The 551,763-nt window shown below is 38.3% G+C and overlaps 4 protein-coding genes and 1 pseudogene across 19 annotated transcripts; 2 read left to right on the top strand and 3 right to left on the bottom strand.

The window, feature by feature from the left end:
- Window positions 1-41,711: 41,711 nt before the first annotated feature.
- Window positions 41,712-94,513, top strand: CAPZA2 (capping actin protein of muscle Z-line subunit alpha 2). 2 transcript variants are annotated; one of them, XM_057731476.1, is made up of 10 exons: window positions 41,712-41,968; window positions 64,388-64,451; window positions 69,801-69,852; window positions 76,885-76,948; window positions 81,616-81,822; window positions 83,294-83,373; window positions 86,852-86,930; window positions 88,998-89,069; window positions 92,347-92,409; window positions 93,102-94,513. In XM_057731476.1, exons 1-10 carry the CDS (start codon window positions 41,930-41,932, stop codon window positions 93,240-93,242), a joined length of 861 nt encoding a protein of 286 aa, XP_057587459.1. In that variant the 5' UTR covers window positions 41,712-41,929; the 3' UTR covers window positions 93,243-94,513. The 2 variants fall into 2 exon arrangements, with proteins under 2 accessions (XP_057587459.1, XP_057587460.1); XM_057731477.1 differs by lacking the exon at window positions 88,998-89,069 and having other exon boundaries at window positions 41,780-41,968.
- LOC130851095 (RAB11-binding protein RELCH-like) lies at window positions 52,142-54,715 on the bottom strand (annotated as a pseudogene).
- Window positions 94,514-121,073: 26,560 nt separating the features above from the next.
- On the top strand, window positions 121,074-383,135 carry ST7 (suppression of tumorigenicity 7). Of its 15 annotated transcripts, XM_057731582.1 has the most exons (17): window positions 121,205-121,337; window positions 122,146-122,244; window positions 249,864-249,946; window positions 263,058-263,217; window positions 272,666-272,720; window positions 273,349-273,464; window positions 274,814-274,889; window positions 277,009-277,077; window positions 278,989-279,143; window positions 281,271-281,368; window positions 315,757-315,871; window positions 338,646-338,718; window positions 340,218-340,320; window positions 356,154-356,304; window positions 366,528-366,620; window positions 375,293-375,432; window positions 376,255-377,268. In XM_057731582.1, the coding sequence occupies exons 2-17, from the start codon at window positions 122,163-122,165 to the stop codon at window positions 376,372-376,374; spliced, it is 1,689 nt and encodes a 562-aa protein (XP_057587565.1). In that variant the 5' UTR covers window positions 121,205-121,337; window positions 122,146-122,162; the 3' UTR covers window positions 376,375-377,268. The 15 variants fall into 15 exon arrangements, with proteins under 15 accessions (XP_057587562.1, XP_057587566.1, XP_057587576.1 ...); XM_057731579.1 differs by lacking the exon at window positions 122,146-122,244 and having other exon boundaries at window positions 121,074-121,337; XM_057731580.1 differs by lacking the exons at window positions 122,146-122,244; window positions 376,255-377,268 and adding an exon at window positions 382,786-383,135 and having other exon boundaries at window positions 121,078-121,337.
- A 35,373-nt stretch (window positions 383,136-418,508) lies between these two features.
- Window positions 418,509-461,630, bottom strand: WNT2 (Wnt family member 2). Its single transcript, XM_057733662.1, has 5 exons — window positions 461,248-461,630; window positions 458,877-459,103; window positions 453,265-453,542; window positions 437,028-437,292; window positions 418,509-419,707 (listed from the first exon to the last, which is right to left on the bottom strand). Exons 1-5 carry the CDS (start codon window positions 461,328-461,330, stop codon window positions 419,478-419,480), a joined length of 1,083 nt encoding a protein of 360 aa, XP_057589645.1. The 5' UTR covers window positions 461,331-461,630; the 3' UTR covers window positions 418,509-419,477.
- Window positions 461,631-495,505: 33,875 nt separating this feature from the next.
- On the bottom strand, window positions 495,506-549,639 carry ASZ1 (ankyrin repeat, SAM and basic leucine zipper domain containing 1). Its single transcript, XM_057733661.1, has 13 exons — window positions 549,526-549,639; window positions 549,058-549,157; window positions 546,398-546,520; window positions 544,379-544,490; window positions 512,795-512,906; window positions 511,778-511,912; window positions 510,192-510,316; window positions 508,693-508,768; window positions 507,626-507,682; window positions 506,543-506,652; window positions 500,133-500,238; window positions 499,190-499,303; window positions 495,506-495,941 (listed from the first exon to the last, which is right to left on the bottom strand). The coding sequence occupies exons 1-13, from the start codon at window positions 549,628-549,630 to the stop codon at window positions 495,789-495,791; spliced, it is 1,428 nt and encodes a 475-aa protein (XP_057589644.1). The 5' UTR covers window positions 549,631-549,639; the 3' UTR covers window positions 495,506-495,788.
- Between the last annotated feature and the right edge of the window lie 2,124 nt (window positions 549,640-551,763).

Below are 551,763 nucleotides of genomic sequence, written 5' to 3'. Positions count from 1 at the left end.
CTGTTTATCCATTCTATATATAAAAGCTTACATCTGCTAACCTTTCACTCCATCCTTCCCCCAACTCCCTCCCCTTTTGCAACAACCAGTCTGTTCTCTATGTCCGTGTGTATCAGCATTTTTTAAGAACCTCACTAAAAGGTCTGCTAAACTGTTCTGCTGCTAAATTCAGCCAGAATGTAGTCAGAGCTACAGCTAGATGCAAGGGGAGACTCGGAAATGTGCTCCTTTATTTTTCGGCCCCAATATGCCCAGCTAAAAACCATGGTTCTGCTAAGGAATAAGGGGAGAATGGATGTTGACAGGCAATTAACAGTTTCTTACACAGTGTATCTACAGGACCAGTATCAACCAGTGTTAGGGAATAAACCACGTAATCATCCTGCTTTAATAATTAATACAAGAAAAAGAACTGCCCTGACACAGCCATCCACCCCGCTTCTTTGAGATCAAGTTTTATTCTAATTTCAGTAAATTCAACATTTATGGACCATCAGTGTTGCATGAGGCACTTGGTTAAGCAATGTAGGAGATAACAAAGACAAATTCTCATATAATTTACAATTTTATTAGAAAAGAAAAATAAAGACAGAAATCCTAACTGCAGTAGATTACTGTAATAGGAATATAAATTAAGGAATCTGAGAGTTCAGATAGTAATGAAATTCATTATGCTAGAAGGGGCTAAAGAAGATTTTATAAAAGAAGATGCATGTGAATTGGGCCCAGATGGACAGACAGGTAAAGGATATTCCAACTGGAGAAAGCCATGTCAGCAAAGAAGTTGGCAAAGTACAAGAATGGTTAAGGAAGAAGAGAGATTAACTTGACCATAATAATATTTGGGAAAGACATAGTAATGTGTCTATTGATAATAGGCCTTGGTGTATGATCGACTGTAAGCCTCCCCTGCCTGCAACATGATGATCGTCCTTATTCTCTCATGATTCTGGAAAGTGTTTGGAAATTCCAAGATGGGGTTGGGTGATGGGAGGATATAATCAGAATAAAAGAGTAGGGGGTGGGGGCCTTTGTCCTTCTTGGCTTCCAGCCCCTTGCCTCTGGCCAGGCCACCCCACTTCTGTCCTGGGAATGAGCCCTTCCACAACCCTCCATGCCCACAGATATGATGCAGTACAGCAGCTGCATTGGGTTGTTACCTCTCCTGGAAGAACATAGTACACAGTCAGGTACATAGCAATGCCAAACTATCGTAGATGAAGACTCACACTGGCTCTCCTGGAGCTAGGGTTCGTGCTCCAGGAGCACAGAGGACCCAGTGCATCAAAGGCCTTTAACATCACCTTAAGGTGTTAGGAAATGGGGAGTGATGAAAGGCTTTTGAAACAGAGGGGCAACAAAATCAGAACTGTTATTTGGAATAATAACTCCAACAACATTGATTGGAAAAGAAAATATGTTAAAAGCTCTATTAGGAGACTATTTCAATTTTGTCTAGTTAACTAAAGCAGAAACTACAGCTGTACTGAAGGAGAGTGACGACCGGTCAGCACCCTGTGACCACATTGCACTGTTGCTTTATGATGGTGTTTGATGGCACAATTGTTTACAACCCTCCACTTTCTTCCCTGCCTTATCATTAGTGTTACTTTAGAATAATGAAGCCTGTTCCATCCATTAACTCCACTAACATTTGATCTCCCCGTGGACTGAGGTTAAAAATTAATTACTCTTCCAACATATTGATTACATGACTATAAATATAAAAACAGAACTACAGAGCAACTACAGGGACCTTTGTTTAAATAGCATGTTTGCTCTTTTTAAAGGAGGGAATTAACGTTGAAGGACCCTGGTGCTGGAGGAAGACACTAGAAAAGCAACCCTAGAGTGCCATCTAGTGTTTGTAAGATATTTAAATGCAGTATATCAAAGAAAGGTCTGGTTTCAGATATTGTGTGCGACTTCTTCCTGTTAAAAACTAGGCAACATCTGACCATTAAAAAAGCAAATTCTTCCACTGCCTTTATTGCTTGTCATCTGGATATAGTCCTGAAATTTAAACAAGATATTCGTTTTAGAACTGCAGCGGGATGAAGGCTTCAGTTCAACTTCCAGGTAGTGGTGTGTTAACAGAACTGGAGGGCACTGTTTGCAGCTTTGCATCATCCCTCATGCAACTCTCTCTTTTTATCATTCTAGGAAAAGTTTGGCCCTAAGATAGAGCTAGATTTTAATTCTTTCTTTTTATCTCTTTAACTGGGTAGTTTCAGACTATTTCACCTAATTAAAAATGAACTCATAACATTTCATGAATTAAAGGATGGATAGTAGGGAAGAGGTTAAGAACTGGTGTTAAAATCTCCTGCCGTGGAAATTCACTATTACTGAGGTGGCTCATATATCAGAGCACTGCCTTCTGCAGACATTAAAATTCACTTTGTTTCGTGTCCCTAATACTGCCCAGCCCTTGGGAAGCACGAATCTGACATTATATTAGGCAATTCACACTGACCTAGTAACTCTAAGCAATCATCACTGGTAACTTAAAGTGACTACACTCCAAAAGAAATAGAGCCTAAGGTCACAGTTGTAAATCTTGCCACAGAAAGGCCAAAGATTATACTCTTTGCCAAGTGCTGCAGATTCCTTTCTACTGACCAGAGTCATATTTCAAAGACTTTACTAATTTGAAACCTATAGTCGGTTGTGACAATAGCATATATGGCTTAAGTGACATCAAACACAAATTTTAAAGAACACCGGTAAATCAGTGGAAAAAGGCAATTACACTTATTATATCTGAGGTTGAGATTTTATAGTTCTAGCTTCACAATATACTGAAATTCCAGTTTCATAACTTTTATGAATTGAGGCTAACAATTAAATAATTAAATCATGCTTAATTAAAGACATGTGTGATCCTATATCAGTGTATATTTTTACAATTTGCAAAGAGACCCTGAGTTTGCTATGATTATGTATAAACAGGGAGTATTAATTCATTTGGAGCTTTGTGCTATTGAGACCAAGGTCAGAGGTTTGATTTCTAAACAGGATAGAGGGCTTCACTGTTGGGGACCTCCAGGCATCTAATCAATGTTTCCTCAGTGGGCTTTGGGAGAGAATGTGTAAGTTGGCCACTGCTAAAGAAAAACATTTTTTACATTTGTTCTTATTATTGCATAAGTAATGTATGCTTCCTGTGTGTAAAATAACAGATGTAATTTTTTCAAAGGTAGCATTCTTGCAGATTCTAGCAATCCTCTCCAGTACTACCCTCTTCCAATAGATACTCTCACTTTCATGTTTTCATGCCTCTCATACTTACAGAAAGATATACATATATGTTGATTTTAGAGCTTTTAAACAAAAATAGGATCATTTTATGTGCATAATCTGCAACATGATTTATTGTCACTTAGCAATATACCACAGGTATTCCTCTAGTATATAGTTCAGTCTTTTTCATTGCCTGATATTCTTTAGAATGGGTGTTTCTAAAGTCACTTAATCATACCTTTCCTCCTGAGCATTCAGGTTGTTTCCAGGGCTTTTTGTGTTTTGTTTTGTTTTGTTTTGTTTTGTTTTGTTTTGTTTTGTTTTGTTTTGTTTAGCATGAGAAACAATGCTGCAAAAAATATTCTCATATGTAATATAAATCTAATATACCAGCCTTTTATTCTTCTAGGATACAGTCCTAAACACAGAAAAGTAATAAGTAGTTGAGGCAGGACTTCCCTGGTGGCACAGTGGTTAAGAATCTGCCTGCCAATGCAGGGGACCCGGGTTCAATCCCTGGGCTGGGAAGATCCCACATGCCACGGAACAACTAAACCTGTGTGCCACAACTACTGAGCCTGCGCTCTAGAGCCTGCGAGCCACAGCTACTGAGCCCACGTGCCACAACTACTGAAGCCCGTGTCCCTAGGGCCCGTTCTTGGCAACAAGAGAAGCCACAGCAATGAGAAGCCCATGCACCACAACAAAGAGTACACCCAGCTCGCTGCAACTAGAGAAAGCCCGCGCATAGCAATGAAGACCCAATGCAGCCAATAAATAAATAAATAAATTTATATTAAAAAAATAGTTGGGGCAGCCTCTAATTCATATTAAATATTTGAAGTTGAAAGAGACGTTTTCTCTTTTGACACCCAATCCGAGCATGTTTTATAACAAAAAGACATGGCACATTTGCTCCAGATCTGAAATTCTGGAGAATAAAATTAAAATGAAAAAGAACAACTATTTATGTTGATATTAGGATCCTCAACATACTCTCTGCCAAAATTACATTCTATGCAGTGATTTCATAGGATGTCGCAAAATTAAGTTCTTATCACTGCTCTGCAATCCAGTTACGCGTTAAGTAGAAATCTAAACAAAACATCCTTGGCTCAGATGCTCCTGAAAAGAGCATTTCAAAATAAATTTATTTCAACTTGCTTTTTTTAAGAAGAGCACTAACTTGAATGATAGGAAGACCACTGGAATTGGAGCCAGAGAATTTGGTCCAAGGCCTGCCTCAGTCACTTTTTAATAGCCAGTGTTTATTGAAAGCTTACTATGTGCCAGACATCACACAAAATGCTTTACATGGATTAACAGATATAATCCTCACAATAACCTGATGAGGTACATACTATTATTATCCCCACTTTATAGATGAGGAAACTTGGGCACAGAGAGTTATGGAACTTGCCCAAGATTGCATAGCTAATAAATAGTTGAACTAGGAATTAGACAGTCAGGGTTCCTCCAAGAATCCATGGTTTTAATCAGTGTTCTATAAATGAGTAACCCTGAGCCCCCTCCTTCCTAAGACTCAGATAACTTATCTAGAACATGAGGATAATAAACCTATTCCTCCTATTTCCCTGGGTCATTTTGAGGACTGAGATCATTGTATGTAAAAGCCTCAGTAAGTTATAAATCATTACATTTTTCAGTTTCTGTCCTGGTTTTTAGAAATGAGCAAGAGGCATCCTAGGTGAAATTCTAAAGTAGATGTGCCTTTTCAACAGAAGGGTTTATAGTTAGGAAAAATCACCTGGCATTGACCTTACAAGATTGCTGTACTTTGAAATTGAGGATGATGTCCTTTAGATAGAAAATATAAGTGTAGCATGTGGAGTGCATAGGAGACCCAGAATCAGGGATGCAGGCCCAACACTGGTTTCAGCTCTTAGCAAATCTATTACATATTCTCTTACTCTTCAAACCTCCCATCTGTAAAATCTAGTCCCCATCTCACAGGTTATGAAAGTAACATACATGCATGTGCCTTGTAAACTACCAAACAATAAGCTGTTGTTTGCATTACTGCCATGTCAGAGAAGAATAACGTAGAGTTCACGCAGGAGAGAGAGAGGGAAAGGGTGCCACTGGTAGGGAGCCAAACCCAGTTGCCTTGGTGCCACAGAGCCTGAATTTGATGACCATGGGTTTTGTTAAAATTTTTTTCCACCCATAGTTGGCTGGGGCTATTTCCTTACCTTGGGTCCCTGCCAACCACATGGAAATTATTTATTCATCCACCTTTTCATTCAAGTACCAATATATTTGTTAAGCATCCACCATGTACCTAGCATCGTGCTAATCATGATAAATGGGAATACAGTGTAATCAAAATAAAGTCCCTGTTCTTATAGAATTTACAGTCTAGAGGAGAGACATCAACAAAAGATAAACCAATAAACAAAAATTAAACCAAATGATGAGAGCATGGTATAAATGTTAGAAGGAAATGAACAGCAATTGCTGAGAAGGTGGAGTGGGAGAGACCCACTTTGGATGGGGTGGTAGAAGTACAGGTGGGATGCTGAAGATGGACAAGGGAAGACAGATTTAAGGTCACCTTTAAAGGCAGAACTGGCAGAACTTGATGGATCTGATGAGATGGATAAGGAAAGAGAGAATTATAAGATGACTATGAGACTTCTGCAGTAGACAACTGAAACGACTATATCACCATTTACTTGCTCGTATGTGGAGAATTGGAAGAGGGGTTGTGCAAGTCAAGAGTACCATTTGGAATATGTTGATTTTTAAATGCCTGTAGGACAATCAAATGTCAGGTTGGAAGTGTGAGCCCTACGCACAAAGGAAAGTTCTAGACTGAAGGAAAAAATTGGGATGTCTTGACAGAATTTAAAACCATAGGAATCCACGTTAAGCTGTTGAATATGACTTTTTCCTTGGTTATTGACATTTTAATCAATAACAAAAGTCTGAAAACTATCAAGAATGGATATTTTAAATCCCTATTAGTGAAATTTCAGGAATGCTGTTAAGTCTCAGGAAAAATACTTTGGGCCAGAAATTGAGAGGGATTTCTTAGGCTCTAGAAAGTTATGCCTGTGTAGCGATCTGCTTCTCTGGTGGGGATGTAATGAATTGGAATGAGATAAAACTTGGACCAAGATAGACCTGGGCTTGAATTCCATCTTTCTCATCGCTAAGTTACATGGCTTTAAGAAAGTTCCTGTCCTTTTCATCTTCTGTTTTAATTATCTAAACAATGAAGATTAAAATACCTACCTTGTAGAGTTGTTGTGAAAATTATAAATAGTATATGCAAATAAAATGCCTAGCACAGGATGGTGCTTAGCAAATAGTAGCAACATTAAATCCCTCTTCTTCCCTACACCAGAAAATGTCTTGAAAGACACCACCTCTACTTCCATGCTTCATTCTTTCCTTCACTCCAGTCAAGTTCCCCATCCCTCCAATTCCACTGGATCTCCTCTTGTCAAATCATCAGGGGTGTTAAATCTGTCCTTAATTTTGCACCCCTTCTCCACAGCATTTGATCCCGGTGATCACCCTTCCCTCATTGGTTAGCTTTCTTCTCTTGGCTTCAGTGACACCATACCATTCTGGCTTCCTGCCTGTATCACAGAAATCTCCTTCTCAGTCTCCTTTCCTGGATCCTTTCTCTAGTTCAACCTCAATATTTCAGGTTCAGTCCTAGAGACCCTTTTCTTTTGCGGCCTCACTCTCTCCAAAGTAATGTTATCCAGTCCTGTTGTTTTAAGTACATCTACACACTCCCAAATTTCCATCTTCCCTTGAACTCCAAATTCATACATTCAGCACCTCCTTGACATCTTTGTGTGATAAGAACCTCAATTTTAACAGATAAAAAATAGAACTCTTAACCTCCCCTACTCCTCAAGTCTTCTGCCACCTTAGTAAAATGGTGTTATCATCCACCCAATGATACTCTACCAAAATCCTACCCTTCAGCACATAGTATCAAATCTATTTCCAAAATATATCCACAAACCATTTCATCTGTGCTACCAAACCCCAAGACCCCCATCATTACTTAACTGGACTACTGCTCAAATGGTCTCCAAGATCCTACTACAATCCATACTTCCATAGCAGCCAGAATGAACTTTTGAAAACATAAATCAGGTCATGTCATTTTCACATCTAAAATCTTTCAATGGATTGCTGTAGCACTTAGAATGAAGCCCTGGTTCACGAAGACTTACATGATTGAGCCTCAGCTTCCTCTCCAAACCCTCTCATTCTTCTCACCCCCTCTAGCACACTGTCCTCCTGCCTCACCAGCCATCCTTCTTTCCTTCTAAGCTTGCTTCCTCCATCAGGGTCTTGTCCTAGCTGTCTCCTCTGCCTCAGATCTTTTCATGTCTAGTCCTTTGTCATCTTTCTTAGAGAGGCTTCCTGTGATCACCAAGTCTAAAATAGCACCCACCCCCTCAGTCATGCTCTATCACATAACCTGGCTTTATTTTCTTTTTATTACTTATAGCTATTTGAAATTTTCTTATTATCTATGTGTTTACTTCTGTATTATCTGTCTCCCCTCCACTAGATTATAGACTCCAGGAAAGCAAGGATAGATCTCTTTTATTCACCTCTATACCCTTAGAACCTAGACAGAAGCTGACACACAACAGGCTCCCAAAAATATGTGTCAAATGAGTGAATGAACAAGTGAACAGTAGTTGTTACTGCTCTGCCCATGTACAAAGCTGGGACTCAGGTGCTATGGAATATCACCCTTTACCTGATTCAGTTTTTGCTGCTTAACTCATTCCTTCTGTTTTGCCTAAATGCCTTTTCTTTTCTTGTCCTCTCCCACCCATGTCTACTGCCTAACCTCAGGATCTCATCATCATTTACCTTAACATTAGAGTCTCCTAGTTGTCCTATCTGCTTCCAGTTTCATCATTCTCAAATCCAATATCCAATTTTTCTAATACACAAGTTTCAGTTAATAGCCTTCAGAATATCTACCTTTTCTTAGATTCCTAAGTAAGGTCCTCTGCGATTTGTCCCCAGACTTCTGTGTGCATCAGAGTTCACAGATCCCCTGTGCTCCAACCATTCCAAAGTGACTTTCAAATGTCTTCCAAATTTCACCTTTTTGCTCTAATACAGACTATTCCTCCTTCTGGAAATGCCCTTCCACCAGCCTATACCCTTCCCATCTATATGTTAAACTCATAATTTGCCTTTAATACACAGCTCAAGGATCTCGTCTTCTGGAACATCGTCTCCAATATGCCAAATCTACATTGGTGCTTTGGTCCTATGTTGCCTCCTTTTTGTTATTTTATTTTTCAAGCAATATGATAATTATTTATTAGCTTGATACCATATTGTGAGCTCCTTGAGACCAGAAATTATGTTTTATCTTTGCATCTCTAGCACTCAGCTGGGTATGTTATAAAATATCACTAGGGACTTCCCTGGTGGCACAGTGATTAAGAATCTGCCTGCCAATGCAGGGGACACAGGTTCGATCCCTGGGCCAGGAAGATCCCACATGCTGTGGAGAAACTAAGCCTGTGTGCCACAACTACCAAGCCTGAGGTCTAGAGTCCACGAGCCACAACTACTGAGCCCGAGTGCCACAACTACTGAAGCCCGTGCACCTAGAGCCCATGCTCCACAACAAGAGAAGCCACTGCAATGAGAAGCCACCATGAGAAGCCTGAGCAATGCAATGAAGAGTAGCCCCTGATCGCTGCAACTAGAGAAAGCCCAAGCGCAGCAGCGCAAACCCAATGCAGCCAATATAAATAAATAAATACATAAATAAATAAATAAATAAAAATTTAAAAAAGAAAATATCACTAATAAACATTTGTGGGTAGAGAAAAACAAAGAAGCTAAAGACAAATGCATTCAGCAACCAACAAACATGCATTATAAAAAATAGGTTGTTTCCAAATCATCATTTAAAAAGTATCAATGAAAGATGTCATACACTGTTACTCTTCAATATTTAACAGAAAGGAATGATGGAAAAATAGAAATTATATATTCTGAAAACCTGCTTAATATTTTTGATCAAAGTTCAGAGACTTGGAAATCACACAGTTTTGAGAACTGTTTGTCACCACAACGCCTCTCCCCTTCATTTGCCACTTTAAAAATGGCCAGTTAACAAAATCTTTCACTTTGCATGTATCTTATAGTTGCTTTGATTGAAAGAATAGCCAGCAGACTGCTTATTATGAGAGCTCTAGTTTGTTTTGGAATTCCTGAACCAAACACACAAATCAGTTCTTCTAATAGTCCTTGGAAATACAGAGCAACCAAGCAAACACCAAAAGGAAGAGAGATGCTTGATGTTCTTTTGGTGGAGCCTGAAAATACTAGGAACACTAACAACTGCTAGAACCATTGCACTGAACAGTCAGTGTTAACTGGAGGAGTACACTATAAATATAAGACTCCTTTTTTTTTTTTTTTTTTTTTTTTTGCTTTTATCCCCTAAAAATACCTGAAAACCTAAAATAGGATGTACATCTAAACTGTAATGAGGTCTCTCTGGCTCAAAACAAAACAGAAAACAATCTTCCCCACCTCTTAAGGCCTACCCTTCCTACCACTAAAGTTAGCATATTACATTTATTAAAATCCTTGTTAAAAAAAACACCTAGGAAGGTTTCTTCCAGGCAAAAATTAATTCTTATGACTCTGTTAGCTGTATTAGTTTGCCAGATTTTCAAAGAGAAACCAGCTCCCAAGAGGTGAAAGGGATAAGAAACAGGAAGTTATTGATAGAAAAGGAAGCCTGAAATGGGAAGAACAGAACTGGAGGCAAAATTCCGTCTACTTTTGACTAAAGCAGGCCTCGACTTTTACGTAACAAATGTGGTGATGAAAACGTGCATGGAAGGAGCCACAGCAATGGCTCCCTAAAGGACACCCTGATAAGAGCTGGGATTTGTTGACCTGAAACAGACTGCCAGATATTTCTCAGCAAAGAAAAGTTTATTTGGGGTCAGTAGAGAACCACAGTTTGGGGTCTGCAACCATGGCAAGACACAGGCAGGTTTCTGCAGGGGAAGGGAAGGAGAACTATTTTATAGAGAGGAAGAGGAAGCTGGGAGGACGTAGACGCGAAGAGTCCATGGTTTTTCATCGGCTGAGTCTTGCCAGGAAAGAAAAGTCTTTCTTCTTCCTGCTGGGCTCTGCTATCATGGTAGGGCATGGGAGCTCCCCCTTCTGGTCTCCCAACTGTATTTAATTGAGGTTTCTGTTCATTAATTTTTACAGATTAAGCCTCAAGAGTCTCTGGGGCTCAAGATAATTCTCAGCCTCCAAAGAAAAACAGTCTTCATTTTGTGCTTACCTTGCAGTAGCAAAGGGAGAACTCGTAAGTTAATGACCTGCAAAGGCACCAAAGATTAAAAGCAAATACACAGTTCCTAGCTTGGAGTGGGCTTCATTTATAATGCCTTAGCTGGGATCTGACTGAATGAGACCACCCTACATTTACATTTTCATTAAAAGTGTGAGAAAACCTTAAAAAACCAAGAACTACTCCTAAAATGTCAGAAGTAGAAGGGAAACCCACAGTAATAAAATGTTTTGCTTATGGAAACATAAGAAACAAGAACACCGAACTGCCTGTACTTACTACACCAGGGTGGAACAGACCCAACATGCAACAGATTGCAGATTAAAGTGGTAGGAACATTAGAATGGGCAACTGAAGACCAAACAACCCTGAAGTAGAAACGAGTGGCAGTGCAGGAAGCTGGAAATGGAGAGACTATCAGCTGACCAGCAAAAAGTTTTCTATTCAATAAAGTCTCTTTGCCAGACACAGAATAGATTTTAACATGGTTATCAAGAGCAACTATTAACTGAAAATTATTTATAAGGGCACATTCAAGGTTTTAAAAATGACTTTTAAAAAAGCTATCACTAGCTGCCTGAAAAGAACACTCTTTAGTAGTTAATTGATGGTGACGATACTTATTTCCAACGGCATACCTAAGTATATTCATTTTCTAGGGCTGCCATAATAAAGTACCACAAACTGCGTGGCTTAAAACAACAGAGATTTATTTTCCCACAGTCTGGAGGCCAAAAGTCCAAAATCAAGGTGTCGGCAGGGCTATGCTCCAAGATTTTGAGTAGAAGGCTTTCTTGCCTCTTTCTACCTTCTAGCGGCGGCCATCAGTCCCTGGTGCTCCTTGGTTTACAGCCGCATCACGCCAATCTCTGCCTTTATAATCACATGGCGTTCACCCTGTGTATCTCTCTTCATGTGATGTTTTCCTTTTCTTCTGAAGACAGCAATCATACTGGATTAGCACCCACCTTAATTACTTTATCTTAACTTGATTACATCTTCAAATACCTTATTTCCAAAGTCACATTTATGTATCTTTTTGAGGCACACAATTCAACCCATAAGACCTAGGATCCTTTCCCTTGAATCCAGCCTCCAGTGATAATCTAGAATAGGTTAAGTCCTAAAATAAAATTGTCTAAGCGCTAAAATAAATTTGTTCCAAGCTCACTACTTCCAAATGAGAGTTGACCTCTGTCTTTCACCATAACCAACACTCAGTTGGTAATCTTATGGCACTATCATATGGGCTCCATTTCTAAAGTACCTTACCTTTAATTTACATATCATTTAAGTAGACCAGTACTTTATACATTCATGTTTCTTTTGCTCCATCTATAGCTCCCTTACATGTATGTCTATTCTTGACTGTGAGCTCCCAGAAGGCAGTGACTAATTAATGATTCCTTCCCTCTTACCTGTTAAGCTCTTTAGAGGGTTTCCTACAGCAGAGTTCTTTGGACCCCTAAAGGTATAATTCTTTCCTACATAGCAGGCTGGCGGGGTTGACGTTAGGTCAGGGTATACAGCCACACATTGTATTTGGAACCTTCTTTTACCTTCTAACTTTGACCTAAGTGACCTAAGCATAACAAACTCCCTACTCTCTTATAAAGATTCTTATTTCAGAGATCCCATTGCCCTCCCTTTAATCTGGTTTCCCTAAACCCATCATCCCATGAGTACATCAAGCATTTGTCTATATGACTAAACACCAAATATGGCCATGAGCCAAGTTCTCTCCACTGACACTCCTGGCACCCAGACAAATTAAGAGATGTGGGCGAACATCTGTTTAAGTGGTCCAGGAACATTTTCTTCATTGTCCGCATCGTAATCATTCCTGTCATCATTTACCAAGTGTTTAACAAGTATTTTCTTATTGAAAGCCCTACAGACAGGTACTTTATCATCCTAACTTAATTTATGGATAAGGAAAACTGAAGTACAAGGATGTTAAGAACTCACCCAAGGTCATGCTCCTACAGGATGTCATGGCGTTCAAGGAAACCTATCTGCTTGAGGACACAGAGAACTCCAGGAGGCTCTTACCTAACTTCACCCACAAGCAGCTGGCAGCTGGGGCCCAGGTAAGATGCTGTGTTATATAGAAAAGTTATATGTATAGGAAGAAAAGATAAGCACTGTGGTATTGTCTGTAGGTCATACAGTATTTGACAACCTCCTGGTTAAGCAGGGAAACTGTGCTCACGCAAAATTAAGTTGAGAGAGAAAGAAAAACGAGCGACCGCAAATGGCATTCTGAAAACATGCTTCTCCTCCAGACAACTCTGGTTTGCTCTTTGCCCAATTATATGAGCTGTTTCCCTTTTGTTTTTACTTCACTTTATTTCTAAGGTATAATTTAGACACTTAATTTCCTCAAAAATGTCATGAGTGAGCCAATACATAATAATGAGGAGAAAGGTGGGGAAAGAGCAAAAATAGGAATACTAAGTTTATGGACGGGAGAGGGGAAGAGGTAAAAATAAAGCTTTTTAAAATCTTTATAAAATCCCTGTTAAAAGTACCTAGGAAGGTTTCTCTCATTCAGAAATTTATTCTCATTATTCTGCTGGCTGTGTTTGTCAGATTTTCAGAAAGTAAACAATGACATATAGATTCCAAACATGTAAACCAGGCAGTTTTCTATTGCAAGATTTATGTACTGCCCTGCGTCCTCTTTGGAAGAGGAAAATGTTAGTGTTTGGTTTTTTGTTATCAAGGACATAGCAGTTTCTAATGGTAATTTTTGTAAATCATTCATTTAACGTATGTATCAATCTGCCCTCATTCTGGTCAGTAAGGCTACTTTTCCTTTCTGTTTGAATAGAAAAAAATATATCACTTACCTGTGGGAAGACATTCTGGAACCTTTTTGAAACATTGAAAATGTTGAAGTATGTGGGCCGAGCGATGGGATTCAGAATGTCCTGCTTGAGCAGTGGAGGAGCTGAGGGTGCGGGGCGTGGAGACTAATATCACCCTGTTTGGTCCTGAGGGATGGCTGGTTAGCCAAAGACGGGTAAGATTCCTCAAGGGAGGAACAACCTAAGACAGGCACAGTCGCAGAGGGGCCAACACGGGTGGGGCACAGACCCTTAATCCTTCTGAGAGAGGTCTCATGCCCCCAGGGCTGCTTTGCTCTCCACGCCCAGCTCAAACCCATGCCACACCCAGCTCAAATCTACACCCTGCTCAAATCAGGACCCAGGAGGCAAACAAAGATCATTGCCCCCAGTCATGTGAGGCCTTTGATTGTTTATGGGATTAACCTGGGAGTGTCAGACCCTTAGGCTATGCCGAGAACTCAATAAAAGCAACGTGGGATCAATCAGCGAGGCTCTTGATCCTAGAGGTCTTGAGTCCCCCGGTCCCATCTTTCTCTTCAGTCTGTGTCTGTGTCTTCTTCAAGCTTGCGGCACCCGTCACTCACCTCGAGTCGCCGAGTTGATCCCGGCACTTACCGATATAAGGCTTCTTTTTCAAAATCACTTTATATGTGATAATGTTAAAAATACTATTTGCTGCATAAAATCAAGAGGGATGGAATCAAATACCACTCTGTAAACCATACTAAAATTTCATTTCAGATGCAATTTTTTGCTTTGCTTTTTGTTTGTCCTTTCTTCTTTTCTTCCTTCCTTTTCCAAGAAATTTATTTATACAATTTTCAAAGTACAGTCGTTAAGACAGAAGAGCTTTTGAGACTATCTCTGCCAGGAGCTGGCTTGATGCAACCTTAACAACTGAGAAGTTTGACTTTGGTCCACCACACTTCTCATTTTTACTTCACCCTCCCTGATTTTGATAAATTTCTCACCTAATCTCTTATTGTGTGTATATGTTTATGTAATTAAGATGTTTGAATTGTTTAAGTGGACTCTAGTAGATGCAATGCTAAACCTAAAAGAATAAACGTTGAGGATACGTAAACGGTTGTGATGATCAGGGAGGTCTTTCTGGTGGGTGAAATCTTTTGGTGCCTCTCAAATCCCGCCATGAAGCATTGTGCTATTCTACCTCTATTCCAGGCCTTGATTTGATTGTTGCCTTGACTTCAGTCAGAACTAAGTTAAACTCATAGTGTATATGATTAGTAAGAAGTAGGCTGACCAACCATGTGTCTAATCATGATAACAGTAGTTTCTCTAATTTGTTATATGACATGTTGAAAATTTGCAGAGAATAAAATAGTGTATATTAATCATGCTGGTATATATTGAGCACCTACTAAGTATCAAGAATGTTCTAAGCATTTGACTGTCATTATCTCAGGTAATCCTCTCAAGAACCTTCTGAACTATGAATTATCAAGTTTAACATAGGATATTGCTGATATTTGACTGCCTATAACCTATAAAAATGACAATTTCATATTTTAGCCTAATATTATTACCCCATTTTACAGATGAGCAGACTGAGGCTCATGGAAGTTAAGGAATTTGCCTTAAATAAGTGATGGAGGCAAATATCTGAATCCAGGCTATGTGACTTCAAAGCCCACAGTCTTAGAGGTGTTTGAATGACACAGTATATGACAGAGTGTCTTAGGACAAACATCATACACATTTTTACATGTACAGAAAGACTCTGAAAAGTGTTACTTGTTCGTCATGCTCTTCATCAAGAACAATTTCTCTTCTTGAATTAGTAATGCTTTTCCTTTTGATGTCAAACACTTAAAGCCAGAAATTTCAAAGGAAACATCACTGTAATGAAATTGTCCATTACTTCCGGAAAGCTCTACACACCTACTAATTAACCATTAGTCACCTTTCTGGCCTTTGTCACAGTGATTCTGAGGATCATCACAGGACTCTACCAGCCTGGAAATGATTCATCTGGTTAGTCTGTATAGTTTGTTGGGTGGTTTGATTTGCAGGAGAGTAGGGGTTAAGTAAATTAAACTTTAGGCCATAACTGAAAGGGGGGAGACAAGTGTTACGGGTTATCAACGATGGAGGCAGCCTAGGAAGGAGATCTTTGGCTTTAGGGGTTTTTTTTTTCAGATGAATATGAGATATCAGTGTCCCTGTTATCACTGAAACATACTCCTAATTCAGTGAAAAAACAAAAACCAGACAAGACAGTCTGAATATGTGTAATTCACTTGATCTTAAACATATCATAATTGAACACAGAATGCTAAAAGTAACATGCTACAGAATAAAAGAGACAAACTGAAAGTTTGTCAGGCTGAAGAAAGGAAGAGCACATAGACATCCTGATTCATTTTCAGGATCATTGGGGGAGGCAACCTTCTAGTGAAAAGAAGCAACTGAGAAAAGACATGCCTTATTACTTTCATTGCTATTATGTATGCTTTCTTGATCTCAGTTTACCTTGATAAATATAGAAGAATCATTAAAAATAAATACACTTTATTCAAAATAAAATCATAGTCATTTTGGTCCAAATAATTGGCATGTGATTTACAATAGTGGTTTTCAGTTTTATTTGCAAACTGCACTCACTTGGGGAACATTTAAAAAATAGTTACTCCCCCTAAAACCAATTAAAGCGGCATTTTGAGGGCAGAGATAGGTATCTCTTCCCAAGTTATTGTAATGTGCATCCAGCACTGAAGACCACTGGTCAATAGGAATATTTATTTCTATGAAAAGAAGAGGAACTGCAGGATTCAAAACTCTTTACAATTTCACTTGCTTTCTATTCCATCCTATATTCTGATGGAAGCACAACTAATCAGTATGATACTCCAATAGGCATATTGTTCCACAGGATTCATTTTTTTTATTTTTTATAATGAGCAGGTTTAGCTTAACTGCCCTAGGAAAAGCTAGCCCTGACTGTAGGACTCAGCCCACGTAAAATAGAGAAAGTGGTAATCAAAAAAAACTCTATTTGCACACCCAGCCCCTAGGTGTTGTTTCCTAATACCATTGTTCAGTTAAAAAACAAACTAGATCTCCTTGGAGAAATGGCTGAGTCTAAGACTGGGGCAGGAAATATACAAGATGAGCCTGGAAAATCTTGTTGTGATAGAAAGCAAGAAAGTGCTAAAACACACACACACACACACACACACACACACACACACACACACACACCACAGAACACAGTGAGGGGGAACACAGTGTAGAAGACTTCCCAATGAACAAAGCTGGACCCATTTGAGCAATAAAATAAAGTGGTATTGATTATAACCCAAAGTATTTTCTAATCCATAAATTGATACTAACATAAACAATTGATTTAATCAATAAAGAAACTGAGGGACAAAAGACAAATCTCTGGTGCAGAAGAATTCCAAATAATTATATAACAACTCCTCCATTAACGAGGGGGAAAATAACTCCCCACTCCCTCTGTGTGGTCAGAGCTTTGTGACTTCCTTCCAAGGAGTACAGTTTGGAAAGTGGCACGTGTACAACGCTTTATAAATGTGTATAAAGCATTATACACATGCCACAAGTTGGGATCCCTGGGAAGCAGCCTCTGAGATGAAGATTATCATGCAAGAGATCCATTTGGGGGTGTCCTTGGAACAAACAACTGTGGAAGGGAATTGAAGAAAGCAGGATGGATACGGGAAGAAGTTATCTGCAATGCAGTCTTAGTGGAGGTCTCAGCCAACCATCTAGGGAGTTCTAAAGCAGGAATGGCCCTCCAGAGTGGTCCTGATTTGGCGGAGGGGGACAGGTCTTTATATACACTGAGCAATCATTGGATGCAAGCTACCCTTGGGAGGAGGTCTTGACCTTAAGCAAAGCAGCTCTTTTCAGCTGAGGCCATCCACACCAGGGGCTGAAAACGGAAGGCTTTTTGCTGGCCATGCTTCTAGCAACTGGGACTAGGTCCTTTATTCCTGAAAGGGACCAGGCAGCACATCGCAGCGTCTACCACAACACTGGTTTATGTGTGGTATTTTTCACAATAAAAATTATCGTAAAGAAAAGCAAATGGGTAAGGCAGGAAGGCCAGGCTGTAAAAGGGAGTTGTTTAGGAGTGGTACAGAATCTCAGACAAGACAGGACAAAGTTAGGAACCTAATGTGATTGAGGTAGGATGTGGAAGAAAACTGAACGCTGAGGAGTGTCTGTCCATAGAGTAATACGCAGGTTTTCCACTGATAGAGGTGAAACCAGTGAATCAGAGGTGATTGGGTAATATTACCCAGACTACCATGATTAACAGACATAGTAGAGTCAGCATCAGGGGTGAGTTAGTTTGACAACTCCCAGGGAGCTAATGTCCCACAAACTGTAAGGGACACATGTGGATGAGGACTTTTATTCTGAGTCCGAGAGATCTGTGTTCCTTTGATTATACAACAGAAGGGGGCCCAACAGGGTAGTGAAAGATACCTCAAGAATTCTAGTCTTAGCGAGAGAGTAGCACAGACATATATATACTACCAACTGTAAAGTAGATAGCCAGTGGGAAGTTGTTGTATAACAAAGGGAGTCCAACTCGAGGATGGAAGATGCCTTAGAGGACTGGGACGGGGAGGGTGGGGGGGACTCGAGGGAGGGAGGGAATACGGGGATATGTGTATAAAAACAGGTGATTGAACTTGGTGTACCCCCCCAAAAATAATAAATAAATAAATAAATAAAATTTTTAAAAAAAGAATTCTAGTCTTGAAATAATGCTCATATGATAACAAGAAATCACCTTGTCTTCTACTGCCAATCATCTCGTCACGATGAATGCTATTTATTAGTCCGTCACTATGAACCAGGCACTTATTTAAGTGCTTTATGTAATTATACCATTCATTCTGCACAAGAGCTAAATGGGTAGGTGATACAATGATGAGAAAACTGAGGCATGGGTTAAATCACTTAGTGTCTCCAAGCATGGAATAGGACGATCATCGAATTTAAATGGTTTGGTCCGAGACTACCTTCTGTCCCGACACACGACTGCCTCCCAGAGAAGGGGTAGCATCAGCCTCAGTGGTGACAAGAACTCTGTATTGCACAGCTGTCTGGGCAGAAATGCAGCGTGACGTATTGGTCAAGTTGGGAGGGTTCAGTGCTGGGATGCCTATGCAGCATCAAGGCATGGAGGGTGTCTTGGTGACGAAGGCTGTGGGGTGACAGACGGCAAGGAGGCAAAGACTATAAGAACCAGAGACAGCCTAAACCCTGGCTCTCACTCTGACGCCACAGCAGCCCCCACAAGCTCCACTCTGAGCCACCAAGGCTGTTCTATATAACAACTGCTCCCCGTGAGTACAAAAATAAGAAATAATTAGGATCCTGACCTGAAGTTCTTGTCTGCAGGTGGATTTTGAGGGAATAAGATGTATAATATCAGCAGACAAGGAAGGATGTTGAAGATTTCTCAATTTCTTGGAGAGGCAGCAGAAGCTGAGTGAAAAAGAAAGGGGGGAGAAAAATACCTGTTCTCTGAGGCAGAAAATAATACAGGAAAGGGAACTTTTAGAGCTATCCCCATAGCAGAGGGTTTAAGAACCAGACCCTAGAGGCAGACTGGTTGGGTCCATGGCCTGACTCCATAACTGAGTAACCAGGGACCCTGGACAAGATACTGAAACTCTGTGCCTTAAGCACAGAAAAGATGGCACCCACCTCATAGCACCACCATGGAAAGCTTATAGAGTTAACGGGAGTCAAGAGTTTAGAGCTGGGCTTGACCTGAGTTGTTCTAAGTACCTATGTGCTATTATTACCTCTTCCTGGGTAGCAGGGCATTGTTTGCCTTGACAATTCCATTCCGGTCTTTTTTTCTCCAGGAAATCAGGGTGTGGTTCTGGGATCAAAACCATTCAGAGTAACAAAGTGACTAACGATTCTGTCTGGAAGGAAGGCAAGTATCCAAGCTAATATGCAGGCTAATTCTATTCTAATTCTAGAATAATCAGGCTAGTTCTAATACCTGGAAATACATCAAAGTTTATGATTTAAAAAACAGAAGACACAATCACACTCTCTGGCCCTCTGGTTCCTTATACATGAAGTGTGGTGGGGGTTGTGGATTGAACTGGTGGCTCCCAAATTGGCTTCTGCAGAGTCGTGGTATTCTTCAGAGGTGTCGGAGGCCTCCTGAAGGGGTTGGGGGTATGGAAGAGAAACTGCATAGGCAAGACCCCAGCCCCCACATCAGCCAAAGTGGCTCCACTTGCATCTGTTTTAAATATTATTGTAACTGTAGGAACAGAACACCTGTAGAACCACAGGCCCTTGACTAAAAATGTAATCAAGTTCTTTCCAGAGTAAGAGCCTCAAAGCTCCTCTTTTTTGTAATTAAGGGCACAGCCATTAAAATATTATACCCTTTTCTTTAATTCATGACAAATCCAAATGAGCACAATTTGGAAAGCAGTAAGGAGGGGAATGAACAAATTGAATTAATTCCTGTGCTGAATATTAATGTAGTGGCACAGAAAGGGAGATGCTTGGCAAATTTAAGGCTGTTAGAAACTATTTTTATCCTTCTTAGGAATTTAGACAGCTCCGTGTCTGAGAAGTACTTTTCTCATGGCAGATGTGTGTGGTCGGTCCAACAGACAGTCCCACAAGGGATGACTTCCACATTAAACGCAGCAGGCACAGTGCCTAGGGCCCACGACACTTTTAGGGCCCCACCGAAATGTTTTCATTTTCATTTCTTTTAAACTCAGAAGAAAAATATATGTGTATTATTATCGCTGAGAAGCAGACTGCCAGATATTTCTCCAGCAAAGATGGGTTTATTCGGAATCAGCAGAGAATTGCCGTTCAGGGTGTGCAAGCATGGTGAGCGACAGCACGTTTCCACAAGGCAAGGGAAGGAAAGCGCTTTTATAGAGAGGTAGCCGAGGCCGCGAGGCCTAGAGTAAACAGGGAGTCTCCAGCTTTTCATTGGCTGAGTCCTTGCCAGGACAGAAGAGGCATCTTTCTTCCTCCTGAGGGACTCAGCTCTGTCGAGGGTGTGAGAGCTCCCCCTTCTGGTTTCCCAACACTAATTGAGATTTCTGTTTACTCATTTTACATTATGTAGTAAATTCAGCCTGGATGATATTCATCTCTGTACCAACACAATCATAAAATATAATTTTTAACATTTTTTTCTTAATGGAGGAACTTTCCACAAAGGCAAACATGCCGGCAGCCCACTAGCATCATAACACGGCCCTGAGGCTTGCGGCTCGCGACCGGTCACAAAGAGGACAAGATGTGCAGAGCCCCAGCCCAGCCCAGAGTCCCCTTGGAGGGCCAGTCCCCCGCAAGACGTGTCATGGAACTTGATCTTGCTGGCAGCCTTTCCTGTTTGTCCTGAAGAATCCCTTGACTAGTATGTTACGAGAACCTTCCTGTTCAAACAGGAGTGGGGAATCACCGGGGATAGTATCACTTGGGAACTTGTTAGAAATGCAAACTCTCAAGCCCCTCCCAAGACCTAGTGACTCAGAATCTGCATTTGCACAAGATTCTGAGTGCGTTATAAGCACATTGAAATATGTGAATCACAGGCAAGGCCAGATGACTCGGTTATAGTGAACTGAGGCTGCAGAAAGTCTCACCCTAGAGCGAGATCAATGCCTGAGAGTCACCGGGGATTTCCTTAGTAGGAGGGTAGCAGCACAGGTAGAGAGGTAATGCTGAGGGCAGGGGAACCAGGAAGAAAGCAGGAATGGAATTCCAGGGAATCTTTCAGAGAGGTGTTGCCTCTATGGTGCTTTCCCCACTGGACTCCAGAAAAGGCTCTTTAACGTCTCCCGTCTGTGTTGGAAGCCATCCAGCATGATGCTGCTTCAGAAACTGCACAGCACGGTGGAATCAATAGTTAACATCATCAACATTCTCTTCTCCCACCTGGGCCCAGGTGAGGGCACAGCATCCCACCAGGGCGTATGCCTGGCACTTCTAGGATGTGACCAACAGCAAAGGGAGCTGTGGTGCAGGCAGACCCAGAATCAACACAGAAGATGGAGAGACACCAAAGAACAGCTTCCATGTAACCATCTTAACTGAGATGTAAGACCAAAATGTCTGTTTTCCCACTATGTCCTAGACAGAAGGGTTGTGGACACTAGCCATAGGTTATATTAGGTTTCATCTAAGTTTTCTTCTTCAAGAAGTGATTGCATTGTTTTAAAATGTTCGAAAGCCTTCTAAGGGGAACAAACTTTCAAGTTGCGTCCGGCTGTAATGTGGCCTGTTTCAGCCCCACTCCTGTATGGGAAAGTTTGGGAGCACTAGTCATTGCCTTCCTCTTTCCAGCTTCTAACCAGTTGAAAAAATGTACACAGGGAGCCTGAAGATGATAAAAGGACAATACCAATTTTATTACTGGGAAAATAAAAACAAATTTCCACACCCTAGGAAAGGCTCTGATTGTCTTATATCAAGGCAGTAAGTGGCGCTCAGAACCTGCTTGAAACCTGTTCAAGACATCAACAGCTCACCTCAGTGAATGGCTTTTACAAACCAGTGAATCAGTGTCAGTCCCTTACTCGAAAGTTAACCAGTCACAGACTCACCCCAATAAATACACCACAGCAACAACCAATCAACAACAGCCACATCCGAGTAACCAGGCTTCCGCAGACGATGTCTTCACGCCTAAACTTCTGCAAATCCACCAGTCCCTGAACTCTGCATTTCCCTTATAAAACTTCATCAGCAGTTCTATCAGCAGTCTGCTTGGAGATACTGTGCTTCCTTTCTATACTATAGAAAGTACTTCCTATAGTATACTTTCTTTCCTCTACTGTAGTTAGCAATCAATTCAGTCTTATAGTTTTATTTCAATTATTGAATAAGGGTCACATCAGCCTTTGACACCCTGAACCTAGGGATGTGTAAGAATATAACTTCCCCAACCAGTTACAGGTGGAGAAGTTTAGTTGGCTGACTACAAAGAGAATGAGGCCTTAGCAGAGTTCCTAGTATTCTTACCAATGTGTGGGCCAGCTAGAGGAAGAGAAGGAATTAAGGAAACCTGGCTTTCACTGTCCAACTGTCCAGGGAGTGAGATGTCCACCGAGCCCTCTCCATCTCACACAAGCATATTAGTTACTTCTCAAGGGAAGGAGCACAGGGGAGAGAGAAAATGAGAGAATGGAGAGAGGAGGCAGAAATAATACTCTAAAACTATTCCTTCCGGAGATTGGAGGCTAATCTACTCACAGAAACAGGAAGAAGAGAGAATAAAGTTTCCCCTTCAACGTTCTGTATATTAACAGCTTTGCAAACTGGTTAGGGTCAGAATATATAAAAAAGACAATTGAGGGCTTCCTAGGTGGCGCAGTGGTTAAGAATCCGCTTGCCAATGCAGGGGACACGGGTTCGATCCCTGCTCCAGGAAGATCCCACATGCTGCGGAGCAACTAAGCCCGTGTGCCAAAAAAAGGAAAAAAAAAAGACAATTGAGAAACACTTATAGGGCAACGTAGTCTGAGAAAGATAATGCTATTGGGAGTAAGATGGTGAGAAAAGATTTCATAGTGAGAAAATAGAATTTGAGATGATCTGGGAAAGATGGATTAAACTAATCAAATATGATCAGGTGTTTATCAAGCACCATCTGTGTCAGGCAGTGATTGCTGGGGTATATAAACAAAGATGGCACCATCTCTTGAAAAATTACCATAAAAGAAAAAATAATTTGGACTTCATTAAAATTCAGATTTTTCTCATAATTAAAAGACACCATCAGGAGAGTGAAAAGACAAGCCACAGACTGGGTGAAGATATTAGCAATGAATATATCTAACGTCTAGAAACAATACAAACATCCCTCAAAAGTGAATGAATAAGTAAATTGTGGTATGTTGATACAATGAAATACTACACCCAATAAAAAAGAATAAACTACTGACACATAGAACAAAATGGGTGAATCTCACATTTTGCTGAGTGGAAGAACCCAGAAACAAGAGTATATACTGAATAACTCAATTCTTAAAATGTTACGAACAAATAAAACTAATTTATGGCAATCCACATCATCTTTTGGTGACTAGATTGGAAAGACACACAGCAAAGCTCTCTAGGGAGCTAGAGATATTTGTTATTTTTAAATCCTGATCTAGGTAGCAGTTACACAGTATGTACAAGGACCATTCTCACAGGGGAATTCAATTGTGAACCACCAGCAACCAACACACCCAATATCTGGGGGAAATAAGGATCTTAACACTAGAGGGGCGATCTGGACAGAGCATCACAACATCTCCCATACCAGATCATTCTATTGTGGAATCCAGGGCTGAGAGCCACTGGTCGAAGTCAGTGGTTCCTGAAACATGGTCCGTGCCCACCAGCATGAGCATCTTCTGAGTACTTGTTAGAAATGCAAATTATTGATTCCTACTGAATCAGGAACTCTACGGGTAGGTAGAGCCTAGCAATGTGTGTTTTAACAAGCCCTCCAGGTGAGTCTGATAGGCACTGAAATTTGAGGACCACTGGTCTAAGCTAATTTCACGTGAGAATAAGAAGGACCTTTGGAGAAATGGAAGGAAACATAGCAATGTCACAAAGCGAGTCAAGCATAACATGAGCAGAGTGTAGCTTGTTGAAAGTGGAGTGAAGTTTGTTTAGCAAATGGGACTATTTACTAGAGGATTTTATTTTTAAATGTCTTCTCTTAATCCAATAGGTCATTAGGAACAGTATAGATTTGTAAATAACCTGGAACAAGGTATTTTACCACCATTTTGGTGGGGAGACAATGTGTGGTGAAAATTTCAGTAGGAGATTATTGAAATCATCTATGCATAAAGTAAGGAGGACAAAAAGCACAGTCATTCACAGTAAAAATGGGAAGAAAAATAACACTGCGGAACTGAAGGATGATGGACAGCAGAATTTGAATTTCCAACACATGCGAAAAAGGCTACTACAACGGTTTTGAGATTACATCTTTAGGACAGTAGCAGTCGCTGCCACCACTGGGGGATTTGAGAAGACTGAGCAGCTGGGAGAGAACATGAATTTTGTTTCCTGTTTTGGAGAGTATGATACTGTAATTTATAATAAGATGCTTGGTCTTTGTCCCTGTTCAAAGCACAGAGCTCCTGAAACCCCAGGAATTTCCTTAGTGAGGAGAGTGATAAAGGTGTCTTTTGTTATGTTAATGAGGTTGCTTTTAGAAAGCCCCTAGGTAATCAAATGGGGGCTGTTGCCAGGGCAACCAACCTGGTGACGGGAATGTTGGCGCTTTCAGCCCCACCCCTGAGGAGGGGACAGGGGCCAGAGATTGAGTTCAATCACCAATGGCCAATGATTTAATCAGTCATCCCTAAATATTGAAGTCTCCATTAAAAACCCAAAAGGACAGGGTTTGGAGAGCTTGTAATTCTGGTAAACCAGAAGACAGCCACGGGCCATGGTGCTGGCCCCAAACTCCACAGGGACAGAGCTTTGTTTGGGACCTCAGCTTATTATCTCTTCATCTGGCTGTTGCTTTGTATCCTTTAATTTTCTTTGTGATGAATCGGTAATCTAATGAGTAAACTGGTTTCCTGAGTTATTCTGCAAATTAATTTAACCTAAGGAGAGGGTCGTGGGAATGTCTAATTTATAGCCAGTCAGTCAGAGCTACAGGTGAAAACCTGGAGTTGCAATTGGCATCTGAAGTCAGGAGTAGTCTCGTGAGACTGAGCCCTTAACCTGTGGAATCTGATGCAATCTCTGGGTAGATAGTGTCAGAACTGAGTTAAATGGTGGGACACCCAGCCACTGCAGAGTTGCTTGGTAGTGTGGAGAAAATTACCCACTTTTTGGAATTGGTTGTCAGAATCATAGAGAGTATGCCTAGGACATCTAGGTGGAGATGCTTTATAAACAGGTAGAAATGTAAATTTGAGAGACGGCATAGAGGTTTTAGAGCCCGGAAAAAGGACAAGAGCAAAGGGGTGAGGAAGGCATTCGGGGCCAGCTGTGGGGCTGAGCAGAGCTTTACCCACAACCAGAACTAGGTGCCTTCTTTGGGACTGCTTTCCTAAATGGAGGAGCATTTCCCAGCTACACTTAATAAAATTTATAATATAATAAATACACACACATATATTTGTGGAAATTAAGACTTTTTCTAGATCATTAGTTTCCATACTTTTGTTTATGGAGAACTATTCTGGCTGAAGTTAGGAAGAAATATCTAATACGATTCTATATTGTTTAGCTGTTGGATACTTCAGTTATGTCCCAGATCTTTTATCCTAGGGTAGTTTGTGAAATGCCAAGAGAAGAATCTAAGTTTTTCAAGCTTATTTGACAAGTGAATCCTTTATTCTAAGATCATTGATGACATCTCCTGGAACTAAGGTTTTGTTGAATCATATGGAAATTACTGATGAAGATGAGGGTACTAAACTTGCATCAGAATCACATGAGGTGCTTCAAAATGCAGATTCCTGCACTCCACCCAGGACCTGAAGAATCCGTTTTTAACAAGATCCCCCGGGGTAATTCTGAATTGCAGTCAACTTTGGCAACAGCTGCTCTAGATTATTTCTAATAAGACAAAGCAAAATCTTTGGGAAAGGAGAATTTGGAAGAAGAAAAAGTGGTGAGAAATGTGTTTGGTACAAAGCAAGCAAGATGAGGGATAAGAAAATATCACTGAATGTTGAACAAGACAAGGTCACAAGTGACTTTATGGAATGTTTTGGTCCACGTAAACTGAATTCCACCCACTTCTCATATATTCTTGTTTCTCCAACACTCATAGCTGTTGACCCTTCCTCTTGTACTGTCAGCTATGAGGGGAAGTTACTTAGAGTATAAACCAGAATGGACCTATTTCTTCCCTTTGCCCTTCTCTCCCTCTTCCTGTTCCCCATCCCCATCTACTTGGTTGGCTCATTTTCACCCATTAGACCTCAGCTCAAATGCCATTCCTCAGGGAAGTTTCCCCTGGCCACCTGAGTCGTCTCCCCTAGTTGCCATCTTACTCCACTTGTTTTTTGTTTTGTTTTTAATATTTATTTACTTTATTTACTTAGGCTGCTTTGGGTCTTCCTTGCCTTGCGCAGGCTTCTTTCCAGTTGTAGTATGCAGGCTTCTCTCTAGTTGCGGCATCCAGGTTTTCTCTCTCTAGGTGTGACGTGCGGGCTCCAGAGCACTTGGCTCTGTAGTTTGCGGCACACGGGCTCTCTGTTGGGGTGCACCAGCTCAGTAGCTGCGATGTGCGGGCTTAGTTGCCCTGCAGCATGTGGGATCTTAGTTCCCCGACCAGGGATCAAACCGGCGTCCCCTGCATTGGAAGGTGGATTCTTCACAACTGGACCACCGGGGACGTACCTTATTCCACTGTTTATTTTCTTTTATAGTGTGCTTAGAGAAAACCCTTTTAAAAAAGAACTCTAAAATGCAACTGGGTATTCTCTCAAATGCTCAACCAGCTCTTGGTTTTAGCCATCATCTTGCTGCCAACACCCCACCACTCTTCACTCTGCATCTAGGGTTTGTGTACAGATACCTCTCTCAAGGCTTAGGCATGGATTTCCAGGTCTTTGGAACTTGTGTCAAGCTAGGGTAAATGACCTTTCAGGCTGCTGGTACTTCCGCCTGCACTGAACTTCCTTTACCCACTGAGATTCTGGTTACCCTGTAGTTTCCCTTTTCTGTGAGCCACAAAGGAGAAAAACACTCTGCTTTTCCTCTTTCTGCTCCATCTTCTTTCCTCTCTGCAGCCCCAGTGTCTCACGCCCCAGGCTCCAGCCTTCTCCTACCCAGCCAAAGAAAGCCTCAGAAGGCCTTTCTTGTCTCCCAGTAGGCTCTGGACTCTAGCAAAAACAATTCTGAATTTGCAGTCCAAAAATATAGACAGAAGTTCTGAGAACATAGAATCTCAGCTTCCTCAACATTCTGTTTACCTCACAATAGGATTTTGTATGTGAAGATAAGCACAGTAAAATGCAGAATAATTTTTATGAAATGTAACCTCCTTTGTGACTTGTAAGGGCAGAAACTCAGTCTTTTGTTCCCATTTCAGATCTGCTGAGTTTGCCTGCTTGATTTGCATACAAAATTAGTTGCAGTAAATTATTCTGAGCCTGTCCAGGCAAACCACTGCCTTGGTCCCCAGATCAGTACCCATTGCACATGCGAACTGCAAGATACTTCACCTCAGTGGAGCTCTTACCTTGATTTACAATGTTCAGTCTGGCATCAGTATGAGTTTCATAACTTTTTAATATATTCCTGTTTCTTCACTAAAAATTAACAAAAATAAATTTAGTGTTTTGCTTAAGTAGAAGATTGGAACATTCCAAGGTTTATACATCTCAAAGTATATAAGTACTCAAGTACTTTTTTCTTTCTTTTGCACTCATCACCATCTCTTCAAGAGAAGTAAAAGTGAAACTCAAGTGCTCTCTTTAGCTCTAGGGTAGGAATGGCTAGGGGCAAGAGAAAATTAAACTTGATTAAAATGTGCCTTGCAATTTTGTACATTCTTTGGGCTATCTTTACCTCCCGTGAGTACTGGATTTAATTAGGAGACATCCTATGAATTACTTTAACAGAATGGTACTAGAAAACAGAAGAATTACTACTACATTTTGAAGACTAGGCCTTGTCTGTGATTTTAAAAGCCACCACCAACACCAAAGGGACTGTATAGTTGATTATTATCCAAGATGAAAATGGCTGTTATCATTTATCAATGAAAGGAAATGTGTACATATGACTGTATTAGGGTCCCCAGAGAAATAGTACCGATAGAATATATGTATATTCTATTTATTTATGTATTATACCAACTGGTTTCTGTGGTTATGGAGGCTGAGAAGTCCCACAGTCTGCTGACCTGCCAAGTGTGAGCCAGAGAGCCAGGAAAACTGGTGGTGTAATTCAGCCCACATGCCTGAGAAGGGGAAGAGGGGCCATGGTGTAAGGCTCTATCTGAGTCTGCCTGCCCACAGATCAAGAGCACCAGCATCGAAGGGCAGAAAAAGATGGATGTCTTGGCTCAATTAGAGAAATGAATTTGCCCATCCTTCAACTTTTTGTTCTATTCTATCCAGGTCCTCAATGGATTGGATGATGCCGGCCTGCACTGGTAAGGGAGATCTTTACTCAATATACTGATTCAAATGACAATCTCTTCCAGAGACACTTTACAGACACAACCAGAAATAATGTTTTACCCACTATCTGGCCAGAAAAAGGCTCCTGAGAGTAGACAATGAGGCCACATGGAATGAGATCTTTTACCTGGAAGAGATGACAGTTACTAACAATCAGGTTCTCCTTGCGAACTTGAGCTGGAGACACAGAGAGTAGTTAACCAATGGGATTGTAAGGGGGCAAAATCCTTGCATAACCAGAAACCCCTCAGGGAAGTAGAGACCAGTGAGTGGCACTTATCTTCCAACCACATCCCCTCTGGCTTATTTTTTTCTTTATTTGTGCTCTTTCAGACCCCTGGATGAGGGGGGCATGTGGCCAAGCAATGTTTTTCACCTTAATAAATGGTACCTGGGTTCTGATTGGTCAGACCAGGAACCTGAGGGTCACTTTTGATAATTCTCTCTTCTTTACTCCCAACTTCAATCCATCAAATATTGTGCCCTCTAAATGTCTTTTGATATCTCTCTCCATCTTTAGTACCTTTTCCCCAGTCTAAGTCATCAGGTCTTTCCTGGACTTAGGCAATAACTTTTAACTGGCCTCCCTTCGCCCACTTTTGCCATTTCCAACCCATTCTCCACATAGTATGTAACTCCCCTACTGAAATTTTCATTGCCCTGAGCAAAAGTCCACAAGTTTTTTCATTGCTTAAAAGGCCCCCTGTGATCTGGCCTTTGTTGATCCCTCCAGCTTCACCCAGCACCACCTCCCCTATTTCACATGGCTCTAGACACAGCCCTTGTCTTTCAGTTTCTCAAATCCACCAAACATATCCACCATATGTTTTCTTGGTCTGGGGACTCTTTCCTCAGTTCTCATCTTATCATTCCTCTTTACCCTTAAGGTATCAGTTTTATTGACTTGTTTAATCAATAAGTAATAAGTACCTACTCTGAGTCATGTTCTGTGATAATCACTGTGAATGCAATAGAAGGCAAAACAGACCTAGATCCTATCCCATGAAGCTTATAATTTAGTTGAGGGAAGTGGGCACCATCCAAATAGCATCCAAAGAAATGTAAAATAGCTCCAAGGTGCTAGGAGAGCCTATGACGGGAGGATTTGACCTAGTCAGGAAGGTCAGAAGATAGAAGAAACAACTGAGTAGAGATCTGGACAAGGGTAGCATTAAAGAGGGGGAAAAAAGAGGTTACAAGCAGAGTTGCATGTGCAGAGGCCCAGTGGATGAGTGTTTGTGAGGCTTACAAAGAACCAAAAGAAAGCCAGTGTGGTGAAGCTGAGAGAAAGAGGGAAGTGTAGTAAGACATGAGAGGGAGATGCAAAAACATACAGGGCAAATGATGCTATTCCGTCAGGGACTGGGCAGATAATGTGTGAAATGACAAGACGGAAGAGCAGAACCTATGGTAAAATGGAGAGTACAAACCTTGCTTCTAACAGATTTATATTGTGCAAAATACAGTGTTTTGCAAAACTAAAAAAGAAAACAAAACAAAACTGCATAATATCCTCACATGATAAGATATTACACCCCTGAAACCAAAACAGGATACTCTTTCCAGCTACAGTATAGTAAGTGGATTGGAAATTCTAGGTAAAGTTAACACGTTTTTCCTCCTTGACAAAACCTCACTAAAAGAAAGGTTTTTTTTTTTTATTAATAAACACATAAAAATGTGGGGAAAAGGAAAGGATACAAAAGCACCAGAAATTTTAAGACTAGAAAGCATATGGAGGATTGCAGCAGATGTGAGGACCTCAAAAAGCCAAATCCTAAACTGGTGGTGGCAAAACCCAAGAATCAGCCTCGTTTGTACCTGCAAAATCCTCAAGGGTCTGTGACTTCATAGCACCAAGTCCTTCTGAAAATGGGGTGAAGTGGGACCCCAAATCAGAAGAACCAGCTGAAGGCTGTTTAAGAAGCAGATATAGCCTTTGGTCCCCTGCCCTACTCTGTGCTGCTCAGCCACTGCCCCTTCCTCACCCAGGCAGAAGTCTGGAAGATTATCCTCTGGGGAGGGTAAATTAAAGGGATTCTGGACTGCTGGATACCAAGCATAGTTGAAGGCAAAGATATTATGCCAAATATAGGAATTAAAGGAACATCCGGATGGTGAATGCTGAAACACCCAGCCTTTTTCCTCTACTTGGCTTCTAAAATACTATTATCCAGGCCTTTCCTCTTCTGGCAGGAGATTAGAAGAGTCTGTTCTGGGGATTCTGACCAAAACAAGATGAAATCACAAAACAGCCCAATCAGATATTCCTAAAATAAAACTAAATTAGTTAACTTGAACAGATAACAAGTGAGAGGGGAAACTCGGTAGTCATGTTAGTCAGGGTTGTTACTTGAAAAGTAAGGCGAAAAAGAAAAGATATGTAAATATAGGAAAAGAAAAGATTAAACAAAAACAGAGCACCAATCTAGGAGGTAGAATGTACAAAAAACTGGAGTTGCAGAAAGTACAGGGAAAATGGAAAAATGAAAATCATCAATGGAATAATTTTAAAAGTTTCTCAGAACTAAAGGACATGACTTTCCAGATTGGAAGGACCCACAGAGCCCACTAAAATAGTTGAAAATAGACCCACAAAGTCACTTTATTGTGACATTTCAGAACCCTTAGGGCAAAGAAAATGTCATAAACCAGAAAAATAATGTAGAGACAATGAAACAATGCCTTCAAAAATCTGAATGAAAATGAAATTTACTCTAGAATTCTACACACAACCAAACTGTCAATCAAGTGTGAGTGTTAGATAATGATGGTTTCAGATATATACAGTTGTAAAATTTTACCTTATATATAGTCTATATTTCTATATCCCTTTTCTCAGGAAACTTCTGGTCAATACGTTCTATAAACACAAGAATAAATAAAAAAAGATTAAATCATTGGATACAGAAAATAGGAGATCTGACACAAAATAGGAGATCTCAAACAGATTCAACACACAGTACTAAAGGAGTTTCCAAGAAAATGAGAAAGGGGGACACAATGATGTTACCTATGGTTCTGAAAGGGTGGGGCACATGTCCAGATTGGAGCACAGTGTGCCTCAAGAAATTGGACACGTTGAGGTCCATCAAGGTAAAAATGCCTACTCTAATCCGAGGGTTGAGTGCTGAGGTGATACTCTCAGTAATAAGCTCTATCAAGTCAGGGATCCTGTCTATTTTGCTGCATGTCCCATAACCAGTAAGGGCTGATATATAATAGAGGCACAATAAATTTTTTTTAAGAACTAGTGAATTATTGGACTTGAGTACACTAGAGACAAAATCAGAAGAAAGATGAACGATAGGTTACTGATATCACAAAGTATAATGTACTTTAATGATAATTCTTTACATTCATCCAGCACTTTTTATTTTACAAAGCACCTTTCATACATTATTTCATGCAAGTTTCACAATGAATCGTTGAACTGAATAAAGATGTTAAGAGACTCATCTGAGATCGTTGGACTTTTTAAGTGAAAAAAAAGTCTGAAACCTGGGTATTCTAAGCCAATACTCTTTCTTATATTTCATAAGTTCTTTTTGTCCATGACAGTTACAAGGTCGGACAATGTCAAAGCAAACTGGGGGAAATATCTTTTTAATGTTTTGTTTAAATAAAAAGTTAAACGTTCATGGCAATATTTTACATATTCTCTATGCTTATCCAGTGAATAGGAGTGAATAGAATTCAACTTCCATCACACTGCGAATTACAAATAGCAATAATTTATATGTTCATAAAGCGTACAGCACATACATATTTTTATTCTCACAAAACACAAGGTAGATATTACTTTTGTTTCCCTTTTAACAGATGATAAAATTGAGGCTTTGAATGATTTCACTAGTTGGCAGAAATAACACAACTATTTGTCCCATAACTTATAATACAGAAATATTAGACTGAAAATATGAAGCTTTCTTAAAAACAGAAATTACTCTCCCAAGATCCAGACATCCCTTTTTTCAATACCACTCAAAACAGTTTATTCTAATATGTTCTGCTATACATTAATCTCTTACTTTGGCTATGTCAAATATTGTGAAATTGGGAAACTTTTCTAAAATAAGCCAGCTCATTTAAAAAGCGATTAGTATATAAACTCATAGAAGCAATCACATGTGTATACGTTTAGAATATAGATTTCCTCTGGAAGCATTAAGGCTTAGATTAAAAATAAATGTTAGTAGCCTAACATTGTAATATGCCTTAAATTCACACTTCAGTCATGAGATAGGCAATGTAGCAGATTAAGAAATACAAAGAAGGGTGGAGAAGTAGTCTCTATTTCCTCCTCTCATCCACTGTTTTAATGTTTTACATCCAAACTCATACATACAGGAAAACATTTCTCATTCATGCCAATTATTTTGAAGTCATCACATTGCATCGTAGACTCATATTGTTATATATTGAAGTCTAACATTTCACAACCAGAAAGTAAGTTACTTTAGGACATGGATTGTGTCCTGTAGTATAAAATTCTCTCTTCTCCACCTCTCTATTTTGCACAGTGTCAGATCCAAGTCAGGTGAGTTCCTGGCTTTCTCTCCACATTTAAAGTCTTCTGCAAAATTAGCTCTACTATATTCCCAGGGCTGATCTTACTGAGGCAACAATCTATTAAAGTCTTTCCAAATCATTATTTGGGGGTTCATATTCAAGGGTATCCCAACCCTGATGAGGTGCTCTAAGTTTGATAACTGGCCTCCCAACCCCAGTCTGGAGCCCCAAGTGCCCTTGTGTGCAAAACCTTGCTTCTATTCTATTGCTGTTCTCCTGTTCCTAATCAGAAAGCTTTTCCATAATACCTCAGTCACTCCCAGGAAAGAGGGGAAAGGCATAGAGATTAGCCTTCTCCCTCAGAGAGAATCCAGAATGTAATTTATGCCTCAGAGTTGTTCTGAGCTAAGGCTAGGGAGCTGGGTTTTCATACTCCATCATCTGACAGCCATTAGTTGAGAGCTGCTTCACGGCAGCCATGGTAGTACAAGAGCAGTCCTCCAAAGAGTAACAGCAGGTTCTGTGAAGTGGAGGCAAAAAAGTACTGAAGCACAGAAATAGTCAAAGTGATCTGAGGGAATCTGGTCAGAGCACTTCCAGTGTCTGCTACAGCTCTGTATATTGGAAGCAGCTCAATAGAGAAAAGTGCAGAAAATTGAATGCCCCAGTGCATAGCCTTGAACAGTTGGCTAAGGGTCATCAGACACCTACCTGCAATGGATGCAGCAAAGTCACAGGAAGAAGAAAATTAGGCGCCATGAACACTAAGCTGTATGTCCCATGAGGGAACATCAGGAAAGATGCCAGAGCTACAACATTGAGAGAGATCTGATAAGACAGAGAGCAGCCACCAGAGGTGGTAATGGCCAGTGTCAAAAGACAGAGGAAAACAGCAGTGTAAATATTTCTGAATGCACATGACCCACTGTGGCACCCCCAAAGAACCAAGAGGAAGGAATTTGGGCAAGTACTCCTATAGTTCTTTAGATTGGACCTGAGTACATTTTTATTATAGCTTGGTGTGGTTGGGGAAACACGAAATGACAAGCTTCTTTTTCTGCTGCTATACTGTTATTCTGCTGTTACGGAGTCCAAATAAGGGTTAAAAGTATTATCAGACATTAAGGATAAAAAAATCGAAGATGTTGGACCTGTCCTTTTACTTGCTACCAGCAAATCTGTTTGTTGTGTTGCTTCATCTTTCCAGGTCAAGAGTCTGCCTTAATTTTCACTTATGCCCCATAATTTACATTTGCCATATAGGGAAATTTTTTAAAAGTGAGAAATTATTCTACTAGTCTTTATCCATGTTGTTTTCAAGACCATGCAAGAAATCATACCTATTAATTCATTCTATAGATACTGTTTGAATTAGATACCACATTAAGTGCTTTTAAAAGATGAAAAAGAAACAGTCCTGTGTTGAAGAAGAACCAACATTCATGGGAATGATGAACACTAGATTCAGGTTAGTGGTTACCCATGGGAAGAAGAAGAAAGGGAATGGAATCTAGAAGGGGTAAAACATGCTTTTTTTCATGTATCTGACATCTTAATAATATTTAAGTAAATGTAAATACATAAAAGCTTTAGTATTTCCTTGCCTCACCCTAAAGGATCAATTTGGTCAGTCACCATGCTCCATACTTCATTTGGGACATTGTGTGAAAAGACTGAAGGCTTGAACTTACGGTAACTGAGAAATTAAAGAGCAGGAAATCAACTAGATATTTAAGCGGTGACTAAATAATGGAGTAGTAAAGAGCAGGAGGTCTGATTTGGGGGTAGCTGGGGAAAAAGTTTGCTTTCCTGATCTAGAGTCCCAGAGTCCTATTTTAGGGCAATTTCTAAATCCCATTTGGGTGGCTAGCTAAGTTTTTCAGCTCCCATTTAGGGATATGAAATGAAAGAGTTATTCAATCAATATGCATTCCAACAACAATTTTTTAAAATACTTACGTGCTAGACTCTGTATGTGTCAGACAGTTAATTAAGACAGGCTATGTTCTTAAGGAGTGGATTAGTATTATAATATGATGATTATAGCTAACATCTGTTGAAACCTTTGCTAATGCCTGTGCTGGGTGCTAAGTACTTTGCCTGTATTATCTCATTAAATCCTCATAACAGTCCTATGAGGGAGGGAACATTGTTACTCCCAATGTATAGATGAAGAAACCAAAGTTTGCAGAGTAAGTTGCCCAGTTACCTAGAGCTGGAAACAAAATCAGAATCCAGGATTTACTAATTATAAAATCCATACACCTTACCACTAGAGTACATGACAAAAATCCATGGAAAACTTTCTATGGGAATCTCGAAGAAGAAATTACTAGCTTTAGCCAGAGGATTCAATGTGGGATTCATGGGGAAAAAAGGATAACTGAATTGAATTTTAAAGGATATGCAGGGGCAAAGAACATTCCAGAAAGAGCTTCTGCAGAGGCCTGACAGACTGTGATGCATAAGTAAATAGCTTTGTGTGTTTCAGAGACGTGCATTTAGGGTAGTGACAGAGGAGTGTTTCACAAGATTGTTAGGAACCAAATTATGAAGGACAGCACATTCAGGAAGGAGGAGGAGTTTAAAAATGAGCTTCTTCAAAAATTCCTTGGTATTTCTGGAATAATCCATGTCAGGCTTCTCCAAGGGTTCCACTTGTGTGGACCTTTTCAAATCCAGCTGAGGAAATGGACTACAGGTAAAACACACTCAGCTACAAGTAAGCAATAGTTTAGACAATTATTTGATGTAGAAAGCAATTACTTTGAAAATATACATGATTTTTAACACTTTTCTACTGCCTTAAAGAACATTATTTGAGGCTAGTTGTGTTCATTGATCACGAGAGACTAACAACCAAATAACACTGTCTAACACTGGCAGTTTTCCTCAGAAGTAAGGTAGGCCATACTTTTAAACTATGGGTATTAGTTTTTCAGTGCAGAGATAGTAATATGGTGTTACACAAGTCTATATCTGGTGCAACTATTTAGTAGTTCATCATTAATACTTACTGGATGTTTATCCTATTATACATTACATGATTGTGACATATATTGGGTTGGCCAAAAGATTTGTTCATTTTTTTCTTAAGATGGCTCTAGTAGCACTTAGTCGTCTTTAACTTCTTTCAAAACAATTTTGTTAGATTGTATGTCACAGCTGTCATATCAGCATGCATTTAAAAAAAAGACATCAAAATTGGTGAATTTTTGTGTAGCCATTTTAATATTGAAGATAGAAGAAAAAAAGCAATATTTTCAGCATATTAGGCTTTATTATTTTAAGAAAGGGAAAAATGCAACTGAAATGCAAAAAAGATTTGTCAGTGTATGGAGAAGTTGTGGTGAGTGATCAGACGTGTCAAAAGTAGTTTGAGAAGTTTTGTGCTGGAGATTTCTCGCTGGATGGTGCTCTACCTCCACAGTCAGGTAGACCAGTTGAAGTTGATAGCAATCAAATCAAGACATTATCTGGGAACAATCAACATTATACCACACAGGAGATAGCAGACATACTCAAAATATCCAAATCAAGCATAGAAAATCATTTGCACCAGCTTGGTTATGTGAATTGCTTTCATGTTTGGGTTCTACGTAAGTTAAGCGAAAAAAACTTTCTTAACTATTTCCTCATGCAATTCTGTGCTTAAACATAATGAAAATTTTCTGTTTTTAAAACAGATTGTGACGGGCGATGAAAAGTGGATACTGTACAGTAATGTGGAATGGAAGAGATCGTGGGGCAAGCAAAATGCACCACCACCAACACCAAAGGCTGGTCTTCATCCAAAGAATGTGACGTTGTGTATATGGTGGGACTGTATGGGAGTCCTCTCTTATGAGCACCTCCTGGAAAACCAAATGATTAATTCAAAAGTACTGCTCCCAATTAGACCAACTGAAAGCAGCACTCAATGAGAAGTGTCCAGAATTAGTCAACAGAAAATGCATAATCTGCCATCAGAATAATGTAAGACCGCATGTTTCTTTGATGACCAAGCAAAAAACTGTTACAGCTCAGCTGCGAAGTTCTGATTCACCTGCCATATTCACCAGACACTGCACCTTTGGATTTCCATTTACTTGGGTCTTTACAAAATTCTCTTAAGGGAAAAAATTTCAATTCCCTGGAAGACTGTAAAAGGCACCTGGAACAGTTCTTTGCTCAAAAAGATAAAGTTTGGGAAGATGAAGTTATAAAGTTGCCTGAAAAATGGCAGAAGGTAGAGGAACAAAGGGTGAATACTTTGTTGAATAAAGTTCTTGATGAAGGGCTTCCTAGGTGGCGCAGTGGTTAAGAATCTGCCTGACAATGCAGAGGTCACGGGTTCGATCCGTGCTCTAGGAAGATCCCACATGCCGCGGAGCAACTAAGCCCGTGTGCCAAAAAAAAAAAAAAAAAGTTCTTGATGAAAATGAAAAATGTGTCTTTTATTTTTACTTAAAAACCAAAGGCATTTTTTGGCCAACCCAATATTTAGATTATGCATATCTTATACATGAGTTCTTAAGCTAATAACATAAGTTTGACCATTAGGTCACTTGGGTTCTAAAATAATATCAGGGACTTCCCTGTGGTCCAGTGGTTAAGGTTTCACCTTCCAATACAGGGGGTGCAGGTTCGATCCCTGGTCGGGGAGCTAAGATCCCACATGCTTCGTGGCCAAAAAAAAAACAACATAAAACAGAAGCAATATTCTAACGAATTCAATAAAGACTTTAAAAATGGTCCACATCAAAAAATCTTTAAAATAAAAAATAAAATACTAGCTAGACTGCAATTTTTCTCAATTCATTTCATTTATCTAAAGCTCAACTTACCTGTGAAATGAGACATTTGCACTAGATGGATTCTAAGATTGTGATTCTATAAAGTAGGTAACTTCTGACCTTGACAAACAAATTAGTTGAGGACATAGATCACATCCACAGGAAAACAGATTAAGAAGCATACAAGTAATTTAAAAACAGACACTAAAAGGGGAAGAATTTTTTTTTAAATCAGTTTCTGGTGCAGTTAATTGGGGAGGTCAAGATTACACCACTAAGAAGTAGAAGAAAGGTGAGTTTAGAAATAAGATGAGAGAAAGGTAGAAATTCTCACTTAGTAGGTAAAATTGTGTAAGGGGAGAATATTTTTTTTCTTTTCTCTTCATCATAAAATAATTAATTATCAAGAATACCAGAGCATTTCTACTTGCAGCCATATAACTATACACCTATTTTGTGTGATAGCTTGAAATCTTCCCAGAATTCCTAGGTTATGTGAATTCTGTAATTCCTTTTAATTGTATCAAGAGGGTGACATTGGGAGGTTTTTGAAAGGATTATCAGAAATTATACGTAATTGCTGATCATGTCATTATGGGAAACACATGTAAAGTATCGCCAAGGTTACAACTGTAAACATAGTCTGACTCAAATTATTACAAAACATTACCAGATTTGGGTGAGGTTTCTAAAGGAAGAGAGCAGCAATTAGTCAAGCAACACATTTACTGAGTACCCACTGTGTACAAATTACTGATATTAAGTGTTGCTGAGTAAACAGAAACTGAAAAAACCCCTCAAAACAAAACAAAAAAAAGCCAACAACAATAAAAACAGAAGTACTGTTGATGAAGTAGGTGGTGGTGAATAAAATTGATGGGATGGGAGAGTAATCACCTTCATTAAGTTTTATTTGGTGGAGAGTGCCTACGCTTTCGAGAGGGAGAAAGACGATCTCAAAGTGGGAAGAACATGGGATACAGAATATGATGCTTGGGTTCGAATCCCAGTTTAGTCACTTCGGTGCAACCTTGGACAAATATTTTGTCTCATTTTTTTCTCCTGTAAAATGGGTATACTAATGCTGGGGGTTGCAGTGAGAAATCAATGAAGAAATGATTTGTAAACTGTGAACAGTAAACATGTTATTTATTTACATCCAGTGAGGTCCTTGACCAAACTGTGTGGTTTATTCTTTACCATGTCTTCTCTGCACCATTTACCCTCAACAGGGCACCCGCTTTTGCCTGCATGCGTCAGCAAGCTTCCCCTTCCTGTTCTCTCCCCAAATGGACCATGAGCTTTGTAGCAGCATGGCTTCTGTTTGCTCTCCACCCACAGGAGACAATGATTTGCACACCATGACCATTCAGTAAATTACTTAATAATAAAATTTTACATTTATTTGAATTCTTTAAGGTAGTCTCACATGTCATTTACATGCAGCTGTCAGATTCATCTTGCTAACATATTCCTGATGACGTCATGTCACTGTTCAAAAGTTGCCAAGAATGTCTCATTCTCTACTGAATGTTTTTTTTTTAACTACACTTTTTAAAATTGAAGTATAGTTGATTTACAATGTTGTGTTTGTTTCTGGTACACACAAAGTGATTCAGTTATACATACATGTGTTCTTTTCCATATTCTTTACCATTATGGTTTATTACAGAATATTGAACATCGTTCCCTGTGCTGTACGATAGGACCTTGTTGATTACCTATTTTATATATAGTAGTTTGTATCTGCTAATCCCAAACTCCTAATTTATCCCTCCCCTACCCCCTTTCCCCTTTGATAACCATAAGTTTGTTTTTGTTTTGTCTTTTTAATTTTTATTGGAATATAGTTGTTTACAATGTTGTGTTAGTTTCAGGTATACAGCAAAGTGAATGTTATACATATACATATATCCAACTCTTTTTTTTTTTTTTGAGTCTTTTCCCATATAGGCCATTACAGAGTATTGAGTAGAGTTCCTGTGCTATATAGCAGGTTTTTATTACTTATCTTTTTCATACATAGCAGTGCATATACGTCAATCCCAATCTCCCAATTTATCCCTTCCCTCCTTATGGCCTGGTAACCGTAAGTTTGTTTTCTATGTCTGTGAGTCTGTTTCTGTTTTGTAAATAAGTTGGTGTCATATTTTAGATTCCACATGTAAGTGATATCATGTGGTATTTGTCTTTCTGTTTCTGACTTCCTTCACTTCATATGATAATCTCTAGCTCCATCCATGTTGCTGCAAATGGTATTATTTCAATCTCTTTTATGACTGAGTAATATTCCATTGTATAGATGTACCACATTTGCTTTATCCATTCATTTGTCAACGGACATTTAGGTCATTTCCATGTCTTGGCTATTGTAAATAGTGCTGCTAAGAACATTTGGATGCATGTATCTTCTCGAATTAGGGTTTTCTCTGGATATATGTCCAGGAGGGGGATTGCTGGATCATATGGTAACTCTATTTTTAGTTTTTTGAGGAAACTCCATACTGTTTTCCATAGTGGCTGCATCAATTTATAGTCCCACTAACAGTGCAGGAGGGATCCCTTTCCTCCACACACTCTCCAACAGTTATTTGTAGATTTTTTAATGATGGCCCTTCTGACTGGTGTGAGGTGGTACCTCATTGTAGTTTTGATTTGCATTTCTCTAACAATTAGCGATACTGAGCATCTTCTCATGTGCCTGTTGGCCATCTGTATATCTTCTTTGGAGACATGTCTATATGTCTTCCGACCATTTTTTGATTGGTTTGTTTGTTTTTGGATATTGAGTTATATGCACTGTTTGTATATTTTGGAAATTATTCCCTTGTTAGTCACATCATTTGCAAATATTTTCTCTGTATTTCATATACTTTGTTATTGAGATATAATCGACATGTAATATTGTATTAGTTTTAGGTGTACAATTGTAATGATTAAAGTCTTAACTCCCATCTAAGCTCTAAGGTCTTGCTACTCAACCTGTGTTCTCCAATGGGTAGCATTGGCATCACCAGGGAGCTTGTTAAAAATGCAGATTCTTCAGCCCCATCCCAGACCTACTGAATCAGCAACTGCACTTAACAAGATTCCTAGCCAATTCACATATACAGATTTGACTACATCGTCACTCTCTTGCTGAACTTGAAGATTCAGAAGTAGGGTTAGATTTAGCAAATAAAATTAGCAGTCGTTCAATAAAATTTGAAAACAATGAATACTTTTTAGGTATATCGCAAAAGATTCATGGGACATACTTATACTTAAGATATATGTTCATTGTTTATCTGAAATTCAACTTTTACTGGGCTTTCCTGTATTTAATCTGGCTACCCTATTCAGAAGAGTACGATCTATGTTTAACATAACTTAGTACTCCCTTGCATTAGTGCAGGGCCTTCTGTAACTCCTTAATATGTTCATTTAAGGAACAGACGAGTTTCTTCAGAACTGAGGTTTCTCTGGTTTTTGCTTAACATCGTGTATCTCCAGAGACGAAAACAGTATCCCACACAAAATAAAGGACTAGCAATTATTTCTTTAATGAATATATTCAGAACATCTTCCAATTATGTACTGGGTTGTATGCGCATATTTTAATGAAAGCCAAATATTTTTCTGGTAATTTTTTTTTTTAAACCAGAATGTTTAAAAGCTATTTGCGCACTTTTTCACATCTTCGGTGGCAGAGTTCAGGACTTGATGGGAACACAATCAAGGGCTCAGAATGTACTCGTCGCAGACTGGGTCCATATGCTCACCGGTGGGGATGCTGACAAGCCTGCAGCAGGCGGCGATAGGCAGCTCCTCCCGGCTCCCCAGCCTCCGAGGCACCCGCGCACGCGCACAGCCGAGCTCCGGCCCCTTGGGACGGGTCGAGGGAGGCGGGGCTCCCGGGGCGCGTGCGCGGCGGCCTAGGCTCTGGGCCCCTCCTTTGGCGGGGGCGCGCGGCGCGGAGGACCGCACCGAAAGGGGGAAGTCAGGTGGCCGCTGCCGCCGCCGCCGCCGCCGCCGCGGTTTGTCGCCAGAAGGAAAATGGCGGATCTGGAGGAGCAGTTGTCTGATGAGGAGAAGGTAAGAGCCGCGGGGGCGGCAGAGCGCGTCGGTCTGGGAGCCGGCAGGGCCCCGCCGCATCAACCCTGAGTCTGGCCGCCGGGGAAGGGCACCGCTCGGTGCCCCCGGCTGCCCTTCCTTCCCCTCTCCTCGCTGCGCCCGAGTGCCTGCCCCTGTCAGTCACCCGAGGCCCCGCGCGGGGGCAGGTCTCCGCCAGGCCTCCTCGCTCGGCTCCTTGTAGGGTGTGTGCTCCGAAAATAGGAAGCGGGAGCTGGGCGGCGGCGCCGGGCGCGGCGGGCGGGCGGGCGGGTGGGGGCGGGGGGCGCGGAGGGCGGCGGCCGCCGGGGACCCTCTGCCCCTGCCTGGGCCGCGGGGCGCTGCGCCCGGGTCGGGGACTGCGGAGGGGTCTGGGTCCCGGCCTGGGAGCGGCCCAAGGATAGTACCCAGCCCGTCGGCCTGGCCGGAGAGGGTGGCCGGGGTGAGGGCTGCGGGGGAAAATCGCTTAGGAAGTGGACCTTCACTTCTCTCTCCTCCTCCCTCCTCCCACAAGCAAAATGCTTCCTTTCCTGGGTCCTACGTTTTTTTTCCTTTACCCGTGCAAGTCTCTCTCTCTCTCTTTTTTTCCTTTTTCGGCTTTAGCTGTAGGCTTTGCAGTTCCCATATTCCCCCAGAGGCAACGAAGTTGCTCACAAAAAGATCCCCCCCGCCCCCAGTTGTTTGCTACTCGTGTCGGCAGCAGCCCCCCTCGGGGCCGATTTGGTGGCGCCCCATGGTCGTGCTAGGACTTCTTCCGAAGAGGGGAGATTGTGCAACTCCTTTTACTGTATCTTAGATGCTGTGACAGCATTGGAGCCAGAGGAACGACTTAAGTTCTCAGGCATTTGGCCTCGGTGAGGCCCCCTTCCCCCGTGTGTGTGTTGCGGGGCGGGGGTACCCCACTAATTTTGAGTATTTCATGGAAAGGTCCTTGATGTTTCTCAAACTCAGAAGTAACTGACATAACTATGAACAAGATAGTTACAGTTTTCGAAGTGTCCGCTCTTAATTTGACAGGGCTCATTTTTTTAAGTTCCAAAGCAGTACAGCCATGTATGAAACACAAACATATACTGATGTTTAAGAAATCCTCATATAAGCCTAAGAATATTTTCGGTTGGAAATCTCTGCTCCAAGTGTTTTTATATCCTGTGTTCTTGTACCGAAATGTCACGTTCTGTCTTCTTCCCGATGTGAGTGTGCAGCAGTCAGCCTTTTCTTCAATTTTGGAAATCTTTTTTACCTCTGTGCTCTTTGGTGCAAGTGATAATAAAACGACAAAATGGGGAGAGCAACAAGATTCTCCATAATCCACAGGCCTGGTAGGCAGATTCCTGTATACACAAAAGTTGCTGTGCAGTATTCATATGTATAATACTGGTAAATAACCATAAATTGGTAACTGAAAATGTATGCAGGTACGCACACATTTAAAATTAAGTAGTGCTAAGAAGTTTTTTTAAAGGGATTGTCATGTTTTTAATTCTGCTGTTGGTAAGTGGTGATTAGTAGTTCAAGTGGCTAGAAATCTAGCTGAGGAGAGAGTACTCAGTGTGGGAGTTAATATAGACCTGCCATGTGTTGTAAAGGCCTAAAATAGCAAAGTTTTTTCAAAATGAGATGACAAGATTTCTTATTTTCAGGCACTCTCAGGGCACTAAACTCCATAAAGTTGTCGGGGTGGATGGAAGTGGGTCTTATTCTCTATGTTCGTCCAACACCATGTTTTAAGAGTAAATGAATGAAAACTCTAATTTGAAGGAATTTCGTGTTCTTGTTTTTATTTCGAGTTTTGCAAAGACTATTCTGTAGATGTTTTACATATAAATTTACGTGTAAATTTCTGATTACTTTTTTTAGTAATTTAAGAAAAATATTAACTAAACTGTAAAATTCAAGTAACTGGTAAAGTGAAATTCTAACAGTCTTGTCACTTTAGTTATTTAAATGTTCTTTTTAATCTGTCGGGAGGAGGACCTTGGATATGGAATCAGAATCAGGATTTAAAGGTGATTTTTTTTTAAACTAATATTTAAATCATTTTTTCTGCCACCTTGTTTGTAATTCTCGAAAATAAGTTTTTAATACTTTAAAGGTCTTGGAATTTCCATTACTGATTGCATATGTAAGGAAGGAAGCTATTAAGACTTATGTAGTACCATACTTTGTATATTCCCAGCTCAGTTAGACAATACATTTGTTAATTTGTTGTAAGTTTGAGCTAGGTTTTATTATTACCATTTCACAAGTAAATAAGTTTTCAAAAGCTTTAAGTAATTCACGGAAGTACACCTAAGTAGAAAGTGCAAAGGCGGTATTTAAACCGGAGTGTGTCTGAATCCAAAGTTAATGTTCTTGTGATATTATGCTTCCTTAACAGTTGATGATAGAACGCTGTTCTGGATTCATCTCTTTGTTTTAAGTTTGACAGCTTAATTTGAAAAAGGAGAAAGTAGTTCTCTTTGTTTTTAATGGAAATTGTAAATACCAAACATTAAATAGTATTGGGTTTTAAATTTAATTTGTTTTGATCATTTTAGAACAAAGTTTATTGTTGTTTGACACATTTAAGCATTTTATGCTGCTGGTATAGTTTCATATATGCCCTGTGGTAGGAAGCATTTTAGAAATTAATCTAGAATATTATAGCTTTGCTTTTTTCAATCATGTACAGTTGCTTTTTGAGGATACCACTATGAAATGTAATAACTTTTTCACCTTTGGCCTCTGGGTTAATAAGAAATAAAAGTATATGAGGAAGCACAGTGAAGTTCTTTATAAACTTTTTTATTTGTTGTGGTGTGTCCTACAAACCTTTTTACATAGTTATGGAAACTTTAGGCCAGAACATTTCGTGTTTTCCATTCCTGGGTCAGCTGCATTGTGCGGTAAAGCATTTTTTGTGATTGATATTGTATTTGTGGTATAATGCTCAAATAAGAACTATTCCCAAACCCTTCTCTAAATGAGAAATCCTGGAAGTCACTCCAAGCTTTGGAAGATACCTTAGTTATTGGTTGGAAAGGATCCCCCCCTCCCCCCCCCCCCAATCTCTTCCACCTTCTCACAGTGAGTAGAGTGATCCAGTCTCATCGCTTCAACTTTTGTATTTTTGTAGATGCGTCTCAAGTATGTAGCTCAGCCCTGCTTCTCTCCTTAGTACTGGTCATGCATTTTTATCTGCTGGTCCTATTCACGGAAGACAATTAAGGAGATATGCTTAAATGGAACCTGCCTAAAAGTAAATTCATAAACTCTCTTCCCCTCTCACCTTACACAAAGCAGGGCAGATACCCATCTCTTCCTGCTCATTTTTCCCTTAATGACTCTGTTGCCATTTTTCAAGTCATACAGATTTTTAACTTCAGCTTTATTTTAACTTTTTTTCCTCCTTGTGCTCTCTGTACCTTACAGTCAGTTTCCAAACCTTGTCACTTCCATCAAAATATGTCTTATACAAATTATTTCTTGTTTGAAAAGTTAATTCATTTATATTATTTGATTTATAATCTCTCAGTTGACCAGACCATTAACAATTTATGTGATAAACTACTGTTGTTTAGTAACCAACTTTTACTGTATGAACAGAATGCAAGTTGTACCTGTTCTGTGACTACACAGTTAAAGAAGAAATAAAGCTAAGGGAGGAAAAGTAGGATTAGAAGAATGTTTCATATCTGTTTTATTTGCCACTGCTGGACTTTTGTTATAAACTTTCTAGACAGATCCCTCCATCTTCCTGTCATTTTTCTACTCCCAAACTCTTAGTTGCTGGATCCTTCATTGCCTTTACAGGGAAGCCCAACTCTTGAACATGGTGTTCATGTCCTTGTATTCCATTCTAACCTAAATAGTTCTGACGTTTCCAGTATATTCTGTTATTTAATCAAGCTGTGGATTCAGAGAGACCTATGTGCTAGTCCATGCCTAGCACCTCAAGTAAATTATTTAATCTTTCAGCAGCTTCAGTTTCCTCTAAAATGTGGGGATATAATAGAAAGTATATTCTCCATTAAGTTTCTATAAGTGTAAATGTTACCTGGCATGTAGTAAACACAATAAATTTTGGTTATTTTTCTCTGCTCATGACTGCTTTGAGCATTGGTACTGCTCCCTGATCTGTCCCCTTTTTTGAAAGATGAAAATATTACTCATCCTTCAAGATTTAACTCAGATCACATGGCTAGTTTTCTCTTTCTTCTGAACACTGTTTTCTCTCTCTCCTGAACGCTGTAACATATCATTCATGTTAAATACAGTTTTGCATGGTAGTTATTTGTTTACCTGACTTTTTTCCTGTATTCTATGGGAATTCCTTAGTGCAGAAATAATGTCATCTTTAGCATCTGTCAGTACAATGTATGTAAGTACAATGGTTCAGTGAGTGAATGAACAAAGGAGGCATGAATTTACAATATTAAGAAAAAAATAACAGTTTTATGAAAAGAAGTAGCATATAAAGGCAAGTTTTGGAGGGAAAATCTAGTATGCCTACATTTTTCACTTCTAAATAGTGTTATAGATTTTAAAGATTTAGATAGTTAAATGATGTTCCTGGTGTTCTTTGAGGTGCAGGTGGTGATATTGGCTATGGTTCAAATCACTTACACATGCTAAACATTTGTAAGCAGTTTATATACTTCTCCCCCATACACAGCGATAATTTGGCTTTATAAGTTTTGTTTGTATGTAAAAACAGTGTAAGCCACCATTATGTTCCATCGTAATTAATGTAAAATCGGTAGTGTTCTTATTAACTAAAAAGTAAACTCAACCAGTAAGCTATTAATGTAGAAATTATCCATTCCTAATTTCATTCTGTAGATGAATGAATTCTGTCATTGCACCAGTAAAATCTAAGAATTCCTACAGCAAGCAGAATCTTGACAGCTGCTGTAACATTAGTGGAGTTTTTTTTAGACTTTGCACACTAGAGCAAATTTGTAGTACATTTCAGTGCATTGGGGAGTTATTTCTACATAAAATAAGGATAGTTATATACATAGAACATTGCATTTTAGAGTAACAACACTTAGAGAGTACAAAGTAGTTTTTAAGGTTGAAAAGCATAATGGGAAAACTTGACCTTTGGTTCTGCGTTCTGACCTAAAAGCTTAATTGCCTGAAGCAGTAATTTATTGGAAGAGATTCATGCATATCAAAGGAAATATGGGTTCCATAGACCAATTATAGTTGTCAAAAGAGAATTTCATAAATTTTATTTTGAAGGGTAGAACTACAATCTTCATATTCTTTGCCTCTCTTTTTTTTTTCTTTTTCTTCTTGGCTGCCTTGGGGCTTTGTTACTGCGTGTGGACTTCCTCTAGTTGTGGCAGGCGGGGGCTACTTTTCATTGCGGTGGATGGGCTTCTCATTGCAGTGTCTTCTCGTTGCGGAGTGTGGCTCTAGGCATGTGGGCTTCAGTGGTTGTGGTGTGTGGGCTCACTAGTTGTGGCACTCAGGCTTAATTGCTCAAAGACATGTGGGATCTTCCTGGACCAGGGATTGAACCCATGTCCCCTGCACTGGCAGGCAGAGTCTTAACCACTGAGCCACTGGGGAAGTCCATATTCTTTCTCTTAAGACATTTATTTACATGTTCTACTGTGAACCCGTGGCTGAGAGCTTTTCTTGCATATTTTAGTTCATAATATTTCTACTGACAAAGAATAGAAGTAATTTTTGAAAACTACATCAACGTCTATTCATTTACCAAACATACCTTGTTTCATTGATTTCACTACTCATCATTTTCCATATTCTGAGATCTCTGAAATCAGGCTGCATTGTACAGTCATGGCCTGTGATACTGGTAGCATTTTTCCTTTTTTAGTGATCCATGAAATTATGCAACTTACCTTGATTGTGAATCAGGGTAAGCAAGGATATAATGCAATAACAAACAAGCTAAAACCTCAACATGAGGGCATTGGTGGTGGGGGCTTTGCGTGGCATCTCTTCACTCATTCTGTATATGTCTAGGTGTGGGTCAGCAGTGAAAGGGCCCTGCTTAGTGAAGTCACGTAGTTTCAGGTTCTTGGAGGATTTCAGTCTAAACATAGGCTTTTTGATATGATACATATACACAATGGAATATTATTCAGCCATGAGAAAGGAGGATATCCTACCATTTGTGACAACATGGATGGACCTTGAGCACCTTGTGCTTAGTGAGATAAGTTAGATAGAGAAAGACAAGTACTGTACAGTATCCCTTATATGTGGAGTCTACAAAAGTCAAACCTGTCTAAAAAAACAGTAAAATGGTGGTTACCAGGGAATGGAGGGTGTGGGGATAAGATGAATGGTGTTTAAGGGTACAAAGTTGTAATGAGTAGTAAATAAACCATAGTGATCTGATGCACAGTATAATGAATATAGACAGTACTGTTGTACTACAGTGATGTGATAAATACTGCATCAGTGGCAGTCATACTACAGTATATAAATGTATCAAACTAACAGGCTGTATACCTTAAATTCACAAAATGTAGCATGTGAAATTTATTCTCCCCACCAAAAAAAAAAGGAAAGTCTTAGGCTTTTTACCACCATCCCCACAGCAGTGGGAAGAAATGCAATGAATACCAAACTGGGTTTTAAAGCCTCCCCCCACCACACACACACACACACACACACACACACACACACACACACACACACACACACACACACTCTTAGAGACTCACTGCATTTCTGCTCAGATTTCAGTTAGCTTAAGCAAGTTATATCTATAAACCTAATTTCAGAGAGGGCAGGGAAGAAGGAGAGAAATGCAGTATTTGTGAATAGCAGTACTGATTCTATAGATTAAGTTTTAGACTGACTGAAGGTTGGTGATTTGATTACCTGTTTGGTAGATACAATGCAAAACTATAGATTCAAAGGTGAATCAGACATATATAACATATATACTATACAGAGTCAAAAAGCAATAAGTTCAAGGAAATTCAGAAGATGGAAAAGTTACTTCTGCCTAGGAGAATGGTAGGTATCAGTTTTGTTACAGGCGCATGCTGGAGAGCACAGTATAGGAAGAAATAACAGAAAGGTGGGAATGAGCGGAAAGTGTGAGTTATATTTCAAGTACTTTGCAAGTAAGAGATGCAAAGATGAATTGTGCTCTTGAACAGCACAGATTTTCTCAGCTGTAACACTGTTGACATTTGGGCCAGATAACTCTTTGTTGTGGGGGTGTCCTGTGCATTTTAGGATGTTTGGGTATCCTTGGCCCACATGATGCCAGTAGCACCGCAATCAAGACAATTACAGATGTTTCCTATAGTGCAAAATCGCCCCTGGTTGAGAACCACAGGTCTAGACAGATAGAAGCTAGTGAGACCAGTTGGGAAACTGAGTTAAGTGTTAGGACCTGATTTAAAGTAGTTTCACAAGACACAGAGGAAAAAAATGATTGCTAACATTTCAGAGTTGGAATCAACAAAAGACATGGTGAGTGAAGGTAGAGAAAGGGAGAAATCAGAGACAACTGAACATTAACATCTGGTTGACTGGGAAGTGGAACCACCACTCACAGCTAAAGAACACAGGAGAGAAGATGCGCAGCTGGGGGAGGAATATGGTGAATTTTGTCTGGGTTCTACTATGTTTGAGATGCTAGCAGAATGTCTATGTGAACATGCCTAGCAGATACGGAAATGTGGAAATGGAGCTTGGAAAGGAGATCAGGCCCAGAGATTTTTATATAGATTTGGAAATCCTCCTTGTGGGTTAAAACCACGAGATGAGAATAAGCCTTTTAGGAGAACAAGTTCAGACACAGGAGAGGAGAGGGCAGAGATCATAAACATTTGGATACTTTCATTTAAGGCATAAGAGAAAGAGAGAGACTAGAAGGGGAGGAGTGACCTTTGAAGTAGAGGTGTATACCTAGCACAGAGTAGGTGCTCATTTCACAGAACTGGAAGAGAATTTCCAGAAGGAGCAGTGCAGTATTGCAGAGATTAAAAAGGAATATAGAATTGAGAAGAGACTTTGGCTTTAAGAGAAAGGGATGAGAACAAGTTATATCTACTGTATGCCAATATCTACTGTATTAATTTCTCAGTTAATTGTCAGAGCAGCCTTGTTGTTACCCCAATTTGCATATGGTAAAACTGGTGTAGATGAGGCCAGCTATTTTAAGTGGTGGACTAGAGATCATTGATGGCCTTTAAGAGAGCAGTTTAATGGCCTTTCAGTCTTGTCTACATTGTACTTCAATAACCAGATTCAAACACTTCTTCATCTTTTGTATCCGGGCCTATCTCTGTTCCCTTAGCAATTTGTACATACTTTTGTTAAAACATTTACCAATTTTGATAGGTTTCCTGATGTTCTTATTTCCTGTGTTCTTCAGGGGCAGGCCCTGTGTCTTACTCATCTTTGTAGTTGCAGTAGAGTACGTGGCATATATTATATCAGTGATTTCAACTCTGGCTGCACATTAGAATCAACTGGAGAGTTTATGAACAAACATGGATGCACAGGCTTCCCTCATGGGTGAGGCCTGGAGTATCTGTACTTTTTTCAAAAAAAGCTTCCCAGCAGGGGAAGCAGGGTTGAGTTTCATTGCATTAGGTGCTTATTAAATGTTGACTAAAGGATAAGAAGTGGAGACAGTAAGTATGATAAATCATTCTTTTTTCCCTCTATATTAGTCTTTTAATTAATTAATTTTTTAAGCTTTTTAAAATTGAAGTATAATTTACAATATTGTATTAGTTTTGGGTGTACCATGTAGGGATTTTATATTTTTGTCCGTTACAGAATGGTCGCCATGATAAGTCTGGTTACTATTGGTCACCACACGAAGTTACTGCAGTGTTATTGACTGTGTTGCTTATGCTACACACTGTGTCCCTGTGACTCATTTCTTTTACAGCTGGAAGTTTGTACATCTTAATCTCCTTCCCCTATTTAAGTGTAAATCATTCTTGAAAAAAATTCAGTAGTGGAGCGCAAGAGAAAGATAGATACTACTTTGCTTTTTCCTACTATTTCATTTTAGAGATACTTTTTTTTTTAAGATAGAAAAAATTTAGGAGTGTTTGTGGGCTGAGGGGAATGATTCAGAGGAGAGAAAAAAATTGAAAATGTAAGATATACATAATAGTTTGTATAACTTTCTCAGTTAATGATAATGAATGCCTACTTTGGATTAATAGGTTTCTTAATATTTTAAATAAATGGTAAAAACCTATTTAAAGAAACAGATGTTAAATTCAGTGGATGACCTAGTTGTGGCTTAAGTGATTTGGGCCCTGTTTTTAATTACCATTCAAAATGATAATTATAAAGGAAAAAAATTCTTAAGGAAAACATATCAAAACAAATTACCTCTCTTATGTATACTCAAATTAAAATAAATTAGTTTGTAACACAGACATGCAATTAGTGATCACTTGATCCTAAACTATTTAAATAATGATAGAGTTTTAAAAATTATGGGAAACAATGTCAGATAATTCTTGTAGTTGAAGTAGAAAAATTCGTAATAGCTCTTTTTAACTTTACTGCTGGTCTCTAAGGCAGTGACCCTTTTGATCACATTCCTTGAGAATCATGTGAGACCTATGATTCTTTAGAGGACCAAATGCCTCAAATTTTGCATATACAATCCCTTATGGGGCAGTGGATACAATATCTGGCAACCCATCAGAGTCACTTGGGGAGATTTTTTAAAATACAGATTTCTAGGTCTCAATCGTCTGGAGATTAATTCAGTAGATCTGGAATGGAACATGGGAATCTATATTTTTTCAAAAGCTTTCCCAGCAAATCTATTAGGCATCCAGATTTGGGAACTCTCTACCCTAATGTCTCCTGCCTTGATCAAGGAGGAGATAACTATGTGGGAAAATGTCCAACATATGAAATTAGAGGGGTTGTAGGCAGGGTTCTCAGATAAAATGTAGACTGCTTGGTTAAAATGAATTTAAGATAAACAAACAACAAATAATTTTTAGTATATTTCCCATGCAGTATACTTTGGGGCTTCTGTAGAGTGCAGGGCTGTTTGCCTCTAAATTTAATGGTTCCAGATAGCTATTTTTTTTGTGGTGTGTATGTGCTTTCGTGCACATGTGCTGTCTGCTTTTTATACTTTTATCTTTTTTTTCAGTTGCTCAAAGCTTTTTAAAATTAAAAAAATTTTTGTCAGCTTAATATATTTATAGCTTTGGTGAAGACTCCATTTCTTGCTAAAGAATTAATGTTTTCTACAGTCAAAATCTCCTGGATTTTACCTTAATGTTTGTAAAAATTTTGCCAATTTACAATGTCCAGCAAAGGCATCAGAAAAATCTGGAGAATTCATAAACACAGATAGTGGAAGTAACATTAATTTTGCCAGCAGCTTCTATAAATTGTGTCCAACAATTGATTGACAACCTGTGGTAAACTCCCCCGCCCTGTTACTTTCCTGTTCTAGCTGGTGATCATAAAGTTGAAGTAGCACTGCCAGATGCTCACCTCTTCCAGTTACAGACATATGTTAGAGAGGCAGTGTAGGCCAAAGGAATCTAGTCAGTTCTGTCTATGGCATTTCACCATGAAGCTTGGCTTTTCTTGAGAAAAATGCTTTCTCTACACTGATGCAAAGACGGACAGAATCAAGGACTGCAAGGCAGAAAGCTACATATGGAGTTTATTTGCATTCAGCCCACCTTCCCTTTGTTTTCCTTCCCTGAGAAGTTTTTCAGTCTTATTCAGCAGTGTAGGTATAAGATAAGATTGTAAGTTTTAGGAGTGTAGTCCAGGTAGCATAGGATGGTGAAACACTTGGCGTGTTGTACTGTCTCTTCTTTCTGAGGGATCACCCATGACCAAAAGGCAAATATCAGTATTCTGTTGGTATTTGTCTGGGTCATCAGTCTATGCTATAATGTTACCAAGGATTTTGATCACAGCTTCTTATACCACGTGTGTATGTCTGCTGTTTACATCTGTTGCAGCACTGAAAGAACCAACGATTTGGGAACTTCTTTAGAAAAGTAAGGCATCATTGCTCCACAGGATTTAGCCACAAGTAATCCTCTTTCTGGGTGTCGTGACTAATCTCTTTCCATCACCGTGGTAGTTTGACTTCTACACATGTTGGTCCCACATAATGTGCAAAAGCCACGTAATTCATCAGTATTACTTGCTTTGCTCAACACCTGGTCTCTCACCAGATTGGAAAATGTTTAGAAAAACTGATTTCTATCTGTAGGCTCAGGCTGTAGGATGCTCTACACAATATGAGGGGCACCGGCTCCTCTCTTCCCTGCAGCACATGAGGAACAATTTGTGCAGGCAGCTTCCCAGCATTAACATACTACTTTTTTCACTGCAATTTGAGACACCCTGATCCTTGGTGACTATCTCTTGACATTCACAAAAAGAAAGTAATGCGTGGTGAAAAGCAGGAAACAATTTCCTATAAGAGTTATCAAAATGAACTGTATTTTTGCTTAGTGGAGAAGATAGAATTCCTTCCTTTCCTAGGGAAAGGATTTGGTAAATTCTCTCTAAGAATAGTGAATCAGCTTTATCTGATATTGAAAGGTGACTATCCTTACCTTTCCCTTGTCTGAACCATTTAATGATCTACAACTGAATTCTGTCCGTTTTCTTCAGACGTTTGTGAGGATTCTGATCCAAAGAAGTTTGAACAGTCACGAACTGCCAGGATGGCACAGTGCTCACGTTTGAGGAAGTCCGTGTCACTTTCAGCCCTTCTAATTTGCTCCATCAAAGACCATTTCTCACTATTTTATAAACTAACTTTATCTTCTTATTTCTGAACTAGCAAGGAGTTCTCTGTAGGCCAAGGAGTAGAGAAGAGTGGAGGAAGGTTGCCTAAAATTGTGGAGGAGCCTGTAACTCATCTTCCATCTTGCCACATACATAAGATTTTTCCCAGTGACTCAGTTACTCAGTAGATTTGCATTGTCTGGAGATTTTGAAATGTTTAATATACATCATCTAATAATTGAAAATCCTGATCTTTATTTTCACCTGAGGAGTTTATTGATGTAAGCTTGTAGTTATTCTTAAATAAAAATTTATTTCCTAAGAATTTTAGAGCTCTCTTTTCAAGAGATTTGATTTATAATTTTGTTGTTCCTGTGAAAGAACTTTGTTTTCTGCAGCCTTTGTCAGATTGACTCAGATCCTTCCCTTTTCTTAATGTTGTAAATATAACTGTCAGACTTTCACCTACTCCCTTCAGATCTGTGGAGGATAGGAAACTAGATAAGCACGCTGGTAAATTTGTGTCTGAAATAAAAATAGAGAAGATTCATAAAGAATCTCTCATGCCCTTCTGATGTTGGGACTATAGATCTGCTTATTTGCTTACTTAAAATATATTTTAAATAACTGAGTTCCTTGCTTTTTGGTCCCCAATTACATCTTAAATTCGAGATTCCCAGGTAAGTGAGATCCTGTTTATTTGCCTCCTCTTTACTCTGTTGATGAGGGAGGGGTTCCTGCTTTAGGATTATGGGGATGGCTGAACACACAACACCTGACATTAGAGAGATGCGATGAATAGCAGTCTATTAGTACATAATACTCAACAGCCCAGGAGATGGGGACACAGTGGAGGATACAGAGTGAACAAGCGGAGGCCATGGGAGACAAGCTTTGTAGAATCAAGACGATAGAGTGATCCCTGGTTCCAGCAGGAGGATGTGATTGCCTAGTTTGAATAATTCTGCAGGCTGGCAGAGGACTGAAGCCCCCCATTCAGGGATGAGCAGGAACTGTGCCTGTTCCCTGTAATAAAGAGGGTTGTCTGGCTAGGGACCTTATCTGCATGAGCAGATTGAGGATGGGAACTTGCAGTTAGGCCATTCAAGGTCCTCCCCATTTTCCCCCAGATGTCAAGGCACACATAACACTGGGCTTTAATTTTAGGCCTTATACTGCTGTTCTCAGTAGTAGTACTAACCCTCTGTCAAAAGTATATGCTAATGATTGCTGTACTGAATAATACATCAAGAAGTTTTTAATAGCATAATTTGTTCTTTGAGTTTTCCTTTCTGTGTGACCTTTTCTTCTGATAATTTGCAAAGTTTAAGCTACTCTGCCGCTATATACAATTTAGTCACAGTAGATAAAAGGTGGCCAAAACATATTTGCAGTGATATGGAGGCATGAGAGACAAGAGTTCTTGTCTGAAAGACTGAATGGAGTGGTGAGGCTCCCGTACTGTGTGTATGTGGGATGAGAAAAAGAGTGGGTTGGTTGTAGAAGCTAGCAAGTAGCAGCAGGAAGAGTAAAAAGGTAATAGCTGCTATTTGAGTGCTTACTCTGTGCCAGGCACTTTTCTAAATGTATTATCTCATTTACTGCAAGTAAGGAAACTGAATTTAATTTGCTTTTGGTCATATAGATAGGTGGCAATGGAGCTGTAGTCTGAGTACATACAGTTTTATTTAGGATGTATGCTGTTAACAGTACATTTTACAGCCTTCAGATACAGAAAGGCCTTATATGTTACGCTAAGGACTTTGGACTTTATCCTGTTGGCAATGGGGAACCATTAGATGATTTAAGCAGGGAAAGAAAATGATCAGAACTTTCATTGAAAATTATCAGTCTGGTGGCAGAGTGGAAAATGACTTTTGGAGACAGACGAGACTAGAGGCAGGGCAGTTATTTTAACAATCCAGAAAATGACTGAGTCCGAATGAAATGGAATCAAAGAAAAGGAGACTGAATGTGAGCAAGAGAGACAGACACTCGATCATGTGGCTGACTGTGGTTCTGAGAAAGGGAAAAGTGTGGAATGGTATCTAGGTGGTGCCAATAATTTTATGAAGAACAGTGGGAATAGGTTTGGGTGAGACAGGCTGAGGTATCTTTGAGGCATTTAATGGAGATTTCTAATAAATGAGTTATATTTAGAAAAATGGATCTTGATCTTGAGAGAGGCTGTGATAGGTATATAGATTTGAGAGCTATTGTTATGTGGTGATAATAGAAGCAGTGGAAGTAGATGAGATTACCCAGATATTTTGGTTGTTACTTCTGATCCATCATGGAAAGATTATACTGTATTGGGAGGCAGCTCCAAAAAGCCTTGGACTTCATCTGAAGAATTCATTCAGATCCCAGTTCTGGATCTCTGTTTTCTCTTTTCATGAGTTAAAGGTAATAACAGCCATCTCAGAAAGTAACTCGATAATATTTTATCTAACAGCCACCAGGGTTTTAAAAGGTTAAGAAATAATGAAATATTTTATCTCCCTTAATTTACCCATGAGAAATGGAAATTTACAAACGTTAAATCAGAACCTGGGTATAGATCGTTTGTCTTAGCTTAGATGAAAATCTTAACTGCGCGTTGCCACCACAGAATGAGGAACTAGCTTTTTCTCCTGTTTTGCTACCACTGGCTTTTGAGGTGAGCAGAGAGGGAAGAGATGGTTTCCAAAGGAGGAGAAAGGATATTGGTGTGTGGGAAGTGAAGGCACTGCAGAAAACACAGAAATGCATGGGCGTTAGCCACCATTGTACCACTGCAGGACACAAAGAAGCATTTCACGTGTAATGTGAAAATGCCTGTATTCCAGGGCTAATTGTAAGAATACTGAACTATACTAATGCAAGTATGTTTATTCTCTGCTACTATTACTGCTAATACTAATATATTTATTCACCCAAATTTACACAGCTAATGAGTAGTAGAAGTGAAAATCCAGCTCATTCAATCTGACTCCAAAGATCATACACTCTCCTGCTTCTTTATATTAGCATTTTTATGGTTTTGAATGTACGTTATTTGAAAATTAACTGTCTACATGCAGAACTGCATTAGTGATAACTCTTAGAATGTTCATTTCATTGAAATACTACATTCCTTGACCATCCTAAATAAATGACAGTTTATTCTTCCACATAGATTTATTTAACATGTAGTAACTACTGACCAAGTTTAGAGTGTAGGGCTGCCTACTGATATAATTGAATATTTATAGTTCCTTGAGGAAGTTACATTTTTGCAGTTACTACCTGAATGCTGACTACTACATTCGTTAAGACACTTTTTAGAAGGATCTTTGGAATTTATTAAAAATTATGATGTTATTCATATCCCAGACTGAAAAAAAGAAGTAACTCACATTTAAAAAAAAGTACTGAAATTACTTTTCTTTTTTCTTTCTTTATTTTTTTTAATAAATTTATTTATTTATTTATTTATTTATTGGCTGTGTTGGGTCTTCATTGCTGCACACCGGTTTTCTCTAGTTGTGGCAAGCGGGGGCTACTCTTCATTGCGGTGTGTGGGCTCCTCATTATAGTGGCTTCTCTTGTTGTGGAGCACAGGCTCTAGGTGCGTGGGCTTCAGTAGTTGCAGCACATGGGCTCAATAGTAGTGGCTCACGGGTTCTAGAGCACAGGCACAATAGTTGTGGCACACGGGCTTAGTTGCTCCTCGGCATGTGGGATCTTCCTGGGGCAGGGATCAAACCCGTGTCTCCTGCATTAGCAGGCGGATTCTCCACCACTGCGCCACCCAGGAATCCTCTTTTTTCTTTCTTTTCTTTATTTATTTGGTCCAGTGGGGAAAAGAAGTCCATTTTAACATATAGCATTAGGATTGTTTATTTATCCTTATAACAATGCAAGAAAAAAAATGGATCTCCATCCCACATCATAAACAAAAATCAATTCCACATCATACACAAAAATCAATCCCAGATTAATGGCCTAAATGCAAAGAGCAAAACTTTAAAGTTAGAAACAATAGGAGAAAATCCCCACAATTTAAGAGTAGAGAAGGAATTTTTTCCCCCACTCTCTAAATACCTCACTGTGTTTAGGGCTGTCTTATATAACCACAGTACAGTTATCAAAATCAAGAAATTTCATATTGGTACAGCACTATTGTCTCATCTACAGACCCTGTTCATATTTCACCAATTGCTGGTCCAGGATCTAATCCAGGATGACGTTGAATTTTGTTGTAGTGTCTCTTTGGTCTTTAATCTGAAACAGGTTCTCAGCATTGTTTGTCCTTTGTGACCTTACCACTTTGGAAGAGTGCAAAATAGTTATTTTGTAGACCGTACGTCAGTTTCAGTTTATTTGATGTTTCCTAATGATTAGATCAGCCTATGAATTTTTGGCAGGAGCATAACAGACGTGATGTTGTGTTCTCAGTACATCCTACTAGGAGGCACATGACATCAGTTTTTATTATTATGATAACTTAGATCATTTGGTAAGGGTGATGTTGTGGCAGGTTTCCTCAATGTAAAGTTACTATTTATCCCCTCTTAAGTATCATGTAGAAAGATTCATTCAGACCATGTAAATATCCTCTTAGACTTTTACCCACTAATTTTAGCATCTGTTGATGGTTTTTACTTCGATAATTACCATTGTTGGTCACCCCAGGTGATTTTCTAATTCAGTCATTCCTTCTACATTTATTAATTGAAATTTTGCTATAATGAAGAGCTTCCCCCCATTGTTCATTCATTTCTTTAGGTCAGTATGGATTCATGGGTTCTTATTTTATTCTGTGGGTTGCTGTCACTTAATTTGTTGCTTGAATTGTAGCCCATTAGAAAAACAAAGTACAAAAAAAAGTTTAGTAGTATTTTTGTGTTATCTCAGACAGCTGAGAAATTATTTTTTCTCAGAAGTAGTGCATACTAACATTTTGGATATTGCTTCGAATATACTATTTTGTCTTCTGCATAGGTAACTTTATAGTATCTGCTTTTTTCTAAGAAGCACAACAGTGAAACATACTTTTTATGTTATGTTTCTCTTTTTGTATATTGTATACAAAATAATGTTTGGATCCTAGAGGAAGCAAAGAAAAAGTGTAGCTCTCTTAGCTGTTAGCTCTATATAAGTACGGTAACTTTTTAAAACTGTTCTTCTTGGTGTGATTGTTCTGAGGTATGTCTGTCAGCTGCCAGTCAGTAACATAGGTAAGAGTTAATCTCCCATCTAGCCAAACCTCCCCAACAAAACCAAGGCATCCTTCCTTCCCCAATCTAGAATTACAGTTTAGAAATACGATAAAAGTTATAACTCTTTCCTCAATCCTATTCCAATTTAGAAGGACTTGACTTCGAATAATATCATGTGGAGGAAGATGGTGGTTAATGCAGGAGATTTCGCTATGGGCCTTAGGAATATATCTAATAAATCGCTGGGCTCGTCCAGAAAAACTGTAATATTCCCAGGAGTAAATTGAGTATAGCTCCATGTGTGTTAGAGAGACTTTGAGGAAATATGTTTTTCATTATTTTCAGAAATTCATTCTACTCTTGGGACCTCTTGTTAAGTTGTATAGATTTGGAAGTGGGCTAGAATAAATAATTTTCAAAATTTAAAAAAAAGTTGGCTAGGAAGGATGGATATAGGAGAACGTTCAGTCTATAGCAATGTTTTGAAAATACCCTGATGACTGAACAATTTCTCAGGAAGACAATTAAGCCTTTACTGTGGTGGACACACTTTCTTTTCTTTAGCACCTGAGAAATCTAAAAACCAGATTCTTCTTATCTTGTGAAATTCACAAAGACCAGATTAAGATACTTCAGGCATAGCTGGTAAAGTCCAAGTTGTGTTTTGGAATCTCAGATAGACAACTCCCATGACTTCTCAACCCTCAGTGGCACTTCTTTTGACCCACCATTCATTTTGGATTTTGTGAGCAGTCTTTTAACTCTTTTTGGTTACCGTACACATTTTGTGCAATAGTAAGAACAAATGTAGGATAAAAGCACAGAACATTTTTGCTTTCTAGATGAAAACCCAAAATAGAACTGACTAAAAGTCTAAATGATATGTACCTTTTTTGAAACAACTAAAAAGTATAAAGCTCAACAGTTAATCATATCACTAAATATGCTTTACTGTGTATATGTACTGCTTGCTATCAATACTTTACTTTTGTCATTTTATTGGTTATGTGTAAGTCATTCGGAGTGTTAAAAACAATTTCCTCAAAATTCTAAGAGTTTCCAAGAGAAATAATTGATAAATTCATCAGCAGATTGCCACATTTAAAAAAGTATTTTATTTATTTATTTATTTATTTATTTATTTATTTATTTATTTATTTATTTTGGCTGCACCGGATCTCAGTTGCGGCATGAGGGATCTTCGTTGCAGCATGCAGGATCTTAGTTTTGGCATGCATGCGGGATGTAGTTCCCTGACCAGGGATTGAACCCCGGCCCCCTGCATTGGAGGTGCAGAGTCTTAGCCACTGGGCCACCAGGGAAGTCCCACTCTGTTTTTTTCTCTCTTTCAAAGAATTTATTTCCCTTAAGTTGCTGCTATTAAGATTTTAAATACCAAAAAAAGTATACTGTGGCAGTTTTTTCGTGGCTACACTATCACATTCTGCCGTGTTCATCTTTTGGTGGGAAGATTTTACCCATTCTACCAAAACTGTTTTAAATCTGAGAAGCATAATGTAGTGAATAAAAGTGTATATTCAGTAATCAGACTGAAGAGTAAATGACATACTCCGTGTAAAGTGCTTGGTAAACACTCATTTAAATAATCCCATGTTTGTTATCATCTTCATCATTGTAACCTCTCAGTGGTATCCAACAACATTTATAGGTTTTGCTTCAAACTTTTTAGTGTTCTAGACTACAAAAGCTTTTCTTTCTGTTTTAAATTGACATTTATCTAAGCGACCTTGTCACATATGTGGCTTCTAGCTAGGAACATCTTCATTTTAACTGTAAATACCTTTTTCAACTGTCTCTCTCCTCTAAAAACCGTATGTGTACTTAGATGCATGCACACACATAACATACATACACAAACATATATAACTATTTCCTTTTCCATTATTTTTAGTTTCCACATCAGAGCAGCGCAGTGCTAGTACAGTGGACAATATGAAATAAGGCTTTTGTTTTTGCTAAGTGTGATCCCTTAATTCAGTGAATTCAGTATGATCCCTTAATTCAGGGATGTGTATTTTAAAAATCACCTGGAAAGCTTTTAAAATAGTGCTTTCTGGGCCTCGTTTCCAGAATCTAATTCAGTTGGTTGGGTAGGGCTTATGAATGTGCATTTCTGACAAGATCACTGATCAACTTAGTTGGAGGTTACTGTATAGAGTGATTGGAAGACTATTATAAATACTCAAAACTTCTTCACTAAATTATAATATTGGGCATGTCATCTAACCTCTCAAATACATATTCATTAGTGATTAATCTCTTTATTATAGCCTTTATTCTCTTAAAATATGCCTGTCAGTATACCTGCTGATATTTTGTCTCTCACTTTTTTTTTTTAAGAATTTTTATTGAGACACAGATAACAGACAATAAACAGCATATATTTAGAGTGTACAATTTGGTATCCCAATTTCCCATTTCATTCCCCCCCAACCCTCCCCACTTTCCCCACTTGGTGTCCATATGTTTGTTCTCTACATCTGTGTCTCTATTTCTGCCTTGCATTTCCTCTTTCATAGTTAGCATTTGCCTTATGTATTGAGGTGCTCCTATACTGGGTGCATATATATTTATAATTGTTATCTCCTCTTTTTGGATGGATCCCTTGATCTTTATGTAATGTCCTTTCTTGTCTCTTGTAACATTTTTTATTTTAAAGTCTATTTTATCTGATATGACTATTGCTACTCCAGCTTTCTTTTGATTTTCACTTGCATGGAATATCTTTTTCCATCCCCTCACTTTCAGTCTGTATGTGTCCCTAGGTCTGAAGTGGGTCTCTTGTAGACAGCATATATATGGGTCTTGTTTTTGTATCCATTCCGCCAGTCTGTGTCTTTTAGTGGGTGCATTTAGTCCATTTACATTCAAGGTAATTATCTATATGTATGTTCCTATTACCATGTTCTTAATTGTTTTGTGTTTGTTTTTGTAGGTCCTTTTCTTCTCATATGTTTCCCACTTAGAGAAGTTCCTTTAGCATTTATTGTAGGGCTGGTTTGGTGGTGCTAAATTCTCTTAGCTGTTGCTTGTCTTTAAAGCTTTTGATTTCTCCATCGAATGTGAATGAGATCCTTGCTGGGTAGAGTATTCTTGATTGTAGGTTCTTCCCTTTCATCACTTTGAATATATCCTGCCATTCCCTTCTGGTTTGCAGAGTTTCTGCTGAGAAATCAGCTGTTAACCTGATGGGAGTTCCCTTGTATGTTATTTGTCGTTTTTCCCTTGTTGCTTTTAATAACTTTTCTCTGTCTTTAATTTTTGTCAGTTTGACTACTATATGTCTTGGCATGTTTCTCCTTGGGTTTCTCCTGCCTGGGACTCTCTGCACTTCCTGGACTTGGGTAGCTATTTCCTTTCCCATGTTAGGGAAGTTTTTGACTCTAATCTCTTCCAGTATTTTCTTGGGTCCTTTCTCTCTCTCTTCTCCTTCTGGGACCCCTATGATGCAAATGTTGGTGCGTTTAACATTGTTCCAGAGGTCTCTTAGGCTGTCTTCAGTTCTTTTCATTCTTTATTCTTTTCTGCATCAGTGATTTTTCACCATTCTGTCTTCCAGGTCACTTATTTGCCCTTCTGCCTCAGTTAAACTGCTGTTGGTTCCTCCTAGTGTATTTTTCATTTCAGTTATTGTGTTGCATATCTCTGTTTGTTTGCTCTTTAATTCTTCTAGGTCTTTCGTAAACTTTTCGATCTTTGCATCCAGTCTTTTTTCAAAGTCCTGGATCATCTTCACCATCATTATTCTGAATTCTTTTTCTGGAAGGATGCCTATCTTCTCTTCATTTAGTTGTTTTTCTGGGGTTTTATCCTGTCCCTTCATCTGATACAAAGTCCTCTGCTTTTTCATTTTCTCTTTCTTTCTGTGGCTGTGGTTTTCAATTCCACAAGACAAAATACTGCTGATACTGCTTGATACTGCTGTCTGCCCTCTTGTGGAGGAAGCTATCTAGGAGGCTCCTGCATGCTTCCTGATGGGAAGGGACTGATGGTGGGTAGGGCTGGGTGGGCGGAGCTCAGTAAGACTTTAATCCGATTTGGTGGGCGGAGCTCAGTGAAACTTTAATCTGCTTGTCTGCTAATGGGTGGGGCTGTGTTCCCACCCTGTTGGTCGGTTTGGCCTGAGGCTACTTAGCACTGGAGCTTACTGGCTCTTTGGTGGGGCTAATGGAGGACTCTGGGAGGGTTCACACCAATGAGCACTTCCCAGAACCCCTGCTGCCAGTGCCCCTGTCTCCTCGGTGAGCCACAGCTGCCCCCCACCTCTGCAGGCAACCCCCCAACACCAGCAGGTAGGTCTGGTTCAGTCTCCTATGGGGTCACTGCTCCTTCCCCCTGGGTCCTGGTGGAGTGGAGTCTCTGTTTCCCCCAGTCCTGTGGAGGTCCTGCAATCAAATCCTGCTGGCTGGGGCTTCCTAGGTGGCGCAGTGGTTAAGAATCTGCCTGCCAATGCAGAGGTCACGGGTTCGATCCCAGCTCCAGGAAGATCCCACATTCCGTGGAGCAACTAAGCCCGTGCGCCAAAAAAAAAAAAAAAAAAAAAAATCAAAAATCCTGCTGGCTTTCAAAGTCTGATTCTCTGGGGATTCCTCCTCCTGTTGCTGGACTCCCAGGTTGGGAAGCCTGATGTGGGGCTCAGAATCCTCATTTTAGTGGGTGGACTTCTGCAGTATAACTGTTCTCCAGCTTGTGAGTCACCCACCCAGCATTTATGGGATTTGATTTTAATGCATTTGCGCCCCTCCTACCGTTTCATTGTGGCTTCTCCTTTGTCTCTGGATGTGAGGTGTTTTTTTTTGGTGAGTTCCATTGTCCCTCTGTCAATGACTGTTCAGCAGTCAGTTGTAATTCCTGCAAGAGGGAGTGAGCTCACGTCCTCCTGCTCTGCCATCTTGATTCTGGCCATTCCTTTTTCCATGTGGGTTTCTCACTTATTTTTGAACTAAAATTTCCTAAGGTCCAGTCAGGTCTCATGTTCAAAACATTTTGAATTTAGACCTTTCTTCCCCTCTTCCTTTCTACTTTTTTTTTTTTTTTTTTACTAATTTGTGACTTTATAGACATGCACATTTGTGACTTTATAGACACGCAAATATATTTTCTTCATTGTACCTCAATGCGTCTTATTTCCTCACACATACAAATTTGCTTGATGGATCTTTTTTTCCATTTTAGTTTAAAAGAAAAATTTGCTTATAAGAAAATGTTTATTTGTAGGCAGCTTTGAATCCTTAAATGTATTAGTTATACATATATTTTATCTACATTCAGCCTATGGATTGTGATTATATTAAATGATTAAAACAATAATAAACTTAGGGTGTTTGAGTGAAAAAATGTCACTGCCTTTAAAATCTTAAGCCTTTTTCAGTAGAACTTTGAAATAGTGTAATTTTGCATGGTTTTTGCTTGTTTTAGCAGAGACCTGTACTATGGAACATTTATACTTTTGTTTCTGTTTTAGGTGCGTATAGCAGCAAAATTCATCATTCATGCTCCTCCTGGAGAATTTAATGAGGTGTTTAATGGTGAGTGTTTAATTCATAACACTAAGGCTTGATATATCAAGCACTCCTTTTTTAAAGAATAATAAAGAAAAAGTCCTCTGCTTTTTCATTTTCTCTATCTTTCTGTGGCTGTGCTTTTCAGTTCAACCAAAATAACTAAGCTAAGGGGAGTGGGGAGAAAAATCTGTATTTTCTGAATTACAATGAAAATTTTTGTCAATCTGGATTTTGTAAGGTCTAGAATATAATGTATTTATGACATATGATAATTATGTTTGGTTAACTTTAACCGTCTTAAAGAATAACATTAAATGATTTAAAAAGACAAGAAAAGTTTAATTTTAACTATTTTTTGGAGCTGTGAAATGCGTTTTTAATATTTCTTTTAAAGAAAAGTCTACTTGATTAATAGGAACAGCCAAAAAAGGGGGGAGAAACATTGTTTCACCAGGCTTGTTTCATCTGCTTAGAAGATGACATTACATGTAAAAACAATTTTTTATTTAAGTTATATCTCATAAATCAGTTCACAGTATTCCTTTCTTTAAACCTCACACCTCACTGGCAAGCAATTTTATAATTATTCACCCATAGATGAGAAATTTAAGTATAACATGGTCTCCTGGTTGCTGTAAAAACTGTAACAATAGTTCCTCTTTAACAGTAAGAATGATCTGGTTGAAATAGCTGTGCAAAAAATGGTTTGTAGTGATTTTTATATAAAACTTTTTAAAAGCAGTTTTAAGAGTAAGCTACCACAAGTACTTTAAATGTGTTATTTCTATGTCATATATATTTGGCCTTCATGTCTTAAATTAAAACTAATTTATACAGGGCTTTTCAGTTTCATTTTTTAAACATTTTACTCCAGAGTAAGCTATTTAAAGCTTAACTTCTGTTTTAATATTCCGTTTTTATAACTGAAATACATGTTAATATGTTTGATTATTGGGGCATTAAAGAAGATAGAGTCTCTACTCCTTAGGGTTAAAAGTTGGCTTTTAACTTAAATTGATAATGGGGAAACTGCACTAAAGTCAGTGGCTCCTAAAGATGCCACCAGAAAACTACTGGAACTAATCAATGAATTTAGAAAAGTTGCAGGATACAAAATTAATGCACAGAAATCTCTTGCATTCCTATACACCAGCAACGAAAAATCAGAAAGAGAAATTAAGGAAACAATCCCCTTTACCATCGCAACAAAAAGAATAAAATACCTAAGCATAAACCTACATAAGGATACAAAAGACTTATCTTCAGAAAACTATAAAACACTGATGAAAGAAATCAAAGATGACATGAACAGATGGAGAAATATACCATGTTCTTGAATTGGAAGAATCGATATTGTGAAAATGACTATACTACTGAAAATAATCTACAGATTCAGTGCAATCCCAATCAAATTACCAATGGCATTCTTCACAGAACTAGAAAAAAGATTTTACAATTTGTGTGGAAACACAAAAGACCCCAAATAGCCAAAGCAATCTTGAGGAAGAAAAATGGAACCGGAGGAATCAGGCTCCCCGATTTCAGACTATACTACAAGGCTACAGTAATCAAGACAGTTATGGTACTGGCAGAAAAACAGAAATATAGATCAATGGTATAGGATAGAAAGCTGAGAGATAAACCCACACATGTATGGTCACCTAATATATGACAAAGGATGCAAGAACATACAATGGAGAAAAAAGACAGCCTCTTCAGTAAGTGGTGCTGGGAAAACTGGACAGCTACATGTAAAAGAGTGAAACTAGAACACTATGTAACATCATACACAAAAATAAACTCAAATTGGATTAAAGAGCTAAATGTAAGACCAGACACTATAAAACTCTTGGAGGAAAATATAGGCAGAACACTCTATGACATAAATCATTGCAAGATCCTTCTTGACCCACCTCCCAGAATAATGGAAACAAAAACAAAAATAAGCAAATGGGACCTAATGAAACTTAAAAGCTTTTGCACAGCAAAGGAAACCATAAACAAGACAAAAAGACAACCCTCAGAATGGGAGAAAATATTTGTAAATGAAGCAACTGACCAAGGATTAATCTCCAAAATACACAAGCAGCTCATGCAACTCAGTATCAAAAAAACAAACAGCCCATTCCAAAAATGGGCAGAAGACCTAAATAAACATTTCTCCAAAGAAGACATACCGATGGCCAACAGACACATGTAAAGATGCTCAGCATCACTAATCATTAGAGAAATGCAAATCAAAACTACAATGAGGTATCACCTCACACCAGTCAGAATGGCCATCATCAAAAAATCTAGAAACAATAAATGCTGGAGAGGGTGTGGAGAAAAGAGAACCCTCTTGCACTATTGGTGGGAATGTAAATTGATACAGCCACTATGGAAAACAGCATGGAGGTTCCTTAAAAAACTAAAAATGGAACTACCATATGACCCAGCAATCCCACTACTGGGCATATACCCAGAGAAAACCATAATTCAAAAAGAGACATGTACCACAGTGTTCACTGCAGCACTGTTTACAGCAGCCAGGACATGGAAGCAACCTAAATGTCCCATCGACAGATGAATGGATAAAGAAGATGTAGCACGTATATATAGTGGAATATTACTCAGCCATAAAAAGGAATGAAATTGAGCTATTTGTAGTGAGGTGGATGGGCCTAGAGTCTGTCATACAGAGTGAAGTAAGCCAGAAAGAGAAAAACAAGTACCGTATGATAACACATATATACGGAATTTAGAAAAATGGTACTGATGAACCTAGTGGCAGGGTGGGAATAGAAATGCAGACGTAGAGACCAGACCTGGGGACGCTGGGGGGAGGGGAAGCTGGGACATAGTGAGAGAGTAGCATCCACATATACACACTACCAAATGTAAAGTAAATGGCTAGTAGGAAGCTACTACAGAGCACAGGGAGATCAGCTTGATGCTTTGTGAAAACCTAAAGGGGTGGGATAGGGAGGTTGGGAGGGAGGTTCAAAACGGAGGGGATAAGGGAATATATGTGTACATGTAGCTCTTCCATTTTGTTGTACAGCAGAAACTGACACAATACTGTAAAGCACTTACACATAAAGATTTAAAAAAATAAAGTCAGTGGCCCCCAAACTCCTGTACAATTTATAGAGCCAAGGATAAATTATAATTGTAAGAAAAATTTTTCATTTCCATTCTTACCCTGAATTAAATGCCCTACAAATTCATTAATCAGAAAGACCGTAAAAGAATGTATGAGTCCTAGAAATTGCTTTTCTAAGTCTCATTGGAAATTGCTGTTGAGTTGGTATGTTCTGTGTTAAGGTACAGTTGATTTGGGCATTTATGATAAGCCATTTGGTAGGCCTGGGCTGGAGCTGTGAAATGAAGTGGGATATAGGATATTATTAAAAAGGAATTAAATATTTGAGGGGGAAATCTCATATGCATTTGATTATCTTCATGCTATTTTTCTTGATAACATTAACATCAGAATGATGCCATGGAAACCACAAATTCTGCAATGTTTTAGAATTGCAGAGTCATAAAAGCTTGTCAGATCAGTGGTTCCCAAATGCTGTTTCCCAGATTGGCTATGTAAGAATCATTAAAACATAGATTTCTGGTGTTCATTCTCAGGAACTGATGTGTTATCTGGGCTGGAGCTTTGAAATGTATACTTTTTTTTTTTTTTAATGTATACCTTTTTTTTTTTTAAAGACTCCCACTCACCACACATTGTTCTGATGTGTGGTCTGACTTGAAACCACATCCCTTCTTAAGAGTAGGTTTTATTTTATTCAGATTCTTCTCTATTTCTTTCACTGTATTCTACAATATGATAGAAGTTTGGACTTTTTTTCCAGAGTAAAGATAACTGGATCATACAGATGCTGCTTTTAAATTATTTTCCCATTTAGATAGAACTGGAAAAGATACACTACCATGCAATACCGCTATTAATGATTATGCTTTAAATATTGAAGATGTAAGAATCATATTATCAAATAGAATTCCCAGTTTACTTTGTGAGATAGAAATACCTGTAATTGTAAATGTCTGTGTTTTAATTTTTTAGGCAGAAGCTTCCATTGTTTAAAATCAGTTAATTTAGAAATCAAGTTAGTATTATTTTAGTGGTTAGCCAAAGAGATTGTTTTTTAAATTGGGACCTACTGCTGAAAAGACATATGTGAATAGGCATATTTTTTTCTTTTGGAATAGCATTATTATTTTTGTAAAAATGTTTCATAGCCATTCTAAAATTTCGAAAGTGCACAAAAGAACCTAAGAAGTACACAAAACTCTACCCTCTCTTCTCCACTGTTTGAATGAAATACTTCCAACATTTCTCAGTTTAGACAATGTATGTAACATTACATAAATATAATACTATAATGCTGAGTTTTTGCCTTCCTGTTTATTATATTATGTGTATATTTCCATGTTGATAAATATGTATCTACATTATTTCTATTGGATGCCCAATTTTACACTGTTTAGAAGAACTATTGTCTGTTTATGTTATATTTAACCAGTTTCTCAGTGGGAGGTACTTAAGTTATTTGTGTTATTTTCATTTAATGAAAAAATTAAGATACTTTGTTATATGTACTTTATGATAGCAATTATGTAAAATTGCCAAGTGTATAGGGAAAATAATGAAAGAAAATATACCAAGACTAGAGTAGAATTTTGTTTGTTGGTGAAATTATGTGATTTTTTTCCAATTAAAATTGTAGTTTTAAAGTTATGTTTTAATGATTAATAGGCACATGTCTACATAGATGAGTCTAAAATTAGAACAGAGTTAAGAATCAACAACCAATGTGATATCACTAAATCAAATAAAGTAGTTATCCATATCTAACTAAATATATTCATCTGTTGCTGAACATGAGCTGTGTGAGAAACAAAATGCCTACATCTGTACTCTGTTCACAAGCTGTTTCTTGTTTAATCACTTTTTCCATAGAGCAAATTCACTTGAAACTCATGATAGTATTGTCACACTGAGATATAGTGCTCAATCTTCTGCAATCTTATCACACCATCTTTTTGGTGTAGCTTATCTCCACTTTAGTTCTTTGGAGACATGTAATAGTCTGCCTGCATTGACTATTAAGAGTATGAAATAACATATTTTTATTTCATTCCATCTTCTGTTTCCTTACCAGAATCTTTTCTTTCTTTCTTTTTTTTTTTTTTAATTAATACCATGATGTGTTTTTGTGGTTATTTTGGTCATCACAGTGATATTTTGTGCTCCTGTACATGTTTTAGGGGGTGGGTAGGGTGCTAATATGTGACTAAAATAACCTAAATTCATTCCATAGAAATTTCAAATATAGGAAAATAGTAATATAGAAAAAAATAATGTTTGTTTTGCAGATGTTCGGTTACTGCTTAATAATGATAATCTTCTCAGGGAAGGAGCAGCCCAGTAAGTATTGTATATTATATTAACATAATTAAAGTGACATGGGAAAAAATATTTTAAAAGTGGTTTTTAGGTACTAATCCATGAAATAGATGTTTGCACATCAAGTTCAAAACTATATAATAATATATATGTACTAGGTTAGAAGAAATATTTTTGATCATAGAGGAATATAGAGACATAATGGTAACATGAAATCCTGTATTCATTGTGTGTCTGGCAGTGGCCTATATACTCAGAACTACATTTTGACATTTGCAGATTTGGATAAGATTACTTTAGAAACTTTGATTTTTGAAATTGTGATACTTTAAATTTTATGCAGGTTTTACTTACTGTTGTTAAATGCTTAATCCTAATAAATTTTTGAGAAGGACCTACTGTATAGCACAGGGAACTATATTCAATATCTTATAATAACCTATAATGGAAAAGAATCTGAAAAAGAATATACATATGTATGTATAACTGAATTACTTGGCCGTACGCCTGAAACATTGTAAATCAACTGTACTTCAGTTTAAAAAATAGATTTTTGAGAGTTAGAAGCTTATTTTATTCATCCATAAATACCTAGCATAGTACCTGACACATATTAATAAGTATTTATTAGATTTGTGACTGATTCAAAGAACTAAGCAGTTCTAAATCCTAGTACATCATCTTTGGACCAGTGACCACAATTGTGACTTGCCACAACTGTCTTAAGATTTCAGAGAAATAATTGGTTCTCTTTTCCTCTCCCACCTCCCTAAATAAGGCCTGTGGACCCATATTTTAGACTAATTAATAACTCCATTGCTCATTTGAAAATGATGGAATTAAACTTTCAGGTGCCTTACAAAGAGTGTTCAGTATCCATCCAGTCACCTACTCTCATCTTAGTTATCCTACCCAAAATGTGAAGTCCTGACTAATGGGGAAAATTTTCTCTAATTCTATTTTTGTAATGTTTGAAGGCTTTATCGAATAAATTTGTTCTTTAGAGTTAATCCTAATGGAGGTAGCAGTTCAACAGGCTTCTGGACATATCTGATTTTGTTTCTCATTTACATTTCTGTTATTTTCTTCCCATTTTTAATTGAAGTGTAGTTGATGTACAATATTACATATGTTATAGGTATACAACATAGTGATTAACAATTTTTTAAAGTTATATTCCATTAGTAGTTACTACAAAATACTGGCTATATTCCCTGTGTTGTACAGTACATCCTTGTGGCTTATTTTATACTGTACATAATAGTTTGTGTCTCTTAATCACCTACCCTTATCTTGCCCCTCCCCTCTTCCCTCTCCCCATTGGTAATCACTAGTTTGTTCTCTATATTTGTGTTTGTTTCTTTTTGTTATATTCACTAGTCTGTTGTATTTTTAGATTCCACATATAAGTGATACCATATAGTATTTGTCTTTCTCTAACTTATTTCACTTAGCATAATGCCCTCCAAGTCCACCCATGTTGTTACAAATGGCAAAATTTCATTTTTTATGGCTGAGTAGTATTCCATTGTATATATTTACCACTTCTTTTTTATCCATTCATCTGTTGATGGACACTTAGCTTGCTTCCATATCTTGGCAATTGTAAATAATGCTGCTGTGAACATTGGGGTGCATGTATCTTTTTGAATTAGTGTTTTTATTTTCTTCCAGTATATACGCAGCAGTGGAATTGCTGGGTCATATGGCAGTTCCGTTTTTAGCTTTTTGAGAAACCTCCATACTGTTTTCCACAGTGGCTGCACCAATTTACATTTCCACCAACAGTGTAGGAGGGTTCCCTTGTATCCATGTCCTCACCAACATTTTTTATTTGTGTTCCTTTTGATAATAGCCATTCTGACAGGTGTGAGGTGATATCTTATTGTGGCTTTGATTTGCATTTCTCTGATAATTAGCAGCATTTAGCATTTTTTCATATGTCTGTTGGCCATCTGTATGTCCTCTTTGGAAAAATGTCTATTCAGGTCTTCTGCCTGTTTTTTAATCAGGATGTTTGTGTTTTTGATGTTGAGCTGTATGAGTTATTTATGTATTCTGGATATTAATTCCTTATCAGTGATATCATTACAGATATGTTCATTTTGTCTTTTTTGTCTTGTTGATGGTTTCCTGTGCTGTGCAAAAGTTTTTAGTTAGGTCCCTTTTATTTCCTTTGCTTTAGGAGATGGAGCCAAAAAAATATTGCTACAATTTATATCAAAGAGTGTTGTCTGTGAGCTTTATGATTTCTAGTCTTACATTTAGGTCTTTAGAGTTTATTTTCATATATGGTACTAGATAATGTTGAAATTTCATTGTTTTGCATTGGCCGTCCAGTTTTCCCAGCACCACTTATTGAAGAGACTGTCTTTTCTCCATTGTATATTCTTGCTTTCTTTGTCATGGATTAATTGACCATAAGTGTGTAGTTTTATTTCTGGGTTCTCTGTTCTGTTCCATTGATCTGTGTGTTTAATTTTTGTGTCAGCACCATGCTGTTTTGATTACTGAAGCTTTGTAGTATAGTCTGAAGTCTGGGAGCATGATTCCTCCAGCTCTGTTCTTCTTTCTCAAGATTGTTTTGGCTATTAGGGGTCTTTTATGTCCTATTATCTTTTAATAGCAGTTTTTATTTATTGTTTTTTATTGTGGGGAAAGTATACCTAATATGAAGTTTAAGGTTTTAACCATTTTTAGGTGTACAGTTCTTTGGCATTAAGTACATACACATTTTTGTGTAACCATCAGTACCATCCATCTCCAGAACTTTTATTTTCCCAAACTGAAACTCCATACCCTTTAAGCAATAATTTCCCATTCTTCCCTCCTCATAACCCATGAGAACCATATTCTATTTTCTGTATGAATTTGACTTCCCTGGGTACCTCATATAAGTAGAATCATACGTTATTTTTCCTTTTGTGACTGGTTTATTCTACTTAGAATGTCTTCAGAGTTCATCCATGTTGGAGCCTGTGCTAGAATTTCCTTCCTTTTTAACACTGAATGTGTGTGTGTGTGTGTGTGTGTGTGTGTACATACATATATATGTACACACATTTTGTTTATCCATTCACCCATCAGTGGACAGACTGGGTTGCTTCCACCTTTGTTAATTATTATATTTAAGTGCTTAATAGAAATCAATTTACTTGGTATCTTTGACTTTAGTTATTAGTTTCTGAGAGAATGGCCTCTTATTCCTAAGTTCTTTAAGCCTTACAAAATTGTTTATATATCCGAGTAAAATTAATTTTCTTTATAATAGCATATAGCACGTTGACAAAAGTCTTACAGAAGTAAAGAAAACATACAACGTTTATGAACTTTTTAACGACAGTACCTCAAAGTAAGCTTTTCCTCTGAGTTCTCTGTGGTAAATAAATATGTGGGTTGTTTCATGTAGGTGCAGAAATTAGTGAATTTTTTTCTTAAGTTAAGGAAATGAGAAACTTGGTTTGTTGAAAGAAGAGGTTTTCCTCTGCAGAGCAAAGTTAAATGAAGGTCAGAAAAATATTCGTAATTATGTAAGTGGTATGAAATAGTCATGCATTTGAATAAAAAATGATGAAAGCATTTAAATTTTATTTGTCCAAAGGAGTATTTATCTGATGATAGTTACATTTGAATAAATTGAATTTCTTTTAAAAAGAAATTGGAATGTGAGCTATATTTCTCTTTTATTATGAAACAAATTTCAGGGACAGTCCTGGTACATGTTTCAAGAAGTATATACATTAAATGCCTGATATTCTGACCTTTTAAGCAGGTTAGTCTTTGAGGAAATTCGTACCTAATGATAAAACAAGATATTTATAGTATGACCTCAAAAAACATCAAAACCTTCAGTAGAAACTAAAGGTTGTCTTGCATGTGGTTATAGTCTCAGTAAATGATTGCTAACTAGATGAAAGAAGAGAAAGTATTGATTCTTTTTGTTGACTTCAGTAGTAGTCTTTGTTATTTTTCAGACATCTGAGGTTATCTGTGAAGTACAGAAATACATCTTAAATCATTGAGTGACTTTAGAATTATATTACTCTGGTTCGCAGTGTCCTCTCTGTGAAATAATTTTCAGACAAACATACTGTTACCCCCATTGTTCACTAGACTTGGCTCTGAATTACTTTTGAAATATCTCCAAACCTGGTTTCATCCTCAAAAGATAATGTATCACCTATTATTGAGACTGTCCAGACCTATATAACAGAGGCTTGGGAAGCATTATAAAAACCTTTACAATGTGTCCCAGTGGCAGTTTCACCAAAGTGCATAGCCATAGTCCTGTTGCTTCTTCAACTGCATTTTTTTATATTGAATTTCTTTTATACAAGTACATCTCTTTCTCTCTACCACTTTTCCTCCTTTCTTCCATCTTTTTCTATTGCTTTAACTCTTTTTAATTCTTTTTTGATTTGGTTTTGAGAAATTCCTCTTCCTGTCTTTTTGTAAGGGGGAAAAACATGGCTATTCTTAAAAGTGGTTCTAATGGGACACCTTTACTAAAGGGCATAAATTCAGTGTGTTTCACAGTAAAATTAGGCATACCGAGGACTTGGTACTGTCAAGTCAAGAAAACTTTGAAATATCCAGAAATAGCCTTTCATTCAACAGACGTACGAATGCCAAACTTCACTGTGATGAGACAAATAAATGTCTTAGGAATTTTCCAGTGGGGAGTCAGACATGTTCAATTTCTGGCCAACTGAAACAAAATACAGAGGCATGTCAAAGGCCTTGGGAGCCCAAAGGAAGAAATTTTAAATTTCTATTTAGAGATGGTTTTGGGCTGAGTTTAAATGATGAACAGGATTCAAATAGTAAATTAGAGAAATGATGTGGAAACACATGGTGAAAAGTATAAGATGTGAATGACTAATAGTAAAGGGTATAAAAATCTAAATACAGAAACAGGTGACTTAGAAATGGGTGATTGGGCTGCAGAACCCTACAGGGGCAGAGAAGTTGTTTTCACTGTTTCTAATAGAGTGCTTAACACCTAAATATTTGCATGGATGCAGGGGTAGGAAAATGGATGATGAGTGGATAAATGGAGTAAGTGTTCTGAACTAGAATGGACTTTTGGAAGTTATCTGGTTCAAACTCCTCTTTTGTGAATGTGGTAAGTGTGTCCCATACTAGCTAATAGCAGGATTCGAACAAAACCTAGATGTTCTGTGGTCTGACTCCTAGCTTAGTGAGTACCCTTCCTGCTATACTGCATAATTGTCAGCTATTTAACTTGCTTTGAACATTTAAGATACTCTTTTACCTATTTCATATTCATTGCCTCCTTTTCAGATTTCCTGTTCTTCCCCCACTCCCAAATTATAGATGAATGGGGTTTGATATGAGCAGTAAAGGACCCAAGACCAAATTACTATCTAAATTTATTATTTAAATGTGTCTTTTACTGGAAAATGAATCCTAAGTTCTAAGTGATTCAGAATATATTAAAAAAAAAAAAAACTCTCAAACGTACTTTTGAGATAAATTCATCTAAGGGCTAGTAACTGCCTGGCTATGTTGAGGGTGTTCCTAAGAAAATTACAGTTTTAATGAATTGAGAAAATCTCCCTTTCCCTGCATGCATTTCTATATTTACCCCCATCTTTTTTTTGACAGGCAGTGTCAGGAGTTTGACAGCTGGTAATTTAATCCTACTTTGCTGTTTTTACATTTACTAGTCTCCTATTAACTCATCAGTAATGCTTTGCTCAATCTCCTCTCTTGAGGAGATTCAGTAGCTAATACCTAAAAATTCGGTGGACATCTTACCATCCAGAGTAATCTGAAAAGCTTCCAAGTAGATTAGATTTAGAGATATATCTCTAAATTTAGATTTAGAGATATATTTCTAAATTTTAAAATTCTCACTATGTTTCCTAGTAAGAGGAAGAAATTTCCCAGGTTATAGATTTAATAAAATACAGTGTGATCTTCGTATATTTTTTAGATAATTTTTTATGCTATAAGAGTTTTTCTTACAAATACATTATGTAATTATGTAATACATTATTCTTTACTCATATGAAAGTAGAGAGAGGCTTTATTCTTGAATCTATCTCGTCACCATTTCCTAGTTCAGACTCTCAGCTGTTCTAACATGGATGTTTGCCTAATGATAGCCCAACTGCTTTTTCTGGCTCTAGTTGTTCCACCACCCGATTGTCATACACACTGCTGCCAAATTAATCTTCTTTAGAAGTAGTTCTTGGTTCTCTTTTCTCAAAAAGCTTCTGTGATTCTGCTTTGCCTCCCGAATGAAGTAATTTTTCGATCATGCAGGGCCTTTCAGTTCAATTCAGTAAATATTAACTGAACACTTGTTTTGTGCCAGGATTGAGCTTGGTGCTTTCTGTGATGTTGGACCTAACCTCTCTTCTTCTCTTGTATTTTGCTCTTCTTGGTCCCTCTAATTGAATTGCTCTTCTCATCCCTCCAGTTTCTACCAGACCAGAGAACCTATCTATTATTTCAGGGCCGTTTCTCAGTATCACATCCATTATGATATCACCCCTGATTCTCTTTTTTCTTACCCTTGCTCCAACAGAATGTAATTTTTTTAAATATATATTCTCTGCCATGTTTTATTCTCTTATGGTGCTTTCTGCTTTGTGTTATGATTATGTTTATCATAGCTCGTATTTGACTGTAAGCCCTTTGATCTAATTACTCTTTGCATCTCTCACAGCACTACCCTGTTTCCCGGTATGTTGTATACTAAAAATTAGTATATACTTGAATAATTGGAATAATTGAATTCTTGGAAGTGGCTAACCTTTACTTTTAGGGTCTTGAAGGAAAGGGCTGATTATATTTACTGATTAAATTTTTTTTTGCTAAACATCGAAAACTGGATGTCATTCATTAGTTTTTAAAAAGCCATATCTATATAATATTTATACTTAAGGTCAGTAGTGGAGAATGATAATTTTATTTAACTTGCCATGTGCAGTGCAGGAGACTTTTATTGACAGTGAATTGTTTGTGATTTTTTGGAGAACATTAAATACGTAATTTTAAATAATTGACCTTTTTCTTTTTTAGTGCATTTGCACAGTATAACTTGGACCAGTTTACTCCAGTAAAAATTGAAGGTTATGAAGATCAGGTATGTTTCATATAAACACTGGATCTGTTATTCTTTATTGCATTTATAGTGGTTAATGTATCCTGCAAGAATTGTGAAGTGGTATCTTTAAAGATTTTTTTTTAAAAAAAGCATTCATTTTAATTGTAGCCTCTTAGGAGCAAAGTAATTGAAAATGTAGTTTCTTTTGTTGAGACCAGTAATGCTATAAGTAGAAAGTCCCTTTTAGAAATATTCAAATGTAATTATTTTAAGATTTTAGAAGATAATTGCTTCAAATCTACTTTCTTGTTTTGTTTTCTTATAAATTTACTTATTTATTTTCATATATTGGCTGCATTGGGTCTTTGTTGCTGCGTGCGGGCTTTCTGTTGTTGCAGAGAGCAGGGGCTACTCTTCATTGCAGTGCACAGGCTTCTCATTGCAGTGGCTTCTCTTGTTGCGGAGCATGGACTCTAGGCTCGTGGGCTTCAGTAGTTGTGGAGCGTGGGCTCAGTAGTTGTGGCTCGCAGGCTCTAGAACTCAGGCTCAGTAGTTGTGGTACACGGGGTTAGTTACTCTGCGGCATGTGGGATCTTCCGGGACGAGGGATAGAACCCGTGTCCCCTGCATTGGCAGGCGGATTCTTAACCACTGCGCCACCAGGGAAGCCCTGCTTTCTTGTTTTTCATAGGGAAAAAAATTCAATCCTATATCCAAAATCTAGAATATATATTAGATTTATGTCATAATTTGGTTGCTCTGGAATTCTACAGTTCTTCATGTGAGTAACTTAGCATTTAGTAATTATTAAATCTTTTCTTTCCAAAGTGCAAGTTGGAACTGCTAAGCAAAGAAAAGCCTCAAAAAGTCACTAGCATTCTTATTTTTTATTTTTTGGTTTAAAGTTGCTAATAATTGAACAATGATTGTATTCATATCATGCTTACATGAAGCACAATTTATATAAAACAATATGAAGAAGGAACTGGTAGGTAAAACATGAGAGAGTAGTAACAGTTAATTCTCAGTAGCTAATTATTAACACTTGCATTTGGCATTATTCATTATGTACTAAGTAGTCTTGTAGTTATAGGGGAAAAAGAGAGACTAGACAGATGACTTATGACTGAAGGGAAAAAGTAAACATGGATAGGTAGGTAGGTAGGCAAATAGATTTATGCAGGTGTGTGTACACACACGTGTATATAAAGGCCTGTAGTGTTTCATTTTATGAAGCTCAAATTTATTTTTTTTCCTTGGGAGATTTTGGGGTTTTGATTTTTTTTTTTAACTGTTGTAAACAGTGCTGTACTGAACATCATTGTACCTCTGGGTACATGCACCATTGTTAAGGTAAATCCTGCAAAGATTTGCTGGATTCAGGGAATGCATCTTTTTAAAATGTTGGATAACTATCAAACTCATTTTATGAACCTACCATAATTTTAATACTTAAACCTAGTAAATGTAAAACAAAAAAAGCAAACTACACTAATCTCACATATGACTATAGATTTTAAAACTTTAAATAGATATTAGTAGAGTCCAGAAATGTGTCAAAAGAATAATATGCCAAGACTAAATAGAATTTATTACAGGAATGCAAGAGTGGTTCCTTGTAAGGCAATATATTGCTCTTATCGCTTAACCTACAAAAAAGAGAAAAACCTTATTATATATCAATAGACAGTGAAAAGGGATTTGAAAAATTCAGTAGCTAATCCTCTTTACAAAAACCCCAAGTAAAATAGGGATAGAAGAAAATCTCTTAAATATAATACATTGTTTAACAAAAACCAATAGTAAATATCATAAACTATAAATACTAATATAGTTTTAGTTAACATAGAAAATTAGCCAGGTATGTCAACTTATCACCATTATTATTTATCATAAATGAAAGTATAGCAAATAAGACAAGAGAATGAGAACTTTTAAAGCTTTGGAGAAGAACAGAAAACTCCTAGGTGACATGATTTATATATTTAGAAATAGAAATTCCTATAAATTAACCTCCCAACCAAAAAAAAAAACCTGTTAGACTTAAAAGGATTCTGTGAGATGACTGAATTTAAGGTAAGTGTACAAAATACATTAACTTTCCTCTCTTGTAGCAAGTAGGGACTTTACACTAGAAGTGGTTGGAGGGGAAGGAGTTTAATTTTAAATAGTGGTAGTATTGAACATAAACCTTAACAAGAAATGCACAGGATTGTGAAGAAAATGGTAGTTATCTTCTTGAAACACATAAAACAGGTTCTAAGCAAATGGAAAAGCACACTGAATTCCATTTTGAGGTAGAAAGTTAAATTATTTAAAAACTAAAATATGACTTTAATGCAATTTGATTAGAATCCTGATAGTTTTTTTAATTGGTCAGAATTTTCGTAAACTTTATCTGAAAAACATGCTTGAAAAAACACAAGAAAAATGTAAGAGTGGTGATTGCATTGCTAGATAGCAGAAGATGCTTTGCAACCAATGTTAAATCAAATCAGGGTGGTATTATGTAGACAAATAGATCAGTAGAGCAGCATATCAAGCCAGAATTTAGTCCCAAAATATATGAATATTTTTATACATGACAAGGTTATAATTTAGGCATATAATAAAGGGTATTGGTACCACTGGTTTCTATCAACTACATATGCCATATGCAGTCCTCTATCTCATACAATATACAGAAATTTCAGGTGGATTAAAAATTTGTAAAATGACTGGAATTTTTTTTTAATTAATTAATTTTATTTATTGGCTGTGTTGGGTCTTCGTTGTTGCACACGGGCTTTCTCTAGTTGCTGCGAACAGGGGCTACTCTTCATTGTGGTGTGCAGGCTCCTCATTGTAGTGGCTTCTCTTGTTGTGGAGCACAGGCCCTAGGCACGTGGGCTTCAATAGTTGTGGCACATGGGCTCAGTAGTTGTGGCTCACAGGCTCTAGAGCACAGGCTCAGTAGTTGTGGCACACAGGCTTAGTTGCTCCATGGCATGTGGAATCTTCCCAGAGCAGGGCTCGAACCCATGTCCCCTGCATTGGCAGGCAGATTCTTTACCACTGCGCCACCTAGAAAGTCCTGACTAGAATTTTAAGAGAAAAGAGTCTACATGTATAATTTAAGGGCAGAGGAAACCATTTTAAACAAGGCTGGAAACCCAGAAACTGTGTGAAAAGATGGACATTTTGCTACGTCAGTTATTTTAACTGTAGAATAAAACAGATACCTTAAATAAAGGACTCTTGTAATTCATAAGAAAAAAACCACCCAGATGAAAAATATTAAAAGATATTTGCTCACGGAAGAGAAAATGTCCCACAAACTTGAGATATTTAGACCTGACAGTCAGAGAAATATAATTAAAGTAATAAGATATATTTTATACTCATCAGACTGAAAAAAGAACTGTATGCCTATTGATGGTGATAATGTGAAGGGAAGCATCTCATATATTATTCATAGAAATGTAGATTGTCACAGCCATTTATGGAAAGCAAACTAACTATGTATTAAAAATTAAAAATATACAAACCCTTTACCTACTGTCCTCATTGCTGAGAATCTAAGAGAAATAGAAGCATCCAATGGAAATAGAAACATTACTATGTTAGAATATATGTACAATAATACTTCAACATTTTTTTTAACGTGTCTTTCCCTGCTCCCCAAGAAGAAAATAGCCTGGAAATGAAGAGGTGGTCCAACAGTAGTGGAATGGCAGATTAAATTGTTATATCCACATCATGGGATAGCATGCAACCATTAAAAAGAATGATGAGAGGTTTACCAGTTGACTTTGAAGGATTTCTGTAGAGTGTTAATGTTGAAAAGAACCAGATGCAGAAAAATAAATGTGCATTTTCATTCCATTCTTTTAGAACAGTGACCAAAAAACTCCTTGGATGTGTGTGTATATATATATAGATGTGTATATATTTATCTCTGTAGGATAATATGACTGAAAAAAATTTAGAGGGGTATACCCTGTGTTTGCATAATTTACGTCAAAGGGATGGGGGAGTCCTGATATAGGTATGGAGTCAAAGATTGGGAGAGTTGCATGGGAAGGAAAAAGAGCGACATATTAAAAAATAAAGCACAAAATGTCAAATTTATGTGTGTAGAATTTAATGCACATAAATAAATTACATTTTTTAAAGTTTGGAAGTCAGCTGAAAACAACTATCAATGATTAGCTTCATAAAAACAAGCAGCAGGCATTTAACAGTAGAGATTTGGGGCCCAGGAGTAATGTAGGACACACTGAGGAGGATTCTGACTGGATTAAATTCATTCCCTTGTAACCATTCTCCTTGAAGGTTATTACCAGTTCCTTAGTTTTGAGGAACTGGAGACTGGTAACAGAAATAGTATACTGTTCATAGTTCTCAAAAACAAAACAAAACCAAACCTGACTCCAGCAGGGTATTAGTATTAGAAGATGGATTTTTTTCCCCCACTGGGTAGCTGGATGTTGTATTGGGAGAAAATCAGATCCACTGATATAAGCTGAATGAGAGCAGCCTCACTGTCCTTACAGTCTACTTATTTGAAATATTATACTTGAGCCATATAGTTAAACCAGTTGCTTGGAATAGGATTATTTTATAGTTTTAAGGAAAACGCTTAAGTGAATGTATATTAATATATATCAGTATTTAAATGCTATTTTAAATATTTTTTTTTCCCAAAATTTGTTGCATCATTGAAGGTATTGATAACAGAACATGGTGACTTGGGAAATGGAAAGTTTTTGGATCCAAAAAACAGAATCTGTTTCAAATTTGATCACTTAAGAAAGGAAGCAACTGATCCAAGACCATATGAAGCAGAAAATGCAATTGAATCATGGAGAACTTCAGTAGAAACTGCTCTGCGAGCTTATGTAAAAGAACATTATCCGAATGGGGTCTGCACTGTAAGTCATCCAATGTGCACTTTTTTCTTTTGTCTTATGTAAATAGATATCTTGAAATTTATAGTAGCTTACAGAATGGACATTTTATAACTTAATATTCCTTTTTTTTTTTTTGAAGTAAATATTTCTAAGAATGTTTACTATTGTTTTCAAGAAACTTTAAAAAGTAAATATATTATGATAGCCAAAAATGGAAAAGTAGTTGTACCTTGAATTAAATCCAAGTAGTAATTCTCATATGTTGATTAGAGGAGCATGATACGATGAGATTCTTTAATCTTATGTTAATAACCCATCTCTGTAAGTTTACATCAAACTTCTTTTCATTAAATTATAAGGTCTTAGAACAGATAAAATTATTTGGAAGTGGAATCTTGTCCTCATGTGTTGTATAATCAGATTTCTTCAGGTTTTAAATGTGGTTCTTTCATACGTTTTAACCTGTTTTTTGTTTTCAGGGTAAAATATGATAGAAAATAGGAGTACTTTTTTTTTTTCTTTCATAAGATTGTACCTAGATATGCTTTTTAGTCCCCCACATTTGTGCTTCTGTGATCTGCTCCTCCGTAGTCAGTAATCTTTTGAAATGCAAATCACATCATGAAAATCTCCTGCTTGAAATCTTTCAAAAATTTCGCATTGTACTTAGGATAGAGTCCAGGCTTCTGAACATGGCTTTCAAGGCCCTGTGAACCTGGCCTCTGCTTACCTCTCCAACTTAAGATGACCATACATGCTGGTTTATACCTGCAGTCCTAACATAATTATTAATATTACCAATAGTCATCCCACTTCACTCTCAGAAGATTGCTGGTTAGGACAGAAATTCATATAGACCCCTTAAGTATGTAGCTCTCAGTAATTATTTGAAAAGTATAGCAACATAACCTAAAATACCTTACAGGTTCTTCAAATTACAACCTTGTTGATTAGGATTATTTTGGAAGAAAAACTCAAGAATAAGGTGGTGAGGTTGAGTTTGAGAGTCCTCACTTGTTCCCAAGGGATTGAAAGACACAAATTATTCATTACTTTTTACAGCAGTTGGAAAGAGGTGAAATAATATCATCATACCATCACAGGCATTCTCTTAGTGAACTTTCTCAGTTATAATTAAATTAACTTTCTCACCTCTGTCTCAATACTTTTTTATTTTAAATATCTAGAGAAATGGCAATGCCTGAGATTGTGGGATGTTAATGAATATTTGAGAGTACAATTCGGTTTTTTTTCCAGTAAATTGTGCTTCATTAATTGTGAGTTTTTTTATGATTCACTAAGAATCTGTGATTAGACGTACATATTTAAGTACTTGTTTTTCTAGCTACTGTATTGGAATGATGACCCACTTTGTATTCTTTTATATTTTCTTGCCAAAATGCTATACAATTTTCAGTATTTTATAGATGTTTAAAGTTGGACATTCTGTGGCCCTAAATTTACTCTTATGTTTATTTTTTTTACCAATAAGGTATATGGTAAAAAAATAGATGGACAGCAAACCATTATTGCATGCATAGAAAGCCATCAGTTTCAAGCAAAAAACTTCTGGTAAGTTAAAATTTTGTGTGTTAGGGAATTTTGACATTGCTTATATTCTTTGTAGTTCTTGCTTTATTGATTGGGCCTAAACCTTGCTAGTGTATGATTGACTAAGAACAATATAATATAAAACTCCAGCCTTTTTATATAAGAAAAATATCTGTTCTATAATCAACCTAATCATTTAAAGGTAGCAGTAAATCTATTGACACTCAGTGAAAAGAAGGTGGGAGAGTGTGGAGTGTTTTTAGACTAGCAAGTGGCATTCTAAGGAAACGTGTATGCCTGTGAGCAGACCAGTTGGCAGATTCATATGCCCATTCTGAGAAGGGGGTTGTTTCTGAATCAGACTAACATGGGGGAGCAGGACAGAGGTACTTAGAAAATGAAGAATGATCGTTTTTTGGTGTGTGAACTTTGGTGACTACGAAGTGAATGTTTTCATGTGGATTGCTTTGTGCCCGGTTGGCTAATGTGAGGAAGTAATGACATATTTTGTACAGTGAGGCAAATTACAGTCATGCCTTAAATTTTTGTACAAATCATTTGATTTTCCCTTATAAATGTCCAGCCCCCCAAAGTACTAATTTGCCCTGTTAATCTTGGACCTTTTACAAGTTGTGCCTTTTTATTCTTAGCCGAGGCTATTTCTGAGATATCTCCTGTTATAAAATTCTGTGACTCTCCAAGACTTTATAAGTTCAGAATTGAATGAAATCTTTACTTTTATCCCTCCTTTTTTATCATACATGCTAAGGCCAGCAGAGGAAGTATGGCCATAATATTTACCTTTTAAGTATATTAATCTTTGACTTGTTAGCCGAGTTGGTTGGTGGTGCTCTTAAGTGTAGAATAGCAGGTATCAGTAGTCCTTGTGGACAAGTTTGGTCTGTGGCCAAGGTTGCTCCACTACTTAACCATCACAGAAATAGATGCACGGTTACAGGAACGTTTGGAGGAAAGCAGATCCATTATCACTGAAGGAAAATCAATTCTAATTGTAAACATATGCCCTAATGACAAGCTGCAGTTTCCTAAAAATTCTGTTGTATTAACTTACTTTTATGGCCTTAATATAAATGTAGTTTCTCCATTTTAGGCCTAAAAATTTGTAGCATTAATTTACCAGTATCCTAAGAAATAAGTCTTCACAAAATTGCTATTAATTTATGCTGTTTGTGCCAGGATATATATAATAAAATCAGTCTTGTTGAGATTGAAATTGTTACGAAGTTTTAGTTTAAAATACATTGAGAGATGTTATAGTAAATTTACTAGTTTTCAAAAACAAAGTTTGAGTGTTAGCATATGTAAAATGAAAATGATGTACTTGAATTTTCTAGTCTATTTCACTTCACATATCTGAATTTTATTTTTCTAAACTACCACTATAGTGGCAGTTTATAGTGGTAGTTTAGAACATTATATCATTGAAGCTAAAAATCACTTCCACCTTTTGGAAAAGATAATTTTTTTATGACATTCCAAAGTGCTAGACATCACATATCACAGTAACCTCAGTAAAATCTAAATATTTTGTTACAAGGAAATTACTTCAGTTCACCTCAGATATAAATAGCATAAAAATCAGAAGTCATGGTCATTTCTTACATTTCACTAGGGACATTCTTTTCTTGATCTCTACTGTTTCCCTAACATCTAGCAGTATTGGAGGTTTAATAAATGCTTTTTTAATAAATACACATTTGTAATTAAAGCATTAATAGAAGAGAAGGGAAGAATAATTAAAGGCTAGGACATCTTGACTGTTTACTGCATTGATGAAAGGGTACTGTCTCTGCAGTGCGATTTACTGTTATCATATAGTAATGCCTTTAGAAGGATCTTTTGAAATAGTTCTCAAATTGGTACCATTACTTGATTTGGAATTCCTTTTTTCTTTTTTTTCTTTTTACAATCAGTGGAGATATATGCATATTGTCATTATATGTCAGAAATGTGTATGCTTAGAACTCGCTAATGCTTGATACTAATACCTAAATAAAAGGAATAACTTCTTTTGGAATCATGAAATAAAAAAGAATAGATCTAAATTCTTTTTCCAACAAAGCTTCAATGGGTAATTTTGAGAGTCACTCAAAATCGAAACGTTATAAAATTTTATTTTATTTTGTAGAACATACACATTGTTCTAATATAGTACTTTTCAAATGCTAAATGTTAACTTTAGGTGTGAGAGTGCTAGCATCCTACAGGTTTTTGTGATTGGGCAGACTGCAAGAATGTTGAAGGTAACCCAGAAAAAGTTCTGTAGCAAAGCCAGTATAGTGATCTATTAGTTCTGTGACTATTTTAGAAATATACACTGTTAAAAAAAAAACCTGAAAAACTGAGAGGCATAAGTTTACATATCAGGATATGTCTTTAGCATGCAAAAGAACAGGCAGAGGTTGAAAGAAAAGGAATTGCTATGAAAAGGCTGTCAGGAAAAAAATAGGATGAAATTCATTATCTAGGAGACAAAAATGGATAACATACCTGTTGTTTGTTTGTAATGTCACAGTTTCCTACCATTAATCTGTATCAATTTTTAAAGTAATCTTTTGTTTGTTTGTTTTAATTTTATTGGCTGTGTTGGATCTTCCTTGCTGCACATGGGCTTTCTCTAGTTGTGGCGAGTGGGGGCTACTCTTCATTGTGGTGTGCAGGCTTCTCATTGCGGTGGCTTCTCTTGTTGCAGAGCTCGGGCTTTGGCGCGTGGGCTTCAGTAGTTGCGGCACATGGTCTCAATAGATGTGGCTCACAGGCTCTAGAGCGCAGGCTCAGTAGTTGTGGCACATGGGCTTAGTTGCTCCACAGCATGTGGTATCTTCCTGGGACAGGGATTGAACCCGTGTCCCCTGCATGGGCAGGTGGATTCTTACCCACTGCACCACCTAGGAAGTCCTGTATCAATTTTTATACCAGAAATCATTTTGGTATCTAGGGGAAGGGTGTATGTGCCTCTTATGTGGAAACTGTAAACCTAAAATTGGAAAAGGGAAAAAAATCTGATGCTTATAATCCTTTATAGCCCTTCTCTTTCCAGATATCAAAATCTCCTTAAGAATGTTGTGTTACTATCCATTCTTTTAAAACTATGGGACTTTGTATCATTCAGTGGATGGTAAATTTGTGAAAGCCCCTGGTAATCTGAACATTTATTCATTTTTTTCTTAATTAAAGCATAAGTGAGAAAATTGATGTCAGTTTTGAACTATATTTTAAGCCTTAGCTTTAGAATTCTGAAGTTGCATCCATTATATAGTTCCTTTCTTATCAGTAGCGTGAAGATTAAATTAAACGTAGCTCTTAACTGAATTTAACCTCTTGATTCTTTTGAATATTTCAGTGATTAAAAAAAAAAATGTCCAGCATCCATCCCCCACACTCTGTCATACTGTAGAGTTAAATTTAAATCTGGAACTTAAAATTTATTCAAATTATTTTCCCTACCTTATTTACAGCTGCTGTTTTTATTTTTAAGGAATGGTCGTTGGAGGTCAGAGTGGAAGTTTACAATCACTCCTTCAACCACTCAGGTGGTTGGCATCTTGAAAATTCAGGTATGAAATTAAAAAAAATTTGCTGATCTCTATAGATTATTCTGAGCAGAGAAACAACTAATTCATGTTTACATTTTCATAGTACTCAATAACTATTTCTTTTCCAGATCTTTGTTTTGAGGTAATGGGAAAAACAAGTAGTTCTGATTTCATCTTTTAAATAACCTTGCGGTTCATTCCCTAGTCATCAAAAATCTGCAAGGAAAGCTGACAGATTCTAAAAACATAGCTAAAATTAGATGCTACCATTTGGTCTGCTCTTCATACAGTTTGTTCATCCAAGCATCTTCTGAGTTTGAGTTATGCTGTTCTGTCTTTTGAATTGGGGTGTGGTTGAGTGTAGTATAATATTAATATATGTGTGTATATAGATGTGTAAGTATATATGTGTATATTAATACATGTACATATTACATATATCTTAAATATCTTCTGTACTCATTTGGCAGCTTATATGAGATCCACTAGAATTGACTCAGTGTAACCTCAAATATTTATGTAGGAGCAATTTGGTAACTAAGAGGATTGGAATATGAATATTACTTAATAAGTTAAAAAAAATACTGACTAATCTCTTTTCTATCTTAGTTCACTTATTTATTCAATACATTTGTTGCTTAACTATCATGAAAGGTATTGTGCTAAGAACCATGAAGGAATAAAGATGTCAGATGTGCTTGCTCTGTCATTTGACTCCAATATACATTATTTCTAGTCTTATATCCTATTACGTTTATGTCTTGATGTGACTGTCCCTTAGGGGCTAGAGAACAGAGGTTATAAGCATGGATTTTGAAACCAGGCTGCCTGAGTCCCAGCTCTGCCAGTCATTAGTTATGTGACATCAGAAAGTCATTTAAGCTCTTTTTGTTTCCTCATCAACTAAAAAAAGAAAACAGCCGCAATTGAAATAGCTCATACAGTTGTTTAAAGATGAGTTAATATGAGCAAAATGATTAGAACAGAGCCAGATATAAAGTGCTTATTGAATGGTAGCCATTATTGTTGACATTATTCTTCCTTCAGTTAGGCCTCAGTAGCTCTCACCTGGATAATTTCTGAGATGGTGCCCCTGTTGGGCCAAAGCTTGTTGAGAACGAGGATGTCTGGTTCTTTGTTCAGCACTTAACATGATGCCTAGTATATAGTGGTTATTTTGTTGATTTGTTGGACCTTTTGCCATCTCCTAATCCATTTTTTTACATTGCCATCAAGAAAGATGATTTTTTAAAATTTAAATCTTGATAAGTTACTTGCAACTTGAGACCATGTTAGTGGTACACTCACCTACTAAATATTCCACACATATTTGCATGGCATACAAGGTCCAAGGTTGACTTGTCCCCTGCCTGTATATTCTGCCAGCCACTCCTCTCCCTCCTCAAACTCGCACACATTCCAGTCCTGGGTACCTTCAGGCCTTTCCTGAAGTATGCTCCTCTCTAAGCTCAGTTGCCTCATCTTCCTTAGTTTATTATGTTTATTTTACTAAATCCAAGTACAGTGTTGCCTCTTTTCTGAAGTCCTTTTTTACGTTTCAGAGAGAGTCTGGCGTATTGCTAATGTACTTTGTATGTACCTCTTACTATGTTGTGTTGAAATATGAGGTCAGGGGCTGTCTTTTTAAAAGCTTTGTGTCTTAGAACTTCTGTAGTAGCAGTCGTATGTAGTAATCACTCAGTTAATGTTTATTGAATAAATTGATGTCTTTGAGGAATTAAATGGTTGGTGGAAATACACAAAAGAAGAGTGGTGTTGGGAGAGAATATTGTGAGTTCTATTTTGGAAATCTTAAGTTTAAATACCAGCAGAACAGCTATGAGGTAAAAATGTCCAGCAGTCCAGTCAGTGGAGGGCTTGCCTGAGTAACTGCAGGAATTGCTACCTAGTTCCTCACTAGCCTGAGGGCAGGAAGAGGCTTATTGGAGTTTAAAAGGTCAGGAGGTCAGCAGAGAAGACTAGATTAGAGCTGAAATCGGTAGTCATCTGCATTGATATGATTGTTGAAGCCATGAGGATCTTGATTAACTCCTGTAATGTGGTTTCTGTAATTTCTTTTTCTAATAGGTTCATTATTACGAAGATGGTAATGTTCAGCTAGTGAGTCATAAAGATATACAAGATTCTCTAACAGTGTCTGTAAGTAATTAATTCCAAAGTAAAATTTAAACCACCTAATACTTCTATAAAACCAGAATGGTTTTGGAATTAACATTTTAAGTAGTATTTCTGCTTCAGATTAAAGTGTTTTCAGATAGATTAAAGGTAGTAAGTAATTGGGAATTGGTACCTAACTTTTTTTTAGCAGCTTTGTTTAAAGAGATAAAATTCACATACCATTCAGTTCACCCATTTAAAGTATAATTTTTTTTTCTTTTTAGTATTATATTAACAGGACTGTACAATAGTCACCACAATTTAATTTAGAACATTTTCATCCTCCAAAAACCCTGTACTTATTAGCAGTCATTCCCCATTCCCTCCCACCAGCCCTTCCCCCAAACCCCTCTCAGCCCTAGGCAACCATGGTACTTTCTTACTCTGGATTTTCCTATTTTGGACATTTTATATAAATGTGATTTTTTTTGTGACAGGCTTTTTTCACCTAGCATAATATTTTCAGGGTTCATCCATGTTAGAGCATGTGTCAGTACTTCATTCCTTTTTATAGCTAAATAATAATCTATATACCACATTCTATTTATATATATATCAGCTGATGGACATTTGTGTTGTTTTCTACTTTTTGCTGCTGTGAACCTTCATGTACTATTTTTTGTGTAGACATTATTTGTATATATCTTTGATATATACATAGCAGTGGCATTGCTGGGTTGTATGCTAGTTCTTTGTTTAACCTTTTGAAGAACTGCCAGACTGCTTCCAAAGTGGCTGCACTATTTTTACATTCCCATCAGTTGTGTATGAGGTTTCCAGTTTCTCCATATCCTCACCAAAACTTGTCTGCCTTTTTTTATTATAGCCATCCTAGTTCATATTAATTGTACCTTACTGTGATTTTTATTTATATTTTCTTGATGGATAATAATACTGAGCATCTTTTTGTGTATTTGTTGGTCATTTGAATAGCTTCTTTGGAAAAATGTCTTTTCAGGTCTTTTATCTACTTCTTAATTGGTTGTCTGTATTTTTGTTGTTGTTGCAATTGTTGCTTATGTATTCTGATACAAGTCCTGTATCAGATACATGATTTACAGATATTTTCTCCCATTCTGTGTATCTTCACTTTCTTGGTAGAACCATTTGCAGAATAAAAGATACCAGTTTTGATGTGGTCCAGTTTATTTTTTCTTTTGTTACTTATGCTTTTGAAATATTAATAGAAGCCATTGCCTAACCCAAGATTGTGAAGATTTAATCCAGTGTTTTCTTCCTAGAATTTTATAGACCTCAATTTAAGACCTAGCTCTTAAATTTAGGTCTGTGATCCTGTACTTAACTTTTAAACCCTGTTGTATTTTTTTTCTCTATTTGGATTGTGATTTAATGAGGTTTTTCTGAAGTTCAGCTTTCAAATTCTAGAAATTTTGAAATTGTTTTTTTTTCCTTGCAGAGTTCTTTCACACATTCTTTTCATTGCATATGCAAGTATTTTTGTGGAATTTTTTTGTCCCAAAGATATAATATGTTAACAATGACATTTCTGATAAACATTTGTGTTGTATACCTAAGAGCATTAGTATATTATAAACATCAACTGCTAATATTAAAAATTAGCTAACTTACAAATATTTTTTAAAGTTTATTAGTAATTTAAGAAAGCATTTGACTTGATATTAAGAAACATGTGTGAGTATGTTAGGCGAGATGCTACCCAAAAAGAAATGAAAGCTGTGGGACTTTTTTTTTTCTTTTTCTTTTTCTTTCTTTCTTTCTTTCTCTTTCTTTTTCTTTCCTTCTTCCTTCCTTCCTTCCTTCCTTCCTTCCTTCCTTTCTTTCTTTCTTTCTTTCTTTCTTTCTTTCTTTCTTTCTTTCTTTCTCTCTCTCTCTCTCTTTCTTTCTCTTTCTTTCTTTCTTTCTTTCCCTTTCTTTCTTTCTCTTTCTTTCTTTCTTTTTCTTTCTTTCTTTCTCTCTCTCTCTTTTTTTTTCCTTTTAGTTTTTTCAGTTTTTCATTAGCACTTAGGTGATTTCTGCTTTCTTGCTAAGTGGTATTCTTCTTACAAAATTTGCCAGAAAAGATAATTACTAATGTCTGATTTTCCATGAGACATTGTACTCAATATAATTCTGTATCATGAGTATATATGTAATATTGTGTAACAAGGTACTTGGTACTGTCTTCTTTGAGGAGTTTGACATTGAGTAAAGATTCTGCCTAAGAGAGATTTGTCTACAAAATTAGACTGTGGAGTTGTGAGATCTGGTCGTAGTAATTAAACTTGACCAGTTTGTGCTGAGTATTTTAGGAGTTAACCTTTTCATTTTATCTTAGAGGATTTTCATTGTTGTTTTACTGTTTTTGTATAGGAAAAAATACACCTATCATAGAAATATATGTGTAAATATATAAAAATAATATATATAAAGTAAGGTATTAGATAATTTTACGTTAACGCTTACTAACTTTTACTTTTAGAAAAAGAAGCAAAGAAACGCTTTATATCGGAATGTTAAAAATTTTTTTTCCAGAAAATATTTAAACACTAAAAATTCACCTTAAACTTCAAAGTATGCTTTTTCTAATTGGTAATATTTTTTAATGTATCGTTATGGTGGTAAATATTGTTCAGTAAATATTTAGCATTATAGTCATTAATTAGAAATCTGTGACTAACTTCTTACCTTTAAAGATTATCTGTTGAAATGCTTGTTGTGTTATAATTGAATTTTTTGTCAACATGTATTATTAAGATTTCACTTTCTTTAACCAGTGAAACACTAAGTAAGGCCATGCTCATTGTATAGACTTTTTTTTCCCTTTTTTTTTTTGTTGTTGTTGTGCACAGGTTTCTCATTGTGGTGGCTTCTCTTGTCACGGCGCACAGGCTCTAGGCACATGGCCTCTTCAGTAGATGTGGCATGTGGGCTCAGTAGTTGTGGCTCACGGGCTCTAGAGCTCAGGTTCAGTTGTTGTGGCACACGGGCTTTGTTCCTCCGCGGCATGTGGGATCTTCCTGGACCGGGGATTGAACCCCGTGTCCACTGCATTGACAAGCGGTTTCTTAACCACTGTGCCACCAGGGAAGTCCCCGTTCTATAGACTTTTAAAACATTTTTGCCTAGTTCCCCTTGAATTTCAAATAATTGATCTTACAGTATTTTCCCTTTGTCATAATTTCCATCTGTTATTTATTAAATTATAATCATTAACCATGTTGACATACCTATATAAAAGTAATAGTGATATAGTTTTAAATTACTGTTTTATTTACTTTTGATTTTGTTTTTCATTCAGAATGAAGTGCAAACAGCAAAAGAATTTATAAAGATTGTAGAGGCTGCAGAAAATGAATACCAGGTATGATTTTCAAAAATATTACATAATCTATATTTGCTTACAAATAATGGCACTGAAATTTTAACTTGTCATAAACCTGAATTTTTTCATTGTTTCACTGTAATAAGATACAGTCTTCTTTTGTGTTTTTTGTTTTAGTTCAAGGGCAAACTTGTGAAAATGTAGCCAAAACTCAGTTTTAGCCAACTGTAATTTCTGAGTATTGGTCAAAATAGGCCAAGATTTTAAATTGCTATTTTGTTTCTGATTGGAAATTCTAATTTAGGAGGTGTTTCCCAAAGCATTTGGATTGTATGTGATTTCCTTAGATCATATTTCATTTTGTACTCTGCTTTTTACATTTTTTTATCAGCTTCTAAACTTCACTGTTGGATTTAAGCATTTAATTTGTGTATTGGACATGTTTCCAAACTCTTTGCAAATAGTAATTTGTGAAATTGTTCTGAGAGAAATAGTGACAGAGATCCAAAATGAGGACACACAGTAAATAATTTATAATTTCATTTTATTAAATTCAGTTATTCAAAATGATTAGAAGCTTTTTCTTTTAGCTGCTTTTAAATAGTTTTTAAAACCATATTGGGGTTTTTATTAGGCTACTTAAATAAAGATTTTCCCTAAAACATCTATGTGTTTTATATATTGTTCTGTTCCTTTTATTTCTTTAAACTTTTAACTACTGTTTTTCATAGACTGCCATCAGTGAGAATTATCAGACGATGTCGGACACCACTTTCAAAGCCTTACGTCGACAGTTGCCAGTTACGCGCACTAAGATTGATTGGAACAAGATCCTTAGCTACAAGATTGGCAAAGAGATGCAGAATGCATAAGATGAACATTGCATGACCGGATCATTTTAGTGTCTTTGCGTTTTAAAAAAAATCATTGCAAAAGTATTCAGAACTGTCAAGCTACCCAGTCAGATGGGCTGTTGCCAGTTAAAATCACTGTAATTAATTAGTTTGGTTAGAGCACAAAGCTTAGCTAATCAACCATTTTTTTTTATTTCTTTTGTTCAAAGAAGATTGAAAATCAGTTTAGTTTAAATGTCTTTTCCTTTCTGTTATGCCTTTCTTTCTTACAATGAAGACATGATTCCTCTAGTTTAATGTCAAAAGTTTTTAAAGTGTTTCAAAAATATTTTACTTAGCGTAACCCGAAAATTATTGTCTTTTGGTTTATGAAGTGGGTAATTTTTGCTGTTTGCCCAGTTCTTTTTAATGGGGTCAATAATGGACATTCTAGTTTAAGGTGGTTGATGGATTTAGCCATATATGCTGCTAAAGAAATTGTCTACCTTTTCCCCCTTACCTCTTTCATTTATGTAAGACTGAGATTAGAGGGAAAGCATTTTCTATATCAGTTGTGTTTAAACCTTTCAAGAAGGTTATTTAGCTAGCTTAGTGTTCAACTAAACTTTTTTTTTAAACAAGGCCAAGGTCTAATGCTGTTTTGAGATTCTGAATTGAATGAAAATACTTATTTCAGAAATGCATTTAATGCTTTTTTCCTGTGACAGTTATGCAAATTAGCTTGGATTCCATATGTCCCTGAGTTATTTTTATCATAAAGCCACAAATGTATTATAACAAGGCAAATTGTAATATATATAATCCTGAACTCATGACCATGTCTCAGTTTATTTTTTTCTTGAACTGAAAAGTACTAAAATTCAATGTGACAATTAAAATGGAAATTTTCCTATTTATTTGAGTATAAAAATCACTTACCAGTGAATCATATACTATTTTAAAATACTTTCTTTAGATATTTGTGATTCCTAACTGGTTGTAAATTAGAAAAGCTGGGAGTACATATGGTGTGCAGTTGTCTAAATTTTTCCATCTTCCTATGCATCATAAGCATGTTTGTAATATTTTAAAAAATACATTTACTGATGCTACAGGAATTTCAAGCCTGTGGTGAATGTTAGTATTTACTATAGGGAGGGTGGATTTTTGGTTTCATTCAATTGAGTATTGCTTATTATACTCCAGTGGAATCCTTTCCTCACATACTCCTGCGGATGTCTGGGCCTGGAAATGTTTTTTTTAAAAACACCCCTTTTATTATGTACAATAAAATATTTCATTAGCTTGAATTGTATAGATTTTAAAAATTCTCTCAATGAAAGCATGTTGTTTAATTTCTTTTTAAAAGTCACGGTTGGGCTTCGAAAGCATTGAGAATATAATATGAAATTATGACATTTTTGGTTAAATTGTTTTTTCTAGTTTTAAAATACAAGTTTTGTCATATTGAGATTCTGGATGAAAGTGAATTAGCAGTGTTAATTACCTATTCTCTTTTTTAGAACAGATTTTCAAAAGTCTAATAATGATTTGGAACTAAAAACTAGATGAGTCTTTAATTGATTAGCTTAATTGTGTCAACTGGGCTATCGTGGGTTTATATCAGTTACTTTGGCTGTGTTTTATGGCCTAGAATGCCATCTTAAAAATATATGTAATTGTTTTTAAGCGAATGTGTGTGTAAAAGGTCATGTTTATCAAAATAGTTTAGAGTGCAGTCTGAAATAATGGTCGTACAATAGACTCAGTCTTTTATACTCTAAGAATAGCATTTTATTAAAGTGCAAGATTAGAAACACAGAATATCCTAGAACTCGGGGATGTCTTTTTAATAGGAGTCATAATGTCTACCGTGTTGAATAGGCCGAAGTGTGGAGGTAAAGACAAAATTAGAACAAAATTAGGAGGCTACTGCGGTGCTCTGGTGGAGAGAGAAAGCTGGCTTGGCCTGAGGTGATAGCCGTAGTCTGAAGAGGTAGTGATTTCCGGATATATTGTAAAAAGCATTTGGATTTGCCAGGATTGGTTGTGGAATGTGAGAGATGTGAAGGACATTTTGAGGGTTGAGAAATTGGGGAAGATTCAGGGTCGGGGGCAGGCTGGGAGCTCACTTTTCGGGGGGGAAATATGTAGCAGTTAGATACTGGAGATGGGAGGTGGAGGAGTGCTCTAGACCAGAAGAAAGGGAGGACAAGCATACCTGGGAAACATAGTTTGATAGCCAGGCAAAATGAAGGGCTACTCAAGGTTAGTGATAATGTATTTAATGAGACCAGTATGACTGAATGTTTTTCTTTGGCCATGTAATGGCCATGAATGCAGGCATAGATTAGGTGAATTGGATTTAATCAAAGTTGTGGTTTTGCAAAGAGCGTCTGACTGACCCTGTGAAGAGTGGCAGGGTTGTAATGATAGTGTGGAAACTTCAGCTAGGTAAGCGGCCCGGTGCGGACGTGAGAGGAGGGCAGGGACAGTGAAAATGTGGCACTGTCAGTGGATTGTAGGTTAGAAGGAATGACCTGGAAATGTAGGAAGTGGGGGTTAGAGTGATGTGCTTAAAATTGAGAATTTGAGGAGTTACACTTATCTGTCATGACAAGTATGCTCAAGGGGTGACTGGCTGAGGTAAGAGAGGAGAGGAGTTCAGGAACCGTGAAGCGCAGGCTTGCTGTGGATATTGCAATCAAGAATTACAATAGAATTTTTATTCTGACGTGGTACATTTGACAGATATTTTTGAAGCTTTTCCTCATTTGGGATTTTGGAAACTAAAATTAGGAGAGCAGCATTAAAAAGTTATCCTGAAAGTTCTGGGTCATTACAGATGTTCTTGGATGGACTTCCCTGGTGGTCCAGTGGTTAAGACTCCATGCTTCTACTGCAAGGGGCATGGGTTCGATCCCTGGTCAGGGAACTAAGATCCTGTATGCCACATGGTGCAGCCAAAAAAAAAACTTCCTTTAGAAAGAGTAATGTTCTTGGAAAGTGAAATTCTTAGGAAAATAAGGACATTTATAGGTAATTCTGTAGCATTTGGGTGGCCTTTTCTGTGATTAAAATAATTTTTGACTTTTAATCACACCAGAAACTTGGGGACAATGCAGGATCCTTTGAAAAGATCTTCCATACTGATCATCAGTTTATGCCTTTGCCAGCTAGAGGGTATAAAATATAAAGGCATATTTTGCCAAACACAGGAGTTTGGTAATACATGTATGTTATTAAATTACCTAAGAAGAATGTATATTTCTGTTCACTTCTCTATGGAAGATTATTTAAAAACAGAATCGCAATTACGTGCTATTCCTAAATTGTAGTGTTTGGGACCTAAAACTGAAAACTTTTTAAAGGCAAGGCTCTTTGTATGGGCATCTTCAAATTTGACTTTCTTCATATTATGCAAAAGCTTTATTGTAGGACTGGCTAGTAGTGCTAGCTAGCAGAGAATATGCAAAATATTCACCAATTAAGATAGCCAGTTAAACTTTAAGGCCTAATTGGTATTAGAAATTATTGTCAGGTCATTCAAGATTAATCACACTGTTCAGAGGACTGTTCTACGGATTGTAGAGTCAGGAGAATGTAAAACTATTCTTGAAGGAGTCTACAAGGTAGTCATGGGACTATAGCAGTGTTTTCTAATTTTTTCACATTATAACCTGTGTGGAAAATGGTGGTATTTTTAAGGCATTATGGGAGAAATGGATGAGGCTGCTTGCCAGCTGTCCTAAGGGTTGAGGGGATCAGAATCTTCATACACCTTGAGCCTATTTAGGAAGGTGTGTAAAATAAGATTGTAACTTTCAAAGGGATGTCAGGCCATGGAAGGTTTCCTGGAAAGGATGAGTTTAAACTCTACATCAGCACGTTATTTTTTTGTAAGTATGCTGTAACTGGTTAGGCAGGAAATCTTGTATCTTATCGAAACATCAAAATACAGATAACAGCGTATCTCTCTGGTATGTCATGGGTCAAATAGCGTTATCCAGTTGAAAACGAAATCTGACTGTTTCTTTTTTTTATACACTTCACAGTACAAAATGAAGTCAACACAAAGGGTAAAATTTTAAATGTGTTCTTCTAAAGCTGGAGTATAACTAATAAGATACTAAAGCATTTTTATCTCTAGTTTTGGTATAATTTAAGAAAATGTACTGGTTAGTTTAATGTTAGTTGTAACATAGTGTTAAAAACTATCGATTTTCTTTTTTTTTTTTTTTTTTCTTTTTTTGTAATGTGACTGTATGGGAGAACTAACATTTTTTGTCACAGACTGACTAGAGAGCACACGTATCGCAGATGTCAAACCAGCACTTCATTCTAATAACAGATCTTCACTACATGAACTTAAAGCTATCTGGTTAATAGAAGACCGTTAAGGAAACAAAGTTGGTTGGTATATCTTAGAAGATGATTTCTTCGAGAAATTTGTAAAATGCCCAGCTCTTAAACCAAATAAATATCCAAGGAGTTCTCTTACTAAAAGATACCCCTAAAGTCTTCTTGACTCAAACAGCAAAAATCACTGCCTTCCTCCTGGGCTTCAAGTTTTACGCTGCTAACTTGCTAACTTAGAATCTGAACACTGATGCAGATCTCGTCCAGGTTTCTACCTGAAAATGAGGCCTTGCCCCTTGTCTCCCAAAAGAATGCTAAAGAGAAAAACCAAGGAGCTACAGGTCTCTTACATATAGTAAACACTAAGACTTTAATTCTTTTAGAATGCACAAGAAAATATGGGAGATCAGTATTCAGGACACTGAAAGTATCTCAAATAGGGAAAAGGCAAAATTAAAAAAAAAAAAGGAAAGGGAAGGAAAATTCTGCTTATGTGCACCGATTTCCCCTTTGGGTGGCCGTTACGAAGGAGAAAGAAAACCAAAAAGGTAATGACAGAGACTTGCATTGGTAAAATCTTACACCAGTCTAAATATCCAGTAACAAAGAATGAATACAGATACCATGGATTGTTAACAAGATAGCATACAGCTTTTAAAAAGTTACTAACCAGAGCTTCATATACAACAAATATAAATAGAGAAAAAAAGCAAGTTGCAAAAAGGTAAGTACAATTTTGAGTGTAAATTGAAAACCTCTAAAACTACGTATATGTGTGTATTTGTGTATGTATTTTATATACAGCAAGTGTATACAGTAAAAAGCTAAATCAGGATAGTATATGTGAGGGGAGGAACATAGGGAATGGGGTTGGGGAACAGTATAGAGGGATTCAGTTGTGTCTGTAAGATGTGTTTCGTAAAGTGGGTGGTAGGTATACAGGTGTTCATTACAGCATTATCCTTTTTTTTTTTAATTTAAAATACTATACAACTTCTGTTGACACATTTGGAACTTTATGAGAGGACTCAGTTTGACGGTAGTAAAATGACAAAGGTCATAACCATAGAATAAACTGAATAGGAATTTTGGTAATACCTCTTTCAAACGTCATTGGATCAGTATTGTTTTATATTGAATTTTATCAAACTTTCCATATTCAAATTATTTCTATGTTATAGAAATAGATGGACATCTGTTTTAGGGGCCTGGCATAACCTTAAATAAAAAAGAACCAAAAAAGAAAACTGTTGATGAAATTTCCGTTTCCCTGTAAAGTTAAAAGCAAAATTCTTTAATACAATAATAAAGCATACTACATTATGACCAAGTAGGATTTATCACTGGAATGCAGTGTGTTCCTTGTTAGCAAATTTAACAATGTAGCTCACTATATTAGCATATTAAAGGAGCAAACACATAATTCTTTCAGTAAAACATTTTATAAAATTTTATACCCAGTCCTGATTTTAATTTAAAGGCAGCATCTCAAATCAGTGGGGTAAAGTTGAATTAACTCTGTAGATGGTGTTGGGACAACGGGGTGGCTAGCTGGAAAAAGAATGTTAAATTTGATCCATACCTTCGCAAATTAACACCCAGTTAAAATTGGATCAAAGATTTATTGGTGTAAATTATCATTAAAGTTCTTTAATAAATCATGGTAACAATTTCTAAATAATTTCAGAATAATAGAAGACGTTTCTAAGACAAAACCTTTGGAATACCTATAATAAAAATTAACATTTGACTTCATAAAAATCAAGATTTTTCTGTAAGCTTAAAATGCTCTCAGCAAACTCAAAAGACAAACTACTCACAGGAGAAAGCATATTTGCAACTTATTTGACATATGGTTACTTTTCCTAATGTCTAATGAGTACCTACAACAGGATAATTAAAAGTCCAGTAAAATGTAAAAAGCAGATCCTCTGAAGTCTGAGTCCCTGACATGGAGCCTTACCAGTCTTGGTCTGCCTGATTGGACTTTTATTGAGAAAGAAAGAAGCTTGGTTAAGCCCCTGCTGTTTGTTGTTTGATGCATTTTTTGTAATCACTTCTGCTTCTCATCCTACATAGAATTTGGTACCAGAAGTGGGATCCTAAAACAGCATTGCCTAGAGGCAGTGTACATCAGCAGGGGTTCTTCTGACACTGAATACAGTACAATGTTCATACTATGCTCTGTGGTGCGTTTATCACCTCTGCCTACAGGCACCAGGTGCCACTGACACCTCCCAATCCTTGTGACTCAAAAATAACTCCCTAGAGGAAGGAAGTATTGTTCCACTGGCTAGGGGGATTCCATAAGGCATAGATTTTGCAGGCTGGAAAGCTAGTGCCCCTTGTTAGGCCATGAGAAAACATTGAAATTCTTGCCTCTGAATACCTTGGGTGGTATTTAATAATAGGCAAGATGACGGGGAAGATTCTGAATGGTGACCTGTGCCCTCAGGCTGAAGATAGCTCCTCTGCAAGCTGAGATGGAAGATACAAGGAAGATTAAGACAGCTGTACTTAATCCCTCCTCCCACTTCTGAGATCCTTGTAGAGCCAAGCCCAGTTAAATTTCTTGCAATATCAAATCCTTGTAAGGATTGCCATGTACTCATTACTGATCCAAAAATGTTCCCAAGTCTACTGAACCTGGTTGTCAGGATCATTCATTCTCTCACTTGTAATGTATGGACTGCAGGTCCAAAGTGATGATGTCAACCAGACAGGGTTGAAGGCAGATAAAAATATTGCCTTCCCACCCAAGCCCATTGGTTGAGAAGGTGTTTTCTATTGCTGTGTAACATTATCACAAAGCTAGCATCTAAAAACAGTGCAAGTTCATTATCTCAGTTTCCATGGGTCAGGAGTCCAGGTACATGTTAGCTGGCTTCCCTGTTAAGGGTCCCACCTGGCTAAACTCAAGGTGATGTCTGGGCAGCAATCTCATCTGAAACTTGGGGTCCTCTTCCAAGCTCATGTGGTTGGCAGAATTCAGTTCCTTGTGAATTGAATTCAAGAATGAAGTGATTATTATTCAAACTAGAGGACTTTTTTTTTTAAATTTATTTATTTATTTTATTTATTTATTGGCTGTGCTGGGTCTTTGTTGCTGCACACGGGCTTTCTCTAGTTGCTGAGAGCAGGGGCTACTCTTTATTGTGGTGCACAGGCTCCTCATTGTAGTGGCTTCTCTTGTTGTGGAGCACGGGCCCTAGGCACATGGGCTTCAATAGTTGCAGCATATGGGCTCAGAAGTTGTGGCTCACGGGCTCTAGAGCACAGGCTCAATAGTTGTGGTGCACGGGCTCAGCTGTTCTGTGGCATGTGGAATCTTCCCAGGGCAGGGCTTGAACCCGTGTCCCCTGCATTGGCAGGCGGATTCCCCACCACTGCACCACCTAGGAAGTCCAACTAGAGGACTTTTTAGAGAGAAAGGGAAGCTTTAATAATTACATTGATAACAGGTGTAAACAGATACCGTTCTAGGCAAACTGCTGTGTGTGAGCTTTGAAAGCTGTGCCGTGCAACCCCAGTTGTAGCCAGGAAGGATGATGGAAACTGAACTTTCCTGGGAAGAATAGACAAGGAGTTCTCCCCAAAGAGCAGAATCAGGGGCTGCCCTATGGACTAACCAAGGAACAAAATTCTACAGCCAGCATAGGGAGACCTTGAAATTCCCGCAGAGTGGTATTTGATACTCAGTGACAATATGTAATTTCCATTTTGTTCCATTTTTGAATTGTGATTATTCTGTTCCTGCACCTCCATTTTACAGCAGGTGTTTTGGGGCAGATAACATCTTTTAATTTATTGTTTGCTGGACAGTGAGGAGATACGTTTGTTCCTGCTAAGGAGAACTGTAGGCCCAGATGTCTTGGACTTTTAGCTCAGTGCAGTAAGGGGATGGGTATTTGGGGTGTCTCCCTTGGGGAGTGGTGAATATACTATGTGGTAAGAAGGGTGCATTTGCATAGGTCAAAGGGATAATCTGGCAGAAATAGTTAGTTGCCCTAATAACCATGTTTAGCGGCTCAGCCGCTCTTGCAGTAAAGACTTCATTTCCCAGCTTTCCTAAGAGCTATGTGACTAAATGCTGGCTAATTGGGTAAGCAAAAGTGTTGCTTTTTGTAAGGATAACTTTGGGGAGTGTGCTTCCTTCTTGTTACCCTCTTCCTGTTGCCTGAAACTTTACTGCCACCATTTAGGGCCATCAGGTCCAGGCGCTCATGGTGTATAAATGCGGTTCTGCTTGAAAGCAAAAAAAGCAATTTGTGTTTTCTGAGCATATGTTTGAGTGGGATGTTTCCTGAAATTTTCACCAGGAGTGGTTAAGGTGGCTGTTCCTGAGGGAAACCAGCAGGTGTCACTGTTCTCATTTCAGGCAAATGGCACTTCCAAAGGATATTGAAAGACAAAAATGAGGCCACCCTGTGCTTTGTCTGACCACGTGGAGCGCCCGGGCTTGTCATGACTTGGCTGTTACTCAGCGGAAGTACACTGCTTGTTCTAGGAAAGAAACGTTTCAGTTAGCATCTGAGGAAAGGGCCCTTATGATGTGGAAATGTTTAGCAATAGAGTGTTGCCGCTAAGGCTTCAAGCCAGAGTAACAGCCTTTCCTAACTGTTTTTGAAGTCAAGGACTCTTCTGAAAAGCTGAAGAAAGCTATGATCCCTCTCTCAGCAAAGTGCATTCGTACCTCTTTCTCTCTCTCGGCTCTCTCAACATACACATACCTCATACCATACAATTTAAGGGAGTTCATGGCCCCTATAATCTAGTGTTTCCTGATCCGAGTACTGTTCCAACATATTTTATAGAAAGAAAACTGTGCGAAACTCCACTATTGGGGTTAAATCATTATTTTTTAATCATAATTCATTCATTCAACAAAACTTTTTCCAACTCCTCCTAGTGCCAGACATTGTTTAGGTATTTGGCAATGCAGTGGTCAGTTAAACTGTTAGAAGTCCTTACTTGCTAGGGGAGAGGCAGGCACTAAGAAAGTAAATAAGAAAATGCCAGTTAGTGATAAGTGTATAAAGAAAACAAAACATATCTTAGTTAAGTCCACGTCTACTCCCAATGTCATCACATTAACACAAACCACCTAGACTGTGGAAATAACCTTTCTGGTTTTTTGCTTCTACTCTGCTTTCTCTTCAATCCACTCCCTATAAAGCCACAGCAGAGTGGTCCTTTTATAATGCATATCTTGTCATTTACCTTCCTCACTGAAATGTCTTTGATACCTCTTGTCACCAGGGCCCCTGCCTGCCTCCTCAGTCTCACAATGTCCCACTCTCTTCTTCCTCTCCTAGCCCCTCCCCATTGGCCTCCTTTCTGTTCCTGGAATTCATTCAGTGCTGTCTACCTCTGGGCCACTGTACGAGCTATTCCCTCTCCCCTGGTTCTCCCCTCACCCCCACCTCCCCTGCTTCATCCTTCACTTGGCTTGCATTTTCTTTTCTTCAAGTTTCGAATCAAGTATCACCTCCTCAGAGAGTTCCTTCCCAGATGACCTATCTAAAGTTGTCCGGCCTGTCCTCCCCACCACCCCAATTTATTTCCTAACCAAGGAGCTTATTCCATTCATCTCACTTATAGCAATCTCTCATTATCTTGTTCTTTTCTGTGATGGGATGATATTTGAAGAATTGATTATTTTGTTTCTTCACATTCCTTCACCCTCCCTTCCCCAAATCTTATTCAGACCAAAAGACACAAAGCTATAATTATCTAAGGTAAAAGAGAGAGGAAACTGAGAACAAGGACAAATAAAGTCTTGAATTTTACATTCAAAGCCTGATCTGAAGATTGTAAGACAATAGCAAATGTACTGAAAGAATATTAGCTGACTCAGGTTTTCTTCCTGCTCTCAATGCCAGATAAGACCTGTAAACTCTCTGTGTGTGTGCAGGCGGTGAGGACACACCAGTAGGGGTAGAGAGAACTGTAAATAAAACAAGAGAATTAAATGCTAGGTGGAGGGTCCTGCACGCTACCCCTTACTCTTGTACAGTCAGTCATGCTTTCAGCAGCAAGTTGTCTGACAGTGCTCAAACCAGAGGCCCACACACATTTGGGCCCGTGGCCCAAATCCAGCACATTGCTTGTTCTTATGCAGCTGGAAAGCTAAGAAGAGTTTTTGCATTATTAAATGGTTGGAAAAAGTCAAAAGGTAAACAACACATATATCAGATGCTTATGTCTTGCACTGCTCTAAATCTGCACTTGTAAGCTCATTTAATTGTTACAGCAGTCCTATGAAGCAGATATTATTACTTATTTTGTAGGTTAGGAAAGTGAAGCTTCTGAAGAGTTAAGTAAGATCATACAGCTAATGGTAGTTCAGCTGGGATTTAAACCAGGGAGTCTTAACACAGAGACTATGCTCTTAACTTGCTTCCTCACATGAAAAGTTATCCAGCATGATGAAGATAATATATAGGTGGCAAAAGGGAAATGTGGACAACACATTCTGGTGAGTTCCAGGGAGGGAAGATCACAGTGTTTCAGAGAAGTAAGGGAAGACTTTGTAGGTCAGTGGGACCATGTTTCTATCAAGATGATAGGGAAGACTAACTTTCACCCCAATTAAGTGAATGTTGTCTACCTCCCCTTAAAAGAATTCCATTCATCTCAGTAGTAGGCCTGTATTATACTCAGTTATTATATTTTAAATTTTGTCAGTAAAAAAAAATTTGTGGAAATTTGTTTTCTTTCTTTATGTATAGGTACCTACGAAATACCTTCTATGTCTCTTGGCCTGCAAATCTAGAATATTTGCTGTCTGATCCTTTACTGAAAAAGTGTAGAACCCTGGCTTATGCCTAAAAAACATTTATTGTTTTTTTAAGAAGTCCAGATGTGAGTGATTCCAGGGTTAGTTCAGCCACTCAATGATGGCAATAAGGAGTCAGTCTTTTCTATTTTTTTTTTTTTTTTTTTTTTTGCTCCACCATTCATAGCATATAGCATTTTTGTTGTTGTCATTGTTGTTATTAGTTTTTTGGTCTTCTCATGGTCACAAAATGGCTGCTGCACCTCCAGGCTTTGCAGCTGAGAATGAGAAGGAGGCTTAGACTGTGCATTTAGAAATTAGAGGCACCTCAGCCAGCGTGCAGTGGATGCTGACAACAGAAGACCAGGATTAGACAGGTGCACAATACTGCCAAGGCCAGCACAGACCAAATAGAAACTTCGAGATAGATACTGTCTCCCCATTTAATGGTGAAGCCCATAATCCTAAGCCTTAGATTTAACACTAGTGAGAAACAAGGGGAAAAATTCTGATGTGATCAAGTTAATCTGGATGTGACTAGAAATTAATCTGGATGTGATAGAACTTAAGTTGCTAAAGATAATTAAGAAACTTTGCCAGCTGTCTCCCCTAATAGACTGTCAGCTGCATGAGGGCAGTTATCTCAGCTTATCCATCTTCTTCACTACTGTGGCAGATACTTATGGGTACCTACTCAAATGCCTTCTTCCTGCCCCTTTCTTCCTTCTCCTGTCCCTCTCTACCCTCTTTTCTTCCTTTTTTCTTTTCTTTCTTCCTTCCTACCTTCGTTCCTTCTTTTTTCCCTCCCTTCCTTTTTTTTAATGGACCTCAAAGTATGTTGGAGGTGGCAATATGCCTCTTTAAAACACACATTTGCCCAGCTTTCTTTGCAGTCAGGGGTGGCCAAGTGATGAGAGGTAAACAGAAGTAGCTGGTGGGCCTTCAGGAAGTGTTCTTTAAAGGAAATGACTCTTCTGATTCCCTCTCTTTGGCCTTTTGCCCTCTGCCTTTCTTCCTCCCTAGAATGTGGACCTGTTTCCTGGAGATGCTGCTGCCGTCTTGCAGTCATGGGAATAAAAGCTGCACCCTGTACTGAAAACACAGCAGACCTGCAGAAGGAACCTGGACTTCGATGACTTCCTAGAGCAGCTTCATGAGCCCTAGACTCTGGACTTCATGTTATGTGAGAAAAAGAACCCCACTGTTTGGTTAAACCACTGTTTGTTAGATCATCTGTTACATCCACTGAACACAGTCTTAACAAGAACATGCCTGAATCCCCATCTCCTAAAATGGGGCCACCAAGAGGGTTCTCAGTAATCATTTGTAGAATGAATGAATCAAATGCAGATGCAGCACTAAAACCTCATGCAGCCGATGCCTTTAAGTTAGCAACAGGAGGCAGAACCAGAGAACGACACTGCTCTGGAGGCCCCTTCACATCACTGTCTTTGTGAACAGCCCTCCTGAAGCCCAAATCAGCACAGTGTAGACGCTGCCCTAGGAATTATACAATAGGGGTCACTGTCCAGCTCACCCCAGATGCACATAATTTAATAATTATCACGTAAATGAGAAAACTTCATTTAAAAGTTCTTGCCAAAGTTCTTTAAAAACTCATAGATGTCTAAGAATATCCCAGTCTGAGAGAGAATGTCCAGAAGGGTGTTGTGGTCCTCAGGTTTTCAGTCACAAAGAGGAGGCCGCATAACCCATGAAAGCTGGTTGCCTCCTTTTAGCACATGTTATTGGTAGCCATGGGCATGATGTGCTGTCTTCTAGCTGTGTAACTTCAAGAGACAGAAAAATAAGCATGCCCTTGTGTCCCTGCCTTACTAAATGTTTAGCAAGTTTCAAATTAGAAGCAAGCACAGTTTAGTGTACAGGATGGAACGACACTCTTCTTTCAGTCATATAGCTACCTGCCAATTAGCACAGCCTATTTATTCACTCATAAAGCCCGATTCATCTGCAGTAAAACATAAAGCTATTTTTCTATTCTAAATATAGGCCTACGAGTGTACAGTTTATGTTTAATAGGTACTCTTTAAAAGCAATTCTTTCTACCCCCTCAGGGCACTTATGAATATTTGTAAGAAACGGGCTGGTACCCAAGTCACTCAGCAAGTTAAATCATTTACCTTATGGAGTTAATAAAAGAAAATGACCAAGGTGTGTGGAAAGAGTCTGTAATCAGATTATTGTTTATTGTCTCTCTTTCCTCCCACTCTCCTGCAGCCCACCTGCTCTAGGATGTAAGCTCCACAAGGACAGAGGTCTTTGCTTTGTTCACTAGTGTAGCCCACGCGCCTAGGACGTTGACCAGCACTCAATGCATCCTTCATGATGAATGAACGAACAAACTGGACAGAAGGCAGTGCAACTGCATAGTGCTGAGACAGCAGTCTATAAAGGATTGCTGCTTGAAATGTAAGAATAGAGTATTTCATCCATAGAACTGAATACTTCCTATGATGTTATGAAATATATAGAATTATTCCTGAAAACGTTTTCACAAAACTGTCCATACTGTAGGGCTCACTTTCACTCATACTCTTCCATTTGCTGAATTGTCTCTGTTTCTACATGTATGTCCTTTCTACAAGTCCACATTCTACCCATACCTTAAGGCCTGATCCAAGGGCTCTTCCCTCCAAAAAAGCCTGCAAACTACTCTCTCTCGCTTTTTTTTTTTTGAATCCTTATAATATTTGATTTGTACTTTTTTTTTTTAAAGACTCATCCTATTGTAAATCCTATTATAGTTATTTTGGGAACATTTTAATGGACTGTGAGTCTATTTACCATCACACCTGAAACAACAACAGCAAAAGGGACAAAACATAAAAGAACAATTTTCAAGATATAAGAACACAAGGCAGTAAAGCACAGTGATCCCCAAGGGCTGAAAAAACGAATGAAGTGAGCTCTACAATGATCTCAGTGTACTTACTGCCTTCAGAGAGTTTCCAGGCCTCAGTGCACAGAGGGGAGACCAGTGCAGAGCCTGACAGACAGCCTGAACCCAGGTGACATCTCTGGGAGTCTGGGGAGACCAGGACAGCTAGAGCTCACAGGAAAGAGGGCTGGAGAGGAGAGAGCGACACAAAAAGAAAAACCTGGAGACCTGCAGAGGGGCCCTACAAATATTCAGCAGAGTACTGATCAGTGCATGTGTGAGGAAACTCCCCTGTGCGGGAGACAGGAGCACCCTACACTAAGCATTAGAAAACTACTACCCAGTGCCGACAGGGGGCTTGGGATACTGTCTGTTCCGCTCAGCCAAACTGGAAGAGCTCGTAATTCACAGAGCCTCAGCTAGACTACTCACAACAGTCTTTCCTCAGTACTGGGGTATAATTAGCCCTCAACTAAGCACAGCTCTGGCCGCATTTAACAAATCTTAAAAGCAAGACCCAAGAGGATCAAGTTGTTTTCAAGTAGCTTAACTGTATCCCAGAACAAACCTTAAGAACACAATAAAAGTAAATTCACAATGTCTGGCATCCAGTAAAACTTAGGAGGCATGCAGAGAAGAAGGAAAATGTGACCCCTAATGAGGATTAAAACCAATCAACAAAACAGACCTGAAACTGACGCATATGTTAGAAGAACAGACAAAGGCTTTAAAACAATTGTTGTAACTATACTCCAGGTGCTGAAAAGGTTAATTAAAGACACAGAAGGTTTGATAAAGAGCCAAAACAGACTTCCAGAGATGAAAACTATATTGTCTAGAATGAAAAATACACTGGAATATGGGCTCAGTGGACTTGAAGGCATAGCAATAGAAAATATCCAAAATGAAATTCAAGTGAAAAAAAGTAACAGAGCCTGAGTGAGGTATGGGGTAACTTCAAGTGGCCAAAGAGAGAAGAGAGAGAGGACAATGGAAATAATATTTGAAGAAATAATAGCCACACATATTCCAAATTTGATGAAAACTATAAACCTATAGATACAAAAATCTCAATGAACCACAAATCCAAGAAACATGAAGAAAATGACACCAAAGCACATCATAACCAAATTACTTAAAACCAGTGATAAAGAGAAAATTTTAAAAAGCAGCCAAAGAAAAGACGGTGGTCAGTATGGTAAAATAAAGATAAGGATGACATCAGATTTCTCATTAAAAACAATGTAGTAAGAAGTCAGTAGAGACACATCTTTAAAATACTGAAAGAAAAATCTATCAACCTATCATTCTATATCCCATACAAACATCTTTCAAAAATGAAGGTGAAATAAGAATTTTTTCAGATATAAAGAGTCAAAGGAATTCATGATAAGCCAGGCTGCATTACAAGAAATGTTAAGGGACCTTCTTCAGGCAGAAGGAAATGACACCAGTTGAACATGTAGATCTATGCAAAGGAGTGAAGAGTGCTAGAAAGTGGAGGCTACACGGATCAACACACAAGGGTTTTGGGTTTTTGTCTTATTTAAATCGCTTTAAAAGATAACTGACTAAACAAAAATAATAACAGTGTAGTGCAGGGGGTTTATAACAAAGAATTTATAACATATATAAAGTAAAATATATGATGTAAATAGCATGAATACAGAGAGAAGAAAAATATAAATATACTATTCTAAGATTCCTATATCTTATAGCTATCTTTGTACCTGTAGTATCTTTCCTGTTAGAGTATGATCCCTTTATGTTAGGCTCCTGATTATTCATCTTTTAGGATTATGTGGTATAAAATAACCTCACATACAATGAATTGGCCTTTGCAGATAGGATTCCTTCATTCCTATTTGTCTTCTAGGCAAGTGATTGGAGGGGAGAGAAGCTGACTGCATGAAAGATGGGGGCTTTGCGTGTCTGAGGAGAATTGCTGGGAAGGCTGTTTTCAACAAGCATCTGCTTTGAGCCAGTGAACACAGCTATTTGCTTGCCTGGGTCTGCTAGTTACTCCAAGCCTAAACTGTATTACCAAACTCAAACTCCAAAACTGTGGAAATAGAATAAACAGCAGAAAGAAGCCATTAAAGAAAAGCATTAGCTAACTCATAAGGACCCATATAACCAGTTCCTCAGGAAGGAAGAGGAAACTAACACTTACCACATCGAGAAGCTTCACATAGAGGAACTCAGTCCTGTGAGTTATGCATTGTTCCAACTTGACAGATGAAATAATGGAGATTCGGAAGAGTAAAGGACCTTGTTCAAGCTTGCATAGAGGATAACCTTAGAGTTTTACCCCCTTAAACAATCCTTGCACTTTTTAGATAAGATAAAAACCAAAGGCAATATTTAAAGTGGGGGTTTTCTAAATTTTATTTCTAAAATTTATTTATTTATTTTCATTCATAAGGTAAAAATGAAAATATTTGTAAGATGTTTAGAAATTCTCAAATTTTATACACACATTCATTTTTTAACACCTTAAGTAAATAATATCACAAGAAGAGTTATCATAGTCAAGAAAAGCAAAACATTTTTTGAAGTGACAGTTTCTTTTAAAAGGAAAACTCAAAGGAAATATCACTATTAAGGGAATGAAAATAATTAAACAGTAAATAGTATTGCATCATATTTTTCTGTTAATTTGAAATGCTCTATCTATGCTTGCTAAAGATTTGAAGAGCTAAAAAGCTAAAAAGAACCAAAAGTGAAAAAATCTAAATTGGCTTTTGGTTTAGAATAACCTAATTTCTTTAGTAGCCATAAGATTAAACCAAGGATAATAGCTCTTTTTTTTAAATTGAAGAATAGTTGTTTTACAATGTTGTGTTAATTTCTGCTGTGCAGCAGTGATTAGGTTATACATATATATATTTTTTAATATTCTTTTCCATTACAGTTTATCTTAGGATATTGAATATAGTTCCCTGTGGTATGCTGTAGGACCTTGTTGTTTAGCTCTTTATTATAAACAGATTCCACATCTTCAGACTGTTGTTCACCATTCGAAAAGAGTGAACAGAAGTCTGCAGGGTAAATGTGATTTCTTGTTTATTAAATGGAGGTTGGATGGTATAGTGGGATGAATGATGGCTGCCTCCCAAAGATATGTCCACATTAAATCCTTAAAACCCATGGGTATTAATTTATTTGGAAAAATAGTCTTTGCAGATGTAATTAAGGTAAGGATCTTGATATGATGAAATCATCCTGGATTAACTGAGTATGTCCTAAACCCAATGACACATACCCTTATAAGACAAAGGCAGAGGGGGATTTAACACAGACATAAGAGAAGACACAGAGGAGAAGGCCATGTGAAGATGGAGACAGAGATGGCATTAAGCTGCCACAAACCAAGGAGAGCCACCAGAAGACGGAAGAGGCAAGAAAAGATTCTCCCCTAGAGCCTTCTGGCCGCTAGAACTGTGAGAGGATAAATCTGTGTTGTTACAGCAGCCCTAGAAAATTAATACAGGTAGGGTGCAGTTTAACCAGTAAAACTTGTTTCTGTGGAGGGTTGCTCCTCAGAGGGAATTTTTATTGACTCTTTCCTAGCCAATGAATAGATGAAAACTCTTGAGAGTAAAATGTGACTTCTAAGGGATGATGTGTCATTTTGATGATGCAGAGTTAAATATTGCCTGCAGTGCACAGTGACTTAAGTTTGCCAATTTTGGAATGTTTCTAATGGACTGATAGAAAGTGACTGTTGTTCCCTGAGCATTAAATTATTTTCTACTACAGTTTGTGAGAAATTTAGAATGGAAACTTTTTCCTCTTATCAAGTCCATAGTCAGATTTCCCTAGTTTTTCCCCACAACGTCTCTTACATAACTTAGAGTAAATAAATGGAACATTTAGTTATGACAAAATTTAGGCGACTATCTGACCCCTAGGACTCCTTATGCCACAGTTATGATTAACCTGAATCACAGGGCAAAATTCATAGTGTATGTTGCACAGTCATTTTAAACCATGGTATAACTTAAAGTCACAGTTGTTTAGAATTTTATATAGTCAGGATGAGTGGAGTTGTTAAGAATTGCTTTTGAAGAGCTACTGGGCAGCATGTATCAAGGAACTTTAAAATGTTCTTAACTTTGACCACCAAACCCACCTCTGCAGGTCTATCCCAATAAAATAACCCTAAATTTAAAAATAAAAAGTTATAAATGCAACAATATTCATTATGGAATTACTTAAAATAGCAAAATATTAGTAAATTTAGTCATGGAATGGTTTAAAATGTCTATGTTGTATGGAATATGCAATCATTAAAAAATATGATGTTTTTGAAGACTATAATAACATGGAGAAATCTTTTAATAATTATATGTAAGAGTATTCTGCAACAATAAACAGAGGATGATTAGAACAATGTAAAAAGTATGCATGGAAAAACTGATTGAGGGAAATATACTAAAAAGCTAACAGAAGGTGTTTATAGGGTTATGGTTCTTCATTATTTTTGTTTAATTTTCTCTATTTTCTAAATGTAATTGTGATTGTTTTGGCTCAAGTTGTGAACTGACCAAAGCCAGTTTGGGCATGTGCACTGGATTTTTTTTTTCTTCTTTTTGGTTGATATTAACTGCTATGAATAGTCATATGTAGCTATAGGTCTTCCCTCTCTCCTTTCCATATAGCCTCAACATCCTAGCTACCAGGTAGTATCTTAAGATGAGAGCAAATCTCAGACCAAATTCTGACATACTCCTAAGCATTTATTAGAAACAAATATTAAAAGAATTTATATAACTTGTTCTGTAAGCTGCATAAAGTCCCCACTTTCTGAAATTTTAGGTGCTCTGCCACCCTTACATGAAAAAATTGCATGAAAGAAACAGGATTCAGTTGGCATGAGGTAACCAGAAACCTCCCAATCATCAATGAGTCCCAGAAGTGTTTAGAAATCATGCTTTTTTTTGCACCACCCTCCTCCTTTTGTTTCTTTTTGGAACCTGGACAGGTTATCGATAAAATATTTTAACCAATTTCATATCTTGACTGCCACTAATTTCATAAATGAAAACTCACTTTAACACCCCCACTCTGCCAAGCAGAGGAAAAGAAGATAACATCATCTGGAACAGCCTCTATTATTATTTTTATACACAGTGTTAAGCATCATTAAAAAATTCTTAGATATATCAAAATACAGCCAAGAGAGATGGAAAAAAAAGCCCCAAATACATGATAACAATAGATCCACAGGTGATCTAGGTACTGAAGTTAACAGATGTGGACTTTAGAATAACTATCATTAATATATTCAAAAGAATAGAGAAAAAGATATGGATAAAAATTTACTCATTTAAAGAATTGGAATCTAAACAAAGAATAAAATAAAAATTCTAAAAATCAAAGTAGATTGCCATTATCTAATAGCGTTACATTAAAAAAAAAATCCCTGCTGGATATGAGCTGAGATAGAAAAGATAAAACTTTGTGGAGTTAGGTAACAATCTCCCCCACTGCTGGTCTGTATTTGCATCCAATGATTTATACATAAGCTAAGGAGATGTCTAGAAACATATAGCCACCATAGAGGTTCAGACATAAGCAGTGTATACTGATGAAATGAAGCAATTGCAAGGGGGGATAGGATGAGGCTTCAACAAGAATGGTACTGCTGAGGGCACTCAGATGAAGTAGCCGAATGAGATGTCTGTCCTAAATCATTTTATATTATCTGCAGTAGGCAGAAATGTTGTCATATGATTTAAGGAAACTTGGCGATAATGAGATAGCCAATATATAAGTTCTCCAAACCACTGATCCTTAAAGTGGGGTGTAGGCAGTCCAGGAGTACCTATATAGTCTGTTGAGTTTTAGGAAGGGAATGCTAAAATTTATATTCAACTCATCTTTGGAAAACTTATATATTTATTTTTATTGTGTATATACATAGTATATTGATATGTGGAGTATACTAACTTGTAAATAGATATACACAGTTTGGGAGTGAATTAAATTTTTTTTTTTTTTTTTTTTTTTACTGTTGGCCAAAGTTTGGAGACCATTTCTCTCAACCTACATATTCATTTAATAAATTTCATGTTGCTTCTGCTATATCATAATTCAAATCCCATTATAGCTGGTTAATATCTGGATTTGAAGTTTCATTTGCTTACCTTAGTTTTCTCCATCTATAATTTCTTAAAATTCAGGTGTTTTGTGAACTAGACTAAAATGACAATCTTCATTTGTAGAAAAGAGAATAGACAGTTTTATCAAATTTAAATGTCTTTCCAGTACATTTATTAAACCTTTGCCTATTGCTGTTATTTGTTTTCCAGTTCTAGTAAACAATAAAGCAGACAAATAAAAAAGTAGCAAAAGGAAACAGTAAGATATAGATTTTTTTTTGCTTGTCTGCTAATTTTTTTAATGAATATATGCTCTTAGCTATTTTTTAAATTGCAGATGTATAATATACTCATATATTTATTTTTTCTCACCTTATGTGCTGGTATTAAACTTATCAGCATATTATAAGATTCCTTAAGGGCACTAGACTCCCAAGATATGCTGATGCCTGAAAACATTGAGAAGCATCATTTTATTTTATGGCTTTGATATCTGGTATCTTTTAATAGTACTTGGAAGAGTAAGTTTTTCAATTGACATAAATTTTGTTTACATGTAAAGAAGTCAATAGGAGAGCAGATTTTGAGAGTAGACAAGGGGAGGAAATAAAGGCGCTAGGCAGTTGAGGAATAAAGAAGGTCTGCTAAGAGGTGTGAAAAATAAACGTCCTTCTACCTCTCAGTTCGCCTGGGGTAGGCCAGGCATCTTAGAATCTTATGACTTGAAAGAAAACTCAGAGGTCATTTAGCCCAGCTCTGACTGAGGGGGTTCCCATGACACAGGACTTTCAGTTTTAAAACTGGGAAAGTCCCAGCAAACCTCATGCAATCTCCCACCTTCTGCAAGGATCCTTTCCTACATGACAAAAAAAAGAGCTATTATTGTTGCCACTTTACAGATGAGGATGATGGCAGCCAAATATCTGTTAGAATACTCTCAGTGATCTCAGTGATGGGAAGCCAGCTAACAGGTCTGTTAGAGGCTTCCTCTTCAAATAGAAGTATTTCCCCATCATTTACATGCATTGGTCCCTTCTTACATGAAAATCACAAAGCACTTACATTTTTAAATCTAGAAAACCAACTTGTCTGAGAGGTCAAAATTCAAACAACCCTAGCCCCTCACTCTTCAGTTCAATATACATAATCATTTCAAATCAAATTAGCATTCAAGGCCTGTGTCAGGCTCTAGAGGGTGTCTAATAAAAGAACACAGGCCAATGAACAAATCTATAAAGAATACTCGATAAATGTGTCTAAATATAGTAGCCCAAGATAAGAGCCTCTGTTGGAATAAAAGTGTAATATGAAATGTATATGAGAAATAGAAGTGCAGATAATTAAATCTAGACTATAGCAAGTTATTTCCTACAGTGTGTCCAACCAGTCAAATTTGGCAAGTTAAATCAAGTTGTTTTGATTATGTGGACATCTTCAGCTCAGATGCTGAATGACAAATTTTGATCAAAGAGAAAAAATTATACTGTAAAAATAGTATTATAAAGATAATTTTGAGGGGGAGGAAAAACTCAAGGGAAGCCACAGTTTCAATTATAATCCATATTCACTAACTGTCATTATTAACAAGGAGATAAATCCCATTATAGTTAAATGTGCACAAGGTGCTAAATTTAGCAGCCATGCAATAGCATTGCAACTCAGAATAAAAGGAAAATCTGGAATAACTTTTTGCAAGACAAAGTAAAGAACAGAGGGTAGAAGATGGAGCAGGCAAGCACATTACTTAATACTAGCCTGAAATGTGCTTTAAGATAAAAATAATCTGATTTTTCTTTTTTCCCCTTTTTTAGATTAGGTTTCTGCACAGGCCAAATACACCAGATGATTGTGAAATTTTTACTTTTATTTGCATGCCTTAGTTCCACATTAGAAATGAGAACAAAATGCAGTGTAACTGATAAAGTGTATGGGAATACCTCTCGGTTAAAGAATAGAATTAATTTTCAGAAATTAAAGAATAAATGATGTGTCAATAAAAACAAATTTAAGCTTATATCATGACTGTCATATTTTTCTGAATTCTACCAATAATTATGTAACATCATTTTAACCCCATTTCTGGATTTTTTTCAATGCAACAGATTGTTTGAGTCTAAATTTGTAAGGTGCTTTGGAGGTTTGTGTGCATGAACTTGAAATTTGAAGCCAAAGTTGGAAAGTAACATGACATGCACATAGCCAGTAAATAGCATATTATTTTTGTACTTCTCTTGGAATTATTTTATATGATGGTTATCACTAGTTCTGGGTACTTTTGAAATCCTGTAATTTTTAACAAAGAGATGTGTAGATGTGACTCTGGTTCCTGAAATTCTAGTTAGTCATGGACCAAAAACATGCAGTTTTAAAATAAAATAATAAGACTTCCCTGGTGGCACAGTGGTTAAGAATCCATCTGCCAATGCAGGGGACTTGGGTTCAATCCCTGGGCTGGGAAGATTCCACATGCTGCGGAGCAATTAAGCCTGTGCGTCACAACTACTGAGCCTGCGCTCCAGAGCCTGGGAGCCACAACTGTTGAGCCCGTGTGCCACAGGTACTGAAGCCTGCACACCTAGAGCCAGTGCTCTGAAACAAGAGAAGCCACCGCAATGAGAAGCCTGTGCACCACAACGAAGAGCAGCCCCCGCTTGCCACAACTAGAGAAAGCCTGCCCGCAGCAACAAAGACACAACACAGCTGATAAATAAATAAATGCATAACTAAATAAAAAATAAAATAAAGTTAGGATAACTGATGATATTTTACATATATATAAAATTTCAGACAATGGATTTTTATTTTGATTAAAAGTGCTATATTTTAAAAAAATCCTCTTGGGTTTGAGTATCATATTCTACACTGTTTAAAGTACAACTGAAAAACCATCCCATCTTACAGTATCTTCCCAAGAGTAAAGATTTTGAGTAGTATAGCCAAGAATAAATAGAGTAGTAAGTTTTAAGTTAAGTAAGAATTAGGGATGTAATGTACAACATGATCATTGTAATTAACACTGCTATATGTTATACATGAAAGTTGGTAAGAGAGTAAATCCTGAGTTCTCAACACACAAAATTTTTTTTTCCTTAATTTTGTATCGGTATCTCTATGAGATGATGGATGTCCACCAAACTTATTATGATAACCATTTCATGATGTATGTAAGTCAAATCATTATGCTGTATACAATGCTGTTACATCAATTATATCTCAATAGAACTGGAATAAAAAAATAAAACAGGCAAAAAAAATTAACAGACTAAAGAGGGTAGGTAATATTACGTCTTATGATTGGTTAGCCTAGAAAGAAAAGATTCCTTAATGTATGTTTCTGGTCTTATTTTTGTTGAATATATCTGATCTCTACTATCTCTCAGATTTTTTTTTAAATCGCATTTATCTTCTTCTGGTCTCCTCTCCTGATTATATTTCAACCGTGCAAAGAAGACTGTGTTGATTCTCTACTTTTTTCCAAAGGAATTTTATTTTTCTTTTCTTTGAAAATGGGGAACCATTCTTCACTGGCTGGAGAAGGTTTTTAGGGTGAAGATAAGGATAGATTGTCTTTAGGTTCTTTATACAAGGCCTTGATTGTTCTATTTTGCATTCTTGCTATCAGAATTATTCTGTATATCAACAAAGCTTATCTTAGTAAAATAATTTTGATTTTTAGAATCAGGAATGCTAAGAAATGTTACCGAGTGTTGACATGTCTGTAAAAGGTTTTACATAGAAATTAAGATATCTTTTTTTAAGGAATCGGGGAGCAAAAGTAAATGTGATTATAATTCATCACATAATATCTAAGCCTAGTCATTGTGAATCTTTCACTGTAAGATAACCATGTATGTGTATATCAATTATGGAATTGCATCCTTCCTTGTACATGCAGTATTATATCTTGGGGAGAATTCTTTTTCAAACATACGAGGATAGTTGAAATTTTATCTTTTCAGTACTCTATGGGAAATTATGTGTCTTAAAAGTTAGAAATGGCAAATTCCCTTCCAAACCTGTATGTCTGCTCTGCTGGTTCTCAAAACTAGGCTGGATTTGCACCTATTCAGTTCTAGGTAAATCACGAAATAAGGATAACCAGTTAGGACGTTATTCATTAACAAAAGATATTGACTAATTCATAAATTCAATCAATGAACGTGGGTGAGATTTTTTATTTTAAATACCGTCCCCCGCCCCCCCCCCCCACCGCTGCCATCAGAAGTTATTTCTGGCATTTAAACCTCAGATAAACTCTGAAAACCATTTACAAAAATATATTCTTAAACTTATCACAAAGTATAAAACTAAAGACTATAACAGACAATATATGCATATATACTTCCAAACCACCACTTACTAAACAAAACAGGAAGCAACAGAGAAGTAACTTTAAACTTCTTCCTTAATAGACTGGTTTCATATTCAGTTCAGATATTTTATCAAACTAAGATATATATTTTAACAAAACATATAAATCAATTTAAAGGAATTTAGGAGTATGTTGTTTTTGACATAATTCCCATAAATGATCATTTAACTCCTATTATACAAGCCACAGCTGGTTACACCTGAAACAAATTTTCAGGGAAGTTCACCATTTGGTGGAAGACCAAATCTTAACTCTTATCCCTGAAGTAAATCCAAGTATAGTATTCTGTGTAAGGTTTGGAATTTCTTTTGATGTTATTGATTTTTCATTCCTTCATAAAACGGTAAGTATTTATTGAGCAGGTACTCTGTGCCAAACACAGCACTATTTGTACCGGGAGATAAAGAGGGCTAAACTAAGCAACAACAAATTACTTAACATTAAAGGCCTCAGTTTACTAACAGAGAGGGAGAATATCAACGGGGCCTTGTGCTAAGCATTTTTGGTACACATCTCATTGAATCTTCCCAACAATCTATGTAATGGGTACAAATGTAACCTTTTGCACATGTGAAGAAACTGACTCAGGGAAACATACTAACTTGTAAAGAGCACCCAATTAGTGATTGGTAGGATCAGGAATAGAGTCCATCATTGCATGGCTTTAAGCCTGTGCTTTAATAGCCCACCATAAGCTTCCTGGTGCTTCAACTCAGGGAAGAGATGATGAACTCTAGGGTGGGGAGGGAGCTGGTGTCACAAAGGAGGTAATATTTCAAGTGCATCTCTAAATAAGCTGTTATCAAGCAGTTGTGGCAGGGAGAGAAGGTTGAGTGGGAAGGATAGGACAGATAAGTATGCTACAGGCGGGTCCTGTGGAGCAGGTTCAAAGAGAATGGTGTGTTTGCCAAAATGCTGGTGGTAAGAAGAGTGCCTAAGGTAAGATATGAGGCTGCACAGGTTGGCAGGAGTGCCTGGCAAAGGGCCTTGTGTACTGTGTAGAGTTTATCCTTTAGGAGTGGAGTGGATGGAGTCTTAAAGAATTTTAAGCAGAGTGAATTATCAGATTTGTGCTTTAAGAGATAACTCTGTTAAAGAAATGTGGAAGAAGTTGGATTGAGGGGGTGGTGAGGGCAGGCGGTGGTGGTTGTGCTGGTTGTGGGGAAACTGGCAGCAGGGAGCCCACTGCCTTGTTCTGTGTGAGAGATGATCAGGCTAGGAGAAACTAAAAGCTAACAAAGGGGAATAGAGAGAAGTGACACATCTGAGACATACCTTGAAGTATTGATGCCCAGCTGAATGTGGAGAGGAAAGGAGGTGAGGGAGAGGGAGGAATGTGAGTGGCAGGATCCTCAGATTTGTGAATTAGGGAGCTGAAAGGGTAATGCCCATTCCCTGATGGAACTCTAGAAGGAAGAGCAGTTGGGGGTGAGGAAGTAATGAGTTCACTTTTGGATATGATGAGATTGGGGTGACTGGACACTAGCCCTCTGAGTGATGGTCAAGTGGCAGTGGGACATATCTGGGATGTCACTATTTCATGAATGGTCCCACTCAACAGCCACCCTTCACTCTTTATCCTTAGCCTGCCTATCCTATCAGTCACCAAAGCCTGTCAATTCTACCTCCTTAATATGTAATTTACACTTACATAAATCTTGGTCATTTGGATTAGTGTGTGCAATGACAAATGACTGTAAACATCGTAGCATTTCTACAAGGCCCTTCAAGATCAGACACTTTTCAGCTTTATCTCTCTCGACACTACTCCATGTAGAGCCTGCACTCCAGCCATACTGAAGCAGCTGAGGTTCTCAAGAGATCTTGTTCTCACTCAATTCTGCATCCAAGCACAAAGACATGTCTCCAACCTCAACCCCCATCTCCAGCTGCACATCAGGGAGAGGCACTGATGAGTAAGACAGGGATGACCCTACAGGATTGCCTAGTAGATAATCAGAAAACTGTGGCTCAACTGAGTCAGATTTATGTCCCTTCTTTGAGGTTCACTGACAGGAAGAAGTCAGGCCCCAGGATATTCATTTAAATTATGTAGGCAAACCTATTGCAGAGAATCTGGTGGATTACTTAATCATCACATAAAATAGATGTTTCATGTACTCATGTTGTTTTATTCTACTGAGAATCCAGGCATCTTTGTTAGATAAAAAATTGTTTGGTAACATGCTGCAATAAATATCTATAAAAAAGTATGTGTGTGTCAATTTCTCTTATCCTTGCCTTTCTCACAGCTCTAGTAGATCAAATATACGGAGAAACCAGTAGCTAAGAGTGAGATTGGAATTAGTGAGAATATAAGAGTAGTTCTATATGTATGCCATAATACATAAAATACATGTAAAAAGTTAAAGGAGCTTGTTTTATCACGGAGGAAACAAGTAAGCAAAACAAAATTTATAATAAAATATTCTCTTGAATGCTCAGAATTCTAAAAATGTCTTGGCTGTAGATTGGGTTACCTGCTTCATTACCATCCAGGATACAGAAAGTGAAATTATTTATGGACAGAAACAGACTTTAAATTTTCATTTGGTAAAGGCAACATTTTATTCAGTACAGACAAAAAACATTTATAATTTACTTGTTTAAAGTAGGCAGTTCAGAGTAAGCCAAAATTATCCCAGAGAATTGTTTATATTAAAAACAGGCTGAGAGTTGTTTGAACTGTCATCACCCCGAAAATTGGAAGATAAACATTCTTCTTGTCAAGCTTTCTTTGGAAACCCCCTGTGCGGCTTCAAGGAAGACAAAACAAAGGTAAATAGTGTGCAACCCAAACCTTGCTGAACAGAATAATTTATCTTCAGGCCTACTAACCGGTGACAGGAGCACATCTATTTCTTTCTAGTTGCTCCAGGTTTATTCATTCCTCTGAACGTAAATTATGAAAGAAAGGAGTACAGCGCCATGTTTAAGACCTCCTATGCTGGCACCCATCATACTGCAAATGAATTCTGGCTCGAGCTGAAGGCAAACTGCTCAGTCACTTTGTGCCTCAGTTTCCCTTATCTATATAACGGGGATTGCTGAAGGGATTAGGCGAGAGTATACAGACCTTGGAACACTGCCTGACACGTTGGAAACCTTCAACATATGGGAGTTACCATCAATATGTCAAAAGCTCCTCTCAGCGCGCCACTTGGCTTGTCTTTCTAAATATTAGCATAATATAAATGGCATCAGAACGTGAGGGGCAGGGGCCACGTGATCCTTCCACGAAAGCCACTTGTGGGGGCTTTCGGAGAGTCAGCATTAAGGCTGGGAAAGAAAGGCGAGCGCGCCCGCCGACCGCGCGCGATTTCCCGCCGCGCCCGGCTCCCGGGCGGCGGGCGGGCGGGCTCCGGGGGCGCCCGGGCCGCGGCGGCGGCGGCGCGAGCGGCGCCTCCGGGCCGGTGAATCATCCCGGCAGACACCGAGAGCCGCGGCAGCAGAAAGCAGCGCCGAAAAATGGCTGAAGCGGGCACGGGCTTTCTGGAGCAGCTCAAGTCCTGCATAGTTTGGTCTTGGACTTATCTCTGGACCGTATGGTTCTTCATCGTCCTCTTCCTTGTCTACATCCTGCGGGTGCCCTTGAAAATCAACGACAACTTGAGCACAGGTAAGGCCCGGGCAGCCGGGCCCGCGGCGCTCACCCCTCCCCCGCCCCGGAAAGTTAGTGCAACTCGCGCGGGGCCGCGACCGGCGGGGGCGGCCGGGCGCGCGCTCGGGGACGCGCCGAGGCCCGCGCACCGGACGCCCGAGGCCACCCGCGCAAGACGCGGAGCCTCAGCTGGCGGGGCCGGGCGGCGGGGTCGACGGGGCGCGCGAGGGCGGCCGGCGGCCTTCCCGGCCCCGCGGCCCGGCGACCCCGCGGAGGAGGAGCCGCAGCCGCCTGGCGGGCCCGGCCGGCGGCTCCGGCTCCTCCGCCCGGGGCGCTCGTCGGCGGGTGACAGGGGAGACAGAGGTCGGGAGCGAGGGAGTCCCCGCGGACGCCCCCTAGGCCGTCTGCGCCTGAACCCCGAGGGCTCCTCAGAGTTGGACTGTGTCTCTCCTCCCACGCTGTCGGCCGCGGGTGCCGAGCTGCCGAAGTGTAGTCGGACGAGACGTCTCTCGGATCGCGGCGCGACTCGGCCGGTCGCGGGCGCCCCCGTGAGGGTGGTGCCCGGCGGCGAAGCCCCGGGAAGGACTCGACCCCGCACCTGAGGCCGGCACTGCCCGGATCTGAGCCGCGCGAGCTGCCGGGGTAGCGGTGTCGCTTTCGTTTAGACGGGGAGAGGGATTCTGGAAGGTACTATCAGGGCTATGGATGACGGGTCAGGTTACCAGACGGAATGTCAAAGGGACGAAAGGAGAGACAGGAAATTTGGAATTTATGACGGGTTTAAATAGTCTCAGCCCTTCTCTCTCCCTTCTCCCCGTCTGCATAGGGCTTTGGTAACTAGTCATGTTCAGAATCGTAGATAAAGCTCCAACATGCGAAGACGTGAGCCCCGCATGTCTCGTATCCACGGTCGTAAGTGCAGAAGGTAATTAGAACAGGATCTTAAACTTTCAGCCAGCCAACGGAATCATTAAAAAAACAACCTCAAAGAAAACTCACACCAACAGTAACACTGCGGAGACAAATCAAAAACACAAAGTACATTTTGTGAGAAGGGTTTCAGTTCTTGAAGTCTGGAAATAGTTGTGGGACTCGTTAGAAAGGTCTTTTTTTTTTTTTTTTGACTTCGCAGTAATTTGGAAAATCCTTACAGTCTTGAATGAATATATATGTATTCTACCTAATGTGTAATTTACATGCTCAGGGAGTCGGGGTCTGGAAATGCATTTTCCTGTGTGTTGTTTACTGCACTAAAACAATTTTTAGAACCCTTGAGATGATGTACTCATTTTGTTAGGTACGTGTGCCTTTAGGTGCTAAACCTCAGACACCTTGATTACTTTAACTTGAACTCATGTTTATATTTACATTTGTTTCATAGTATCCCTTGTTCCTGCGATGCAGATAGGATTCTTTACCCTAGAATCATCTTACCGTTTTTATAGGAGCTGCTCAGCTCTTGGATTCAGTCATCCTAGTGATGATGGCTTTCTGGCTTTTTCATCTGTTAGAGTGGCGGCTTATCACAATACTGTCTTCCTTGCTTTTAACAAATATATCTCTAAGATACTTTGTAGTCCCAAATGTTTTTTGTTTGTTTTGTGTTTGTTTGTGTGTGTGTGTGTGTGTGTGTGTGTGTACGCGTCTGCCACACCGTGTGGCATGTGGGATCTTAGTTCCCCCACCAGGGATGGAACAGGGGCCCCCTCGTTGGAAGGCGGAGCCTTAACCACCGACAACTGGGGAAATCCCCAAAGTTTTGTAATTTTAAGAAGTTGCTTGACTCTATGAGGCAATGGAATCTTATATTTATTGGTAAGTAGGTTTAATTTTTTTCTCCCCAAAAATTCATTGTAAGGTTTAAAAAACGTGAATGCTTCTCATTTAACATACATTTAAAATTTTTATTTCAGAACACATTTCTAATACATTTTCTTAAAATATGTTAAATAATCATCTGTGTGTGTATATGTGTGCATGTACCCATAAGTGCCGCGTACCAATGCTTTATACAGAACACGCAAGAAGCAAAATACCTATTGGGAATATGTGTAATTTCTAAGGAAGAAAATTGTTAGGACCTCTCCCAGAAACTTTAAATCTAGCATTTCTGACAAACACCTTTGTTAATTTGCGTTAGGGTCTTTTCTCATTTGGGCTTATGAGAGAGAAAATATGAAGATGAGCAGGCCGCCAGGTACATGATAGAGGGAACCTGAGACTCTTTATCCCGGTGATGCTGGACTTATGTTTTCAGTGTGGTTTTATGTATGTTTTAGTCATAAGGAAGGTAAAGGAGAAGCTTACAGAGAGCACATCTCTCTCTGCTACTCTGTGAGAAGGTAAGAGGAGAAAGGGACATTGGACCCTCCTATGGCGGAACTTGTCCTTGCAGGGAGATATAAATGAGTTCTTATTTATTTATTTATTGGCTGTGTTGGGTCTTCATTGTTGCGTGCAGGCTTTCTCTAGTTGGGGTGAGTGGGGGCTACTCTTCGTTGTGGTGCATGGGCTTCTCAATTCAGGTGGCTTCTCTTGTTGCAAAGCACGGGCTCTAGGCACATGGACTTTAGTAGTTGTGGCTCACGGGCTCTGGAGCTCAGGCTCAGTAGTTGTGGCTCACAGGCTTAGTTGCTCTGCAGCATGTGGGATCTTCCCGAACCAGGGCTTGATCCTGTATCCCCTGCATTGGCAGGTGAATTCTCAACCACTGTGCCACCAGGGAAGTCCCTAAATGAGTTCTAATGGGGCTAATTTTGCTGTTCTTCAGCCCTGTGGTGCTTGCTCTTCCTGTGATGGTGAAAGCATGTGTCCCTGGAGAGGCCAGTGAATCTAGAGCTGCTTTTAGGAAGCTGTGGGTGGTGCAGGCCTCCTTCCTCAGGGAAGCTGACGCCACTGATAGATTTGCAGATATTGAAAAATCCTTGCATCCCTGGGATAAATTCCACTTGAGCAAGGTGTATGATCCTTTTCATGTATTGTTGAATTCCATTTGCTAGTATTTTGTTGAGGATTTTTGCATCTATGTTCATCAGTGATATTGGCCTGTAATTTCCTTTTTTTGCGTTATCTTTGTATGGTTTTGGTGTCAGGGTGATGTTGGCCTCATAGAATGAGTTTGAAAGTGTTCCTTCCTCTGCAATTTTTGGAATAGTTTGAGGAGGATGGGTGTTAGCTCTTCTCTAAATGTTTGATAGAGTTCACCTGTAAAGTCATCTGGTCCTGACCTTCGTTTGTTAGTTTTTAAATTTAAATCTTATAATGAAAAATGAATTTTAAGAAAGACAAAGGAGAAAACAAACATATTAGGAATAGTGCACAGTGGTTAGCTTTGATAATTGATTTTTGATATTCTGCCCTTGAATTGCATAGGAGAATGTTAAAATAGTTCTGATTTACTGAAAATATGATGAACTTTTAACAAGATTTTTAAGAATCCCAAATTATATTGTTACTTGTCAGTTTTCAAATGAATTAATTATCCTAAAGCAATGCTTTCCCAAAAGGGCAGAAAATTAATTGTAGATAAGAGCAGTCATGCAGGATATTATTCAGAAAAAACAGTAGCATAGATTAATCTTTAAAAAATAGCACCATAACTTGCTTTATATTGTGGTGTTGATAGCACTTTCTCATCTACCCTGCGTTCTAAGATTTTTGATGCTAAATTTAAAACACTTTGCACCTTTCCTTAAATGTACACCTTTGCCATTTTTGCACCAAGCAGCTTAAGTGATTTTCCAGCTCTTTTTCTGTTTCCTGAAAAGCAAGTTTTCAAAGATCTTTTAAATCCTATTTCATTCCTTTTGGAAAGCAGATATAATAGTCTGATCTAAGTTTAAGATTGTTTATGTTATAAAACTCTTTTTTGGTGTTATTAAGATGATAAATACAGATGCAAAACTCTTACATTACTGAATGGAAATATATATATAACTTCAGGTGCAGCTCAGATTTGAGTATTTTCATATTGGAAATAGTTGCTCTAAACTTAATTAACGCTCTGGATTTCTTGTCCTGAGGGGCTTGTTGCAGTTTATTTAGGTTTTTTGCCCCTGATGTGCTTGTTGTCTAATGTTTTCCCCATGTGTAAATCCCACGCGTCCTTCAGGGGCCAGCTTGCATGCTGCCTTCTGATTCTTTCAACTGACTGTGATATTTCCTCCAGTTTTCACTGTACGTTATCTGGGAGGCACGTAGGCATTTTTTACCTCGCTTGAATTATGGTCGTGTGTGTTTAATATATGTTTCGGTGTTTGTGTATATGTATCCCTCTTTCTGTATATGTGTTTTTCAGCTTCTACTAGACTCTAGTTCTTAATTTTCCACTATACTTCCCTGCACATAGTGGTTCCTTACCATTCACTGGATGAATCAATCTCCAAGTTGTGATGTATCCAGTGAGTTGGGATTAGAACAATGAAATTGATCAAACACATTACTGGGTATGGGCCTCATTTAGGTTTTCAACTTTAGATTGGAGTCAGAAACTGTCACAAAAACTTAAGAAATTCCATGATGAGTCATATGTATCTAATCCACCGTGGTCCAGTTTATGAACACATAAAAGGACAATTTTAAGATTATTAGCTTTGAGTTGAGGATCTATCCCAGACATCTTAGTTGCCCTTACTTATTTTGGGAGACATTTCTCTCACCCATAATGAAGCAGTCTGAATGATGCTTTTTTTCTTAGGCCCTCAGTTTCTGTACATGTTTAATGATAGCTTTATATTCCTTAAGATCCTTTCTAGCTCCAGAATTCTGCTTCAGTGCCTTGGGATAATTTTCATTGAGTGCAGAGTCTATAACCAAGCAAATACATGGACTTGAAGAACATATATATGTTTTTCCCAGGTTGGGTTCTAATTCTTAGTAAATACAACTCCAGATTTTATGTGACTTCCTTCAGTGGCTTTCCACTTCACTGAAAATACAATTGAAATATGTTACCCTGGCTTACAAAGTCTGATGACATGACCCCTTCCTACCCCTCCTATCTGTACTTTGCCACATTCTTGAGGTCACTATCCTCCAGAGAATTGTGATTCTTTCTTCTTCTTAAACATGCCTTGCTTTTTCTTGCCTTGTGGCCTTTGTACTAGCTGTGTCCTCCACCGGAATGTTTTCCTACTTGATTTTTATGCAATTGTGTTTTTACTGTTCACATCTCTGCTTAAATTCACTTCTTTTGAGAAGCTTTTCTTGATGATCCAGTCTGCAGTGACCATTCAGTCACTATATCACTAGGTTTGAATTCTCTATATATCACTTAGCACTGTTTGTAATAATTCTTGTTTGTTTATTTATTTATTGCATGCTCATAGTTTTCCCCCATGTGATTGTAAACTCCATGAGAGTAGGGACCTCATTTGTTATGTTTTATCTGTCTTCTTGTGGGTCCTCAGGATCTTGAGCAGTGAGTGTTTGGGCCTAACATATGCTTAGCATGTATTTGTTGAATGGATGAAAAACTATGTCAGTTGGTTGTGGTGACTAAGTGGTACTTCTAGAAGTAACTACTGAAATATATCATGTAGTAATTTCTTATAAGATTTAGAATTCCATTTACTGATTCTAAGTTATAAAGATTACCTTGAAATGTTTACTGATGTTCCAAAATATTAATACATTTTGATACATTTTTAGGGGTAGAATTTAAAGAAGTCTATTCTTCTGGTCCTTACTGTAAAGCAAATTTAATACAAAGAATGTTGAAAGTCAGAAGGTGGTTGCATTGGGAGCCAATTTGTGTAACATAACGTGGAATTCAAATAAAGGAATTTGCAGAGTTATATGCCTCATACTGTCTGTAAGGGTGGAACTTGGGGTTCTACCAACATAGAAAAAGTTCTTGTCTGTATGGAAGGATAGAGTAATAGAAGAAATACTTGGTTGGGACATTTTTAAGAACAATATTGTCAGGCATTATGAAACTTAACAGAAACATAATTTGAAGTGATTAGAAATACTTAAGCACAATTAATTTAGTTCATGTATTTGCATATTCCCTTCTTTAACTATAGAAATCATTTCCAAGTTTATGTGGGAAGCCAGAGTGAACATAGTGTTAGTGTTATAGAAATTTGCTTTATTACCAACTTTACTGAAATATTTCTTTCTCCATAAAGTACTGTATATCTATTGAAAGAAAGAAATACCAGCTGTGATGAAATGAAAAGAGCATTGGATTTAGAAGATTTGAGTTCAAATTCCAGGTTGCCAATTGTTGGGTAACTTGGACAAATTACTTTGTAAGACTCTTTCCTCATTTATAATATGAGGACAGTAATCTCTATTTCATAGTTTTATTTTGAACTCTAAATGAAATAACCTTTAGCATTGAGCCTTGAGCATAGCCCATAAAAGTATTATATTGTATACCTGGTTGTTCGAGTCCATTTCATTGACTCTGAACTGTGTTCATTCATTGGTTAATTCATTCATACACTGGTTTGTTTATTCATTCATTTGGAGTGGCAGATGCCTGTAAAATTGAAATTATGTTATGCCTGTTAATTATTATTTGGACACACAGTCTCATGTCAGTTATATTTCTCCCAGTTTCTGCACTTGTTTTCTGTGCTGAACAATGAACATCATCCAGTGTACTGCCTTGTTCACTAGTGCTTCTACGTATATTTTGTTCCCTATGATTAAGGATCATGCATGGTAGAAATCACATCTTAAAAATAAGATCGAGTGAAAATCTGTTGATCGGAACTAGGAAGGGATGAGGAGCTAACCTTTACTGAGTTCGTACATGAGCCAGGCTCTGTGCTGCCTGCTTTATCATTGGTTGTTAGGCTCCCTGGGCTTGTCTATGAGTCTGGTTATATCCCATATAAACAGATATATAGCTGATATTCAATTTGTACATGTGGAATGAAAATTGTTCAAAGCAGAACAAGTATTGTTATAATACTAGTTGTCCTGTTAAAGGAGGCAACACACATGAACCCATTAAAAAATGTATTTTGATGGGAAAGCAACTTTATGAATGAGAATGAGAACTTGGTGGAAACTTTCAGAAAGGATTATTTCTTGAGTATACTTGGAAGAGCTTGAGAGCTGGAATTATGACTTTTTCATCTTTATATTTCCATCATGGTCATTGCTCATGATGATACATGAAAAGATGAATGCGTGAATGACTTCGGGTATTTTTAAGGCTTTCCAAGATTGATGGCACCGGTGGTCCTCTTCTTAATTCACTTCACCACCTAAGGTTTTCTTTACCTTTGTTCAGAGGTGTGTTGCTAATACTCAGCATTCAAGGCTGAGCTTGTTATTTGGCCGCAAATGAAACTCAGAGAGATAGAAGGATTCTTATGTGGTAACTGGGGTAAGAGTTTGAAGACAAGGGAGGAAAAAGTGTTCTTGTGTATCCAGAGGAGATGATTGCCTGAGGCTGAACTAATGGAGAAATTCAGAGCAGGAGAACACTAAAGGGAAGAAGGAATAGTCTGGTATAAGCATGACTGGTCAGATGGATCAGGACAGCTTGATGATTGCCTAGATGTGGGGCTGGAATGGGATTGAAGAAAAGTGTGTAACTGGGCAAATACCACAACTTTAGGAGAGTTTATACTTCTTAAATAGACTGTAATAGGCACAACCCTGGGCATCCTGTGAATAGTTGTGTGGCTTAGAAAGTTGCCTTTGGCTTTCCAGCTTGGTGAAGAATGGGAATGCAGCTTCACATGAGATGGTAAAATGAGTGAGAAAGTGTTTTGTAGATTGTAAACTACTACAGTCCAAGGCATTATAGTAGGTTGTTTCTCTAGAAGTTTGTATTCTATTGGCTTTGTCCCTCACAGTGAAAGGACAGGTTAAAATATATAATAGGATCTTATTTATCCTGGATTTTTTCTAAAGAATAATAAATTAGGCATTTTTCCAAAGAGGAAATGCAGATGGCCAGCTGGCACATGAAAAGATGCTCAACATTGCTAATCATCAGGGAAATGCAAATCAAAGCCACAGTAAAATATCACCTCACACCTGTCAGAATGGCTGTCATCAAAAAGAACACAAATAAAAAATGTCGGTGAGAACATGGAGAAAAGGGAACCCTCCTACACTGTTGATGGGAATGTAAATTGGTGCAGCCACTGTGGAAAACAGTATGGAGGTTTCCCAGAAAACTAAAAATAGAACTACCATATGACCCAGAAATTCTACTCCTGGGTATATATGAGAAGAAAACAAAAACACTAATTCAAAAAGATACATTCACCCCAATCTTCATAGCAGCATTATTTACAGTTGCCAAGATATGGAAGCAATCTAAGTGTCCAGCAGATGAATGGATAAAGAAGAAGGTGTGTACACACACACACACACACTGGAATACTACTCAGCCATAAAAAAGAATGAAAATTTTGCCATTTGCAACAACATGGTTGGACTTGGAGGGCAATATGCTAAGTGAAATAAGTCAGAGAAAGACAAATACTGTATGATATCACCTACATGTGGAATCTAAAAATACAGCAAACTAGTGAATATAACAAAAAAGAAGCAGACTGATAGCTATAGAGAACAAACTAGAAGTTACCCGTGGGGAGAGGGAAGTGGGGAGGGAGAAGGGGACAATATAAGGGGGGGGAGTGGGAGGCACAAACTACTGAGTGTAAGATAGTCTCAAGGATGTGTTGTACAACAGGGGGGATATAGCCAATATTTTGTAGTAACTGTAAATGGAAAATAACCTTTAAAATTATATTAAAATAAATTAATTTAAGAATATAAATTAAAGAAAAGAGTATCCAAGAAGTGCACTATGCAGGAAATGAATTATTGGATTGTCTGTAGCCATACTACTGAATGTCTGTTTGTTGTAAACATGAAATAATATCTGCCAACATCCTTATTGCATTTGAGATGTCATCATAAAGACATCTGTAAAGGGTTTTGAGTTTCCTGGCAGGGAGGGAATATGTAATGAAATTCACTTTTTATGTTACTGTGGAGCAGGACGGTTGCTCATGTGTTATTGTTAGCAGTCATTCAAATATGGCAGGCCTTTCTGCACTACATGCTGTGCTAAAATAAGAAGCTGACAGGGCCATTTAGCTCTAACAGTATGTCGTATTAGCTGTGGCTGGGGCCAGAAGAGTGGCTGTTTAATTGTTGTTACTAAATCTCTCAGCAAAATAAGGCAACATTTACCCGTGGCAGTATTTGTTTTCCCTCTAAATTTTAAGAAATTGAAGGTGTACTAGTAACAAGTATACTCTGTGGAGAACCCTAACTTTGTTTTCACAAGTTGACTTCCAAATCTAATAAAGGATCTTGGTTAAGTGTCAGTCTTCCTGAAAATTTGAACAAGCCTGTACAGAACTTTAAAGGAATCTCTTAGGTCAGTGAACAAGGACTTTATTTTTTTCTTTTTCTTTTCTTTGTTTTTGTTTTTTAATATAAGAAAGCTTAACGATTTAAAATAGCATGAACAGTTCACACACTCTGAGGCATAAAAGTCTTAAAGAAGTGGCTTTTAAAAATAAGCAGTTTGAGTCTGAATCTGTGTGTGATCTAGAATTTGAGGGGTTTTTGTTTTGTTTTATTTTGAAGTCAGTTGTAATACTATTCTAAAATGTTATTTTATTAACAGTAGGTAATAGTAGAATGCATGCAGTTCTTCCCTTTGTTAAGCTTTTCTAGTCTCTAGTCTCCTTCTCTTGGAAATGAGAGAATGAAATTTACTTCCCTTCCAAATTGATCTTTTTCATTTATTTGGTAGGTGCTCTTTATTGGGTATTACTAATAGAACTAACAAAATAACGCTCTTGGGGTGTTTTGCAATTTATTACACCCACTTGACTAAATTGGTGCCCTTTCTGTGACATACATTTAAATTTATTTATTTATTTTACTTTTTACTTTTTGGCTGCATTGGGTCTTGATTGCATTGGGTGGGCTTTCCGTAGTTGAGGAGAGCAGGGCTACTCTTCATTGCAGTGCGTGGGCTTCTTATTGCAGTGGCTTCTCTTATTGCGGACCACGGTCTCTAGGCATGTGGGCTTCAGTAGTTGCGGTGCGTGGGCTCAACAGTTGTGGCTCACGGGCTCTAGAGCTCAGGCTCAGTAGTTGTGGCGCATGGGCTTCGTTGCTCTGTGGCATGTCGGATCTTCCCGGACCAGGGCTTGAACTCGTGTCCCTGCATTGGCAAGTGGATTCCTAACCACTGCGCACCAGGGAAGCCCTCTGTGACATACATTTAGATTCCTGTAGTGTCACATAGTAAGAACTGGTGTGATCTGGTTTGTACTTTTACCCTGGGCATTGTTGGAAGGGGAAGGGAATTGCTCTCCTCTATCATTGACATCTTTTATTTAAGATAAAACAAAGTATACTTTTTTCAGTTCAGGCTCAGAGTACTTGACCTTATGGTTTAGAGAGAAACTTTTCTTAGCTTATTTGGCTCTTTTAGCAAAAAGAATGGTTTTAATTGCACCCTTACATTTGAGAGATGAAATCTGAGGGGCTAAATGACAGTTTTTAAATATTTGAAACTTGCTTCTCAGTTGTTTTTTTCTCCAAACTGAAGTTATATATGCATTTTCATTCAGTAAGAGCCTGAAAATGTTAAAAAAAAATTGTATAGCAAATCTAACCAATTGGAGAAAGTCATTATCTTAAGAATAAATATTTTTCTTTCTTTTACGTTATTTGAGCAATCAGTTTCTTTGAGGGAAAGTACAGAAATGTAGACAGCATAACATTAATTAAGTTTGAGTAAAGATATGCAGACATAAATTAGTTTTAGCTATAAAAGTATTCCCCAAAATGTTTAGTTTTTACACCAACAGGTTTTTAAATTTAATTAAATTAATTTATTTTACTGCTTTGCCTCAGAAAATGTAATAATTTCTGGCAGATTTTAAAAATAGTTAAAGGAACTATAATTTTTAACAATGATCATTTTTAGTTTTAACCATGAGAATATATGTGATGGAAAAGAGTAATTCAAATATTTAAAAAAGATAAGACAACTTGTTACTTTTCAGGCTGGTGAGGATCTAAATTCAAAGCTTGCATGAAATGGAGTTGTGTAACAGTGGTCACAGGCGAGGGCTTTTCTCTAGTTTTGAACATTATGACCATTTATTGTCTCATGTCTAGCTCACTTTCTAAGAACAAACATGAGCTAGAAGTGTAAAATATATAATCCTTTTTAATGTATATTTTTAATATATATTATTCTGTTTGTAACACCTACAAAAGCAAAAGAAGATATAAAAATATTTAGGCATTAAGACATTATTTTATTAATGCATGACATGCCTTTGTTAGTCATTTATTATTTTGACAAAATATATTTCATTAAAAATATGCTATTGATACGTGAATGCTATTGATACGTGGCTTTACAGAAATCTGTTTTTAGCATTGACTAGTGGCAGCTAGCAATGTCAGTCCTTTCAGATTGCTTTTCTTTTAAATAGTTTAGGCAAGGCAAAGTCCACATGCATTCCTAGGCAGGAAACCCAACTGTATTTGTGAAATGACATTATGTATTTCCACTTTGCGTTTAGATGAAAACTGCTCTCTCCCAATCTTTGGCACGTTGCTTTCACTTCTTTTCTTACAGGCACCAGAGGACAAGTAACTGTTACTTGCGACACAAGGTTGTGTGTCCAGGTTTAACCTGTCCTAGTTTTCTTACCTTAGGATGCAGCATATTATCCAAAATGGGATGGTAAAATTCTCAAATCAATGAAAAATTGTGTCATGTTACTATTAGAAATAAGATGATAAAGCAACTATACTCCAATAAAAATTAATTTTAAAAAAAGAAATAAGATGACTGTTAGTAAATCAAACCACCCATGATGTGATAAAGTGTTGCAAAATATCAGAGGATTCACTCTGCTACTTACCAGTTTGCATCATTCCTACTGCCTTTTTTTGCCACTGATTACAGTGTAACTCAAATAAACCTGGATGTCTCAGGCTATACTAGCCTGGAAGTGTAAGACTGGGGGTACATTAGAATGAATAAGTAGTAACAATTCTGAGCCCACAGGGTCCAGCAGGGCTCCTGTGCCTCTAGTGACAGCTGTTAATACCCACTCCTGCCTATGAATGCTCCAGGGGGCACTATTGTTACCTCTGGCTCCTGGTGCTCAGGACCACTATCCCTTCTTCCCCTCTCACTGGTACCCATTGTTGAGGACATTGAAGAGTGGCTTTGGTCAGACAGCCTGTGCATATTGTCACCCTGGGGGCAGGTCTACAGGTTCTAGCTGGTCCAGTCAGTGTTATAGGAGGCCCATCAGGCCTCAGCTAATTCTGCAAATTGTATCCAGCCTTGCCATTCCTGAATTACTGACCACCATAAAGTATAATCATGCCCTTACCACCTTTTAGTACAAGGTCAATATGGGTTCAAGCCGTGTACCAATTCTGTGATCATAACACTAGTTACCTTATTTATAACTGAGGATAAAGGATTGTTATGTGGATATAATGAAATAATATGAGTAAAACCTTATCATAGTGCCTTGCACAATCTAATGCTTAATATATTTTAGATGTTTAGTTGTAGCTCTTGTTGCTGCTACCACTGTAATATTGGCCTTGCTGTAATTCTCAGTGTCTGACTCAATCAGCTTTTTCTCTTAAGTCAGTTTTTAGGCTGGTAGTTTATTTTCCCTCCCTTCCTTACTTTTCTTTCCTTCTTTCCTTCTCTCTCTCTTTCTTTCTTCTTTCATTCATTCCTTCTTTCTTCTTCTGTTCTCCTTCTTCATTGTTACCTACCCATTTGTTTTCTGTGTATTTTCTGTTTCACTTCAAATTTGAGGAGAAATTTATGACAGTAGTAATAGGAACTCCACTCCTGGTCAGAATGAATAAGCTTTTTATGATTATTTCTTACCTTTATTCCTTAACTCTTTGTACTCCATCGTCCATTTTCATAATTTTCCTGGAACTGCTTAAACATCATGGGTAATTTCAAAGCCAAATTCACTAACGTCTTTCCAGATCTTGTTCTGATTGATTTGTTGTAGAAAAGGACTTTTTATGTTGAATGTCTAGTCTCTTACCATCAAATAATCAATCCACTGAGTCATACTGTTAGCAAGTCCCAGTATGTGGTATGAATATGGAGGAAAAAAGAAGAAAGATGACCAAGATGTGGTCCCTATCCTCAAGGTACTTAGTGCAGAGAGGGAAAGAGAAACAGGCATACTGCCAACTCCAATCTAAAGTGAGCTGTGTGAAACACAGAGGAGCAAACGAATACAAAACAAGGGGATGAAAGGAAGCTTTAAATTCATGGTGGTAGTTTTTGAGTTGAACCTTGCTCTCAGGACCCCTAGGCTAATGGAACTGCATTAACAAAGGAGTGTCATATTGCTTGGTGCCTTCAGAAAACTGCACGTGTGGCTGAAGAGAGGGTGAAAAAGGAAGAAAGTGAGAATCTGTTGGGGTTAAACTGGAGCTCATTGTGAAGGATTTTAAAAATTTGAAAGAAAATCTATAATATATTTTACCCATATAGGAAAGGACAAGAAATAATATAATGGGATGACCCCCTACCCATATTTAAACATTATTTATTTGCCGTAAGTATTAATATTGTTTTTTATTTCTCTATTAATATAAACTACATAAACTATATTTTGTAGAATACTTTTAGATTTACAGGAGATTACTAAGATATGGAGAGTTCCCATATACCTCACATCCAGTTTCCCCTATTATTAATACCTTACATTATTATGATACATTTGTTTCAATTAAGGAACCAATATTGACACATCATTTTTTAAAAAAATATTTTACTGAAGTATAGTTGATTTACAATGTTGTGTTAGTATCTGGTTTACAGCAAATGATTCAGATATATATATCTGAATCATATATATATATATACACACACACACACATAGTAGTTTGCATTTGTTAATCCCAAACTCCCAATCCATCCCTCCCCTACCCCACCTTACCTGTGGCAGCCACAAGTCTGTTCTCTATGTGAGTCTGTTTCTGTTTCATAGACAAGTTCATTTGTGACACATCATTTTTAATTGAAGTCTATAATGCATTCAGATTTCCTTAGTTTTTACCAAATGTCCTTTTACTGTTTTCCAGGATTCTATGCAGTATACCACACTACATTGTTGTCATATCTCCTTAGACTTCTTTTGGCTGTGACGGTGTTTCATATTTTTCTTGGTTTTGATGACCTTGATATTTTTTTTTTAATTAATTAATTTATTTATTTTATTGGCTGTGTTGGGTCTTTGTTGCTGTGCGCGGGCTTTCTTTAGTTGCGGTGAATGGGAGCTACTCTTCATTGTGGTGTGCGGGCTCCTTATTGTTGTGGCTTCTCTTGTTGCGGAGCATGGGCTCTAGGCGCATGGGCTTCAGTAGTTGCAGCACATGGGCTCAAATGTTGTGGCTCATGGGCTCTAAAGCATAGGCTCAACAGTTGTGGCGCACAGGCTTAGTTGCTCTGCGGCATGTGGGATCTTCCTGGAGCAGGAATCGAACCTGTGTCCCCTGCATTGGCAGGCGGATTCTTAACCACTGCACCATCTAGGAAGCCCGACCTTGATAGTTTTGAGGAATTTTGGTTAGGTATTTTGTAGACTGTCCCCCAACTGGGATATGTCAGGTGTTTTTCTCATGATTTCTCTGGGATTATGGATTTTGGGAGGGAGGACCACAGAGGTAAAGTGCCATTTTCATCACATATCAAGGGTACCTATTGTCAATCTAATTTATCACTGTTGATGTTGACCTTGATCACCTGGCTGAGGTGGTTTAGTGTTTGTCAAGTTCCATACTGTAAAGTTACTCCCCATCTCCCCTTCAAATACTGTACTCCTAAAACGGCAGTCCCTTTGCACAGCCCATACTTCTGGAGTGAAGAGTTTTGCTTCCCTTTGTGGAAATAAACAGGGACCACCCAGAAGAGAACAAGTAAAGGCTGTTTACTCAGAAAACTTCACCAAGAATTGTTCACCATTTTGGAAACTCATGACCCCAATGGCAGTACCATTCATAGTATCTGAGTCACTAATGCAACATACTTATATGAGCCTGCATTGGTAGTTGTTGCATTGATGGTGATGCTATGTAAGGGTACAAGTGCCTGTCTACTTCATTAAATCTTCTACCAAAGTCATGAAAGCGTTTGCATTCTGGATACAATTGTATTATTTTAAATGGGGCCAGGACTAGGTGAGGCATGTGAAGTGCATGGGTGCAGAGTTTAAGGAGCTACTCACTCTGAGTCCTGCAGGTGCAGCTTCAGCATTTGCATGACTTTGCCTTAAATTTTGTGCCCTAGGTGCCTTGCTTACCTTATCTGAGTCCTGTCCCTGGGTACAAACTGTGTTCTGTTTATTTCTTCTTTATATTACAGTTAGGATATTATATTGGTTATTTTTGAAATTTGTGTGAGAGTTGGTAGATTATTAAGTTTGTTACAGGATAGAAAGAGGGTGTGTAAAATTAGTTTTTATAAAAGGTGTTAGATATGATTGGACTGAGAACCACTGCTGTAGGGTACGTATTTGGGAGTGTCCCTTCCTTAGCCGTATCAGCATCTTCAATTTTATTGGATATTGCCAGATTAACTTACATATGGTTGTATTAGTTACAGATTGCTGCAGTAATGCTACATAAAACAAAACAAAACAAAAACCACTGTAAAACTTAGTGGCTTAAAACAAGAAGTGTTTATTTTTCTCTGTTGCAACTCAGATGTGCATGGCTGGATTCCTAACTGCAGACTCTGGGCTCTAGGCTGAAGATTAGGTTAAGGATGGATTCAGGTCTGTTCCACGTCTCTTATTCTGTTGGAGATATAGCTACACAATCTTCGCATGCAACATGGCAAGAGCAAAAAGAAGGCAAGTAGAAACATGTAAAACCTCCTGTGGGTCATATCTGTAAGTGGCTCACTGTCATTTCTGCCTACTTTCCTTTGGTAGAGCAAGTCATAGCCCAACATCTGTGGGGTAGGGAAGTATACTCTTTATTCTGCAGAGCCATCTGGAGAAGTTGTGGATCATGATTCCAATACGAGGAGGGTGTGAAGAATTATGACATTCCATTTACTACAATGGTTGTACCATTATATACTCTACCAGTCACATATGCAGGTTTCTATTTCTCAACATCTTCAAGATCTTGATGTTACCAGACTTCAACATTTTTACTAGTTTGGTGGGTGCCGAATGATATATTGTTATTTTAATTTACATTTCCAATTGTATATGTCTATTCAAAATACTTACTATATACTTGTTTTTTAAAGATTAGTTTTTCTTTCACTATAAAGTCAGTAAGAACAATAAAAGCTTTTTTGTGATGAAAACCAAAATTTGGAATATGAGATTCTGATGGTTGTAATTAGTTACAAACTCTAGCGACCAATTTCTATCCTTTTGCTTACGTGATGTCAAATATTCTGAAGAATGTTAAAAATGTCTATACTCTTGTTTTTGAAAGACCCTTTTAGTTCTGTGGACATGGTGCATTTACAATTTTCTTTCTACTTAGTAATCTGGTTCTACTGAATCCATTTAGTAAGTCAGGTATAGGTTATGTATTACAAACTACTCTTTTGAAAATGTGACTTTTACACATTACAGAGTATGCTGATGTGAGTTTCCGTAAATGGATTTCTGGTGTGTTTCTCTGGAAGAGTGCTTCCTGTTTATTGGCACTGCTCCATCTGGAGGCAGTGCTTACCGGTGGGCTCCATCCCGGTGAGAGAGGAGTGGGAAGAAAAAAAGGCACCCATAGAGCTTCTGTCTTGCACATATTCCATTTATGCCATATCAGACAGGTTAGTCCCAGAATGGTGGTATTTTTAGAGAAGCACAGGCCATTACCGACAATAATATCAAAAATTAGTGGAAAGGAATTTAATTTTATACTGTTATTTCTTAATGGAGACACAGTTCATAACCCCAGTGCATTTCTAGTGTCCCCTTTGTCTGCTGTTCCTTATATTTCACCCCTGCCCGCTTTGTTCTCTCTCTTGTTCCTAGTCAGCCAGGACTTTTACTCTCCTTACTCTCTTCAGCCTCAGTGTTTTATTGCAGAGATTAACTCTTCAGTAAGCCTTTTCTCTCCTTCTACTGTTTCAGGTCCCCTCTTGTCTCTTAGGTCTAGTGCTTCTGTGCCCATTTTTTGTTCTGCATCATAAAAAGCCTGGGAACTGTGGACTAGGAGAGTCTCTTGGATTGTGAGGCTAGTGGAGTGAAGGTCCGGGTAGAGTATTGGTTTGCATTCTCTCTGGCAGGCTGTGGACAGGGTGAGGGCATCTATGCACAGGCCACCATTAACACCTTTTGTGCTGTCACACAAGGAAGGGAAGGCTGGTTTTGGGCTCCAGCAGTGTGCTCAGTTCTTCCTGTTGCCCCAGCAGCCCCTGGCCAGGAGCTCTCCTTTAGAAAGAATATAGAAAGGAGGCAGGGCCTTCAAAGAGACAGCCGTTGAGGCACTCCTGGTTTCTGTGGGACTGATAAGCCTTGGTACTACCAAGGCATGTCTGTTCTACAGTAGTGTGTGGAATGTGTTTCTTTTACAGGTGGGAGAAAGGCCACCTCCTCATCAGGGATTGGTATGTCCTTTCCTGCCAGAATAGCGCATTCTTTTTTTTGGGGGGGGGGGCACACTGTGTGCCACAAGGGATCTTAGTTCCCTGACCAGGAATTCCCCCTGCAGTGGGAGCACAAAGTCCTAACCACTAGGCCTCTGCGGAAGTCCAGGGAATAGCATTCTTATGTGACCTGATACTCAGATGTTCAGGTCTTGTCTGTGTGATTCTTCACTTTTCAGTGTGATGTTTAGAACTCCCATGGCTTAGTTTTGGTGACTCCCTCCCCCTCCATCCCTCACCCCTTATATACCTTTGCACAGTTGTCCTCACTGTAGCTAAATCAGGACCAATGTGCCTGCTTGGCTTGGTCCTAGAGAGGTGATTTTAATCTGGGATGTAGCTGACTAGGGCACCAAATCCTGGATGGTAATGAGATTTCAATTTGGAGGCCACCGTTTCAGTAGATGGGCTGGCAATGCCAGGGTTTTCTTTGACAGGCTAGTGGTTGGTGACGTGCTACATTCTTCAGCATCAATAAATTTTATTCTGTTAGGTAAGGAGGGTTTGTTTTTGGTGCCATGAGCTTAGCTGAGTCATTCCTTGGCCCCTTCTGGCCATCCTCACATCCTTTGGTAAGACAGGTATGCTTACTGGCTGATGGCAGTGTTCAAAGAGAGAAACAGTAGGTCAGCAGGGCTGGGCCAGCATACGTGGAACAACATGTCTCTTGCCAGCGAAGGGAAAGACTGCTTCCTGATCTGTGGCTGTGAGCTTTTCTGATGCCTTCAGATCTGCTTTCTCTTGGAGGTCCAGCTTCCACAGGGGTTGGTGAGGATGAATCCCAGTTCTGCTATCTTAGAATCCAGCATTTTGAAAGGCAACAGAGGAGACTAAAGATAGAGTGGACCAATTACCTCCTAGAAAAGGCTAGACTAAATCCTAGGCTAGAACATTGTATAAGGATTTTGAGTGGGGGCAATTAAATGCTTTGATATATATTAAGAATATAATTGTTGCCAGCAAAGATAAGGGCACTATGTTAATGAAGTTCCCAGCAGGAAACACATCATACACTCAAATTGTTAATTGAGAAGAATTTAATAAACAAAGATGTGGGCAGGAAAATAGTAAAGGATATTTTATCAATAATAAAGGATAGTGCAGTACTTTGGAGCTGGCAGCAGCAGGTAGCCATGACCCTCTGCAGACCTGAAGGGACGGGGGAAGCAGCAGTTACTGGAACCTGCAGAGGTAGCTCTACAGAAGGCTGTGGCCTTCCATAGAGAGCCAGGGCCAGTTTGTGACTATGAGGTGAAGCTGTACATTGGGAGCCAGGGAAGAATAACCTCCCCCTATTTCCCACCCACCCGCTTAATCCCTTGTTGGGGTCTCCCATTGGGTGAACCAACCAGAAGCCAGAGGGTAGAGTAAGGAAGGTGGGAAGTAGAGCTGGAGGGGCAAATGGAAAATGCCTGACATAAGGCACTTTTCTCTGCCTCATTGAACCATTTTTTAAAAGGGTTTCTTTTTCCTACCAAGAGGCATTTCTCAAGGTTCTGTTTTCAGTAATCTTCTTTTCTTATGCTGTACCCTTCAATAATCTCATGTAGATGAAACTCAAGTCTCTATTTCTTTTTGGATCCTGCCTCCGCTTCCAGGTTTGCATTGTCAGTGGCCTATTGGATATTTTCACTGAGATACAGATCACTGGCTTTCTCTCTTCTCTTCCTCCCAGCAGAGCTCAGTTTCTCTTAAGGATCCCACCACTTTCAAGACTTATAATAATCTTCATCTATTCTTTCCTTTACATGTGTCTAGTTGACAAATTCTGTCAAATTTTAGTGCTTCATGAATGCTTTTCAACTCCTACTTCTGTCTTTATTTCAGCCTTTATAATCTTATTACAATAATCTCCCAACTGATCTTCCTGCTTCTAATCTCTCCTAATCTATCCTACATACTGGGATTTTGCTTTCAAATCCTTTAATGTCTTTCTGTTGCCTAGTAAATAAAATGGAGACATCTAAATCTAATATTCTAGGCCTTCTTCCATTAGCTCCAGTGAACCTTTGTAGCTTGAACACTCAGTACTAACCTTCATATTATACGCTCCACTCAAAATATACTTTGAACCATTTTTTAAATGTATCATCATTTCCATTATGCTCATTTCTTAATCACTTTAAAAATTGCTCACTTTTTTTTTAATCATGGAGACCAGATGATGCCTATAGTTTACCTGATTCCAAATGTTCCCCAAACCCCCAATTCTAAGTTCCCCACATAACTTATATATCCCATTGGCTCCTTAACCTCCTTGTCCTTTGTTTCCTGAAGACCTGAGCTTTCCCTCCAGAGTCTTACTTCTCCTCATGGTACATCCAGGCCTATCGGCCCCTGAACTCTGGGGGCCCGCAGTCTTCTCCCCCACAGTTCATGTTCCTCTAGAAGCCAAGACCTTCTATTTGATGTTGGTCACAAGGAACAACTGACAGTCAATATGGAGACCCCTCTAGCATTCCTGATTCACTTTTTTTTAAACTAAAATTTTTATTTTAATAGTCTTAAATTTACAGAGAAGTTGAAAGTCAGTACGGTTTTTCTTTTTCTTCCAGAACCACTGGAGTGGACATTGCTGGTGTGATTGCTTACACTAACCTTAGTATTTCCTACAAACAAGGGTGTTCTCTTACATAACCAAAGTAAAATCATCAAAGTAAATTGGTTTTTCTATTTAATTAATCAGAAATTGGTACATTACTACCATCTAGTTCTCAGGCCCTATTCAAGTCTCACCAGTGGTTCCAATAATATGCTTTATAGCAAAAAGATCATTTGCAATCACACATTACATTTAGCTGCTGTGTCTCTTTAGTCTTCTTTAGTATGGAACAGTTGCTCAGTTTTTCCTTGACTTTCGTGACCTGGATACTTTTGATGAATACTTGCCAGATATTTGGTAGAATGCCCTTCAGTTTGGGCTTGCCCAGTAGTTCGTCATGGTTGAGTTCAGGTTATGTATGTACCTTGGCCAGAATATCACAGCAGCAGTGCTGTGTGTTTCTCATTGCGTTCTCTCAGGGAGCTCATGATATTTATTTGTCCCATTACTGATGATGCTCATTTTGATCGTTTGAATCCTTGCATCTGCAAGGATTTGCTACTATAAAGTTCTTATTACTCCTTTTGTAGTTAGTATTTTGTGGAAAAAAGCTTTGAAATTATATAAATTCTTCATCAGACTTTCAGTGTATTCATTTCTTTCTTTATATCAGTGTGGTTTCCAGTTTTATTCAGTGAGCTGTCATTTGTTACTATCACTATTATTATTTTGATAACTGAACTGTCCCAGATTTGGCCTGTGTGAGCTCCTTCAAGCTGGCTGCTGTATCCTTTTGACGTGTCCCTGTCAGTCTTTGAGAACTTGATTATTTTCTAAGATGTTCCAATCTCAACTTGTACTTTACCTGCTCCAGCCTTAGAATCAGCAGTTTCTCTGAGAATCTCTTTTTGCTTTTAGTGGAGACAAATATTTAGAAGCCAAGATCTGGGCACAAGGTATGCTTATTGCTTATTGGGGTTTCACTGCTCCCAGTCCTCTCAGACCACAGAGCAAGGGAATGTATGTGTATAGATATATGTATAGATATAGGCACATTTACACATATATTTCTTGATATCTATTTATTCCCTGTCTAGCTCTCTTGAAATCATGAGTTCACATTGATACCTCACATTCCAGTCTAGCCCCTTCAGGCTTCATTCCAGTTTTCTTCCTTTCCATATTTGTGTCTTCACTGACTGTGAGAAACCTGGGTCGCATTATCCTTAATGTACTTACCGTTTGCTCATTATACCTGTATGTACCAGTATCTCTTAACATTCCTTCTCACCTTACTCTGACTCTGACACACTTGGGCTCTGAAACCATGGGCTGAGCAGTCCTCAGAGGCCCTGCTCATCCTGTTTGGATTCTAGCACCCAGTACGTCTACATTCCTCCCCATTCTCCTCAAGGGGATGTCTTCCTCTCCCCACTCAGCTCGGACATACATTTGGGGCCACTCCCTATTCTCATGTCCTCCTTACTCTGCTTGGGCTCTGACACCCAAGCAAAGGTGTTCCCGTGCGTGGATGTGCTCCTCACCCTGCGCTGGGCCTTTGTGCTGCTGCCCCCCCCCACTGTGTTCACCACCCCAGCACAGAGGCCTGCCTTGGCTGGCCTTGCCTGTGAGGTTAGGATGGAGTTATTTAGGAGGAGAAAGAGAAGAGGTGGACCAAACTTTATGATTGTTTTACCCCCATTCTTCTTACCTTTTAAAAAAAAGAAATCCAAATAATCTGTTAATCAGTTATGGCAGACCTGGAATTTCAATAGACCTGGCTTGTCCTCTTTCATTAAGCTATGCCATCATCTATTTGTTATATCCTTCTATTCTTAAAATGCATTTATCTAAATCTGTGAAGCTGTAAGGCCCTGGAGAATGGAACCTTGTTCCAAAGGGAATGTCTGCTGGAGCAGAAGTTTGAATTCAAGCCCCAGTTTGCACGTACTCGTGTGTGAGAGAGAAAGGGGGAGAGGAGAGAAGAGAAGGAAAGAGAGAGAAGAAAAATTGAAAGTTGTAATCAATAATGTGTAAAGGCCTCTCTTGTGAAGGGGCCAATCTTTATGCAATTAAAAAAAAATTCTAAGAAACTCCTCCTTTTTCTCCCAAACCAGGTTATGGATTAAGTAGCTTCTTCCAATGTACCGAAAGGACCCGATTGTCTGTCATCTTCTCTTCTAGACTAGAAGTTATTCAAGGGCAGCACTGTAGTCTCTGTGAGAGCAGGTCATGTCTGCCGGAACACCTTTGTGTCCCTAGCCCTAGCACTGTGCTCTGCTGCGTGGGAGGCACTTGGTTAATACTAGTTTGTAACACTGGTTTGTGTTTAGACCTGACACCAAAGTCCATGAACTTTCTACTACACTTCACTGTGTTCAGGACTAAGATGGGCTTTGTCCCTTTTTAGCTAGCAGGCTGATTAATCTCAGTCTGAGGGATTATCTGTCATCCAACAGCACACCTCTCTTTTCTATGTTGGAGTCAGTTATGTGTGGCCTAAACTAAGTGCTGAGTGAGTTTGTATACACTTCATCTATTGTATTACTTTATTTTTTTCCCCAAAGACCCAGTTATAGTTAGATGAGCAGTGGATGGGGAGGTGACTTCATCAGTTATGTTTGTATGACTTAAGTTCCTTAATATCTGAGGTTCAGCTTCCTCATTTGCACAGGGCAGACTTTAATAACTTCCTTACTGGGCTGTTGTGGGGATTAAATGAGATGTAGCATATGTAAATGTGCCCAACACATCGCAGAGTGTGTGCTCAGTGCGGCCGTTAGTTCACTTCCTTCCACTTTCAGTTTGAGAGGGTCATTCAAGAGTGTTAAAACAGCTGAACCTGGACTGTCCTAATGACCATTTAGTTGTAATCATTACCTTTAAGCTGGTATCACCCTTGATTTATTAGCCATGTGGTTATTAAACATTTTAACAAAATTGGGTTGTAAACAACAAATGTCCATGCTTCAGATTTTGGTAGTAATTTCATTTACATCTACTGTCAGTGATCTCTTTATCTGGAGTAACCCTTTTTTGCCACTAGATGGTGCTTGTCCAAGTATTTGTGAGGCTTTCCTATATAAAGTTATATTATTTGGGGGAAAACACATCTTGATACCTTGGAGACTTGTGTATGTGATATTGATACTCATGTTCAACCCGTTGATTAGATATTTTAAAGTTAAACTAGAGGTTAGGGGTCAAAATTATTGGGAACTTAAAAGTTCTTTTAGATCATTCTGTGTATCCATGTAATTACCAAATTTAAACATAAGACGTTTATTAAAAAAAATGAGATGGGAGGAATTAGGTGAGTAAATATGGTATTCTTATATTTGAGATGTACATAAAATTTGACCTAGGCTAATTCATGAATTAGTTAGAAACATGAAAATAATAAGCACTTTGTAAGCCCATGTATAATCCTCTCTGATTTTTTAATATGATCAGAAAGACTTAGCAGACAATTCCTTCTCGGATATATTAGTAGCAGATAATTAACATCATATTCAGTTTAGAGTGCATATCATTTGAAATATGATGATTGTTTTAAAACTGTGAAGCATTTTCTGTATCGCTTTCTGATAAAAGTCAACAAACATTTCTCAGGCCTGCCTCACACAGGCATACAGAAATAAGGAGATAGCTTCCTCCACAAGAGGGCAGACAGCAGTATCAAGCAGTATCAGCAGTATTTTGTCTTGTGGAACTGAAAACCACAGCCATAGAAAGACAAAGAAAATGAAAAAGCAGAGGACTTTGTACCAGATGAAGAGACAGGATAAAACCTCAGAAAAACAGCTAAATGAAGAGGAGATGTGCACCCTTACAGAAAAAGAATTCAGAATAATGATGGTGAAGTTGATCCAGGACTTTGAAAAAAGACTGGATGCAAAGATCGAAAAGTTTACCAAAGACCTAGAAGAATTAAAGCGCAAACAAACAGAGATATGCAACACAATAACTGAAATGAAAAATACACTAGAAGGAACCAACAGCAGATTAACTGAGGCAGAAGGGCGAATAAGTGACCTGGAAGACAGAATGGTGAAAATCACTGATGCGGAAAAGAATAAAGAAAAAAGAATGAGAAGAACTGAAGAAAGCCTAAGATACCTCTGGGACAATGTTTTTTTTGTTTTTTGTTTTAATAAATTTATTTATTTATTATTTTATTGGCTGTGTTGGGTCTCTTTTTTGCTGTGCATGGGCTTTCTTTTAGTTGTGGTGAGTGGGGGCTACTCTTTGTTGCAGTGCACAGGCTGCTCATTGCCATGGCTTCTCTTGTTGTGGAGCACGGGCTCTAGGTGCGTGGGCTTCAGTAGTTGCAGCACATGGGCTCAATAGTTGTGGCTCACGGGCTCTAAAGCGCAGGCTCAGTAGTTGTGGCACACGGGCTTAGTTGCTCTGCGGCATGTGGGATATTCCTGGAGCAGGGATGGAACCCATGTCCCCTGCATTGGCAGGCGGATTCTCAACCACTGCACCACCTAGGAAGCCCTGGGACAATGTTAAACGCACCAACATTTGCATTATAGGGGTCCCAGAAGGAGGAGAGAGAGAAAGGACCCGAGACAATCTTGGAAGAGATTATAGTTGAAAACTTCCCTAACATGGGAAAGGAAATAGCTCCCCAAGTGCAGGAAGCGCAGAGAGTCCCAGGCAAGATAAACCCAAGGAGAGACATGCCAAGACATATAGTAGTCAAATCGACAAAAATCAAAGACAGAGAAAAGTTATTAAAAGCAACAAGGGCAAAATGACAGATAACGTACAAGGGAACTCCCATAAGGTTAACAGCTGATTTCTCCGCAGAAACTCTGCAAGCCAGAAGGGAGTGGCATGATATATTTAAAGCGATGAAAGAGGAACCTACAACCAAGAATACTCTACCCAGCAAGGATCTCATTCACATTTGATGGAGAAATCAAAAGCTTTACAGACAAATAACAGCTGAGAGAATTCAGCACCACCAAACCAGCCCTACAACAAATGCTGAAGGAACTTCTCTAAGAGGGAAACATAAGAGAAGAAAAGGACCTACAAAAACAAAAATAAAACAATTAAGAACATGGTAATAGGAACATACATATCGATAATTGCCTTGAATGTAAATGGACTAAATGCACCCACCAAAAGACACAGACTGGCTGATACCAAAACAAGACCCATATATATGCTGTCTCCAAGAGACCCACTTCAGACCTAGGGACACATACAGACTGAAAATGAGGGGATGGAAAAAGATATTCCATGCAAGTGAAAATCAAAAGAAAGCTGGAGTAGCAATACTCATATCAGATAAAATAGACTTTAAAATAAAAAATGTTACAAGAGACAAGAAAGGACAAAATAGAGACACAGATGTAGAGAACAAACAGATGGACACCAAGTGGGGAAAGCGGGGAGGGTGGGGGGGATGAATTGGGAGATTGGGATACCAAATTGTACACTCTAAATATATACTGTTTATTGTATGTTAACTGTATCTCAATAAAAGTGCTTAAAAAAAAATGAGGAGACCCATGGTCCTTTCCTTTCATGAAGTCATGAATAATTGTTTGTTTGAGGTTAGCTGCTATAAAAGAGATTGTGTGAGATCAGAGGAAGGGATTATCAGAATTTGTGGTACAGAACTTTTTTAGATGAGCTGCCCAGGGAATCCTATTAGCGATTTCCTACTCGTGTTTTCCATGAATAGCTGGACATAACCAGTTTGGGAACAAATACTTTGGTGAAAGATAATTTTAATTTTTAGAATTTCTCAGATAACAGAGAATGGTTCTGGGCACGAGTGATTAGAGTCTGTTATAATTGAAAGTGGGATAACTTTCCTTTTTCATCTTAACTATAAGGAGAAAGAAGTAGAGAGGACAGGGTTTGGTGGCAAATCGGGAGTTGGTGGTGGTAAAGCAGAGTCAGTGAGCTGAGAGCTGGTGGTTATACTCAGCATGTGGTTTTAGTTGTAAGCAGCAGAAACTGAGCCTGACCAATTTAAGGGAAAGTGAAAATGTTCAGAATCTAACGAAAAGCTGAAGAATTAGATTTCAGGAAAGACAAAATATAGTACATCTCTAGGAACTAATGGTTGGTTATGTCATAGGCCACTGTCAGAATGAATGAATGTCAGCTACTGCAGTTTTTTAAAAAAACACTGCTAAATATCAGATTCCTTGGAGAGACCATCCATGTACTCATCCCAGTTGGCATCAAATGAAATGAGGAAGGCTAGTTTGAGGGGAAGGAGGAGCAGGTTTTGGGGGAAGACTAGTTTTGGATGTATTAAGTTGGAGATATTCAGACATTCAAATGGAGGTATCAGGTAGGTAGTTAGATATTTGAGTCTGGAGATAGAGAGATATTTCAGACATAGTTTATAGGTAGTATTTAAAGCCATGAGATTAGATAAGATTATTGAGAGAGTGAGTATAAGGAAGAGAAAAAGCTCTAGACTGAGTTCTGGGGCTTTGCATTTCTAAGGGGTTTGGAAGGAGAGGAGGAACCAGCAAAGGTAATGGAATAGGATAAGATCTCTTGCAGCTGGGCCTTTTACTGAGAATTCATGTGTGTATGTATCTTCATCCTCCGAGCTCTTTCAAATAGTCCACATTCCCTAATCCTAACCCTCCTAGCCACCAGTCTTTTAGTATTACTCTTTTCAAGTCCCTGATTATTTAGCAGGACATTAGCCACTGTCCAGAAATTTATACAGATTCTGAGCCTCAGCCTTCTCTTCTTATAGAGTTAACAGATGTATTATTTGAAGTTCTGCCCACCTAAAGAATCTACCTTCTTCCTTATCCTCAGAGTCACTGCACATGAGTGCTAGTGGAGCATATAGAGCCATCTGAATGGGCTTGGTGTTTTTCATCCATAGGCATCTTACTGGGTCCTGGGGAAGCCCCCATGGAGCCAGGATGTGGTTGAAGGATAGGAGGCCCTGGGCAGGAGTGCTTCCCTGGGAACATGCACCCTCCTCAGGCCTTTGGGCTTGCTGTAGCGTCACTGGCCTGGCTGCTCAAGGCTGTAGCAAGAAAACTGCTCTGACTTGAATTTTCTATGCCTGGTCCCATGTGCTTGTTACTGAAAACTGGTTCTTGACACTATACCACCCCTTGAACTTCGTACTTATTATTTCCCATGAGATTGCTCTTGGCACTCAGTTCTGCAGATTGATTACTGACCTTACTATTTACTCAGACAGACCTCACAGGAAGTCTATCACACAGGGGCTTCTCTTGTTCCTACATCTGGAGTCAGTTTCTATCTGATACTGGGAATCACCCCCATGATCACACTCCTCTTTTCTTATTTTCCAAAAATCCCATAGCTAGTCCTGATACTAAACATTATTTTTCTTCTTTGCTGGTTTAGGGGTACTGGCTATTTAGCCCCTGGTGTGACCTTAAAAATTCAAACTGCTTGAGACATTTTTATAATTAGTAGAAGGACTCAGTATTTTCCTGAGTCATTTCCTATCCCAACTTATCTGTTTGATAAGTCTAATAGAATGTTTATTTGGGCATATTTGGGGTGATGTTGGTGGGAGATTAGGTTGCAAGTTTGCCCACTTTAATAAAATTGAATATTTATTGATATTTTAAAAAATGATACTGGAGGATATTTTTCTCTTCAACTTTCTTTCATGGAACTCGTTCATTTGAGGCCAATATTTTAGCTAGTCACAACAATTAATTTTTTGCTATGTTTTTCTCAGTCTTGTAACATCTTTCTGTGTACAGATTTCATGGTTAAATTTATTTTAAATTTTATTGTAAAGCAAGTTGATCCTTCTGGACAAATGTATTTATTCTAATAATATTATGAGTACTAGAGGGCATGCTTTAAAAGATGAGAATTGTCTATTCTTGTCTTTTGTTGATTATTTTAAAGTATTTTTGGTATACTTTATAGATCACAACTTACTCCTCCCATACAGTATTAGAATCCAATGATCATTTTAATTACTGGTCTTAATTATTTCATAGCTATGATCACAGAGATTTCCAAAACCAAGAAGAAATCTATTTTTATTGTCTCAGTTTCTTCCATATGCCTTTTTAAAGGAAGTGTTTTTGTTGTTTTTGTCACTGTCCATTCTGTTATAAATTTTCTTCATATATCTGGTGATCTTTGACTGATAGAAAACTGTGTGTGTGTGTGTGTTGGCACATGTGGTGTTTTCAGGGGTGGGGAGATTGGTGATTGTTTAACCTTTGACTTCACTGCAGAGTAAGTGAAAATGAGTAATTTCTCCTTCTACTTTCTTTTTTCTCCACTTTGGACAAGTTTCTTTCTAGTCTGGGTAAACCCATCCCTTTGACTTTTGTTTAGCATGCTAGCTGTGTTTGTGCTTAAGAATCCCCTTTTTCTAAGGATTTAGTCTCGTTTTGTTCTGTTGTGTGCACATATGGGGAAACAACCTTTTAAAAAATTGCAATGATCTGGGTTGTTATAATTGCACTAAAATAAGAAAGAAAGATAGCAAATAGGTGGATAGTTTTTTTCTGTGTTATATAAATTGCAGTTTATAAGCAAAGGTTGAACTGTCTGTTCTATGCACTGTCCCCTAGAGAGCTGCATGGCTCACATCCTCACTTTTTGAGGTTCTAGTCAAATATCACCTTCTCAGTTCAGCCTTCCTGGCCCTTGAAAATATTAAATCCCTTACCTTACTGTCTATATATCCATTCTACTTTTTGCCTTTATGAATTTGACCACTTGAGGAATCTAATATAAAACGAATCATACAGTATTTGTCCCTTTGTGATAGGTTTACTTGACTTAGCCTAATGTCTTCAAGGTTCTAAATTTTCTTTTGAAGCAAACAGATATGAGGATGTTCAGCAGTCCCACTCCTGGGCATATATCCAGAAAAGATGAAAACTCTAACTTGAAAAGATGCACACACTCCAGTGTTTATTGCAGCACTATTTACAATAGCCAAGACATGGAAGCAACTCAAGTGTCCATCAACAGATGAACAGATAAAGAAGATGTGGTAGATACATACAATGGACTGTTTTTCAGCCATAAAAAAGAATGAAATATTGCCATTTGCAGCTACATGGATGGACCTAGAGATTATTATACTAAGTGAAGTAAGTCACACAGAGAAAGACAAATATGTTATCACTTATATGTGGAATCTAAAAAAATAATACAAATGAACTTATTTACAAAACAGAAACAGACTCACAGACATAGAAAACAAACCTATGGTTGCCAAAAGGGAAAGGTAGGGAGGGATAAATTAGGAGTATGGGATTAAGAGATACACGCTACTATATGTAAAATAAACAATAAGGGTTTACTATATAGCACAGGGAACTATATACAATCTTATAATAAACTATGATGGAAAAGAATGTGAAAAAGAATATATATATAATATATATATACACATGTATATATCTGAATCATTTTGCTCTATACTTGAAACTAACAATATTGTAATAAAATCAACTATACTTCAGTTGAAAAAAAAAAAGGATGTTTTGGACTTGATTAGTAAATATACTTAACTTTCTGGGATTTAAAAACATCTTTCCAAAAGTATCAAAGAAACTTAAAGACGTAATTATTTGCCAAAAAATATAATGTCTAATTGACCAGTGATTCTTTGTACATAATAAATGATAGGCTCATTGACTAAAGGAAACAGCTGTCATTCTTTGGGGAAAGATAGGCTGATTTTTATAACAGAATTTCCTAAATGAGGAAGTATATTTACCTCCAAACAAGGAGAAACCAATGGGCACAATGTTTTTAGATTAAGAGAAAATCTTTGGTGATATTTTTATGCCAAAGGCTATTAAACATGAATTCGTTAAGGCACTAGAAGGAGTACTGTATTTTGACATGAAGGAGATCTGTCTTAGAGACAACAATAAAAAAAGAAATAAATATACAGTTCTTGAACGTGAAGTGCCAACAGTGGTTCTTCTGTAGAGAAATTCATGCTGGGAATATATGTGATATCTTCTTTTCTCCTTTTAGATAAATGATTGGAGATAGCATAATGTACCAGTCATCTTCTGTTTATTCCTTCAGATTCACTTTCAGCCTTCTATACTCTTACATTCTACCCTGGGAGGTGACTGATATAGACTTTTACAGTCAGACGTCTTGACTCCTGTTTTCTGGTTGGGTTTAGCCAATGGGAAGAAGCCTGGTAGGGGACTGGAGGACCTAGGGAGAGTGAGTTACCTGGCGGTGCCCCTCCGTGAAAGCCACAGTGTCTCTGTATGAATTTCACCCTCTATATAGTTTTCACTTTCCTGGTTCTGGTAATTCCTTCTTGGCTCTTTCCATCTTGGGGATGGTAATGGTCCTAGGGAACTGCACTATTCCTTATGATTCTCTGTGCCCTTTCCATACCATTGTAAATAGTTCTTTTATTAAACTCTATTCAAAGTATTCTGATTTGGGTGTGGTATCTGCTTCCTACTAGGGCCCTGACTAGTGTGCATAACAGAATCTAGTAGGTAGTTGGAAGAGAGGAAAGAACCACTAGCCCAGGAGATCTGGATATTAGCCTTGGCTCTGCCCTTACCTGTGAGAGACTATAATCTCTTTACCTTTTGACAAGTTAGGAATAGTAATACTGACCCTCCCCATTTTGAGGTGGTTTTGCGGTTATGTACATATGTACATATTTAAATTTCCCTGAAGGCTTTTTGAAAAACAGGTTACCACAAATCAAAGGCGTTATTATCACTGTGCTCAGGACCAGTGTGGGATGCCCAAGTGAGGGGAAGAAAACCATCTTGGTCAAGGTGATATGAATGGACAGGAAGTGACCTTTAAGCCTTAAATGACAGGGGTTGGCACGTGATTGGGAGCACATGGAAAGCAGCCCCAAGTAAGAAGGAAGCCATTTTACAAACTGAGACTGACCACACTGCGGACTGTACTCTCCTGATCTTCCTTAGATTGACTGTACTTTGCTTCTTTCTCATTCTCGGTATTCAGCCCCTGAAGTGGATCATAACTTTGAGTACATCCAAGGGTTACAACGCACGTGCCTTTAGTAGTGATCAGGTAGGTAAATTAAAGGAGACAGCGAGTGACATATTCTAGTCAGTTGTTGCTCTGTGGGAATATGAGTCATCGTTGGATTGTATCTTCTAATTTTTCAAGGAAAGTATAAGGAATGCTACTTTTATGTAAAGTCTCCCAATTTACAAATATCAGTGGCTAGTTCAAAAAATTTTAAATACTCTTTGGACTCAATAGAACACATCTGTGGGCTAGGTATGACCTGTGGGCTGCCAGTTTTTGATCTCTGATTTGGACTGGAGTTCCTAATGACCTTCTGGTATTAGTCTGGGGTTCCTACCCCTTCTTTCTTACCTCCATTACAGATGTGTCTTCCGCTTTTTTGTGAAGTCTCTCTTCTGCCTCCCTCCCGTCCCCTCCCCTCTCCAATCCTCCCCCCACCCCCCCACCCCCGGCTGTAGCTTGAGGAATCTTAGTTCCACAACCAGTGATCGAATCCAGGCCCCGGCGATGAAAGCGCCGAGTCCTAACCTCTGGACAGCCAGGGAATTCTGGTTTCTGGTATTAACTCTGCAAGTTCCTAATTGTTTATCTTTGATGCTAACATGTCTAAATGTGCAGTAATGCATCTTGGGAAAAACTATCTAGAAAATTGAAGCTATCTAAAAATTCTGCCAACTCCTATAGAAGTTGATCTGTGGTAGATGATGTGGTGATAGTTGTTAGTGCTACTTCATCCTATCAGGCTTATGTTTATGTGGATACAGGCTCTTCTTAACTAGGCAGATATAAAATATTTATTTTGTTTTCTCTCTAGTCTGTTAGTTGTCATTTTCTGAATGGGTCTGATATTCTTTGTCAATCTGCAGAGATCAGAACATCACCTGGTATGATGCAGTTATTTTGGTGTTTTCCCATGGTGCAAATGAGTAGCTCCCTTTTGCCAAGCTAGGTAGATAAAATCCCTAGATGATATTTGTATATTATTTACACTTTCCAGCACACAACTGAATGGCTGATTTTTTTAAAAAAAATTGTGTCCCCTAAAACATTGGTTCTGGAAGATATGAAGATGTTCTACAAGGAAGGGGTTCTGTGGCTAGTAAGTTGGAGAAATACTACATATCCTGTAGCCCTCTAGAAGAGTCACAATGCATATTCGCTTGGAAAAGTTAAATCCTATAGGAAGGAAATAGTTAATTTTGTTTAATCCAAATATTCATTCATTTGTCTGGCAAGTACTTACTAAGAGTCTGTTATCCTCCCAGGATATATTGTCCTCACAAAACGTATGTTCTGGTGGGAAAAACCAACCATGAAGAACTCCGATAATACACACATTCCCATGGATTGTGGGAAGTGCCAGGAAAGAACTAAATGGGGGGCTGTGATAGAGAATAACACAGGCACATACTGAACTTGAGGTGACACTTAAAGTGAGACCTGAAGAATGAGAAGGAGCTGGCTCTGTGAACTGCTGGGGAAAAGTGTTCCATGCAGAAGGAACAGCAAGGCAAAAGTAACATTAACAAAATACTCTGAGCTCTTACTATGTGCTAATAAGCACTTTGCATGGTAACCTCTTATCATCCATGTTACAAGATAAGAAGCTTGGTTTGCCAAGCAGTCTTGCCACCTAAAGTCTTGGAGCCTGTCAGTTCGTGGTGGAAAAGGGATGGAAATGAGGCATGCCTGTGCTGTACTCCCAAATTACTTGAGATTGAGATGTCCCCCCTTCCATCTTTTAATAGTAGACCTATTAGTAAACTTTAGTACACCAGAAGTTTTGGAAAAGTCTGGTGTATAAGGAATTACAATAGAATTACTTCCCTAATCTGAGAGTTTCAAATAGTTTAGAGGTAGAAAAATACTTTTACATTCTTATCACGTGCTTTTTTCAGGAATTTACATAGTAAGCATTTTAGATAGTTGGAGTGTAGCCTTACAGGCACCTCCTTGGGCACAATTTCAAGTGTGTTAAGTGTGTGAACTACTACCCCTGTGAGGACGATACAGTGACAGATAAAAGAGAAGGTGGACCGGCTCTGAATTTGGGAGGGGCAAATAGGAGCAAATCTATACCTCTGTGGTTGCAAAGGGCTATACAGAGCCTTGTGAAGGGCATACTGGCCACCTGACAGTTTTGTTTTGTTAATAGAACAGAGTTTGGCCCTTAGTAGATGACAACTGGGAAAAGAAAGAAAGGTTATTTGCCTTCTTCTTAGTATTATTTCACTGATCAATGTTATCTCATAGAACAGTTTGTTTATGGATATTGTAAGAGAGCTGAACCATTCTGTAGCTACTAATCAACTTGGTCTAATGTTGAAGTTTCTGTTTTTAATGTTGCTTGTGTCTAGAATTTTGTACCAAAGCCAGATGTTAAAAAGAGTTTGGAGTTGAACTGTGATTGCATAAGTGCTTTCTGTTACTGCCACTGAAGAATTCTGTGTCTTTGCTGTGACATTCCCTCAGAATGGCAGTGAAGTGCCCTGTCATATGCTTAGGAAGCCTTAGAGCAATGCTGTCCAATAGAACTTTCTGTGATAATGGAGATGTTCTATAATAAAGTGTCTGTTGAGCAAATATGGCTGGTGCTACTGAGAAACTGAATTTTTAATTTAAATTTAAATAGCCATACTTAGCTAGTGGCTGCCATGTTGGAGAGCAAGGCTTAGAGGTAACTTTAATATTTTTATAAATGACCAAAAAAGCAAAATGACCTTTGGGACTTTTTCAAGCCACATGTTAAACACTCCTTTAGGGCTTAGTCGTATATCCTATATGATCTTCATTTGTATATCCAGTTACTTCTGTAGCCTATCAAAATAATAGAGTTATTAAGAAAAGCTTATTCTGAGCTTTGTGTGACTTAAAATTTAAGATGGCAGGGAAATACAGTATTAAGGTTGGGAGGGCAGTGCTATCCCACTAGGGACCTTGTGGAAGTGTGTGTGTATGGGCTTTGTGTTGTCACAGTGACTGGTCAGTGCCACTGGCCTTTAATGCCTGGGGGGGGGGGGGGGGGCAGGGATGTTAACTGTAGTGTCATCCTGCTTAAAATACCCGTATCGCCTCATTGAGAAGTACTGTTGGATCTTTCTGATGGTAAGAGTTATATTACAATAGAGAAATCCTGGTGTCCGAAGGGTTTTCTCTTCTCTGAAAAACTCAGGTATTTGGAAGACATTCTTTAAAGCTTCTGGCTATGAGGTTTTTTCTGCTCTGTAGCCTATGGTGTTGTGAATCTAGAAGTCCTTTTCAGCACCAACCAATTAATAGATCATTTAAATGTTGATGTTGGAAAACACTGAAGAGGCTATTTGTCATTAGCACAGAGGCAGTGAAACTGGAACCTTATCTAGTGTGCATAAAAATCCACAGGAATAATTGAAAAACTGTTCTACTGCAAATGAATGGAAGCAACAGGAGGTCTAATCATTGTCAGCTGAGTCCTCACCTAAACGATATGCACCTCACTCTGCTTTAGAAAAATTGGCCAAACTACTTGTATTATTATGTGGGAAAATGCATGTATTTATAAAATATATTTCCAAATTTAAAGGCCACCTTCTTCCTGAAAGAACAAAGAAAAGAAAACTACAAAGGCTAAGTGCAGTTGAATGGTTTTACTGCTGTTTTCTGTTATGGTCCCTGGAGCTCAGGTGTCTGTTTTCCTGGAAAGGCACTTTTCACTTGATAAATGAGCTGGAAAGAGAGGCTTTTATATCTGTGTAAGTCACAAAAAGAACTAGTGGTTAGTAAAGGTGATAAAATTGCAGGGATTAGGTAATGATGCTTTCAGAAGCAATCCATGTAGGCCGTTAACAGAGCCTACAAACTTTCAAGATTGTTTCTGGGCCAAGCTTGGGAAAAGGTATGTCTCATGTAACTGTCATAGTAATCAGAGACCATTTCTGATACAGTATAGTGTTACAAATTTTTTTTTCTTTTTTTGTAAATATGGGTTGTAGACTGATAATTGCATTAATGTAAATATAGGGGGTATATTGACCACTTTTCCTTATTTTTCCCGTCAATGCCATAGTAATGGCAGGATCCTTATCTTGTTCTAACAAAATATAATCTGATGTCTCTATTTTGCTTAAAGGCAAGATATAATAAAAACATATGGAAACCTGAAAAGACATCACGTTTTAACATTTTTAAAAAATATTATTCATTTATTTCAGCTGTGCCAGGTCTTAGTTGCAGCATGCAGGATCTTTGTTGCGGCACGAGGGATCTTTAGTTGTGGCATGTGGACTCTTAGTTGTGGCATGCATGCAGGGTCTCCTACCAGGGATCGAACCTGGGCCCCCTGCATTGGGAGCGCAGAGTCTTACCTACTGGACCACCAGGGAATCCCTAAACATAATTTTTTAAACATTGAAGTTTCTCTAAGTAATTTTTGGGGGAGATCAAGCAAGGAAGAATATCTGTTTTGGGGAGGAGATTTCAAGTTTCTAATGCAGTATTGTTTTTATACAGTATTTGGTTATGCTTATAAGCATGTTAATTACCTTCAGTTGATAGCATGATTTGTTTTTGATTCATGGCACATGGAGGGTGTCTTTGCAAGGTGACTACAATCTTTAGAGACCTCACTTCCATTTTCAGTGGTTTCTACAAGTTTAAGGTGAGGGTCTCTCAAAATGATACCATCATTATCTATTGTCTACTTTTTAAATTGAGAAAACTTGACTTTTATGGTATTCTATTTTGAATTCTGTTTAGGTTCCTTGTTTGTTTCTTTTTTTCAAAGTTTTTTTACATTCATGTGGATGAATGTTGACTAGTATGGATAATATGTTTTTGACAGAATAACATGATCCAGATGGAAAATGATTGCCCTTTGGATATATAGCAATAAAATTGTTAAATAAAGAAGGGCGAAAACCCCAGTGTCCTGAAGATAATTTCTTGGACAGTGATAATCAGAGGTCTAGGGAGAGAGCTAAAGAGTTCTTTGACCTTATTTTTGCATTATCCATTTTTCTCAGAATTTTATCATTTTGTCATGTTGCCCATGGTCTCTGGAGAGAAAGGATGAAATATTCAGCTTGTTGAATCTCTTAATTCAGAAATATGTTGTATATGTTGAAAAGGAATGAATAGCCTATAGAAAATTTTTGAAAACTCTGGTAAGATAGGCATTTTAATAATTTAGAGCTCTTGATTGACTCTTTTTTATGCTTTTAACATACAGTCCATTATGATTTTATAGCAAACATGGAGAAAATGATTGTGATAATGTAATACATGACAGTTTCTATCATAGTGTTTCAGTGTCTCTAATACATGCTAAATAACTTAAATGTTAGTTCTTGTCTTTTTTTTTCTTTGAAAACCTTTTATTTTGTTGAAAATGTAAAACAAGCATTTCTGGGATAATATTGCATAATTTCTACAGTTATATATTTTTTTGTCACAATTCATAAAATATATTTGCATTCTACCAAAAAAGGAAAAAAGCTTCAGTCCTCAGGCATTAACTCCAAATTCAGAAGCTCCATGCCTCCCACATGCTCCTAATTCTTTGAGTGGATTTAGAGGACTGTGTAACCAATTTCTTGTTATGTGCTAAGGGAGAAAAATGTAGAAGTTATCATTGCACTATCCCCCAAATGACCTAAATAATCTATTCACTTTTAAGAAATCTGTCTTTGGAGCAAGAATGGGGATGCAGATGTGGAGAGTGGACTGGAGGACATGGGGTTGGGGGGGAGGGCGAAGGGGAAGCTGGGACTAAGTGAGAGAGTAGCGTAGACATATGTACACTACCAACTGTGGAATGGATAGCTAGTGGGAAGTTGCTTTATAACAAAGGGAGATCAACTCAGTGATGGGTGATACCTTAGAGGGCCAGGACAGGGAGGGTGGGAGGGAGTCTCGGGAGGGAGGGGATATGGGGATATATGTATAAATACAGCTGATTCACTTTGGTGTACCTCAAAAGCTGGTACAAGGGTGTGAAGCAATTATATTCCAATAAACAGCTTAAAAAAATAAGAACAAAAAAGTTAGCTGAATTTACTTAAGGATCTGCAACAAGTGACAACTCATAAAATGTTTCTGTAGATCTTTGACTGTAGCACAAGTAACATTCCTCATGAAATACAAAATAAAACACACACACAAAAAATGCTCATAGCTTTTGCCCTAATAATAGTTCAGAAAATCCTAAAGAAATTCTTCAAAATAAGGCATCAAACTACTCGCAAGATGTTCATCATCAGTATTAGAATATATGACACAAAGTAAGTGACCACAAAGAGAATTGTTACAAGAATTACGACACAGTCTCAGTTATGGAGACTGTGTAACAGTATACTAAAGCACTGAATGAAAAAATGAGAACAATTTCATATACGTTATATCTATACATATGTTATGTGTTTACATAAATGACACCATGTTATGTATATTTTTTGTTACTTGATTTCTGTACTTGACACTGACTTAGAGATCATTCTATGTCAATATATATCTTTATGTTGAGATCTGCTTCATTGTTTTAGTTGTCAGATCATACCCTAGTCTACATTTTTTTAACCATCTTTCCCCTGTGGGATGTTCAGCTGCTTCAGTTGTTTTGCTGGGATGAAATTCTTCAGTGGATGTTCAAGTCTAAGTTTCCATGGTTCACAACTGTCCTGTAATCTGGTTACATTAATTTTATAATGAAAAACACGCTTCAAAACAAAATTATTTGATTATGTTAACAAAAAGGAAATCAATCACGCATTCCATAAAGCATTAGAGGGGAAAATGTACTTTGGATGGAAAATTCTAATTATTATATATTAAATGCAAACCCAAATGAAAAAAAAAAAAGAAATCTGTCTTTGAATAGACATTGATTTTAGTTGATGAGTATCTGAAAATAGACTTTTGATTATAGAAATAAAACATTTTTCTTTTTTATACTTATATTTTGCATTTAGTGTATTTATGTTCTATGTCTGATGTTGAGAACTATCTGTGAGTCTTTATTTTTATCTTATAATGCTTTAGAGATAAATGCTTTAAAAAATGTGTGAATTACAGTAAACAATTAAAAAGATGACTTATTTTTCATGGGCTATTTTGGATAGAAGAAAACATTTATGATACTTCGTATTTCTATGAAGACTGGGTTCAAATATAATTAGGAGTATTTTAGGTAAATAGTATGTGGGAACCTAATATATTTTTAATTTTCTCAGATTTTTTAAAATACGGCTGTTTGTTTTGCTACTGTATAGTGCCTGGAATTCACTGACCTCTGTATTTTGTTCATTGTTATATTGTTATATTGTCTATCCTCAGTGTATATATATTTTTTAAAGAAACATACACACATTCCTAGAATCTACATTCTCAATGAAATGTCAAGACATAGGTATGTTGAATCTAATTTCACTGAAGCAGAAGGTATTTGTTAATACACTATAATATTGACAAAATAACTTCAAAAATTTCTCCCATTTTATTTGATCATTATTTATTTATGATTCATTATGAGGGCAGATTTTTGATGTTAATAATTCATATTATATATATATAAAATGTAATGTTATTTTAACATTGTACAGAATGGAAAATCTAAAAGCTGTTGATCCTAAGTCTAGCCCCAGTTTCAATCTACTTCAGCTTCAGCTATCTCCTGTGGTAATGAGTCATAAATGGTCCTTGTTTTTCCTCTTTGTCTTTACATTGGTTGTTACCAATAACATAAAAATATTTCCAGTGTTCATGGTTAGTTATATGTATCAGATTTTTATGAAATGCTAAAAGACCTTACTGATAGACCCCATGAGATTCAGTTCCTTCTTTGCATATTACACTTCTTGCCTAAGTGCTGATGGGCTGGAAACAATGACTAACATGAAGCACTGTTTTAAGATAGAGTATGCTGAATTCCCAGACATAAGTTTAAAAATAAATTATGCTCATGAAAAGTATGTAGGGCATGTTTCTGCTAAAAAAAAGCCCTGGGAAAAAAATTTGAGTTGAATCGAGAAGATAGAGTACCACATAAAGTGTGACTCACAGGACAGATATTTGTTATTTTTTTATCTTTAGGCATTTAACATATTCAGAAAGCTGATGGATGAACAAATACATGGATCATAGAAATGTTTCAGAGATGTTTTATTATTTAAACAAAAAGTCACTAATAACAATTTAATAATAATAAATAATACTAATTCCTGACATTTTACCATTTACAAGATGCTCTCACACATGAAATATGGGTAATAGATTGATAAGAGGTTCACATATTTCACATCTGAGAAAATTTGAGGTACATTGTTGCTTAAAGCAGAATTCAAAATTGAATCTTGCTCTAATTCCAAATTATTTTTCCACCTCATATCTTTTTCATAGTTGACTTATAGCAGAGTCCAGTAAAATAAGGACACTGCCTTTTTAAAGGATAATGTCCATATTTTATTGGAAACAGTAAAGTTTTCAAAGGAGAAAAATTGTTACAATTCTGTCACCCTCTTATATCTTTTAAAGTTTCAGAATGAACTCGTTCCTTTTGTCCTTGTGTTTTAGGGATGCCACCATTGGTAGCAGTATAATATAATTGTCTGTTCTGAATGGTTTGTACATTTATTGAGATTCAAGGAGTTGGTTTCTAATCAAGTGTGTCCACTTATTCATTCAGCAATCATCCCTGGGCTTTAGAGTTAAGAATAAAATTTTTATTCTTCATGTGCTGTTTTATTCAAATTTAAAACTTAAACTTTGCATAACTGTCGTTTAAAGTTAGTATTTCCCTACAAATTTAAGAAGAGAATCATACTTCCTTTTTTACCATTCCTTTATCATTCTTTTAGCCAGTCATTCTGACCCTAATTATATGTATAGTTCCTGGTGACAGTATTTAATCTTAATGTATTTCAAGACTAATTGAATATAGTTCCCTGTGCTATATAGTAGGTTCTTGTTGTTTATCTGTTTTATATGTAGTAGTGTGCATCTGCTAATCCCAAACTCCTAATTTATCCCTACCCACTTTCCACTTTGGTAACCTTAAGTTTGTTTTCTATGTATATATGGTGTTATCTATCTATCTGTCTGTCTGTCTGTCTATCTATCTATCTCTCTATCTATCACATCTTCTTTATGCATTCATCTGTTGATGGACATTTAGGTTGCTTCTATGTCTTGGCTATTTTAAATAGTCCTGTGAACATTGGGGTGCATGTATCTTTTCAAATTAGAATTTTCTCCAGATATATGCCCAGGATTGGGATTACTGGATCATGTGGTAACTATTTTTAGTTTTTTAAGGAACTCCATATTGTCCTCCATAGTGGCTGCACCAATTAACATTCTCACCAACAGTGTAGGAGGATTCCTTTATCTCCACACCCTCTCCAGCATTTATTATTTGTAGACTTTTTAATGATGGCCATTCTGACTGATGTGAGGTGATACCTTATTGTAGTTTTGATTTGCATTTCTCTAATAATTAGTGATATTGAGCATCTTTTCATGTGCCTGTTGGCTGTCTGTATGTCGTTTTTGGAAAAATGTCTATTTAGGTCTTCTGTGCATTTTTTGATTGGGTTGTTTGTTTGTTGGTGGTGGTGTTGATATTGAGCTATATAAGCTGTTTGTATATCTTGGAAATTAAGCCCTTGTTAGTTGCATCATTTGCAAATATTTTCTCCCATTCCATAGGTTGTCCTTTCATTTTGTTGATGGTTTCTTGTGCTATCCAAAAACTTTTAAGTTTAATTAGGTCCCATTTGTTTATTTTTGCGTTTGTTTCCGTAACTCTAGGAAACAGATCCAAAAAAAACATTACTGTGATTTATGTCAAAGAGTGTTCTGCTTATGTTTCCCTCTAGGAGTTTTAGAGTAACCAGTCTTACATTTAGGTCTTTTATTCATTTTGAGTTTATTTTTATATATGGTATTAGAGAATGTTCTAATTTCATTACATGTAGCTCTCCAGTTTTCCCAGCACCACTTATTGAAGAGACTGTCTTTTCTCCATTGTCTATTCTTACCTCCTTTGTCATAGATTAATTGGTCATAAGTGGGTGGGTTTATTTCTGAGCTTTCTATCCTGTTCCATTGATCTATGTGTCTGTTTTTGTGCCAGTACCATACCGTTTTTTGATTACTGTAGCTTTGTAGTATAGTCTGAAGTCAGGGAGTGTGATTTCTCCAGCTCTATTCTTTATCAAGATTGTTTTGGCTATTTGGGGTCTTTTGTGTTTCCATACAAGTTCAAAAATTTTTTTGTTCTAGGTTGTGAAAAATGCCATTGGTAATTTGATAGGGATTGCATTGAATCTGTAGATTGCCTTGGGTAGTATGGCCATTTTAACAATATTGTTTTTTCCAATCCAAGAACATGGTTTATCTTTTCATCTGTTTGTGTCATCTTCAGTTTCTTTCATCAGCATCATATAGTTTTCTGAGTATAGGTCTTTTGCCTCCTTAGGTGGGTTTATTTCTAGGTATTTTATTCTTTTTGATGCCATGGTAAATGGGATTTTCCCCTTAATTTGTCTGATAGTCATTGTTAGTGTATCAAAATGCAATGGATTTCTGTATATTAATTTTGTATCCTGCAACTTTCCTGAATTCACTGATGAGCTCTAGTAGTTTTCTGGTGGAATCTTTAGGATTTTCTTTGTATAGTATCATGTCATCTGCAAACACTGACAGTTTTACCTCTTTGCTTTCCAATTTGGTTTCCTTTTATTTCTTTGCCTGACTGCAGGCTTTAGAACTCCCAATACTATGTTGAGTAAAAGTGGTGAGGATGCACATCCTTGTCTTGTTCCGGTTCTTAGAGGAAATGCTTTCAACATTGAGTGTGTTAGCTATGGATTTGTCATATATGGCCTTAATTATGTTGAGGTATATTCCCTCTGTGCCCACTTTCTGGAGAGGTTTTTTTTAAATCATAAATAGATGTTGAATTCTGTTTGCTAGTATTTTGTCGAGGGTTTTTGCATCTATATTCATCAGTGATATTGGCCTGTAATTTTCTTTTATCTTGTAATGACTATAATGGAAAAAAGTCTGAAAAAGAATCTGAATATATATATATATTATTTTTTTTGAATGTATCTGAATCACTTTGCTGTACACCTGAAACTAATACAACACTGAAAATCAACTATACTTCAATTAAAAAAAAAGACTAATTGGACCCTTAGCTGGTAGATTTTTACAGCTTTCAGGCTTTTAGGCTTACTTTACATATAAAATGAAAATGCCTTTTTTTTTTTTCATGGGTTGAATGTTTTCCATAGTGAACTCATTCTACTTTTGCAACAGTGACAAATCATATAAAGTAGAAAGTGAAAATCATCAGTAGTTTTACTGCCAAAGGTGTCCACTGTATGCTTTTTTAAAGTGTCTTAAATTTTATTTTATTTAAAATTTTATTGAAAATTTTAAATTATGGTAAAATGTACATAATGTAAAATTTACCACCTTAACTAGTTTTTAAGTGTACAGTTCAGTAGTGTACAGTTCAGTAGTGTTAAGTACATTCACATTGTTGTGCAACCAATCTTCAGACCTTTTTTCATCTTGCTAAAGTGCTATGCCCATAACAATTCTGCTTTCCCCTCCTCCCAGTCTCAGGCAACCACTCTTCTTTCTTTCTCTATGACTTTATCTACTATAGCTACCGCATGTTAAGTGGAATGATACAGCATTTGTCTTTCTGTGACTGGCTTATTTCACTTAGATAATGTCCTCAAGATTCATCCATATTGTAGCATATGTCAGCATTTCCTTCATTTTTCCCACTGTATGCTTTTCAAAAAGAAAAAAAGAAAAAAAAGCCCTTTAAAGTGTTATCATTTTATTCCTATTGCTTTGTAAGTTATTTTTAAAACCTAACAATGTATTGCAGATGTCTTCCTAAAAACATCAATATTTATACACCATTATGTATATATCATTTCCATTGCTATCAAGAATGGCATTCCTGTTCCACAGATGGGGGAAATGAGGCTTGGAGGTGAGTACCTTTCAGTTTACAAGTAGCAATGACAGAAACTAAATCCAGGTCTGCTTGATTCTAGAGGCAGACTGCACTGTAACTTGTATAGATAAAGGATGTGATTATTGTAGGAAAATAAAACAATTTTAAAGACAAATTTCTGTGGTAGCTGAAGGACCTGATTGTGTGCTTTTGTTACTGGAAAGTTTCACAACTTGGATTTTATAGTTGCAGCAGACACAAAATATCTGTCTCTAGAAGCCTCTTCCAAGTATTATACTGCATTACATTTTCTCTTGAATCACTTATATCTGTGTTAAGACTGGATATTTCTAAGGAGGCAGCAATTGTCCTAATTAGAAATATTTTTTCAATGGCCTTTCAAAAAGCCAGAGATAAAAGAGCAGAGAGGAAATTATCTGCTTCTTATCTGAAGGATAATGAAACGTGACAATTGCTGAAACTTTCAGTGAGCTACATCAGATATCATAATTAGTGTAGCTCATTTTAAGCATTTTAGCGCTAGAAAAGACCACAGAAATAATCCAAACCTACTTCTTAATTTCATAAAAATGAGGTGCTTTTGTGAAATGGCTACCCAAAGTAGTTGACTATGCAGTTAGGCTTGAAATCTAAGTTTCTTGTTTCTCAAGAGTTCTCTTTCAGCTACTGTTGGTGAATGGGGTTAGATTTTTCTCATACCAAACTAGCTGTTACTTGTATTTTATACTATGAGTGTACTTTGTATAAAGTTTCCTGGCTTATAGTATAATTGAGGAGATTTGGAGGTCTTAATCAATGGTTTCCATTTTTATAGAATTTTTGAGGGCTATAGATGTATGTGGGTTGGAAATGTTTTTGTTATGCTGTGAAAGTAGTTGATTTCTCACAAGTTGCTTCAGCATTTACCGCTAATTCTAATGTGATAGGGAGTGAACGGGGAGTGTGGGCTATCAAGACTAGGTGTTGCTCGTAATATCATTAAAAATGAGGGGAATTGGGGTAAAAGTTTTCATGAATTTCCAGCCCTGATCTGTCAAGCAGTTGTTGATGGAATCCATTACCTTTGTGAGTTTTGTTTATGGCAGAGACCTAATTGAAAATCAGAGTTCTTTCAGAGAAAGGTCAAATCAACTATGGAAAAAATTATAGAACAGGCCTAGCAGACTATAGTCCGAGGGCTGCCTGTTTTTGCAAGCTAACAATGTTTTCTTGAAAAAGTATTATTTTAAGTGGTTTTAAAAAATTAAAAGAAGAAAAATATTTCATGATACATGAAAATAAGAAATCCAGTTTCATAGTCTATAAATAAAATTTTAATTGGAACACAGGTACATATACTCATTTGTTTATGTGTTGTTTATGGTTATTTTTGCACCAAAATGGCAGAATTGAGTAGTTATGAGAGAAACTGGATGGTCCCACAGAATCTAATATATTTACTGTTTGTTCCTTTGTAGAAAGAGTGCTGGCCTCCATTAAAACATCAATATTAGTTTATGTACCATGGAAATCTGTGGCTTTCTTTGCTTACCAAAAACTTTAGCTGAATACTGCTGCATTTCTTGAAGGATTCTCCACTGTTTTTTTGCCTCTGGGACAACCCACAGTAGTCCATTCATGACTATTTTTCATGACTTCCTTTGCTTATTTTCCAGTGGTTCCTTTTGCCAGCCAGGTGAACAGACTGAAACCACACAGGAAGGTCTGTGGTTTTTCTAAAGAAGCTTTCTGCAGAAGGATATGTTTGACTTGGGTACCTCTGTTTGTTGTAGAAATCTGGATTTTGCTAGTGATCTTTCCACTAGAGCTCTGATTCAAATATATATAAAATGACCCTCACTTTCAAACTGTAAAATGAACAAAAATATTTATTGTTAGATCCATATTTGTGGGAAGAAAATCTTAACCTTTCATGTTTTTACCAGACGTTTTAATAGTGTTAGTCATGCTTCTCATGACTTTTACTCTTACCTCCAGGTTAATTGATGGATAGTCTTTTTCACTGGTTAGCCTTAAACATTTAAACCCATGTCTCTTTTTCAGTAATCTTCTGATAGATTAAAAACATCAGTGGTATTCCTTCTCTTACAAAAGTTATTTCCCCCCTCTCTCCAGCTGTGGTTACTTGATGTCAGTTCTCTTGGGCCTCATGTAAGAAGGGGACTGGCCCTGCTACTTATAGAAGATCTGAGTTTTGTAGCTCCTGAGAGCTTTGGATCCTGCCATCATTCTTGTCAAGCATAGCAAACAGGTGTTGTCTATCTAGAAATAGCCCTTATCTGAGGGTTTGGAGTTGGGTAAAGCAGATCTGTCAGGTTTCACCTTGCCTTTGGTCATAATTGTGCTTTTGTGCTTGGTGAGGATGATTCTCAACTTTGTTTTGGAGAGTGGATAGCACTGGTCTGCGTCATGGTATTGAGTTGAACAGTCCCCGTCTTATTTCATAGGGCTGTTTTGTTATCTGGTTGGTGCTTGATGCTTCTCTGTCTTAGCTTACTTAAACATTTTGAGTTATGGAGAACTCACTCATAGGAGGAGGTGGGCTCATGCTGTTAGAATCTTCTTCAGTCAGAGAACACTTTTTGCAGTGGAGTCTTCTCACTTTATGTAGTAGGCCATGAGGTAATCGTGCAGTTCCATACACAAAGCCAGTGAAGGATGACGCAGCATGAAAAGGAAGTACTGAGGCAGATGCAGGCTGGAGTGGGTGGTAAGAAGCATGAGTGAGCATCGACTTCTTAGGTAACCTTTGTTCTGACTTGGAGTAAAGGGAAGTTGGGATGAGGCATACCATTAAGGCATTCTGACTTAACTGACTTGTTGGTGAGGAGGGTGAGAATAGAGACTGGAGGGAAACCCCATACTATCATTTCTGGAATAACAGGGTGAGCATTTATAATCCAACCCTGGGCTTGGGGTTTTAAAATGTACAATAAAGTGAGTTATGGTATGGGTTGAAAATATGTTGTAAGATATTATGGTAAAGTTACGGTAAATGGTTTTCAGGTTTAAGAGGAAAGACGAACGTGGGAGCTATGTTCCTTCTCCTTCTCTGAGGAGGGTAAAGGGCTATGGACTCACACAACAGGAGCTACTCCAGATAGGAAAGCCATGACGGGGAAAGAGAGGAGATCGATGTCTCAACCCTGAGCTGTCATCTGCAGAAAACTTAGCACTCCTTGTCCAGGCTGTCTCAATCATGTTTTGGAAGGAGGAGTCACGTTTAGAAGCTTTATTGCTGGCACCCTGGCCTTGTTGTCCTTAGAGGTGTGACCCACTAGGCCATGAACTCTCCAGTGGACAAGGCCTCCAACAGTTATTTCTATTGTGTTTCATGAATGTTTGTATTTGTCTGCTCACCCCTAGGCTGAGTTACTGGGGCCTGTCTGGAGAGGAACAGTGCCAGAACACTTGGAAGAATCAGCCATTCAACATAAATGCACTGGATTTGGACAACACCTTCTGGCTCCCTGATTTCCCACCCTCGAGGTGGGGCTGTTCCCAAAGCCCTAGCAGGATGGAGGAGGGGATGGTGTGGGCTGGAGGAGGAGCAAGAGTTCCCTGCTGGGAGTTACTTGAGTTTTCGCATCAGGCTGTAATTGGCTTAAAGTAGAATCCTGTGTCATTAGAATTGAACTGGATTTTAGGGATCATCCAGTTCAACATCCTCATTTTGCCTGTGAGGGAACAGACACCTATGAGGATTCTAGGACTTATCCCAGACCAGAGAGATAGTGAGCAGCGGTGTTGAGGCTAGACCCCAGGTCTGTTGACTCAGTAACTAAGCTTCTTCAGGCTTGGACTGTGAAGGGGCAAGTTGTAGCATGAATCTGGGATGGGGGTTGGGGATGCAGTGTGGGCTGCTTCTGAGTCAGTAAGTTGCACTTAGGATAGTGGTCCCTGGCCTGTAGGCTGGAACAGGTGACCTGCAGAGAATCTCTGACTCCCGTGACTTGTAAGTATGGTTTGGGGAGGACTGTGATATGATTGTTTCCGTGTGCAAGGGGTGCATCTAGGCATACTAGTGAATCTTCTTTGCTGAGGGTAAGATGAGACTAGAGAAGATTCTTGGGGAGGAAGGCAGGGGGATCTAGTTGAATGTGCTCTCATCCTGAGTGAGCTTTGAAGTTACAGTTAGAGGAACCTGCTCAGACTCTTTAGAGGCCAGACAAGTAGTATCTACTGTGACATTTGGAAACTGAAAAGTAGAGAGGGAGGGACTTAGTGGTTGCTGGGAATGTGGGGGTAGTACATATTACAGGTCCTTTTATGGTTATAGTTTTCTGCACTTGAGTACTTATTTCTGCTTAACTGGCTAATGCAACTCTCATTTTAAGCTATCATGACTTTAAACATTATCCCTTTCATTCTGTTTATATATTTAATTTTTCTGCATATTGGGATTGAACATATAGTATAAAAAGAGAATTTTTATAAGCTCTGAACTAAAATATTTGGCAAACTGCAGGATTGGTTTTATTGGAAAGAATGAACCTAGTTTTTGGAAATGATCTTTCTTGTTCTGCTTTCATTTACTGATCATCTACTCTATGGAGGCTGTGTGTGTAGTGGTTAAGCACAAGGACTCTGACTGAGAATACTTGGGTTGAGTCCTGGCTCTGTTATGTATAGTGTGTGACCTCAGTTAAGTTATATACCCTCCATACCTCAGTTTCCTCACCTATAAAATGAGAATAATATCTTACAGGGTTGTTGTGAGGGTTAAATTATTAATACACGAATTAGAACAATGTCTGGTCCACATTAAGTGCTGTTTACTTATTAGTTGTTATCAAGCTCCACGCATTGATATAGGCTCTTTGTCACTTATGAGGCAATTGAGGTCAGAGAGATTTAAACACTTGCTTAAGATCATCCAGCTGAGCAGTGGCTAAGATGTGACTGAAACCTTCTTTGTCTGACACAAGACCGGGTTCTCAACCACTCTGCTAGCTTTCTGAGGTGTGGCAAATCACTTAACTATGGACTGTAGGTTTTATAGCTATTTACCCATCTATCGTCTACTTTCTAATTTGAATTTTTCATTATGTTCTCATTTTGTTAATAAAATGCATTTCCTTAAAATATCTGTGACTTAAGAATTATAAAACACAAAGGATAAAAATAAAACAGTTGCTCTTAAAATAATGCAGCTCAAATAATTAGATAAGAACTTTAAAAATCCATGCTAACAGTACTAAATTGTGAGAGACTTAAAATGTCATTTCATGTGACATCTGATAATGGCTATCAGTGTTTCCACACACTTGTGAGTTGTGTGGAAATTAAGACAGTTATTATTAGGCATTTTAAGCTTACCATTTTAAAACAATCATGGCATTAATGTTTTAACCATTTGCACATTTTAATTACCAGGAAGAAACTGTATCAAATTTTTATACCTCATGGAAAGCTCCCCAGTCAGTACCCTAGATTGAGATAAAGAGAATTAAAGCCAGAGAAGTGAGACAGGGCTGCTTAGCAACAGTGACAGGTGAGGTTGATGGGAATTAACAACTTTTGACTGTTAGCAGAATGGTGCTGTAATGGGATCTGCTTATGGTAATGAAGCACTGACTAGATGGCTGAATGTAATGATGCTTTCTCATTTATTTCATAAAATTATAGATGATATTGGGCCCAGAATACTGTACTATTTATACTTCTGATATTGTATTGAAAGTTAGAATCATATTGTTTAGTACTGGCAATTTTGTAATTATCTTATGGAGAAACTTATTCAATGGAAAGTAGCAAAATAAAAGCAAAATGAAACATCGCACTACTCCAGTAAAACCACTCAAAACACCAATACCTTATCTTTCTCAAAGTAGCTGCAATTTGGGGAATATTAATATATCTCTAAATTGGAAATTGTCCAGCCATTCAGATTGCTGGAAAAAGAGAGTAAGCTGATAAAAATTTTAAAAATGTATTTATATTTTGTCTCTGGGCAAGGTCTAAAGAATTGTATCAAGATGAAGTAACCATCCTTAAGTTTTCTTTAGCCAGGACACTCAAGATCAAAACAACTGGCAATGAAGGAAAAGATGGTTCAGTGCATGTGGCAATGTGACATAAAAGATTACATCAGATACAGTCTGTCTCAGGATTGACCATATGTCCTTTCCATCTGATGTCTGTTTCAGTACTCAGACAAATGAGTGAAATGTTTTAGCTATGCTTTAAAGGATTGTTCTTTCATCACCTGTGTTAGGTTTGTTTACAAATCAGATGTGTTTCAAATGGATCAAACGTGCATACTGTCAAAGGAATGAACATAATGACAAAATAATATTTTTTCCTGAAAATTTGGGTGGTGACTCCTTTCAGATTATGTGGGTAACATCGCGTACTAGGATGAAGTATAGATATCTTGTGTTCTTTTCACTTAGAGAAAGAAGAGAATTTATTTTTTTCCCTAGTTTTAAACTAATAATACAGGAATGAAATGGGAAGAAATAGTTCTTTTCTAAGAAAGACTTTTCTAAGGGTGACTTTAAAAGAACAGGCAAAGGAGAGCTGAGCCATGACCGTTGCAGCTTGAATCGAGATAAGCAGAAGTGTGTGTGTGCTCAGTGTCACATGGCAGGAGGCTTTCTCCAGAGCGGTTTGCCTGTCCAGGGAGCTGTTTCATTTTGAGTCTGATAAGAGTTTTACTTTGGAAAATACCCAGTTCCCTGCCTACTGCTTCAATATGGATTATACAGGTAAAATTTAAATATTTTCCAGTCATGTAGAATTACTTAAAATATACTATTTTGAGTTAGTATTTTAAAAGTTGCATTGGTTATATTTGTAAATAAATGTATTTTAAAAATTATTATTCATGAGTTTATTCCTGAATATGTATGACATCGTTGTATACAAATTGTAATTAATTTAGCATAAGTACTTAAGGGAATTTCTCAGACATACCCTTGTTGTTTCTTCTATTTCAGTTTAGGTCATACTCAGACTTAAAATAAACTGCAACCCATATTTAATCCACATTTCTACCCTCTGAGCCAAAAGGTTTAGAGTACAAACATCTGAGTTCAGATTATGTCACAGAGGGAATCAAATATTCTACAGAGACTGTAAAACATTTTTGGTATTGTGGTGGTTGTTTTGTGCATGTGTGTGGCCCAGTTTTTAGATGGAGTTGACATAGTGAAGTGAATTGGAGAATTTCAGTTTTTACCTAAATTTTCTGAGTGTAACTAGCCTCTTCCTTTTTTAAACTGCTTAGCTTTCTTCTCAGTTTCTAGTTTCACTGAGTGGTAAGTTGGTACAAGAATAAAGTTAAGGTTAAGCTAACCGTGGGTGGTGATTCTTGATGAGTAAGTAGGGGCTTCCCTTAGGTTGGATGGGGTGAAGGTGGGGTTGAGAGGTGAGGTGGTGGTAAGGAGATAAGGGCATGGATATTTGCCCAAAATTTGTGCAACTAATTCAGAATTGTCACCCTAAATTTGAACTTTTGAGCAATGGTGACACTATTTTCTGACATATTCCTTTTAAACTAAACAACAAAGACTTTGGAAGATTTTTCCACCAGGGCAGAGACCTACTTTCCATACCCCAAATAAAGACAAAATCCTAGTGTGCATTTAGATTAAGCACTACTTACATGTTCTTTATAAATGATCTCTTTTGATCTATAGATGGATTTTTGGCAAGATAGCTAACTGTGGTGTGAAAATCAAATTATTGTGAAGTTGTTAATAAAATGCAATTTTAGGCATTTGCTGTGTAAAGGACTACTGTGGTGGATATTTTTTGAAGCTAAAACATTTAAAAGTAATTAATTACCCCAGATACCCAAATGTGTTTTTCCTATAAATCCATATTTCCTATTTTAGAGTTCCTTTAAAGCAAATACTATAGTATCTCTCTCTCTCTCTCTGGATTTTGAATTTCTTTTCCTTATTATATTAGTGTACCAGAATTTTGTTCCAGTGCTTTGAAATAGAAGGCTCACTCTAGAATACACTTATATAGACATATACAAAGAAATCAAATTTCTAAAATCCTACTAGAGAGCTTTACTATGAATATGTTTTTAATTATAAATTTGTATCTTTTTTTCAAAGAACAGAATCATTTTTTTTTTCATTTTTCTGTATTTTATATGTTGCCATTAAAGCACTTCTCTGTTGTTTTTAAGTAGTACTTTATAAAATCATGGGTGGTGTTTTAAAAGACACGCAACTTTAACGTGCTACATAGACATCAAGAGGAATACTAAGAAAATAAAACTTTAGTGTGAACAAAGGATATAGCTCCTGATTGGGATTGACATGTATGCACTAATATGTATAAAATAGGTAACTAGTAAGAACCTGCTGTATAGCACAGGGATCTCCACTTTGCTGTACAGTAGAAACTAACACAACATTGTAAAACAGCTATACCTCAACTTAAAAAAAAAACAACAACAAAAAAATGGACACAGCTCCAGAGAAATTCCAGATATCACACTCTCAAAATTAGTTATTGTATGTACCCTGGAGAGAATATGTGATTTAAGTTCTTACTACATTAATAGAGATAACATTAATTAAATTAGTTGTCTGATGTGGTGGGAAGTGATTTTGAGTGTTGTCTTCTATGGTGATTTTTATAAACATTTACATTTTTGCAAATGTAGGTATATTTAGTCTATTAAACTTTGAAGAGAAGAACACACGTTTTCAGTTCATGGGAGAGAGTTCTTTTGCATTAGAAAGGAGAATTTATTTTGCTGTCAGCACAGTTCAGCACAACCACTTTTGTAGTAATGACAGCATCATAGCACTAAAGGGGATATCTTCCAATAGAAAACTGAGTCTTGATTATTCAAGAATAGATTTATTTTATTTTATTTTTCTGGAAAGCTCTTTCCCCCATGTGGTTTCCTCTCAGTTTTTTCAGGTCTCTGTTGAAATGTCATCTTTTTAGGGTGACATTACCTGACAGTTTTACCTAAAATAACCCTCCTATTCAATCACTTCTCATCCTCTAATTGCTCTTATCTTTCTTTATAACACATACCACCACTTGATACATATTTGTTTGTCTGCCTCACCCACTAGAATATAAGCGCCACAGAGGAGAGAGTTTGTTCATGGTTGTACCCCTGGAGTGCAGAACAGTAGGCTTTCAGGAAATAATTGTTGAGTCAATTTATGAATGGGGTTTCTTCTAGAAATTACTATTGACTTACTTTAAGATTTTCACTATTATCTTTATCAGCAACATTCTAATTTAATAATAATTATTTTGCCCACTAAATTATTTTGAATATTGATTTCTTCTTTCAATGCTAACTTTATCCTGAAATTAACGGTACCTGCTTTACTAATGGAAGGGCAGGATTGCAGGCAAACATATTTAGACATGACTGATAACCCAAAGATCACTTTGGTTTTGGAATGTATTATGTGATTTTTTTTTTTTTGAAGGGGCTTGGGGGACATCAGTCAGTTTTATTCTTCTTTCATTTTCTTTCATTACATTTTCCTTAGGCAGCACATTAAAATTTGTGTTTATTCTCTGAGTTCCTGCCAGCTGCCCAGAGGAGAGAATGGGAGCAAATTAAAATCTTGAAATCTGTTTTGTCAAAGATGGGTCTTCAGCCATATGGATCCCAACCTTCTGAAGTGTTTAGAAATACCTCAGGCATCCAGAGGTTGTAGAAACCTTAATAGGAGTAAGAGGTTGTCGTATGTGTCCAGTTTTGCTGGCAAGTGAGACCTAATGTTTTTAACATACTGATTCTGCTATAGTTATCTAAAAGTAGATGTCTTGAAAAATATTGCAGCCTTTCACTTACGCTTAGAAGTCTGTGCCAAGAAATAAATACAGGCACTCAGAAAAATGTGTGTGTGTGTTTGTGTGTATAAATACACCCTCATGTATGAGCTAAAGAAAGGAGCTACATCAGTGACTCGGTAAGTAGTTGTTGCGTATAGAAGATGGCCTCTGTTGGTATCTGTTGGGGATTGGTTTCAGGATTGCCTCCATCCCCAAATCCATGGATGCGCAAATCCCTTATGTAAAATCGTGTAGTATTTGCATATAACCTACATGTATCCCTTCTGCATGTTGTAAGTCATCTCAAGAGTACGTATAATACCTAATGTAATGTAAATGCTGTGTAAGTTGTAAATACAGTGTAAATGCTATGTCAATAGTGTGCGTCACATTCAAATTTTGCTTCTGGAACTTTCTGGAATTTTTTTTTCTAAGTATTGTGATCTGCAGTTGGTTGGAACCGGTGGATATGGAGGGCTAACTATAGCTCTTACCCAGGGATCATTTTCTCATTCTGTTTCTCCTTTTGCCTTTTGGATGGCCACATCAACCTGCATTTGTGTGACTATTCATGTGCAACATCTGAGATGCAATTAAAATAGATCTTATGCAAGATACTTTTCTGGTTTCAACCCTTTTGAAGTGTGTTGCCCTTTCCCACTTCCTACAGTTATATCTAAGCACCATTATTAATACATGCTTACCTCTTTTTATTGAGCTTTCTTTTATTGCTCTTTGCAGAAATTACATCTTTTAACAGATTGAAAGTTTGCGGCAACCCTGCATCAAGCAAATCAAGCACCATTTTTCTAACAGATTCGTGCTTACTCTGTGTCTCTGTCTCACATTTTGGTAATTCTCACAATATTTCAAATTCTTTCATTATTGTTGCATTTGTTATGATGGCGACCTGTGATCAGTGATCTTTGATATTACTACTAGAACTCACTGAAGGCTCAGATGATGGTTAGCATTTTCTAGCAATAAAATATTTTAACATTAACATTGGTTTTTTTTTAAACATATTGCTGTGGCACACTTAATAGACTACAGTGCAGTGTAAATACAACTTTTGTATGCATTGGGAAACCAAAAAAGTTGTGTGACTTGCTTTATTGTGGTGATCTGGAACGAAACCCACAATATCTCTGAGGTATGCCTGTGTTCTCTACTGGTTGTTGACCTGGACCACTTATTTTGGGAGGGGTGCATTTTTCTTAAGTTTTGCAATTTTTGGTATAGTCCTTTCCATCATTTCTACTTTTTTTTGGTGGCCTTTCTCTTTTAAGAATTTTCTTCTCCATATTTTCAATTGATTTCTATTTTCCTTTCATTTTAGTTGAATTCTTAAAATATAATTTTGGTAATTATTTTTTTATTTTTCAAGAGGCATTATAGAGGAGTAGTTAAGAGCCTAAGCATTGGAACCAGACTGCCTGGGTTTGAATCCCAACTTATCATTTAGTAACCTGTGTGACCACTGTCTATCAAATGTGGATAAATAATGGTATCTACCTTGTAGGGTTGTTATGAAGATTAAATAAGCTGATACATGTGAAGTTCCTAAAATAAAACCTGGCACATAGTAAACATTGAGTAGATGTTAGTTATTATTATCTTAGCTACAACAAAATATTTGTTCTTATGTAGCCTCATTGCAACTTCATCATGGTTAAGCATTTTCAGTAGGATAAAGGTCAGATTACCTTGAATAATTATATACATCCAGACAATGGAATATCATGTAGCCATTTAAAGATGAGATGGATCTACATATGCTGACCAGAAGAGCTATAAACGATATTTTTAGATGGTAATTTGCAGTTCCACAATCATATAAGAATTTAATGTTTAAAAATTGTGTTATATAGAAACATGTCTTTGTAAACTTTAGGAAATATTGGAAAAAGTATATACCTTAGATGAATGGATAGAAAAGAAACTTGAGCTTTTGAACTTCCTATTTTTTGTTATTTTAAAAGATTATTGAAACACACACATACTTTTTGTGCATTTCAATATTTTTAAAATATTAGAACAAAACTTTCTTTTCTTATGTTGGATAGACATTCTAATGAAAGTCTCTGCACGTATAGCTTGTAGGAAAAACCAGATTTCTAAGAGTAAAGGTAATGCAGGTAATGAGTCAAGAAACAAAGTAATAGTATCTTTGCGTTGGTGGATGGAAGCGAATTATGTTTGTTGGTCATAAATGCCCATTTACACACAGGTGTACACAGGTGTGTGCACACAGCATTAACATGACTGCGTTACTCTGGAAAAATGACAGGAATTCTCATAAGGCAAAGTGAAGAAAAATAAGGCAAAAGAAATGGGATAGGCGAAATATATGTATATACTCCTAGAGTAGTGGTTTTCACATTTAAATAATAGTTGCAAAGTAACTAATAATGTATTTGCTATAACACTTGAGTGCTCACTGGGTGTCAAGCAGTGCTCTAAGCACTCATAGTGTTATTTTACTGTCACATTTGCTTGTGAATTTACATGCCCAGAATGTGTGTGGATTAGTGTACATATTTTCAAATATTTGTGATTGAGTGTACAACCTCTGATCTGTCAGTCTATCACAAGCCTATTGAAAAAGCAGTGAACTCTGGAGTTATTTTAAAAGATAGGTTATTTTTCTCACTTCTGATATTCTTAATTCCCTTGAAAAGTTCTACTTGCTGCATGAAACCAAGAACCCTGATTTGCATATCTGTGTGGTTGGTTGCTATAAAGCCAATATTTAAATCTCTTTGAGGTCTCTTTTAGTGCCTGGTATCACAGGATGAAGATCTTGTCAGGAGGGTGAATATATATGTGGCTCTTGGTCTTGTGCATTTTGTGACAAAGGAATTCCCCTTTGAATTGCCTGCTCCCCTGAAGCCCCTGGAGCCTCTGGCTCAAGCAGCGCAGTCAGTCTGTGCAGTGTCTCTGACGTCACCAGTGTATGCATAAGCCCTGCTATTGTCTTACTGCTATAACAGGGCTGGGGATTGCAGTATCCGCTGTTGCTGCTGCTCCCAGTCTTGCCCCTGCTGCTACCTAGTCCTGCCTCCCCTGCATCCCAGAAGAGCCACGTCGGCCTGCCTTTCCCTATTGGATTTTCAAAAGCAGCTCTTCGGTTTTTGGTGCTGTAGGAGACCTTGCTTTTCAATCACACGGGAGAACACTGAAGCTTGTAAGAGGAGAATCTGGCAGCTGGACACAGCTTGGACTGCATTGCCTGTCTTGATGACCTCTGCTGTGTAGCAGCTCATCTCTCCACTCTTACACGTACACTTTCCTCGATTTTCTTCCTTCCTTTCTTTTTTCCTTTCTTCTAATTTTTTAAAAGCAGCCTCTGGAGCCAGCCATGTTTGGCACTGAATCTTCATGTAAGTAAATGGATCTCACTCTGCTCTTTAGAAATCTGCTTGCTGTCATGGTTTCATTGGCTTGCAGTTTATATCACTTTGCCTTAGGTCATTAACAGTCTTTGTATTTTGGCTCTAATTACAAAGAAATTGGTCTCAGGGAAGGACTGCCCCTTAACTGGGTTATTCATCCTTAAGGCCAGGGATGTCAATGTGGTCAAAACCAGGCCTCCAAGAGGGAGGGAGGAAGACAGGAATCCAGGCAGCCTCTCCAGAATGTGTTAATTGATGAGATCAAGTCTGTCACTGATCTATTGTTGTGGGTTCTATAATGGTCCTTAAACCCTAAAATAGATACTGGGAGGATCTGAGATGATAGTGTTTATTAAGAAGGAGAAAAGGGCTTACATTTTTTATTTAAAAGGAGAAAGAGGTATCATTATAGCCTCTTCTTCCATATTTTTACAGAAACATAGGGGTAGACGTTATATGTAGATTTAAAGAATAAGAAGCTTTATTTTTAAAGATGGATTTTTTTTTTAACACAATGGCTTCAATTTTGATATGCTGGCTAGCGCCACAGGCTAGCAGCATCGTATCTGTCTTAAAACTTATACAATGAAATTGCTTTGGTGCAGAGCAGGCCCTGCACAAGGGCCTGGGCTGGATGGCACTTGTAGACAGCTAAAATGGGCATTTGAAAAATGATGACCAGCCTAAGTAATGAGGATTATTTAATGTTGGATGTAAAATAGTGTAACTTGTCATTGCAGTTAATCAGGCTCTGCAGAATATTTTGTCCTTATTCATAAGCAAAGGTGACAGTTAAGAATTTCTAAAGAGACTGAACCTGCTGACCTAGAACATTTAACATTGGCAAGACACTGTCTTTGTGGGGAGAGGGGGTTAGGGCAGGAATTTAGGAAACACATTGGTTATGAATATATAATCCAACCTTTTCTTTCTGATCTCGGGTGATCATTGTGACTATTTGTACATAGCTGATGATTATTCCAGAATAGTAGTATTTCAAGAGAGCTAATAATCCTCAGTTCTTTTGTTCCTTGATTGGCTTCTTTAAAGGGTGGGTTATTTTTGTTGTTTTACCGAGAAGCTTCCCATTTCTGAAATTACCACACTGCCTTATCAAGGTCAAGGTAAAATAACAATGAGATGTAATGTCCCATTCAACATGTGACAAATGTTTTTCTAATAGTTTAAAAATGTTTTTTGAATTCACTTAGTGGTACATTTGGAACTATTGTCACCCAAGAAATAGAAACAGATTGTGTAGTGGCAAAGACTTTCCAGTTTCATTTCAGTCGTGGAATTTTGTTTATGTAGGAACCTAGGTATGGATAGAAATATTTATCTACTAAAGGAAAATTAGTCTTATTACTTTATTTAGCTGAAAATGGAAGTTGAAACTTGGTGTGGGAATCTTTGGGTTCTTGGCATATGGACTCTAACATTGTCTGGCCAGGTTTACCAAGCAGACATAGCCTTTCTTGATCATTAAACCTGATCTTTTGATAATATCACCCATGTGCTATGTGCTATATTTGAAAATGGCTGGTGCTTTTGGTCTCCATAGCTACCAAATTACCACACAGACAGAATACCATTCAGAAGACAACATCATCATGTTGGTTTTTGGCATTTTTTGACTTTACTGAGTAGTAAGGTTTGTTTCCTGCTTGTCACTAGAAGACCATAGATAGGTTTGTACTGTCAGTGGTTGTAAAGTGTTGGGAATGGACTGCCTTCTTTAGATAAGGAGACTCCTTAACTCTGAACTCAGAGTTAAGACAAGTGTATTTGCTTTGTGTTTTGAGGCACAGATTTTTAGGCCTTTAATTTCCATCTTTGGAGACTATTTTATAGGCTTAGACTATTTATATTTAGAATATCCAGAAAAATAGTCACATTAGAAGTTCTAATTAGTTCAGAAGGGATCTTCCAAACCACCTAGGATATTCTTACTAAATTTTTACAGTGAATACTTGTTTAGCTATCTACTCTATGTGTAGTGCTGTGGTAGATCCAGGAAAAGTCCATTTTTTTCTAGAATAAATTTCATGATTCTTATCCTTGATTTCTGGTTGCAGTATCTTACTTATATTGGATGCTTTTACTTTTTAAATTGAGGTATGATTTACATACAATAAAATGCATAAGTTAAAGTGCGTAGCTCAGTGAATTTTTGCCTATGTTTACACCTATGGAACCACTACCCAGTTTGAGATACAGAACATTTCTATTACTCCAGAAAGTTCCCTTGTGATGACCCTTTGCAGTTGATATTACTTCTCCTCCTCACCAGAAGGTAATCCCTATCCTGAATTCTGTTGACATCGTCACTTGTACATGGCTCTTTAAAATTTTCTTTCTCTCCTCCTTGCTCTTTGCTTGTAAGAGAAGAAAATGTCAATAGAAATCTGTCTTCAAGTACTAGATTAAGTTGACTTTATGTTTCAGACTGAGGTCAGGAATTTGAGGTGACGTGGGTATCACATTAGAACATGTTTTGTCTCACTGAAATAGTATTGTTCAATTTAAATGCCAAAAAAGCACCCGCCTCCTACACACACACACACACACACACACACACACACATACACACACACACACACACACACACACACACACACACACACACGCCTTAAAAATGACAAAAAATTTACCTGGAAGAGTAGACCCTTGTTTATCAAAGTTATAACTTACATAGTTATGGCAACAAAGTTAATAAATGCTCTGTCTGACCTTTTTTCAGTGAATATCTTCTTAATTCACTTTAGTGAATAGTTCCAACAGGGCCAGTCTCATTTCTTCGTAGTGTATCTGAATATCCCATAGTTGTGTAAATTGGGCACAATCTATTTTCAAACCACTTTGAAATGAAAGTGTTCTGTGTTATGTGTAGATTAATCATTAGTACAAAGCAGGAAGTATAGCTTCTGTAGCTCTGTTACCATCTTGATGTATTTCACCAAGCTTTTCCTTTACTGAAATTTCCCATGTCTAAAAATGGGAGTAGTTGGTCTGCTCTTTATCTGCTTTGAGGAAATGCCATTTTAGTCTGTGGTCAAAATAATTTAGGTTTAAGAAGAAAGTACTAAAAATAAAGTTTTTTTGAGGGAAGTGGTCATTAAAATGCATATTTTGGGCACTTGATTTAATAATAGTTCATATTTTAAAATCAATAAATTGAATTCTATAAAAATTAAAAAATTTTTCATTTCCTCTTAAAATTTTATAAATGGAAAAAAAGTTCATCTTTTCTTTTTGTGAGTGAGGAACACTGGATGTAACATTGGGTTACATCCATAATAACATTTGGTTACATCTTTCCTCATAAAACCAGTTATTCTCCAAAGAGTAAATACTTCAAGTAGTGAACATTTATTCAATTAGCGTTTATCTAGCTCAGTCCTCCTCCTATCTCCCCTCCTATGCTTAACTTTTTCAGGCCTCTGGGGTACCATTTAAGATGTGCTGTGATGGGAATTGTGCCCTGATCTAACAAATTAATGTGTCTTCCAAAGCACCTACCTTGTTAGTCCAGTGAAGAGAGCAATATCTTCCCTTTTCAGAAAGTGTGCTCTTGGGGCAAATAGTGTCATTTAATCCCTCCTCTCAACTTTTTGTTATAGTCGTAATATATTAGAAAGAACATCTAGTGTATCTCGAAAGGGAAAAAGAAATCACCCAAGTCCCAACAGAGTAGTAGTATTTTGTGAGCTTAGTGGTGACGGGGAAATGGTGGACCAGCGTGTCAGAGTGTCAGTTTTCTTTAGCTCTGTTGTGGCTGGCCCACAAGTCTTCCCTGCCGTTCTCTGCATGCCCACATCACCTTCAGTAGGCAGCTAGATGCTGGAAAGGATTTGGGCTACATGTGATGCCGCATATGATTTTCTTTGAAGGGCACCGAACGTGCAGCTGTTGCTTTTTATTTTCATTACTGATGAATGAATGAATTTGGAACTGACAGCTTCTTAGTTCTTTTTTTTTTTTTTTTAAAAAAAAAAACAAAACAGCTTTATTGAGATATGCTTTATATGTCACAAAGGTACCCATTGTGATTTCATGATTTTTAGTAAAATTACATGATTGTGAAACTATCACCACAAAAAATTTTAGAATGCATCCAACGTCTCCGAAAGTTTTCTCGTGCTTGTTCTTGGCCAATCCCTGTTCCCACCCCTAGCCCCAGGCAGCCACTGATCTGCTTTCTGTTTCTAACATTTTGCCTTTCATAGAAATTTCATGTAAAAGGAGTCATATGATATGTAGTCTTTTACGTCTGGCTTCTTTCACCTAGCATGTTTTTGATCTTTATCCATGTCGCTGCATGTAGCAGAAGTTTATTCTTTTTTTTTTTTTGCCAAGGGATATTCCGTTGTGTGGATAGAACACATTTTGTTTATCCATTTGCCATTCAGTGGATATCTGTGTCGTTTCCAGTTTTCAGCTACCAAGAATAGTTCTGCTGTGAACATTTGCATACAAGGCTTTTGTAGACCCATATTTTCATGTCTTTAGAATAGCTATCTAGGAGTGAAATTGGTTATATCGCATGTTTATTTAACTTTTTAAGAAACTGCCAAACTTTTTCAAAGCAGCTACACCATTTTGTATTCCTATCAGCTATGTAGGAGACTTCTAATTTCTCTACATCATCACCACACTTGATACCGTCAGTCTTCCTGCTTGAAGCCATTGTAGATAGTGCATGGGTTACCTCATGGTTTTTTTTTTTTTTTTTTTTTTTAATTTAATTTTATTTTTTTGGGGGTACACCAGGTTCAATCAACTGTTTTTATACACATATCCCCATATTCCCTCCCTTCCTTGACGCACCCCCCCTCGAGTCCCCCCCACCCTCCCTGCCCCAGTCCTCTAAGGCAGCTTCTTAGTTCTAATAGTGAGTATGGTACCATGTTTCTAAGGACAATGTAATTATCTCAAATTTTGAGCCATTATGTGGGAGATAGTAAAATGAATATACCCTAGCAATATTAGGTCATCAAGAAACCATATAATTAAACAGGCATCTCTTTGATAGAGAAATAAATGAGTCACACTCCCTTTTTATGTGCATTTCAGGGCCATTCTTGACAACCAATCATACATGAGATTAAACTTGGGTCTATTGTTTGGGTGTAATTTCTGTGAATCAGCTGAGAGGTTAACAGCAACTATGGTCATTCAAAAATGGCTATTTACAACTGGGCTATTTTGCAATATAAGCCCTACTTCTTGTTAAATAATTGTGTAAGACTGCTGTTTTTGCTGTCAAATATATGTTTGACATTTTAGTACTATATTTTCCCCCCTTTATTAGTTTTTGTCATATGAAACTAGGTAATTTAGAAACAGCCATTTTCCTTTCCTCACCTTGAATCTGGCTGTTAGTATTTAGCTGTATTGAATTTTAGATGCTTTCATCTTACTTAAAATACAAATACTTAAATATACACACAAAAACTTAACTCTAATTCTGCACTCAGAACATTGAGTAAAAGAAAAAATATTATTACATGACTTTAGGTAAGTAGATACCACAGACTGCTAAAGTTACAAATAAGGAAAAATAATTATAGATCACTGGGATTTACACTGGGACATGGTCATACAGGAGCCTTGGAAGTTAAAACTCATATAACACTTTTGACTTGTCTTGTTATGTTATCGTCTTTTCTTTCCTTCTGACAATGTGAGTTTTGATGTGAAATTTCCTTTTGGGTTTCTTGCCTGTTAAGAGTTGACATCATAATTTTTAGTATCAAGGGAATATTTTAAACTAAATCAAGATAGGAATTTTTTTTCTTCTGGATATTTATATACTAATTCTACTAGTACAACAATTAAATAAATATACCCGGTGGTTATTTTAAAATTCTCAGATTCATTATTTTCACTTGAGTATTGGTTTCCCTAATCATTAGTCTGGTTTGTTCAGCAGAAATCATATGAGTTTTCAGTGATCTGTTGTTTTCATTGTCACAATGGACCAGATTCATATCCTGTATAAACTGTGGGGAGTCTATGGGGAAAAATTACCATATATGGAAACTTTCCTCATAGAATCCCCATGGAGTTACACAGGATGTAAAGAGAATTGTTATGGATTCTGAGTTGCAAAAGTCACTGATAATGTGAATTTTTAACATTAATAGTAGTCACCACATTAAATTATGTTCAAATACTATTAAATTTTCAATACAAGACCATATGGAACACAAGAATATGAATTGAATGGTCATTTTCAAATTGTTTTTCAAAGCGTATTTATATCCCACCATTTTTCCCTAGTAAGTGTAAAACATTCATTAACATGCTTATTAATGTGTCTTTAATTAGAAAATGCCAGTTTTGAATTATTTATAAGTCCTGTAGTGTAGTCAAATTTGCTGTGCTGGAGTAGTAAATTGTAACATTTTCTCTATAGAGATTTTGCTTTTATTAATAATGGATTCCAATAATTGTGAACTGAAGGGCCAAGGTATAGTTTAATGCATGTTGTAGAAGTGGCAGCAACCATGTGCCAGATGCAAATCATGGTGCTTGATTGCCTGGATGCAAATCATGGCTTTATCACATTCTACCAGGGTTTGGCCATCTACCATCTAAGCTCTTCGAGCCCAAAATATGGCTTATCCAATGAACTCTTGATGTTAGGGGAATCTGCCTTTTTTGGGCCAGGACACCTGCGCCAGGGTAGGGCTTATCAAGGGTCACTGTGGAGGTTAGACTCTGGCAGTGGGAAAGACTGGCTGAAGAAAAGAGAATGTCGCTTCCTAAGACTGGGGGGAAGTTCCACCACGGGGATCTTTGAAGGGACCCAGCAGGAGAGCTGAAGGGAGGAGATGGCATGAAACTGATGAAATAGGTCAGAGGTGGCAAATGCCCAGCTTATTTCTCACGCTGTGGCAGACATCACAATTGGTCACAGCACTTTTATAGGATTGTCTTAAGCCATTAAAGGTTGAAATGTGTTTCTCTCAAAACACTTATCTGTGCAGGTGTTTTCCACATTAGTGTGGACAATAGTCACATGAATAAATATTTAACTAAACTTGAAAAAAATTTTGAATTAATAAAAAAAATTAAGAATCTTAAGTGTTCTGGTAATATTCCTTCTGGTATAAAATAAACATACCATTCTTTGTCACATTTTGATTCTCAGTAATATTAAAATAATTCAGAGCCACTACTCCCTTTTGAATGAAATTTATACCAATTGAAGACATATCCCCAGAGTTTAGCAGCATACCTAATATATACACTAAGCACTCATTCTTTGAAATTTGAATCTGCTGTGGCTTAAGGTAATATTGAAAATATAATGTGTGGGCTTTATAGGGGATTGACACTCAGTTTAATTAAATTTTCCAGGCTAAGGCGTTTATCACATAAAACTGGCACATATCGGAAATATGTCAGTGAACAACTCTTAACTGTCACCTTTCAGGCAGTAGTAGGTGACAATATGGACTTTTATTATTAAGCCCAAATTTGTTAGAGGTAAACTGCCATGTACTGATACTTTGCTATATACCTCTAACTTGGCTACATCTCATCTAAGTTCACTTACTATTTTTTAAGATTATTAAGTAAAAATGATGAATTATATTCTGTTCATTTACAGCATGAAAACTGAGAATTGTTTCTTTGCCAATCCTGATGTAATTTTAGGAATTAGAAAAATTATTTTCCATTTCTTTGTGAGAATCTCAGACTAAGATTCAGGCTTATTGGCATGTTTTGGGGAACAGTGAGTCTGATTGGAATGTATATAGATTAGGAAACCCTAGTGGCTCCATTAGAGTATTATTTACCACTTCCTTCATCTGTGGCTACTTCTAGAACACCTAGGCTTAGCGGGAGGCTTTGGAAGGGTTTGGCCTGGTGATAGTCCAAGCATGGGCTTGACTCAGAAGTCTGGAATTTCTCACCTGAAACTTTCCTAGATTTGTATTAGTGTAATGGTGTTTCAGTTATCTATTGCTATATAACAAACCACCCCAAAACATAGTAACTTAAGATAAGCATTTATTATTATATTTCACAGTTCTGCAGATTGACTGATTGACTGGAGCCACTTTTGGTTCTCATGTAGAGGCTCTAATGTTGTTGCAGTCAGATGTCTCTTGGGCTGCAGTCATCTAAAAGCTCCTCTGAGCTGGAGGTCCAGGATAGCTCTGCTACATGGATATCAGTTGAGGCTGGCTATTGACTTGGGGCTCAGCTGAGTTGTAGGCAGGAATGCCTACACTTGGCTTCTCTGTGAAGTCCAAACTTCTCACATCATGGTGCTAGGTTCTCAGAGGGTGCATTCTGTGACAGAGCATCCAAGAGAGCTAGGAGGAAGCTGCAGGGTTTCTAATGACCTGGTCTTGGAAGTCTTAGAAGTCACTTCTACCATATTATGTTGGCTCAGCAAGTCACTGAGATGAGCCTAGATTCAAATGGAAGGAAGTTAGATTCCTCTGCGTGAGGGAGTGGCAAGAGTGCATTGTAGAAGAGCAAGTAGAATGGAAAATACCTCAGTGGCTGTCTTTGGAAAATACAGTTTGTCACAAGTAGTTTCCAAACTCTACTCCATGAAGTTGGTGCTGCAGGGATTTGTAAATCAGGGGTCTGCAAACTTTTTCTGTAGAGAGCCAGATAGTGAATATTCTAAACTTGTGGACCATTCAGTCTCTTGCAACTACTCAACTCTGCCATTGTAGCGCAAAAGCAGCCATAGACAAATAAAAAAACTTTATTTATGGATGTGGAAATTCAAATTTTATATAATTTTCACATCAAAAATATTCTTTTTTTCCCCAACTCTTTCAAAATGTAAAAAAATATTCTTAGATCAGGGCCATACAAAACCAGGTGGTAAGCAGGCTTTAGCCCATGGGCCTTAGTTTGCTGACCACTGCCCTTAATATTTGATTTGAATTTCATTTTTAATTGCTAAAAGAACAACAGATATATTCACATATCAAAAATAATTAATTTTGATATGTTGGGTATTACTGATAGATGACCTTAAGTTCTCATTGGTTGACTATTCATAAATTTGAACTTATAAATGTATTTCTGTTTTACATATTGGGCTCTGGCATAATGTTCTGTTTGAAAAAAGGTTGTGTTAAAAATGAGTGAAAGGAAAAAATAGAACAAACAAACAAAATCATAGGACATTTGAAGTCTTAATTTGTAGTCTGTTCTCAAAATAATACTAGGTAAAACAAACTATGGAGAACTTCTGTTTGATTCAATTTCACAAAGATTTATGGATGCAGGGGAAATAGCACATGATAAGAGATAAGAGGACAAAAAACTTTCAAGAAATTTAGTGTTCAACTGGATATGGGTGGGTTGGTGAGATAGTGAGAGGAGAACAGAGAAGGTTACACTATTAAAGCTATATATATATTAAATTTATATATATTTATATATATAAATTATATTAAAGCTCTTTCAGTTAAGGCAGTGTAAATGAGATTATTTTTGACACAGGTATCCATGAATCAAAGAAAAAAATTGAATGTCATTGGAATTGGCATTGTATAATATACAAAATATGACAAGGAAACTGGCTTTTTCTTTAATTTTATTGGAGAGCAATACACATGATGAAATGTATCAATTAAAAATATATCCATTTAAAATGTACATTTGGTGAATTTTGACAAATGTATACCTATGTATAACCATCATTATCAGTACAATCAAGATATAGAACATATTCATCACCCCCCAAAATTACTTTATGCCACTTTGCAGTGAATCTCCATATTTCTAGAATTTCCTATAAATGGGATCATACAGTGTATACTACTTTTGTGCATACTTCTTTCATTCAGTATGTCTTCAGTCATGTTGTTGTGTCTATTGGTTGTTCATTTCTTTTTATTCCTGAGTAGTAGAAAAAACACATAATTGGTCCAGCCATTTGCCTGTTGATACTGAATTGTTTCCTGTTTTTGGTTCTTATGAACAAAGCTGATGTAATTACTCATGTATAATTCTCTGTGTGGACATATGTTTTCATTTTTCTTGGGTAAGGACCTAGAAATGCAACTGATGACGAATTGCCAGGCTATTTTCTGAAATGGTTGTACTTTTTTGCATTCCCATCAGCAATGTGTGAGAGCTCAGTTGGTTTGTCTTGTCAACACTTGATATTTTCAGTCTTTTAAATTTTAGCTAATTTTGTGAGTGTGTAGCGGTATATTGTGATTTTAACTTGCATTTCCCTCATCAGTAAAGTTGTTGAACATCTTTTCATGTACTTATTGACCATTGGTATATCTTCATTGATGATGTGTCTGTTCAAATATTTTGCCTTATAATTGAGTTTTGAGAGTTCTTCATATATTTTGATACGAACTTTTTAAAGATTTATGTCTTGACAATATTTTCTTATAGTCTGTAGCTTTTTGTTTTCTTAATTATGTTAAATTTTTAATTTTGGTGAAATACAGTTTTTCAGTTTCTTGTGTCCTATATAAAATGTTTTGCCTACCCTAGGGTCGTAAAGGTTTTTTCCCTATATTTTCTTCCAAATGTTTTATATGTTTTGCTTCTATATGTAGTATGATCCATTTTCAGTAAATTTTTGTGTGTAGTGTGAGGTAATGATGGACATTTATTTATTTTCCACCAAAATTCAGTTGTTCCAGCACCATTTCTTGAAAAGATAGTCCTTTCCCCATTGAATTGGCAACTTTATAAAACATCAGTTGACTATTTTATTCCAGAGATCTCTGTGTTTATCCTTAGGCCATGGTGTAATAGTATTGACTGCTACAGTTTTATGATTCCTTTTGAAACCAAGTAGTGTGAGCCCTCCAGGTCTGTTCTTTTTCAAAATTGTTTAGGCTATACTTGATTCTTTCAAACCCATAGAAATTTTTAAATTTGCTTGTCAATTTCTACAAACAGGCCTACTGGTATTTTGATTGAGAATGTTTAAACTATAAAGCAGTTTGGGGCGAGGTGATGGTTTAACAATTTTGAGTTTTCCAATTCATGAGCATAGTATATCTGTCCTTTCATTTAAGTCTCCTTTAATTTCTCCCAATAATGGTAAAATGAATTCTGAAATTAAAAGAATAGTTAGGGTTTTTGTTTTTTTTTCACTGATACAAGAATACTTACCTGGATTAGAGTACCTTATCTTACTCGCTGAATATATGTTTTTAGGGAAAGTATAGTAAAATGTAAAAGTTGGTGGTATTAGTAAAATCTCATTAATTCAAATTTGGAGGACTTGCTTGAACTTGTGAAAAGTCTTAAATAGCCTAAAAAATGAGACATCAGTAAACAAATGTTGTCGTGTAGAAGTCTTTGGGGGGATATGTTTTAACAAATAGATAAACAGAGTTTGTATGTTTATGTAAAATGCTGTTTTTACAGCCCTTAAAACATTTGCTCTCTCAACATTTTCCTCTTGTTTGGTATCTTAGGAAATCACTTATATTTTAGAAGTAACTTTACTACAGTTTTTGCCTAAATATCCACATTTCTGTAATTAGAAGGATCTGAACTTATGAATTTTTATGTTTACAAACAGGATCCTTCTTCCTATGAAACTGCCCCTATAGTCCTGTTAGGTTCCCAGCCTAGTCCTGTTAGGTTCCCAGCCTTTTTAATAGTCTGTTAAATCTATGGATCCTTATGATTTAAGGAGATCTGAAGGCAACCTTTCTCTAAAAATACATTCAGGATGACATTTGTCACCTTTAAAAATTAAATTGAATTTGAATTGACTTTATTTTTTAAAGAATGTTTCCTAATTATTTGACATTAGTTGTGATAATTTCCAAAGTCTTCAAAATTCATGACGCCAGATTTGATAGAGATCGAATTGACCAGGCATAGCGTATTGTTATATGCATAATAAATATGAATCTATAAACATTTATCTAATGCCTAAAGCAACTAACATCAAATCCCCCCACCCCTGTTGTAAGCAGCTTATAAAACAGCAGTCCTGTAATAACCCCCAGTTAACTAATGTAATCTTTTGAAAACTATGGGGATGAAAATACTTAATGGATTATGAGTTCATCTGTAATGACTTTCTCATCCTTTTTCTGAGTTGGTTCTAGGTAGCCCCACTTTATTAGTTATTTTTAGTGTAAATATATAGCACAATGCTTCAGAACCTGGGCTCTGAGACCAACAAACAAGGGGACCTACTTTTACTCTGTTGCTGTGGGCATCTTATCTCTGTTCATCTATAAAATGGGTATAATAGGTAACCTAATGAGTTTGTTATAATTCTTAAGTGAAATAGGTAGGTAGGGGGACAAGCAAATAAGCAATCAATAGTTTAATTATTTTTAAAGTTTTCCATACCAGAAATACTACATAGAACGTGTATTATTGGTTATGAGATGGAGTATAATTGAGGATAGAAATGGCAGCATCAGACTATGCAAATTGAAAAGAAGAATAAGAAAAATAATTTTAAATGAAAAAGTTAATATTTGATCCCTGCCATCTGGCAGCCTACATTCTCAGGGGACAAGATGAATGAAATATATATATATATAATTCATTGCATGTATACTTTAATATGGATTTGTAGGAATGTTTTCACACATATATTGATACATTTACCTAAGATAAGTCTCCTTGCTTCTCTTTATATCCACGGTCTCCTGACTTCTGGTGTCATTCTCATGGGTTTTTGTAATAGTCACCTTAACTTGTCTTCTTAGCTCCCCTTCCACCATGCCTAGGTGAATTTTTTGCCTCATTAAAAAAATAGAGATATAACTAACCTACTATAAAATTCACAGGTATTAAGTCTATAAAATGCACAGATACTAAGTCAAACACAAAACATCTGTCAGTTTTGACAATTTTACATGCACCTATAAGCACCAACCAAGTAAGATATAGAGCATTTCTCATCACTTCAGAAAGTTCTCTTATGCCCTTTCCAAGCGGTTTCCCTCTTCCTCTGGAATCTGACTTTTGGGGCTGAAATTCTCATTCTGCCAACTGTACGACTATGGGTAGATTAACTAACTTCTCTGCACCTCAATTTCTTCCTCTGTAAAATGAGCATGTGTATCACATACTATGTCATGGGCTGTCGTGAGTTTATTTTTTTAATTTTTTTTAATTTTTTAATTAATTTTATTTATTATTTTTTTGGGGTACACCAAGTTCAATCATCTGTTTTTATACACATATCCCCGTATTCCCTCCCTCCCTTGACTCCCCCCCCACCCTCCCTTGACTCCCCCCCACCCTCCCTCGAGTCCCCCCCACCCTCCCCATCCCAGTCCTCTAAGGCATCTTCCATCCTCGAGTTGAACTCCCTTTGTTATACAACAACTTCCCACTGGCTATCTACTTTACAGTTGGTAGTATATATATGTCTGTGCTACTCTCTCGCTTCGTCTCAGCTTCCCCTTCACCCCCCACCCCCTCCCAAACCTCGAGTTCTCCAGTCCATTCTCTGCATCTGCATCCTTGTTCTTGTCACTGAGTTCATCAGTACCATTTTTAGATTCCGTATATGTAAGTCAGCATACAATATTTGTCTTTCTCTTTCTGACTTACTTCACTCTGTATGACAGACTGTAGGTCCATCCACCTCATTACATATAGCTCCATCTCATCCCTTTTTCTAGCTGAGTAATATTCCATTGTATATATATGCCACATCTTCTTTATCCATTCGTCGATGAGCACCTAGGTGCCATTAAATGCTTATTACTTAGTAAAGACTCAATAAATGTTACTTTTTATTATTAGGTATTATCATATTGGAGTCTTTTGTGTTACTGCTTTATACTTCCAATTGCATTGCATTTTCCCTGTGACTTGGGTGTATTCATCTTAGTGGCTGCCAAATTAAACAATAATAGTAATTTGTCCATTTAATAGTTTTCTGTATGAAAGTCTATGATGTGTTTATTTAAAGACAGAATGTTAGTGGTTCTGGGTTTTATGCTTACTTCACCTAACACCTATATTTAGCTAATCTCATTTTTCAGAGTATCTTGCTTATTAAACACAATAATATCAATGTCCTCCTCTTTATTAAGGAAAATATGAATGGAATTCTCACCTTTGTAGTGGTACCATATTTTATCTTATCTCAAACTTGATATTTAAGGAGAATCTTTTAAATACAAATAATCATTCCGCAGTTTTTTTGGTTTATATGTTTGTAGTTTTGTTTGTTAGATTTTCTTAAAGTCATGCATATCTGTAAGACTTTTTTTTTTAAAGCTTCATGATACGTTGATACAGATGCTGCAGCAGGCTTTGCATTGCTTAATCTCTATTTAAATGGATTAGTGGCATTTGATAAACTCTTCTTGAAGCTTAATTGGAATGGTCAGAATTATCACTATTTAAGGAGGAATAGTAGGGAAGTAAAACACCTATGAGTTTACTTTTGGGTTTATTTCTTTTAGGTTTTATACTAGCATGTATCAGAGATGTTTTGGTTTGTCTGTGTAAAGGGGAACAGACAGTAGCATTACTACTCTCTGCAGTATCTGTGCATATTATGAAAGACTTTTACTGTGGTGTTGCAACATGCCTTTCTTCCCTTCAAGGTTTCACTGTGCAAATACAATCTGTATTTATGTTTGATTTCATGCAGAGGATTGGAGTTGGTTTTTCGATATAAAATACCCAGGTCCCTGAGTCCTGGGTCTTCATCTGCTGGATATTCACCAGCTTCACACCTGACTATCATCTGTTTGTTTTTAATATTAAATTGACCTTTTCCAGGCTCTCTTGTTGAGGAAGTTGGAGTCTGCATAACACCAGCTGTGTGTGGTGTCAGAATGGAACAGTAATTCAGGGATACAGAGTACGCCTCGCCTTTGTTTCCTGAAATTGTGTATTGATTCCTTTTGTCAGTAGGATATTTCAAATGAATGAAAGCAACATTTTCTATTTTTAGTTTTTTGGGGGAGGAGTAGACTTCTTTAAAAGGCAAATAATTTCTCTGAAAATTCAAATTTTATTCAGTACATCTAATTTGCTTAAAGCAAAACACAAATATAGGAGAAATTTTAACTGTCTTCAGTGTCATGGTTGTCAGACCCTTTCTCTTCACAGCAACTTGAGTATTTAATTTTTTAGGCTTTCTCATTTTTAATAAAGGAAATATCTCCATTCTAACTACTTCTGCCAGCATGAGAACAGTTTTTTTCATGAATATTTTCAGTATTTTTTCTATCTGACATTTTAAAGTAAGTAAAAGTGGATTATGTTTATAGAGTTAATATTTCCTTTCCTTTGGCATTGAATGTACTATAATTTGTAGCTTCCAAAAAGTAGGGTTAGTCTAGTGTTTTCCCCCCTGAGTAAATTCTTGGTAGAATAGACAATCCTCCAAGAATTTGTTAGTTCAAGATCTAATATGAATCAACAAATATTTTCTGCTAATATGAACAACCAGATGATTGGGAATTCTTGAGAAGCCATACAAAGAAATATAAAGCTTCACGTGTATTTTGTAAATCATTCTGGAGATTTCTTAGGATATTGGCATTAAAAGCCTGAGGTACTGATCTTTCTTTTTCTGTCCTGGACTGCATTTGTGGAGGTTCCAGGCTGACATGTAAAATAGTTCCTTGCTGTTTCATAAATCTCTCTGGGAATTGTTTATTATGGTTTGAGAAGCTCATTCCATGCATCAAGACTTGACTTTCCTGTGTTTTATTAGAACTCCTTACTCCTGAAGTACTAAAATTTCTGCTTTGCCTTTTGTGCAGCTGAGCCACCTTCCTATTAGTGACCCGTCCTCTGTGGCAATCAGGTCACATTACCAGTGATTGGATGTCAGGCCAAATGATGCAGCATATTTTATTTTATCATGTCTGTTATGTAGGGGCCCCCAAAACATCATGTCTGGTATAAGGGACAGCATGACATGTATTGTGAATCAGTGGAACCTGGATAGGAAATTCCTCAGTATTGTACTCATTGAGCTGACTAAAGTTCTATTTATTTTTTTGCTTTTGAAAATTAGTAGTAGAAATAAGGCTAAGTACCAGCTGTGCTAGGTTTTATACTCTTAGTTTCCTTTCCAATCCCTATGAAAATGAGACATGATCATTTAAGCTGCCTTTTCAGAGAACCCTGTTGAACAGAAGTAGGAAGTGGGGACAGAGCATTTAAGTAGCAATTATGTCTTTTCCTGGGGCAGCAATATATCATATTCATACACTTCTGCATTTGGCTCCCCATTTTGTATTTTGAAAAAGTAGTTGTACAGTAATAAAATACCCTGGGATTTCCCTGGTGGTGCACTGGTTAAGAATCTGCCTGCCAATGCGGGGGACACTTGTTCGATCCCTGGTCCAGGAAGATCCCATATGCTGTGGAGCAACTAAGCCCATGCACCACAACTACTGGGCCTGCTGTCTAGAGCCCTCGAACCACAACTACTGAGCATGGTGTGCTGCAACTACTGAAGCCTGAGCATGTAGAGCCTGTGCTCTGCAACAAGAGTAGCCCCCACTCGCTGCCACTAGAGAAAGCCTGTGTGCAGCAATGAAGACCCAACACAGCCAATAAACAAACAATAATAATAATGATTAAAAAAATACCCATGGGGAGGAAAAACCACAGTTGTTCAAATCTCCCAATCCAATCTTCAGTTTAAAATCCTGTCCCGGGGTGGCAGTAGATATGGTAATAGTGTCAGACTTTTTTTTTTTTCATGCCATTTTTCAGCACTTCAGCCTAAAGGTCCGCTGTATTCTTACAAAATTCAGCAGGTCACTACGTAATAACCAAATTTAAAAGTTGTTGGTTGGACTCAGCATTCTGGCTCTAGGAACACTGGCAGTGTGAGTGGAGAGAGCAGCTCTGCCCTGAACAGCTGCCGTGGAAGCCACACGGGCAGCCAGAGCAGTTGCCTGTGCCATGTTTTGTGAGGCAGCCTTCCCCTCAAACACTGGTATTTTATACTGGTGATTAGAAGAAATCAGCATTTGGGAGCAAGGTCCTGTGACCTTGCATTTGTATGAAAATGCACAGCACTGCATTTTTACGTTATGCCCTTACTATACAGTCCTACCACAAAAGCTTCCTGAGGAGAGCCAATTTCAGGCAGAAGAGGGAAAGATTTTATGATGCTATTTAAACTGAGCAAGGCTCTTAAATGTAGTGGATTAGAATGAGGTGAAAAACAGACAAGCTTATGGTAAGAGGATCCAAAAAGGTTGATCCTAGCCTGTGACCATCACCTCTTGCATTGATTGGGCCTGAGTTACCAATAGACAGTTTCCTTTAGTCAAGATAATTGAAGTGCTTTGATCTTTTCAAATTCTTCTGTTGGAGGTGGAAGGAATATTCAGTTTTCATGAAACTATTAAAATTATCTGTTAAATGTTCAGGACACTGTTTATGCGTATATCCACTCTTTTTTTTAGATTCTACCCATAGATTATTTTGTTGTAGGTTGAAACATTTTTAAACGAACGCTTTACTAATGTTATTAAGTTTCTTTTTTTTTTCATTTTATCTCCTATAAACGTGTGGTAAATAATTCTTGTGGTTAAATCTTTGCACATAGTAATGCTTTTTTCCTTAGGATAAATTCCTAGAAGTGGAATTAGAGGACAAAAGGCATGCAAGAATTTAAAATACTTCGTTCCTATTACTAGATTGCCCTGGGAATTTGTACTCCTTTGGTATATGTTTTAAAATATATTTGTGTGAACTCAGAAGTTATAGGGTTATGGAAGAATGCAGTAATATCATTTACTTTCTCCCTTTTGTAAAAAAAACAGCTTTTACTTTATCTTTTAAAATTTATAATTTTTATGTGAAAGAAAGGTGACTGCAGTGAATTCCTTCTCCCTATTCTGCACCTGTGCAGGTCCCAGGGGAGTGGTTGGGCCCTTGGTTAGGCTGTTATCCTGGTGTGTCTGGCTTGAGCTCAGTTTCATAGTTGGCCCACCTCTTTATAGTCAGACCGCCGTGTCTATCCTGGCCAGTCATCCTGCACAACTTGGACAGCTGTCCCAAGGGAAATAATCAGCCATGGAGCTAGAAGAGCCCAAGAAACTTCACTAGTAACATGCTTGCTCATGAAAACAGTTCATTTTAAGAAATTCAGACACTATCAATTGGTAAATAAGAATGTATTTACACTATGCACAGTAAACGGCACACTTAAGTTGAGCAGGTTGCTGTATGTGTCTAGGGAGTGGTCATTGGTAAACTTTATTTTAAAGATTGGAGTCGTAATCTGCTGATCCAGTTCATTTCTTTACCAGTGGGTCTGGATATATCTATTTGTCACTATGGAGTATTGACGGTGCCAGTTTCTTTTGGGAAACCATCACTGGTAGGGAAAGTTTCTGATATATTTAGACTTCCATATTTGCATTTAATATAGCCTGTGCAATAATATCATTGCCAAAACATCTACAGTTAACTCTGCATTAATCTAGGGTCTCGAAGAATATTTTTCTCTCTTTATTCTATAAAACTTACTTCATGGAATTACACACACACACACACACACACACACCCCCATCAAACCTTACTATTCACTGTTTGTTTTTTTCCTTCTCTTCTTCCCTCCTCTCTCCACTCTGTACTCCACCCCTTTTCTCTGGATTAAGTTAGAGTTACCTTCAGTAGAAGATACTTTCTGAATATTCAAGGATTTCTCTAGGGAAGTCTTTAAGGACTGTATCTGCTTTGTGGTGTGAAGCCTCTGAACATGAGCAAGAAACCCTGGGTGATGTGTGTGCAAGTGTATTAGCTACTTTCTGTCTAAAGGGCTTAGAAATGTGTCATTCTGAAATACAGGATTGAATTTTTACTGCATATTCATTTTTTCTTCACTGAGGATGAATGTAATTTTGGTAGGTAAGCAAGCAGGTTGGTTATTCGTTGCAAATTCTGCTGTTGCTGGAATGTTCTGCTTTTCTCCTCCAGTGAAGCCAAGAGATGTTTATGTGCAAAGGAATCATGTTATAGTAACTAAATTAGTTAGAGCTTGAGACAGTGGTATGGATACTTTTAGAGCATTGATATTAGCAAAGAATGAAGGTCTGAAAAGCAGCTGCTACTTGGAGAACTAATGCTTAATTAATGCTTGGTGCTAACTGGAATGTTTCCCTCTTTTCCATACATTTTTCTCTATGTTATTTCTCTTGTGTTATTACTGTGAATCTGTATATATTTTCTTTTAATAAGATCACTTTTCTCACACATAAATTCCCCTTCTGTCTGCATACCCGTGTTCCTGTTTTCCTAAAATAGCTGTATAGGTTACTTCAGCACAGCATATTTTGCTTTAAAGAAAAATAAGAAAATCCTTTTCCCTAAACTGCATGCACATACTTGTGGTAAGCAGAATAATGGCCTCCAAAGATGTCCACGTCCTAATCCCTGGAACCTGTGGATATATAATATTAAATGGTTATGGAAAATTAAGGTATCAGTTGGAACTAAGGTTTTTAGTGAGCTGACTATAAAATACAGAGATGATCCTGAGTTACCTAGATGGTCCCAGTGTACTTCCACTTCCTTTAATGTGGAAGGTGGAGGTAGAAGAAGAGGCCAGGGTAATGGGATGTGGGAAGAACTCAACCTGCTGTTGCTGGCTTTGAAGTTGGAGGAAGAGGGCCACGAGCCAAGGAATGTGGGTGGCCATATGTAACCTTCCAGAAATATTCTTGTGTAATAAATACATGCATATATTTCTCATCCTTTTATTTTGTACAAATGGGAGCTTTTTTAATCTATATTTTTATATTCCTTGAGTTATTGCTTTTTAAAGGTATTGAAAAGATATGTAGTGACTATCACTTAGATCGATTACATTTTTTTTAGAAAAAACAGCTTCCTAGTATTCCTTTGTATGACTGTACAGCAGTTTATTTAAATAGTCCTGTATTGATGGACTATTAGGTTGTTTTCAGTTTTGGCTGTTATACCTTGTCTTAAACCTTTGAGGCTGCTATAACAGAATATCATAGTGTGGGTGGTTTATGGACAACAGAAATTTATTTCTCACAGTTCTGAAGGCTGGGAAGTCTGAGATCAAGGCACTGGCATGGTTAGATTCTGGTCAGGGCCTGCTTCCTGGTTCATAGATGCCATCTTCTTGCTGTGTCCTCACGTGGCAGAAGGGCAGGTAGCTCTTTGGGGTCTCCTTGGGGTTAAGATTCAGCATGTGAATTTTGGGGGTACATAGACATTCAGTCTACAGCACAAGTCTTTGTGAACTTGCACAAGTATATTTTCAACATAAATTCCTAAAAGTGGAGTGTGTGGAGAAGTTTATGAATTTAAAATTTTGATGGTTATTGCCAATTTGCTCTCCAGAGAGGCCATCCAAAGTATACTTTGTTTTTATAGCCTCTGTCTGGGCTGGAGTGTACCTTGGTTTTTAGTCATGGTGAAATGGAAAGCTCAAAACACTGAGAGACAGAGTGCAGAAAGATTGTCACTCTCTTTATGCCCTATTAAACACCATGTCAAACACTGTTTTCTGATTTCCAGGCTTCAGTTATGCAGATGATCTGGGTCTTAGAGCCAGTGTGGTTCCTTAGGCAGTGATGAGAAGGGAACAGCATTTGGGGTGCCCATGTCCTGCAGCCTAGTTCCTGGGGGATGACTGTGCAACTCTAGCAGGGAAAGGAAGGTGGTCTTATGTCCAACCTTGTCTTTTCCCTTATTTGGGATACCAATGGACTCAGAAACACAATATTTAGCCAGTGTGTATGATTCCTGAATGTAGTTCTGTTTTAGAAATATGCAGCCTATCTCTAGAAGGTGCACAAGATTTTGGCATATTAATTTTTCAAATGACAAATAAGATGATTGCCTCTTGAGCTGGAAGGGGCCTAGCTCTGTGATGTTAGGATGATTATGTAGTTTTCTCACCTATAAAATGAGGATAATAGTACATAGGAAGCATGATCATTTTTTACAGTTATTTTTACTATTATTACTCTGTGTCAACTTGAGTGAAATATTTCATTTAACTTTTTTTAATTATGAATGAGGTTGAACATTGTTAAATATGTATAAATTTTTTATTGATATATAATTGCTTATTTTATATTAAGAAGGTTAATTGTTTTTCTGCCATCTGTTTTTCAAATAAAAATTTCCGTTTGTCATTTATCTTTTGTCTTTATTCATGGCATTCTTCTCTCATGCAGATATTTCAAATATTTATGTAGTCTGATTTTTTTGTTTGTTTTATTTATAGCTTTTTCTTTGTGTCTTGCTTTCTATAAGATTTTTTAAAAATTATTAAAACCTCCCATATTTCCTTCTAGGACTTTTACACTTTTCTTTCTTTCTTTGTTTACTTTTCAGTCTTTGATCCACCAGTAGATTTTTTTTCTCTTTTCAAGGAAAACTTTATGCAATTAAATAGTAGAATGAGATATGGCCTAATCTTTAGGGTCTTTATGTTAAATATATAATATGTTTTAACAGAGTGGTACTGCTCAGTATGTATTCTTTCATTAATGATAATTAATAAATAATTCTTTTTTACTTTTGAAGTTTTCAGTATAACTATTTAGGAGTGGGATAAGTAGTGTTCTGGACCATAATTGCAACACAAATCACCTTTTTGTTTTTAAATTATCATAGTAATCCATAAAGAATTAGACATTCGAGAATGAGTTATCATTGAAGCATTACAAAACATGCTACTAATAATCTTTAAGATACCTTGCTGTTATCTACGTCTACTTTCTCATGTCTGATTATAGCAGTTTGGGGGAGGAAAACTTATTCATTCTTAGTAATTTTTTGTTTTGACCTAAGCTTCTCAGTGGGGGAATAAAGATGAATTATTTATGCCTTTTAGTCCTAGAGTTGTTTGAAATTGGTGTTGATAAAAATAGTGACTAATGATGCAAGCATTGGTATGCACTGCTGGGGTGTTTGAGACTGTTCTTTTTCAGTTTTTCCATTGTAGCCTAACAAAATTCTATTCTACTTGAAGAAGTCATGAGTATGAGACAAATTAACTTTCTAGGTCAGGAAATATTTTCTTAATTAAACATATATTACTTCTATGATGACTGCCTCATGTTCCCAGGTCAAGAGAACTCAGAGGAGGCCAGGGAGTTTCCTGTATTTAATTGCCTTTAGCCAATGAAGGCTGGCCATGAGTGGGGTCTAAATGGAGCCCGACCTTACCTCTCAAGATGAGGAAGTGATTGTCTACACCATCATAATACATAAACATTGTTATTTATTGAAGTCCCTCAGAATATTACATAAATATTATTTCATTTTCAGAATTTAATATTAGTGCTATTATTTTTAAGTCCAAGCTTGCAAAATAACACCACCACATCCCTGTGAGATAGTGAATGTTATTCTCATTCACAGCTATAGATTCCAGTTGAGTGAGTATTAGCGCCTGCTTTGCCTGAGGATGAAGATGCCAGTCTGTGTTTCTTAACTTTCTAGCCAGTTTTCCTTAATTTCATTACATTTCTCATGGTCTGCATTTCTCAGGGTCAAAGAGGTTTCGAGAGGATAACAGAAAACTACATTCTTAGCAACTCTGAGGAAAGCACTTTGTTTTTTTTTGTTTTTTTTTATAAGTTTATTTATTTATTGGATTTTTTTTTTTCTTTTTGATTGGCTGTGTTGGGTCTTCATTGCTGCACATAGGCATTCTCTGGTTGTGGCGAGTGGGGGCTACTCATTGTGGTGGCTTCTCTTGTTGTGGAGCACAGGCTCTAGGTGCATGGGCTTCAGTAGTTGTGGCACATGGGCTCAACAGTTGTGGCTCACAGGCTCTAGAGTGCAGGCTCAATAGTTGTGGCGCATAGGCTTAGCTGCTCCGTGGCATATGGTATCTTCCTGGGGCAGGGCTTGAACCCGTGTCCCCTGCATCGGCAGGCAGATTCCCAACCACTGCGCCACCTAGGAAGTCCCAAGCACTTTGTAATACTCTGTCTCTGGACCACCTTGCCTGTTGTCATCATTTAGTTTTCACCTTGTATTGTTCTTTCATAGTGCACAACTCTTGGATGTGTGCTTAAATGCCTACCTTTTCCCTTTCCTTTTCTCTCAAATGTCTTTTCACCTTGGCTTCATAAAGAAAGGAAAGGGGATTGTTACAGTTTTATTTACATATCTGATAGAATGTTTCATTTTAGGGGAAGGGATTAGGCATTAGGGAGGTGGAAGAAGGAGAAGGAGGGAAAGAAGAATCTAATCTTTGTAACAACACAAATTGGATAACATCACTCTGGTTAAAAATCCGATAACCCAGTACCATTTGAGGACTTGACATATACCAGGCACTATTCAGGAACTTTGTGTTCTTAATTCATTTAATCCCTAGGTTAGGTTTTATCATCCCACTTCACACAGGAGGAAATGAATTCAGAGAAGTTTTAAAGAAACTTATCTACGGTCACACAGTGTGAAAGCCAAGAATCGAACTCTGACTCTAAAGTTAGTGGTTGTTTATTCATCTATTTCTTACATATCTAAATACCATTCATATTAAGACATCTCTCAAATTTTTATCTCTAGACCTCTAGACCTAGTCTGGACTGCTCTAGTCTAGACCTTTAGTCTAGTCTCAGCCTCTCCCCTGAACTCCAGACCTGTCCATCCAGTGGCCTGCTCAGCATCTCCACTTGAGTGGCCCATAAATATATCACACTCTTCCTGATTCCAGGCGCCTCTTCCACCTACTACTCATCCATTTATTTCCTTCTCCGATCTTGACTGTTCCATCCTTCCAGTTGCTCAGGGCAAAAATTCCTGGAAGTCATCCATGACCCCTTTATTTCTTATATTCCACATGTATTCTGTCAAGAAGTCTGGTTGACTTTATCTTTAAAATTTCAGACACCATTTCTGCCTGAATCACTGCAAAGGTCTCCTGACTGGTGACCCTGCTTTCACCCTCAATTCCCAAGTCTGTTCTAAACACATTAGTAGAGAGAGCTCTTCCAGTCAGACTTCTCTTCTGCTCAAACCCTCCAGAAACATTCCTTCACCCTCAGAGTTAAAGCCCTACAAGATATTGTGCGTTAGCTCTCTGATCTTACCTCCTCTTACCTTCCCAACTGACCCGCTCTATCCTCACAGGCCTTCTCGCTATCACTTGAACCACCAGGCACACAGCTGTCTTAGGGTTTCTGCACTTCACATTCCTTCTTCCTGTAATGACCTCCCACCAGACATCTGCAGGGCTCACTCCCTCATTTCCTCCAGTCTTTGAGCAAAAGGTTCCTTTTCAGTGAGGCTGATGAAATAAAATTTATATTTTAAGGCAGGACAAGAAAAACTGAACACAAAATTCTGTGTGTTTGCTTGGTCCTCCTTAGGTGCAGTGGCATTTGCATTACACATTAACCAGAGCTCCTCAAAGATGGGAGTGCCAGCTTGACTGTAAACATCTATTTTTTCCCTTTCTTCTGAAGCTACAACTTCTTCAAAGAATAGCTTTCTTTACCAACTCTGTAGGGGGTCATGGTGACCTGCTGCTTGCTTTGTATTTGTTAATCTGGACTAAGCATCCTCGGTGAACTTTATGTAAAATATCAGTGTGTCATTTTGATGTATGATCCTTTGTCTTGAAAATGTATATGGGTGTGCCTTTGACTTCTCACAGGTGGCATAATTCTCAGAACTCTCCGAGAATCTGCCTCTCGGGTTATAATCCTCAGTTTGGTTGGAATAAAATTCCCTTTCTTCTTCTTAATTTGATAGTTAACTGAATTTTCATCTACAAGGCCTATCCTGACTACTCCACTGGCTGGCACTCCCCATTCCCTTACCCTGTATCAATTTCCTCCATTGCATGTATCACATTCTAATAGATTATATAATCTACTTATTAAAGTGTATTGTCTGTCTCCCCTACTCTCTGCTCTCTCTGCTCTTTCACCACCAACGGAAAGTTCCATAAACAACAGGGATTTTTTTTGTGGTTTGTTTGTTTTTGTTTGTTTGGTTTTGTTTTTTGGTTTATTTTGATCTGCTTGGTTCATTTTGTATGCCTAGCAGTTATCTCAAGGCCTGGCATGTTATTAGTGATCAATAAAATGTGTGTAACAAATAATTTTATTCACAAATGTGTCCAGCTCGGTGCTGAGTGAGAAATACAGAGTCCTTTCCTGGCTCTCAAACTTTTAATGATTCCATTCTTTTAGGATTTCTACCTTTCAGTTAAAGGGAATTCAATTTCTAGAGAGGTTGTAACTCCCAGTGGTGAAAGGAGTTCAGTAGTTGCTTTGTATGAAATCTTTCATATAGATGGACAGAATGCATTGTTTTATACCTTACAACAACCCACGAGGAGTATGTTGCGTATGTTTAGCAGGAAACTGTGTTTCAGGGATATGATGTACTCTACTAAAATCCAGCTATGCCGTAAGTGTCACAAGGAAGAGTCAAAGCCACTGTCTGTGTGTCTCTGCTTTTCCTACTCTGCCCGCTGCCTCTCAGACAACTTCCCATCACCTGTAGGGTGAGCCCCACTTCCCAAGAATGGTATATAAGACCCTTTCAGTCTGCATTCAGCCTGTGTGGTGAGCCTTAGTTTTTCTTTCTCTTCTGGGGGACTGTCAACTCCAGCTTCTGTTTAAAAATCTTGCTCTTTACTTAGTAGACCATATGCTTGTAGTTTCACTCCTCTGCAAAGTGTTTTTCACTAACTCAAATGCTTTTTCTTGCTTTTTCTGCCTGGAGAATCTATGCTTGTCCTTGGAATCCCAGCTCAAGTGTTACTTTCTCTCTGAAACCGGTATTAGCTTCACTTGGGGAGGTAGTTGATCACTGCACACTGCTTCCCAGAATGCCATCTATCACATGGTAATTACTTACACTTTCCACTATGTTCTATGTGGTCCCCCAGGAAGGGGGCTTTCTTCTGTTCTTCTTTGCTTTACCAATACCTAGTATAGGGCCTAGAATATACAGTATACTAAGAAAATGTTTCTTTAGTCACTTAATGATGATATGAGCGATAATGGGTAATGGAAACACCTAGGGATTCTGAATTTAAAAACAGAAGAATTAACAGTTGTAATCTAAGAAAAGCCTAGAAGACACCTCAAATGCTCTGTGAATGAAGCATTCGTTCATATATTCATTGCCATAGAGTAGTTATTAAGTGTATGGGCTTAATGGGTTCAGCACCTGCCTTGACACTTATGTCAGGCTTAACCTTGCCAAATTACTTCTCTCTCTAAACCTCCAACTGATCTATGAAATGGGGAATAATATTGGTGCCTACCTAATAGTGTCGCTGGGAGGATTTAATGGTCATACATATAAAGGGACTGCCATATATTAAGCACTAAATACATAAATAGATAAAATTGCAACAAAGCTTTCTGGAGGAGTTAATATTTGTACAGCATGATCTTAGATTTAAATTGCATTGAATAGATTGAGCAAAATGCTAAACTAAGGACATCAATCATTAAAAAAACACACCTTTTTTTGGTTACCTTGTGTGTTCATCCTTCGCAATTATTTCTGACACTCACCTTTTTTTTATATAGAGCCCTTGTTTGAAGTTATAAGTTGAATATTTTAAACATTTAAATGAAGAGGGTTTAGAAATGGTTATTATTGCAGGCGAAACAGTTGTAACCTGAGAGTTGTACGTTTCATCAGAACAGTTTAATTACAGGCAGGTGACGTCCTAGTGTTGTTTATGAGATGGGTTAAGGAGAGCTTCTACCAAGCAGAGTATTTGATTGCAAGAACTGAAGCTCACCCAGAATGTGTGTGGCGGGCCATGTGATATGGTGTCCATATGATAGAACTTTGTTTAGAGAGTCTTCTATTAAAAATGTAAAACCATGCAAATGTGCGTGTTGCAGCTGCAATATGATTTTACGTTGATTTAGTGTCTGGCGCTTTGTACTCTCTGTGCACTGTCAGAAAACTTCCTAGGCTGGCAATAAATGAAAGGATTTGGATTAAACAGATGTAATGTGAAGTCTGTGACATCTGAGGGTAGGTTAGCCAGCTTAATACCAGGTGTTTGGAGGCTGCGGATATTTTTCATGGTTATTGTCTCCATGCCAAATTTTTTTCCAGAAATTGGTGTGAGAGGATATGCTGAGTAAATAAATGAAGACATAAACAGTGACTTAGGAAATTGGCTTGGAAGTCAGGGATTTATTTTCCCTGTCCCACTCTAATATACTTGTAGAAATACCACCAATTACAGATGAAACGAGGTATTCTTCAATTGATTAAAACATACTGTGTTTAGCTGCTAGAGGTACAACAGTGAACAAGATGAAAATAGTTCTTCCCTCATGAAGCTTATAGTTTGATGGGTAAAGCAGACATCAAACAAATACATAGCACATCCATATTTACCAGAGAGGGTACAGAGATAATCAGGCTCTTGCTACAGATAAGGTGGTCAGAGAACGCTTTGCTGTGGATTTGAGAGTTAAGGTGCAGGATTCCAGGAAGTTAGCCTTGTGAAGAATTGCCTTTCAGGCTGAGGGGTTCAGCGCATACAAAGGTTCTGACAGGGGAAAGAGCTTGAGTCTTGCTGGTGCAGGAAAGAGGCCAGTGGAGTAAGAGTGGAAGTGAGAGACCAATTAGGAGACTGTTGTGTAAGACAAGAAGTGATGGTGTCCTGGATCAGCGTGTTCATGGTGGAGAGAGAGAGAGAGAAGATGGTATGTTCAGGGTGTGTCTGAAGGATAGAACTAGTGGGGCTTGTTGGATTGGATGTGCGGAATGAGGTTAGATGGAAAAATCAAGGATGACTCCCAAGTTCCTAGTTGGAGGAACTGAATGGATGGGAGTGCCATTAACCGACATAGGAAATTATCTGAAGAAGTAGAGAAGGACACACAACAAAGGCCAAAGGAAATATGAAGGTTGGCAACCCTTAGTGGAGTCTAGCCACCCACATGTTTTTATTCCCATTCTCTTGCTCTTTACCAAAATAAAAGCTTTTCATCTGCTGCAGACTCTTTGAACACAGTGCTGCCTCTGTGTCATCAATAATTTATGCAGTGTTCTCAAGTAAAAGCGCTAGTGTCCGAGGCCTTGTGATTCTGATCTGGTTTCCCAGAATATTTCACAGGGCAGATATGAAAGGGAAGATTTAAAAACAAAAAATGCCATCACTGATTAGTGTGGTGCAATTTAAAGGGCCATAATTAAATTTTACCTAAGGTCACTCTCCTTTTTGTAGGTGTGTATAAAGGTTATTGTTCTTCCAGGACCTGCAGTACTAACACCTACACCCTATTTGTAGGAAACTAAACAGGTTGATTGGTATGCTTTGCTTTCAGTTGATTTCTTTCCCATGTAAACCACCAGGAAGGCTTTTGGAGATATAACTTTGTAACCTTCCATCTGACATTGTAGTTACTTTTCCGGGAAAGTAATTATTCCCCTAAGTAATTATTCTCCTCTGTTCTTATTCTTTTAATAATAAATAACTTTTTGCTATAAATAAAATATCTTCAGTGAAGATAATTTGGAAAGTACAGAAAGTTATACAATCATTTGTAATTTCAATACCAAGAAGTAGTTTTTCCCAGTAATATTTTAAAAAATATTAATAAAATATTATTTTCCAGTAATACTTTTTCCATTAGATTTTTAAAAACTGCAATCAGTGTGTGCAGTTTTGTATCATGTACTTTTTTTTTCACCTAACATTCTGTTTTGACTCTTTCCTATATCTTATTAACTATTATTGAAAGATGACATTTTAAATGGCATGGAGCATTTAATCATTTTCCTGTTGTTGAGCATTTAGGTTATTTGCTGTTCTTTGTAGAGAACTTTTAAATGAAGGGAAAAAGTCAGACAGTTTTTACAGAACACGGAGTTTTAACAAAAGAAACAATCTTCTACTCAAATCAAAATAATTTGTAAAAACCACAGTCTTCTCCAGGCAGTTTTAGAAGAATGATTGGGGCATCTGAACAAAAGCAGTAAAAGCCCTAATCTCCTGGGCTCTCTGTTGTGTGTCCTGCTCTTTCTGTGTCCTGGAGGTGCCAGAGATAAACATGGACTCTCTTTGACAAGCTCCTCAGTATTGTTGCTCACCAGGATCTTCTCCCTGGTCCTTTGGAGTCTCTCTGTGTTTCCATTTGTAGCTGGCGCCTCTGAATCTCACCTTGCAGCACCGACTGCATCTGCGGAGACAGAGACACAGCCATGTTCCCACAGTTTTGGGCTGCCAGATTTTTGTGGCTTCACCCTCAGCCAAGTCCTCCTCTGTGGCAGTCCTTCAAGGCAGGGTGCCTCCTTCTAGTCATCCATCTACTCAACAACCGTTTATTGAGCACCTACCAAGTTCCAGGACCTGGACTAGATATTGGAGAGCAGTGGTAAGACACACGCGGCTGCCCTCATAGTTTGTGCTTGGTGCGAAATATAAAGGGAGGATAGATTGTTAATGTATGGCTTGGGAGTGTGATGTACTAAAGAGTACATCACTGTTCTGACCTTAGCTAATACAACTAGTATAGATTACTATAGCTAGTATAGATTACTATATATTGTATTTTAAAACCTGTGCACATACCCATTTAAGTATGAGTTACATCTGTTAAAACTATAAAATGAGACAAAAGAACCCAGTCAGTGGAACAGAGGCATTGCTTGGTAATGTGATGTCTCTCTGCTGGCCTTTTCTGTTACTGGAGTTGTCAGGCTAGATCCTCAGGTGCCATAGTGCAAGTCTGTCAGTCCTTCAGGGATCAGACAGTACTCTTCCCCACTGTGCCTGTGACACGTATCACATGTGACATGTACCTGCCCCTTGTTAAAGATGGTAGTAGGTAGAGCTGGACCTGAAGTCTGCCTAGAAGGTGACAATTATTATTTTTGCATTTCCCTTCTCTTCTTCTTAACAGGACGCCATGAACTAGAATATAACTGAGATTTGCCTTTGTCTGGTCATTCCTGTATCACACTTGATCTGTACTATAAGTGTGCTGTGCTTGAGTGCAGGGTAACATGTTGTGCTTTCTTTTTGTTTGGTTTATTTGATAGTTTGGCAAATAAATCTTCATGGGTGAGGAACAAGATGGTTTCACTTGCTAAGCTCTGTGTGAGCAGTTTCACAACACATTGGTTATTTTTTAAAAACAACCAGTATTCTTGATGGATGTAATTGCTGTGGAATTCTCTGCTGGATGTATCAGGGAAGGGCAGCAGAGAAATAAATTCAGGCTTTAGCAATACATCCATCTCATATTCCTTTGCAGAGATGAAGAATATGGGCTTCTTCATTAAGGAAGAAGAAATTAAAAGTAAAAGCAGATGAATTAGGAAAGTCTTATATTTAGTGATGTTGTGGTATAAGGAACCCTAAACACGCATTCATTGGTCCTGACTTAACACCTCTTTTTAGTTGTGTGGATCTGGGATTTACAATCATAATCAGGTCATTATGACATGCACCAACTACTACACTGTACCTAACCTACCTAACTCCCAGTTTGCTCAGTGGGGTGGTAGGGATTTATCTGATAAAATATTTATATATATGATAACTGATACTCATATTTTAGTAAATTCCAAGTACCTTCCTGGTACTCTTCCTTCTTTCTGTTCAACTTGTCAGTAGGACTTTTTGTTCCAGCTTAACAATCCAGGTGAGATGGGAGTATTGATTTGTGCCAGGTGAAAAAAGAGTTTCAGTGCATTACTGAAGAGTACATTTCTTGCTCTGAGGTTGTGAGTTACTTGAGATTAAATGAGATAAAATAGAAGGAAGTGTAAATTGGAAATATGTTTGCACATATAAGGGAGTCTTTTACATCAGACTCACTCTAGGGGAGGATTCTGGTGGTATACTGCAGGGTCCTAACTTTGATCCTGCCCATTTCAACACTGTATCAGTATCTGGGATGAAGAAAATGGAGAAATGCTGCTTCTCATTAACTTGTGGATGATCTACAGCTGTAGGTTTAAGTTTTCATTGATTCCTTATGTTTTATTTTTTTCTGATTATGTAAAAGGTAAACCTTTTAAAATGTAGTGATTTTAAATTGTGGCCAATTTAAAGCTTTTCATAAATATGCTTAGAGTTGTATTTCGCTATTTAATTTATCTCATTATGCTTATGTATTATTTTTTTTCAATTCAGGTATAATTAACATATAACATTGTATTTGTTTTAGGTGTACAACACAATGATTTGATATGTGTTCAAATTTGTTCATTCTTAGTATGTCTGAAAGTGCCTTTCTTTTGCCGTATGTGTGAATGACAGCTGGCCCAGGACAAAACTAGAGTTTTAAATTCATTAGGGCCAGGGACTGTTTCTTCTACTTCTTTGTTTTTCATACAGTTCTCAGCATTATATTTTGGATATAATTGATATTTTTTCCATAGTGTTGATTTGATGTGAATTTTTTAAAAATAAGAACTAAGCATTAGGGGATTGTAAGATATTGTTTACATGCTTTGAGTTAAGGCTTCTCCTGATAGGAGATTGTTTGATTGAGTTATGTACTAACACGTCTGTGCTAGATTATTTGTTGTCAAATGCCTAAACATAGCAAATAATAGCCCAGTTGAAGACCTCTGACATCAACTAATTATTATGTTATTTCAGACCCATACTAAATCATCAATTTGAATATAGTATATGGAGCTCCTTTATTGGGTCTTATTTTTTTCTTTTAACAGAATGCCTTTGAAAAAAAGTGGTGTGGTAGAAAGGGTCAAGAGACCTGAACTTTATCACTATGTAGTATGTGAACGTGGCCTGTCACTTGTTGGGATCAACTATTTGTGCTGTAAAATAAGAGGGTTAAAAATCAAGATCCTTTCCCATTCTTTTTCAAGTCCTGTTACCATCTGTGGAGTCTGGCAGCTACAGTAATCCTATCAAAGTGAGATGTTTTGCAGAACCCCAGTTGGTTTGAGGCTGTGCCTCTGACTCCTCTGAATTAGGATAACAGCTGTTTCTTGTGTGTGGGCCACAGATTCCAGGATTTATGTAAGCTGTAAAGCATGCTCATTTTTCATGAGTTTTTATTTTTAAATTCTTTGTAAATTGTATCTGTGAGTGTCAAGAGTATCAGGAATATTGCCTAACTTGTATGAGTGAGTGATTGGAAACACATCTGCTTTTGCTTTTTGAGAATAGATTATCCTTTAGCTAGTCAGGTTATCTATCTAAATAAGACAGGGAAATCAATAACATTTTCTTTTTGCAGAAGAGCAGTTATTTCCCATATAGTTTGCATGATGAAATTTTTTGTTTGTTTTTATTTCCCAGTAAAACATAAACTTTCTTTGGCTTTATCTGTTCAGAAATTAATGATAAATTTGCATTAAAAAGTTAATGTGGAAAACTTAAAATGTATTCTATTTAATACCCTTTGTTATACATCTTTTCTTTTGGTTGTTAACGCAGACCTCTTTTTCATGAAGGAACATCGTGCTTCTTTACTTGAAGGCTAAATTTGCTTTGATTTTTTGGTTCAATTTGGCAAAATTTAGTATCATAATTCTGAGGAGGAAGCCAAGTATCAAAAAAGAGAAATGCTGTAGAATAATAAATCTTATTTTCATAGCTATCCTGTATCTTATGAGAAATTACAATCTAGAAAAATTTTAACTTAGCATTTACAGTTGTTGGCCATATTTATACAAATGCTATATGATGGTATCAAAGAAATAGCAAAGACTATTTCTGCTCTTGAACAGAAATTATTATTTAAAAGGAAAAGAAAAGGAATGTTTCAAGTTAAGAAATGTTTCTTTACCTAACACAATGCTAGAATGAACACAAATCATGGCAAAATTGTGTGTATGTGGTATTTCTGGCACATATATGTATATATGTGAAATTCCTGCTAATTTGAGACGTATAGATCTATATTTATTCTGGAATTGAGAATAATATCATCCCTCAGATACTTCATTTCATGAAAGTAGTGCCTCTGGTTAAAAGTACTGTGAAGTACAGAAGTACTTTTGATATTAGATCAAATTCTTATATACCAAACAGTTATTTGTTATATTTTAACTTATTTCTGACCTTGGGCCTTAGGCTTCCACCAGTTTACAGAATTTGTTTGCTTAAATATTAAAATTTAGCTTTGAAATTTTACATCCATTTGATCAGTGTAACTAGTTGAGGCATATGCATTGGCATCCTTTAGTGTGAAGGTCTGGGGTAGCCAAGCAGCCTGGATAGAAGAGGAAGGGTCCACCAGAGACAGACTATGGGTGGGCTAGACACTGGCTTGTCAATGAAGAAGAGCCTGTGCATAACAGATGTCAAAATGGGTCTGAAAGCTGTGGAATCAGTTGAAGCAGGAAATGCAAACAAGGCAAGCAGAATATCAGGTAATTCATGACTGTAACACCATGTATAAGGGAAAGGTTACTAATTACAGTTCTGAACTAATTTTCCTGTGTCTCTTTCACAATTCCAGCTGAGTGGAAAATCTTGTCTCTTTCCAGGTGTTTTTATAGCTAGAGTAGATGGTGGGCCTTCAAATATGTTTTGAACTAAGTAAAGGCTGGGGCATAGAAATAAAATCACAGAGACCTTGTTATATACAACAGTCTTAAGAAACAGGCCTGAAGCTTCTTCACTCTGAGAGAAAGAGAAAACAAGTATTAGAAAGTCAAAGCATTCTTTCTGTGTGTATGCAGCATTTTAATTTATAAATTTAGTTCCTGACCTTTCAAAGTTAATTTATTCATATATTACCAGTTCAGTCAAAATCATTGTGGGATTTTTGGGGAGAACTTGAAAGAATGATCTAATGGAAAAATAAACAAGGGAGCTTTCCAAGGAACTTTCCAAACAGAAGAGCAATGAGTAATAGTGATGAAAAAGTATAAATACAGATCTATGGAACAATACTTGAGTCTAGAAATAGATTTGGCAATATATAAACAATATAATAAAATATGTTTTCTCCAAAAAAGGAGGGATTACAGTGGTGTTGGGGAACCGAATAGCAGTTTTTTAAAAAGTATTTGCATCAACATCTTTTACCACATACCAATATAAAATTGAAATAAATTAGTGAACTTAATGAATTAATGGAATTAATGAAAATATGTTCTACAAAGACTAAAAGAAAATAGAATATATAATAGCACTGTGAAAGGATATCTTTTGGGGATTTAAAGAAATAGAAAAACAAAGAAAAAGATAGATTTGAAAAATACTTAAAATGTATGTTCAGTAACAGTTTTTAGAAGAACAGTGGCAGCGTGGAGAAATAGATTTGCACCAATATGACTGATAAAGAATATAAAGTACAGTCATTCTTTGCTATCTGCAGGGTATTGGGTCTAGGACCCCTGCAGATACCTAAATCTGTGGGTGCTCAAGTACCTTATATGAAATGGTGTAGTCTTTGTATTTAAGCTATGCACATGTTCCCATATACTTTAAGTAATCTGTAGATTACTTATAATACCTAATACAATGTTATAAATACAATGTAAATACTATGTAAATAGTTGCCAGCACTCAGCAAATTCAAGTTTTGCTTTTTGGAACTCTGGAGTCTTTCTTTTAAATATGTTTAATTGTGGTTGCTTGAATCCACAGATGGGGAACCCAAGGATATGGAGGGCTGTTTGCATAAAATGCTTGTTTATTTTTAGCCCTAAAACATTGAGACTTTAACAGATGAGTGGACAAAACAGATAATTTACATGAAGGGAAGTATAGTTAGTAAAGTGAACATGAAAAATGTTTGTCATAATTCACTATCAGGGTCTTGTTCAAATTTATATCACATAGATATCATTTTATAATTATATTGAAGTAATTCCCCCTGTCATCACAAAAGCAAACATCTCATATTGGCAAATTTGCATCAAAATTTGTATGTTATTATTTTAAAAAGAAACCAGAAACTTGTTCATTGCTGGTAAAGACATTGGTACAGTTCCTCTTGGGGGAAAAAAAGGGTAAACCACAGGAAAATTAGAAAAATTGCTAAAACCCTTTGGGCTGGTAATCCTCCCTAGGAATCCATTCCAAGGTAATATGTATTCATGCCATGGTTGAACTCTATTGTTTCGTGCAGTAGCAAATGATTGGAAGTAACCTCAATGTTCATCAAAAGGGAACTGGCATATTAGTGATGCTATATTATCATGACATAATCTCATCGTCATTACAATGAAAAGTATGAAGAGTACACACTTAGGAAGTACATTTAAGGTGTAGTGTTAAATGGAATAGAACCTATAACATAATTTCAACAATAATAAGTGTGTGTGAAAGCTAATAGGCAATAATGAAAGCAATTCTTATAAAATGATAGTTTACAGGATATTTTTAAATAATTAAGATGTTTAATGTAATATTACCTTTCCTATAGATAAATAGGAAAAGAAATCTAATTCCTCTCTTGTGAAGCCAGTTATAAGCATCATGGAATTGAAATTCCCGAACATGGAGTTTTCAGGTCTCTGAGGTGAGTGGATGGTAGGGAATGAGACAGATCAAATATTTGGCTTTTTTTCTTGCAATCCCAGTCATGCAATTAAGCTCTAAAGATTCTTTCACTAACAGGAGAAGCAGGGAGGGCAGGTTTCACAAGATTCAAGCCCATTAGCCCAGCCTTTTCACTGGCCCCCTTGCTGAAATTTATTTGAGCTTCACTTTGTACAACTTTTATGTGTATGTGGTGGGGATGGAGGTTGGGGGCAGCGGGGGGGGGGGGGGGGAAGCAGATAGTAGATGCTTTTTACAAGTATTGGATGCAAATAATTTATGATATAAAATAATTAGATACCTGAAGAACAACTTATATAAATGATCCGAATCCTAGATTAAGAAAAAATTAGATATAAATGCTCTACTTTCCAGAAAACATTAGTCAGAGAGTTTGAATTTTACTTCTGTACATCAGAGAGGAAGAATATAAGTTAAAGTTGTACTGTAACTGGCAGGTCCAGATTCATAGGCAAAGCGAAGATAGAGGATTACATATGAGTGGGTACTGGAGAGTGACACTGACATTAAAAGGAAATGTGTAGCCATTGCTATGACAGAAAAAGAAAATAAACAATTGTTACACTGGTTATCACTTGGAAAATTAATATGTAGGCCAAAGCTTAAGAATCCAAGCCCATTTCCAGATTATATTTGTAGTTTGTCTTCTGTTCTAAAGGATACCTTGTTTGTCACTGACTTGATGTAATATTAGTCATCTTGGGCTGCCATAACAAACTGAGTAGCTTAAACAACAGAAATTTATTTCTCAGTGTCTGGAGGCTGAAAATTCCAAGATCAAAGTGCTAATGATTCACTTCTCTGATGAGAGGACTCTCTTCCTGGCTTTCAGACAACCACTTTCTTGCCTTATCCTTGCATGGCACCCATGCCCCTCCCCCTAAAAGAGAGAAAGCTCTGATGTCTGTTCTTGTTAGGGCACCCATCTCATCATGAAGGCTTCTTTCGCGTGACCTCATTGAAACTTTATTACCTCCCGAAGGCCCCACCTCCAAATACCATCACATTGGGAGTTAGGCCTTCAATGTATAAATTTTAGGGGGACACAGTTCAGTCCATAGTAAATGGTAAGTAATCTTGCCAACAGGGACCTTATCTTATACTTTTTTAACCTCTAAGCAGAGAGCTCATTGCACGTGCTACCATGGAGATCAGAATCAGTATTGGTTAGTTAAAGGTGATAGTTTGTTAATCTTTTGCTCATTGTGATATAAAATTCAATCACATTTTCATAGTAATCTCTGGAATTTATTTCAAAGAGTTAGCCTCCTGTTAGAATGCTAAGCAGCAATAGCAATTCAGTTCATGTGTTTATTTTCTTTTCCTTTTCTAGCATATTTTAAATATGCTAAATTTTCTAGGCTACAATAATCTGTGAGGTCTCCTCCAAAGATGTAATCCTACTAGTTTATCATAGATATATTAAATCAGATTTACATATTTTGTAGGAAAAAAGTGAATGTTTATGTACTCTATACATCAAACATTGGATAGACTTCAGCATAAGAGACAAAGGAAGAAATGGTACATCCTGAGCTCAGCCAGCACACCTGTGACCAACCTAGTGTATCTATTCTGTGCCAAAATAATGGATTAGTTCTGTCATTTTAATTAGAATTACTCTCCCACTTAAAAGATCAGATAGAGTAGAGCAAAAACGCTGAATTTTTAGTTTTTTCATCTTTCAAGAGGAAGAAAAGTTAAGAAATCCCTTGTTTTTTACTTTTGCTGAGACTCTCATTATGTATGAGTATGCTGATTTTTTTAGCATACTGTGATGGGGCATTGTCTTGTACATGGAAAAATATCTCAGTCAGAATTAAAAATAACTGGAAATAGAATCTTAAGTGTCTGTGTTTTTTGTTTGCTTTTGTTTTTTTATTTCACTCAGTTCTCTTTTGAGGCTCTGGGCAGAATTAGAAAATCTGAGTGTAAAGTCCTTTTTGTAATATGACTGATGATTTTATGTAAATGATAAAATACAGTTCCATTTCTTCTTCTTCTTTTTTTTTTTTGCCATAAGCCAGGACAAAGATAAAACGTTTTCAGAATGATAAAGCTTTTGTTTGCGTTCTTTGTGTTTCCTTCAGTTGAGAGGTAGTAGAGAAAGATTTTTATGCTTACATTTGTATAAAATAATTCTATCTACTGCTTTCTTGGTTTCTTTTCCTGTAGAAGCATAATTTGCTTCTTGCAAGGAAGGTGGATTTTAAAACACACACACAAACTCAGAATATACCTGTGGTACTGTTATCCTCCAGTGTCCCCTTCATCCAGGGGACATAATTTTATGCCAACGTGTGCCTTTTATAGCAATTTCCAACAGGCATTATTTATATTAATCTGTATCTGTGTCTGTGTAGAGGATTTGAAGTACAATAATTTTTAGAACATTGCATCTCTATTCAAGGAAATCATTAGATTTCCTCCTATTCAGTAATTAATATAGCTATATCAACATAATATGGCATATTTTTAAAGGTACTTTTTGCTTTGCTACCTTTGGCTTTTTAATATGGTATTTTATTAAACCATAGAGCAAAACTCTGTTTTTTTCTGTTTAAGATAAAAATTTATGGGGCAATATATATGAGAAAGGTGTTTTTTGTTTTTTTGCGTTTTTTTTTTTTCTCTTTTTCATTATCTGATTCAACACACTGGTAAATAAACACATAACCCTTTGCTTTTTCTTTAGTTAATGCTTTCTTGGAAGAATTTTGGGAAGAAACGTGATATAATTATAAGTCAGCAAAAACATTAATGAACTATTGAGGTAATTAAAAAACTACTTCCTTATATGCTTCTATCAGGGGCTTCCAGAAAAGTCTCAGAAGAATTTGCTTTTATTTTTTTTTTACAACCGTTTAATTAACTTGAGAAAAATCACAGGTGTACTCTTACTACAAATATACTTCAGAAAAAGTGGGGACTCTTGTTTACAGGGGTGTCTTCACCAGCAGCAAGACCAAGTGTTGTGTTTTTCAGCTAAAATTTGGGTATAATTTGTTAATTTCAGCAGAAGTTTAAACATGTAAACAGGATAATTTTACCATGAACTTTGCCACATATCTCTTAAATACCTGTTTTATAGCAAAATGTTCACTGCTTTTCTCTAGGTTCATACATACCCTGGCCTGGGCTTCTTTAGGGAAGAATTTTCTTTACATAACATTTTTTCCCCAGAGATGTGTCTTTGGGAAAAGACTTTTATCTGCAACAACTGTACGGGTTTTCCAGCAAGTAAGTGCCAAGGAACAAGTAGATGAATCCCTCGTGTTTTCTCTACAGGCCCAAGTATATTGAAGAAGCTTAGCACATACTCACTGAAACAAAACAAAACAGAAACAAAACAAAACAAAAAACAACTTGACTTCAAAGAGAAACAAATAACTAATCACAGTCTGTACTTTGTTTTTCTTTTGGGTGTATCTTGTAAGTTGACTAGCACTTAGAGGGCATATTGCCTGATACTCTGCAGGCACTTTGACATATAATTCGGTTAAGTCTTAGAGTAACCCTGTGAGGTAGAGCTGTTATTCTAATTATACTGATAAGGAACTGAGGCTCAAGGAGGAAGTCTTTGCCAAGATTGCCCGTGGCTGGTTGGCAGCAGAACTAGGAATTTAAGGGCTTTGGGGTTCAAGTCTGGTATGGTACACTTTCTTCTACATCATGTTCACTCTTCCTTTGGTGTTCTATCCAGTGCAGGCTGCATATGTAGAACAGAATGGAAGGGATTCTGCCACAAATCCTTGTTTTCATTTCTGTGTTTTAGCCCAGCTAAGGTCATTAGGATCTCTACCAAGGTGTAATCCAAGTCACTGTTATCTCTCCCCTGGAGCACAGCAGTAGCCTTCTGATTGCATGTTCTTCCCCCATAGCAGCCAGGGATCTTTTGGAAATGTAATTTGGATCATGTCATATTTCTGCTTAAAAGCCTTCAGTGATTTTCCATTGTACTTAGAAAAAACCCAAAATACTTACTTTGGTCTACAAGACCCAGCACATTCTGGCTCCTGCTCATCTCTCCCTCACTTTGTGTCTGCTGAGCACACACAGTTCCTGGAATGCCTCAAGCTCTTCCTTGCCTCAAGACCTTTGTACTGTATCTTCCTTTGTCTATAGTTCTTTCAGTCTTTCTACCTTTAACTGATCCTTCAAGTTTTAGCCCAAATGTCATTCTCTGAAGAGATACTTCCTCCATCTTCCCAACCTAAGCCCCCTTGTTTTATTTATATTCCTTCTTTCTCCGGTGTTTAGAATTTGCTTTTATAGTCACTTAATAGCTAACATTTAGGGAGCCCTTCCAATATGCCAGCCACTGAGCACTGCCTTTCACCCTGTTTATAGATGAGGAAGTAAGATACTTTACAAGAGTACAGTAAATTGTGAACCAGGGTTTAAACCCAGGCTTCCTCCACAAAACTGTAAGCTCTGGGAGGGCAGGAACCGTGTCTGTGTATTATTATTTTCCCAGTGCCTGGAATATAGTAGGCCCTCAACAAATACTTATTGAACAAACAAACCTATGGAAATGACTTGTTTTTTAGTAACACTTTACTGAAGCATAATTTATATAAATCTACCCTTTTAAAGTATGTAATTCAGTGGTTTTTAGTATATCTGAGTTGTGCAAGCATCATCACTATCTGATTTTCGAATGTTTGCACCACCCCAAAAAGAAACTCTGTACCCTTTAGCAGTCACTTCTCATTTCCCTCTCCCCTCATACCCTGGAAACCACTAATCTATGTTGCTATGGATTTTCTTATTCTGGAAATTTCATACAAATGAAATCATACAACATGTGGTCTTTTGTGACCGGCTTCTTTCATTTTGCATAATGCTTTGAAGGTCCTTCCATGTGTAGTGGCATGTTTCAGTACTCCATTCCTTCGTATTGCTGAATATTATTTTTTTGTATGGATATACCACATTTTATTTATCCATTCATCATTTGATGGGGATATGGGTTTTTTTCTAGTTTCTGGCTTTATGAATAATACTGCTGTGGACATTTATGTACAAGTGTTTGCAAGTACATACCTTTTCATTTCTCGTGGGTATATGCCTACGAGTGGAATTTAATGCCTATGAGTGGAACTGCTGGGTCTTGTACCTCTTATGTTTAGCATTTTGAAGACTTGCCAAACTGTTTTCCACAGTGGCACAGTGACTAAGGCCTCTCAAAGAAAACCAGAGCTGGACAATAGTTAAAGCAGTAAAAACAGGGACTATTGCAGTAGAGAGAAGGAGACTTCAGTATAGAACTGGGCTCAGTTCTGATCACAACAGGGAACAGTGGGAATTTATAGTCAAGGAGCCGGGTGGGGGGGTTGGTGGATAGAAGATTACTAACAGGGTAGGGCAATTCTTTGCTAAGCTGATCTAAAAGGATTCTTGCTGAAGACTGGCCAGAGTGATCAGCTAACACTTGGGGGATGGTGGAGGATGAGGAATTTGGTTAGTTATTTAGGGTGATCAGTTATCAAGGGTGGAGATTCTGGCTAAACCTACTTAATAGGATCCTTGCTAAAGTGGGCGATGCAAAGGCAGACATGCCAGTCCAAAAGTCGAGGCCTAGTTGGGAGGAAGATTCAGAGGAGCCTGATAAAAGGTTGGTCAGAGAGAGACTCTTTGTTAGACCCGTAACAGATGATTCAGGTATTAACCTTCCAGTGCTTTTCTTCAACTGTATTAGCAAGGAGGCTTCTAATAAATTCTCTTAAATTCCCTTAAATTCTACACGGTGACATTTTATTTAGCATCCAACAGATATTTATTGACATGGTGTTGGCTGAGCTGTGATACAGTGTGTGTAGTATTTTCTTGAAGCTGGTAAAGCTGCTTTATTTTCTATTTTATTCTTACAAATTAGTGTTTTTTTTTTTTTTTGTTTTATTTTTAGAAACATTTAGCAGGTCTGATAGCTTAGGCCTCTTTGGAAGAAATCTCATTTATGCTGTAAAGAGGGAAAGGCAACGTCATGTATTATTGTGGGTTTCAATAACCGCAGTTTATAAGACACTGGTCCCGTTTAAGTAAATTACTATTCCTACCATAAATACACATTTTAAGTGTGAATAGCTTTTTTATCTTTTTCCTTTTTTGTTATTCTTTCCTTTTATAAAAAGCATTTGCTTTCTCTGCCTCAGGGTGGGTGGTGGCTCAAATCCAGTACTAAATTGTTTTTATTAGTACTATTATTTTATCCCACTTACTGAAACATTGTTAGAGTAGGCTGTTTATAAGTTAACCAGCAACTTCCAAGAATGATTTTAACTTTCTCACAAACTGTTTCATCCTATGTTTTTTCTACTGTACCACCACCCATCTGTAGTATGTCAGGTATCTTCAGTTAATGCAGATTCAAATTTATTTTGAGAATTTAGCAATGCTCCTGAAAAGGACTGGCTGTCTTGGGGAGCTGAGAATCCAGAGTTGTTACTCACTGAATTGGAAAAATGAAGGCTTCTTCTGAGTGACTTAAGCAGAGCTTCCTAACCTTCACCAAGGTTAACTGCAGCCTCTTCTGTGTCGTTGGTAACTAACGTGTACCAGCTCCCATCGTAATGATTGTAATTGCCTGGGTTACATTAATATTCATGGCACATGCCTCTCACCTTACTTGGCGCTCATTCTCTGTGTCTTTGACTAATGTACCAGCTTGCCTTTCATGTTGGTGTGGGGAACCATGATTTTAGAGGATGTGAAGCAGAGAGCAGCTGGGGGAAGAATGAGTACCCAGCACCCAGTGCCAGGATTAACATACTGATGCAGAGATTCTGAGAAGGGATCTTTTGAGACAGGTTAAAAGGAAATGCCAAGTGGAACCAAAGCCGACCTTGCCCTGGCACGTGATGTTAGTCAAGGAGGCGCTTGGCTTTGTGCTGCTTCATTTCGCTCTTGGGTTGCCAGCGGCTTCAAGCCAGCTGCCTAGGCACAGCTAAAATAAAGGCAAGAAAATTATCACTGTGTATTTTATATTTGAACATCTGCCAGTAATTTCTAAAGCTTAGAAAGTGATGGTAGCATATGGATGAAATCTAAAAACTCAAGAGACCTAAAAGGAAAATAGCTTATCCTTCCTGTTTCTGCAGAATTATTTTTAAAAGATTGTATCTTCTCTCTCTGGATAATTTTCAGAAGAAAGGGAAAAAAGTTTTTCATTTTCACTCTTATAATGTTATTTCATATAATTGAATTTTAATAAGTACATTGTGAAAATGAATGGGCATACAGTATAACTATTTTAAGTTTTATGGATTTGGAATCTGCAAAAAGAGGAAGTAGCTACTGGAATTTAAATGCCACCCCACAATGGATCTTCTGACTAAGAGCTTGATATGTATTTCAACCCTTCTCTTCTGCTACCAGCCCCCCCATTTCATCCTAAACTTGATGTCTAGCAACAGACAATATCACTCCTTTCTTGTGCTCTTTTGACTAATTATTACTGGAAGATCCTCCTAACTTGTTCCTTCTCTGGAGGCTTAGGTTGCTCACTGAGAGACACAAGAACATCAGAGCATCAGGATTGACATGAACTGGCCAGGTGCCTGTGGAAGTACAGTTTGGTTCATGGGTTACCAGGGTGCTCCTCCTGAGCTGTATCCCAGGTCTTACTATAGGTTTTAGGCTTTTCCCTCCATGCAGTGCTTCTCCTGCTACCCTGTCTGAAGCCCTAGATTAAGATGGGAAAGGATAGGCAGCTGGGGTCATAGACCTCTCTAATGAAACAGGATTCCCTTGAAGTCCTTTTAAAATAGGTCAGTTTTTACATACTGGCTTGCAGCAGATCCATGATTATTTTAATATCAAAATATTCATTTATTGTTTAATCATCAACTACAATTCATGCTTCAGGAAGATATGGCATGTTTAAACTGGGACTTCCTGATGTCATGTGTACCCCAGTTTGAAATATTGTGGCTTTATGTGACTTTAGGGAGAATTCTTTTACCTAATAGTCCTTTACTTGGGATGCATCTGGTGGATTCCAGGTATTTTCAGAGCAGTTGATGGTAGAATTTGAATAATCAGCTTATTTCAGCAGTCTACTCTTCCTGCTGTGAAAAGAGGTCAGACTGAAAGTCCAGCAGCCTGCATTCTAGACCTGGCTCACTATTAACTTGTGATGTATAAGTTCCTTAGCATTTTCTGTCCCATTTTCTCATTTATAAAAAGAGGGGGGGAATTAAAAGAGATAAAGCAGCATTTTCCAAAGTATGTTTTGTGAATTATTACTTGCTAAAGATACTCTAAGAGTGGTTGCCAGCGGCTGGGAGGAGGGGGAAATGGGGAATTGTGGTTTAATGGGTGAAGAGTTTCAGTTTTGCAAGATGACAAGTTCTGGAGATTAATTGCACAACAATGTGTATATACTTAACACCACTGAACGTTCACTTAAAAATGATTAAGATGATAAATTTTTGTTATATGTATTTTACCACAATTGAAAAAAAAAGATATTCTTAGGGCTCCAGTCTTAAATAAACATAAATTTTGTGTTACACTCCTCTTCTGGAGAGTCACAGTATATTCAGCATATGGAAGCTTCTGAGACATCCTGCGCTAAAAAAACATCTGCTTAACTTTAACCCAGTGTTTCTCAAATTGCCACCCCCCCCCCATTAAACTAACATCTTTTAATATCCTAAGGAACTTACATTTGGAGAAGCCCCATTTGGGAAGAGGTAATTTGAGGTCTTTTCCAGCTCAAACATGTTATCATTCTTCAAAGACACCATATGATAATATGGGCTATGCCAAAATAAGCCCTAGATGACAAAGATTAATTCAGGGCTTCCCAACCTTTTCCATATCATGGCAAGCATAGAAAGTCATATTTGAATGATGCATGTGGGTAAACAGACAAGGTCGCTCTGGGCTGGGAGCTCAGTAATCCAATCAGCACACAAGAGTTGAGCAAAGATCTGGTAATAAGATCTTTAAAAAGTTATCACATTTTAACTTATTTCATTAAACATAATATTCTCTGGGTCCATCCAAAAAAAAAAAAAAAAAGTTATCACTGAGCAAGCTGAATGAAATGTCATGCTCTTCAGATGTCATGTTCAGCCTGTGAAAGAGGCATTAGAGGCAGAACATACTACACTATGTGTTCCATTTGCTTTTTCTTGGCAACAATTTTCCACTTTAGGTAAATCAGAAACTTCTGACTGTCTGTATGGCTGTGGTTATTACTGGTCATTAGACCTAACTGGAAATCTCCAGCAGTTGTGTGAGAGTGAGGAGTGAGAGTTTTCCAGCAGGATAATACTCTTCCACAGTTTGTTCAATATACTTAACTGAGTAATTCAACCTCTTATTTTTAAAGTGAGAGCATATGTGCTAATGTTACTGGCAGAGTAGTTCTTATTTAATGGGAGATCTTTTTTTTTTTATTATTATTTTCATCCTCACATTTCCTAGAGGAATAATTATTTGGGGTAGTGATATGGATTGGATGTGGGGGAGGAAAGCATATTCATATTAATGCAGTCTTAAAAGAAACATGGTATAGGTCAGCGAGCGAAAGCAGCACTTTTCCCACTTAAGGCCACTGAAGTTGGCCCTCAAGCTTCACCCTATTCCCCTCAGTTGGTGTTCCTCTGTAATATTATATCTTCTAAATGGCTTGCTTAAAGATTTTAGACTGAAGGAAAAAGCAAAAGAATAGATTATATTTGAAGGTGACCTACATCACTTTTCAGTTAGTGTTTCTATTTAGCTTACCTAGAAATGAAGATTAGTTACAATCTACTTAGTGATAGGCATTTTGATTTTGGAAATGCCAAGTCCTCCCTTATTGCCCTTTTCCCCATAAAACAACTCTTCCTATTGCCTTTATCCACGCTTTCTTGTTTTCTCTAAGAATCCTGTTGGAAAAAGTTCAAATTTTAAAACTAAATATAAAATTGCATCCTTACTTTAGTGGCAGGGATCCACTGAGAAATCCCATTGACAACCTCAGCTGGGCTTTTGAGGCAGAAGTTTAATTACCACCTATTGATTGAGCTTGATTTGTCACTTCTTGGCATCTGGCCAGGAAGAGATAGTTCTCTTTAGCTGAGCAAGGCAGGTGGGCAGGAGCCAGAATTGGGAAAGTGATGCAGCCACTGCAACTGATCCAGCTTCAGGTGTGGATGAAGGAAGTGAAGTGTGTCAGATCAAGACCAGAGACCAAAGAGGGGCTCAGGCAGTGAGGGCACATGGTAGGCCATTGCAAAAGGGAATTTGAGATGAAGCAAAGGGGAGTATAATAACTTAAAATTTCAGGCTTACGATTCTCGGAAGTCCAGGCAGACGGTGCTGGAACCCCCCAGGGAGCCTTGAGGATAAGCTTGAGTCTTTGAAGAACAGGACTGAAAAGGGGTGGGATTTTAAGCAGGTTACTGGAATGAGACCTGGAAAAAAAGCAAAAGAAACTCAGTAAAAAAAAAACTCAGATATGGGGATATGTGTATAAAAACAGTTGATTGAACCTGGTGTACCCCCAAAAAAAAAAAAAAAAAAAAAAAAAAAAAAAAAACTCAGAGAAATCAATAGGCTATTTGACCACATCCCTAGGCCACCACACAATCTAATGCTATTGCAGCATTTAATTTCATTTTACTTATTTTTAGCTGAAGTATAGTTGATTTACTATATTGTGTGAATTTCAGGTGTACAGCAAAGTGATTCAGTTATACATATATGTGTATATATATTTTTTTCCATTATAGGTTATTACAAGATACTGAATATAGTTCCCTGTGCTATGCCCTAAATCCTTGTTGCTTATCTATTTTATATATAATAGTGTGTATCTGTTAATCTCATACTCCTAATTTATCCTTCCCTCCCTTCCCCTTTGGTAACCATAAGTTTGTTTTCTATGCTTCTATGCCTGTGAGTCTGTTTCTGTTTTATAAATAAATTCATTTGTATTATTTTTTAGATGCCATATGTGTGTTATCATATAATAATTGTATTTCTCTGTCTGATTTCACTTAGTATGATATTCTCTCAGTCCATCCTTGTTGCTGCAAATGGCATGACCTCATTCTTTTTTTATGGCTGGGTAATATTCCATTATGTATATACCACAGCTTCTTTATCCATTCATCTGTTGATGGACACTTAGGTTGCTTCCGTCTCTTGGCTATTGTAAATAGTACTTCTATGAACATTGGGGTGCATGTATCTTTTCAGGTTAGACTTTTCATCTTTTCCAGATTTATGCCCAGGAGTGGGATTGCTGGATCATATGGTAGCTCTACTTTTAGTTTTTTAAGGAACCTCCATACTGTTTTCCATAGTGGCTGCACCAATTTACATTCCCATCAACAGTGTAGGAGGGTTTCCTTTTCTCCACACCCTCTCCAGCATTTATTATTTGGAAACTTTCTGATGATAGCTGTTCTGACCAGGGGGAGCTGATAACTAATTGTGATTTTGATTTGCATTTCTCTTATAATTAGTGATGCTAGGCATCTTTTTATGTGCCTGTTGGCCATCTGTATGTCTTCTTTGGAGAAATGTACATTTAGATCTTCTGCCCATTTTTTGATTGGAATATTTGTTTTTTTGATATTGAGCTGTATAAGCTGTTGTTATATTTTGGATATTAACCCCTTGTCAGTCACATCATTTACAAATATTTTCTCCCATTCTGTAGGTTGACTTTTTGTTTTGTTGATGGTTTCATTTTCTGTGCAAAAGCTTTTAAGTTTGATTAGGTCCCATTTGTTTATTTTTGCTTTTATTTTTATCGCCTCAGGAGGCTGACCTAAGAAAACATTGGTATGATTTATATCAGAATGTTTTGCCTGTGTTCTTTTTTAGGAGTTTTGTGGTGTCATGTCTTGTATTTAGGTCACTAAATCATTTTGAGTTTATTTTTGTATTTAATATGAGGGAGCGTTCTAACTTCATTGATTTACATGAGGCTGTCCAGCTTTCCCAACACCACTTGCTAAAGAGACAGTCTTTTCTCCATTGTGTATTCTTGCCTCCTTTGTCAAAGATTAATTAACCAGATTAATTAATTAGGTCTATGGGTTTATTTCTCAGCTCTCTACTCTGCTCCATTGGTCTGTTTGTCCGTTTTTGTGCCACTACACACTGTTTTGATTACCGTAGCTTTGTAGTATTGTCTGAAGTCTGGGAACATTATACCTCCAGCTTTGTTCTTTTCCTCAGGATTGCTTTGGCAATTCTGGGTCTTTTGTGGTTCCATATACATTTTAGGATTATTTTTTCTAGTTCTGTGAAAAATGTCATGAGTAATTTGATAGGCATCTCTTTAAATCTGTAGATTGCTTTGGGTAGTATGGCCATTTTAATAATATTAATTCTTTTAATTCAAAAGCATGGGATATTTTTCCATTTCTTTGAATCATCTTCAGTTTCCTTTATCAATATTTTATAGTTCTCAGCATATAGGTCTTTCACCTCCTTGGTTAGGTTTATTCCTAGGTATTTTATTGTTTTATGCAAATTTTAAATGGGATTTTATTTTATTTTTTTTACTTTCTCTTTCTGATATTTCATTGTTAGTGTAAGGAAATGTAACAGATTTTTGTATATTAATTTTGTATCTTGCTACCTTGCTGAATTCATTTATTCTAAAAATTTTTGTGTGAAGTATTTAGGGTTTTCTATATAGCGTATCATGTCATCTGCATATAATGACAGTTTTACCTCTTCTCTTCCAATTTGGATACCTTTTATTTCTTTTTCTTATCTGATTGCTGTGGCTAGGACTTACAGAACTATGTTGAATAGAAGTGTTGAGGGTGGACATCTGTGTCTGGTTCAGAATTTAGCAGGAAGGTTTTCACAGTTTTGTACTATGTTGGCTGTGGGTTTGTTGTAAATGGCTTTTATTATGTTGAATGTTGCAGCATTTTAAATGAATGAGTTAGTGCTGGGTGTTCTGAAATGGAAAACTATCCTTGATATAGTAAGTGAAAATACAAATTATACTATATTATATAACATGTATTTTTGGGGAAAAAATGTACAACTCCAGTAAAAAGAACCTTGGGACGTGGCAAGGTAGAACTCTATTCAGATGAATGATAGAAAAACCGTACACATACTTTATGGGGACAGATAAGTTGTTTGCCTTTTTGTTTTCATGCTTCTATCCCCCTGGAAATGTCCACAATTATTGAATAAAACTGCCTAAAGCAGCCAAACATCACTGATCCTCATGAAGAAAGGCAGCATATTATGGAGCGAGGGCAGTGTGTTAGTGATTAGGGGCACAAAATCCAGATCCAGGCTACCTGGGTTTAAATATTGCTTCTACCACTGACTATTTGTATGACTGAGTGAGTCACGTAACTTCTCTGTGCCTGTTTTCCCATCTATGAAGTGGAAACGATAATAGTACTTACTGCATAGGGTAACTATGAGGATTAAATGAGCTAATATTTGTAAAACGTAGAGCAGTGTCAGGCCCATAGTAAGCTCCATACAAACGTTTGTTAAGCAAATTAAAAAAAAAAACCCACATACTTTTCTCAGCTTCTAGGAATCAGTCAGGAGCTAACTTCAGACTTTACTTTCCATCTCAAGTAGATATGGTTCTCTTAGGACATTAAATTTTTTAAAAAGCATAGTTTCAAAGCACTATGGGAAAAAATATAGTTAAAATTCTTGTCAGCAGATTACTTGGTTGGAATTTTGACCTTAATGCTTCTGAAATTAAGAAAAAAAACTTATACTAGTCGCTTTAAACTGGCTGTTCTATGAATTTATACTCTAATGGTTTTGTAAGTAGATGTTATTACATTTCTCTTTTTTTTTCATAAATTTATTTATTTATTTTATTGGCCCTGTTGGGTCTTTGTTGTTGCACACGGGCCTTCTCTAGTTGCGGCGAGCAGGGGCCACCCTTCCCTGTGGTGTGCAGGCTTCTCATTGCGGTGGCCTCTCTTGTTGCAGAGCACGGACTCTAGGTGCGTGGGCTTCAGTAGTTGTGGCACATGGGTTCAATAGTTGCGGCTCACGGGCTCTAGAGTGCAGGCTCAATAGTCATGGCGCATGGGCTTAGTAGCTCCACAGCATGTGGTATCTTCCTGGGGCAGGGATCGAACCCATGTCCCCTGCATTGGCAGGTGGATTCTTAACCACTGCACCACCTAGGAAGTCCACATGTTTCTTATATACAATTAATCTAGTATCTAGTTTAGATGGCTGGTCTTTTTTCCTCATAGGTAGTGCTTTTACAGTTAGGAAGAGTGCCACACCCAAAGTGTTTCTGGGCTCCTTCCACACATACACCATGAGCTAGTCTGATAGACCATAATGCAGTTTACACATTGTGAATGGCCAGGCCTGATTGTTAACATGGAAAAGAAAAGCCATTTGATACACTGAGACTTCAAATAATGAAGTAAAGTACTAGGCTTTTATTTTATTATTATTATTTTTATTATTTTTTTTAAATTTATTATTTTCTGGGGGGTACACCAAGTTCAATCATCTGTTTCTATACACATATCCCCATATTCCTTCCCTCCCTCAACTCCCCCCCCACCCTCCCTCGAGTCCCCCCCACCCTCCCCATCCCAGTCCTCTAAGGCATCTTCCATCCTCGAGTTGGACTCCCTTTGTTATACAACAACTTCCCACTGGCTGTCTATTTAACAGTTGGTACTATATATATGTCTGTGCTACTCTCTCGCTTCGTCTCAGCTTCCCCTTCACCCCCTGCTCCCCCCCAAACTTTGAGTTCTCCAGTCCATTCTCTGCATCTGCATCCTTGTTCTTATCACTGAGTTCATCAGTACCATTTTTAGATTCCGTATATGTGAGTTAGCATACAATATTTGTCTTTCTCTTTCTGACTTACTTCACTCTGTATGACAGACTCTAGGTCTATCCACCTCATTACATATAGCTCCATCTCATCCCTTTTTGTAGCTGAGTAATATTCCATTGTATATATATGCCACATCTTCTGTATCCATTCATTTGTTGATGGGCATTTAGGTTGCTTCCATGTCCTGGCTATTGTAAATAGTGCTGCAATAAACATTATGGTACAAGTTTCTTTTGGGATTATGGTTTTCTTTGGGTATATGCCCAGAAGTGGGATTACTGGATCATATGGTAGTTCTATTTGTAGTTTTTTAAGGAACCTCCAAATTGTTTTCCATAGTGGTTGTACCAACTTACATTCCCACCAACAGTGCAGGAGAGTTCCCTTTTCTCCACACCCTCTCCAACATTTGTTGTTTCCAGATCTTGTGATGATGGCCATTCTGATTGGTGTGAGGTGATACCTCATTGTGGCTTTGACTTGCATTTCTCTGATGATTAGTGATGTTGAGCATCTTTTCATGTGTTTGTCGGCCATCTAGGCTTTTATTTTCATAAGGCTTTGAGAGATTAAACCTCTTAAACCTTTGTAATGCTATCTAGTAAAGTTAAGGAAACCAGCACTGGGTAATAAATAAATAATGGTGTTTTAGTTAGAACCCCTTCAAAAATTGGAAATTTGGCTCCTCTTAAGACAGTGAGCTGTACTTAGCTGACATGTTTGTTTACCAGTAAGTAATGAGTCTGTGATGAATAATGCTCTTTTTGCATTTGTACTCTTTTTGGTACAGATGTACAACTTAATAGAATGATTTCAAATTGATTAGTATTGCAGCTAAACTATGAGATGATATCACAATTTGGGTTACTAAGTGAATTTAATGATTTTAAGTATAATTAGTCCATTCTTTCCAGCTTAATTCCAAGATAGTGAACATGTAAAAATTATCCCTTGGTGAAGGTGATACCAGTGGTATGCTAATATGGGTGAGAATAATTCTTATCCCTTCCTGAGGGTTTTTATGAAGAATAATGATGAAAATAATTACATGTTGCAAATCTATTGAAATCTTTTCTAGCCTTGAAAAATTTTAATGACCAGTATCCTTCCTGTTGCTTAGGTATGTAAGTATCCATAGCTTGAAGGTTTATAATTTATAATTTTGAATATACATTATATACCCATTGAACTCATCATGGTGACAATTTTTACTTTGTTCCCTGGCATAAGTCCTACATACAGAAATAAAGTAGTGGAGGTGAGTGGAGATGGATTGAAATGGAAGCTAGATAATGTAGGGACTATGCGTTTCTTTGCTCCCAAATTAAGTAAGACATTTGGACTAATGCGGAGACTGAGAAGTTGAGCCTCTCCATGCAGCCCACTGTTGTCCCCTGTGGCCACTCCCTTGGACATCAAGAAGAAGTAAGGGAAGGAAAGGTGTGTTTCTGTGCTTTCCTCTGCTGTGTGCCATCTCCTATCCCCAGCCTGTTTGGAGGGCTAAGGCCTGAGCCAATGTGAAAAGAGAGCTGGAGGAGACTCATCCTCTCATCTCCCAGTCCTTAGAGTTTTCTAGAACAGTTGCTCTATGAATTACAGGGGATTCCTATAACTAAATAATTCCTCATCTTCTTTAGAAATATTGAGGGAATTTCAGAAGATCCCAGATCCCATTTAAAAAATGAATTACTATGCAAAGATGCAGAAACTATCTTGATAAATCTGTAGTAAAATTGAAAGTAGATTTTTCATTTCCAGGTTATCAACTCAGGATGTAGCTAATCCAATATATGTGTGTGTGAGTATATAACATATACACAAAACTCCTTTAGTGTAAGTATTTCTTGTTGGGAATTCTGAATGATTTATAAATATTGTCTCATTTTCTATAGCATTCTTAGAGAAGGTAGAAGTATAAAATATACATGTATGACTAGGTGTGGCTAGCACACCAATTCATTCAAGATCCTAAAGGATTGTTTTTGGGCCAGAGTCACATTTAGGAATCCAACAACTCTGCTTTTATATTGCTGCAGATGTGTGTTAAATGGGTATTATAAGGTAAACCATAATAGCTCCAGAATAGATTTTCATGGAAATTGAACAATTTAAAGTGAATAATATACAGTAATAATAACAATAATTGTTATTATTATAGATAGCATGTGGCATTGCCTCATTTTAAGCAAACTTGAAAGAATTGCATGTTATCAAACTTTTTGATCTTTGCCAGTTTCTAATCAGCGGAAAGGGGTTAGGTATTGGTTTCTTGGAGCTCTTTATTTATTAGTGAGATTAGCCCTTTATGATATGAGTTGCAAAGTTTGTGGTTTTAGCTTAAATCCTGTGCTAGATTTGTTAGTAGAGACTTGTCATTTGTCCTAGAGTTGAAAAGGACTTTATAGTCCAAATTCCTCAATTTATAGATGAGAAAAATTGCCTCAGAGACATTAAGCCACTGGCTCAAGAGAGAGCAAATCTGACCCATGTCTTTTCTAGGAGGAGGTGTTCCATGTAGCTAGGAATGCTTGAAGGACAAAGGGAAGAACTCTTTTTTTTTTTTTTTACATTTTATTTATTTATTTATTATTTTATTAATTATTTTTTTGGGAAGAACTCTTAATTGCACCTATGTTTCTGTAATAGTTTTATGCAACGTTGACACAGAATCCAAAGCATAGTTTGCAGTTCTTTAGTGCTGAGAAGGTACAACTGGGCATTTCAACAATTTAATAGCAGGGTAGAAAAAAATAAGGATTTCAAAAAATATAATCATTGTTTTTATAATATTAGTTTTAGGAACATTGCTGATTAGTGGTGTTTTGCTTATTACAAGTATTTTATTTTAAAAAATCTAAAATTTTGATACAATTTTCTTTTTTAATTTTTAAATTTTTTAAACTTTTTATTTTATATTGGAACATAGTTGATTAACAATGTTATGTTAGTTTCAGGTGCACAACAAAGTGACTCAGTTATACATATACATGTATCTATTCTTTTTCAAATTCTTTTCCCATTTAGGTTATTACAGAATATTGAGCAGAGTTCCCTGTGCTATACAGTAGGTCCTTGTTGGTTATCTGTTTTATTTTTTAATTTTTTAATTTTTTTAGGTCTTCATTGGAATATAATTGCTTTACACTCTTGTACCAGCTTTTGAGGTACACCAAAGTGAATCAGCTATATTTATACATATGTCTCTATATCCCCTCCCTCCCGCAACTCCCTCCCACCCTCCCTGTCCTGGCCCTCTAAGGCATCACCTGTCATCGAGTTGATCTCCCTTTGTTATACAGCAACTTCCCACTAGCTATCTATTTTGCAGTTGGTAGTATATATATGTCTATGCTACTCTCTCGTTTCATACCAGCTTCCCCTTCGCTACACCCCCCCCCCATATCCTCAAGTCCATTGTCTACATCTGGATCTTTATTCTTGCCCTGTCACTGGGTTCATTGGTACAATTTTTAAAGGTTACTTTCCATTTACAGTTATTACAAAATATTGTCTATAGTCCCTGAATCATACAATACATCCTTGGGCCTATCTTAGATCCAATAGTTTGTACCTCCTACTCCCCCACTGCTATCCTGCCCCTTCCCCGCTGTCCCCTGTCCCTGCCACTGGTAACCACTAGTTTGTTCTCTGTATCTGTGAGTCGGCTTCTTTTTTGTTATACTCACTAGTTTGTTGTATTTTTTAGATCCCACATGTAAGTGATCTCATATGGTATTTGTCTTTCTCTGACTGACTTATTTCACTTAGCATAATGCCCTCCAAGTCCGTCCTCCAATTTTGCAAATGGCAAAATTCCGTTCTTTTTTTATAGCTGAGTAGTATTCCATTGTGTATATATACCACTTCTTTCTGTTGATGGGCACTTAGGTTGCTCCCATTTCTTGGCTACTGTAAATAGTGCCACCATGAACATTGGGGTGCATGTATTTTTTCAAGTTAGTTTTTATCTTTTCTGGATCTGTACCCAGGAGTGGGATTACTGGATCATATGGTAGCTATATTTTTAGTTTTTTGAGAACCCTCCATTTTTATAGTGGCTGCACCAATTTACATTCCCACCAACAGTATAGGAGGGTTCCCTTTTCTCCACATCCTCACCATTGTTTGTTATGTTCTTTTTGATGATAGCCATTCTGACAGGTGTGAGGTGATATTTCATTGTGGTTTTAATTTGCATTTCCCTGATGATTAGTGATGTTGAGCATCTTTTCATGTGCCTATTGGCCATCTGCATTTCCTCTTTGGAAAAATGTCTATTCAGTTCTGCGCATTTTTCCCAATTAGATGTATTAATTAATCCAGCCATCTGGAGACAAATTAATTGTACTTATTGGGTTATAATATAAGCATTGTGAGTCCAAGTTATCTTGTTACTTTCGTTCTTTCTAATGGAGTTATTATGCAATTATCAGCTTATTATCATGTAGTAACTTACGTGATTTAAACAACACTGCTTAAAGCCTAGGGTGACCCAGCTGGAGAAGGCTCAATGCCAGCTACATGGTAGCAAGATAGATGCTCTGCATCAGGGTCTTTTCTACTATTATAAAGCTTGAAAAAGAATAGAACAAAAAAAAGTTGTGGTTTTATGGATGCCTTTATGGGTGATAAAATTTAAATAAGCATATGCAGGACATTTTAAGACAATTAATGTCTACCCTTTTAGTTAATTGGTTGGGGTGAATTCTCTCTTATTGTTTCACTTGCCTTATAATTAGCTTTAGCTCAGCAATTAAGTCATGTCACCAGCCCACTGTGACACTGAAGGATGGCGACAGGGCTTGGGTGGGTGGCACTGCTCGGTACAGACTGTGCATGTTAAATGAGTTGCTGGCTTCCTAAATGGCTCTCCTTCTCTGGCTTAGAAACAGTCTTTCATGTTCTTGAATAAACCTGTGTGCTATCCATATGCAATTATAAATGTACTGGAATAAATAATTCCATATGAGATTTTGTGAGTGTAGCATTGTAATCATTAAAAATTGCTCAGTGTTCATCTTTATAAAACTGGAATTCAGATACATATAAACATATATAACTTTTCCTATGTAGTTCTCCGTGAAAACTTCTTAATAAAAGTAGGAGCATTTTGTTATTGTTGCTATTAATCTGTCAACGTTATCCTTAAATATCTTATTTTAAACTAAAATAAATAGATATGTTCTTTTAAAATTTCCCTTAAATAAGAAAACATCTTATTTGTTGAAATAAAAAATAGCATATATTGGTTGTGTTAAAAACTATATATACTTTTATTGGTTACCAGAATAATACATGCATATGTAAAAAATTTGACTATAGATAGTGTAAAAAGTGTAAGATGAAAGTTTCACATAATCTCACCTTCCAAAGATAACTACTGCATTGTATGGTTTTTAGTTTTATGCCATCTTTTGAAAATATCTTTTTCCCCTGATTAAAAGAAACAACACACGTAGTAGAAAATTTCAAGTCTATAGTGAAGGAAAAAGAATTTATACATAATTGCACCACTCAGAGTAGAGCAGTATTGAAATGTTTGCTTTGTATCCTTCAGCTTGTCTTTGCATACTCAGAAACTATACTTATACTTATGTACCTACACATATAGTAAATGTATAATCTATGAATTTTTACAAAAGATGTCAAACTCTATAAAGTTATATAATATTTTTAAACTAAAATGTAGTGATCATTTTTTCCTAATGTGATTTTATAACATGATTTTCAGTGGCTGCATACTGTTGTATCATAATGGTATATAATATTTAACCATTTCTTTTGTTGGATATTTAGTGGTTTTTTGTTTTACTTTTATAAATAATATATTTATAAATATATTTTCCTGAATAGCCTTGAAGATAAATATATGCAGAAATCCATGATTATTTCCTTAAGATAAATCCCTAGGTGTATAGTGATTTTAAAAAAACAACAAAAATGTGCTCAATTCACATGTACAAACTTCAGGGATTGACAAGTGGATGAGCCAGATCTCCTCATATTTTTAGAATGATTTTAGCAAGTAAATTTGCAGATTCCAAATTTCAGTCTTTTAATTTATATAGATAATCTTCTAGGCCCAAACATTCTGGGTTTAGGTATTCAAATCCTGTGTTTGAATGTATAACCACCCCATTTGTGCAAGGGAAGCCTATTGTTTGTGTTTTAATATTTATACTCTTGTTTATGTTACCGTTTCACATCTGTTCAGCGTTTGGAGTTGTGCATATCACATCAAATCCAAAGTGAAAAACAGTCCAACACAGGTTTTATGAGTCAGTAACAAGTATAACAAGATTTCTTAGAGAGAAAGTATATGTGACTTTCCAGGATGCTCTAAACTTCTTTTCTTGTATTAGCAGATTTCATTCTAGGAGCAGAAAATAAATTGTTAGGTTTTGTTTGTTTCAAAATAAAAATAAAAATAATTATCATAACTTGAAAAATGTAAAAGGGTACTTCCTCAAGTGTTGACTAAATCAGTAACTGTATGATTAGAATAAAACTACAGTTTTGTGCATGTAGTAACTGTAATAGCTGCTGTGTAGAAAGCTCATATTAGGTGCCCAACTCAGCCCTAGGAGCTTCTTGCCACTCTTATTAATCTTCACTAAGGCCAGGATAATAATGTATGTATGGCAGGCTTGAGTGCTTGGATTTGAAATGCTCCTCAAATTATTCATCTTTTTGATGTTTTGGATCCAGGAAATATTTGGGTGTCTCTCTACAGTTTGTTAAACTTTTTTCAGTGAATTAAAATTTCCTTCAGACCATGACATAGAAACTGTTTCAAGTGTGATTAGACATAACAGTTAGCAGAAGTTTTAATCATTTTATCCATCTTCTTACTTCTTACTACCATCGTTTAAGACTTTTACACTTTACATGAAAAGTTAGTACTTTATGCTCTCAAGTAGTTTTTGTTTAGCTTTCTTTTAGTCTTTTAGAATTTGTGGTTTGCCAGAGGGAAGTGAGGAATTCAGATGTAATAGGAGTGATACAATAATGTGACTATAAAGTAATGTTTCATTTCTAAGTGGCTATATTTGTCCAAGGGTTTGGTGTTGCCTAAAATGGTAACTGTAAAGAGATAACTAAAATTATTTTTGAAAAATTTTCAGGCTTGATTTATCAGCGTTCTACTGGTAAAACAGAACCAGTGGGAATTTTTAATGTATATACGCGTATATACACATACATGCAGGATTGGGGGTAAGGAGAGAGAGAGAGAAGGGGAGAAGTAAGGAGTTGGCTTACATGATCATAGCCTAACTAGGCAAGTCTGAAATCCCTAGGGCAGGCTGGAACTAGTAGGCACAAGCTGATACTGCTATCCACAGGCAGAATTTCTTCTTTGTCAGGGAGGCCTCAGTTCTGTCAGCTGATTGAACCAAGTCCGTCTAGATTATCTAGGATAATTTTTTTTTTTTTGCTCAAAATATTTGTATTTATTTATTTATTTATTTTGGGGGGGGATACACCAGGTTCAATCATCTGTTTTTATACACATATCCCCGTATTCACTCCCTTCCTTGACTCCCCCCGCCTCGAGTCCCCCCCCCCCCCCTGCCTCGAGTCCCCCCCACCCTCCCCGCCCCAGTCCTCTAAGGCATCTTCCATCCTCGAGTTGGGCTCCCTTTGTTATACAACAACTTCCCACTGACTATTTTACAGTTGGTAGTATATATATGTCTGTGCTACTCTTAGGATAATCTTAAAGTTAACAGTGTACTTTAATCACATCTACAAAAATACCTTTATAGCAATACTTAGAATGATATTTGATTAAATAACCAGAGATTGCAGCCTAGACAAGTTGACAAATACAAAATGATATTTGATATCTGAATCAGTGCACAGGTCATATAAAAGAACCAGCTTCATTAATATATATATCATAGTTTATCTGTGATAAAAACCAGAAACACCCAATTTGACTACCTAACTCAGGTACTAGTTTGGGCCATACAAAATTTTGTATGTTGCCAAAGATAAAATCTACCTTCAAAGTACTGATATTTACTGGAGTTGAAAAGCAAGTACATCAGGCTTCAATTACAGTTTTAGAAAGTTCTGAGGAATGGCAACATCATTGGAACACTGATGGCTCCCCAACAGAATTTGAAGGGGCAAATGATCATTTAAATCTATACTTCTCAAACGGGGGCACATGACTCCACTTAATTTCCTTCTGCCATGAAGGGATACGTCAGTAGAAAACACCAGAGAAACACATTTTATTTAAAGTAGGCCAGGGATCAGCAAACTGTTTCTGCAAAGGGCCGAACAGTGCCTGTTTTCAGCTTTGCAGGTCATAGAGTCTCTGTCACAACTGTTCAACTCTGCTATTGAGCGTGAAAGCCGCCAGAGGCCATGAGGAAACTAATGAGCACAGATGGAAAGAAATGAGCTGACTAGCGTCTTTGGATGAGAGCTGCTGTGGGGTCCCTCCAGTGGAAGATGCCCTTAGAACAGTGGTTAAGAACTCAGCCTTCAGAGCCAGTTGCGCCTGAATTTATGTCTTGGGTATGTGACTGTCTAGCTGTGTGACTTTGGATAAGCTACTTGAGTAATTTAATCTTCACAGTTCTTATCTGTAAAAATGGGCAGAATAATAACACCCCATGAAGTTGTGAAAAATCAATGAAAACAAGGAATGTAAAGCATTTAGCCCATTGCTGAGAGTCTTATGAAGACCCCATAAATATTTTCTACTACTACTACTACTATTATTATTATTATTATTATTATTATTATTATTAGTCAGATGTCAAGTTTCAGCACCAATGAAAATTTTGAGCCATTTAAAAATTATGATGAAAAAAGTCTTTATAATTTTCCAGAGCTAGGACATGCTCTAATTTTTTTTTTAATTTGGTGGGAATAAAGATAAATTTTATGTTTTAAGTTTGGTCAAAAGTATTAGGAGTAAATTAATTTTAGATTGTCATTTTTTTGTTTCCTGGTTTTAGAACCTAAATACCTGTTCTTTATCATTTGGGTATGTCCATCTTTATAATGTTTAAGTCGGTAATGGTGGTTATTCCTAAGAAAGAGGAAATGAGACAAGTACGTAGCAATTCTGTACAAAAAAGAAGAAGAGAAGGGGAAAAACGCCAAAAGGAAAAACAAAGGAGTATGTCAAGTCACTAGTGCGCTGTGGCAAGCAGAGAAAGTGTTTCTGTCTCATACTAAACTGAGGTAGACAGTTTAGAGTATTTTCAACCCCAGTTCTCTGCAAGTGGGCTTTTCTTCCCCTGAATATTTCCTTAGAGCAGCTAGGTCCCTTGCCTCCCTGTTCCGAGACATTATTTGATTGTCTTTGCAGCTGTTGATTTGTCTCATGTTATACTCCCATCATTTCTAAATCTGGTTTGGTCTGTGATGAAGTCTGCGAAGTAGTTCATTTTAGTGGTTTCTGTGTTTTGTGTCTGTTTGTTTTTCATTCTTCAGCAGTTACTTAAGCCAATAGTCATGCCTTCTTATGTGATTACATGCCTCTCCTCATAGCCTCCCTACTGTTAGTGAGCAGTATTTATGGTTTGTGTATGTGAAAGTCTGCTATAGCTGTTTGCTATGCTCTAGAGCACTGAGAAACAGTGTAGTCACCAGAGTGGTTTCTTTTTGTTTTGTTTTCCTACATGTCATCAAGTACTGCTGGAGTGCCCTTCCTACATTCTGAATCAAAGACAGCTGGAAGTTAGAAAGGAGCACTCCAGTCAGTTTTACTTTCTAAAAAGCTGTATGTAGTTGTTTTCCCCCCAGTAATGTTTTTCTCTCAAGTCCAAATTTTTTAATAGAAAATGTTCTGTTAAAATTCTGGAAATAAAATAAAACTCATAAACAAAATTGAAAAACAACCTAAGGAAAACTGCATCAACTATAACAGTAAAAGTCTAATATACCTACCAAAGAAGGAAGTTCTGTAAATCTGTGATCTTCCAGTAGAAAAATAAGCAAACAATATGAATCAGTAGTTTCCCAAAGAATAAAACTAGAGAAAATAAACATGAAAAATTTTAGCTTAGCTAGTGATCAAAGAAATAACTCCCTCCTTTCCTTCCTTCTCTCCTTCCTTCCTCTCTTTCTCTTTTTCTTTTTCTCTGTCTCCCCTCCCTTTATGCCTCCCTCCCTCCTTACCTCCCTAGTAATTTGGGAACACATGATACTTAATTTGATGAGGTGGATACTCTCAAACACTGCTGGAATGGAAAGTAGTTTGACAATATGAATTGAAACTTTAAAATGCTTGTCACCTTTAGGTCATTAGTATTACTTCTAGGAATCCACTCTAAGGAAATCATTAGATATGCCCATTAAAGCATTATATATACAAGGACAGTCACTTTCATTTGTAATAGCATTGGAAACATCAGAAACTTTAGAAAAAACCTACATTTCCAATGACAGAAGTGGTTACATAATTATAAAAAAAACTTCAGAAGGAAATATTATTATGCAGCCATTAAACTCATGTTTTCGAAGAATGTTTAATGAGATTGGAAAATGTTCACACTGTAATTTTAAACGAAGAAGAATAAATGGTGCTTAACAAAGAATCAGAGAAAGGAGCCAGATCTACCAATTACCAATGTCTATATTTATGCCCTGAGCATTAGACAGTGCTGCTTTTTACTTTGTGAAATATCTGGTTCTGGATGTTTATCTTGCCCTGTAGTAATTTAAATGGACAAGATACACAGTAAAATAGAATTCAGAACAGAATGCATCAGAATGTGCAGACATCATCCTTCATGGCTAATGATTGTCTTGAGGGAGAGTCAAGAGTCATTTAACGTGAGGTTTGTGTGGTAATGAATGGCTCAGTAACCAGCCACCTTCCCCCTCACACTCAGCTCAGGAGGAAGTCATCTCAGGGCCTGCGTGCCCCTGACTGAGGCTGTGGTTTGGGGCAGCCCTTTGCTCTCAGGTCTCAGAGGGCTCCCTGATCCCAGCCACAGGTGTGGCTCTGGAGCAAGTGCTGTATCGTCATTTCAAAAGAGGCAGTAACATTGGAAACCTCAAACAGCAAATCTGAAAGTTGGGTGTTTCTCTGTATTATCTCCCTAAATATGGTATCATTTACCCCAAAGAAAGGTATGTCCCCAAGAGGAAAGAGCACATGCTTTGTGGTCTGGCAGAGTAATGTTTGAATTAAGCTTCAGCTCATAGCTGCATCTCTGTCAGTGAGAAAGTGGGTAATAATGTACTTTGCAGGGCTGTGGTGGGGATCAAATGATTAAAGATATATGTTAAACACCTAAAACAGTGCCTGATACCTAACAGCTCTCAGTACATCTTCTGAGTTAAAATATTAGTCAGCCTTTCTCTCTACACTTTGTTGAACTAAAATAAGCATTTAGAAGTACAGCCTGATAAGACACTTTTTTTTTGTCCCCATAATGATACTGTTAGACCTCTTGAGGATAATGATCTGATTTATATTGAAAATGGCATTTTTGCAAATCACTTACTGTACTTGCTTACTGAGTAATTATGTTAAATATGTCTTTGTGCTTTAGTCTCTACATCTGTCAGTTTGCATGATTTTATCTTAGCAATTTTCTAGGGAAGACTTAGCCTGTGCAGGTTATCATTAGCAGTGCTGTATGTGCTGACTTTTCTGTTCTTTTTTCTGTTTTCTTTCTTTCCTTTTTTTTTTTTTTTTTGACAGGGTGTGGGGGGAGATTTTTAAAAATTTTTTGTTTTTAAAAAAGTTTTGGAAAACTAACCTTGAAAAGTTAATCCATTTTTTTTTTCTTTTAAAATTCGGCGATTTTATAGTAATGTGATGGTTGGCCTCCCAGTGGTAATACCCATTTATAATATAGCTGGCCAGAGGTGCTCTCTGAGTTTGTGGCACAGGATTTCTAAGTATGAGGTTCACCGACTCATTCAGACCCAGGACTGTGGGCTCATTAATCCTGGGTTTTGACCATTACTAATCTACCTGTAGGTAAACTGCTAGGTCCTAAGAAACTAGGCATTAGGGAATTGCTAATTAAAACATGCAAATTTCTTTCTTTATTTTTACATTATTGATGAGTGGTTCATTCACAGTGAAGGACGACAATGTCTGAAAACTATTTGAGATAGAGTAGATTTGGAAGGGAAAAAAAGGTCATGTACAGGCATTGGGAGCATTTGTATTAGGGACAACATAGGGCATCTGGAATTTAGATATATCTTTTAATGGATTTTTTTTTCTAACTGGCTTACCAATATTTGAAAATACCACTGTTCCAATTTCCATCGACTGTCACCTGTAGACATTGCTTAAAGCCGGGTTCATTTGTGATTTACTACTTACAATTTGCTGCCAGTCCTGGACCTGGGGAGGTAATTTTAAGTGCCCTCTGGAATAATAACCAGTCATTTGATGCAAATGCAAAGCCAGATCTAGTTACTGGAATTGAAAATAATGAATCCAAGGGCTTATTTTGGACAACTAGGCAGTTGGAGCAGCTGAATGCTAAAATATTGGTCTGTCTAGTGGTTTTCCCTGTGGCTTCTTAACTCTGTGGGTTATGCATCCTCGCCCAAAAGGAAGTAGCCTAACATACTTTCCAGCAGACTTTCTGTTGTGGGGCAGCTTTTTACTCAGAACAGAAATACATTAGTCATTGAACTTGTGGAGAATATAATAAAAAGAAACACCTAACTTAAAATTCAAATGTGAGATTTACTACCCCGTGGCCTGTAGTTGCTTCTCTGGCTCAAACTATGATCTTTGAGCAAGCTCTTGAGCTATAAGTTAGCAGAGGATTTCAAAACAGAGCAAGGAAATTACTAGAAAATGCAAAAGTCAGAATAAAATTGTTTTTGTCATTTAATCCCAACTGATAAAACAGGAATGTATATAAGTGTAATTGTTGGGTTGAGCATCATGTCAATTAAAGTGCTTCACTCTGTTTTAATTATTCTTTAAGACATATATGAAAAGAAAAATCTGAGAAAAAGTAGACGCATTTCTAATGATTAACCATTATCTTTAAAAGTTTGATAGAAGAATGAATCAGTATTGGGTTTCTTAGGAGGGCTAATCTTACTGCAGTAGAATAAAGGTTTGAGTTTTATTCCTAGTTCATTTACTAACTCATAAGGTGCTATTTATATTTTCTTTTAATTTAAGTCACACTTAATGATAAACTCTCTTCTTTCCCGCCAGACTTCCTATAGGAGTAGCCTGTGCTTGCTGCCATGATTTCCTTACCAGTCACTGTCTTTAATCACTTGCCATATGACTTTGGCCCTACTTTGCCAATATTCTCTAAACGCTTACTCTTTATGTCACATTGTTAGGAGCCAAATTCCGTTGAATTTATCTCTGCAACATCTGATGTGCCCAGCTGCCCACCCTAGTGGTGTTATAGGAGCTCCCCTCTGAAATAACTCCTAAAGGTGTACATTTTACATACTCCTTCATTACTATCAGACACATCTGTCTTGCTCTCATCTCTGTTCATGAATGGTGAGTATGTTCTCACTGTCTGCTGTGTAAGGTCTGATTTTCTTGGCCTGATATTTGAGCCAACACTCTCTCCCACTGCTTCTCCTCATCCACCTTATACTCCAACCCAATTACTCAATTACCCAATTACTCCAACTCCTTTGTGTATTGTAACATCTTCTGAAGTCCATACATTCTCTTTTCTCCTCTCCAGCCTCATGCTCGAAGCTTATCCTTCTTTCAAAGCCCAGAAGGAAAGACATCTCATTCATTAAGCTTCTCTGATTCTTCTAGCTAGAAGCGATATTTTATTCCTCTAGATTTTATCTGTACCTCTCTTATGATATGTTTCATATTCTGTCCTGTGTTATTTGTGTGGGCATCTTATTTTCCTTTCTCAAGGTCAGTCTGTTATTTTTTTTTTAATTTCGCAACCCCAGTGTCTAGTTCAATGTCTTGTGTTTTTATAAGCCAAGTACATTTTGGATAAATTAATGAACTAGCTAATATTAATAAGTATAGAGCATTTCCTGAAAGGTGTTTTAGACTATTCCATTACTCTTGTTAATATTCTTCTTACCTTTCTGAGTTATTTCTATGCAACTTAGATTTAACAGTTATCTGTTCAGGCAGCCAATTGCCACAAGTATTTTGTACGCTTTTAGGTGGTTATATCTATTCTAGCCCTTTAGGTAATGAACTTTTCAGCATGTAATCGTCCTAAATCAAACCATTAAGGTTTCTTTTTTTTAAAAAAATAACTTCCAGTAAAGGAGGGGTAAATGAGAAGTTGATGACCAAATTCTTTTCAAGATGATGGAAAAGTCCAAGCACATTTTGCATGGCTGATTCTGTTAGGAGCCTTTTGGAGCCCTCCAGTGTGAACACAAGAACCACCGAGAATATTCTTATACAACACTGATTGCAGCCATCCTATAGAAGTGTGCATTATAGCTCACTACAGTGATACTGGACTTTTCTAGAACTCAGCCATCCAGTCATTTCAACTCCTCAAACCACCAAGCTGTAAGAAAAAGGGCCAGTATATATAGCACATACAGATGAGCATCAAAGAGTTACCAATGGGACATCACAGGTCTTATTTTACATAGTTGCAGTGCTCATCCTTTGGTTCTGCTTAGGAGTCTTTTCAAAGGAACATTCATTGACGCACATGCTGTCCCCCACCCTAGCCCAAGGCTGAGTTAGGAGTACCAACTTTCTATTTCCAGAGTAACACTTAGAAGAATAATTGCTTATTGACTCGTTTCCATGTCTGCCTCTTCCACAAAATCCAGAGCTCCTTGAGGACAAGAACTATGTATTATATGTCTTTATATCCCAGCATTTTACAGTGTTTGGCATACATTAAACATCAATATTTATTGAATGACCAGAGTTATTCACCTGCCTTTGACGGAACAATAGATTTTTAAGTAGCATATATATATTTAATAAATTTATTTATTTATTTATTTATTGACTGCTTTGGGTCTTTGTTGCTGTACACGAGCTTTCTCTAAGTTGTGGTGAGCAAGGGCTACTCTTCATTGTGGTGCACAGGCTCCTCATTTTGGTGGCTTCTCTTATTGTGGAGCATGGGCTCTCAGTGCGTGGGTTTCAGTAGTTGCGGCACACCGGCTCAATAGTTGTGGCTCACAGGCTCTAGAGCGCAGGCTCAGTAGTTGTGGCGCACGGGCTTAGTTGCTCTGTGGCACATGGGATCTTCCTGGAGCAGGGATCGAACCTGTGTCTCCTGCATTGGCAGGCAGATTCTTAACCACTGCACCACCTAGGACGTCCCAAGTAACATATTAAAAAGAAGGAAAGAAAGCAGTTTGAAGCAGGCACACAACAACAACAAATAATAGCATGCCAGGTGACAAAAATGGTATGAGAAAGACTGAAAAACACATTAGTCTGGGATCACTTCTTTTGGAGGGAAAAGCATAGAGTACTTGAATAGTTTCTAAACATTGCTGACTGCTAGCACAGTACTATAGTTTATATTCATTTTGATGACTTAGAGCTGTCAAGTAAAGACTGAAATATTTTCTGAATATTCTGTTTAAAGATGCAGTCAAGTATGTAATGCATTTTGGAAAGATTTCCTTGTAAAATTGCTTTAAAAAGAAAACATCTAGTTTTTAGTAGGATAGGTCCTTAACTATCCCAAATAATTCATTTCTGAGAGTTCTACATAGCCAAGGTGTGAGGATAGTATAAGTATGTCTGGACCTTCTTGATTGATCAGTGAGTAGTGGTCCTTCAATCTATTGATACCTAATAAGCATCTCACACTGTACAGGTACTTTGGGGATAGAAACACACAGACACACACACACACACACACACAACCAGAAGACAAGGTCAGAGCCATCAAAGACAGTTTTTCCAGATATAGGAAGTTTGTTTTGTTTTGTTCTGTTTTTTATCAGAAGTCCTGGGGCAAAGTTATTACAATTTTATCACCTAGCCCTCTGCACTTCTGCAGGCATGCAGTCTTCATCAAACACTGAGTACCCCCGTGGACCAGGCTCTGTGATGGGTGCTGGATGATGGAGGCACACTGAGTGCTTGTAGGCTAGGGGAGCCCAGAGCCTGGAGGACCACATCTTCACAAGGCTTCTGTCTCTTTGCAGAATAAGTTTAGGGAAAATTTTCTCCCATTAGAGGCAAATACGTCTTTTTTTCTTCCTGATATTAAACAGTTTATGAAAAACAAAAAGATTCATAAATCTTCAACCCTAAATTAAAGCATGTTTTAAATAGCTAAAAATGTAAAAGACTTATACAAGCCTCTCTCCTGTTGTTGACTATAGTTCCTTATCATCAGCCGGCTTGTAAATAAAAGGGAACAGGTAATCTGAGATCTTGCTTCACTTGTCCTTTTGGGTTACCATGGTTTGTATGTGACCAGGCTTTGGACAGTCCTTCATGGCTTGACAGATGGCTTCCCTCCAGCAAAGGTCGGGGAACCATGAAGATTGAACACTGCTTTGATATAGTTTCCCAGATCACAGCTGAGAAAAGAAAGAAAGAATGTGCTCAGCTCCACTCCTCAGTAGAGCCAGATGCCCAGTAAAGCAAAAACAGTATACCTGTAAAGTTGCCAAGACAACATCAAGGGTAGAGGGAAGAGTAGACAGAATGATTTATGAGGGTTTCTTGCCATAAGAACAGGTCTAAAAATATACTTCCATGTCTTTTTCCTCTCAAGGATAAATGCCACAGGATTTATCCAGGGAATTGTGATGCATAAAAGCTTGAGACCTTATCAGAGCCCAAGGAGACCAGGGGTGAAAGGCAAGGAGAGGGAAAGCAGAAGCAATAAATGAGAAAACATGCTCCCCATGTGCTTTTAATCTTCTGTTGAATTGATGCAGTTTTACAGATGTAAAACTGATTTTTTTTTTGGAAACATGCAAATATTGTATACTTTAAATGTGTCAGTTTTTCAAAAAGACCCTTTACTGGGGTAAAATGAAGATACTTGGTTTCCATAGTTTTAAAAAAAATTCCTCTGAGCTTCTGCTTTAATATTAGTGGATTTGCAAAGACAGTCACAGATCAGCATGTGGGATAACATGCTGTCATGGCAGCAGAGTTTGAAGTTACCTTTTATTTATGAACAGTTGAGAAAGAAGCTCTTGGAGCAGATAGAGTTGGTTTATCTTAACACCCTTTCTGGGCTCACTGCAGTTAGCTGGAGTTATTGGATGTCCACATTTCATGAATTATACACGATTGTATCAGTTTTTGCATTGTCCATCTACTCACTGCGTAAAATCATTAGAAGTCCTCAATACGTAGAATACCAAATAGCAGCGAACACCTTTAATTTTTAGAAATACAATCTGGACTCATTTCAATTTGTCTCATCTGAGAGTAGCCCATGCAGTCACAAGTAATTTCACCTGGGTAACTCTTGATTCATCCTACAAGTCTCAGATGGGATGCTTACTCTTGGCAGGAATTTCTCTTGATTTCTTAATACCTTTGGGTGCTATGTGTCCTCCTAACACCCTCATGTGTCCTCTTTGATATGCATTTGCTTAGCGGTTTACTTACCTCTCTCACCCCTTGGATTGTGAGTCCCTTGGAGGCAGGGATCGGGCTCTGCTCACTGCTGTATCCCCAGCATCTGGCCCAGGGTAGGCACTCAGTGAATAGGTTCTGGTTGTGCGGGGCAAGGGAATACCTGTTTCATCTGAGCCTCAGAGCAGCTCTGGGAAGGTGTGGAACTTTCCCAGGGCCACCACACTGCAGTTGGTTTCATATTTAGAGACCAGGTCTCCTAACCCTGCTCTCTTTCCCAGGCATAATTTTTTTTAGAGAAAATCTCTTCATTTTTTTTTTTTCATCCAGCTTAAATAGGCTTAGCTTCTTTAACCCTTCTCCTAGGGACTTTAGTCTTAATCTTTTCAGTGATTGCTGACTGTTATAACTTTCTCATTTTCTCTACTTCACATGCCCTATTTTAGCAAGACGTTAAATGAAACACAGGACAAAACAGACCCACATTTTTGGATGTCATAGACTTCATCACACTGCGTATTCAGTTCTGTTTAGTCAGTACCTCCAAGTCTTTGATGCTGCCTTAACCTGTTCTTTCAAGGGCTTGTGTTAGGTGGAATATATCTTAAGGGTTCAAACACTCCTTAAGCGTTACGTGTTCATTCTGTTTTACAGAACGTCCCTTCCAGGAGTGTAACTGGGGAATTGTTTGTGCTCTAAAGAATATGGGGGAAGGCTCTTACTGTCATGAGGGCCAGAAACAGGGCTGGCTCCTCACAGACAGGGCCTCACAGGGCCATTCCACGTGACTCCTGAGTAAGCCCTCTGGTATTCTGGTTCCCTGCTCCCTGGGGTGATTCTTCACTTTCCACAGTTGACCTGTTGTATTATCTTCTTACCTCCTCTCTTCTGTGATCCAGAGGAGTTACTGAGTTTTCAATTCACTTCCCTACCCCTCCTACCTAGTTTCTTTGCAGACTTGTACTTAATTCCTTCCCGTTTACTCATTAATTAAATAAGAAGATTGTGCCAAGTTAAAGCTTAGTGTCTTCAGAACGCCTGATGACACAGTCCCTGAGGCTGCCCTTGAATAACTGATGCAGTATTCTTTGAGCAGTGACCAGTTAGAGTGTCCAGCTGGATCAGATGAAAAGCCTTCTGACTTACTAATTTTTGTTTCCAAGTTGGTATAGGACATTGTATAATTTTATGAATTTATTCTTATCAAAGCCAGGTTAGTCTTTACCGTTTGTTTTTGAATTTGTTTTGCCTTAGCCCCAGCAGCCTTGGAGATAGTATCAATATATCTTTAGATGTCAGGAATATCCAGTTTATATTTCAAACCACAAACCCAACAGTTATCTGGTCTAATTTTTAGGTACTTCATCAGGCCTTCATATATTTTCAAAAATACTTGCTAGTAACCCTGATGAAACTAGGTAAGGTATTCCTAGGTTTAAGGCAGTCTGGTGCAATGTGCAACCCTCCTAATTTAACAGGGGAATCTTTAACTAGATGCTCCCCTTCAGGGTGGCTTCCTGCACTTCCACCGTAGGGCTGCACGCACTGATGATAAGATCCCAGTGGACTTATCTTTAAGAGTCAGTCTGTGGTAAAAAATAAGTACAGTATTAAAAAATCCATCTTTTAGTACCACTTATTTAGAGCTTCCTCTCCTTTTCTAATGAAAGATTACTGTTTTCCTTTTGCTATTTTGTTCCTTAATGCTTTTCAGCAGTATCCTCATATACACCCTTGATGCCGGGAGCCTGAGCTCTGTGGGCTGGTGACTGGTGTTCAGGTCTTTGCCCGGCCTCCACCTGTGAAATAAGATGAATAATAAGATTGACCTCACAGAGTTGAAGTGAGCATTAAGTTCTCTAATTTGTAAAATTGCTTTGTTATAAACTTTAAATACATAGATAGATTCAAATGACAAGTACTGATTGTTGATATTTGTGCTCAGAATTGCCAAGTGCCATGTCTTAATGATGTTAGCCAGAATATCCAGTAAGACTATAAAATTAAAAGGTTATTAAATGAACTCCTCCCTCTCTCTAAAGGTTTCTATTTCTGCTTCTTTCATTCTCTATTTGTGTATGTGTCTCTCTCTCTCTCTTTTTTTTTAATGCCCACCATTCTCTCTCCCAACTCTAGCAGCTTTCTATAACTGGATATAGTAGACAAGCATGCTTTAATTATTACTTATGCTTGCTATATAATCTTAAGTAAAACTAAATGTATAGAATATTTATTTTTATCTCTTTAAAAAACTCACATAACTTTTTTCACTTGTCAATTAATCCCTGAATCTTTTGTCTCCAGTAGATCATTAATTTTCAGTAGAAAATTTTTTTCCCTCCATTGCTTTATGCTTTTATTGCTGGGGAGTTAGCAGGGCTACTGAAGCACTTCAAACTCAGGCAAATCTTTTCTTCTTCCTTTTAGAAATGGATTTCATTGAATTCTATGTTCAGTTTGTCCCCAAAAACTTACTGAAAAGTAAATGATACAGATATGAATGTTCATAACTACAGAATAACAAAGTGAATACCCTATTTTGGTGACTTTAAAAAAAAAAAACAATGGGAAGTGTGGAATCATTCATAGTGTGAGGAGGAGAATTTGGGGAATTTTGGGCATGTTAGAATCAAACTGTCAGTTATAAGCTTCAGGTTTATAACTAGAATTGTTTGATTTTTTTTCCTTTTTAGAAATTTGCCTCCTTCTATAGACTGTTATGTGGAAATGACAAACCACAGTTGTTTGTTTGTTTTTTTAATAGCCAGGTAGAACCACCTCAGCTCAAATGTACCTGCTCTGGCCTCAGAGCCCCAGGCTGACCACTCCTTCTGTGCCTTACTCTACCTTGCCGGAAGAGTCCGCTTAGTCAAGTTGTGACTGTTGACTGAGCACTTTGTGTTAGTCCAGATTTGTGATCGCAAGTGACAGACCATGAGTCATGTCAAACCAGTTCGTTTAAAGTGGGTGTGGGGGACAGTCAGGGGAATTTGAAGGAAAAAAAAGAATAAATAAAATGGGTGCGGGGGAGGATGGTTTATTGAGAGCATGCCCAGTAGACGAGAGGATGAAATCAGTGCATCCTTCCACATCTTTGTCTTTAAGAAGGGTCCACAGCTCAAGCTCCTTCCCTCCTCACCCCACTTCCCTCCTCAACCCATGCAACCACCTGGAAAGGCTGTGCGCTTTCCTCAGGGCCTCAAAGCAGGCCCTGTCCTTCACTCACATTGCCTTCTTTCCTTGTCCTGCCCACTTTGGTCTGGTTAACTCCTGCTTACTCTCCTAGACATCTTCCTGACCCCCAGCCTGAGATGCCTACCCTGAATGTGTTTTCATAAAATTCTGTGCATAGGACCCTTCTCTGCACTTATTAAAACTGTCTGGTAATTGCTTATTTGCTTGTCTGTTTCCCAGCTAGACTTTGGCCTTCTAGAGGGTGGGAGCTGTGTCTGAATCATGCTTCCATTCTTTGTTCACAGTCTCATTCATAAACAGAGAGAAGCATTTGTTGAATGAGTGAGCATGGGATCTCTGTGTTGGTGACTTTGCTTTCTTGGCTGAGCTCAGGACAAATGCCAAAGCCTTTTCCCCTAATGACATAGAAGTCCTGCTTCTTACTTTCTTCATTTTAAAACAGGACTGGGTATGATCCCCTTCCACAAACAAATTCAGTAAAGAAATGTGAATATGCATGCAAAAAACCCTTTAGGTCAGTTGTGGTTTTGGTAATAGTCAAAGTTTTGTGCAATTTCCAGAAGTAAATAATGACTTATAAAATGTATAAGTGACCTTACTTAATGGGCAACCAGATCAACTATATAGTTGATGTGAACAGAGTAACAGGAGCTGGTCAGGAAGCTGCCTGACCGTACACATTTATTTTTAGTGGTTTGTTTTCCATCTTTTCTTCATTGAATCCAATTATTTTGATGAGCAGTCTAACAACCTTGTAAGTTAGCTGAAAAAATTTTAATAATATATGCTAACTGATATGCTAACTTGTCCTTTCTTTTTCAGGGGTAAGCATAGTATGAGAATCTTTAATAACTGTTTAATATAGTTATTTTTCATTTGATCTAAGGATGAAATACTGCTTGTATTCATCAAAGACTCTGATGTGTGGGTCCCCCAAAACATATGAGGGTACCTTCTGTTCCTCTCTAACAATTTAGTAATCAGATTTGATTTGACTCTTCAGTGGCTGTAAATCCATGAAAATCATTCACAACAGTAGTTTTGGGAGGCAGAAACAAAAAAGCTGCTCTTTCTTCTTGTATGTAGCTGTTTTCTTTTAGGATATATAACTTGAACCTACTATTCCGAGCCTGTGTAATGCCAAACCATTTTAATGGCACTTGGCTATGATTCTAATCATTCTTGTCATCAGAAACAAATGATGTCACCACAAAGAAAAATGAGAGTTGGTTTTACTGATGACATACTCATGCATTCTCTGTTCTTCTCCTTCTCTCTTGTTTTCCAGTGAGCATGTTTTTGAACACATTAACACCGAAGTTCTACGTGGCCCTGACAGGCACTTCCTCACTAATATCAGGACTTATTTTGGTAAGTGGTGGAATCCTTCCTATTTAAAAACATGCTGATTACTAAATATATATGTTTTATATACATATATAGAAAAAAATTCTAGAAGAGTATACACCAGCAGCTTACAGTGATTGCGTGTGTGTATATGTTGGGTAGGGAACTGATGGAGACCTTTCACTGTCCAGGTTATATATTTTTAAAATATTTGAAAAAAGATTTTTTTTAAACAATTGTATACTGCTTTTGTTGAAGGGAAAAACAAAATGTAAACAAAATGGAAAATAAAGGAAGATACAGATTATTGTGTGTCAAATTCTAATGTCGAAGATACTGTAAAGTAGGTGTGACTCAAACTAAAATGCTTTTCGTTACCCTTTTCAAAACGAATTATTGAACATAATCAAGATCAGTAGAAATATAGCTCAGTTTCTTTAAATGTATTGACATGGATGTGGCATTTCTAAGCTTTTTACCCCTTCATCTCCTTTTCTTTTAAAATTGCATACACGTCCCTGTTGCTTCCTTGAAAAAAAATCCCAAATAGGCAAAAAGCAATATGACATTCACTCCTAAGGCTCTGTTGCCTTTTGCTCTAAAATAATTATAGGTGTAATAAGTTATAACACCTGTTTTCTTTAAGTGACCTTAAAGGGGTCCATCTAGGGATTTCCCTTCTGGTGCAGTGGTTAAGAATCCGCCTACCAATGCAGGGGATACAGGTTTGATCCCTAGGCCGGGAAGATCCCATATGCCGCAGAGCACCTAAGTTCACACACCACAACTACTGAGCCTGCGCTCTGGAGCCTGTGAGCCACAGCTACTGAAGCCCATGCACCTAGAGCCTGTACTCACAGCAAGGGAAGCCACCACAACGAAAAGCCTGCACACTGCAATGAAGAGTAGCCCCTGCTGGTCGCAACTAGAGAAAGCCCGCGCAGCAACAAAGACCAATGGAGCCAAAATAAATAAATAAATAAAATTTAAAAAAAAGAAATAATAGCTTCTAAAAAAAGGGTGGGGGGACTTCCCTAGTGGCGCAGTGGTTAAGAATCCGCCTGCCAATGCAGGGGACATGGGTTCGATCCCCGGGCTGGGAAGATCCCACAAGCCATGGAGCAACTAAGCCCTGTACCACAACTGCTGAGCCTGTGCTCTAGAGCCCAAGAGCCACAACTACTGAGCCCACATGCTGCAACTACTGAAGCCACACACCTAGAGCCCATGCTCTGCAACAAGAGAAGCCACCACAATGAGAAGCCCACACTGCAACGAAGAGCAGGCCCCAGTTGCCACAACTAGAGAAAGCCCACACACAGCAACAAAGACCCAATGCAGCCAAAAATAAATAAATAATTTTTTTTTTTTTTTTTAAAAGGGAAGGAGCCATCTAAACTTGTGGAATCACTCTAATATAATTAAATTTATATTAAGGACCTTTAAGGAGAAAGAGGTTTTGAAAAGCTTTTTTCCCTCTATACATAATACTGTGATTACTAATTATTATAGAGACATGGACAAGAAACAATACAACGAGGTAACTGCTAGTGTCGTTTCCATCTTACTAATACATAAGCTGGGTAGGAAGTAACCTGCCTTGGGTCACATAGCTGGCAAGTGGTGGAGCAGGATTTCAACCCAGGCAGGCTTGCACTAGAGCCTGTGCTTTTATCACTCATTGCACCGCTTCCCTGGTTAAGTCTTAACTGTTTTTCTAGCTTGCTGAACAAATGGCAGGTCTGGATTTTATTCCAGTAGTATCTTGGTGTGTGTTCACTAGGCTGTAAATTAATTACCAGAATGCGGGTTATTCCTTTTCATTCCGGTGAGCTAAGCCCAACAGTCGTTTTCCCTGCTCACTCAGAGGTGGTGACATCGCATCTCCTTGCTTCTCTTCTCCTCCAGATCAGGGGTTTTCTTAGACCATGACCACTCTCCCTGTGTGTGAAGTGTAGCTGCTGAAGCCTGATGATCACTGCCGTGTTGTTTTATGATATATTTGTCTTGCTGCATTCCTAGGAAGCAGAGGATACTCCTGACTGATGTAAAAACTCCGAGCAAAGGAAAACCTCTGATGTGAAGATTTTGAAAGGCCTTCTCGAAAATGCTTGGTCTGTACTGAGGGCAAAGTCACTACCATGTGAGAATAGCTCTTGTTAGCTTTAGGTCCTGCTTTAGAGATTGTTGACACTGGTGTTATCCAGCTCTTGGGGACTCAGCTTTGCTAGTCCTTGAAATGCACCCAGGGCTGAGGTTTCTGTTCAGCCAGTGTTGTTCTTTTCTGCCAAGTGCGTTTCATGGAGAGGCAGCATTGAGGTAAAGGATCAAGTGCTTTGCAAAATAGCTGTGTGCATAGAACTACTTAGTGGTTTGTTTCCTGGCACCAGAGAGACAATTACCTAACTATTCTCCCCTGAGCAATGTCGAGGGAGCTAGGCAGTGAACACTGAAAGTGCAGGGCTGCCCCTGAGGAAATTGGTTGTTTGGGGACCTCAGGATTCCTATGCTGGAGACTGAAGTGATCATGCACTGTATATCTTAGGCGAAGAGAGGTAAACACAAACACCCCCCCCCGCCCCCCGCTATTTCCCCTATGAAGGAAAAATCAGTTAACTGAACAAACATACATAGAAATAAAATGTGTCTGGCAAATGCTGCTGTCTTTTAAACTAATGTGTTTAAAAATAAGGGAGGACTAGGGCTTCCCTGGTGGTGCAGTGGTTAAGAATCTGCCTGCCAATGCAGGGGACAGGGGTTCGATCCCTGGTCCAGGAAGATCCTACATGCCACGGAGCAACTAAGCCCGTGTGCCACACGTATTGAGCCTGTGCTTTAGAGCCCGTGAGCCACAACTATTGAGCCCATGTGCTGCAACTACTGAAGCCTATGCATCTAGAGCCCGTGCTCCGCAACAAGAGAAGCCACGGCAATGAGGAGCCCGTGCACCACAACAAAGAGTAGCCCCCGCTTGCCGAAACTAGAGAAAGCCCGTGCACAGCAACGAAGATCCAACACAGCCAATAAATAAATAAATTTATTAAAAAAAATAAAATGAGCGCTCAGCAGTGTGTATTTTACTAGAAATTGCTGCTAGTTCTTAATTTCACAGGTTGAAAGCCAGCAATGTGTTTGTTATGCCACCTACTTCTCATTCTTCCCTTATGTTTCCTGGGCCCATATCCCCTCCAGGCACCTCTCTCCCTTGCTTAACTTCAAGCTGCCCCTCTGCCCACTTGGCACAAGCCTTCCTATCTCAACCCAGTTCCAGCCATTGGAACCACACCTGTTGTCACAGTCCAAACCCACCAATTTAGTCTTTTATCTGCTCTAGGAAAGACATGCCCAGTCTGCTTGATGTAGCCTCTGTGGGCAATGTTTGTTTCTATGGAAAAAAATTTCTGGGTTTTATTTTTGATTTTGAGAATGGTAAGGTGGATATGTGGAGAAAATGCTCCCCTTAATTTTCTTAAAATGTTGGTAGCATGGAGATAATGCTGCTGTATTTACATTTATACATAGGTGCCTGTATCCCCATTAACGTGTATAAACATGATCCCACACCTACATGTTATACATGCATGTTAAGTAGAGATATATGGGGAAAGGCAGCCAAAGCATAATTTCTAAAAATGAGAATCAAGAATAAAAAAAAATTAAAATAGTAAATAAAAGAATTAATTCAGGGATTAGGTATAAAAAAATTGTTTTCAGGAAAGCGGTAGAAGAGATGACAATGAGATACGAATCAGTTGTAACAAAAGGTCCTTTTATTGTGTTTTCCACTTTATGCCAGGTACTGTTTTAAGCACTTTGAATATATTATTTCATTTAATTCTAAGTGAATTCTAATTCTCATTTCATTGAAATGCTAAGTGGTTGAGATAACCAATGTCTTTATGCAGGGTATAAACGGACACAAAATTTAAATAATTTGGCCAGGGATATATAGCAGACAGTTGGTGAGATTTGAATTTGGATCTGTCTGATCATGCCCTCTATGCTCTCCTGTTCAAAAGTAAGAGAGTGGGACTAGAAGATTGTTATGGCTTCTTGCAACTCTTTTTCATTCATCTAAAGAACTTGACCTCCCCTGGACCTGAAAATCATGCAATTGCAGGGCTAGAGGAAAGAACCCTCAGGAGCCATCCAGTTTAGGTCAGCAAAGATCTAAGGAATAGGCACCCAGAAAGCTTATGACTTGCCTGGGTCATGTTGCTGGGTAAGGTATCGGGAAGACTCAAATTTAAATTTCCACTGCTTTGTCCCAGCATCATTCTGCCTCTCATAAACATGTTGAGTAGGAAGATGGGTAGCAGCAGTGTCTAGTGGTTGATGTATTCCTTTAAACAGACCCACAGAAATGGGTCAGGTAGATAAGAATGTGAAGAGGAGAGAAGGAAAAGAAAAAGAGAAGAAAAGAAAAAAACGAAAAGAGAAAAGAAAGGGGGAGGAAGGGAGACTACAAATGTTTCTGGAGGGAATATTTTTTCTTTTTTCAATCAGCCATGGATTAGGTCAGATTTGGTCAGTCTGGAACATGGACCATCACTTACCACAATTTATAATTTCATTTGTGACCCTTATGATCTTATCCTCTCTGTGATGGAAGCTTCACAAAGGCTGGGAATGTATCTGTGTTGTGTCCAACTGTATAATGCGTGGGTAAACTCTTAAGAAATATTTGTTGAATGCACATAGGGTCAGTGAGTGAATGAATCAAATGACTGTGTCAGGATTATCTGAGGAGCTTGTTTAAAGTGATGGATTCTGAGCACCACCGCAGACCAACTGAATCAGAGTGCCTAGGGGAAGGGCCTGGAAGAAAGCTGCTCCCTAGGATGAGCTGACAGAGTTAGGGGCGCCGTGGCACAGCCTGGCATCTCCCAGTTGTCAGTGGTCCCATGACTTCACCCCAGGAGAGTGATCCTCCCATCCCGGCCATAGTCATTAATGCTGCAGTGGAAATGTCTCATCCAGTGAACATGCAGACACTGAGGTTGGGATGGATCACTGGCTGTTGACCTTGAAGAGAACCTCGCTTCTCTGTCTCCTCTCTTTTCTTAAAGCCTTGGCAATAGGTGGCCAGGAAAGGGGATGGAAGGACATGAAGACCAGTTCTTTACACACCCCCCTCAACTGGTTAGGGGAACAGATGGCTGAGGGGGGATTGGCTGGGACCAAGGAGGCAGGAGGCCAAAACCCACTCTGTAACTCTTCAGTATTCCTAAACAAAATAGGCAGGAGCCAGGAGAAGAAAGAAAAAAAGAAAGGGGGGTGGGGAGAGAGAGAGAGAGAGAGAAGAGAGAGAGAGAGAGAGGAGAGAGAGAGAGAGAGGAGAGAGAAAGAAAGAAAGAAAGGAAAGAAAGAAAGAAAGAAAGAAAGAAAAAGAAAGAAAGAAAAAGAAAGAGAAAGGAAAGAAAAGAAAGAAAAGAAAAAAAAGAAAATTCTGTCATGAGGAATTGGGAGGGACTTTGAAAGGGTTAGTGGTGTGGAGGAAAGGATATACTCGAGAATTCTAACAGGAAACTAAAAAGGTTAGGGCTATCTATAACCCATGCCAACTGCCTTGGTTTATCTTCGTTAAGCCTAGAAGATCCCCTCTTGCCAAAAAACTGTTTACCACTAGATATATTTCTGAAGACTTAGAGCAGGTGTCAGTTTGGCAGTCTGTTTAGGAGTAGACTGCCAGAGTTTCATATTTCCTCTTCAGTCTCCACCATGCCTGTGCCTATCCTGTGATATCAGCATCTACTTTAATCCTTGGGAAACACATAGCCAATTTCATACTGTGACATCTTTGTGTTTCCCATGGGTTTAATGGAATTGGTGTGGAATTACAATGGTGCTATGTGGAAATCTTGAAGCGTTTTTGAGTATGATATATGGTATGGGGAAGTCCCTGATTCATGAAGTGCAGTGTTTTATATATAGAACATGCAATTCAAGAAGAGGAGCTCTTGTTGGATAGGAAGCATCTAGGCATCTTTAGGAAAGAATCAGCTTTTAGGTCTGCACGAAAGATGGAAGGGCCTTGTTTGTTAACCCTTTGCCAGATTTTTGTTCCTTCCCTGCAGGTGACGATGAGATAAGTTTGCACCTTAGGCCAGCTGCAAACCTGAATCTCCATCCCTAGCCCACAGCCCCAGTGCTCCTTGATCATCCCCTCTGTTTCTGTCATATAATAATGGAGAAGTTTACAAGGCCTAGGTAACTGGGTTCTTGACAAATGAGTCTTTGTTTTAAATATGATGTGGGTCCTGAGGATAGCTTGTGGCCCTTCTGTCCTGCAAGGTATAGATTCAAACCATTTCTTTGACCCTAACGTTCCCAGTTCCATCCCCACTTCCCTTGTTCTCAGACAATAACCCTTACCTGCATCTCCTCTGAGATAAATGTCATCTACTTTTTATCCGTTTGTTGCCTTCTTACCTGTGAAACAGCTTATCTTACACCCTATTTTCCAAAATAGAAAGTATTCTTCTATTCATTCATGCTTCCCTTTCATCCTGTCTTAGAGCAAAAAATGATGCTTTTTAAGGCAGGGTAAATGTTCTTCTTGGGCTCTTGGTGTCATGCCTCTTGGTCATTTGTACTCTTTTGCACTTCAGTTTCTCTCTTTCCACTAGATTCTTTCCTCTTCCACAGATATGTATAGGTTTCTATTTTTGTTATAACAAACAAAATGAACACAAAACCTTTCATTGGTCCTGCTGTTTATTTAAACAGTATCCCATTAAATCACCAGGCAAGCCCTTATCATCCATCCATTCAACCTTTCAGCCATCCATCCATTCATTCTTCAAACCATCCATCCTTCCATCCATCCATCCCTCCCTCCATTCATCCATCCATCCATCCAACATTAACTGAGTAACCTTATTTTACATATTAGGTAACTGAGCCCTAGAGAATCAAGAGTACCAACCAAGACACACAACTTGGCTATCATGAAATATAATATGGCCTTGACCTTTCAGCTAGATGGTAGGGTCATTGTTGACTTCCTAAATGACAAGCCTAATTGGTGCTTTTTAGTTCTCATCTTACTTGATCTGTATAATTCTTGGGGTAGAGAGATTACATTTTAAGGACTATGAAATGTGTAAATTTATATTCTGATTTTATGGTTATTTGTCATATTAAAAACTGTTTTGTTCCACTGTGGCAACTCCATTAAGCTACTAGCATGTCTAAGGGCTAATTTTAAAATCGAAATTTGTTTATGAGAGCTTTGCTGTTTACATTGTAGGTTATGCTCCAGGGAGAATAATTCAAAGTGACACCAAATATGTGCGTGTTAAATAACACCATCTGCCCATTTGGATCTGTGCAGCTCTTTAAAATACTGTGAGGTGCTGGCCCAAAGCCTGTCATGTTTCAGAATATGGGACAGATTATTATGCTAATACCCCAGATTAGAAGATTTGGTTTGAAGTTTAAGAATGCTTCAAGTCCTTTCCTACTTCCTTTTAGTAGTTGTGCGTTTAATTCATATTGGAGCATCTGCCCCAGGGTACTGGGGACGCTAGTATAAAGGACTGTTTTGGTTAAGAAGCTATCTACTGCTCTGATAGGACAGGTGTTAGAAGACCCTCCTTTGCCTCCCTAGCAGCTGCAAGAATAACCCAGTCTTTACTGAGGTCTGTTATTTTTCCATTAGAAATACTGGGTGAAAGGTCTGTCTCCTATTATAATGCAAATACTCCATTAATATGAGTCATTTATACCTTAGGATGTATTATCCAGTCCCATTTGATAGGCTAATTCTGGATTAGTTTTGATAGCTAAAAAAACAAAAAGAGACAGTAGAATTGAAGGGCATTCAGAAGTGAAGATTTGAAAAGGGAAATGATAGGCTACCTCTGTCTGTTTGTTTAAATGAGCAAGAGAGTTATAAAAACATGTCTTGTTTTAGGGCCCTAGTAAGATTAGTGGCACAAGAGCTGGGGCTTCAGGCTAAATAGGTACTTAATTAGCTATGTGACTTTCGTCAGGTCACCACCCCTTAACATGTAGCCCTCATTCCTCACCTCTAAATGAAACCGTTCATGGTCCTTTAGGGTCCCTTTTAGTGCTGACGTTCTCTGATTCTGCTAGAGAAACTGAGAAACCTGAAAGAGTTCAAAAGTGGTTTTGTGTGTGTGTATGTGTGTGGTGGGAGCAGCCTGTGAGAGGCATTGTGGGTCTGTGGTGTGCACTGGTAGTGGCAGGGGCCACCTCTGTGCTCTGTGACCCTGGAGCACAGCCCATGCTTGGTGTGGAAGTTTAGTGCTGTGTAACTGAATGAGTGAAGGCCTGGCAGGTGCCCAAGCAGCATAATATAGAAAGCAGAGTACAGACTTGGGGCAAAGAAAGTTCTCGCCCCCAAGTGCTTGAGAGCCATTGCCAGTTCTGTACCCATTGTTCTGGATCCTTTGGAGCCTGCCCTCTTTTCTTTTCTTTCTTTCTTTTTTAAATAAAGTTGTTATTTATTTATTTATTTATTGGCTGCATTGGGTGTTTGTTGCTGCACACAGGCTTTCTCTAGTCGCTATGAGCGGGGGCTACTCTTCATTGTGGTGCGAGGGCTCATTGTAGTGGCTTCTCTTGTTGTGGAGCATGAGCTTTAGTCATGTGGGCTTCAGTAGTTGTGGCACACAGGCTCAATAGTTGTGGCTCACGGGCTCAGGCTCAATCGTTGTGGCGCATGGGCTTAGTTGCTCCGCGGCATGTGCAATCTTCCCAGAGCAGGGCTCGAACCCGTGTCCCCTGCATTGGCAGGTGGATTCTTAACCACTGCGCTACCTAGGAAGTCCCCTTCTTTTCTAATAAAGGCAAAGCCACAAATCTTTTTTGGGTGATCAGGACCATATGATGAGCAGTCTCCTTTTTCACAATGATTACCAGGGCTGTCAGCCAACTGTTTAGTAACTGACAAGATGCTGTACTAGCCTGAAGTGTAGACTGGCGACAAGAGGGGTGCATCATAGCAGTATGTGAGGTGTGCTGACTATGGGAGATATGTACAGCATCGATGTAATAAATGATAGCTTTGCTAGTACTTTTGAGAACAAACTATGCAGCAGGCACTGAGCTAGGTCTTTTACATGGGGTTACAGTCTTGGTGTTTTCCATGATTGTGAAATTGAAAACCCTCAAGGGTAAATAACAAATATGATTTCTGCTTTACAGTTGAAAAAACTGATGTTAAAATAGATTCAGTAACTCACTTGAGGTTATGAATTCCCTTCCAGATCTATGGTGCATAAATTTGCCATTCTTGAACTTTTTGCCTTCTTCAAGCAAGATCTCTTATTCCTAGCATTCCAGACGTTACAGACTGGTCCCATCCCTTCTTAGCTTTCATATCGTATTCTCCCTGTCTTCCCAGTCAAGTTAAATGTTTTAACGTGTGAAAATTCATGTAGTCAAAAGGGGTTACTCCTTGGAATTAAACCAAGTTTTCCTATTTCAGGATTGCAAACATTTGGTTTGATTAATAGTTCCTTCTGGTCATTTGTAGATGTCCTTTTAAGGAAATTTTTGGTAGGGCAAAACAGAGAAGTATCTATTTTTAAATGATAGCCCAAAGTCTATTCCACAGATTGTTTTCATGAAATAAGTAAGGATAAAGGTAATTAATTCTGTTAGTTCCACATTCTATATTATATTATAAAAATACAGTGTAGTTATCCTAGGAGACTCTGGGATATAGTTGATTCTTAAATTTCTTCTGTGTAGTGATTTATGACTGCTTAAGGAACAAATCCCAAATCAGACAGGGAGGCCAGGAAAGGATGTGGGGAGAGCAGTTTCAAACAGTGGTGGGAAAGTGCTCGGAGAGGGGTTGGGGTTGGGGGGCAGGTAGAAGGATTAGGGGAGTTTGCTTGTTTTCCCCATGCTTAGGAGTCCTGATTTCAGTCTAGTTGTATGAGTATATCATTGCTTCTTTCCTTTTTTTAAATTTATTTAATTTTTTTAAAGAACTTTTATTGAGATACAGTTAATAGACAATAAACAGCATATATTTAGAGTGTACGATTTGGTATCCCAATCTCCCAATTCTTCCCCCCCTCCAACCCTCCCCACTTTCCCCACTTGGTGTCCATGTGTTTGTTCTCTACATCTGTGTCTCTATCTCTGCCTTGCATTTCCTCTTTCATAGTTGTTAGCATTTGCCTTATGTATTGAGGTGCCTCCTATATTGGATGCATATATATTTATAATCGTTATCTCCTCTTCTTAGATTGATCTTTTGATCTTTATGTAGTGTCCTTTCTTGTCTCTTGTAACATTTTTTATTTTAAAGTCTATTTTATCTGATATGAATATTGCTACTCCAGCTTTCTTTTGATTTCCATTTGCATGGAATATCTTTTTCCATCCCCTCTCTTTCCATCTGTATGTGTCCCTAGGTCTGAAGTGGTTCTCTTGGAGACAGCATATATATGGGTCTTGTTTTTGTGTCCATTCAGCCAGTCTGTGTCTTTTGGTTGTGCATTTAGTCCATTTACATTCAAGGTAATTATCGATATGTGTGTTCCTATTACCATTTTCTTAATTGTTTTGTGTTTGTTTTTGTAGGTCCTTTTCTTTTCATATGTTTCTCGCTTAGAGAAGTTCCTTTAGCATTTGTTGTAGGGCTGGTTTGGTGGTGCTGAATTCTCTTAGCTTTTGCTTGTCTGTAAAGCTTTTGATTTCTCCATCGAATCTGAATGAGATCCTTGCTGGGTAGAGTATTCTTGGTTGTAGGTTCTTCCCTTTCATCACTTTCAATATATGGTGCCACTCCCTTCTGGCTTGCAGAGTTTCTGCTGAGAAATCAGCTTTTAACTTGATGGGAGTTCCCTTGTATGTTATTTGTCGTTTTTCCCTTGCTGCTTTTAATAACATTTCTCTGTCTTTAATTTTTGTCATTTTGGCTACTATATGTCTTGGCGTGTTTCTCCTTGGGTTTCTCCTGCCTGGGATTCTCTGCACTTCCTGGACTTGGGTAGCTGTTTGCTTAGCCACATTAGGGAAGTTTTCAACTATAATCTCTTCCAATATTTTCTCAGGTCCTTTCTCTCTCTCATCTCCTTCTGGGACCCCTATAATACGAATGTTGGTGCGTTTAACATTGTCCCAGAGGTCTCTTAGGCTGTCCTCAGTTCTCTTCATTCTTTTTTCCTTATTCTTTTCTGCATCAGTGATTTTCACCATTCTGTCTTCCAGGTCACTTATTCGTCCTTCTGCCTCAGTTAATCTGCTGTTGGTTCCTTCTAGTGTATTTTTCATTTCAGTTATTGTGTTGCATATCTCTGTTTGTTTGCTCTTTAATTCTTCTAGGTCTTTGGTGAACTTTTCTTGCAACTTTTCGATCTTTGCATGCAGTCTTTTTTCAAAGTCCTGGATCACCTTCACTATCATTATTCTGAATTCTTTTCCTGGAAGGGTGCCTATCTCCTCTTCATTTAGTTGTTTTTCTGGGGTTTTAGCTTGTCCCTTCATCTGATACAATGTCTTTTGCCTTTTCATTTTCTCTGTCTTTCTGTGGCTGTGGTTTTCAGTTCCACAAGACGAAATACTGCTGATACTGCTTGATCCTGCTATCTGCCCTCTTGTGGAGGAAGCTATCTAGGAGGCTCGTGGGTGCTTCCTGATGGGAGGGACTGATGGTGGGTAGGGCTGGGTGGGTGGAGTTCAGCAAGATTTTAATCTGATTTGGTGGGTGGAGCTCAGTAAAACTTTAATCTGCTTGTCTGCTAATGGGTGGGGCTATGTTCCCACCTTGTTGGTTGTTTGGCCTGAGGCTACTTAGCAGTGGAGCTTACAGGCTCTTTGTTGGGGCTAATGGTGGATTCTGGGAGGGTTCACGCCAATGAGCACTTCCCAGAACCCCTGCTGCCAGTGCCTGTGTCTCTTCAGTGAGCCACAGCCGCCCCCCACCTCTTCAGGCAACCCCCCAACACCATCAGGTAGGTCTGGTTCAGTCTCCTATGAGATTACTGCTCCTTCCCCCTGGGTCCTGGTGAACACACTTTTTTATGTGCCATCCAGAAATGGAGTCTCTGTTTCCCCCAGTCCTGTGGAGGTCCTGCAATCAAATCCCGCTGGCTTTCAAAGTCTGATTCTCTGGGGATTCCTCCTCCTGTTGCTGGACTCCCAGGTTGGGAAGCCTGACGTGGGGCTCAGAACCCTCACTTTAGTGGGTGGACTTCTGCAGTATAACTGTTCTCCAGCTTGTGAGTCACCCACCCAGCATTTATGGGATTTGATTTTAACACGATTGCACCCCTCCTACCATCTCATTGCAGCTTCTCCTTTGTCTCTGGATGTGGGGTGTCTTTTTTGGTGAGCTCCAGTGTCTTTCTGTTGATGATTTTTCAGCATTTAGTTGTAATTCAGTGTTCTTGCAAGAGGGAGTGAGCACACTTCCTCCTACTCCACCATCTTATTCTTTCCTTTTATTAATGAAAGTTATTTCTTTTCTCCTTTGCAAACTGCACATAACAACTGGTAAGCTTGTGAGCTAGACAACATTAATGGTGTGCAACAGATACTAGTGTTTACAAAGCACATCTCAGCAGGTGAGACATTACTGAGTCACTCAGCATTTGGATGTGATGGATACCTGAAGCAGGATGACTTTTACTCTTTCTGTAAAGCTGGATTTCTCTAAGGACATACTTTTGAAAAAAAATGGGATTTTGCTATCTTAAAAATTTTATGCAGATATGACTTTATCAGAATATAAAATGCCAAGAATTGGAATATTTTATAAGCCATGCTTCTAAAAGTGGCTTGTTTGTATTCATTTCTGGAATTGTTTTTCAGCTATGGTGATTTTATTATCAGAATATTATGTAAATTTGGAGGAAAATAATAGTGAGCAGTTCTTAACAATGTTCTTTTACTGTGATTGTAGCTATAAATTTTCCTTAAAAGCCAGTATTAAGTGGACAAAACAACATTGAGAAGTTAAAATGTAATTGATATTTACTTTTATTAAACTTCATAATTTTTAGAATTAAACACTTTTTTCTGGAATAAAAATGTTTAAATCAGTATATAAGGTGAATATAGTTAGTAAATGCAACATATTTTATGAGCATGTACAAAATCATAGCTGGTAACAAGGATTATAATCGTGCTTCTTATTTTTCTGTTCTAGATATTTGAATGGTGGTATTTTCGCAAGTATGGAACATCATTCATTGAACAAGTCTCAGTAAGCCACTTGCGCCCCCTTCTGGGAGGGGTTGATAACAACTCCTCCAACAATTCTAACTCCAGTAATGGGGACTCAGATTCCAACAGGCAAAGCGTCTCAGGTATGGGAAGTCCTTCAGTTTGCAACATTATTTACTTACTAAATTACTATGACTATAAGACAGTAAGAATGTTATTTAAAGATTAGACTTCCAAGAAAAATGAAATTTATATTCCCAAGAAATTGACTACTTCTACCAGAGAAGTAGAGTACTGTATAAGCATCCCAGGGAAAGAAAATGTTTATCTTGTTTAATTTTACTTTTTCTTCCATTTGATTTAGCTAATGATCATTTAGGACCATGGTGCCAATGTGAGTCTCCAGCCCCCTTGTCCTTAGTGTCTCAAACCTCATGAAATGTATCTATTCTCTTCTGTGCCAATTGTAGAACCTTATGTCTAATGATCTGATCACATCATTTCTCTGCTTAAAAGTCTCCATTAGTTCCCATTCCATTAAAGATAAAGCCCAGATTCCAGATTGCTTAGCACAGTATAAGCTGCCTCTGTCTTGCCAACCTTGGCTTCTGTCACAGTCTTGTTCCCCTCCTTTTTGTTTCTTGAACACACCATGTTTTCCCTGTGCAGAAGTCTGCCCAGAAGTCTGTCTTCCTCCCTCCATGTTTGCTCATCTTTCACAACCCAACTCAAATGTCACTTCCTGGGAAGCCCTCTCAGATAAGTTGTACAAAATAGGCTGTACTTTGTTGACTCATAGTATTTTTACCTTTAGCAACATTTATTAAGCTATACTGAAATTTTTAAGCTTGCTGATTTACTGCAGTATCTCTAGCATTTTGCATAGTGTCTACTATGTCATTGAAACTCAGTGAATGAAAGAATGAGGACATACAAGGCCTGTAATTTCTCCACTCATAAAAGAAGAGGAATGAATATAACTTCGCAGCTTGATCTCTTCATCAACTCAGTAAACATTTCCTAAATCTCTAATAAGAATCTGGCCTTGTACAGGTTCTTATGAATATTATGATTTTAAAAAATGTCCAAGTCCTTGTCCCCATCGAACTCTTGTGTCTATTGAAGGAGACAAACTGTTAAGTGCTCTGATTATATGAGGGAACCGTGCAGTACTATGGAGTACAAAGGAGGGGTTCCTGATCCAAACTGGGGGAAGAAGTTTGCTTCTTGAAGGAGAGGTACCAGTTCTGAGACTTGAAGGATGAAGAAGAAGAGATTAAAGGACTAAGTTATATCTTTTTTCTTTCTTCCCTAGAATAACTCAGTTCATATTTCATAACTGTCTAGCCAGGTGATAGGCATCAAGGAGCGTTGTATATATATTTTATTCCTAGTGTTGATTCAATGCTTTTTTAATATAATAGACCCTTTGCCAGTGAGCCATGAGTGGTCATGGGCACCTCTGGGTACACATTTGTTTCATTCCAAAGGGTGCAGTTGTGAGAGATGGTACCATTCAGGTAATAACCTTGTCTGGGACTTTATAAACTCAACCACTTTGTGAAAGAAACAGAAGGAGATCCAAGCAAAGTGAGGTATTACTTTAATCAGCTGCCCTAACACGTGGCATATTATTCTAATGAGGAATCTTGATCATTCAGTCATCGTCACATAAGCAGTTGTGGCTAATTGCCATCACTTTGCATTTGTTGGAAGATCCCACAGATTAAATGTGCTCCTGTCTGGTCCGACTTACTATAGTCTTTGTATGACACAGAACATTGTAGAAAATTAACAGATTGAAAACAGAAAGCAGTCTCATTTAAGGACGTTTTTAATTGTGAGTACATTTTTATTTTCATTAAAATTCTCTCTGCCCACTTTAAATCTCTTGACATCATTCCTTAATGTGGCGAAGAGTTCAAACTCTCCTTATTGTCGCTGTTACTTTACTGTCTCTCTTTGTGAAGGCCTTGAATAAGCCTGATGCGTTATATAAATCTTGTTGCTATTCCTAGTGCCGGTGTAGCAGTTTTTGAAGGGAGAATCGCAGCCCTTTATAAAAATACATTCGACAGTAATGATCATGGAAATTCCCAATTTTATTTCTACTGAGTTTTTACCCCTCTAAGGCTGAGATTTTGAATATTATTATTAATTCAATTTCATTAGTATTTACTGAGTGTCTACTACTATGCATGCAATGTTGCTATTCATTTCCTGTAATAGATACAGCATTTATGATCTGATCTTATAACAGTGTTCAAATAGTTAGGTTTAGGAAAATGGAAATTAAGCTTGTCCAAGTATATTTAGGGCTCAATCTGCCTACTTCTCCTTGACATTTGGGTTTCTAATATTTGGCTAACTCAGCTCAACAAACATGTATGTTGGTATGGAAATGCCAGATACCATGGGACTAATACCATTTCCCACTTCTATTTTCTTGTGGTGATTTTTATTTTTGAATAAGAAAAATGCTATAAAAGTACATTGTCTTTGTTTATCTCTACCCTTAATCACTTTCTATTTCATAGTCTAATTTCAGCTAAGTATGGAGGAAAAAGAAGGTCCAAAGCTGAGGGTAATCAATACATTTTCTTAAAATAGAGGAATTTGTTTTAAAGTTTATATTGCTTTAATAATAATAAAATATATTGCCCTCATAAAAGAAGCATCATAAGACAGCTCTTTGCTGAATCTTACATGAAATAAAACATGGCTAACCAAGTCCCATGGACATTGGCAAAGGCAGTTAAATGGTATTGCTTATTTGAAAAAAATCATTGAAAAAGCTAAAACCAAACAGAAAATACTAGTTATAAACATTGCACTATATGAAAACTCATAGTGTAGCTCTTTCCTTAAAGACTCATTTATTTTGATTAAAAGCTGAAAGACCTGGCCTACCTAGGAATAATTTGGGGTGGAGAAATGGGAAGTGAGAACGCTGTGATTGTTACAGGACAGGTTATTCGTTCATTGTTTAACATTTGGATCTGTGCAAATTGGCCAGAGTGCAGACTCTTTCAAGATTTGCATTGATGTTTATCTGTGGGCCAGAGGAGAAATGTAGTTAATTATACAGCTTTTTAATCTAGCCAAATTTCAGATTATCTGGTTTAGGCTAACATTTATGAACATTTCACTTGTCTTGATTTATTTGGGAGCTAAACTGCTATGTTTCTCAGAAATATACAGCTTCTTATAAACCCTGCCGATATATTTTGCATGTCACCATGTTTCTTGCTGCCATTTCTTAGTGCAATTTAATTTATGAACTAATGATAAATACGGATTTAAAATGTGTCCAACTTCTCCTTGTCTTAAGGGAAGGGATTCTCAGGGTCCAGTAACATTCTGAATTTGGGTTCATGGGAACATCTATTTGATAATTTGCCCTGTTCTCAAATAAGATGCCATAAAGACAAAGTTTGGAGTGTTCTTCTTCAAGGTATTTAGAAAAGTGCAGGGTGCTCCATCATATAAGAAGTATCCTTGCCAAAGTCAAGTTTAAATTCTCTGAGACAGTTTAATAGCCTCTTGCACAGAACTGGATCTTTAGACAAACTCTGATTATAGTCTCTTGGCTTCCTGTTGCAAATCATCTCACTTTAATCTCAATCTATATAAGATAAATATATATCATACATTTTTTAAATCTTTTTTGGAGTATAATAGCTTTTTACTGTTGTGCCAGTTTCCGCTCTACAACACAGTGAATCAGCCATATTTATACATATATCCCCATATCCCCTCCCTCTTGAGCCTCCCTCCTGAGCATCCCTTCCACCCTCCCTATCCCACCCCTCCAGGTCATCAGCACTCATTGAGTTGATTTCCCTGTGTTAGGCAGTTGCTTCCCACTAGCTAGCTATTTTACATATGGTAGAGTATCAATGTCAATACTACTCTTTTACTTTGTTCCAGCTTCTCCTACCCCACCTCCTCATGTCCTCAAGTCTGTTCTCTACCTCTGCATCTTTATTCTGCCTCTGCCACTGAGTTCATCAATACCATTTTTTTAGATTCCATGTGTGTGTGTTAGCATATGGTATTTGTTCTTCTCTTCCTGACTTACCTCACTCTGTATTTTTATATAAAACTTTTAATGAGTTTCACCTGGAATTCTAAATTAAGATTCATTACATTACTAGAGGCAGTTCAATCACTGATTAAATACAGCTAATAAAGAAAAGCAATGGAGATGAAGAAACTCAGGTAGGTTGTAAGGATATATTCTAAGAGCAGGCCTTTCAGAGCTTGCATTTCAAATATATCCGTCAGCAAATTGCAAGTTGCTGCATGTCCAGGACCTTTAGAGTTGCTCTCTAATAGTCTCAATCAGGGAAACTCAGTTTATATTTGCCAAAATCTTTTTATGTGTTGAAAATGATTCTCTTAGCCAATTCTTATTACATCTTTTAAAATCATTTGCTACTAAAATTTGTGTTCTAGGATGGATCAGCTCTCCAGTTGAATGGTGAAAATGCCTCAAAAACACTTTTGGCCCCTGGTGAACATTTATTTAATAAACTTATTTCATAGTTTTCACATTATTTGGTAGAGTTGATTGACTTAGATCAGAAATGACCAATGAGAAATGTGTGGGAGAGACAGAGATTTAGGCATTTTAGCAATATTCTTGAAGAAAGTTGTACACTATCTTAAATAAAGCAGATCAATAAAAATGGTCTTAAAACTCGTAATTATTTACACCTTTTTTCATTCCATAAAAGAATTTGAGAGAGTAATATATTTGTTGAATTGAAAGCTACCTACATGTTACTTTGTGCCTTTACTTCTAGTAATCTTTTCAAAATAATTATTTCAAAAAGTTATGAAAACAGTTAAAACTGAGTTATTTAAGAAAATGGGTATTTTGTTACTCTTACTGATTGCTTAAGATTGACCTGTTTGATGTAGAGAATTGGGTATTCATTTCTGAGATAGCAAAGCTAATAAATATATGCAGAATCACATGACAGAAATTGACTGGCTTGGGGTTAATCTTGATTGTCATAATACATCTCATGAAACATTTGGGCCCTTCTCTGTTGTACTTTGGAGCTAAAGTGTTTAAAAGTATTATTTCAAAGTGCCTAACATTTCCCTAGAGGAGTTTTCAAAACTGTTTCTCTAGTAGAAAATTTAACTGAAGTAATCACAGGATTTTTAAAATATGATGTTGCAGGGTAACAGGTCTGTTGTATATTGTGGGTAATTGTTAGGCAGTCTGGATACCAGACCTTAATGTCGTTTACATTTTTACCTTGGGGAAGTTATATAGCTTTTCTATGCTTTACTCTTTACTTCTACAAAAAGGACCTACTCTGTGACCCTCACGAACTTATGTAAGGAATATAGATGAATTGAGCTCTAAGCCTTTTTATAGAAAGTCTCAATGATGAAAAGCTTATAGCTCTGACACAAGTTGCTGGTGCTGCTATTTGTAGTAGTATTACTGTCATTATTGCATTTTTAGGTCCTGGAAAGAGGTGGTAACTTATTGGTATAATACATCTTCCTAGGCTATAAATTAGTTATGTATATATTTGAAGGCCCTGGAGTGGAGATTCTATGTATTTTTTTAAATTTTATTTTTATTTATTTTTAATTTTTTTTTGCACTGGGTCTTCGTTGCTGGGCATGGGCTTTCTCCAGTTGTGGTGAGTGGGGGCTACACTTTGTTGTGATAATGCGGACTTCTCAGTGCAATGGCTTCTCTTGTATAGCACAGGCTCTAGGTGCGTGGGCTTCAGTAGTTGCGGCACGTGGGCTCAGTAGTTGTGGCTCACGGGTTGTAGAGCACAGGCTCAGTAGTTGTGGCATATGGGCTTAGTTGCTCCGCGGCATGTGGGATCTTCCTGCACCAGGGCTCGAACGCATATCCCCTGCATTGGCAGGCGGATTCTTAACTACTGTGCCACCAGGGAAGTCCCTCTATGTGTTTTTAATTTTAGGGAAAAAAAAAAGGTTTTCAGAGTTAAGTAAGTTGGATGTAGAAAAATACTTTCTTCCATGTGATTAAAAACCCTATGACTTTAGAGCCTTTTGGTTTTTCTGAGAATTAAGTTCTCTTTTTCCTTGAGGACTGTGACAAAGGGAAAGTCTGTGGTTCTCTCAGTACATCTTTTCTATCTAAGGAGCTTGCTTCTTCATCTGGATACCAGGCAGTGGTTCAGTGCCCTTTTAACCTATAAGCCCCTTTAGGTCATAAACTATATCTTTTTTTGTAACCCAGGACCTTGTGCAAGGTTTTTGTAACCCAGGACCTTGTGCAAGGACTAATGCATAATAGCCGTTCTATACATTTTTAAACCATTCAATCCTATGAGTGATGGGGTGGGCATTCTGGAGGAGTAACTGAGTATGAAAAGGCAAGAAATAAGTATCACTGAGATAGAAAGGTTTGATAGGGAATGGTGAGAGGGAAGACTGAAAAAAAGATTAGAGCATGATTTGAGAAGTCCTTGATGGTAGTAAGCATTATTTTTTATGTTTATCTCCCACACAGAACTTTATTATCATCCTATGGATGAATGGAATCTGTTCTCTGGACTTTGGGAATTAAACAAGCACTATTCCAATATTTACTGCTTCTCTTTCTCTTGCATTGCGTTCTTGCATGCATGGTGAAGTCTGAACATTTCTGTCAGCAGTTATGGGTAGAGACTCCTCTGTGGGCTGCTACAGATGGAACCAGAGAGAGCATGTTAATTGTATCAGGGACATATTTTTAACTGAACTATGTAATGATGTTAGCAAGCGCGTGCTGAGTCCCAGTCAACCTTCAGTACTTCTCTAAAGAGCACTAACATTACTGATATTGATGGATAATGGAAAATGCCTTTTGGAGGTAAAATTTTAATTCAGACTTAAGTAAGAAGTTTATTTCTCAAAGATACAAGTAAGATAAGAAACTGGGCCTCATGTAAAAACTTTTACCTTCTGGAGACCTGAGTTTAATTTCTTGACTTAAATCTTCATATTATGATACTTTTGGCATTTACAACCTTTGTCCATATCATGAAACCATCAGGTAGTCCGATATTTATGGAGTATGTTCCCTAGAGTGATTCCAGACCAAGAGAGTTTTTGTAGTAAAGATAAAATTATGAAACATAGCAGCAAAGAAGAAATTAATGTAGCTATGACCTAACTTGAAGTGAAATTTTTTATGTGTTCATATTTGACCTCTAGGTTGCTTATTTCTTAAAACTGTACCTGCTCTGCACCCTGAACTTGAAGGATATAGCTCATGAGGACATTTCTTATGTATTTCTTCATCACATGTTTTATCTCATTCAGAACATTTTATCTCATTCAGAACATTTTACATCTGTTACAGTTAGTTAGATAATCATTTCTAAGTTTCAGGAATAGCTGAAGAAACTGAGTACAGACCACATGTATGACACTAGTATCAACAGTGTTTTTTTGTTTTTTTTTTAGTTCAGTTCTCTAGTAGAAGTCATAAAAACAATATTTCAAAATGTTTGCAGCACCCCCTGCTGGCTATATCATGGCACTTCCTAAATAAAGATGGCATCTTTAGATACTGCTCAGTAATACTTTAGGTGAACACACCATTTCTCTTTGGAGTTATTTTTATTTAGAAATAATTTCATTTGCATCCAATATATAATAGAGTTTAAATTTTAATTGAAAATAATTTTCTTTATAATCTGTCAGTTGATATTTGAATGGTGCTTATCCTTCCAGGCAATATAATAATGTGTTTGTTGGAGACAAAGTATTTGCCATAACCTTTTAACTAACATTCCAGATGAAGTTCATTGTGGTAGAGGCTTCTCCCCAAATGTCCCTATTTTATTGTAAATAATGCTAGAATGACCATCATTGCACACAAATTTGTGTGCATGTTTACTGTATGTTAAATACAAACTTGCAATATTCATGAAGCTTTAAGAAGAGCACTTGGAATCTTGAAAGACATCCTCTTTGGAGGGGTTGGGAGTGGTGAGGACCTAAGAGCTATAAAAGCCATAAGACTGAGATCATGGTGGTTTGGCTCACCAGTTGTTTCAAGCCATGATCTGGAGTACGTTAGTGACCCCCACGGAGGAGCTTTATGTCTGGAAAAAAAGTATTTACTTAAGGGAAGCATAATGTTCTAAAATCTCAGTTTCTCAAGAACAAAATTCAAAAATTCTGAACTAACTGAGCAAAGATCATTTCCTAAATGGCAAGTTAAGCTAAGTGACAAAAAATTTAGGATCATTGTTTCCAAACATTAAGTAAATTTCAGGTGGGATCCTGCCCTGATTTAATGATAAAATTATTTTCTTTAAATAAAAACATGACGTCCTGTTATGTGTACACCCTTCATTCACTATTTTAACAAAAATTTATTGAGATTACACGCAGTGTTCCCATAGTGCTTTATGTTTTCCTCCATTTTCATGCTGTATTGTAATCGATGGTATACTTGTTTGTTTCACCCACTGGGTGCTCAGTTAATGCATATTGGATGGATGGATGGATGGATGGATGGATGGGTGGATGGATGGGTGGATGGGTGGACGGATGAATGTTGAATGTAACAAGATTGAGGGTAGAATCTTAATGAAACACCCATGGCCTTTAATGTTCTTTTTCAATTTCTGCAATAATTGCTCACTTTTGTGTGTCTATGTCTTTGGGTGTGTTTTTTGGCTGACAGCACACGTGGATTTTTAAATACTGTTAACTGATTTTATTTTCTAATAAAAAATTATTCATCCAAAGAGATGTAGCATTCTGAATCAGTAGAAAGTCTTAATCATAGACTGTTTTGAAAGAACTGTAGCTTATTAGTCACACATTTACTATAACACAGTCTTAAAAGCTAATTGTCGACTTTTCTAAATTAAAGTCCTATGATTCTGTCTGTGGTCCTTGTATAACAAGATGTATAATGTATTAGTACATGCTAATATTGTGATATTAGTATGACGATTAATTACCTGTCTGCATAAGTAAACAATGTTAAAGTACTTGAAAACAATTTATTTTCATAATATTTCTTCCTACAGTAACGGTAAACTTTAGTATTAATTTTCTTACGTCTCCTTTACAGCAATGTAAAGTGACCTGGTGAATTATCACAAAATCAATATTAGCATAGGCACTAATTAGAAGTCTAAGGTTTTTTGTATATTGTACTCTGGAGCTTAAATTTAGCTTGTTATATAGGTAGTCACTGTAAGATGTATTTTAGAGTAACAGAAAGTAGTTTTACCTCTACCTATACCTTCTACCTATAATTTAGAAATAAATTTATACAATCTATTTGGACCTCTTGAAATGACTATAGAAGTTATGAACTAGTTGATTTTGGCATGTGCCTTGATTTAACAAATGAGGAAGCTTGGGTCCAGAGAGATTAGATGAAACTTTCCAAAGTCCTGGTGCCTGAGCTACATTTCCTGATTAACTACCGAGAGTTTTTCCACGTTGCTTCCCATGTAGAGGATAGAGAATAAAATTATCTTATCAAATGGCCAGGAAGGGTGTTTTGCTGAATTAATTAGCTTATAGTTGTCTCTGAACTTATGTGTAACATTTTCACATTTCTCTTTGTTGCAGAATGCAAAGTATGGCGAAATCCACTAAATTTATTTAGGGGTGCTGAGTATAATCGGTAAGCATTTTGACAGCTTGGGAAACAAATGGGTCTAGTTCAGAGAGCAAAGACAGCAGTAAATGTTTTTGCAGGTTCATTTAGGGGTCATTTAACAGTCTGTTTAGAGCTTCCATTTTTTGATGCTATCCTCAAATGCTTTGATTTTTCTGCTTTATAAATATTTTAGCATTGGAATTAGGATAACATACAAAAATATGTTGTTTTTAGAGATTTCCTATTACAGTTATTCTTTTCATTATATATTATACAGTCAAAGTATTTTGAAGCTTACCTGGAACATGGTTATAAAGATGCCAGAGAAGTAATGTTAGAATTTAATTTTTCAGAAAAATTAGGCAAATCAGAATTTTCATAGCTTTGGGGAAATCTCTATTCATAACACTAATTAGGGAAGGTTTTCATTAATTAGTGCTACTGAAATTTTAAGACAAAAATGTAGCAGAATATTTTTACTTTTTTCCTGCTGATATACTTCCTAAAGGGAAACTAGGGTGATTATTCTTTTTATTTATTGGCAGTAGTACTTGGTTAATGGGTTATAGTTCAACAACTATGCAGCTTAATATTTTGTAGGTCTTGCTTTCCTCTCTCAAAAGTGTCTGACCATCTTATTTCTCTTATACAGGTACACTTGGGTGACTGGACGAGAGCCTCTGACTTACTATGACATGAATCTCTCTGCCCAGGACCACCAGACATTCTTTACTTGTGATTCGGACCATCTGCGTCCCGCAGATGCAAGTATGGAAAATCTTTCAGATAGTTACTTAGTGGGAGGGTTTTTGGTTTGTCTTAAAGATCGAGGTTATTACTTTTGTAATATCTGCTCAACAAAAACCCTGATGAATAAAATATTAAATTGGAGATTGACCAGTAAGACCCAGAATGTTGATACTTAAATAAAGGCTTTATTGCAATGAAGTATTAATGTAGAAATGAGTCCCCTCATTATAATTTAAAATATTATTTTTAAAAAATATGCCAAAGTTGTGTTTATTTTAAAGAAATATAAATCTTATATGAAGCTAAATCTTTGGTTGAGATAGAATGAAAGGTCATGTCTCCTTGATGATATTCTAGTTAGAAATTCAGTGAACCCAAATGATTAATGAATATATTGTAGTGATTTATATGCCTAATTGTAGATTCACTAGCATTGAATGGGGGCATGGCCTTGGTTGTTGAAATCCAGGTTTGTTTTCCATCCTAGATGAGACTTTGTTTAGCATGCATCTCATACTGCTTGAGTTCTGTATAGTCCTACTGATATTTTTTATGTTACCAAACTTAAATAGGTGGAAAAAAAACTTTAAAAAAAGGAATATGTATATGCTCCTAAGAAACTAACTTAGAAGATACAAATTTATAAAACAAATTAGATAAGGAGATTGTTACCGTTTTTTAAAAGGTACTCTTTGCCATGGTGGTTACATAGTATGATAAAAATCCTAAGCATTAAGCTTCCCACAGTATATTCACAAACTGCTCTGCTATATAAAAACTGGGTTTGCAGCAAACTTGGGGAACAGGTACACATGTTAAGCAAAAGCCTAAAGCACTTTTTTCTGATCCAGCTCATAAGTCTTCCAGTGGTTTTTCAATGTTCTGTTATCCAGATCCTGTAGCAAGTGTTTGAGAAAATGACCAATAAAAATTGTATTGTGTCTAAACAGAAGTAAGAGATTAGTAGCATTCTCATCCCCAAATGTGTAAAATGATGCATTTTCTCCAACAACAAATGATATTAGTGAGCAAAAGAAATGTTAAATCTCTGTTAGAATGCTTTTTCCTTTCTTGATTAAGAAATCTTAACCAAGATGAAGTCTCTATGATTATAGACTATGGGTTAGTCTATAAGATATTAGATCTCTAGTTTTATGAGCATAAGAAAGATTTGCTGTCAGAAATTGAAGGACAACGGAATAGCAAATTAGAATGTATTTGTGTGACTTTGGAGTTTTGGGCTAACCCACTTGGTAAGTGACCTGTTCTCTTGTAATTCAAACTGAAAGCTACTAATTTAGCTGTTGTCCTGTACTGAATCTTCCTAAGTATTCGTTGACTTGCTTTTCTCTCTTTTTCTGAAATAGTAATGCAGAAAGCCTGGAGAGAGAGAAACCCCCAAGCTAGGATTTCTGCAGCCCATGAAGCCTTAGAGATAAATGAGTAAGTGGGGGAAAGTCTTGCTTTGCTGAATGTATTCAGTTGCCATTCATGGGATACTTACATTAAACTACGTATTTGAACTTGAGGATTATTCTGGGTGGAGGAGTATTAATTTATTTTAAAAAATATTTTTTATAAAAGGCATTCATGTGAAGGTAGTTTTAGTCATTTTAGAAAATAGTTTAGTGGCTTTGCCATGACCCTAAATTAAATCCTTCAAGGGCTAGCCATGGAATACTGTGTGGACATAAAATAAATACAGTGCTTTACATATCTAAAACATTGTGACAGGGACATTTTTCCAGATGTAGAATGCCCATCTGTGTCGTCACATTTTCTAAGTAGATCTGCTAGTGGGGAAAACATAGTGAAAACATAAAGTGAAGAAATTACACTTTAAAAATATTTCAAGATCAAGACAAAGATAAGAGGAAACTAGGTCCTTAGTGTTGTTAAACATACTGTGGGTCACCAAGGAAGTCTGGGAAGTCTCGTCTGGAGATCTCAGAAAATGAGAAAGATTCTTAAAGTTGGAGTCATAAAAGCTCAGGGTTGGCAGAGATCTTAAAGGTCATGTAGCTCAAACACCCATCTGGTGTTTGAATCACCTCGACACTCTCCCTGCCAAGTGGTCATTGTTAAACTATTTTATGATTTTTCTGAAGAAGGTTACAGAATCTTCAGAGGTCTTAGTGAAAAGATTCACTTGAGAGTTGGAAATCCTGCCAGTGTAACCTGTTGACCAATTTGTTTTCTGATTCTGTCATGCAACATATTTATTTTCCAGCTTCTTGTCATCTACAAATTTGATATGCCTGCCTTCTGTGTGTCATCCATGTTTCTGATAAAAGTATCAGGACCAGGGATAGAACCCTGTGACATGACATATAGAAACCACCCTCCAGGTTCATGTCTTCATGAATCATCATCCTTTGGTATTTATGGTATAACCAATTACCAAGCCACCCAGTTACACTGTGATTTAGCCCATATTTCTGCATTTTGATCTTAAAAATGCCAGTTGTAGCTATGGATCTTTAAAGTATAGTAAGTCCAAGCTAGCATGACCTGATTTATTTATTCTTAGTGAATTTAAGCTAGCTTCCAGCATTCACTACTTTCTTTTTAAAATGCTCAGGAACTATCCCTTTAATAATCTATTAGAATATCTTTCCGAATCACTGTTCTGTAGCTTAGGAAGTCTGCCTTCTTCCCCTTTTTGAATGTTTTTACTACATTTGCCATCTCATCTTCTAGTACCTCTCCATTCTTTGTGATTCCTTCACTGTCCACAGAGAGCTGTTCAGTGGGCTGCCTACAAGATCTTTTGGCTTCCTGGGATTTGCTTATCCCAGTGCAGTAATTCATTTAGAGTAGATCAGTTGTGTGCTATCTTATGTCTTTTTATTCATTTTATAGTTTAATTTCTTATCCCCTTGTCAGTCTGACAGTCATTCTCCCTGATAGAGAAACCAGAAACAAAATAGGAATTACAGAGTTTTGCTTTCTCTTTATTATCTGCAGCTACTAACTATAAACTTTCCTTGTTTTGATGTTGTGTTGTTTGTCTTTTTTGCTTATTTATATTTGTCATGGTTTTGGAGAAGTGGCGGTGGTGATAAGGCCTTAAACATACAGTAATTTAAAAACAGGGAATAGATGGTTGTCTTTAGCATTTTGTGTTTTGCCTTTATTTTGTTCTGCAAGTGTCAGCTAATGTGGAGTTGTAGCTCTCCTGACATTCTTATAAGTTCATTTCATTCTCTTATAGCCCTGCGTTACATGCCCTCTTTCCATCTTTTTTACATGTCCTTTAAAAATATGACCTTGTGAGAGATCTCTGTGCAGTCATAGTGGTTACTTAATTGTCACCCCTCTTTTCTTCTTGAGAGGATCATTTGTGATTGAAGTTATGATTAGACATTTGGAGGCTGCCCAACCCTCTTAAAACATTTTTCCTTCTGCATCTCATGCCATTGAATCATGCCTCTTTTCTTTGAATTTTTTGAAGTCTACCTTACCCTCTTTGATTATCCTAAACTCCTAAATGACATAGTGACTCTCTCTGAATGTTCCTATCAATTTTCATTTCACCAACTATTTTTTTCTTCTTGGTCAGAATTAGGTCCAGAGTTGAAGTTCCCCTAATTGCTTCCTCTACCATCTGGGAGATAAAATTGTTACCAAAGTAAGTCAAGAAGCTGTTGAGTGCCCTACTTCTAACCAAATGAGACTTCTTCTAGCAGATATCTGGATGGTTGACACCCCCATCACCATACTTTCTTGCTTCTGTATGTGTATTGTGTTGTGACAAGGATGCATCATCTCTATCTTCCATTGAGCTGAGCAGTCTGTTCTGTACTCCCCAACCATTAGCACTTCTATTGCTCTTTCCTTTCTCCTTCACTCATAAGCTCTTAGCATGTTTCTACCCAGACTCATGAGTTTCCACGTAGATGTATGTTTTCTTGGCCAGTAGTGCTACTCTGCCTCTCCTCCTAAGAGTGCTATTTGCAATATAAATATACAAAGCAAGCAAGCTAGCCCCAACCTGTCTTGAGTTCCCAGCCCACCGACTATAATCTTATAGCTAATTCCTCTGATACTGTGTCCGCCGCTCAGTATTATAACCTCAATTTTCACTGCATCACCCTGGACCTGTATTTATGTACCGGTACCTGAAGCCTGAAGTAGTGCTTCCCGATGCCCAACCCACGTATTTTCTCCAGTGAGTCACTGGGCAGTTTCAGCATCATAGCTGTTTTCTCCAAGTTATATCTGCTGCCCTCCACAGTGACTGGTTGTACAGCTTTTTTTCTGGGCATTTTTCCTCCCCACCTCGCCACGTTCAGTTTAAAGCCCTACTGATCAGTCCTGCCTGAAAGTAGAGGGACTGGTCAAAGAATTTACAAGATCCCTCCTCAATCTAAGATTAACTTGTAACCCCAAATCTTAACATAAGCCATAAATTCAGCCTTCTTTTCCTAGCTGGCTGGTGTAGTTTATGAATAGTAGAAGTAACATTTGGTTTCACTTTCTGTTTATTTTCTCTCTTGTGGTCTGATGGAGGTTCTGATAAGTAGGGAAATGACCACAAGAGAGACAGTGGAGAAAGCCAAAAGGGATATGTACAGATCAGGACCTGTGTGGTCTGCTCTGGCCTCACCATTTCCTTATTACATTCCCTTTCTTTGGCAGTTGGGTTGTTCTATGATTTGGAAGGTTTGAATTTTCAAGAGCTCCCCCTTGTTCGTTAGTTGACTGTTTATCCTTTCTGACTTCCTACGGTAGAGGTTGTTGAAAAGATTAAATGAGACGATATATGTTAAGTGCCTGGTACAGTGCTTAATATATACTGAGCAACAGGTGGTAGCTATTATTGTCAAAGGTGTGAGATTTAACTCTTGTTTGCTACTGAGGCTGAATCAAATTTTGAGCTCTTCTGAAATAACTCTACCTGTAGGTTCTTCCAGTGCTCTTCTCTGACAGAGAAAACCAGTGCTAACTGTAATGAGATGTTGAAGCACTGCTTATTAAATGAATAACTTACTGGATTTAATGAATTTTTCATTCTGAGTGAATCCTTAGACTGAAGAGAATCTGTGTTTAGTAAATAGAAGTAAACTTTACGGTATCCCTAACTTTGAGTGTCGGAAGGAGATGTCTAATAACAGCTATTATCATTGCCATTGTTAGTTGACATTATTGAGCATGTACCACATGCTGGCTACTACTGTACTGAGCACTTTTCATGCATCACCTTACTTAACCTTCACAACAACGCTGTGAACAAATAGATTCCATGTTGTTCTCCATCAGGAAGGCAGAGTAATAACTTGCCCAAAGTGACACACTAATAAGGGGCAGAGTCCATATGGGAGCCCCATGCTGCTAACACTACTCATCCTACCTCTCAAGCTAAAACACAGACATTTCTTTTGTACCATTATTGTGTGTCAACAACTACAAACAGGGGTGCATGAACCAGTTGGCCACTCTGCATGTTTCGGCGTAATGCCTGCCCTTCTGCATGCACTCCTACAGCTATTACAATGTCCTTGGGTTTGTAATTGATGGTGGCTATTATCTGAATGGACAGGTGTGCAACTGCTTATATTCTCTTGGCTGAAGAGGAAGCAACAACCATTGCTGAAGCAGAAAAACTGTTCAAGCAAGCCCTGAAAGCTGGAGACGGCTGCTACCGACGTTCTCAGCAGCTACAGCATCATGGATCCCAGTATGAAGCCCAACATAGTAAGGTTTCCTCCAGGCTGGAGGATCAGAATTGTAACATGATTAACCAGAGTAAATGTTCAGGACAGTTCAAAAGACAGTTCTCCTAGATTAGAATAAATATTGTTTTTTGCCTGTCTTTATTCATTTTTCTTCCCAAGACCACAGTACATAATTAACTTACAGCTTCATTACTGGTCATGTTTTCTTTCCTGTCCATAGATTTTTTAACTCTAGAAATAAATGGTAATAACCTTTTTCTCCTCGGAATTCTTACATATTTGTTTATCAATTGCTTCTCTGCCCCATAATTTTGAATCCTAATTGGGAAACAGGACTTAAATTAGTGTTAATGCTATCAGAGGGTCTTCTACAGCATGGGTTGCAATAGGACAGCTGAGAGAGTAAGAGCTATTGGTGATTGCCTCGGTATTTAGCTCTTATTTAGGAAGTACTGCTGTTGGCTTCTAGGGAGAAAGAGCCATGAATTCCTAATTGTTTATCTTTTTTATATTTAAAGTAATGGTTTCTTTTATTTAACATAACTCTTTTAAATGACACCTTTCATTTTAGTACACTAAATCAAGAGTCAGTGATATTTTGGGGGAATGGTATAAAAACAAGACAACAAACCATTTTTGGAATTCCTTGAGCTCCTTAACTTGTCAATTTGTTGGTTGTTTACGCAGAAATTTAGTTATCCTTATGAGGGAATGTTTTCATAGTCTAACCAAACTTTGGGTTGTTTCTTTAAAATGGAATCTCTCTCATTTCTCTCTCCTGTATCTTGAAGAGTAGGAGTGTTTCTCCTTCGTATTTGAGATTATAAAATTAAGTTTTAGTCTTAGGCCTGGATTTGGTGCAGAAACTGAGTGCATTAGTCCCTATGACTAAGATAACGGTGAGATCTTTGCATTGTGGCCTGTATATATAACCCCTTAGTACACAGGTTATTTTTTATTTTGTAGTAGTATATATGTTAATCAAGTCTCTAATCACCATCTATACCTTGTTTTTTTAAAAAAATTATGTATAACAGTGAATTTTGAATATGTATATAGTAAATATCTGTTTTGTGAACTGAATGAGGATTAGTACATAAAATTACATGTGTAATATAACGAGAAATTTTCTTTCTTTTCTTCTGTAAATTAATCCTTTCAACCTGTTGCTTAAATATATCCAAAAAATATAATCACATCTTTAAAATAATTTGTAGGTACTTGGCAAATTTTCAGCACACATCTTGTTCTCATTGTTCGAAACTTGAAATGTTAGGACTTTGGTCTTAACATCTTTTAATAGCTGCATATTATACATATACTTAATCTATAACAGGTGTGTCATATTTTTCTAAAACATGGTAATTTTATTGAGGATTAAGTACATGCATGTTCTCACTGGCCTGGAAACATATCCAAAAATACACATAATTAAATAAGAGATTGAGATGAGAAGTTGTTAATGTACTTTTTAAGAGCCATTTTAGTGACTATTATTACAACTATTTAGCTTGTCAATATTTTCTCTAACACTAGGGTAGTTTTTCATTTTGTTGCAGTCTATTGTCATATCTGGAATGTGTTATGTTGCCATCTAAAATTGACTGCTTTGGGGACCTGGAGATGATTATGATGTCACTAGTGTTAGGGAAAGAATAATGTAAAACAGAAGTTCAAGATGAGGCTTCTCCAGACTTAATGTCAAGAAGGAAAAAAAAATAGTTCATCAGGATGCAACCTGAGATTCACCTCTTTGCATCTTCACCAAAAGCATGCACACTAGAAGAATGTGGAATTCTTGCTTGTAAACTGCATGCAACGTGGGTATGTTCATTTTCCCAGCACTTTGTGGCAGATGATTTTATTTATCTAATATTCAACATCCTAACTCAAAAGCATGGCTTAGTAATCAGTCACATGATTTGACCTTTGGAAGTCTAAGTACTTTGCCTTTACTCTGTATGCGTTCTGCTATTAGCAAAGTTGTCAGTGCTCCTAGCAGTAAGGAAGAGTCAAAGGAGCAGACTGTTCTCTCTGAGGTTTTCCTTTAAGGGCATGAAAAATACGCGTCTGTGTTTTTTCTTGCTGCTCAGCTGAAAGCTCTTGTTTTTTCTTAAGTTTTGGTGTTTTATGTCTCCCTCTTCAGGACGAGACACCAATGTCTTGGTCTACATCAAAAGAAGACTAGCAATGTGTGCCAGAAGACTCGGGAGGACCAGAGAAGCAGTGAAAATGATGAGAGATGTGAGTCTGAACTTGTGTTTGGGAACAGTGGCAATGCACCTGACTTAGAGAAGGAGGAGTTCACTGAACGGGGCCACAGCAGATAGTACCACTGATGGTGTGCTGGTCCCATGGGAGCTGGGGTTCTGTCATCTCCCAACTTAGTAGATGAGTGATCTAGGACAAGTGACTCAACTTCTTTGTACCCTATTTCCTCATCTGTACAATGGGGATAACAGTAACTTTAACAATAATAATACACTAATAATAATGATTACTACTTAGGAGTGTTGTGAAGATTAAATGAGATAAAACATGCAAAGCTTTTAATAGAGTGACTGGCCTATTAAAGAAATCTCAGTAGATATCCTTATTATTAGACCTTTGGGGCTATAGCCAGAAGCCAAGAATGAGATCAGCTATTTTAGCTGACTTTTTTTGTGTTTAGTTGTTAGGAAGATTTGAATAAACTATGGCTCAAATTGCTACTCTCAAATTTAATAACATTATGATCTAATCTTATTATAGTCATTTCAAGCATTTTCCTAGGTTCTTCAATCAGGATATTTTATTAGTAGTAGTCAACATAATAAGAGAGAAAATAGGTGAGAGTTTTAAAACAAAAGAGAACCAAAGGAGGTTATTATTATGTAACTTTAAATAAAAACAGTGATTTTAAGGGAAACCAGTTGAGGAAATAATTTTCATAAAGAAATGTACACCAGTGAGAATTGTATTTATAAACCATTTTCTTTTTAAAAATGATCTCAGAAAGCCTTTGTCAACATTTCATTCTTCTACTGTCTTCCTGAATTAGGAGACATAGGTAACTGCCCATTATAAAAATAAAAGAAACAAGGGGTAAGATAAAAGTGGCATCTGGCCCAATTCTCAGTTTGAGAACAGGACTATGTAAACCCAGTGAGCCTTTCCTCAGTTTGTCTCTGGAAGGGCAGTTATTCATGTAAGTTCCCAGTTACTCTTTGGTGGTGGGGGCCTGCGCTCCAGGCTCACCCCTGGTTATTCTGCAAGTTACAGCATAATGTGAAGGCCCGAGTGAGACCCATGCTTCTGGCATGGATTCTGGCTGCTCCATTAAACAGCATCTTAGTCACCAGACCTGAGGAGAGAAACAGAGGAGGGAGATTCCAAGATGATTCTAACTTGACTGAAGGTAATAGATGCTTCTTGGGCAAAGCCATGGCAAAGGGGATCTCCCAGGATTAAATTCTTTTGGTTGAATGAAGAATTTAAAGAATGTTATATAGTTTAAGTGCTAAATTTTAGAAAAGAAGATTTCTGTAGAGACATGACTTGCTCGCAGAGCTTTTTAACTTGCAGAAATTCCAGCCTTTGATACAGTGGAGAAATTCTACCAGTCCCTGAAAGAGCTGAGAATTTTATGAAGGATGGGGTATATCTGTATCTTAAAGTGGCCCAGCCACATTCAGCCTTTAACAAGGTGTTTTATATTTATTGCCTTTTTTTTAAACCTTAATTAGCCTGGGACAGGCATGCATGGAGGAACAGATTTTGGTGATTTTCTTTATTATATGCTTAAGCAACTTCACAGGAGAAACAGACTCAGATGATTTTAATTCCAGTTTTTTTCAGTCAGTCTCACACTGATTGTCATCATACATATAAAATTTCACATGATTAAAACCAACACATCTATACTATGGCTTGATTTTTGTTTCACATTCTTTTATATTTACAATTCCATTTATTGACTTAGTCTACAAATAGATCTTGGAGTAAAATCTGGGATCCAGTGTAATAAATGCTGGGCCGGGAGTAAGAAAATCCTCAAGTGAATCTTAGCTTTGCTCCTCACTAGCTTTGTGGCCCAGGGTAACTTCCTTCCCTTTCATGGGCTTTTCATTTGTCTTCTATAAATTGGGGATAATAATTCTTACCTAAAAGGGTAATTGAGGGAGTGATGGGGAGAATGAAAAGAGTAGACACATAGTAGACAGGCTCACCCTTTTCCCCTATTTTCTCTCCATTCTGTAATTATGTCTTCATTTGCTGAACTATTGCATATTGGGATATTTCCAATTTCCTTTTCTTGAATGAATCAATTAGTCAAGCAGTATCTCTCTTTTTCTTTTCATATGTGTACACACACCTACATATACGTGTGTATATCTATAATCATATATGTTTCTTGGGTTACTTTTCTAAAAAAACAAACCTGTCATGTTATTAGAATACTTATACGTGTTGACTTTTGACTGGGTTTATGGAGCATCCAGTAGATATGGGCCCTAATGTCATAACAGTCCTGGGAAGGACCCTGTCAGACATGGTGGAGATGTGTTTTGAAGAGAAACATGCTAAGTGCTCTTTCCTTCAGAAACTCCTGGAACCCTAAATGGAGGAGGGGAGGTTGAGGCCCTCCTCTCTCTGTTAAAGCTGCAGCTGGTCCCCACCCTGCAGGAGACAGTTGGGCCTGACTCTTCTCAGGTCATGGGTCATGTATAGACATGGACTTCACTGAGGGGTCACTCCTTTAACAATGTGCACACGAGCCATCTTGCTGGACAGCTTCCTCTGATAAAACAGCACACTGGATTCCAGGCAGCCTGCTGATAAAGCACTAGAGCAGGAGGCTCTAATTTTTCATTAGGACACAGCCATCCTATATGCAGTAGTTGAAACTTTCCTAGAGCAGATTTTAAGTGGACAGAGAAATGGTAGAGTCAGAATGCATTCCCTGTAGAAAGTAGACTCTTTAAAATATTTCTCTGGCAATTCCTTAAGAAAGGGAAAACTGTGAAAAACTGTTAATTGGTGATTTATCCTGAAAAAGAATGAATGGGAATTCTGGGAAGGCCAGCTGTCGATGGTTATGGATCAAAATATTGGTCCTGTAAGTGAAATATTGATGTGGTAAGAAAACAGCCTCCTTAATGTCAAGATTCATGGTTTCTCATTTTTAAAGCCATGCATTAATTATTTTGAATTCCCAGGATGTTTTCTCAAAAACTCACTTTAGCTTCCTTTTGCAATCAAGAGTACAAAAATACCTTCCTTACTGAAGGAGTATTTGGCAGCAAGCAGAACTAAAAGAGCATGGTGACTTTTGAACTTCACTATAAGGTGTTACTTATTCACAATGAAAAGAGTTGCATTTTCTGCTTTCTCTAATTCAAAGTCTGTTTGCTTGTACTCATTTTGGGGAATTTTGCCTTGTTATTAACATTTGATATATGACAGTTTTTCTCTTTTTAACTTTTACCATTTAGCTAACCTCAAATTTTCCCTCTCTCTTTCCCTGGCCCTATTTGAGTAGATTGGAAATAGAATTCATAAGGCCGACCCTTAGCCATACTCGGTCAAAATTGCTGGAAACTGGTATCGATGGGATTGTGTGCCCAGATAAGAGGACGCTCTTAAAGCTCCTCTTGCCCCAGGTCATTTGGTCTAGGGTGCAGTTTCCCAGTCTTGCCACTGTTAACATTTTGGGGCACACGTCTTTGTTGTGGGAGTCCTGTGCGTTGTAGGATGTTCAGCAGCATGCCTGGCATCTACCCACTAGATGGAGTAGCAACCTACCCGCTTGTTACTCCCCAGTGTGACAACCAAAAATGTCTCTAGACACTGCTAGACATTTGTCTTCAGACCTTTGTTTCCTGGGGAGGGGGTGTGCAAAATCATTACCCATTAAGAACCACTGGTCTGGAGAATCCTACAGTGAGTAGATCTGTTTTAGGGAAGACATTAGATTTTTATTCACTCTGCTTGTTAGTAGTCTGAGTTTCCCTTATGGTGGGTATAAGCCTCTAAAGCATCCCTAGAATTGATCGGTTCCTACTAGAACTCTTGACCTGGGACCAGGCTGGTTTGGGGAGCTATTTTGTGTCATATGGGATTCCCTGAATAAGTATCCTGGGGTATGAAGAGTAAATGAACTTAAAGGATTTTGGTCGAGTCCTAGCTGGAGGGATAAGAAAGAGAGAGAGGCAAATATAAAGGCCTGATGTGGGGTAGTTGTCTTCCTTGGTCCTTGTGCCTGCTTCCAGATCGTCCTCTGCCTCTCTTCCCTAAAACCTATAGCTCCTTTGAAAGTTGACCATGGGCTTTCAGACTTTACCACCTGTTTTCTCTCCTTTTGGTAGTTTTCTTCAGGCCTCTGAGTCATTCTCCGTGATTCTTGTTTCACCCTCTCTCTCTGCAATACTGTCTCTTTCACTATCTTGGTCTTTCATTTGACAGAGGTCATCGCAACCTTAAAACATTTTATTTTAGGGAACATGCTCTCTTAGTTCTCCTGAAATCTCAGTCTTCCTGGCTAGATTCTCCTCATCTTTCTTTCTTTTTCTTTTTTTTTTTTTCTTTTCTTTTTTTTAAGAACTTTTATTGAGATACAGTTAACATACAATAAACTGCATATATTTAGAGTGTACTATTTGGTGTCACAATCTCCCAATTCATTCCGCCCGACCCTCCCTGCTTTCCCCACTTGGTGTCCATATGTTTGTTCTCTACATCTGTGTCTCTATTTCTGCCTTGCAAATGGGTTGTTGTGTACCATTTTTCTATAGTCCGCATATATGTGTTAATATACAATATTTGTTTTTCTCTTTCTGACTCACTTCACTCTGTATGACAGTCTCTAGGTCCATCCATGTCTCTACAAATGTCCCAGTTTCATTCCATTTTACAGCTGAGTAATATTCCATTGTATATGTGTACCACATCTTTTTTATCCATTCATCTGTTGATGAACATTTAGATTGCTTCCGTGTCCTGGCTATTGTAAATAGTGCTGCGGTGAACATTGGAATGTGTGTGTCTTTTTGAATGATGGTGTTCTCTGGATATATGCCCAGCAGTGGGATTGCTGGGTCATATGGTAACTCTATTTTTAGTTTTGCAAGGAACCTCCATACTGTTCTCCATGGTGGCTGTATCAATTTACATTCCCACCAACAGTGTAAGAGCGTTCCTTTTTCTCCACACCCTCTCCAGCATTTACTGTTTGTAGATTTTCTGATGATGCCCATTCTAACTGGTGTAAGGTGATACCTCAATGTAGTTTTGATTTGCATTTCTCTAATAATTAGTGATGTTGAGCAGCTTTTCATGTGCCTCTTGGCCATCTGTAGGTCTTCTTTGGAGAAATGCCTATTTAGGTCTTCTGCCCTTTTTTGGATTGGGTTGTTTGTGTTTTTTTGATACTGAGCTACATGAATTGTTTATATGTTTTGGAGATTAATCCTTTGTCTGTTGATTCGTTTGCAAATATTTTTTCCCATTCTGAGTGTTGTCTTTTCATCTTGCTTATAGTTTCCTTTGCTGTGCAGAAGATTTGAAGTTTCATTAGGTCCCACTTATTTATTTTTGTTTTTATTTCCATTACTCTAGGGGGTGGATCAAAAAAGATCTTGCTGTGATTTATGTCAAAGAGTGCTCTTCCTGTGTTTTCCTCTAGGAGTTTTATAGTGTCTGGCCTTGCATTTAGGTCTTTAATCCATTTTGAGTTTCTTTTTGTGTATGGTGTGAGGAAGTGTTCTCATTTCATTCTTTTACATGTTGCTGTCCAATTTTTCCAGCACCACTTATTGAAGAGGCTGTCTTTTTTCCATTGTATATTCATGCCTCCTTTGTCAAAGATAAGGTGCCCATATGTGCTTGGGTTTACCTCTGAGTTCTCTATTGTGTTCCATTGATCTTCCTTTCTATTTTTGTGCCAGTACCATACTGTCTTGATCACTGTGGCCTTATAGTATAGTTTGAAGTCAGGAAGCCTGATTCCACCAACTCCATCTTTCCTTCTCAAGGTTGCTTTGGCTATTCGGGGTCTTTTGCATTTCCATACAAATCGTAAGATTTCTTGTTTTAGTTCTGTGAAAAATACCGTTGGTAATTTGATCGGGATTGCGTTGAATCTGTAAATTGCTTTGGGTAGGATAGTCATTTTCATAATGTTGATTCTTGCCATCCAAGAACATGGTATGTCTCTCCATCTGTTTGTGTGGTCTTTGATTTCTTTCATTAGTGTCTTATAGTTTCCTGAGTACAGGTCTTTTACCTCCTTGGTTAGGTTTATTCCTAGGTATTTTATTCTTTTTGTTGCAATGGTGAATGGGATTATTTCCTTAATTTCTCTTTCTGATCTTTCATTGTTAGTGTATAGAAATGCAAGAGATTTCTGTGTATTAATTTTGTATCCTGCAACTTTACCAAATTCATTGATAAGCTCATAGTTTTCTGGTGGCATCTTTAGGATTTTCTATGTATAGTATCATGTCATCTGCAAACAGTGACAGTTTTACTTCTTTTCCAATTTGGATTCCTTTGATTTCTTTTTCTTCTCTGATTGCTGTGGCTAAAACTTCCAAAACTATGTTGAGTAGTAGTGGTGAGAGTAGACATCCTTGTCTTCTTCCTGATCTTAGAGGGAATGCTTTCAGTTTTTCACCATTGAGAATGATGTTTGCTGTGGGTTTGTTGTATATGGCCTTTATTATGTTGAGCTGGGTTCCCTCTATGCCCACCTTCTGGAAAGTTTTTACCATAAATGGGTGTTGAATTTTGTCAAGAGCTTTTTCTGCATCTATTGAAATGATCATATGGTTTTTATCCTTCAGTTAGTTAATATGGTGTATCACATTGATCGATTTGTGTATATTGAAGAATCCTTGCATTCCAGGGATAAACCCCACTTGATCATGGTGCATGATCCTTTTAATGTCCTGTTGGATTCTGTTGGCTAGTATGTTGTTGAGGATTTTTGCATCTAAATTCATCAGTGATATTGGTCTGTAATTTTCTTTTTTTGTAGTATATTTGTCTGGTTTTGGTATCAGGGTGATGGTGGCCTCGTAAAATGAGTTTGGGAGTGTTCCTTTCTCTGCAATTTTTTGGAAGAGCTTGAGAAGGATGGGTGTTAGCTCTTCTCTAAATGTTTGATAAAATTCACCTGTGAATCCATCTGGTCCTGGACTTTTGTTTGTTGGAAGATTTTGAATCACAGTCTCAATTTCCGTACTTGTGATTGGTCTGTTCATATTTTCTATGTCTTCCTGATTTAGTCTTGGAAGCTTATACCTTTCTAAGAATCTGTCCATTTCATCCAGGTTGTCCATTTTATTAGCATATAGTTGCTTGTAGTAGTCTCTTATGGTGCTTTATATTTCTGCGGTGTCCGTTGTAACTTCTCCTGTTTCATTTCTAATTTTATTGATTTGAGTCCTCTCCCTCTTTTTCTTGATGAGTCTTGCTAGAGGTTTATCCACTTTATTGATCTTCTCAAAGAACCAGCTTTTAGTTTTATTGATTTTTGCTATTGTTTTCTTTGTTTCTATTTCATTTATTTCTGCTCTGATCTTTATGATTTCTCTCCATCTACTAACTTGGGTTTTTTGTGCTCTTCTTTCTCTAGTGTCTTTAGGTGTAAGGTTAGATTGTTTATTTGGAATGTTTCTTGTTTCTTGAGGTAGGCTTGTATCGCTATAAACTTCCCTCTTAGAACTGCCTTTGCTGCATCCCATAGGTTTTGTATTGTTGTGTTTTCATTGTCATTTGTCTCTAGGTATTTTTTGATTTCCTCTTTGATTTCTTCAGTGATCTCTTGGTTGTTAGTAGCATATTGTTTAGCCTCCATGTGTTTGTGTTTTTTACAGTTTTTTTCCCTGTAATTAATTTCTAATCTTATAGCATTGTGGTCAGAAAAGATGCTTGATATGATTTCAATTTTCTTGAATTTACCGACGCTTGATTTATGACCCAAAATGTGATCTATCCTGGAGAATGTTCCACGTGCACTTGAGAAGAACGTGTAATCTGCTGTTTTTGGATGTAATGTCCTATAGATATCTATTAAATCCAGCTGATTTATTGTGTCATTTAAAGCTTGTGTTTCCTTATTAATTTTCTGTGTGGATGATCTGTCCTTTGGTGTCAGTGGGGTGTTAAAGTCCCCCACTATGATTGTGTTACTGTCGATTTCCTCTTCATAGTTGTTAGCATTTGCCTTATGTATTGAGGTGTTCCTATATTGGGTGCATATATATTTATAATTGTTATCGCTTCCTCTTGGATTGATCTTTTGATCTTTATGTAGTGTCTTTTCTTGTCTCTTGTAACATTTTTTATTTTAAAGTCTATTTTGTCTGAAATGAGTATTGCTACTCCAGCTTTCTTTTGATTTCCATTTGCATGGAATATCTTTTTCCATCCCCTCTCTTTCCATCTGTATGTGTCCCTAGGTCTGAAGTGGGTCTCTTGGAGACAGCATATATATGGGTCTTGTTTTTGTATCCATTCAGCCAGTCTGTGTCTTTTGGTTGTGCATTTAGTCCATTTACATTCAAGGTAATTATCGATATGTATGTTCCTATTCCCATTTTCTTAATTGTTTTATTTTTGTGTTTGTTTTTGTAGGTCTTTTTCTTCTCGTATGTTTCTCGCTTAGAGAAGTTCCTTTAGCATTTGTTGTAGGGCTGTTTTGGTGGTGCTGAATTCTCTTAGCTTTTGCTTGTCTGTAAAGCTTTTGATTTCTCCATCGAATCTGAATGAGATCCTTGCTGGGTAGAGTATTCTTGGTTGTAGGTTCTTCCCTTTCATCACTTTCAATATATGGTGCCACTCCCTTCTGGCTTGCAGGGTTTCTGCCGAGAAATCAGCTGTTAACCTTATGGGAGTTCCCTTGTTTTTTATTTGTTGCTTTTCCCTTGTTGCTTTTAATAACTTTTCTGTCTTTAATTTTTGTCAGTTTGACTACTGTCTGTCTTGGCGTGTTTCTCCTTGGGTTTATCCTGCCTGGGACTCCCTGCGCTTCCTGGACTTGAGTAGCTATTTCCTTTCCCATGTTAGGAAAGTTTTCGACTCTAATCTCTTCCAGTATTTTCTCAGGTCCTTTCTCTCTGTCTTCTCCTTCTGGGACCCCTATAATGCGAATGTTGAGGTCTCTTAGGCTGTCTTCAGTTCTTTTCATTCTTTTTTCTTTATTCTTTTCTGCATCAGTGATGATCACCATTCTGTCTTCCAGGTCACTTATTCGCCCTTCTGCCTCAGTTAATCTGCTGTTGGTTCCTTCTAGTGTATTTTTCATTTTAGTTATTGTGTTGCATATCTCTGTTTGTTTGCTCTTTAATTCTTCTAGGTCTTTGGTGAACTTTTCTTGCAACTTTTCGATCTTTGCATGCAGTCTTTTTTCAAAGTCCTGGATCACCTTCACTATCATTATTCTGAATTCTTTTCCTGGGAGGGTGCCTATCTCCTCTTCATTTAGTTATTTTTCTGGGGTTTTAGCTTGTCCCTTCATCTGATACAATGTCTTTTGCCTTTTCATTTTCTCTGTCTTTCTGTGGCTGTGGTTTTCAGTTCCATAAGACGAAATACTGCTGATACTGCTTGATCCTGCTGTTTGCCCTCTTGTGGAGGAAGCTATCTAGCAGGCTCATCTGTGCTTCCTGATGGGAGGGACTGATGGTGGGTAGGGCTGGGTGGGCAGAGCTCAGTAAGAGTTTAATCCGATTTGGTGGGCGGAGCTCAGTAAAACTTTAATCTGCTTGTCTGCTAATGGCTGGGACTGTGTTCCCACCTTGTTGGTTGTTTGGCCTGAGGCTACACAGCACTGGAGCTTACTGGCTCTTTGGTGGGGCTAATGGCAGACGCTGGGAGGGCTCAAGCCAATGAGCACTTTCCAGAACCCCTGCTGCCAGTGCCTCTGTCTCCTCGGTGAGCCACAGCTGCCCCCCACCTCTTCAGGCAACCCCCCAACACCATCAGGTAGTTCTGGTTCAGTCTCCTATGGGGTCACTGCTGCTTCCCCCTGGGTCCTGGTGAGCACACTTTTTTGTGTGCCCTCCAAGAGTCAAGTCTCTGTTTCCCCAATCCTGTGGAAGTCCCGCGATCAAATCCCGTTGGCTTTCAAAATCTGATTCTCTGGGGATTCCTCCTCCCGTTGCTGGACTCCCAGGTTGGGAAGCCTAACGTGGGGCTCAGAATCCTTACTTTAGTGGGTGGACTTCTGCAGTATAACTGTTCTCCAGCTTGTGAGTCACCCACCCAGCATTTATGGGATTTGATTTTAACACGATTGCACCCCTCCTACCATCTCATTGCAGCTTCTCCTTTGTCTCTGGATGTGGGGTGTCTTTTTTGCAAGTTCCAGTGTCTTTCTGTTGATGATTGTTCAGCAGTTACTTGTAATTTCATTGCTCTTGCAAGAGGGAGTGAATGCATGTCCTTCTACTCCACTATCTTGATCCTCCTCTCCTCATCTTTCTAACTTCCCAAATTTGAAGTGTCCTCGGCCTGTCCTAAGCCTTCTTTTCTATTTCCATGTACAACTCTGGATGATGACATTTAGATTCAGTTTTAAATACCATCTAAATGCTGATGAACATTTCTGTAGTGTTTATTATGTCCTAGGCATTAAGTGATTTACAATTATAAATCACTTAATTCTCATAACAGCCCTTGACATAGGTGCTTGTTCAAGGTTACATAGCTAATGAGTATTTCTGAGAATGTGATCTTCCAATCACCTGCACCAGAAATATCCAGGGTGCTAGCTGAGTACCTACTTCTTAGGACTAGTGTAGGAATTAAATGGAATAATTCATGCAAGGCGCTTGGCACAAGACTTCATGAATAATAAGTACTCAGTTAGTGTTGCTATTCTTACCATTACTGTCTAAGATATATTGTTAAGTGATAAGGAAAGTTATAAACATTAGGTATACTTTGATTCCATTTTTTCAATTAAAAATACATGCTAATATCAACCAGTAGTTCTGAAACTTTTTGGTCTCAGAACCCCTTTAAAATTACTAAGGACCCCAAAATTTTTGCTTCTGTGGCTTTATCTATTGATATTTACCATTTTTGAAATTGAAACTAAAACTTAATTATGTCCACAAAGATACTCTTTCAAATAAGGTCACTCACTTTCATAGGTACCAAGGGTTAGGACTTCAGTACATTTTTTTGGAGGACACAGTTCAACCCACAACACCAGGTTATGTATAGAAGCAAAATATAGACTCTTTGTCAATACTTTCATCCTTTCTAAATTTCATTACCTCCGTCAGATTAGCTGAAGGCATGTTTTATATGCTTTTGACCATGCTAAACCCTTTCTCAGTCTAGCCGGTAAAAGTAATAACTGCTAAACATCGTTCTTTTGTTCTTAGTCAGGGCTCTTTATAAACAATAGTGAGAGGAAACTGCAGTTACCTCATCCCTGGGTTGTATCCTTCCTGCATTTTCAGCCTCATCTCTACGATTCCCAGTTGAGAAATGGAGGGTTTACAGTTTTTGACATGTAAGTTACATATTGAGTATTACTGTATACCAGACATATTGCTAAGAAGTTTACATATACCATTTCATTTAATTCACACACCATGGGTATTCTGTTAAATTGGAAGAATAATTTGTACTCACTGTAACAAGTCAAACAATAAGGAAGTTATGATCTCTCCACTCCTGCAATGCCATCTCACGGAGGTAACCAACACTCGTGATTCAGTGTACATCTTTCCACCTCCTTTTCTTTGCTCCTATGAATATGTATCTGATCATGTAAGGATTTTGAGCAGAATTGATTTGTATCTTAACCAAGTTTCCATATGAGAATTAAGCCTTCATGGGGATGTTTAATTTCTGAGCTTCTTCCGTGGGGGCTCCCTCTTAAAGAAAACACACAAGTTTTGAGATAGTATAGCCCCATTTACCTTGACCTCTTTTTTCACAATTATTTTATCCCTGTTCTTTGCTGTTCTCAATTTTTATCTCAAATCACTTATTCAGGTGATCCTGTCATTAAGGAGGGATTAGGGCCAATGAACAAAGAGAGACAGGTTTTTTGAGCCAAATTTTAAAAGCATACAAAAGGATAAGTGAAGTTCATTAGATTTTGAGCTTCTTGAGTGATGGTATGGTATTTAGTTTTCTTGTGTGTCCCTCCCAGCACACTGCACTGTATCTTATAGATAGACAATCAATAAAATATGAGTTGGTGAATCAGGGCTGTGGCATATAGATTCTCAGTTAGCACTTTGCACCTGTGACTTTTGTTTCCTAGCCTTTGTTAAGACACCTCTTATTACTGGTTTAATTCTACTGATTTTTCTACCTTCCTTGGAAGTGGTAACGTTTATTTTTAAACTAATGTAAATTAAAACAAGTCCTATTTAGAAAATTATTGTAGATGTTCATTATATATCATCCCTTTTAGGTCATTAGAGGTATCTTAGGGTGTGAGCTATTGACCTTTGGGAATTAATTTAATAGTACTAATAGCAAGAGGATGCTCTATAAATGATTTGTGAAGAGGAGCACTTCTATTGAAAGCACAGTTTAGAAGATATAAACCTCTGGGACCAATGAAACTCTTTGGAAAATTAAGGACTATTGATTTGCATTTTTGTCTGATTATGTTCATGAAGGAAAAATCTTCATGAAATTAACGGTTTATAAAAAAGAACTGGTATGCCCTTCCCAAATTGTTAAAAAAAATTTAGAGAATATTCTGTACCAGAAATTGTTTTTATTGCACAGGTGAAAAGATCTTTTTTAGGAGGAAAATTCTAGGTGGATATTTTGGAGGTTAATTTCTATTTCTTTTTAATCTCTTTTTCCTTATTCTTAAATCCTGTAGTTTCATTCCTTTCTTCCCCCTGCCTTTCCATTCCACAGGCCACATTATTTCCCTTTTATCAATATTTCCTTTTTTTCCTTAAAACTGTCTTGGATTATTGTGAATAACTTGGTTAATGAATTGATTTAGAAGATGTTGATTGTTGAAATAAGTCAAGTACCATTATGTAGGCATGAGGAATGGAAAGAGTAGCATTTTAATAGGTTCAGGCAACCAAGTATCACTTGATCACAGTTACTTCAAGCTTTTAAGACAACCAGATGTATCATTGAACTAAAGACAAAGTGTGCAGTGAAATATGTTAATTCCTAGTAAGTGTTCCTAAAATCTTTGTTGGCATGTTTTCTAGATTCTATCTTTGCTATACTTACAAATAAAGAAAAAGTGAAGCTTGAAAGCAAATGCTATAATAATAACTCACTGATCTTCAAAGTTTATATGACTTTGAAGACTTTATTTGACCTTTGCTTTCTTTTTTATCATGATTTGCTTTTCTGGATTTGCCTGCTGCATTAAGCTGATTTATTTAATAAATTATTGGTAATCAGTGATTTATATAGAAAAGAAAATTATTTAATAAGAGCAAGTAATAGACATTGATTATTGATTTACCTTGTTGCATCAGTAATGATGAAGCACAGTTGCATCAGCGTTGTACTCTGTATTCACTATATAAAGTCAAGAGCTGGTGGCAGATAATCCCTGAGGCAGATTAGAGTGTTATTTTACTTACCTCAGGTGTTTACATGAAAGTCTTACCTGTGGCATAATAAATACGTGGCTGATAAGCTAGCTGTCACTATGAGGGATTTTCATATGCAGGACCCACAGTTTTCCATGTATCCACTACTGAGTAGAACCTTCAATGTATATGGCTGGCCTGTGAGCAGTTCTAGATAGATGCCTGTCATCTGGGAGATTGATTTAGCTTCCCTCCTCCAACCTCCTGTTCTTGACCTCCCTTTCCAGATATTCCTCTTTGGCTTCTGCTTCTCTCCTGTGTCTACAACCGGTTCTTCTCTTGGATTTCTGGTGTTTTGCATTTCACCTTCCCAAGATGCAATCCTGGTTTCATTCAGTGGCTCCAGTCATGCCCACATTTATCTGGTTCCACATCTTCTCTCTCCCTTTCCACTCTGCAGCCCTGATTTTGGTCTTGCTCTACCCACATTGCACTAAACCATCCAATTATCCATCTATTCATTTATTCCGCAAAAAAGTATTGAACCTCCATTTCATGCCAGTCCCTGTTCTAGGTGATTGATATAATCAATAAACAAAACAAAGACCACTAACCTTACACACTTTATATTCTAGCAGAGAAAAGAGACAAAAGTAAACATAATAAGCATGTATTTTCGTAGCATATTAGAAATTGATAAATGCTGTGGAAAAATAAATTAGAGCAGGATAAGGAAGATAAGAGGGCAGAGTGTGGAGGCCATGGAAATCACAGTTTTAATAGAATGATGAGGTATGTGTGATGTAGAAGGTGACATTTCACCAAAGCCCCTCAAGCAGGAGTATACTGGTGCTCTCAAGTAAAGAATTCTGGGTGAAACAGAGTAATCCCAGGGGAGAGGTGGAGGTTACAGATGAAGTAGGGTTTTTGGATCATAGTAAGGGCTTCAGCTTTTGCCCTGGGTGAAATGGGGGCCTTGAAAGATTTTGAGCAGAGGAGTGACATGACCAATCGTAATTTTTACAGCCTGCTCTGTGGCAAGGGGAAGCAAAGAGGTCAATCAGAAGGCTCTTATATGAATCTTGGTGAAAGACAGTGGTGGCTCAGGTCAGAGTGGTAGCAGAGGAGGTGGTGAGAAGTGGTCAGATTCTAGATCTATTTCGAAAGCAGGACCAGCAGAATTTGCTAATCAATGTGCAGTGTGAAAAAAAAGAGAAGTCAAGGATTTTGCCATGGAAGAAGAGGAGATCCTGTCAGCTAAGATGTGTAAACCTGCAGGTTTTGGGGGAAAGGATAGGAGTTCAGTTTTGAACATGCATATCTGAGAGAGCACATTACTCATTTTTATCATAAATAACGGCTTCTTGATCTTTTTGTGGATCATAACAAATTTTTGCTTTGTCGAGGTGAGGAAACCGTTAAATAGAGGAAAAATAATGGGACCTCTGGGTTTGATTGAATTGCTTCTGCAATATAGATGATGAAGAACTCCCATTATAGTACCATTCATTTAAAAAATCCCAGGAAGGTAAAACCTAATCGATTTTAGGGAGACCAAGACCGTCACAGTCTTGCAAAATATGTAATGTAATATGTCTGTCTTTAATTTACGTCTATAGATTTTCTTTTTCTTACCATTTTCACTCAACACTATTTTTCAAGTCTGCCCATTTTTACTTCTTGTACCTCTAGTATATGTTTGCAATTTCAAACTTCTGCATCATATTCACTGTTATGCTCTTACTCTATTTTACTTAACTGTTCCTCTAGTGAAGCCCCCGCATTGCTTTCAGCTTCCCATTATCACAGCAGTGTGGCAGTGAACATCCTTATAGGCAAGTGAGAAGCCTTCACTGGGGTGTATACCTAGGAGTGGATTGTTGGATGTTAGGCGTATGAATGTGGATTTCAGCATGTCCTGCCAGTACACTTCCCAGAATGGCTGCCTGTGATTGTTTAAATTCTCATCAGCAATACATGACTACACCCATTTATCTCAGTACTAGGCCTGCTTTAAGCACTATATATATATATATTATATGTATTTCAAATTCATTGTATGTAGCTTTTCATAATGTTATTTTATAATTTAAAAAATATTATGTCTGTAGTTTTTTCCCCCTTTTCATTTTGTATCCTCTTTATTTGCCTCTTTTTACTTTTATTTTTGCTGATTAGTCTTTTGTATTAAACTTTTCAAAAAAACTAGGATTTGGTTCTATTTATTTTCTCAACTTTTTTGTCTTTATTCCAGTTTTTCTCTCCATATTTTACTATTTTGTTTCTCCTCCTCCTCCTCTTTCTCCCCTCCCCCATTCCGTGTTTGTTGCCTTTTTACCAATTTCTTAAGTTAAACACATAGCTTCATTTGACTCTAAGTATCTCTTTATTTCCTTATAATTTCATCTTATTCCACATAGCCTCTTGTCATTGATTTATAATTTTTCTTTTACATTATGTTGAGAGATATGATATTGACTTGGGGAAAATTTGATGGAGGCCTTCTCTAAGGCCTAGTACATGGTCAGTTTTCATAAATGTTATATCTGTTTGAAAGGAGTATGTTTCTGTTGCTTATATGTGTTTACTAGTTTGAGCTTATTAATAACCACATTATTCAAATCTTTTGTCTTGGCTTATTTTGCCTGTTTGCTCCATCAGTTTCTGAGAGGGATATGACAGAGTGTCCATTTCTAGTACTTTACTTACCTGCTTTGCCCCGTGTTCAGTTAATTGTTGCTTTATATATATTGAGGGTATATTGTTAAATTTATGTTGACAATTATTTTGTCTTACAGATTATTGAGTATATAATGTCCCTCCTTTGTCCCTTATACTTTTTTGCCTTGCTTTTCTTTTTAACTTGTATTAAGATGGGCTGCTCTAGCTTATTTGGATTTGGATTTGCCTGGTATATTTATTTCCATATTTTATAATCATGTTTTCTATAACTTTTTGATGGACCATTCAGATCTGTAAAATTTTTGCTGAATATTGTCTTTATTCAAATCTGACAGTTTTGTATTTTGGTTGGTATGTTTTTCCCATTTGTGTTTATCATCATTATTATTATGTTTAGAGTCATTTTTGCTGTCTTTCGTATTTTGTATCCGTCATACTTTCCCTCTTCCTTTCTTCTCTTCTATTGAATAGATATGCTGGTTCAATATTTAAAAATTCTCTTTTGTTATTCTTCTGGTCCCTACTAACTAGGATCCATACTTATATTTATGTTTCTTGATCAGCTATCAGTGTCTGTATCTTTTTCCCAAATGGTACAGTTAACTTAGCCTGTGCCTGTACCCTCTCATACAGCAACCAGGGAAATTTGTAAGCAGCTTTTCCTTCTGTGAGATGTGCAGGGAGCACTGATGTCTGAGTCTCTACCAGCTTGGCCGGGCTGCTTCTGTGGTCAGGAGCCAGTGATGCTTCTGTGGCCAGGAGCCAGTGATGCTGTTGACTTCTAGGTTGAAAAGAGGCATGATTATTGAAAACAGACATTTTGGCTGACCTGGGCCAGAAAGAACAGAAACCATAAAGCAGGCAAAGCCAGCAGTGCATGTGATGACCAGGGAGGCCAATGTGTTGGGTATCTTGGATTTCCTTTTTAAATAATTAATACAAAAGCATTGACTATATTTCCTTCCTGCACAGTTGTCTGTTCTACTTGTTAAGAGCAGATACCCCCATAGCCTTCTCCGTCTCCACAGGCTTAGAGACATCGCCTTTGTGACTCAAGAGTCCACCGGTTCACAAGGCTACTTTCTGAGACCTGAGTCTCTTTGAACCTTCTGAATGCAAGCATAGTGTCTAGTATCCATTAGGAAAATTTTTACTGGTTAGGTAAAGGTAGTTACCACCCTTTTCTACTCCCAAATACCCAAGACTCCTCTCTTTGCTTTACCCTCCACTTTCAGTTGATGTGTACAAGTCCTGTTAGCTCTACTGCCATATTCACCTCTTCTCAACTGCACTGCTGTGATGCTCGTTCAGGCCACCATTATCTTTCATCTGTCCTACGCAGGTGGTCTCTAGGCTTCTGCTGTCGTCCTTCCAGAGACCCTTCTGCAGAATGTTAACCAAGTAACGTTTAAAAACTCAGATCAGAACTTGTAAGACTTTCCTGCTTAACAGCCTTGAATAATTTACATTTAGAATAAAATACAAATGCTGTACATGGCCTGCAAGGCCCTACATGATCTACTCCCTGCTTACTCTTCCAAACTCAGCTTATGCTACTGTTTTCCTCATTGCTAAACTAAAGTCACATTGGGCTTCTTTTTGAGTATGCCAAGCTTGCTTATTCCTTCCTTAGGACCTTCATGCACATATTTCTTTTTGCATGGAATAGTCTGTTCCAGATCTCACTTGGCCGGTCATTTAAGTCCAACTGAAATATCACATTTAAAGGGCTTTCCGTGGGTGCTCGCTTCGGCAGCACATATACTAAAGGGCTTTCTGTGATACCAGTTGAAGGATCACTATACATACATACTTACAAACACACACATACACACTCACACACCCTATTATTCCGTCATATTACTGTCTTATTTTTTATTGCCCTTTCACTTTGGAAATTATCTCATTTATTTATTAATTTACTTATTTGTTGTTTATGTCCCTCATCTCCATTAGAAAGTAACTCCACAAGGGCAGGAACTTCATCTTGTTCCCTGTCACATGGTAGCTACTCAATTTTCGTTGAATGGATAGATAGATCAATGGATGCCTGGATGGGAAGTAGACAGGATCACTTCCCAACCACATCCCACCAAATGCAAAAACAAAAGGACTTGACTGAGATCTTACAACCCCACATTATAAGCTCTTTTCCACCCTGAACAAATCTTCAATTTCTTTAGTGAGCATTCATCTGATTTGAGATTAGGCAGTCATTTAATTTCCATTAAACTCAGGGGGATGAGAAGGGCTGTTTAGCCCAATTGTTCTGTGGTCAGGTGCTTAGTCATGTACGGTTACAGCTCGACAACCCACTCCTGCCGTCTCTCTCTGCCAGCTCCAAATTCAGAGCTTCTCTGTGTCTTTTCTCAGAAGAACAGCTGCAGCTTCCTCTGCTAACTCTGCTGTGGTTTAATCAAGGCCCATTTGTAGTTTTTCTTGGAGAAGTTTGTTAAAGTCTCTTGTTCAGTGGCTGCCGGCCATTCCTCCCACCCTCTTTGCTGCTTTCATCACAGGTATAGGTTTGTCGCCTTTTGTACCACTTTCCCATCATTTCAGTAGGTTTGTGGGAGGGAGAGTAGGTAGACATGTTTGTTCAGTCTTCCATTTCAGTCTTCAGTCCTTTGCCTGAGTTTTTTTACTTCAGTGATGTGGGATATATAATGGCTTCTCAAGTAGACTTGGAGTTTATGTATTAATAAATCTGCCTGGTGTCCTCATACATCCCTGATTTCAGGCAGGGAAATTTATCCCTTCTCTAAAAAGTAAGAGTTCATTTTACACTGCTGCATCTGAGCATATGTCCCTTTCAGAAAGAGAGAAATGTCACTCCTGTCTTATATAGTTTCTTTTTTTTAAGTTTGCCTTCTATCCTGCAGTAATGGAGAGACACATCTGAAAGCTCTGGCTTTGATTTAACAGGTCCTGGTAGAACAAGCCCAAGGGGATTCTAGGCCCAGTTTGACAGATTTAAGAGGTAGAGTTGAGAGAAGTTGAAGACTGATTAGATAAAGGCTTTTTTGGTCCTTTTTTTTTTTTTTTTTTTTTTTTGACTTTCAGGACATTGAGTGCTGTGTGAGGGAGAGAACAAGAAGAGGACATGGATGATTTCTTGATTTCTTTCTGGGGAAGCTGGGGAGACAATGGCACCATCATGGAGATTGAGATTATAGTATCAGTAGCTGGTTGGGAGTGGGTGGGGAGGATAGATGGAATTATTTTCAGTTATAGATATGCTGTTTTGCAGTACCTGTGGATCATCCAAATGGAAATGTCTAGTAACTTTGGGATATATAGACCTCGAGCTCAGGAGAGAGAAGCATGGAAGGTGATTAAAACCATGAGCAAAGATGAGATCATATAAGGAAGAGTAAATAAAATAAAAAGAATTAAAAAGAAGATTGGAGGAAAGTGAAGAATCATTTGATCAAAGAAGACTTGAGAAGAAGTGACCAGTGAAGTAGGAAGAAAATCTAATAGGATGTTGTGCTCTGAAAACCATAGCAAGAGAGGAACATGAGTATGAGATCTAAACAATTCTTAGTGCAGTACTTGTCACACATTAAGTATCTGGTAAATATTTATTATAGAGGAGATATTTGTTACATTTTACTCCAAAGAGGTGGTTGGTAATTTGGCAAAAGCAAGATCAATGGGATGTAGAGGGTATAAAATAGATTGCATTGCAATATCTCCTGATTTGAGGTAATGTGCCTCCTGGAGCTTGTATATTAAAGAAATATGTGATGATACCTAGAAGGGAATACATAAGCAGGAGAAGACTTGAGCATGTTCAAATGATGGTGGATAAAGACTGAGGAGAAAGGCAAAAGTTGAACAAGTATACGAAAGAGATGGTTGATAAAATGAGGTCCTGAGGAGCGCATAGTGATGAACTCCAGAGCACGGGAGGGAAGGATTGACTAAAGGAGGGATCCCATGTGTGGCTGATAGGATCTGGATGCAGGTGGGGGTTGAGGTGGAGAGGTAGGGCTGAAGAATTGAAGAGGGTCTTGCCTGTTGACTTGTTTTCTTGATTAATAGATGACAAGATCTTCTGCTAAGAGTTCGCTGGGAGGGGCTGGGCCAGAAGTAAGAAGAGAGTGGTGGGGTTGGGGAGAGAAGTCACCAGGGAAATACTGAGGGTTACTGGGCAGCATCAGCCCAGCAAAAGTTGGAGATCATTATATTTTACTTGTTCCTCCAGACCTCACAGCTGTGGCCTTTGGCTTGAATGTTGGGGCAGAACTGATGGACATCTGGGTTGATCAGAGGTCAGGTGTTGTTGAGTGAGTGAGACAGAAAGAAAGACAGGGAAGTTGGGAACTTGAGGGATTGTCAAGGAAGTGGTAAAAAGGTGAGCCGTGGGCTCTGGATCGGGGAGGGGAGGGAGGGAAGGAAGAAGGGAGGATGAATTCGATCTCTTCTAGAAACAAAGATCTGTTGAGTGCCTACAAGGTGGCAGCCCCAGTTCTAGGCACTAAGTACAGAGAGTACGACAAGACAGATAACAGTTTTGGCTCTGATGGAACAATTATGATGAGGAGAGGGAACGTGGTGTTAAAGGCAGTTACAGATTGTTGTGCATGCTATGAAGGAACTAGAAAGGCTGCTGTGGGGAATTCCCTGGTGGTCCAGTGGTTAAGACTCCGCACTTGCACTGCAGGGGACGTGGGTTCGATCCCTGATCAGGGAACTAAGATCTCACATGCTACATGGTGTGGCCAATAAACAAACAAATCAATCAATCAATCAAAAGGCTGCTGTGATAAAGAGTACCTGGCGAGAGGCTAATTCAGATAATTGCTCAAGGGAGGTGTCCACAGGAGGTAACAGTATTGCTGAGGCCTGAAAGATGAGAGAGAGAGAGCCAGCCATGTAAAGATTTGGGGAAAGATGTTATAGAGGAAGAGCTAATGCAGAGACCCTGAGACTGGAAAGTATGGCAAGCATAAAAAGGAGATTGGATAAGTGAAGGGAAGGTTGGAACCAGGTGAATTTGAAAAAGCAGGCAGGAGCTGTGTCGTCCGGGCTGCACAGGAAATAGTAAAGTGTTTCGTTTTCACTGTAGATACAGTATGTGAAACTTAAACGTGTGTAAAGCAGAGGAGATGTGATCTTACTGATGATTTTAGAAGGTTTCTGGGTACACTGCTGAGAATGGAGGGCGAGAGTGGAGTCAGGGTGTCCAGGTGAGCGGTTACAGTAGTAGTCCACACAAGAGCTGGGGGTGGCAGTGGAAGAGTGGATGGATTTGAGATATATTTGGACATAAAATCAATAGGATTTGGCTATTGGCTCTGCCTTTAACATATATTTAGAACCCAACCCTTTACTGTATCTACAAACACCCCCTGATCTAAACCATCATTCTCTCACGTTGGTTTATAAGAGCCTTCCAACTGGTCTTTCTGCCTCCGCTCTTGTCCCCTTGTATCTACTCTCCACACAGCAGCTAGAACGAACCATTTAAAACATAAGTTAGACCATGTCATTCTTTGGCTTAAAACCTTCATTATGAGTTTAAACTGTGCAAGTGGCCTGGAAGGCTCTACACAATCCAACCCTCGTTTCTGCTCTGTGTTCACGGCGCTCCAGCCACACTGGCCTTCTTCCTGTTCGTTGAACATGCCAGACTCACTAGCACGTCAGGATCTTTACTTGCTGGAACCCTTCCCTGGAATTCTCCTCTTGCAGTCTTGTGACTAGCTCCCTCATGCACTTCAGTTTCTGCTTAAATGTCACCTTTGCAATCCCGCCTTCCCTGTCCTGCCTGCACTGACGTCTCTATTTAAAACTGCACCTGCCTGCCGTGCCGGCATTGCCTGGCACTCTTCCTGGCTTTATTCATTCTCTTTAGAATGTATCACCACCTGACAGTCTCTCTCTCTATTTATCTGCATATATTCTATCTCCTTTTACTAAAATGTCACTTTCGGGAAGGCAGGGATTTTTTTTTTTTTTAAATCTGTTTACTCCTGTATCCCAGTGCAGCAGTGCTGGGCACACAGTAGCCTCTCAATAACCAATTGAAAAATGAATCCATTGAAAAATGGATTGGATGTTCAAAGAAAGAAATTATATAATTGAGGAAAACCTAGGAGTCCACAGGCTTTTAGCCTGAGCAGCTTTGTGATGGTCATAGCATTTATGGAGAGGAGGACAGGTAGGACCGGAAGAGATTTTCAGGGTAAAGCAAGGATTCTGTTTTGGCCACATTGAATTTGAAATGGCCTATTTTACCTCCAGATAGAGGCATCAGGAGGACAATTGGGTATGTGTCTGAAACTCAGAGGTGAGGAATTTGGGAGCTATCAACATATGTGTGAGAGTTAAAGCCACGGTACTGAGTGAGGTCATGTGTGTAGAGATGTAGATAGAGAAGAAAGGTTAAGAAGTGAGCCCGGTGGTTTCCAACATTGACAGGCTGGGTAGGGGAGAAGCTTCCAGTGGCTTCTGAGAAGGAGCACCTGGAAATGTAGGAGAAAAACCAGGAGAGAGTGATACCATGGAAGCTAAGAGAAGAAAAAACCAAGAGTAATGGGAATGGCCTGAGAGAGATAAGGACCAAAAAAAGTGGACAGGATAAGGCACTGGTGGTCTTAGTGAAATCAGAGAGGAAGTTTAGTGTGAGTAATGGTGTAAGATAGCTAGAGACTGGTACATTCTGGTCAGAGAGTTGCATAGATGGGACACATCTAGATGTCAAGGTCTGGAGTTTGGCTATGACCTTGGGTCACTTAATTGCAGTAGAGGGACAGTCTTTCCTTAGAGACAGTAAAACAGTTGAGAATCTCAGATACTAGGTGGGATGTTTACATGGACTGTAATCATCTTACATAGAGGGTAGGACTTGAGGTTAAGAGTAAGAATATGGAGACAGGTGCCAAAATCTTTAGTGTATGAGGATCTGTTACCTGCTAGAAAACATGGTCAAAGGATGGTGGCAGGTGCCGGAGCATTATGGCGTGAGCTTCAGAGGAGCAGAAAATGCTGCCCCAGGGCTGAGCAGTAATGATGTAGATGTGCTTTGGGGAACTAGGAGAAGCCAGCCCTACATCCTGCTGGTAGACACAAGCTTTGTGGGGAGGATTAACAGAAGCAGTGAACTCAAGTTTGTGTCCTGTAAATAGCTTATGGATGTGTTGGGGAATTTGTGTATCATGGACTCAGCTTTCAGGAGGGTAGAGTGGAAAGACCTGGGGAGGAAGAACACTGAAAGGCAAAGTGATTACGGAGCTGTGTGGGGATGAATGTCAGAGGTTGAAATAATGACCTGTGGCTGTTGCTACAAAAGAATCTTTCATAATTGTAAACTTTCAGCATGACCCTGTTGTGAGATGCCTGCCAGGGCGAGTATTTGTGGACTGTGCCCTAGATAACCAAATGACTGGAGTCACTTACCATTATCCATGTGAATGTGGAAGGGTGTCTGCCAAACACACTGATTGTGGTTTTGGCCTAAAAAGTCCTTTCTGACAGTAATTGTTGGCCGGTATGTTTAGCTGCTCCTTGAGGCCACTCCTGGAACAGGAGAGCAGTGCCATGTCATCACAGAGAGAAGGATGCTTATTGTCTTGTTTTCTGTTACCGGGCCAGCTTCCAAGCCATTTGAAATATGCATCAAATTGTTCAGATGTGTTCATGATTTCAGGGCTAAGGCACAGCCCTGTTTGAAGCAGTTTAAGATGATAAAGAAAATGTTTTACTCAACGTGTTACCTGTCAGTTTTGAGGACTGTATAAATCATTCTTTCCCCCAAGACAGGATGAGGCTGACTTCTTCCCTGCCCTCTTCTCTGGCTTCACCCTCAGGGTTCTTGAAACTACAGTTTACCATAGAGTTTAGAATAAGGAACTTTTACATAAATACAGTAACGTAGGTGAAACAGTGGTGCTATCAGATCCTTGCTTTTGGAAAGGAATATTCTTAGATGTCTTAAATTGAGGTTTAAAAAAAATGTCACTGAGGAAGGTAGAGGTTGAAGAAGAGAATCTTTGAAGATTCCCAAGTTATGACCAGGGCTGTCCTTGTTTTATCTTTAACTGAGTAACAAATGGAAGAGGAAGTTTTATATTGAAAATATTTTTGTTAGGATCTGTATAAATGCAAAGCTTGTTTTGTTCACTAGAAAGTGTTAAGGAAAATTTCCTTTTCTGTAATGAACGGAGCATAATTTTGACAAGAAAAGTATATAATTATTTAGGTAAGTTTCCAGCCCTTTGAGTTTTGGGGTCATACCGAGCTGTCATTGGATGATTCACCATCATGCCAACAACTGTTACTTCCATCTTCAGTTCTCAGTGATGAATGTATGTACATCATGTGCTCAGTTCAGTGAAGAACTAGTTAACTGGTGATTTAACTAACTGTCCAGGCATATCATGTATTGGTCATGTTACTTTACAATAGATGCAACTTAATATTTTCTTTTAGATTAGCTCTGAAATTGACGTTTTCTTATTAATGTATGTTGAAGCCTCTCAGAACTGCATTTTATAGTGGTCTGTGTAACTGGAACTCTTATGGGCCTCTGAGGAACACTGGTAAACAATTCTTTTTTTCCTTTCATGGCCCTTAGTGTCAGTAAAAATCAGTGACAAGATAAAAGGCATGTAGTACAGAGTGTCTTTTCTATTTTCTGTTTATGCCTTTATTTGAAACGGTAATTAAATAATGTCAAACTTGCAAGTATAAGAAAATAGTTCTGCTATTTGAATATAACAGCCCAAATTCTCTAAACTTTAATTAGGCCAAGCATGCATTGACCTCAGGAGGAATCTGGCTGAAGAGCTCTTTTAATTACCTGTGCCTTAAAATATGTAAGAATTTTCACATTGCTATTCTCACTCAAAGAACAATGCATGGATAGCTGAACTAATAAAATGTTTAAATAGATACAAATCAAACTTGAAAAGTTTAAACTGTTGTTTTCATCCTGTAAGTCAGCTGAGAAAAAGCATACAGACTGTAGTTCTAAATTATGTCCACAGAGTATTTCAAATCCAGTAAATTAACTCTCCTTTTTTTTTTTCCTATTTGAGCTCATAAATGTTAACCTCAGAAGTGCCTCAAATTCTTCCATTGAAATAAAGTTGAACTGACAATAGCCAGATGATGTAAAATTGAAACTGAAATTCTATCCTTGGCCCATCCCATGTTCTTCCCCCTAGGTATTAGAGGAATCATAGGAGAGTTAGTGTTTTCATTGTATGTGAACTGTAATATTTGGGCAAAACAGGGCATATAAATTTCTTACTGCCAGGAGAAAGCAATTACCAGCACAGAGAAGATAGCTAGCAATAAATAAACAGAACTATGCTAGATAGGAGTTTAAAGATTTATTTAGAATGACTTAGCTTATAAAAAACAGGCCTTTTATATTTATCATGGCTTCATTCGAGTTTCTTAGCAGAAAGGCTAATTATGTCACCAAGCTATTTTTTGTACATTATTTAAAAATAAATAAATAAATTGGGATATGTTATATTGTGCCATTAAAACCCAAAAGGAAACTTAGTCACACACAACAGAACAAACAAATAACACTTTGAAAATGCAGTGTATCTGGTGTTAACATGTAAGGATGATGGCTGTCATTTATCAAGCCCCGGATTGTGTCTGGGTGCATTGTGAGCTAGGTATTATCCTTATCTTGCAGATGAGAAAAATCAGCTCACCTGGTGCCATGAAACTCCACTGTCCCTGAATGGGAACTCAGATCTATCTGATTCCAAAGGCAGCGGTGCTCTTGACTTTTGTAATGTAACACCTCCCCCACATTGAACCCTTTCCAGCATCCCCACTGCCATGTTTGGTGACTTCTCTTTTATTTTGAAAACAGTGTGTCATGGGAATCTTTGTGGTTCTGGAGAGGAAGCAAGAAGCAATTTTATGACAGAAGAGTTTTCTTGTTAGGTGGTCTCATCTAAGCCTAACCCTTACTCTAGCCCCAACTCCAACCCTGACCTCAATCCCAGCACTAAGGGTTAGAGAGGGAAGGAGCTTATAGTCAATTTATTCTGAAGCATCCTTCAAAGTAAAATAATAATTGTCACAGCTCTTCACACCACATCTGTCAGTGACCCTCCTCTCTGGAACTCGGAGGAGAACCACTCTAAGATGTGGTTCGTCTGAAATTAGCTATTATTATCTTGTCACCATTATCAAGTTCAAGTTCAGTGTATTAAAATCTATTAGCTCAAGTTGTTTTTTGAGGAAATTCTCTAAATGTTGTTTAATCAGACGTTGACCTTTTCTTAGATGCTAGCAATATTTTAAGGAGCTACAGAGTCAAACCCCCAGCAGGAAGTAGTAATTTTGCTTCAAAGAGCAATTAGAAACTAGGAAAATAAATTAAAGTGTAAATGATGAAAATCGAGCACTTCATAACTTGAGGAATTACAAATGAAAAGTACATCTAATGAGCTTCCTGCAACTCAGGAAGCAACTTTAAAAATATATAAAATTTAATATATTAAAAAACAGGCTCAGTACCTAGAATTAATTATAAATAATAATATATAGTAGTAAATTAATAATTAAAAGTTTTTATCATAAAACAATATAAAGCTGTAGACCACATGTGACTACCACTCACACCATTCACATCCTCTTGGGTACCAGCAACTTTGTTTTTTCGGTTTGTTTTCATATATTTCCATAAAATATACCCATAAACATTATGCAGAATTGTTTTGTATGCATTAAAAATTTTAATTAAATATTATAGTCTACAGGCTGTTTCTCTAGAGTATTGCTATAAAACTCAAAACTGCTTGATGTTTGTCTATATTAAGCTTAACTCATTCCTTTAGCCTGCTGAATAGCATTTTGTCATGAGGATACCTCATTTGGTCTATCCGTTCTACTGTTTATGACAGTGCACCTCATCCTGTGTGAATATCCCAGTATGTGAATCCTCAGAAACATGTATGAATGGTCTGTAGGAAACAGAGCTGGAAGAGGAAGTGTTGGGTTGTAGACGAGGCCTTTTTCCATTTTACTACGGTCTGCCAAACCAGCTGTGTGTAAGAGATGTTACATTTTTCAAATGTAATATCACTATGAAACTCATTTTATGAAGACCTTTTGTTTTTTGAAACTTATTCCTGTTAACCAGGGATTGGCAATTTAAGGCCTGCAGCCAAATCTGGTCTCCTGCCTATTTTTGTAAGTTAAGTTTTATTGGAACCTAGCCTCACTCATTCATGACTGCTTTCATGCTGTAATGTCAGAGTTGAGTAGACCATATGAGTTACAAGACCATATGGCGTGCAAAGCCCAAAGTATTTACTCTCTGGCTCTTTGCAGAAAAAATTAGCTGACCCATGAAATTATAGTATTACCTACTGTCATTCTGTGTACTGTTTTGCTTTTTAAATTATCTAATATTCAGCTACATAAATAAATAAATAAGATTTCAGAATGTGATAAAAGCAGTGAAAAATGTTGATGTGAGTGAGGTGATGATATTAGCTAAGTAGTAGAGAGTGTCGGGGAAGATGCCATATGAGCTGAGACCTAGGAGATAAGAAAACCAAGGCTCAGAGAGGTTATGTAATGTGTACAAAGTCACACAGGTAGTAGGTGGTAGAAATGAGATTTAAACTGAGGAATAACTTCAAATATAGAGGGCCCTTTCCTCTGCAATATAGCTGTCTTCATATATTCATGCAAACACAGTACCAGTGTTATAGCAGAGAAGCATAAGCAAAATAATTTAGTTCTCCTAGACTTGGCAGGACAGAGACAGGGTTCTGATGTGTTGAAATTTGGAATCAGTACTGATGACTGGATTTGAATCATAGTCCCGGCACTCACTTGGCTGAATCACTTACATTTGCAGCCTTCATTGTTGTTTGGTGCGGTGGGGGTGGGAGGGAGCTGTCTGTAAACCAAGGAGGATGTTTGGATGATCTCCATGGGCTCTTCTGGCTCTCACTTTCTATGATGCTGTGACTTTAGGTGGTAGCATTTGATCTGGGCTTTGGAGGGTGGGGTGATTTTGACAGGCTGCCTTGTAAATGAAGAGAAAAGGTATTCCAGGTAGTGTGAACAGTTTGAGCAAGAACATGGTGGCTAGTAACTGTACAAAGAATTCTGGGCATGGTGTATAATGGTCTGATCTGACAAGGCTAGAGTTTAATCCTGCAGAAGATGGAGGAGGCAAGAGGCATCTGGCACTGAGCTGAGAGGGGGGGCCTGAAAGTTATGCTTAGGAGCTGGGACACTTTTTCTTGGAATTGGAGAATTTAAAAGGTCCTCTGTCTTTTCTTGAGCATCCCTGTCCAGTGACCAGCCTCTCTCTCTATGAAGTTCCAGTGATGGAAACTTCTGTAGACCATCTCTTCATTTTCAGACAGCTCTAAGAAAATTCTTCCTTACATTGAGGCAAAGCTTTTGGGTTCTAGCTAGACCTTTTCCAAGATGTAGATAATGGAAAGTCTTTGGAAGATTTTAAATGTTGGAGGAACATTTTCAGGAAGACATGACCCAAGGGCCTGAAGCAGGCCTACGGCAGCATACATATGACATGTAACCTAAAGAAAGAGTACTGTTAAAAGCCTTTGAAAAGCCTTCCGTTTATCAAGTATGTGTTGAGCACCTGTGATGGGTCAGTCAATCACCAAGAACCTAGTGATAAGACAGAGTTCTACTCTCACACTCTTCCTACTCTCATGGGGAAGACAGACCAGTAGACCATTGTGACAAGGACTCTGGGAGTTTGGGGCAGGAGTACTTAACCTGGCAGATGGAGGATAAGAGGTGAGGAGTCAGGAGGCAGGCTGGTAAGGGTTCCTGGAAGTTGAGGACCTGGCCAGATTGACCCAGGAAGCTGAAGGGAGAACACCCAGAGAGAGGGAGCACAGAGGTAGAAACATGAGTGAATATGGCCTGTTTAAAGAACTGAAAGCCATTGTATGGCAAGATATGGTGTGTGTGTAGTAAATGGCTAGAAGTGAGTTTGGCCCAGTAGACAGGAACTGGTCACAAGGGGCTGTGTTTGCCATGCTAAGGACTTTATATTTGATGAGAAGGCAATATTTTTTTTTCTTTTTTCCACTTTTTATTGAAGTATAGTTGATTTACAATATTGTGTTACCTTCAGGAGTACAACAAAGTGATTCAGTTCATACATATACATACATACATATATATTCTTTTTCAGATTCTTTTCCATTATAGGTTATTACGAGATGTTGAATATAGTTCCCTATGCTATACAGTAGGTCCTTGTTGTTTATCTATATATAGTAGTATGTATCTCTTAATCCCAAACACCTAATTTATCCCTTCTCTCTCCCCCTTCCCCTTTGCTAACCATAAGTTTGTTTTCTGAGTCTGTTTTGTAAATAAGTTCATTTGGATCATTTTTTTAGTCTCCACATAGTAAGTGATATCACAAGATATTTGTCTTTCACTGTTTGACTTACTTCACTTAGTATGATAATCTCTAGGTCTGTCCCTGTTGCTACAAATAGCATTATTTCATTCTTTTTTATGGCTGAGTAATGTTCCCTTGTATATATGCTACATCTTTATCCACTCATCTGTCAAGGGACACTTAGGTTGCTTCCATGTCTTGACCATTTTAAACAGTGCTGCTATGGACATTGGGGTACATGTATTTTTTTGAATTACAGTTTTCATTTTTTCCAAATGTATGCCCAGGAATGGGATTGCTGGATCATATCAGTAACCCTATTTTTAGTTTTTGAAGGAACCTCCATACAGTTCTCCATAGTGGCTGCACCAATTTACATTCCCACCAACAGTATAGGAGGGTTCCCTTTTCTCCAGCATTTATTATTTATAGATTTTTTCATGATGGCCATTCTGACTGATGTGAGGTGATACCTCATTGTAGTTTTGATTTGTTTCTCTCATAATTAGCAATGCTGAGAATTTTTTCATGTGCCTATTGATCATCTGTATGTCTTCTTTGGAGAAATACCTATTTAGGTCTTCTGCCCATTTTTTGATTACTTTTTTTTTATTGAGTTGTATGAGCTGTTTGTGTATTTTAGAAATTAAGCCCTTGTCAGTTGCACCATTTGCAAATATCTTCTCCCATTCTTTTTAGGTTGTCTTTTTGTTGATGATTCCTTCACTGTGCAAAAGCTTTTAAGTTTAATTAGGTCTCATTTTAAAATTTTTGCTTCTATTTCTTATTGCTTTGGGAGACTGACCTAAGAAAACATTGTTATGATTTATGTCAGAGAGGTTTTGCCTGTGTTCTCTTTTAGAAGTTTTATGGTGTCATGTCTTATATTTAAGTCTTTAAGCCATTTTGAGTTTATTTTTGTGTATGGTGTGAAGGTGTGTTCTAACTTTATTGATTTACATGCAGCTGTCCAGCTTTCCTAATACCACTTGCTGAAGAGACTGTGATTTTCCATTGTATGTTCTTGCCTCCTTTGTCGAAAATTAATTGACCATAGGTGTGTGGATTTATTTCTGGACTTTTTGTTCTGTTCCATTGATCCATATGTCTGTTTTTGTGCCAATACCATGCTGTTTTGATTACTGTAGCTTTGTAGTATTGTCTGAAGTCTGGGATGGTTATGCCTCCAGCTTTGTTCTTTTTCCTCAGGATTGCTTTGGCAATTCTGAGTCTTTTGTAGGTCTATATAGATTTTAGGATTATTTGTTCTAGTTCTGTGAAAAATGTCATTGGTAATTTGATAAGGATAGCATTAAAACTGTAGATTGCTTTGGATAGTATGGGCATTTTAACAATACGAATTTTTTCAATCCAAGAGCATGGGATATCTTTCCATTTCTTTGAATTATCTTCAGTTCCCTTTATCAGTGTTTTGTAATTCTCAGAGAAGTCAGTATTCTGAAAAACAGTTTTTCCTTCCCTATTTATATGATGTACATATACTCCTTTTAAAAATATTATAACTTATGGTAAATATGAAGGAAGAAATAAAAATCACCTTTAATCTCACTAACCAGAAATAACTACTAGTAAAACATTTTGGTATGTTTCTTACCAAGTATGTTTCTATGCATAGATACAAAAGAAAAGCTTGATCTTATTGTAAAATATAGTTTGTTTGTTGCTTTTTCTAATGTAATATCATGTATCTGCATTTCCTAGGCCATGCCATTAATAATTGTTTGAGAATTTAACTACTAATGACTGCATATCATAGCCCAAAAGATGACTGTATCTTATTATACTTAAATGCCTCATAATAGATAAAATTTTAAGTTGCTTGCATTTTTCACTATTATAAATAATGATGTGAAAAACAGTCTTGTTTGTAAATTTATATTCACATCTGCCTATTTCTTTGGGATACGTCCAGCCACATCAGTGGTTGCCTTTTAAGCAGGATTGCGAAGGACTCAGGTGTGTCCATTATGACGGTCATGTGAAGGGTGGATTGGAGAAGCATGATACAGAAGCAAGCAGAGGAAAGATGCTATTTGAGCAATTTAGGCCAAGTATAAGGACATAAACTAAGTTATTGGCAGCAAGGTCAGAGAAAAGAGGAAATGGTGATGATTCTTAAAGTGTTTGGTTGTTTTATGTTTGTTTGCATGACAGAGCTTTCTTTGAAATTGAGGAAAACCACCAGCATTTTTACATATTAATTCAGGGGTTTAGGGACCTCTAAGGTGGCTATAGTGGGTAGGGTGAAGAGGTTAGCAGGGCTTAATTGTTCTTTTCCAAGATAGGAAATACTGAGGGGGAAAACAGACTTGGAGAGTTGGCTTGGGGAGGAGGAATTTATGCGCCCAGTATTAGATGGATTGTCAGGAAGATAGTTTATAAATTGTTGTAATGGCTTAGGAGAGAGGTCAGAGCACGATGTGAGGATGTGGGAGCCATCCCCACAAAGGTGGTGGTATTGAGACCCTGGACACAAAAGTATCCTAGAAATGAGGATGTTTATTCAAAGAGTACTTGGGACATAACCAGGGACACAACTTACTCCTAAGTAGCAGACAAGGGGGAAACTAAAGAAGGAGCTAGATGAAAAGTGTGAAGAAAACCAGAAGAGAATGGTGTTGAGGAAGCCAAGAGAGGCAAGAGTTTCAAGGAAAAAGTCATCAAACTGTCAAATGATGCAGAGGTCAAGCAAGAAGAGGACTGGAGGGCTTCCACAAGAACAATTTAAGTCACCTGGAAATGTGGGATGAGCAGATTCAGAGGAATTGCGGGGCTGGAAGCCAGATTGTAGCTTGCGGTGAGGAGTGAAGGGAGCCGAGGGAGTAGAATGTTCATGGCTTTTTTCTAAGAGAGCTTGTTGTGAAGGGCTGGAAAGGGCCAGGTGATAGCTCGAGTGAGATGGGATGGCGGACGGTTCACTTTTTCTTCTTGTTTATATTCAAGAAGCAAAGCTAGATTTCCAGATTGTCATATGACTTCAATTACCTCTCCAACATTTGCTGTTTTCCATGTTTAAAATCCTTTTATTGGTGATTATTGTTTTGGACATGGTATACTCTGTCCAAGCTTCCAGCAAAAGCATTGCTGCCCAAACTCCTAGCATCTTACTTCAAGTTCTGTTTAAATAAGCCAAGACCTCCGTGTTTGCTCATAGTCTCATTGGATTTTAATTAGACTCCCCTCGCAGTTTTTAAGCTTCAGCATACTAATATTTGGAATTGCAGTTTTTAAATTACAGAATATTACGTGTGTCCTTGAAGTTTGATCTTTACCTGAAGAATTGATCAAAAATAGTAAATGTTTAAATGTTGCAGTTTAGAGAATGTCTTTATTGTGTTGCCAAATGCTGAATGACAGAGAGATTTAATTCTAACAAGCACTAATTAGAAAGGGGAAAAAAACCAAAAGGTGAACCAGAACAAGAAATACTTTTATTGGTTACAGAACATCAACAATATGTGATATAGCCTTATTCACTTACTTTACTAGCAATGAAAATACTGCATGCTGTCTCTAGGGGATTCAGACAGGCTTATTGAAGACATAATCGTTTTGATAGGTGTTATTCATTGGTAATATGATGCTTTGGAGCTGTAGAAAATTATTTATTTTTAGAGATATGCTAAATGATTCTTGGCTTTAAATAAACAAAACAATGTGGCAAAGGTTTCTAACTTGGAAGAAGTGGATAGTCAATACAGTGTATCCACTGGTTTCTTGCTTAACAGTAGATTAGTCTATTTTTGAGTATTATTTCTCTCAGCACAATTGCTTTAAATATGGTGACATCAAAAAAGAGGTATCACTTTTTTTAGAGGTCATTGTGTTATAATAGAAAACAGCTATCCATGTAGGAGATTAAATAGAGGATATATAGGTATACATCAATATATACATATATATATATAAATACGTGTGTGTGTGTGTGTGTGTGTGTGTGTATGTGTGAGAGAGAGAGAGACACTTTGCTTTATAAACAACCTGATTATCTTTTTCTTAAGGTGAGATTTACCTTTCTTGAAGATAAGATTTTACTGTGAAATTCTTGGTCCTTTCTTCTTTTTCTTTGTTTTCCAGTGAAATTCATTATTATATCTTTTAACTCCCTTTGGACCTCTTTTCCTTCCCATGCTGTTTGGAACCTGAGGCCATTCCTTTAATCATTCTTTCACCTTTCTAGCTATTTCTCTTTCTCCTTGGCTTTTCATTGAATCTAATTCAGTCTTCCTAGGCTTAACCTCATCATATGACATCTTTGTCATTGTACCTGGGCTGCTGCGCAGTGTTAGCTGAAACTTGACAACAGTGTCAATTATAGCCTCTGTAAATTCATGGTCTGTTAGGCCCCCAAGATGGCCTCTGCAATCCTTGATCGTTTTACACTTTCACCCCGTCTTCCTACTTCTTCCCTGCCACCTACTCCCTCAGCCTCAGAAAATAATCTTGACTCCTGTTTTATTGAGACCACCAGGCAGGAACTCCTGAACATCCTTTGCTTTTACTATTCTCTGTCACTACCTATACATTTTCTTAACACATGTCACCTTCTAGTTATTTTCTTATTTTTTTCTTCTTAACTTGGTCACAGGCTGCTCTAAAGAGTAGTGCCTTTTGCTTCTCCTTCTACCCTCTGGCTTCCATCTAAAACTGCTAACCACACCTATGAAATAGTTTTCAGCCTTCACCTTATTTGGCCTTTAAGTCATTTTAATATTATTCAGTACTACCTCTAAGCATCTTCCTCAGTGTTCATAAAAACTCACTTTTGGATTTTCTCCCACCTTAAGTTCTCACAAATTCAAAGTTGCCGTTTTTCCAAAATAGCAGGAAAAAATTTAAGTATTTAATGCTTTACAACACAATAATTGATGTGCATGCTTATAATTCAGTACTAATTTTACTCCTAAAAATTATATTATACTTTTATATAGAGTATATAAATATAATTCAGGATTAGTTATACTTTAAAAAATAAGAAACATATGTCAATTATTCTTTGGTTTCTTCTTTCCTAGTTAATGAAGGAGTTCCCTCTCCTGAGCATGTTCAACATCCATGAAAACCTTTTAGAAGCCCTCCTGGAACTACAGGCATATGCTGATGTTCAGGCAGTTTTAGCAAAGTATGATGGTAAGTCCTTGGGTACTTTTATCTACTTGAGTATTCCTCTCTTCTTGATGTATTCAATTAGGTCAGAAGGATCATTTCAAATAGCACAGCACTTTGATAACAATCCTCTTAGAGGATTTCCACCTGATTTCCATTGTCAGCAATCACTCAGAACCTCTGCAGGCAGCACGTACCTTGTTGGAACAGCACTGACTGTTCGAGCTCTTGCTGTGACCCCTCATAGGCTGACTGTGGCCACTACCTGTTGGTCATGTTGATCTTTTGAAGCAATAGAACAGCTGGTAGCTCTTGCTACAAACCTTGTGACAGTTCAGTAATATTTGAAGATAAAATCATGGCCCCTTCATCCCATGTCTTCTCCTTATTAGCAGAATAACCCCCCCCCCTCATTTCTTCACATGAGAGGCTTTGCAGTCCCTTTGCCATCCTGGCTACTCACCCATGAGCTTATTACACTTTGCTTCTTCTTAATAAACCAGAAAAATAAGCTGACACCTCCTAGATATTTGAAAATGCTTCTGCTCATATTGCCATTGTCTGTGAATTTACTATTTGATTAACTGTACAAAAATTTTCTACGTAATCACCTGCCATGACCTAGCTGCTGATTCTTGGCAGAATTTCATACTGTTCTGCCCTATTTCATTAACTCTGTCCCTCAAATAAATATATTTGCTTGTAAAATGGATATTAGAGAGTGATTACTTATGTTACATGATCATTTTTTAGTTTATAAAATATTCTTTCTTAAGTAAGCATTTTTAGTGCATTTAAAAAATTACTGACATGTACACACTGCTATGTTTAAAATAAAATGCCTTTCCATGAAAAAAAATTATTCAGGTCAAAATTTCCAGGAATTCATCAAACATGTAGAGCCAACTATACTATTTGAGTTTTATTTTTGACATACAGTTTTTCATAAGGAATCTGTGGAATAGGGTAGAGTTGTTACCCCCCGTAGTTGGAAGAACTGAGGCATCGTGAGACTGTTTTTGTTTTGTTTTATTGTTAATTCTTGCCTAAACTGATGGAAACTGAAAGCCCTCAGCCAGTGATGGCATCCCTTGGCTTGTGCAAATATGAGCACCCTATGTAACAAGATATATGCTACCTAGTATGGAACTGATTTTAGAAAGAGAGAAAAGTATTTGTGGCGCACTTTATAGTAAACAAAATGAAGACTGTTTGGCCTTCATGTCAGCCCACTTTTGTTCTCTGTTTATATGCTGGAATCTCTGTTGGGCTGACCTTGGGAGTCTAAGCCAGGAGACTACCTTAGAGGCAAAATGCTCATACATTGAGGACCTTTTGGAACCAACAGAACCCAGCACATGGGTTCAGATGGCCATGCAATTTTCCAATGCCACCCCGTAGCCATCAGTGTCCTAGCAAGGTTCCAGTGTCCTCATCCCCAGTGCCGACCTGCACTCAGCCTGATACATCAAGGCTTAAGAGAAGATTTAACCAATAGAGCCTTTGGGATTTCAAATCTCCTAAGGCTCCTTTCATGAAGATCTCAGTTCATTACAGAAATCATCAGCTTTGTGTTACAAGACTGATTGTAAAATAAAGAAATGAACTCATTTGGAGCTTTCTGTTGTCTCTGTCCCATTGCACAGCCTCCGTTCCACAACAACCAAAAGCTGATTTATTAGATTCTGATAACATATGTTCACATTATTTGTTACAAGAGCCTGTCCCACCCTTCACTAAAACTTGGCTCTCACTTTGCAAAATTCCTGTGTTACAAATGGACAAACTCACCATACCAAGGCCCTTGTGTTGAGCTTTGTTTATGTTTGTACCTGGCAACAGAGATGATGTTCTTATTCATTATTCATGGAAAAAGAGCCTCATTAGTGGCAGGACACATACTGTTGCTGAGATGTCTCGTTAGGGGTTTTCAGTTTAGCAGTTGTCAATAGACTGCAGATGATCTAACACCAGCTGAATTCTGGAGGGTGTTTTGGTGTAGACTTGGCTTAGACCTGTGTCATTTACAGTAGAAATATAATGAAGTGGCTGCTGAAGTTACTGTTCTTGAGGCGTGAACTGCAACCACACAAGGCTATTAAAAACATGCCTCTTCTTCCTCACTCCCGTACCATAAAATGGGCTCTTTCAAGTTCCTCCCTGCTGCTTTTTTCTGGAGACCCAAAGGACCTCGACCCAGTTCTTGTCTCATTTTCTGGCCCTGTGTGAGGAAGTGGGTGCTTCAGAGGGCTTGGAGTACAGACAGCAAGTGGGGCGCCCTGTTCTTCACCCTGATTCCGATGTCATCATTCTAATCCATGAGATGCTGGAGACAGCACTTTGAATCCTAGCCTCACCATCCCTCACCATCGAGCCACACCCAAAGCATCAGGATTATATGTTATCTTTGCAAATTGGAATGCTCTGGTTGGGTAGCTGTTTCTTGGATATTTTATGGGTATAGCAATCCTTCTTTATTACATTTGCTAGGTGGCTGAATTTTTTTAAGTAGTATGTTGAATAGTGACACAGTGGGATTAGTGCTGCTTTTCTGACCTTTGCAAAAAGGATTTAGAAATATGGCAAAGCATGGGGGAAAAACACAACATGTTCTGAGGAAAGGAGGAAGGCAACATGTATTCTCTTTGCCTCATTCTTATTCTTATTCACTTTTTTTTTTTTTTGCTTTGACTTTTAACAGTGACATTTACAAAGTCATTTTACAGTGCAGCCCTTTGGCAACCCTGATTTCTTAGTAGGATTACCAGTTAACTGGTCACACCTCCTTGTAAACTGCAGTCTGATTTTTCCCTTGAGATAACTTATGATCTTGTATTATTCCAGCCATTAGTCTGAAACACTGTCTTGCCATCCTCGGGAGTTTTCATGCTCTTCTAGTTTCAATTTGTTAACCAACATTATAGGTGAGCAGTTTTTATTCAGGTGGTTGGTGTTGGTTTTGGAGTGTCCTTCACACAATAACTTAAAAAAACAGCAGCAGCAACAGCTAGCATTGAGTTCTTATAATGTGTCAGGGTCAGACGTGATTCTAAGCTCTATGTGGATGGACTCATTTATTCTCACCACAAGCATATGAGGTAGATGCTATCATTAGCCCCATTTTACAGCTATGGTAACTGGTACAGAGAAGAGTAAGTCATTTGCTCAGGTGAAGAGCCTAAGATGTCAAATCAAAGCCATGGAGTTATATTGTGAGAGCAAAGAGGTAAACCGAGAAGATCCTTTGTTCAATAAGATGTAAGTTCTACGAGGAAGGGAAAGGCAAGATAAAAACCGAGGTGGTCTGACCCCAGGCCCATGCTCTTAACCATCATCACACTTCCACTGGTCTCTGCTGTTGGCAGTATTTTTTATTGTTTTTATTAACACAGTTCTTGTTGTTACCATTAGCTACTATTTGTTGAGAACCTACCATGTGCCAAGCACATTATACACATTACCTATAATCCTTACAATGTTCTTGCAGGGAGGTAATTATTCCATTTTAGCAGATGCAGAAACTGAGGCTTGTGAATTTAAGTAACTTTCAAGACCGCATTCCTTAAAAACTGCAGTACTGAGATGCAAACTCAGGTCTAGCTGGCTTTAAAAAGCCCATGTGTTTTTCATAAATGTAAGCCTTGCTGAAGTGACTTTCCCTCCCTCATTCCTCTTACAAAGGCATGAATTAGGCGGGCTGGAGCCATGGTGCAGAATTTCAGTGATGCCAGATTGTCTTTTAAGATTCTTTTAAAATTATTCCTTAAGAACTGGGCATATCTATATTTGCTTATCTTTCTGAAACCATCTTCAAAATACAGCTTTCCATCTTCAATCAATGTGTGCCTGATTTCTTTAGTCACAAAGGGGATTTGATATATGGTGTTCATTTAATTTGAGATTTATCTTTTTTTTCAGTCGTACATTAGCTATAAACAGAAATGTTTTTAAGATCATTAAGTCATCAGAATTTAATGAACAATGGCCTTCTTTTCAAAGCCATTGAGAAAGTTGTTACAAGCTTTGGATTGCCTTTCAAAGAAGTTTATAGGCCACCTAGGTTGAAAGCTTAAGTCTTGAAGATTAGGGTGGGAACAGGGAAAAGAATTCATGTGTTTCTTATTCACTATCATTTGCCCTATTTGATTTTAGAAGAATCTCACAGAGCAAGTGAATATGAATGTGAGTGCTACCTTTCTGAGCGTTTCCTTTGAGAGTGTCTAGTTCTGTCTCTAGTTAGTGATCCATGAGGATACCAAAGGCAGTCCTGGTGGTGGGGAAGAAGTCTAGCCCTGGTGCCGGGGAAGAAGACTAGCCCTGGTGCCAGCCTACTGAGATAAAGCCCCAGCTCTACCTTCCACTGGCTGAGTAAACTTCAGCAAATCATGTAATCTTCTAAGCTTCCATTCTTTCTCTGAAAATGCAATTGAGGCTTAGAAAGCCTAAGTAACTTGCCCAAGATGACACAGCTGGAAATTTGTTGTGAGAATTAAAGCAGTTAATCCATGATAAGTGTTTAGAATAATGTGAGGCACACAGTAAGACTTCATTAACTATTAACCATTATAAAAAGCCAAGATGACCACTCCTGAACTTCACCACTGTTCTCAATCCATTTTGTTTAAATGGAAACCTGTATATAAAATGTCAGTTAGAATGAGAGCATAAAAGCCCAGTCTTGGGACTTCCCTGGCAGTCCAGTGGTTAAGACTTCGCCTTCCAACGCAGGGGTTGTGGATTTGATCCCAGGTCAGGGAGCTAAGATCCCACATGCCTTGTGGACAGGGGTCCGGGGAGCGGGGGTGGGGGACCAAAGCATAAGACAGAAGTAATATTGTAACAAATTCAAAAAAGACTTTGAAAATGGTCCCCATCAAAAAAAAAAAATCTTAAAAAAGAGTCCTGTCTTGTGCCTCCCCCAAAAGTGTTATGGCCTGTTATTAGAATTTCTTTTAGATCTCATAGGACATATGTGTAGATATTTGATAAGAATGGAAATGCTTAGTTTTATTTATAAACAATTCTTTAACATTGGAAAGCTGAAAAATAAAAAATGCCCGAGATTTTCACTCCTGATCAAAAGACAAGTTGTTTCAGCTTTGGGGCAATTTGCACCAATGGAAATAGAAATCCAAGCTCTTTTGGAAATTTACTCCATTAGGTCATTTAGTGATTGCCTTAAATTTGGGGGCAGAAACTTCTCTGTGAGGGACAGCTGGTCTTTTTTATAGTCATGAATGTTTTATAAATGCAATGACGATATTAAGACCATTTTTACTTGTGCCATCAAGCCCATCCTAAATTAGCATTATTATCTACCATCTGGTAATGTGCAGAGGGTATACTTTCAAGAACAGGACATGTTTGTAACATTGGGGAAATACTTTCATTTCAGTAGATTGAAAACAGAAATTCTAAAGAAAGCATGAGGGAATCACTCTATGTTGAGACTATTCAGAGAATAAGCTTTTTGCTGATCATTGTTTTGCAGCGTCAGCATGTAGTTACAAGTAAAAATTTTGTACACTTTGTTCACTGCCCAGGGCCTTATAACTAGTACTGGTTACTCAACTATCATCTCCGTTCCTCTGAAATGGTCACTGGATACCCTGTCTTTTGGTTAGGCTGTTTTCCATTTATGTTTATGAAATAAGAGGGATTTGAGATGCCAGAAGGACCAGTGAATAAAATCTGTATTGCGGCTGTCAGTGTCAGACTGTCCAGACCTCCAAAATGGTGCTTTTCAGTCAAGTGTATGTATAAATGTAAGTTTCGATGCCACAGGCACAAGCAGCTTCTGAGACGTATCCACTACAAAATGAGGCAGCGTTTGAGAAAGAGGGTTTGAAGTGCCATCAGTCCCTAGTGATAGACTCTAAGCCTAGTCCAACTCCCTCCCCGGCCTGGCTCTTATGGAAAAGATCAAGGATACCTGGCAAATGTTGAAGAAAATCCTTGTGTAAAAGATGGGCAAATAATCACATCATTGCTTCAAAGAAGAAAAGAATTATCAGCACTGACACCATGGGCTATGGCTTCAGGCTGGTAAGCACAAGTCACTGAGACGTGATGGCCCCATATAGCTTTGCACTGGGTGCTCTGCTGACTTGATAGGTAGATCTGTCACGAGGACTAGGCCTTTGAGGTTACAAAGTGATTGGCTGTCATACTATATGTGCAGTGAGCAGGAGTTCTGATAACAGATGCTATTTCAGTAAAGACTGTATGCGTGAAAAACTTCTACAATCTCTGATGATGGAAGACATTTTATGAATGCATATATCTGTAATTCACAGAGTTGGCACATGAACAAATCCTCTAAGTTTATGTTGGCTTTTGTATCCTTGCTGCCCCAGTTATCGTGATTTACCAAGGTAATATCCCTCCTTAGCTGGCCATCACCATCATCACATAAACTGCCGTATTTGGCTTCAGGCCACCAGCCACAGAAGGGCCTTCTGACACAGACCTTTTGGGATAATCTAATCCAAAAGTTGCAAATAACATCTGGTGTTTGGCTTTAGAGCATAAGATAGTTGAATCCGTGTTGCCTGCCCCTCCCCCAGCTCCAAATTACTAAGGTCGTATAGTACTGTATTTCCCAATCCCAGATGGCACCTCTTTCTGAGGTTCTAGTGTATCAGTCCTTTTTATTTTTTCAGTGAAGTTTTCCCCTTTGGTTGAAAGGGGACCTTAGATTGACTTTTTTTTTTTTTTAGCTCTTTGTTGGAATATATTTGCTTTACACTCTTGTACCAGTTTTTGAGGTACACCAAAGTCAATCAGCTGTATTTATACATATATCCCCATATCCCCTCCCTCCCGCGACTCCCTCCTCCCCTCCCTGTCCTGGCCCTCTAAGGCATCACCCATCATCGAGTTGATCTTCCTTTGTTATACAGCAACTTCCCACTAGCTATCTATTTTACCGTTGGTAGTGTATGTATGTCTATGCTACTCTCTCACTTTGTCCCAGCTTCCCCTTCGCCCCCCACCACAGCCCCATGTCCTCAAGTCCATTCTCTACATCTGTATCTCCACTCTTGCCCTGTCACTGGGTTCATTAGTATCATTTCTTCAGATTCCATATATATGAGTTAGCATACAGTATTTGTTTTTCTCTTTCTGGCTTACTTCACTGTGTATGACAGTCTCTAGGTCTATCCACCTCATTACATATAGTTCAATTTCATTCTTTTTGTGGCTGAGTAATATTCCATTGTATATATGTGCCACATCTTCTTTATCCATTCATCTGTGGATGGGCATTTACATTGCTTCCATGTCCTGGCTATTGTAAATAGTGCTGCAATGAACATTATGGTACATGTTTCTTTTTGGATTATGGTTTTCTCTGGGTATATGCCCAGGAGCAGGATTACTGGATCGTATGGTAGTTCCATTTTTAGTTTTTTAAGAAACCTCCAAACTGTTTTCCATAGTGGCTGTACCAGCTTACATTCCCACCAACAGTGCAGGAGAGTTCCCTTTTCTCCACACCCTCTCCAACATTTATTGTTTCTAGATGTTTTGATGATGGTCATTCTGACTGGTGTGAGGTGATACCTCATTGTGGCTTTGACTTGCATTTCTCTAATGTTTAGTGATGTTGAGCATCTTTTCATGTGTCTGTTAGCCATCTGCATGTCTTCTTTGGAGAAATGTCTCTTTAGGTCTTCCGCCCATTTGTGGATTGAGTTATTTGCTTTTTTGGTATTAAGCTGCATGAGCTGCTTGTATATTTTGGAGATTAATCCTTTGTCTGTTGCTTCATTGGCAAGTATTTTCTCCCATCCTGAGGGCTGCCTTCTTGTCTTGTTTATGGTTTCTTTTGCTGTGCCAAAGCTTTTAAGTTTCATTAGGTCCCATTTGTTTATTCTTGATTTTATTTCCATTATTCTAGGAGGTGGGTCAAAAAGGATCTTGCTTTGATGTGTGTCATAGAGTGTTCTGCCTATGTTTTTCTCTAGGAGTTTTCTAGTGTCTGGCCTTATATTTAAGTCTTTCATCCATTTTGAGTTTCTTTTTGTGTATGGTGTTAGGAAGTATTCTCATTTCATTCTTTTGCATGTAGCTGTCCAATTTTCCCAGGAACGCTTATTGAAGAGGCTGTCTTTTTTCCATTGTATATTCATGCCTCCTTTGTCAAAGATAAGGCGCCCATATGTGCTTGGGTTTACCTCTGAGTTCTCTATTCTGTTCCATTGATCTTCCTTTCTATTTTTGTGCCAGTACCATACTGTCTTGATCACTGTGACCTTGTAGTATAGTTTGAAGTCAGGAAGCCTGATTCCACCAACTCCATCTTTCCTTCTCAAGGTTGCTTCGGCTATTTGGGGTCTTTTGCATTTCCATACAAATCGTAAGATTTCTTGTTCCAGTTCTGTGAAAAATGCCATTGGTAATTTGATTGGGATTGCATTGAATCTGTAAATTGCTTTGGGTAGGATAGTCATTTTCACAATATTGACTCCTCCAGTCCAAGAACATGGTATGTCTCTCCGTCTGTTTGTGTCGTCTTTGATTTCTTTCATCAGTGTCTTATAGTTTTCTGCATACAGGTCTTTTGCCTCCTTAGGCAGGTTTATTCCTAGGTATTTTATTCTTTTTGTTACAATGGTAAATGGGAGAGTTTCCTTAATTTCTCTTTCTGCTTTTTCATTGTTAGTGTATAGGCATGCAAGATATTTCTGCACATTTTTGTATCCTGCTACTTTACTAAATTGATCAATTAGTGCTATCAGTTTTCTGGTGGCATCTTTAGGATTTTCTATGTATAATATCATGTCATTTGCAAAGAGTGACAATTTTACCTCTTCTTTTCCAATGTGGATTCCTTTTATTTCATTTTCTTCTCTGATTGCTGTGGCTAAAACTTCCAAAACTATGTTGAATAATAATGGTGAGAGTGCACACCGATCAGAATGGCCATCATCACAAAATCTGGAAACAACAAATGCTGGAGAGGGTGTGGAGAAAAGGGAACTCTCCTGCACTGTTGGTGGGAATGTGAGTTGGTACAGCCACTATGGAAAACAATTTGGAGGTTCCTTAAAAAACTACAAATAGAACTACCATATGATCCAGTAATCCCACTACTGGGCATATACCCAAAGAAAACCATAATCCCAAAAGAAACATGTACCATAATGTTTATTGCAGCACTATTTACAATAGCCAGGACATGGAAGCAACCTAAATGCCCATCAACAAATGAATGGATAAAGAAGATGTGGCACATATATACAATGGAATATTACTCAGCTCTAAAAAGGGATGAGATGGAGCTATATGTAATGAGGTGGAGAGAACTACAGTCTGTCATACAGAGTGAAGTAAGTCAGAAAGAGAAAGACAAATATTGTATGCTAACTCACATATACGGAATCTAAAAATGGTACTGATGAACTCAGTGACAAGAACAAGGACGCAGATACAGAGAATGGACTGGAGAACTCGAGGTTTGGGAGGGGGCGGGGGGTGAAGGGGAAGCTGAGATGAAGCGAGAGAGTAGCACAGACATATATGCTACCAACTGTAGAATAGATAGTCAGTGGGAAGTTGTTGTATAACAAAGGGAGTCCAACTCGAGGATGGAAGATGCCTTAGAGGACTGGGGCAGGGAGGGTGTGGGGGGACTCGAGGGGGTGGGAGTCAAGGAATGGAGGGAATACGGGGATATGTGTATAAAAACAGACGATTGAACTTGGTGTACCCCCCCCCCCAAAAAAAAAATAATGGTGAGAGTGGGCACCCTTGTCTTGTTCCTGTTCTTAGAGGGAATGCTTTCAGTTTTTCACCATTTAGAACGATATTAGCTGTTGGTTTGTCATATATAGCTTTTATTATGTTGAGGTAATTTCCTTCTATGCCCATTTTCTGGAGAGCTTTTATCATAAATGGATGTTGAATTTTTTCAAAAGCTTTTTCTGCATCTATTGAAATTATCATATGGTTTTTATCCTTCAGTTTGTTAATATGGTGTATCACATTGATTGGTTTGCGTATATTGAAGAATCCTTGCATCCCAGGGATAAACACCACTTGATCATGGTGTATGATCTTTTTAATGTGCTGTTGAATTCTATTAGCTAGTATTTTGTTGAGGATTTTTGCATCTGTATTCATCAGTGCTATTGGCCTGTAATGTTCTTTTTTTGTGACATCTTTGCCTGGTTTTGGTATCAGGGTGATGGCCTCGTAGAATGAGTTTGGGAGTGTTCCTCCTTCTGCTATATTTTGGAAGAGTTTGAGAAGGATAGGTGTTAGCTCTTCTCTAAATGTTTGGTAGAATTCGCCTGTGAAGCAATCTGGCCCTGGGCTTTTGTTTGTTGGGAGATTTTGAATCACAGTCTCAATTTCCGTACTTGTGATTAGTCTGTTCATATTTTCTATTTCTTCCTGGTTCAGTCTTGGAGGATTGTACTTTTCCAAGAATTTATCCATTTCTTCCAGGTTATCCAATTTATCGACATATAGTTGCTTGTAGTAGTCGCTCATGATCTTTTGTATTTTCTGTAATGTCAATTGTTACTTCTCCTTTTTCATTTCTATTTCTGTTGACTTGCGTCTTCTCCCTTTTTTTCCTGATAAATTTGGCTAATGGTTTATCAATTTTGTTAATCTTCTCAAAGAACCAGCTTTTAGTTTCATTGATCTTTGCTATTGTTTCCTTCCTTTTCTTTTTCATTTATTTCTGCTTTGATCTTTATGATTTCTTTCCTCCTGTTCACTTTGGGGTTTTCTTTGTTCTTCTTTCTCTAATTGTTTTAGGTGTAAGGTTAGGCTGTTTATTCGATATTTTTCTTGTTTCTTGAGGTAGGACTGTATTGCTATAAACTTCCCTCTTAGAACTGCTTTTGCTGCGTCCCATAGGTTTTGGGTCATTGTGTTTTCATTGTCATTTGTTTCTAGGTATTTTTTGATTTCCTCTTTGATTTCTTTAGTAATTTCTTGGTTGTTTAATAGCATATTTTTCAGCCTCCATGTGGTGGTATTTTTTACAGTTTTTTTCTCCTGTAATTGACATCTAGTCTCATGGCGTTGTGGTCAGAGAAGGTGCTTGATATGATTTCAATTTTCTTGAATTTACCGAGGCTTGATTTGTGACCAAGATGTGATCTATCCTGGAAAATATTCCGTGTGCACTTGAGAAGAAAGTGTATTCTGTCGTTTTTGGATGGAATGTCCTGTAAATATCAATGAAGTCGAGATGGTCTAATGTGTCATTTAAAGCTTGTGTGTCCTTATTTATTTTCTGTTTGGATGATCTTTCCATTGATGTATATGGGGTGTTCAAGTCTCCTACTATTATTGTGTTACTGTCAGTGTCCCCTTTTATGGCTGTTAGCATTTGCCTTATGTGTTGAGGTGCTCCTATGTTGGGTGCATAGATATTTACAATTGTTATATGTTTTTCTTGGATGGATCCCTTGATCATTATATAGTGTCCTTCCTTGTCTTTTGTAATAGTCTTTACTTTCAAGTCTAATTTGTCTGATATGAGTATTGCTACTCCAGCTTTCTTTTGACTTCCATTTGCATGGAATATCTTTTTCTATGCCCTTACTTTCAGTCTATATGTGTCCCTTGGTCTGAAGTGGGTTTCTTGTAGACAGCATTAGATTGACTTTTTAAAGGTGGGACAAAAAAGCTTCATACTGTCTGGAACCAAAAAAAAAAAATCTAAGGACAGAATTTTACATATCTCATTGTTTTCTTTGTATCATATCATGAACAGGAGTAAACTGAGAAATTTTATTGAAGATAGTCACATGAAGGACAGCATCACATAATGGTACAGTAATAAGACATCACTGTCCACAAAAGGAAGTAGAAATGGGCTGCATTTTCATTGGTTTATTTTTCACTTTTGTTTGTTTGATTGGTCAGTTCATGGCTCCAAAAGCATCTGTCAAAGCTACAAAAACTTCAGGTATATCAATTTGTTGCCCGCCCAGAAAAGTGATACTTGATACTATGTAATCTTAAATGGTTAGAAAGAGTAATTAGGTTAATTTTTTCAAATTAATTCAGCAAGGATCTATGAAACCTTTATGTTGAGGATACTAACTTTTAGGTGCTTCCAGATTCAGAGATGAATATGATTTATTCTGTGTCACCAGGAAGTTTTCAGTCTATTGGAGAAAGATGTTAAAAACAAAAAACAACCCATGGTGAGTCGAGGTGGGATGAATCCGTGCTCAGTGAATCAGTTTGAAGCATGCTGCAGGAAGTACAGAGAAAGAAACTCTTTGAGAGCAAGCCCTGTGTCCTCTTCTTCTTGGACTCTTATGTAAGAGGTAGATGTTCAGAGCATCTGTGGTGAACAAACAACTTGTTAGATGGAGATGCACTATGACATAGTGTCACTTGTGAGGTGCTTTGGGACTTATTTGTTGGCTGCTACTCTTGAAAACATTGTTTTAGAAGTATAGATGTGAAATTGACTCTCAACTGACCAATCTCACGCATAGGAACAGTAATGATCCTTTTAAAATTACATCTTGATGGTTATTATTGTAGGCGGAAAGAATAAAAGGAAATTATGCAAAGAGATTATCACTGAAAAAATTCTGTCCTATCTGAAGTTTTGCCCCATGGATTTTCTGAGACACATCAAATTGACACTTACTCATAATTACATAAATTTGTCCCAAGATTATTTCATTGAATTTCAAGTTTGCTATTATGAGCCATTTATGACTTTTGAAGACTTAAGTGTCATCCGCTCTGAGATGACCTTTTTTGTTCAGCAGCATCATTCTCATAAAGGGTCTTTGGGAGCCAGAGATGTGATTTGCTTTCCTTGTTTCTGGACAAAAATTCTACTTTTATTCAACCTTGTTTCAGTTTTTACTCTTGCTTTCTTCCTGCCTCACTTTTTTATTCTGCTGTTTTTTCAAATAGACATCTAGACTTAGAGCACAGTCCCATGCCATGCATTCTGCTGGAGTGCCATAAGCGAAGATAAAGGAAGTATACATGTTGAGAAATAACAAGTTTCTGACTCCCTTTGAAAGCACCCATCAACACTGATTACTTTTGGCTCCCAGAAGCTAAATTAGAAGTAAATGTTTGCATGTCAAAGGAAGATAACATCAAGTGATTTGATATGTTAGTATATTCACTTAGGATTTTTTTCAGCAAACACTGACCACCAACTATGTTTCAAACATTGTTTTGTGTTGTGGGTACAAAGTGATGAAGAAACACAGCTTTTACCCCTAAAGCACACCATGTAAGTAAGAGAGGGAAATAAGAGAACAATCACTGTAAAGTTTAAAGACCTATGGTTTAACCCAGGAGAGAATGTATCGAAGAAAGGTTCGGGGCAGGATTGACAGTTTGTATGGAGAACTCTGTGTATCCCACAGGGCAGAGGGATGGAGGAGGCCTGCAGCAAAGGGCTGACAATGCACTGAGTGGGTTAAGCAGGGGCCAGACCTCAGAGAGCTTTGGATCTAGTTTAGATTTTATTCTAAAGACCATGGAGAGACCTGGAGGTAATTTCAGCAAAGGAAGGGCTTCAGTCTGCCTGCAGAGTGAAGCAAGTGGCACAGTGGATTCACACTCTGCCCTTTTTTTGACTTGAGGTGGTTAAGAGATGAACACACTGTAAAAGCTCTAAGACGTAAAGGAGTAGAGTACTGCTAGAGAGGACCAGGGAGGTGATTTCAGACTCTGCAAAGAAGCAGAATTCTATCCTTCAGGGAGACATTTGCTAGGTTTTCCAACCAATTAGTATAGAGTTCCTAGAGTTTGGTTTTTCTTTTTTAAACAACAAATGGTAATTCCAGTGCAGAAATTTTTTTTATTTCCTGGGTGATCAGAATTTTCTATTTTAAACTATAACCACTTCATTTCATTTGCTCTCTGGTGATCTCTTTCTTAACTATGTAGACCCAGTATAACCCTTAGATAATCTGTCTTTTGGGGGCATATATCTAAGACGTGATCAAGAGCCTGCCAGGATTCATGTAGCCCATCAACACCTACTTACTTCTGCTGAGTCGTAACAATGACACGAGGAGAAAAAGAAGTGGAATGTAGGCAACAGGTGGAAGGTCCAACCTAGTCTTTAGAGGCTGTGAATTTGGAGCAGGTGACGTGAGGACCTGCACGTGTCAATCTACAAGTCTCATTTGTTAAAAGCAAAGCATCTGGAACTTCCTAGGTGGCGCAGTGGGTAAGAATCCGCCTGCCAATGCAGGGGACATGGGTTCGATCCCTGCCCCAGGAAGATACCACATGCCGCGGAGCAACTAAGCCCATGCGCCAGCTATTGAGCCTGCGCTCTAGAGCCCATGAGCCACAACTATTGAGCCCATGTGCCGCAACTACTGAAGCCCATGTGCCTAGAGGCCGTACTCCACAACAAGAGAAGCCACCACAATGAGAAGCCTGCACACCACAGTGAAGAGTAGCCCCCGCTCACCGCAACCAAAAAGAAAGCCTGTGGGCAGCAACAAAGACCCAACACAGCCAATGAAAGAAAGAAAGAAAGAGAGAGAGAGAGAGAGAGAGAGAGACAGACAGACAGACAGACAGAAAGAAAGAAAGAAAGAAAGAAAGAAAGAAAGAAAGAAAGAAAGAAAATATAAATGAACAAAACTGGCTCAAGAAAATATATAAAACCTGATAGGCCGATAATTATCAATGAAATTGAAGAGAAAAAAAAAAGCAAAGCATCTGACAAAGTCTTGTCTTATTAACACTTTAATTACAACTAAAGTAAACAAGGCCTGAGAGTAATTAATACTTTGGATTTAATTCTTACCAAAAAGGAATAACCTTAAAGGAGAGCATGTTATCTTACAGCTTATAATCGTAAAAGAAGGGAACATCAGGCACAGACATATTCCCTAAACCTATAAGCATGCAAACAAGCAACAACGAAAAGTCACACCCTTTTTTTAATTCAAAGGCGAGATAAATAATAAGCCCATAAATGGAGATTCAGTATATACTTTGTGCGGACATTATGTGGCATGGCTGGTACAGAGATTTTTTTAAACTGGAAACTGGTTCAAGAAAGATGGGAGATTCTAAAAGATGAGATTATAGTTATTCCGCATGGGTGGGGGGGGAGGTCTAATTAAATACAAATGATTAAAGTTTATGAAAATATCAGAATGACAAATACCTAAATAAGTATATACAAGTGAGGTCGAAACCTGTCAGCAGGTGCTCAGGGTGGCTAAAGTTCAGAGGAGGTAAAAGTCTCAAGTCTTTAATTGTGAAGCAATTTTTCAAGCAAAATGATAAAGTATAAGAGAATGATGATAAGGAAAATAAAAGCAAGTGCCACATTGGCAGTATGGGATGGTGACAAGGACATGCTATTGCAAGACTATCTATGTCACTAATTAGTTAGGCAGCTCTTAAGTTTAGCTTCCCTGGGCCTGTATTTTTTGTCTGTAAAATAAAAGATTTTTGAGGGATGACCTTCACAGTTGTGTGCTGTTGTCCAATTCTTTGATTTATCTTGTAGCACTACTATTTGGATAAGAAAGTAATGTGTTAATAAATTAATAAAAATATACAACTGTTCCTTCCTTTTTTCTATTTGCCCTCAAATTTTTTTTTTAATGAATTTCAACAAATAAGTCAATCCCAGCAACATTCTAGAGGACATAAATATATGGTTTATGAACACTTAGGAAAGAAAGAGGTGATTGAAGATCCAACATGGATTCACTGAGGAAGTTGTGTGACATAAAAACAGATGAGATAGTACATGTGAAAATATTTCTAGTCTGTACAATAGTATTTAAATGTTTCTTATTAATTTAAATGGCCATTTTTCTTTATATTTCTGAGTTAGAGAAATGCCATGGAAGTACTTGTATCTTTATTTAAATAAAATATTTGATAATGTTTTTAATGCCTTTTTTTTAAGCTCTTTATTGTTTAATGCTATCTTTTTAGGTAATGTGGAGCAATGTGGTCATAATACCTATTATACCATTAATAAATGGTATAATTAATAAATGGTATAATTTAATGGTATAATACCTATCATAACAATTAATAAATGGTTGCACATAGATCATTGCAGACCATTGCAAATTTAGGGTGATCTCGAGAATACCATTTTTGAATTCTCTCCTTGGTATTGCCATGGTCAGTATGTTTTAAAATCAGACCTTGTCGACAATACAGCACAGTTAAAAAGCATGTACTTTGGGGGAAGCTCATATATGTTCTAAGTGTGTGATATTGGCATATTTCTTAGCTGATCTATGCCTCAGTTTCCCCATCTATAAAACAGGGCTAGCAGTAGGTCCTAGCTCATAGTGTTGCTCTGAGGGTTAATGTGTGTAAGTGATTAACACCAGTGCCTGGCACTCTTTACGCCCTTGATAAATGTTAGCAGGAAGGAAGGTATACTTAAGAGGTGTTTGGAGTGAAGCGATGGGTGGCAGGCTGAGTTACAACGGTGACTGATAGGCTGGACTAATGTGCTGAAACCATTAATATTTAATGGGTTAGATTTTAAGACTTAAAATGTAATGGAGTCAAATGTGAAATCCTGCTCTTAGGTTCAAAAATTCTCATGGCTGAAGTAAAAGAGAAAAGACCTGGTTTTGGCTGAAATTGGTTTGAATAGAATTGGGGTGGGGTGGGGTGGCTGTGGACCACACGGCTATAGGAACAAACTGCTCCAGCTTCTCAGCTTCAGGGCCGTCCCAGCTGGTACTCAGAGAAAGGTAGTGGCTGTGGCTCCTCAGACTGCACGTTTCCCCTGAGCTCTGTACTGTCAGGTTTCAGGGATTCAGAGGATTATTTCCACTTTTAATTCTCATATTTTGAAATCACCCATGGCTCCATAACAGAAATAAGTGAGAAGTTCTGAAGACTGTGTCAGTTGAGGGGCCAGGAGTATTTATTTTGGAAAAGATTAGGTTTAGAGGAGATAAATTAATACTTGAAAGACCAACTTGAGAAGTAATCAGATTCTGTTTATTAAACTAGGAAGTAATTTTTAGATGAGGATGCATAGAGAGAATGGAGGGGCCAGAAGGATGAAAGGCCAGTAAGAGAAAGCAGCTTCAGGTGGCACAGGATTGTAGGTTTGGCTTTTTTTTTTCCGATCTTTTTTATTGAGGTGTAAATTACATATTGTAACATGCACAAATCTTAAATGTAGAGCTGGATGACTTTTTACCTATGTGTATACCTCTGTGATCACCACCCAGACTCATAGAACTTCCCATAATCTCAGAAAATTGCCCCTCTAACCCAGAAGTAACCATTTTTCTGATCTCTGTCACCATATATTAGTTTTGCAACTTCATACAGCCACTTTGGAGCACTGTCTACCAGTTTAAACATTCATCTACCTTCTGACTCAATTCCATTTCCAGTTACATATCCAAGAAAAAAATGAGCTGTCTTTTTTTTTTTAAAGAAAAAAATACACAAGAATAGTCACAACAGCATTCTTCATAGTAGTCCAAAACTGGAAAACAGTCCAAATAGCCATTAGCAAGAGAATAAACACATTGTGGCATATCCACACAATGAAATACTCCTCAACAATAAAAAGGAATGAAGTACGGATACATGCTACAACATGGATGAACCTCAGAAACATTCGGAGCGAAAGAAGCCAGACATAAAAGTACACACACTGTGATTCCAACTGTATGAAATTCAAGATTGTAGATTTTAAGGAAAGACTTTCACGACAATTTGATTTTGCATGCTTAAGATGCTTGGAGAAAGTTCTTCCCCTTTCTTAAAAGAATCTGTATGAAACACAAGATGGCAAAGAAGTGGAAGGAAAATTAAACTAACGCCAGCAGTTCATCTTTGCTTAAGTGAGACACACTTATTCAGCATTCCTTGTTTCTACAACGAGTATGTGATCTCTCATTATTTCATTTCCTCCTTGGATTCTAATTCTTAAGGGGACTTTCTGGCAATAACGGCAGCTACACACCACTTATGAAAGACAGAAAAGCACTGCGCAGAGTCTGTTCATACAAAATTGGATTTAGAATGATTTTGAGAGTCTCTTCCTCTCAAATAATATTTCTGAATAAGTTGCAAGCAATATTGGAAAGCAGCTTATTTGTTATTTCCAGCTTAAAACTTCTGATACTACCATTTTCATCACTACTCTTAGTCACCCTATTCCTTTTACCATTTTATCCATTTCCCTGATGGCAAAAGCATAAAGTCATAGTAGGCAGACAAGTCTATGGAGATAGAGAACAGACTAGTGGTCACTGGGGGACATGTATGGGTGGGGAGGGTACAAATAAAGGGGTAGCTTGAGAGAGTTCCTTTGGAAAAGTTGTGTTTTGTTGGTAGTGATGGTTACACAAATCTAGCCTTGGGATAAAATTGCATGGAACCACACATACACAGGAATGCATGTAAAAAATGGTGAAAATGGAATAAAGTCTGTAATTGACTTAATAGTACTGTACCAATATCAATATCGTGGTTTTTTATATTATAATACAGTTATGTGAGTTGTCACCATTTGAGGGAAGCTGAGGGCAGCTTCACAGAACTCTGTGTACTATATTCACAACTTCCTATGACCCTATAATTATTTCAGGATTATAAGCTTCATAATTGTAATAGGCAACAACAACCAAGTCGCAGCCTCTTCTTTTCCCTAAAAAAATGAAAAAGGTAGTATTCGTGGGGCAAGTGGTCCATAGTAATTAGCTTTCTCCTAAGGTAGTGTATATGGTTTTTCTTAAAAGTGAGCCAAAACATGCAGTTCCTGCCACTGGTTTAGATACTAGGCAGTTGTTAGATTAAAATATGGTTAACAATTGTACACCGCAAAAGGAATACACTAACTTTCATAAAGATATGTAAATACATTTTCTAGATCTGTGGACTGACAGCACTTCATGTAAGTTTTGCCTTTGTCTGTTTATGTATCTGTGTCTGGCTCCAGCAATGTGTTGGCCCATGAACTTACTTCTGACAATTTGTAGAAAGAATTCTTCCCCTTAGCATCACTATTATTTTTTTAAAATTCACTTATTACATGTACATCACAGGAAGCTTTGGAAATGCAGGTAAACAATAGGAAAAAATTTGTCTATAATCCCAGCACCCAGAAATAAAAACTCAGTATTTGGTATATATAACCTTTTTGTCTCTGTGCATAAAAATGCTTTTTTAAAAACATGTGAAATCATAATTTTTGTAAACTTTTTTTACTTATTGATATGTACACAACAATGCAGCATTTCCCCAGGTCATTAAATACTTTTCCACCACCTGATTTTTTTTTTTAAGCTCTTTATTGGAATATATTTGCTTTACACTCTTGTACCAGTTTTTGAGGTACACCAAAGTGAATTTATACATATATACACCAGCTGAGGTGCACCATCTGTATTTATACATATATCCCCATATCCCCTCCCTCCCACCCTCCCTGTCCTGGCCCTCTAAGGCATCACCCATCATCGAGTTGATCTCCCTTTGTTATACAGCAACTTCCCACTAGCTATCTATTTTACAGTTGGTAGTGTATATGTGTCTATGCTACTCTTTCACTTCGTCCCAGCTTCCCCTGCACCCCTCCCCCCGTAACCCCTTGTCCTCCAGTCCATTCTCTGCATCTACATCTTTATTCTTGCCCTGTCACTGGATTCATCAGTACCATTTCTTCAGATTCCATGTATGTGAGTTAGCATATGGTATTTGTTTTTCTCTTTCTGGCTTACTTCACTGTGTATGACAGTCTCTAGGTCTATCCGCCTCATTACATATAGCTCCATTTCATTCCTTTTATGGCTGAGTAATATTCCATTGTATATATGTGCCACATCTTCTTTATCCATTCTTCTGTTGATGGGCATTTAGGTTGCTTCCATGTCCTGGCTATTGTAAATAGTGCTGCAGTGAACATTATGGTACATGTTTCTTTTTGGATTATGGTTTTCTCTGGGTATATGCCCAGGAGTGCGATTACTGGATCATATGGTAGTTCTATTTTTAGTTTTTTAAGGAGCATCCAAACTGTTTTCCTTAGTGGCTGTACCAACTTATATTCCCACCAACAGTCCCTTTTCTCCACATACTCTCCTATATTTACTGTTTCTAGATGTTTTGATGATGGCCATTCTGACCGGTGTGAGGTGAGACCTCATTGCCACCACATGATTTAATGCATAGAATTGCACCCTGTGGATGTGCAGCACCTTAGCCATTCCCCTATGATTGGACATTTAGGCTGTTTCCAGTTTTCTACTATTAGAAACAATGTCGTGATGAACATCCTTGAGGCTAAATCTTCATGCACAGTCATGATGGTTTCCCTTAGGATAAAATCTCAGAAGTAGAATTGCTGGGTAGGCCAGATGTTAAGGCATTTGATTTATATTACCAAAGATGTGTCATTTAAAAAAATATGTTGTAAACGAAAACCTTATTTGAACAAGATGCTTTACCTGAAGGGAAATTTAGGATCAGTGTCTTTATAATGATTCATCCCTCCTCAGAGACAAATTGCCATTACCAAATAGATGTAACAGAATTAAAAGAAAAACATTGAAAATATATAAATAAGTTATGCAAGAATTATTCGATTTTTTTAATTTTGGCTTAACAGTGAGAGCAAAATAATATACTGAAGAGATAACAAATGGAATGAACTTCCCACTAGTGGGGAATGGGGTATCTGTATTTCTTCCTTTCCCCATTTGATATTGATTACAATATTTTTTCTTTATTTTTTAAGCATTATGACTGTGCACATATACCAGCATCTTTACATACAATGAAGAAGTAAGGGTACAAGTTTTTTTTAATGGGGAAAATGTACCATAAGAGTAGTAATGTTGCAGGATTGTGAATGGCCTGTCTACGGGTGTGAGGGGGTTAGAGATCCCTTTTGATTAGGCATCTCTAATATTCTGCTGGAATACCTCAATTGTATCTTTTTCTGCATTTCCAACTGGGTGAATGTGTTCATTTGCTTGATTAGGTAACCTTCAAAACAACCTGATCGTTCTCATTGAGAAGCTAAATCCTTAACAACAGGTTAGGTTTTCTTTAGTTTATCAAGTCAGGCTCCATCTGTGCTGCCACCTTTGAATAATTTTGACAGTTATTTTCAGTTTCAACTCCTTTCTGGGACTAATCCTTTGTTCTCACTTCATAGAAAGGTGCTAGATTGACACAGAAGGAACACAGATCACACCAAGAATGGTGGAAGCAGGGCTTGGATAATTTTTAAATGAATGATCTGAACTTAAAAAAAAAAAAGTCTGAACTTTTAAGTAGAATGTGTATTATCTGCAATTTTTTATTATCTTCCAATAACAATCAATAACTGGACCCTAGCAAACAAGATAATTGATTCTTGGATTGATTTCCCATACTGGGAAATGGTTAAATATTTAGATGTTGGAAAAGCAACAAGACAAATCCATGAGTATCTGACTTTTTCTTAGTCATAAGCATACCATTTTTATACTATGCATATGGAACTGAAATTTGTTTGAATGTAATTTATGACATCAGGGTTACAAAGATCTCTTTCCCTTTCAATTCTGCATTGGTATTTTGTCTGATTATTTGTATTTTATCCACATCATTGAAATTTCCCTCAAAGAGAAATTCCTCATGCTGGAATTGGTGGTCAATACTTGTTATTGAATGAGAGATTGTTTTTCTTTTATGAAATTATTTTCTGCTGCTGCTTTTTGTCTAGTTATGGACTTTCCTTTTCCTGCTGTAATGTAATTCTTCTAAAGTAGAAAACAGACCTGCAAGAAACTTGGAGGGCATTCCAGGTGTTAAGAGTTCTTCTAACCTAGAGTGAATTTTGTAGCACCTGGAAATGGCATATTTTTACCTGGTATGAATTAAGAAAGTATTTCTATGTCATAGTATAAATTACAGTGAGCGTTAAAGAAAGACAGTTCTGGTACAAAATAAGATCATAATTTAAAAACAAATCCCCCCTCCCCCCCACCCCTAGAGGGACTACCCTCTTTGAGTTTATCTACTCTCAGTTGTATTCTGTGCTTTTATTTCCCTGTAAACTCTTTATCTGAATCTGGTCCTCGTCCCCACCCCTCTGTCTGAAATTTTCTATACAAACTAAAGGAGCTGTTTTTCTGGGCAACAAATTAGACCTCATAAGAAAGGGGCTTTGTCATGGGCTTGAATGAACAAAATTGTATAATTTTATAAAGATTCATATATATATATATCCTTATAAAGATTTCTCTTTTCACTTTTAACAAAAAACGGAATAAAAATTTCTTGAAGAATAATGCAAAGGAAATGTGGGTTACATCTGACTACTAAAGAATAAGTTTTAAAACAAATTTATTTATCACTAAAAAACCTTATATTTTTTAATATAAGGTAATACAGGTAAAAATAATACGGGTAATATTTTTTCTTCACTTAGTATTTCATATGCCTCTTGAGAAATTTTATAAGTAACAGAGAGGTCCTGTTTGCCTTTCTTGATATCAAGGCTGTTCATGTAATATTTAAATTTATGTATTTATAGCTATTCTCTGCTTAAATAAACTCAACATGTGAAAATCCACATTTTAAAATAGAAGATGATTGCTGAACAGTGTGGTGGATTTTAAACATGAATTATTCACAAAAATAAGAATTATCCTTAGTTTCACATACCACCCAGATACATAAGGAACAGTTGTGTACTGTATACGTTAAAATATTCTGAATTTGTGTTTTATTAGGCTTACATGATTAGAATGCTAGTGTATTAAAAATCATTGCTCTGTTTCTACAAACTTATAACAGTTCCTACTTTTTTTCTTTCGAACAGATATCAGCTTACCAAAGTCGGCAACAATATGCTACACAGCTGCCTTGCTCAAAGCAAGAGCTGTCTCTGACAAGTAAGTGGATAGTAATCTGTGCGGTACTAGGTGCCAGTCTGGACCAAAGGAGATGTGTTGTCTCTGAGGGCTTTCTCTGGAAGTTTTTCTTAGTCTGTGAGACCCCTGCTTATGAGCATGCATTTTCCAAAACCTGCTGATCTTTTCTTTCACTAGTAGAAGGAGGGAATGTGTATCCCTAGGTATTGTAATGGTGTATGGGTTCCTAAAGAGGGATTTATTTGAAATGCCATGCCTCTGAGGTGACTTTTTTTTTCTTTCTCTCTTTCTTTTTTTCTTTTTCTTTTTTTGCTAGACAGTAGATACCAAAAGGCCTGCTTGGGACTTTCACAAAATGCCTTCTTTGATTCATTTTTTTTTTTTTTTGCGTATTCCTCCTCCTCCTCCAGCAGTCCAGAACGGGGTAGTAGTCATAACAAACATGTAATATGGCAAAAGGGGATGGTCATCTCCCATTCTTTACCTCACCAATCCCAGAATAACTCCCCACCTAGGGTCCCTTTACCTTGAGTCACCATCTCAGTGGGACATTTGCCCATTTTATTCAGGCAGGTGACTATGGCATAGAGAATTTCCATAAACACCCGAGATGACTGGCAGGTGAAAGAGAATAGATGGCTTTAACTGGTTTTGAGTTCATAAACGCTTCCACTTCCCGATACACTCCCTTTGTAGCACCGAGAAGCAGATAACAGGAAACGAAAACAGCCTCTGCTGTGTCAGACAGGTTTGCTGTTAAGTGTGTGTGCACTTCAAGACCGAAGTAATTTTCTTTCATTCTTTTTTATCCTGTAGATCGCCAGTACCTACTGCAACATCTTTTCTCCCTACACAGCGACTCCAGCTTGGGAGGGCAGGGCCAGGGTTGTCACAGCTTCCCCTGTGGTGTCTGCCTGCCAAGCACAGCTCTGGAGTTAGCCCTGGGTGTGAGGTGAGAAAGAGATTGCATGGTCTGGTTTTTTTCATTCACTCGGGCAGGTGTCTCGCCCGCAGTTTGGGCATGCACACTCCCCCTGCCGGAACGGCCCCAAGCAGGCTCGCCTGCTGCTGAAGCTGCAAGACTTAACCCTCCGTCGCAGCACTGACATTGGGTTGGGAGCCTCCTTTAAAATTCTCCCCAGTTCTGTTTTTAACCAAGTGCGCTCTTCTGTAACCTAGTTTTCTCTTTTTCCTACACTGTCTGCCCTTGTCAGTCCTACCCCTCCCCTGACCTAAGCAGGTACCTCCTAGAAAACTTAGATTAGCTATTTAGACAGAGAAACTTGACAGCTGAATTTAATTCCTGCCGCAATTAGATGCAAGCACGCTTTCTGCTTCTGCTGGGGTTTTTGTTGGCCTCTGTCTGAGGGGTCACTCAGAGGTTTGATGTAGTGGAGGTTTGGAGAGCTCATGCCTTTGGCTCGCTGTGGTTTTCTGGGCCCTTGATGTGTAGACGCCTTTCCGGGTTAATGCCCAAGCAGTGGTCCCAACTGGATGGTGTTTGTCTTTCTGCTTTTCAGATTCTCTCCCGAGGCTGCATCTCGGCGGGGGCTGAGCACAGCAGAGATGAACGCAGTAGAGGCCATTCATAGAGCTGTGGAATTCAATCCTCATGTGCCAAAAGTGAGTCTGTGGAATCCCCGTAGGAACTTGTTATGATAGCAGAAAGTGTTCAGTGACCACAAGTGTCGTGTCTCGAATATACCCAGTTATAAAAAAATGAATTGCAACCTATGAATGTTGAGGCCCTGTATATCCTATGCTTATTAGCCTTGTGTTTAAGCAAAAGCTACATTCAAGAGGCTTTGGGGCCCGTTTTTGGGCTTCGTGTAGTAAGGGTAAATTGAAAGACCTGGATTAGGCAGGCCGAATCAGAAAGCCTGAAATTGGCAAAATACGGAGATCCCAAGGATGTTGATGAATTTGATAGGAATTTCACACCAGTTATAGTCTTACTTAGACCCTAACTCAAGAAATGAAACTTGTGAATAAAAGAGGTAAAAAATACTAATATGACATTCTGTGTCTCCGTAAATAAATGATAGTTAATCAGTACTGACCAGCAAATAATGAGGAAAACCTCAAAGTAAGAAGAAATATTTTCTTTCGATTGTATCATTTTAATGGGTATATATAGTAGGAAATATTTGTCTTGTTAGCCAAATGACTGACTAATTTATAAATATGCAATATTTCCCATATTTTTTATGAATTTGATTTTAAGGGAGTCACATCAAGGCAGAGGATATTTCTATAATCTTTTATTTGGAAGAGGAGTGTGTTCATGATTTACCTGTGTTTGAGTACCTACTTTGTGACAGGCACATTGTGGAGGGCCACTTTCAGTTTCTCGATATTATAAAGCACATTTTAACCTCTAGGAAACTATTCCTGCAGTTCGCATCAGGTACTACAAGGCCATTTTCTTGGCAGAATGTCTGGTGAAGACTTTCAATGGTGAAAAATGGCAAAGGAAGCCTGTTTCCTTGTTTTGTTGCAGTTCTGTAGTAAAAGGGTGCGGTTGGGTGCATATATGTGTGCCTGTGTGGTGATTTATGGAGTTACCTACTTTAATTTATTTTGTTGATATCCAGAGTGACAGAGATAAGTGATCTAATATCATTCCTGAGGTTTTACTCAGGTCATGGCCGTCCTTTCACTAAACAGGAAATTGAAGAGTGGTGCACGGTGCCACATTTGCAGAAGAATGCATTTATCCACTCTAGTTTGTGGTTAATGACCAACATAGTATTTGTAGACTTAGGTATTGTATATAGGGTGGTATAAAATATCTCTCTTAATTTGATGTTTTTTCAGCTAAGTTAAAAATGTTTATTCAAATATGATTAAAATATAAAACTAATCATGAAAATATTGTCCTGAATTACAGTAAACTTAGGTCATAGATTAATATTTATTGAATGCCATTCTCTTAACTGCAGAGCTATTTTATGACCATAAGTAAGGCTCTTTTAAAAATGGTATTGGGCAATAGAGTCCTAGATTCTGAGACAAAAACTTGGGTTCCAGTTCTGGCTCTGACATTTACTAGCCATGGGATCTTGGGCTTACCATCTCTGAATTCAAAGTTTTCCCTCATCTTCCAAATGAAGATAAAAATATAAGCCTCACCTATCTTCTGTGATAAAGATAAAGTGAGATAATATATTCAGAGTTCTTTGAAAATACTTGCGCACCATATGTTCATAGATTATTCAAATTATTGATATTTGGCTTGTTGGCAGATCCTCAAGTAAGGGACCTGATTCTTAACTTTTCCAAGTATACCAGCCTGAGCCTTGTAATCCTGGGACACGAGATAGAAAACTGGAACAATACTTGTTGGTTAGATGTTTTAAATGAAGCTATTGTTTAATTCTAGATAATGGTCTTAAATAGTTGAGCCTCCAGAAGAGTGGTAAAAGTCCTAAGAAATAGTTTAAAGCTGCCATGGAAGAATTTGACTCTGTCAGCTAGCATTCTACTTGCAAACTAGAAGTCTTCTAAAAGTGGAAATAATTTGATTTCACTCTACCTTCTAATCATTAAACCAAGAGAAGATAGGGTATGTAAGTAAACTGATTCTCCACCACTTTGCTTTGTTGGTGATTGTGCTGAGGGGGAAACTTATTTCCATATCTTCCTCATTATTGGCATTTCTGTGGGGAAAAGGCCGAGTCACTGACCTCATGTGTTCAGAATTAATCACAAACCTCTGGTACACCTGTACCATATGCAGGGTACTATATACATCTTTTATACGTATTCTGTTTGTTGGACTGCTTGCTAATACTTTAGTAGACATGCACACAAACATGTGTGTGTGCACACATGCATGTGCCCATGAGTGTGCACACCTGCACATGCGTGTGTGTGTGTGTGTGTGTGTGTGCATGCCTTTTCAGGCAGAGAATAGCCTTAATTCTAATGAGACATCAATGGAGGTGTGTAAGACTCTTGGTGTAAGAAGGGGCCTTAAATATCATGTAGGACACCTTCCCATTTTAAGCTTAAATCTCTCCTCATAATGATACTATGATAATTATGTTTATTATTGGTTTCTCTTAATGTTTACTATGTGGCAAGCACAGTGCTAACTGAACTACATATGCATCTCATTTATGTTTTATGACAACACTGTGAGGTGTATCATATTATTATTCCTGCTCCATAGATAAGGGCACTGCAGATTTGGAGAAGTTAAGTAATCTGCTCTTGGTCACACAGTAAGTAAATGACAAAGCCTGGACTGATTCTGGGTTATCCAACTCTTAAATAGCTCCCTCCACTGCCCCCCAGATCCCATCAGGTGGCAGACCTACCTAGGCTTGAACCTTCAAATGATAGTGGCCACACCTCTTCCCAAGGCACTTGATTCCTTGTGGACAATTCAGATTTCTTTAGAATATTATCATGTCTTAAACACTTCCATAGCTTCCTTTTCTCTTTCACAGGAAGTTGTCAGTGGCCCACCACAGGAATTTTCAGTATATACACACTGTTTTACCCAATTATAGTCTGCTTGGAAGGAAAAAAAATACCAAATATAATAACTGTGAACTGTCTTCCATAAATTTCCAGCTTAGTTCCAACTGGTATCCCAGTAAGCATAGTTAATATTTCAACATCCACTGATGAATATTAGTTATTTACCCCAAGAGGGTTATTCTTAGGAACTCTCTTCACCTGCAAACATGAGAAATAGAGAGTTTTGCTCCTAACCACACCACAGGACTGGGAAATAAATAACAGTAGTAAAAAGCCGTGGATCTCTGTTCTGAAGGAGAGTCTCTGAAGTCGTTAGATTCTAAACATGAGGATTTCTGAAGCTTTAGATTGCAGCAGATTGTAAGGAGGAAGCAGCCCATAGACTCATACTACAAATCGAATTGTGTTACTCCCCTCTCGAGGAAGCACAGCTGTGCCCCCAACCCTGGGGAAGGTACCACCTCCTTGGATGGTTCTTCAGGACCCCTCATGATCTAACCCAACTTATTTTTCACTTTTTTATAGCTCCTTCCAACAGTTCACTTATTGATTCTTCTCCTCTTCCCTCTTTGCTTCCTCTGAGGCAATCCTCCTCATCCTTCACCCCCAGCATTAGAAGTCACCACCAGGAAGCCTGTACTTTCCTTGTCCCAGAATCAGTCTTCCCCCTCTGGTCTCTCACTACAGTGCATTGATTATGTGCCTACTGTTCACCTCTTTTGGAGAATGACTAGGGATGTTAGGATCTTAATCATGCTGGTGATTTTAAAGAACTGGGTACACAGTTCAAGAAGACAAATCTTTAAACCGTTAGAGGAGTTTCCCATTTAATGTGATTAAAATAGGAGTTTTGAATTTAAAGAGAGTTTCTCCATTTTTTAAAGAAAATTTCACTTGTGTGATGTTGGATAAATGAAGGGCTAAGTTCAGCTCGGTTCTGTATCTTCATCTATATATTATGTTGTATTGCTATATATTGTTTAGTAGAATTTTAGCTTCAGTTTTTTTCTTCCACTTCCCCTGCAAATGTGCTTCCCCGCCTTCCCTGCTCTTGCTCAGTTTGACAAGGTTTACATGGGAGGGGCACATTTCTATCAGTGATCCATTACTTTACAAAGATCTAAGTTAATTAGTGCTTATGTGCTCTTAATATGCTACACCTCCATCGCAAGGCTCTCCCTGTGAAGAGACACATTTTTGGTTTGGAGAATGTTGCATTCACTCTTTCAGCGTGCTAAAGATAAGTTTCATTTTGACAATTTTCAAAAAAAAGACTAAATTATTGGTTTGCTACAAGCAGTATTGAATATGGTTTTTCCCTCTGTTGTGGTATTATAAAAAATTTTTTATATTTGAGAAAAGATTAAAGAAATCGTTCATAATCCCATCATATCTAGTCATATTTAAGACTATTTTCTTTTTTAAGAACTTTTATTGAGACATAATTGACATACAATAAACTGCATATATTTAAAGTGTACAATTTGATATTTTTTTTCTTATTAGTAACGTATGTATGGCAATCCTAATCTCCCAATTCATCCCACCCCAACCCCTCCAGCTTTCCCCACTTGGTGTCCATATGTTTGTTCTCTACATCTGTGTCTCTATTTCTGCCTTGCAAACCAGTTGATCTGTACCATTTCTCTAGATTCTGCATATATGCATTAATATACGATATTTGTTTTTCTCTTTCTGACTTATTTAAGACTATTTTCTTCTAGCCTTTTTTCTATGCATTTTTAACATTAGGAATCATCACATAACATATTCATATTTTTATTTTTTTAAATATTTATTTATTTATTTGGCTGCACCGGCTCTTAGTGGCAGCACGCGGGAGCTTCGTTGCCACGTGTGAGATCTTCATTACGGCATGCGGGATCTTTAGTTGCAGCGTGCAGGATCTAGTTCCTTGACCGGGAATCAAACCTGGGCCCCCTGCATTGGGAGCACAGAGTATTAACCACTGGACCACCAGGGAAGTCCCAGTGTATTCAAATTTTTGAAAATTAACATGGGACTCTTCAGTTGGACTTTATGATTTGGGGGTATATTTATTCCTTCTGGGGGAGGATCATCAGATTTTCAGAATTCTTTGACCTTAAAATGGTTATCCTCTAACTTAATGATAACATCTAAGTCTTTTAGCCTTGTGCCTTCAAACACTTAAAAATATTCTCTGGATGATTTACTTCCTTTTTTATTATAAAAAGCACATAACATAAAATCTACCCTCTTAACAAATTTTTAAGTATACAGCACAGCATTGTTAACTGTAAGTGCATTGTTGTATAGCAAATGTCTAGAACCTTTTCATCTTCATGACTGAAACTTTATACCAGTTGAATAGCAACTCCACATTTCTCCCTCCTCCCAGGCCCTAGTAACCACTATTCTATTTTCTGCTTCTATGTGTTTTACTATTTTAGCTACCTCATATAGGTGGAATCATGCAGTATTTGTCCTTCTGTGACTGGCTGATTTCACTTAGCATGAGGTACTACAAGTTCATCCATACTGTAGCATAAGACAGGACTTCCTTCTATTTAAGACTGAAGTATGTTTGTGTGTGTGTGTGTGTGTGTGTGTGTGTACATCACATTTTCTTTATTCGTGCATTTGTTGATGGAAATTTAGGTTGTTTCCAATTCTCGGCTATTGTGAATAGTGCTGCAGTTCACAGGGGAGTGCAGATATCTCTTCAAGATTCTGTTTTCAGAATCCCCAAAAGTGTGATTGCTGGATCATATTTTTAATTTTTTGAGGGGTCTTCATATTGGCTCCACCATTGTATATTCCCCCCTAACAGTGCACAGGAGTTCTAGTTTCTCTACCTCCTTGCTAACACTTGTCATATTCTATTTTTTTGATAGTGGCCATCCTAACACACATGAGGTGATATCTCGTGGTTTTGATTTGCATTTCTCTGATGATCTGTGATGTTACCTTTTCATGTATCTGTTGATCATTGTATGTCTTCTTTGGAGAAATAGCTATTCAAGTCCTTTGCTCACTCTTAAATCAGGTTATTTTTAACATTGAGTTGTAGGAGTTCCTTATTTATTTAGATATTAACTCCTTTTCAGATATGGTTTACAAATATTTTTCTCCCATTTCATAGGTTGCTTTTTCACTCTGTTGATTGTTTCCTTCAGTGTGCAGAAGCTTTTTATTTTGATGTAGTTCCACTTGTCAACTTTTGCTTTTGTTGCCAGTGCTTTTGATATCATGTCCAAGCTATCATTGCCAAGACCAATGTTAGGAAGTTTTTCCTCTATGTTTTCTTCTAGGAGTTTTATAGTTTCAGGTCTTACAGTTTAGTCTTAATGCATTTTGAGTTGATTTTTGCCTGTGGTGTAAGATATGGGTCCAATTTTATTCTTTTGAATGTGGATAACTAGTTTTTCCAGCACCATTTGTTGAAGAGAATGATTTGGTTCTTGCGTCTTCTAATTGCAGACATCAGGTTGTGGTCATCTCCAATGGTGAACCTCTTTGGGCATAAAGATTTTTTGGTCTTTAAGATTATTTTCTTAGGATAAATTTATGGAATGAGAATGACTGAGTAGAATATAGAAGCACTTCAGGGTTCTTGTTATTTATTGCCAAGTTGCTTACCAAAAAAAACTGTAGCAGTTTACACTCCCATCAGCTGGTGACTCCTACTTTTCCATTTCACCATACCCTCACCAGCATTTAGCAGTTTGTCTACAACCAGAAAACAAAAACAAAACAGAGAGAGAGAGAAAGAAGGAAAACAAAACAAAAAATTATGATTTTATTAAGTACAGATGGAATTCTGTTCTTTTAGTTTGTATTTCTTTGCCACTGCTAGTAACATGGAACATTGTCAGCCATGTGCATTTATTTTTGTCTGAATTGTCAGGCCTAGTATGTAGACTTCCTATTATTACTGGGAAAACATTCATACAATGATGGTGCAAAGGGTACCAACATAAATGTAGGCAGACCCATCAAATATCATTGAAATAGTTAAAAGTGTTCGGAACAAGGACTCCCACTTCCTGTCCGTGGGACCAGAGGGAGGTATGGGAAGGAAGAGTTAATTAGCTCCCTGCCTGTCTCCTTTCTGATAGAATGGGGGTAAGAATAAAGGCTTCATAAGATTGATGAAAAGTAGGTGGAATTACAGTGTGTAACTCGTTCAGTGCATCGTAGATGCGCGATATGCGCTGGCCCTTTCATCACCTCCTCCCTGTACCTTCAGCTCTATTTTGCACTTGAATGCTGGGTGGACGTAGAGGCTGCCTAGAAACATGCTTTAATGGTACTTCTTGGACCACCTTAGTCCAAAGAAGGATAGCCAGAGAATGTAACAGTGGCGCTACAGTGCCCTAACCTGAAGTACCCACAGGTTCTCCTCAGGCCTCCAGATTTTAGAGGAGTCTCTAGCATGTTCTGGCTGTAGCTGTTGTCTTCAGGGATCTCCAGTTTGTAACTGCTGGCTGAGTCCTTTGCTTGTGGCTGATTAAGAGCTACCCATTTCTGACCTCTGCCTTATATTCTTGTTCTAGCATAGCCATTCCTGCTCCCCGCCACCAAAACAAAAACAAACAAAAAAGCCCCAAACAAAATAACAACAACAAACTAATAACGATTTATTATTTTTAAAGCAATAAACAATTTCTCCCTCCTAATGCAATGTGAAACCTCAATGAACAAAGTAATTAAAAGTAGAACCACTCTGTTTGAAACTGGGATGAGAATGCTGGTAGCCCTGCAACCCCACGGCACCTCTGCATACAGTTTAAATAACAGAAGCCTGTGAACCATCACCACCACCACAGGAAAGCCCGAAAACCCCGAGCTTGCAAGGTCCCACGCATGGAACAGGAGGCCCCACACCCATTCTGAGCCTCAGCTGCTTGGAATGCTTAGGTGTTGTGGGTGGAGCTATTGAGGGAGAAAAATCACCAGCACCGATGGGGGAAAGCTTTCTTCATCTTGCCTAAAATCCCAGCACTGTTAAACCTCAGGCTCATCTTATTGGGCCCACCCAGGGGCCTGCAGGGGTGCGGTGGGCACCCTGAGGGTGCTGGCGGAAGGGGGCTCGACATGCTCCTAATGCTCATTTACCAGCAGAGCAGCCTGAGCCTGACAGCGTATTGAGGTGAAGATCTAGGTTTTAAATTATATAGGAGTATGGGCTTCCTAGGTGGTGCAGTGGGTAAGAATCCGCCTGCCAATGCAGGGGACACGGGTTTGATCCCTGCTCCAGGAAGATCCCACATGCCACGGAGCAACTAAGCCCGTGCACCACAACTATTGAGCCAGTGCTTTAGAGCCCATGAGCCACAACTATTGAGCCCATGTGCTGCAACTGCTAAAGCCCATGTGCCTAGAGCCTGTGCTCCACAACAAGAGAAGCCACGGCAATGAGGAGCCCGTGCACCACAACAAAGAGTAGCTGCCACTCACCACAACTAAAAGAAAGCCTGCGCATAGCAAAAAAGATCCAACACAGCCAATAAAATAAATAAATAAATAAATAAATTAAATTATATAGGAGTATGGAGGGAAAGTGGTGAGAAAAATGCATAGGAAGGAATGAAGAATGTTATGACAGAAATGCATTCCCATTAAAAATTTGCGTTTTTTTTAAAAAAGCTCATCTCATGTTAATCTAAAATTTCATGGGGATTTCAAGAGACTTGTGGGGGAAATCACCCTGGTAAATGTATATGCTAATGGAGTATCCATCCACAGGACCTTGTTATAGTGATGGAAATTCTGTTTCTTGCAAACACTAATGCAATCCTCCCTTTATATCTTGGTAAAGCTGATTGACAGAGTATAAAATTGCTTTTTAATCCAATTTAGGAAACAAAATGTGTAGTGGGTTTTAACATTTAAAAATGCTTGAAGCGTGGAAGCAGAAACTCAAAATACCCTGGCAGATTGTCTATGATATTGTATATCAATGGTATATTTCAGAAATATTATTATTTCAATATAAGTTTCTTTGAATTGAGTCATATTTTGTTCCAAAGCTTTTTAGATTAGAGTAAGAGAATGTATTGTGGAAATATGACCCGGAGAAAAATAAGCAGAAACCAGTTTTTAGCAACATTTCTCGGGAATAGAAGGTTTCTAAGCGGTCTCTTTCTTTAACACAAAGCACTGTAGCTGCTCCCACCAAGACCACTTCCACCAAGGGCACCCCCAGTCATCCTATCTCATGTCTCCTCAGCATTGGGTCCCACTAGCCACTTTTTCTATCTTGAGGTCACCTTGGCTCCTCGCCACCTTCTCCCTGTGCCACTCTGGCCTCTCTGAGCACTATTCTCCTACAGTGCTTCCTCCCTGTCCACCCTCAGGTTGGTTCTCACCGAGCTCTCCTTTCCTGCCTGAAGCCCGGGAGACCTCGTGTGCCCACTGCTTCAGCCTCTGCCTCTCCCCGCACACCCAGGCCCGTGTCTCCAGCTGCTCTCCCAAGCCTCAGACCTGCACACCTTCACTCCTCACTTCAGGCCATCACTCCAGAGATGTTCTGCAGGCACTTCAGTTATTTTTGTTACCTTCCTACCACTAAGCCTTTTTCTCCTCTGGTGTCTTCATCTTAGCTAATGATCTCACATTATTCTAGTTTCCTGAACTAGAAACATCACAGTGACCTTTGATTCCCTCTCTTGCCCTCAGATTCAGGCACTGAGTCCAGGGGAAGTCCCCCTCCTCAGTTTCATCACCCCTCACTCAGACAGTGACAGGAACCTTTTGACCTTGTTGATTTTAATCTCTTCCCTATCTGGTGCTCCTACACGTGACTTGCCCATTTCTTTCAAAACCACAAACTGTACCAACTCACTTCCCAATTGCCTACTGCAGAAGTTTGCAAACTGTCTCCCTAGGAGCCATAAGGGTCTTCAGTCTTCTTGTGGGTCCCTCCCCAAGGTCCCCCACAGCTTTGTTTTATATCAGTTTCCTATTCTGTTTTATGTTTCTTTTTCTTTTCCCCCTTTGAAGAAATTTTTTGGTGTCTCAAAGTTTGAAAACCACGGAATCACTTGGGGTAAAGGTCACACTCTGGAGCTTATCATGCAAGGCCTTTTACAAACACTTTTCCTGCTTCGCTCCCTTGGAGAGTTCCAGCACAGGTTCTGTTACACACAACTTGTGCAACCTGGACAAGCTATTTAACTTCCCAAAGCGCCCATTTTTCCATCTGTAAAATAGGAATATTAATATCAGCTCCCTCACAGAGTTGTAAGGAGTACCTGAGATGAGGATGCTTGACGGTGTTAGTGCTTCCTCAGCGTTGGCAATTCCCGTCATGTTAGTTCTCAAGCACCTCAAGCCTGCAGGCCCAGTGTGCCCTCTGAGGCTTTGGTGCCCAGCTTTGCAGTGGCTTCCGCTTCCCCTCATCTTTATAGGTAAACTCTTGTTTATTTAGTGAGACTGACTCGCATTTTCCTTGTTCTGTGAAGCTGTCCCAGAGAGAGTGCTCCCCATTTGCTTCCTGAGTACTAAGTATATAGACCTCTCACTAAGGCAGTCATCATGCTGAATTTTATTGTTTCTTTGTGCATGCACACTCACACACACACACTCCTACAAAGATTGGGGATCACCAAGGTAGGGACCTGACCTGATCATGTCCATGCCCTGGCAGTGAATTGTGGATGTGCCGTATCTGAGCCCTTGGGGTGGACTGTGGGTGCTCCCACAGGTGTGTCATTAGAGAACACTGTGGCCACTGCTGTTTCTGTGCTCTTGGGGGACACTACGGCACTCCCATACCTTTCTTTGGGATACACTGTGGACACGCCCGTATTTTTTGGATGAAGCAAAGTAACTGATGAATAGACACGTGAACCAGCAAGAAGCAGTTACCTTGAGAAGAGGACCCCTGAGTGGTATTACAAACCACCAGGTTGAATTTGGCATTTCAGCTTTGCCGTGTGCTTGTCTTCATATTGGTCAGTTGGTGACCCCTGGCAGCCAGTTCTCTTCAGCTGAACTGCCACTACCATAAAGTTGCTGAAGTATTTTACCTAGAAACAGACTCAATCATCTGTGGGACACACACACACAAGAAACACAACTTAACTTCCACAGTAATTTAAATACTTCATGGTTTTGTTTGTTAGCAAAAATAGCTACTACTTGTGTCCCAGGAACTGTGTGAATGCTTTACAAATATTATCCTATGTAATATTCAAAAGTTAAAACAGCAATATGGATATTTTTATTATTCTGTTTTAACAGATGAGCAAGCTGAGGTTGAAAGAAATTAAATAACTTGTCCAAGGTCTCTTAGCGCAATAGTAGAGACAAGGACTCAAACAGTGGTTCAGAGGGGCAGAGGGCAGATGAGGGGTGGGGGCTGGGGCCGGGGGACCATGCACCTCAGGCCCCATCACAGCCTGGCCTGGGTGAGCCCTGGTTCCCTGCGGCATTTTTGTCCTATTCCAGTGTACGTTTTATTGAGTCCAGGAGGTGGACAGCATTGAAACTCAGAATATGTAGCATGTCTTCCAAGTAGCACTAGTTGTATTCTCTGAACCCTTTACTGATGTTTGTTTGTTTTAGCTCTTTATTGGAGTATAATAGCTTTACACTGTTGTGCCTGTTTCTGCTGTACAACAAAGTGAATCAGCTGTATAAAACAATCTTTCTGGGCACACAGCCTCTTTCAGAGCCAGTTGCGCCAAGCACTGTAGGCATATGGAAAAATTACTCTGGTTATCTTGTCTGTTTGTGTTGTTTGCTTTTTTACGTTCTTGATGCAAGTTTAGAAAATAGTTTTGTATTACATATACACACACATGCACATACAAACACACACACACACACACATATAGAGAGAATATTAAAATGCTTACTGCAGAAAACTTGGAAAGCATTGAAAAAGCACAAAAGAAATTAATCTCCCATAAAATCAAATATTTTGCCACCATTAACATTCAATCTGTGACCTTCCAATGCTTTTAATGTCTACATGTATATTTGTATTACCAAAATCATTATCTGTATGATACACTTGGTTTTTTTCTTCATTTAGTGAAATATCATGAACATTTCCTCATGCTAATATATATTCTTCCACTGCCTGATTTTGGGGAGCAATTTGATAGCCATCATCTAAATGTACTGTAGTTTAGTTAATCTGTTCTTTCTCATTTTGTTTATTCCTATATTTTTGCTGATGATTTTCATATGATGTCTGCTCTTGCTGGTACTGAAAATCCAAAAAGGGGGGTATGGATTTTTTGGCATTACAATCCGTGTGAAGGATAACTTTGGGATCATGCTCATTTTAATTATTATAGAATTTTAAGACCCCAACAGAAGAGACCTGAGCAGTCACCTGTGGTCGCCTGTGACAGGTGAGCCAGCCTTGCTCACAGACCTCCATAAATAGGCACCACTCAGTTCCTCTTTTATCTGTTTTAACATTATCTGTTCCTATCTTGAGCATGGGAACTAGATTCTGACACAAATAGATTTTGAAAAGTTGCTTCCGAAACCTTTGGAAGCCTGTGCTTCAAGATCAATGTGATTTGAGAATCTGGGAAGGAAATTAGAGGCAGGATGGCAGGCAAGACAATGCAGAATGCTGGCTTAGCTAATAGAAGCCAAATAACTATTACAGACAGGCAGGGAGTGTTCTCTGATTTGCAAGCTACAGTTATTCTAATTGATTTGTGCATACTTGTGGATAGGGATCTGCCCTCTTCCATTTATTTTTCCCTGGACAAGTAAGATGTGAAATGTTGTTCCATGCCTTTCTAATTTAAATGTTGCACATGTTGAGAACCGACCTTGCCAGCCATTCTAAGCCTGGCCAGAAACATAACACATTGTTGTTATTAGCCTTCATTATTTGGTTAGAGCCAACATTTTGTTTGGAACTATGCTGCAGTATAAATCTCCTTTATAGATACAACCTATTTCTGCCATAAAGTAGATGCAATGAGAAGGCAGCTGAGTTTCCTTGGTGAGTTGCTCTGGTTAGTCTCACGAGGCGGATGAGACCAGGGATGCTCGTTTTGAGAGACTTCTTGGGAAATGAGATTCATGTTCTTGAGGACTTATAAGTGCACTGAGGAGAAAGACACACAGATAGCTAATGTAGGGCGGTGTGTGAAAAGTGCACACACACAGAGATCAGAGGGAGCTTGGAGGAGAAACAGAGCATTACCTCACGGCTCACTTCCGGCGGCTGTGGACGACGTCCTTGAAGCCATATGCACCATGTTCAGTCTGCAGGCTGAGTAAGCCATCTGTCTCACACACATGTGCACTACTGCTTTCCAAATATGTAGATGCCCTGGTGGCCAACAATAATTTTAAATGAATTCTTGTATTATTACTATTTATTGTAACTTTTTGCCATACTGTATATTTTTGATCAATAGATTATACACTTATAATTTCTATCATGGGCATCTGTGAAATTTTTTCGTATTAAAAATTGTTTCTGTTACTTGAAGAGTAGAAAATTCCATTGTCTGAAGCGGTGCTGTCCATTAGGACTTTCTGTGATCATGGAAATGTCTCTGCATTGTCCAGTAGGGCAGTCATTAACTCCATACAGCACTTGAGGACCTGAAATATGACTAGTGGGACTGAGGAACTGAATTTTTTATTTTATTTGGTTTTAATTGATTTAACTTTAAATAGACACATATTAAATAGAGGCTACCATATTGGACAACACAAATCTAATGTATCCCTTTGTAGATAATTTTCTAAAAGTCCTCCCTCCTTCCCCAAGTTTCCTCTGTCACGCCCCTTCCTAGTTTGTTTAGACTTCTACCCACACGTGGGTGGCTGCCAAGCCTGCTGGTACTCAGGTGCTCCTATTCCTGAAGGTTCCTTAGCCCAAGAAAAGAGTTCTCTCACAGATGCCTATTGACATGACTTTGAAAGCCTTTCCTAATCATAGAAATGAAAAGGAATGATAAGTTACACATTTCTTTCACCTACCATCTGATCCTCAGGAACTTGAAGAGGTTTCTATTTTCCTGGGACACATGAGAAGATAGTGGTTTTCATACTTAGTTTGTTTCAAAGTTCGTAGAACATGATCCTTCTTTAAAAATCGACTATTTGGCAGGCTATAAATAATTATTAGAAGCTCAGAACTCAAAACCTTATCCTAGGGCGCTCATTAAGGAAGAAATTGTCCCTTTCCTTTGTTCTCCTAGTGATTGTTAAAATTAAGCAAAAGGTCTTCCTTCTCTAACTTACACTGAAAAAATTATTAGAGTTCATAGCATTTTACAAGTTATGACTCTTGGGGCCTTCTAAAATCATATGGGCAGTAGCAGCATATGATATAATGGCTTCTGTTGAGGTAAAGTTACGAGACGTTAGCCAAACACCTCTGAACATAACATTCACCTTTATATTTGTATTATGGTAGATATTCATTATAGATATAGCGCTAGTTGGATTACTAGGTAATTCAAAATCGTTATTTTTGTCATGTACTGTTTTAAGACAAGATGAAGGAGGAAAGCAGTAACATGTAGAATTCAAAAAAGCATATGAACTCGTGCTCGAGGATCTCCCATCAAAATAATGACCACCTTTCATGGACTGGCCCGGGAAGAGGTCTTTCTGTTGAGGAGGGCCTTCAAGCCCATCCGCTCTGTAAGTGTGAGGGGCGCATCGCAGCTCTCCATTGCCCTTGGGTTGGGCTCTCTCGCTTCCTGGTCTTCCTGCTTTGAGGCCTAAAGATTGGAGCTTTCTTCAAATAGTAGACCCAGAGCAACCAAGAGGCCAGAATGTGTCCCCCCAGCTCCTGCTGGGCAGTGCACCCTGATGCTGAGTGTGCCAGCCAGAGGGGAGGCTTGAAGGCCACTGCACCCAGCACGCCAGGCGTGTGAACCCACAGCGCAGCGAGGGCGAGACGTTTGTGGGCGTCTCATAACCCCCATTCTGTGTCTCAGGATTCTTCCACTCTTCACCATCGTTCATAAATTTCCTCTGACAGATAAATCCACAGATGACTGTTTCTGACGTTAAAGTTGTTGAACATCTCTTCTCATAGCACCTCCTTTTGCCGTGTCTGTGCCGTTTTCATGAAATGCATCCCTCTGTGGTCTGCTAATCTCCATTTGATAGGAGATACTGGGTTGTTGTGACGGTGCTTGGTGCCACTGTGTGTGTGTGTGTATGTGTGTTGGGGACGAATCTGGAGGGGAGGTAGTGAGGAGTGGGACACGGGGAACGCCAGCCAGCAAAGACAAGTGAGCATTTATTTGCAAGTATAAAATACCAGTCTGAATTTGCTTCTCTTTCTATTCTATAGTAAACAGAAAAGAATACAAATGGAAACTTAGTCTTCTGTGAGCCCCCAGGAAGAATATCCGTTTTTGCCCTGTGCTCCTGAGACCCCTGAAGTGTTTGGGAAAGGAGCCAAAAGAACATTGTGGTTTGGGGCCTGTACCGCTCCCCCCACTTGGGTCTTCCTGTGCCCAGGCTGCCATCCCTCCTCCTCCAGCATCTGAGCATCCATGGGTGACCCTTTCCACAGGACGAGGCCCTTCTCCTTGATACATCTGTGTAGAAAAACTAATGGGCAGTGCTAGTCATCCTCAAGTCTCTCTAGTGCAATTGGTTTAGTCACGTGACTTCTTAACCTTCATGTGTTTTATATATTTTCATTCTGGCTACAAAATTATACTAAATTATTGTGTCTTCTAAATTTTCCTTTTTGCTATTTGAGTCTGTCTATATATTTCTTTGATTAGAATATCTTAGCCTGAAAGCCTCTGATCTTCACTGTAGGAAACTAGTACAAGGCTAATTATCTGTCAGCAAACTTTGGATTGCTGGATGTTTCAGTAACTGCCTTCAAATGTAGTAATGAGGCTGTAGGTTTGATGAAATGCTTATGAGCAGCGGCTTTAGGGAAATCAACCACTCCATTTTCAATACTGAATTCCAAATTGCTGTGTATTAATGCATCTGTCTCCTGCCTTTTTCTATTTCAGTACCTACTAGAAATGAAAAGTCTAATCCTGCCCCCAGAACATATCCTGAAGAGAGGGGACAGTGAAGCAATAGCATATGCGTTCTTTCATCTGGCGCACTGGAAGAGGGTAGAAGGGGCTTTGAATCTTCTGCACTGTACGTGGGAAGGCAGTAAGTAATTTTCTTTCTTTGAAATGTTTTTTTAAAGCATGAAAAGATGCTAAAACTTTTTACCCTGAGTGTTCATGATGAATGATGAAGATTTGCATATCTATGGCTCTCCTACTCTGTGATATTCCATCACCAAGAGATGGTTAATTACTCAGGCTCTCAAGTTTCCCAGTGGCGGTGGGTGTTACTGTGGTGATCCCATCTTTTCAGCTCAAAAAGACGAGTTTAAATTTATTTATTTATTTATTTGCTTATTTTATTGGCTGTGTTGGGTCTTTTTTGCTGTGCGCAGGCTTTCTTTTTAGTTCCGGTGAGTGGAGGCTACTCTTTGTTGTGGTGCACGGGCTCTTCATTGCTGTGGCTTCTCTTGTTGCAGAGCACAGGCTCTAGGCGCATGGGCTTCAGTAGTTGCAGCACATGGGCTCAATAGTTGTGGCTCACGGGCTCTAAAGCTCAAGCTCAGTAGTTGTGGCGCACGGGCTTAGTTGCTCCGCAGCATGTGGGATCTTCCTGGAGCAGGGATCGAACCTGTGTCGCCTGCATTGGCAGGCGGATTCTCAACCACTGCGCCACCTAGGAAGCCCAAAAAGGCAAGTTTATACAGCAGATAGGGTGAGTCTGGACTGTTCTGACAGAAGAGCATTCTACACCTGAGAAACCCTCTTTGAGACCTGGATAGTCCCATGGCATTATGGGAATCTTTGGCATGGGGTCAGGCCTCATGCTGGGCACCAATGACCACTTCTGGATGGCCTTTCTGGGAGGGTTGGCTGAAGAGCCACAGTTATGCTCCAGGAGAGCTAGGTTGGCCAAAAACAAATGAGCAGCCATTATGCTTCAGAACAAGAGCAGTGGCCACTGGACCCTAGTATGGTGGCAGGTGTAACATTGTGTGTTAAGGGATAAATTCCTGTTAGATGGATTTGGGATAAACTGATCTGAACACATGCTGGGCACCATCATTCTGTAAGGAGAAGTGGCTCTAATGGCAGGTGAAACATACTCCCTGCCCTGGAGAAGCATCTTATCCAGTTGGGAGGAGTAACCAGCAGCATGTAGCAGCTGCCCAATGATTTTTCAGAAGGGAGAAGCCTATGGGGTGGAGCAGTCATGGGTAACCTTATGGGTCATATGAGGTTTGAACCAAGCCTTGAAGAACTAGGACAGTATGTAAGCAAGGACACTGTGAACAAGGAATAAGTATTATAAGCAAGGACACTAAGTGGTGAGGCTGTTGGGGAGAATGGAAATTAAGGAAAAAGCTTCCAGATTGTGGATTATTGGAAAACGTATATATTGACACATCATTAATTTAAGCAAAACGAGCACAACATGTAGCATGGGGTTTTTTTTGTTTCTTTTCTTTTTTTTTTTCTTTTTCCTCTCATGGGGAAAAGAAATATTAGAGTCTTCTGATAAATTTTCCTTAGTTCACCCCTACTCTGATCAGCCTCACAAATGAATGTCTTTTTAATCCCTTTCACTGTTTATCTCTGCTCCTTCCATTTTCATTTTGCTTATCTTCTGCTCTTCCCTTTTCCTGCCCTCCCCTAACCCAGCAGGAATCTAAACTGGCGCAGGAAGGGAGGGGGAGCAGCCAAATGGGACGGAATAGAAGTAACTTGACAGAGATGGGACTGAAGTTGACTGAAAGTTTTTTGTTTAGTTGTTTTGAAAATACTTCTTTAGAGAATTGATAGCAGGTCTAGTTAAATCATTTACTATGTATAACTTGAGGGATGTTGACTTGATGGATGTTTCCACCCCCACTCTGTAAGTATAGTAACGTACTCCAGGTGTCCTGGTCCTGGTATTTGGATATGTTAAGACAGAACACTCTGTTCAGGGTGTGTGTGGACATGTGTACAATCCCCTCTGGCGTGGGCTTCTTGTTGTTGCATTTAAGGTGTTCTATCCAGATGAGACAAAAAGAATTTTTATTTAAACATGAGAAAGAGACAGAAAAAGCCCGGCAAGATTGAACACGAGAGGCCTCACCTAGTGTTAGTCATGGTAAAATTAAATAGACAAATTGACTTACCAAATAAGAACATTTATAGACTGGTATCTTGGAAACGTTGTAATAGAAGCTTATCGATTGGATCTAATGGATAGGAAAGTTACCGATCCTGCAGAGAAGGTTAAAAGAAGGTGGGGCAAGAAGTGATAAAGGCACAGTGTTAGGAATGGCATAACTATAAAAAAAAAACAGACACAAACCCACGAGGAAATTCTGTTTGGAAATTAGTTATCCATATAATCAGATAACAATGGGAAGATGCTCGGAACAACTGGGAAGGACAGTGCGATTGTGAGAAATGTGAAGTGACGACCCACACATCAAGCAGTGTAGTGTCGTTGGGGGGATGTAATTACCTCAAATCAGATGGGCGGAACACTTTATTAGAATAAAAAGGAGGGAGTTTTTAGACATAAAACAGTATGGCAAGGCAGTCAGAGGCCTATAGGAAAGGCAAATTCTGCATCTGATCCTTATAGATAATTAAGAACCAAGCCAGGAAGTTACACTGCTGTTCAGTTTTCAAAAACAGAGCCATACCATTCAGTTTTAGCAACGAGAACCCTGAGAGTGCTTACCAGGTGCTAACTACCTTGGAGGATCCCAAGAACCTTGAAGAGTGTTTGTGTAACAGTGTAATTCACAGAGGGTTTGCATTTCCATCATTTCACGGACTCCTGACAAATTACTGAGTTAAGGAGGACAAAGGTGAGCATCTTAGTTGTTCAGGAGAGAAACAGGTTACACTGAGGTGAGTAACATGTTGGATGTCCTGCAGGCACTGCTGGTAGAGCCAGGTTTACTTTTTCTTCACTGCTCTTTTCTGTAATACCAGCTGCTTAGGCCTTTCCTGAGTAGATTAAGGATAGGAGGATCAGCCATCTCTGAAACATTTGTTTAGAGGCCCTCAATTTACACTACCGCTTACAGGCTAGGGTATATTCCTATGTCCTTTCTAGTATTTTGAAAGTTAATCATTCTATATAAAATTGTATTTTTGTTGTTAAATATTGACTTAAACATTTTAAATATAGAATGAGCCCAATTTTGTAAAAACACACATTCTATATATAAACAAAGGTAAGAGACTGGAAATAAATACATCTTTAAGTAGATTTTAAGTGATTTCTTTTTTCTTTATATTTGTATTTTTCAAACTTTCTACAAGCATATATATTTTCTACAACATAAATATGTATTTGTGTATATGTGTATGTGTGTATATATGTATATGCATGTATTTTGAAAAATAATATTTCATTACAAACAGTGTTGGTCTTTTTTAAAAAACAAAGCTATAAATCTGTCTTGCAGTTCAGAAGAATTGCTACTCTAACTTCAGATGATTGTGTGTAATCGGTTGACAAAACTTCCAGAGCTGTGTCCATTCTAAGTTAAATGGAGGCATCAGGACTCTGGATTTTAAATTAAAAGGACTTGGATTAGAATTTTGACTCAGCTACCTATTAACTGGTATTAAATTACCCATTTTTTGAAAACTGTGAAGCGCTGATGATATTGAATGCCACCAGCCCATCCCAAATTGTTGGGCTTCAGGGCAGTTCCTCTCTGAGGTCAGTGGGGTTCCGCTAGACTGCTTATGCCTGAGCGCAGGAGGCGGCACTTCCTCTAGTTCACCACTGGGTGGCGCCTTTTGACATCTCCAGCCTCGTAGCCTAGGTTTTCACCTTTAAATCATTTTTTTCTTCATTATGAAATTTAAGGCCATTCCCCATCTCCCTTCCAGTTGCCCCTTTTCGTTAGAAAGAGAATTCAGGGAGGAAGGTAACAGTACCAAAAGTCACCAGGTTCCATGTTAAAAGTGAGTATTCTTTTAAAAAAGTCAGTTTACCTTTTAGAAAAAATTTTAAAAGCCTTACTTATGTCAAAAGTATTGGTTAGGGGTAGGGATGAGGGATATTTTTCTTTGCTTTTTAATGAGTTTATTATGTTCGAGCATTAGTCATCTTGTGGAATTAAGTGAGTTTCCCACCAATCAGGCTGAAATAACTCACATTTTTGATAAAACCCCAAAGTCCAGCTGATGCATGGCAGAGATTGTTTGGGTTTGAAACATATGGTGGTTTAAAAAAGAAAAAAAAGCCCTGAGTCCTCAACCACAAATCCATCAGCATTTCAAAGGTTTGTAAAATGTTTGATTCACCACTGTTCCAGCCCCCGAAATTATACAGTATGTTCCTCAAAGTCAAGCCAGTCAAGAAAGGGGGAAAGTTTTAATTTATAAGATTTAAAAATATGTTTCTTAGTTCATTACCAGCTGCCACGTTATCTGAATTATATTTATTTTAAATACTGTGGGTTCTGGTTATCCTCACACACATGCGCACACACACCTACATGTATGTGTTGAATATAAAAAACATATATGAATGAGGGATCTCATTTGAACTGTGTCTTATTTACAATGGTATTGCACCTTAGGGGCCCCTATTTTAAACGACACATCTTCTGTTTTACCTGTATTAAATACTGATTTGGTCTTATCTCCCTGCTACCTTGATCTTTTCAAGGCCCTGTTTTGGCTGTATTTATTTTATAAAGCAGGGTAGTCTGCTGACCACAACTGTGAACTTTAAGATTTAATTTTCAGGTTCTATATATCAGAAAACTAGAATGCCATGGGGTAAATCACTTAGCTTTTCTTTGTTTCTATCTTTTCCACTTGATCAAGTAAGACTCTTTATTTTCTTTTTGGAGATTTTTTTCCCAAAGAATTCACTAAATAATGTATAAGATTTGAAGGTGGTGTTTTTCAGGGGGACTAAGGCAAAGTATTTCCTTTGAGAGGAGAAAATGGTCCATTGTTGAAGCAAAGGATGAGATTCTGATTCTAATTTATTCTCTTTGAACCTGGTGGTAAATGCTATTTGCTGTAAGATGTGGTCCTTAGGGCATTTCCTCTAACCAAACCTTCCCTCCAAAAGCCTGGCACCTTTGGGACTGCTAAAGAGAAATTTTTCCACCCCTCACCCCATAGATCTAAGGCTAAATTTTATAATTTAGGAGAAGACAATGACCAGCTAAAGTCCCTGGCCATAGCCAACTTACAGTAGTAGCTGGACTCCAGATATTGTTTGATGCTTTCCCACCTACTGCCCAGTAGAATCAGCTTGCTTCTTTCAGTTACAGTAAGTCCCCTACATACGAACAAGTTCCATTCCGAGAGCAAGTTCGTTAAGTCCAATTTGTTTGTAAGTCCGACAAAGTTAGCCTAGGTACCCAACGAACACAATCAGCTATATAGTACTGTACTGTAATAGACTTATGATACTTTTCACGCAAATAATACATAAAAAACCAACACAAAAATAAAACGTTTTTAATCTTACAATACAGAACCTTGAAAAGTACAGTAGTCCAGCAGCTGGCATACAGGGGCTGGCATTGAGTGAACAGGCAAGAAGAGGGAGAGGAGGTGGAAGATGGTAGAGCTGAAGGATTGTCAGCAGTAGGCGGTGGAGGGCAGGCTGCACCTCCACTCACACCTGACGTTGGTGGAACACACGTTTGCATCTTTGAAAGTTTGCAACTTGAAGGTTCGTATGTAGGGGACTGACTGTATTCAGTTTTGAGCAGCTGACCATAATTTGGATCCACTGGGGTTTTTAAAGGGAAAATTCTGTCTCTTCCCTATTGTGTATTAATTTATTCATTCCTTTATTCAGTGAATGTCTATTGAGTCCCTCCTTTGTGCCAGGCATTCTTTTGGGAATACCAAGATGAGTAAGACTCTGAAATGCTTTGAGAGAAACATTAATGTGTATATATCTCTCTGTGTGTGTACTAATGTATACTCACATATACTTATTTGCATGTGTATAATATACAGTGTGGATACAAGCAGTGCTGTCGTGAAAGCAGGAACAGTGTTAGAGTGTTGCAGGTCACTAGCAAGTTAGTGAATCTGCTATGAAACTCTAGAATTTTTCTTCAGAATTGGAATGGAACATCATGCAATCTAGCCAAAGGAAAAGTGGTTTTCCCAAGGCCATATAACTAGATAGTGAAAAAATGTGGATCAGAACCCAGGCGCTTTTTTTTTTTTTTTAACATGAAGTATTTATTTATTTTTTGGCTGCGTTGGATCTTTGTTGCTGTGTGTGGGCTTTTTTTTTTTTTTTTTTTTTTCCCCTTCTAGTTGTGGCGAGAGAGATACTCTTCATTGCAGTGTGCAGGCTTCTCAGTGCGGTGGCTATTCTTGTTGCAGGCTTTAGGCGTGTGGGCTTCAGTAGTTGTGGCATGTGGGATCATCCTGGACCAGGGATCAAACCAGTGTTCCCTGCATTGGCAGGCAGATTCTTAATCACTGCTCCACCAGGGAAGTCCCAGAACTCAGGGTTTTGACTTTTGACTTTTCTTTATTGTTGTGCCCAAAGCCTCACAAAAGACAAAAAGCATTTATGGCCAGTTGCCTGCATTACAGTCAAAAGTGAGAACACAAAATGTGTATTTTGATGATAATTTTCTGTTCTATCATTTGCAATTCTAATTGTTCACCAACAAGCAGCATTTTTACTTATAAGCTAGAGTATGACCTGGTAGAGAAAGTAGGAACTTGGAGTTAGTGGAGAGGGACGGTAAAGAGAAAACTTAACACTTATTGAGCAGTCAGGCACTATGTGTAGACACGTTGACCTCTGCTGTCACACTTAGTCCCTTTAACAGCCTCTAGAGGTCCTTGGTGTTCTCATTTTTACGGACGAAGAGACTGGGCACAGATTAATGACCCACCCAATGTCATATAGTTGTCAGCGTGGTGAAGTTCAACTCATCCTGAGCTGTCACCTCACAGCTGCCCCATAGGGTACGCACTGTCACAGGGGGCTCTCACACTTGTTTTCATGATTATTGGCTCATCTGTTTCCCACCCTGGGCAGTCTGCTCCATCTGTGCAGGGACCGTGCGTGCTTGGGCTCACCTTTCTATCCCTGCTGCACGAGGAAGACACATTTTGACCATGGAGAGCTGTTACAAGCGATCTGTATTAAGTTTTCTGAAATTCTCTTTGAAAAGGCAGCATAGGCAAACAAAGTATCAAACATTACCTTCTATCCTTGTCTGTATTGTGGATAGGGTGAGAGGTCATTAGGATTCACTGGGAAAATCAGAAATTAATTTGTTCATGTATCCATCATTCTGTCCATTCTTTGGTTCTGTTGATTTTTCTCCAGTAATGGTCAAGTCTCTGATGGGCACAGCACTGATAGGCTTGGCGCCTAGAAAACGTGTCTGGGCAGGGGGTGGAAGGCAGCAGTGTAATGCCTCACACATTATTGTGGAGGGTCTGCTGTGTTCATAAGTACAGTTTCATTTTGCCTCTCCCACAAAAGCACAATAGAAACCAAGGTAGGGTAGGGGATGGCACAAAAGGAAAACACAAAAATGCCATTTGTGTCCCATGTATTAACTCTGAGTGGTCCAGATTTTTTGTTTTGTTTTTAATCAAATACATGTGCATTTTTAATTCCTCTGAAATGTATGTTTTTGTTTCAGACGAAGATTTTTTAAGGAGGTTTTTAGTCACTCATTAGTAGATCTATTTTATGAATTAGTAGATCTAATTCATGAAATAGTTCAGATGACCTTTTTTCCATTCTTACTTGCCCTGCTAAATCAGTGTGTTATGACTTGCACTTGCAAAAGTTTTGGGCATTCAGCTAAAGCCACGAGGTTCACATGGAGCAGTTACATATCTTTGCAGTGAAAGGGACCTGGAGATGGGAGGTGAAGCTGGCTCGTGCAGTGCCTCTCCCCACTCTTTCCAGACCTCCACTGCTTATCTCACGCTTTGCTGGACCCCGCACAGCAGGGCGGATAAAGGATAGAATTGCAAACAGAAATTGTGTTTGCTCTTGTTTAGTGAAGCCAAAAGCCTTAATATTATTTTATGAACTCGATGTAAATGACAACTGACACGAGAATGAGAAATTTTAAGAGCACATAAGCATCTTTACAATCACAGGGGTCGGGGGCAGAGGACAATACAAGAAGTGTGTGTGTGTGTTTGTGTGTGGGGTTTTTTTTTTTTTTTTGAATCGTATATAATCAGCATCTTCACCCTCTCCAGAAAGACCAGAAATGATTAGAAGAAGGAAAAGACTAATTTGATGCACATAATTTGTATGCATGCCAAATACTAGAGAAAAAACATTTGGCATCTGACTGAAAAGACACCAACCAACCATTTGATTTCTATGGTTGAACACTCTCAAGATCTTGCACTTCTATATTTCATTTAAAAAATTGCTCCCTGAAGTGCAAACTGACTTCAATTTTGAATAAAATTTAGCATTCAAATTTATAGCCACTTTTAAAACTGAGGGATTATTTATATCATATGAATCCAAACAGATTCTTAATTATAGCAAGCCCTAGTGCACATGGAGAATCTGGATTTCAAAAAAAAAAAAAACTTCCACATAGGTTTTTCTACATTTTTGGGATGCTTTCATAGCAGCCATCATTTATGGAAAGTAGTATTAAAATCCTGCCATATTGCAGTTTAAATTTAAATGCACTGCTTCCCAGAAGAGAGTTTAGTATATCTTGTAAAGGCACTAAATGGGCTTTTTTGGTTTTGTAATTTTTTTCCTTCTCTTGCAAGCCTAATTCTACTGAGAAAGATGCTGGTTCCTTTGAGTAATCTTTATATGTTAACAACCTGTGCAAGGAACTCCTCTCCTGCTTGTTGTAACGGGCAAAAGTCATCTTGGTTTGCATGAAAGAAAAGGTCTGATTGAACTAGGGTGCGCCTTTCATTTTAAGAAGAGTTAAAGTCTAGGGTATTTTTAATGTTTTAATCTCTGTTTAAGAGGTTTCTGTTACGAGAAGAAAATTGATAACATTTTTACCTCAGCCAACTGCCAGCAAACTGGCTCTGCTCTAATCCCACGTTTATAGTGATTTATATTCTCCATGGCAATGTGCTGTAACCTCAGAGTGATACCACTGTGGTGTAGATTGACTGCATTCCAAATGCTGGAATCACATACATAATGTTTTTACTTTTAAATAATATTCAGACACCAGAATAAATACCATATGTGCACTGATGCTGGTTACAATGGAACCTTGTCATTTCTTGTGAGGGAAAACATTCTTTGTTTCTGATTTCTATTTGAAATAAGTATGCAAAAGATAAATATGTACATTGACAGCATTTTGAGAAGGCTTAGGTAATTACACAGCTGAGGATGTAGCTAGGAGTCCTTGAAATGTAGCATTTAAGACTGAAAAGTTTGCTGCGTTGCCACTATCCCTCTTTGACACACATGAAGGCAGGGATTGTAATCTGACATTCCCAGTGTAGGGTTTAGTATTTATATTTTATATCTACAGCATGCTGTAGTTACCAGACATCTGTTGAAGAAAAATTACGTCCTTGAGTACTGTTCATAGGAACAGTGAGACTAACATGCTGATGACATCGTAGCAGGGAAAGTAACACACATGATAATAGGAAGAGATTGATTGATTGGAAAGTCATAATTCAGTGTGAGACCTAATGTTATCTGATGCCACAAACGCAGAACTTTGGTGGCCTGACATCATCAAAATACAGATAGTCAGTCTCTCCAGATCCATTTCTCCCCACATGATGTTAAAGATTTAGAAGTTTCATAAAGTTTGGAAATACCTCGCAAGTCATGCATTTTTAGATTCTTGTTTTTATCCATCTTGGTTGGAATTGTAATCCACCTAGACATATTTTTAAAATAGACATGGTAGGATGCCTTTCATATTTGTGCATCTGTGACATGCTCCAACAAGTCAGTCCACGTTTGCTTCTTGGGGGAGCATTTCAATCTAGGTTTGCGTTATTACCGTCCGTTGAGCTATATTGAATTCATGCTTATGACATTTCCATAATATTTTGTAGATGAGGAAACCCTGGGCATTGAAACTTATGGCTTTCCCTACTCCTCTGCACCCCCATCCCCACCCAGTTTTGTGAGGTTTGTCCAGAATATATAGTGTGAGGTTAATGTGTGAGTCATACATCATAATGCATCTCTGACAGTTTATCTGGCACATGACTCGGAGTTTGGGTAAGTCTTGCATCTTTTCTGGGAGTTATTTGTAGAAGTGTTCACCATTATAAAAATGCTCAAAAGTCCCTTTTTGAAGTTGAGAAGTTATGAGACAAATATTGTACCTCTAACATACTGTCTCTCCTTTGCAGCTTTTCGGATGATCCCTTATCCCTTGGAAAAGGGGCATCTATTTTATCCTTACCCCATCTGTACAGAAACAGCAGATCGTGAGCTGCTTCCATGTAAGTCTGTCCTCCATAGTCCATAGTCCTCTCTTTGGCTGGTGAGGGCGGAGTGCCGAAGACGGGAATGGGAAGAGGTGGGAATGATAAATGTTTATGATGTTCCTTGTATTACTCTTCTCCCAAACCCTGTCCTCATTTGATAGCATAAGCATTAAAGTGAGTTATGTGTGTAGCCTTGGCTTCCTGCTCCTCCTCGTCTCTCCAGATTCATCAAAGGGGAAGACCCCCAAGAACTAAAATTTAGATGAAGAGGCATCACGTACTGGTTGGTCTGAGTGCAGAGACCCCTAGTTTGGGGCAGATGCCACTTGCCAGGCTGATCCATTGTGCGGGGCTTGGCCTGGGCTCTCCCACTGGTCAGAGGCAATCTGCACAGTCTGCAGTCTGGAGGGGAAGCATTGGCTTCAGAGGGAGCTGCAGATGAGTGACAGGTGGGAGGGTGGCACCAGGACACTGGCATCGTTGCCAGAGGCAGAGCCGTGGGCAGGGTAGGTGTGCCCTCTGCAGTGATGCAGTGCTCTTGGTCTGCGGGATTTCCCGTGAGCATCTCACGGACGGCACACAGTGAGTTGGTGTAACATGTGCCTTCTCAGTACTGTATGCAGCAGGCAGAGGGCAAACCCTGCCCTCGAGGGCCTTATAAGCTGGCAGTCTGAGGGCTTGTACCACACGTGGAAAATATGATTTGGCTTACTGTAATACAAAATTGTTTTGACAATTCGGGCTAAATACTTTTTTTTTGTTTTTTTTTAAGGCTCTTTATTGGAATATAATTGCTTTACACTCTTGTACCGGCTTTTGAGTTACACCAAAGTGAATCAGCTGTATTTATACATATATCCCTATATCCCCTCCCTCCCGTGACTCCCTCCCGCTCTCCCTGTCCTGACCCTGTAAGGCATCAACCATCATCAAGTTGATCTCCCTTTGTTATACAGCAACTTCCTGCTAGCTCTCTATTTTACAGTTGGCAGTATATATATGTCTATGCTACTCTCTCACTTCGTCCCAGCTTCCCCTTCGCCCCCTGCCCCCCCAACCCCGTGTCCTCCAGTCCATTCTCTGCGTCTGCATCTTTATTTTTGCCCTGTCACTGGGTTCATCAATACCATTTTTTTTTTTTTTTAAGATTCTGTATATATGAGTTAGCATACAGTATTTGTTTTTCTCTTTCTGGCTTACTTCACTGTGTATGACAGACCCTAGGTATATCCACCTCATTACATATAGCTCCATTTTATTCCTTTTTATAGCTGAGTAATATTCCATTGTATATATGTGCCACATCTTCTTTATCCATTCATCTGTGGATGGGCATTTACGTTGCTTCCATGTCCTGGCTATTGTAAATAGTGCTGCAATGAACATTATGGTACATGTTTCTTTTTGGATTATGGTTTTCTCTGGGTATATGCCCAGGAGTGGGATTACTGGATCATATGGTAGTTCTATTTTTAGTTTTTTAAGGAACCTCCAAACTGTTTTCCATAGTGGTTGTACCAACTTATATTCCCACCAACAGTGCAGGAGAGTTCCCTTTTCTCCACACCCTCTCCAACATTTATTGTTTCCAGATTTTGTGATGATGGCCATTCTGACTGGTGTGAGGTGATACCTCATTGTGGCTTTGACTTGCATTTCTCTAATGATTAGTGATGTTGAGCATTGTTTCATGTGTTTGTTGGCCATCTGTATGTCTTCTTTGGAGAAATGTCTTTTTAGGTCTTCTGCCCATTTGTGGATTGGGTTATTTGCTTTTTTTTGTTATTAAGCTGCATGAGCTGCTTGTATATTTTGGAGATTAATCCTTTGTCTGTTGCTTCATTGGCAAGTATTTTCTCCCATTCTGAGGGTTGCCTTTTAGTCTTGTTTATGGTTTCTTTTGCTGTGCCAAAGCTTTTAAGTTTCATTAGGTCCCATTTGTTTATTCTTGATTTTATTTCCATTATTCTAGGAGGTGGATCAAAAAGGATCTTGCTTTGATGTGTGTCATAGAGTGTTCTGCCTGTTTTCTTCTAGGAGTTTGATAGTGTCTGGCCTTACATGTAGGTCTTTAATCCATTTGGAGTTTATTTTTGTGTATGGTGTGAGGAAGTGTTCTAATTTCATTCTTTTACATGTAGCTGTCCAATTTTCCCAGCACCACTTATTGAAGAGGCTTTTTTCCATTGTATATTCTTGCCTCCTTAGTCAAAGATAAGGCGCCCATATATGCTTGCATTAACCTCTGAGTTCTCTATTCTGTTCCATTGATCTTCCTTTCTATTTTTGTGCCAGTACCATACTGTCTTGATCACTGTGGCCTTGTAGTATAGTTTGAAGTCAGGAAGTTTAATTCCACCAACTCCATCTTTCCTTCTGAAGATTGCTTTGGCTATTTGGGGTCTTTTGCATTTCCATACAAATTGTAAGATTTCTTGTTCTGTGAAAAATGCCGTTGGTAATTTGATAGGGATTTCATTGAATCTGTAAATTGCTTTGGGTAGGGTAGTCATTTTCATCCAAGAACATGGTATGTCTCTCCATCTGTTTGTATCGTCTTTGATTTCTTTCATCAGTGTCTTATAGTTTTCTGCATACAGGTCTTTTGCCTCCTTAGGCAGGTTTATTCCTAGGTATTTTATTCTTTTTGTTGCAGTGGTGAATGGGAGAGTTTCCTTAATTTCTCTTTCTGCTTTTTCATTGTTAGTGTATAGGAATGCAAGAGATTTCTGTGCATTAATTTTGTATCCTGCTACTTTACTAAATTCATTGATTAGTGCTAGCAGTTATCTGGTAGAGTCTTTAGGGTTTCTGTGTATAATATCATGCCATCTGCAAAGAGTGACAATTTTACTTCTTTTCCAATTTGGATTCCTTTTATTTCAGTTTCTTCTCTGATTGCTGTGGCTAAAACTTCCAAAACTATGTTGAATAATAATGGTGAAAGTGGACACCCTTGTCTTGTTCCTGTTCTTAGAGGGAATGCTTTCAGTTTTTCCCCATTGAGAACGATGTTGGCTTTTGGTTTCTCATATATGGCTTTTATTACTTTGAGGTAATTTCATTCTATGCCCATTTTCTGGAGAGTTTTTATCGTAAATGGATGTTGAATTTTTTCAAAAGCTCTTTCCACATCTATTGAGATTATCACATGGTTTTTATCCTTCAATTTGTTGACATGATGTATAACATTGATTGATTTGCATATATTGAAGAATCCTTGCATCTCAGGGGTAAACTCCACTTGATCATGGTGTATGATCTTTTTAATGTGCTGTTGGATTCTGTTAGCTAGTATTTTGTTGAGGATTTTTGCATCTATATTCATCAGTGATATTGGCCTGTAATGTTCTTTCTTTGTGACATCTTTGCCTGGTTTTGGTATCAGGGTGATGGCCTCCTAGAATGAGTTTGGGAGTATTCCTGCTTCTGCTATATTTTGGAAGAGTTTGAGAAGGATAGCTGTTAGCTCTTCTCTAAATGTTTGATGGAATTCGCCTGTGAAGCCATCTGGCTGTGGGCTTTTGTTTGTTGGGAGATTTTGAATCACAGTCTCAATTTCCATACTTGTGATTGGTCTGTTCATATTTTCTATTTCTTCCTGGTTCAGTCTTGGAGGATTGTACTTTTCTAAGAATTTATCCATTTCTTCCAGGTTATCCAATTTATTGGCATATAGTTGCTTGTAGTAGTCTCTCCTGATCTTTTGTATTTCTGCACTGCCAGTTGTTACTTCTCCTTTTTCATTTCTAATCCTGTTGATTTGTGTCTTCTCCCTTTTTTTCCTAATAAATTTGGCTAATGGTTTATCAATTTTGTTTATCTTCTCAAAGAACCAGCTTTTAGTTTCATTGATTTTTTTAAACAATTACTTTATTTTTATTTCTTTTATAAATTTATTTATTTATTTATTTATTTACTTTATTGGCTGTGTTGGTTCTTTGTTGCTGCACATGGGCTTCCTCTATTTGCGGTGAGCGGGGGCTGTGCTTCATTGTGGTGCGCGGGCTTCTCATTGTGGTGGCCCCTCTTGTTGCAGAGCACGGGCTCTAGGTGCGTGGGCTTCAGTAGTTGCGGCACATGGGCTCAATAGTTGTGGCTCACGGGCTTAGTTGCTCTGTGGCATGTGGTATCTTCCTGGGGCAGGGATCGAACCCGTGTCCCCTGTATTAGCAGGCAGATTCTTACCCACTGCACCACCTAGGAAGTCCCTAGTTTCATTGATCTTTGCTATTGTTTCCTTCATTTCTTTTTCATTTATTTCTGATCTGATCTTTATGATTTCTTTCCTTCTGCTCACGTTGGGGTTTTTTTGTTCTTCTTTCTCTAATTGTTTTAGGTGTAAGGTTAGGTTGTTTATTCGATATTTTTCTTGTTCCTTGAGGTAGGACTGTATTGCTATAAACTTCCCTCTTAGAACTGCTTTTGCTGCATCCCATAGGTTTTGGGTTGTTTTGTTTTCATTGTCATTTGTTTCTAGATATTTTTTGATTTCCTCTTTGATTTCTTTAGTAATTTCTTGGTTAATAGCATATTGTTTAGCCTCCATGTGTTTGTATTTTTTACAGTTTTTTTCCTGTAATTGATATCTAGTTTCATGGCATTGTGGTCAGAGAAGATGCTTGATATGATTTCAATTTTCTTGAATTTACTGAGGCTTGATTTGTGACCCAAGATGTGATCTGTCCTGGAAAATGTTCCATGTGCACTTGAGAAGAAAGTGTATTCTGTCATTTTTGGATGGAATGTCCTATAAATATCATTTAAGTCGAGATGGTCTAATGTGTCATTTAAAGCTTGTGTGTCCTTATTTATTTTCTGTTTGGATGATCTGTCCATTGATATAAGTGGGGTGTTCAAGTCTCCTACTATTATTGTGTTACTGTCGATTTCCTCTTTTATGGCTGTTAGCATTTGCCTTATGTATTGAGGTGCTCCTATGTTGGGTGCATAGATATTTACAATTGTTATATGTTCTTCTTGGATGGATCCCTTGATCATTAGGTAGTGTCCTTCCTTGTCTCTTGTAATAGTCTTTACTTTAAAGTCTAATTTGCCTGATATGAGTATTGCTACTCCAGCTTTCTTTTGACTTCTACTTGCATGGAATATCTTTTTCCATCCCTTTACTTTCAGTCTATATGTATCCCTTGGTCTGAAGTGGGTTTCTTGTAAGCAGCATATAGAAGGGTCTTGTCTTTGTATCCATTCAGCCAGTCTGTGTCTTTTGGTTGGAGCATTTAATCCATTTACATTTCAGGTGATTATTGACATGTGTGTTCCTAGTACCATTTTCTTAGTTGTTTTGGGTTTGTTTTTGTAGGTCTTTTCCTTCTTTTCTGTTTCCTACTTAGAAAAGTTCCTTTAGCAATTGTTGTAAGGCTGTTTTGGTGGTGCTGAATTCTTTTAAATTTGCTTGTCTGTAAAGCTTTTGATTTTTCCATCGAATGTGAGTGAGATTCTTGCTGGGTAGAGTATTCTAGGCTGTAGGTTTTTCTCTTTCAGGACTTTCAGTATATCCTGCCATTCCCTTCTGGCGTGCAGAGTTTCTGCAGAAACATCAGCTGTTATCCTTATGGGTTTTCCCTTGTATGTTATTTGTTGCTTTTCTCTTGCTGCTTTTCATATTTTTTCTTTGTGTTTAATTTTCATTAGGTTGATTAATATGTGCCTTGGTGTATTTCTCCTTGGGTTTATTCTGTATGGGACTCTCTGCACTTCTTGGACTTGATTAATTATTTCCTTTCCCATGTTTGGGAAGTTTTCCACTATAACCTCTTCAGATATTTTCTCAGGCCCTTTCTTTTTTCCTTCTTCTTGGATGCCTGTGATTTGAATATTGGTGTGCTTAATGTTGTCACCAAGGTCTCTGAGACTGTCTTTCATTCTTTTTATTCTTTTTTCTCTTTCCTGCTCTGTGGCAGTTATTTCCCCCATTCTATCTTCCAACTCACTTATTCCTTCTTCTGCCTCAGTCATTCTGCTGTTTATACCATCTAGAGTATTTTTAATTTTGGTTTTTTTGTTGTCCATTACTGTTTGTTTGCTCTTTAGTTCTTCTGAGTCCTTATTAACTGTTTCTTGTATTTTCTGTATTTTGTTATCAAGATTTTGGATCATCTTTACTATCATTACTCTGAATTGTTTTTCAGGCAATTTTCCTATTTCCTCTTCATTTATTTGGTCTTGTGGGTTTTTTTTCCTGCTCCTTTGCCTGCATAGTGTTTCTTTGCTTCTCCTTTTGTCTAATTTATAGGATTTGCTGTCTCCTTTCCCTGTGCTGTAGTAATTCCTCTTGTTTCTGCTCTCTGCCCGCTGTGGTGGGGTTTGTCCAGTGTCTTGAGTAGGCTTCCTGGTGGGGGGGTCTGGTGTCTGCTTTCTGGTGTGTGGCTCTGTGTCTTTTCTCTCTGATAAGCAGGGCCGTGTCAGGTGGTGGGTTTTAGGGTATCTGTGAGGTTAATACGGCTTTATGTATTCTGTGTGCTGATGGGTGGGTTTGTATTCCTGCCTTGTTTGTAGTTTGGTGTGAGGTGTCCAGCACTGGCAGTTGCAGACAGTTGGATGAAGTCGGGTCTCAGACTCTGATACAGGGTTCCATGAGAGTTCTCTGCAGTTAATCTTCCCTGTGTCTGAGGACTCCCTAATAGTCTAGCATCCTGGATTCAGTGCTCCCTCCCCAGAGCCTCCTACTTGACTTCTGATGGAGTAGTCCAGACTTCAGAGGTTGCTTGTCCATGTGGAGGTCAGGCTTCTGTTAGTGTTAACATCTGGAAAACAGCCATCAATCTGCGACGCTCATGCGGGATCTCCGCCGCGGGGCCAGGGATAATGCGGGGCTGCCGGGCTCCCGGGGCTGCGGGCACCGAGGCGTTGGCGGTGCTGCAGAGCTGCACACCCAATGGCAGTGGCACTGCTCGACCCAGCCACACTCTGGCCCCTTCGCCGTCTCCCGCTAAATAGTTATTATCGAATTATACTGTGTATGAGGATGCTGTCCAGGCTCTTCATGTGGCCCTTCATTTCTCCCTCAGATAATAAGCTCCAAATTTTGGCTGTTCTCTCTTCCCCGTCCTCTCTCTTGCCACCCCCACCCTGCGCCCGCCCCAGTTATATCACATCTCAGAGCTGTAACAGATTTAAATGCTTTGCCCAGAGGACCAGTAACTTTGGAGCCCTGGGTGCTGGTAAGTTGTCTAACGCCCACATTTTTGAGCCAGTCATAAATCTCCAGTGTGCTGGGGTCTGGATTCAAAACAAGTTCCCGTCTCAGGCTGAAGGAGCAAGAGGCAGCAGCTCTCTCATTTCTTTGCTGGCCAGAGCCACTGTGAGACGTGTCAGCTCAGGAGCTGGTGACCTCAGCAGTGAGTTGCTCCTCACCATCTGAGTTTATTGTGAAAAAGGGCCGGGTGCCTCACTCTGCATTAGATTTGATTTCAGAAATCCCTGTGATGGGCACATACTTTCCCTTTTGACTCTCCCTTCAGGGAGATCCTTATTAACATTTAGAAAGGCAGTTTTCTGAAAAGTATACAGTTTTAAAATGTTTTGAGTCCAATCAGGTTTCCATGGGGATAGATTCACTGTTAGAACAAGATTACAGTTCTTAAAAGAAACTGTCGAGGAATAATTTTTATAGTCCTGGAATAGATCTTTATGGCTCAAGTTTATTAAATTGAGTGCAGTGGTTCAAATCTGGTCTCCCCTCAAAATCGTTGGGTGTTGAGGGTGAGGATGGGAGGTAGGTGGGTGGTTTTACATGTTACCTGCATTCTGCACATTAGTGCTGTAGTGTCCATGGCGGCCCTGAGCACACGCCCACCCGTGAAGAACCTAGCAGGTTTACAACCTTGGATTCAGGTGCACGTGCTTGTTTGTGCTTTGCGCCTCCTTGGCCCTCAGTTTCAGCAGAGTGGATTACTGCTTAGAGCTGACAGATCGAGGGAAGGCTTGAGACCTTGGATTTCCTGAGGAAGATGGAGCCCCTGGGTCCTTTTGGTTCGAGTGGCAGTGTTGCTCACACACAGCCACACAGCTCCCCTCCACCAGGCCAGCCTTCGGTGCTTTTCTCCCTTTGCGCGCCACTCAAAATTTAAGAGTTATGAAAGGCTCTAAAATCTCCCATTATTGATGGATGAATGGTCCTTGCTAAATGTCTCTCTTATCAGGGTGGCACCCTCCACGGACATAGTTAGATTGTACCAGGAAAAAATACGAGATACACTAACATCACCCTATCACAATGATTTAAAAATTATAGGAAAGTGAAAGTCTTGAAAGAGGATTTTTTTATTTCAGTATACTTGATTTTGGGTTTTCCAGGTTTTGTTCAATGAACACGTGTTTTACAATTTGAATAAAGTTTTGTTTTATTTGTGTTTGCTTTTGAGAAAGGAATGCTGTATATTAGGCATAGATAGTATTACTGTCTCTGCCCATGAATGTGTGACATCCCCAGTTGCCCTGTCATACCCCAGATAGAATGCCAAAGGTTGAACATGGACTTGGGAGAAGCAGATAAGCCACCAAAGGCTGACTGGGATGTTGGCTCTTGTTCATTCAAGTGCCCTACCTTTTTCATTTCCAACAGGCTTCAGCCAAAGCTCTGAAGAGTTACTCCCACCTATAGAAATTCCCTGAGAATGCATTTTACTGCAGTCCTAATACTTCCCTTTTGATCTTCTCCACAGCTTTCCATGAGGTCTCAGTTTACCCAAAAAAGGAGCTTCCCTTCTTTATTCTCTTTACTGCTGGATTGTGTTCCTTCACAGCCATGCTGGCCCTCCTGACACATCAGTTCCCGGAACTTATGGGGGTCTTTGCAAAAGCTGTGAGTATCTGTCAGGAGGGAGGCCTGAGGCAAGGGGCAGGGAAAGTCCGCTACAGCAGCCTGAGAGAAACGGGGTAGTGTTGTGTGGACGCGGGTGTGCTTGTATTGATCCTGTGCTCCCTGTTTAATTTTCATTCTCATCAGCGGAATCAAGGGTGGAGCATCAGAAAAGGAAAGTGGAGCTTGTTTGTCACTGCATACCTTGTCTCACTTCACACACACACACATTCTTAGCAGTCCTCCCCCACCCCCCCAAAATGCATGAGGTTTAAAAGAAATAAAGAATTAAGTGAATCCTAGCAAGTGAAAAATATTTGGGAGATTATTGTTTTGTATAAATTGAATGACATTATTTCTAATCTTTAGATATTGTAGGTCTTTCCTTCAAGAAGGATAGAATTTACATGTTCAAAGATTATTTAAATTTAAAAAGTTTTAATGTCTGCAAATTAAATGGCTTGTTTGGGGAATGAACTGAGAGGGTGTGAAGGGTGTGTAGTATTAAGAAGTATATAGATATGTTATTTAGAAATATGGAAATCCATTATGAGTCTTTAAAGAGGGTTATGGAGAAGAGCTTTAATTAGAAAAGCTATCTGCATTGACAACCAAGAACCATTGTTTCCTTGATGAAAACTGACCTTTTCAATCTGCACATGCAGTGAGGATAAGTTTACTAATTTTGCCACAAAGGAGTTTCAAACAGAAGGAATAAGGAAAAGAATATCAGTTGTTTCCCTGGAACTCCATTCTAATTTCAAGGCGAGTGGAGTCAGAGAGGATGATTTCTAACTTGGCTGGGTCGATTTAATCCCTTTCCAGATGATTGACATTTTCTGCTCGGCAGAGTTCAGGGACTGGAATTGCAAGAGTATTTTCATGCGTGTTGAAGATGAACTGGAAATCCCACCGGCACCTCAATCTCAACATTTCCAAAACTGAACTCATCACCCTTCTTGCCCCACCACCAAAACTGCTCCTCTTCCTGTATTCCTCATCTCCGCCAGTGGCACTGACATCCACCCAGTTACTCAAGCCAGAAACTCAGCAGCCCTCCCAAATTCTTCCCTCTCTCACTCCTTATATCCCTTGGCTGCCACAGTCTGTTGGATCTAACCTCCTGAGCCACAAGGTATTTGGTAAATGTAATTCACCTCTTCTTCTCCTCTTTCTTCCCCCATGGCTCTCTCTTAGTTTAGATCTTTGTGATTTCTTGCCTGGACACCTGCAAGAGTCTTCACTGGTCTCCTTGCTTCCAGTCTTATCCTCTGCAAGTATTTCTTTCATACAAGAATGATCTTTCTAAATTGCAAGTCTGAACACGTCACTTCCCTGCTCGAATTTCTCCAGTGGTTTCCCACCAACATCAGGATAAAGTCCCAGATCTTTAGCACGGCATACAAGATCCTTTATGATCTGGCCCTTGGTTGCCTCCTCAGCCTCATCTGTCTCCCAACTCTTGCACAGATACTGCTCTTGGGCCACAGTGAATTACTCACCATTCCCAGACGTACCAGGCTCTTGTGCACCTCAGTGCCTTTGCATGTGCTGTTTGCTCTGCATGGAATGCCCTTCCTCATTACCACCAGCACTTGTCCAGTCTACTAATGCCTCTTCATTCTTTTCTACTCAGCTTCCTTTCTAAGTTTCTCCTCAGCTGAGTCAGATGTCCCTCCTCTTGGCTCTCACAGTATTCCATGAAGACCTATATTATCACATTTATTGTACTGTATTATAATTGTTAAAAACTTGTCTGACTCCCTTTTAGAATGTGAGCTCCTTGCGAGCAGGACCGTGTCTTCCTTACCTCTGTATCCCCAAAGCTTTGCACAGTGCCTTGCATATAGTAGGTTTTCAATAAATGATTATTAAATAAATAAATGGTAGTGGTTTCTGCAGAAAGAATCAATGTAAAAAAGTCAGATACAGCTTAGCATTTCTTCTTTTATGATTATAATCCTACACACTTAGGGTTGAAAGGGACTTTAAACAAATTGCTTTTGACAGTAACTTGATGGAGGTCAGTTAGACTCACCTTGAATACTTTTAGCGATGGGGCGCTCACTTGTTCAGTATGGAAGCCCATTTCATTAAGGGATCGCTCAGAACTCTTTACATGGATAAAATCTGCTTTCCTTTAATTTCCACTTGTATTCCTGTTCTGTTCTCCAACACTATAATGAACAACTCTACTTCTTCTTGCAAACTCTTGAGGCAACTAATACATTCATGGCCACCTCTCACCTCTAACTTACTACCTGGTTCAGGAAGAATATCTTATCCTAAGATCTTTTGTGCCTGACATGATACCCAGTATCACCCAAGCTGCCTCCTTGGATGTTCCCTCGTTTATGAGCCTATGCTATTCATTATTTGCTTCTATTCCCAAGCCAACCTCTGAGTTAAAGTAGTTGCCAAAAGTCTGAGTAGGTTAGAGTGTACTGTAGTAAAATTGAAAATAAGAATATATAACATTAGGCAATGTCATTCTTCATTAAACTAACAAACAGCTCTTGGTGGGAATTTGTGATCAGGACAGTGATTCTCAGCCTCTAGTGTGCACAAAATTCACCTGGCCCCACCTCCAGAAGTTCAGAGTCTTGAGTGTTAGCACCCAGGAATCTGTGTTTTTAACAAGCACCCCTCCCCCCAAGTCTAAGGATGGGGGTTGAAGACGATTTGCTTCAAAGAACTATGGTCTCAAGAAGGCCAGCCTTTGAGCAGTGATTTGCAGGTGCATGGTCGAGATGACAGCTTTCTAGGAACCAGTGGTTTCACCCTGGCTGCATCTTGCAATCATCTAGGGAGCTTAAAAATTACTGACACCTGATCTCCCAATCTAGGAGGCTCTGACTCAGTTGGTCTGGGGTGCAGCCTGGGTGTCTGATTTTCAGATGCCCTCTGGTGATTCGGGTGTGCAGCCAGGAATGAGAGCCACCACGTTGAGTGAAGCGACAGCCTGACACTGCGTCAACCAGGGAGGGTGCTGGGAAGAATGGAGGATAGTATCGATACATGGAATACGACTGGGTGTTCTCTAGGTAAGGCTGAGTGGCCTCCAGCATATCGCAGAGATGTGTTCACGATGGATGTTAGACCAAGGGCCACTCTCCTCATTTAATGTTTCCAAAGCTTTGCTTTTGAGTCAAGGACAGATTGACTAAATAAAATGTAAATTTGCCTTTACGGTCCTCATATTTTATGCTCTACCAAGGTGTGGTAGTTTGGTCAGCACAGTTTTCAAATGTAGTTTAGATAAATTTGCTTTTAAACCTCTGCCTGGAGGATCACATTCCTTGTGCCCTTCATTATAGTTTAGCAGTTTCCAAAATGTCTGGAGAGATTTTGTGGGGAAGGAAGATGGATGGCCTGAAGGAGACAAGCCCTGTCTCCCTCCTCCTCCCCCCACCGCCCCCGAGTCTTCTCCACATTTTCACTCTTGTCACTTCATCAGGCCCCTCGTAAGCCCCCCACAGGTTATCACAGCCGCCCTGCAGGCTGCCTGCAGCCATTTGCAGCTTGTGAAAATGATTTTCTCAGCCCTGGCCTGAGATAATGTCCCTGGGATAATGACTCTTAGTAGATGGAGAGAGATTGCTCTGCCACCCGCCAGGCTGCGTGCAGCTTGGGAACTCTCCAGTGTGTTTACGTGTTGATACGTAGCCAGTAAGGAAGCCCACAGCCAAGTGCGAGCCACTGGAAAATAGTAAAATGAGAGGCTTCAACTGGCTCTCCCCACCTAATCTAATCTACCTCAATGACTTAGGGCTAACTCTTGCTAGAATGTTTGGTTACCAAGATAAGGTTGCTCATATAAATAAGTGATCGTTCCAAACCCAGCCCCTCGCAGAATGTGGGAAGGTCAGCGTTCTGACCTCTTTTGTTTGAAGGGCCCTGTCTTTACTCCTCTGGTCTCTCGCCTTCCCTGAGATCCAGCCCCCTGACTTCTGACTCTTGTCTTCAACTTATAGGCCCTGACCTCTTTGAAGTCTGATATTGATTACAGTGAAATGTCAATTGTCTGGTTGCAATAGGGCACCTGGAACTTATTCGGATACGCAGAGGCGTTTCAAATGGTAACGAAGCATGTTGGGAGCCGTGACCCTCTTCTAAATAATGGTGTTTCTGGAAGAGGAGGATCAGGCGATTGAAGTGTCTCTCTCTCTTTTTTATTAGTTCAGTTGCTTTTTCTCACGACAAGACACTGATTGAATTATGGTGCGTTTTGGACCATGTATCTCTGCCCTCGGGACAGAGGTTTTGGACATTGAGATAGATGAGCTGTTCCAGGGTTGCCTGGTGTTGCTCATTCAGACTTAACTTTTCAGGCAATAAAATTTCCCAAGTCCCTAAGTGAAACTGTTGTTTCTCTATGTGCATTGGCTGAGTCTTTGGCCAAAACGTGTTGACTGATTTTCAAACATGCAAAGAAATATAAATGAGCATCCTAAGTAAGCAAGGCATGTTCCACCAAACTTTTTTTTTTTTTTTTAAATACCTCCTGATGAAAGCCACTGACCTTTGTGTGGTTACGGAATGAAAAGGGCTTAGTGGTTTCAGGCACCTCATTACATTGCTGCTTCCTCCTTGTGGGTGAGGGATGGGGAGGAGGACGCAGTGAGGGCTGCTGAGGAAGGTAACCTAGTAACAAAGGGTGCACGTGTCAACTGGGGTGCTACAAGAGAGGAGTTAGGATCTCTAGGAAGGGATTCAGGGGATTCTCCTCTCAATTCTCCCAAGGATAGCACATTCTAGATATGAGGGAGAGCAGTAAATGATCACATACATTGGAGGTATTAGGACTTAATTCTCTTATGGAACCTGGTTGAGAAACTCAGGTGTGGTCTCAGGAGGCAGCGCCCACTGCATCTTGCTGCTCGGGGTGGAAAGAGGGGCATTTATAGACTTCAGACTGGGCGAGGCTTGCCACTTAATTTCAAGAGGCCTCCCTTTTACACTTTTTATACAAGTCAGGTCGGTGCTCAAAACAAAGCAAACAGGCCTTTATTTTGAACCAGCTTTGTAACAACATCTCTGTTCGTTTCTGTTTTGGGTCAGGTTTTCAGGATATGATAACTTCACCAGCAGAATCACCTTGTTCATTGGACCCCATCTCCCAACCCCTATCAAGATCCCTGGTTCATCCAGACCATTTAGCACCTAGCTCCTCTTTATGGAACTGAGTGTTATAGGCAAATGCTGTATGTTATGGAGCCTTGACAATCTCTGATTACAAACAAATGAATAAATGTTATGTATAAATATTTCTAATTCTACTATGTTATGTTGAACTGATGCAATCAGTAGACATTCAATATCATCCTCTCAGAACTAGGATTTTACAAACTCTCTCAGAGCAGCTTGGGCAGTAATTACTCATTCCTAGGCCTAGTATCTCCCACAATGCCTTCCAACTGCATCCAGCTCTAAACTGAAAAGGGCAGGCAATCCATTCTGCAGGGCAAGCATCCCATGTGGGACTGTGTACCCAACAAAGGATAATTTCAGAAGGTCGCCAGGCAATGCCCTATATCTAACACCCACTTGAGGAAAGAACCACCCTACCTTCACTCATCTACTAACGTGGCTGCCTTTTTCTCAACTGCAAGTCCAGCCTGGCACTCAAGGCCCCTCCACAGCATCCTTCAGTCACTTTTTGAACTCTACCTCTATCCCTTCCAGCCAAGCTGAACTATTTACTGTCTTCTGGTGACACCAGCTGCTTTCCCATTTCTTCCAGCTGTTTATTGAGTCTGAAGGCCCCACCTTCTGACATTTATTCCTTACCATTCCTACCCCATCTCTTTCTTTGCATACCCCAGCCATCCACTGGGGTCTATCTCAGTCACCTCATTTTCAGTTTCTCCCGTTCTTGTCAGCAAAATGGATTCTTTCCTTTTCCTGAGCCTTCCTGGTGCTCTGTGTGTCTACTCCTCTATCACGGTGTATGTGGTATTGTTACTTTGCTGGGTACAGGCCTTAGAGGCTCCTTTCCCCTGCCTCCTAGGCTTTGAGCTTCATGACGTGGGACTTTTGTCCTAGATGTTTTTATATCTCACCAGGTACCTAAGTGCCTTACTGAGTAAATATATTCAGTTGGTGTAAAAGATGCAATATAGAGAAGGATTCCGAATCTTATACTCTCTTGAGTGTTCGTTACACAAATCTCACACTTAATGGTTCTGCCATAGTGTGGTACAGGCCTTCCCAGTTTGCATTCTACTGGTTCTTAAAAAAAAAAGTAGAAGAAGAAGGAAAGATTCTGAGGGCAAGTAAATTTGGGAAACTAGCCTACAGTAACACTTCTTGAGGACCCACAATTTTTAGAACAGATGACCAGGAGAGGAGCCTGTTTTAACTTCACTAAATGCATGCCTGCTAACTTGTCTAGCCTCAGAACCGTGTCCCCCCTCTGCTTATGTACTCACATCCTGTGCTACACTTCTGTGGGAAAGTCTTGGTGGTTAGACTGTGCTATATAGACAAGGGATTGGGACAAAGCACTCCACAGTACAAGAACCAGGTGTTGAATGCTAGCGAGATGATACCTTGGTTCTGAACAGAGAGGAAGGAAACCAAGCAAACACCTATCTTTTGCCTGCCTGGGTTAGGGCACCTCTTCTGACAGATGCTGGATGGCTTGTGGAAGGAGGCTGATTCTTCATGAGAACATAATCAGAACAGATTTGAGATAATGTTAAATGAGTCTCAGGCGAGGCACCTGGGCTTTCTTAAAAGGCACAGATAATGAGCATTATTCTGAAAAACAGAAAGGAATTCAGTAACCAGATGGAAGAGATCCCAAAAGTCTCCTCAGTGCAGCACCTTTTCCACAAGGACGTGGCGTCCACGGGCTGCAGGTGTCTGGGAGACAATAGGATCCTAAAGCAATTCACAACCATACAACAAACTGGACTTTTTTTGTTGTTGCCTTTTCCACTCAAAGTTCTATAACTAGGCAAGCAGGTGGAGAAGCTGTCACATTTTTTAACTCTTCTGCTCACTTGCCACCCATCTGTCAGTGCCTTTTGATGGCACTGGTCTTCTCCATGGGCAGCCTCAGAGCCCGAAGACTAGCTGGAAGGCCTCAGAACTGTGGGCAGCTGTCAGAGGAGTGAAGGGCCTGTCAGCTGACACTTCTCCCCCTTATCCATCAGAGCTGCGGGGGGCAGAAGCTGGAATGTAGATCTGTTCATCAACCAATGTTTCCTACGAACATAGATATGAAATCGTAGCCTTTGGAAACTTTTTGTAATGCAGAGACTTAAAATGCAAGCATGGGTTGGAGAGGTTCATTTTGTAGTCTTGAACAAGATCTCTCCTGACTTCTGTGCTTTTCTGGTTTGTTTGCAGTTCCTCAGCACTTTGTTTGCCCCCTTAAACTTTGTCATGGAGAAAGTGGAAAGCATCCTTCCATCCAGTCTGTGGCACCAGCTGACTCGGATCTAGGGAAGCCCACCCGTCCTTCCCCTCACCTCACCCAGCGGGCTGCCACCATCTCTTCGTGCCAACTCCATGTGGACCGCAAGAAAGCATGACTTTGAAAAAGGGAAGCCATCCTGAGATTTTAAAACCTTCATGGACTGTCTGTTCCATATTAAAAGCTGTTTTTGTTGTACAAAATTCATTGATGTTCGGTTCTATTATATTTTGCCTTCAGAAAGGAAAAAAAGTCAAAAATAAACTTTTGTGTATTGCAGCAACCAGTGGTGTCTTCCAACCCTAAAATTGTTGGTGTCCAAATAAACCTACAGGTTACATTTAATTTACTAAGGCCCCAAATCTGATGAAGGCCCCACAGTGGTTTTCTGTGCTGGTGGGACTCCTTTCACCAGGTCCTTGGCACCCCTGCAGTTGGTGGCTTAGAAAATAGACTCTCTCTGGCTAAAAAGCACCCATCTTTTTCAGCCCCAAACTGTGTGTCCTCATAGGCCAAATGCACAAAAGAAACGTCCAGCATGAATGACAGAAGCATGAATGAAACGAAACCTAAGTGCCATCACAGGTTGTTCCAGTTCAGAGACTCTACTCACGGAACAGAACTCAGCACTGTGGTCCTAGGAATCATTTTGGTTCTGCTTTCTGAAAACTTGTTGTGAGAAGAAGCCTTCTGATGAGAAGCTGCAAACCCAATAGTCTATTGTAGGACCTGACCACTTTTCAACATTTCCATTTTTCACATGTTTTCTCATAAGGGTCATTTTTTTTTATCATGTTTGCATTCTTGATGCTTGCACGTGAGCATTCTTTGAGTGTTTTCGTGATCTGAACCAAAGTGGTCATTTGTCTTCACTGTCTTTGAAAGCCTTCTACATGAGTCACACCTGCCAAGCATCTGGCTTTACTTAAGCAAAAGAGAAAAATAAATAACCTTGACTCCTCTATCTGAAGTGAAAAGTACCTCTACTCAAAATCTTAATCTAGTGCTTAAAAAAGGACTGTCCTTTACATACTTTGTTTTCCCTTTTGTTTAGAATCCTGAATCTTTCCTCGTGAGTGTTACAATAGGCAGTGTTTGGGAACGCACCAACACCACATCCCCCTTTGCAGTTGGACTTCCTGCCACCTCCTGGTCTTCATCCAGGAGCAGAGTCAAGCAGGCAGGTAATGTTTAGGTGCACTAGGGCTTTTCATGTTTTGGGCAAGCTTTTCTCTCCACCTCCTTTATGCAAAGCCATGGTGGGTATATGCAGTTGGCTCCTGCTCTTAGGAAACTATCTGAGAAGAGATTGAACCCCTGTATCCACATCAGTGGTGGTGCTCTTGGGAGCAGGGCCTGTGTCTGCTTTGTTTGCCTCTTTACATCTTCTTCCCTCAATACAACTCTTGACCCGGAGTGGATGCTCAAATGATCTGTTGAACAAATTGAGGCAATACATGATAGGTACAAATAAACTTTTGTTCACGTTCAGAGTAGAGATTGGTTCCAGCAAAGAAGAATCAAGGAAGGCTTAGAATTGTAATTTGGAGCTGGAAGAAAAAGTAGTAATTATTTAACACAATTATTTGATTTAACAGATGGGGAAACCAGTCGAAAGAGATTTCGACCTGTTTGAGTTGGGACTAGATTGCGATGTCTTAAAAGAAAGGTTCGAGAGCCCGTAGGCAACGGTAAGTGGAAACGGCCCAACACGAGAGTCATCATTAGAAATCCCAATTGCAGGAAATGCAGAAAAGAAATGTAATACGAGGATTTTGAAGGCACCTTGTGAATTTAATAATTAGGGCTTCAGAGCAGTTCCATGGAGAGGGGAGGCAGAAGTTAGACTTTGATGGGTAAAGGGAGTGAGTGGGAGAGGCAGAGGTGGAGAAGAGATGGTGACAGGATGAAGACGCAAAGGGAAATAAGAGGGGCTGTTGGAGGCAGTGAGTCCACGGTCCAGGAGAGGAGCTAATCACGTGAGGAGGGGGAACTCGTCTCTAAACTTGTGGGGACCTTATAGACCTTTCACCTTATAACCCAGAGTCTCTCTTCAGGCAGAGGCTCTGCCTCCAGTGCTCCCTTTCTTCCACCTCTCTTCAACTACTCTGCTCAACTCTGAGAGCAACCGTGACTCACTCTTGCCCTTCCTGGGCCTGGATGCCAAGGAGGTTGCTGTCTTCCTAGCACCTGCCTTGCTGTGCTGCCCCCAAGGACAGCATTCAGGTCTTTTTGAGGGTTTTATGCAAATCTATGGAGAGGCAGAACCAGAGCAACCAATATGTCACAGCAATTTTTAAGATGATCGATTTTACACAGTTCTTACACCTCTTGCCCAAGGTCCACAGTTCCTGACTTAATAAGATGGCAACTGGAATCCAAGTTGCATTTCTGCCTCCTGCTTTTATTTCTATATACGGGGATATCAAAATCCGTTCTGATGGGCTTTCCTCTGCTAAGACCCTTCCTCCCCGCAGAACAGTAAGTGTCCCATAGCCTCAACTTATATGAGTTTGTTGGAGTACAAATGCAAACATCCTAAATAAAATACTAGCAAATTAGATCTAGCAATGTATACAAGACACAATACAATGTAACCAAATGGGAAGGTTGGTTGTTTTTTTTTAATTTCTTTTATCAGTGCTTAAGTGTCAAAGTCATTCTGTCTTTATAAAAAGAATTGGGGAGCTTTCCATATTTTTATATGGCCCAGAATAATTAAACACTGACATTACCTGCTCTTCAAGGATTAGATAAAACTCAGATATGAAACATCTGATTTTAGTGCTTTGTCAATGGTGGGTCTTTGTTCACCTTTTTACTCTCTGCAATGGTGATTGGTCTGTGCAAATATTCTACTTATGTTTAGCTGATTGCATGTTTTCTAGGAAATTACTGCTTTCTCTAGGCATCAAATGTGTTACCACAAAGTTATGTGAGTATATCATTTATAGTATATATGTAATCTCTCCTGTATTTGTGGTAATTTCTCTTCTCATTCCTAATTTTGTATATTTTTGCTATCTTTCTCTCTTTTTTCCCTCTTTTTTGGATTTATTGATGCATTCTTACTTTTTGTTTTGTATTTTATTATTTCTTCCTGGTTTCGCTTGTTTATAAGAATTATAATTTTCCTAATTCTCTTAGATTAGTACTTACATTGTTATACTATTTTAAGAAGGAGGTATTTAAGGCTGTAAGATTTCCTCTAAATGTAGCTTCCTTGTCCCATAGTTTTTGCTATTAAGCTTTCTCCACTCTTTTCTAGAAATTTGTTTTGGTTCTTTTTATCCAGGAGTGATCACTTTGAGAGCATTTTCTAATAATTAATTCTCCATTACTGCCTTCAAGGGATTTATTTTTAATGTTACTTTGCAATATCTAATGAAAATATCAAAGATATTCAACTGTCTACCCCCAAATACAGTAAACCCTGACGCCTCACTCCCATGGACCACTTCTAAGGAAACTTTTGATCCCTCTTTCCCACATCGTTTGAACAATTACATCTTTCTTCAGTGTGAACCTTCAGGGTGATGTTAAAATGTTTAAACTATGTTTATGTTGCTTCCACTGTTCCTGTTGTTCTTATTCTCCCTGCACTAGGGCCATGCTCTTCACCAAGCAAAAACAGGTTCACACCATAATTTTGGCTTCTGCTCTGCTATAGTGATAGCTTGGGCTGTGTCAGGAATTAAAATGTAAAAGGAGGTGGCGGGGGCTAGACAGGGGCTTGAAGGAACTAGTCTTGAAGTTCTGGCTTTTGAGGGTCAAGAATGGCTGAGGCCAAACAGACAGGCATTGGCTGAAATGGGAATGTCCAAGCAGAAGTGGACTGGCGCTCTATCAGGAATGCTCTAGAGAGCCCAGGGGACAGAAGACCTGCAAGTAATAAATGTGTCTCCTTCAGAGTAATAGCTGTGATTCTCCAGCAGGAGCAAAGGGCAGAAAGAAAACAGGTTCTCTTCGCCTCTTTTTCCCGCTTGTCTCCTGTTATGTCCAGCTCAAGTCTATTTCATAGTCTCTTGGATGCTCAGCCTTGACATGTGTGTGTGAACCAATCTTAGGAAGAAAAACTCTGGAACCGAACAGCTCAGTTGACCATTATCGAAAGGCAAGCACACTTCAGTTGGGTCTGTGTTTGTCCAGGGAAGGGGCAGTAGGTTACAAATTGTAGAGGGTATGTGAGTATGTTCCTGAAGTCTGGTGGCTCTCAGCTCCCATACACTGTAGGGAGCTGAGAGCCACCAGGGCTGTAGGACCTGACACCCCTCCTCCCTCCAGGCTCCCCACGTGAGCCTTGCTGTCCCCTTTCTGAGGTTTGGGTGCTGCTTGCAGGCCCACAGGTCACCCCTTGGTGCCTCTTATCTTCTCCACTGTCCCTCAGGTCACCCAGAAGAGTCTCTGTAGTGGAAGCATGTCCTTCCAAACACAAGACAGTGTCGTCGGCTGCTTCCCTGATAGTTTTCTGGGGCAAAGAACTACAAAATCTGGACTCCTGCTTGAAATGACAGAGGGAGAATGCAGGGAGAAAATATGAATCTGAAAAGACAATCTGCCCCTCAAATCAAAGATGACCTCCTTCACATCCAGTATAAATTAGATTCATTTGTTCTCTCATTCCTTTAAGTAGTTGAAATGTGTTGAGGATCTACTGTGTGCCGGGGATAGAATCATGCTCTCCCCACCCCCCTTGAACTGCAGCATTTATCACACTGCTTTATTTGTACACGTACTTGCCTGTCTCACCCACTAGACCACAGGACACTCGAGTTCTACATTATAACATTCATCTTCACACCCCCAGGATCTGGAACTGGCTCTTCTATATTCTAGAATACAAAAGCTCAGTCAACGTTGGCAGGAAGGTAGGACAGACAGGGTAGAGGAGAGGGTTGATGCTAAATCAGAAGTGAGCATCCTTTTATAGAAGTCCAGGAAAAAATTATTAAACTGAAATAAAATGTATTTATTCCATTCTTAGAACAGCAGCTTAATAAGGAGCTTTTGTGAAAGCTTTGCCCACTTATCATTTTCTTTGGGACGTATTCTCTCTTCTTACCCCATGTTCCCTGAATGGTCATTGTGCATGTTTATGGTGAGTCAGGTACCACACTGGGCCTCTTTGGGTTCTCCAAATCACTGTCAAGTGGGCACGGGTGTCCCCCCACTGAGCAGCGGCTGAGTCAAGGAGCTGGGTTTGAGCCTGAGCACTGGGCCACTGGCCTTAATGCTGTGTGGCCAGAGGGTACTTGCAAGCCTGCTTCTAACTGCCCGCCCACCTGGTCTCTCCAGCCAAAGGCAGAGTACTCATCAGCTGACCTTTAGGCCCGTGGAAAAGTACACCAGGAACACTGCCTCCCAAACACCCCAGAAAGAGGCAGAGCCTGAGCAGATCTCCAAAGACAAGGTGGACTTCATGTTTTTCTTCACATTCCAGCCCATGTGTGTTATGGTGGGAGTCAGGGAACAAATGTTTCCAGAGTAGATGATATGAGCATAAAAACAAGCGGAGTACTGTGTGTGAACTTGAAACAGGAAGAGGAAGCCTGTAACGAGCACAGACCACTCTTTCCCACAGTGGATCCTGAGAAGCGTTAGTCTGGTGAAATGCTTTTTTGGAACACATCGCAACATTTACCTTTCTCTTGGAAATTCACAATGTCATAAGCGCTGAGAATTCCCATGATAAAGAAATCTGTTTCACCCAGCGCTGCTCCTCATGAGATCATAGGTCTCCCTCCTCTTTCATGAAGAATGCTTGTGAACATCTCACAGCATTCATTTAGGAAAACAATGGACCAGACCAGTCCTGAATCAAAAGGAGGATCCCACAAACAAGCCATGTGGTCCTCTGGGCATCCCATCCATCCTGACCAGGTATGGGACCTGCTGGACAGAACCCGGGGGGAACCCAGGCTGCGTGCTCCCTAACTGACATCAGGTGCCCCGTGTCCCCTCCTGAGTCCCCTTGGTGCTAGCCATGGATGTGGGCCATGGACCCCCAGGAGGGTCCTGGGGCCTTTTCACTGTCTGTCAGTATCAACACAGCTGAGCAAAAGGGAGAGATTAAGGATTGGGGCAGTTGTCGTAATTCAAGGGCTCTGTTTTCTCTCCGGTTATCCAAGAAAAACCCAGGGACGGCACCTGAGAGAGCCTGTTAAGAACTGGTTTCTTGGCTGTGGTGGCCAGTCCGTACCTATCACTCTCCTGGGCTTCCCACCAAGGGGGGATTTTACCAGCCGCATGGTCGCTGGGTCTTACAGCCAACAAATTATACTTTACATTGTTTTTTTTAAAAGCTGGTCAGTGACAACCAAGGTCGTCCCTCTGCGATTAGAATCTGATGTCAGAGCGAGAAAATCCCCCGTTCACTGGGAACGCCCATGTCAGTCATTCTGAATTAATGGCATTTATTCTCCCTCGTTGTTTTATTCCTAAAAAATGGCTCCCCTGGTTGCAATGTTATGTTAAGCATATTACATGTGACTCCAAAATCAGTTCATATATTACAGCTCATTACACTCCTGGGTATACATTTCTGAATAGCTCTCACTCCGCAGTTACAGGTCTGCGTTAAATATGGGCTGCTGTGCGCGGAGCCTGAGAGCGTTGTCTGTTTATTCCTGGCTCCTTGTTTTCCCTGGAAGTTTTCTTCTTCTATTTTATACTCACAGAAGATGTGCCTTCCAGTAAGAAAAGGCTACCTGGGGAAGGTGGAAAGTATTTTTCTCTAGAGTTTTCTGGAGAGGAGGTTAGAAAGTGACAGCTGTTTGGGACAGAGAGCTTGTGGCCTTCTGTGCACGGCTTGGAACATGAATGGCTGCACTTATCAGGGGAGGCAGGAGATGGTTGTGCCAGAATCCATCAAGACCATTGACAAAAAGCCACAATGTCCTTCCTTCTGCAACATTAACATCAAAATGAGTTTTTGTTCTCTACAGCCATCAAGGTTCGTCTTCTGTGGCTAGCATGCTCTTGAGTGTCCGTGTTGTAGCATTGTTAGTTTTTCGGGATTTCACAGGATGTAATCTTTAATCACTTCAATAAATCCACAATGACAGCATATTCCTATCCAAGCACACAGTTTTAATGAGCCACCAGCTTCTTTCCTTGCTCCATTCATTCATTTCTTCAACGTATATTACACATTGAGTTCCATCAATGAACAAGCAACAATCCATTGTGCTCATGCTTGTGAGCTTGTGACTGTGACGAGGGGCACCGTCCTCTGGGGGAAAAAGCCCTCACGTTGCAGTCTCCGGGTTGGGGTTCTCACATGGCACCTGATACAGGCAACACCAGTAAACCTCCTCTCGGGGGTGGCTCTTCTGATGAACAAACACAGTTGGACAGCCAGCATGTCCTTCCCAGGGGGGCTTATGAGACTGTTCTCAGTGGGCCCCAAAGGATCTCAAAAGGTGAACAAGTCAAGAGCCACTTTTCTCCTGTGCAACTTTGCCAGTTCTGATTTCCCCACATGCCTTCTTTCAAACTCTCTTAGCCACTGCCCAACACAGTGTGATGAGCACCAGGCACCTCTCTTCTTCAAGATAAGGGGAATCTTCAGAGGAAAAGTGACTGCCACGGGGCCAGGGCACGAGAGCCTCTGGAGGCCACTGCCGTCTCCCTCAGCTGCAGAGCCGAGGGCCTGAGACTCTTGAGAAATGAGAATCAGATTGTGTCCAAAATACATCTCAACCACGTGGGGCTGTCTGTAGCCATATAAGGAGCTGGTCAAGAGCTATTTATCAGAAAAGTTCTTGAGGACAAAGAGAACCTACAGGACACTTCAATTAGCTGAGCAGTCCCTGGCTGGGCTCTGCTGTGGCTGCAGCTGTCACCGGGGGGTGGGGATCGATGGCATTGCTCCTGAGGTTTCATACACAAGGGCTACGAAGGGCCCCTTTCTCTCTCCTTAACTCCTTTGAGCATCTTTGCCCATATTTGCACAGGGCCTTGGACTCCAGAAGATGTTAGAGTTTCTAAAAATAGCCAAGCTATAGGTAAGTAGGTGTTTTAATTGCCTACTTTAATCAAAGTGTCAAATGAGATTGCCCAATGATCACTGGTCACCACAGCCACAGACATGTCTTAAGGCGTCATTCAGTTAATCCACCTGCTTCTCGAACATGATCCAAATAAAAACAGAGACTATGAATCATGACAGCTGCCCGAGGCCCTCATTTCTCTGTCTTGCTCCACTGCGATTATATTCACTGACAGCCTCACACCCAAGGGGCCCCACAGCATCCACAGCAACATGAACAAGCCCCATATGGGTCTCAGTAAGAAATATTTTCGTACATGTATATTTTCAGGAATCGTGTATATATAGATGTGTTTTAGTTCAGAAAGGTCTCACCAGATACTTGAAAAGCACACTGGATTTTCAAAAATTAAGAGCTCTCACATCTCACAGCCACTTTTCTGCCACAGAAAGCAGAAAACCAAGGCTTTCTCAGACCAAGCTTTGACATATTAGTTTCAGTTTTCTCTCTCCAGAATGCTTTCTTCATCTCTGCTATGAAATACCTTAATCCTAATTTGATTTGCCCTGTCATGTATAGGAAGCTTTTTCAAAAAATTTCCCTCTATTGATACCATTATGACTGCACTCAGAACTTCATATTTTAATGTCTCTCTCTATCCTCCTGTCAGATTATTAACTTATTCATCTTTGTATTTCCAGTGTTTAGCAGAGTGTTTGCATTGGTGCTGGTCAATAAATGCTGAGCAGAAGGAAGGAGGCAGGAAAGGGGGTGGTGGTTAGAATCCTAGAAGTGTTTTCTTCCCAAGCTATATCATGTGAGAGCTGAAGATCCTCGGATTCATGGCTGGGGCACTGGCACCCATTGTACAATGGTAGTTGGAATTGAAATATTTTGTTGGGTGTGTTCAGAACCAATTTCCAGTAGTCACCTGTAGAGTAGTCACTCTCTTCACGTGTGAGTAGTAAAGTGCAAGACCAGCCTAAAGAAAGATGTAAGGCTGGGACTCCTGAGAAATCCCAGATCCTCTGCTTGATCCCCACATCTCATCCATAGTCCATATCCTACTGTAAACCACAGACTTCCTGAACTGTAAGACATATAAGGAGTCTGGAAGGCTAAACTGAACTATCCAAAAAAGAAATTAAGAAAGCAGCCCCATTTACCATAATAAAATATTTAGGAATAAACTTAACCAAGGAGGTTAAAGATGTGACTGCAAACTACAAAACATTGATGAAAAAAATTAAAGAAGATACAAGTAAATAAAAAGACATCCCATATTCATGAAGTGGGAGATTTAATATTATTAAAGTGTGTGAACTACCCCAAGTGATCTGCAGATTCAGTGCATCCCTATCAAAATCCCAATGACATTTTTACAGAAAGAGAATAATCCTATAATTCATATGGAACTACAAAGGACCCCAAAATAGCCAAAAACATTCCTGAGAAAGAAGAACAAAGCTGGAGACATCACACATCCTGATATCAAAATATACTACATAGTAGGAAGTTTCTGCATAACACAGGGAGATCAACTCAATTATGGGTGATGACCTAGAGGGGTGGGAGAGGGAGGGTGGGGGGGAGGCTCAAGAGGGAGGGGATATGGAGATATATGTATAAATCAGCTGGTTCGCTTTGTTGTACAGCAAAAACTGCCACAACAGTTTAAAGCAATTATGCTCCAATAAAGATCTGAAAAAGTATATATATATATATATATACACTACAAAGCTACAGTAATTAAAATAGTATCATACTGGCATAAAGACAGACATATAGACCAATCGAACTGAATAAAGAGCCAAGAAATCAAGCCATGCATATGCAGGCCCCGATCATCTACAAGTTTGCCAAGAATACACAATGGGAAAAGGATGGTCTCTTCAACAAATGGTGTTGGGAAAACTGGATATCCAATGGAAAAGAATTAAGGTGGATGCTTCTTACCATACACAGTCAATTCAAGATGGATTAAAGACTTCAAAGTAAAACTTCAAACTGCAAAACTCCTAGAAGAAAACATAGTGTAAAATTTCATGATGTTTGTCTTGGCAATGATTTCTTGGATATGATACCAAAAGCATAAGGAACAAAAGCAAAAATAGACAAGTGGGACTATACAAACTGAAAATCTTCTGCTCTGCAAAGGAGACAATCAACAAAGTGAAAAGGCAACCTATGAAACGGGAGAAAATATTTGCAAACCACATAACCAATACTGGGGTTAATATCCAAAACATATAAGGAGCTCACACAACTCAGCCATAAAACTAATAACTTGACTTAAAAATGGGCAAAAGGACTTGAATAGACATTTCTTTAAAGAAGGCATACAAATGGCCAACAAGTATATGGAAAGATGTTCAGCATCACTAATCATCAGGTAAATGCAATGCAAAATCAATGAAAAAAATAAAACCCCACAACAAGGTATCATCTCACACCTGTTAGGGTGGCCATTATCAACAACAAACAAACAAAAAATAACAAATGTAGGATACGGTGAAATTGAAACCCTGTGCACTGTTGGTGGGAATGTAAAATGGTACAGCTGCTGTAGAAAACAGTACAGATGTTCCTCAAAAAATCAAAAGTAGCACCACCATATGATCCAGCGATCCCTCTTCCGAATATTTATCCCAAAGAATTGAAAGCAGGATCTTGAAGAGATATTTGCATTCTTGTGTTCATTGTAGCATTATAACCAAGAGGTAGAAATAACCTAAATTGCCCATCAATGAATAAATGGATAAAGAAAATGTGGTATAGATATACAGTGACATAATATTCAGCCATAAACAAGAAAGAAATCCTGTCCTAAGTGACAATGTGAATGAACCTTGAGGCCATTATGCAAAGTGAAGTAAGCTAGTCATAGCATGATTCTGTTATATGAAGTATCTAAAGTACTCAAACTCATAGAAGCAGAAAGTAGAATGGTGGTTGTCAGGGGATGGGGAGGGGGAGGGGGAGTTGCTGTTCTGTAGGTACAGAGTTTAGTCACGCAAGATAGATGTATTCCAGAGATCTGCTGTACCACGTTGTGCTCCTAGCTAACAATACTGTACTCGACACCAAAAACTTTCTCAAGACGGGAGATTTCATGTTATCTGTTCTTACCACAATTGAAAAAAATCCGTCCAGAAGGGTGTGTAGGATGCCTCCTTCCTTCTCCTGTTCTTGACCTGACAGAGAAGTGTGCGTATTGTTTGTAGAACCAAAAAAGGAAGGGCTTCTCAACCTCATCCCTGTTGAAATTTTAGGTCAGATAATTCTTTGTGGTGAGAGATTGTCCTGCACATTATGGAATGTTTAGCAGCATCCCCAGCCTCTTAGCCACAAGATGCCAGTGGCAACCTGCATCTCACAGTTATGACAACAAAAATGTGTCCAGAAATTGTCAGATGTCCCCTGGGGACCAAAATCACTCCTGGTTGAGAACCACTGCCTTAGGAAGAATCCCAGCAAGCCTAGAGCTTTGCACCCAAGGTATCAAGTGGTGACGGTCGGATGCAGTATTTGGTGGGGTTGTGACCGGGAAAAGTCACTTTTCTCAGGACTGCAGTGTGCCGCACTGAGAGAGTTAGTGTCGCTTTCTGGCTTATACAGCCTAAAGTGGTGAGAACATCCAAAGCATGTCTTGCTTGTTTTCTATGTCCTAAAAAATGAGAGGAGGAAAGTACTTTGCATTAGTTTCCTAGGGCTGTCCTAACAAATTACCACAAATGGGTGGCTTAAAACAACAAAAATATATTCTTTCTTGGTTCTGGAGGCCAGCAGTTCTAAATCAAGGTGTCAGTAGGGCCGTGCTCCCTCCAGAGGTTCCAGGGAGAATCCCTCCTTGCCTTTTCCTGTTTGTGGTGGCTCCAGGCATTCCCTGGCTTGTAGCTGCATCACTCCAACCTGTACCTCCATCTTCACGTGGTGCTCCCCTCTGTGTGTCCCTCGCCTGCGTGTCTCTTATAAGGACACTTATTGTTGGATTTAGGGCCCACCAGGATAATCCAGGACACTCGCATCTCAAGATCCTTACCTTAATCACATCTGCAAAGGCCATTTTTCTAAATAAGGTCACATTTACACATTCATTACAGAATATGGGTATCCTTTGTTGGGGGCCTCCTGTCAACCCATTACATACTCTAAAACAGCTACATTTTTTTAAACATAGAGACTGATTTTTTTTTATACATTTGAAACAAAAATTTACAGAGAAGTTGGAAGTGTAGTACAGAAACCTTCTTTTGAGATTTAGTTGCTGACATGATGCCCCATCACCCCCAAATCCTTCAGTGTGCATTTCCTATAAACAAGGACGTTCCCCTGTGTAACCACAGTGTGACTGTCAAAACCAGGAAACTGACGCTGACACAGAACAACTTCACTCCTCCACGTCAACCATCCCATCCAAGTTCCTCCAATTGTCCCAATACCGATTTTATAGCCAAAGGACCTGCTTCAGAATCACACACAGCATTTAGTTATCCTGTCCCTTCAGTTTTATTCACTCTGAAACAGATCCTCAGTCTTTTCTTGAGTTGCAAATCCTTAACACTTCTGAAGATTGAAGGTCAGTTATTTTGTAGAACATCCTTCAGTTTGGGCTGATATGTCCTCATGATTAGATTCAAAGGTGCGTCTTTCTCAGGACTACCCCAAAAGTAATGCTGTGTTCTTCTCATTGCATCCTATTGAATAACATGTTTTCGATTTGTATGATTACTGACAATGAAGATTTTGATCATTTAATTAAGGTGTATCTCCCAGGCAACTCTTCCTCTCTCCCCTTATAATTAATAAGTATTTTGTGGAGAGGACCTTGACACTATGTAAATATCCTATTCCCAACTTTCAATTTATTAGTGTATTTATTTGTATCTAAAAGGACTCGTAATTCCTATTCTATTCAACAGGTTTTAATCTGTTATGATTATTGTTTATTTTGATCCTCAAATTGTGCCACATTTGGCTAGAGGAGCCACTTAGTCTGGCTCTGTGTCTTTTTGACATGTCCCCATCATTCTGTGATCACTTCCTTGCTTTCTGGCACAAGATAAGGTATTCTAAGCTTATTTTGTAATTTCTTTGCCCCTAAAAGGAGCTTTGGTTCCTTTCAGTGGAAAATGAACAGTGTTTCGAGAAACATGTTTGCTCTTGTGTGTTTTCCAGACTGTTGTTGTGACAGTTTCTCTCCGCTGCTTCTCTCTTCATTCCTTCCACATGCTGTGTTTTTACCACCGGCATGCCTTCCCCGCCCTTCCTCCCCAGCTCTGCCCCCACATAGGCCATTCTGTCTCTGTGTTGATACTTGGAAGCCCTAACTGTGTGAAACCAGCAGCCATGCGATAGCAACTCCGTGCCTGGGAAAGGCTGGCCTATTGCCAGCAGGCACGCTGCACAGCTGACTGGACCTGCTTGGAGGATCTTGATTCGAGGACTTCTAGACAGGTAGCTCAGCGAGCTTAAGCATCTGAATCTGTGTGAGGCATTCCCAAGCACAAGCAAGGATCAGGACTAGTGGCTGACTTGCCATCTCACACTGAGAACAACTGATTTCTTGTTTTGCCTTAGTTCAGCTTTTCCCAGATGGATTCCCCAGACACTGAATTTTGAGTGTTGTTGCCTGGTCTTCCCTCCCTGGCATCCTTTCTCCTGTAAGAAGGAAAAATTGAAAGGTCTAACTAACTCAGCCATCTTCGCTTCTGCTCATCTCAAGAACTTTCACCCAGACTATGCCATGGGGTGGGACCAGTTGGTTTCCTCAAGACTCTTTTGTTTTTCAGAATTTTATTTTATTTTTATTTTATTTTTTTATTTTTTTAGCTGCATTGTGTCTTCGTCGCTGCACACGGTCTTTCTCTAGTTGCCGTGAGTGGAGGTCACTCTTCCTTGCCGTGCGTGGGCTTCGCAGTGCAGTTTTTCTCTTGTTGCGGAGCACAGGCTCTAGGCACGCGGGCTTCAGGGATTGTGGCATGCAGGCTCAGTCGTTGTGGCACACGGGGTTAGGTGCTCTGCGGCATGTGGGATCTCCCCGGACCAGGGATCGAACCCACGTCCCCTGCATTGGCAGGTGGATTCTTAACCACTGCGCCACCAGGGACGCCCCTGAAGACTGTAAATGGCGCCTGTGGGCTCCCATGGGCTAGCAGCCCACACGATGCTCACACACAGCTTGCCGGGTCCTTCTAGCCTCCCGCCTCCTGGATGGGCCACGACAACCCAAGATGTAGCCCCCGACATCCAGATACTTTTATCCTCCCCCTAGGCCTCTCTGTCCTCTGCCAACCTTCCCTGAAGCCCTCTCCAGCATGTCTTCCCATACCCCTTCCACCCCTGGAGTTAATGAAGTCTTAACTTTTCCCTGAAACTGCACATGCCAACATTTCCATCCTCCACTCCAGTCCCCTCCGAGTGGATGTGAACCTTATGAAGCTCCCCAGGAGGGGAGACACCAACCTCTGGGCAGCCAGTCCAGAGGCCAGCAGGAGGCCCTTGACATGCCTGCTGAGACGGCTTTCTTTCACTGAACTAGGGAAGAGAAGGAGTGACAGGGTGTGGGAAGCGTGAGGTGGAATGAAGAGCTCGAGCCAGTTGTCATGCTGGACCCTGTGAAATTTAAACAAGTGAAGGAGGAGACTGAGAAAGAGGAAGAGGAAGCTGAGCCACAGAGAAGCAGAGGAGCTGTTAGTGTGAATGAAAAGTGGAGAGTAACTACCTTGGTTTCCAATAGTCTTTCTAGAAACAAATATCAGTTCATTCAAAGCCCAACTGCCCTTTGCTTCCTGTTCAAGGATTCTGTCAGATCTCTATAACCTTACAATAAGCTGCCCCTTTTTTGTGTGCTATTTTGGGTGGATTTTTATTTGTTGTCACCAAAAGAGCCTTTCTTGAACATTCTTGATGACTGCATTGCCTTGAAGATCTATCCAGTGGAGTTCGATCTAAGTCGAGATCTGTCTATAACATCAACCCTGAGAGAAGGATTCTGTTCCTTTTACCCCACAGTGCCATTTCCCAGATGTTTCTGCAACACCTTTGTTAAACAAACCACCCTTCATTTCAGGTCCATGTCCAGACAAAGTTGTACTGTCCTCTGTCCTGTCATCCATTGCTATCTGGACTTTTTTCCATGTTCCCGAATAAATATAGATAGAAAGTTCCCCTCCCTTCCTTTCCTTGCCATCATCCTGGGGAACCTCAGTATCCACACAGATGATTCACACAGCAGGTCAGCTCTGCAGTTCCTCGCCCTATCCACTCTAACAAAAGTGAAAACACTATATGAAAAGTGATTAGTGTTTTATAGGTTAGGAAATATTTTCCCAGTCATAATCCCACTTTGTTTTGATTTTTGAGCTCCACTCCCAAAGCCAAATCGTAGACTCATCCTCTTATAACTGACTTATTTCCAAAACCTGAATGTCTTAATTTTCCTTCCATGAAGACAATTTCTTAGACTCTTTTTTTCCCCTTTGGTTTCTCCCAGTAAGGCTGCTCTTAGGATTCATCAAGACTCTTTGTCTTTATCCTTACCTAATCTCATAGGCTCCCAGCTCCCTTCAGGTTTCCTCCCCAATTCAGCCAGCATCCCATCTCATGCTTGGCCACAGAAACCTGCATGGGCAGCACCACAGCTGCCCTCCTCCCTCAGTCTCCACTGCCCTCACCTTGTCCATCACGACACCTGCTCTTGTGGCTCAGGCTCTCATCATGCAGGCAAATCATTCTCTCTCTGCCTCTCTTTCATTCTCTCTCTCATCCCAGGTGGGCCCTCAATACCACTTAATAATATTTTATTAATTCTTCATTAACTCTTGACCTCTATTTTCTTCTTCTCAGTCTAAGTTTTCCTTCTCACCTGCCTTTGGTCTTTCCCCCAGGATATTGCCACATCAATTTTCCTCTTTCTCTACTGTCTCCATTTCAGATCCTCTTTTCATTGACCTAAATGAATGGTCAGATACTTTTATAGAAGCCGGTCCTTCTTCAGTCTTGCTTCTCCCTGAGGCAGTCATTCAGTATCTTCCCACCCCTTCTTTAGAGTTCATACTCAGCACTCTGTCCCTGGTTTCCCTTCACTCATTACTTCAACCCTCCAAACTCTGTTCCAACAGAACCTGCTGTTTCAAAGGGAAACAGCGACAGCCTGATTCCTAATTCCAGTGTGACCACAGCCCTGGGAACTCACCTCCTCTGGCCAGATTTTCCTTGAAGCTCCCTGATCTGTTTTCCTTTTCCACCGTGTAAATGCGGGTCTCTCCTAAAGTTCTCACCTCATCCTGCAGGGCCTGCTTTTTTTTGCTTCTCTCCCAGGGCCAGCTCCTTGTCTTGCACAGCTGCACCATGTGCTGGCCACTCTCCTCACCCACCTACATCCCATCTCTTCTGAGCTCCTGACCTACATTTCCAACGGCCGACTGGACATCTCACTTCAAACCTGGCATGTCTCAAACTGAACTCACCATCTTTACCCTAAAAATCCCCCATCTTGTGTAAAGGACACCACCAGCCAGGCACGCACGTGGAAACCCTGGAGGGTGGATTCGCACAGTTCATCAGCAGTTGACAGTGCCAGGTGGTGGTACGGTTTTGTGCCCATCCTGCAGCTCCTGGCCTACGCCTCCCCTCTCAGCTAGTTGCTGTTACCTCTACCTGCCTCCAAACTTCTCTCTTCTCAAGCTTAAGACACAGGTTCAGTCCGACCGTTTCTGCCTCAGAGACAGCGCTGATTCCTCCTTGTGTTCAGAGAAAGGCTCAGACTCCCCGGCAGGGCACTCAAGGATCTGCTTGGCCTCCCTGGCACACTTCCCACCACACCTCCGTGCCCCCCGCCCGCCACGTGTGTCTCCTTGACGATCCCTGAACCTGCTGTTCACCTCATGCCTCCACTTGCTGCTCCTTCGTTTAAGAAGATGTTTACCTTCATTCCGCCAACCCAAAGGATCCCGTACGTCAAAACTCAGACCCACGGCCATCTATTCTGCAGAGACTCTGGACAGAAGCAGTAGTTTCTCCTCTTGTCTCCCTTCACGCATTACTTTTAGCGCGTAGTTGACTCTGTTGAATTGTGACCGGTTATTTTTATTTCTGCTACAAGTTCTTTACTAACAATCCTTTACTGACTAAGGCGTGCTCTTTGTTCTTACCACCGCATCTGATATTTACCGCCACTCTTCAGAGTGGTGTGGGAACCTCCCCTTGCCAAGGGGGAAAACTGGGGCTCAGAGAGGTTACATTTCTTCTTAAGGTCACACAGTTGGTGAGAGGAAGAACCAGAATGTGAACATGGGCCTGGTTTACTCCAAAGCTCCGTCTCTTTTCCACAGACCGGTTGTTCCCAATCTTCACTGCACATGGAAATCACCTTGGGAACTCTTTAAAAATTATTGACCCGCCCAGACATCCTGACTGAATTGGTGTGGCGTGTGACCCAGGCCTCGGGATGTGTTGAATATTTAAGTTGCCCAGGTGATTCTCACGTGCAGCATCATTTGGGGACGACTGCTCTAGGCTATTCGGTGCCCCGCCCCCGCCAGCATCCAGCCCATAGTGTGTTTAATACATGTTTGCACGGAATCTTGCCTCCAAATGCTCTTCTGGTTCACTGGACACTTTATCCCTAAATTCTAAGGTTGGCAAAAATTCAAAGCGAAAACAACCAGAGAAAGAAATTCATTATCTGGCCAATATGAGTCCCAAATTCATTTTCAGTGAAATTTCCCAAATCAATATAAAGAAGTTAGGAAGCACAGGCCAAAGTTGTTTTCACTAATTGATCTTCAGTTGCCTTTTTTGGCAAGAGAGCCTGCTTCCTTGACATCCTCCAGCCCCTCCTCTTTTTCATCACTCCAGCAGCTGCATGTTGACATGACTTGTCTCTACACACTGATCCCAAGGCGGAGCCTACCTTCGTGGGGAGAGAAGTTGAGGCTCTGCAGGGGAAGCGTGCACAGTGGGTGTGGACTGTGGCAACAATCAGGTCACACTCCCTAGGTCCTTGATGGTGTTCCCATGGCAGGCTGTCACAGCCACGCACTGTACCAGAAATGGCCAGAAAAAAATCTCACTGGGTCACTCACTCCTCATGCTGCATTTTCTTTCCCCTTTTGATAATTTGAGGTTATTTTATTACAGCCAAATTTGTGGAAGGAAATTTGAAAACTAGACTACCTCTTTAAAGTGTTTGCCCCTTTAAGACTTTATTTATAACTTTTAGTATTAAATTCCATCAATGAGAAAACACCCCCTGATAAAACTGTGCTGTGAATTTACATGAACTTTATAATGAGTAGGATATGCTTATCTTATAAAATTCTATTAAAGCTTCTGTTTTGCTGCATCTAAGGAGCAGACTGCTCAGAAGACCTTTCAATATCTGTAAAGGCCATAAAACTACTCTTCTCAGATCTTATTAGGTTCAGATGTTGGTCCTTGCTAGCTATAATCTAGAGAGGTATGGATGTCCCTTCTATATGCTCAAAGTTCTGGATTAATTACATAATTCATTCACCAAACTTTACTTGGAGTCCTCCCTAGGTGTCCACACATACAGTGTCTGTAATACAAGAGCTAAATACTGTGTGGTGCCCGGTGACTCACACAGGAGTGTTCTTTTATGAGGAAGCCTAAAGCTAAGTTAAATGGTCTCGGTTAAATGATGTAATGAAGGAGGTGCTGCAGGGCCTCCAATGACTGAGTGCGAAGTGAATGGTCTAGGTGGGCGGCTTGTTGTAGAAGGCACGCGAGAGAGCCATGTGGAGGTCCTGCCTTTAATCTTTGAACCTCAGCTTCTTCGATTGCAAGACAAGAAAGTCATGTGCGATATTTATGTCCAAGGTCATCCCAGCTCTCTTCTGTGGTGAGTCTGAGGGTCTGTAAGAGTGCATAGGATGGGCTGGCCATGGAGGCTTCTGGCAGTGAGGTGTATATTCGACTTGAAAGAGGGGAAATGTTGGGAAGGATATCAGCCACAGCAGTCAGGAAACACACACCACAGCAGTTGTATTAACAAGCAATTTAATTTAGAGAGTTCCTACTTGGGTTCTGGAGCACATAAGGGAAATTCTGAGGTATTACAGAGACAGTAAGTACAGGAAGCAGCTACACCCATAGGGGTAGAGGAACAAAGGGAAAAGGGTGAGATTATTAGAAACTTGGAGAAGAGGTCCTGGAGCTGAAGCAGGGGTCCTGCGCAGATGGGGCTGATGTCTCTTAGAGTCACAGTGAGTCTGGTTCCGGAGTGTGGGAAAACCTGCAAACTGGAAATAGCTGCTGCTTCAGGAAGAACTTCGGCTGGAATAACACGCACAGGAACATCCAACAGAAAGGAGCAGTCTCCCTCTAGCTCCTCCTTCTGGAAGAGCTTACCAAGGAGCAGCTGGCAAAGCAGAAATGCAGTTTGCAGCCTCAGCCATGCACCCCAGCCAGGAGGGTGGGTTTGGAGCTGAGAACTAAGTCTGATAACCAGCCCTGGAAGGAGTGGGAATAAGGACAGCTCAAGCCAGGGATAAAGTTGACCCAAGTAGTAATAATATCTACCATGTTCAGGTGTCTACTTTGTATCATTTTACCCAGTCATTAATCCTCTCAACAGCCTTATGAAGTCAGTATTGTTATTCACCTGTGGCAGAGGAAGAGCTGAAGTCGGAGAGGTTCAACAACCTCCCCACGCTTACCCTGCGCGTGAGGGGCATCTGGACCCAGGACTGTCTAATTGCAGAGCTCTTCCCTTCACAGGACGCAGTGTTTGCTGAAAAAGCACATGGTGGATACATTTGCAAAGGCGAATTTTGGCTCATTTGTGAAGGGGTAAGGGATTTGGGCCTTTTAGGCAAAGGAAACCAATGAAAATTTTGGAAAATAGCAGCGACATGGTGGAAACATGCTTCAGGGAGATTTATTTGGAACGAGTGAGCAAGATGAGTTGGAGAGAGAAGAGTCTGGTGCCAGCGAGCCTCATTACGAATTAATTACGATAATTTTGATTTGGGTGGTGGCAATGAGAAAGAAAAGGGAGAAGAGAGATTTTGGGAAGAAAGAATGAGCAGAACTGGCTGGGCATAGATATTGCATGAAAAGTAGAACAAAAAATCCTTAAGTTTTGGGGTCTAGAAAACTAGCCGAAGAGTGACACTGCTTTCAGAAATAGAAATTCTGTGAGCTCTGGAGTGTTTTTCTTTTTAGATTATGGTCTTTGCCTCCCTGCACTCCTCCCATTCCTCAGTGCACCATGATAGGATGGAGAGCAGAGTATTCCCAATGCTCCGCTGTCTCATAATTTGGATTAGAGGTAACTACTTACTGTGTAGTCAGGGAAAATATTAGGTCAGAGATGAGGAACTGGGTTCTGCTCTCAATCTGCTGTTATCTTCTATGTATTTTACTTCATCGGAGTTATTTCACAGCACAGCGAGGAGGGTTTATTGGGATAATGGACAGCAGTAGGTCTCTGACTTTGGTATTCATCCTAATCACCTGGGGAGCGTTTTAAAAATACCAACACCTGGACCCATTTCAGAGTGTCTGATTTAACTATTCAGGAAAGAACCTGATACTGTATTTTTCCCGATGGTGGGATGTGTATGGGGTGGGGCCCGGGAGGTGAGGTGGGTGAGGTGGTGGGCATGGCCAGGACCTGGTATTGTTTCTAATCAGCATCTTTGGTTATCTGCTATTTGAATGCTCCCTCACATGCATTCTCTGTTGATCCCCGAGTGTTTCACTAATGCAAACCTCAGGCTCAAGGGTTGTCGGCGCAAGAAAACTCACCTGGAACTGATTTGCTCCATTAAGGCATGTGGTGAGCATCTTGCAAGATAAAGAGTCCAGAGAGGAACAGATCTCTGCTTGCCAGTGGAGGCACAGCCCACTAGGCATTTTGGATTTTCATGGCCTCAACCAATGAAAACATATCTAGAGTTTCCACTGGACTTAGATAAGAAGAGCAAGAACCTGCAGCTCTATCTTTCTAAATTTATGTAGTTACCATGGGAGTCTCTAAGAGGGATAGGTTCTGTGTATGACTGCCATTCTTAGAAGGGCACCATATTCTATTTAAGTGGTCCAAGCCTAGTAGAGCCCCACTTCACCCAGAGGGTAGGTACTGCAGTAGAACCAAAACTACCCTTGAAATCCCCTCATGAAGATGGTGGAACTCAGCTCAACCCAGTTCAACACAGCTTCTCCTCTTGTGTTGAAACAGATTGCTGCCTCTTCCCTGAGTCCTTAAGGGATGGTTGTTGGTATATGTTTAAAAAGGGCCATTTGTACCTAAAAATCATATCTTTAATACAAAACTCCCACCTAGAGGGCTGAGGAGCTCAAGTTGAAAGAGGCTGTGGCCTGGAGGCAAGGAGGCTGCATAAAGGAAGTTTTCAGAGTCATCACAGTAGAAGGCTTGGCCTGCTTCAGCCTTCTGCACCTTTCCTGAAAACAGAGGCACAGATTAACTGTTGTTGTTGTTGTTTCGTTGTGGGTTTTTTTTAATTTTTATTTTATATTGGAGTATAGTTGACTTACAATGTTTTGTTTCAGGTATACAGCAGAGTGATTTAGTATATATATATCTATTCTTTTTCAGATTATTTTCCCATATAGGTTATTACAGAGTATTGAGTAGAGTTTCCTGTGCTGTCCAGTAGGCCCTGTTGATTGTCTATTTTATATATAGTAGTTTGGGATTACCAGATTAGCTTTTTAAGCTCATGTATCTGGGGACTGTAACTACTAGATATAGAAAGGACGACACAAATCAGTTTGGAGCAGAATTTCATTATGAGAGGAATCATTTGTGTACCCAGTCTTAGTTAAGCTAATATGAGGGCACTAGGCTCTCCTTGGCCTGGAGAGAGGATGTAACAGAATCTTTTAAAAGTTCCTGTGGTTTATCAGTTTTTTGAAAATAGCCATAGAGGCTTCTGGTAGGGAAGGAATGCCAGACCCCATGCTCTTCTTTCTGAGAGTTGAAATTAGAGAAATCTGTTTTTAACAGTGGAGCATCTGCTGGCATGAGAAGACTCCAAGAGCCCAAAGGGGAATTCCTTATGAGGTGATGCAGGCTTAAAGAAGGGTTCCAGCAAAACATGTAGGTGAGGCTGAAGAACCTCTGAACCTAGACACCAAGATGTGTTGTCACTCTTTGAGGACAATGGCTGAACATGTGAGTGTGAGTTTTGGGTTGTACCAGGATCTGGCCCAGCAAGGGTATCCCCTGATCCTTGAGCTAGAGTCCTTGCAACTCCACAGGATTAGTGTTCAGTGATGGCACCTTACCTAAAAAAGTCACAGAAACAGTGATGCCTACCTAGACTGAAGAGACCCTTTTCCAGTTATGCTGTTTTAGAAGTACTAACCCATATGGGCTTAGTGAGTCCCTGGGATTCTTGGATGATTTGAAGTGGGAACCCCAAGACAGAGATGCTGAATTTCTGCTAATTAGGATATGTAGGTGAAGAAGCAATAAATTGGGGGAAAGTATGCAAAGCTGGTAAAGAGGGTTATATGAGTAATACTAGCTTTCAAGCTCCAGTTATTCATTTGTAATAAGAGTAGGGGAATACAATTCTCAGTAACATGCCGATGTTTGTATGTTTCAAGACAACCAGCCCTCAGGGACCATTAGGCATTTGGGATCTTTTTGATCATCTACAGGATATTAATCAGAGTGTGAATTTCTGATGCTTTCATACGTAGGTCATTGTATTTATACGCCTAAAGATTTACTTGAAGACAGCTCCTGAGCCACACAATAAATAGGAAGCTATAGAAATTACTATATAAAATCAGAGCTTTGTTGACTTTAAGAAGCATTTAGAAAGCATTTAATGAATATTTAATGATTTTCTATTCTTGTAACTAGTGAGGGTTATTTTTCATCTATTTGTGTCTCTCAGGAAAACTTCTTCGGTAATTTTCCAACCCACAAATATGCAGAGATTCAAAGCTGGGTGTTATCTTGATATGTATTGTGTACCATGCTTGATGGAAGGCTTTTGAGAATATAAATCAGAAATTTCTTGCAAACAGTTAAATCATTCATTTATTCATTCCTTTATTTCAAAAGAATACTAATTTATTGCATATCTGCTGACTGCCTGGTGCTTTATGATTGAATCAGGAGTGACAAGTGAGGAAACTGATGCGAGAAAAGGAGGGGTGGCGGGGGGAGAGCCTGCCTAAAGGAAGCTGTCATAAGCATCCTTGGCTGGCCTTGTATTAGAATTGTACCTTTGTAGATTAATTTTAGTAAAAAGTTGACATTTTACAATATTAAGTCTTTCTATGGTTATCTCTCCATACATTCAAAGTATCTCTTATTTCCATTACTAAAGATTTGTAGATTGTTTTCCTTATAGTTCTGTACAGTCATTATTTTATACTTAGGTATTTTTATTGCTATTATGAGCAATAGAATCCTAACCAGTTTCCCTGCTTTCAGTCTAAGTCCTCCCCCACATCACCACCTACAAATCTGTTCTCCTTTTAGATTGACTAGAGAGTTTTAAAAAGTATTTTTATCGCTTTACTAGATAGGAAATTATGTACTTTTTGTTTTAATGGTTATATTTAAATTTTTAACATGCTTATTTAACAGTGTCTAAAGTTTGTTAATATTTCTAACTTCCTTCTCAAAAATATTTAAACATTTAAAATGCTTATATTTAATTACTCCCCTTCCATCTTGATATTGTTACCAATACTTTATTTCACCTTGTTTTGTTACCAGAAATTAGTAATTACTCATTTAAAAAAATATATATCCATTATTGTAAATTTAACTGCATATGCACAAACTTATCTGCTCAACATTTCCTCTTGCATTCCTTTTGGAATATATTTCCTTTTTCCTGAAGTTCCTATAGATAGGATTTGTTCTTGGTAGATTTTGTTTGTCTGAAAATGCCTTTATTTTATTCTTGTTCTTTAATGATAGTTCAGCTGGATATAAAGTTATAGATTAATACTTATTTTCTTGCAGGGCTTTGAAAATATTTCATTGCCTTCTTGCTTCCATCATTGCTTTGGAAAAGTATGCTTTTGGTCTGATTTTCTTCTGTAGGTAACTTGTCTCTTCTGTCTGGTAGCTCTTCTACTCTCTGAACTTTCTCTATAATATGTTTTAGTGTGCTTTTATTTTGCTTTTACTACTTGGAACTTGTGATTCTTAAAACTGAAGGTTTTATATTGATCATCCACTCTGGAAAATGCACCTTTCTCATTTCTCTCTTCTTTCTTTCTAGAATCCCTACTATAAGATATACAATGGACCTTTTCATTCTACCTTCCATGTTCTTATTTTCGTTCATATTTTCCATTTCTTTATATCTTGCACAGCATTTTGGGTAATTTCCTTAGGTTTATCTTCTGCTTTACTAATTCTCTAACTGTATCTATTTTTCTATTCACCACGTTCACTGAGTTTTTTTTTAAAGATACATTTAATCAGCATCATGATCAGACTATTATATTTAGCAACCAAAGCATGTGCACAACAGCAACACCAAAAAACGCTACTAACACCTTTTGTTGAATTGCTTTGTACTTTCCACAGAATAGAACTAAAATACTTGTTATACAGTTTGTCGCAGATACAGTTCTGGTTTGTTTTGTTTTTTCCTTGTAGCAGTTAGGGCCTGCCACTCTGAATGGCTGAGTTTACAAACCTATTGTAAACAGTAGCTTTTCTGTCACTTCTCTGGCTCTCCTTTTCTGCTAAGGTTTTTTTCCTTGACTGTAATTAAAATCTTCTGCACTGCCGTAACTACCTGTGTTGCTGGAACACCCATAACCATCTTAGTTTAGTGGTTTGGCAAAGTATTGGCCTCCACCACCATAAGAACCAGAGCTTCTGCCTCCAAAGTTTCTTTCCTTTATGGGTTCAGAATTGGAAGACTGATTGTTGTTATTGTCAAAGTCATTGTAGCTTCCATCACCTCCAAAACTACTTCCATTATTACCAAATCCACTATTGCCATCAAATTCACCACCAGCATGACTGCCGCCAGCAAAGCCATCACAACACTGAAGTTTCCTCCATGACCAAAGTTGCCATTCCCTCTAAACAACCTCAACCACTGCCAAAATTTTCGGAACCATTTTGAACTAGATGAGGAACTATCCATCTCTTGCTTATCCAGGGCTCTCCTTACTTCGCAGTTAGGGCTATTCGCAAGATGGCATTTCTGAATGACAGTCTTATCCATGGAGTATGGTCATTGAAGGTTACAAAAGCAAAGGCTCTCTTCTTGTCACTGCCCTAGTCAGTAATGATTTCAATCATTTCATTCTTCCTATACTGCTCAGATTAATCTCTTACATGATGTTCTTCAGTGTTGTCTTCATTGCTACGGACAAAGGTCTTTTTCCATAGGTCACTGGGCACCTAGCCTTTGGAAACCTTCTCTTGAGACAGCCTTCTTTGGTTCACAGCTCCTCCATCCACCTGTGTGGCCTTGCATTCGTGATGCGTCTACTTGCACCACAGTGGCATGTGGCAAAACCCAAAGCTTGGTGTTTGGATCTTCTGTTACCATACAATCTGTGGATGTTCCCCGTGACTCCTCAGTCTCTCACTGTTTTTTAAGTTCAAATCTTTAACAAAGAGCTTATGTGGCTCTTTGGGAGACTGAATTAGACATGATGGCAATAGAAGGAAGACTTTAACAATGCTCTCTCAGCTGTGGCCACAGGTAGAAAATCATTTAGTTTTTAATATCAGTGATTATAGTTTTAATTTCTAGATGTTCCTTTTAATTCTTTTCCATTGTCTTTTAGCTTGATATATTTCCTTTAAGTATTATGTACCTTTTTCATGTTTATTATTCATTTTGAATTTTCTTTTATCATCCCTAAACAGATGTGTTTTATAGTCTGTGTATAATAATTTTATTATCTGATAATCTTGAGTATCTAAGTCTATGGTTTGTTTTTTCTGTGACTCTCAATCTTGGAGGCTTACTCTGTGGTGTGTTTTGTAATTTTAGATTATAAAGTCAGGTTTGGTGAAGTTTTACCTATGAGAATCCTCTGCAAGCCTGATTGAAAATGTGATCCACTGAGAGGTTTTGTTCTTGCATCTGCTAGGCACCTCAATCGAGAATTTTTTTTTTTTTTTTTTTTTTAGGTTAATTTGTTGGGTAGGCAATTCCTGGAACAAGTTACATAAATTCTAACTTCAAACTAAGGTGAGGAGAGGCTGGTAGTTGTAAATGGTCAGAGCTATAAATTTATTTTAATTACTTGATTAATTTATCTTTCTCTACCCTAATCTCATTTCTTAGCAAACAAGTTTCCAATTGATTCCTGTGCTAGTGGTCAGATTTTTCCTTTATTGAATGTATAGCCCTTTGAAGGTGCTGACCTTACATGGGAAAGGGTTGAATGTTGTGTCCTAATTCCAATTCCTCATTTCAAGAAAGCCCCAAACCTTGTTTCCTGCACTAACATGGCCCATCTTTTAGAGAGGGAGATTAGTAGACTTCCACTCGGGCACCAGAACTTGAGTTTTCAGCTTCCTCTTTATTTTTGGCCTTTGGAGCTTTCCTGTATTTGATGGTGGGGGTGGGGAGAATTCACTTACATATTTCAAAGGATGCTTATTTTAATTTATATTGAATTTCTAGACATTTTGCAGCAAAAGGCTTCTTTGGGGGATATTTTGTCTGCTGTATTACCAGAAAGAGAAGTTTGATTTATTTCAGATACCTATTCAATGCTGTTTCTCCAACACTGGGGAAAATACCATTTGGTAAATGGTAAATTGTGCCAGATATTTGTTGAATAAATAATTGTTGAATTAAGGAATAAAGCTCAATAACATTCATGCATCTTAAAAGTTCGTAAGACAGTTTCTTCATCTCCCGGCAACATTCTTACCAATGTGAGAATTTTAGGCCCCATTCTAGGACATGAAAGGAAAATGACATTGGGAGGTGAGTTGTTCCCCTCATAATTGTTATATAATCTACCGAGGGATCTGATTCTGCTATATTTGTATAAGGAAAAATGCTTACATGTCCAAGAAATATGAAAATTGCTTTTGGACGTCATCTTACTCTACTTACTGCTCCAAAAGAATGAATCACATTCTAGGCAGATTTACATTCCCTAGATTTTATTTACTTATTTATCTTAAGGACCACCTTCTCCATGATCTCACATTTCTTAGCAGTTTTCTCACAAATTAAAATGCATATCTGGGGGCAGTTTTTTTTTTTCATCATGAATAAACATGAGTGTAAATCTATTCCATACACTTTTAGAATAATTGTAACAAAAATTCTCCACCCTCTCCTCTAACCCATTGTTTAAGATTCCATTTAGACAAAGATTCTCTCTTGCTCTCTTGCACTGCTCAGATATTCATGTAAGGACTTATTCTTGATTCCCTTACATTCTAAAGAGAATTTCCTTTTGCTAATTTGGCCACCATCAGAAACAATCCCAACCACGAGACTATACTGAGTTGTAGATTCGAAATCAATTAGAGATCGGTGCCAGCAATGTGTACTACTCCAGCCCTGCTGGACTGTTTCTAGATCAGAAGGTAGAAGAGAGATCACCTGCTGTTCCTAGAAATATTACCTAATAATCTAGGATTCTACAAATCTTCCCAGTTTGCTTTATGGAGAGAAAGACCACCCATACTTCATGTTAAACAAGGTAAAAATATTATTATTACTAATATATGCTATCATATTTGTAAGCACTTTGTGCCTTGAAAGTATTTTAAAATACATTCTTACATTTGAATACAATTCTGAAATTTTTTTCTTGGACATTATTGCTAAGAAAATTTTAACTCTCTCCCTACTTTAGGGTAGAAGGGCAAGACTATAATGAAAAACATTTTCAAAAATTATCGACATTAATTCAACCCGAGTAATCAAGCATTAGATAGGAGTTTGGCAAATACTCTTGAATAAATCATAATTCATACCATGTTTGAATTGGTACATAATATTTTTGAACCTTGTTCAGTTGTGGAGTCAGTCTCCACATGACAAAGTAAATAGATTTCTTATGACCAGAAATCTTAGATTTTCTAGAAGAATCTTAAAACTATTTTATTTTAACTATAAGTGCCTTGTTAAATGTATAACTAAAAGCCACTTCATGGTGGAGGTTTTTTACATGTGACTCTCCATGTGATTTGCTGTCTGGATTGCACATAAATGAAATCAGAAACTCTTTGTCAGTCCACATGTCCACTGGAAAATATGGTCATGGAACCAACTAAGTAGTTTTCATGAGCCCATTGGACAGAATACTTCTCCTTGAGTTTTTTTATTTTTTAGGCACACGGGCTTAGTTGCTCCATGGCATGTGGGATCTTCCTGGAGCAGAGATTGAACCCATGTCCTCTGCATTGGCAGGTGGATTCTTAACCACTGCGCCACCTAGGAAGCCCCTCTCCTTGAGTTTTAATCAGAGAGAGCTCTGATATACTGGAGAGAGCACTGGAGTGAGACTTAGAAAATGAATATTTGAGTCCAGGCTCCCCCTCTTATAAGCCTTTTTATGATCTTGGGCAAATTACTAAATCTCTCTGAGATTTACCCCATCTAAAAAAAGAGGATAATCATATCTATATCTAAGGGTGATTCTAAGGACCAGATCCAGCCATGCATGTGAAAGTGCTTGTAAAGTAAGAAGTAAAATACACATGTCCCGTGTAGTCCCCAAGAAGTCCCTGGGCAAGGGTACATCTGTCTTAGTCACTGCAGCATTTCCAGTATGTAGCACAGCAGTTGACTCACAGGAGATGCTCAGTACAGATTGACGGAATGAAAAATAACTGTTCTTCCCTGAAGATGATTCAGAATATCTTGCTTACATCACAGTCCAAACCATGAAATTTCTTTTGTTTTCCCATGAATAAAATGTGGAGGTGGGAAGAAATTATGTGTGTTTTTCCTTCCAAATGTGACATTCTGTGATTCCGTGAATCCTGGAAGGATTCTCACTGCTGTGTTGAAGTCCCTTAGCCATATGACAGAACAACATAATTTTCAGAAACTGTTTAACGATATGTCTGTAATATCCAAACCAGAGGGATCATCTTGACTCAGTCAGTCAGTTCAGAAAAAATGAATGAAAATCACCAATGAATGAATGGTTAATAGACAGAAAACATATTCAGATTTATTTGTCTGTATAGAGAGTCTACTGAATAATTCTTACTCTAGTTACTAAACACTGTAGAGGAGGAAAATTTCTCATCTGTGAATCATGATTCTAATAAAATCTCCAAGGACTGGTGTAAATACTTTAAAAAACGAGTGCTTATTATTTCATGAGAGTTGTTGAGGAAATAAGGCATTGTTTATAGTTACAGCCATATATAAGCAAATTAAACCCCTACTCCTTTCTTCTTCTTGTTTTAGGCTGGGAATATTTGTCTTAATTAAGCACAATTTCACAATGACGACTCAGAGTTCAGGGCCTTTCATGAAGTCTTCATTACTGTTGGAGAATAATGATCAAGGGGCAGATGCCAGTTTATGTGGGCGGGTAGACTTTTGGAGACTCCAATTCAGATTTCATTTTCTGTATTTCCTGCTATTTGTTTGGCAGGTGTGCAACCTCCACCTATAACATGAAGCCCCCAAACAGTTACAGATGGATTTGCCAAACTCCCTAGCCTCTGCCCAAGTAACCAGTGTGAGCAACCCGGCTGAGTGGATACTGGATGCATCTTCATTATTGAAGTATTTGAATTGGGTTTATAGGCAGTAATGTGACTCCTCTCATGTGTGGAACTTAGGAAAGCCTGCAATGCTATTAAGATAGGATTGTGTGGACGGCCTGGGGAAATCCAGAGCCTGTGATTTAATCACAGGGGCTTTCACAGGGTTAGTCAGTACTCGGAAATTACAAAATCAAGTTGAGTCCAAAAGTAGTCTAAATGGTAAACTGATCATGCTGACCAGGTTTTCCTCATGCTGTATTGTCTAGAACTGGATCATAACATGAAGGAACAGATGAAGAGTTCATTTATCCAGGTGGTTCTCATCTGCTCTTTACTTCTTTGGGTGGTCCAAATATAAATCCAGTTTGGCCCCATGAAAAATTGTCAAGTAAAAGAAGACAGGCTTTCTGTTTCCTTCCTTTAGCCAGTTGTCACCTGCCCCAAGTTCTCCAGCCAGCTGGGATGACCCTTCATTTTGGTATCACCTGGCATATTCTTCCTCCACTCCCGTGTCCAGTGCATGCTGGCCTTTTCCCACCTTCGTTGACACATGTTGGACAACTCTCTGAATTCCTTCACTCCACTAAAATACCACCCACACGAGGCTAGAGCACCTGTAGTAGGGACAACCGGCAGTGTGTGTGTGTGTGTGTGTATGTGTGCGTGCATTGAACAACCTGCAGCTGATACCCACCCTGGGCTTCCAGTGGAAAGTCTCACTATGTCTGCTGGAAACTCAGACTTCTCCCTTTTGCAGTTCCCCCTCTTGACTGGTACCCCCCTTCTGTCCTGAGAAACTCAGAATTACTCGATTATTTTAGGCAAAGCTAGAACGTTCACACTCCTCCACCTTCCAGGCCATATCTTGGGGCTTTTTGTCCCTGACTGAATGTTGTGAAACCGTGGCGTTCCGAAGGAAAATTCTGCCTCCAGCTTCTAAAACCACATTATTGTTTCTCCTTGCTGACCTTTCATCCTTCCTTTGATTCCCGTTGGCAGAAACCCAGGAGCCTTGTGCGTTCCCACCCTCCCAGGACACACAGCATAGGCCTAAGTGACCCTCCCGTCTCAGCCTGGCTCATTCTGCCCCGTGCTGCTGGGTGGTTCTACAACTACGCCTTTTCCAAGACCTCCCTTCCCAGCTGGTCTACTCTATTCATACTGAGAATTAATCCTGTTAAACTAACACTTCCAGTGAGGTGTTCTAACTGAAAATGGCAGGAATATATGTGGTTTGCTTTTTTTTTTTTTTTTTTGGCTGCGTTGGGTCTTTGTTGCTGTGCGGGCTTTTCTAGTTGTGATGAGCCGGAGCCACTTTTCACTGTGGTGCACGGGCCTCTCCTTATGGTGGCTTCTCTTGGTGTGGAGCACGGGTCCTAGAGCACATGGGCTTCAGTAGCTGTGGCATGGGGGCTCAGTAGTTTTCGCCTGCGGGCTCTAGAGGGCAGGCTCCGTCATTGTGGCGCATGGGCTTGGTTGCTCCGCGGCATGTGGGATCTTCCCAGACCAGGGCTTGAACCCGTGTCTCCTGCATTGGCAGGCAGATTCTTAACCACTGCACCACCAGGGAAGTCCTGTGGCTTGCATTTTAATAAGAGGACTTAAAGTGTTAGATCCTCGGTTCTCAACCAGGAACAGTTTCACTATCACCCCTTGCTCCCCCCACCCCACTGGGGACATCTGGCAATGTCTGGAGACACTTCTGATTGGCACGGTGGGGAGCAGGGGAGTTGCTTCTGGCGTCCGGTGATTAGAGACCAGGGTTGCTTCTAAAGATCCTACAGTGCGCAGGACAGCCCTCTCACACAAAGGCTTAGATAAAAAGGGAATTTCATTGACTGTATCTGGGCCAGAAATATTTGGGGGAAATGCTCTTTGAAAAACACACACAGACATGTGTTGTGTTGCCATCTCTTCTTCAGATCATTCAATTATGGGAGTTTCTAGAAGGAACGATGGAATCCTAGAGGGACAGGGAGCAGCCTGACTAGGGGGCTGGTCACCTTGGGGTGCTTGAAGTACAGTCAGGACCTTGCTTAGTCAGGTCACCCAAAAACATAGCTCATAAGGGAAGAGAAAAAGGGGGGAGGGGTGGATTTCCCTTGCTGTGGGAGAGTTTATTTCCGTTTTCTGAGCTTTTGCTGCTTGTATGTAAGTGGCACACATAATCAGGATGCACATATTTCAATACTGGGGTGAGGGATCTTGTATGTGTCTAAGCGAGCTGAGAAAAGAAACAGTTCAGCTGATAGCAAGCTCTTATATGGAAAACAATAATATAGAGAAGTTGATGGGCATGGGTCTAGCTGCTGTGGAGAGACACTGAATTTATAAACGCTGCAAAAGCATGCTGGCACCGAGAGGGGCAAACTTAGGTGGCAACCACAGGAGAACACAGGTGAAAATCTGGAAGAATTTCTCAATCTAGAATGTAAGTCTTACCTGTGAACTCACAAGAGTTGTTATCAGTGAAGTAAGTCAATTGCCTTCCCTGAAAATCTTTACAAACTTGAAAGACACCTCTTAATCAAGTTGTGTTAAGTGTGGTCCTGAGAAAAGACAAGGGAATACTTTCCATAACCTGCAGGGATTTCTTTTCACCAGGGGGTTTGGCAAGACTATCATGAGTTGAGCATAACAAAGTCAATACCGAAAATTTGCTTTATTATGTTTTGATTTCACAGAAAATGTAGACTTGTAAATAACAATAGTTCTTTGTAACAATCTGCGTGACACTTTTATTAGCTTCTGGAAGTGGGAGGTTTGGTTAAACAAGAAATCCATGTGAATATCAGGAAAAAAACAAAACAAAACTAGAGCTGGAACAACTATGATTTAGAAAAATAATGATCATGTTGGGCTTTGCAAACCACCTGTCATCTTGCTGATCCCCAGAAAAATGTAAAGAACATTCTCATGGATGAGTGGAAATTTTCTCTGAAGGTCAAAATCAGCGCTTCTTAGCTGTCAGCTTACACCAGCAGACTGCTTTGCGGAAGGTCAGCCCAGACCTGACAGAAGCAATTTACGAGCTTTGGAACTGGGAGGTCTATTTGTTGAGAGTACAACTCTTGCTCTTAAGATAAGGAAACTCAGGTTGAAGTACAGTAAATAGACAAAAGAATGGTTCTGGTCCATTGGACACCTCTCTGAGCCTTTATTTTGAGAGTGGGCAAGAGGGGAGATGAATGTTCTTTAGCTGAGCGAGACAACACCAGCCCCAGGCCAGCCTTTAATAAATGAGAAGTAATAACAATATCCTGGCCTGAAAATACCATCAAGCCCAGGCGCATGCACGGTCATGTTGGCTGCCCCAGAGAGAGAGGCCTGCTGTAGGTCTCATAGAGTCAGTGTAAGATTCTTTAATAAGTTAATAAGGCCAAGAAATGCCAGTGTGAAGTTGGATTTTTTGACTTTAAAGCGACCTTCTTTGAAAAAGAAACATGATACCTGATGTTTTCAAGCTTCGTAATACCTCCTATAAGAAGCCAAATGGTTGTGACAATTGAAAACATCTCTTGAAATTAACCTTGGCAGCCTGGAGCAGAGCTAGACAACAGGTATGGACAGCTGAGCAACGGCCCGAGGCTCAGGGGTCTCCAGATGCCTTGCAAGTAGGTGCTGGGAGGGGACAGGGAAGCAGCAGCAGGAGGAGGGGTGCAGGTTACCCACAAGGGCTGAAAAAGCCACTGTCCACCGTCACCAGACTCAGCTGGTCTCTTGGCCATGGCTACCTGGCTCTTTCCCTCTCACTCCCCCCCCCTCCCATGATCAGGCCACATGCAGATTAAGTGGCATTTGGTGGAGCCTTCTGGGATGCCCATTTCAATATAGTGACACTGGTAAAGGACAGAGCAGATAGGCAGTGTTCTATGCCTGGGGGTGCCTATGCCTTTCCCGCTCCCATCCTGAAGCAACTGTGGTCCAATAACAGGCCAGGGCCCCCTTCCCTGAGGGGCACAGAGCCGGAGCCGAGTGGGGTCTTGCCACTGAGGGCATTTGAGGGGATAAACTGGTCTCTTAATGCTTTCAGAGCATGAGTCTGTCCAGGACACTGAAACTAGAACACACTTTGATAAAATGTGTTCACACAATACAAGGATCGGTCGGCACCACAGGCCAACTGAGAGAGGCAAACCTATTGAAGAAGAACATCCATTTGCTAAGTCTCATAATCATGTGCAGATTATATCTTTACTGAAGAAAATTCCAGTGAACTAGTGAAGATCTCCTACTGTGTGGAACATTTTCAGATATGGCAGAAAATCAACAGGCATTATCTTGGGCTTAGAAAACTTCCATTTATAGTAAGATTTTTATTGGGAGGGAATTTGTAAGGAGATTTGACCTGAATGGATTCTCTTATTATTTTATTTTGGGTAATTAATGCCATACATTCCCTTAAAAGCCTCAGATAATCAAGTGCTTAGTATCTTTTAGAATCACGAAATATTGATCCTTTACCAAGCCCAAAAGAAAATGAGTTTGAAATTATCTTTACCTTTTTAAAACTTTGGAGATTTTCTCCAAAGAATGGAGATTTTCTCTTTCAGAAGTAAAAGCAGATAAAAATATTTTACTCTCTTATTTTGCCCTCCACAGTGGCTTCATCTACTGCCACTTGAGATGGTTGCCATAGTGTCTCTTACAAATTAGGAGAATTTATGCAGCAAGAGGCAATTTATGAGCAAGGGGACATGGCCATGCCTTGTGCCCTTGCTCCTAGTCAGTGAAGGATGCATTTCAGCATAAAAAGAAAGTCAGATCTAAACATGCCAGGGCTAAACAATGAACATCCCTTCAAGATGCTAAAATTGCTTAGAATCCACCAAGTTAATTCTGAGACAAACTAGTTTCATTTAATAGATAAAGTGCTTAACTTTCTTAGAGTATGGTCCTGTTTGTAGGAGCACTGGTAATGGCTGGTATTTTATAGATCCTTTCACCTCTCTTGGTCTCAGTTTCCCCAGATGCAGGCTGAGGGGAGCTAAGATGTCCTCTAAGACCCTTTCCATGTCTAAATCCATGGATTTATGACTTCACAGTTCATCTAGCAGGAAGGGAGGCTGATGGCTTTAGGAGCCCTAAGTACCCCCATCCACCCACAGCAAGCTTCAGTGTAACTAAGACTGAACTTAGCCTCCCACTCCCTCTACGCCCTCCAAGACCCACACTGGGTTCACAGCAACCACCATCATGTTCCACTCCTCCCACCCTCTGAATCCGTAGAATAAAAAGAAGGAAGAGCCACTTTGGAAAAATTAGACAGTGAATTTTAGGTTTTGGGAGTGAGGGAAAAGAGGTGAATTCTGTCATTTTTAAGAAGGCTAGGAGGCAAATATCAGATTTCCAAGAAGCTTGGTCTAAATGTCCTTCTCTAGAGCAAGGATAGAGAGCCTGAAGGCCAAAGCATCAAAGGAGAAGCAAGCATCAGTGAACTGACAGCAGGTGCCTGTAATGAACCATTCTGTTAGCTAAGTAACTGTGAAGAGATTTAGAACTAGACCCTAGCTGGACAGGGGATGAGGAATAGCTTCGTGTATGTCACCTTCCTTTCATCTGATAGATAAAATGGGGCAGGCAGCCTCTCCGTTTTCCCTGGATGTCTGGTTTAGGGCAGAAGCTGACCACAATTTGCATATTGATGTTCCCATAATTACAGCTGGGTCCCTTAAATATCCTCTCCAAGTTACAATTTGTTTGCAATATAATACACTAGGGTTACCAACTTTACAAGCAAGGCTGTGCGTCATTTACTTTAGGCTACGGTATCTTGTTGTCTTGTTAGCATCAAATGAACACAATTAAATATGACAGGTCTTTACAGTATGCTCGAAGGGTGACAGGTACTGGTTGATGCTCCTTTGCGCATGTGGCGGACTTCTTTTAGATATCCGCTTATGGTAGAGGCTGCCCAGGCTTGACTTTGCTCTGGAAACCTCTCTATCAGCATTTTGGTTCCCTGGTCTTGTCATCCACAAAGTTTTGATTCTTAAAGCCATTTCGGTTACAAAATTCTATGGGCCACAAGCATCACACCAGATAGGAATTTTATTCCCCCCTTTCCCTTATCTGTACAGACATGTTTTCTTACATTCCACTCACCAGGTTACTCTCCTCCATCTTCACCCAACAGTTACAGGGTACTGCCAGATCATCCGTTTTCTTTTAAATTCCCTTCAGATTCTAAGTGATCTCATTCCCTAAAACGTTCTTTATATTGAGTGGACGGTAATGCAAAGTGATCACTTTCTGAGGCTTTTGCTATTGCACAGATTCCAAACTGTACCAAAGGACAACAGACCCACCTTGTCACATCAGATTTTAATATGGCAACAAATGCCTTGAAATACATGCATTTGAAACCTAAAGTTTATTGAAAGCCATTTTTCTCCAGCCAATTACCAATTACGCCAGAGGTGGTGGCTGTGAAAATCACCTGATCAGGCAAAAGCCTTGCTTGGTCTTTTCAAGAATTAAAGTTAATTCAGTGGGGGTTGATCCTGCTTTCTATACTTTACCCTCCAGAGAGACGTATGGAATTTCTTAACTGTCCACATTTGTTGGAAAACACAGAGGAAGCTCTTTTGAGACACTCTTTTTCCCTCTGGCCAACTGCTCTAGAAAAAGGAGATGTCTAGGTGGGTGGAGACAGTGATCTGGGTCCCCCCCTCCCACCCGCTAACAGCCTGTCGTGACCAGGAAGAGATGTGCCTCAGGATGCAAGTTGGAGAGAATGGGGCATGTTTAATGTGCAGTGTGTGGCCCCAGTCCTGGGCCCCCCCGGGGCCGAGGGGCTGGGGGGGAGGGGCTTCCATAGAGACAAAGGCCACGTGCCTTAGGAAGTATCTCCCCGAGAGAACCCAGAGGCCCAGCATCCTTGCAGATCCAATGGAGTCCTTGCGGGAGGGAAGGTGGATGGTGACCTCCTCTGGGGTCATGTGGGAGCCGCCCAGTCGGGGCTCTTCGGGGCCTTGCATGTGTGCACGTCCAGGGCCTCCAGGCAGTCCTGGCAGCGCACAGCACAGCACCAGTGGAACTTACACTCGCACTTGGTCATCCGGGTGACTCGGGAGGTGTCATAGCCTCTCCCACAGCACATGACTTCGCAGCTGTCCATGCCTCGGGAAGTCAGGTTGCACACACGGCCTGCTGTACCCGGGGAGCCTGGAAGACAAGCCGGGGGTGTCACTGAAATGGTGTGTATGGTTCCGGAGGAAGAGTTATGAGGTCATCCTCCAGGACCAGGGTCCTGATGCCACCTCACCACAGCCTGGGGCTGTACCACCGATTCTGTGGGCCCACACAGCATGTGTCAACCTGAGGGCAATGGCAGTGAGGGCCACGTCCAGGAAGGATGGACGTGAAGCTTTGGAGCTGGCTTGGGCATCCTGACGCCAGCATTCCCACTTCTAAGTTGGATAAACTTTTCAGATTATCCTTACCTAGCCTTGGATTGATGGGTCACTGAATGGGCAAGGCCAGATCAGAATGAAAGCGGAATCTGTCCTAGTCCTCTCTCTCCCAACCTTAAATCACATTAAGGAAACAGTGGCCAAAATTATCGCTCTTGGAATTTGTAAGAGTGTGGAACCCTCAAAGGGAGGGGATTCTGTCTCCCCAGACCTGATTACACTGGCTTCTTAGAAAGACAAGAGAACTCTGGTTGCTGCAGGGCAGGTGTGGGCATCATCTGTGCAAGGCCTTGAGGAGGGAGCAAGGCCCAGCCTGGTTTATCTTCCGTGTGTTGGTCTAGTGGGTCATGGAGATGTGTGAGAGACACCGGGCTGAAGCCAGGATTCTAGGTTTTTGATAAACAAAACTGGTATAAAAAGCCTGTTAGAGATGACTAGTGGACATTGTCTTAGTTAATTAGGATGATGCTTGCTACATGGCAATTCATATTTAGGTATTTGTTTCTCAAAGAATCTCAAAGATAGGAAGCCTCTTAATTGTTCTTTTCCTGGGGAAGCACCCAGAATTCTTTTACAAGAGCATTATCAGGCAACAGAACTAAATGTAGTAGACGTTTTTAGAGAGTCTGCTCAGCTTACGATGATCCCTTCTGCACAGAGCAGGGTGCCTGGAAGCCATGGTGAACAATATGACCCTGTTCTGTTGGCAGCAGATGGCTGGGCCAGAGGTGAGCACCAGACTCGAGCTGGGCCAGTCAGGTAGATTTCCCTGCGGATGTGTGATTCTGAAAGAGACAGATAGTACAAACTCCAAGTGTAAACTCAGTAGCCACTGGCAGCTGCATACCATGATGAGCTCTGTGGACCTGAAGACATCATAGAGTGATGAGAACGAGGCAGATGTACAGAGACAGTGAGGATAAGACATGGAAAGAGAATGCTGCCCAGATCCTGGACTATTTTCTGGACATTTCTCTGAGGTCTGGCTGCATTCTAACCTTTGGATTTCCAGAGACTCTGTACCCTTATAATAAATTTCCCCTTTTAGCTTAAACCACTCAAGTTTCTATTACTTGCAATTGACAATCCTAAATAACCAACAAACCTAAAGACGCTAAACTCTATTCAAAAAACTGAAAACAAAAACAAGTTTTATCAGGATGAAAAAGCCAGTGACTTCATTTTCCGTTCCTCCATCATTTAACTAGGAATTTCTCCCTCTTCGTAACTCCACCAGTGCCTCGTGACTCTGTGTTTATCACATTCCGTCCTGTGTTCCAATTATCTATGTAAATGTCATGCTGCCCTGCAAGTCAAGAATGACCAGGGAAGCAGCCAGGTTCAAGCAGGGCATGGGGTCAAGAAGAGGAGTAGGAGGGGCAGGACTTGCTCTGCGTGATCTGGCCACTGACAGCAGGAAGACAGGCAGGGGAATTTCATAAGGACAGGAAGGATGGCAAGGGGCCGGGGTCAGGGTGGCGGGTGGGTCAGCCAGGGATGGCCCTGAGCCTGCAGCATGCTGAAGAAGCAAAGGGTTAGAAGAGAGAGCAGCTGGGCCTGGACTCGGGGCAACCATTGGGACAGCACTCAAAATAACTGTGCAAAAAGGACTCACTGCCAAATGTTGCCTCTTACCAGCACACCCATTTATTTAATTCAATAAACATTTAGTGAACGGATGCATAAGACACTGTGCGGTTACTTGGGGTCTTTGGTGGTGATCATGAGGAAATAAAATAATTAGGATTCAGTTCCTATTCTCAGGGAGCTCACAATATAACGAAGAGATAAATATGTAAAGAGGTACTTCCACTACTTCAAGATAACTGCTTCATTTGCTGAAGACCTACTGTGGCCAGCAGTAGAGTTTTGTGAAAGCACCACTGCAAGGCTTAAGACAGTACAGTGAGGTTGTTTAGGGCTTGGACAAATCAGGATTCAAATTCTAGCTTCACCATGTAACAACTGTGTGACCTTGGGCAAGTTATTTAATCTCATTAAGCTTCAGCTTCCTCCCATGCAAAATTGGGATAAAAACAGTTCCTTCCTCACAGGGCTGTGGTGAGAATGGAATGAGATTACGCCTGGAAACGCCTGGCATAATAAGTGCTCAATAAATGTTAACCATTCATTCACTTAACAAGTGTTTAACAAGAATGCCTACTATGTGCTAGGCACAGTTCCGGGAGCTTGGGCTGTATCAGTGAACAAAACAAAGGTCCTGCCTGCCTCAAGGAGTTTATGTTCTGGAAAGAGTGAGCCAAGCATATTATAATAATGATATTTATTAGTATTACTATTACTAGTAGAAAACAGGATCGGAGAAGGAGCTGTTAATGGTTTTGTAGAGGAGGTGGCATTAGAGATATGACATGAAGGATGAATAGAAGATTTGAAGGGAAAAATGGGATGACAGGCATGTCTGGCAAGAGAGAACCTCCCAGCAGAAGTTCAGAGGTCAAGTACACAAGAGACTGTAGACTCAGTGTGGCTGAGGCAGAGGGTGTGTGTTGGGCAACAAGCATGGAAAGGGAGGTTGGAGCAACAGGTCAAAGAGTCTTCCTGCCTTGCTGCAATTTGGGTTTTATTTCATGGTGGGTGGTGAGGCAGTCCAGATTTTTATTCAGAGAAAAACATATTGAAATGATAAATCTGGAAGAGTGGCTTGGGGTGGGGAGGTGTCTCAGGCTGTTGGATTAGTTCAGACAGGAGATCGTGAGCGGGGACAGAAGTAGGACAAATACGCTATGGGTTAAAGAGGAAGAATCACTAGGACTTGGTGACTCACTGAATTAAAGGGTGAGCTGGGGGGGTGTCAAGTAGGAAAAGGCTGAAAACTCTTCATCTGGTTCAACAATAAGGAGGTAGCTGGTGCCCTTTAATGAGAGCCTTCAGTAGAACAATACGAATGGATGCAGCGGACTGAAGCGTGAACAGGAGGAGAGGACAGGTGGTGACTGAGTGTAGGCAGTTTTCAAGAAGTTTGATGATGATAAAGAAGATGTGGTACATGTATACAATGGGATACTACTCAGCTGTAAAAAGCAATGAAACTGGGACGTTCGTAGAGACATGGATGGACCTAGAGACTGTCATACCGAGTGAAGTGAGTCGGAAAGAGAAAAACAAATATCGTATATTAACACATATATGCGGAATATAGAAAAATGGTACAAATCAACCTGTTTGCAAGGCAGAAATAGAGACATAGATGTAGAGAACAAATATATGGACACCAAGTGGGGAAAGCGGGGAGGGTTGGGGGGGAATGAATTGGGAGATTGGGATACCAAATTGTACACTCTAAATACATGCAGTTTATTGTATGTTAAAAAAAAGGGGGGGGGTCTGGAGGAGGAGGCACAGTTAGTCCTAGTAGGAAATAAAGCATCTATAATTAAAAAAAAGAAAGAAGCAGCTTGATGATGAAGTGGACGAAAGAGCATAGCTGAAAGGAGTGATGAGGCTGAAGGTGGAACTCCAAGGTGATTTCAGGCCATTACATTGATTGGTGGTTTGCTATGCAGCAGGAGTTACCTGATACATTGTGTAGGTTTTCATTTATATAAAGTGGGAAAAACTAGTCTGTGCTATCAGAAGTCAGGGTAGTGATGTCTCTTGGTGGGTAGTGAAAAGGGGCCTGAGGGAGGCTTCTGGAATACTGTTCAGGTTCCTGATCTGGGCACATGTTACCTGGGGGTGCTTATTTGGGACAATTCACTGAGCTGTACACATGTGATATGTGCACTTGCTGTATGCATTTTACATTTCAATAAGAAGAAGAAGAGAAGGGGATAGAGGAGGAGGAGGAGGGGGAGGCGGCGGCGGCAGCTGAGGCCACAGATGCAAAGACTTGGAAATGCGTGAGCAGCAGAAGAGGGTTCACTACGGCTGGAAGGTAGTGCTCAAAGGGGACAGTGGCAGACGATGAGCTGATGAGATGGGCGAACGCTGCCTGTGAAAGGCCCTGTGTCATGGGTTAAGGGGTTTACATTTTAACCAAGGGCAATGGAATGCTACTGAGTTTTTACACAAAAGGGTGACATGATTTGACTTGTATTTCAGAAGGATCATTATGTGTGACTGGATTGAAGGGGGCCAGGGTGAAGGCCAGGAGACAAGTTAGAAACCATATAAAGTACCCTGGGCAAGACATGACGTGGCCTGGACAGAAACAGTGGTAGTGGGGATGGGAGAGGTTAACAGACTCCGGGAAGCTGAGGAGGCAGCACCGCAGGACGTGGTGGTTGCCTGGACGGGTGGCTAAGAGGATGAGGGTGGAGAAGTGCTCCCAGGCTTGCGCAGGGACATTCCCTGAGGTGGGGAACACCTGGGAGGGGAGGGCTTTGAGGAAAGATAACAAGCTTAGTTTGCAGCACGTTGAGTCGGCTGTGACTGTGGGCCATCCAGGTAGGAATGGTCACTGAAAATCCTCTCTGGGACTCAAGAGAGAGGTCAGGATGGAGATGCAGGTTAGGAAATCTTTTGTCGAGGTGGCAACTGAAGCCTCGGGTGTGAATGAGACCCCCCCCAAGGGGGGTGAAAAATGCTCTCACCTGCCATCTCAGAGGCAGCTCTGAATTTTACCTTTTATGTGTTTTGTTCGTAAGCTCTGCACACCAACACACATTCTCACTTCCACTGATATGCATTTATCAAAATATAAATACATTACCATGCAATTAGAATTCTTTACCCCTGTGGGGCTGTGTGGCACAGGGGCCAGGACAGGGAGGCAAAATGTCTCATTCCTGAATCAGCCTGTAGGCCTTTTACTCACATCCAACTTGGTGGTCTTTCCCCAGCAGCTTGCAAACCTAAGGAGGTCCAAGCTCGTGGTCTAACTCAGCCTTGGGTAATGGTCCTGGTGGGTTTCGTCCCCCACATGCAGCCAACTGAACTGGACTCTGTCTGAACAGAAGGTTGCTCAGTGAAGTGACCTCAGCATCATCCAGATCCTGAGAGGAACAAAGTGATGGCCACTGGCAAGCGCTTAACTAGGAAGTGGTTTCAGAAAAGGAGACAGACTCTGGCACTGAGCTCTTCCAGCACATCAGTGTTCAGCTACAGAATGCTGGAAATCATGCTGAATCTGAGCACACCACTCTCCGCTGGCTGCCCAAACAGGGAATAATGAGGGCCCAGGAGAAAAGCTGAGATGGGTTTTTGAAGGTTGAGAGCCACTGATGTGAGAATGCTGTGAGGTCGCAGCCTGGAGCAGTAACCGCCCTTCTGAGGGATCTGCGGCACCAGGACGGGCCAGCCGAGGGGAGGACGAGGCTGCCTAGCGACAGACTACAAACTGGCCTTGCTCTGGGGTTTGGATCTCATTAGATCTGATGACAGACTGTAGGGAGAAAGGGCAATTTTGACACTTGCTGTCATTGGAGCAGAATATAGAGCCGTTTCATCAAAACCCTGAAAAGAGTGTTTGCCAGAGTGCAGGAGCTACACAAAGCTTGTTGGTATTGCTTCCCTGTATCGAAATTATAATAAGGACTCGTTGTTATTGATGGCAATAGGGCTCTACTGTCTTAGGGACTTCACATTAGCCTTTCCAAGACAGAAAACATCACCATCACCATTATTCGTAAAATAAAAATCTAGACTATATGTATATATATATATACACACAAGGCTATACATATATATGTGTGTGAAAAAGAGAGAGCGCTCACATGTGCTTTATGAAAAGGAGCCACTGAGTTTATGATCTGGCTCCTTATTTAGTTCTGGATATTTGGGACATATACTTTTAGATCTTTCATTCTAAATAATATACCAACTTACTAAGTAATGAGTTGCTCATTAGATGATCTGATGACCCTGCTTGGGCCCAACAAGAGCCTCTGGGGAAATAAAGCCAGCTACACCTACCAGACTTAAGCCCAGAAGGGCCAGTTTTCACATTTTCAAAGCCAGATAGAGCTGAATTTCATCCATCCTTTCTTTTCTTCTCTTCTCTCTTTTTCCCCTCTTCTTCTTTCTTCTTTCTCGCCACCTTATTTTTTATCCCCTTTCTCTCCTTTTTAGTCATAACTGGGGCCAATATTTATGGAGCACTTACACAGGCAAGGCCCTGTGATAAGCCTTTGCCTGCATTATCTCATTTAATTCTCGTAAGTGCTTATAAAGTAGGTACTATTATCATCACTGTTTTGGAAATGAGGAAACGGAAGGTCAGAGGGGTTAAGTGATTTGCCTGAAATCACAGAACAGGCAGGTGGCAGGGTGAGGATTTGGAGAAGGCTTGTCTGACTCCAGAGACGGAGCTCTTGACCTTGTGATTTGGCCTCGTGTCCCACCAAGCCCCAGAAAGCAGGCTCACGTGTAACAGTATGTGATCAGTGCTTTAGCGTATTTCCTGCTCTCTCCCTCATTATTTTATTAACTGAAGAACTTGCAAAGGTCTTGACATGTTACTCTTTTGCAGGGGACCTTTTCCTTCAGTGCATGATATGCCGTAGACAATTAGGACACCTAAAGTTATGTGAGAAAGTGAACAAAGCTGGTTAACATGGTGTTTGCAGCTTACATTGCATTTTTCCTGTACTGATATTCCTGTTGAATTCCTGTCACCTTTTTGAGGAATGAGACAGAGTAAATACTTTGCAATACCAGGATGCACATCTCCAAAACACGTGTGCTCTCAAGTTGGTTCTAATGTATGTTACTGATGTGGCCATGACTGAAGATTTGGGGAGGAGCCATCTCTAAGCAGAACTCTTTGGTTCAGGAAAGCCTATAGCATCAATTTGCATCTCACCAAAAATGCAACGGCATAGCTTGACCACTTACCTAACTCTCCTCAGACTTCATTCTAAGATTTTCTGCGCCATTTCCAAATGCCAAATTGATCTTTACGGGTCAAATATTTGCATCGTACAGTATCTACAAAGCCTGTGTGGCTGGCTCTAAAAATACTTTAAAGGAGAAATTTTAAAAATATTTTTGAGTAATGGCCCTAATATCAGTCTCCTAAGTTGATATGTTAAATGGATAAACACATATTTAGATGCTTCAGATTTAACATGTTTATTTAAAAGAGCATTTATATTGCTTTATAATGTTATTTCTTAGTACACTTTGAGCTACTCAGTTCACTTAAGAGAAGTGACAAGTTAGAAGCTCTTTTCCCTGACTTCCCTTTGCTTTAGGTTTGAGAAGTGTGCCCAGATGTATGACCTGCCTGGGTACAGATCCAAGTCCCCAGACAGAGTGGTGCAGACTCAGGCTCAGCAGACCCAGACCTTCGTCTGTCATCTTCATACCATGCTGTCATCGGATCATCTGCCTAGATTCAGTGCCCTTCAGATCTGGGCGGTCTGTAACTATGGGAAGGTGTGGGTTCCAGCCAGATCAACCTCTCTCCTCCCACAGGTGTTGTCCTCACCCTGACTCACACACGAGCTCACATATGCATGGGAAAAAGGATGAAGAAGCCGAATTTCTAAATCTCATAAATTTGGGACCACATAATGCACCTTCACTGGAGCAATGCTGAGGGAACTTTCCAGAATCAAGCATCCCATCCCCAGAGCTATAAAATTAATAATGGAGTCAGGGTTTCCAGTGCAAAAACACTTCTGTCTCCACCGACATGCATCTTCCTGACAGCAGAGGAGGATGGAGGGCTTTTGCTAATAGTTCCCAGACCCACACCTCAGGGACCTGGAGGAAGGGCTCGCACGCGCGCTCTCTCTCTCTTTCTCTCTCTGGATGGGCCTGTATCTTTGGAAATTCCTGCCACTCCAGGCTGACAGAAGCCCATATGTTGACCATTAGGGCATAAAGCAAGATTCACTTAAGCCCGTCATCCAATAGGCTGTTTCTCCTCTGGCTGACTTACACGTCGTCATTCACAACACAGATTTATCGAGGGAAGAAAAGAATGTTAAAGGGCAAATGTTAGCGACCGCACATCCATCTACTTGGAAGGCTTCCCCCTTCCTCGAATCAAGGATTGCAAGTCTAAAGTGGGGAAAGACGATGTCTCTCCACTTATCTCAGAGGATTTTACTCAACGTTTTCGTAATAACTAGGACAGGTCTGCGTGGCACAGGAAAGCATGTCCCGTTAAATTAGCAAATCCTATCCTGGAATTACAGTTGTTGAGGTTAGACTCTTCAAGGTTTTCCCTATCTGGCACTAACTAGTCTACCCAAGTTCATTTCCCACTGCCCTCCACCCATACCCTCTAATCAGGCCACCTCCTCACCATCCCAGTGAAGTGACCTTCTGATGTCACAGCCATGTAGACTGTTTGCTCATAAGAGTTACTCTCCTCTGCTGCACTGGACTTTCCTCGTACTCCTTTAGATTGAAAGTCTTCCCATCCTTCAAGATTCAGGCCTGCTTCAGCACCTTTCGTAGAGCGTTCCCATCTGCTCCAAGCCCACCTGAACCACCTTCCTAAGTCCTGTAACATTAGCACATCAGGCAGGACGGCTCACACACTGTTTTGAAATGTTTGATGATTTCTCATGCATCTTGCTCCCCAAGGACAGCGTTAGGTCTTATATTTCTTCTATATACTGCATAGTGCTGAGGTGGTCAACATATACTTCCTGATTTATTAAATATTAAAATCAATTTTTAAAAAATTAAGATCAGCTTTCCCTTTCCAAAGGAGGGCACATTTCTCCAAGGAGGGGGTCACCCAGTGCCCAGGCACTATGGGAGAATAGACTAGCTAAAAGCCCGGTTTTTATTCACAATATCTCACTTGATAGAGAACACATACAAGAAATGTAGCACATTTTTAAATGACAGAAATTCAAAATGACACCTTAAGAGAGTCTGTGGCATCAAGTTCAGGTTCTGTTATTGCAAACTTAGAGTAAGATGAATTAACAATTCATTCATTCATATATTGAATCATAGGAACCTTGGGAATTTCTAGGTGAAACGCATATCTTAAGAGACCCAGAGAAGTTAATTTGCCCAAGACTACCCAATTAGTAATCAGTAGAAATAACAATAGGTAGCGCCAAAGTCTCCTAATAAATAATGCAGGGCTCTTTCCCTAGGAATATGAAAGTTGCATATTTTAAAAAGGAGATTTATCACACTAGCACAAAATAGGTTTCCTGGGGAAAGCTTAAAGGAAGTAACCAAATACATTATTTTAAAATACTTAAATATTCTTTTGTTTGCTGTTGCAAACATTAATATGGTAATTAGAAATAATTTTTTTCTGTTTCCAAAAAAGTAAAGGATATCTATTTGGTAAATTCTTTGTTGTTAGTAGTTAAATTATGTCAAAGATTTCAAAATAAGAAAATAAAATTTTCCTTTTTTTCCTGCAATTTTCTTTCTTTTGAAAGAAAATTTTTTTTTTCTTTAAATGTCAATAAATTCAATCTGATTGTCACTGTCAATTAATTCAAATTAGGGTACTTTTTTAGTGTATCCTAAAAGTATAGTAATTCTGGCAAGTCTATATTCTGAAAGGTAATGCGGATTTACAGATCATGCCTATAACATAAAATAGCACCGGATGTAAAAAGGTATTTTGCTCTGTTGACAATGAAATCAGATAAACTACCCAGTAATCCCACTGATAACAGTAAATGAAAAAGGCCCCCCAAAGAGTAAAAGAACTGAGTATTCCGTGGCAGCTAAAAGCAACAGACAGAGTCTGCTGCTGCATTTATTTGAGACCTTTTATCTCATTCAAGGAAATGGGCAAGCAGCAACACCTTCAGTTCTGTAAATGCCCCACTAATGCACTTGAATATGAGGAAAAAACCCACTTAACACTTGAGCTTACATGAGAATTTCCAGTGTCATAAAGTAATCGGTGATGAGTGAAAATATGCTTAGTAACTACCTGTCGAAGAAACCAAGTTCTCTTTAAGCCTCGACCCTGCACCAGCATAAGAATCCAGCTAATACGATGAACATGTTTTATGTTGTCTACAACTTGCCATTCGACTCAATTCAATGCATGTTTATGTACTAGGTGCCAGGGATCCAGTGGTAAACACACAGGTACAGTTCCTGCTGTCATGGAATCAGCCTCCAGTGGGACAGACAGGTGACAAACATATTTACACAAATGAACTAAAGCCAATGGCTGTGAATGAAAGAACAAGGCTTTCTGAGATGTATCCCTGATACATTTCAAGAGGCCCTGGTGATGGACCAGAGGTGGAAGTGAGAAAGCAGTGTAACAAATGACGTGTGGGTTTATGGCTTGACTGATGGAGTGGGCAGCTGTGCCATTTTCTGGGAAGGGGAAGCCTGAGAAAAACAGGTTTTGGGAATGGGACAAATCTAGAGCTCAGTTTTGAACAGAAGTAGGTTGACAAAAATGTGAGCCATCTGGAGCTGTTAGGCAGGGAGCTGGATACAGGATGAGGAGAGAGGACACAAATGAGAGAGGTCTGAGACAACAGTTAAAGCCATAGCAATGGAGGAGGCCACCCACAGAGAGCAGAGGGACCAGAGAGGAGGACCCAAAGTGGGCCCTGAAAATCTTCAAAATTTAGAAGTAGGTGAGGAGATGCTAGCCACTGAAACTGACAAAGACCAGCTATTGGAGCGGAAGGAAAATCAGGAGAATGTGGTATTACTGAGGTCACGGAGGCAGCATTTTCGGAAGGAGGGACAGGCTATTTGCATTACGTGCCACTCAGAGTTTGAGAAGAGGATCTACTGCATAGTAATTGATATTAATTATACAACATAATCAATAATTACATATGAAAATGGTGACTTAGAAACCTCACCAATACATTTTTCATATCATTCTCTCCTGTTCCAGCACTTTTTAGGTATCAGCTCATGAAATTTCTACAATAAAGCTCAACACAGAAAAGGATGGATAACTTATTCTTTAATTTGCAAAGTGACAAATGTAAGGTAAGACCTTGTAATAGAACAATGGAGTGAGGACTGAAACCTAAGAAAATTGTATTCCTGTCCAGGACTGAAACCTAAGAAAATCGTACTGCTGTCCAGGACTGAAACCTAAGAAAACCTAAGAAAATCATATTCGCAGCACCTAGCCCATGTCCTCTGCCTGCCACCCACCTGGCTCGTCTATAAGGACCAAGAGGCCTATGAAGCCATGAGGGCAAGGACCAAGTCTGTCTACCTCATTTTTGCATTCTTGGGGCTTATCGTAGTTTCTGGCATATAGAAGGGCCTTAATAAATATTTGTTCCACGAAGATATGCGGAACCTCAGATGTCCTGGTGGGAATTGTACATTTAGTATCAAAATAAGGCCCACCCACTGCTATTGGCTGACATGGTGCTCTTGTTTTTCATCAGGTCACAATCACAGCACTCAGAGGTTCTGCAAACCAGACCACACCACGGGGCAGGTCTAGAGCACCAAACTCTGTAAGCCGTGGTTGGGGTTGAGTTCCCATGGGTACTGAGCTGTTTGCTGAATATGATTTATGTAGAAAAGGCTGTAATACCTGAGGGCTTACATCATTCACAGCCTGCAGCTGTCAGCCAGGTACAGGTATCCCCCGATTTTTGAGAAAGTTCACTTTATGCATTTCACGTTTACGAAAGACCTGCCTACATTAGTACCTGTTTTTGCTAACTGGAAGAAATCCCAAGAGAATGTTTGCTTTTACACAAAAAGGCGAAAAGTGAAAATAGCGCCCAGCGTTTGTTTTTGCAGCAAGCTGTTAGAGAGGCAGCGCACACCTGAGCAGCAGGAGTGGCCCCATCAAGCTCCTTCCCCAGGACCTACACGCAGCCTCTCAGCATCAAGGCACCCTCACTTTGAACGGGGTCTGTGAGCCTTTGTGCTTTATCTCAATTTATTTTGTGCATCCATTAGCAAGATGTGTCCTAAGGTAACTGCTTATTCACTTTATGCCATTTAGGCTTATGAAAGCTTTCATAGGAAGGCTCTGCTTCCAGACAGGGAGGGAAACCTGTATCAGGCTTTCAGCAGCAAGGGAAACAACTGGTGAACTCCATTTGCTTTTTGAACTTGACTGGAGAAGAGAAGGAGGGTTGCTTGTTTTCTACAGTGGGAGAAGAGACCTCAGGGTGACCTCTGGCCCAGGTCAGGGTTTTCACAAAATAACCAGTGAACGTGGCCTGTGACTAGGTGCAGACGCGTCCCTGGAGAGGACAGCAGCATTCCTTAGTTAGAGATGCACCTCTCTCTAACTTAAGGGCTTCTTTGATTTACAGATGCCTGGGGCAATAACCAGGGGAGATAACCACAGAACCACCCTTCCCAGAAAGCCCAGCTCCTAGATCTGGCCTCTCGTATGGCCTGCAAAATGTCACATGCACAGCATCACACGGCTGTACCTACTCTCCGACTCTCTGGGGAGTATTTATAGTCGAACATCAGAGCGCTCACCTTCTTCAACTGAAGACTGGAGGAAAACGTCTTTTGTTATTATTGTTGCCATAAGAAAATCCTCCTTAATCAGGTTTTGAGCTTATCATTTCTTAGGAGCAACTGAAGACATTAACACTCTGGAAGGGCTTGAATTGAAAGGGGCTCCCAGGCAACCTGAGCTGGATGTGGGTGAAGTCTCCCCGCTTTGTGGGCACCTCATCCCATTACGCTCTGTGTCCTCATACTGCCTCTTCGTTACACAGCTCCCTGTGACTACACTCAAATTTCAGTAAGTAAAGTGAGAAAAATATAGATTTTTGTTTTGACTTTGTTTTGTTTATCACTTACAGGCCATGAAATCTTGGGCAAGTTAGCTTTTCAGAGGCTCAGTCTCCGTCTCTATACATGGAGGTAACTGCTGTGAAGAGTCACAGAAAATACACACACGGCTTGTAGCCCAGGGCCTGATTCTCAGCAGGAATTCACCCAAAGTTCCCATCCCCTTTCCTCAGCTGAGCTCTGGGTCTGTCCTCACCCAGGAATGCCCTAGGGTCTTGACTTACCCTTCTGTAACTCTCACCACAATTCACTAGTCCTGGTGTCACGATTTCAGGACTTCACTAAAGGGGTGATGATGACCTCCATCAAGCTAATTCCTGTGGAAGCTTTGATGGCGGAGATCACTGCAGTGTGCTATTCCCAGTAAAAGAGGGTTCCAGAAAATACAGGGCCTTAACGTGAAAGGACACCCTCTTATACTGGGTAAGTCAGGGCAGGGATATTTTTGAATGACATTTATTTAGAGCTCTTCAGATTAAAAAAACAACAATAACAACAAAAAGCTTTTTTTCCTTTGTAAGAGATCAGGTATTTTAAAAAAATCTCTCTAGATTTCTTCTTACCTAATATGTATGGAAAAATCAGGAATCATGGACTACCTCAATCATGGATTTTTCAAACTTTGATGTGCTTGAGTTTGAAAAGCATGCAGAATCTCAGAAAAAACCCCTGAGATTCTGATTCGATAGGTCTCTGAGGAGGACCTCACTTTGGAAAACAGTGGACTAGACCTGCAGACTTTATCCGCTCCACAAACCGAAATGACAAAACAAGTCGGCTCACTTCAGTCACATTATGAGCGAATTTGAATAGGAAGCAGGTGCTGACTAGCAGGAGTAAAGTCTGCCAGTTCCAAATATCTATTACTTGACAGTATTCAACCTGCTCACCACCATTGCTTTTCCAAGTGCTAACAAGGAGAAGGTGCCCAGTCAGTTGAATATTAAACGTGTGATATTTTTGTAAAAAAAGCAAGATAAAACAAAATAACCACAACACAGCAGAGTGGGTAGTTTGAGATGTAATCTAGGGAAAAGTTAATATCAATTTTAATAGAGAAAGTGAATATATACATGTTATTTTATTTAAATTTTACTGCAAACCTCTGACTTAGAGCCTGGATCCCTCTGACGGTAATCCATCTCGAACATGTTCCGTTTACCAGAAAACAGGTCCTTCCTGACATCCTGTGATCCTAATGAGGGCAGAGACCCCCTCAGTGATATCCTGACTCATCAACTGCGAGTGCTTCTTTAACACAGACCAGAGCACTGACCCAAACGAGGGCGCAGAGCCCAGGGAAGGAATGCCACTGAGCTGGAGGCAGGAATCTGTCCTCCTCACAGGTCTCAGATTCTGTCATATCTCCCTGCCTCCACAACTGGAAGTTAGGAGCTACTCCAGGAAGATTCTGAACCACACACCTTGACTGACTTGCTAGAGTGTATATTACAGGAGTGTGCAGTAGAAAGTGGCCAGGAGAAAGCCTTATCTTTACACAGACCAGCACAAGGCCCTTGGCAGCTGTGCACGTTGAAGGAGGCTGTCTCAGGGAAAATCTGCATCTCATACGTGTGCTATTTATACATGTTGTTTGTCCAAATGTGAACAATGCAAAAAATGCTGTCAGCAATCCAAATTTTCTCTACATGATATCAAACACCCTGAATCATATTTTCACTGAAATAATCATCTGATGGTCAACAGAATGAAAAAGAAATATTGCAAGTTTTCATGAATGACTTTGGCATTTTTCTAAGGTCAGCTAAGAAAAGGTGTTATATGTAGTTCGATTTATGAATAATCTAGGAATCAGTGGAAATCTGATCTAAAACAATAGAACCGGCTACTTAAAAACAAAAACAAAAACAGTGGCTCCTGGTTAATCAACACCAACCCAGAACCAAATTCTTATCTTTTTAAGTCAGAGAAGCTAAAATAAGCATAAAATAGAACAGAAATAAATTAAGAGTGAATACATTACATAGCCTCCCTCAGAAAGTCTGCACCTGCGTGTGTGCCTGTGGCTGGTGCATTTGGAAGCAGAGTAAAATGGTTACAAGGATGGAGAGACTCGGGTTCAAGTCCCTACTCTGCCTCTTACCCGTCGAGAGTCCTTGAGCAAAATCCATAACCTGCCTGTCAGAGCCTTAGTGTCCTCTCTCATGATGTGGGATGATAACATACCCACCTTCCTCCATGAGATAATGTACATCAAGCCCTGTCACGTGGCAGGTACTGCAGATGTGTTTGCTATTTTAGGGTCAAGAAACAGAATTGTGTTCTAATATAGGGAATGGAAAAAGCAAAGTGTGCAAGAATAACTTAGTATCCTGAAGAAGCAGCAGGGATTTGATTCTGAATCCTCTTTAGGGGTAAGAGAGAGTAAGGTCTTTATTTCAATGACTATCTATGAGGCAGTCAAATGTTCATCAGGCATAACTGGTTGCTTCACTGTGCAAACTGCTTCAATCCAGAAAACCAGAAAAGATGTCCTGAGGAAGCAGGTCCTCTTACATTTAAAATGAGGTTTCTGCTTCACCAGACTGTTCACATATTGGGTTGGCCAAAAAGTTCGTTCAGGTTTTCCTGTATGATGTTATGGAAAAACCTGAAGGAACTTTTTGGCCAAACCAGTACATGCCCTGGGTGAAAGATAAGGACAAGATGTAGTGTTCTGATTAGGCGCACAGGCCACGGGGTCAGACAGCTGGACATCCGTCCCCTCCAAGCCCAATAAGATCTTGAGCTGGTCATTCGCTTTTCTCATCTGTACAGTAGGGATGATGATATCCAGGGTGCTTATCTGATCTCAAAAAATAAGATGTGAATTTGGTTCTTGGTTGGTGTTGATCAACCAGGAGCCACCCTCTTAATCATTTCTTTTTTTCTTTTTTCTTTCTTTTTTTTTTTTTTCAGTAATCAGTTCCAATGCGCTGATGTCATAGGGCGGCTCTAAGGACTAAATAAGACCATGTGTGCAATGGTCTGAGCCCAGTACCTGGCACACAGGAGTCGATACATAGTTCCTAAAATGATCCTGATGTCATCAGTCCCATGCCTGTCTGAGGAGCCTGAGGTTAAGCAGCTAGTTAATGGCAGAGAGGGATCCAGACCTCTGGGACCCACCTGTACCAAAGCACAGGTTTCTTGGGGATTCGGCTGAAACTTTGGCCTGACAGGTAGGATGACTTCTTAGAGGTCGCAAAGCATGTGAGGAATGCAGCAGGGCACAGCATCTGGCCCTTTCGCTCAGCAGTTATTAATCCAGAGGCTGCATGTACAAACCTGCTCCAGTGCTGCAAAGAACCAGTTCATCAAACCATGAAGGAAATTCAACCACTCGGGGACAAAGAAGAGGCTTTGGACTTCTAGTGACATTCCCTGGTAATCATGCCTCTTGGTCAGACCTGTGCTAGGAGCTGCTGACGTCTGCACTGTTTTACTGTTTCCTTTGCAATTACTTTGGAATGAAAAACAAACTCAGAATTTGAATTCGAGGATGTTTTTCCTGGTAATGAATTCCCTTGCTTTCTACTAAGTCTGAGAAGTTGGCTTGAGCCAAGTTGGCTGTGGGCTCTCCATCACCTCCTCTCCACTGAGACTTGTACTCATTCTTATTTTGTACCAGAGTCTTTGCACGGACTGTGCTAAGCCTGGAGTTCAGCGCTGACCAGGAGGGATGAGAGGTGGAGAAAAGCACATGTATAAAACCCACAGGTGGCAACAGCTGTGCTGAAGCTGATGGAGCTGCTCTTTGAGTGAGTTCAGGACAAAGAAGGTGCCGTCGTCAAGGGAAGGGTGTGGCTTTAATAAACGAACTGCCTCTTACACAGCCCTCATCCACTGCTCACCGACAGCTGAGCCAGTGGGGCTGAATTCTTGCTTTCAAGTATTTGGCAACTCCTGAGCATTTTGGAAAGAGCAAGGCAGTGTGAAGTATGGAGGATTTCAGAACAGGCTAACCTTAAAGCCGTGGGACCCTCTTCTACAGTCACAGAGGTGGGATTTAAAGAGGCAGATACACTGCAAAGCTGTCTTCCTCTCAGCGTCAGGATCACAGGAAAGCTGCTGGATTTCTATACATAGTGGACATTAACCCACTAATTAGAGTTCTGTCCAGGCTGGAGAATTCTGCTAATCTGCATACTTTGACTTTTTGCCATGTACATTCTTGTTGGGTTCCCATTTCTCCAGAATCTGCACAGTAATCAACTGATTTCTCTAGTTGCTTAGGAGAGCTGTCTGTGCACTTTAAATATGAATTATAAAGAATCCGAGCTTTGAACCTGAAGGCAGTGGGCTGCACTTATAGGATTGGCAGGCGGAAAATACAGAACTGCACTGAAATTGCGGAGTGCTGGTTGTTGAAAGAATTAGGTGCTGTGAATAAAGTGTTTTGAACTTACCCGCATCTCGGTCCCTGATACAGTAGTCTGGTGAATTCTCAAAATACACGAGGTCATTTTTCGTCGGCTTTTTAAACCTCTTGTTAGCCACAGTGAAACCGGTGCCATCCTGGTTCATGACAACTTGGATGGCCCCGCTGTACTTTCTCCAGAGATAATCGCCTGTTTTTCTGAAGTCGGCCATGGCCAGCCAGCAGGTCCTCAGGGTGCACGAGCCACTCACGCCGTGACACTTGCATTCCTGTTTCAAGAACCGCTTTACAGCCTGCGGGAGAAGACAGGAGTTCAGTGGAGGCGGACTCCAGCATTTACACGTGCTGCTGCTTTCCTCAACCTGCGAGCAGTCAAGAAGTGACTATACACCATGATGGAAAAGAATTTGAGAAAGAATGTGTATATACATTCCCTGGGCAGGGAGGATCCCACATGCCACGCAGCAACTGAGCCCGTGCACCACAATTACTGAACCTGTGCTCTAGGCGCCCGCGAGCCACAACTATTGAGCCTGTGGGCCAAAACTGCTGAAGCCCATGAGCCTAGAGCCCGTGCTCTACAACAAGAGAAGCCACGCAATGAGAAGCCCGTGCACCGCAACAAAGAGTAGCCCTGCTCACCACAACTAGAGAAAGCCCGTGCCCAGCAAGGCAGCCAATAAATAAATAAATTTATAACAAAAATAAAATAAAATAAGGGGAAAAAAAGAAGTCACTGAAGACCCAGGATCCTGGGGCTCCGGACTGGGAGATGTTGGGGTCACTGGCGGGTGTCTTCGGCCACACCACACTGCAGCATGTAGGGGCGGGGAGGGGAGGGGGCAGCGCCTGACTGTGACTCTGCTTCCCTGTGGGGATAACAAAAGCCCCGCTAATTTGAATTTATTGGGGTGTGGGGTCAGTTTGAAGAATGAGGGAGTGAATTAGAGTATTTTCTAAATAAATATAGCTTTGCTTTCAATTTATTGAAATGTATACTTTTCCTCAAATTAACAAAGTAATTGCTAAGCCTGTTTTCTTTCAATAAACCAATAATCGTGATTGTTCCTATTTCTGAGGTGCTTTCCATGTCCCAGGCATTGTGATGATGTGTTCTGAACTCTATCTTGATGACCCGGATCTTCACAACAATCTTGTGCTACAGTATGTATTTCGCAGTGACTTAGGAGCAAGACTTACAGAGGTTAAAGCACTTGTCCAAGGTTACACAGCTGGTATAGGACAGAGTCAGAGTACATGGAAAAGTCAGTTGGTGACCCTGAGGGTGACATTAAATTTGGGGAGATTATCACTCAACTCTGGCCAAGTTATTCCACTTAGCTGACAGGGCTGAGCTCGCTCTGTGCTTCCGCAGAGAGGAAGCAGAGACAAGCGGGACGATTCGGGGCTCCTCATCAGATACCAGCAAGACAGTGACGCTCAGTAAGTCTGTGGGAGAGACCGGCCTTGGAGACCTCGCCAAGCCTGAGCCTTTGGTCCTCGGAGTCACGGAGCAGAGGAGGAGAAACCTGCCTTCTGCGGGTCCCCATCTTCTCCACTTGCATGTCCAACACAGAGGGTATCTGTGGTGAGGGGCATAGGCAGAAGGGCAGTGAAACCCCTTGATGACATTATCCAAGGTGGTACTAGGAACAAAATTCTTAGGGTAACACACTGAGAGACCTGTTTCTCGGAACTTGGAGGTGGTAGTTGCTCTGCCCACGCCCTATCACTGGTCTGGGTGTGGGGTGTGGGTGGGTGGCTCCAGCACACGGCCCAGGTGGAGCTCCCGCAGCACCCTAGCTCACCGCCCCCCCCCCACCTCCAGCTCCACAGAAACCAGTGTTCCAGGCCGCCTCTCCCTCCCCAGGGCCTCACCCCAGGTAACTCTGCCCTGGTTTTGCCTCTTCCACAGAATCAGTTTCCAACCAACGGTATAGTATCAGTAGATGCTACAGATACAGTAGATACTAAGTGTGCAGGATTGTTCATCATTCCAAAAAGTCAGTCGCACAAAAGCATTCTAAAAGGAGCAAAGACAGCATGGTGGCTCCACAGGTGTGCGTTCACGTGCCCCCTTCCCAGCTCGGGCCTCGGCACCACGTTGCCTGCTTTGCCCCTCGTGGAGGACTGTGCCCTGTTACATTTGAAACCTGTCCTCTTCAGGATGAGCCAGCTTTGGAGGGAAGAACAGAGAAGGAAGCAGGAGAAATGTCATTAGTTTGGTCCTCCAGGTCACAGGGATCTGGGCATCTTTAAAGCCTGTCTTAGAATGAACTGCTTTTCTGGAACTACACTCCCCATGTGGCCCCCACCACGCCCCCAATTTTTATATTCCAGGAGTTTGGTATGAGGCTCACTGGGTTACCTGGACAGCAGGCCTCTGCCAGAGACATCCCTAGGAGGGCCATTGTGGCTCCCCGACTCTGCCCCATTTGGGTCACCTGTCCAGGAGCTTTCTTTCTTTTTTTTTTTTCTTTAGATCTTTATTGGAGTATCATGGCTTTACACTGGTGTGCCAGTTTCTGCTGTACAACAAAGTGAATCAGCTGTATTTATACAGATATCCCCAGATCCCCTCCCTCTTGAGCCTCCCTCTCACCCTCCCTATCCCACCCCTCCAGGTCATCACCAAGCATCGAGCTGATCTCTCTGTGTCCAGGAGCTTTCTATCCTAAGATCTTGGTGGAGCCACACACAGCTCACTCCATGCCAAGCACTTGGGAATTGACAATGAATTATCATTCTTCAAAGCTTATCCCTGTAAAAACTGGGTTATTTCCTCATAAGTAATACTCCTAGATTTTAAAATAACAGGAACTATTACTTCCCTTTCTTTGTGATACTAAGTTTCCAGGTTGCAAAGTGTGATCTTGATATTTTTATATGATTAAGTGAAGGATTTGCATATTCATTTAAAATACACCTTACAAGTCCTTATAAATACGCGTGGCAGTGGTGCACCCTGTCGATCACCATCATTCACTGCTGAGTGGCAGCAGCCACTTCCCTCTTCCTTGCTAACTTCTGTGCAGCTGTTGGGCAGCCACGTGCTTCCGAAGTGGCCTGGCTTCTCTCTGACCCAGAGCAGCCCAAATCAGTAATACTCATTGCCATTGATTTTTTTTCTTCAGCAGAGGGCATGTGGTGATTCAGTTTGGGCCAATAAGCTGTTAGGAATAATCTGATGGGAGGCTTGTAAGAAAGGTTTCTTCACGCTTTAAATGGGGAGAAAGTCCTTTTCTCTGTCTCTGGATGCAGTTTGCTGCAGCAGCCCCCTTGGGACATGAGGCAGCCAATGTAGGATGAGCAACAAGCTGCAGACAGCAGTCTGGAAAGACAGGAAGAACTGGGTTCTGGAGGGTGTTGCTGAACTGCTTGAATGAACCCACCATGGCCCTGCCCTACCTCTAGACTTCTTGTGATCCAAGACATTAAGTTTTTCTTGTTATTTAGTGTCCCTGGGGTCTGTTACTTATAACTGAAAGTATTTCCACTGGAACCATGGTCAGTGCTTGATTGTAGTTTAATCACAGGCTCTGACATTTAACTGAGGGCAAAAGTGAGACACCTTCTCTGGTACTGGGTTTGCTCGCATCTCCAGGCCCCATTTCTAACACACAGTCTGGGCAGTGCTCAATCACACTTGAGGGCTACCTCCACCTCTTCTATGCACAGGGTTTGCAGACTTGAAATTCAAACCCTTAACCTTGAAGAGGTCAACACCCCACTCCATCAGAGAGGCAGAAGGCAGGGGATCTAAGCCTAAATGGCCTGATTGAGAGAGTAGTTGATGTACGAGTAAGAAATGGGATGGAGAAACAATAAGGTTTCTTAGTTTAGAAGAATTTCAATATTCAAATGTTATAACATTATAATAATAAGCACCACAGATTAAGTACTGCGCTATATGCCAGGCTCCACACATTATCTTACCTAATTATCATGATTAGGCAAAGTAGATTATTATTCCCATTCTACAGTTATGGAAACCAGGGCTCAATAAGAAAAGTAAAATCCCCAGAGCCACCCAGCTAGACAGAGGCAGGCTAGGATGTGAATCAGATGTCTCACTCCCAGATCTGTGCTCTTTCTAAAAACACACTTCAAATCGTCATATAAATTGCATTGTGCTTTTCTCAGATTTTGAGTTGTGCATACTCTGCTTCCCTTTATTCCTTTTAATAAATCAAGAATTAAATGGATAATGTCGTAGACCTGTTGTATTGGGACAAAAAAAAAAAGATGTAGAGAGAGAAATAGGAGGAATTACACTGCATCTTCCAAACTAATTGTCATCAAAAATCTATGAAACAGGCCATTCACAGGAGATATAAAGTACTAACAAAGAGACAAAAGATGTTCAACTTCACTAGTAACCAAAAATATGCAAACTGAAACAATACAATGCTTTTTTTTTTTTTGCCTAGCAGATTAGCAGATAGTAAAAAGACTGATGATTTGATAATATTTGGTTTTGTTCAGGGTATAGGAAGGAGAAGCTTTAACTGTTGGTGAGAGAGTAAATTGATACTCCATTTAAATGGACAGCATTTTTACAATACCTGTCAAAATTTTAAATGTACGGTATCCTTTGACCTTGGTGATTCCACTCGGGAATTATTTGCAGAAGTTTAGAAGGATACAGACCCACATGGATGTTCGTTGAAGCATAATTAGCAAGCGCAAAATATTAGGAAAAAACCCAAATAACATCAACAGCACAATGGTATGTGCTTAATAAAGGAATATGATGTGATCTTTGATTAATGAAGTAGGTCATTCTTAGAGGCAGAAAAGGACACCTAGTGAGAAGCAAAATGCAGAACAATATATGTGGTATGATGCACTTTTTAAAGACCTGCATATGTGTGCATACACAAAGAAGGAAGGGAAAGAATGTTCGTTTACAATCTGGCAGCGGTCTGAGGCGCGGGGTGATCTGGAGAGAAAGGGGCAAACAGTCAAACTACTCCGCAGGTTAAAAACAAAACAAACAGGTATTTGGGGATTGTTCTCTGGCACCTAGAGGGAGCAGAGCAGTGGTTCTCCTGGTTACCCGGGGGCCGTCTCCATCGCAGAGACGCCGGCCTCTCCCAGCACGGAATGTACCAGAACCTGGGCTGGGGGTGGGGCCCAGCCTTGCTGGTACTTCCGGTCTCAGGTGCTTCTAATACGCAGCCAGGATGAGAATCACGTTCACACCCGGGAAAGCAGCTGAGGAGGAGAGGAGCGCGCGCACCACGGCCGGAGTCCGCGGAAGGCCGGAGCAGGTGAAAAATAGTTGTGGAGGGCTGGTCGTACGTTTCTAGAAACTGGGATATCTGATGATGGAATTAGATGCTTTGTCCTACTGTCTGTCTCCAACATGTTCTAACCTCTAGGGAGAATCTCCCACAAGCAGCAGTCTGCCCGAGTGCTGCCTTGGAGGGCGCGAGAGATGGCGAACTCTGGAGTCACAGCCAGAGGCTTTCAGAGGGACGTGTTGCAGTGGAGGGTCCTGCTCGGAGGAACGCTCTGCCAGGGTCCCGGGAGGTGCTGGGTGAGGGGCTGGTGGGCTTCCCACGCAGGCCGCTGAGGGAGCGGCTGCAGACCTTTTATAGGCACCGCACAGGAATGAGTGGGCGAAGCGGGGGACCTGGGGACATCCCAGGCGCTGCCAGACAGGGGCTTTTTGTGTGTGTGTGTTTGTTTTCAACTATTGTTTTCAGATTTTAAAATTGAAGAAATATGTGCACATGGTTTTTAAAAATCAGAGAGTCTGGAAAAGGGTGAAAACCAGAAGCTTTCTGCCGTACTCTCTCCTCTTCTCTCCCCTCCCAGTCTGCTTGGCACAACCCCAGAGCGGTCGTTTTAAATGCATTCTGCCCTTGTGGTGGTTCCCCAAATGCCAATACAACCAGTTCTGTGCTAGCTGACCGCCAGCTTTGTTAGAGACAGAGAAAGGCATCCCATCCTCAAGGTACTTTATGGACATCTACCAGAAAATTCTCTTAATAAGTAAACAAATCTACAGTGACGGTGCAATGGAGAGGGGCACCATGCACAATTGTCACAACTGAGTGTGGCAGCTCTGCAAGTCACTCTGTTTACCTACCAATCAATGTTAGATAGTTCCTGATAGATTTCTTGTTATAGGGGGTGAGAACTTAATTCACACCTCACGTCCCTCACCCCAGCTACCAACATGGTTCTATCACGGCTGGTTCTGATGATCTCTCCAGCTTCAAGGAGCACCCTTACACCTCCTCTAACTCCAAAAGTCACTGGTGCGCTCTCTTATGAGATGAGGATATTCACAGCCCTTCCTTCCTCCTCCCCTTCTACCTCCCAGTCTACATCAGCAGGGCCTGTGCTTTCGTGGTGACTAAGACAAGAGCATTAAAGTTATGTAACTGTAGTTAAGTCTCTCACGGTATGTCTAGGCGTCAAATCTAAAAACTGGAAACAGTAAATATGGATGTCAAACAGTTAACTGTACAACCAAGGACTGTGCCAGGATTGCATTTTACAAGCCCTGATGGAGTAGCACAACCTCTGTGCCGAAGAAGAATGTTGCTGTAGTGAAGTTTGGCATTTTCTCATTTTACTTGCTATGAAGTGCGTTTACTGTAACCTAATGTCTTCCACTGTCACGCTCATTCCACCTGTTCCATCACTTCCCCTAGTTTCCTGGGGGTTCCATGCTCCTGCATCTTCTTAGTCCCATCTGGACACAGCTGGGATCGTGCCCTCCTAGATGGACACACTGCTCTGCCAGATACCATGTTTTCTCTCTTTTGGGGGGCTCATTTCTTCTCTTTGCTGCAGCGCCTTCTTGAATAACTCCTTCAAGGTGCATGGGGGATGCATTTTCTGAGTCTTGTGTGTTAAGATGTCTATATTCAGCCTTCACACTTGACTAATAGTTTGGCTGGTTATAAAATTCTGGGTTAAAAATAATTTTCCCTCAAAACGGAAGGAATTTCTCCACAGGCTTTGGCCCCGAGTGGTACAGATGGGAAATCTGATGGCTGATTCTCTGGCAGCTGAGTATTGTTTTCATTTCATTCCCCACCCACTCCACCACGTGAAAAGTTCTAGAAACTTTTCCTTACCCTTGGTCATCTTAAATATCACAATGATGTATTTAGGATTTTTAAAAAGTTAGTCCTGCTCAGCCCTCAGTGGGCTCTCAGTCAGGAAACTTCAGCACTGAGACATTCTCAATAGTTACCTCCCCCGCTCCACACTTTTTTAGTCTCTTTATGGCGTTCTAATTAGTCAAGTTGCTGAACCTTCTGAATTGATCCTCCATGTCTCTTATATTTTCTCTTTTATAGTTTTAATACTTTCTTCCTGGATTCTTGAGGAAGAAATTCCATTAGAGTAACACTCCTGGCTCTCTCCATCCCCTTACTCATTTCTCCCCAGGGGAGGACAACTGACTTATCCAATTGGTGAGTTGAGAGGAAGGAGCAGGCCTTGTGTGCCTAGGTTCCTTTTCTTTGGGCATCTGCCATCCTGTGGAGAAGATGAGTTATGATCAGCTCCTGCCCTCCAGCAAGGGGCTCCCTGTAGGGCCCTGGTGCGCAGCCTGGGACAGGGTGAGTAAGTCTGCCCAGCTCCGGGTGGAGTAGAAGCTCCAAAGCTACATCCTCCAGTGCAGCCTTTTTTTTAGCCCTGCAACGGATGCTATTACTCCTTCTACCCACCTCCCGTGTCCATTTTTCAGTTGGCTTCAAACTCAAGTGGGAAAGAGAGGTGATGTTCATGGTTCTCCATTTGTCCTTTGGGCTTTTTTTTTTTTTACTCGCTGGGAGATTTCTTTGGCTTTCTCTTCCAAGTTTTCTCTCTTGTTCTCTAATTATTACTTTTTCAAAGCATCCATTCTTGTTGCTCATGGATGTTAACATCTTCTTGGATCTTCTTGGCTTTTAAAAAATTCTCTTCTCATCCCTGACTTACTGCTTTTTTTGTTGTTGTTGTTTTCTTTTATGCTTCTGAATTTAATCAAATATATGGTAATTCTTGGACAGTCTCTTCATATTTAAGGGTGAAGTCATAAAAAGGTACTTAGGAACTCTGGTTATACGGTGGCGCTTGTGGACCAGAGATTTGCTTTCTAGTGAGTAGGTAAGACACTGGCTATTCTGGAGACTCTAACTCCAGAAAGCCTGGAAGTTTCGATGCTAGACTTCCAGGAGTTCTGTTTCACCAGGGGTGAAGGGGAGGGGTAGGGTTCTTTATGCCACCAGTGGGTTTTTTATTTTAGTTAAACCCAATTTTCAGACATATGCTTCTCTCCAATGTTCATTTGTATCTGAAATTTTCTCAGGACATCTTGGTTTCCACATTGGCTCTTGGCTCATCTGCTTTTATTCTTCTAGACTGAGGCTTCTCCATCCTGCTTTATCAGTTACAGTTTCTTTATTCACTTTCCACTTTCCAGAAATTTGTTGAGTTCTCTCATTTCTTTGACCATTCTCTTTATTGTCAATTTAAGCCATTTTTATTCCATTACTATAACTTCAATGAGGTCTTAGGGAGGAAGAGGTGAAATAGTATATGTTCTGTCCACAGCCTTGAGTCCGACTGCACTTTGAAATGTTCTGGAAGGAGACAAGGATTGTGATGGGAGGAGATGTTCTCATTTTATGATATACACTTATGTACTGCTCAGTTTGTTACTTCTGTTTGTGTGAGTATGTTTTTATAACAGAAAGAACACAAGAAAGAGTCAATTACAGTGACTTGCTGTCTCTCTCTAGTGTGTGATGCTCAAAGCTCCTTCCAGAAACTTAGGCCATAGCCCATGACGCATTTAGGTCCTGCTTCCTATTTCATCTTAAATCTTTTCTAAAGGGTCTCTTGTACCACTTCTTTCTTTGATTCTTGACGTGGGCTGCTGTCAAAGTTCCATTTTCAATCTCCTTCCTAGGCTCCTCTTTGCGCAGTCTCACAGCGCTCGTGGCTTTTTATATCTCAAAGGTGGACAGCACAATTCCTCATCGACCCCCTCCCCTCACCATTTGCTTAATCCCATCAGTGTTTTCTCTGTGGCATCTCATCACTAAACCCTTGTTCATTTGACAGTGACTACTTTTAAAAAGATGAATAAATGTGACTGCTAAGGACAGCAGTACTCTTTTGGCATTTAGCCTCATAGAAACCATTTTTACCTTAATATATAACTTTTCTCAAAAAATCTTCAATAAGCTCATCGTTCCTTCAGTGCTAAAATCTTACTTAGTAGATTTTTGATGTCCCTTAAATCTTTATCTTGAGCATGTTAAGCCTTCAGGTCTGCAGAGGCTGTTTTCTACTCTTAGAATTTAAGAAACTTATAAATGTTAGTATCCTATACCACAGAAACAGAAGTCTGAATGTTTAAAAGAAAAGGGAGGAAGAGGGTATGGAAGAAGCAAGTATACGCATTTTGCAAACTAGAACAATTCTATTTTATATTTATCTGTCCCAACTGAAGGTCAGAGCATAACGGGACATAACATTATTAGGATCTGAGCATATGTTAAGCCATGCTGAGCACTTGATTTAAACACTTTTATTTAATCCACACAAGCTTTATATGCTTGTGTGGATTTCATCCCAGTTTTACAGATGAAGATATTGAGATACCTAGATGCTGAGGACCTTGCCCTGGGTCTCACAGGCAATGTAGCTGAGGCAGGATGTACTCGAAGCCTGGCTGACACCAGGCTGACACCTTAAATCACTCTGCCAGCCTTTCTCATGAACCCCTGGGGGTTCATGTTCTCTGGTTTCAGTGGCTGGGTTCTACAAAAGTTTTTATATTTAGTGTTTGCACATCAAATTAGTCCACAAAGAATGATTTTGACAGTTTTAAAGGCAAACTTCTCCCAAGGAGAGTGACATTTTAGTCTCTTAACTCAGCCTTTTTGGAGACAGCCCAAGCAATGCCAGGGTGCCTTTATAAGACTTCTTTGCAGATCATGAGAATTTTTCTTTTTTTGTAAGTACCTGCATTTTGCTAAGTTTATGATCCTTGTGTCATGCCATACTGATTCTCTATCAGAAAAAGGGCAGTCCAGCTTAAACCATGTGAAATCTATGCAAACTTAACTACTGACCTTGCCTTAGAAACCCTACTTAGCATATAAAGACCTAAAATAAATTCTGTGTTTCAACTAAATTATTGAGTTGAACTTGAGCATGTGAAGAAGTGTTAGTACTTCACTTTTTAGTTGAGTGAATGCCACAAAGCAACTACCATATTTCTGGTCCTATATCAGTTTTCCTGAGGGAAATACACATTAAAAACATATTATTTAATTTTCAGATGCTGGCTTAAAGCCAAGTACATTTATTAACAATTAAATCCTTCTGACAAGTCCACATCTCTACGAGTTACTGAAAACCAGACCAACCTATCTTTCAAACATACGTGCTCTGGAACTAGGAAAACAAGGAATATTTATTAGCAAACTGTGCAGTTGATTCGCTTATGCAGTCATTTATTAACTTAAATAAGACTGTGATTTCTTGAGCACTGTCATTCTTTAAAAACAGTGACTGTGGGTGGGCTTAGCTAAGAAATATATGGTGTGGAATTTATATTTGTGGAATTCAAGAACATTACCATTGACTAACCATATATATAATAATTCTTATTGACTAATGAGACCAGTCTAAAAAACATTTTCTATGAATAATAGAACTTTACCTGGAACTGTAACAATTTTGTTAAGAGTTACTCTCTGGTTTGGGACTTTAATTCTGGTTAGTTTTTGATTCATGCACGATAAAAGATTGGCAGTATCAAGAACATGCTATTTTGGGGTCCAACAAGACAGAGGTAAGGCTGGAAGAACTGATGTAATTTTTCAAAATGCTTTTAATTTTATGAACTGAGAAGACCAATCAGAATATAAAGTTGTACTGAGTGAAAGTTGTGCTTCATAAAGATGCTTAACATTGTTGAAGGGAGGATGAGGATGTACAGGAGGTTAAAGCAGTCTGGCTCTGTAATTCAGTTCAGTTTTATCACTTTCTACTGAAATTCCTTACTTTTTGAGAGTGATTTCTTTTTCATCATGCCCAGTTCTCTTGGTTCAGACCCATTATGTATTACTTATCTTAAGTGCCATCGCAAGATCTATTCTTGGAAGTCTTTATTAGGCCCAAGATTTACTTGCCTGTAAGGCTGTGCTTACATCTTGTACAATATCCATTTGTGTTGACTTTGGAGGTATTTCCTGTAGTCAGAACTTGGAAGTATCTGCTTTGTGCCAGCACCCCAGCGGGCCAAGCTCAGGAGCAGGCCCAGTGCTCCACAGCACTGACCTTGAGTGGTGCTGGATTGGGCAGGGCACAGAACTAGAAACTCTGGATCCTTTGTCCTCCAAAATTCTCACATATAAAATACAGGATATCTAAATATATATAAATATAAAATACAGGACGTTAAGTTTGAATTTTAGTTAGGAAATAAATCCAACTTGTTTCCTAATTCCAGCTACCCTGTTACAGACATTAGTCTCTTCGTATGCAAAATATGGATAATAATGGTACCTACCTCCTAGACTTGCTTAAAACCTGGTGTGTATGAATATATATTTTATTTTATGTAGCTATCCTTGTTAGGTAACCTGTCCAAGGTTATGCTCAAGTATTAGAACCAGTGTTCTGATTCCAGAGCCCCAGCCTCCATGTTGCCTCAAGTCAAGATGATGTCAATAGCTAAGAACCCCTAATGAGACAATAACAGTGTAAACATTACGTTAAAAATATAAATAGCACAGTTGCCATATGCTAATTTTTTATTACTAACCATCAGGAAGCTTACTATCTGTATCAGTTATATATACATATATATATATTTTTATATATATAGGTAATGCTGAAAATAAAATTCAGGGAGGTAGACATTTCTCATATGTTTCCTAGTGAGTCTATTGTTTAAAGTCATTCAAACCTATTACAGAAGATTTGAAGTTTGAAATCTGTCATTCTTTTAAAGTGGACTCTAGAGAAATTAACAATGCCTAAGAATGGAACTTAAGCATCTAATATCTCCCCCATTGTTCGATACCTTCCTATTGCTTAACAGTGGCATCCAAGTAGCACAGCATTTGAGGCTCTCCAGATCTGGCTGAGACTCCAGTTTGCAGCCTCAGCACCTATTAATTCTTTGTCATGAGCTCCATCCTAGTGCCCTTGTCATTTCTCAACTTTGATGTTCTTTCTGCTTCCCTATTTTTATCTTGGAGTCCCTTCATCCTGGAAAGCATTTTCCCTACCTTAGCCACAGGAAACCTTTATCTCCAGCTTCAACGCCCAGTTTTTTTATGACACAACCTCTCTGTCTTCAGCTAACCAGCCCTTTGGGTGATTTTTTTTTATTGTTATACCATCTAGCATAGCACTTGCCTCGCAATTCCATTTCACTTGTCTCCCTGACTAAAATTTAGTTTCTTATGGTCAAAACTGTGTCTTATTCTTTTATACACATGAATTAGTACCAAAAACAGTGCTTTTCCAAAATTTAGTCCAACAGCACATAGGAATAGTGCTCTTGAACTTACAGTGCCTTGTGTTGAAATTTTGGGAATCCACCAAGTAAGGCTGGGTTGCTTTGGGCATGCTCGTGGTGACTAGAAGTTATGTTTTTGGCATTTAAGACAAGGTTTTCCCTTTTATTAAAAAATAATACATATTCACTTTAGAAAACTTGTAAAATTAAAGACACAGGAAAAAATTAATCAGTAAACTACCTTCCAAGGGCAGCTGCCGCTGCTGCTGGGTTTTTGTTTGTTTTTTGGTTTTGGGTTTTTTTTAAAATACAGAAATACTGTGTGTTTATCTTTCTCAGAAATTCTCAACAGAGACAACATGGAAAGGTAGATACGGACACGGGGTGAACACAGTGGGTTTGAACCCCCAAGCCCAGCACTTCATAATTGTGTGACCGTGTGTGTTAGTCACTTGATTCCTCGAGGCCCAGTTTCTGCATCTGAAAAACAGAAATGCTAATAGTGTTTCTTATTTCTATAGGGTTTTTTAGAAGATCAAATTACAAAGGATTTTGACGGTCTCTTGTACACTCGCAAATGCCATATGCCTATTTTCTGTTAGTGTGTCAAACTGTACCAAAGATGAGTCTGTGGGTACGTGGAGAGATCAGATTGAATCCTAAATACCAGTTTAAACTAGATTTGTGCCTGACTCTGTACCGTGAGTTACGGATAACCTTCACGTCCCTAAGGGGGGAGGGGGACTAACTTTTACGGAGCACCTACTACATGCCAGGTTCTGTGCTTTTCACCTTACCCTTGTCTTCCCACAGCACCACGTAATCCTCTTCACACCTGAAAGAGCCTGAATTCAGTGATCTAAGCCACTGCTATTGCAGGGTTAAAATGAAGGTTGGTCTCGCTTCACATCCCGTGTTCCATCTTCACTATGGTAAGAAATACTTTTGGGGGGAAGTATTTTTATGGAATTCCTCTTATTCTTCTTATGGAAATAGCCAGTGATTGATGGAATTTGATTGAGTACATGGAATGTTTTGAGACGGATTCTCTTAGGAAAGGTAAAAGAAGTGATTATTTCATGTAGAAAAAATGGACTAATTTAAAAACTGTTTTCAAGATCCTGAAAGGAAACAAATGGTGGATATCGACCAAATACCTTTTGCTTGAAATTTACCTTAAACTGTGTTAAAATAGAACTTAGAAGTTTTCATAGCATGGCTTCCTTAGATCTAAAAAGAACTGATGAGAGAAGCTATGGAATGTCTTTTTTGATAAAATGTTTGTTTTAAACAAGGTAGATTTATCTTTTCAAGACATTAATAGTCCTATTTGGAGATAGAAAACTAGACTCAAGATGAGTTTCAAGAAAACATGAAGAAACATCATTACAAATTCATTTGAAGCTGTGATTAAAATAAAATGATATCACAGCACAGAAGATCTAAAATGATATTACAGTACTGAGACACATGAGGGTGCTCTAACCAGCTGCTATAATAAAGGAATTAAACTGCTCATATATTAGAGGAAAGTTAAGGCCTGTTGTGAATGGAAATGTTGAATTTTGATTTGTAGCGTTAGCTAAACAGAACAATCTTGGAATAGATGGCTTTTCTTTTAAAATGTATAGACCCTGCCCCTTCCACCCTTGCTTCCCCCCGCCCCCATTTTAAAAAGTAAAAGATTAGAAGATGTTCATATTGGACAGTTTGGGAAATACTGAAAAGCACAAAGAAGGGGGAAAAATGAACTGATGTTGCTATCAGCCTTGGAGGCTGGGGTTTTCTAGAGTCAGGCCAGTCAGAGGCTTAGCTCAGGAGGCCTGCCTTCAAACACAAGCCCAGCCTGTTCTCATTTTGATTCCACAGGCCTTCTGCTGGTACGAAGGGGGAGTAGAGGCTGGGGGTCTAATGACCGCAAGAGGAGAATTAGAGACGCATGTTTATCTCAATACATTTACTCTCATTAAAGTTCATATTCACTGACATCATGCATCTCCTTGAAAAAGTCTGCCCACCCACCATTAATTAAAGCCACATTTTAAAAAGTCAGTGTGTGCACTTTTATTCCAATCAAAAGTAGCCTCCTAAGTTTTGCAGAGTAGGCAGGAGAATATCTGAGGCCTGACAGCTGTTCACCTCTACACAGTGAGGAATCATGTGATTTACATTAAAAATCATGTTTATTCAGAGCCTGCAATATAATAGCTAAGATCTATTGTCTTGAAGAGTAGAAACATTCAATATCTAATGACCCATTAAGCAAAATTAACATTTATTTTGGTGAGTCAGCGTTATTTTGGATTCGGTGTATGACCATACGCTCTTATCTGTACAAATAGTCTGAGAGATCTTACTATATACTGTGCTTGAATAATTGAGCAGCATTCTTCCATCAAAGACACCACGCTTTATAACCTATACATGCGGTATCAATGTCAAAACAAAGGTCAATGCAAATATTTCCTTATCTAAACCATTGCACAAACAGTAATTACCAATAGTTGCAGGATTGCACAACTATAGTCTATATTCTTGGCAGTAGTCACTATAAGTTCATAAATTCATGAAAATTAGGAATGTTGATTTTCAAAGTTCAAGAAAGGTACTATTTGTAAACAGTTCAGGTCACACTCATCTTATTCTATGTGCTAAGCAAGACTTCGTTCCTTCCAGCTTCCTTTAAATGAGATCTGTTCCCTCTGTGAGTCTAGTAAAAGGGTTTTCATCCAAACAGATCTGCATTCTTTTCTATTCTTTTTCCTATTAAAGCCCCCCTGGGGACTTTTCAATTTTATGCTGATCTTTCTTTATATATTAATATCAAGCACATTTTTATTTTGTGTTGATAAAAGACAGATTATGGTTATCTCTTCTCATTGGCAATTAGATTATTTTAGAGTGGTTCTGACTCAACGTTTGATTAGCCCAACCAGTTTATGCTTTTTACACAAAGGCCTAACGTGTGGCATTCAGATTCCCTAGTTATTCTGGTCAAGCCAGCATCCCAGAGATGTGGACCTGAACACTGGCACTGAAATGGCTTAATCCTGTTGAAACCTGAATAAGTCCTGGCTTTGCATCTGATTCTCCATGTGACCTTGAGCACTAGAGGGTCTGTTTTCTCATCTAACAAATGGGTTAGGGAATGAATACTGGCCAGATACCCACAGCCCAAGAGGTTAGTCAGGACTAGAGGTTAAGGGGCTGAAGTGCCTCTTTGGGGCATGTCCTTCCCCTGGTCCACTTACGTATGTAGTACCAGAAACCCCAAGGTGAGGCTTTTAAAAGTGAAAGCAGGGTCTGGTTCTAAAAAGAGCTTCCCTGAATCTAGAAGAAGCCAACAAGCCATGCCTGGTGAGTTGCTTTCATTATAAGTTTGAGAGAAGATGTTCTGGGACTTGATACCCCTTAGATACAAGCATTCAGTGTCCCATTGGTATGTGGGATGCAACCCTATCCTCACCCACAGATGCCATCTTCTGACTAGATGATGCAGTATCCAGAGAGACCATAGACACTTGACTCTACACAATGCCAAAAGCATTGAGTGGACTCCTTCAGCTCAGCTGTGGGAGGGAAGGTAGAGTGCAGGTTGGGCTATTTCAACCCAGTTGGTGGTGGTATTTAGAACAGATAGCTCTGAGCTGGGGGACAGTGGGAAGTTGTGATGGTAGCATTTTAGCAACTCTAGGAAAGCTTAAGATAAGCTTGGCTTAAGTGATTTATAAGGCCATGCAGCCTACAAAACAAGTACCATTGCAGTCCATACCTTCCTGCCGGCTCTGTTGTTGTGAAGATTCATCAGGGCTCTGGCATCCTTTCCTTTCCTTTCCTTGGCGTCCACAAACGCTCTGGCAAACTTGATCCCATAGTCAATGTTATCACTGCAGCCTCCCCAGTCGAAAGTGCCCTTGCTGTCCTTGGCGGTTCCCTTCTTCTTTGGGTCACAGGAACAGGATTTTAATTCTCCTTGGCTACAGGCCCTGGTGATGGCAAATACAACTCCAGCTGAGGAGATGGCGTAAACAAAGGCAGATTCCCGGCTACCTGTAACAAAAACGCTTTTCTTAAAAGTAGTCTGGAATTGCTCGTTCTGAATAACTTTCACATGATGGCTGTTTAATACTTGTTCTGCCTGACATACTCTGCCACTAGACAAAGCATGCTTGAAGAATTCTTTCCTAGAGTCAAGGCTCGCTCTCGAATGTGAATCATCGCACTTAATACCAGCTTTTATCAATTTGGATAACTGTTTGACAGCTATCCTTAAAGTAAATAGAGTATAAAAGAAAATGCAGCAAAAGTATGCCCTGCCCAGTTCCTGGCTTCACATTAGTCTCATACATGTGCTTGCTTTAATCTAGAATCCCACATGTCCCAGAAGAGAGGAGCAGAGCATCTCAGGCCTTTGGTTCCTCTTGTGTAACATCCTGTCTGAATTCTACAGTTCTCATTCCATAACATATTTTGGTATCCATGCTACTACAGCTCTCCTTGAAAAAACCAGACCTCCAGGCATCATTGAGGACACTGGTATACATGTAAATGATTGCTACTGAAATACTGAATTCGAAGTAATCTAGGAGCTGAGGTAGGAAGACAATTCACAGCAGTAACCAGCCCCTCTGGTTAACCCTGGAGAGCTTTGGCCTGGCATCAACTTTCACAAGTAACAGAGAAATTGTTGAAGGCAATATGCAATATCCTTGAGTTACATACTATGTCTAACTATTAAGGTGAATTTACTTTCTTTTGGAACACCTGCACTAATCACCGGTATTGGGTAAAAGACAGTGAAAAGCTTTTCTTTGGTTTTTCTGGAAGGAAACAAATTTACCGCCTATAATTAGACCTGGGCAAGACCCCTTTGGGGTGCTTTCTTAGAATTGTTCTTTATTAGAGCACAGGCTACTTTCACTTACAAGCTGAAAGGTACATATTTCAGTGCAATAACTACATTAAATTATTTTAATAATCTGTAGTAACTCATAACACGGTGTTGTGCTATAGTGACAGATATAAGGCTCTTTAGGGTCTGTGTGCACCTCATTTTTCAAGTGGAGCTGTATTTCATTGTTATTAGCATGCCTTTTTATTCATGGTTGCTGCAGCAAATATATTAACAATCAAAATAGAAGCTGAACAAGCTAATGCCAATGCAAGGCAGCAAATGGAGAGCATTTGGTGATTCAGTATGTCAAGACGAGTGTGACTTTTTGAACCACACAGCTGGGAGAACAAACCACCTTTTCGCATCGAAGCCCTGCTTGTTTCCGTTTGTCATTCAGTGCTAAAATTTATTATACGTCCCTTGCAATATTGGCTCTGCTAGTCTCATTATTAAAAATCAGGAAAACGTATTTACACCATATAAATGGCACTTACCTCAGCCTTCAAAAAATATCTCCCTCGAAACCTCTAACCATCCAAAAAAAGGGAATCAATCATGCCTTGAAGTTAGGTAAAATCAATTATATGAATATTTGCCATAGGTAGCAGGTAGTGCTCTCCAGAGAGAAATGTGATGGTTGTGGGAGCTGTTTTAGAATTCCAGATTATAAGGATCACAGATGATTTTCTAAGTGGAATTGAGATGTTTTGTAAAAGACGGTGACTAATAGATGCAAATGTGGCTTAATCTCTGCTAGTGGCTTTCAGATAGATAAAAATTTTTATTTTACCCATTTACCATTTAGGAAAATACCTTGTCCTTAGTCATCCCATTGATGTGCTAAAGCCTGTTTTTGGATTCTGAGTTCAGTGCCCACATTTAGAGATATCACATCGGGGGGAAATTCCCAAATGCATAATATATTTCGCACTCGTCTTATTTTTTAAGGAGAAAGAAGAGAAACTTTATGAGGTGATCTTTTAGGGGAAAGCTGTGGAAGATGCAGATGATAGAATGTCAGTGACCAGACAGTATTTTGAAGGTTAGTACAAGGATAAATTGTCTCAGCACAGAATGCATCCTGGCCTAACTCGCAAACAACTATATTGACTTGTTGGCTGAAAGAAAAAAAAAAATCACTTAAAAAATCTGCTACATTTCAGAAATAATTTCCAAAGCAAAACCATCACCTTTCTAAATATTTGCCACTTATTATTCAAACACATTACTAAATAGCAAGATATTTGTTTATTTAAATAAAAAATTAGCACATGGAATGTCTTCATTTTACCTCCAGATGTTTTGGTATCATGTAGATATGGCCTTAAGATGTTTTCAGTTAAGTGTCTTAGATGAATCACTAAAATGCTATGTGCAAAATAGTAGCACATTTCAAGAGTTGGCTTTGTAACAAAACAAATTTTGATCTTGGGCCTCTTCTTAGAAAAACTGATTCTTTTTAAAGCCATTGCAGTATGAGACAAAATCCAAATCGAAATCGTGATAGTTAGACTTCCTGATGTGTTACTATTGAAGTTTCTCTAATTTGGGGCTTGAAATAAGTCAAGCAATGTTTACTAAGGCTGACACAGGCAGCAGGGAGGGCAAAACACTAGAAGCTAGGCTTTCTGGAAGGTTATAGTTGTTCAACTCTTTATTTTAAATGTTTGTCTTAAAAATATATATATGTGTGTGTGTGTGTGTGTGTGTATATACACATACATATAAAACAAGGATAAAACCTAATCACCTTTTTGTTTAAGGCTTATTATAGGATTCTGGAAGTATATGCAAATTCTTGCAGGATTATTTTCGAGTTTACTAGTTTTGTCTTTACATTCCCCTGCCCGTGTCTGGTGACAGTCAGTTGTATGAGCAAATTACGAAAGTTCGTAAAAATCGTTCTGTCTTACTCTTACTCTCTGAAGCAAAAGAGGCAAATGTTCTCCATTCTCCTCTGTGACCACAGGATATGTTAGTAACTTTTATGTTCTCCTTATATATGGTACTGCTCTTTGGCTTTCCTATTCATCTATGAGGACATTTAGGTTTCCGAAGGAGGAGTTCTTTACAACTCTAAGATGTGAATTTTCCTCCAAGCAATTAATTGTAAAACTCTTTGGATAGCTTCATTGGAATTTCGTGATTATTTCCAGGATAAGCTACCTTAGGCCAAATTCAGCCTTCCCATAACCAACACAAAATCATCACTGACAGTCACAGGAGTTTACGTAAACGTCCAGGAAGAAATCTGGCCTTCTGTGAAGATTGGAAAGAAATTGTGTAGCATGAGTGTTTTAAGTTTTGAGTACTTTGGCAAAGCATTCAGCTTCATCTGAAAGAAAGCTGAAGGAAGTACAGTTATAATCTCTAATTTACCTGACGCCTTACACTAAGTCAAACTTGTTCTGCTTTCTCTATTTATAACCTTTTCCCTCTCAGGCACTCTATAGCTCCGAAGAAACAAACATTGCCAAGATTAAGTTAGAGTATTTTATGAATGAATCTCCAGTTTTGGCAGATATACTATCTTTAGAATTAGTGGTCAAACTTGCTTCCTTTGATTTGTGATCTAAAGGTTTTTGGGTTTTTTTTCCCCCCAATACAGAGACATCTTAATGGGTTTTCATAGACAGACTCAATAGGTGATCATTTTATAAGTAAGAAGTACACTTAATTTGTAATCATTGGAAAATGGCTGTGAGAACTTTGAAAAGGAAAAATCCTGATACATCTTAAACACCAAGAGCCTGTACATAATATATGCAAAGATTTATTGTGCCAGATATTTGCAAACTCTCTTTGACAAGGTCTAGCACTTTAATTGATGCACTGGTGAGCTAATCTAGGTGAAATCTTAAAATTCCATGTAGTTGAAATTTATTATTATCCTTTCAAAAATTTTGCGATGTCATATCGAAACTCCAAAAGGAATGCAGAAGAGTATAGTTCTTAAACTAGAGAATAAAATTGCAGAATATCACAGTAAATTAACTTTAGGGATACACTAAGAGTGAGAGTACTACGCCCTTGGGGGATTTTAGAGACATTCAGTTATGCATTTGGCCTCATAAAACCCTAGGGCTGTGATGATTACATGATAGAAACACCCTCTGTTAAGCATTACCAAGTGCACAGCCCAAATGATTTTCTTAGGAATAGGGGGAGGTGGGGTGGGCAAAAACAAGTGGAAAGTTTCCTGTTTCTGGGGTTCACACACAAACTGTTGTGTTTTCAGTCAAATTTCCCAATAGCAAATGGGACGTGCTACTTCTTAGAGAAATGCTGCGAAGGCCAGCTTAAGAGATGGGTACTTTTGGAGAATTAGGTCTGATTTTTAGTTAATTTTCTCTGATTATGTACAAGCTAGTGAGCTACTTTCCATATTTGGAACTTTTAAGAAGTTTATTATGTAATTAGATAATGCTCAATGTGCTTTCTAAAAAAAAAGAAAAGGAAGAAACCACAGGCATACTCCATTTTATTGTACTTTATTGTGCTTCACAGATATTGTGTTTTTTATAAACTGAAGCTTTGTGGCAACCCTGCATTGTGAGAGGATGGTTAGAATTTTTTTGCAATAAAGTATTTTTAAATTAAGGTATGTACATTGTTTTTTCAACAGTTAATAACTACAGCATAGTATAAACCTAACTTGCATATGCATTGGGAATCCAAAAAAAATCGTGTAACTTGCTTTATGGTGGTGGTCTGCAACCAAACCTGCAATATCTCTGAGGTCTACCTCTATGTATTCATGGTTCCTACCCTCCATAAATATCCTTCTGCCTAAAATGTATCTGGAGAATAGGCACTCGCTCCAAGTTCATCTGTTCATTCATTCAACCGTTCAATGAATGAGTGATGCCTGCAACACACGAGGTACCAAGTAAGATGAGGGAAGGCAAGTGAATCCTTGCCTTATGGCATTTACAGTTTACTGAAAAAAATGTTTAATTTAGAAACAGAGAGCCCCAAAGCTGAGTAACTGAATGGGAGGTCAAAGGTGTCAAGCAGAGATTTGTCTCTGCTTCTTAATAAAACTGACTTGTTATTGTAATAATGACCATCTATGGCCAATAAAAGATTTGGGCATTCTATTCCAATCTTCTGCTTAAATCCTTCTGGAAGATTCAAGTCACAGAAAGAAGAGTTAAAAAGTCAAAAGCTCTGTGCTGCTGCTTCCTTTCTCCTAGAGACAAAATCTGAACCTGGAGGGATAGGCAGGGTTGCGACATGACAGGGATGGACAAAGCTGAGAATAAAAAGACACCAGCCTGGGGCACTACATCCTGACCCTACATCCTCCAGAACTTTAGACAAGTTTATTGATTTCTCAAGTCCTGTGAAACAGGAACAATGCCACCCAACAGAAAAAGCTTCTGACTGAACAGAATGCAGGACAAGATGAGCAGGGACTTTGAAGACCAAATAAGGGTGTGTGTATGTGAGGGTAGAGCCCATGAGCTGTGCAAAGGCAGGAGACTTACTTCGAAGCAGGACCCTGCCGAAGAGGCTGTGATCTCTGTCCAGGGTATTGCAGTTCCAGCGGTGCTGGCGGAACTGGTGCTGGCACTCTGCTGTCCACTCGGCCACGCCCAGGCCGATGGCACGCATCACGTCCGGGTGTCGGTGGCACAGCTGCCGCTGGCGGCTCACCAGGCCTGGCACATTGTCACACATCACCCTGGAGGAGCCACCTGTAGCTCTCATGTACCTGAGAGGGACCAACACGGGGGAGAGCATTGAGGCCTGGCATGGTGTTTCCCGGGAGAGGGAAGAGTTCAAAACAGCATTTCAAATATGAAGTCTTTATCCTTTGGGGGGATATTAGAAAGCAAAGGTTATTTAACTTTAGTTCACTGGAGAAGCAGCACAGCAGGCATGGTGAGTGATCTGGTAGAATCCACCCCAAAACAGAGTGCTGATTGTTTCTTGGACATGAAGCCAAGGCCACCAGATAATGCCCTGGGCAGGGTGGGAGAGGCAAGGTCTGCAGTTGGGGAACGGGATGAGGGGGCAAGTGGCAACATATTTTTGGAAGACTTCTTCCAAGAAGGCTCTGATCTCAATACACAATGTGTCTGGACTTGGCTTTGGAGGAAGCTGACCTTTAGAAGCTCCTCACTCCCATTTATTTGATCTAATGTTTAAGTGTCTGAAACTGTCTGTATCTGTCTAATCAACACCTGCTGGTATCTGATGCTATACTCTCTGCACAGACATGCCATTCTTTTCCTACTAAAAAATCCATTAAATATTTCCATTTTCCAGCTCCTTTTGGCTTTTATAGAGAACCTTTGGAAAAAAATCTTTCTATTGTTATTAAGGACACTAAATGTTTGGAAGAATCAAACAGTGTTATAGCTCCATAAAGTACTTTTGAAAAGAAACTTTAACAAAAAATTACATCATCATTTCTACCCAGATGTTCTCTATTAGTTGTGAAATGTTTAGAAAGGTACCTTTTATATAACCCAAGCTGCCATAGGTGTCTTTTGAAGCGATCAAACAAGGAGAATGTCTTTTTCTTGTATTTTCATTATTTTATATGATCATAAAATCGTTACAGCTGTGACTCCCCAAAAATATATTTAAATGACAGCTGAGAGACAATGTGACAAAAAGCCTGGGCAATAAATAATGTTTATACACCCATGGAAACAGAAATAGTCATTTTATTGAAAAATGGTCACTCTGATAAATCAATCTTTGATCCTGTGTCAGCAATGTCAAGGGTAAACGCCTTTCTGTTCAAAGAGGCTTAGGAAGGAATTGAACCCCTCTTCCCATGGATGCTTTGCCTTGCTCCTTTGAAGAACCCGTGTCTTCCTAAAGTTCCCTGCTCTAGTCTTTATTTTGGCTGAGACGCCTCGCTTTTGCCAGATTCTGTAAAAAAAAACAAAACAAAAGAAACCCCAGCACATCATAACAGATAACAGGTCTTTCTGAATCAGTGTTTTAAGTATCAGTTTGGAAGTTTTTAGGTGCAAGAACGTTAAAGAGCTCTCAACTCTACCCTATCTCAAGATCAGAAGGAGATGCAGAAGAGTTTCTGGGTGGGGAGAGCCTCTCCCTTTGGAACTTTTAAGGATGCCAAGACCTGTTACATTTTAACATCCCTTCACTATGCAGAATAAATCGAAGATCAACGTATAAAGGACAGCAGCAAAGTTACTCTTTGGGGTGACTGTGGTTTCCAACGGGGGAACATCTTAGGGCCCCCGGCCTCTGGAGCTTCACATTAAGGCGGTTGTCTCTACCTGCAGGCAGCAAAATGTTCTTCCGCCCCACTGGGGTGAAGCATTAGGAATGTGGAAGGACGGGAAATAATGCAAAATCGCACGCTTTGGGTTCTGCAGCTCCTGCCCGCCTGAATTGGTCCGTGGGTTTTTATCTTGAGGGTTTTGGGGGGGGGGGAGGGGGAACGGGGGGACGATTGTAGTTTTGGAGAGTTCAGCACACACACACACGCGCGCGCGCGCGCTCGCCAGCATACACACTCGTGTCTGTGCTAGTATAGCTAGAGACCCGGCTAGCGCTTGTCTCAAAGACCCCTATTTTGCTGTCGCTCAGCTGCATCCAAATAAACCGAACATCGGAGCTCTCAGTTGAGGGGGAATGTGTGTGTGTGGTGGGGGGCTGGGGGGCGGGGGGGCGGGGGAGGGTTGGAGTTGTCAAACTTGGAATGGTCTTCCAAGGAAAAGCGAAGGGGCGATAGGAGAGGACAGCAGCTGGGGTTCGGGTCCGAATCCGTGACTGCCGCGGCCGCGGGGAAGCGCCGCCGGGCAGGGTCTGTGTGGCCACTGCGGTCTGCACTCCCTCTCCAAAATCCCCTGGCGCCCGTGCGCGTGGACTTACCACCATGAAGAGCTGACCTCAGGGCTGAGCCAGGTCAAGAGCAGAGGGAGCCAGAGCCAGATTCCACCGAGACAGGCGTTCATATTAACCCCCTTGCGTCCGCATCAGGTCAGACTCCGTGTGCGGGCGCCATGCGTGCCCGGAGCAGAAGCGCTCAGCGCCGGGAGCGCCTCGTCACGGCCGCCGGCGCCTCGCCGCGCCCCCGCCCCCCGCTCGCGTCTGCGGCGAGTGGCGAGACTCGCTGATAAAGTTTCAAGCGACCAGCGGGGCGAGCGATAAAGGCCAGCCGGGGCCGCCTCGCCCACAGCCAATTCCCCAGGCGCGGCGAGCGCGGGCTGCCGGCGAGCTCTGCGCGCCTCCCGCGCGCCCCGGTCCCTTCAGCTCCCCGCCCGCTCAGGCGCAGCCAAGGGAGGGGGCGCTGCGCCGGGTAGGGTGGCGGGGGGTGGGGGTGGGGGCCGCGGGGTTTTATATAAGGGTGGATGAAATGATGGCAAGAAAGGTCTGTGGGTGAGGTGAGGCGGGGAGGGAGAAACACCTCTCCGTGGCCTTGAGCACCCGCGGAGGCCGGCACCTTTCGGGAAGCTCCGGGCCAAAGAGCATCAGTGGGTCCCCCGCCACAGGACCGAGCGCTCTGGATAGGCGAGGCTACCCTCCAGCAACCGAAGTCCCCAGGCGGACAATGTGGGGAAGCGAGGGAGAGGATAGGAAGATAGCTGTGTACAGGAGGCAAGAATCCAAAGATGATTTTCAACTCAGTCCTCCGCTTCTCTCCCTAACACCGAGAGGAAAAGCAAGCACTTGTAAATCTGGAGCTAAGCAGGGCAGGGTTGGGGAGGGAGGGGCCAGGCCTCAGGGAAATGAAGACCTGTGGCCTTGATTCCTCCGTGCTGGGCTTATATACGGAGCTCGCAGGGAGGGGAACCGGGAAGGTCCCTGACCCTCCAGACCTCACCCACGCGTCCCCGGTCAGAGCGTCTGGGGAAGATGCGGTTTTTACGCACACCCAGCTCCTCCCCGGCGCTGTAGGGCGCAAAAGATCATGCAGGGAGGAACTGAGGCAGTAGGAGCCCGCCGAGGGTCCGCGCCCTAGCAACTCTTGCCGCCTGGGCGCTCAGTCTTTGCGCCTTGCAGAGGTAAAGGGACCATCGGTCCCGATCTGGGCCCCCTCAGGGCCAAAAGAGAGAGGCTTGAGCCCGCGGGTGGAGCATCTTGAGCAGCAACTGGCTTGTAGCCCCGCCGTTTATCACCGGAAAGGAAGGAAGACCGGGAACTCGTGGCGGCCGTGAACTGTTCCATTGCTCTTTTCCTGGGGCGGAGGGACCCGCCGCCCGCCGGCGGAGCGTGCCTTGGGGAATGGGGAATGTGTTGCGTGTTGGGGGTGGGGTGGGCGCTGCATTGTTCGCAGGGCGTGGAGGGGTGGCCGTCCAGATAGGAAGGACGGGTCCTCCCCCCCCCGTCCCCCCCTCCTACAGCCGGGACTGGCCGGAGCATCAGCCCTCGCTGGGCGCGAGCGCGGTGAGAAACTGGACGGGATGAATCTCAAAAACGCCAAAAACCTGAAAGATGCTGTCATCGCCACCCCCTTTTCCCCCCCGCTGGTCCCTGGCAGGTCCGGCCCCTCCCAGGCTGACCCAGATACATCCCCGTTCGGGTCCGGAAAGGGAGGGGAGGGAAACAAGCACCGCGCCACCCACGACTCGGGAAGAGCAGGGCTCCGCGCCAGGGCCGCTCCGTATCGCTGGGCCGCGACCCAGGGGAAGTTCTGATCCGTCTGTGCCGGGAGGGAGGGAGGGGCAGGGGAGGTGGGGGCTGTGTTTCTGCTCACAGTGTGTGCACAAGCCGGTGTGTGTGCGTGTGTGTGTGTGTGTGTGTGTTACGGGGTGGGAGGTTAGGGGGAGACGGGAGAGAGATGTGTGATAGGCATCAAACAGCAAGAACTATCTCATTTACCTGTATGCTTATGCTCATAAACCTCTTTCCTGGGTGAAGCAGAAGAATAAGTTAAAATTTTCTCCCATCCTCCTTTGTCTACAGTCTTTTCATTTCTACCAGTGAATAATGTAGGGGTCTGGATGTGTATATTGGGGAAGGTAAGCAGCTGTATGCATCTCTCATAGACAGTGAGATCTGAAACTACCTAAAAAGCTCCTCAGCTCAAGCTCCACCCGCCTCAGCACATCATGTCCTCCCAGCTGAGGGGAGTTAGAAATACCCCGAGTATCACTATCAGCTTAAAGGCCTTTCCTCTCCACCCAGGGAATTATTGAGTGGCCAGGAGGTCTGCCCTTCAGTTGTTGATGAGGCCAATGGAATGACCTAAACCTGAAACAGACCTCCTGGAATAAGAACAGGACCATCGCAAAACTAATTAAATCCACTCCAAAGGACTTTATCCTGGGGCAGGAGAAGTACCTTATGACTTGCAGAGAAGAAATCAGCCTTAGTGAATGGCAACTGCTGAAAAAGTTCAAGAGAAGCTAAATCCAGATGTGAAAAAGATCCACCCAAACACTCCTTCCTGACCTGTCTAGAGGCTGTCTGGACTGGGTGACTTGTCTCTTCCAGATCTGTATTCCATTTCTCTCACGTTCTCCACCCCTCTTCACTTATGACCCACTGTTAGCCCTGAACAACTTCTCTTGCTGCCCCAACAGGTCTGACTTTCCTCCCTCCTCATCTGTAGGTTCACTTTGAAGACAGTGTTCACTACTAGAAGTTGGGAAATGCTCAAGAAAATTAAGAAGAACATTTTTTACAAACCTCAGTTCTCTTCCAGTAAAAACTACCATCCTAAGGAGGAGTTGATAAATATTTAAGTAAATTGCACATGACTATAGTCTTGCTATAGCAGATGATGAATTAGGAAAGATAGGGTTCAGAGTGCCTTTAGATGTATGAATTTAATATCTGATTTTTGGTTTCTTCAATGAGAATTCTCACTGAATTCACTGTAAAATTCACAGTATACAGAACCCAATTCTCTTTCTGGATATTAATGTTAGTTTGCTTGTAACTTTAGTATAGCATTGTAGCCAAATGAGTCAGTCTATTTTCATAGTTAGATCCATTGTTTGTCTAATCTCCCAGGGCAGAGAGAGAACTAATTTACTACCAAACCATCTCCACCCTTTAAAAGTTGACAGTTACTTCTTCAACCAAATAGTCATTTGTGTTTCAGTCTGAACTGGCGTCTTCCTGAGGCAGTGACTCCTAATTTAGCTACTCACTAACCAATGATTCAAAGGTCTAGTATTTCCAACTAAGAATCAATGACCTTAAGAAAGAACATCGTGTATTAACAGAACAGGTCAACAGTGGGAAAGAAAGAAAAAAATATATATATACACACATACATATGTGTATTTGCAAATCTAGTAGAATCATATATATAACAAAATAGGTAATATAGCAAATAAAAACAGAGAGTATGTAGCATTAAACCTTTTTTACTTGCTAAGCCTATCCAACTAAGAGTATCATATATGTAACAATATAGGTTGTTTGAAATTTAAAGTGTTTTCAGTGCCCTTAAAGGCATTGCTCCCCATCCCCTTTAGTCACTCCTAAAATTTTTATTAAGCACACTTTTAGCTATTCTTTGTCAGAAATTGCTTTTATGAAAAGTTCTAATATCAGTGATTTAAATCGCAGTGTGTATTTAAACTAATGTGCACCAAAGACTTGCTTCCAGCCATGAGAACGTAATAGGTACCTGACTTGTTCTACTGAAAAAAAAATATAAGACTGGACAAAATGATAAGGCCAATGTTTTCAGGCACTGGGTAATAGGTAGCACACTGCTATGATTTTTGACAGAAGGAGAACACAGGATGTGTGCTCCACAACTATCTCATAACTGTCCTGATTTTTTTGCTGAAGGACACTTTCTTGGGGGTGCAAGAAAGCGGAAGCAGAACAGTAGTCTTAGTTAAGGAGGGAGGGATTAGAGGTCTGGGCTGTTGAAGCAGCTGAAATTGGCACAGTAGAATATCTGAAAATAGGTAGCTGTGAAAAAGAGGGTCCCAAAATTCAACATGGAGATTCCCCATGTGTCCTTGGGCAAGAGCTGGGCTGAATATACCCATGAGAAGATTCTGCAACGCCTAGCAGAAATTGCTTGCTGCGTGTTATGCAGTGTTGAGAGACATTGAAGTTTCAGCTCAGTGGGGTAGAGAGACCTCATTAAACACTTTAGGCATCCATTTGAGATGCTAGAAAGGCTCTCCTTGAAGAGTCTTACCTTAGTATAAAAAGTGTGTCTTAGAACAAACTTCAAAATTTTGTTTCCTCATATCACATGCATTAATAAAGAGTAAAAACAAATCAGACAAGGCAAGGGGAATTTAAAAGGATGAAACGAACACCCACTGAAGGAAGACAACACTGTATCATTTACAATGTCAAGCATGCAATAAAAAATTAATAGGCAAGTGAAAAACCAGAAAAAATGCAATCCATACTTAAGAGAAAGCAGTCAGAAGAAAATGACTTCGAGATGGCTCAGTTGGAGGAACTAGCGGGAAATAAATTTTAGAGTAACTCATAACTGTGTTCAAGTATATAAAGGTCACAGTGAACAACTAAATGGAGAATCTCAGTAGAGAAATGGAAGACATTAGAAACAAATGAAAATCTAGAACCAGAAGTTCAATGTCTGAAATGAAAAATTCACTGAATGGGCATAACAATGGAATGGAATTGGCCAGAGAAAGGGACAATAAACTTAAAGATAGAAGTTATCTAATCTGAAAAATAGAAAAGATATTTGCAATTAAAGAAATGTAACATTAGATATTTGTAGGACAAGACCAGGCAGTTTAAATACATGTACAAGTGGAGTTCCAGAAAGAAAGGAGAGAAAAATGTGACAAAAATATTTGAAGATACATTGCATGAAGTTTGTCCAATATGATAGAAAACATCAATATACAGACCCAACATGGTCAGAAAATGCCAAGCAAAATAAATACAAAACATATCACACCTACATACGTCATGAAAATATAGAACAAGAATATGCATTACTACTGATTTTTCACTAGCAATAATGGAAGCCAGAAGACAAGGGAGCAACATCTTTAAAATGCTGAAAAGAAAAAATGGTTCACACTGGATTCTATAATTAGTGAAAATATCCTTCAGAATTGAAAGAGGAGCTCTTCTTTTATTCTTCTTCCCCTTACCTTGGGAATAAGGACTACACTCCATAAGCAAGAGCAAAACCAAAACAGAGCAGCCCCAATAAAGTCTCAAACCAACTCTTGACAGGATCATGGTGAGTCATGGGTACTCTTATTTGCAAGCCAAAAGAAAACTCAATGCTGCTTGGAGGAACAATTTCATTCAGGGTCTCTACAATTTTTCATCTATTATAACTAGCATCAAATCTAAAAGTTACAAAAAACAAAAATAAAAACCCAGTAAGCAAATCAACAGAAAATAGAAATAGACCTACGAGTAATTTAGTTTTGATTTATCTAAGGACTACAAAATAACTAAAATTTAAAAGTTCAAAAAATAACATAATTTTAACAGAGAGCTGGAACCCATACAGAAGTCTTCAATAAAAATCGTAGAACTAAGGGGAGAAGGAAAGTGAAGACTGAAATTGAGAATTAGATAGGTTGAGGAACTATCTAGAATCAGCAGAACAGTGGACTAGTAAACCAGGCGAGAGATCAATAAAAAATATCCAGATTAATGCACAAAGAGAATTAAAAGGGTATAAAATACAGAACAAAGGATATAGCATAAGAATGTCTAACCAAGTTGTAGTTAGAGATCTAGAATAAGAAGAGGAGAGAGAGAATGGGACTAAAAAATATTTCCAACTGAGAATTTCCCAAAATGCTGAAAGAAATCAAACCACATATTCAAGAAATCTATAAACTTGAAGCAGAATACATACAGGGAAAACCATACTTAGGCAGATCACACAAATTGCTGACAAAGACAAGAAGAAAATATTAAAGCTGAGCCAAAAGACAGACACAATAGCTTCATGAGAGAAATCATAATATATGTCTGACTTTTCAACAGAAACTGCTGAAATCAGAAGACAGTAGAATGACATCTTAAAAAGGAAGGTGGCGGGGGGACTGCTAAACCAGAATTCTACAATCATTGTAGAGATCCTTCAAAAATGAAGACAAAGATGCTTTCAAACAAACGGTGAGAAAATAAGTATTAAGTCTGTTCTTTAGGCTGAAGGAAAATTGTATGAGATGGTATTTTGAAATTGCAGGAAAGAATGAGATTTCAGGAAAGAATGGGAAGGGTAAGTTTGTGGGAAAATATAAAATAATATTGACTGTTGTAACAACGATTATAATATCTTGCAGGGTTTAAAACAGATAGAAGGAAAATATATAACATCATTAGCACAAAAAGCAGGAAGGGACTCTGATTCCAGGTAAGATGGAGTAAGTATACTCTGCCCTGTCTCTCCCACTGAATACTGCTATACGACTTGGAAAGAATGCACAGAGAAGCTATTTGAGGACTCTAAAAAGTGCATGGTAGCAGGTGGATTAAGGAAGACTGAAATTTTAAGTACCACTAAATGATGATGAGTTTTTTATTTTGTATCTCCTCTGGTATCATGCAGCCTGGACCCAAGGCAGCCAAAACCTGAAGTAGGAAACTTTCATGGACAGAGAGACCTACAGGAACAGTCTTCAGAGAAGCCCTCTAGTTTTGATTCAAGGAGCACAAAAAGGACTCCTAACATACTCAGAGAGAGTGGGGAAACTCTCCTCAGTTTCCCCCAACCCCACATTTCTTTCACACCTCAGTACCCTGGAAAGTTCTGTGTTGATATTGGCAGTAATGGCAGTGGCAGCAGTGAGGGCCCACATGTGCCTAAAAGTCTAAGAGATGGGAAAATTCCTCTCCAAAGAGAAGAACTGTGCTCCCAGGAAGGTGGGACAAAATTTCATTGCTTTTTTGCCCTTTCTCTTTCTCTTCTGCTGTGTGGCTCCAGAAAGGTGTAGTCACAGGAAGTGTATGGAAAAGTGAAATAACTAAAGCCACAGTTTCTGGAAAAAGGACCCAAAAGGGTAGTCCTTGAGAACCAGAAAGTATCTAGGAAGTCATGTAGAATGAGGAGCTTGGGAAAGTGATCCCATAAAGTTATATGTGAACTTCTATGCTTACCTCCCAGGCTATGCACATGTGGCTCTGACTCAAAATTGTACTTTGAGAACAGAATTATGGGCTAGACCTCCTTCAGGTCCCAGATAAACCTCTGGGTTTTACACATGAGAGGCAGACATGAATAGCATTTCAAAAGCCTTTAAAACTGAAATAACACCAGGATAAGAACCCACAGAAAGGTGGTCAGAATTTTTGGCCTGAACCCAACTGAGTTGATTGTGTGCTAAAACAATAATAATGACATTTTTCATAGGATGTAAACAAGACCTAGAGTCTCTTAACATTCTATTCATAATGTCCAGAATGCAATCAAAATTACTTGGCATACAAAGAACCTATAATGTTCCAACTCAAATGAAAAGACAACCTACAGATACTAATTCCTAGATGACAGAGATGTTGAAGTTATCAGACAAAGCTATGATGAAAAATGCTCCAAGAAGTAAGGATGAATTCTTTGGAAACAAATGGACAATAGAAAATATCAGCAAAGAAACGGAAAATGGAAAAAGGAACCACAGAGAAGTTTTAGAACTGAAAAATATATGTACTATCTTCCACAGTGAGATGGTGAAACATCTGACTGAATATGGGCAGTAGCAATATTGAGATAGCAGAAAAATGTGTGCGTGAACTTGAAGACATATCAGTAGAAATTATCTAGTCCTAACAACAGAAGGAAAAAAAACAAAAAAAGAGTGAAAAGAAATGAACAAAGCTTCAGGAATCTGAAACAATTCCAAAAGGTGTAATGTGTCATGAATCCTAGAAGGAGATGAGAAACAGTCCATTGCAACAAAAAATATTTGCAGAACTAATTGCTAAAAATTTCCTAAATTTTGTCAAAGGCATAAACCTAGAGATTTGAAAAGCTCAGAGATTCGAAAACCCAGAACAAGATAAACGCAAAGAAATCCATGCCAGATGCTGGGAAAACTGGACAGCTACATGTAAAAAAAATGAAATTAGAACATTTTTTAACACCATACACAAGAATAAGCTCAAAATGGTTTAAAGACCTAAATGTGAGTCCAGACACTATAAAACTTTTAGAGGAAAACAGGCAGAACGCTCTCTGACATAAACTGCAGCAATATCTTTTTTGATCCATCTCCCAGGGTAATGGAAATAAAAACAAAAATAAATAAATGGGACCTAATTAAACTCAAAAGCTTTTGCACAGCAAAGGAAACCACAAACAAAACAAAAAGACAACACACAGAATGGGAGAAAATATTTGCAAATAATGTGACTGACAAGTGATTAGTCTCCAAAATTTACAAACAGCTCATGCAGCTTAATATCATCAAAAAACCCAATCAAGAAATGAGCAGAAGACCTAGACATTTCTCCAAAGAAGACATACAGATGGCCAAGATGCACATGAAAAGATGTTCAACACTTATTAGAGAAATACAAATCAAAATTACATTGAAATATCATCTCACACCAGTCAGAATAACTATCATCAAAAAATCCACAAACAAATGCTGGAGAGGGTGTGAAGAGAAGGGAATCTTCCTACACTGTTGGTGGGAATGTAAATTGGTACAGTCACTGTGGAGAACAGTATGGAGGCTCCTTAAAAAACTAAAAACAGAGCTACCATATGATCCTGCAATCCCACTCCTGGGCATATATGTGGAGAAAAACATGGTTTGAAAGAATACATGCACCCCAGTGTTCATTGCAGCACTGTTTACAATAGCCAAGACACGGAAGCAACCTAAATGTCCACTGACAGAAGAAAGGATAAAGAAGTTGTGGTACACATATATAATGGAATATTATTCAGCCATTAAAAAGAATGAAATAATGTCATTTGGAGCGACATGGATGGACCTAGAGATTGTCATACTGAGTGAAGTAAGTCAGAGAAAGTGAAATATAATATCGCTTATATGCAGAATCTTAAGAAAATGATACAAATGAACTTATTTACAAAACAGAGACAGACTTACAGACTTAGAGAACAAACTTATGGTTACCAGGTGGGGAGGGATAGTTAGGGAATTTGGGATTGACATGTACACACTGCTGTATTTAAAATGGGTAACCAACAAGGGCCCACTGTATACACAGAGAACTCTGCTCAATATTATATAACAACCTAAATGAGAAAATAATTTGAAAAAGAATAGATACATGTATATTTGTAACTGAATGATTTTGCTGTATACCTGAAGCTAACACAACATTGTTAATCAACTATACTCCAATATAATATAAAAGTTAAAAAAAGAAAAGAAATCCATGCCAAGACACCATACTAAAACTATTGAAACCTAAAGACAAAGACAAAATCTTATCTGATGACAGTGACACATGATGCATTACTTATGGGGAACAAAGGAAAATGATGATTTGAATGACTGCAGATTTCTCATGAGAAATTGTGAAAGCAGAAGAGACTGAAACAGTATTTTTTAAAGCTCTGAAAGAAGAGAACCTTCAGCCCAGAATTCTATATCCAGTGAAAATACATTCATGAATGAAAGTGAAATAAAGACACCCTCAGGTGAAAACAAAGAGAATTCATTGTCAGCAGACTTGTTTAAAAAGAAATGCTAAAGGAAGTTTTTAAGACATAAAGGAAATGGTCCAAGAAGGAAACTTGGAAAATCTGGAATGAAAAAGAACACAAGATAAATGGTAGATAGCTGGGCATATAACTTCTACTTCTCTCCAGTTCTTTAAAATATGTTTGATGGTTGAAGGCAAAAATAACAACATTGTGTGATAGTGGTTTCACTGTATGTAGAGGTAATACCTTATATAAAAAACTACAATATCAACTAGGGAGGGTAAAGTGACTCTATGGTGATAACTTTCTACATTCCACTGAAAGTTGTAAAATATTGATTCTATATATTGCAAAAAGTTGTGTGTAACTAACATTATCTTGATAGCAACCACTAAAAAGCTATACAAAGAGATGTAGGAAAAAAACATAAAAAATTAAAAATTTAAAAATCCAAAGGAAGGCAGGAAAGGATAACCAGAGTTTTTCATTTGAAAAACAGGATAAACAGAATAAACCAAGTAATTAAATAGTAGACATAAATTTAAAAAGTCAATAATTACATAAAATATGTTTCCAACACAAAAGTTTAAAACAAAGATTGAATGAATAAAAACACAAGTATCTCATTTGAAATATAATACAGGTAGGTTCAAAAGGAGAAGGATAGAAAAAGATAAATCACACAAACACTAATTAAAATAAAGCTGAAGTAGATAAATCAATATCAAAGTAGGTATCTGAGCAAAAACATTTACATGGGCTGAGAGAGATAACATAATGACAAAAGGGTTGCTTCACCAAGGAGAAACATGGTCCTAAATGTGTACGCACCAAACAATAGATTTTCAAAACATATGAAGCAAAAATTGACAGAACTGGAAAAAAAAAAACAGACAAATATACAATTATAGTTAGAGACATCAACACTCCACACTCAGTAGTCCATAGAACAAATAGAAAATCAGCAAGACCTCAAAAAAAGAAAAAGAAAAAAAAGAAAAAGGAAAACCGACAAGATATAGAACTCAACAACACCATCAACCAACTGGATTTAGTTAACATTTATAGAACATCACTCTACAACAGCAGAATATGCATTCTCTTCAAATGAACATGAAACATTTGCTAAGATAGACCATATTCTGGGTAATAAAACAAACCTTAAAATTTTTTTAAAAATTGAAATCATTCAAAATGTGTTCCCTGATCATCATGAAATAAAGTGGGAAATCGATAAGAAAGAAGTCAAGAAAATCTCCAACCTCTTGGAAGTTAAACAGCATGCCGCTAAATAATCTCTGGGTCAAGTAAGAAGTTTCAAGGAAAATACAATTGACCTTTAAACAACAAGGGAGTTATGGGTGCCAATCCCTGAACAGTCAAAAATCCACGTATAACTTTACATTGGCCCTCTGTATCCAGGAATCCCTGGATTCAACGAACTGCGGATTGTGTAGTACTATAGTATATATTTATTGGAAAAAATTTGCATATAAGTGGACCCATGCAGTTCAAGTCTGTGTTGTTCAAGGGTCAACTGTATTTTGAACTAAATAAAAATGCATAATTATGAAGCCATATTTAATATGTATTCTAAGTCAAGAATACATATTATGATCTCTATGTTAACTGCTAAAAAAATAATACAATAATTTTCCAGTTATCAATTGATGCATAACAAACTATCCTCAAATTACTGCTTTTTAAAAATTGAGATATAATTGAAATATAAAGTTTTATGTGTATAGTATAATGATTTGATATATGTATATATTGTGAAGTGACTACTACAATGAGTTTAGTTAACATCCATCACCAGATATAGTTACAGTTTTTTTCTTTCTTGTGATGAGGACTTTCAAGAGTTGCTGTATTAGCAACTTTCAAATATATAGTACAGTATGGTTAGCTAAAGTCACTGTGCTGTGTATTACATCTCTAGGACTTATTTATACATGAAACTTTGTACCTTTTGGAACACCTTTACCCATTTTTCAGCAACTTCCCACTACTGGCAACCGCCAATCTGTTCTCTGTATCTATGAGTTTGGTGTTTTTAGTTTTTTGTTTTTAAGATTCTAAATAGAAGTGATCATAGTGTTTGTCTTTCTCCATCTGACTTATTTCACTTAGCATAATGCCCTCAAGTTTCATACATGTTTTTACAAAAACTAGAATTTCCTTTTTTATGGCTGAATAGTATTTCAATGCATACACACACACACCCCCCCCCCACATTTTTTTACCTTAGGGTTACTTAGGGTGTCTCCATGTCTTGGCTATAGTGAATAATGCTTTAATAAATACAGAGATACAGATATCTTTTTGAGTTAGTGATTAAATGCCCAGAAGTGGAATTGCTGGGTCATATGGTAGTTCTATTTTTAATTTTTGTGGAACCTCCACATTGTTTTCCATAGTGGCTGCTCCAATTAACATTCCCACCAACAGTGCACAAGGGTTCCCTTTTCTCCCCATCCTCACCAATACTTGTTATTTCTTGTCTTTTTGATAATAGGTATCCTAACAGGGGTGAGGAGACATCTCACTGTGGTTTTGACCTGCATTTTCCTGATTAGTGATGTTGAATACCTTTCCATGTACCTGTTGGCCCTTTGTGTGTTTTCTTTGTGAGGATGTCTATTCAGATACTTTTACCATTTATTAATCTATTTGTTTTTTCTATTGAATTGTATTCTTTATGTATTATGGATATTAACCCCTTATCAAATACATGACTTGCAAATATTTTCTCTTATTCCATAAGTTGTCTTTTCACTTGGTTGATTGTTTTTTTTGCTATAAAGAATCTTTTTAGTTTGATACAGTCCCACTTGTTTATTTTTGCTTTTGTTGCTTTTGCTTTTGGTGTCAAATCCAAAAAATCATTGCCATGACTGATGTCCAGGAGCTCACCACCTATGTTTTCTTCTAGGAGTTTGATGGTTTCAGGTCATACATTCATGTCTTTAATCCATTTAGAATTGATTTTTGTGAATAGTATAAGATAGTGGTTGGGTTTCATTCTTTTGCATGTGGCTGTCTAGTTTTCCCAACCCCATTATTAAAGAGACTATCTTTCCCCATTGTATATTCTTTACTCCTTTGTGGTAAATTAATTAATATATGCATGGGCTTATTTCTGGGCTCTCTATTCTGTTCCATTGATCTATGTGTCTGTTTTTATGACAGTACTATACTCCTTTGATAACTATAGCTTTGTAGCATAGTTTTAAATCAGGAAATGTGATGCCTCCAACTTTTTCTTTCTTTCTCAAGATTGCTTTGGCTATTCAGTGCCTTTGTGGTTCCATACAAATTTTAGGATCGTGTATTCTATTTTTGTGAAAAATGCCATTGAAATTATGATAGGGATTACACTGAATCTATCAATTGCTTTGGGCAGTATAAATATTTTAACCATGTTAATTATTCCAATGAATAAGCATGGAATATCTTTCCATTTATTTGTATCTTCTTTGAATTCTCTCATCAATGTCTTACAGTTTTCAGTGTGTATGTATTTCACCTCCTTGGTTAAATTTATTCCTAGGTATTTTATTCTTTTTGATGCAATTGTAAATGTGACTGATTTCTTAATTTCTCTTTCTGATAGTTCTTTATTAGTATATAGAAATGCAACTAACTTTTGTATATTGATTTTGTATCCTTCAAGTTTACTGAAGTCATTTATTCTAACAGTCTTTTTTTCAGTGGATTTTTTAAGGGTTTCTATATATATTATCATATTACCTGCAAATAGATGCAAATGTCATCTTCCTTTTCAATTTGGATGCCTTTTTTCCCCTTGACTATTGCTCTGGTTAGCACTTCCACTGTTGAATAATAGTGGCAAGAGTGGGCATCTTTGTCTTGTTCCCAATCTTAGAGGAAAAGCTTGCTTGCTTGCTTGCTTTTTTTTTTTTTTTTTTAAATCATCGAGTACAGTGTTTGTTGTGGGCTTGTAATATATGGGCTTTATTGTGCTGAGGTATATTCCCTCTATACTCACTTTGTTGAGCATTTTTATCAGGGATGGATGTTAAATTTTGTCCAGTGCTTTTTCTGCATCTATTGAGATGATCATATGATTTTATCCTTCATTTTGTTAATGTGGTGTATCACACATTGATTGATTTGCAGGCATTGAACCATCATTGCATGCCTGGAATAAATCCTACTTGATCATGGTATAAGTTTATGGTAACAATATGCTTAATCATGTATTGTTGAATTTGGTTAGCTAATATTTTGTTGAGGACTTTGCTTTTAAAGCAGCAGAGTACTTTTTTAAAATTATCATTCAGTAAATGTTGTTAAACTGTGAAATATTATGTTTTAATCTGTTTTTCAGTAGAAAGGTTTTCTAAGGAAATGACTTGGAGCCTTCCACATTTATCAGATGCCTTTTCATTATTCTTTTCCATTTTTGCAATTCTGGATCCAAATCGCATGGCGCATTTTGGCAGAAGAGCAGAGGTTGTTAGACCAAGTTCCACTGCTGCAAGATGCAAAATTAGTTTTTCACCAATTCCACAGGGTAAAATCAAGTTTGCCTTTCCCAGACTGGTAGGGAATTTAGAAAGGAGAAAACATTTTCATCCAGGAAAGGAAATCTTGCTTCTTTTCCATGATCACCAATAACTCTGTCATCATGACCAAGATTTCTAGAAGAAATTCAACCCAGTTCCATCTCGATTTCCTTATTCAGTCCTTCCAACCTGTGTGTCTAGAAGCAGACATGATGGTGAGGATAAACTGCCAGCTATTCATCTGCACCAGTTCGGTGAGAACTACCTTTGTGCTGATATGATATGGTTTTGCTTCATCCTGGGTCACTAACCAACAAGCTCCTCTGGAAGCAAACCAGAGTGCACAGCCAATGCTATCATCCAACACTATATCCAAAGGCTGAATTAAGTGGGATATTTGAGTTCTTAATCTTTGTGGTTCTTCTAGAGAAACATTCATTTCAACAAAATTCCAAATCTGGGAAGGGTTGGGAGCTTGTAGTTCCTTTAGTCCTGCTCTTCCTGTGATTCCATCTGGTATGTTGAACTATTCACCAGGAATAGCAGCAGCAGCGACATTTTTAGAGGATTCTTCAGAGGGTATTTCACAATGATTTTTCTGTTTTCTTCTTTTTTTGTTAAAAGTAGCTGGTATGGTCTTTTCTTTAGTTATGAAAGACACATTGAGGAGACCAACTGGTTCATCTAAAGGAATATGATGGTGAGCAAGGGCTGCAATAACCATGGAATCAGTCCCACAAGGAAATAGGATTGCATACATTTGTTCTCTACGTCTGTGTCTCTATTTCTGCTTTGCAAATAATATCATTTATAATATTTTTTCTAGATCCCACATATATGCATTAATGTACGATATTTGTTTTTCTCTTTCTGGCTTATGTCACTCTGTATGACAGTCTCTAGGTCCATCCACATGTCTGCAAATGACCCAATTTTGTTCCTTTTTATGGCTAATATTACATTGTATAAGTGTACCACAACTTCTTTATTTATTCTTTTGTTGATGAACATTTAGGTTGCTTCCATGTCCTGGCTATTGTAAATAGTGCTGCAATGAACATTGGGGAGCATGTGTCTTTTTGAATTATGGTTTTCTCTGGGTATATGCCCAGTAGTGAGATTCCTGGGTCATATGATAGTTCTATTTTTGGTTTTTTAAGGAGCCTGCATACTGTTCTCCATATTGGCTGTATCAATTCCCACCACCAGTGTAAGAGGATTCCCTTTCTCCACACCAATTTGTTCTTTGTGGATTTTTAAATGAGGGCCATTCTGACTAGTGTGAGGTGATACCTCACTGTAGTTTTGATTTGCATTTCTCTAATGATTAGTGATATTGAGCATCTTTTCATGTGTTTTGGCCATCTGTATGTCTTCTTTGGAGAAATGTCTATTTAGGTCTTCTACCCATTTTTTGATTGGGTTGTTTGTTTTGATATTGAGCTGCATGAACTGTTTGTATATTTTAGAGATTAATCCTTTTTCAGTTGCTTCATTTGCAAATATTTTCTCCTATTCTGAGGGTTCTCTCTTCATCTTGTTTATGGTTTCCTTTGCTGTGCAAGAGCTTTTAAGTTTAATTAGGTCTCATTTGTTTATTTTTGTTTTTATGTTCATTACTTTAGGAGGTGGGTCAAAAAAGATTTTGCTGCAATTTATATCAAAGAGTGTTCTGCCTATCTTTTCCTCTAAGGGTTTTATAGTATCTGACCTTACATTTATGTCTTTAATCCATTTTGAGTTTATTTTTGTGTCTGGTGTTAGGGAATATTGTGATTTCATTCTTTTACATGTAGCTGTCCACTTTTCCCAGCACCACTTATTGAAGAGACTCTTTTTTCTCCATTGTATATTCTTGCCTCCTTTGTCATAGTTTAGGTGACCATAATCTATGGATTTATCTCTGGGCTTTCTATCCTGTCCCATTGATCTATATTTCTGTTTTTGTGCCAGTACCATACTGTCTTGATTACTGTAGCTTTGTTGTATAGTCTGAAGTCAGTGACAGTTTTACTTCTTTTCCAATTCAGTTTCCCTTTATTTCTTTTTCTTCTCTGATTGCCATGGCTAGGACTTCCAAAACTATGTTGAATAATAATGACAAGAGTGGACACCCATGTCTTGTTTCTGATCTTAGAGGAAATGCTTTCAGTTTTTCACCACTGAGAATGATGTTTGCTGTGGCTTTGTCATATATGGCCTTCATTATGTTGAGGAAGCTTCCCTCTAAGCCCACTTTCTGGAGAGTTTTTACCATAAATGGGTGTAGTTGGGTTTTTTTTTTTTTAAATCAATTCAGCCACTCTGTTTCTTTCTTTTCTTTTTTTAAATTAATTAATTTATCTATTTATTGGCTGTGTTGGGTCTTTGTTGCTGTGCTCAGGCTTTCTCTAGTTGCAGCAAGAGGAGGCTTCTTTTCATTGTGATGTGCAGGCTTCTCATTGCAGTGGCTTCTGTTGTTGTGGAGCATGGGCTCTAGGCATGTGGACTTCAGTAGTTGTGGCATGTGGGCTCAACAGTTGTGGCTCATAGGCTCTAGAGGGCAGGCTCAGTAGTTGTGGTGTATGGGCTTAGTTGCTCCATGGCATGTGGGATCTTCCCAGAGCAGGGATCGAACCTGTGTCCCCTGCATTGGCAGGTGGATTCTTAACCACTGGAGCACCATGGAAGTCCCTCTGTTTCTTTTGATTGTAGAATTTAGGCCATTTACATTAAAAGTAATTATTGATAGATATATATTTGCTCCCATTTTTTAATTGTCTTCTGGCTGTTTTAAAATTCTTTTGCTTCTTTCTTCTTCTCTTGCTCTCTTCCTTTGTGACTTAACGATTTTCTGAAGTTACATGCTTAGATTCCTTTCTCTTTCTTTTTTGTGTATCTGCTATAGGTTTTTGCTTTGTGGTTACCATGAAGCTTACATAATACATCTTATATTTTTAACAGCCTATTTTAAGTTGATACCAACTTAAGTACAAATGCATTCTAAAGCTCTACATTTTTACTCTCCCTTTCCCGTTTTATGTTTCTGATATCATGATTTATATCTTTTTATCTTGTGTACTCGTTAAAGATTATTGTAGATATAGTTATGTTTACTACTTTGCTTTAAACTTCATACTAGATTTTAAAGTAATTAACCCACCAATATTACATTATTCTAAATTTTTTTTAATAAATTTATTTATTTATTTAATTTATTTATTGGCTGTGTTAGGTCTTCGTTGCTGCACACGGGCTTTCCCTAATTGCTGCGAGCGGGGGCTACTCTTCATTGTGGTGCGCAGGCTCCTCATTGTAGTGGCCTCTCTTGTTGTGGAGCACAGGCCCCAGGCACGTGGGCTTCAGTAGTTGTGGCACATGGGCTCAGTAGTTGTGGCTCACGGGCTCTAGAGCACAGGCTCAATAGCTGTGGTGCATGGCCTTAGTTGCTCCGCGACATGTGGAATCTTCCCAGGGCAGGGCTCGAACCCATGTCCCCTGCATTGGCAGGCGGATTCTTTACCACTGCGCCACCTAGGAAGTCCCATTATTCTAAATTTAACTGTATACTAACCTTTACCCATGATATTTATGGTTTCATGTTTTCCTGTTTCTAATTAGCACCCTTTCATTTCAGTTTCAAGTAGTCCCTTTAACTTTTCTGGTAAGGCCAGTCTAGTGGTACAGGACTCCTTCAGATTTGCTTGTCTGGGAAACTTTTTCTCTCCTCCAGTTAGTTAGGACAACTTTACTGGGGAGATAATCTTGGTTGGTTGTTTTTCTTTCAGCATTTTGAATATATTGTGCTCCCTTCTGGCCTGCAAAGTTTCTGCTGAAAAATCTGCTGATAGTCCTCTAACGGCTTCCTTGTATGTAGCACATTATTTCTCTCTTGCTACTATTTATTTATTTATTATTAGTTTTTTAATTATAAACACATTTTTATTCATGTATAGTTGATTTACAATATTAGTTTTAGGTGTAAAACATAAGGATTCGAAAGTTTTATAGATTATACACCATTTATAGTTATTATAAAATATTGGCTATATTCCCTGTTGTACACAATATACCCTTGTAGTTTACTTATTTATACATAGTAGTTTGTACCTCTTAATCCCCTACTCCTGTCTTTCTCCCCTCCCCTCCCCTCTCCCCATTGGTAACCACTAGTTTGTGCTCTATATCTGTAAGGCTGTTTCTTTTTGTTGTATTCACTAGTTTGTTTTATTTTTTAGATTCCACGTGTAAGAAGTGATAATACACAATATTTGTATTTTTCTATCTGATTTATTTCACTAAGCTTAATACCCTCCAGGTCCATACATGCTGTTGCAAAATGGCAAGATTTCATTCATGTGTGTGTGTGTGTGTCTGTGTATGCCACATCTTATTTATCCATTCATCTGTTGACAGACACATAGGTTGCTTCCACATCTTGGCTGTTGTAAATGATGCTGATATGAACATTGGGTTTCATGAATCTTTTCAAATTAATGTTTTCATTTTCTTCAAATATATAGGTGGGACTGGAATTGCTGAATCATATGGTAGTTCTATTTTTAGTTTTTTGAGAAACACCCATACCATTTTCTGCAGTGGCTGCACCAATTTACATTTCCACCAATAGGGAAATAGGGTTCCCTTTTCTCCACATACTCACCAACATTTATTATTTGTTGTCTTTTTGATGATAGCCATTCTGACAGGTGTGAGGTGATACCTCATTATGTTTTTTATTTATATTTCCCTGATGTACTGATGTGGAGCATCTTTTCATGTGCCTATTGGCCATCTTTATATCTTTGGGAAAATATCTATTCATGTATTCTGCCCATTTTTTATTTGGACTTTTTTTACATTGAGTTGTAGGAACTGTTTATATTTTTTTGGATATTAACTCCTTATTGGTAATATCAGTTGCAAATATTTCTTCCCATTCAGCAGGTTGCCTTTTCATTTTGTTGATGGTTTCCTGTGCTGTGCAAAAGCTTTAAGTTTAGTTAGGTCCCATTTGTTTATTTTTGCTTTTGTTTCCTTTGCATTAGGAGACAGATCCAAAAAAAGTATTGCTATGATTTATGTCAGAGTGTTCTGCCTATGTATTCTTCTAGGAGTTTTATGGTTGCCAGTCTTACATTTATTTACGTCTCTAATCTATTTTGAGTTTATTTTGTATGTGATGTAAGAAAATGTTCTAGTATCATTCTTTTACATGTAACTGTCCAGTTTTCCCAGCACCACTTATTGAAGAGCCTGTCTTTTCTCCACTATATATTTTTGCCTCCTTTGTCATAGATTAATTGGCCACAAATGTGTGGGTTTATTTCTGGGCTCTCTACTCTGTTCCATTGATATATGTGTCTGTTTTTGTGCCAGCATGATACTGTTTTGATAACTGTAGCTTTGTAGTATCATCTGAAGTTGGGGAGCAGGATACCACCAGCTATGTTTTTCATTTTCAAGATTATTTTTGCTTTTCAGGGTCTTTTAGTGTCTCCATAAAAATTTTAAAATTTTTTGTTCTAGTTCTGTGAAAAATGCCGTTGTTCATTTTAACAATATGAATTCCTTCAGTCCATGAACACAATATAGCCTAGCATCCATTTGTGTCATTTTTGGTTTCTTTCATCAGCATTCTATACTTGTCCTAGTACAGGTCTTTTACCTTCTTAGGCAGGCTAATATTTAGATATTTTATTCTTTGTGATGCAATTGTAAATAGAATTGTTTCCTTAATTTCTCTAGGAGTTCTTCCTTAGAATATAGGGATACAACAGACTTCTGTTTATTAATTTTGTATCCTACAACTTTACTGAATTCATTGATGAACTCTAGTATTTTTTGTTGGGGTCTTTAGGTTTTTCTGTGTATAGTAATCATGTCATCTGCAAATAGTGACAGTTTTACTTTTTTCCTTTCCAATTGGAATTAATTTTAATTCTTTTTCTTGTCTATGCTGTGGATAGGACTTCCAGTACTATGTTGAATAAAAGTGGTGAGAGTAGGCATCCTTGTCTTGTTCCTGATCTTAGAGGGAATGCTTTCAGCTTTTCACCATTGAGTATGATGTTAGCTCTGGGCGCGGCATGTATGGCCTTTATTGTGTTGAGGTAAGTCCCTCTATACCCACTTTCTGGTGAGTTTTTATCATAAGTGGATGTTAAATTTTGTCTAAAGCTTTTTTTGCAGCTATTGAAATGATCATATTTTTATTCTTCAGTTTGTTAATGTGGTGTGTAACATTGATTGATTTGTAGATATCAAGTCATCCTTGCATCCCTGGGATAAATCCCACTTGGTTATGGTGTATGATCCTTTTAATGTATGATTGGATTTGGTTTGCTAATATTTTGTTGAGGATTTTTGCATCTATGCTCATTAGTGATATTGATCAGTAATTTTCTTCTATGATATCTTTGGTTTTGGTAGAAGGGTGATGCTGGCCTTATAGAATGAGTTTGGAGGTATTCCTTCTGCCATTTTTGGGAATAGTTTGAGAAGGATAGGTGTTAACTCTTCTCTAAATGCTTGGTAGAATTCACCTGTGAAGCTGTCTGGTCCTGGACTTTGTTTGTTGGAAGCTTTTTTGGTGTTTGTTTGTTTTATTATCACCGATTCAATTTCATCCCTGGTACTTGGTCTGTTCATATTTTTCTGTTTCTTCCTGGTTCAGTCTTGAGAGATTATACCTTTCTAAGAATTTGTCCATTTCTTCTAGGTTCTCCATTTTATTGGTATATAGTTATTCATAGTAATCTCTCAACACTCATGTTTCTGTTGTGCCAGTGGTAAGTTCTCCTTTTTCACTCCTGATTTTATTGATTTGGGGCCTCTCTCTTTTTTTCTTCATGAGTCTGGCTAAAGATTTTCAAAGAACCAGCTCTTAGTTTCATTGCTCTTTTCTATTTTTTTCTCTGTCTCTATTTCACATATTTCTGCTCTGATCTTTATAATATCTTTCCTTCTACTAACTTTGGGGTTTTTTTTCTTCTTTTTCGAATTCCTTTAGGTGTAAGGTTAGATTATTTGAGATTTTTCTCATTTCCTGATGTAAGCTTGTATCGCTTAAACTTCCCTCTTAGAGCTCCTTTTGCTGCATCCCATAAATTTTGGATCATTGTGTTTTCATTTTCATTCACTTGTCTTTGGGTATTTTTTTTTTCTTATTTGATTTCTTCAGTGATCCATTTGTTGTTTAGTAGCATATTGTTTAGGCTCCTTGTGTTTATGCTTTTTGCAGTTTTTTTCTTGTAGTTAATTTCTAGTCTCATAGCATTGGGGTCAGAAAAGATGCTTGATGTGATTTCAATTTTCATAAATCTACTGATGCTTGTTTTGTGTCCTATCATGTGATTTATTCTAGAGAATATTGCATGTGCACTTGAAAAGAATTATTCTGGTATATTTGGATGGAATATTTAATATATATCAATATATCTATTAAATCCATCTAATCTAATATGTCACTTAAGGCCAGTTTATTGATATTTTTGTCTAGATGATCTGTCCATTGATGGAAGTGGTGTCTTAAAGTCTCCTATTATTGTTACTGTCAATTTCTTCCTTTATGCCTGTTAATATTTGCTTTATGTATTTAGGTAGTACTATGTTAGGTGCATATATAATTGTTATATCTTTTTCTTGGATTTATCCCTTGATCGTTATGTAATATCCTTCTTTGTTTCTTGTAACAGTCTTTGTTTTAAAGTCTATTTTGTCTGATATAAGTATTGCTACCCCAGCTTTCTTTGTATTTCTATTTGCATGGAATACCTTTTTCTATTCTCTCACTTTTAGTCTGTGTGTCTTTAGATCTTAAACAAGTCTCTTGTATGCAGCATATATATGGTTTTTTGGGTTTTTTTGTTTGTTTTGGTATTCATTTAGCCACTCTCTGTCTTTTGACTGGAGCATTTAGTTCATTTACATTTAGGGTATTTATTGATATGTATGTACTTATTGCTATTTTGTTAATTGCTTGTTGGGTTGTTTTTGCAGTTCTTTTTTGTTCATTTCTTCTTTTGTTCTCTTCTCTTGAGATTTGATTACTATCTTTAGTGTTATGTTTGGATTCCTTTTTCTTGTTTGTATGTGTGTCTATTACAGATTTTTGGTTTGTTGTTACAGATTTTTGATTTGTTGTTACCGTGAGGGGTGTGTGTGTGTGACCAGTTTTATGCTCTAGGGGTGCCCCCTATGTGGGCTGCATGGGTCCTTCCATTGTGGTGAGCTGACTACTGTGGGCAGTGTGGTAGCATGGCTGGCCCCCAGTCTGGTTGGTTGTCAGGCCATGCTTTGTGTGGAGGCTGCTGGCCACTGGTTTGAAGGGCCAGGTCATGAGGTGACTGGCTACAGAATGGTTGGTGCTTGGTTCACTGGTGGGTGGAGTCAGGGTCCAGGAGATCATGGGGCTGGTGCCTCCCCCACTGGTAGGTGAAGCTAGGTCCTGGGGTCTGGCTTCAGGGTCCTGGGGGTTTGGGGTCTAGTGCCTATGCACTGAGTGGGGCCAGGTCCTGGGCCCATTGGTGGGCAGGGCTGTGTGCAGGGGCAGCTGTGGACTCAGGTGGTCTTAAAGCAGCCTATCTGCTGGTGGATAGGGCTGTGTCCCCACCCAGTTAGTTGCGTGGCCTGAGGTATCCTAGCACTGGTGCCTACAGGCTGGCGGTCTGGGGCAGGACTTGGTCCTGAGGCTAATAAGCTAGAGGAAGGATTCCAAAATGGTGCTTGCCAGCACCAGTGTCCATGTGGTAGAACGAGCTCCCCAAAATTGCTGCTGCCAGTGTCTGTGTTCCCATGGTGAGCTCCAGTTACCTCCTGCCTCTTTGGAAGACTCTCTTAAGATCAGCAGATAGGTCTAACCCAGGCTCATTTCAAGTTAGTGCTTCTGCCCTGGGTCCCAGAGCATGTGAGATTTTGTGTGCACTGTTTAAGAGTGGAGTCTCTATTTCCCACAGCCCTCCGATTCTCCTGAAAGTAAGCCCCACTGGCCTTCAAAGCCAAACATTCTGGGGCTTGTGTTCCTGGCATGGGACTTCCAAGCTGAGGATCCCAATGTGGGGCTCAGACCCCTCTCTCCTTGGGGAGAACCTCTATAATTGTAATTATTCTCTCGTGTGTCACCCACTTGGGGGTACAGGTCTTAACTATAATGTGATTCTGTGCCTCCTACCCATCTCTTTTTGTAGTTCCTTTATTGTATCTTTAGTTGTATATGATCTTTTCTGGAAGTTCTGGTCTTTTTCATTGATAGTAATTCTGTAAATACTTGTAATTTTGCTGTGCCCATGAGAGGAGGTGAACTCAAGGTCTTTCTACTCTGTTATCTTGGCAGTGTCCCCCTCTTGCTGCTTTTTAGAATCTCTCCTTGTCTTTAACTTTTGACAATTTAGTTATAATATGTCTTGGTGCGGGTCTTTTTGTATTCCCCTTATTTGAAACATTCTAGTCTTCCTTGATCTGGATGTATGTTTCCTTCCAAAGGTTAGGCAAGTTTTCAGTAAATATTTCTTCAAAAAGTGTTCTGCCGCTCTCTCATTTCTCTTTCTCAGATTTCTATAATGTGAATATTGGTCCTCTTGATATTGTCCCACAAGTCCTTAAGCTATCTCCACTTTTTCATTATTTTTTTCTTTATGGTCCTCTCACTAGATGAATTAGAAGCCTGTCTCTCAGGCTAGAAGTTTTAAGATAAGCAAATAAGCTTCTTTTAGTGAAAGAATGGGTGTTTCAGTCTACTGCCTCTGTTCTGTGCTCTGAGGGGTAGCCACAGTGAGTCTGCATGAGCCCTTTAAGAACTGTTTCTTCATTCACTATAGTCTTGTAGATCTCATGGATGCAAGCCCTGTTGGCTTTCAAAGCTAGATGTTTTGGGGGCTCATCTTGAGAGTAACAAGGTAATGCAGAAGAACATGTAACAGTAGATATTATTGTGCCCATCTCTGGAAAATATAATCTTCCACATCTTCTCTCTGGACACAACAATTCACATTCCTTCTGCATGCACAAAACCTTTACTCTCTCCCACACCTGTCTTATTCCGGTATGGTATTGGCTTGAAGTCAAGGACCTTCTTATCTAAATTATTTCTAGGAGACTTGATAAGTCTCCTCAGGTAATGATTCTAAAAAGTATATGAAAATGCAGCAGGCTTAGAACAGTCATGATAATTCTGAAGAAGAACCAAGTTGATAGATTTACACTATGGACTATCAAGCTTACTTAATATAAAGCTATAATAATTAGGGCACGGTGATATAGTACAAGAATACTCAAGTAGACAAATTAAAAATAATAGAGTCCCAAAATAGGGCCCTATACATAGAGCCAAATTGTTTTTCAGCAAAGGTGCAAGGCAATATAATGGAGAAGAAAGCTTCTTTCAATATTTGGTAATAGAGCAAATGGATAACTGAATGAACAAAATTAATCTTTAGCCCTATCTCCTATAATACAAAAAAATATTGATATGGATCATAAATCTTGATCTGAAAGCTAAAAACAATCAAGCTTCAAGAATAAAACACAGGGTACTTCCCTGGTGGCGCAGTGGTAAAGAATCCACCTGCCAATGCAAGGGACACAGGTTCGAACCCTGGTCCAGGAAGATCCCATATGCCGCAGAGCAACTAAGCCCATGCGCCACAACTACTGAGCCTGTGCTCTAGAGCCTGTGAGCCACAACTACTGAGCCCATGTGCTGCAACTACTGAAGCCTGTATGCTCTAGGGCCTGTGCTCTGCAATGAGAGAAGCCACTGCATTGAAGAGCAGCCCCCACTTGCCACAACTAGAGAAAGCCTGTGTGCAGAAACAAAGACTCAACAGAGCTAAAAATTAATTAATTAATTAATTTAAAAAAAGCAAGCCCATGTGCAGCAACAAAAACCCAGTGCAGCCAAAAATAAATAAATATTTAAAAAAAATAAAATAAAACACAGGACAACACCTTAATGACCTTTGTATAAGCGAAGATTTCTTAAACAGAACGTAAAAGAAGTGTGAGGGAAAAGAGAAACACGTTGAACTTAACTAAGAACTTCTGTTCATCAAAATATACCATTAAGGAAGTTTGTAAAGCAAACCCCAGACTGAGAGAGGATATTTGCAATACATATGTTTAATAAAGGACATTTCTCCTGAATATTTAAAGAATTTCTACCAGTCAAAAAGAAAAAGGTAGCCAATCCAATTATAAAATGGGCAAAAAGTTGAATAGTCATTTCACAAAGCAGATATCCAAGTGTGTAACAAGTATATGAACAAAGCCAAGTGAAACAAAAGAATGATCAGAGTTAAAGTTTTGTGGAGTATAATTTTAAGGGGAAGGCTGAGTTACTGGTTCTCCTTAGACTTTCAACCGTTGTTACATTAAAAATTTAAGGATAATTCTCTAAAAAGAATAAAAAAAGAATATATAATTTACAATATGGTTGGAAAAAGAGGGGGATTAAAAAAACTTCATAAATCAGTGGGAAGTAGGAAAGTAGAAAAGCTTAATAAAAGCCAAAGGGACGGTGGAAATAAATACAAATACACCAATAATTACGATGAATGTGAATTAGCTAAACTTTGCATCTCTTTTTAAGGACAGGATTGGCACATTTATTTCCTTTTAGGACACAGAAAGAATGAAAGTATAAGAATGGTAAAGGGAATACCAGGAAAATAATAGTTGTTTAAAAAGTGTACGTCTATTAGTTTCAGACAAATTAGATTTTAAGGCAGTTAGGGATAAAAAAGTTGATCGCATAATGATAAAAAAAAATCCAGCTGTAAAACAACAAAAATTTTAAGGTTAAATTCACCTAACATTACAGTCTCAGGTCTTCATAGCAAAAATTAACAGAAATACTAGGTTAAACTGAAAATCTTAGTGAGAGATTTTAACCCATCTGTCTCATTAATTGACTATATCAATTTGCTTTTTCCATATAACACATAGCTTAGAACAACAACCAAAATTTTGGCACTTAAAATGACAGCCATGTATTAGCTATTTTGTGGACCAGAAATTTAAACAGCGTTCAGGTGGGCAATTTTTCTGCTGGTCTCAATTGGGTCGCACGTGTTTGATGGCCTTACTCACATGTCTATGAGTTTGCCAGAGTGAAGGATAACTGGGCCATGGTTATTTCATTATATTAAGTTATCCTGAACTTGTTAATGTAATGGAATGTCAGAAAAGCAGCGAGAGCTAAAACCCCAATGCACAAGCCGTATTCAAGCCTTTGCTTCCATCCCTTTTGCTAATGTCCCATTGGCCAAAAAAAGTCAAATGGCCAATATGGATACTGGGGGTTAGGAAAGAGACTTCGTATGCTGTCCCGTTGCAAAGGCATGGATGCAGGGAAGAAATATTAGAAAATATTAGAAATAGTCCCCAAAGTAACAAGAACATCCATTATCATCACTATTATTAACTATGGGACTGACGTCCTAAAATGTTCTCATAAGACAAAGAAATAAGAAATATAAGAAATAGAAAGAAAGAGGTAAAACTTTCATTGTTTGCAGATCTACACAGAAAACCTAAAACAATCAATGGACAAAACTATTAGGATGAGTAAGACAGTTCAGTTCAGAATTTTGATCTGGATTCAAGATCAAATGCAGAAGTAACATATTTCTCAGCCAGCAATAAACAAATTAAAATGTAGCAGTAAATTACTGTTGTGCTACTGGATATTAAGACATATTATAAAGTCTTAGTATCAATACTTAAAACAGTGTGGTACTGGCAACAAATAGATGAATGAAATAAAACAAAACTCGGAACCCGTAAGTCATTAGAAATTAGGCACGCAAATAGGTACCACTTCAAATCAAGGAGGAAAAGACAGATTATTTAATAATGGTGGTGTGAAAATTGGCTCACTATAAGGAAAGAAATGTTATTAGATTTCTATTCTATAATTTTAGCTATGTTAAAGTCCAAAACATGAAAAGTAAAACTTTAAAACAGAAGAAAGTATAGGTAGATTTTTTAAATGTTTTGGCAATAAAGAACATCATAAGCAAAAGATAAGCAGTAGGTAGGAAGTCCAGTACATGTTACAGATAAAGGATTAATATTCCAAATATTTAAAAGACTAAAAGCCAACAAGAAACACAGTCCAGTAGAAAGATAGGCCAATGATAGTAGAAAGTAATTTATAGGGAGAAAAATGTCGTATAAACCTAAAGAGGTGCTCAATTTCACTAGTAATCAGAGAAGCACAAAATAAAACAAAACAATCAACTTTGTTGACTCCATCAGATAGGAGAAAACTTAAGTTAATATTAAGTGTTGGCATAGCTGTGGGGCAATGAACACTCATGCACTGCTGGTAGGCCTGTAAATTAATATAGGCTTCTTGAAGAGCAGTATAGAAGTGATGAAGTCAGGCTTTCATCTGGAAACAGATGGCAGGATAATTTGAGGAGATTTGATATACAAAGAAACTATTTTTGAAGGTGTGTGCAGAGGAGCTGTTACCACCCTCAGACCAGAAGGGATGTGGGAGGGAGTAAAGGTTCCAGGAACCCAGAAGGAGTGAATCTTGTAGAGGTTGTCTTGGGAGGAAGCCTTCAGTTGAGAGGCAAAGGTAGCAATCTCACAGGGAGTAGAGCCAGGTGAATAAATACCTAGACTTTACTCTCCCTCAGATAATTTGCCATTGGATAAGCCCCATCAGGAGTTGAAAGGTCCTTTGATATATTTTGTAGATTCAGCTTCCCAGGATAAGGTGGGGTAGAGAGAGTATCTGGAGGGGCAAACAGAAATACCTGGGAACAACGGTTAATGAAATAGAAATTGAAAATATCTGTGCCCTTCAACTAGCTATTCCACTGCTAAATGTAAAGAAACTTCGTCATGTTTACACAGGGACACATGTACAAGTATGTACAGTACAATACTGTTGAGAAGAATAGGTCAGAAATAACTCAAAATACTATCAGTGGGGGAACAAGTAGAAAAGGTGGGATGGATATATGACAGAATATTATAGAGCAGTTCAAAGGAATTACATAATTTACTTTTTAACATGGATGCATCTGAAAACAATGTTGATGGAAAAAGCAAATTGCAGAATGAGGCAACAGAGCCATAACCCTGTACTAGTTGGGAATGCCTTTGGCACCATTAACAGAAAACCCACACAGTGGTTTAATACAAGATGGGTTTATTTTTCGTACATCCAGAGCTGGCGCACCTGCTCCAGGATCTATACAAGGAGGGTTCTTGCACCATTCTTAGTGTGGGGCTCCATCTTACGGCTTTCAGGTATTTGGTAATAGCCCCATATCTGTGCTTAAAATGGAATCATTTCACGTTATTTATCAATTCTGTTAACCCAGATTTTACCATGTCTTTAGTATTCATTTTCAAGTAGACATAAAATGGGTACATATTTTAAAAATCAAGCAAAGTTAATAAATAAAAAACTGAGAAAATGTGTTCCTCTCAGGTGGATAAACTGGTGCCCTTCATGGTGTGTAAAACATTTCAGGGAGAAGAGGTCCTCTCTGTGGCTTGAGGAGGTGAAAGTGTATTAGGGTGTCATTATCAAGCTGACAGTCTGACAAGGATTGAATTACACACCTCCTTACACCAACACCAGTATTCACCTATGGAACAATAAGAATGCAAATTCTAGCTCTCGGCATCATACAAGAGGGTTTAATAAACTTGGCTTTATGGAGTAATGGTTTCTGCTTTTGAGTATAGTACCACCTGTTAAAAGGGGAGAGGAGAAATGGAATCTTCTCAGATAGTTTATCATCTGCTTGACCCACTGACTGTTGTCTTGTAGACTGTGAATACATCTGTGTTAGCTTAGACAATTTAAGTATTTTTAATTGTATGTCACTACGTGATAGAAAATATTTCAAACAAAAATATGGTCCTGGCAATTATAAAAATCTGATTTTTGGTACAAGTCACTGCAGTAAATACTTTATGATGAATAATAACAGTAGAACTTATACTGGCCACTATTTATTTGATGTATGCTATTTACTGTGCATTGTAGAAAACTCTTTATATTGCCTTAGTTCACTTAATCCTTACAACAGCCTTATAGGTTTAATTAAATACATTTATTAAAATACAGGTTTTTTAAAATTAGCCAAATGACTGGCATGTAGTAAATGTTCAATTAAAGCAATTGTTTTTAGTCTGATTATTATTGTTATTCTCATGTTATAGATGAAGAGCCAGAGACTTGGAGAGTTTTGGTGGCGCTCTAAAAGTTGCATGGCTACTAAGAGGCAGAGCTGAAATTGGAACTCATGTCTGGCCACAAGTCTGCATTAATTATAAAACTCTACAACCACTTGTATGTTACTCCAACTAACACTCCAACAACAATCCTAGTTCAGGATAATCTTTATTTTTCAGATTAGGAAACTAAGTTCTGGAGAAGATAATTAATAATAATGATCATGTATTTCACGATTTATGCAACTCTGATGATCAGCGACAGAGTTGGGTTCCATGGAAAGTGAACACTGAGGTGAAGATTAGCGTATTAGACATTTATTAGGGAGGGCTCTGAGGAGAAACACCTGTGCAAGAGAAGGGATGGAAGCAGGACTGGGCAGAGAGAGAAGATGGGCTGTGATAGTCTTTTTTTTTTTTTTTAAACTTAAAAAAATTTTTTTAAAGCTCTTTATTGGAATATATTTGCTTTATTTACACTCTTGTACCAGTTTTTGAGGCACACCAAAGTGAATCAGCTGTATTTATACATATATCCCCATATCCCCTCCCTCCCGCAACTCCCTCCCACCCTGCCTGTCCTGGCCCTCTAAAGCATCACCCATCATCGAGTTGATCTCCCTTTGTTATTTTGTTGCTGTGATACAGTCTTAATGAAGGCCTTGGTCAGCCCCACCAGGAGCACCTAAAGTGGGATGGTCCTTCACAGTCTTCTTGATTTGGGATGAAGGCCCTTGAAATTGGGGCCTTTAAACCCCTATGTTGATTAGTCATTCCTGGGAGTAGGACGTGCTTCTGGGAAGGCATCTTTCTTTAGCAGAGAAAACGTCTAAAGAGGACTTTCTGCTAGCTGCACTCCCAGCAACTTGTAGGAACAAGTTCTTTATTCCTAAAGGGAGCTCTGGGAGCCACATCACAGCATATACTTCAGGAAACAGAACCTTATTAAAAAAATCCACAATTTTTCTTTCATTCTATGCTGCTATTCATATTTTACCTAGAAACAGACTGAAGAACTTTGCATAACTATAATCTTTCGTTTCTACATTTGAAGTCCAATTTTCATTCACCACAGCTAACCACAGTGTTAACATAATATTGCCACTAATATGACAACTGTAGTTCTACCACTAACTACAGTTAATTGTTATATTACCACTAACTGGATAGTTAATAGTATTACTGCTGAAGATTCTAGGTGTCTTATTTTAATACCTTACATTGAGGGTAGGGAAAGTTGTACATATGCCACTCCAAAAATTGGTTTAGCACTAATGAACCTTGAATCCACGATGAGTAGAAGCTTAACTTTAAACCTAGTCTAAATTTCTTCTAAAAGATTTCACACACAGGGACTTCACCGATTTTCTCTTTGTAGCTGTTTTTTGTAGGAAGGTATTGATTGAGGTTGAGCCCTTCTCCCATAAGGAAAGATAAGTGAATCTATCACCACAATCTCAACTGTGCAAATTAAAAACAAAACAAAACGCCTAGCCACACCCTTTCCTATGAAACAGTTTTACAAAATTTTTTTTTTAAAGTTTACATCCTTAAAATAACAGTAACCTCACTGTCTCAATAATAGCAAAAGTATTTAGGTTTTCTGATCTCATATAAAATATATGTAATTGTCTTACACATACTGAGCACTAAGTAATTGTTTACTGAATTGAAATGTAATTACTAGTAGTTTTCCCCAAAATATTATAAAATATTGGCAACAACCAAATGTTAAGATTAATTCTCATATCAGATCTCTGGATGTGGGATCAAAAGCAAAGCCACTTATGAAGGGTTCAATTTGTCTAGGAAGCACTGATTCTCTTACATAAAGCCCCTAAGATTTTGTTCTAATTTCAGAACTCCAAACTGGACCTATTAACAAGGAGGCATTATTCTGATTCATTTAGTCTTTAAAATCTATTTTACAGATGAGGAAACCAAGACTCAGAGAATGTACAAGATAATGCAACAGGGCTAGGAATCTAGGCTACCCTGTGCTTTGTCTCACTGTCAATGGAAAAGTGAAGGTTAGGGGTTGAGAGGGAAGAGGCAGCATGCAACAGCAGACACGGACTTCAAAAGGAAAGAAGATAGAGAAGATTAAAGTGTTAAAAAGATTCCAGGAAGGAAGAAACTTCATGGAAACAATTTTGAAAGGTCAGTTGTGAAGAGAAAGGTGGATAACACTGTCTTACAGAGATAAATCCAGAGACAGTGACACTTCTGAAAATATCATTTATCTCTCTTCAAAATCGTTATGCAGAATAAAAATTTGTTCATTTTGTGTAGAATATTAAGATAATCTGAATTTACATATATCATCTGCTATATGTAGATGAATATGTAGAGAAATATAAGAGCCTTGCTCAAATAGTTTAGAATTAGTTTTTCTAATAACTAACAAATGTGTCACATAAGTCCAGTATAACATTTTTATTGGCACTTGAAATAAATGTATTACTCACTAGTGGATGTGCCAAAAAGAAAATCCCCACCCTATTTCCACCCCCACAGAGCTACAAATGATTATTTACTAAGCAGTGGCAGAGTGACTTAGAGTACAAAAAGAAGTCATCATGGTTATCTGTGTTCTTAAAGATTAACTTTTGCATAAAATGTTAAGATCAAAAAAAGGTTGGCAGTGTAAAAAGTCCCATTAAAAAATCAACTCAATTTCGATTCTGGTGCTTGAAACTGTAGCTGGCTTCTTTATACTTGTACATATCCTGTTTCCCATATTTAATACATATAATTACTTTAAATTAGGTATTAGCTTAAATACTTTCCACAGGAAAGCTTTCAAAACTGACAGTGTAGCCTTGCTTTGCCCATCATTTATCTTAGTCCTAATGTATCCTGGTCAAACCAAGGTGGTCTTCCCTTTTGCTTCCAACAGAAGTGCTCTTTAGGTGCTCTTAGAACTTTCAGCATCCTATGATATTAACCTAGACCTAGGTAAAGCTTATCTGAAAAGTATTTAGCTAATGTTTCTGGCTTAAAAAAATTCTTTCACACTGTTCTAGGCCAGGCACTATATATTAAAGCACACAGCAGATACCCTAGAAGTACTGGTTTAGGAGTTTCACTGCCAGGATGGAAGAGTGAAGAGCAACACGGACATAACCCCAAAGAAACAAGCAAAGCTAGACGAGAAAGCTATAAACATACAACCTTTATTTAAAGTCTCTGCAGAATCCTAAGGACTCAAACAAATGAAAAAACATTTATTCAAGCAAGCGCAACAAAGATCCCGCATGCCACAATTAAGACTCCATGTGTCGCAACTAAGACCTGGCAAGGCCAAATAAATAAATAAATAAATAAATAAATAAATAAATAAATAAACAAACAGTAAAGAAAAGAAAACCTACCAAAACTCAGTAAGAACATTTAGCCATTGATTCATTCTCTACCTTACCACCTGTCTCTTAGCAACCCCAAGTCATCTCAGCTTAGCAAAAGCTCACTCTGGATGGACGTGACCAAGAAGGTGGGGCTCCCAGTCCTCTCAGCTCCCACATAAGGGTTACTGTATCTCATCTGAAGGGCAATCCTCTGGCTTTTCTAATGCCCTCCAACTCCAAGCTTAAGCGGCTAAATTCTGAGGAGTGTGGCTGAGTGGTGGAGGGCTCTCTCCTTTCACTGAGCCTCATAGGATGGGGACTCCACCCCAGGAATGGCAGGCCAGAATACTAAGACCCCATCTTCCTTATGCCATCTCACTCATAGGGCAGAACTGTAAGAAGCAAACCCAGAAGACCAGAGGCTACTGTCCCACGCAGAACTGAGAGGAGTGGCTCAGAGATTTTGTCCAGGGGGAGAAGCAGCCCGTAAGATAGGAGATTTCAAACTTCTCCCCAAAGGAACTGACTTCATTTGAAAGAGAATGTGGAGAAAATCAAGCCTAAGGGCACTCTTGAAGACAACAGCCCTTCATAATTAGGAGCAACAAGGTAAACTGTAGGCCAGCTAGTGCACCTGAGAGAACCAGGGAAGGAGACAGTTGAGAAAGACCTTCCCCTCATCAGAATAAGCCTCAAAAGCTGGCCTCAAAAACTAGCCCTGCCGGGATTTAACTCTCTCAAACTGCTTAGCAGTTCATGCCCCAGGGCATGTCAAAACAATAGAGCAATCAACCAGTAATAAGTGGAACCTAAGGGTTGGGTGTAATACCAAATGAGGCAGACAGCCAGTCAGAGACATCAGAAAGAGACAGTCAAGAGCACTGCTAAAACCTTTGTCCCAGCTGTAGATTAACTGCATCTGTTCTAAGTATGGTACTAAGTTAAGCAAGATTTAACTACTATATTGCCTGCTTAATTAGGCCTGCCTTTTTATTACCTTCACTTTTAAAATCTGAGTATCATTGTTTTGATTAAAAAAAAAAAACAAATCATGCATTACTTCTTTAGATTGGTATGAGAAATTATATGCCAAATGCCATTTACTTTCATAACATCCTCAAGAATGTTACACATAGTACATGTCATATGTTCCCAAAAGTACATTACATAAAAATTCTAATGTGCTTTGGGCTTTCCACACTACTCTCTGAATTTTCTGCTTTTTTAAAATTTACATTTATAATATTTTTCCTAGGTTTTTAATCCATAATTCAAAAATTTTACATTTTATCTTTATACTTTGCATTCTGTAAAATACTCCCAAATTAATAATTTCCTTATAATGATATATAACTAAAAAAATTAAATAAGAAGAATTCCTTATTACATAATAATGAAGGGAAAAATAAGGACTAAAAGAAAGCTACTGGTTTGTGAACACTTTACAGATACTATAAGATTTACTGTGACAAATGAGCACACTTTTTTAAATGTCAGAGAATATTAGATCAAACTTTTATTTTAAGTGTGATTTAGAGTCATAGGATAGGATCAAACTTAAGAATCATTTATAATTTACTGCTTGATCAAAATTAACATAAAAATGTAACAAATTATATTGTCAACTCAAACTGACAAACCACTTTCTAAAGAAAAACATTCTGCTGTATGCTATCATAATTTTTCCTATGGCATACTGGCAAAGAGTGTAGTTAACACTGTGTCACAAATAGTTGAAAACAACATTTTAGGTAATTTGAATAAGATATAAAATACATACATTACTCAAAACAAATATTAGGGTTATTTTCTCTGAAAAGTTAACTTGCAAATGAAAAGAAGAAACCCAAATCCGCATACTGTAATAGCTGTCCTCTTCAAAATTCTATTATTCCATGTAGATACTTCTTCCATTAATGGTATATGAGTTGGATCATTTTCTTGTCCATTCTGCAACTAATGTTTTGTATGGGAAAAAGAAAAGAGTTAATGTACAGTACACTGAAAATAAAAATATCTTTGATTTTAAAAAATATCAAAATATCCATGTTAATTCACTTGATTTAGATGCAGCCTAAATGCAAGATTCCAGTGGAAGATTTAAATATTTAAAATCTTAAAAGACAATCTTTCTTTCAACCAGGATCCCACTGTAGTAGATTATTAGTTTTACATTTAAAATAAATGCTTCTATAGATTATTACATTTTAAAATCATGTTTTATGTCAGGTGATGAAGTTTCTTTAATGTTAAAGTTTCTATTTCTACCTATAAGGAATGACAATCATTTTTTCTTTCTGTATTAAATATCAACTAATTTCTTACAAAAAAAGTGAAACATAAAAAAAGTATTCTTATAGCATACTTACAATACATTAAATTCAACAAAAACTATAAGATTCAATGCTAACACTAGCAAGGTAATCCTTTATTGAAATATATTTGCAGGAACAAATATTAACAAAAATTTCAGTGGTTCTTTTAGCACTTCTCAACAATGAAAGTACATGACCCAGTCAGTTTCTAAATTCCCATACATAGAACTATGTTGCTAAAGAAGGCCCCTCAACTTGTGTGTGTGTGTGTGTGTGTGTGTGTGTGTGTGTGTTGGGCGGGGGTGGGGAGAGAAGATAGTTGTTGGAGGAGAGGCAGAAGAGGGAGAATGAGCAGAAACCAAAAGATCCTTGAAAGATAAAAAGAATCTGGCACATTTATAGAGTGATATTTACTAGAAACATCCTGTGCTGGAGTGGTGACATAAATACTTTCAACATTAGCAAAAATAACTACTTCTCAAATCTACAGTGTAAATATTTAATTAAAAAACCCTGCAAAATTAATTTTAAATTTATAGTAGAAGATGGACTTCAATGCCAATCTCATTAATACTGTATTCTTGGTTTAACTTCCAAATGGCTTCATTCAGCAACAGATTCCTTTTTGACACTGATGCTCCATTTACTGAATCCTGAGCTAGTCATTCCTTTTATTAACCAATTACTTAGAATGACCCTTTCTGACAGGAGCCTGTCAGTGTGTTGGTTTGAAAGAGAATGATGTGGTGTTAGAGTCTGGCCTTGACCTCTCCCACCCTCTCTGTTACCTCCATATACTTATCTGTGATAGCTCATATGTTTCTTTTAAAAAATTCCTGCTGTTATTATTAGTAAACTCTAAAATATCATAAGCTTAAACAGGCATAATAGCATACTCCCAAATCTGGAAACCCTCATAGTTCTCTAAATAAAATCTTATTCGGTGATTATTACTTGTTTAAGACTAATCAAAAAAACAAAACAAAAAAACAATGCACTAGCTTGCTGCAAAATTAAGACTTTCCTGCCCAAAGAACTATATCTGCTGTTATTATGAACCAATAACTATGTTTTCAAGACTAGTCCTTATATAGAAATGAACAGATTCAAGGGAGAAAAGACCAAAGAAAAACGACCTTCCACTTAGCTAAAGAAAGCTGAAATTTTTCTCTATAGGCAAATTTTATTAAAATAAATATTATGGTACCTGATTAAATTGTTTATGTTTTCGACTCAAAGTTACTCCAAAAGCAGTGTTTCTTAATTTCATCCCTTTAAGAAAAATCTGGGTGCTCTCTCTAATTTCATCTTAATTCTTTACCCCAAATGTTTTTAGTTCATCTTGGAGAAAACAATTACCAGTTCTGAGACAAAGATGTCTTAGGGAATTTCTTACACTAAACATTAAAGGTTCATGCTTTGTAGGCAGTATCTTTACATAAATCCTTCCAAATTTCCCTTGGATTCCCACGAAAAACACCATGCTAAGAAGTAAAATCAATACCATTTTCTTCAATTCTTCTAGATGATGGATATAGTGAAGATGAATGGTGCTATAATTTTCATGTTGTCAGCAAGTTCAGAAAGTATAAAATCATATTTTTGCATAAGAAAGTTCATTTAGGGAGTGGTATGGATTAAAGGAACACAAAGTGGAAGTAGAATAATTAGGAAACTAATGTATATGGCACAGTTACCTGACATACAGCAGGCACTCTTAGGTCTGTTGAATGAACAAATGTCAGAGATGATACAACTTCTAAGATGCCTTTCTCTGGAAAGGAGTTATCTTCTACAAAACTTTTGAAATATATTGTTCGTTTGACCTATTTTAAATGTCTTTATCCTCCTATAATTTTTTAGAATTTACTTCACAATTTCTGCTCATTTTTTAAAAAGACTCCTTTTGACTGAACATATGTTAATAGCTAGAATGACTGACAAACTACCTGGAACATGTATAAAATTTATTTTGAGGAATATAACTTTTTTAATAAAAAAAACAATGAAAATATTAAATGACATATGGGTTGAGGCTATAAAAATTTAATGCATATTCTAACATTCACATCAGATACTTCACAAAAACTTTATAGATATCAAATATATTTATTAGACATGGAGAACCCAGAAGTGAGTTCTTTAGTCAAGTGAAAGTGTCCTTTATTATCTACCTTCAACAGAGTTCTCTATTTTAGCAGCTTAGATTTTGTTATAGCTAGTTTTCTTAAAGGGGGAAAAAAATCACCTGTCCTTAGATGGAAATACATACTCCTATACGAGTATAGAAACAAGAACCAAAAAAGCCCATACTCTTTTAAAAAGTTAAATTATAAAAGATATTATAAAATCTTTTTTATATTCACATTTATATACATAAATAAAAATTAGAAAGATAACTTCTTATCTTTAACAAGTGGATATTTGCTTTTTATTATATTTTTCAACTGGCTGAATATCATTATAACAAATGGTTATACCATAATTTATTAAATCATTCTTCTAGTATAGGACACTTGTGGTACGTAAAATTTGGGAATCATTAAACTAGTACTATTAAAGATACAGATATTTTTATAGTTCTTCCCACATCTTGCCAAACTGTTTCAGTCTCACATGAAAATATTAGTTTGGTGAACTATAACCAGTAATGAGTAGGATAATACATCCCCTACTAATTTATAGGATGAAAATGACATATCATTGTTCTTTCAGTATGCATTTCATTAATGATCAACAGAGTTTGTTTCCTATGCATATTTCTTCTTTTGGAAACTGTCCTTCCTCCACCTGTCTAGTGGGAGCTTAAGTTGCTCTTGTCAGAGTTGCTTCATTGTCTAACATATTGTGCTATAAATAATTTCCCCCTTTTTTATTTTAAATACATACCTTCTGAATTAAGTCTTTTAGTTTGCAGACCTCTGTACTCAAGTCTTCAACATTACTAACCAGTTCTTCACAAACTGAAGTAAAATTCCGGGGAGAAGCCCATTCGAGTACTATCTGTTAATATTTTCAAAAGTTACATTTTAAAGAATTGAAAGCAACTTTTCAAAACTTTATATCCACAAAAATTATACAACATTATCAAACATTAAATTAAATCATATAACTGAAAAGCATTTTTTATTCAGGATAAATCCTGACACCGAAAGAACTCAGTATTTTTATATAAATAGTCAAATCAGTTTCCTGAGTGCATTTATTAAATGTATGCATATATCACTATGGAGACTATTATTATTCATAACAATATTTATGGTGAATAAATAGTCATGAAGGTTTTAAGAATGACATAATTCCCATATTAGTATTATATAAAAATCATAGGAAAACAATTCATGAAACATTTTCCACTATATACAAATAGCTAAAATCAAATCACATGAAAAAGCTTTACTAAACAAGTTTGTTTTTACAGGTCACTTACACTTTCTCTATTTAAAATTTCCTTCATTAAAAAATCCTTATATTGATATGGTTTTTAATAACACTCAACACACTGTTTTGTTTCAGCTTTCACTTCAGTCTCCTGTCACTTTATATTTTAAACAATTAAATTCCCTTTAAGAACAAATGGTGAGTTCAATACACAGATCAGTTTAATTTTTGGTCTGACTCATTTTCCTTTCCTTGAGGGCTAGAACACAAAGTTTTTTAATTAATTAGTATAAAAAGAAGTAATATTAAATAAATTGACTTATTTAGATCTTATGTGATTTTTTAGAAGATACAGTTTTACCAGATTACTGTTTACTGAATTATCATTAACTTATCTGGAATGTTCTCCAGCATTCATACTTTTCTTTACTTAGTAACTTTTGTAGAATACCTTGTGAGAATTTACAGGCAACTCAGTAATAATGTTCTGTACAGCTGTTATTAAATGGCCACACTGTTTGTTTAACTTCAGAAGAAAGTTGAGGAACTCATCACCACTAAAGAGAGGAAATAAACAAACAGGAATCACTAATAGGAACAATTTACTTCATTTTACTTGGCTAGTTATTCAATGTCTAGTCATAACATTTATTAGATTCTTTAAAAAATATTTGTAGAATAGTTAATTTGTATTAGCAACTGAAATAGACATTGAGCATACAAAGAAAACCAAGTGTCCAATCTTGACGCTCTCAAAGTTCAGGATGAGAGGCAGACATACAATTATAACACTGTTATTCACAGGGACATATAAAGAAGGAACATAAAAGTGCCAGTATTTGAGTGTATTATGTGAAGGCGCTTAGTTATTTTATATTTATTATTTTTAAAATTCTTTCCAACAACTCCTGTAAGGTAGATGTTATTAACAGTAGTTTACAGTTGAGACATCTAAACTCAGAGTTAATGAATCTAGTATAATGGGAACAGAGATCTAGTAATGCTTTGTAGGGTTCATACTTGAACTGAGCCTGGAGCTTAAAAATAAGTTTTTCAGGTAGGTAAGGAGGAGAAGAGATTCTGGATGGAGAGAATAGCAGGTATAAAGGTACAGGGGTAGGAGGTCTCCAAGGTATAACTAAAGCACAATTATGGGAAAGTCATAAGAAAAGAGGCTGTATGGGAACATTTATTTAAGGAACATTTGTGACATGCTAAGGAATGGAATATTATCTTTTGGATAATGTACAGTTACTAAAGGATTTTAAACAGGAAAGTAGAAAATCAGATTTTTGTATGAGAAAGTTTATTTGGGGAATGGTGTAGATTAAAGGAACACAAAAAGTGGAAGTAGGGAGAATGATTAGGAGACTAGTTTAAGAAATGTTTAGGAGAATAAACTGAAAAACTTGGTGATGGATTGCACGTAAAAGAAAAGGAAAGGTCTAGGGCGATTCTAAATTGGTTTCAGTGGAAGACTGTAGTGGCATTACCAAGCAGGGAAGTGAATTTGGGGTAAGTGGTGCAGAAAGAAATGGGGTAAGAGAAAGCAATATGGCATAATAACTAAGAACACAGAATCTAGCATCAGGAGGACCAGAGTTTGAATTCAGCTTCCACAGCTTTAGGATGTTGGGCAAACCTAATCTTCAGCCAAATATTTCCATATCTCTGGAACTGAGATAACAGGACTGTTGGGAGGACCGAAGGAGATAATGTATGAAAAGCACGTAGCATTTTGTCTATTTCATAGATGGCATTCAAACAAACTTTATAATGATGATGATGGTAATGATATCAGATGTGTAAGTGGCAGTGACCAGGAAGTAGTAGAAAATGTCAGTCTTTTTTTAATATTTATTTGGCTGCGCCAGGTCTTAATTGCAGCATGTGGAATCTTTAGGTGTGGCATATGGGCTCTTAGTTGTGACATGCATTATCTAGTTCCCTGACCAGGGATCGAACCCATGCCCTCTGAACTGGGAGTGGGGAGCCTTAACCACTGGACCACCAGGGAAGTCTCTGAAAATGTCAGTCTTGTAGGTACTTATCCTGGGGTCCACAAACTCAGGAAGCTACACAGAATTCAGGGAGGTGGTGAACTTACATGGGGAAAAAATTACATCTTTATTTTCACTAACCTCTAACAGAATTTCAGTCTTTCCTTCAGTTGTGAATATAGGCACAAACTACAGAAGTATTAGAAGTGTCTATGATTTGGTCAGCAATAGAAATCAAAACAATGGTCATGGGGAAGACCACAAAGAAAAAAGATACATATTGTGAAGAGGGGAGAGCTGATAGGGGTAGAAGGAAAAAAGCTATCAAAGTAGCCAGAGAAAAATAAAATTAGGAGTTAAGGTCTGTTATGAAAGGTAATGAAGGGAATAGATTCAAGATGGAGGAAAAAAGTCAAGCATGTTAAATAAATAGGATTAGTTCACTGATTCTGACAATGAAGAGACATCCATGACTAGATTAGTTTCAAAGACAGAAGTCAATTTATTGTGAAAGCTACAAAGAAACTAACACAGCCTAATAGAAAAGTGGACCAAGGATAAGAACAGGTAACTTAGAGAAAAAGAAAAAAAGAAAATTTAAATGGATAATAAACATGGGATTACAATAAAAATAAGATGTTATATTCTAGTGGAATGATAAAAATTAGGTAGATCATTAATATCGAGAGTTGACAAATTTGTCAGATGACCTTTCTGGAGAGTTATTTAGCAGTGTCTATAATAAAAATTCACATAAAAACTCATACAATGGGACCAAAAGGTACTTCTGAGTCCAAATTAAAATCTTATATGTAGAAGTTTTGACTATACACTGTACAAAGTTTCTTTCATGCTGTTCCTGGGAGGAAAGGTTATAAAAGGCAAGCAAGGTCAACCCCTAATGAAACTTAATAGCAAACTTTTCTCTAAGACATGACTTTTATATAGTATTTTAATTTAAAAGAAGTCTTTTTTTCTTAGCTATTAGGTTGAAAAATAAGCAGTTTATACAAAATAAAGACTGTAAACTTTATGAATATCATATCTATAACCAAGTCACCAGCTATGAAAACTACCTGATGACTGCTTTATAAAAGCAAATTGAAATAAAAAATTTAGATAAGCTCTTATTCTATTTAGCAGAAGTTGTATTTATAAAGACATTTCCAAATAAATATAATTCTTCTTTATTCCATTTTCTTTCTGCTCTTTGCTTTAGAAAGAAGAGAACTTGAACATATTTCTGTCGAAACAACAGCATTCATTACTTGTATTACCTTTTCTGTTTCCATGTAGTATTTATATGATATACCTAAAATCTAGATTTTAGTGCTCTTTACTCAAATTTTATTTATTATCAATGAAAGAATAACTACTTGATGAGTAATTCATTAATGCCCCATATTTTTTTATGTAATGATTCTTAAGGAAATTAAGATCCATTGAGAACTGTCATTCAAAATGATAGGTGTATTATTCTAGATAGGCAATTCACACATATATGTGAAACATAAACTTATAAGCTCTTATTCTCAAGGAAGGCTAAGTTAACAACTCAGTTCGAATAAGCAAATACTGTTATTAACAAAATTACACAGTCTTAATGAATAAAAGGAAAATATATACCTTTCTTGTGATGTAAAATTTTCAGGGCCACTGAATACAGACAGGCAAGTTATAACACATCTCAGGAGTGTGCCTTTCATCACACACTGTGTGAATGGCTGCCCACCCCCCACCCCAGAGCTGTACCACCTACACACCTTTACATGGCAGCCCTGATAATTTTGTACTCATTTAAAGAATTCAAAATAAGCAGATATGGCATAGGTATGGTAGACTATATTATTTGATCACATTGTCATGTCCTTTCTACTGAGTCAAATACTGCCAGGCCTCTCTCTGCCAGAAGATTACACTTCATGCCCCCAAGGACACGAGGCTTGGCCATATGACTTGCTTTGACAAAATGTAACTGGAAGTTACTGTGTAACTTTTGAACAGATGCTTTAAGAGCCACTGACTGGTTCCACCACCTCTTCTGTCTTTGCGACAAGAGCAGCATATCTGGGGCGGGGGGGGGGGGGGGGGGGGGGGCTGTTTCTCCAGCCTGTTTTCAGAATAATAAGGAGGAGATTCACTGCAGCTGACCCATGATATAGGTGATCAAGAAATAAACTTTGTTACTGTAAGTCATCTAGATTTAGAAGTTATTTGTTACATCAGCACAACAGCGTGTAAGTTGACTGAAACAACAGGCCATATTTTAAAAATGTGAAGTTAAGTATTAGGATAAAATTTATATTTTAAATAAAGGTACTCCAAAAAGAGGTAATATGTACTCACTGTAGACTATCTGGAAAAATTAAAATTACCAATACTTTTATCACCCAAAAATAATGACTGGTACTATTTTCTTCCAGAATATTTTCTTATAGTACACATGTTCTTCTAGTATTTTTCATATGCATATATATAACTGGCATTATATCTCACACTCCATTTTATATTTGCCTTTTATATTTTATGAGTATTTTCCCATGAGAATAAGTCTTAAAAATAATTTAAATGACAGAAGAAAATAATTATATTGATGTAATGTAATCCAACCATTTACCTGAAGTTAAATATTTAGTTTCCAAGTTTAGAATATTTATAAATAGTAGATGTGAATAATGTATTTTTATGTGAAAATTTGCATCTGTACAGATTTTTTTGGAGAAGAAGTCATTTCCTAAGGAGACATAATTTTGAGATGCCTTTGATATATTTAAGTAGATTTTAGAGAGACTCAGAAAAGGTCTGGGCAGAAACTGCTGAAAATGTCAAGACATGGGTGAAACAATATTTCTGTTCAAAATATCTCAAAGTAGTAATGAAATGGCTGTATTTTTAAATTTCATTCTCTAATTCTGAAAACATACTAAAGCTAACTGCAGAAAAAAGTAAATGTACTGTGCATGTGTGTTCCTGTAACAGACTATTTTATAAAATTGAATACATAGAAGAAAAGTATCTTAAAATAAATCAGTAGCTAAATTGCTGAAGTCACATTACCAGAAGATTATAATCAATCAGTTCAACTTTTCCTGCTGTTAGTTTTCTTATGACTTAATGACTAATTTCTTCTTTAAAGAATGACTTTGAACAAATGGGAAGTAAAACCTTTTCCATAACAGCATGTAAACAAAGTCTGTGATTTAATAACAAGGTCAAATTCCTGAAATATATGTCTGCTGGTTTTATTTTTTAAAAAATTCAGCAGTTTTAATAGGTGAACCATTCAGGATTCTGTACATTTATTCTTTAAGTCTATTAAATTTCACAATGAAAATTCATAGAGGCAACTGACATCATACAAATAAGTTATATTAAAAAATTTAATTTGCAACTCAGTCATGTAGAACTCAGAATATTCCTTCATAGAAGCAATAAATTAAAAAAGTAAAGAAAATGGACAAAGATTTTCAGAGTTTGCTGATTTAAGTCCTCACAACTTAAATCCTTTACAATGTACTTAAATATTTAAGCGATGTAAAGCCATTGTGAAACAATGATGAGCCATTATTTTGAATACAGATCATTTTGTTATAAAGAGATATAGTTAAAGAAAGAGAAATAATTTTGCAATAACATTTTAAAAGAAATCTGGATCATCTAAATTATCCCCTAGAAGACTTCTCTAAATTCTAAAATGGGTGGAAACTTATTATTCCTGTGTTTAATTAATGTTTCTCATAATTGCAATGTTAGTTTTAGGCAGGCTACACTAGTGATGATACTACTGCACTTGTAAGTATTATATTTTATAGAAGATAACTTGGATGAAACTCAAGGAAATTAGGCTGATTAAAGAAGCCAATCAAAGATACATACTGTATGATTGCATTTATGTAAAATTCATGAAATAACATCATGATAAAGATGGATAACAAATTATTGATTGCTAGAAGTTTTAGGGATGGGGGAGAGGTGGTGGGAGCTATGAAGGGGTACTCTGAGGTAGCCTTGTGATGATGGTATGTTAAGTATATTGATTGTGGCAGTGGTTACGTGAAGCTACACACATGATAAAATTGCATAGAGCTATATACACACACAAAAATGAATACATGTATAACTGATGAAATACAAATAAGCTATATAAATTGTACCAATGTCAGTTTTCTGGTTTTAATATTGTACTATAGTTATGCAAGACATTAACACTGGGTGAGACTGGGTGAAGGGTGCATAGAACCTTTCTGTATGTCTCTGCAATTTCTGGTGAATCTATAATTACTTCAAATAAAAAGCTTAAAAAAATCATTTACTGTCCCACAATATGTTTAAAAAATCAAATACCATCATTTTCAAAATAAATTTTAGATTACTAATATTACTAATAATCAGTGCTTGATGAGTTTATAATATTGAAAATGAGCTTTATATATTGATAACATAATTTCATAAAGAATAAGGCTGAAAATAGAGCTGAGCTACATGAGAAATGCTTTTTTATTGCCCTAATCAAAAATATTATCCTTTGAATCTTCAATGTGACACTTAAATGATTTAAAGAGAGTAAGAGCTACACTGTGAAAAGCATGGGATCTTTTAAGTAGCTCATTTAACAAAATGCAATGAAAAAATAAAACAATGTTTCTATGTGAATTAAGAAGATGCATTGTTTTGCTTCTTGGTAAAAACTGACTTTTTAAAGTATTTTCTATTTCAGAACACAGAGTATTGCAGAATGGATTATCCATATCCCTTGGAAAAGGATGGTATCAAGTGAAATAACTCAGACATTACCAAAATTAAACTAAAAAAGAAAGTTCGTTCTAAACAGTATTAATGTAAACCAATTAGTTAATTTTACCTGATTTCCAACTTTGTCACTTCAGGTAATTCTCCAAATTTTATCTCTTCTACCTCTAGTTCTTTAAGAGCAGCCATAATTTTCTGCTGATCTCTACTGGCAATTCCATTCTAAGTAGAAATGATTTTAAGGTGCAATAAGGTAGTCATACTTGAATAATATTCAAAATTACTGAAGTTTTCTACTTGGTTAATTCACATCTTGAAAAAACAGATCCATTTTAGAAAAAACCATACTGAAAAATATACAAGTTTGCTTGTAACTGGACTGACAAGGTTACATCATTAAAATATTTAGATATATAGTGACTATAGTCAATTTTTTGCACTATATAACAATTGTGATGGATTCTAAAAACAAATTACTAGATTTTAATATATAATCATTCCAGAAAACTAGAGTAAAACAATTTTTCCTTCAAAATGTTATTTAAAATGTTATCACTGATTAAGTGAGAATTAAGTATTTTTTTGTCTGTGTTCTACCTTTAGGATTAACTAAATTTTCTACCCTGGATTTAGCTAAGTAGTATGGTTTGATTTTCAGTGACATGCAACATTTCAAGTTTCCAACATGTTCATGCAGGAAGATCATTCCTTTTTATGTATCCTACTTATTAAGGTATCTCTGATATTTCCCACAGCTATTTTCAAATTGTTACTTAATAATACTCAATGGCAAAATAACAAGTCTTGATCATTTTGAGAACCTAGCAAAAGGCAATATTTGAACAACACGTTTATACCCACATGTACCAAAAAAAACCTCTTATTTCTAAATAACCTGTTTTATACTGTTTTACAAATCTATTTCATATTTAGAAATAAACCACCAGTTTTAGTTGAGATGTCATAACTAATATGAAGGGGAAAGAAAACCAACTCTAAGTCTTTATTCTTAAGGTAACCTAATAGTGTAATGGAAGATTTTAGATATGGTTATCCATAATCATATCTAATGAGGAACCTAGCAAAAAATCACTCACAGTCTATAGCTGTAGGATTTTTAAAACAGAAAATAAAAGGATCCAAAATATTAAAAATATGAAAGATAATGTCTGGAGTTTTTGAAATTGATACTAACCTTTGTAAACTCATCTTTCCTCATGGTCAAAAGGTGTCTTAATGTTATATCCCTTTCCTGTAGAAAAGAAAAACTGCCACTTTTCAATATCAATGAAATAGTAGAAGGGGAAGTAGGCAAGTGTACATATAAGTTAGTCAGTTATAAGCTACCCTCCTAAACAACTTTCAACTTTCTAGAGGAGACAGGATATGAAAGGTGCACAACTATATTACTGGGTAGATAGTAATAAGTATAATAATATGTATAATTACCTAAAAAAGTATACACACAGCCAATTTTCCAGATTCAAAAAAATTATTACAACTTATATTTGCTTACATAAAAAGAAAGCAGCTCTATAAAATTTGACAGAAATTATGTCTTATGAATATTTAAAATTTATTATTGTACAATATTAAACAATCAATAACATTTAGTTTTACTAAATATTTCTCAAATAGGAAGTTTCAAGACTGTACAATGAAACCCAATTCTAAACTACCTAAACAAATGTGCATATTCCAAAGGAGAGCCTGTCTTAAACAGTGCTTTACTGCTGCAGTGTCAGATAAATGGCAGTTAACTGTCATCTACTCAAATCCCATAATACATGACTAAAATACCTACAACAGTACTTGGCATATGATCTAATTTAATATTTATGACACTCCTACACTAGGTATTACCATCCTTATGAAAAAAAACAAGGAGATTTACATTACATGTTTCAGTTAATAATCATTAGAGCAAGAATCTGATATTTGTTTCGTTTAAAATCATGCTTCTCCTAACATTCTATACAGGAAGATCAGCAACTGCAAAAACACACTCCTTAGATGTACAAGGAGCTCTGTGAAGCTCTGGGCACCAGGTAAAAGCCAGATTCTAATTTATGTAAATTTCTATAATAACAAATTTTCAAAATGCTTGTAAGTTTAAAATGGGATGTATCAATACTACAAATTCTAGAGAAAGGGGCATCTGTCACTCTTTCATAAGCATGCTTATGAATTAATATTTAATGTTATGTTAACCAGCAAGTAAACATGCATACATAACTCACTGCAGCTTACACAAAATCTTACCTTCAATAAATCTGTCATATGTTCAAGTCCAAGACCATGTAAAAATACTTCCAGATCTCCAAATGCTGTACATGAGCTATACATATTTATAGCAATGTCAATTTCAGAACAGATTATAAGTGCACAAATAATAAATATATATTTATAATGCAGAGAGAGAATAAGAATGAGAAAGAATGAGTCTATGTAGAATATACAGGTATACCTCGTTTTATTGTGCTTTGCTTTATTGCTTTATTTGCAGACATTGTGTTTTTAACAAATTGAAGGTCTGTGGCAACCTTGTGTCAACCAAGTCTATTGGTGCCATTTCTCCAACGGCATTTGCTCGCTTTGTGTCTCTGTGTCACACTTTGGTAATTCTTGAAATATTTCAAACTTTCTCGTTATTATATTTGTTATGGTGATCTTTGATGTTGCTATTACAACTTGCTGAAGGCTCAGATGATGGTTACCATTTTTTAGTAATAAAGTATTTTTTAATTAATATATCTACATTGTTTTTGTAGACAGAATGCTATTGCACACTTAATAGACTACACTGTAGTGTAAACATAACTTTAAAATTTGTGTAACTCACTTTATTGTGATATTTGCTTTACTGTGGTGGTCTGGAACCGAACACCAGTATCTCCGAGGTATACCTACATCTGCAAATTTACCCACTAGACCTACGTTATACAAAGGAATAAGAAAGATTTCTCGAATGAAAATTTAAGTAAACAGGGAAAATGGTGATAGTAAACTGAAGCTTATTTTTCCTAAGAAGGAAAACATTTGCCAATATGTATACAATTGACCCTTGAACAACATGGTCTTAACTGTGCAGGTCCACTTACACATGGATTTTTTTCAATAGTAAATACTATAGTACTACACAATCGCAGTTAGTTGAATCCACAGATACGGAACTGCAGATATGGAGGAATCTTGGATACAGATTTTCCAAGGGGAAGGTTGGTGCCTCTAACCCCCAGAATTGTTCAAGGGTCAACTGTATTCCTTGTGAGAGCTCTGTATGTGAAAATCTCTTTAACTGCAGGAAGTAAAAATTTACTAACAATTTTGAACATAGGAAAGTAGAGAATAATGTTGTGGCCATATACTGAACAACTGTGTTCAGGGGAAAAAAATCTATTTTTATTTTTAGCTTATAAAATCAGAAATCTGCTATAAAGAATTAGAAAGCAAGATGCAATCTAGTTTGAACACTAACAAAAATATAATCTTAGAACTTTTTAGAAATAAATTGTATTGTTGATATTTTATTTAAAGTAAAAATTATTCTCATTATTTTTAGTGCATGTATATAAAATTTTTCTAAAATTCTGGAGAACAAAGCATTTAAAATTCAGATATTTCTAAGTAATATTTTAAAATACTTGTAAAAGTTTAAAATATATATTTTAAATGTCATCACATCTACTATAAGCAATAAAAACATGCACAGTTTTTACTCATTTATAGGTATTGTGCTGAACAAAAACATGCTACGTTACCTAAATATGTGATCTTTTTCTTTATCAGAATCTGTTCTCAATAGTTTACAAATAGTCTCTTCTTTAGTTAGTTGTTGAAGCTTTCCTTCCAAAGGATTTAAAGTCAAGGAAAGAAAGCTGAAGATCTGAAAAAAGTTATAGTAAAAATTAAAGCAAGATAGTAATTAATATTTTCAACAAGATATAAAACAAAACTAAAAATTCCATTTTGGTAAATGAATCAGAAAGACTAAGTACTAATGTAGTATTTCAAATATATTATTAAATAGAGAGGATGTAAGAAGCACAACTAAGGTACACAAATCTCAATCGTACACCTTAAAGACATGAAATTCCTTAGTTTTAAAGCTTCTGTTCTTTTTAGTAAGCCAAGGTTAATCAGCCAAGATACAAAATCAGATCTCACTTCAAGAAACAATCTATGACTCAAAATAATCTTTGATGTTGTCAACTTCTTAGTATGTCAAATTGTGTCATCTACCCTAAATTTAATGATGCAGTATATTAATTACAGGTTTTCAAATTTCCAAAGCTTAAGAGAAAAACTGTAAATTTCTTTTTAAAGTTTCACAGGGCTTCAGTGATTCGCATTTACGCTAGAATAATTTTGGAAATGTAGATTTGAGTTATAAAATGATAGGCATGTTTATAGGCTGCTTAAAAATAGAGGAAGTTATTTTACATACAATAAAAATGGCATGGTCTGATTATTATATGATGGAACCTTTGGAATGTCACAAGTTTTCAAATTCAGAAACTCAGTTTTAGATCTTAAACTATATAACTTAGATTTAAGTTGTACTATATTTGATCCTTGCTTAGAAATTACAGACCTTTGGCCAAAAGCTTTAGTATTCAGACCAAAAGTTTAAATCGATAAAATAATTTAATGTATGGCAAATATTTATTATTATTATTTTTTGTTTTTTTTTTTTTTGAACCTTTTTTTTTTTATTATTTTGTTGGGGGTACACCAAGTTCAATCATCTGTTTTTATACACATATCCCCGTATTCCCTCCCTTCCTTGACTCCCCCCCGAGTCCCCCCACAAATATTTATTATTGATTTTAACATCCAAATGACAGTAAATCACATACCCAAGCATGTTATCACTTTATTATATACCTTGTCAGATGTATAGAAGTAAATGTAGCTTAAGGGATTTAATTTTTAAATTGTCTAATATGTATTAATTAAAATTTAAAAACAACAGTTTAATTACATGTGCAAATTTTGAAAAATTTACTAGCTATGTCAATACACTAATTAATTTTTGAAAATCTGAACCAGTTGGAAATGTTTAAATAAATAGTCTATTACAATTTTATTTCTAGGGCCAGATAAGACTTTATTATCCTTTTATATAGTTTTAAAATTACCACATTATAAATGCCTTTTATTTAGTACAAGATAAATACTCTAGTAAAATAAAGCTTTTGTTACCTGGCTGGAAGAAAATTACACGTTGAAACATTAAATAATAGCCAGATATACTATTATTACAGTAGTGAGTTCTAACAAAACAATACAAAAGTTTTACAAATAATAATGTAGACTAAGAAAAATTAGTTTAATAACAGGATACCTCTAGATGTTTATTTCTTTTTGCAATCTCGCTTGGTGTCTTTCCATCTTTGGTTTGTATCATTTTATTAGCTCCAAGTTCAAGCAACTTCAAAACAACATTTTTATGACCCTGACGTGCTGCCCATGTTAAAGCCTGTAAGTGGGGGGAAAAGAAGACTGTTTAAAGAGAGGGAGTACATATGACACAGAGAGGAATACTTTCCAACAGTATTTATGGCACAATAAAAAAGTGAACATGGTTAATTAATGGAATGATGCAATCTCATCATTTCACAATATAATGTAAACATATTTCCAAAGTTGTAATTGCAAAGCAGACTGCCAGTGTTTACTGATTTTGTAAAACCAAATAATGTTTTACACAGTCAAGTGATGTTATAGAATAAAATGATTTATCTGCCAATCACAGAACTATTTTCTATAAAAAAGAATTTTACTTGTATTCTAGAATCCAGGCTTTTTTTGTATGTTACAGTTTCTTGTGTCAAGGGTGAGAACCAAGAGAGGCAGATAATTTCTTTTTTCCCATTTAAGCTGTTGCTTTTTTTCACTGAACAGCAATTACATTCCAGCCCTTCTGTGATTTTTACTTCTTAAAACCTTCCTTGTGGACTACTGATAATAAGATATCAATGTCCTAGAAATAAAAAGGAAGGCTGTAGGGACTTCCTAGGTGGTGCAGTGGTTAAGAATCCGCCTGGCAATGCAGGAGACATGGGTTCAAGCCCTGACCCAGGAAGATACCACATGCTGCAGAGCAACTAAGCCTGTGTGCCACAACTATTGAGCCCATGTGCCACAACTACTGAAGCCCACACACCTAGAGCCCGTGCTCCACAAGAGAAGCCACCGCAATGAGGAGCCCACACACCACAATGAAGAGTAGTCCCCGCCTGCAGCAACTAGAGAAAGCCCATGTGCAGCAACGAAGACCCAACACAGCCAATGAAAAAAAAAAATCCAATAAATAAATAAATTAAAAAAAAAATAGGAACTCTGTACAATCATTTCTCACAGTATAGCCATTCTCATCCTGGGTATTAACTTCCGCTCCATGAGCAACAAGGAGAGCAGTAACCTGAGGGTGACCGTTCCGTGCAGCATACATGATTGGAGTCATGAGTCTCCTAAAGATAAGGAAGAAAAGAAACAATTGTGCCAATGCTGCCCTTAACAGTTTTTCAAACCCATGAACTTTACCATACACAATACCATCAGTATTGTTTTGAGAGTAAAGAAACATGAAAGTTTTTTCATAATTAGGGGATCTAAAAATCCAATTTCCCAGCAAATAAATAAATATGAAGATTACACTCTTAAAAGTATTGAATGCTTACACAGCACCCTCTAGTGAAGAAATGCGTTTTTAAAAAATCACAAAATAAGCCATACTTTCTAATATGAGGTTTCATTAATTTACATATTCACATAGAAAAATATCAATGGGTACCTCACTATGCTTATGCTGGGAAAATAGTGATGAATGACACAAACAAGCCCCCCATCCTCTCAAATTGCTCATACTAAATGCTAATTACATTTTATTTAGTAAAAATATGTTTAAAACTCTTATTTCTTAATGTGTTCTATTATGATTCTACTTTAGGACTGAAAGAATTTTACTCTGACTTGGAGGTGTACTTTAATCAAGAAAGACATCAGTCCAATAGTTTAGCCAGACTCTCTGAGATTATGTTCTGGGAGATCATAGTGGTTTCCTCTAGCGTATCATTTCCCAAAATTAGAGATTCAACCCCTCTACTCCTGGAAGTTAGTCAGCTCCTGGACCTAATTACAAAGGATACCAGAAAGGTTCTGTCATTTCTTAGTATCATGGTCTATTTTAAAGGAGTTCTGCGATTCTGGGCTCAATCTTCCTGACTCACCTCAAATATCTGGTTTATACACAGTCCTTTACAAGAGAACAACAAATTAAGTAATTTCAGAATTCTCTGCTTTGACCTCATTAAGTTACTTTGTCTTAATTACCCACATTACATATATTAAATATAAACAGAATATTTCTCTGTAAGATGTGTTAACATAGGTATATCCTGAATCTGGTCATTTCACACCAATGTCTTTAGCACAGAAAGTTTCACACATTTATATGTTCCTTCTATGTGTTCCTTCTACTTCCTAGTATATTACAATTTCAATCTTTTATTTGAAATTATATGGTAAGGTAGCTGTCAAGCATTGCCTCTTCTACCTTGAATACCTCCTACATAGTGGCTTATTAGACAATCTTCACAAAGTGAAGAGTTAATTTCTGGATAGCCTAAGCAAACAGGGAACATATATACAATAGAACAAAACTCTCTGAGTCAACTGATCATTCAAATTCTTTCCTAAATCTAAATCAGACTTCTCAATGCTTCCCCTCCACCCCAAATCCCCCACAACAGCTCAAATCTGTTCTTTCCAAGCTTCCCTATTTCACAAAGCTTCCATTAACCAAGTAACTCAGGCCTAAGACTGAGCATCATTCATGACTTTTCTCCACCATTCCATATATAAGTCATCAGAAGGTCCTACTGGCTCTATTTTCATATCATATTTTGAATCTAACCACTTCTCACCACCTTGTTAGCCACTGTAAGCAGTCCAAGCCATCATTATATTTCTCTGATTTATATTTTTGCAGTTGCCTTATAACTGCTCTCCATGCTTCTACTCTGGCCACTTACAGTTTACTCTTTTTGAAAATGCCAATTTCTTCCCTTTTCAGAGACTGTGCAAGTGCTGTTCCCCTGACCTTTCCCTAGACCTTCATATTGTACACTCCATCTTATTCAGAGAAGGTAACATGAAAGTGTGAGTGTCCCATTTGCTGGAAACTTATTACTGAAAATTATAAGTGAGATCTTCTAAATCTGTACTGAAATCTGTTCTGAAATTGTACTGAAAATTGAGGTTCTTCTGAGTATCAATTTCTCTTAGAATTTCGGAAACCACCAGGGATATAATTTTCAGTCTGTAAATTCACATGAACATAAAATGGCTTCTTACAGATGCTTATTTCATCCTAGATAATAAAATTACTAGACTAGTATAGTTTGCTGACTAAGAAGTTTTAGATCACTAATGAAAAATGTGTTATAAAAAAATGCTGCGTTGGTTTCTAACTTCTAAGAAAAGTTGAAATTACTGAATGGAATAGCAAACTCCTATAACAGTCTAGATTACCTAGAAGCTGTATTACTCAGCTTCTAAAAATTATTAAAACCATCAATGTTAATGTTGCATGACAATTCTGACAGGGAAGAGAACAATTCTTCCAGTGGTTTTATATCTACAGAAACTTATAATATCTGTTGTTTCCTGCCTGTTACAGATTAATGAAATCTAAATCTACTTGTCAATCTTACAAACTCTAATGAACTTATAAACAATCTTATAAACTCTTCAGGGAAGTTATAAAACTTTAAAATAACTGGTTTACTCAAGTGACATGGTAACTATTTGTGCTACTGACTATTTTTTTTTCTGACTACTTTTAATATTAATTTCCATCTTATTTATTTTCTGAGATTTAATATAAAGAATTCTTCTTTTTTTTGGGGGGGGTACACCAGGTTCAATAATCTGTTTTTATACACATATCCCCGTATTCCCTCCCTTCCTTGACTCCCCCCCCCTCGCGTCCCCCCCACCCTCCCCACCCCAGTCCTCTAAGGCATCTTCCATCCTCGAGTTGGACTCCCTTTGTTATACAACAACTTCCCACTGACTATTTTACAGTTGGTAGTATATATATGTCTGTGCTACTCTCTCGCTTCGTCTCAGTTTCCCCTTCACAAATATAAAGAATTCTCATTTCTCTCTTTAAATCACTGCAATTTTGTTCTGCCTGCTCCTTCTAACACAGAACTGCTTTGGCAAAGGTCAGCAGTTACTTGGACTCCTATTATTTTTCTAGCACTTAAGGTATACATTTCAGAGGCTTCTAACCTCAATGCTCTTCCCTTTTCACTACATAAACACCATAGCTGTATTATCTCACCTATTCTCATGACTATTAACACACTGATGGGCACTGAATCTGTATCTCTAGCCTAGGCTTTGATCCTGAGCTCCATATCATATCTGTCATTTTTAACCTGGGCACCCCAAAAAATTCAAAATCAACATATACCCAAATCTTAAGTCACCATCTTCCCTCCAACACACAGTACTCTCTGTTATTACCTATCTCTATGAACAGCATCACAGTCCAAGCATGGCCCAACCCAGAAACCTGGAATTTATCCATGACTCCTCGTGCCTTCATATCTAAGCCAGCATTCCTGCCAGTTTTACCTCCTTCCCATCATTTGTACTTTCCATTCTCCTCTTTCTTAACTGTGTTCAAGTCCTCATCACTTCTTACATGGATTACTGCATGCAACAGCATCATAACTGGCTTCCTTGTCTGTAGTCTTTACTCCTCGTTTGTAAATCTCATCAAATCAATTCACTGTTTAAAGTTTTCAAGGGTACACCTATGAGAATCTTCATGATAAGTCCTCTGTTTACCTCTCTACCATTTTAGCACATGCAATCCTACTCCATCCTATTAAGAGACTTCAGTCGTATCTGCAGGTATGAATTCATTTCTCTCCTCTGGATGTACCTATTTTCAGAGCACTTGCTCATTGAAATGTCTTTTCACTTTTCAACAATGTATTCCTAATCTACCTTTTAGAAGCCAGCATGCCCCCCAATTTTCTGATGCCCCACCTCATCTTAGATAGCAGTCCCCCTCTCCTCTATGGTCTCACAGCACTCTGCTTATTTTCATCAGTTCACCTTTTAGGCCAAAATGTACTTGTTCAATTCATCTGTTTTCTCAACCAGACTATCAGTTCTTCGAGGATAACGATCCTAGCCTGTCTCTATATCCACTCCCCCCGAACCATGCAGTGACTAGTATAATGGTGTGCCTCTAAGTTTTGTGTCATGCTTACATTTAATACGGGCAGGGTTTTCTCCTCATCTATTACATCATCACATGTCTATTGACTATGTTAGTCAGTGAATCTATATCCTTACTTATTTAAACATATATTAGATTTGCCTAATGAGAGGTAACGTTGAGATTTCCTGCTGTAATTGTATTTTGATCTACTTCTTGAATTTTAACAGGCTTCAATTTATGGATTTAGCAGCCATGTAGTCTAGTGTGTACAGGTTTGTGCTTGTTATAATTTCATTGATTTTGCCTTTTATCATAGTACAGAGTTCTTTATTCTGTATATTGCATTTAATATTAGTAATATCTGATATTATTAATCCTAATTTCTATGCGTTTACCTTTATGAAAGGGATCTTTCATAACCCCTTTTTCAAATTTTCTTATAATAGCATTTAGCTGTCTTTTGTTTTTTAAGCCAGTATCTAAAAATTCAGTCCATTCTCATTTAGCATAATGACTGATACAGTTGACAATATTTCTTCTCTTTTGTTTTTGCTGGTGCAACAAAACTGCTGTTCATTACATTCCCCCCCCCTGAAAATGTGATGACCCTGCTTTTCCTTTTTTTAAAAAATGCCATTAAACAGTACCCTGTTTCTCTGCTATTAGTAAAACACATATAGGTAAGCAAGATAAGACCTGTTTCTCCTAATGAGACTATGGTTTCCTCCTCCACCATGCCACATTCTCCCTATTTATACTCAAATAGGATAAGACCTTTTGAATACTCTTAGTTCCCCTTCTACTCTTAGGTGCCCCCCAAATCTCTGCAAACTATAGCTCTTAGATTTTGTTGGCAAAATTTACTATTTATTAGAATTTTACTTGCATTTTGTCTTGTCCGTTTCCAGAATCCTTATTTAGCACTCATATTTCACATTCCCAGTCTAACATAATCCATTAAATACACATTTATCAAAGTTCATCCCTCTTCACTGCTTTCTCTTCATTCTCTGCCTTCATGACGTCTCTAGTTCTTTTTAGTTTGATTAGTCTTTTCTCAGGTATTTTTCTCAGCTGAAGTGTTTGCGTAATGTATTTTCTGAGTTCTTGCATATCTTTGACCATCTTTCTTTCACCCTGACAGGCATAACTTGGTTGAGAATAAGATCTTTAGGTTGCAGGCTTTGTCTAAGTGAAAATGTAATTTCACTCTTTTCTAGTTTCAGCTGTGCACGTGAGAAGTCTGTTGCCACTCTAATCTTTTTACTTTCCTTTGTTAAAAACAAAGGATTCTTTATGCCTGGAACTTGTAAAAATTTCCTCTTTGTTTTTAAGAGTTTACACATTTTAACCAGAATGTATGCCTAGGAGTGTCTTTTTTTTTTTTCCCCCTCGTCAGTCCGAACTAAAGCTCAGGAACTTTTCCAAAAAGCAGTCTTTTTTTTTTTTTGATATTCAGTCTTGATAGAGTTTTTCAGCTTAGGAACAATTTCTTTTTTCTACAGTGTGTTTATTATTACCCATCTTCCATGTTCCTTTTTCTTTCCTGAATTTTGAAATAAAAAACTACATATTCTAAATTCTAAGAGATCTTTCTTCATGCTACATTTAGATCTCCTTATATGCTCTTAATTTTTAATTCAGGTTTTTGCCTTTCTCTGTCAGCAATTTTATTGTACTAGGCAAATATTTTAATTGTCAATCTTTTCTCTAGCTGCTGGGAAGTTTTTTATTTACTACTGCCTCTTTAGCACTCAGGTCTAGTAGTTATAATATTCTTAATGACAGAAATCCTTACATATTTTGAAAATCAAAGAAGCTTCTTATGCAGTGGGTCTGTAGTTTAAGGGCAGGCTGTTAGCTCCCCCCAAAAGTACCTAGAGAATTCTCTCTGCTTTCCTATCTTCCTGAACTTTCCCAACCTCATGGACAACTCAGCCCACTTGTTTAGCTCCAAGTCTTTAAGAGTCTGGAAACCTAAGACATTCATGCAGGATCAGCTTTACCCCAGATCCACAGATCTCCTAACATAAAACTTTTGTAGGATCAGCTGCTCTCCATCTAGGCTTTAGCCCTGATAATTTCCTACCCTTGGGGAAAGGAGCTTGTCTGTTTTACAGGGACAGGAACAAAAGCCTGAGTCCTCATCAGCACCCAGCGCCCTTAAGCCCTCAGCAGCCCAAGGCTCAGGAAAGGCATAGCTTGCAGTTGAGAACAAAGAGGAAAAAAATGATATTCTGGTAGACAAGTTCCCAGATGTCCTGTGTCATGTTTATGAGGGCCACTGCCAATCCAACATATATTGATCCACATTTTCATCTAGTAATTTTTTTATAATGCAGCTGATTTTATATTTTTTAATACTTAAATATTTCGAGGCATATGAAATTACTTGGGTATGAGCTTGGAACCCAGCATTTTTTTTTAATCCCTCTCCTGCCCCCTCCCCCTTGGTAACCACCAGTCTATTCTCTATGTTTGTGAGTCTGTTTCTGTTTCATAGATAAATTCATTTGTGCCATATTTTAGATTCCACATATAAGTGGTATCATATGGTATTTGTCTTTGTCTTTCTGACTTACTTCACTTAGGTATGATAATCTCTAGTTGCATCCATGTTGCTGCAAATGGCATTATTTCGTTCTTTTTATGGCTATTATTCCACTGCATATATATACCACATCTTCTTTATCCATTCATCTGTCGATGGACATTTATGTTGTTTCCATGTCTTGGCTATTGTGAATAGTGCTGCTATGAACATAGGGGTGCATGTCTCTTTTTGAATTACAGTTCTGTCTGGATATATGTCCAGAAGTAGGACTGCTGGATCATATGGTAATTCTGATTTTAGTTTTCTGAGGAAACTCCATACTGTTTTCCACAGTAGCTGTACCAACTTACATTCCCACCAACCGTGTAGGAGGGTTCCCTTTCCTCCACATCCTTTCCAGCATTTGTTATTTGTAGACTTTTTAATGATGGCCATTCTGACCAGTGTGAGGTGGAACCTCATTGTAGTTTTGACTTGCATTTCTCCAATGATTAGTGATGTTGAGCATCTTTTCATGTGCCTATTGGCCATCTGTATTCCTTGGAGAAACGTCTTCTTAGGTCTTCTGCCCATTTTTCAATTGAGTTGTTTTTTTTGTTGTTAGGTTGTATGAGCTGTATATTTTGGAAATTAAGCCCTTGTCAGCTGCATCATTTGCAAATATTTTCTCCCATTCTGTAGACTGTCTTTGTATTTTGTATATGGTTTTCTTTGCTGTGCAAAAGCTTTTAAGTTTGATTAGGTCCAGTTTATTTTTGTTTCTGTTTCTATTGCCTTGGGAGACTGACCTAAGGAAATATTGCTAGAAGTTATGTCAGCGAAGGTTTTGCCTATGATCTCTTCTGAGAGCATTATGGTGTCATGTGTTATGTTTAAGTCTTTAAGCCATTTTATTTTTGTGTATGGTGTGAGGGTGTGTTCTAACTTCACTGATTTACATTCAGGGGTCCAACTTTTCCAACACCGCTTGCTAAAGAGACTGTCTTCCCCCATCACATACTCGTGCCTCCTTTGTTGAAGATTAATTGACCATAGGTATGTGGGTTTATTTCTGGGCTCTCTATTCTGCTCCACTGATCCATATGTCTGTTTTTTGAGCCAATACTACACTGTTTTGATTACTGTAGCTTTGCAGTATTTTCTGAAGTCTGGGGTTGTTATGCCTCCTGCTTTGTTCTTTCTCCTCAGGATTTCTTTGGCAATTCTGGGTCTTTTATGGTTCCACACAAATTTTAGGATTATTTGTTTTAGTTCTGTGAAAAATGTCATGGGTGATTTGATAGGGATCACATGAAATCTGTAGATTGCTTTGGGTAGTATGGCCACTTTAACAATATTAATTCTTCCAATCCAAGAGCATGGGATATCTTTCCATTTCTTTGAATCATCTTCAGTTTCCTTTATTAATGTTTTATAATTCTCAGCATATAAGTCTTTCACTTCCTTGTTCAGGTTTATTCCTAAGTATTTTATTTTGGGGGGTGCAATTTAAAAGGTACTGTTTTTTCACATTCCCTTTCTGTTATTTCATTGCTGGTATAAAGAAATGCAACTGATTTCTGTATGTAAATCTTGTATCCTGCTACCTTGCTGAATTTGTTTATCACTTCTAGAAGTTTTTTGTGTGGTGTCTTTAGGGTTTTCTATATCTAGTGTCATGTCATCCACATATAATGACAATTTTACCTCTTCTCTTCTAATTTGGGTAATTTTTATTTCCTTTTCTTGTCTGCTGTGACTAGGACTTCCAATACTATGTTGAATAGAAGAGGTTAGAGTGGGCATCCTTGTCTTGTTCCAGATTTTAGCGAGATGGCTTTCAGCTTTTCACCACTGAGTATTATACTGGCTGTGGGAAAACCAGAATTTTTTATTCCTTCATATAGCTATCCGAAGCCCCAGCACCAAAACGATGATCCATTTTCTCCTTGCTAGTTTGAAATGCCACATTAATCATATATAATAATTTCATGTATTGTTGGATTTTGTCCTAGATTTTCTTTTCTGTTTTACTTCTAGGGATCAGCAATTGAGAGCTTTCCACTAATACCACACCTTTTAATTATTGTGACTTATTTTTAATATAAGGCAAATTATATATCATTACTCTTCTTTTTAAAAAGACGTATTGTGGGACTTCCCTGGCAGTCCAGTGGTTAAGACTCCACGCTTCCAATGCAAGGGATGCAGGTTCGATCCCTGGTCAGGGAACTAAGATCCCATATGCTGCGTGGTGTGACAAAAGAAAAAAAAAAAGACGTATTGATTTAAAAAAATTATTTAATTCACACATATGTACTTTTCCCTTAGAATACTACATATGATCAGTGATAAGAGTTGGATATCTTTCCAGATCTTAGAACACAAAAAGAACAAATTTTACATATATAAACATGTGTGCAGAAAAAAGACTTTAAAATATAAGTAATACCATGCTATTTATGCAGTGTTTTGACTGGCCAATAAATGAATTTAAAACTCTTAAGTTCCCTTTGAGTATTGCTTTGTCTGAATCACACAGGTTTTGATATCAAGGCTTTAACTGTTGTTCAATTCTAAGTTTTATCACTTTCCTTTTGAGTTCTTTAATCCAGAAGTTATTAAAATGTATAATTTAAATACTCAGTTTTATGCATTGAGGAGGCTTTTGGTTGTTAAATTCTAAATTCATTATGTTTTGGTTAGTAAAAGTGTTCTATAAGACATCACTTTTTAAAAAGGCATTTATTAAGGCTTCCTTTGTGGCCTAGAACATATTTTAAAAACAATCCATGTATATTTGAAAAGAAGCTATATGTATAAATTATGTTAGAGTCAGAATTCTAGATAAATATCAATTAGATACACTTGTTTAGTGTTATTTGAATCTCCTATATCTTTACTTTTTGTCTAATATGTTTATACTAAAGTCTTCAAATATAATTATAGATTTTCCATTTCTTTTTCAGTTCTATAATTTTCATTTTATATAATTTAAGGCCATTTATATTAAAACTATCTTGTCAATTTTTTGCTTTTATCAAAATGAACACTTCTTCTTTGTTCCCTTAAATAATTTATTATCCCAGAAGGTTTTTTTTCTCTTGGTATCTACCAGGTATACTTTATAAATGAACATTTTTTTTTATCATTTTATCTTCAACCATTATGTATTCTTGTATTTCAGTTGTGATTTCATTGGATTTTGGTTATAGCCATATGTGAGTTACTGTAGTTTAATCAGTGAGCTTTACCAATTAAGTTTTCTTTTTTATTAATATGGTTAGACTTATTTCTGACATTATATTTTTGCACTTTTTATTTATCATGCTTCCACAGTAAATGTATGCATTTATGTCTCCTTTTTAGTCCTGTTAGACTAATCAAGTTCTGTTTATTCTATCCACCCTCTACCTACCCCCCGCCCCTTGATCTGAAAGCTTATGTCATCCTTCTTTTCTTCTAAACAACAGTCCCTCCTTATCAACAGGGTATATGTTCCAAAACCTCCAGTGGATGCCTGAACATGGGTAGTACCAAACCCTATAGATACTACGTTTATTTCTTATACTAACAGGCGGGTAGCATATAACAGTGTAGGTACAAAGGACAGAGGGATGATTCATGTCCAGGGTGGGACAGCGAGAGATTTAACAACATTACACAGAATGGCATGCAATTTAAAACTTATGAATTGTTTATTTCTGGAATTTTCCATTTAATATTTTCAGACTGCAGTTGACTGTGGGTAAGTGAAACCACAGAAAGCAAAACAGCAGATGGCAGGGTGGGGGAGACTACTATGCTTACTTTTAAATCCTTTTCACCTTCTTCCTAACACCCTTCACCTTATCATTTAACAAAATCTGAAGTTAATCAATAACATTGGTCTCATCTGAAGAGAGCAGTTTACTGTTATTTTGTTTCATTCTCTCCTCAACCACCCAAATTCCAAACTTGTTTATCATGGAAATTTAGTATAATATCATCTTATAAACAAACACACACACTCTCTCTCACTGTCTTTTTTTTTTTTAAAGCCAATAATTAGATTTACCAATATGTTTACTAATTTCTTTGTTCAACATTATATCTTGCATCCCATTACCTCTGGGTTTATTTTTCTTTCTGTAGCAAACTTTTTAGATGTTATTTTTAAGAGGCAGTTGAATAGCAGTTCTTGACTGGGAACACTTTTCTATGAAATATTTGGGAGGTATTTTAGTTTATCAAAATGACTGGAACTATTGGCATTTAATGGATGAGGGCGAGGGTTGCTAAATATCCTGCCATACACAGTACAGTCTCACACAGAATGTCAATTGTCAGCTGTCCCTATGCTGAAAATTATAACTTTAAGTTCTTGCATATATGCAAATGTCTTTATTTTGCCTTCGTTCTTGAATGACAGAATGGCTAAACATAGAATTACAGTTCAAAGTTTATTCCTCAGACCATTTGTCTTCTTCCACATATAGTTGTTACTAAGAAGTCTAATGTGAGATGGTCATTTCTTGATAGGAATTGTCTTGATAAATTGTCTTTTCTATAGGTCACTTTTAGGAATCTTGCCTTTATTCTTGACATTTTGAAGTTTATTGTCTATATATTTTAATTTTAAATTAAGATATATATCTTTATTACTTTGTGTGTATAAATTTTATTTTGCACTTGGTAGATCTTTCAATCCTAAGGATCTGTGTGTTCAGTTTGGGAACATTCTTGGGCATTATTGCTTCAAATATAGTCTATCTTCCATTTTCTCTTTCTGGAACTCTTATTAGACAGATGTTATAACTTCTTGCAAGGTTCTCCATATCTCTTACCTTTCCCTTTGTAACTCTTTGTGTTGTATATTCCAGGAGATTCTCTCACATCTGTCTTCCAGTCCACTCATTAGCTCTTCAGCTGAGTTCCATCTGCTATTCTTCACACATAGTTAGGTTTAATATTCAATAATAGTTTCTTTTTTCATAAGTCACTCTACTTGTTTCATAATTCCTGCTTGTTATTTTGTGGAGGCAAATCCCTCTTTTATTGCTCAGAGGAATACAGTCCTTTTTTAGATTCTTTTGTTTTTTCCACTTTATCTAGTCTAAATCACTCTTTTGTTGGATCTGTTGCCCTTGTTTTGCGATGCTTACATTCTCTAGATTTTGGTGATTTATGGTTATGCACCCATCTTCTGTCCTATAAAGACCCCCAAGTGTGGAAAACTCAAGCCAGCAAACCTGGCCTGGACTATCAGTAATGAAGTTTTTAGGCACTGACAGAGAGGGTTCCCAGTTGTTTCTTTAGGGAGCTACTCCTTCTCCATTCCAGAGAGAACTCCCTTTCTTGTTTCAAATAGAAGTTTATTAAAACTTTAAAGATGTCTAAAGTTTGCTGTGGAAAGGCAAAACTTTAGCATATGTTCAGTTTAACATCTTGAAGTCGTAAACCTATTTTTCAGAAAATTCCTGGTCTTTTTTTGGTCATGTTTTTCTTTTAGAATTTTTAGAATCATCTCATCACGTTAAAACAATTCCCTTGGCACTCTGAATAAGATGTTTAATTTACAAACTAATTTAGATAAAAAACAAATATCTTTTTTAATGCTGAGTCATCCCAGCCAAGAACGTGACATGTCTATTTATTCAATCTCCCTTTGTTTTAGTCAGTATAGTTTTAAACTTCTCTTCATTGAATCTTTCACATTTCTTTTACATTTACCTTAAGATATTTATATATATTTTTGCTCCTGAGACTGGGATCTATTATCTGATTGTATTCTCAAGCTGGCTATTAGTTGCAAATTGGAAGCCAACTGAATTTTTCATGTTAATTAAAAGAAAACTATCTCACTTTATGATTACTATTTCTAACAGTTTTTGAGTTCGTGCTTGGGTTTACCAAGCATATATTCATATAATCTAAAATATAAATCTGTCTCCTCTTTCCTAATAAAAAAAGGCCTAATAGTTTGATCAAAGGTAACACAGTTCAATGGTTTAGAACAGTTGTTGGCAATTATTTTCTGTAAAGGGCAAGAAAGTAAGTATTTTAGGCTTAATGGGGCATACAGGGCTGTGTCATAACCACTGAACTCTGCTATTGCAGCACAAAGGTAGCCACAGACGATACATAAAGGAATGAGCATGGCTCTGTTCTAGTCACACTTTAAAGGTTTTGCAAAAAATCCTAGAGTATAAGAAGTATATTTATAAATGTAAGTAAAGTCGGTCTGCCAAAGTTAAAATCTAGTCTTCAGCATTTATTGGCCATGTAACCTTAGGCAAGTTTCTTAAACTCTCATTGCCTCAGTTTCTACAACTTTATATGGGCATAATAATAGTTTCTACATTTGTGGCACCTACTTGTGATAGTATCATGATCTGTGGTAATGAAATAATAATGTTCAATAATCAGAATAGTACTAGGCATAAAATAAATGCTCTGTCATTATTAGCTACTTTTATTATTGTTTGTATGTCTTGTTTTCTTCTCTTACCTAACTAAACTGCCTTGCAGTTCCCAAAACAATATAAGACAAAATAAGCTTATAATAAGCATCCTTGTTTTGTTCTTGACATTAGTGCAAACTCTGTTAGTGTTTCTCTGTTAAGCATATGACTTGTTTAGGTTTCAAATATATGTGTATGAAATTAACTATCATCTAATCAAATTTTGCTAAGGTTACAAAAGTCAGAATAAGACTTTAACTTCTATAAAAACACCCTTCTGGCATCTATTATAATGATAACCTCCTTTTTAAAAAGCTCTTGACATATTTATAAAATTTATTTCCCTAATACTGAACCATTTTCCTATGAAATAGAAATTCTGACATGGATCTCATTTGATCATTGTATATTATTCATTTATTTTGCAGATAAAATTCACCTTGCTGATATTTCATTAAGGAATTTTTGTATTTATAGTTATAACTGAGATTGATTTATAAAGTTTGTTGGACTGGATAATTTTTTTTTTACTGGATTTCAAAATTAGAATTATGTTTCCTTTTTAAAAAAGAACTCTCTCTTCTTTTATACTCTGGAACTATTCAAATTGTACTAGTGTAATCTATACCTTGGAAGTTTAAAAGAAATGACCTGTTAAACTCTCTGAATCCAGGACTTTGGAAGCTGGCTTCATGACAGTTTTTCTCAAAAGAGAGAGAAAAATCACAACATAAAAATGTAAAAAAACAACAACCAAAAACAGCATAAATAAATAAAAACAAACTAGAAATAGCATCTTCAACACATGTAACAATAAAAAGCTAAAAGAAGCAGTATACAAAAAGGTCTTATAAAAATCGATAAGACATATGTGGACCATCAAACAGAAAAATGGTCAGAAAAGGTCAAACACAATTAATAGAAAAAGAAATACATATAAACCACTAACAAAAATGTGGAAGACTAATCAATTAAGTATTACTGAAAAGCATGCAAACTAAAATGAAGTATTATTTACAAATCAGATTGGAAAATTTAGAACATCAAAATACCCAATGATATCACTGTGTGGGTTCTTTCAAATACTATGGGAGGTAGTATAAAGTGATTCCACTTTTTCAGAAGACAATTGTGATAGATGGCAGCATCTATCACAATTCTAAATAAACATGTATCTTTGAATCAGAAATTTCACTTTAGGAATGTATTGTATAGAAAACCTACCCAAGTTGCCAGATATGTTCACTGTAGCATTTTTTTTGTAATATTAAAAAACTGAAAACAATCCAAATGTTCTTCAATAAAATATTAGGTTAAGTAATGATATCATATCCATATAGTGGAATATTATGCAGCCATTATGAAGAGAGAACTCTATCTATACATACTGGCAGGTATAGTGTCCATGAAACACTGTTCAGTTAAATAAGCCAATTGCAATACAGTATATAGCATAAAATCTCATTTAAAAGCAAAGAAAACAAAAGAAAAACTCTAACACATGGAAGAAGTTCTGCAAGAATATATAACAACCAACTACGGTATAGGGAAAACACAACACTTTTCATTTCCTAAGTTACACATTGTTTAAAAAAAAATTTTTTTTTAGCTTCAAAATCTTTGTTTTTTGTTTAAGAACTTTTATTGAGATATAACTGACATACAATAAACTGCATATATTTAAAGTGTACAATTTGATTTTTTTCTTATTAGTAATATATATATGGCAATCCCAATCTCCCAATTCATCCCACCCCAACCCCCCATCACACACACTTGGTATCTGTATTTCTGCCTTGCAAACCAGCTGATCTGTACCATTTTTCTATATTCTGCATATATGCATTACTATATGATATTTGTTTTTCTCTTTCTGACTTACTTCACTCTGTATGACAGTCTCTAGGTCCATCCATGTCTCTATGAATGTCCCAATTTCGTTCATTGTTACAGCTGAGTAATATTCCATTGTATATATGTACCACATCTTCTTTATCCATTCCTCTGTTGATGGACATTTAGGTTGCTTCCATGACCTGGCTATTGTAAATAGTGCTGCAATGAACATTGGGGTGCATGTGTCTTTTTTAATTATGGTGTTTTCTGGGTATATGCCCAGTAGTGGGACTGCTGGGTCATACGGTAATTCTATTTTCAGTCTTTCAAGGAACCTCCATACTGTTCTCCATAGTGGCTGTATCAATTTACATTCCCACCAACAGTGCAAAAGGGTTCCCTTTTCTCCACACCCTCTCTAGCACTTGTTTGTAGATTTCTGATTATGCCCATTCTAACTGGTCACACCTTTTGATTTGCATTTCTCTAATAATTAGTGATGTTGAGCAGCTTTTCATGTGCCTCTTGGCCATCCGTATGTCTTCTTTGGAAAAATGCCTATTTAGGTCTTCTGCCCATTTTTTGATTGGGTTGTTTGTTTTTTTGGTATTGAGTTGCATGAACTGTTTACATATTTTGGAGATTAATCCTTTATCTGTTGATCCGTTTGCAAATATTTTTTCCCATTCTGAGGGTTGTCCTTTCATCTTGCTTACAGTTTCCTTTACTGTGCAAAAGCTTTGAAGTTTCATTAGGTCCCATTTATTTATTTTTGTTTTTATTTCTGTTACTCTAGGAGGTGGGTCAAAAAAGATCTTGCTGTGATTTATGTCAAAGAGTGCTCTACCTATGTTTTCCTTTAGGAGTTTTATAGTCTCTGGCCTTACATGTAGGTCTTTAATCCATTTTGAGTTTATTTTTGTGTATGGTGTTAGGGAGTGTTCTCATTTCATTCTTTTACATGTTGCTGTCCAGTTTTCCCAGCACCACTTATTGAAGAGGCTTTTTCTCCATTGTATATCCTTGCCTCCTTTGTCATAGATTAGTTGACCATAGTTTATCTCTGGGCTTTCTATCCTGTTCCATTGATCTATATTTCTGTTTTTGTGCCAGTACCATACTGTCTTGATTACTGTAGCTGTGTAGTATAGTCTGAAGTCAGGGAGTCTGATTCCTCCAGCTCCGTTTTTTTCCCTCAAGATTGCTTTGGCTATTTGAGGTCTTTTGTGTCTCCATACAAATTTTAGGACTTTTTGTTCTAGTTCTGTGAAAAATGCCAGTGGTAAGTTGATAGGGATTGTATTGAGTCTGTAGGTTGCTTTGGGTAGCAATGTTTGTATAGCAAGAACATTGCTATACAATGTTCTTGGATTGATTCTTCCAATCCAAGAACATGGTATATCTCTTCACCTATTTGTGTCATCTTTGATTTCTTTCATTAGTGTCTTATAGTTTTCTGAGTACAGGTCTTTAACCTTCTTAGTTAGGTTTATTCCTAGGTATTTATTCTTTTTGTTGCACACATGGTTTAAAAAAATTAATAGGAATATTTTATGACCAGAATTTTAAATAAAAATAAAATTTGAAAACTTTCTTGAGGTATTCAGGCACAATGACTTGCTAGTTTTAATTCTGAATATATAGTCCCTGGCTTTGGCAAGAGCAAGCCTTTTAACTGGACCTCCCAGCTCCAATTCATCCTTAAATGCTGACAGAAATACCTTTATAAAATGCTAGTATGTTCAGTCTTAAAGTTTTCAATAGCTTTCAGGATGAAATTCATATATCTTAGCATGGGTTACACAAGTTATTATCTAGCCACTGCCAAATTCTACTTCATTTTCTACTCTGTCATATGATCTGCTTACATAACATAATTGCCCAAATGAAATGTGCTCTCTCATCCTTCTCTGCCTGCACATGTACCTTCCTCTACATTGAATATTCTTTTCTTCCATTTTCAGTTGGCTAAATCCTATTTATTCATCAAACCTCAGTTCAAATAGATAAACCTCTAGGAAGCTTTCACTTGTCATCTTCAACTCAGTTAAATTCTGATTTCTATTCCTAGAGACACCCTCTACTGTCTCTAATCTTACAATGTTGTAAATGCCTATAGTATTAAAATTTCTTCTACTATATTTTCAAATATAGTAGAGGCAGGGACTGGGTCTTTTATCTTGTATCTCCTAGTGCTTAGCATATTATTGTTTAACAAAACCAAGTTTAATTTACCAGTGATATTAAGTTGGTTTTCTAATTCATCTGCCAAACTTCCTCAAAATTGTTAACAATCAGGAGCTGGTTAAAAAGAATAAAGTTTATGTACATTTTTTTTTCTTCCTGGATGATACAGAGCCTTTTATTCATCTCACTTTCTAGTTATTTCATTTGAATAAAGCCTCCACTAGAGGGCATCCAAGGAAAAGTAGAACCAAAACTCAGTCTGACAGGGGAAAAGAATGTACCTTCTTAGTGATGTATTTATTACTTCTCTGTACCAAGGGGAAAATGGCTACTTTGTTTTCCTGTCACATTTTCACAGGTCAGTATTATCTACTGTTTTTAGTCTGCTTTAAACAATCAGTTTTTAGCTGGGAGATTAATGAAATAACTATGATAAAGGAGATTTTGAAAATGATAAAAGGCTGTGAATTGACCATCCATTTCCAGTTATTACAGTACTTTCATGAGATCAACCCTTCCACTAACAAAGGCTATATTAAAGCTGATAAAATACAAAATGCGTTTGAAGGCACTATAGTAGACCAAGCAAGGCAGCTAGAACATGAGAAGTCAAGATCCTGGGGAGAAAAGAAGCATCTGTTGAATTGAGTCCTACATTCTCTGACATGTTTTCCCTTGAGACGCTTGCCAATTCCTGGGTGGCATAAGTAGAAAGCACGACCGCTAGGTCTTCTTTTTGCTAGAGACACAAAAATTGAAGTTAAGCACTACCAACCAAGAACTTCAAGGATTAACTGTCTGGAAAAAAAGAAAAATGGCCCTTCAGAGAAGGGATCTTCTGCTGGGCTTTTACCTTCAAGGCATTTGCAGATTCCTAAAACAAGCAAGATATGCGTGGGGAGGGAGGGAGGGAGGAAGACTACAAATTAGCTGCTAAAAGGCTGAAAAGCTAAGAAGGGCTTTTAGCATGCCTATAAAATTGAGGAGACAAAATCTGGAATTCATGACCCCCAAAGGGAGACTGACTCAAGTAAACACCCAAGTTTGAGTTGAGACCACTGAAGGGCTATAGGGGCAATAGACTAAACCCAACACCCAGATTTGAACCACTGTAATCCCTGATTAAATCAAGACTCTAACTGCTAGTCAGAAGAAAATTAAATATTTTCTGGAAGCACACAGACCTATACAAATGTTCATACATAATATCCATTATTCAATAAAAAAATTATTAGGCATTTTAGGAGACAGAACCAAGTGACCAAAAGAAAAGAGAAAGAAATAATGACAACAGATCTATAGATGTTATCAGAAACACACTTTAAAAATAAATATGATTAATATGCTCCAGAAAATAGAAGGCAAGTGAAAAATTTAATTAGAGAGCTCAATTTTAGGAAAAAAACAGAGGCAAGCAGAAATTTTGGGATGAAAATTAGGATTACTGAAATTAAGAAGGTGATAAATAGGTTTAATAGCAGATTAGCTACAGGAGAAGAGAATTAGTAACCTGGAAGCTAGGCTAGGAGAAAACACCCAAAAACTACTGTAATAAGTGGAGAGGAAAAAGGATGGAAAATAAAAGAATGTTAAGAGACATATGTAATATGGGTATAATGGTCTAAATCCCAGTAAGAGAGAAGAGGGAGGATGAAACAAAAGCAGTATCTAAAGAAATACTAGTAATACGATGAAATATATCAAACAATAGATTCAAGTTCTATGACCCCAAACTGAACAAATTTAAAGAAAATTATAGCTAGGGATATCATAGCAAAGTTGCTCAAAACAAGATATAAATAGAAAATCTTGGGACTTCCTAGGTGGTGCAGTGGTTAAGAATCTGCCTGCCAATGCAGAAGACACGGGTTGGATCCCTGCTCCAGGAAGATTCCACAAGCTGCGGAGCAACTAAGCCTGTATGCCACAATTATTGAGCTTATGCTCTAGGGCCCATGAGCCATAACTATTGAGCCCGTGTGCCTAGAGCCCATGCTCCACAACAAGAGAAGCCACCAAAATGGAGGAACCCGCACACCACAATGAAGAGTAGTCCCCACTCAACGCAACTAGAGAAAGCCCATGTGCAGCAAAAAAGACCCAACACAGCCAATAAATAAATACATTTTAAAAAATAATAAAACATTAAAAAAAAAGAAAATCTTAACTATCACAGGATAAAATCAACACTTTTAAAAGATCAATAAAACTAACAGCTAGCTTTTCCACAGAAACAATGGAGGCTAGGAGATAACAATAACGGCTTTAAAATACCAAAAGGAAGTTAACTCCTAACCTTGAAATCTATGCTCAATGAAAGTAACTTTCAAAATTAAAGCAAAATAAAATGGTTTTCATAAAAAAGACTTTGTCACCAGCAAATACACTAAAGAAAGGTTTTCAGAAGAAAAATGACCCCTGATTGAAACATGAAAATATAGGATGAAATGAAGAGAAAGGATGAATATGGGAGTAAATCTAAATAAAAGTAGATAATCATAACAATATAGCTGACAACAATTAAATGATAATAATGTATTGCAAGGTTAAAGATATATACAGATTTGGAATATATGACAATAATAGCACAAAGGCAGGGGTGGGATGGGCAAATGGAGTTAAAATATTCTCAGATTCTTGCCATTGTCCAGGAATTGGTAAAAGTGCTAATTTATAATAGACTCTAAGAAGTAGAGAATACACGTTATAATCTCTAGAGTAGCCATTCAAAGAATAGAAGAATGAGTAACAAGCAAGACAGGAAACTGAATAAAAAGATTAATGTAAAAACAATCTTGGAAAAAGAGAGCACTAATTAAATGGAACAGATATATCAGTATGTACCTTAATGCAAATGGACTAAATATTCCAATTAAAAGGAAACTATTATTAATCAATCTGGATTAAAAAAAGAACCATATGTTGCTAACTTTATGTAAATATACATAGAAAGGTTGAAAGCAAAAGGATGGAAAAAGAAATATTATACAAACACTAAAAGAAAACCGCTATAACCATAATAATATTAGAGTATATTATAATAAAGAAGAATTACTAAACATACAGAGGAGCACACTTCATAAGAATAAAAAGGTTAATGCATCAGGAATATGGTGGCCTTAAAACAAAAAAGCAAACGTTCAAGAAAATACAAATCACAGTATCTGGTACAGCAAGCAAGCAAAAACATCAGTAGCCATTCAGAAGATTTGAAAAACAGAACTAATAAATGTTGCCTAATTAACACACATAGACCATATATACCCAACTTTTGCCAAATTACATTCTTTTCTAGTACACATGGAACATATGCAAAAACTGACCACAGGCTGGGCCATGAAGAAAGTCTCACAAATTTCAAAGATCTGAAACCACACAGAATATGTTCTCTGACAACTGTGGAATTAAGCTAGAGATCAATTTGAAAAAAAAAAAAAAAGAGGGAGCAGTTTCTCAGAGCTATCTGAAATGCTGTCTCTCAGGCTGCAGTCCTCATTTTGCCTCAAATAAAACTTAACTCACAACTGTCAAAGAAAACAAAAAAACAAAAAACCTGGGAATTCCCTGGTGGACCAGTGGTTAGGACTCGGTACTTTCACTGCTGGGGCCTGGGTTCAATCCCTGGTCAGGGAACTAAGATCCTGCAAGCCATGCACTGTGGCCAAAAAATAAATAAATAAAAATAAAAATAAATTAAAAAGAAAACAAGGACAATTAAAAAATGGATATATGAAATATTTCTCAGGAATAAAAAGAAATGAATTATTGATACATAAAACATGGAGGTATCTAAAAAATGTTATGCTGAGTTAAAGAATTCAGACACACATACAAAACAATTTTTTTTAATTAAAAAAAGAAATCAGACGCTAAGAATTTATAACGTATTATGTTACTAACCAAAACACTAATCCAGGTAGAAAAAAAATAAGAGTGGTTGCCTTTAGGGTTCAGGGGATTGTCTCAGAAAGAACCTAAGGGAACTTCCTAGGTTAATAGAAAAATATTCTGTATTTTGAAAGGTCTGTGAGCTACCTGGGTATATATATCCATCAGAATTCAAACTGTACACTTAAGATCTATGCATTTCACTTTGTAAATCAGAACTCAATTAAAAAATGGAGTTAAAAATATGCCAAATTTTACTATATGATGTTTATAGATGGATGGATGGATGGATGGATGATTATATGTATGTATATTGGATAGATGATTTTATATTTATATAATACATAATCGAACATGGGCAGGAAATAGGCACACAAATTACAAGACTGGCTGCCTCTAGGAAAAAAAGAAGGAAAGTGAGTATGATTGAGGAGGATACAAAGGGGCCTTTAATCACAGTGTATTATTTTATTTAAAACATACTTAAAGCAAAATTAGAATCATTAGGCAAACATGGCTTTTTGAAGACAATATGAATTATAGCTTTGATATGTAGAAGTTTTATATGGTTTTTCTTAATTTTTAATGTCTTCTATTAGCTTTAATGAGTACTAATGTAGACTAAAAATTAATATCTTCATAAGATTTTAAGATCCAGTAAATTCTTGACTAAATAAAGGTCCTAATAATTGCACAATTCCACAGAGACATAATAAGAGGAGATATTAAACTTTCCCAGCAAGAATGGAATCACTTCTGTGTATTTATGAAGTTACTGCTATAACACTGGAATGTGGGAAAATTGTTGAAGAGGAAATATAACTGTAACACCATGCTTCCTATTAATGAAAATATCATCTATATGTGTATGGCAAGGCAGTATAATGGAAAAATATATTAATTCTTTATATCTTATGCTTCACTTGCATCACAATCATCCTTCTCCTAAAATTCTTTAGCACAGACCATTAATATATAGAAAGTAACCTATTCTGGTGGGAAAATGCTGAAATAAAGTATATTTAAGTAAGAAAAAAACTTTTAATTTTTGAAAGCTATGAAATCGAGACAAAATTTTAAATGTTATTTTTACACTGTTCACTTTTCCCAGGACTTCTAATATTACTGGACATTCCTGAATACAAAAAGTACAAACTAAGATAAAACTACTAAAATAGGTAAGTAACAAATTACTATATTTAATTGGATCTAAGACATCATCAATTTAAGGAGGCATACTAATGTCAGAGATGCTAATATGTGAAAAAATATGTATCATAAAACATGAAATATGGTTGGTTTTTATTTCAAATTAAATTTTTTGTGAAAATGTATCTGGGAACCTAAACATAATCAATACCAAAGTTCAAAGAGAGACTTCTGAAGAGGATGGATTATAACTTCTACGTATAAAGCATTTGAAATAATTATATTCACTATACCTGGGTAATCTTTTTGAGAAGTGTTAGGCAAAACTCCAGATTAACTTAAAAAAAATTCATTCTTTTAACAGAACAGAGTTAAAAGACTTACTGTTAAAGTCCATAATGTACATTCCCATTTAGACAGCATCCTATATCTCTTCTCTCTTTCTTGCTAAGCTACCAGAAAGGTAGTTTACATCCATTCTTTCCACATCCCCGACTCTCATTTATTCCTGACCCACTGCAATAACCCAGATTTTTTTCATACTGAAATAATCATTTTAGTGTTTAGTCATAACAGATAAGAATTAATATACTCATGCACTTATGTATATTTTATTAAAATGCTAACAAATGTTTAAAGAAAAATAATACCTATACTTATTTCGTTTTATAAATCGATCAGCAATGAACATTTTAGAGATCATGGCGCTCATAACACAGCACAGGAAATATTCCCAATTTAAGTAAATATAATATTTGGTAAGCACCAGAACTATAAAGTAGCAGCATGTTAAGTACTTTCATATTCATGATCTTATTTTAATTCTCATAGTCATCCTGCTAGTTAGCTAGATATCCTCTCTCTTGATGACAGAAGAAACTAAGCCTCATAGATTTCAAAAAGACTTAATAGTCAATTAGGAAGCTTGGACAAGTCATTAAGATAGCATTTGGACCCAGATTTTCAGGCTCTACATCATGCTTCATGCTTTCTGTGTTATATATGGATTAATATATTAATTACTTCACAAATGATAAGTTTCAGTTAAGTTTTATAAATACATAATCACTCTATATCAAATATATTAAATTCAATAAAAAACTTGATAAATATCACATGATAGAATTGTGAAGGAGCTGAAAAATAAATATGGTGCCATGCTAGTCAAGTGGCTTACAGTAAAATCAAGACTTTCATATATTAAACAAAAAGAACACATGACATGTATAAAAACGTGATAAACAAGATAATCACCCACCCAAAATCATAGTTTATGAACAAAAAGCACTCTTGTGAGCTGTAATAACATAGAGAAGCTTAACAGACTATTAATCTGGCCCTTGAAGGCATAATGTGAATGCACAATGAGGGGAAGAGAGGATATTCCAAACTGAAGAATAACAAAAGTAAAAACATAGTCAGGAATGATTATGTATCTGAGGAACATCACTGAAATTGTATAAATGAAATAAAAGTTAGATATTAGGGAGTAGCAAGAATAGGTGGGATCAAACTATGGAGAGTTTTGGATTTCAACTTACAGACAAAAGGAAGTGTATGTTCTACACGTAACAGCATATAGGACTGCCTAAAGTGCAGACAGAAACATCAGTTAGGAAGCTATTAAAGTCACTCCTGAGGTGGGATGATAAATATCAAAACTGCAATAAATCTAAGAGACATTACAAAGAAAGAACAAATTATATATAAAAGTGAATGGAAAAGTTTGAGATAAATATCAATTTTTCTTGGTATAAATTTATGTTCAAAATTTGAAATTAACTATTGCTTTAAGCATAGAGTAAAAAAGGAAATAGAATAATTATGGCCATGAAGAAAATACATTTAGGGTGACATGGTAAATAATCAGGACTGTCCACCCAACACTGTAGAATCTCCTTCTGTGAACACAGTAAGATTATACTTCCTTACTCCTTTGAAGTTTGATATGACCATGTGACCAGAATTAAACAGAAGACATGGCATAGGTCTCTGCCAGGTGGAAACTTTAGTAGCCAGCACACAATTTACCACTGGTGCCAGACACAAATAAGACAAAGTCAGGTCAGAATTTGAAAGGTTTTTGTTCTTGTTTTTTTAAATCTTGGTTTCTGTGCATGTGTTTTGAGAGATGAGTGTCAAGGGTTCATTAGCTAGCTTTCCCCACCTCTCTATCCTCTCCATGCTGTGCTTTCAAAAGGATCAAGCAGATTTCCACATACATAAATAGCAATATTAATCCTATGCCCTATATATACAAGGTAGCACTAAGATATTTGTCACTGTTTGCATACACATGAAACTGATAACAAAGATAAGATCAGCTCCTATATGCAGATAAAGAAAAGACCTGAAAATAAAAAGATGAGTATAGGACGTGGACAGGCAATCCATAAAAAAATAGAAAGAAAAAAAAATTCACAAAATAACAATTTCTAGTAATGTTTTCTAAATAATTTATTAAAAATTTTTTTTTCTCAAAATATTTTTGTGACTTCAGCCTATGTTTTCAGGGCAAAGATATATCACGTCATTACTTACAACTAGAAAACAAGTTAATATTGTAATCTAAAATTACACCTCAATCTACCAAACTGTTCCAGTGACGTTTACAACTAAATTTATATTGTGATAAAGAAAGCAACATTTTTCCCAGAGTATTTTCTGTACAGGCAATAACATTCAACAAGTTAACAATCACACAATAATTACGTCAAAACCTTGGACACTAGTTAATGTGTGCTCTCTTATCAATGGTAATAAAACATCTATTGAAATCAAAATGCCACATCATTTTACAAAACCCTTATCTCATGACTAAGCAATGTGAATATAACAAACTCCTCTGCCAGAAAAATTGCCTTCTAAATGTAAATATATCTTTGTTTTTTTTTAATGTAAGAAAATGTTTTAGCAAATTGGGGGAAAAACACACAATTCCTAAAAACAGAAATGTTAATTATATATACTTTTTAAAGGCTTATTATTACTCAAACTATAAAAATGTCAACTGTAGGACTTCCCTAGTGGCACAGTGGTTAAGAATTCACCTGCCAATGCAGGGAACATGGGTTTGATCCCTGCTCCACATGCTGTGGAGCAACTAAGCCTGTGCACCACAACTACTGAGCCTGCACTCTAGAGCCCAGGAGCCACAACTATTAAGCCCATGTGCCACAACTACTGAAGCCCACATGCCTAGAGCCCGTGCTCTGCAGCAAGAGAAGCCACCACAATGAGAAGCCTGCACACCACAACGAAGAAGCCTTGCTGCAACTAGAGAAAGCCCACACGCAGCAACAAAGACCCAATGCAGCCAATAAATAAATAAATTTATTTATTTATTTATTTATTTTAAAAAAAGGCCACTGCAAATTTAACGCTAGACTGAAGAAGGTTTTGAATTTTATCGTATACCCAAGAGCCTAATATAGACCTTTTAGACTTTAATAATTTATCATATAATCTGTTACTGCATTATCAATATAAAAAAATAAGGAATGATGAAGTCCATACCATGGCACAACTGCCAAGTTTCAATTAATTTAGTTGTAGGCTGACTTGTTTTCAGAGCTAAATACGATTATGCTGAATTAAAGTGATAGTATTTTTCTGTTCACATACTTCCTTTTGCAATCTATGGACTTCTCAAGTAAAAATATTCGAGTACCTACAATAATTTAGGGAAAGAGAGGAAAAAAACCCAAAGATAATAAGGCAATTTAAGACGTGTTTGGCAACAATTAGAAAAGACATGCTGTTTAAACTGGTTGCGTTGAAAAATCCTCAAACTAGACAAGATGGGAAATCTAAATACATTCCAATGATGGACACTATTCACATCAAACCTGTAAATTCCCTTACGAAATCTTTGCTACATTCAAAGGCTTAAACACTTGATTGCCAACTTTCAGTTCTGTAAAAATAACATACCATCTACCACTGAGCAGTATGGATTACACTAGAGAACATGTTTAAGAGCAATGAACATAGTGCCTGGTACACAGGAAATACTGAATAAATGTTTCATTTAAAAACAAAATAAAAAAACCTAACCCCAGAAACAAATTTCTAAAGCCAAAATTAAAAAATCAGTATTAAATTATTATATTTGCTAGACACAGGACACTAAGTAGTGTCAGTGGCAAGATCGAAAACAAAACATGATTTGTATTAATTTAAAAATGGCTTTCAAGTTGTCAGGTTTTTTCCATTAGTCCTACAGGAGGGAAAATAGAAAGAATTTTTAATATTAAGAAAACCTAACAAAAGAACAAGGTAGATCTGTGTGTACTCACACTTAACTGATCATTAAATAATAAATCATGCTATTTTCAACAAGGTTAAAAAAAAAGTCTGCATGGAATACAAAGAGTTAAAGAGATAACAGAAGATAAATAAATAAAAAACAATTAAAAAATTTAGAAGATGTCGATTTCTACTTCCAGTAATGGCAAGCTAAATTTGGATCAAAATTGCGAAGGCTTTTAAAATAGCTAGTTTTTTTTTTTTTTTTTTTTTACTTTCTTAAAGACTGAAGAACAGGATATCAAAGAACTACTGAGCCAAACTACAGGTGGCAAAAACCCAAAGAGGTAAATAAATTTAGCATTCACAGTTGCTTTTGCCTTAAGGGCATTTGTCAGTTCCTAAGAACCCAATGCAAAATTGAGCGTGTGGCTTTGGTGGCTTCTAAGTTCAAGATGAACATAATTCAAAGCACCAGACATGTACAAAGTAGAGAGGTTACTAAACCATACCCAAGGCACATTAATCTGGTACTGTAAGTACCTTTAGGGTAAGGATGAACCAGAAATAAACCAGCTGTTTAGGTTTAATTTATAGTACCAAAATGGTCCAGGGAACTTCAACCCCTAAACTTAGATTACATGAGTCCTGGACCAATAGTGCCCTAGGCACCTTTAAGAAATATACAAAATCCTCTCTGATGGATCACCCTAGGTCTCATATTATTCCAACAAGCTTTAAAACCTAATGACTAGCACCTAGTCATGAGTGAGAAGCAAAAGAAAGTATTGCTAACAGAGACAAACCCACAAAGATCTCAGATACTGTAACTGTTACATCTAGAGTATATGTTTACCATATTAAACAAGTTTTATTTAGAGTTTGAAAATATTTTCAGGGAACAAGAAGCTATAAGCTTCTTTATAACACTTTGTAATACCTTATAACTTCTTTATAATACTGCCTATTTTAAAAAAATCAAACAATTTCTAGAAAGAAAAAAAGTAACTGAAATTATGAACTCAACTGATGAGTTTAACAATAAATTAGAAGCGAAATGAGATTCAATGACCTAGAAGGCAGATTAGAAGCTATTATCCAAAATGTGACACAGTGAAACAAAAAGATTGAAAATAAAGAAGACAGACATTGAGGATACAGTGAGAAGGTCTAATAGGTATACAATCAGAGACCCAGAAAGAGAGAAAAGAACAGGAGAGAGGTAATATTTAAAGAGATGATGGATGAGACTTCTCCAGAACTGAGGCACCAACCCTAAATTTAGAAGCTTGTCATAATAATCTTGAAGTGGCAGATACCTTAATGATACCTACCACATTAAATTGATATGTTTTTCATTAGTCATTTTCAAGATGAAACAGAGAAATGTTTGAAGAAACTAAGAAAATTTTGCCTAGGAAATTGTGCCTAGGAAATGGACACCTAGGAATCAAATGTGCTAGTAGACCTGAAAGTCTACATACAAAATTTGGGAACAACAGAAAACTTCAAAGCAGATGAAAGTTGCTCTTTTAAACAATCTTTAATAAATCTGAATATTATTAAATATTCACCGTAACAATGAACTAGAATGGCTAAGGAAGTAAAAGAAACGCTGAAAACGATATAACAGCATTTAGTGATACTGATGTTCAGCACTGGTACACAAACGGCTTGCTGAACCAAATCAAACAACAAACACCAGTAAGCATTCAGCAGGTAAAACAGAAGCAGATAGTCACAGCTATTTGAAGAACTGACAAGACACTCATCTACTATTTAGCTTAACTAGGACCCAAGCTAGAAAAGCGGGCATTGCTCAAAAAGACTTCAAGCCTCAGATGCCTGGGACAAACATTTAGTCAAAAAATGCACTAAACTGTACACTTAAAATGGTTAAAATGGCAAATTTCATGTTATAAATATTTTACCACAATTTTTTAAATTAAAAAAAAAGAAGAAAAGAGAGTTAGGGAAGGGAGGGAGGGGAATAGGTATGACTTCATAGTTTTATGGAAACTTTAAAGGAAAATACACAGGAATCTGGGGAAGAGTTCAAGAAAGGAGTGAGATGAAAAACACTGTGGAAGACAAGCTAAGGGACTGGCTACAGGTGCTTGGACCTAATACCAGGAGCTGCTAGGGACAGGGAATCATGAACTATGTTGTCAGCACTCACCCTGCCTTAGCACAAAGCACGACAAAATGTTTTCAATTCTGCCTGTTGAAGTATTCTAACAACTTCACCACCTTTTAAATATCCTATTCTGTCTTTTCTTTCAATTTCCAAGCCAATCAATTTTCCGCATGATTGGGTCTGCTTTTTTTGTCAGGCCATAAAGACTTTTGTCACACCTCTTTAAATTAGTACAGAATGTCTGTACAATGGAATACTACTCAGCAATAAAAAGTAACAGATTTTTGATACATACAACGTGAATTTTTAAAACATTATCTTAAGTGAAAAATTCTGTATAATTATATTTATGTAACATTTTAGAATAGCAAAAAATAATTTATAGTGTTAAAAGTAAGTTCCAGAGCACTGGGGGGGGCATGAGGGAACTTTCTGGGATGACAGAAATGTCCCATGTTGGGGTGTGAGTTACACAAATGTGAGCATTTGTCAAAAGTGATCCAACTGAAAATCTGAATATTTAACTGTATGTAAATTACACACAATAAAAAACTTTAAACTATTATAGAATTTCCTCAGTACCATTCAGCAAGACCTCTAATTAATTAAGTATAGGGAATTTAACAGTTTCCTCTTAACTTTTACTCTTCAATTTACTTTTAGTGCAAACAGAACCAAGTGATACATTTGATTTAAGTGATTCACTTCCATTATAAGACCTAAAATGATCTTCCTGCTTCTAATACAGGTAAAACCCTCCTTTTCTTTTTTCCATATTATATACAAACTAAGACTCTGTCTTTTATGTTATAGCCATAGAATAGGGCTTCCATGCTACTTTATATACTGAAGCTGAGACTTCTGTCTTCTAGCTTAGAGGTTGACTTCTAAGACTTTTCTGTTACTTTAACTTCATGAAACAAGACTACTGATCTCATTTTAATTAAAAAAAAAAGTTACAGGTCAACTTCCTTTGCAACTGGCAAGTATATGACCATCAAGCTTTCACAAAAACTATCCATTTATGTTTTATGGCTGACTCTTCACCTGTGCTCTTTTTCTTGAGAGGTAATTTTTCTCAGCAGAAGAACTGCAACAAAACAGGCTATTTCAATAGCTTGAAAGTAAATTCATCTAATATGTTTTTCTCTTTTATAACTGAATAGGAGTTCCCTCACGTATGCCTTATATCTTCTAGCATTTTGTACATGAGACTAAAACTCCCAATCTTCTAATAGGTTTCGATTTTTGCCACTGTTAATGAATTATCTATAAAATTCCCCCAGATCTCACTGCACTCTCCTGTGTCCTGAGATTTTTTTCTTTTATACTGCCAGCATGCTATCCCCATAGACCCACTAATGCTATCTGTATAAAATTTGGAGCCTAGAAACACTAATTGCCATGACTAATTCTCCTTTTAGCTCTATCAAGATCCTTTTCTGCAAGAAAACACAATTCAATCATTTTATTGCTTTATGCTTTGAGCATTAAAATAAAAGCAGTTGAATAGTTTGTTTTTTCAGGTATTTCTCATATTTGTTAATTAGATGCAGATGTTCTTTTCTTCAGCCACGATGTAGAAGTCTCTATTTTAGTTGAGCACATACCAATCTAAATCTTGTACTCTTTCAAATTCGTAAAGTTTTCTAGAGTTTTGAGATGCTAACCCTGTGTTATTCTAATTCAAATGAAATATGTTTTTTCCAAATACTCCCTGTGTATCTAAAAGACACCTTTTAGTTCTTAAGAAAATAGAATAGTCTAGAACCTATGACACTGGTTTGCTTGACTTCTCCTTCAGTGTGTTTAGAAGATAGTAAGTGATTGGGAGCATGTATAATATCTTGCTGAAGTAGGAAAAACTGAAGAGCACCAACAAAAAACAATTTTCCAATGAAACCAGATAGGCAAGTCTTATCATAAGTCATTGCTAAAAGTACAAATCAAAATTACAGCGCCCGTGGAAGTTTACTTCAGTAAGGTATCCTGGAGTTCCCAATTCCAAGGTACAATCAGATTCAAAAGTTATATCTAACTAGGGATTATACTATAAATGACAGAATAAAAGTTCCTGTGAATTGATTTGCTAAGAATTTACAGGTAGTTTCTTTCCCAGTTCTTTTCAAATCTTTATTTGTTAAATACTGATTATTCACTCCATAAGCTTTGACTTTTCTTACACTAGATTTTTCAACCGTGGCACTTGTGACATTTTGAGAAGGGCAATTCTTTGTTTTGAAGGGCTGTCCTACACATTGTAGGATGTTTAGTAGCATCCCTGGCCTCTATCCACTAGATGCCAGTAGCATCTCCCAGATGTGACAATCAAAAATGTTTCCAGACTTTGCCAGAAATCCACTTGAAGACCAAATAGACCTTGCTTGAACCACTCTACTAAATCAAAACCTGCATCTTAGAAAAGATCTGGGAATTATCTAAAGCTGTACAGTACCTTCCAAAGCTGCTGTACAGGTCACAGAAACTAAGCTAAGTTAGAAAAAAACTGCTAGAGTCAAGCCTAGTTACTTCTATATATCAGGCATTAGTTCATTATTATTTGAATTAATGAATTATAAATAATAATTCTGTTCACACTAGACATTTTCTTGGGTTACTTCCCACTTGCTTCATTTTGCATATTAAATAAAACAGTAAGAGCTTTAACAGGAAGTTGGAGCCAGATAAGAAGGAAGTCACTGATAGCAATTTTAAACAATCTGATTCATTTTTTTTATTATTGACATTTCAACAGATGCAAGATACATTCACTGCTTATCTTCTATGCATCTTGGCACTATTATATATATGATATAGTTAACTGGAAAAGTCTTGGGGAAATGGAAACATTTTGATATATTATTTTGGAATTCTTAGTATGTATAAAACTGTTTAGTGGGTAAGTGTTTTATAGAGAGAATACTAAGAGGCTTTACTTTTATAGCTCAATTATCATATTCTTTTGAGTGTGTAATTCAAAGGAAAATGATACAGTTTATTGTCATACTTTCCCTCTCATTCAACTTCTTAGGACATTCCTCTAAAAATTAAAAATTAAAAGACTACTTTGATGATATGCTCTTCCTTTGATACTCTTATACAACTGGAACCATGACATTATGACCTATTTTCATTCATCAGCTATATGGCCAAGTAAATACACACTGCTCATGATTTTTAAAAAATTATGCTGTCAAATGTTTAACATAATCAAAGAAAAAGCTGATAATTCAAGGAAAGTATCTTTACCATTTTTGTAGAAATAGTAAGGTTCTTACCTACAAGCAACATTTGGATCAGCATTTCTTGAAAGTAGTAGCTCTACACACTTCAAGATCTGTTCCTCTGAGCCACAAGCAGAACATGCAGTTATCAAAACAGTTTGCTTATCTACAGTGAAAGGAAAAGTAAGGAAAACACCACACACATCAGAAAGTATATTTAATTAACTTATTTTATCATTCAAAAGCTTCTAAATATTTACTGCATTCTTAAAATTCTATAACCTATTCCCAAATCTCTTGTTCTTATCAGATAACTTTGTATTCCTTCACCAAAAAATAAGATCAGGGATGAACTCTCAATTTCCAAAGTATATCTACAATTCATTTACTAATTTCCTTTCCCTATTCTCATTTCTTCTTCAAGAGAACAGACAAGTGGTTCAGAGCATGGGCTCTGGGCAGAGATACTGCCTGCAGCTGAATACTTTTTGGTTAATTAAAATTCACCTTGAACACATGGTTAAAAAACAATGATTGATAGTCTCTGATTTCACTTCTTTACTTCTCACTCATTTGACAACTCACTGAAATCTGTCTTATACCCAAACCATTCTACTGAAGATGTCCTAACTGCTACACCTATTGGTTTTTTTTTAGCCCTTTTTCTACTTGATCTCTCTTGGCTAACCCCATTTCCTAAAACTTCTTTTCTTGGCTCCTATGGCATCAACGGAGATCAGAGTAAATTTAAAAACAAAACAAAAAACAATTCTCAAGTAAGAACTGGGGAATTAAAAATAGGTCATGCCAGCCATGGTTTACATTTGTGGTTCAATATTGATCAAGTATAGAAATATAGATTCTGGTCCCAGTTCTATAACTGATAACTGTGACTCCAGTGATATCTTAATATCTTAGTAGACCTAACTTAGAGATAAGAAGCTAACGTCTGCCCTCCACCTGATGGGGCCTATGGGATACATAAAAGAATTTATGTGAACGTGCTGGGCAAAATGTAAAGTGTTTTTATAACTGTAAGGTATTCCTCTGATTATAAGAAGCAGGGGAAAAAAAACTATTAATCAATTTTTTGAGCAGAACATTTTATACACTTTTAAAAATCTCATTCCTAAGCATAGCTTTCACTGGGTGATATTTTAAATTGACATAATAAAAAGAAAAACCTACCACAGCAGCAGATTAAACATAAAAGTGTCAATAAGACAGGAATTTATATAAAATATATAAATAAAACAGAATGGAAATAATTTGACAAATATCTAATGTAGTAAAAAATTAACATGAAAATTAATTCTAAAATGAAACCTCTACCTGAATTATGAAATGAATTTGTGTATTGGAAACATGTAAAAATAATCAGTAATTCAATATAATAATTAAATAGGACTTGCACATATGCTCTTATTCTTCAAAAGCAATCAAAGCACTACTGAGTAGAAAACAATAACAAAGACAAACAAATCGATTTAATAAATTATCTTTGAAACAACTTTAAGTAATATAATTCAGAGCTGAGTTGTAAATTCCAAAGACTGATTTTCAATTTTAGCTTAATTTTCCACTAAGTTATCAGCTTGTCAATGTTTTCTTTCAAGGCATTTTACCTTAAAAATAACCAAAACTCTCTAGCATAGAAGTTAAAGGTATATAGTAATAACACAACCAGTTATAACAATAATATAAATGGAATCTACCTCTTTAGAAAGAGAGTTTTTCAAAACATCTATGGTTTCTAATTTGGTTTCATATTTATATTGTTTATATAACTTATAGGAAGATTTTTTTTAATTGCTTTAGTTTTTTTTTTCACTTTGCATAATAGCTGCTTGGGAATCAAGAAAATCATAGTAAACATAATCAGTTAGGTTATCTCAAACATCTTACCCCCACTATGATTTTTTTCAAGAACAAAGTTTTATTTTAAAGTGAATATATGAAAACAGAGCATGGAAAGTATATATCGCCACCAGCAAACAGAATATAATTAGGCTTCTAAACAAAGAAATATACAAAGTAAACTGTAACATATATTAATTATTTAAAACATCTTACCCTTATCAAAGCTTGCATTAGCACCTCTGTCCAAAAGGACCCGAACCAGCTCTACGCTGGAAACACTAGCAGCATACATAAGGGGAGTCCACCCGTACCGAAAGCTGGAATCTACACTGATGCCTGTCAATATAAACACAAGCTTTTAAAAGTCTCCCCCACCAAAAAAAAAAAAAATCACTGTCACCTTATTATGCTTAAAATACTGTGCTTAGTGATGTACATCACGTATTTTATAATGGAAGGGGATTTCTTGGTAATAATGGCTTCAGCAAAATAGAAACTAATTAAATATGAACTTTGATAAAATAGATAACTTCAGTTTCATTATAGTTCACTTCAGTTTCACTATATTCCAAGAAATTGGATCTGTTAAATGTTTTTTCACATAAATATCTATATATTTAAGATATAAGGTTTTTACGTTACCTTTTACTCTCTCAGGCAGTTAGAAAAGGTTTCACGGATGTAAAATGTCTTTTTAGTTAGAATATTATACATTTCTATGGAGACAAATACTAAATATATTCCTTATCAAAACTCCCTTAACTTTCTTCTCTATGAAAAAATTTAACCATGGGTACTGGCCAAACGTGAGGTTAAAAAGGTAGGTTAGGGTTCGATTATGAAAGCTCTATTAAGAAATGCAGACTGTACTTTTTGATCCAGAGATATACATCATTATATTCATATTATAAATGTAGGTACAACTGCTGAGTATGGGATAGGCGGCAGGGAGAACTGGTTATGGGGCTAGAAGTCCATGCAAAAGTCAGAGCAAGGGCAGTGGAGAAAGAGAAGAAGGAATACAAAAGGACATTTCAAAGGCCGGGTTATTAGAATTTAAAGTTACTTGGAGGAAGAGGAGTTTGGAAAAGAACAAAGAGAAAATAACTATCAACTTCTGCTTTGGACAAATGAATGAAACAGTGAGCTAGAAGAGGGAAAGGCACAGATGAGATATCAGGCCTGAGGAATAGGATAAAGTTTTAAATAGCCACCATCCAGAATCAGACAAGAAGGGATGGATAATAACTGTTAAGGAAGGATGAGAGCCAGCAGACCTTAAAATCCTCCATCATTAGTGGTACAAATCCTTGAAGTCATCTGATTTTACCCAATAGCACTGATTGGTTTAGTCACATAAAAAAGAAAAAAAAATGGTTGAACTGTTCTAGGTTTGGTTATAAGACTGAGGAGGAGCATAGAAGACATGATTCAAGGACAAGGTTACCATAAGACAGTAAACACAACCCATTAAATTTATGTAAAGCCTTTGCTATACAGAGACCAAGGTTTAAGTGGCAAACTCTCTTCAACCTAAGAAATATCTGCTAACCTTAAGAAAAGAAAAAAAAAAACGTTTTTCTGTTTCAAAGAAGGAAAACATATGTGAAAACCACTGAATATAGGCTTTCTTTAATACCTTATAATTTACAGGTTTTATAGTCTCTGGCTATAAACTATTCCATTTGCAAGATGAAGGTCATTATCACTGAAGGAATGCAAACTTGTTAGGGAGGACGCACTTCTTTTCTGCAGGGACGCTAAGTTGCTTAAAGATTATATTTGTCAAATTCCCAATTAACTAACTTTAATTGATATAAGGTGCATGATAATTCCTGGGAGAAAACAACAGAAAACTGTCTTAGTACATATATATACTGCTGGCCCAACTTTTCTCTAACAAACTTTCTAAACTGCTGCAACTGAAAGCATATGAATGAGATCAGAGAAAAGATTATTTTGTTTTCTCATTATTCTTTCCTTGTTGACATTACTGCTCAAACTGACAGCAAAAGTAAAAAGGAAAAGGTGTGAAGATAAAGATAAGCAAATGTGGCATTTCAGTATAAAAATTCTTAATAATCATCACCTCTAAACTCAAAAAAGTTAGTAAGCACATATTATGTTCTAAGCATAATGCAAAAAAAGATAAGTTTAAAAAGACTGACACCATATATTTATATAGCTCAAAAACATTCAAAATAACACTATATTGTTTGGGGATATATACACATACATAGTAAAAGTATAAAGATATGCACAGGAATAAATAAATAAATAAATAAATAAATAAATACCAACTACAGGAAAGTGGTAAATATTCAATTTAATACACAGAAAGATGTCCTGAGACCCAAGACAGAATTATGTTTTTATAAAGAAACAGATGCTCTGAAAGTTTAAATGACTTTCCCAAGGAAGCACACTGAGTAGGAGATAGGCTGGAAGAGGTAAATCCAGATAGATTCCTACTTCATTCTCATTTACACACTGACACAACCAACACATGCAAATAACATAACTAAAATGTGCATAACTAGAAACAATTCTTGAGAAACCACAGTAATAATTATGGACAAGTAAATGCTGAGAAAAGTGAGTAAGGATTACCAAAGTGGTGAAGGATGAGTCAGAGTAGACCTTTTGAAGGAGGTGGAAGAACTGATGTAAGGTAATCAGCGTGGCATTCCAAATTTGTGTTAGGGGAAGAAAATAAGGCTGAGAGAACTCAGAGTCAAGTAAGATATGTAGGACACCTGATATAGTAACATTCACTGTGCTTCCATTGGAAAAGCAACTCAAATCTTTTAAAATAAGGAATCTTTGTGAACTGAGGCAACTGTGTTAGGTTGAAACTATCCCTTAACTCTCACCAGAATCTAGCAGCTCCTCGACCAATGAAATATCTCCTGTGGTCAAAGCTTTCTTAAATGTTTCATGTTTTTCTTCAATGGGTAACGGTCCTTTTAATTTCTAAAAAAGAGCAGAAAGTGAAAAAAATTTCCTGTTACACATATTTTCATTTCCACTGCACCGGGAAGCAATAATGATTGGTTTTAGATACATCTTTTTGGGGGGGTTGGGGGGAGGCAACATACAAAGTTGGTGACTAATTCATAACTAAAATTATCTTTAAACGGAATCCAAACCCAAGTGAAGAGCTACATCGACAACCTAAAGAAGCGCATTTGATGGAAAACACAGTAGGGAAACTGCGAGTTCGTTTGGAGTCCAAAAGCCTATATTTACACTGGAAAAAAAGGGAAACATTGGCGAGGAAAAGGTTTCATGGCCAGGGAAGGCCAATCCAGGTGCGGTCAAGACAAGGCCTCCTTTGCTACCTGAGCTGCCCGGTCGAGATACCCAATCTCCCAGCCGTCATCCTCGCTCTCGCTACTCTCGCCTCCACCAGCCACGGCCAGCCCGCGTAAGGGTCTGGCCGCCATGCCCGCGGGGCCTCTTCCTACAGCACTTGTCGCACGCCCACCAGCCTGCTCCCTCTGCGCCTGCGCACCGGGGAGCGCCTAGGGCTGCGCCGGAAGGGCTGCGCGAGAAGGCGCGACGCGCGAGCCTTGCGGCCTCGGGCGCTTGGGCGCAGGCGCTTGAGCGCGCGCAGCGCCTCTAGCCGCGTCTCGCCAGCTTTAAAGCCCCCAGGAAAGGAAAGGTGGCCCTGTGGCGGTTTTGGGGGGCTGAGGGGGTGGGACGGAACTGACCTCCTGGCCAGTGCTTCCAATTCCTTTGGAGGGTCTTACACTCTGTTGTTTTTAAGGTGTTTGCTTGATGAAGTTCTTGCTCTTTAAGGAATGCCCCACTTGTGGTAGAGGCAGAATGGGGATTTAAATGTCACAGAAGAGTAGGCTTTCGCTCCCATTATCTTGGCCTGCCCCGCTGCCAAATCCACTGGCAAACATGCGTCCCCTGGCCAGTGCTGTTGGCCAGAATACATCCCTGAGGAGCATCACCCATACCTACGAGGAGCCAACAGATAAATGGGAGCCGACAAAGGAACCAGGAGAATTCTTCCTTTAAATTTCGTGTGATCTCGGATCTCATCGTAGATTTGGAAACTTCGGAACATCAAAACACTTTCCCAAATAGGTAGTGTAGATGCCTTAAAGGACATAATCAAGAAAGGGAAGGAATGAGGGAGAGAGTGGATCAAAAGAGCCGGGAAGAAGAAATGATTTAAACTTTCGGAAAGTAAATGATACAAAAAACTCCAAGTGAAAGCGGCCCAAACTCACTTTTCCGCAACTATTCTAACTTCTAGATGAAATGTCGGTAACAGTGATTATCTTTGCCACCAGATGAAAGTAGACTTATCAACAAATAGGGCACATGTATGTACCTAGAGATAGTTTTAAAAGAATGTAGCCATGCACCGTTTTTAGAAAGTTTTGCAATATTTTCTTTTTCTTAAAGTCTTTGGTGTAAGATTTTAAAATTATTTACTTTAGAGGTTTTCACAGATAAATACTTCTAAGGCGTGTGGTTATCTAGGGGCCAGGTCTGTCTTTCTAAATGCCTTCATTCCGCATATGTTATGGATCACTGAGCAGAGCCAGGAACAACTAAGTCTGTGTAGACAACATCAAAGACAAACCAAGCTGCCTCATGGAACTCACATTTTAATGAAGGAAGACAGTAAGCAAGTAAACAAACAGGACTATTGCAGATTGCAGGTAACCCAAGGAAATAAGTGCTCAGTTTCTGGAATCAAATCACTTAGGTGGTTTCCTGGCCAAATCACTTACTACCAGGAGCTGCGTGCTGTTGGGTAATCAACTTATCCTCTTTCTTCTGCAGCAGTTCTCTTATCTGTAAAACAGGGATTATGATAGTACCCATCACAAAGGGTTGTTCGGAGGGTTAAATAAAGTAATGGGCTTGGAAAAGAGCCAGTCTCAGTGTAAGAGGTAAATAAATCTTAGCTACTATTATTATTATTTTAGATAGGGTAGTTGACCTGAGCAGAGTCATGAATGACAAGAAGAAGCCAGCCATAAAACATGGGAGAGCAGAGCTTTCTTGGTGGAGGAGGTGGTTGGTAACAAAGCCCTAAGGCAGGAAAAACCATGGACCCAGGCCTGGGACCAGGGTGGGGCAAGTGAAGACCCTAGGGAGCAAAATTTAAGACACTCTTCTCTCAAGGGTCTGTAAGTTCTCCTATTTTTCACCCTAGGTGTCTCACTTAATTTACCTCGTCCTTGCCCTGCTTGAACCAGAAAGGCCTGAGGCCGAAGCTTCGTTGAAGGAAGGGGTATGTGATGAGAGGACCTGTTGGCCTTAAGCAAGGATTTTTGGATTTTACTCTAAGAGCGATTGAACACAAATATTTCTAAACTGATGAAAGTCATGTTCTTGTGTGTGTGTGTGTGTGTGTGTGTATGTGTTTATTTAAAGATACTCAAATTCTTTTGTTAAGAGTTTTTTTTTTGGTTTGAGCATCTGGGTAAGTAGTGGTACCATTTGCTAAGAGGGGGAAGATCAGAGGATAAACTTGAAGATGAAGTGAGCATGCCCAAATTAAAATATTCAAAATCAAATGCTCAAATGTAGCTGTCAGGTGGGTAGTTGGA

Source organism: Hippopotamus amphibius, chromosome 4, assembly GCF_030028045.1.
Source record: "Hippopotamus amphibius kiboko isolate mHipAmp2 chromosome 4, mHipAmp2.hap2, whole genome shotgun sequence".
In the NCBI taxonomy this organism is placed as follows: domain Eukaryota; kingdom Metazoa; phylum Chordata; class Mammalia; order Artiodactyla; family Hippopotamidae; genus Hippopotamus; species Hippopotamus amphibius.
The sequence above is the reverse complement of the archived record's forward strand: the minus strand, read 5'-3'. Positions and strand labels throughout refer to the sequence as shown.

What these genes read in the sequence shown, in the direction of transcription:
- ASZ1 (XM_057733661.1), bottom strand. Translation starts at nt 549,630, where the DNA reads ATGGCGGCCAGACCCTTACGCGGGCTGGCCGTGGCTGGTGGAGGCGAG. An exon ending in TAATGCAAGCTTTGATAAGG is followed by an intron (nt 544,491 to 546,397) that starts GTAAGATGTTTT and finishes CTTTCACTGTAG; the next exon opens with ATAAGCAAACTGTTTTGATA. An exon ending in TAAAAGACTTAATTCAGAAG is followed by an intron (nt 495,942 to 499,189) that starts GTATGTATTTAA and finishes ACAAAACATTAG; the next exon opens with TTGCAGAATGGACAAGAAAA.
- ST7 (XM_057731579.1), top strand. Translation starts at nt 121,187, where the DNA reads ATGGCTGAAGCGGGCACGGGCTTTCTGGAGCAGCTCAAGTCCTGCATA. An exon ending in CCAGTATGAAGCCCAACATA is followed by an intron (nt 279,144 to 281,270) that starts GTAAGGTTTCCT and finishes CTCCCTCTTCAG; the next exon opens with GACGAGACACCAATGTCTTG. An exon ending in CAGTGAAAATGATGAGAGAT is followed by an intron (nt 281,369 to 315,756) that starts GTGAGTCTGAAC and finishes CTTCTTTCCTAG; the next exon opens with TTAATGAAGGAGTTCCCTCT.
- WNT2 (XM_057733662.1), bottom strand. Translation starts at nt 461,330, where the DNA reads ATGAACGCCTGTCTCGGTGGAATCTGGCTCTGGCTCCCTCTGCTCTTG. An exon ending in CGGCAGGGTCCTGCTTCGAA is followed by an intron (nt 453,543 to 458,876) that starts GTAAGTCTCCTG and finishes TTTTTGTTACAG; the next exon opens with GTAGCCGGGAATCTGCCTTT. An exon ending in ACAACAGAGCCGGCAGGAAG is followed by an intron (nt 437,293 to 453,264) that starts GTATGGACTGCA and finishes CTTCTCCCGCAG; the next exon opens with GCTGTAAAGCGGTTCTTGAA.
- CAPZA2 (XM_057731476.1), top strand. Translation starts at nt 41,930, where the DNA reads ATGGCGGATCTGGAGGAGCAGTTGTCTGATGAGGAGAAG. An exon ending in ATTTAATGAGGTGTTTAATG is followed by an intron (nt 64,452 to 69,800) that starts GTGAGTGTTTAA and finishes TTTGTTTTGCAG; the next exon opens with ATGTTCGGTTACTGCTTAAT. An exon ending in CTGCAGAAAATGAATACCAG is followed by an intron (nt 92,410 to 93,101) that starts GTATGATTTTCA and finishes TGTTTTTCATAG; the next exon opens with ACTGCCATCAGTGAGAATTA.